This window comes from Strix aluco, chromosome 7 (assembly GCF_031877795.1).
Source record: "Strix aluco isolate bStrAlu1 chromosome 7, bStrAlu1.hap1, whole genome shotgun sequence".
NCBI lineage: Eukaryota > Metazoa > Chordata > Aves > Strigiformes > Strigidae > Strix > Strix aluco.
In genome coordinates, this window is record NC_133937.1 from 24,733,878 (window position 1) to 25,302,004 (window position 568,127).

Genomic DNA, 568,127 nt, shown 5'->3' on the forward strand with positions numbered 1-568,127 from the left:
GTTTCTCAGAAGATGCAGCATGACTATTAATGGTCAACCTGTAATTCCACATCTCACTTCCCCCAGCGACCAACAAGTTTGCTTCCAACCTGGATCCTCTTAGAGTTAAGACTGCATCTGGTTTGAAACGGCATAATTGGAGAAAATTCCCTTTCCCCTTCCAAGCCATCCTTTCACAAGTGAGAATCCCCATGGCTATTAAATCAAAACTCTTGAGGGCTCACTGGATTGGAGGGTGGAGGGGGAAAATTTAAACCACACCACAGCAATCAATTTCATTTCTAATGCATTTAGAAGACCTTTCAGGTGAATTAAAGAAACTTAATTGACAATTCTTATTTCTTGGTCTTTTAGACTTTAACCAAGTTATTTCAGGAGAGGAGTGAAAACTGATCACTGGGAGAACTAAAAATCCAACAAATTTCAGGATTGCTAAAACAAAAACTTAAGCTACTCCTTTTGAATGTTTCTTCTAAAGGGTTCAATTTACTAAAGAAATGTTCAAAATATGCAATTACCATGGGCATTTAGTGGTGAATCAAAGGCCAAATTTGCAGGTTAAAAACCCCTGTAGACTATATGGCTATGAACCAAACACAATTATGCTGTTAAATTTTTTACAAAGTGTTTGTTTTGATAATTGCAAAACTAAAATTCCACACTGAAGGCTTGAACTATTTGATTCTGTTTAAGGACACATCGACTTAATATTTGTGATTAACACAGCTGATGCTTTCATATGAAAGATGACACTGGAAATGCAAAGCAATGAATTGACTGATATTCAGAAGAGAAACTCACCAAGAGTCTTCTTCCTCCTGGAAGATGCACTTAGCCAAAAGCACAATGCAATGCAACTGTTAAGGTCCAGGCTCCCAAACACACTCAATGACAGACAAGACTATCTCAGCATGAGTGTAGGAAAATCAGGTAAGATGTATTAAAACATCTAAATCCTTCCCCATTACCCAAAAATTGGAATTCAGGTGACCTTTACAGAGTTGGCACATATAACTCTGTTCAGATTTTATTTATGTATATATACATACACACATGGAAAACGGAATGTGCAATGAAAACCAGTTTCTTAACATGCCCATTTCAGATTAAACTTAATAACTTTGCCCTACACTACAAGAAATTTGGCAAAAGCAAGTTTCTGCTGCAGCTTTTTTCTCTGTCAGCAGCCCTTTCAGCAGCTTCCTTTCAGTCTACTATCTTTTGAATTAAAATAGTAGACTACCAGTATTTTAAAAATTAATAGCTTATCAAACAAAAAATTACTGAGTGGCATCACATCCAATAAATTTTAATATCAATTAGTACAAATATAAAATTATTCCTTTTCACATTTAACTTAAAATAATAAACACATACTCTTCCAAATCAGATGAGTTCTGAGCACCACATACATAACAGTTTTCACCTTTGCCTGCCCTTTTGTTTTCACTATAATGCATATACAGGGTGGCATTGCTTGTCCATTTTGCTCTGAATAATTGGATGGAAAAAATAATGAGGAAGAATGTGTTGATGGTAGTACGGCAGCTCATTTGCCATAAAGCGGTAGGTGCTTTGCGATGCGTCATATCTGGGAAAGGAGAAGCTGAACTGCACAGCAGGCACTGGGGTAAAAGGCAGGAGTCTCTGGTGCTGAGGAGCAAAAGGGTAGTGGAGAGCATCCTGAAGCAGAGCTGGTGGGGTCCCCGGGGAATAGCTGTAGAGTGGAGCAGGAGACACGAGGCCATGCTGGCGGTCCTGGATCTGCCTCTTCAGTTTCATCCTCCGGTTCTGAAACCAGGTCTTGATCTGAGCAACAAAACAGAACGGGGTGGGGAGTGGAGAAGACAGATCAGGGACTTTGCTTAAAAATAACGTGCAAACTATGAACAACTGTATCTCGGCTGCTTTTGCCGTTTTGCTCCACTTGAATTGACAGAGTTGGACTGATGCTTTCGCCCTAGGTAACCGAAACAGAGGATCTGGGGAGTGTAGAGGGGAAGAATGTCCGTGCTCAGTGATTTTAGATTAATCACTTCGAGTCTTTAAGACTGTATATAAGCTTTGCAAGGTCTACGCAGATGGCTGTACACCAAGAACAAGCAGTTTACCTTACTAAGAAATAAGGAACGTTGATACCTCCTCGGTAGAAAGTGCCTCCAAGTTCCCCGAGTCTTAACTCGCTAGTTAATCCCCGAGGAGTCCCACTACCCTCCCCACAGCCGCTGCTAAACCCAGCTGAAGACAACTACGTCTGTTCAGCGCAGGGAAGGCCGATGCAAGACCGCCGAGCCTGGCTGCCCCTGCCCGACGGGGCCGGGAGGGATCCGCTTCCTTCGGGACCCACCTGGATCTCCGAGAGCTGCAGGGCAGCCGCCAGCTTCCTCCGCTCCGAGGCCCCCAGGTACTTCTGCCGCTGGAAGGTCTTCTCCAGCCGGCAGACCTGCTCCGAGGTGAAGGCTGTCCGCGCCCGCCGCTGCCGCCCGCGGGTCCCGCTCGCCGCCGCCGGGCGCTCCCCGCCTGCGCTCTCGCTCTCGTAGCCCGAAGACTCGTCGGCGCTCAGCCAGCCGCCGTCGGGGGCTGCAAAGGAGGAGGGAAGGGGCGGCGGTGAGGCCTCTTCCCCCTGCGTGGGGGGGCCTCCGCCTCCACTCACCCTGCCGGGCCATTGCACCGACGGGAATCGTCCCGCCCGCCCGCTCCCCTTATCTTTCTCCCTGTCCCCTCCTCACCCACCTGGCTCCGACGGGCACGGCTCGATGGGCTCCCGGGGACCGTCTCGGCCCCGCTCTGCCGCGCAGGGCTCGCTGTCCGCGGGCTGGCTCGGCCGCGGCCCCCGCCGTCGGGGCTCGGCTCTGGCCAGGAGGTGGGTACTGCCGAGAGAGGTGGGGGCGCGGGGAGGGGGCGCGCAGCAGATGTGGGGCCTGACCCCGTGGGGCTTGGTCTCTGCCAAGGTGAGTATGGCATGGTTCATGGCGGAGACTAGCTGGGGGACCGTCAGGCTCGGCCCGCTCTTATATGGGCGTTCCGGTCCCGGACGGGCTCGTCTGCAAGTGTGAACCCACATCAAAGTGGGAATCGAGCAGAGATAACAGCTGCGAGCTAGGAGGAAAGTTCACACGTCTGGCAAATGTCTACAGCCCCTGGCTCCAGCGTGTCTGCGGGGCCCGGGAGACCCCCTTGAAGTGCAAACCTGCCCCTCTCCCCCGGAGGGCAGGGCACGGGCAGGCCCAGCCCCGCAAACGGGCGTTTAAAGATACCGACGGTGCTGACAACAGTGCGGTTTTTACCCACTCCCTTTTCAGCCGTGGGGTCCCGCATTGCGCAGGTACCCCGAGACGGCCCGGCCCGGCCCGCACCGTCGGGGCAGGGATGTGGCCGGGGCAGGGATGAAGGGTGAGGGGTAACGTTATGCCGGCGAGATCTGCCAGCCCCGGGACACTTCACCTCGGACTGTACTCCCCGGGAAAAGTCGTGGGGGACCGCTATGAAGTCCCTATCCCCAAGTCTGAGCCCTCACCCGCGGGCACTACGGCCGGGCTGTGGGGTTAGCAGGGCCGTGGGCCCTCTCAGCTTGAACTTGGCGCCGTCTGTCTAGTCAGAAAACGCAACCGATCTCCCCAAGAGTTTAGCGATCAAAGTACTAAGTGACCAGCGAAGCTCGCACCTCATCAGCTTCAAACTATCCCAATCCACACGTCTCTTCCCGAGAAGGACGATGCCCTTGTAATACAGGGAGGACACCAAGACACACCACATATTCCCCCACCCCCAGCAAAGCTTGCTTGGGGAAAGGCCGGCTGGGAAAAAGGGGCATCCCGGCAGCTCAGCCCATCTCCCGGCTCTTCTTGTGTCCAATTTACAGCCAGCTTTTAGCCACTCCAGTGAAAAAGACAGCACTGACCACGACCCCACTGGCAGTAGCAATACTTGGATAACACCACATTCTAATCGTCGATTTTTCCTGAAGAGCAGGGAAAGTGATCACCATCCCTGTAACTGGGTAAATGCACTGACAGGACCTCAATTTCCACTAAACTTCTCAGGGTTCCTGCTGGGATGCACAACTGAAAGGAGTGGGCACCATAAACCTGTGATCTACTGCGGAGGGAGCTCGTTTCTTTCTAAGAACACAGCAATAATCTCAGTTCCCACACAGAAGAGTAGATGTGAGGTTTTTTTCCTCAAAAGAAAAAAAAAAAAAAAAAAAAAGTCAAACACCCCAACCAAACCAACTCCCCTCAAAACTCCCCTGAAAGATCAGGGAAGAAAATCATATTCGTGCTACCCATTTTCATTGTTTCAAGTGTTCCGGTAACTCCATGGCCAGGGCAATGGACAGTACATTATCGACCCCTCCTGCCCCCACAAAGGCCGTGGTGGCTTCTTTGAGCTCTGGCCCCAGGGCAGCGATAAAGCCCAGGCACTAGGGCAATGCAAATGCCTTCCCAAACCCACAGAGCCCAGGAGCTGGATTCCTCCTGGAACTTTGCTTGCAACATCAGCCCCTAAGGGCAGGGATGGGAGAGCCTGCACTTGCCTCGGCACAGCCCTGATAGAGAGATCGGCCTGCTCCTTGTGGGGTGCTGGGCACAGCCACTAATGGAGATTCACTCAGTGCTGGCCCAAAACTATAATTTTGCCTCATACGCACAAGCCAGCACAAATGCCCAAGCAGCTGAACATTGAGCTGGAGACCAGACTCCCTCCCTTGGTCAGAAACACATACCTGGGAGTGCCACCGACCCAACCAAAACCACCGTAACAGGGGAGTGTTTAAACCCCGTAGTGTTTCCTAGACACATTCCAGTGAAACAGAGATAGGCCATTCACTGCCCCCCAAAAGAGCTGAGTGCCTGCACATGAATTTTAATAACTTCTGGATTTAATATGATTCCTGAGCTATTCCACCTCTGTATGGTCCCTCTTTTTCTGGAGCAAACACACCACTGTACTCACTGTCTCCATGTTATTTCAGAGTGGCCATTTCTGAATAACCCCATGCGTGGACAAATCCAAGCAGAGAAATTCCAGCTCCACTGTGTATAAACCCATCCACAGCAAGTTGTTCCTTGCTTGTACACTATCTGCAGAGCCTGACTGCCTCGCCAAAACAAAGTTTGGACATAGTACCTGAAAACCACCGGGATTCAGGAGCTCCTAAACTGAGCACACACCTACCCAGCAAGCAGGGTGCTCCACCCAGGGTGGCCTCCCCACCGGTGCTCAGCAGATGAAACCTACGCCAAGCCAGGCAGCCCTGGGTCTCCTGTGCCCTGCAGTCCCCCCACCCAGGCACACAGTGACACCCAGGGACTACTGTCTAGGGAGCAGCACTTCATCCCTACTGCCAAGATTAAACCAGGCATGAGATGACCATTCAGTGCTGTGTCCAAAGAGACCAGCGTGTGCATTTATACATTATGTGCCTTATAGAGGAAAATTGTTAGTACTCCTGAATAGGTGCTGTCATTTCCCCTCTCATTTGTTTGAGGATGTAGAGAAGCAGCTGACCTGTCCACTGTCTGCTGAAAACCAAAGAAAACTGACTCCCCCCCCAGCTTTTTTTTTTTTTTTTAATTAGAACCTAATCTGAATTGTGTGTTGAATAAGATGTTTATACCCAACCCTAGGATCCCCTCTCTGGACCAACGTAGCTGAGGACCACATCTGTGGACCACAAAACCCTGGAACAGATGGGGAAGGGGTGGGAGGTGTTATGTGGCTGTTGTAGCTCCCATCAGAAAGAGGTGGCAGTATGAGAAACTTGGAAACTTTGATGACCCTGGGTGGATAGAGGCTCTGCAGCTGCAGTTAAATTCTCCCCTCACCTTGTAGAAATACAGTGATTATAGGAGACACAAATTTACCTCCATTCAATTCTTTCATATCACTTGAAACTTTTGTACCATTTAATTGATATATAGCCATGATCAAAAATAAATCTAAGTTTTTAGGGAAATTAATGTATTTTCATGTAGAACTTGGGGATACTCTATTATATTGGCTAATACATGTATTTTTCTTACATGATTTATATTTATAGTGGACCCATTTCTCCAAATCATAATTCCAAATATTTATTGTTCTGCATTTACATGTAAGTCTTACAACCATAAGAAACATGGTTATGCCAAGAAATTTACTGATAACTTATCTGCACTTAGTAACTCAGTAACTTGTAACCCTGAAATTTAGGTGCAGTGATTAATGTCAGAATGTGTGAATTACAGCTAAGCTCATCAGGAAAAAAGTGCTCTTTTCATGTGAACTCTACAAGACTTCTAGGGACAAATGGTAGATTTATCTCACTGGTACACAACGGGAATATTTATTTCAGGCCTTTGTGCACACACACAAAGTATAAACCCATGAGAGCAGGCAGGACTGTAGCAACTGTACATGCATGAAGGCATTGTTGGGAGAAGGTTCAACCCATTATCTAGGCTGCAGCATTTCCTGCACCAGTTACTAGAAGCTCACTCTTTACTGGAAGCTGAAGTACTTGTACTCCCCAAGAATGCTGTTGGTGTGCCAGGTCCCTCAACATACTGTCACACCTGGTTTTGTGTGACAGCATGAGAAAAAATGGCAACAAATTGGAAAACAGAAGAATAATCCTTCTCAAGAAAAATAATTTCACAGAATCACCAAGGTTGGAAAAGACCTTGAAGATCATCTAGTCCAACAATTAACCTAACACTGACCATTCTCAACTACACCATATCCCTCAGCGCTATGTTGACCCTACTCTTAAACACCTCCAGGGATGGGGACTCCACCACCTCCCTGGGCAGCCCATTCCAACACCTAACAACCTGTTCTGTAAAGAAATGCTTCCTAATATCCAGTCTAAACCTTCCCTGGCGCAACTTGAGGCCATTCCCTCTTGTCCTATCGCTTGTTACTTGGTTAAAGAGACTCATCCCCAGTTCTCTGCAACCTCCTTTCAGGTAGTTGTAGAGGGCGATGAGGTCTCAGCCTCCTCTTCTCCAGACTGAACCCCAGTTCCCTCAGCCATTCCTCATAAGACCTGTCCTCCAGACCCTTCAACAGCTTCATTGCCCTTCTTTGGACGCACTCGAGTAATTAGTTTCTGGCATAGTTGGGCAAATCTTCAGGTTCCAGACTCTCCTCCTACTAGCCATGTTTATAAGAAGTAGTCCATGAAAAAAAGTAAACTAGGCAAACTGACATAACATTTATCATGGATTAAGAGCTGATGCATTAAGTCACCAGACCTGGGATCTGCTGGGCTGCTAAATTAGTTTCCATCGTAGGCAGAGCTCATTTAACTTTCTGAAAAGCCCAGATATTTCAAAGTCTTCTTGAGGAAACTGGAGAAATGGGGATAATAGAGGATGCAGTATGAACAACTGCAATGCCACCCCACCCCCACGGGGGAAAAACACCCAACCCTCCCACGTTTAGATGCACGAATAGTCAGGACGAGAGAGTCTGGGGCAGTGCGGCAGCCCTTCAGAGGCCAGTAAGCTGACTTACTGCGGGGAACCAGGTTAACATTGCTGGAAGGGCAGGCAGGCCAAGGCATTTTGCCGCAGAGAAGCCGGAGCTGCTGGCAGTGGCAGGGCCCGCGCTGGGCGCCCTGCCCCCAGGAGCAGCTGCCCGCGGCCGGTGGGACAACTGATGACTGTTTGTACCCTCCACTGCTCCCCTTTGGAAATGCTAACTAGGTTATTCAGCGCCTTCTTTGATGTCCTGATAGATGCCATTAGATAGTCAATTAGGCATCAACGAGATCGATTGTTTCGGAATAGATGCTTTTCTGTTTGAAGTACCCGTGAACACTAACAGGGCCATCACCCAGGCGCTCCTTTGCCCACGGGAACAATGCGGACTAACACACAATAAATAACAAATGCTCCTGACTCAGCCCGCAGTGCTGCACCCTCTTCTCTCTCCGGCTCACACGCTGCAAGCCCAGATATTCCTATTCAGCAGCTGTGGGAGCAAACACGGGCTTTGCATTAGGAACAATTTATCGGGAAATCTCATTCAGTTCTTTGCGCAACTAATGGACAAAGCGCCTAGATAAGTTAAATACAAGTTAGCTCGAAACAAAATAGCACTTGAATTCCCACTCACGCCATCGCCGTATTGCCCGAGGATTTGTGACACCTCCACATTTGTTCAGAATTGCCCAGGCAGAATAACTAAGCGCTAAAATAAGAATTAAAGCACTTAACCTACCCGAATAACAAAGAGATGCCGGGATTAGCTCTCTACTAAATAGTATTAGAAGATAACACTAGGTCGAGGCCTAGAAGTTTAAGAGACAACTATAAAGGAAAAATAGTAAAGTCTACACAGGGAACACGTCGAGACGAAGAGATCTCTGCTCTTTCTTCCTCCCCCGCTTCGGTGGGATTTATCAAGTTAATTGTCATCTAATTGCGTATCAAAGAAAGAGATAATGGGCAGCAATTAGATGTAATGGCCTGGCAGTGCGAGATCTCTCCCGATTAGCACATAACGCTGAATAACTTCACCTGGTTTGTAAAGAGGTCCCTGGAGTGGCTCCACCGTGTCTGGGAGCTGCAGGGGGGGAATATCCCGACCCTATTCCCAGTCCCCTGATGGCTGCTCTCGCCAAACTGGGACAGGCGGTAGGAGCGCGGGCTGCAGACGGCTCCCTGCCATTACCGCCGGGCTAATTCAATCATGTTTCTCCCCCTCCGCGCACACACGGCAGGGGAGAAAGGCTTTGAAGTTAGTGCTGCGGCAATCTTCCCCTCCCACCCCCTTTTCCTCCCCGGGGAACCCAGTTTCCAGGTTATACAACCCCTTCCTCGAGAGCCGCCAGCTCCAACAGTTTCCCCGCACAAACATTAAGCTGCTCCTCCCCAGCTAATCGGCTTCCCCCCCCCCCCCATTTGTAGCTGGCTTGCGGACTCCGCTTTGTCTTGTCGGAGAGCATTCCGGTACTGGCGGTTATTGTGATGCGATGAAAGACACAAAAGGGGGTGCTGGAAGCGAAGCGGGCTCTCAGCCTCCCTGGGGCGTGCGGCGGGTGCGGTGCCCGAGCAGGATCGCTCGGCGAGCACCCCGAGAGTGCAGGGGTCCTGCCCTGGCACGAGTGACCCTTCACTGCTGCCGGGGGTAAGCCACAGTGGATGGGAAATTCAAACAAGGAGTTTCTTTCTCCCACATCAAAGGGAAAACTTGCATCCAGGTTTTATTAACAGAAGTGGACTGCTTTAGCAAAGTTTAAGGGATTTCACATACAGTTTTCTTCATTACCTTCCAGAGAAAACCGAGTTTTGTGGGTAGAAGAGGAATTACCATGTAGACATTCGGAAGAATCTGCTGTCATTAGGAACCCAGCCAAGTGAGCGTCACCTCTTGCGCTCATCTGAGCAATTGTCGGGAAACGGGACAATATTTGCAAGCTGGCACTGCCAAAACACTGGCAAGGCATTTCCCGAGCTTGGTGAGTATACGTGTGGCCAGGGAGTCATTATGTTAAGTGATCATTAGCACCTTTTCAAACAGAGTCCAGGCTTCCCCCTCGCCAGCCCTTCTGCAGCCCGTACGCCCAAAGACCGGACACCCCGCCAGCCAGCCCGCGCCCCTCGCACCAAACCCGCCTGCCTCGGCGAGGCTACAGGGAGCCGCATACACACACCCCTCAAGCAAAGCCTCCACTTTCGAGACGACCCCGCAGCCCTGCTTGTCCCAGCGTGGTCCCCACAACCTGCGTGGGCTTAAATCGTGGCAAGGATGGCGACGCTACGCCTTGTCCCCACAGCCCCAATCGCCTCTGCCTTGCCCTAAACCTGTGCACTGAGGGGGAACTGCTCCGGCCCCGCACAAACCCTGTCCCACGGAAGCACCCCCCTCCGCGGGTGGGAGCGCTTTGTTCTCCCCCTCTCCTCCCCAGCCTTTTCATCTCTCTCATTTCCCCCCCGCCCCCGGGGCCCAGCTGCGGTGGTGCTCGTCCCCCCCTTCCCTTTCACCCTCCCCCCATTTGGTCCGGGGCGCTCCCGCAGCGCTGCGGGCAGCCCCGGCCGGGCCCCTCGGGGGGTGCTACTTCCCCCCCCCCCCCCCCCCCGCCCGATACCGCGGGCTCTGGCTTCTAACAGCACGAAGAGCTAGTACTATTCCTTTTGTACTGGGCGAGCAAAGCATTTGGAGGAGAGGTGGGATTCTCCTCTGTGACCATACAAGATTATAAGGGGATCACCCAAACTCTGAAACACTGTCCCCTTGAAAACGGGATAGCCAAATCGAGTCTCACGCTTAAGACCTTTTTCTTTTTTTGGGGGGTAAACTGTATATTTATTGGCCTTGACTTTTGCTATTTCAAAAATGTCACTGCTTTAGAGCAAAGAAAGTATTCAGCATTGCAGAGCTTTCTGAAAACCTCCTAGTTCCCTAATGACATTTGAAAGTCAGAGAGAATTGTAATTTTTTTTTAAAATTCGAATCAGTATAACTGGTCAGTAATACCTGTCTTTGAGAAATAAGCCTCCATTCAATGGGAGTTTTAATCTCATGTCAACAAATTTCCTTATCCCAAACCTCATCATATTCCTGAAGAGATCTCAGCAAGATTGATACCACCTGAGCCCTTATTAGTTTTCTGAAACTCTTGCATTAGAACCACATCAATTGGGCAATTGAAAGCAAATATTAATACCTCAAAAAGCTAGAAAAATACAGCATGGATTACAAGATAATTAAGGAGGCTTCCAAATGTGACAGCTACTCAGAAAATCAAAGGCCACAGCCTTCAGTGGCACATAATGCTGTTTTTTACCAGGCAAGTGTACTCCAGTGGCAGACTGGCCCTCAGTATACAAAAGAAAATAGGTGTGTTCAAGGATGACTGACAGAGCACCTTCAAACCATTCATTAGATGAGTCCAGATTACAAATGTACCAGAAATCTTCTAATAATCTCCGAGATCAACTCTGAAGTGATGTAAATTTTTATTGCTCTTTTCATGTGAGTTGATAATTGACTTTGAAAAATTTATGGCAATTTACATCAGTCAAGGATCATTTCTCAGAGCCTTTTCTCTATCCTGAAATCAGGCCATTTTGATCTTATGTTTTCTAGAGCATTATTCAAATTTTAAAAGTGCATAGCACAATGGTAACAAACTTTACTGCAACTTACGGAAAACCAGCTTTGGAATGTTACATTTCTTTTGATCATCACCTTCATATCCCATTAGGTGCATGTGAGATGCCAAGATACCATTCTGCGATAAGAAATTTCAAGGCTACATCCTTTCCAAGATCTGTTTAGGCAAGAGGCCCTTACTAATAATCTACTGAGGCAGCACATGAAAGTGTGAAGATATATTTACATATTTATTTAGAAAGTAACTTTTTACAGCTTAAAATCATATTCAATATGTTATTTAAAGGGCTCCAACAGAAAACATCTGTTCCACTACTATAGCAAGCCCAGTATTAGTATTAATAACAGGTCTATCCACTTATTTGGTTAAAAGCACACAGTCCCATCAGAGGACGTGCCACCTAGGACGTAGCTGAAGGGGCTGGACACCTGCTTTAGAGGACAGAGGGAAATTCATGCTTTTTTGCACTCACCCTCAGTAAATTGAAGGCGGGTGGAACAGATCTAGAGAACAAGGAGTCTATACTTCCTCTGATGAAGAGGAGCTCTCTTTTAGGGCAGGATAAATAGAGCTACAATCCTTGTGGAGGGAATTCACATGAGAGCTGGAAAAAGTTTAGGTTTATTAAAAGATTCCATTTATATTAGTGTTTGTTCCACTATGTTTCTATTTTACACAGTTGCCTATAAATGCAAGGGCCTGAAGTCCATGATTCAGATTGTCCAGTATGTCTCTGTAAACTATTTTGCTCAGTGCTGCATCATAACTCCACCAGGCAGTTACAGACAAGGGCAGCTATCAGTAGTGCAAATCCTCCTTGGTCATAGTCCATATCAGAGGGTCAGACACCCAGCAGGAAAGCTCTGGGATCCCTGTACCCCACAAAGCAGGGTGCTGCCCAAAAGCCCACAGGCTGTGCTCTGCAGGCGCTGCTGAGGTCCAGGGTGGGTGCTGGCAGCGCTGCCAAGGTGAAGCCCGCAGAAGCAGCCCCTTGCTGGGGCAGAGGTGCTGGCTGGGCCATGTATGTGAGTGGCAAGGGCACAACGCTGCTCTGAGGTCCGTAAGGGAGAGGGGGGCTGCAAAAAGGCTCCGGCCTCAGCTCCTGCAGCTGCCGCTTGAGCTTCATCCGGCGGTTCTGAAACCAGGTTTTGATCTGGAGGAAAGGGGAGGAGGGAGGGAGGTGAGGTCACTGTGGCACCCAGCCCATGCCCCAGCCATGCCCCGGCCATGCCCATGTTCCAGCCATGCCTATGCCCATGCCCTTACCCGTTCCCATGCCCGTTCCCATGCCCCGGCCATTCCCATGCCCATGCCCATGCCCATGCCCATGCCCATGGCCCGGCCCACGCCGCGCGCACCTGCACCTCCGAGAGCCGCATCCTGCCGGCCAGCTGGCGGCGCTCGGCGGCCCCCAGGTAGCGCTGCCGCTGGAATGAGCTCTCCAGGGTGCTGATCTGCTCCGCGCTGAAGGCCGTCCGCAGCCGCCGCCCGCCCCGGCCGCCGGGCTCCTCGGGGCCCGAGCACTCGGCACCCCCCTCCGGCGGGGGCTGCCCCGCTCCTCCCCACGGTCGCCCGCCCGTTCCTAGGGACAGGGAAGAGGGAAGAAAACGGTCAGCCAGGCCCGGGAACCTCGGGTCTGCCCGCCCGCCTCCTTCGCCTCCGGGCAGCCGCTGCACAGTTGCGCCTCATCGGGGCCCCGGGAGGATGGCGTAGGGCTCGCCCGTCCTCCTCCTCCTCCTCCTCCGCCTCCTCCTCCTCCACCCAGCGCAGGAGACCCCCGTTACCTGCAGCGGGGCGGGCCGCCGAGCGCTCCCTGCTCCTGCCGCCTCTCTCGGCCCGCGGGCCGGCGGGGTGCTCCTTGCTCCGCTCGCTCAAGCCGGGGCTGGAGCCAGAGCCGGGTCGGTGGCCCGCCGAGGATGGTCGGTGCGGGGAGCCCTCGGTGAGGCTCTTGAGGGCCTGGCTGCTCTGGGACAACCACTCCACAGAGAAAGGGGCCTTGGTCATCCTGCCTTGTTTCGGAGATGCCGGGAAGGAGGGTGTCGGGGAGCACGACTCCTCCTTTATACCGCAAGTCCCGGAGGAAAACGTTGTTTGTGTAAATACACATCAAAGGGCCAGATAAGTATCATCTAATTGCCATCAGTCCTCCCCCCCCAACAAAAGACACCGTTCACACATTGCCACAGCTTGCGGAGGCTCGGCTCCGCCGTGTCTGCCCCTGGAGGAGTTCACTACGCCATCAGTGATTTACAACTCTTGTTACATCCTATCCCGATGCAAATGGCATTTTACAGAGCTGAGCGGCCTCAAACGGCGCTGGGGAATGCACCCCCGGGCGCTGGCGGGAGAGGGGACGCTGCTGCTCCCGCTCCCCTCTTCCCCTAGAGTTGACTTTTTCATTCCTTTTCATGCAGAAGATCCACTGTCTAAAGGGATCTTCTCAAGCCTGCTTCTCTCTGGGCTGAGCACTTCTGTTCCCGAGACAGCCCGAGGCAGGCCAGTGGAGAAACTCACTAATTGCTTTCTGCTGGGACTGCAGCATCAGGTTATAAGCACCAGGCATAGGGAGGAGAAGGCTGTGAAACAGAAAAATGTAAAGGTCAAGGCTGTTGGGTTGTATGAATCGACTGGCCTCTGGCTGCTTATACAAAGTAAGTTTTCTGGACTAAAGAATGAGGAAAATACAATTATTGCCTTAGAATTAACATTCCACTGAGATTTCTGCTGAGGTTACAGAATTCATGTCGTATCTTCCCTCCCAGATCTCTTGCAGCTGTGCAGGTCATACAGGTTTCTCTGCTATCTCACTCTCCCTGTCTTTCCTCTTATTATCTTATGCATGTATTTCAGAAGTGTTCCCATTCGTCTTTGGGTTTTGTGTGCACCAGGAACAGTTGGCTGCTGCAGTAACACCTCTGTAGTATATTGACAAAAGGTTCCTGGTGCTTTACAGGCAGTTTTCCACTGCAGGTTAACCATGATTTCCCTCACTTTACCGTCCTCGCCTCCTGGGCCAGAACAGTGGGACTACTGCTCAACTACTCCTATCTCACCCCTGCTTGGTATCAGTCTGCCTCCAGAAATCATGACTGCAGGTCTGAGGTGTCTGTCCTTGTTCCTGCTTTCTGCTTTACACTCATTTCTACCACCTGCATACAAACCCAATGCTCTACTGTCCATTTACCCTGGGACTTGCTCTCTTGTTCCACCACTCCTGCTGGATTTCTCAGCATTCACTTTCTCTGAAATGACAGTTAATGTAACTATGCTTCCATGTATTTCTTTGACTGTGAGGCAGAGGCTTGAAGACTGAACCCCTCCTACTTAGTTTTACATCTAACATCAGTCAATGCATTAAATTTTAATCTTATAAATATATGTATTTTTCTCTATATTAATCCAGTAAGAAGTTTTATTCAAATCCTCTTCAGCTATCTTTTCCTAAAATGAACATTTCAACTTTCTGTGTGCCCAAAATACAGTTGCTATATCCATCCATCATGAAATCCTACCATTTTCTGCTTACTAGAAAATTGTTTCATTGAACCATATTCAAGTTTGACTTGTGAGCCCCTTCCAAGCTCTGTCTCTCCCTGCTTGTTCATTCTCGCAGCATCATCTGAGTCCTCTGCTCTACCAGTGAGGCCACTGTTAAGAGTTTAATTGTCTCTAACCAACAAAAATACAAACTGTATTGTCACCTTTATTTAAAGGTGGCTAATAACTGATCTAGAACCACAACAAGGCATGACTCGAGCCCTCCTGGAGCCCTTTGTTTCTGGCCTGTGTAGGTAAGGGATTGATGTTACAGCCTACACTGCAGCAGCCGCCTGAACTCACTAAGCAAGCTTCCTGGAGGAAACTAAGGGAACTGGTGTAAAAATGTTCAAGCATTAATGCCTCCTGTACATGTGTTATCTACCTAAAGAAGTCCACAAACATCTCTAGCATTAACAAAGCCCTGCAGGACATATATATTTGTTGGTGTTTTTTTCCACTGTATGAAGGTGTTTGCTATCTGATTACTTGAAACCTCATCCATTTATCCTTCCCAAGAATTTTCTGATTAACAATAGAAAGTTTCATTGAGCAAACTCTACAAGATTGGTTTTAAACTTCATCTATTTTATAAAAATATCTCTTCCCATTTCCCCGCCCCACTTCAAATATTCCGAACACAGGTTCTTAACCATGAAGACTACCCCCACCACAAACCTGAGGAAATATGTAAAAAAACCCACAGAACTTCTGAGCATTAGTCAATTCTGGTGGCAACATATTTCACAAAGCAGAAAAAGCAGGCAGGAGATGGAGAGGGGACATACAGGAATCTGCTCTGAGTTACTAAATGACTGTATTTAACATGTGGCCCAGCAGCAGCCTCTCCAGTCAGAACTGGGAATACCAGTGCCATTGCCTGCCTGCAGAATCCTGCCAAGCCTCCTTTGCAGTCAGGCAAAATGCCATTCTCAAGGACTAAATTCTCATGAACATCAGAAAAAGGAAGTGTAACTTTCCTGCAAGCTTCCTTCTCAATTTAAATCTCTCAGATTACTTTAACAGCATTCTCCATCACAGATGGGGCAAGATCCCATCCCAAGGAGATAAATACGTCCCTTGTGCCCAGAATTATTTCCATTCTTAGTCCCTACATAATATTATAGATACATATAAATAATGTACTTATATGCTACTTACATGCTTATATATAACATACATACTTATATATCTATACACAAATATTTTTTTAAAAAGTATAAAACAGTCTATGATGTTATTTTTTCCAGCTTTATTTTATGTCAGCAAATAAAGGCACTTGGCAAGCTGTTGAATAGAACAAAAAGAATACATGACATATGACAGTGCTCTAAAAAATAGAAAATCTCAGGTTTTAGCATCCACTGATACATCTGTCACATAGTTTCTTTACAGATTTTAAGACATTTTTACCATCTGAGCTGCAAATTACATCTTTATACACTGCTGGTTTATTAATTGCATAGTATTGAGGCAAATGTCACAGCCAAAGATGGTGTCAAATGTTGAGTTCTCAGAGATACAAATTGATGACTTTGTGACAAGGTTACACCAAATCTCATTTCCATTATACATAAAATGTATAAGTATCCTGGATAGATGGCAGATGACTTCTGGATGTAATGACTGCTACAATATTTAACAGCTGCTAGTTTAATTTTATCTAAAATTCTTAAGCTGCCTTCTTCCTATTTCTATGTATTATTCATTAGGTGTTTGTTTGAAAACATCCTGCTAAACTGTGATTCAGAAATATCATGTTTAAAATCAAGTGATATTGCCAATGGGATGAAAACCTGCTTATGCTAAAGCCCTCAGGAATTTGTCAGAGAGTAGAGCAGGAACAGATAGGACCTTTCATTCTGCTGCTACAAGGAGGGAGAGACAAAGAGCTCAGACATACCAATATGTCTTCCACTAGCAGAAGTCTGAAGATCTATTCACTGAAGATAATGACAATACTTTACGCAGATGTTTGTACAATACATTGTTGCCCTCTTTGGGGAGTCAGCACCTTCCCCATGAAAATAAGGACCATCAGCTTCCTGAAGCCCAAAGGAGATTGAAGATCAATAATGCCAAATGCCAGCCCAGGCCATTCTGTGTGAGGTGATGTAGAAGGGAACATTTTAGCATCAGATGCTAGGGAATTAAAATGAGCTGAGAGTTGTCACTTGACTGACCCCTATATTTCCTGTGAGCAGCAGCTGCATTCAAAGAGGCAAAGGAGTGGCTTTATAGATGTCTGGCTGGGACAGATAAGATGGGATCAAGAAAATGGTGCTTACATGCAAAGCAGCTTTGCAGAAATATATACATACAATGCTGGTCTCAGGCTGAGGAGGTTCTGCAGAACTAGCTAGTCCTGCTTGGATGCTTACTAGGCAGTTGATAACACATATATTTTGGGGTAACAGCCCAGCCTTTGAGAATCAATTGCTGTTCCAAAATTTCCAGCCCAAAGGTCAGCTCTGCCCTAGTAAGCCAGCCCAGAGCCCTGCCGAGGGACAGGATTGTGCTCAGAGATATCCTCTTCCTATTGAAGCTTTGAAGGAACTGAAGAGAGAGAAGCTGAGGGCTGCCCAATGCCTTGGGTTCCCCACAGGTACTGGAGAAAACTGCCACCACTTGGCCTTGCTGCAGTGGGTGTACACAAGACCAAAGGAGGAGACTGTCATTTTGTAACAGCAGGTGACCCTTTCTCATCACAGCAGAGGGTCCTGTGAGACTAGAGTAGAGCAAACGTGTGGTCCTTGGGAGTAGCTAGGTAGTGATGCGATTCAAAGAGTAAAAATGGCATTTTATGACACACAGGAGGATGCATGTTCATCTGTGGACATGTGAATTTCCTGTGAAGCTCTGCCCAGTGAAGCAAGGGCTGCTGGCATCTGCTATACAATTTACATGGTCTTTGCCCTGGCATGTTTATCCAACCATTGTAATTTCTGAGAAATCACTTCTTACAACTTAAAAGCATTACAAATGGCCTCTAACCAATCTCTTTATTATCAATTATTATAATCTTTCCTCTTTGACAGAATAAGAGCTACTTTTCCATGAGGAACGGAAAGACCATATGTGCAGAAATACCAGGAGGGCCTGGAATAAACAGAGTGACAATGCATAGATGAAAATTAAATGTCTCATCATGCTTGGAATTGATCTAAATCAACACAGCACTCAAAATGCCAAGAGCTCCCATGGCTCTTTACCATAAGGCTGTTACCAGCAGCTAAGCAGAATTGGTGAAATGTTTTAAAAAGATACATATTCTGCAGAGAGATGCTGTAAATATTAAGAAAGAAAACACTTACATGTGTTATGTTTTTAAGAGTTCCTTACCCAAAGCTTATTAAAAAAAGAAGTCAAAGTCGATATGAATCAGGACTACATTTAAAACATGTACCACTGTTGTTACAGATGCAAGGTCCACCAGCAGATTTTTTTTTTTTTTTTTAAATTTCTTATTTTTATTAGACAAACTATTATAATTGGAAAACCAGCCAAGGTTCAGGCATGTAAATCCTTCTTCAGCACTCATTGCTGTCATACTGTCATTGACACTCCATGGGCACTGCTCAAACAAAACTGCTCAGAAGTCTGTAGCTGGTTTAATTCTGTCTTAGACTTTTAAAACTATTAGTTGAAAGGAAGCAGCATGAAAAAGGCCTTTAGAAATGGTTTTATTTTCCGAAGTAGTTAGGGAATAATTGTTAGGTGAATAAATATGCTTTAGGATCTGGGTTGTGGTAAAAATATGAATTATCTAGGGATATGAGATGCACCTACAGACAATAATGTGCATATGCAAATTCACATAAATCCTACTGGTTTTAATAACTGTTCAAAGCACTTGGGCTAACAATCTGATCAAGACCACAAACCATCATACTTAAGACACCCTGAAATCTTTTCAAAACCTAAGAGAGGCTTACTTCACATTTTAGGTGAAGGCCTTTGTCAGTCTTTGCTGAAAGATAATTTTTTTCATGATGATTATTTCTAAAGTTACATTTAACAATCTATTAAATATAAAACTAAGAATGCATTAAATCAGAAATATTCCACTATTTTCACTTTTTGTTTCCCACAAATACCTTCTCAAGAAATGTAGCCATACTAGGAGTAAAGCATTTATCATTCTTGAAAGTAACTTTTCACTTTCAGCTATTAAAGAATGAATCATTTTTTTCCTTGATTTTAGAGTTAGCATTTGAGCATGATGAGTCAGCAGGAGAATGAGCTATCACAGCTGGCAGCCCTGGGTCATCTATCACCCTCTGTGCCCATCCTGGTCTATGCCATACAATGCTGCTTTGAAATGCATTGCTCCCAGCAGTGAAAATATTTTACTGACTCTTCCTTCCCTTAACTTACACCTAATATAAATCAGATCTGTGTACTTCTCCAAGACCAATCTGTTCAAATTACATGGAAATAAATGTTACCTTCATTTTTCTGACTTCAAGGCTCTTCTCCATTTCATGTTTCTAGTTATTTCTTCCCCTCTTCTGTATTCCTCACTATACACTGTTTCTTCCTGCTTTCTTTCTCCCAGTCACTTCCATCAAGTATCCTGCAAATGTTACTGTTAGCTGAGGAAGAGAATACATTTGGCAGGATGCAGAACTGTAGCAACAGAGCACAAATGTCTGTCTACCTTCACTGCATCCCTAAACAGAGCACAGACATGTCCTGACATTCCCCCTCAGTTTACTGACAAGGGAAAAGCTGGGCTATAGTGGGTGAGGAGAGGAATGTAGTTAGGTAAGATGCTTAACACTGCCCCTGTAATGTGTAATTCAATGTCTATGCTTCCTCCAAGCAATACAGCGTACTTCCTTTGACTGGTTTTACACAAATGAGTGCATTACACATCGACAGAGGTAATTAAGATTTAAAATTATGAAGTTGTGTGTGCATGCGTTTCTCTAAAAGATTAAAGGGAGCAGCTGAATGTAAACCATGTTCGTTTTAAAAATGGAATATACAAAAAAATCTCTGCCATTTCGTGTTTGCCTGTTTCTAATGGGCACACCCACCGTTTTTCACATTTACCTTTGCTCATAGTGCGGCATGTACATCTGAAAGGCTGCAAGGGTCTCTTGTGCCACCTTCTGGTTGTATTAAGACTTCACATCCAGGGAACTCACAAAGGGAAAAACGTTGCAGAAGTTTAGCTGTAGCAGTGATAGAGAACCGTTTAGGTTGGAAAAGATCTTTCAGATCATCGAGTCCAACCGTAAACCTTACGCTGCCAAGTCCACCACTAAACCATGTCCCTAAGCACCACATCTACACGTCTTCTAAATAACTTGAGGGATGATGACTCAGTTCTTGGCAGCTGATTGGCAAGCCTTGCTTTCCACCCTTCCCCAACACATGGATGTGCATGGTGGGCTTTTACCTCTCTGCTGCTTTTAGAACAAAGTCACTTTTTCACTGCATTAACATATGTACATAATGGAAATTCAGTATCCCTCTATAACATTTTTTACATAAGTTCTAGTAACGCACACCCTGGCAACACCTACTCTTTTGCTATGTATCAGTGGAAAAATGTAAATAAAACCTTGAAAATTAAAGTGACTGGAATACAATGAAATTAATAACCAAATTGCATTCCCTGATTGCAGGTAAGTATTTGAATTTGTGCCCATTCTACTTTACTGAGAACACAGAGGGACTGAAGATCTTTGCTGAGTCCTACCTTCCCAGGGACAGGACCAAGTGGGCCTGGGCAATTCTGACAGTTTTATCTGATCCGTTCTTACAAATTTACAGGAAAGGGGATCCTACAGGTTTGTTACAGGTGAGTAACTATTCCAGTGCTTCACATGAAGCTTTCCAATGTAAAAACTGCTTGACTTAAACTTTGCAGAGCATGGAGAAAATTCACTCTGTAGCTACTACAACTTTTTACAGCAACATTTCACACACACAGTCCTGCTCAATCTAATCTTGTCTACATAAGATCAATTCTTTCAGTCTTTCTCTATGTTTTCTAAACATATTTTTATTGCAGTCCTCTATTCTCTTTCATTTTGCTTGTATGTATCTTAAGTGCGGTGCCTAAAGGGTAAAGCATTCTTGCTCATGCTTCACCAGTGCCAAAAAGAGCATGATAATTACTTTCTGTCATATATGTCTCTCTTTCAGTACACCTCAGGTCTTCCCTCCCCCTCCTTTTTTTTAAAAAACCCTCTATACACATGAATTCATATTTGGTTTGTGATCCATTATGGTCCTCAGATTATTTTTTTTTTTTAAGTTCTGCAGTTATCCTTCAGAAACGTAAGACTTAGAGCTTAGATTTAAACCATCATCATGATTATTGTGAGTTCTATCTTGTATGTTGCATAAGTGTGCTTTTCATCCCACCTTATATTTCATTAGTAAAAATCCCATAGTTGGATCCAGGCCCCACCTGTAATTATGCCATGTAGGGTATGAGAAGACTTTGTTATGGTAACCCAGGATAGCTCGCCTCCCTCATCAGGGCATGGTTTGTCTTGTTACAGTAAACCAGGATAGGTCACTTCCCCGCCATCTGCAGGGTACCAAGGTGAAGGCCAGCTGTGGATCTCAGAATTCAGACAACAGCACTGGCATTACATCAGTTTACTAATGAGCAGACCAGGACATTGCATACGTAAGATACATTAATCAGCACAGGTTTTATTACTCACTCTTGTGGTGCTTCCCCTTGAGCTTCACTCTTGAGCAGGGCTCCATTGCATCAGTGCCCCAAGATTCCTGGGGTAATGCTGTGCTTTTGATAAAGCCAAAGCTTTCACTTTACTGAGTGTTGTGCTTGGTCCCCAAGGGATCTGCAGCTGCTTTTCACCTGCAACATATGGGTAGTCCTCCCCCTACTACATGCCACCTGATTTATTTTCACAGTTTAACACAGGTAATTACCCTTTGAAATGATATATTAACTAGTTGTGTATCTACCTTACAGTAGCATCATCCAGATCTTAGCAACCTAACATATAATCAGGTCAGGTAGATCTGTTGTCAAGGGATTTATTGACTTTAACATACAATATTTTGTTTTTATCTATTGGGACAATTAGCCTGACAAAAGAGACCATTAGGTTATTTAAAAATTATTTTATGGACAAATGCATGTTAGCCTTTTAAATTAGTCTCTATGCTTGCAGATTTTTAGACAGCTTTTTCAGTAACTCTTCTAGTATCAAAGTTCATCTGATTCCCCAAGCCATTCTCTTTACCTCACCTTTCCACTCATTACTGTGCTCTTGCCCACTTTTAATATTATTTTCTGGTTTGCAGGGAACACACTCATTCTTCCTCAGTCAAAAATATAATTGTTCCAAGATTTTTTAAGTTTTGCTCATTATTATAGAGCAGATTCAATCAGAATTTAATGTTCTAATACATGTAATTAGCTTTCTGACCTGCATTCCTGTTTCCTGGTTAATTTTGATCATGATAAACATTGATTAGAGGGTAGGAAGTGAAATAGTAAGCACTTCAGGCTTTTGCACCATCTGATATTTATTCTCCTCTTCTGGTAAGCAGAGAACGCTTATTTGTATAACAGAAGATTATTTAAGAATCCATTTTTACTGTTTTGCTTTTCCCTTACTGGCAATAGCATTTTGTCTGTCCACTTTCGTTCCTAGCCTGCTGTGCTGTTCTTTTATATTTGTTCTTGCCAATGCAGCCTTCTTGTTCCTACTTGTTTCAGTATTCTTTTTTGATGTTTTTCAGGTCATTGATGAGCCCCTAATGCAGCCACACTGCTCTACCAAGTCTTCTTTCCTCTGCGTGAAGATAGACTGTTGTTATACTTAAAATATGGACTGTTTTAGACACCTTTTTAGAAACTATCAGCTCTCCTGAACTTCTCTTTGCCTTAGAATTCCTTCCCTAGGACCTCATGTACCAATTCCTTGAGTTTACTGAAGTTTGCTTTTTTGAAGACCACTGTTGTTATTCTGCTTCTTTCATCCCTTTCTTTCTTTTGAATTATGAACTTTGTTGTCTCATGGTAACTTTCATCTTGATTGCTTTCCACCTTCAGATTTGCAACTAGTTTATCACAGTAAAATCTTAAATAGTAGCCCATTGGTACAAATGAAGTTTCCATACTCTCTTTCTGGCTGATGATCAGTTACAGACCCCATACTGTAACTACACCTAGCTGTCTTAATTTAAACACAGAAAAAAATATGTAGGCCTGTCTTTAGATTTTAAAACAACTATACATTTTTGACATACATTTTTGTATTCTTTCCCCTTGTCTTTCCTTCCTTCCATGTGCTTGTTCCCTCCAATACTTTGCCACAACATTTTGTGTACTACAGGTCTAGCTTTTTCCCACTACTCCCCATGCTCCCAGCACTAGCTTAGACACCCAAAGCCACATCTAAACTGTCCTCATGCCAGGCTCAGACCAAAGCACATCCTGGCTATCATGAGAGGGATGCGCAAGCAAGTGGTATGGGTAGGGATGTGAAACACAGTGTACTGCAGTATGTCCTTTGGTCTGGACAAACAAAAAAATGAGGGACTATCGGTGGTATTTCAGAATACATTGTCCTTGCAATTTTAGATGCAGCCTAAGATACGCAGTAATTTGTTAGCTATCTCACCTTATGTGTTTGGTGACCTATTGGAGTTGCCTTCTCTAGGTTTCAGTCTTTTGGTTAATTATCTTTTATTTAAATAAACTAATTTGGGGGATTTTATATTCCCAACAATGGTCTTTAACAGACGTATCCCATCTTTGTCCTGCAGTTTACCTTCATGGAGAAAAGTTACTTTGCTAATGTCTGTGGATCTATATACTCATCTCAGGAGTCATCTGTTCTTTTTTGGCCTTTTACTGTCAAGCCTTTTGCCCTTTCAGTTCCCTGCGTCAAGAAATAGAGAATTAGGAGATTCCTTGAGGGGATGTATCAAGACACTGCTTCCCCAGCATAAATGACTATTCTTTATCCTCCCTTTTCCACAAAACCCTAGTAATCCTAGGCTATGCTTGTGCAGCTGATTATCCTGCAACTTCGCATATGTCTCTGCAAGATACTTCATGTTATTGTGTATCATTTTTCCAAGTTGTCAAGATAATTTTAATATTTAATCTTCTTCAGCATGCCTGCAGAGCCCCACAGATTTGTGTCATCTTCAAAAACTAGAGCATGTCAATGGAGGCATGAAGTAAGACCGAATGCAGGGAGACCACTTCAGAACATTACTGGACACAACCTTGCATTTTCATAACAAGTCACTGTCAACCACTCTATGATTACCCACACAAAGCTGGATCTGCCATTTAGCAGTTTTTTGTAGACCCGTTTCCCTACCTTGTTCGCAAGAACCTTATTGCACATCTGTTACTTAAGTGAATAATTATACTACTGTTATTGTTTATGAGCTTTATGAGACATGATCAAAAATAAGCACCTATTTGCAGAGATTGACGCTCTGGCTCACCCATGCCCAGTCAAGCTTTCCAAATTATATTTCTTTGATAATGGCAACTCAAACTGTTCACTACCCTAAGCTCTTAATTTCATTATGACAATTGAGTTCTAACAGTTTAAAACACAGTATCTATTTTAGTATCTAAAACCAGTATGTATTTCACTTATGTAATATCAACATTAGGACAAGACCAACCCTAGTATTAGAATGAAGGACTCAAGAATAAAATAATCTTACAGCTAAGACACAGGACAGATCTACAAGACAGATATTCAACTCCCACCTTTTAGGCAAGTTACAAAGGCATAATTTACATTAGACCAAAAAGGAATAAATAAATTGATGCAAAGACCAGATCCTAGTCCAGATTACTGCAGTGGCCTGATGTAATATGGTGACTGCCAATTCCACTTGCATGAGACACTGAAATACCACTGAACAGGAAGCACACTAAAATAATGCCAGGCTGAAGCTGCCCTGGCATACTTTCAGGTCATTCACAAAGAACTGCCACATAATAGCTAAAAGCCTTCCCCAAACATTGCAGTAGATGAAACTAAAGAGCTTCTCGTTGCAAAGGGAGAAGATTCTGAAAATCAAAGTTTCTAGCCTGCAGGGGTTGTTGTCACTCATTGATAGATTAAAAACAGCCACATAAAGTCCTTCAAACTTCTTGCTGCAGGAATTTTTAAATAAAGATTGGAAAGGTGGAATTGTTCATTCTCATATGTATTTTAAAGGGTTGTCAGAGTACGAAATCACAAAAAACTCCAATAGAATCTTCCACCACAAATCAGTAATTTATTGGTTCTTAGAATAAGTACAAGATCTCTTGGGAAAAAACTTTTAAAATGTAAACTAGTGGGGACAGTTAAAATGACTATCTGAAAATTTCTTACATTTATAATAACTAAATGAAGACAAGAAAAATATTTATAGATGAAGAATACCTGCTAGTAAGGCAAATCTCAAAGATGACCACTCCATTAAGCTTGATTTATGGGCTAGAGTTTTCAAATACTGTTCAAACCTGCATTTCCAATCTTCGAGACTCCTTCTAAAGTTCAACACGTGTTTTAAAATTATTATTTATAAAGCATGTTTTGAGAAAGACTTTCTGGAAATAAAAAGGAAAACTTTAAACAGAACACAACATGTAATTTAAATGAGGATATGCTTCAGATTGTATTTAAGCAAGTATGAGGAAAAAAAAAAAAATCATCTGCACTCTTTCCCTCATTGTAATATCAAGGATTGAAACAATCAACCATATGTTTAACACTGAAAAATTGTTAGCTTCCCTCTATTAATTTGTTATTTAGAGACAGATTTCCTAAAATTTTAATTTTTGCAAATCATATACAGTGCTCACAGAAGTTATGAGTCTCAGCAATGCTTATGAAACCAATCTAATACATAAAGGAATAATGTAGAAAACCGTAAAAGCAAAGTTTAGAAGTGGTTGAAAAATTTCTGAGGAAAGAAATTTGTCAGAATCATGAATCAGTGTTGATTCACAAAATATTTTCCAGCTTCTTGGTTTGGGCTTCTATGGAATAGTTCCTAAGACCCAACTGAATTCATCCCTGTTTCCTGGCAGGCTTCTGGAGGTGTTGGAGCTGGAAACTTGCTTTCAAACACAGCTAGTGTAACTGGGACACAGCTCCCAACTCTCTAGCAGGAGGTCTGAAAACCCCAGGGGTCCTGGGGACAGACACCTGCAAAGGGACACAGAAAGAGCACCAATGCACAGAGCAACTGGAAAGGGTCCCAAGGAGCAGACTTCATTTCAGAAGCTCCATGGGTCACTGTTTGAAAAATAAACAACATAAAACCAAGATGAGGTAAGTGTAGAAAAAATGAAGAACTAGGACAGCTGGTGACAATTCTGGCTTAAAGAACAAACTCTTTTTTTTTCCCCAAACATTCTAGTTTGGTATTGGAATGGAAACATGGGACCAGACTGCATAGTCCCTCAGTTATGCAATACAATCACTGATGCCAATAATTTTTTGCCAGCTAGATACAATGCAACTTGCTTCTTTGATATATTTTGTCCTGTGATTTCTTTTAAAAGGCCATTCCCCACAAAGAGAGAAAACTTTAGCCCAACACTTCCTGCTTATTAATCATAAATAAGCAGTACAGTTAAATGCTAGACATAACTTTATTCTCAAACCTGTGTCACATAAGATGTGCATACATCGGTGTTCATGGAAAAAGCAAATCAGTTTCCCTGTAAAAGAGGGATTTTTTTTTTCAATAGCTATTTATATTAGTTGTTGTGAGGTGGTGTCTAAATACAAAATCTTAAATATCTGATTGATGAAAACATCCTAAAGTAGTACCATAACCCAGTACTATGCATTTATAGCAATATAAATGATAGACTGAAGCATTACACAGAAGACAAGATGATTTTTAAATTCTTGCATAGCACCAGTTATTGTCATAGAATAAACATAATATTTTCTAGATGTAGTAGTTCCTTTAAATCCTGATAAAACTGTAAGAAACATAAGAGATAACTATCATGAGTGCAAAATACAAATAAGTAAATCCCCAAAAGCAATTTCAACAGTCTAACTGGCAACTATATAAAATGAATTTATTAAGATCATGTGATTAGCAAGTTTTACATTAGTAAATCTTATGCTACTTTAAATTTTACTGTCTTTCAAAGGCAAGGCGTGGCTTTAAGGGAATGGCAATTTTTAATTGAGAAAAAAACAAATAACTACTAAAACCCCAATTCTTTAAAATAAACACATGTAGATCAAATATGTGAAGTGTATGTCTGAAGATAAGGTTATCATTACCATTCTTAAATCACTCCATTATATAAAAATAGGAGGTAAAGATTAAATGTTTTAGTATTTGGCAATTTTTAGAGAAATAGCAACACCTTTTGCTTAAGGGTAAGTCAGAATACTACAATTAATGACATGCTAAACCTACATATGGTAAATAACAAAATAAATCATCTTAGTAGTAGAAGAAATGCAAGAAAACCCTGTTGAGGACCAAGTTCTCCAGTTTTTAAACCAATAAGGGCACAAAAGTTAGTCTGGTATTAATATATTAGTATGAAAAAGTAACTGGAAAGCATGGACATACGCTGTGTTTGATCGAGGAAGATGAGAAGCAGGTGGCCTGGGATGTATATATTGCCATTATTGACAAGAGAAAAGAAGCTTTCTCTTAAACATTGAAAAATCTGCAGTTTAACATGTGCACATGCATTTCTGTCAAATACAATAGTACAATTTGCAAAATACTAGGGATGTGCACATTCCCACTTCTTATATCATTATCTTCCTCTACCACTAAAACATGCCAAGACAATTAGTTCACATCTGCTCTTCACATCTCTCAAAATATTTTCTTTTTCCAATTTTTTTAAACACAGTTCTAGCAAATCACTTTCAGGACAGAGCTCATTTTAGCTGTTTCTTGCCCTTCCCCACTTCCCTTCCAATACTACTGTTGCTCCCTCTGGTCGAAATATTTCTATTTGTAACTAATTTGTAGCCTTAACATTTTGACCTTGCATAAACCTGGGTAGCTCAATAAGCTTTTTATCAATAGCATCACATTTCATTGCCATTTAGAAAGTCTTGTAAGTATAAGCTCTATAAATAGGTTAGCACCAAAGTTTTACAAGTTGCAGATCCAAATTTCACACAGTTATCTTCTATTTTACACTGCTGAAGCACTGCAATCTACAAAAGCAACCTCGGGAGCAAAAGCCATAATCAAATGTGCACACATAGATACGTACACAAACTGGCAAAGTGATTTCTTGTGCCGAATACAGAAATTTCACATTTACTGTTTCACAAGGTCATGAGGGCAGAAGCAGAGCAACAAATTGGTAATATTTAGATTCAGATCTTTCTTTGATTTGGAAACAGGTTAGTTTGATGACATTAAAGCCAAAACACAGAAAAGTTGCAGCATGGCATTCCTCTTCTTCCTTAGTATGCTTGAAGAAAAAGATGGCCAATTATTTAAGTCAATTATAGTTTTCATAATACACAACATAAAAACAATATACACCAACAGTCAAAGCATAGCAGAGGATCTGTGTCCCTGAATTATATGCACACTATGACAGGATACAAGTGTACTGTGTTTATATAAAAATATACTCAATGTTTAATGAACTGTATTTTGAACTCTCCTAGGCTAACTGCAACAGAAGCTGTAATTTTAACTTATTTCCACAGTATTTTTTAGATATTTGTTTGTGGGCTAATTGTTTTTTTATGCTAAAGAACAGTGACAAAATTAATCGTTCTTTTAATCTATACTCTATCTTTATTTTTATTCTTTTGACCTGTCATCCAGTTGCCAGGGATTCAAATCTCGTTAGTCACCATTTTATAATTCCATGTTAACAAATATAACCATTTCAACTTGAGATAGTATTTTAAGTCACTTAAGTATTTGCTTGGGAATTGGTCCAGGAAACGAAGTCAGCTTAATCCAGTTTTACAGTCTACACTTGGAATAGAACAGATAAAACGTAAATAATTACTGAAATGTTGCCTTCATTCTGCGCAATGCGTCCTGAATTTTTCGAGAATGTTTTTCTGCTGGTATCTGATGGAAGTTGGCACAGTTGTCAGCTGCCAAGGCAGAAATGTCTGCGTCTTTAAAATGAGTTATTCTTTGCCTGAGGTAAGACTGCAGCTTGAAATCTGGTGTATATGTGTAAGGATTCTCTTGAAATGCATGAACTTGGCTCACAACTTTTGCAATATTTCTTGAAAGAGAATATGGTAAAAAAGATTAGTTTGTTTTGAAAACCCCACCACCAACCCTCCCCCAACGCCAAACTTTAAAGGTAATTCAAAGGCATTTCTCTTCTATAGTATACGTCCCATTAGTTAGATGTCAAAATGACTGAAACTACTTGAACTGCTAACTGTGAAATGTTGCATTAGCTCTCATTACCCCATTAGACAATACTCTATTTTAAAAAGTTAGGTGGCATAAATACATAATTAAAATAATTACCTAAGTTTAGTCCACTTGTGAGCTCCATTTGTCATTGTGAATCCTCCGGTTTCAAGCTGTTGGACATGCATAGCCAAAACATGGGCTGATGGAATTGTTGGAAGTGTTTTGAATCTTTCTCCTTCCATCAAGCACAAGCTGTCACTTTTTAAAAACACCTAGTTTAAAAGTGCATACAGATAAATCTCATGTTAATTATCGGGGCAGGTGTTACAAGAAGTTCTCCACTTCAGGTGTTTAGCACTACCTATTTATTTGTCATGAATTTTAACTTTTGACATTGATAATACTATGAATTAATCTGGTGACAAACATTTTAAAGTACAGAAATAAAAAAAGTAATTTTAATCAAGACACTTCATACATAATTTTTATTTGTTCTAAATCACAGCCAAAATTACATTTTAGAACTTCACACTACGATTCAAAATTGGATAGATCAGTAAGAGAATGCCTGTGATAAAATAAACATTTAAGATTTTTCAAAACAGATTACAGCCACAAAGCTCCTGCAGAAATCATCAGAAAAAGTGTATCTAATGTCCTAGCTTGCTTTGAAATTTCCTTCTTGATTTTTAGTCACACAGAATATGTTTTTGAGAAATACTGAGATGAAAATTAATGTAAACTCTCAGATTAAGAGTCAACAGTTTTAAATAAAATTAAAATTTCCTTCATAATACAAAGTAATAATTATGGCTTTCATCCTGCAGAGGCACCCATTTAAGCAGATCTTGCATCTTACCCAACCCCAAAGCAGCATTTTTACATTAAAGACTTTATACTGTACCTCAACAGCCTTGAGTTCCTCCATTATTTCAGCAACTTTTGCAGGTAAAATTTTCCAGGCCTTACAATAAATAAAAAAATAAAAAAAATTATTTTTCACATTAATGTCCATATTGGAACATGATTATGTTAAGCAAAATAGTTACAGAACAGAGTCCCAAACTTACTGGTAACTGTCGTACAATAAGATTTTCCAGGCCTCCTAGTATTTGCATTGCAGTAGCAAAATTTCTTTGTTCATAGCAGCATTTTGCTATAAGAAGAAATTTTGATAACAAGCTCACCTGCAGCTGAAAGAAAATGTTAAGATATACTATATATAAAAAAGTTAAGATATACTAAATATATGTAGTAAATCTACATAATAAAATTAAATGAGAAGGAAGAAAGAGAGATGCATTTTCTTTCTGAATTTATTAGCAATTTTTTTTTTTTTGTTGACTGTAGTAACATTTTCCTCCAACACAAAGTTTTCTCTTTCCTGTCACCAAGGTGTCCTTGTTAAAGTCTGACATCTATTCTCCTCAGGCAATCCATTTCTTACATTCTATTACGTTGTGACACCTGCTACTACAAAACATCCAAGACATCAAAGATCCTCCTTGTGACAACAAACCAAATTGTTAACTGCCCACTCATAGGTGTATTTCGGAATATTTCTTGCAGCTTTGCTACATAGCAACTCATTTACAATAACAAATAAATAACCATTTCATAATTAATAATACAATAAAACAATGACAAACCTTAGACGTATGACATGTTACAATTTCAGCAGCAACCCAGGTGCTGATACTATCTGCATTTCTTAATAATTGTAGAAGGTACTGGTCTTGTACGCACTTCGACAGAAATAGATTACAGACTTTAAGTGAAACTGTCTCAGTAGAAACAGCTCTGTGGAGAGATTGGAAAAAAAAGCAAAAATAACCCATGCTGACTCTGGATTTTCAAAGAAAATCTTGATTGTTAAGATGACAGTTTCTAACCATTTAAAATAATTTTGCAGTCCTTGCAGTCTTGATTTTATAATCTTTTACAAGGTACATAGTGAGCTATGTTACTTTTTCTTCCTTATAATGACAAGATAATTACATGCAATTACAAGATAGGCATATGCAGTATACATTTCTGTACATAAAGACACCTTCATCACTTGTTACTGAATAAAACAAACCATCTAATCTGACACAAAATAATAGCCAGAAATCCAAACTCCTTAAAAACTGCAGCCAGGTAAGAAATCGAGCCTGATACCTAGTGGCACCACAGTTTGTTTTCCCATGTCTGAACTCCAAATCAGTATAAACCAGCTGATTTAGCCTCTGCCATTTAACAATCTGTACCAGATGAGCTGCTTTAGGTGTTCATTCCCTGTCTTAGACAGAAAAGTCTACTACAGGTAGTGCAATTAACAAGTACTAATTAGAAGCTGGCTGAATTCACCAAGTATGTAAGAAGTAGACCATAATCAAATATAATTAGGTCCATGTGGCTGGATGAAAACATTAATTACTATTTAGCAAGTAGTTTAAATAGGTTGGTAACCACTCTTAATAATTATAGGAAAATTCTTATGTATCTGTGAATACTGATACTTCATCTACCTAAGAGTACAAAATGAACATTGCACAGAAAGGCTATGGAGTCTCCATCCACATTCAGAACACAACTGCACACGATCCTGGGCAACCTGCTCTAGTTGACCTTGCTGAATGCAGGGGGATTGGACTACACAATCTTGAGAAGTCTTTTCCAACTTCATCTATTCTGTGATTCTGCAATAGTCACTGAGATTTTATATACATACACAGGTATGTATATAATGTACATGCAGGTGTTATCAAGTAGCCTGTTTCAGAAACCATTGCAATTTTTTCTTGACAAAACTAAAATCCCTGAAGCAATGCTCCTAATATAAGTCTTCAGAAATATTTTGGCCTGACCCACTTTAGATTTCAGAGAAATCACCTCGCAAATGTGACCTACCGCATATATATATGTGCACGGGTACATATAAATACACATGGAATAAAATCTCCTGAAATCCAAAAACTTATGTAAACAGACTATCTAGTCTGTCAAAAAGATATTATTTAAAATGTTCCTCTCATCCTGGACGTATTAAACATGTAACACAAAGTTATTGTGCATCAACAGAATAGAAGGGCAATTAAAATGAGCAACTTACTTCTGGACAGCAACACATTTGTCTTTAACACCAAGTGCTCTTGAATTTAGAAAGTGTACTGGATGACATTTATGAAATACTTCCTAAACAAAAAGAGCAAGATATATCTGTTGTTAGATCAAGCAGTTCTAAAATGCTCAGGGATAAAAATGACAGAGGTTCCCCCTCCCCCTCCTGCCTTCAGCAAATTTATCAGAGAGGTCACAGCCTAAGGATAGGGTTAGCCATTCTAAATTTTACTGTAGAGATCTCAAGAGAAAAAGAGATTATTTTAATTCAAAGTTTTATGAAATTGTAAGAAATAAGCTTGAAACAGGGTTGGTAAACAGTTGAGAAAGGAGGCTAAGTATAAAGTAAGAAGATAAATATTATTTGTACTTCCAAGTAAAAGTAGTCCTTTGTACCTGTTGCAGTAACGTCAGCTGACAACAAAGCTGTTGCGCACTGTATTCTAATAAGAGATATGGTCCCACTTCGTCTGCTTTAGCAAAGGAGACTGGGAATTCTGTAAAACTGTTATAGCATGGCTTTGGCAAAACTGATGAGATAGTGCACAGTCGCTCTCTCTGATGCTGTGCAATTGGTCCCGTACTTTTGCAAAGTTTCCAGTTAAAGTTCTGTAGAAGGAAAAAAAGTAAAGCTACTTCTCTAAAGCAAACACGTCTCCCCTTGATTTAACTTTCTGGAATGTTTTGTTAGAGAAATACCTTTGCAGATGCAAACCTCTTCACCTAATCTTCAAGGTTAGCCCAGACACTAATTTGTTTATTCAACATTGTTATTTTAAGCTAATATAATATGAAAAGTTGATGAGTCTGAGCATGTTAGCAGATCTCAATCAACAATTGAAAGTTCTGTGTATTCAAGCTTGCTGCCATAAAGTAGTTTATATTCTGAAGTTTCTTTTACTTCTTACTATATATTACTATTTCTTGTACTCTTTTCGCTTAGAATCAAACAGCCCTTTCCAAAGAAACATTTGTTTTTCCGTTATTTTCCCTTCTTCCACCTTCCAGTATCATTATGATGCAGTGACAATAAAATAAGCCCATATTTCTCTATTCTGCGTGTCCTATATTGGTTGAATCCCCATTATACCCCATGGAATATTGCATCTTTACCAAGAAGCTGATTCTAAATTCAACTTTCACATTATTGATACGTTTGACTTCCACATGTCATTTTGGTCACTCTGTAGAGAGATCTTTTTTCAGGAAAAGCCTACAGTACGCTCCACAGCTTCTGGGGTTACTTTTCACTAGCATACTATATGAACCAGTAAATACAGACAAAAATTCAGACAAGTTTTTGCTGCCAGATTTGAAGTTCTAGCAGGAAACCCCTCATCCCCCACTGTTTTCCTATATTTACAGACTTACAAAGATCCATGACTAATAAGAAGTATTATTGTTTGACAGGGGGTAAAATGTTTCCTTGTAACTATGAGTCACATGCTACTATCAAGGATGAAGAGTTCAACTCCTCTCAAAATTTTGATTATCTGATCTATTGTTACTGAAACAGCTGACAGGGTGCAATTAAGGCTTAAGATGACTTTTGCAGATACAGAACTGGCCTTGGATACTTTCAAAAGAAAATTTAAAATGCAGGTACATAAATTTTACTAAATCAGGGTCTAGACCCTAAGCTGGATACTCTAGTTTTTGTCAGAAAATAGTATTTGGAAATGTGCTCCATATACTGCAGTCTGAATTAAAAACATGCCTTTCTGGAAACATCTTCTGAGAGCTTTTTACATAGAGAATGTAATGTTTTCCTGTTCTCCTCGCCCTCCTCTTCACATTTGTCCATGCTGGGGCACTGATGAGCACTGCCACTTTTCCTGGCAGAAGCATCCTCAAGCAATGACAACAAGCGCTCACCATAGCCATTTAATGGAGCAACCTGTAAGATGCAAAACTGGTTAACAGAATATTGAACTTAATTTCCCATAAATTATAAGCAAGACACAATATAGTTGTAAGATTCATGTTTGTCCAAAACTAGATGTATTGAACATAGCTGTCAAAGAGAGCATTATTTTTCTTTAATTGTAATTAGGACAGTTTTTTGTAATACAATCTTACGTATAACATAACTGATTTCAACTGATTTTTTATTTTCTTAAAGCTTCTACGGAAATTCTGACTTACCTTGGAAGAAATAAATTCTTTTAGAGTGCACAAAAGACCAGTATTTGTTGCAAAGTCTATACTGTAGCAGTCTTCAATCCAAGCCTGCAGGATGTAGAAACTGCGGTTACATATTTTGGTAAGTGATGTGGAAGGATCCAGGCTTGCACTGGTGAGAAGAAAAATGCACTTAATTTCACTGAAATTGGTATTCAATTTGAATTTAAAAATAAGAGTTGAAAAAAACGTAAGTATTATTTGGTATTGATTGTACTTTACGTTTCATGTCTCTAGAATCCATGGCTCTATGGAAACAAAGCTGTGGTTGCACTTACAACCCATCACTGAACAACCGGCAAAATTAACACTCAAGATTCAGAAAAAAAAAGAAGTAAGCACATTGTCAAATATAGCACTTGCTCTAGTTTCACTCTCACTTGTCAAGAGAGTCTTACAAAAACAAACATCAACATATAATTTAATTAAGTAGTTCTTCTCAGAAACAGCTATTTGCCATTGGGGGGAAAAGTCAACTGTGCTTTGATAATATTTTTCACAGGAAATTACTGTACCTGGATAAAGTGCTGCTGATTCTATCAAGAAGAAACTGCAAAAATTCTTCTTGTGTGCAGAAATAGCGAAATGTGTAGAGAAACTGCTGTACATAGCCTTCTAAAAATGCATTTCTGTGAAGCACAAGGAAAACTTCAGACAAACAAGAACATAATTTTTTCTTGCATTAGAGTACACCAACAGCAAAAGAAATCCTCAAAATATCACGAACAGGGATCTTACATTTTCAAGCTCTATATAAAACCTTGATTCCTTTTTTTTTTTTTTTTTTTACACATCAAATATTGTGATTGCCAACACTGAAAGCATAATTTGTTTTAAAAAAAGTTTCTCTACTTGCAATTTTTTGAAGAACCCCTTTGACATTTCTATTATTATCAAAAGTTACATTCTAAATAGTACGGAAGAACATATTCAATTTTCTTTTTTCTATCATCTCACTTTATGTTGTTTTAAAAGATTTTTATTGTAACAACAGCATAAAAAGTAGATAGTTTAAGGAAGAAAATATTTTCTGTGGCTCTAATTAGAGCAGTAGCTGTTTTAACAACAGAATATACTTGTTATATACACTTTAAAAATGAGTGCATTTTTTTTTTTATATATATATACACACACACACACTCTCAAGGTCTTAACAGAATTAATTGTCACGTCTCCCTGACGGCTTACAGCTAACCATGAAAGTTTGGTTTTGATGAATATGGAAACTCCGATTCCAAAACAATTTGTTCACTTTGTGTAGAATGTTAACTACCAGTAAAAACAGTGCTCAGGATAAGTAACTGGGTCTCAGAGTCAGGATGAGCTGGGATAACTAGCTGGGAGGAAGTTGCTCCTTCTACAGTGGCACAAGTATGATGGAGTCTCTCAGGCAGGTTCCATCCTTCATACTATTACAGTAGGTACTATTAAGGTACCTTAAAACAACACTGCCCTCACCCTAGTTGAAGGTTAAAGGACATCTTTGTCCCCATTTAAGGCCTGAGATAAGTCTCCATCTTGATCAGTCCCAAGGACTGAGGCAGTAATCTGTAAAACAGAACATTAGACGTTTTCACATCCAGATCTGATTAATAAGAATTATCAAATTATATGTTCTGAAGAATTGTTATACTGCTGGCAGTAACATAAAGCCTTGATTCCATGGTAACTATCAGAGCAAAACCTCAAGTAAAGGATAAAAAGTTTAGTTATTAGTTTTTATTATCAATGCTTTCAGTTTTAATCAAATCTAATCTTAGCAGTTTAGCTTATTTCTTATCAGACTGTCTTTTACCATTTCCATGCCCATTTCTGTAAATAAATGTTCATAGAAATAACATTAAACTTGATATAAGAGAGGAGAATTTATGCAATATTGAGTAACTAGGATTTATCATGGAGACTATTTTTTCCTGAATTAGCAACTATGCCTGAAGCCAATCCCAATTAAGGATGTACAAAATATACTATACCTAGAATATAAATAAGCCATTAAACCAAGTGGTGTACCGGCCTGCAGAACTCTTATTCCATTTTGATTACTACATTGGTGTTTCTCTATGTTATAGTAAAGAAGCAATGACGATTCATCTATAGGTGTCACATCCGTGGTGTCAGTTCTCCCGTTGTGAATGACTGTAGGCAGCACACAGGATTCCACACCCCACTGCTCTGCATACATGATCTGCTCAAAGATGCAAAGCCATGAAAAAATAAACCATAGGAAAATAAAGAGGAATCCATACAAAATGCAGTCAACTCAACTTAAAGCCAAATCACATTTCATACAATTGCCTTTTTTCCTTTTTAAACAATACTAGTAACAATTACCTTTATTCTATTAATTCTTTCAGATCCTACTTAATTTGGCACTTTGACACAAAACATTTCACATTTCATTTGCTGACTTGAGCAGCCAACTACACTGATGCAGTAATGAAATGACAAATGAAACACAGGCAGAATAAAGTCTGACTTGCCTGCACATATTTTTTCGCCAGTTCAAGAAACTGCACTTTTGATTTCATCTCCTGTAGCTGTCCTCTCAATTTGGGTAACATAGATTTAGCTTCAGGACCTTCAGATTTAAAACACATAGCATAAGAACATGAATGATTCTGATTTACAGAAAAAAAAATTTCTTAAAAGTACTACACACCCATTTCATTACTGGCAAGTTGCTGTAATCTTACCTTTGCTTCTTCTTTCTTTCTGCAATAGTTTCTGGTAAAACTTTAAGGTCTTTCTGTAATTTTTTGTCTCCATCATTAGCAATTGTTCTAGTTCCTATTTGAAGAGAAAAAGGCTTCTGATCAGAATAGTAAATGCAAGGTTCTAGTAGGAAAGTGAAGTTTTAGCATAGAATTATTTTATATGAAAAAAAGAATATCCAAACAGACAAGAATATGATATTAACCAGAAAAAACTATCTTTCACACCTGTGCTTACAGGCAAGTTACAGCCGGCATCACCTGTCCCCAGAAAAGCATCAGTTAATGCCACAGTTCTACAACTTCAGAACTGGAGCTGGTTTGCGTATGATGAGAACGCATTAAAGTTTGTCTGAATCTGTTGATATATATATGCCTTTAGTTATAATTGCACTTATCCGGTTGTTTTCAAGGGCATTTTTAAAAGTTACACTCAGAAGTCATCCAGAATTAAAAGTGATGGGTTCTGAAATCAGTGCAGACCCCAGAAATTCTCTGTTAAGCAGCTGACCTATATTTGCAGCAAGAACTGAATGTTTGACTGAAACCAATGGTTTCCAAACAAGTATAATTACATTATATTATACAACTAGGTCAGAAGGCAGACAGAAGAACTGATGTATAAATAAAGGACATATCAATTTTGAAGTTCAACTTACATATTTTTATATTTATGCATTTTACGTAATTGAAAAACTAAACAATTTCTATAGAATTATATAACAAGCAATGGAAAGAAACGAAAGTATATTTGGATTCTCACAATAAAATCAAATTTAATGTAAACATTTATAATTGTTTGCATATCAAAGGTTTCATTACTTTAGCAACCAATAAAAACGGATCATTTGCTTCGAGTTCCACTTCTGATTTATTATGAAACAACAAACATGATGCATGTTGTGTTTTATGAGTGGTGGCATTGCACTTGGGTCCTAAGCTAACTACCAGTGACCCAGATAGATGAAACAGCATTTTAAATGGAGTAAGTTAACTGAATGCAGCAGACAGAACTCCCACAAGCAGAGTGATCAGAAAACACATAGCTCAGAGCTAACATATCAAACAACAGATTGGTAAATAGGTTAGCTTTAATGGGATGGACTTACTAGAAATTAATTTTGAGTTTGAGAAAAACCTGTCACTTTTTCAGAAAAAGCTCAGAAGGATTAACTACATAGTTCATTAGCAGCAAGAGTCATAAAAGCCCCATGGATTTTTAAAAGACCGCTACATAGGCATCACAGAAAGAATAGTGAAAGCCCAGAAAAGCTATTATCCAGATTCTGAATTGGAAACTGCTTGCTTTTACTTAAAGGTCTGGTTTTTGTTTCATCAATTGAAGTCAAACCAAGTTAATGGAGAGACTATGAACACAGAAAGGAAATCAGAAAGAGTGGCCATTTTTTGATGTTTGAAATCTGATGGACAGAAGTGGTTTGTCCCCTAAATAACTTCAGGTGAGTAGCAATGAAGTCAGTAACAAATTCCCAGTCTATTCCATGTATCATCTTTCATTTTAGATAGGTCTAGAATATAAACATTTTTGATGAAGCTGTACATTCAAGTTCTGCTCCCTCTGAAGTATGTTTGTCAGGACACTTTTCTATAGAACGCTCTTTAGTCTAGGGAACAAAGTAACGATAGACTGACTTTGCTTACTTGGGAAAATTGCAAATTCCAATCTGTCCTTGAAGCATGAGTTTTTTTACATGCGGAAGGGTAGCTCCACCAAAGGATGCAGAATATTAGCAGAAGGGAAAAGAGGAGAGGAATGGGAAAGGAAAGCTGTGGTCAAAATATGCAAAACCTTCACTGAAAATGTCCTAGTCACAGTTTGAGTGCACCAAAGCTTGGTGGAGACTCTTAAAAGTAGCTGGTGAGATCTGGGGGATAACTGAAACCTAGTGTGGGCAAAGAGGAAAAGGGCAAAAGCTAACGGTGAAGGCTTGGGGCTCCCAGAGAACAGAAGCGAGCTTATTAGGCTACAGAAGAAAGTACTTCTCATTGTGAGTGCAGACTTGGACTTCCCCATGGAGAACTGGCAGCCCTGGTAGCTGCCTTCCCTTGCTCTGCTGCAAAGACTTGGTTTGGTTTGCCTGGATGCACTCTGTATGAGGGTACAAAATCAGCAGCTCCTGGACTAGAGGCGATGTGAAGCAGGGGACATACTTGCTTGCCTAAGGACTAACATTTCTAAATGCAGATTAATGTTTGCTAACCTTAAGAACTGCAATGAACTGTCTGATAAGCACCTACACAGTAAAGCATTTATTATTTTTATAACATTTGAAAGTGTCACCTGGATTCATAAATTTTTTAATTTTTTATGCTAGCTATTTCACATTCCTTCCAGACATAAGAGTACATACTACCATATGTTTTGAATCATAATAGCTTGATCAATCCTATTGTTAATATTGTTCATCATATAATAAATGTTTTACTTTTTGCATCTTAAATCACAAACTAAGGTGTGGACAATATCTAACAGGTTCCAGTAGAAAAATAGAAAAGTTAATTATTTTTCTGGCAGAATATTTAATTCTGTAATAAATATGTGTTCTGGCAGAGTTTCTCAGAACCTGCATGTTCTCAAACTTATTTATAGGTATACAAAAGCAAAAAAACCTAAATAAATTTAATTGCATTTAGAAGGTGAATACAGAAATATTTGAATCATATGGATATTTTCATTGGAGAGATAAATGTATTGATGAGAAGTGTATGTCTCCAAAATGGTAATTTGTTGTGTGGTTAGACTCTCATTCTGTACTCGGTTCCACTTGCAGACTAGACTTGAACTGACCAAGCAGGCCTATCCCTATGAAAGTGTAAGGCCATTAAGTCAGGACAGATGTAGTTAAGCTCAAATGTCTAACTATCTTTAAACATTCACTCTTTGAAATACTAACTCCTAAACACTGCCTTAGCACACTTCACTGCCAAGCTATATATTCAGCTCAACTTTATTGCTGACTTTTTAAAAATCTGTCAGAGACTTGGGGCAAAAAGTAGGTTGATATAATCCTTGCCAGACAATGAAGACTAGACTATAGTTAATCAAGGAACTGGTTTTAGAAATAAAAGAGGTTAACAGATGATTTAAACAAGGAAGGATTGGGTGGAGACAAACAGCTCTACCTTGCAAGAGGCGCAGAACCTTCCTCTAGCAACTCAAACCACGTTTTTGCTTGAAACAACCACTTACAAGCCTTCCTTTAGACTTTGTAGTCCTCCTGGACTGGATAGGGGACACACATTTTCTCCACTAGATTTTACAGTGAGAAGTTGGCAACTAGAATAATTAACTTTTTTGAGCTTCTGCTTTGGCAGAAAACTCATGTTAATTTTCACACTGAGACTATTTTATTTTCTCAGTATTTTGGTTCGGACAGTGCATCATTCCCTTGAAATTTGCACAGCTCTTATTCATTGTTTACATGTTAACAGTGTTAACATTTCATAAATGCCAATGATTAATGACCACTTTTTTTTTCTAAATAATCTGTACTCCAAGTAAAACATGTATAAATGTTCATATTATCAAATAAAACTAGCTGAAAACACTTTGCTGTACAAATACAGCTGTTGGCTACATCCAAGAAAAACAATACACAAGGACTTAGAAATGTTAAATCCTACCCCATCAGTGGTACCAGCAACATCCATATTGTTCAAAATGAGATATGAACTGGTCTTTGTCAGCTGCTGCTATGGAGAACAAAATCATGCTATACATTTTCATAGTTATTTGTAGTGTTTTATTTGATGAATCAGGCAGTAAAGAGACAGCTGGGTAGAGCTGCTTATCACCTACATGTTAATTGATTGCCTTACAGCTAAGAATCATTGTCTCCTGACTGCTGAAACAGCATAAATTTCAGTTTCATATTTTTTTCCTGTCATATTTATTGACCACTTAAAACTTATAACAGTTCATCTCATTTAAACAATATTGTTAATAGCTTATTTCAGAAATTGTTATGACTGATGGAGTTTGGAAAAACAGCAGGATTTAGTAAGGTTTTCTTTGCTTAGGTTAAATGTCCAAGATTGCTGCCATTAGAGCATTATGGTTCTGTAAATTTTGATTTTAAACACATTTGGAAGACGCTGGGTTTCACAGAAAGTCATTGTTGTAGTAATGCCAGCAGAAAGATTCAAGTTTTTGGGCTGTGGTAGTGAAAGAAATAAAAATAGTCACAAGGCCAAAAACGAACTGATATTTTAAAGTGTCCTCTGTTGAATTTGTAGCAACAAGACACTTAAAAGCATTTTTAAAAAAAAATATTAAAGAACATTTAATATATTATTAAAAATATTTAAGATTATATACCTGAATATTCTAGTATACCAAGACTTTTAATATAAACAGTACAACAGAGAAGATACGTATCTGCATATACATGCTTTTTTGTGAAAATCAGCTTTTCTTTTGCAATGCACCCAAAACATTTCTGTGCTGTACAAGAGTATTTATTCTTCTGTTAATCTTCTCTGAAGAAAATGGTGAAATATAAACTGAATTTGACTTCATAATTGAAGATGACCGTTTATAATTTTATTCCTTGTAACTTAGACACAAAGGGATCTCACAAATTAGGAAGACTATTTATGTAAGATACCAAGCTTCTATTGTCTGCAAATAATTATTTTATTCTTGTTTGTCCACCTAGCCTCATATGCAGTCCAGAGCACACACACTATTTCTGCATTACTGAGACAGTAAGATTAGAGTCTAATTTCTGTCCAGATATTAGGATTTCACACTAATTTTAGATAACACAAGTAAGATTAGTTCACTTATCCTCAGAGTAGTATGCATCTTTTTCAGCTATCAGAATATGCGTTCTCTTGCTCTCTAAATGAATTGTTTAATAATTGCTAAACTGAACAAATTGCACTTTGTATCAACAGTAATCTTCATCCAGTGGAATGTACTGGGCACAAACACAGTATCATTTTCTACAAAGATACTTCACAACTATTTTCCCCCCAGCCTCCTGCATGGTTGTTGGATTAGACATGTTCTTATGCATTAATGCATATAGTAGCAATGTATAACAGTATGCATTAATTTCATAAGCAAATTCCAAAGCAGACTGTAAGCACCATAAGTCTTGCTTCATTTTTATTGTATGCTTGTTAAATAGGGAAAACAATTGCCAAGAACTCAGAAGATAATTCATCCTTTTGAATCAAACTAAATTGCTGAGTAGTCTGTAAAATCTCAAAGTAAAAAAGACTGCCTGTTGAAACAGAAAAATCTGTTTAGACACTTATGAAACTCCCTACTTGTGAAAGTCTGTTCTTCAGTCAAGAATTACTCCCTCAAGTAAGGGAGAGTATGCAAGCCCATTTTTCTCTAGCTGGCATGCTTACATAGGATTAAACAGCCTTATAGGATCAGAAATAGGAATTTGAGTAGATCAAAATTTTTGAGAGTGACAGCCTTGAAAACTTTTTTTAAAAAATATTTATTTATTTATTTTTACACAAATCAATAGTAGGGCAAGTTTCTCATGTTATTTTCTCCTATAGACTTACACCAGAACATTAAGGTAAAAAAAAAAAAAGAGTAGAACATCCTCAGTGATTCAGGCTTTAACTTGCCTAATAACAGAAAAATAGTTACGATTTTTTACTGAAAACTGAAGTGAGGTCACTGTGCTTCAAAACAAAGAATGTAAATAGATTCACTGCTACTTAAACTGTCTATCTGGAAAGAAAGAAGTCTAGATCATGTTCTGAGCTGTTTAGTTCTATGTTGTCAAACTCACTTAAAAAATAAAGCAACAAATTAATCTAACTGCCCATAGTAAGGAAATCAACAAGAGCAGTGCAACTCCTGCTTCATCTTTATTAAACATGTATCTGGCAGAAACAGTAAGGATACACAAACTAGACAACTAACTGTTCTAGGGACACAAAAAAACTCCAGGTGTCCCTATGCTAACAGGTCTTCCAGTACTGATAACTCATTTACCTAAATTTTTCCTTTTCCTTCCCATGAACCAGCTCCAACTATATAGATTTCTACAGTTTCATATATTATCCTTACTCCGCGGCTTTGGACTTCAAATATTTACAAAAATGTTCACAAACTGAAGCTTGTTATTGATAGATGCACAAATGTAAAAATTAAGTAAATGTGATCAATATAATTTTTAAGGTAATGGAAGACCTTGCTAATCTAAAACAACCCAATCCCTGCTACCCATGCTTCCCCATGCTCCCCAGGCTGCTTAAAAGGCACAAGGCTGCATTCATCATGATGATTAGCCATCTCCAGAGAAGATGTGAGCAAATAACCATTCTGCTCGTAAACGGTGAGAAGCTGTCAGGGAGTTCACTGTGACCAAGGAAAAGGGCTCAAAGCACGTGAGAGGGAAGACCTCTTAAGAGCCTGTGATACACATCAGTCATAGCCATTCTTAGCTCTTTTCTATAATATTACCACCATGGGGTTGGTGCATATGGCAGATGGTACTTTTCTAGTCAACTTCATGAAGAGAAGATGGGTTGTAGGTCAGTGATTATCAACTTAATATCAGTGCTCTTTATTTTGGAATACTACCTTTACCCTGGTTTATTGATAAGACATCACAAATCTTGAGGATATTAAAACACTTAAGAGTCAGTATTTAAAAGAAGAAAGGGGGTTTCAACTCACTATAACACAATAAATATTATCATATTTTTAGCCAGCAAGTAAAGAGGTATCTTAATGATTTTAAGTCAAAGTACTCACCACTTTTTTAGCATCTATATTTTGTGACTCACTTGATTTCTGCTTTCCAAGGTTTTTCATGTAACTGTGAACTTCTGAATCAAAACATTCAGCTCCATAAAAAGCACTGCTCCAACCAGGACTACAGCCATGGAAGTCAGGTAGGTTGGGAGACACAAGATAGCTGTTTCCAGCTATCTTTATCATGGTCTCTTTCTCTCGCTCTATATTTTCTTCTGTGAAGTCTGGACCAATACAACAGCCATTGCTTTGTAAACACTGTCGTTCTTTCTCTATGGGGATAGTATTCTGCAGCCTCAATTCTTTTTTGATATTATCCGAAGGTGACTCATCAAAATCCATTTTAGCTAATAACGTATTTATCACAGGCTCAGCCTTCACATCAAAGGTTGCTTCCCCCTCTCCTAAAAAAGGTGTATGGGGGGAAAGAAATAATGGTCATGTGGTGCGGTACATGCTTTGTTGAACTTAAACACCACACATACAAAACACAGTTATGAGACCACCTATGCACTCTAACAGTGGTTTTAGATGCTTATTTTGGCTCTGTGCTTTTTCTCAACTACATATTGTAAAATGATAAAGGTTAAAGACACTTCAGAACTATTAAGCAATAGCTAAGCAATACATTTCTGAAAATTACAAAATATTTTCTGTGCATATGCAATGAGCACTTAAAGTCTAGTACAGAAGCTTTAAAACAAAAGTTAAATATGTCAGACCTGTGCATGCATTAGTAAAAAGATTAGCTCCTGAGGTTTTTTCCATCCATAAGTCTGGAAGCTTTTATTCCATACAGAGAGGGCAAGAATACTTGATACAGCCAAAGGGGACATAGATGTTAAACTTCCTACTCCTACAGGACTCACTCCCTTGAGCTATGGTGGGACTTCTTTGCAGTTATAACAGCTACTACCAACCTTAAGGGACTGAGGCGACAGTCAAAGGCTGGCATGATACTGACAGGAGCTTTTACGCCTGCCAGAAATCTCCCTTTTCACTTGAGCAACCCTCCAGGGCTTAGATATGCCACCTTGGAGTCAAATGGACCTAAATTACTGGTGCAAAGAAATCACATACCCCATGGGAAAGTCTGGCTCTACATCTGCAATCATTCTGAGCCAAAATGGAAAATTGTAATACAGAATGACATCAGCAAAGTGCAAACTTAAAAATTTATGTTTTGCCAGAAAACCTAACAATGTAAGGGTATAAGCTGTTCTGTAAAGAACACACAGTTTAACTTCACTCAAAACAGAGAAGTAACCAAATTTAAATGCTGAAACTATCAGCTGAACTATCTTGAAAAAAACTGAAATACTGATAAAACAGCAACAAAATACAAGCTGTCCAGGAACACACCAAGCCTAGAAAGGGTAATGGATTTGTTATAATAATGGGATTTGCCAGTCCCAAATCAGTTTTGAGTTCAGTTACTGAAAGATGGAATATTCTGTAAACCTTCACTCACAAAGTACGCCAGGGAAAATGCAAAACCCACACTGAAGTACAAATAAACAATCACTAATATAACTGCAATGACTGCCCTGAAATGGTGGTTCTGTAACCAAGCTTGTGATCAAAAGGAAAAACTATCTTGATTAACAAACCATTTGACCCACTGTTCATTTTGCTATCTATCTTTAAAAAGGCACTTCAGTGGATAGAATAGGGAAATGGAGAAATTCCTAGGAGAGACATAAAGACTATTCTATTTCACCTGTTTGAGAAAACCCTTTTGATGAACAGTTAAAAAATGTCCATTTAAATCCAAAAGCAATTCAGTTTCTAGATTTCTGTACAATTCCCTTCCCCAGAACTCATAAATATTTTTACTGACAATACCATTTTTTATTTTAATACATTTTATTTATTTTACTGCCTAGTTTTGTTTTAATTCTGGTAAGTGAACAAGGAAGAACCAGATCTGTTGCATAGTCATCCTTTAATCAACGTTCAACTTCTTCAGGAACACCTAAGGAGTCATAAGCATTTTCTAAAGCTCTTCTCTCTGCCTAGTTAAGCTTGCTATGTTGTGCAGAGACACCTTAGTATGACTGTCCCTCTTCCCTCTTCCTACTTTAAAGCATGTCACTAGAACATCTACTGGATGAACACAAGAAAACGACATGTAGCAGTTAGGATTTTGGGAGTTTTTCAGACACATCTGTATAAATAAAAGCAAGTAAAAGTAAATGAAACTGACATCCCAGTCAATGACATGTGGTCATCTGTAAGCTTCATATAAAAGACAATGCCAGGTCCCCAAAGGCATTGATAATGTTCAGATTCACTGATAATGTTCATAAGTGCTAAATTGAGTGGTTTCCTGAAGACACATTCAAATCTCTCAAAACTTGTGTCACTGAAATTCCCAGCACACAAAGATCTAGAAACAGGAAGTCCCTCCTCACCCTCTGTCTGATCACTGCTTGCTAAAAGGCTACCAGATTTCTTCAGATCTTGGAATACATTGCCACACTTTGAATCATCTGCCTCAGTTATGCTGAAAATACAAGAAGATTAGGAAAAATTAGTTTCATATACTTTTATATTTACATCAGTAAAATGAGATCTTACAAATGATTGTCATGTATGTGAAAGGCTTCATAGCATTTATCTACCTCCTGAAGTCTGCATGTTCAGCTTCAGTTGTTATTTTACAAGAAAAAAGATGTTCAAACAGACATTAAAGCACACTGAGTAAGATACAGAGATTTCCCTTTACAGCATTTGGCAAAATTCCAACAGAAATATCAGAACATATACAAACAGAAAGCATAACATAACACCAGGCATAACTTAAACTGCAAATAGCTGTAATGGATTTTTCACTCAGAATTCAACCTATGGATAATAGTCCGACTCTAAGTCATCCCTAATAAGCGTAATAATAATTTTAAGTCAAGGAAGGTAACAATTAAAAACTGCTATATTTTTTGTCTGAAGAATGTTAAGTAGTGTCTCAGAGATATTCTGAGGTAGTTCTTGTGTGTGATCTAAAAGCTAGACCTGTATTTTTATAGTGGATAATAAATGATGATTTTCTTTTCACTCCTGCTTTCAAAACCTTTACCTTGTAACAAAAGTTCATATAGAGAATGACCTCTTCATATATGTCAGTAATTCATCTTCAAGAGCTCAAGTTTTTCCTACCATAACATTCAACTCTGGAGCATTAAGAGCCTAACCCCCAACCAATTTTCAATGACTCTTTAAAAATCCCAACTCAAATGAGAAATAGGCTAGCATGTCAGGGTCTGATACCTGGAGGTCATAGTCTATTCTCTCTGAAGCTTGCTGTAGGGATCATTCATCTTTTAACACTGAAGTTTTTCTAGAGTTTCTTTATCAAAATTTCCAATTTGTAGTTCCAGACCATGACAGACAAAAAAACCATACATAGCTTGCACATATAAATTGATTATGGTTTACGATAGCCTTCAGTAAGTAGCTTTTATAAGTATGCTACATTTGGAGGCTGCAATAAAATGAGAATGTTTTTTATTATTTTTCAGGTAGATATGTCATCGAAGATGAAATAGTAAAAATGAGAATTTAATTAAGCTGGTGTTTTCTTACTTAGCGGTTTATTTGCAAAAGACTGCAAGGAGGAACACTAAGTCAAACTAAACCTGTTAAGTAAAACATTTCTAGGAAACCCAAATTAATTTCCTTGTTCTAAGGTGTGAATAGAACAAAAGGATCTATAAATAACTAAACTTAAACAGAATAAGCAAACTGAACAGTAAGAACAATATATTTCACTTCTGATTAAACAGCCTTTTTCTAACAAGCAGCAGCATATCCTTTCCTGCTTCTAGGAACTAGGGAGAAAAGCATTAAATTGAACTGTAACAAGGAAAAGTTTAAAACCACCCACCATAAATGTGAAGGTCTTTCTCCATTCACTACCTGATAGAGATTCTCCAGTAATTTTTCATCCCAGTAGAGGTCACAAAACTTCTCACAAATTTTATCAGAAAACATACCAAACTCAATTTCCTTTAAGTTTAAAATGAAGTTACCTTGTTTAAAAAAAAAGAAAGAAACACATAAGAGAGAAAAAAGGCATTAATAACAATATTCTTACACATCAATGATAATAATATACAGAAGAAAATGTACATACCCATATCAAAAACTTCAACTCCATTCTCTAGATAGCCATCAAATGCAAACTCCTCTTGTATAAGATGAACCACTTCCTGTAGTAAAGCATCACTTGTTCTGTTCTGCTGGGGCAGGACTTCAACATCAAAGACATGAGAATAGTCTTGATTCACTGAGGTACATGGTGTGTGTTCTTGTTCAGTGAAAATACTGTCTACACTGGTAGCACACTCAATTTCTTGGCAGTTGGTTTGAGTAACTGGGTTACTTTTATCAAACTTGTTCTGTGTATTAGTAGTCTCACAATTTTGCACTGTGCAAAGGGAGGCATCATTTTCTGTTTGTGTGCTCATTTTATAACTTGCAATAGTACTTGAAAGTAGCACTGGCAAACTATGATAGCAATCATAAGCAATTCTTGAACGAACAGGTTTATTTGGTATTTGCTCTGATACAGCTAAATGTACTGGTACAAATGTCAAAACTCTTTTCTCTGAGTCCTGTTTGAGAATGATGTTATTTATATGAAGAAAATTAGGAGATGTAGGACAAGCTAAGGAGTTGGAAGAAACTTCAGATAAAATACTCTTTCCCTGTAGAACATGTGAGGAATCAGATGGTGATGGTAACGTAACTGTAGAAGTAAATGCACTGCCTGACTTTTGATCTTCTGAAGATATCTGGGATGAGTGGCCTGGAACTTGTAAATCACACTCAGGTATTTCAGGTGCAGTTTCAATAACATCAGTGTCCTCAGTACCATAGTTTTTAGAGTCTTCTATATATCCTGATTTGTTGTGGTCCACATGCTTTTCTTTTCTTGTGTCTTTCTTGAATTGCTCAGAAATCGGTGTGTGAACCTCTCTGAAAAGGAACAAAGAATTTTTTTTAGGACAATTGCAGTAGATTTAACAATGAAGTCTCAAGTTTAACTTATTTTGCTTTAGGAGATACTAACTTGGTTATATTTGCATTTTGTTGCAGAATAATGGGCTTAAAGTGAGTTGCAGGAGAGGTGAATGCAACAGGTAATGTAGCTTTCTCACAATTTAGAGAAATCTGGCATGGTACTGGTCCTTTAACTGCTACAAGTTTACTTTCACTGGTAATAGGCACAAATCCTAAAACCAAAAACACAGTTACATATTTTACAATATATAAAATACAAATGCAAGGTAAATAACAATCAATTTACATAGAAAATCTTACATGGAGAACTTATCTAGAGAATACTAAAGCAAAGTAAACATGTCAGAGTCTGACTGCTTACCTAGACTTGACTCTGAAGGGTCCATTTTATGTCTTTCATTTTTAAATTCAAAAGCAACATGATCTTGAGACGAAATTATTTCTTCCTCAACAGTCTAACAATAAAAATTGAAGTCCAAACTGAACTTATTAATTAGCATTTTCTTTTTTTAAATTCTGCTCAGCACATTACTTTAAAAAAACCACCCAACCCCCATATAAACCTAGAATGTTGCAAAGCAACAATCTAGTCATGCCAAGGTGGAGAATTAAAACAAATTACATAAAAACTCTAAGGACTAGTAGAACTGTTGAGAAATCTTGATAACCCTCTGTTTCAAATCAGAACTTTTAGGTAATCAAAGTTTTGAACAAAGTCAGTTCCATGGATTGACTGAACACTGTGTGCATTATATACACATATTTGAAACATAGACAGAACACAAGAATTACACATTAATGTCTTCTGTTCTGATAAGAGGGGTGCTAAATGAAAGAGAGATTATGAAATTAAGTCACTTGTTCTTTACTCATACAGACTGTGGAGTCAGGGCACCAAAACCTGGGGAGTGACCACTCCAACAGCAAGAACTTGAAAAAAGCAATACCTAAAGACTACTTGAAAATAAGTAAAAAAAAAAAAAAAAGAGAGAGAAAATCTAACTGTACTTGCAGGGGACAAAAATCTTACTGGAATACAATTTACAGAATTAATTGAAAAAATGTAGAGAATTAAAAAAGGTGGCACTCTTACCTTCAAGACAGATTTATTCAACAGTGCCAAAATATTTTTGCTGTTTATACCTTGTTCAAGTAAATAATGATTGCATGTCTAAAAGAAAAAAAAAAAAATCATAACTTTCAGGCAGTAAATAAGTTTTCAATCAAGTGAGGTATTCTTGGACAAGCACAAAGTCAAGATAAACAGTCAATTAGAAGTAATCTAAGTTTAGAAAGTCTTATGAACCTATTCCGAGTACCTTATGGACAATTTCAATATAAATTAAAAACACACCCCTCTGTGTCCTTAGGGAGGTAACTTTAAAAACAAACCCCAAAGTCACTGGTTATGATTTAACCAGGTATTAGTCTATTACCAAAAATCAATTAATATTTTGATATTCAAATCACTAAAATGAGACTTTAGACACATCTAGATTTCACATAAAATTGCTTAAATCTAGTAACCTTAATTGCATCAGCTAGAGAAGGTCTTTCTTCAGGGTTTTTTCTTGCCATATCCAGAAGAAGTTTTTTTAATTTTCTTGGCAATGCTAGTTTGTGACTCTTTGGAACACTGTATTTTGCAGCCATCCACAGAACTGCAGCAACACCATAAATGCAGACCTATTGGTATAACATAAGACAGGAAAGATGTAAACAGACCAAAAAAAGCTTCTACTTCAAAACCAATTCCAGCAAATTATGCAAAAATTTCCTTCATTCCCCACAAAAAGAAATGACTAGAGCTTCCAAAGTACCGATCAGCTTTTGAAGATGCTGATGAAAAGCCCAGCCTATTAAAAAAAAAAAAACCTAGCTGTTATGCATGAAGGGCAAATAATAGTAGCTAATTTTCTACTGTTGGAGCAACAGACATAATTTGTCTTATCCTTTGTCTAGGAAAATTATTCAGGAAAACAGTGCTTTTAGAACCATTTTGAAGAATTCCTTTCTCATTTAAAAACTTAGATTGCTGCAAGCCTTAGAGTTCTACCATAAAACCTGGCCAGCTGCAATTTACTTAAAAAAGATCATGATAATTCAGCAAGTAAATGGCACACAGTAATTACAAGCTAGCCAGTAAGAGTTGTATTTTACAGAGAAGATTATACCTATCAGAAGAACGAGGTACTGTATATTTATTTTACCAATTATTGTGCTACCTGTAGCTAGACCAGTTGAAGTTGCTATGATGAGGGACCTTGAAAAGTACTTGATCTTCATAAGCTTTCTTGTTTTAGCTGAAGAATTAAAATTTTCAGACTCAACCAGATTTAGCCTCCTTAATGCTTAGTTTATATACGTTAGCATGTACTACAAATGCAGCTTTGCCAAAGTTAAAGCACCATGCTTCTTCACATTGCCTCTGAAAGATATTAAAAAGGCTCAAGGAACAGAAACCTAAACACAGTACTAAATAATGCGGACCTATAAAACAACGTTTTCTAGCAGTCTTTTGAGCAAAGTGAACAAGCAATAAGCACAAGGTAACAAGGGAGTTCACTATAAAGAAAACAACCTGTGAACCATCTGAACTGTTGAACAAAAGCTACTAACAGGTACAAAAATATCTGAAATAGAAAAAAGCAGCTCCACCAAAACAAAAAAATTTTCTTCCCTTCAGGTGCAGAATTCCAAGAGGTCAATGGGATCACAATCTTAACCTAAGCTTATTATTTATGAAAAACTTGCCATCTCATCCAGCATATCCTTCAAAAAAGTTCCTTTTACTGAGCTAGTACAGTTATCGTGACTGGCACTACACAGTCTTGATTCCCATACCATAATTCTAACTAAATGTTCATAATAACCAGAAAGTTATACAAATATCAGGAAAAAGCAAAAAACCCAGGTCCATTTATTCTAGGTATAATGTTGCAGAAAAACAAGGAAAAAAGATTACTTCAGATTTTCTAAAGAAAAAGAATGGAGCATAAGCTTTAGGATTATTAATTTCTACTGTCTGATGAAACTGCTGTCTTGTATTTCAGGGTTAGTTTAAGCTTCTGAAGCCTTTGAAAAACCTGCACATTGGATCAAAGCAGTTTAAGAAGAAAAAGCAACTTTAAAGAAGCAGATATATAAGCATTTTCTAGTTACAGAAAATTTTACAGAAAGTCAAACTCTGCCTTTAATAGATTTTTTTAATGAGGATTTTTTTTTTCTGATTCATGACTACCGTGCCTAATTTTAAAGAACCCATGGGGAACAAGGTATATATTAGCTAACCTCTTTTCTTGTTACATAATAGAAAGGTATCATAAATTCTGCTGTCCTAACTCTTAAGATCACTGTGGTACAGTTTGCAATTCAGATGCAGTTGCAGTGGAGACAAATACTCACCTGCTATTTATTAACATTTTTATCATCTTTGGTCTGAGAGCTCCTTATGGTTTTTATCTATAGCAAAAAGCTCTGGGAAAAGTGTATTGGTAAGAGACATAATTCATAATCTTCCCATAGTAAAAATATGATGATAGTAATATTTTAATCCAATCATTCAAGTTAGATTAATGTTTGGGCTTTAGCCTAGACAGTCTAAAATACTGATCTTGGTGTGACCTCCACAAAGTGAAAACATGACTTCAAAGTCTGTCTTACTGTTAACAAACTGACAATAATTAAGCCTTGTGGAAAACTACTGAATAACAGATTTTTGGCAGTTACTTAAACAATTTTGAAAGCCAAGATTATTTTTCAGAAGCAACTAATTTTACGGGAGATCAATATATTAAAAAAACCCACAGATAACAAAGAAATATTGGGAGAAATGAGAAATATTATCAGCATCTTAGAGTTTAGCTTTCTTCTTCAAGCAGCAGAGGGATACAACTGTCCTTTGACAAAATGCATAGCAACCTACATAACCTACCACATTACCTTTTCAGTATCCGCATTGTCTTCTTCAATTTCAGGAGCTAAATAAAATATATCACAAGATTCTAAATGAGAAAAGAAAATGGAAACAAAAGGTAAGGTATTTGCTTTCTTCTGCCTTCCTCCCCTCAAAGAAATAAAAGCAGAGTACGCAATGTATTAGTTTACCTTCAGCTTCTGGAGCAGCAAAGAGGATACTTCCATGGCAGTCAATCATCACGGAGTCCAAACATAAGACCACTGCAAAACAAGCCACAAAACAGCAAGGCATAATAAATATCTATTCTCGTAACTATTTGACACTAATAAAAATAAATTAAATTATTTAAAAATAAATTGCAATGTCAGCAATTACCCTACGATAAATGATGCTTTAAATAACACTAATGCTAGAACAGATACCACCCAATAAAGAGACAGTAGATGTGTAATCACCTAGATTAATTCCTGCAGAACAAAGACAAGGAAGTAAACCAATACGGAATCACAATAAATAAAAGGACTTAGAACACCAAAAGTTTATTCTCTTTATACCCAGCACTGAAAAGGAAGGCCAAGAAAGGAACAAAACAAAACAAAGAAATACAAGAGCTAGATGTACTCTAGTCTCACAAGGTACCAATAAGAGACAGTCAATTTATCTTAAGCATTTAATCTCTTCTCTCTTCCCTCCTCCAACCCCACCAAAATACAGGGTCATTATCTGGAGACAGCTGAGACATATGTGGCCAGATCCAGAACTCCTCTAGGTGGGATAGGATAGAGAGTCCAGTTTTGCACAAATAGTTATAAACACACACACTCTCCCACTGAAGAAATGTCAACGTAGATTGGTATTTGTAAGGCCCTGAAATTTGCTATAGTTAGGAACAAAATACCTGACTTCTACAACTATTTTAAATGATCTGAGGTCTTCAGGAAATTAACATTAAGGTCATGAGATCATGCTATATAAATTCAATGATGAAAAACTTGTGGTAAGACCATGTCTATCTGTTTGATATCTTCAAATCACACTGTAATTTAACATGTTTCAATAAGCCAATTGGCTAGCAATTTAGTCTTGCCTTTGTAGACTACCATCAAATACGCTGTTTTCTTAGTAAAAAGAGTACTAGGAGAATAGATTCTTACATTAAATTAAGTAAGAGGTCAAAACATTAAATTTATTAATTATTAAAATATTAAAGAGGTCTAAGAGTAAAACAAGTATTAATTTATTATTAAATAGTAAATTGGAGAGGTCTGAGAAAAATAAAGTAAGAAAAAAAGGAAATAATACTTTTGTTTTTGTAATTACCTGTACAAAACATAGCTAAAGCCATTAAATTGTTCACTATGCTTAATGTAAATAAAGACTTGCCTACTACATTCAATAATATTTAAGCTTGACCTGGACTATGGGTCTTGAAAAGCAGAGCTTTCCTGAATTGGAACTTTTACTAGTTATTTCTGCAAAGGCAGCTCCCCTAAGAATTCTTCATGAGTTCTCAAGAGTTTTCTTTGCTTCTCAAGAGGTAATGCCTCTGGCCCTGAATCTGCAACAGTTCACACAAACTGGATCTCAAGGAGTTCAGTACAACAGAGAATTATCCCCTGGGTTCTCTAAAGCACCTGTGAGCAACACGTATTCAACATCCTCTGATGAGAGGAAGTAAGTAAAGCCTCAGTGGAGGTTACAAACTTTTTTGGATTGAACTAAAAAAATGCATGAAGAGGCTAGCTTTGGAAGTATGTTTTCTTACCCAGATAATTCCTGCTTAGGATAATGAAAAAGGTATAATCATGGAAGGATTTGGAGGAAAAGGCTAAGTGAATAAATAATAAATAATCCATCTTGTTCCACATTTCATATATTTAACTATGACTCATGAGCCACCAATCTTACTCTACCAGTGTTAAGACAAAGGCTATTTTAACAAACACTTTATATGATATCAGCTTCATCTTTAATATTATTCAGAAGGAATGCTGACAGAACTGTGTGTGTGTGTGACCGCTATAAGTCATTCCACAATGCACAACTACTCTCAGAACAAACAGAGAATCCTCTGGAAGAAATATTCTAAATCTGAAAACAATATTCAACTTCAAGGTAGCTTTGTCAAATATGGAATTTTAAGTAAAGTACCTTCCATTTAGTGGTTTGTATCATTATGTTCACTTCTGCAGGCTACATAAGGCTCAGATCACAACTCAGTCTTTAGTATTTTGAAGACTTATGCATTCTGGTACATGTAAGTACAGTAACAGAGGCTGGCTAGGCATATGAAATTAGAATCTGAGCCATTATGTGCAGTTATTTGAAACCTTCACAAACATTAGCAACATGCTATGAGGCTGAAATAATACTTCTGTTGCAAGGTATATCAAATACTTAGTTTTAAGGGTAACATTGCTTCAAGTGCTCAGAAATCTCCATTTATGGCCAATTTCTTTTTTAACAGTTTTATACCATAAAAGATAAAATAGCTGAAGCTGAAAACCAAAGAGATGCAGTAATTTTTCTGCATCTTGCTATCAAATTGTGTATAGTCACTTACAGACTTCAAACTCATCCCTGCCCAAACCCTCAAAAGCAGGCTTTTTAAATCAAGAAAAAGGAAAGGCAGGGTGGTAGTGATGGGAACCTCTGCTCTGTTTATCAGAACTGCTACAGATTTATTATTAGTATAAGCTAAACCAACATTCAGAATGCCTATGGAAATTTAGGATGGTCTTCTCCCAAGTCACATACAACATATTCCAATTGTGTCAAAGGACAGTTCCCCGCTCCTCTCTCAGAAGTTTGCTTCTGATAATTCTTCTATAAACTGAAGCTTAGGGAATGTGGAAGGAGTCCCTGGGTGTTTTAAACTGACAGAGCTCTGTACTGTCAAAAATACCTCAGGAATCATTTGTCACAAAGAAATTCAGGCAAGAGAGGATGTTTTTTGTTTACATATATATAAAACTTATTTCCTCCTGCTTTCAAGATACAAGTCCCAACTGCTTTTCTTAAAAGTCACAGTACAATTTCTCCATCCCCAAACTTCCTAAACACAAAATTAGTTTTACTGCTTGAAGTCATAAAGATTTGTTTTCCCTGCAAAACCCACCAAAACTCAGAATAAAGAAAAAGAGGACATTCTTCTATGTATGGAAGAAAACTCCAAATTGAGTAAAAATTCCAAGTCACCATTTAAGAGAGTGAAGTTAGAAATATTGCCTATTATTTTTTCTGTACACTAAATGAAAGCTGAGATATTTTGCATCAACAGAAGAAAACATGAATACAGTGAACATAAATAGTTTAAGCAAACGTTTAAGATAATTTTAAGCAAATATTTTGAGATAATTAAGACTATACCTGGATAATCTATGCAAGTTTGCAGAGTACATAAACACTCATGACATAATGCCCAGAGTTCATAGTCTTTCAGAGGTTTACCATACCAGGACAACAGGAGTTTTAGAGAGATCCACTGAAAAAAACAGTGAGGATGCAGAAAGTTATGAAAAATTATCACAAACCAAAAAATGTTTACTGATGCAATGAAAAAGTAAATCCTAATATATAACACGCTCACCTAAAAAGCATTAAGAAAAGGTATTTATTGCACTTGCCAGTAATGAACTAATAACACTTCGTACTGAAAAAGTATTGTACAGTTAGCTAGCTGTATAGATGAACCAATAGTTTCTTAACTGCATAACAAAAGTGTAATTAAAGTGAGATTTCAGCAAGAATAGAAGTGTTTCAGGAAAAGTGAGCTGTTTCAAGGCTCTTTCTCATCATACTAAGGAAAGATGCTTTTGGAACGTCAAAGATGGCACATAATTATAAGGACACCACCTAGACTTACAAACATAAAAATCTAAATTATCACCACCAACAAAAAAAATCCCAGTCAAATCCTGATTTACCCTGACAGTTGCATTACAAGTCTTACCTTAAAGATTTCATCAACATTTCTTGTCCTTCTGTGAAAGATGTTGACAATATTGACAGAATTAATGACAGGTTTATTTGATGTCCAAGCACGTTGTTCTAGTTTTAATCACTGGCTGCTTATTTTGTAGTAATAACATTTGTATTTCTGGCTATCAATTTAGCCTTTGATACCTGGCATAATACCTTAATGTGATAAAGATACTGCTCTACGGAAACTTACTGTTCTTCAGAGAATCCATGTTTTACATTTTGTGATTTTTTTGGGGGGTGGGTGAATATAAGAACTTGAAATTGATAGGACTGCACAGACATCTTCCTGATCAAGCTGTGCTAATAGAAGAGCTTGTCACACTCTTGACATCAGCTGGACTTTACGATCTCCATTCATCTACCAAAGGAACAGTAAATTCGCTGTAGGCAGAAACCTCTGGGTCAGAGCAGACCCATACAATTATTTTAAAAATTAGTACAGCACATTTTCTGTCTCTAAATGTCAACTTTAGGCCACGTTGAGGAAAAGAATTACAAGAAGCAATTCAGGATTAACTCTGGAAAACAAAGAAAACAAAACTGGAGCACAGGAGACAGAAACAAAAATTAAAATCTCTGAACTGTTCTGTTGTTTTTACAGACACCTTTATATCCCAATCAATGTTTGTAAAATCTAAATAGACTAAGGGTCTCTCTCACACACAATGGCAGTACATCATTATGTTTGACCAATCAGTCTCTGCACCATCATTTATTGCAGTCAGTTCTTCATGATCCTGGCTGTGAAACACCCTTCAGTGAGGCACTATTTGGATTTTATAATAAAATACGTATTGAACAGACTACCACATTAACTTTCATCAACATCAACAAACAGAAATGTCTTCCCTGCCATCAGTATATGGGGAGGAGAGAAAGAACCATGTTTATTTCTCTAGCTGAAACTTTGTTGATAATTTCATTTTAACCAGAAGACCTTCTCAAGGAATGTAATACTTTGGGCTCATGTTGTTTAAATATTCCTTGAAGGTGAACCAGATAAACTATAAATTTTTAACAAGATGTACCAGCAAACACACCTTTTAATTTACTTAAAATGTTTTATATTCTGCCTACCTCCAACACATAAAAATTAATTTGGTGCTTTTATTCTCCTGTCTTCCACTGTGGCACATCACAAAAATTAGTAACTTCAGCACAGACAGATTTGAAGCCAGGTAATAAGGTTAAGCTTCACTCTCAAATTTTGCTATCACCAGCATCCTGGAGTGCAAAATTCTTTCATCAATGTGTTCTTTCATTATATCTAGAAAAGTAAGCTGTTGAACTGTCTGATAAAAAGACATCAATTATACAGCAGGAAGGAAGAGGCCACATAGTCAAAAGAATGAATTAATCTAGAGAACATTCAAGACAGAGCTTTATACTGTTGATTGATTACTATCCCTGGTCAGTGCTGTGTTCCCTCATCCATAGCATCCTGGTTCTCACATGCCTCAAATGTCTTTGCTCACAGACACTTTATAATTAAAGAAGCAGCCAAATACTTCAAAGTCACCCTGCACAGCTGACAAGTGGAGAGAAATCAGAAGAGAAATTCCACTGACTGACTAGACCATTAAGAAGATTTTGGGATTTGGAAATATTTTTGCAATAAGTACACACCACTGCCACATGTTTCTCTGTAAGAGAATCCCTCCTCTTGAAGTTTATGTCCCTAGAAGCTCTAATTCTGCAGGAGAGAAAGATGGACTTCCTCTATCCCATATACAAATCACCTCTCACTTCAGGAGAAGGTGATGAATGGCTAGCAAGGGGAAGAAGAATATCTCACTAAACTGGAGACTGAAGTTAGTTGTACAGCAGAAAGCTGTACATCACTTCTGGGATATCCAAGCTCTCTAGAGGAAGAAAGAAGTGACAAAGAAATTTAAGCACAGCAGGAAAGTAGGAATAAACCATAAGAACAGCAGCAAAAGTTTATGATAAGAAAGAAGAAAGTGTCAATGATAGATAACAAAATAGAGAATGAAAAGACACCAGAAATAAATGCTATTTCAGAAGAAAAAGGAATGTAGAAAAAGCAAATCTTAGCAGAAGTGAGAATCACTGCCATCCATAGGACGACCAAATTAAGCTGAGTCAGGAGAAGAAAGGATGCAGTCTGGTTACAGGTTGTTGAACTTTATTTAAATGTATACCCTCATTGTTTCACAATAGATGCAAGCATCCTAAAGAAAGATTAAACTTCAAGTATTAATATTGCTAGCTAGTATTCATATGATAATTGTTCTCCTGTGATGCTAATAACTGCATTGCTATTGTCTCTTACTATAATTAAAGTCTCTCCCCATCTTGATCATATCAAAAGATTATTTTTATTCCTGAAAAAAACCCCTGAGAAGGTCACTCTTCTAGTGTCCTAATGATTCCAAATGCTCACTTTCCTACACCAGAAAGAGAGAACTCTGGAAGACTTCAGATAATGACTGAGGAGGGCTCAGACCTGCTGGGGACTTGTCCTTCTAAGACCTTATAGAAGTGATCTGATATAGTCAAGGTACATGATAAGACGTATGTCATCACACATTTACATCTGTGATGAAAAACACATGCAGTCTGGTTAAAATAGTTTCCAAAAGTAAAATAATACGCTTCTCAACCTAAGGTTTTGAGGCAATTTTTATTTCAGCCTCAAACCTTAAATAAAGGTATTTAACGCAATGCATCTCGTACCTCACCTTGAAGGTATTTAATGTTAAATACATTAAAGGTATTTAACGCAATGCACATTCAAATTCCACTGGGCCTATTTATGTTTTAGTAAACATTTAAGTGTAAAACTCCTTTATTTAGGCATCTGTCTCAGGTTTGGTTATTTTGTTTTGCTTTTTAACATGCAAGTCTGATTCATGGCTATTACTATCTCCTACAGCTTCAAAAAGCCCCATTCAACCACCAAGAAAAAAAAAATCTGAAGTGCTGGAAAACATATGATTAAATTTTTTTGTCAAACCACCTGTAGCATGCATTGTTTCTTAAGTACATTCAAGACATTTCAGCAAAGCAAGCTCAAGACAACTGTTCAGCAACTATAAGGCCTCAAGGCCACTTCATTTAAAGCATTAACATTAGTACTGATATAAAACATTTATTAATATATTATCACCAGTAAAATTGCACCAAAGAGCAAAATTATAATCCAGTGCCTTTTCCTGAAATTTTTTCTTCATGTTCTAAAACAGACCTTTTCATAATAGAAATTATATAACCCATTTTTTAAAATAAGGAAATGTTTTTCACAGCACAGAAATTTTGACCGAAAATATGAAAAAGCCACCTGACTGATTATTGCCTATAGCTACACACTGGTGACATTTTGTTTTATGCTAAAAAGATCGCATTTTAAATCTCACTTGTTGAAAAAGTGATGTTTTTTCTTCAGTGCTGCAAAGATCACTTAACAGATCTTTTATTTCATTGTTGGTACCAGAACTGAACCAAACTTTTAGTAAAGCATTCAGACTACACCAACACACTATATTTTATGAATGTAATGCTAGCATATTTTAAAGAGCCAAAGCAAGCAGCATTTTCATTATTCTTTTCTTAGTAAGTACTATTCTGGGAATTGACAACTTTTCCTTCCTTCAAGTGTTATTTCCCCAGTGTCATTCTCTAGATACATGGCTTTTCACTTCTTTCATGCTTGACTGGGTATGAATGACCAACAGAAAACAAATGTGTATATGCCAGGTTCCCATTAACCCTTCCCATGTAAAGGCCATAGCATTTGAATCACAGAGAAACATTTAAAAGCATTAGATATGAGACACACCTGATTGGAATGAAATTGGTTAGAGAAATAAAAGATCCCCACTCAAACTTGAAGTGAAAAATATTTATTTACGGCATGCAAAACTATAAAAATTACTAGGAAAACCCTCACAAGATACATTGCAGTAGCCAGACAAAAGCAAGCAAGTATTTTTAGTAATGCTTACTAGCAGTAAAGCACACAATATTAAGAAGCAGTGTTGGAGTATTAGAAAAGTATTGTCCACTGGAGAAGTATTGACAGGCAAGAAAAACTGTCTGTTCTCCAGAGTAGACAAGGTTGATCTTCAACCGGATGGGACTGGTATCGCACTTTCTCTGAAGAACAAGAAATATTTAAAGAGGTGCTAGAGATACTATTCTAAAAGCTCTATGCTGCAGTCATGCTTATCTGTTACAGAAAACCAGTGAAAGAGCAGCGCTGTAAATCTTTTGAGATGTCTTCCATTTAACCCAGAAGGGGCTTCACACTCTTTGTGCCTTTGCAGTACATGAGCAAACTCCCAGACTCAAGTTTTAGCTTCTTAAAAAAAAAAAAAAAAATCAAACATTTTTAGGTATTTGGTAAAATTCCGGCACAGAGAAATGAAAGGGAACTTGAAATAGAGACATCAGTTCTAACTTTTTCACATAGGGGATAGCACAGTATGGCTTTATTTTTGCAGCTGTCAGGAGGGAAGTCAGAGGCAGAAACTGCTGTTTCAGAAACCTGAGGAATAAAATCTGTTTTCCAAAAGAAGAAAAAGAAGCTGAAAACATAAAAAAACCCCCAACAACCTTTCTCTAAGAAGACTTATAATAGAGTCTGCCATACAGTTCAATGACTACTGAAAATGAATGACCCTCCTTCAGAAAACAAAGATTACCAGGCTAGAAGCTCAGCATTTCAGGGAACAGACAGGCATTTCAGAAACATAGGTTTCTGAAATATATTTATATATTCTGATATATTTAAATGCTTTTTCTCCTTACAGCAGTTAAATAATCAAAGAAGGTGGGGTTTGTTTGTTTGTTCTTGATGTTTGTGGGTTTGGTTGATTGTTTTTTGTTTGGTTGTTTTCTTCCAGACTAACTTAGGATATCTTTAAAGAGCATAATATTTTTATGTGGCAGAATGTTCTCTGGAATTATTACTAAAAAAAGAATTTAGAGCATGAGTCTATCAAACCTTTCCTCTGCTGAAAATACACCTATAAAACTCTGGTTTCATCGACAACAAGCCCTCTGCTGTCTTCATTTCAGATCACATGTATTACGACACTGCTTATTAGGGTAACTAGAATAATCTTTTCTAATTCACTGTGATTGTCCTGTGAATTCAGTGGGAGCAGGATAACTTCCCTTCTACTAAGAGCCTACTTATTTGGAAGAATGAAATTCTGTTCAGGCTGAAAGAACACTTTATTTAAAATTGATGATGAAATATTTGAAGAAAAAGAGGATTTCAGAATAATGGCAGAATAACCTGAAAACATATTTTGGATTACTTTTGTGTGTACTAATCTCAAGTGCTGCTGCAGGAAAAGCAAACAGAATGTTTGCTACAGCTTTTAAACCGTGCAAGAATTTTAGGAAACCATAATTCTGAGGAAGATTATTTTCTTGAAAGTGTCTTCATGTACTGATACTTAAACTGTTGTCCTGGTAATCCAGTAAGGACAGAATATAGGTCTTATTTCAACAGATTTTTTCTTTCTTAAAGAACAACGTCTATCACTACACTCAAATTATGTTCTTAAGTGATGTCAGCTTATTCACCACACCTCTCTAGTTAACATGGATGCTTAAGCCCACTTCCACCTCATGGCAAGTGATTTAAGTGTGGTATTTTTATTTCTTGGAATGAAAAAAAAAAGCAGCCAACACAAAAAACAAATCCAAAAACCGAGCTGCAGTGGTTTTACAGTTGTCTAATAGCCTTGTCTTAGCCATCCTCTCCATGACAAATAAACATGCAAATTAATTCCTAGGTTTATACAGTTTAGCATAAAAAAAATATAAAAACTGCATTCAGAAAAAAGAGATTTGCACATAAGATGAAAGACAGTTTCTGTTGCTTAAATACCAAGATGTATGTAGATATCTGTATACTAACAAGCTTTCTCACAAGAAGTCAGTGACTGAAAGTGCTATGATCCTTGCTAGAAATACAAGTGCATCTACCAAATGAAGCAGGTTCATGTAAATCCAGAGTAACAAATGACATGACAAAAGCAGAAGACTTTGGAATGATTATAAATCTGATTAATACTTTGCATAGTTAAGAGCAGGAAGGGAGGAAAAAAAAGAAGAAAAAACAAAAGAGATGTTTCTACAATAAATGGATCTTTTCCCAGAGACTGAAGAATGCACCTGCAGGATTTTAAAAACTAAATAAAGGACTCAATATGCATACAATGGAGTAACTCCCTCAGAGAGCAAAACCATGCCATGTGGTACTTATCCATATTTACTATCCTCCTGCACTATGAATTTAATAAGCGTACATGCTGTTGAGGCGAGAAGAGGCAAGAAAGGGAAAAAAGCAGTTAGAGCAATCTTCAATGTTGCATTCATTTTTTTTAGCTATGATGAACCAAAGGCTCTTTACACACTTGACAGCCCCAGGTTACCACTCCATGGAGGTGTTCAGGGCAAGGTGAAAAGAAGGATGGATGTGGACTGAAAATAACCCTAGATGCCGCTGCATGGGATGGCTGGAACACTGGCTATTAGGCAAGGAGAACAAGGCTGAGCTGTCAGTAGACAATTAAGGAAAAACCCCAACATCTACACCTAAGCATAACTGCTGGAAATGAAATGTGTTAAGTTTGTGCTGCTCACTTTTATCAAGACACAGCAAGGCTGGAGAACCATCAACCGTCCTGCATTTTTAGCCAGCAGCTCTCCTGTCACATGGATTGTTTACATCTCTTTGAGTGTGGCACAAGAGAAAACCATCTAGTCAGAGACCAAACTTGTCCACCCTGAGAATATTTGAGCAGAGAAGAGACCATACTACAACTATCTATCAACAAATTCTAGTAGACTAATTATCAGCTCTCCCTCTTATTTGGCTATTTATAAAGATGAAATGCTTGAGACAACATATCCATCATATTGTGCACATATTTGAATTCTATCATGAAATATACATAACAAACACAGAGGTGGTAATTTAGAACACAGAACAGATACAGCATATGTACAGTTTTCAAAAACTTAAATGTACATGTAGGTTAAAAAAAAGAAGTGGAAAATAAGTGGAGTCTTTTCACCTCCTGAAGCAGATGGGATATTGCCATTGATTTAAATGAGGTCAGGTTTACAGTCAGGAACTCTGCAATTTTCATAAGCACCTGGGAGGCCCACTGCAACGTAGTGAACTTTATGGATTGACAGTAACAAAGAGTAAAAAAAAAAAAAATCTACACGCGCTTTGGTAATGTTCTCTTACAAATATAATCAACTTTAAGTATGCTGCTCTAACACACTAGTGAGTATGCTCCATTTGTAAAAAAAATTAAAATGAAAGTTGATTTTGCAATATCATAAATTTCACTGTAGCACTTTACTTTTAAAGAGGGAAAAAAAGATCACCATGTTTCCAATATTAACTCTTAAAGTGCATGAACTAACAAAATTCAATTTTCCAGGATGCTAAAGGGGACGAGGGGGAAGAAATCACACAGTATTTAAGTCATTTCATCTCCACATAAGTGACTACAGCAACTATATAATGAAGACTTTATTTTTACTACCTGCTCATTACTTTTGATTTCTGACCCTCTGCCTCCAAAAAGATTATCTTCATTATTGTTTGCACTCATCACATCGTTGTTTAATTCTGGAGACCTAATTAGGTTTGATCCATATCTGTTCCCACTGGGTTTTGTCGTTAACACTGAAGCCATCTTGTTAAAATGTGGTAAAGAATTTTCATTTGACCCTTGAAAAGTTTCAGAAGAGTCTTCCAACGCCATGTAATTGTCTAGCATTTTTGCTCCAGCAATTGATTGATTTGGGCCTTTTAGCATACCAGCTGTATTTGGCATTTCAGAGGTAGCATCAGAACAGTCTTCTTTGTGATCAGATGAAGGAAAACCTATCTTTTTACCATTAATAAGTGACATATGCTCTTCTAGATTCATGCCAGACACCTGTGTGCATACACACGGAGCTTCTAAATGAAGATCATTAACCTGGTGATTCTTTGGTTCTATTTTTGGTGGACTACTAATAGCAAATGAATTAAGATTTCCCTTTGAAAAAGCAACCTCATTATTATTGTCTAGAGGTAGTGACTCTTGTGTTAGCAAGTGATTTTTCCTAGCTAGTGGTCCACTGTTGGTTACAGAAGTAAAAAAGTTATTTGTATCTGCAGGTTCAAGTGGTAGCTTTGGAAAGGTTTTAATTTTTCTCAAAGAGCCTTTCTTAAAAATGCCATCTTTCTCCAGGTCAGTAACACATGCTTTTATATCCAAAGCAACACTAGCAAAACTGTCAGTATACACTGCATGTTTGTCTTCTTCTTTGCTCTTTATAGCTTGAGTTGCAAGTTGAGAATGTTGAGTTTTCTCATTACTCAGATCAATTTGCATTTCCTTTAAACCACTTTCTCTGCCAGTCACCATAGTAACTATAGAAGAGTCCTTATGACAGGTAGCTGTCACATCTTCCACTGCAGACGAATCACCTGCTATGTTGTTTTTCTCATCTGAATATAATTTAGATCCCAAACTTCTCTGACACATTCTTCCCTTCCACATGTTATCACAGACATCTAGATGCAAAAACAGATGCTTATATTAAATGTGTATTTAAACCTTCTATCTTTCCCAGTAAATCTTTATATTGCTTTTTCTGCCATTGCTGTTATGCATCTTCAGCACGTTAAACAAATTAATTATTTCTGTGCAAGTCACTTTTAATCATACAGGACACTCTAAATACATTAATTATATTCATTAAGAGTTTTATGTCCCCTACTCCCCACCCCCAATCCACAAATATTTAATAATAACTTTCTGATATCTAGAAAGGAACCTATAACAGGAAAGTACACAAACACATTAGATATGTCAGGCAATATAAAGTTCTAGACTAAATACATTTTAAGGTTACCTTGAGAAGCACCAAATGATTCAATTGAAAGAACCCTTCTTCCAACAGCAGACAAGCTTCGACAAATACTACTTGATGAAGCAATCTTCAGTTTTTCTTCACATAATGACAAAATGCTCTAGAGAAAATTAGTTTTAAATACTTATTTAATAATGAATAGATTTGTGAATTTTGACTAAAGTGAATCACGTTAACTCTCACAGTACATCTGAATTTATATGATGAAACATTGGAGGTCTTTCTTGCACTGTTCATTATACCATGTGTTTCTATTATGTGGTTGAATTAATTTCTCATTTTTACCATGGACTATCATGTAATTACTCAATACAGTTCAAGTTCTAGCTTACAGTTAGAACTCTAAGACCAACTGACAAAAATTAATTATCTTAAATGTTACCCTTTCTGAATAACATACTTAAAATGTAAAGAGCCAGAGTGTGGATTGTTTTTTAAACAGCCAGTGATCCACTTGAATTGAGTGACACAGGCAGGATAACGAATGTTTTTATTAATGAAGTTACATTAAAAGTAAATCCTGTATATTTTTAAAACTACAAAATAGAAATATCTAGAAAACATTATTCCCAATTAGATAAAGCAATCATTATTAGATAGCAAGAAGAAACAATATTACGTATCTCTAATCTGTAGCCTGAGCATCATTTGATGGCATTAGCACTGGTCTCACACACAATTAATTACAGACATTCACACATTTAAAAACCTGTCACTTTGGGCAGGAAGTAGAAGAGCGCTGCCTTTCCAAATGCATCCCACTGTTTCCTCAGGAACTGTTCCTAGATAAACACTGATGAGACCTCATACAGCTCTGAGGAGCTGCTCTTACTTCCCCATTAACTTGCTCAACTGCTCTTCTGCTGTTGTGAGTGGAAGAAATTGTCTCTGTTGGTTCATGTAGCAGATTGAGGAAGGACAGGAAAAAGTAAGACAGGAATCCAGCTGTGCTGGAGTCCAGTGAAATGCCTAGGAAAGTCTATGGGTATTCCCTCTGTATAGCTCCCCCCACCTCCTTTCCACCCAAGAAAGGGCCCAGTGGAAAAGGAACAGAAAAAGAGAACAGATAGTCACAAAGTGACCTTCATATATTACACTAGATCAGCCTTGATCCACTCTATTTTTGGGCTGATATAAGTAGTCAGCAATAGCTTTCAGGGACTAGAGACCAATTGGAGATGATAGGGAATGCTATACCATCCCTTTCCTGACTATGATCGAAAGTAAACAAATAGAAATACAGGAGTTGATCAAGCAGGCTCTATGTCCTCAACCAGGGAGCCAATATTATTTGCTTTATAAAAATTAACCTATTCATTCTTCTGTTGCAGCACTCTTTCTGAAAAGTATTGATTATAGGTGCTATTACCAACTAGAATATACACTATCAGCTCAGGAAAAAAACCACCAAACCAAAACAGACAAGTAGACAGCACTATTCTGAAGTAGAAAAACTGAATCCAAGAAAAGTCACATTTGGACAACTGTTATTCTCTGGCTACAGTCTGCAAAAACAGTGCATTCAAGCTAAACTTTCACACATTAATGTCAAATAACACTGTAATAGCTAACCAACATTTAGAACGTAAATTATTTAAAAACATCATCTTGAAAAAGCGTATATATCTTCAAATTCTTTCCAAAAACTACAGGTAAAGTAAGAGGCTAAATGGAATAAAATACAAAAACAATTAAGATATCTAATGAAATACTACTAAACATTTACATATTTACAGAAAAACTAGTTGCTAGTAATGCTTTATACAACACCACTTTGAACATGCCAAGGAACAGAAGTTTCCTGGGGCGTGGCTCCCTCCATCCCCTTCTTAAATGCAATCCAAACATCATTGAAGGCACTATACAAATTTCACAGCATAATGCCTGTGCTCTTACTTCTAATAACTCTCTCTGTAAACTAAGTATTAAATGGGAAGAAACAGTTAAGGAAAAAATTTAGATCCACAAGCGTATTCACCCAACTTTCTTAAAAATCGAATCACCATTAAATATCTATATCTGCTTTTCAGGTTGTATCTCCATTAGAATAGGAAGAAAAAAGAATTTCTGCTGAGTCTGGGAAAACCTCAGCTTTCTTGCAAAATCTGAGCACATTACATATAAAGATCTTCTACTAATGAATATATACAGAAATATTTTTGTCACTTTTTAAAAACAGAAAATTACGTAGGGCTGTTTTACCTCAATATCTGGCCTATTTTCAGGATTCTCTTCTTGCGTTTGTTCCAGCAGAGCATACAGATCTTGCCCAAATTCTGATTCTGTTTCAGGTTCTAGTATATATTCTATTGCTGCTTTCAACGTTGCACCCAAAGAATAGATGTGTGCCTGCATGAAGTTTAAAAAAAGATATTAAATATGCTACCAACTCTCTCTCTCCTGTTAAAAAAAGCTCTGAGATCACAAGGGACACTGCTTACATTGTTTTCATTTTTAACTTATAACGTAACAGGTTACTAGAAAGGTACTTTAATTTAAACAGGAGGAACACAAGGGGCTTCAGTCCTCCTTTGGGGGATAGGCATGTTGCAAACAAAAAGAAGTAACCCTGTGGGGTCCAGCTAGAATCTTTTTTCTTCCTCACCAATAATCAGTATTACAATTGTTCATCAGCTACAGTTAAATATAGAACTCAGGCCCCTGTGTGTGTGCAAGTAATATTTAAGTTAGAAACATGCTGGGAGATTGAACTGGCATTCCTCTTAGCAGGGAAAAAAAACCTTTGACAGAAAACTTTGTGAGTGCTATCAAGCATACAGAAACAATACAGCATAATATCACTTGTCTCTGAAGACACCTATGAAAGAATTTTAAGAAATATTCCACATTTGCCACCTCTGCGTCTCTTAAAGCACACAACCTTGTGCTGAGCTCCAATAAAAACGGAGGTGAGCCAACAACTTTCTTAAATCTAGTGTTAATACATTAGATATGCCATACAACACAACTATCTCTTAATTTTAGAAGTTTTCTGATTCTTAAAAGAAAAAAAAACCAAAACACCAAAACCTTTTCAGATCTGCTTTAGTAGATAAGTGCAAGTTTGTGCAAACATTTCAATGGCAATACAGCACAGCCAGGAATTCATGTGTACTGAACGCTGCCCTCTGAGGTTTACAGATACATACGTAAATAAAAGAATGACCAGATTTGTATATTAAATCTGGTTGTACTAATGGTTGTACTAATGCATTTGCTATAAGCTTTACTATTTTTCCACTCTAGAAAGAAGACTGACTCTAAGGACAAAAGTAATTTCCTCTCTCCACCCACCCCATTTTCTCATTAAGATGTATTATTGTCTCTAAATTGTATGAAGGTGACTTGTTCCACCTGTAGGCAATATATATACACACACACTTTCTAGTGTGGCAGGGCAGCTGCATGAAGAGTAGTGTAACACTACCTCATAAGGAAGTGGTGTGTGTGTGAGTGTGCAGCTTGGACAGTTCCACTTCTTCCCCCCTCCTCCATGCCCCTCCCCTCCAAACCAAGAAAGCATCAACTAGCACTGACTACTGGATCTAAAGCCTTGGTTTACCCTTGGTACACATCAAGACTAAGACAAAAGTCATCTGGTTTAAAAAGAAGAGATCAAAAAACTTTTTGCAAAGCAGTAAATTCTGTCTCTTCACTGTTACACAACTTCACCATTAAGCAGAAGAGGTAACTGAAGACTTTTGTTTTTCTTTCAAGAATCTCAGAGGAACTCAACAGGAACTGTTATGATTTTTATTTTGATTTAGCAGAAGAATGAATGCTGTTCCATCTATTCCAAGAGTAAGGGTTACTTCCTCCCCTCCCCCCCATTAAGCTACTATAACCCACTTAGTGACAGTAGCCCTACTGAACTATGCTGCTGACAGACTGGCATGATTTTTTTTTTTTTTGGTAAAATAAACCAGACTATATTGGCAAAAGGGTACAAAATTGTGAATCCAGCCTGAGCAAATAACCCACTAAAAAGATGATGGGAAAACAGTTATTTCTTCATACTTTCTGAAGCTAGAACTACCCCCACCCATACTTATTTCAGCTGCAGAAAATTATCTCCACCCTGGACTAACAGAGCTCCTCACGAAGGAAGTACAACTCCTATTAATGAATGTTTAGAGGATGATGGTCTTACAGTCTGCACAAGTTAACCTGCTATAAAACCAACTAGGTATAAATTAACACCTTTCTAAGCCTGCCCAAGACTGAAGGACAGTACTGTCTGAAAAAGAAAAAAAAAAAAAAAAAAAATCTAGATTTATACTTTAGTATCTTAAAACCTGTAGAAGAAATTTAACTAAAATTCCTTCCCCAACATCCAAGAATTTATGAAGATCGTTTTAATTTTTTTTCCCTGCAGACTGTTTCATAAGCTTTTGATCAGTGAAGAGGAAGTGTACAGAACTTATTCCTTTTATATTAAACACTGTTTCAGTGAGCTATATCATTTTGCATTTCTCAATGGACATCATAACAAAAAACTAAAGTTAAAAAAGAACAAGGAAAGAAAGACAAACTCTTAAAAAATATAACAGCGCCATTTAAAGAAATTTTTATATAAATGTAATATTGTACTGTGTTTAATATATTCGATATCAGTAAGTTATACTATGTATTTGATATGACCTGCAACATCACCCCTGATTCACAAAATGACTATTAAAGAAACAAATTAATCACTCCTCTAAGAACTGAAGGGAAAAAAAATCATAATGTACAAGTTATGGATGTATACTAGGAGGACCAAGCAATGTCAGAATATCAGATGAAGTAATGCCATACAGTGTGGGAACACCTTTGAATTCAGAAGGTACTTCTGAACAAAATAACCAATTTCAGCCTCCCTATACCATTTTGAACATCAAGAATGGGTAGAAGAATTGTTTTATTAGGAGAATTTGCTTTTAGATGCTAACATCCACTATATAACTGACACCAAGCTTCACTGATGATACTTTAAATATAATATATATTGCTTAAGTGCTTTTACATCATGTAGCAAAAGTAAGCAACATATTACATTTGTATTCTATCAGCAAATCTTGCACTTCTATTTATTCAGTATAGTGTTCTATTTCTAGAAATGCTAAGGTTAACAAAGGCAGCAACAGCAAAAAAAAATTAATCTACTTATTCATTCTTAAAAAAAAAAAGAAAGAAAAGAAAGAGAAAAAGCAACTAAGACTCAGCCTCCAGAAACAGATAATGTTGTAACACTTGGCATGTCCCTAACAACACACATCAAGAGACAGGCTGTAGCCATGAAGTAAGAATTGAAAACAGTTTACCTCAACTTGTCAACTTACTTGACACATTTCTTCTTTCCTGTTGGGCATTTAGCAAACAGAATACTTAAAGGAAACTCAGTGAACTAGAATATGAATGGAAAAGATTCTTGTTCCTGCTTCCTCTTCTTTTTGTACAGTTCAAATGTGGTCTTTTACATGTGTCTACAGGCATCACTTTTGAGGCTATTTTATCATTTGGACATTACCTGTACATTTAAGCCTCTCTAAAAGATGTGTGTGATTCCTCAGCATCTGATTTCATTTACAGAATGTAGTATCTATTTCAAATACACAGGGCATAAGAATAGGCAAGAGTTTGTCTAGTCTTTTCTCAGTAAGAAATTTATAAGAAATAAAGTATTTCTTATAATACAGAAGAATAATAAAGCATATTTGAATATAATCTCATTATATACAACTCAAATACCAACTCCAAAAGCAGGACAGAAAGATGAGTAACTTAACTTTGAGGGAACAAAATTTTGCCTTTTGACAAATTTTCTTTATCCCCATAAGGATGAATGTGGACATTATAGGACATTGGAACAGGAAGGGCAGAGCAACATACTACCTTGTTCCACCTTTTCCAACTAATAATTTCTGTTCACAGTGGGCTATAGCTCATATCTCCTGGTCTGCCTTTAAAAGCACAAGTGTCTGAGATGCAAGTGGATAGGCTTCCGCTCCCTCCATTTTGCTGTCCTGTTTTAAAGTTCACCGCATCTTTTCTTGTACATGGGAAAGGCCAGTTTCATATTAAATAAAGAAAGATTTTGTTTTTCCCTCTACACAGAAAATTGTTCTGTTGAGATACTTCCTTTCCTCTGACATCCAGGAAAGCTAGTTTTGAAGATGGCCATTCCAATCACCATAGCTTGTAATTAATTTCTATGTTAAAACATTTATTGGGAACTTCAACATCTTTTCCAACTTGAAACTTTCTCCAATGTAAATCCCCTTTTTACCTTTCCCCTCTCCCAGCTCCCACCACTGCCAGCCCCACAAGAAAAAGGGGAAAGAAAATCCAGCTATTTAATCAATTTCCTGAGCTGGCAGTAATATGATATGTAAAGGTATGGTATATGGTATATGATACTGTAAAATATGTAAATGATATATGATAATGTATGTAAAATATGTAAAGCAATCCAACATAACCTTAAGTCTCTAGTCTGAACTGGAGCAATGAGAAAACGAGTTTGTGATCATCCACTAGGTGGGGCGTTCCCCAAGTTTATGGATCAAATCTGCTCCTACTTATGACAGTGTTTAGGCTTAGGAAAAAAAAACCAACTTTCTAGGAACAGAGAGCAAGACGGTAAATGCAATAAAGTGAATTCATAAGTATAAAATATGTAATGCTCACTAGAAGGAACTGCTCTCAGTGAAAACAATCTCACAATTAAGCTAATGTTTTTTTCTGTGTTAGAAGGAAAGTAACAAACAAACAGGAAAGGGCAGCAAACAACTTTCCTTCTCCTGGAAGACAAGCAAAAATTCATACTGTATTGGCAATTAGGAATTTTCTTAAAGAATTAAGAGATTTTTTTTTTCCCCAGTGAAGATTTTTCCTTAGTTTCTGAAAAAAACCTCACCTGTTTTAAATCTAAGAATACTTTATGAATAGGAACTGTTGCATTACATCATAATAATATTAATAGATGATAAACAGCGTGCATTTCAAGAAAGATCCAAAAGCAAAACCCACAACAAAACAACCTCTTCACAATTCCTAAAGAGACTTAAGTTAAAGATTAAATGTAACTTGTTAGAAAAATTACACAGACCGTACTGGCAAGACAGCACTAACAGTATCAGCTTTAAAAAGGATGGAGGGGGGGAAGGGAGGAAGTCACACTGGGAAACTGGATCTCCAGATTTAGTCTTAGAGAGTACATCTACTCTTAGCCAAAAGTTAGCAAATATAATAAGAATCGTAGGTGAAATGATGATCATATGCATCACTGAGAAGGCTATCATGGAAATAACGTGACCTTTAAAAATCAAAATGGCAACACGAAGAAAAGATGTTTGAGAAAAGCCACATGTGTGATTTGAGGTCCTGAAAGTCTTCCTTTCGGCAACAGGCTAAGGGAGCTCATGTATTTCGGAGAAAAATTTGAAGGTCATAATCATACAAGTAGCTTCAAATCAAGATAACTTCTAATACTAAGGTGCTTTCCAAGAGACAAAGGCATAACCAGATTCAAAAATGAAAAAAAGAAAAACAGGTAAGAATTCAAAAGGTGAATATATTACATATTTTTAAAGTGTTCAGGCTAAGTACTGGAAGCACTTACCAAGGGAGAGGATAGCTTCTGCCATCATGTTAGAATTTTGTATCATGAGTGAAATACATTCAAAAAGGCTTCTGTCAGTTCCAATCAAAAGATACTGGGCTTGCTGCATGTCAATTTATGACCATTTAACACTATAGGAAGTGAAATCAGAGAATAGAAATGATTCGCTCTGGATTTAAAATCTGCAAATCAAAAGATCAGGAGAGGAAGTAAAAGCTCCAAGGCTGCACACAGAGTGTGACAGAAGCTCTGTTGTAATACTGCTTGGCAGGACTAAAGAACTAAACTTCTATAGGAACTCATACTTGCAGACAAATACTACAGAAAAAAGCTGACAAAAGAGCTTTTGAATACTGACTGCATAAGCGTTTAACATATTGCAATTACAAATAATGACCATTTACATTTTGTATGGAGATTTTACTGAGTTCAGAAATGTAGGTCTTCAGCAGAACTGAAAAAGACAAACCACAGTAGAACTAATACTTCCTGTAAAATATTTCTGACTAAATGATAAGCTGTGGGAATAGTGTAACAATTCTTGGTTTTGACATTCATATCTGACCCTTATTTTACCTTGCAGTTTTTTTTTTAACTGAGATTGCTGCACACATATAGATGTTTCCACCCTTTCACAATTCAAAGCATTTAAAGGTTCCATAAATGAAAGCTTCAGTGTTGTTATAAAACTCAGTTTTATAAACAAATTCAAGCTAACACTTGAGAAAATTACTATTGGGCAAAACCATTTAATATTTACTTAAGTCTTTTTTCAATGTACTCACTAAAATGTACTATTTTTATGCAAAAGAGACAGTCATGCTCTTCAGCAACAAAATGAAAGGGAAATAGGCCCATTATTTTAAATACTTTCCTTCATTATAAAGGGACCAAACACTTTTCCACATAACTGTAATTACTGGAAGGTGCTGCATTAAATATTAGCTTTTTATTCATTTGGCACTTTGGATGTGTAGATAATTAATAGGCAGAATATACTAGAAGTGCTAAATCACTGTAGACTAATAGCAAAACATATACTCTAGCTTAAATTGGTACTAAAAGCTGGAAAAACAACATTTTAAACCAAAGCTATACTTGCAGTTCGTCCCTTCTAACTACAGTTGCTGCTTAGCTTTGTCTGAAAAAATTCTTCCCCAAAAGACTTCTAAAAAAAATGGGCACAAAAATACATCTACAGGTCAATTTTCTCAAATAATCCACTCAGCTGAAGTTTGCAAGTATTTCAACTCTCAAATTGCCTTTTAATTTACCAAACAACTGAGTGAAAGCTTTCAAGTTTTAACATATTCTTACACAAATGTCAGGTGATTAGTTTACATTGCAAAACACAAGCAAGGCTTCATAATATAATCATCTAAAAAGCAATGCTACAATAACATAAAGAGAAATGAACCAAGCAAAATCTAAATGCACTTGGAAAGAGCATGTCACATATCCTGCAACTGAATGTTGCCTACTCCCTACATTGTGACCTCTATATCATTCAGTTTGAACTGAGGAACTCAACCTAGTATGTCACTTAACCTCACTGGTTTGTAGTTGCGGGCTTCTTGTCTATATTGATTCATGACAACTGTTTTATCTCCATGAATTTGTCTAAGCTTTATCCACACACAAACTTTTGCATCTATGTTTTGCAGCAAGAATTTCTGTAACTTACTGCATAACAAAGTACTACTTCCTCTTGTTTGAGTCCACCTGTGTTCATCTCATTGTTACCACCTACTTCTTCATTTATGAGGGCTGGCAAATACTCACTCAATGGCTGCCTCCGTGGCATACATCACAGATTTCTAGCATAATTTCTCCCTCAGGGCATTCTCTTCCAGGCTAAAGAATATTACTCTAAGTAATTGCTCCTTTTATGAATGCTGTTTCACCATCTGGTCCTGGAAATTTATTTTACTGCTGTTTTGTCAACTTGGTCACTAGTCTATTCTGACACTCTTATTTGAGCCAAGTTTTTGATAATTCCCCATAAAGAAGAGTTCCAATGCAAGAACCTCCTGAAGGTCCTACAAGATGAAAAACATTAAACAGTTTTTCTGCTATGGCTTTCTTTAAAAAAGATTTTTTGTATCTATCTCATTCATCTGCAATCATTGCAAACTTTGGGCAGCATTTCTGTGTTTTCATAGATGACCAGCTGGAGTGCATGGAGCTCTGTCTGGGGATGGATGAGGAGCCAACTGAGAGTTTATGAGCCAGTATTAAAGGGAGGGCAAGGACAGGTCACGTTACAGTGGGGGTCTGCTACAGGCCACCTGAGCAGGAAGACCAAGTGGATGAGGCCCTTTATAGACAGATAGGGGCAACCTCACATTCACAAGCCCTGGTCCTCACGGGCAACTTCAACCATCCCTATATCTGTTGGAGGGACAATACAACAGGGCACAAGCAATCCAGGAGGTTCCTGGAGTACGCTGGTAACTTCCTTCTCAGGGTGATAGAGGAGACAACGAGGAGAGGTGCTATGCTGGACCTTGTTCTCACTAACAAGAAGGGGCTGGTGGGGAGTGTGAAGCTCAAGGGCAACCTTGGCTGCAGTGACCATGAAATGGCAGAGTTCAAGATCCTTGGTGCAGCAAGGAGGGCACCCAGCAAGCTCGCTATCCTGGACTTCAGGAGAGCAGACTTTGGCCTCTTCAGGGATCTACTTGGCAGAGTAGCATGGGATAAAGTCCTGGAGGGAAGAGGGGCCCAAGAAAGCTGGTTAATATTCAAGTATCACCTTGTCCAAGCTTAGGAGTGATGCATCCTACCAAAGAGGAAGTCAGGTAAGAATGCCAGGATGCCTGCATGGATGAACAAGGAGCTCCTGGACAAGCTCAAACATGAAAAGGAATCCTACAAAGGGTGGAAGCAAGGACAGGTAGCCTGAGAGGAATACAGAGAAATTTTCTGAGCAGCCAGGGATCAGGTTAGGAAAGACAAAGCCCTGATAGAATTAAATCTGGCCAGGGATGTCGAGGGCAACAAAAAAAGCTTCTATAAGTATGTTGATGATAAAAGAAAAACTAGGCAAAATGTGGGCCCTCTCCAGAAGGAAACGGGAGACCAGGTTACCCAGGATATGGAGAAGGCTGAGGTACTCAATGACTTTTTTGCCTCAGTCTTCACCAGCAAGTGCTCCAGCCACACCACCCAAATCACAGAAGGCAAAGGCAGGGACTGGGAGATTGAAGAACTGCCTGCTGTAGGAGAAGATCAGGTTTGAGACCATCTAAGGAACCTGAAGGTGCACAAGTCCATGGGACCTGATCAGATGCATCTGCAGGTCCTGAGGGAACTGGTGGATGAAGTGACTAAGCCACTATCCATCATATTTGGGAAGTCGTGGCAGTCTAGTAAAGTTCCCACTGACTGGAAAAGGGGAAACACAACCCCCATTTTTGAAATGGGAAAGAAGGAGGATCCAGAGACTGACAGGCCAGTCAATCTCACCTCTGTGCCCAGTAAGATCCTCCTGGAAACTATGCTAGGGCACATTAAAAATAAGGAGATGATTGGTGACAGCCAACATGGCTTCACTAAGGGCAAATGGTGGCCTTCGATGGCATTACAGAATTGGTGGATAAGGGAAAAGCAACTGATGTACCTGGACTTATGCAAAGCATTTGACACTGTCCCACATGACATCCTTGTCTCTAAATTGGACAGACATGGATTTTGGTGGATAAGGAATTGAGTGGATGGTTGCACTCAAAGAGTTGTGTCCAAGTGGAGAGCAGTGATGAGTGGCATTCCTCAGGGGTTGGCGTTGGGGCCAGTGCTGTTCAACATCTTTGCTGGCGACATGGACAGTTGGATTGAGTGCACCCTCAGCAAGTTTGCCAACGACACCAAGCTGTGTGGTGTGGTCAACACGCTGGAGGGAAGGGATGTGCCATCCAGAGGGACCTGGACAGGCTTGAGAGGTGGGCTGTGCAAACCTCATGAAGTTCAACAAGGCGAAGTGCAAGGTCCTGCACATGGGTCAAGGCAATCGCAATCACAAATACAGGCTGGGCAAAGAGTGGATTGAGAGCAGCCCTGCGGGAGAGGACTTGGGGTATTAGTGGATGGAAGTTGTTGATGCCTTCTCCCTGGAAGTGTTCAAGGCCAAGTTGGATGGGGCTTTGAGCAACATGATCTAGTGGAAGGTGTCCCTGCCCATGACAAGGGGATTGGAACTAGATGATCTTTAAGGTCCCTTCCAACCCTAACCATTCTATGATTTGGAAAAAAATTTGCTAGTTTTTCAGACTTCAAGCTTTTTGCATACTTTTTTTACTTACTTCTAATCACCTCCTTAGGCAGCTGTATACAAACTTTCTTTTTGAGATCATCTTTGATAGGAGATACATACTCACTTAAAAAAATAATCATATCATAGGTTTACAGCAGTCTCCATGCTACCTGTAAACACTTTATTTTAACAGTCATACGTTTTGGCTTTCCATATGGCTATGTAAAACACAGGTGACTGCTTTCCACAGACAAAATTGCCAGCATCTAGAGCAGTAATTAATTTGAAAAGCAGTATTGTCAAACCAGAGTGACACCCAGAGAGGAAAAAAACAAAGTAAAATAAAAGTCAGAAAATACAAACTTTTCAACTTGACCTCAATGTAGTGTCAAGAAGCTGTTACCTTAACTATTGTAGTGAAGACTGAGATATATCTTGAGCCACTGGCAGCCACCTTTGTAAACACTCATTTCACATTAAGAAGTCACACAAAGATGAACATAGACATAAGCTTGACCAAATTTAAACCATGCTATTTGTATGAATTTACTCATGTGTTTGCAGGGTGAAGAACAGGTTTCTTACACTTCCATCCCATTTTGTCTCCCTTAATCACAAAGATCAGCACTGCAACACAGATGAATAGCACACCAATTGACTCCTCTCCTGCAGGACTTTAGAAGTATAATTATGACGGGTAAGGAAGAACATTGCAATAAAACTGTTGAAGACCTCAGAGGTTAGATCGCAGAAGTTACACAGATTTGTCTTTAAAGCTTCTTGAACAATGCGATTTTTTAAATTCCCTTTGAAAGTGAGTTTCATGTGCCACAAGTCTACTTCTGATTTATCAGCCATTAACCTCCCTACTTTTAAGTTACCTGTCATGGGTAATTCATTTATCACCTAATTAAATTAACACAATTTATCCCCTGTAGGCATAGAAACAAGGAAACCTGGGAAACAGTTATATGCATGCTCAGCAGACTAGCTCTGTCTTCTCTCAACTGTAGAAATACTTTCTTCATTGTATGACAAATATGATATTATTTGTAGTTACTGAAGTTATTCGTTTAAAAAAAATTATCTTAAACCTAAGAAGAGGTGCCTACTATTGAAGTCTGTCACTCTGATCTGGGTAATGCATTCACACAATCCTGTATTGGAGGATGCTTATTCCACATTTTGGAGCTATAAAATTGAAGCCCAAAACTTCCATTTAAGAACACTATGGGCCAATAAACTCGAATAGCATCCCAGTTACTTTACCATGCCATGAATCAATGACATCAGGACTCTGATATGCAAAGTATTTGTTGCTGTAATCAGTTCACTCATCTTTGAAATAATAATCTATGTAGTTTTTTTCCTATATTTTTTTTTCTGCAAGGAACATATATAAGAATCTTCAACAAACTGCAAATGTAAAAAGCTGGCCAACCACTTCTGAACTTATCCCACTGTGTAATATCTTGTTAAGATCACACTGAAAACATCAATTTTCACAGAACAGCTGTAGGTGACTGAAACAGCAAACGAGTAGGTAGCTCTTATTATATATATTAGGAAGTAAACAGAGGAGGGTAACCAGGAAGGATTTGGTTTGGTTTTTTGGTTGTGGGGTTTTTGGGTTTTTTGGGGGAGGGGGCAGGGTTGGGGGCTGTTTTGGGGTTTTTTTGCCTGATTGTTTCATAGGGGAATGATTTCTGCAGAACTAAACCTTGCTCCTTTTCTATTGAGGCAGAAAACTCATGTATAATGTGAAAGGACTCAAAGTGTATAGCCCACAAACAAAAAAAGCTTTACAGGGAAAGTATAACATACATATTTCATTCATGTGCTTCTTCAAAAACTGATTAGATCAGCATTCCTGAGTAAAAAGGTAACACCTGTTGCCATTACAGTTGAGAGAATGGAAGAGAGGTTTGGTTGGGGGGTTTTTTGGTGGTTTTTGGGGGGTGGGGTGTTTTAGTGGTTGGATTTTTTTTTTTTTTTAAACTTGGTGAGAGGGCTCAAAGGTTCAAGAATCCTGGAGTACATATCCACTAACAGGTTTATACTAAACCTGCTCCAAGTAGTCATCTAAAAAAGCCTAAGTCACTTGCAATGCATTCCCCCAGAGAAAGATCCTTAGCTTCAAAATCACGTTCTCGATTGTTCTTTGAATCTTTTCTGAAAAGCTGTAACTAAGGAGAATGATATGCGAGTGACAATCATTTTGTCATAATCCAGAAGGTTCTGTTGGACTAAATTTCAAGTAACTTAAGATAACTCTACAACCATCTAATTCACAGTGAAAACTGAACTAGTCTCAAAATTTTGTCTTGAGATTCAGGAGTTGTCCATTCTGCCATCTATTTCTAAGTCACTCACTTCCTGAACCTTTCAAAAAGATGGTATTTATTCACACACTGGTGAAATGGTTCTATTTTCAGTTCATGCAAATGTTAAAAATGAATTGTTGTCATTGTTCCAGGAGTATAAAGTCTCCAGATTCAGTCTAGCAATGATCATGGATCTTTTAGTGACCGGAATATCCATGTAAAACAGACATAAAATTAATGAAAGAGAAATCGTTTGATATCAAGTAACGACATGGAATAATTTTGCTGAAGGCCTTCATGCTGCCTTTAAGGATTCAGGCTTACATTTCAAAAGCATTTTCGAACATTCTAAAGAGTAAATAATGGAAATAAGCAGAGTGCTATACAAAATTAAATTCTGCCAATAAGATCAGTATGATGATGGGTCCAAAGAAATGAGTTTGAATGGGTAGTACCAGAAAGTGACAGATAATTCTACCAGGACCAAGGAAGACAACTTCATCCATAGCTGAGAAAGTATCATTACTGATCAGAAGAGTTTATGTGAAAGAGGCTGGAGATAAACAACTGATCCAAAATGTTTGTGCATCGTTAACATTAAGAAGCCTGGAGTTTTTTGACACTGCACAAGCATAACAAGAGAAAACAATCTGCCCTCTTTTGCACAGATTTTTGCTTATGATGGGCACTATCTGCAAATTTATCCAACACAGCTCCTCAGGCATCTAAAAGAGTACACTTCAACTACCGCAAGAACCAACTGTTTTAAGACAGACCACCAAGTCCTCTTTTCACTCCCAGTCTTTCCCTCACAAAATCAAAAACCTCAAACAAGCTGATTTGAAAAACGCTTTTGTACATCAGAGAATAATCTCCCTCAATCTTAAGGAAAATATATAGCTTAGCTTTAATAATAACTTCTTAAAAGAGCCTAATAGCAGAGTAAGGCAGAAACCTAAAATACTACGTATTTTTGTTGAGCAGGTTACCTGTACAGTCAGTCATTTATCTTTTGAGGACATTTTTCTGCCTAAGAGACAGACTATTCGTGATAAAAATAGAAGTCAGTCTGTGAAAAGTTGTGTGTTTCAGATTTAGAGGGAAACCTGTAAAAATACTGGCAATATGCTCAAAAAGCCAGCTAGAAAAGACCAATATGACAACTTTGCAAGCCCAACTTCAGAACTAAGCAACAAGCTGTAGGTTTTGAGGTAATCAAATTATAAACTTTAAGATATTCTATACATTAAAAAAAGAAAAATGACTGCTGTAAAAAAACCCCACAAAAATCAAACCACCCATTGGCCATATTCTTCTTTTGGTTAGCTCTCTGTATAAAGCAAATAAAGGGTGATACTTGCTCAGTACTAAGTTCCTGAATGCAACCTCAATTGGGCCAATGATGTAAAAGCAAGAGCAGGAGGATTCCATTTCCTCTTCTATAGCACAGTAGAGGCATAGGTAACCAAATAAAAGTAATTTATTTTTGTCACTGAAGGAAAAGACAGCTTTAAATAACACTCAGAAGATAGAATGGTTTAAACTACAGGAAGAGATAAGTTACCATTTGCTGATGACAAGCCTTGCTGCTGTTAGACAGAATTAGTCTCAAGAGGAGGCTACATGAAATTAAGGGAAACAGAACTCAAGAAAAAAGGCACTAGGTGTTTCAAAAGACTTATTTCCCCCATCAGATAAAAACAAAACCAAAAACCCCTCTAGGAGAACATGTAAAAAAAAGTTTTTTTTTTCTTCCTGCACCAAGAGCTAAAGAAAGAATAGAACAGTAGAGATAATCTGACAGCATTCAAAGCTACTGCTTTAAAAAAACAGGGAAGTGGCAAAGGCAAGGCTTCCTTTATACCTTCTACTGTTTTGATTTGGGAGAAAGATGAAGGCTTTCATATTTAGAGAAGGACCAACAGCTGAGACCTAAGCACTAGCTCAGTAATGATCAACTATTGAGAAATACTGCAGTAACAAACTGTCAGCACAGTTTTCTTCAGTAGGACCAACATATATATACCCCAAACCTTTCTTTCTTTATCTGTTCTCTAGAACAGTAGGTTTCATTTGGGATTTCAACCCATGCATTTATATGCATATAAGATATTTTTATGTATATGGTGTATATATCAATCCAACTCCCTTGCCACATTACATAGGAATAAGCCTATTATTAACTATTTAGTTTTCAAAAAAAATGTAATACATTTTAGCTTGTCTTTTCTATTTGCACTAGTTATACCACTTTGTGTAGAATAGTTTATTTCTAAGGTTGTTGAAACACTTGGACTTATTTTTTAATAATATAAATCAGCGATAACCTACTGAGAAATGCAAGTTGACAGCTGTCACATTCTAGCAAAGACACAGGCAGTGTTCACCCTTTTCTGATTCTGATTCGCTCCCAGGTGAGAGATCAGCATACCCCAACTCCTGCTGTGATAGCAAAAAGTAAGAACATGTTCTAGATGAGAAAACAGAAGTGTGAACTTCACTTTCTTCCCATTCTCTATCCCATATTTTCCCCTTCCCTTCAAGTATTCAACTCTATCACTTTTTTAGTTCTTTTATTTCGGAAAGGTTTTAATCCTGCTGCATACTGAGGTTTCTGAACTACTCTATTTTATCACCTCTAAATAATGGGAGAAGTCATTAAACAGAAGCATTATCCAGTCTGCTTTAGATATATATTAAAAAAGGCAGACAAGACTGAAAATTCACTGATTTCTGTTACAGAGGATCACTGGAATAAGCAAAATTGAATAGCCACATTATTAAAAGATTATAAATGCAAGTTCACACATGGCAGACATCAGTCCTTCATCTCACTGAAAGCTCATATCTTAGAAATGTGGGGTTCTACATCAATGAACTTCTGTGTCAGACTCAATGGCAGTTTTGTGGTGCAGACAAATAGCTATTTGAAACTGGTTTGAGACAGCCAATGTTTTTAACCTGAGGCAAACTTGTATTGTAGTGATAGAAGTAAGGCTATTAATGAACTCACCAATATTTAACTATTCCTGTTGTGCCTCCCATTGGTCAAATTTCACAAGTCTAGCACTGTATTGCCCAGGGCAAGAAAATGAAATAGGAACCATTTTCATTAAGAAAAGATTAAAGCTCTTCCTATTTAAAGGAGGTAATCAGGGCTCAATATTAGTTTAAACTGAAGAAGAATTGTTTGATAAGCCCAGTATATAGTTAAGTAAGTAGGCAAATTTTAAAAGAAGCCTCAAACCTGTATTTTTGCATCTTAATGTTTTTCTGGGACAGAAAAAGTTCACATTCTGTATGGCTCTCTACAGTAGCATACTAGTGAAACATTACAAAATTAGAGACTAGCCTTTATACTCAAGATGTTTCTAACTCACTGCTAGCTCAAGATTAATGAGAACAAAAAAGTGGTCAGTATTTGCTGCAGCAAATACAGACACACCTTCCAGCTTAGAGCAACAGAAAGTGAGATCCTTCCATCAATGCAGGCAAGTAACAGCTTCAGTCAGAAAGCTTTTACTGAGCACAGCCACATCACATACCTGCATTTGCATTAAGAATAAAAGTGAAAATTATAATAAATGTACTGCATAGAAATTCACCTTTTCTTTGGAGTTACAGTGTGGACCATGACTCTAAAGTTTCTCTCCTGTTTCCCTCTCTTTCTTTGCAGCACCAACCCTTAACAGTGCAGTTACTAAGGGACAATGGTAATAGAAGTCTGTAAGGAGATAGCAAAGTTAGAGGGAAAAAAATTAACATGAACAGATACCCAGGAGGTTCGCTATTTTAGTCCAACACTGTCCTAGAGACCAACAGTATCTGCTTGGCTGCCTTTTTTGCCCTTGCACTGTGACAATGCTTACACCAGGAAGAAGAGGACAGAACAGCACTACACTATTAAATGCTGCTCCAACCACTTAGCAACACAGTCATTTCAAGATCTCTTGAGACCCTCAGAAACTGAAGTCCTCCCTCCAACCGCATAGGCTGGAACTGTGGCAGCGCTAAAGAAGTTACCAGTTGGAAAGCTTAGCCACACTTCACTGTTGGCACCAAAAGCCCCTTTCACAGTTACTTCCTTCTTAACATCTTTCTCTCCAAAAAGTCTGTTCTACACCTGACACTGAAGCTGACAACTCCCTGAAGGGCTAGTTTTTACCTTCCTACTCTCAACAGAAACTGAAGTTGGTGTTATTATTCCCACTTCACAAATGGAGAGCAGGTGAGGAAAAGAGGCAAAAGTCTAAAACAAACCACATGAAATCAATTACTTCTCAGTCCTGTGCATTGCCATTTGGACAAAGCTTTAGGTCTCTTGCTATTTGAAACTGCAACTAGAAACTGAAATTTTTAATAGCATTGTTTCAGACACTAGGACAGTAATGCATTTAAATTTGTTTCCTGTGTCTGTTACCCTTGTGTGCTTGTGAGTGCCAGCTAAGTTTAGTAACTAATTAGACTGGAGTCACAATTCCATTAGAGGTCTGGATCAGTAATGCACCAAGCAGGAAACAAAACATCTCTTGTTGAAATAACTGTAGCTTTATTTGAGACATTTTTTCAAAAAAGAGTTTAAAGAGGAAGAAGTCATCCAGTAGCTATACAAACCTCATTGTGTGCTTCCATTTTAGAAGCCACAAAATAGGTCATGCTCAAATTGAGCAAAACCTCTGGCTGACATAAGTATTTCAAATCAGCTGAGCTTTGACACTGGAGTAACAGCTATCAAAGATCATCCTGAACATAATTAGTAGTTTCAATACTAATTTTTTTCTTTATATTGAAATTGGACCGTTTCGATACAAACACTACTTTTCATTGCTCTCAACAAAGCATAGTAAGCAGCTGCAAAAACACTCCTTCAACAAAGAACAACTGAGTAAGGTCATTACCAAAGAAGGAGGAAGCACTTACACAAAAGATTTCAGGCCCCTGTAAAAAGGGCAACTTATTGGTATAGTACAAAGAATCCTACAATACTGTGAAAGCACAAGGGCCCAGGGTTTCCTCAGAGAGATGTCTATAAACCAGTGCTATTGCACAGTAGGAGGTTACAACTAGGGGTGAGGGGATAGACAAAGGTATCAATACCTTTGAAAAAGAGAAGAACTTGAAGTATTGGCAACAAAAAAAGAAACAGCTAGCTTGGAAAGATTACAATATTATAAAGCTTTTGTAACAAGTACATAAGGATTAACCCACTGCAGATCTTGGAAAATGCTAAAGCAAAAGCAAGCCAAGGTCAGCGTGGAATCCCTGGCAAAATTTGATCCGGTACTAAAATACTTAAAACTCAACCAAACTCTACGAGCGGTAAGAGGTAAAACTTTGAAAGTTCCACTAATACTCAGAATCCCATAGCTGTCTGACAAAATGCACATAAATCCCAGAGTGAAACAATACACCTCTGCCTCCACAAAGGGGAAATCCCTAGCTTTTCAGTCTTGTGCATTGTCCTGGAACATGAACAGCTGAGGCAACAGGACACTGTTGTAGCACTGCTCTCCCTGATTTGCAAGGCTCTCCAACTCTCTAGATAAAGAAATAGGAGCAATGGACAGAAATCAGTGCACCCAGCCCTTATCCCACTTCACAATAGACAAGGCAAAGACGTTGACTTCCTTCCACACAAATGTATACTTTCATGTATCTTCATCGACCATTGCAAAAGAAGTAAAAGGGTCAATGCTCAGAGCCACTCCTGACTCAGACAGCTTTTACTGACCGTACAGTAGTTAGTGCCGTGCTTGGTATTTGAATTCATTGTGGCTTAACAGGCTTTTAAGTACTGCTGAAAGAGAAGAGTTAAATAATAAACCTGTACACAGACAAGTTTTACCCAAGAGGCATACAATGGCCTTGTATATCAGACAGAATGAAAACTTCAGTTCACTTAGTATTCCCACAGTCTTCCCAAGTCACCTTGTCCCATCCCTTTGGTCTTCAAACCTCTTCCAGTGTATCTATTTGCTATATGCGTAAGAGTTCAGCAACTCCTAGAATAGGAGAAAGGGTTGGGGGGAAATGCAAGTTTGCCAGAAGAGCAAATAATTCCACAAATCTTGTAAGTGTTTCTGTGTCAAGTCTTGGAGAAGCCTGTTAAGGGGCAAGGGATGGAGAACATGCTTATGTAAAATCTTAAGTCCAGCTTCAGAAGTACAACAAAAAGAAAGAAACAAAAAATAGTCACCTTCGGGTGACTCTGGGACTTGTTTTCCTCAACCACATCTGAATATAAAGACTACTACAGTTGCCAGGTTTACATGCAATACTGGTCACCTCCTAACCAACCCCCACTTACATTGGCCCCCTGTCCCCAAACAAAGACTCCCCAGAAAGCAGACTGGGGGCAGCAGGGAGAGAGAGAACAAAATCAGTAGAGCTCTGCTGGCCTGTATGACTATATTAACAAAGCATAGCAACAGGGAGAAATGTCACATCTCTTAACCTTCAAAGACTGTACTACCTCATATTCTATAATAATACCCTTCCTGCCTTATCATTCTCATCTTGTAGTACTACACACTTCCAAGGTTCACTTATCCTTTCTCCACTGCCCCAAAACAATACAGAGAACTATAAACATGACTATCAAGGCTATAACTATGAGAAGTAGAAGGTATTTGTATTGAACTACAAAGGAACAGAGTATTTCTTTTTATACCTTGAACAGAACATGTTGCTAATTAAAGCATTTGAATTATCTAAGAATACATGCCAGAAAAAATACTGTATTAAAAAAAGGGTATTAAGCAAGCAAGCACTCCTGCAGCATGCAATGAGATGGTTGACTTGGGAGGCTAATGAATTAGTATAAACAATTTAAATCTAATTTAATTTAACAATGTAGAGCATTTGTGCATTGCAAAGCAACAGATACTCATTTGTTTCTTCATTAAATCAAAGATAAAATTGCTGATTACCCTTCCATGAATTATTTTACTGAAGAGGATGGCAAACAAATTTTATATTTAGTCATAAAAGTTCATGGCTAGTCCCCAAACAAGCAAATATAACCAGTGAAGGATACCAGTGAACATAATATAGACCAGCTGTGGTTTAGGGCAACACATCATTCAGCCAAAATAGATTCTCACATTTTAACAGTTAGTAAACAAATGTTTATACAGAAAATTAATACAGCATTTTAAGTTTACTTTTTATTTCCACAAAACATATCTACACAGCACAATTTACTATTCACAATCTTTAGATGTGTTAAAATTACATGTTGAGAATGCTGAGCTACTGCCAGAAGTACCAAAATTATTAAATCTTCCTCTATTTTACAGATAAATTTATGAACTTGCCTCAAAAGTGTTACCGGTGATATCAAATTCTGGTGGAACAAAGGCACCCTCTGGATCATCTTTGAAAGCAAAAGGATGTTAGATTAGAAACTGGTAGTCTTGCTTGTTTAAAAAACAAACCAATTTGATGATACAAATTTAATGATTTATCTGAAATGAAAGAAACTATGTATATAGCAGTATTTTGGTTCATTCACATCTGATGTACAAGGAATTTGTTATCCATGTTTCTAGCACTATAAGTAAAATGAAGTGCTATTTTCAAACTTTCTGCAAGTACATACCATACTTTTCCTACTAAGAAACAAAATAGACAAAACACCCCCAAAGAAATACATTTATTATGCCTAAACACATCTTGCCTTCAGACATTTATGTTTGGACCAAGTTATCACCTACACTGGTGTGGCTCAGCTGTGGCTTGCAGATTTGATTTGATTAATGGGACATTTCCATTCACATTTTCCACTGCAGACCTGGGTGATAAGGGCTCAAGCAGCAAAAAAACCTGAACAGCTAATTGCCTCTTTATCTACAGGCCAGCTTAGAACCTTGACCTTTCTTCCTTAGTTTGTTTTAATTACGATAAGAGAGTTGAAGAAGCACTTTCCCTGCTTGTCCTGCTTAGTAGAGAACTGAGCTATTGCAGCAGCCACTTCTGAGTGAAGTGGTGCAAGGAAGAAAGGAACATCCTGAGAGACTGATGTTGCTGCTGCATCCAAGCATGCACGTAGTATCACACTGTACTGATGTCACATGAACCCAGTAAAGAACACCAGGGGATTAAAAAAAGTGTCCAACTAAAAACCTACTCTTCACATACATATTAAACTCACCTAGTCTATTCTGTGAAGCCAATGGATGACTGAGATCATTTACATGCAAAGACTATAAGCTTCCCTTCTCAACAGGGAGAAGAAAAACCCCTATGCTCACAGGCATAGCATATTCATCATAGCTTTAGCTCTAATAGAACTTCTCTGTCTGTATTTCAGAAGTGAAGTGCAAAGGTCTTTTATTGTGAATATACTAAATTCAGTTATATGGTAGAGAGGACTAGAGAGGACTTTTTAAAAATATATTCATATATTGCAGCTACCTGGCACGACTGACTGTCCAGATGCCACTAACTGATTTACAGTTCCTTACGATGTTCCTGATTCTACTTTCCCACTGAAAAAGAGGGGTATGCAACCAATCCTGCATTCCCCCCACACCACAGTTTTTCCCCCGACATTTTGGGAGGGCAGAAGGGAAAGGGAACTAATGGACAGACATTTTGACCCTTCCCTCTCCCCCACACCCAGACTACTGCTCCTTCTTTTTATCTCCCCACTACCTTTTCCCTTTCATTCCATAGAACACTTTAAAGGCTGTATAAGCATATAATTTTTATCACTGGCAAAACTCACTGTATTCTTAATATATTGTTTACAATGGAAATTCATCTGATCTGAAGAGACAAGAAGATATCAGAGCTCTTGGCAGAACATACCATTGAATGTTTGTCACTTTAGCACCACAGAACCTGCAGGAAGCAGAACTTGCTGCTAAAGCAGAGGTGACAGGCTGTTCATTTTCTCCTCCCCAAGTGCCTATCTAACAAACTACATTTTAACCAAATAGTAATAAGATCCGAGGGAAAGGGGAAGAGAAAGAGTCTCAAAGACACAGTGGAGTGTGTGTGGGAAACAGAATATATACACAACTTTTTGCATTCCTAGGAAAAACATAACTTTCTTTAAAAAGGACTAATGAAAAGTCTCTTCCTCAGAGACTAACATGACTTCAGGGAACAAAATCTTTGTGTGTTTGCTTTGCATGGGAATTTGTTATCCCCCATTTTAAGCACTTGAATACAGCAAATTCCTGGATCAACTGTTTGCCAGCTATTCAATTAGACTAAAACATTTAAGAAGAAATTGATTTTTTTCTTCTTTCCAGCTGCAAAGAAAGATCTTAGTTGAGGGGCATTTTTCATCCACTAGATTTATTCTCTTCAACAAATCTTTCATATACCCTTACAAATACAAAGTCAGCTTTTTTTATTCCTTTTTTTAATTTCAAGTTGTGACAAGCTCCTTAAAATAAAGGAAATTGATTCCACATTACCCTATTAACATGGAACTAAAAGTTGACTCACATATCTGAGGAATTTAAGCACAAAACAAATACCACAACAATTATGAAGATATATTTTCATCTTTATTAATTACATGTTATGATTTTGCATGCTTATTTGAAATACTATCTTTAATTCTAAAGAAGGCAACAAATATTCATTTGCTGCAAAGCTACCCTACCCCATTTTTTTCCAAGTACTGTGATCTAGATTTTGACTAAAAGAATAAACACTTATTCTGACATAGGTTTAAAAATAAATTAGGTTAAAGAAAGCATAACAAAAACCTGTGTATATGGACTAGAGTGGTTCTTCTGGTTAAAAGCTGACATAATTTTAAAAGGACTACAGAATAAGACATGGGGGGGGGGTGGGTGTTGCTTTGTTTTGTAATATCCCCAACAGGCTCAAGACAAAGACTACGTGGGTCATGTGAGAAAGGAACAACAATAACATGCTTTTTTGTGCTGAAATCAGAAGTCATTTTTTAAGTTAAGCATTCCCGATTCATCTGCTACAATACCTGAAGATCTTACATGCTACTACATACTGTTTTTTAACATATTAAAATTCATTTCTCAGCTAGTCACCACACTTGCTGAGTCTAAAAATCATGACTTAAAAAAAAAATCCTTTATTCAAGAGAACTCTTTTCTTTCTAACAGTGAATATGCACTAGAATTGCCCCATTATCTATGGCCACAATCATCAAGATGCACTGAATGTCAGATTTCTCTAGAAATTGAACATATCTATGAATGCAGAAGAACTGGAAGAGACCAAGAACATGCTTTACACAGGTAGAGACTTGTGCACAGATACACAAATACATAACCTACAGTTTTTAAAATGGAAATAAATTACATTGCCCTGGATTACATTCCCCTGGATAAGTCTTTAACTAGGAAGAATCTTCTAAGCAAACTCATGAGAGCCTTCGTTCATCAATTACAAAATTGAGCATGTAATTTCATAGTGACCTTTACTCACCCATTCCTTAAACAAGTTTTTGTTTTCTCTTTATTTTAATCACAAGTCTTAAGAATAGAATATCATGCTTTACTACAGTCTCTCACTATGAGTATCCATAGTTCTAAAACAAATGGCCTGGAAACACAAATACTTACCACTGAGCTGTTCCATGAAGCATACATTGCCATTGGTGTTAAAAGCCAAAGTGTCAGGAGTGATGCAGAGTGTCTGGAAGATTGCAGAATGGGCAATACTCTTCAGAGAATGGCAACACTCCAGGCAAATTGCCCAAATATCTTGCTCAGTAAGACAGCTATCCCGCAGTGACAAAATATCAGCAAGGGACACATTCTCCTGCCAAGATATGAATTCATAAATTATTCTGGGTTTCATGACACTACTTTGTGTATCATAGATTTCATTTGACATAATTGGCTACGAGTAATGTTTCCAGCAAGTTCTCAGACTTTCTAGGACACTGATTAACACCCCAAGAAACACCAAGTGCATGACTTTGCTCTTAACACAGTCTCTTAAGAAGCAAAGTTAACCTGAACAAAGGTATGTTAATATCAAAAAAATATCTACTATGGCAGCTATGTAAGTTATATAAACATTGCATCAAAGTTAGGGAAACAGACCATTTGGAGGTAAAAACAGAGAGACTATGTTAAAACATTTTGTTTAACCCATGTCTCCTTTAAGGTCTCCCAGGTGCCTTTGGATAAACTACTTAAAAATTCTCTTCACAGCAGTTTTCCCTACCATCTGTGATCTAGGAAAAAGTAAGTACCCTCTAAATTAACCTGTCTTAAGAATGATGCTTTTATGAAGTTTAGTTGTGTAGACTGTTTAATAAACACTCAAAAGCCAAACAAGCCACACTAACAGTGTTTTTATATTTTGACTTAAAACCAAACACTTTGGTTGTCCTGGTCTCCCCATTACACCCAGAGCTCTTAGTGGTCAAAAATAGCTCATGCACTTCGTTTCTAAGTTACTGTCCTAAACTATAAGTCAACTTCTTTTGACCCCATCATCACAGTAAGGCTCTGAAGAGTACAGTTCCAAAAAAATGTCACTCTGCTGTGGCTTTTCTGGTCAAGATGTTCAGAAACAGTGTTTAGCTCAAAGCAGCTAGCTTTTCTATGTACATTTTTTAAAATACAAAACTAATACATTACCCATAGCTACAGAAGTAAAGTTTTCATGAACTGAAAGGAATGACAAAAAACCACACAAATATCAATTCCATCTGTAAGGAGAAAAAAGCTAACAAAAAAGTAAGCATCTACAGAAGTTACTTTGAATCAAAACTATACCACTATTAATTACACATAATTTCTTATTTATATATAGCAATTAAGACTAAAGACTACATTTCTGAATGATATTAAATATACCTTGAATTGAAGATGTAACTGCACATTACTTAGAATATAGAAAAAAGAAAGCATGTCATTGGCAGCAAAATAGAATGTGAGGTACCTTACAGCTCAGAAAACTGTAGTGGTTTAAACTTTTAGCCCCTTGGAAAACAGAGTTATAACTTTCTTTACATACCTCAGTACTGGAGAACATCAGTGATATCTGGATTACCATTTACAGAAGGGTTAACAGCTCGTTAACATGTTTTTCAGAGAACCAAGTATTGCACTCATAATATCCTTCAAACAAGGACTAACCCTTAGTCCAATAATGTATTTTGTTTTTTACTCTGAAGTATAATGCTTAATAAATGCTAGAAAAAAAAAGGTAGGAAATAAAGCACTTACTATTATTCAAGAAACTTAACTTCTATTTTCAATATTCTAGTTCTCATGAATAGTTTTCGAGAGATGGATTGACCTACTAATGGCATTATTACTACAGTGCCTTCTAGCAGTAATCATGGACCCCAGTCTCAAAGAGTTCAGTCCTACATAACAACAAACAGCATAAGCCCTTACAGTTCAGGTACATGAGTCAAAAGATCTCATTTTCTCTGTGCTGTGCTCAGCACCATATGTGTAATGCTGCCATCAGATTTTTGAGGGTGTATGAGGAGGTTTTACACATCTTTACAGGGAATTTGTTCCAAGCACGAAGGGCAGCACAGAGATTCCTGTATCTGAAAGCATAAACATATGACAAGGAGCTGGACCACAAACCATTAGGCTTTGAAAGTGACCAAACTGATAGGTAGGATGAGGACAGGCTTGGAAAGGAAAGACAAACTACTTATTCTGGCCAACCAAAAAAAGGTTTTTTAAAAAAGAAGAGAAATAAGTTCTATGATCAAAGCAATGCACTAGTACTTTTTATTTTTTAACTCTCCTAGCATCATCCAGCTAGATGACATGATGGCATTTGCCAAAACCACAAAAAAATGTTTCACTAATCAAGTTGCAAAATTACGAGAGTTTCACCTGTGCATATGGACAAGAAAGGCTCAATTTAGAGATTATGTGAAATAAATAAAAACTGCAACCTTTAAGACAGTCTCAATATCAAATTCCAGTCACAATCAGGACTTGATAGAATTTGAGTCAAGCTTTGAGGCTGAGCTCAATAGCAGATACTAATTGTCAATAGTTGATATCTACAGTTTAAACCTACAAAATCATCTTTGCCTTGTGGTTATTTGGGGAGTAAATGAAAGATGATGATGATGATCTCATGTCAGACAAACTTATCTTCCTTCCAGGGGCCTGGAAAGTTAGGCAATACAGAAAAAAAACCAAAGGAAAAAAAAGATTAAAAAGGCCTATGAATGTTCAGTGGGTTCCATCAGCAATGGATGGCTAAGTGAAGATAAAAACAAAGCAAAACACCACCACCATACAGCAAGCCTTCCTCCTTCCAATGCTCCAGGACATTAAGTTATTTACTTCACATAAACCATGTATTTCTCAGATGACCGTACCACCTTAGTAGGCGAAGGCGAAGCAAGGCCTTTGTAGAGAATGAAGCACTGAAAACAGAGACACATACATTTGACTAGTTTGCAACCCCAAAGCAATACAGAAACGAAGTTTTTGTTGTGGGGAAGAAAAAGAAAATCCTTTTAACACCAGAGTTTCTGGCAAGCTGAAGCTTCTGGTGAGCCACAACTTCAGTACTTTGGACCACTGAAAGTTGGTTCACTCAAATTGCAGGAAGACTCAAGTGTGTTATGTAAGAAATGCTGATGCCTTTTCTCTCATCTCATTATCAGTAAAAGACACTAGTAAAAGCAATTAGTGTTTAATAACTACAAAAAGTGAACTGGTCAGATGACTATGCTTTAATTATTCACTTCAGTTCTCAATTTTCCCTTATATTTTCTTCAGAAAGTATAAACCAGTACAGTAGCATATAATTAAGCAGAGGAAGAGAGAGCAGGAAGAGAATACAAATTAATTTGCCACAGACAACTTCCTAAAAAATTTGAAATTAAATATTAAGGACTGCAAGACAAAGAAAGTCCTAGCAAAGAAACGCATTTGAAATACAGCCTCACCCTCAGTATTTCCTATTCTTCAGCTCAGGCAGCTTCCTGCTTCACATAATGAATGGCTTTTGTAAACCACATACATCAGACACCAACCTCGCTCCTTACGCTATGTACAGTGATAAGAAACACAGGCTCCACTAAATGACTAAGCAGCTAAGAGTTAGGTACATCAGCATTTACAGCTTTCTGGAACCTAAGTCTTTTTGTGAAGATAATTCACACAAACTTCAAAACAATTTATTCCAGAATCACAGAAAATGTGGCAAACACCATGCATTAAATTCATCACATTTGAAGAAAAACACTGGATTGCCTGGGTAAGCTCACTAAGTACTCTTCAAAGCAGCCCTTTTTAATTAACTTTATTTAATCACCAGGTGATAGGTCATGCTCATTCTCTCAACAAGAATATTGAAAATATTCATGTGCCTAGAATAACTAAATAGAAGGGACTGGTGGGAATGCAGTCAAAAATATATATTGAGCAGGTGAGAAAAATGGGCTCAGGTCTTCCTCACACAGAAGAGTTGACCCTCAGCCTTCTCCCATCCTGAAAAAATACTCTAAATATTTAAGCTACTGTGTAAAAAGGAGGCTACTACCACCTTCCTTCTACATTTGGCATGAGCCAGTCTGAGAGGGCCTACTCCAGTGAACACTACACATGTCGGGAGGACGAGCCAAACTGCTGAGCCATTAGATGATTTATGAAAGCTGGAGGGGACTTCTCATTTTCAAACTCACTTTTAAATCCTGATTCAGCTTGGGTTCTTGACATAGCAAATAAGAAAGTTTGCAAGGTCTGGTTTGGGGAACAAGTGACTCATACATGGTTCACCAAACGTTTACTTAACAAAAGCGGAAAAACCCAAAACATTTGGCCAAATATTCACTAGGGGGTAAGGAACACACTTCATATGGAAAGATACAAATGAGCAAGAAGAATAAAAAGCAAGTGCAAAACCAAGTACAAATCCAGACAAACATGACAACAGTACTAGGTTTAGCTACAGGTTATTTGGCATAACAACTGAACAAACAGATTTAACAGTTTGTGTTTTGGCTTTTTTTTATTTCCCAGCAACAAAGGCCTTTTTACACTGGACAGCAAGAAATGGCTGTATGAAAATCTGGTTGGCAGGTACTGGAAACACTTTTGCTAAGAAATTTCCCTTTATCAGGTGTGACAAGGACACACACTTCCCGACTGCAGCATTAATCCACGGCTACGACAGGACACGCTCCACACTCGAGGACCATGACTTCGCTGTTCTGTGGAGAAGGCGCATGGGGCACTAAGCCCAAGTTGGTAACTGGGATCACAGGGCAGGAGAAAGCGAGGAACCCATGACACACGGAAAGCAAACGGTTATGCCGACGCGGCCTGGCCGCTCCCGGCGGGGCGGGTGAGCCCCCGGGCTCCGGCCGCCCCCGGGGCCCGGCGCAGGAGGCGGACTGCCCTCACAGCGCGGGAGAGGAAAGGAGACGCCTCGGGGAGGGGGGACCGCGGGCTGCCCCTGAAGCCGCCTCGCCACAGGTGAGCGCAAGGGCGGCGGCGGCTCCGCACCTGCCTCACTCACCTCATCCTCCAGCAGCGTCGGCAGAGGCTCGAAGTCGTAGCAGTTCACCTCCTCCTCCTCCTCCTCGTAAAACACGTCCTCTGCGGCGCCGACAGCCTCCATTCCGCCCGGCGAGGGAGCAGAGGCTTCACCTCCGCAGCCTCCCTACGCGCCCGGAGCACGGCCCTCGGCCCCCGCCGCGGCTCATCCCCACACCCGCCCGCGGGCTGACCCCAGGGCGCCGGGCCCGCACGCCCGCCCCGCTTTAACCCCTTCCCCTCCCAGCGGGGCCCGACCGCGGGGCGCCCCCTGCTTCTCCTGCCGGCCCGCCGCCGCCCGCTTAAGCCCTCGGCTGGGGCAGCGTTGCCATGGCAACGCGGCCCGCCGCCGCCGCCTCGCCCGTGCGGCGCGGCCTCACTGCGGCGGCTCCCGCCCTCCTGCGGCGGCGCCCGCCCCCGCCGCCCGCCTCGCCCCCCGCCCCGCCGCGGCGTCCCCGAGAGGCGCCGGGGGCCGGTCGCCAATGCCGGCGTGTCCCCCGCGCCCCCTCCTCCCCGCTCACGGTGAACGCTCGGCAGGAAGGCGGTGGGGTGGCAGTGTGGGCCCTGAGGGGCGCGCCCGCCGCAGTGCCAGCGGCGGCCGCCGGGGCCCCGCGGGAGCTGGGGCCGGACCCTGCCCGGCTGCGCTTTCCGGGCGAACGGGGGGCGGCGGGAGGGAGGGCTAGTGTCGGGCGAGAGGCCGGGGCAGCGGCGTTGCCGGGCGCCTGAGGTGCTGACGATCGCTATGGCCAGAGAGCTGCTCCCGCCGGCGAACGATTTCATCCCGTGAGGGCACCTCGGGCGAGTTTAAACCCCCGCCCTGCCTGCCCCAGTGCCTCGGCCTCGTTTTACTGCCACCGGCTCTCCAAATCACTGGAATTACTGGATAAACCACAGCGTTTAAAATCAGGCAGGTGACCAGATATTTGCATGATCATGGCCATAACTCCTGACGCAGTTCAAACTATAAAGCACAAACAAAACCAATCCGGTATTATCAACTTTCTTTTCATTAGCTCTAGCTCGTTTTAGCTATCCACAGGGCTTAAAAATAACTTCGTTAAGACTCCCTTTGAAATTGAAGGTTCAAGGATTCCTGCGAAAGTACCACCTGCATAGGCACATTTTTGTTTCAGGTAAACCCCACTGGAAACCGCAAATGGTGGTGTGTAAACAGGCCGTAGCCATTCCCCTTTCTGCCTGGGAAGGAGAATCGACATTTGATAATGGACAAGTAACTGCATGTGCTGCACGAACCCCTGAGCAGGTATCCCCTGATTTAACTTTAAACGTGTGCAAACACATTGAAATCTTACATGTCCATCTTAACCAGCGTGGTGGAAGGAGAGAACAGACTGTTTTCTCCTGTAATTAAATTTCACAGCTACAGGTACTTGGAAAATAATAGTGCCATTTTCATTATTCTGCCTTCCTGTATTCCTATAATTCTATGTCAAAATAGAGTATGTTAATGAATTAATCTGTGCACAGTACATCAAGCAAAGCAGGAGTTTTATATTCTTTATTGTATGTAGTAATCTTTGGAAAAGATTAATACTCTATTAAAATATACATTAACAAACACTGTGAAGCAAACAAAGATACTTTGATTAACTGCCCCATAAAAGTCATCCTGCAGTTGTAAGATTTCTCCCAATTAAACATTAATTGCATACATTCCACAGTTATGGCATGCTACTGAGAAAAAACCCAACCTCAGGCAGATTGGAGTCTTCAATATATATGCTGTCTTCTTACTAACATTTTTGAATGAAATTGATGTGAACAAAATGTATGTATACTTATAATTTGGTAACTCAAGCTTTTAATTGTGAACAAATATTAACGCATGGGAAACAGTGGTGCTTCTGAAAATAAAGCCCAACATGACTCAAGAAAGAGTATTATTATAAAATGTTTCTTAAAATGTATTTCACCAGCAGATTTGGCAAAATGTTTTCCTCAGGCAGCACAATCTACCCAAGCAGAACCCTGAATTCTGGACCCTTATGGGCTGGACTCATAACTGCACTGTAAAGAAAAAGAAAAGAGAAAAATGTCTCTGGTGCGTAAATTAGGTATAAGATCTACACTCATCCATAAATACATCTTAGACGAGTGCCCCACTGCAGTCACCACTTAAGCGTTCACAAACATTTTTGAAAAATGATAGTTTAAGTCAAACCTATGGATGCTACATGAAAATTCACATGCTAGTTTTGAAAGGATCAATATTTTTTTGCTGAACAAGAGAAATTCCCTTGCTAAAAGCAATTGAGCAATAGGGCATTTCCCTGTAAGGTTAGCAGACTCAAGTTCAGACACCTGTCCTGCATTATTTGGACCTTGAATCTAGGCTTGTGTAGATTTTTGTCAGAGTAAGTGACTAACTGACAGTATCCAAGTGATTTGTGATTCTTGAGACCTATCTCACCGTTGCTCTGGTTAACTTACTTGCTCTTCTGAAGAACTACTTATACCAAGTGGAATATGTACAAAGTGGAAAAAAAACCCCACAGGATTCCTGTGTAAATGAAAACTTGTAGAGGGCTCAACCTTATCACACGTGCCTTGATAGGCAGGACAGAACAGCCACTGCAACTAATATCGTTTGGTAGATTTTTCCAGAAGCTATACTAAGCCTCTGCTGTCATCAGTAATTCTGTTGTTTTGCTTTCCTCATTGGTCTCATGGTTGAGACAACTGTCAGAAAATGCATTGTAACTTGTTTGATACATTCATGTAGCAATTCTCACAGTAGAATATTCATTCTTATTAACATCTGCAGTTAATCATGGCCCACGGGAATTGTTGGAGGACACGCAACACTACACAGTTCAGCATTAGAGAAAACCCCACATGTAGATGAAGCTGTCAGTTTGTCTGCAGTTATATTTTCCATTCTTTCTTTTCCACAGTATTGCTTAAGAAAGTTAAAGTTCTTAAGAGGTCTTTATAGAGTATTGGTAGGCATTTTTTGAAAGACATTTTGATGGATATATGAGTGTGTGTGGAAATAATCCTCTGAGTCTGAGGTTGGCTGAACATGCAACCAAATATCATATTAAAACCAGAAATATATAGAACAGCAATCAGGTTCTCAAAGGCAGAAATAAAAACATTGCTTTGCAGTAATAATATTCTATATCCTGAAAAGAAATAAGAAATGTTAGCATAGATTAAAGGAATATACTGTGACTAAAATTGTTTTGGTAAAGGATATCTGAAACAGGTTTCATTATGGAAGTACCAGAGAGAGGTTTCATTTCCCTGTGATCAGATTTTTGATATGAACTGAAATCTCTTTAGCAACAATTACACCAGGAATCACAATTATTAGAGATTTTGACTTCTTAATTGTAGATTAGAAATGAAAAACTACTAAGGAAAGGTAAACTCCAGGTATAGTGTAGATATTGTACATGAGAAACCTCTCAAACAAAAAGTCATTGAATCAACACGGAGGTTTGTGTCTTAGACTTGGTGTATGATCACAGACAATACAGAGGGACTGGATCAAATACATCTGATTTCAGTCTTCTCACAGTTTTAGCATGCTCCCCTTAAGCTGTATCTTATTTGTAGTAAATGCAGTAGAGTTAGGGCAATTTGTCATTTTCACATAAGCAGTGTTTGCAGCAGAATAGCTGACTTGATTTCTGTCTCTGCCAGCAGCCGATAGCAGATGTCTAAAGAAGAGTGTAGGAACAAGGTAGTTATATACTATGCTCTTCCAGTACAATCTCACAGCCTCCAAAGAGTCACAGTTCAGATATTCCCTAAGGCAGTGGTAGTGTCTACTGGTTTAAGAAACACTGCAATATTTTTCTTTAATGAATTTGTTCATTCACTTCTGAGTCTGAATCGTTTTACTATCCACCATATCCTATTGAAAAATTCCTCAGCTGACTCACTCCCACATTGCATAAATTCTTTGTTTCATTTGAGGCCCCTAATTTCTTGTATTGAAGAGGTGGTGGACAGATTCTCTACTTATCATCTTTCTATCATTTATGATATTAAAGTGTTGTCACATCTCCCCTAGTTTTATCTTTTCAGATTGAAAGGTCTGGGTCTAGTTGCTCATTCACAGAATAGAAATTATTCTGTGACTTCGATCATGCTTTAGCACTTCACAGTACTTTTTCTAATTGTGTCATTATGTAATAAAAAATTGTGAAAGAGGAGGTTGGAATGAAAAAAAAAGAAGAAAAGAAAAAGAAAGAAAGAAAGAAAGAAAAGAAAGAAAGAAAGAAAGAAAGAAAGAAAGAAAGAAAGAAAGAAAGAAAGAAAGAAAGAAAGAAAGAAAGAAAGAAAGAAAGAAAGAAAGAAAGAAAGAAAGAAAGAAAAAAAGAAAGAAAGAGGAAGGAAGGAAGGAAGGAAGGAAGGAAGGAAGGAAGGAAGGAAGGAAGGAAGGAAGGAAAGGAAGGAAGGAAGGAAGGAAGGAAGGAAGGAAGGAAGGAAGGAAGGAAGGAAGGAAGGAAGGAAGGAAGGAAGGAAGGGTAGGCTCTCAAGAGATTTTTGTAAAGAATATAATAATGACCTGCAAACTTAAAGGAAGTACTTCTCTTAACTATGATTTACTGATTTAGTTATGAGCCTCATGCCTTTTATTTCCAGATCTCTTCATTCATGGGATATTGTCAAAAAATAATTCAGTGGGCACTAGCCACAGAGAATACATTAATAGGAATTCAGGGAGTGACTGCCAGCACCTCTGTCTCTGCAACATAATCTAAATACAAGCTACAGGAGAAAGGAAATTGTATAGGGTACTACTATTAGCTGCTTTGTGCCATTTGAGATGTCTTTCATGTACTTTTGTAGGTTTCTCCTTTTCATTATAGCACTTTGGTTATTCTTTTTAATAGATTATATAATCATAATTGACTATTAAAATTTTGGAGTACCAGCCTTGTAGATGAAAGGTACACATTTGTTACACTGTAATTAGATCGTACATTCTCCTTTTAAGAGTTTTCATTTAATGGCAGTTTGCCTGAAGGTTCTTGTTTTAATTTAGTTTGGGTGAAACTGAGGCAACTGAATTATTGCAGTATAAAGAATTGTTTTTTGTATGTGTATGACATATCCTTTTCAATTGTTTGTTTTTTGTTAATCAGAGATTGCTTTAATGCCATGGGCTTTAATACTTTTACAGTCTAAGACACTACTGTTCTTTTAGCAGTTATATATATTTCAAGACAGAGAAAAGCTTTCTGCCAGTTGCCAACTGCTGCTGCCTTTGTGGCAGCAGTGAGAAAGCATTGTAATAAAAAGCAATTATGTGTTGTTGCTACTGAAGAACCTGAAAGAATTCAAAGGTAAAGATACTGCAATTTTTGAACCAGCCCCATTGCTGCTATGAATCATATATGAGCATAAATCTGCTTGCCTAAAGGGGCAGGTTAGTTTGTATTCCAGGTACTTCAGAATCTTACAAAGGTAATAGGGATGCTTTGCATTTCTGAAGAGGATCAGAAAATTATATGCATAGACTGCTTACTGTTTGGGGAAAACCATACATAGGCATTCCCTTTCCATGGAGTTGAATGGTAGAAATGTAAACTTCAGAATCGTCAAGCAGTCTTCGGTCATTATAGGCACCTGTCACATCATTCTCTTCATAGAAATATTAAACTCCACCTCTTCCTACATGTTAGGAATCTTCTGATTTCTAGCCTCTACTTATACTCACTCACTTTTCCCCCAACATTGTCTTTCACCTTTTAATCTCAGTTCCTATGTCTTTACAGATTACCATATTACATGTACATCTGTTCTGTTGCCTTTGACTTTGTTTTCATCTTCCAAACAGTGCATTTTCTTAAACCTGTGTTCTAGTCATGATTGCTTTTCTACTACACTATGCTTTTGTTGTCTTTATAATACTGATAAACCTTAATTTCATAATTTCCTCAGGTGCTTAGGCAATCTGATCTTTTCAATAGAGTCTTATCTACCCCCTTGGTGTCTATCTTTATGGAGGCTTGTGCCTTTTTTCATCTTCATAATCTTCTCACATGTCCACTGTCTAAAGACTTTGATTTCATTGTATCTTCTTTGAATAGTAGTTTCATTTGTCCTCATATGAAAGACTATCAAAGGATTATTCACTGTTCTCCTCAGGACATCTTTCAATCATCTAATACGTTTTCATCTGAAGTGCAGCTGCACCTCCAATTCCTGTATTCTTTCTACATGAACTCTACTAGGTGGCACTCCAGGCATAGATAGCTCCCATCAGGAGCTACTTTAGGGTAATGTGCTTTGCATTCAGGCATCTCCACTTTCTTTGTCATTCTTTAAATATCCTATGCTGTTGCAGTTGGATATTACCTTCCTGTACCAGCTGAAATGCAGGGAAAGACAGCAGAAGTAAAGATATAATTTGGCCCCCGTTGAAGGCAGTAGAAAAACTGTCATGGCATAATTTCCTTTGAAGAGAACTCATCGAGATGCAAGATCAAAGACCAGAATTGTTTTTATTTGTATACAAATGGGAAAATAACCTAGTAATGATCTAATATGCAAACACATGGTTTTCTTTTCACCACTGGAAAATTAGGACTAGAGGAGATATGAATCCAAAATCAATCCAGTGCTAAATCTGGTATTTTGGAATTTCTGAGTCATTATCTCATTAATTCAATTAGATTATTAGGTTTGTCATAGGTGGTATCTATCCAGAAATATATATGTGTGTATTCACACATATATACATACAGAGAGACTGATAATGGGATTCTTTCTATTATCACTCTGGAGTGTTACATGACTTCCTTTATCTCAGTGTCTTAGTACATCCCAAGTATTCCCACAATAGGCTTGTATTGCAAGATGGAGACTGCTTTGCTAGTTTCACATGGTAAAGTGAGGCACTGTGAAAATAAATCACTTTCAACATTACTCAGGAGGCTCATATCAAATGGAAATTTAAGCCATAAACCTGGAGAGTCAAATTTATGCTATAATTGCAAAGCATCCTCCAATTGATTCTGAACTGCTTTAGTTTTGACATTATAACATTGTCTTCATAACACAATATTGTCTTTATAGTACCTATTGGTCCCCTTGCTCTTTTAATTCATTTTACTGATGTTCATCTGAAAACACTAGAAAAAATGCACAGAAGATAATTTTAAAAGATAATGTGCATAATATAAAGTCTAATATGATGCCTGTAGCAATTTCACATTGGAAAATAAGCTGCAGAGTAGTACTAGCCATCCTTCAGTGAAACACCTCATAACAATTAACTAAATCTTAAATTCATATTCAATAAACATAAACATTAACTATGTGCAGGCAGAATTCTAAGTCTGAGCTTGCTTATGTTTCTGACATTTGTCTATTTCCTTAAGCTTTCCTCTACAGAGATTTATGAGATCGTTATGAGCTGGAAAGGAGAACACTAACAAGACAAACTATTCTCCCATCCATGGGGCAGTGAATCAAACTGCATTGTTTAAATCCTTCTTGAAGTTAATGAATCAGCAGGAAAAGTCCATCCTGAAGACCTAATGTCTCCAAAACAATCACCTGGTGTCCCCAATAGCTGATAATGAAATCCACAAGTGTCTTTGTTGTTCTATTTGTTTTCCCAGAGACATGACCATGGTTATCCTGGGAATCTTTCTCAATAAAACATAAAGACAAACTAGAACATAGATGACAAGATCTACTAGCAACAGAGGTAATATACAGTATTTACAATTTAATATTTTTGATTTACTGTGACTATTTGTCTCCAATGAGGATTTAGCTACTGTGTTTCATGCTTGAGTCACTGCAGTTCTTTCTTCCTGACATTGAATTGGAAAGGCATTCAGAAATTTCACCTGTGCAAGACAAAACAACCCAAATCTCCTGGAAGCATATCAGGTGCTGTTCTCCATATTCCTTACAGGTCGTCCAAAATAAAAACATTGCTAATCCAGCAGCCTGTTCTCCATTCTTACCCTAGGAAAACAACTGCTCTCTATGGAAGCCTAAGGGCTGCAGCACTCCACTGTGAAGCTCTCAGGAGCTGAGATCAGACCATTCTTGGCAGAGGGCCCTATGTTATGTTACTTTGTGCCAGAGCTGATTAGAATGAGTCTGATCACAATCAATTTCAAATCCCAATGCTGAACTCAATCTTTCTGCCAAGTCCTTCAATCACTAATAAAGATAGTTGAAAGAACTTTCAAAGGTACAGATCATCCAATAAAGTCACTTGACCTCACAAGAGGTGAAGAGCAGAGGTTTTTTACATACAAACTGAGGCAAATCTCATACAGGGTATCAGAAAATGTTTGTTGAAAAACACAGCAGGAGCCATACTGAAGCTATTAAAAATGCAGATTTAATTTCCTAAATAGTTCCAGAGAGACTTTTATTTTTCACATGATAGTCACAACCATAGAGGAAAAGGGCATTTGCTAAGGTTGACCTCTGCTATGATACCTTGAAAATGCTATGAGTAGGGTGTGCTCCTTGCAGATGGAAGTAGTAGTCCTTTATGTAGGCAGGCTTTGAGTCTGAACCCTGGTGCCACACGCAGGTGAGTGCCCTTTTTGCATTCTGAGAAAAAATCCCAACACTTCCATTTCTAGTCACCTTAAATTAAGACTCTTTTCTAACTTCTCGATTCAGCTACTGCACTGAAGTAATCAATTATTTGCACTATGCAAGTCTCGATTTTGTAATTGCTGCCTAGATAATTTGCTGATGGATGCATTAGTAATGTCTGTGTATTGTGCCACTAGGGAGTTCTTCAAACTGGGAAATGCTCCTCTGAGGAGAAGCAGTCAGTGCCCAGAATCTAGCCATAAAACTTGTAAATACAACTAGAAAACATAGTTGAGGCTGAATCTTGTACATTGCACATGCAAATTAACAGGAGGAGAGAAACTCTTACCAAAAGATCTCCTCTTACTAAGAGAGCTCATCTGCAGAAGGGAGGAAACAGCCCCTCAACCTTCACATGATACGGGGCCTGATGAATTGAGCTTCAGTCTGGTTTACAGGACTGCAGATTTTTAGACTTCCCTGTCTTTTTTAGAACCCATTCTGGGGCAGAGGTGACTGATTTGCAAAGACTCCTAAAGACATGATCATTAACTGTATGTTAGTGGAGCTCAAAATAGTGTTTAATGAGCCAGGAAAAAAGATAAATTGCTGAGTTCAGCTCAAAGTCCACAGTTGCTATACCGAGTATGTGTTTGAAACATTGGTCATTAATTAGGCATCGTCAGTTACCTCCTAGATGGAGCCAAAGCCATCTTGGGCATCATAAAATCCATGAACTGCAGTATATGTCTCCAGAATTTGATAATCCAAATGAATCAGTGGGGCAAAACTATCTTCCAACCTGTTAGAGTTATTGATTTATCTGGATTTACAACATATTATTAAATCTTCATTCTTAGCAAAGACAGTTGATTTATATTAAGAAAAAAAAAGAGGAAAGATTATGTGTAGCAAGCAGTTAGGTACATGAATATCCCATAAAGAAACTCTCATAGCACACAGGGAGAAGCAGAAAGAGTACATGGCAGTGCCAGTGCATCCATCCAGTATTGCTAGGATTCTGCTGATTTCATGAAAGTTTTGGTCTCTGCATTGGTGTCTCCATGAACACCCCTTTCAAGAGGCAGGAAGGACTCAGCCACTTGTATCTCAGAGGCAATACATCCCCATTTTAGTCTACCTCACAAGGATAGGTAAATTATTTCAGTTCTGCTTCTTGAAATAAACCACTATTATTTGTAGGAGCATACCCAGGAAAATGGTTAAAACAAACAAAAAGAAAAGCACCTGCATACAAGCTTCCCTAGTTAAACTTTCCTAATCCTGGCCATTCCTTACTACTGTGTGGAATAAGGGGAAAACTCTTACTATCATGACTTCTCTCTGAATACCCTCCATAAGGCCTGTTCCACTTAGGACCTAAAAATACAAGACTAGATTCACTTATGTAATCAGTGTAACAACCTCCAGTTGTCCTAATGCACCTGAGCCTTCTGGGTTCCCCGGATGTAAGTAGTTGTCAAGGTGGCACAGGACCACTGTAATGACTTTTATTCCTACCTTGTGCAAAAGGCTATCTGAGGATGACTAGAGGACTTGGCCTCCAGGAATATCCTCCTGAAGCCAGAATCTCCTTGGAACTGCTCTGACCAGTGTGAAGCCAAACTACTGGACATTTTGTTTGGTATGACGGAGAGCCTCCAGGTGCTACAGAACCAACACAGGAACACCCAGCCCTTCAAGTATTCAGATGGCTTATTCTGTCCTAGGCTTGGGGCAAAACAAAGTAAAGCCTAGCAGCAGTCTGGTGTGCCAGTTCCCCTCAGCTGTGCCAGGCATACCTCAGCTGCAGCCGACAACCTGGCACTGAGGCTCAATTAATCAAGAGAGGTTATATAACAAGCACAGAATTTCAGCCAGAACAATTCAAACGTATCTGCACACAAAACCTTCATTGTCCAGTCTGGTCACTTCTGTTCTGCACCAGCTGCTTCTGTGAACAATTTTTCAACTTATCCTCAAACAGTATCTGTCCTTGATCATTTAATCAGTATTTAAAGCTGTGTCTGTGATGTTATTGATCCCACTTGTGCCTCCAGCGTGTGTTTCCGATGGAAAATCCAGCACAGAGGGAAAGTGCAGAACACTTTCTCAGCATCTGCAAGAAGAAAAAGATGCATTTTTCTCCTTTCTGATTTTACGGTTTGTTGTATAATAGCAATAATCTCTATTGCTTTCATATACTTGCAATAAATGGCTTTTGAGATCGATGAAATGTCTGAGCTTCACTTTGGCTATTAATCATTCTCAGTAGCCATTTATTGCTTCATATATTACAAATAACAGAAGTTATTCCTTAAACCTACCCAGATAGCTGAGGACTGCAAATTTCAAACCTAACTCTGAGAGACAGATTCACTGATGGCAATCCCTGTGTTGTCTTTTATAACAGTAAGTAATAACCGTGCTGTGCCTTCCACCTGCAGATTTCAAACCCCACCATACAATGCATTAAGGAAAAATGAACCTTGCTTTTGTAGTTGAAGGAGGGAAGAATGTGAGGATATAGGTAAGAAATATTTGTGAAGATCCTTCACCAGTTTTTTTCTCATTATCTGAGAAAGCAATATTTGTAACCTGACAGAATTTGTAATACCTGCCCTTGGTGCCATCCTGATAGCAAAGCTCATTCGGAGTCAACCCTCTGGCTGCAGCTAGGGGAGCATGCACTGACTGCCCTGGGAGAGAGGTTGTGTTGCTGTTCCTGGTCAATATCAGCAAGACTGGTGTGAAACAAATGTTCACTCAACAAACTTGCTCCCTGAATTTCCTAATCTGGCCAGTCTTTGGTCCCTCTCTTTGCTCCCTAAACTCCTTTTGCCTAGGGCCTAATCATGTTTTTTGGGTAATCATAAAATAAAAATGGGCAGTGGCATCAAAGGAGAGGAATTCTCTGTAGGTTTGGGTTGGGAAAGCATGTTCTAACCCAGAGAATAATAGTGGGGGTCCTTCACAAAGAATGAACTAGCATGAACTTGAGCATAGTGTGCTATTCTTTTGTATTAGAGGCTTCTACTTTGACATATATCTGCCTCTTAAATGCCTCTGCTTTGATCATCCATCATCCTTTATTCCAATAAAAATACAGAGCCTATTTGACAGTTCAGTGGAATTCCATATTTGTTTACTCAGGTGATGACATCAGTATAATTTCTTTGCCTGCACATGGGATTTACCAAGTCTGGTAAGAACCATCATGGCTCTAGTGGCTATGACCACTTCGAAAGCGAGTGGTCAGTTGCTAAGGAACAGCCAGGGTGTTCTCACTACATGGCACAAAACATCTGACTGTTGCCACAGGCAGCCTAAATTCAGGGTGAGGTCAAGCTGTGCATGAATTCTGGCTATCTGGGAATAGATGCTGTTGGAAGCTCAGAGGAAGAACCCCAGGTGTCTTGTCTCTTCCCTACGAGTTACATTATCACATCAGGGTAAGGGCAGATGGTCAATAGGTCAGAATGCTGGGTCCACCACTTACTGGCAGTAAGTACATACTGGAGCGTGTATAGTAGTATCAGTTTGACAGCACTGCAAATGTATATGTCCTTATCCTAAAGATTTGCAGTCAGGTAATATGAAAATGGGATGTTCTCTCACATATTTTTCTGCAAGAATCAGAAAGCCAAAGTGAAACTGGACTGGGATATCACAAGTTTTTTGTTTGGGCCTTAGCCAGCATGAAGAAACAGAGGGGAAAAGCGGCTTTAAGGGTTGTGGCAGCATTTTAATAACAGGCTTAGCGACTGGCTGGTTTTTTGTGTTTTTTTGTTTGTTTGTTTGTTTGGTTTTTTATCAACTAAAGGACAGAATTCACTTTCTTCTCCCAAGTCTAGCCTAGGTACTCTACTCTCCAATGTTACATTGTCTTTAACCTTGCTTCATGGTTTAAAAACTCCTTATGCAGATTAGCCACCTCAGTTCCCAGAGATTATTTTAAGCTTTTCTACAATTTAATAATGATCCATCCTGCTGATTTTACTTCTGCATGTAAAATAGGTCTATACTATTAATGACAGCAATTTTGTGTTATTGTAGCACACAGTTGCAACAGGCACTGTGTGAAAAGAACAGCTGAAAAAAAGTCTGCATTAAAACTTCCCCAGTTTTCAACAAAACCTTTGTCATGTTGCATTTCCATTAGGCTTACATAAGACATTGCGCCACCCTGCAAAGTACCTATGTCGTAATAGTGCCTTCTTATTCCATGGCTTACTTCCCTTTGAATATTAAGAACCATATTTTAATAATGAAAGTAGACATGATTTGCTCTTTACTCTCTCTAGCTTGACAGAAGATCAGAAGGGAGAGAATTGGTTTCTGTTCCTCATGCATCACTGCTTGAATTGTTTCAACATTTCCAGTCTAATTGAAATTATACTTGTGTGACTCCAGAGTATGACAGAAGAAACTGAGAGAGCTCTTGTAACTTGCTTTTGGAAGTTTCAAAAAGTATTACTGACTTTCTCCCCCACTCTCCCTACTTTTCAAAAAGATATTTGTTAGGAATGTCTGAGGTCGTTGTTCATACAGCTCAGCAAGGTCTTGCCAGCCCTCTTCAGAACTGCATGCAGAGCAGATCCTCCATATATCTGATGAATGCATATTAATCTTATTAATCAAATAATACTTTACCTCCTGCTACCCAAGGAGGAATATAAGCTCTCTTGCCTAAATATAAAAATGATGTACTGGGTCAAACCAGAGATCCAGTTAGTTCAGTTAGTTATCCTGTCTCTGCTACTGGCCAACAGCATATGCTTAAGTAAGACTGTAAGAACACAACATGTACAGAATGATCCTTCCCCACATTTAGAAATCAGCATTTTACTGTGATTACAAAAAGAGCCTTGTTAACTAGTGAACAGAGCACAGGAGTCTGGAAAGATGAGTTCTCTAAATGACTCGTCCTTTGAATTGCTTTGTGCCCTCAGGGAATTCACAAAGGTTGCAACTCATTTACCAAGTCAGTATTAAAATATTTGTCGGGCTTTGCAAGTTGGTAGGGACTCAATGCCCTTATAAAGCTGTGTGTCACTTCAGCATAGCTTGTGACACAATAGCCATAAAATATGCTACTGCCAATAAGGGAAAAATGTGCCATGAAAAGTGGCTTAGAGATGCTCTCACATCTTGAAAACCAAATAGACAAATCAGGTTGTGAATTTATGATCCAGGGAAATCTGTACAGAGTAGAAATGGCAAAGAAAAATTAGAATTATGTGGTTGTATTAAAGTAACTTTTTTTGTTTATATTTTAATAAAAATAATGAGAGAATGAGCAGAGAACAATACTATAAGTTGCAGAGAACAATAGCATAAACACTAACAGTGTATTGTATATATAAGTGGAAAAATATGCATGAGTTTCCTTGCTATATTCCAACAAACTGCATATTATCCATCAATAATATTATCCAGTCATGTGGAATATTAAATAATAGGTTGGCTGCTTTCCGTGAATGTCATCAAATGTTCCTTTTATCCTTAAAAAAGTCTTACAACTTCAGTGAGAAAAAGGTCAATCAGAAAAGTCCAATCATATTCTTCACTATGTCTGATAGAACAGAGATTTTAGATGTCTGATATAATGGAGTTCTGTCTTACTTCATTTGATAGGCTGTTCTCTTCTGTATTGGCTGCTACTTGATATGGTGATAAATTTTCCTCTAAAAACCTCCAAGCATCTTCCAGGTTACAAAAAATGTATTTAGTTCTTTACAAAACTAGAATTTATCTAGTGTCAAATTGTCATGCAACCCTTAATACATGCGTAGACTAGTATTTTTCTCTTGTTCTTTAGAGCGTCACAATCAAAGCTTATATCCACTGCATTCAGGTTGGCTCAGAAAATGTAAGAATTAATGGTAAAAATTTCATTTTTTTAAAATATTCCCTTCAACATCACCTGCCATAAAAAGGTATACACAAGGGTTTTTTGCAAAATGTTACTTGATCAGCACCAAGGAAATTGCTTCCTATCGAAGTATGAATGTTAATATATGGCAATATTCTTATCAGATGGGCTTGCCTGTACAGAAAAGCTGACCAGAACAGTTTTTTTTCAAAAAACGTATTTCTTAAAAGCTGTTTTCCAAAATCATAGTTTACTTTTTGAGTGCAGGAATGATGTGTCAGAGGGAATGCATTCCACTCAATTTTGTTGCATCAAAGTCTCTGCAAAGAACTGGAGATGAAATTTGCTCTTTGCCTCAGTCTTTTAAGAGCAGCATGAAAGCTATTAAATAACGTGACTGTGATCACAAGCATTTGTGGCACGTGATCTGCCTCCATCCACAGTAAATCATTGAGTCATCATATTGCATATTCATAATATATGCTTCCCAGAATATTCTTCCTCAGATCAATGGACTCATATGGCTTCTGTTATCTATTAGGCACTAGGGAATTCCATCTACAAATCCATTCCTCTAAGTATAATTTCATTATAATTTGCTTTGTGCAAGGAAAATAGTAGCAGGCAAGTTAAAGACGATACTCCATTCTTGTGGTTGTCAAGAAAGTGGTCCAAATTCAGGAAATAAATTCTGTCATATCAGCCAAATTGTTTTCATAGTGGGACTCTAAAAGCATGAAAGTAGAAAACAATATGGCAGAAGAATGCTCTAACATAACATCAGTGTAACTGGAGATAATCTAGAAGGATATAAACAAGAAGGCATGGCATACTAGAACTGCATTAGCTCAGAGTGGTTGTCAGCTGTTTCATGCTAAAGTCTGTACTAATAGTGGACTATCAATACCATGGGTTTCTTTTTAAAAAACAAGCCTAGATTAATTTCTAAAAATTATTTCATGGACTCAAATCTATCTTCCCAAAGCTATGAAATTACCCAGAGTAGGAATAGACCTAGGCAAACTGGAGAGAGTTTGACAAAGAGGACACTTCTCTAACTTATGATTATGCCAACAACTATCCCTCTTTGTTCCAGTTTGTGAAAAGGGGTTAAGAATGCCTACTCATCATTCCTACAGCACTCTGAGAGGTACAAAAGTGAAATAAATATTACATTTCATATTGAAGAATGTTCAAAAAGTAACTCTTATTTCATTGTGCATTGCTAAACCATCATGGGACCATTAATCGGCACAGGTCTGTGTTTCTGGGAAGGAAACAACATTATGGGACAGGAAAAATGCCCTTTGGTTGAGTTGTCATAAAGTGCTATATTATATATTGCATTTCTCCATACCATGGCCAGTGGCCAACAGTATTGAAGTGTTGCTTTTATTAACATCTAACTAAATTAATTGCAGTGGGTCCTATCCTCTGCTGTCATGAGTTGTGTAACCATACTGTGGTCAGTTAAACCAAGTTGAGTTATTCAGCAGACAATCAGGGCTACCGGCCTACTTAGATATCAAGTGGATTACCTGAAGTCAGAGCTGAGCTTCTTGATATTGTTCAGGTGCTTTAAAGGGTGAAATGAATACAGTAGTGTTTCAATCAAAGAACAGTGTATCCTGCATATTAACCGTCTCCATCTTTATGGAGTAACAATATCAATAACTGTCACAGACTTCTGTAATGGACCAAGCTGCCCCTTAAGGCACAAGGTTTTATCAACCTTTTCACTTCTTAAGATAAACCATATTCCCATTAATAGATAAAATGTTACCTTTAGATCAGGTTTTGCTGTTATTGAGAACATCACAAGTGAGGAATCAGAGGACAATAGAAAAAAATTTGGAAGAAAAACCTTTCACAATAAATCCGTTCCAAACCAAAAAAATTTAACATTTCAGTCCTGATGAAGTAGAAGTCCTGGATAGCATCCAACAACCAAACCCAAGCAGAAAAACTGCAGCTTAATGTCTTCACTTAAAGCGAAAGAGCTTTTCAACTCCAGTCTTCCTTCCTCCAAGGGTAACCTAGTGCAAATGCATTATCTCAATTCATGCAGTAGAGGACACTATTTTACACATCATCACCTCCCTGGCCAATGTGGTGTGGTAACAGCCTCCACTTTAAACCCTGTCTGTTCTCCAAATACAAGAGGGGCTGCATTAAGTTGTGGATGAAGTACCATGCATACCAAGGATGAAATATTATCAAGACATAATTAAGTAATATCAACCACCGCAATAAAAGGATCAAATAGAATTTGTGTGTTAAAGGTGTGTGAGTGCATTGCTTGACCTGAGTTTTGTTGTGCATGAGCACCCTGAAACTCTCATCCTGTTCTTCCTGCTAGCATTTACCTGGGAAATTTCAGCTAGCATTTACCTGCTAGCTGAAACCTGGAATAATAAGCAAACTGCCACTCAATCCTCATCAAATCTCTAAGTTCAGCCATCTGTATGTTCTGAACCCAGAATGCATGGCTGTGCTCTGAATTTCCTGGAAATTAATCGGATGATTCTGAGTACAAGCAAGACACAGACTGAAAATCTAGGGGAAAAATGCATTTATAAAGGTTGTTAAATGATTTATGTCATGCTAGCTGTTTCACTGCTTAACTTAGCACATCTAGGGAATTATTTAAGTTTTCTTTGAAAGATCCCAACTATTAGCATGTTCTAACAGGATTGGGAAATATAACTGTATTCTCAGTTGAGGCTTTAATATAAATATGTAATATTGACCTGTCTGCCTCCAAGTAAAATGCTGAGGAATAAATTTATAATTGTCTTTTAAAATCATCAGCATAAAATTTCTGGAGAAATAGAAATTAATATTTTTTAAACAAATTTTCCTCATGACCCACTTTTGAACCAGTCATTATGGGGAGCCTTATTTGATTAGGAAACATCAATTACATTATACCTTTGGTGCTGTCATGTTTATTTATTAAGAACAGTCAGAAAGTCACATTTGCTGGAATAGGATACTAATTAAATGACTCAAGACAAAATTTGTGATTCTGCCCCTTCCAATTCCAAGATGGTTTCTGGCAACACGAAAGGTTCTCTCTCCTCAGTCTTTTTTAAAGTCATGCTATATGAACATTTTCTACCTTATCTTTTACTCTTTTGTGTTTTCTCTTTGTTTCTCTTCATATTTATCTGTGCCTGTTCACAAAGTCACTGCTCAAACAAAACAGTAGGCAGAACTCATGTTCACAGGCAAAACTTGCCATGAAATACCATGGTATTACTTGTACTGTTTTATGTAAAAACCACAAGCACATGTCCAGGTTCTGTTGCACAAGGAACAGTACAAATGAACCAGGAAAAAATGATGTCTAGTTGCACAGACTTCAGTCAAATTACATCACCATTAAATTAATTACCTATGTCATTAACACTTTTTATTAAACTCAGATTTGTGAATAAAAGTTGCTAGATATTTTTGTCCTATTGTTGCAAGATAAAGAGGTGCTGTGGGTATAAGTTTTAAAGAGAAAGGGATCTCTGAATAATCTATAGGCTCACAGAATTTTAGGATAATTCAGGTTGGAAGGGACTTCACAAGGTATCTAGTCCAATCTGCTCAAATTAGGGTCAGCATTGAATTCAGACCAGGTTTCCCAGGGCTTTGTCCAATGATGTCTTGAAATCTTCCAAGGATGGAGATTCCACAGACTCCCTCAACCCTGGTCCAATGATTAGTTATCCTAATAGAGAACATTTTAACCTAATACCTCCTCAGAAGCTCCCGTTTCAATTTATAGCCATTGCCTCTCATTTTCTTACTGTAAAGAGCCTGTCTCTGTCTTGGTAACTTCCTCATAGGTATTGGAAGGCTACTGGGTTTTTTTCTGCTATACCATGTCTTCTGCAGTCTAAACAAGACCAATTCTTCTCATATGACGTGCTCCAGCTGCCTGGCCATTGTGGTGGCCCTCCACTTGCCTAGCTCTTAATTTCTGTCTGTCTCTCTAATTTTGAGTTAAAGTTGTGCAAAGGAGGCAGATTTATCTGCCTATTCTAAAAAAGAATATTACAATTAATTTCAAAGTTAAAAAATATCTTTCAAATCACTGCCATTAACTGGAACCTTAGAAGCAAGAGACCATCTCTAGGCAAAAATAAAGGGCCACTAACTTGACCACAGACCTTATGAAATCCTTGCAGTTCTGAGTTGGGCAGCACTTATCTAAGACTTTGTTCTGCATGACAGCAAACTGTCTTCATTGTGTTAACATCTAGGCTGCCTTAGAGAAATTTTCACCATTCATAGTAAGTATGACAATCTTCCCAGGCCATCTGGTGAAGCTAAAGGAAGAGGCTTTTCCATCCTGAGAGCTGAAAAAAAAAAGTCCAGGAGGTTGAAAAGAACAACCATTAGAATATATCCCCTATGACCCTTGCCTTTGACTTCAGCCAATTTATATTACGCATGTAGCAGTTGTCCATCTATATTTATATGACTCCCCAATTGCTGGGAATACAAAGATATAAATAAATCTATTCATACACATGCACAAAGTTATAAATACATATACTGGTAACAGAAGGATTTAAATGGACTAGGTTATACATGCTATCCCCCAGCTCAGTTCTATAAAAATTCAAAGGCTGAACTTGATTTGTCCATTTTTGATTTGATAGAGCATGTGTGTGTCACCCGTGTGGCTATTTCAGTCCTCGGGAACAATTCCAGTGAGATAATCACTTGGGGAAGGTGTGATTTACCAGAGTCCTGTTTCTGCATTAGTTCAAAGGTCTATTAGCAAATACATGAAAAAATTGCAGCTTTTGAGGCATAATCCATCTCATTCCAGAGGGATGATAAAGCAGAGGACTATAAAGTGCTGTAATTCAAGACACGCAGCTCCTTGAAGACATGAAGTGTTCCCTTTCTAGGTACCATTAGCAGAATTAGAGTAATAAAATGGCCTTATTTTAGAATCTGATCCATCTGGCCCACCTTTGTTAATTAGTAAGAATTCTACTTAATAAATAGAACTCCCTATTTCCTTCAAGAAAGGCATTGCTAAGATCTGAAGATCAGGATTTCACAGATGCTATTATGGTTAGGACATGGCCGAGATAAGAGAGTTATACAATGTCTGAGACATTAATTACATCTCTGTAGTCCAGAAATAGGATACAAGTTTCCAGAGGTGTGAGTGGGCTCTGGGAGGAGCACTTATCAATGGTTCTTGTGTGAAAAATATAAAGCAATTTTTTCTGGGGAAAAAAAAAAATAGATAAAAAACCAGCTTTCCATGAGGAACAATCCTATGGGAATAGTTTATTCAGTTATTTAATAACTCACAAAAGTTGCAGGTAGTATTTCTTGAATTACTAGAATTCTGGACATTATTTCTTGCTTCTGAAGAGTTTATACCTCACAGAAATAAAGAAGGTGGCCTCCCTGCTTTTACAAAAGGCACAGATGTGTGTTTCACAGCAAAATGCATTAAAGCACAAGAGAAGTATCTTTCCTTTTGTCTTGCAAAGCGTTAGGCATACCCCAGGCATGTAACAAATAATAAATAAAATAACAGCGTAAGTGTAGTTGGGATTAGAATACTATTACCATACTCTGGAGTCTCTGTCATGCTCTTTCACCTCACTCTTGGCAACCCACTTGCCAATTCACATCATAGTTTGAGGAAGATCTGCCAGGATATCAGCTACACATGAGAACAAGAAACCCAGGATGTATTTTTTATTAACTTGCTCTCTGTATGGGTGTGTCTCAACCAGACCTTTGAATATAGCTTGTGAGTACTGGCCAGGACAGAGAGTGCAATTTCTAGCATTCCTTTCCAATGAATTAGTAATCTGTCTTCTGAAAAAAATGGCTGATATCAAGGCAAAATACATATCCCTGAGTTTTTTCTGCTCTTTCTCTGCTTTAATCCTTTGCTTGCGTATGATGATATTGCATGTGTTAGAAAAGTCTGGTGAGGAGGTCTGTTTCTAGTAACAATTATCTCGGTTGTAGCAATTTGGTACATACCAGAAGATGAATGTAAACTGTATAATAAATCCTGGAACTCACGCTGGCATGGCACCAATGGAGTTAAACACAGCCCCAGGTGCTATGATTGCTCCACCTTTATATTTTATCTGACAGTTCTCTTTCTCTCTCTGGATTGTCATGTAGCCCTTTTGGTCTGTCTGTTCACATTACACAGTAGCTCCTCTGGTGTCTCTTTCAGTTTTTTCCATACAAATGCATTCTCTGTGATACATTAAAAGTTGTGCCAGAAGACTTCATTAGGGTCACTATTGCTTTGGCACACTTACCTTTATGCATAAATAATTAATAATAGGGATTAATAAATAAATGCCTGGCCAAAATATCAGGAGCATCTACAAAAGTTAATTTTCACAATATATGTCTTAATAGACTGCCAGCCTAAAATTTCCCTTGTGGAGAACTTCCAAATTCTTCCATAGCTTCACTGGTTTCAGTGTTTGTATTTGCAAATGGAGGAACTTCTAGTAACAAGAACTGATGGTGACAAAGGCTTTGATAAGGAAATAGATTCAGATTTGTGAGAAAAGACCATACCTGTCCTCAGACAGCTATGTCCGCAGACAAAGAAAACATTACTGCATATGGCCCCTAGTACTAGAGGTTATACTACTACATAAATAAGGACTTGGTGGATGTTTTAGTTTAAAAGGAGAATTGGCAGGTAATATTTGATATGAGGACATTCAGGTTTTGTAACTGAGAAGTTAACATATCCTTAATAACTCTTTAATGCTCCTCCTCTTTCCCCAGATGACTTTAGATGTGATTTGAGCTGACACCCACAGTTGTGTGCTTGAATAGCTCTATTCTGTGCTAGGTTATAGTTTACACGTCAACTTCCCAGAACTAAAAAATCAAAAAAATCTTGATTAAGTTTGTCAGCCCATCCTGAGTTTTTACTTCATTATGAAATTTATTGAAAAAGAAACACTGAACACTTGATTTCCCTCTTTTGGATCTCTTTTAAATGTTACAGAAAAGCTTACTGAATAATATAAATTCCCCCCAAAGGTTTTGTATCTCTTTGTATCAGTAATAGCTTATAAAACAGAAAAGTCTACTTTAAGAACTTTGCACAACTAAGTTCTGTCTTGTTAATATACAGTTTTGGCCTCTTTGATTTTAAAATATATAAATCCAATATAAATGAAAACACGTCTAAAAAGAATTATATGATCTATATACTTTCCACTGAAAATTTAAGCATTTAAAATGAATGAATTCTGAAAGGAACAGCTTTGAGTGTTATTGACTGAAAAAGCAGATGGTGCAAGGATACATTAGTGTCACAGAGCATTACCTTCATCCTTAGGAGCAGAGATGGTATCTCAGTGATGCACTGGGCTTTTTTCATTGCTTTCTAGGTGATTCAAATCATAAAACATAAAAACCCCTGTTTCTTACTGAAGTTGTGTACTGAAGAATTAATGTATCTCTGATTTACTCTTTGCACATAGATTGCTTCTCCAAGGGGAAAACTCAGCTTAAAGCTGATAAGTCATTTAAGTCTCACCTAAAACCTTAAAATAGAGTGTAAGTATGACTTAAATTATGCATGAACCTTGAGCTAGCCTTTGCAGAAGGGTAAACTCAGTTTCTTTAACCCTCACATGTTAGACTTAACCTGTTTTTAATTATAAGAAGGATGAAGGTTTGACACATGAAGACACCTACTTGTCTTTTTCAACTTACTCTCCTTCCTGAGGCCCAAATCTTTTTCCATCACATAGCCATGTGAAACATGCTTGTAAAAATAATTCCTGAGTTTTCTAATAACAATATTTACAATTATCCTAATCCTATCATAACATTACATGGAAATCTGTGCCAGCCCCAGAGTGCATTCTGTAAGGATCACAGTGCCTCACCCCAGGATCTGATGTGCTTCTAGGGGTTCCCCAGCCCAGAGAGCAGCAGTTTTCTCTCCCACCCAGCCAAATTTTTTACTAGAAAAACAAACTAGAAAAAAAACAAGAACAAACCAGTAAAAGGATCCTATTAATCACAGAAATATATTTTGTAAAATTAAAATTAGTTTTATTAAGCACATTACTCTTAGTTCACTTTAGAACAGTCTCAGGACAAGATACTTTGCTAGAGAAACGGTACAAATATTAAATACTTACCTTTTTCTAGCTTCATTCTGAGGTTACCCTTGCCTCTTATACCATTACCCATCTTCTTAAACACACAGGAATGGACAAACCTGTTTGGGGCCTCACTGTGTGACTGTGACAGACCCAGGAAGTGTTCCCACTCCAGTATGACATTTTAGTCTCCATTAATTTTCACCTACTTTAAAAGAGACTCCTCTGGACAAAGTTCAACATTCAGTGTCTGTGTAAGCATTCCCTGGGGTTTTCTCTTCAGCCAGACATTGAACTTGTGTCTGGATGGCACCTCACAAAGAACAGCTGTTTGTCAGCAGGAAGGAGAAGCTAGATGACCTCACAAGTCTTTTGCTGGTCTAGCTGCTGCTTCTTGATCAAAGTTAAAATAATTTATACTAAACTGCCATCTGAGGCTGGGCCTTGATCCAAGCATGCACACCAGTCCACAGTATCCTTTTGCTAAAGATGTTTTCTATACTATTGCCCATAGTATAGAAAAGTAGTCCATGCTCCTAGCTACCTCTAAATTTCTCATGCCTTTCAAAAGAGAAGGTGGCATGAAAACATGCCTGTGGCAGCATAACTGCCTTTGGAACTGGGATGCACCTATTCCAGGAACCCCCTAACTAGACCTCAGAAAGACAAACAGCACAGCTACATCTTAGACTTGAAGAGGGGACATTCTGGGGGCCTCTCCAGACTGTCCAGCTATGCTCTGCCTTGCACCATTTATGTGCTAATTATGTGCTAGGAACCATTCACAGAGAAACTTTCACAAGACCATGGAGAAGAATCACTTGTTCCTGTATGTCATACCTGTCTTTTGTATCACAACTGTGGGAGCATACAGGAGCATTAGGGAAGAGAACTTTAATTTGGGACACTATTTAAAAAAATAATGTATTTGCTTTAGCTCCAGGAATGTGTTAATCTATACTTTTTAAGAAAGAAAGAAAAATTGGGAAGATTTTTTAATGATGACCCGACTTGAGCAAAATTGGTGAGAAACTGTAAACTGAAATTAGCCACCAGAGAGAGCTCATTTGGTTCAAAACAGTCAGTGGCTGCATTTACTTTGGCAAAAATACTGAATAACTATGGAAGTTTACACACTTCAAACATGCTGGTTTTTATATATTACTATGCATTTACAAGAAGATAGAAGAGAGGTTTTATTTACTTGCATTTAAAAGTTTAAGTTGATAACACAGAAAAAAATTATCAAATGAGAAAGCTTTCCTACAATAACTTAACTAGTGAGTGCAAGATGATTCAGACTTGACGCAAAGGCTCCATGTGACAGTACACGTCTATAGCAATGCATATGTATAAGAGCATTACAGGCAGCCACAGTGAGCACATTTGGATACTCTTCTCACTATTGTTCTAAAGAATGGAACCAAAACAATCCCCTTCAAAGCTGCAAACATGCATGCTTTGAATAATCCATTCAGCCCTAGTCAAACTTTCAGATGAGCTTTTGGAGTCTGTGAACACAGGCTGAAAAAAGAACAGCTTATTTATTTATCTAATATTGAAATGAGAGGAGACAAGAAGTGAAAATGTGGTCCCAGATACCCATTTTTGATGGGTCCAGTAATGACTCTGAAACTGTGAGCTGCCAGTAAAAGAGTGGAGATGGGGAAATGTCTTTTGAATAGATATGTCTCAGAGTACCTGGTAAGCAGGCATGGACCCCAGGTAGCCACCTCCTGGTTAAAGGTAGGATTCAGCTCATCTACTTTAGCCTTCTGGAAGTTAGGCATATGGTATGAGCCGTTGCTATGTTGTCTTTATAGTCAGTGAAGAGAACAAGGCTCTCAGAGAAGGTGATTAGTCCTGCCTATCTCAGGAAGGGATGAATTTTTTGAAGTGCTTATCTTTTGCCTATAAGGTCAGCTGTTGTCTCTCTGTAGGTGGTAAGTTTGATTTAGATACCTAATATTTAAATAGCTATAATTAGTAGAGATTAGTCCTTTAAATGCTCCAACTGCTTAATAAAATACAGGCTCTTTCTTTTCTAAAAGCCAGGTTTGTCAGTGAAAGTACGTGCTACAGGTTTCATTCAGCTGATGGTGAAATAAAGGTCAACATTGCACGCTGCTTGTCCATTGTGAGTCCCAGCTTAGGCACAAGGGGATGTTGAGGTCCAAAGTACTGGTAAATGGTGGCATTCTGACTCCTCCTGTATTGGTCAGTCCTGGAGGTAAGGCTGTGGGAAGTCCCATCTTATGTATCAAAAAAAAAAGCATGTCACATTGAATATTTATAAATCTAACATTTCAGGTTCGAGTTTTTTCTAGTGACAACTTAGACAAGTGGAAATAGGCTGGTTACTTGAGCAGAAATTAAATGAAACACAGTGAGAAGTGGCAGGTTTCCTCTTCTGTGTGGGTTAATGAGACCCTGTAGGACAGCAAGGAGGTGGTTTTAACTGTTCTGATTAGCTTGACCTAAAAGCCACTTCATGATTCACACACAGAAAATGCAGTTTAAACCACTCAAATTGATGATCAAATACAGACTAGTTAACAATAGAGATTTTAAAATACCCTCTTCACAGCATCTTCTTCTCCTTTCAACCCCATGCCAGGTTTTATTGAATATAATGTCCTGGGCTGTGAACAACTCCCACCAGAAATCTTATATGTTTTAACACACAGGATACCTTTTCAGCACTCTTTCAAGTGACATCTTTAAATACACTGGATATAAATCCAGGACAACCATGTCTCACCATTTCTTATCCCTCCTTCCTGACCTCCAAAGAAGTAGTCACTTTGAGGGTCCCCTGTGCTTAGCTTGCTGGTGAAATCTGTCTGGGAAGGAGCTTGCTGAAAGCCTTTACTGCATGGGAGTGCACTGCAGGATGTCTGCTTTGGGGAAGCTGTCCTAGAAACCTGCTGGGAATTCTCTTGTTATAGATGAACACTGTCCACACTAGATTTTCCTCCTATTGCTAGCTATTTTTGTTGGTGGTGCAACTTCATTGCTGATGCAGAACTACTGGCATTTTAATCAGGGGCATCTCTTTCTAATCTAACTGCTGGTGAAAAGGTAAAAAAAGGATGTATTTAATCTATCCTTCTAGCAAGGCAGAATTCTTCCTATTGAATACTACAGCGCCACAGAGGTAAGACTCTTCAGATGATTAGAGGGAAGGTTTGAAACTCAATTCTACAAACAGTAGTTTGAAATGAATTCTAAGCTGCAGGTTTTGCTATAATGAGAGCAACAGGTTGGATAAATGAGAGAAAGATGCAAGACATATACATAATGTAAATCAGCACATTAAGTAATCTTTGTACTTGTAAAGGACTCGCTTTATATATGTTAGAAACATATTTGGACAAAGGATATCAAACAGGCATAGGAATCAGTTCCTTTCCCCCCCCCCCCCCATTAGTACGTAGCCTGAAGTCTTTTCTAAGCCAGAAAAAAATACATGTCCTTAATGTGGTCATTGTCCTATAGCAAATTAGTAGGGATCATCAAATTATTCATTCTACTAAAGGCCATTTCCAATCTATCTCATTAGCATAGTGTTCAATCCAGTTAAAGCTGGGTCAAACTAAAGTGAGCAACTAATGGACTGAAACACTGCATTTTTTTATATAAAAGTTCCTGAACTCAAACATGTAATATCTCAGATACAAGATCAAATGACAGATTATAGCATTTTCTTGAGAAGGACTTTAAAAACAGATTATAATGTACCCATCCTGATTTCTTCTGGGAGAAAAATTTTTATAAAGGGATTATATTGACAAGATACGACAAAGACCAAGTTGAATTCCAAGTTATAACTTGGAAAAAATGAACGGCTTTTTTTTTGTGTCTGAATATCATAAAAATAATGATAAAAGGGATAACTCCACCAAATACCATCCAGGTCATATTTAAATTCAAAAGCAACAATAAATAGCCTGTAACCTATGCAGACTTTAAAACAGTACAGGCTCTGGCACACATTCCTATTTGCACCTACACAGCCAAGCTTACCAGCTTGTGACTGGTGAGATTTGTGTATATTGACTCATAAAATTCACTTGTGTAAGCTATGTTTTATACTTGCATGCGCAAAACAGGCACAGAGTCTCATATTTCAGTCTGGACATGATCCTGACAGTGCTCTTCTGAACTTCTGGCTACTAATATCTATATTGGCATCACAAACGAGTGATCAGAGTTCTGCAGGGGTCCCAGGACGTGTTTACCACACATCTACATGCTCAGTTACAGGCAGACATTAGGTTGCTCTGCCAAGCCAGTGGGAGGCAAATGAAATCTCTCTAGACAAGCTGGCAATTTGCTTTGCCTGAGGTAATAGACTGTGCAATTCACTCTGTGGACATATGCAGGGAGGACATATGCATGACCATGTAATTTCTCATTTCAGAACTGTTGCTTAACTTAAATAGCTTTCACAAGGAGGAAGAAAAAAATTCTGTTCTGTGCTCCTTAAAGTTGTCTTGAATATTGGCTGAAACTGACCCTATAAATACAAGTTAATTAGTGAATAGTAGTGTGAGTGTGGCTTTTTGGTCCAGTAACAGCAATATGAAAGAGATACAAACTATTGTACAGTCCTGGTGCCCAGTATAAAAAATATGCTAAGAAACTGCAAAACCAGAATCACAATAATGATGCTAGAACTGTAGGAAATACCAGACAACTTAGCAAAATAAATTTGCTTAGTTTATCCACATGTAAATTAAAAGTTTGATTTTTAAATATTTTTACCTCTAAAAAGGGGACCTCCTGCTCACTAAGAATAGATTGATAGGGATCAAAAATACTGGAAATGGAAGCCAAATTCACATCGTAAAGACAGCAAAGGTTTAACATTAACTACCGAAAGAAGCAATGCTGAAAAGTGGCAATTTGCTTTCTGGAGGATATACTTTAATCAGAAATGATTATTGGGCTCTGACATATTGGTCAGTGTAGTTGGTCACTTCTGGCCTCCAAACTCCATGAAAATATGAGTTATAAGTGCCTGGTCTCAGGAATGGATAATTTATCAATACCAACAGTTCACTCTTTTGGCAGAGTGGCCAGAGTTTGAAATGCCACAAATACCAAGGAGGAGAGATGGCTATGCTCTCTCTTTGGCAAATTTGTGCAGCTAAATCCTAACTTCAATTTATAGTAATGCTTTCTCTGTTCTCTCAAAATGATGTGGAGATGATAACTTACGTGTAAGATAGGAAAAGTTGCACCTCACTTTTCCCATAAAATATAATTAGAGCTTTACATAATTAAAGATAGTCAGAGAGCTGGATTTTCAGAGGTATTTGGCACAACATTTCTCATCAGAATTGTTTTTAATATACAACTGTAAACTTTATATACAGCCATGATATGTCAAATTTGGGGCCTTCCTAAGATCTTTGAATATATGAAGCCATCAGTATACCTGGGGCTTAATTATGCGTTAGCCTGCCAGCACTGATGATGATAGGTATGCTGACAACTGTCAGGACTATTAATGTGCGTTGGGGAAAGACAAGGAAAAGAATATAGCAAAGAGCTCTTTGCTATTGTTGTTGGAAAATTTCTTAAACCAGTAACAAAATCCAACAGGTGAGAACCCCAGTTTTCACAGTTAAGTAATTCTGTCATTCAAATCAAATTTGTGAATTCTGCCTCCATGCTGGCATCTATCAAGATTAAATGTAAAAAACCCCACTCAAACCTGATAGCATTTAGGAATGAGATTTTCCCTCTGTACTGGACTGTCTTGCAGTGATGTAAAATTCATGAAATTCAAGTAGATTTTTGAATGACCCGACCTCTTGATTTCTACACCTGTCCCTGTCAGCAAACTCCAAAAAGCCAGTGTGCTGGAAACTCTTGTTCAAATTTCATGCTTCCTTTATATTGCCATCAATGTGACCTTTCAGTATCTCATAACAGACTAATTGGCCTTTAGTGGACTAGTATTCCAAAATCTGTAGGTTTAACTATGCCTATACATCACTGGGCACACGTATGTGATATACATTACAGTATACATAACTATACATTACTCTTTATACAGACAAGAAAAAAGTGAAACATTGCACCCATTCTTAAAAGGGTAGAAAGGAGGACCCTGGGAACTACTGACCTGTCAGCCTCACCTCTGTGCCCAGGAAGATCGTGGGACAGATCCTCCTAGAAGCTATGCTAAGGCATATGGAGGACAGGGAGGTGATTCAAGACAGACAGCATGGCTTCACCAAGGGCAAGTCTTGCCTGACCAACCTAGTGGCCTTCTATGATGAAGTGATTACATCAGTGGACAACGGAAGAGCTACAGATGTCATCTATCTGGACTTCTTTAAGTCCCAACAACATCATTCTCTCTAAATTGGAGAGATACAAGTTTGATGGGTGGACTCTTTGGTGGATGAGGAATTGGTTGGATGGTCGCATCCAGAGGGTAATACTCATTGGCTCAATGTCCACATGGAGATCAGTGACAAGTGGTATCCCTTAGGGGTCTGTATTGGAACCAGTACTGTTTAATATCTTCATCAATGACAGTGGGATCAACTGCACCCTCAGCAAGTTTCCAGATGACATCAAGCTGAGTGGTGCAGTTGACATGCCTGAGGGACAGGATGCCATCCAGAAGGATATGGACAAACTTGAGAAGTGGGCCTGTGTGACCTTCATGAGGTTCAACAAGGCCAAGTGCAGGGTCCTGCACCTGGGCCGGGGCAACCCCTGCTATCAATACAGGCTGAGGGATAAGGGGATTGAGAGAATCCTTGCCAAGAAGGACTTCCACCACTACTGGTGGAATGAAAAGCTGGACATGAACTGACAATGTGTGCTTGCAGCCCAGATGGCCAACTGTATCCTTGGCTGCCTCAATAGAAGCATGTCTGGTAGGTTGGGGGAAGTGATTCTCCCCCTCTACTCCGCTCTGGTGAGACCCCACCTGGAGTTCTGTGTCCAGCTCTGGAGCCCTCAGCACAGAAAAGGCATGGACCTGTTGGAGCAGGTCCAGAGATGGGCCATAAAAATGATCAGAGGGATGGAACACGTCTATGAGGAAAGGCTGAGAGAGTTGGGGTTGTTCAGCCTGGAGATGAGAAGGCTTCGGGGAGACCTCATCGCAGCCTTTCAATACTTAAAGGGGCCTTATAAGAAAGATGGGGACAGACTTTTTAGTAGGGCCTGTTGCAATAGGACAAGGGGTAATGGTTTTAAACTAGAAGAAGGTAGATTTAGACTAGATATAAGGAAGAAATTTTTTATGATGAGGGTGGTGAAACACTGGAACAGGTTGCCCAGAGAAGTTGTGGCTGCCCCATCCCTGGAAGTGTTCAAGGCCACGTTGGAAGGGGCTTTGAGCAACCTGGTCTAGTGGAAGGTGTCCCTGCTTATTGCAGTGGGGGTTGGACTAGATGACCTTTAAAGGTCCCTACCAACCCAAACTATTCTATGATTCTATAACTCTGTGATTCTAAGATGCCCAGTTTTGCCCTTGTTAAGTTTTGCAGCACCATTCTCTTTAATAACTTTTTTCCCCTTCACTCTGTTGCCAGGAAAAAAAAAGAGATGAAAGCAAAAATGATGTTTCTGTGCCTGCAAGACAGACAACACAGTCGACAAGACACTATGTTGGTGACAGACTGAAGAATTCTTGGCTGAATAACATAAGGCACAAAACCAGCCAATATTCACCCTTCACTACCACGAAACATATGTAGTATTTTTCCATACTCATCACATTGCTTACCTTAGTGCTTTGTTCTCTATAGCAGTTACTACTGGTTTCAGTAAATTCTGACCTCTGTCATATAACAGGACCATGGACTTTTGTAATCCTGGAATGGGTCAGATATCTGAAGGCAGAAAATAAAGGTCAATTGTCTCTTTGCATCATTCCTGTAAACCACAGCATTATTACAGTGGTCTAGGTAGTTTAAAGCAACCATAAGGAGAGATTGTGCCAGAACTGTTTCTGCAGTTCTGAACTCAGCTCTAGGAGACAAGTAAATACAAACAAATCTGTATGTCAGGGGCAACACACAAAAAAGGATCTCCCTCATAATAGCAGCCTATTAGACATAAAATGAGAAGGGAAGGGGAATGGGAAGGACAGAAAGAAAAAAAGAAGTTCTATCCATTATTATGTCTTTCTCTTTGTAACTTCAAGTTTGCATTAACAAAATACAATTGAGCTCATCACTATTAAAGAACCTTTAAAACACATCATTTTCCTCTCCCCTGTAGCTTCCATGAAACAGATGTATGTGCATATTAAGTTTTATTTTATGATTCAGCTGGGGCAACTTAGCTAAGGCATACCTTTTTTTTTGCCACAAGAACAGCCTGGATTGATATTTTTTGCCAAATAAATCCTTAGTGAATGAAGAGTAAGGACTTTAGTTCTCAAACTCACAAAATTATTTCTTCTACTGCATGGCAAGCCAAAACAATGCATAGCCAGGTTCTCATAAGCTATTGGGGTACAACCTTAAGGGCACGTCTTGACTCCACTTAATGCATTAACAGAAAACAGTCCCATAGTATGGAGCAAAATAGGTTCAGCTGTGGGATGGCAGCTTTAATTGGCAGTTTGCAGGTGGCTCTTGATGGGTTATAGCTTCTTGCTGGCCACCAACTCACTAACTTATTTTTGAAGCCTTCCCAACATGTCTGAACGTTTCACTTCTGCAAGGTGATACTGAAAGAGCCCAGACAGCTATAGCTGATGCATTTAGCCCTGAGTTTCAGCAGTAAGGTGGTGGCTAGAATAAAAATATTGAGGACCTTCTTGGTTGATGGCCACAGCATGCTGCAAGGTGATCAGTCCTGATCACTGCACAGGGAACACCTGGTGCTAATAACATGAAATTGTTTTCAGTGAGACTGAGTGAATTAGATTGGGTTATATAAGAACTTACATTTAGGTAAAGCACAGCCAGCTAAGTGTTGGGAAAGACCTGGCTGGTTATTCCGTTGCTCAAGTTGTTTTCCCTGTCTCTAGCATTAGCTTAAGCATCTTGAATAGCAGAGATATTCCACTCCATTACATTATACATCTGCAACATAAAAAGTTCTGCAAGCAGGTCTCCAACAGACAGGCCATTAATGTTTACAGTGATCTAGAAAGGCAATAGGTTTATAAACCCTGTCATAAACTATATTAAAAGTTACTTTTTGTATGGTATTGTTTATGTAACAAGTCCCAGGATGCTTCATGAAATTTCAAGGCTTTCACAGTTGATGTTTGAAATACTGTGCATACAGTCATATACTTGGTTATTTCATTTCTGGTTTTTGCAGATTGCCAGATAATTGTGCCATACTAGCTCAGCTTTCATTGAAAAATACTGACTTCCATTTCTAGGGGCAAAGCTACCTTTAGTAACACTAACAAAGTAAGTAATTCAGAGATGTCCACTTAAATCTGCAGACAGAAGCACTAAAACCAGTGAGAATCACATCTGTTCATCTCCCATTTAATGAACTTCAGAGGGAGATAACAGCAATTAAGTAATATCCTTTACAATTATTTCCTCAGAAACATTACAGTACTAAGTGTATCCATTTTAACTCCCTTTTATTATACGACTACGAGAGTATGCATTTCTCTAACCAAATGCCTTTTTTTGCTCTCAATAACATATTGTATCTCCATAGTAACATCACATAAATAAAAGACCATTTAATTTGGGAAATTCTCTTTTTAATCAAATAATTATTTATGATTTTCATTTTTCTTCTAAATGCATTCAAAAATATATAAAAAAATAAAATTGTGCCAAGACTTAGTTATTGTAAGAGCATATACTGTGGCACAATCCAAATTACTGACAAGGTATGTAAGATCAGGGAATAATGAAATGAAACCACCTCACATCCAAATTGGAAATCACTCTTTTCTGTAAAGTATGCAAAATCTTGGGATAAAATATCTCAATTGTTAGTCAGTGCCAAGAATCAAAATCACCTCATCTCTCCTGGATGCCAGGGTCACCTGAAGTGACCATCTCAATTATCAAATCACAGTTTTACATCTTCACTGTGTTCTTTGCCTTTGCCTTGGTGTGTCTGAGAAATTAAATTTTCCAGTGATTAAGGATCTTTTATCCTTCGCTTGTACTAGCATAGGTCCAGTTGGTTTTATGCCAATGTTATCATTTATGCTTCAATAATTCTTTTCTTTCCCTTGTGTTACTACCTCCTCTAGCCTTGATTTATTTTCTCTAAACAAGCCAAGGTAATTTTTTATCAAACTTTATTCTGCCTTCAAATGTTGTTACATATTGTCCATATGTACTCTTCAGCTCAAATAATAAGAGCTCTATCATCAAACTGGTTATCAGGATACCTTTTTTTTTTTTTTAATACAGGTAACCAGAACTGTTTATTGTGTTGCAGATAAATTTTAACTAGTGCTTGATTGTTTTTAGCTTGCCTGATATGTCTGAGCACAGTTTTTACTTTTTCTCTTCCCTAATACATTACTGACTCACAGATATGCTGTGACTGTCAAGTTTTCAAATGTTTAATCCCAAATGCATAACTATTGCTTCCCTTCCTAAATGCATGGCTTTGTTATACCTGCTTTGTTCAGTGAAAAAATCTTTTACTTACCATGACTAGATATTCCTACATTTTGCTATTATTAGTAATATTTGTTCTAAAGCCTATTTCTGGAAGGTCAAAATCTCCCATAAAGACAGTAAATCTTCCCTAATGCTAATATTTCTCTTTCTAATAATATTATGGAGATCTTTATCCAGTGCAAATTAAACTCTAGGGGGCTAAAGCAGACATCCAACATTACCCAAACCTTTTTTATGATCCTTCCTTAAATTGTTTTTTACTCACTTATCCACTTTATCATGTTATCCTTTTTTTTTAGCTTAACACATTATGAATATATAATAGTCTTTCACTACCCTGCCTTTTATTTCTAGCTTGCCTGAACAATGTGTACTCTTCCTATTTATGTTGAACCCTATTATTATTATTCTACCTCAGCTGGGTTACCCTAAGTATAACTGGTTCGACACCTTGCACCATAATTCAGTTTCTTCTCTTGTGTTGTCCAGATGATTTTAATTCCTATACTAATATTTCTATTGCTTCTCAGTAATCCCATATGATTTCCTAGTGAGATTAGGGATATTTAATTCATGGCATTGCTCACCTGACTACTGCTGTCACCACCTTTTTCTCCTTCAGATTCCTCAAGTGACTCCTTGCAGCCTCTTCAGTGACTTGTGCCACTGCCTGTGGCATACTGAGCAGCCAGGGGTGGAGTAAAACAGACTAGAAAGCAAATATCCAGTCCCTTCCCATATGAGATGCCTATAGGTGTGAAAGGACCCAAAGAAAGGAGGACAAGAAGAAAATATATTGAAATTCAAAGTTGGTTATTTTGAAAGGGTTCATTTGATCATAAATAACTCATGTGAATGGGAGAGAGCTGATGGCCGCCTCCTCTCCCTGCCCAGATTCACCTGCTGAGGCTTTCCATGGTCTCTGGAATTGGTCTCCCTTTATCCCCTGCTGTATAGGAGCTGTGTTTTCAGGATGATGTAGGTTTGACAGAGCTTTGATGCTAGGAACAACAGAGACTCAGGTGTTTCCCCAAATTTCCTTAACGAACAATTCAAATAATGAACAAATATTGATCAGGTAATACATGCATCTCTGAGAATACCAGACTTTCAGAAATTAAACCGATGTCTATGATGCTGCATAATTTCACTGTAATGTGCTATTTTAAATTGTCGTCAGTAGGAAAATCTTGCACTGGCAGCAAAGTGGCAAGATGTGCAACAGCTTTTCCCCTACCTAGCATCCATACTTGTACATTTGCAGATGTGAGAAAATTGTTATATTACTTACAGATGTTGCATCAGCTATAGAGTTGTGGTCCGGGCTTTTTTTTGTGGTTTGTTGGTTTGTTTTTTTTTTTAATTCTGTAGAACTCTGTGACAAAAATACCTTGGAATTCAAATGAAGAAATAAACTCTGAAAAAATCTAAAGATCTGATGCTGGAGTACAATCTGAGGTTTTAGAGAAGAGGGATTTCTTGAAGGAGTTGCATCCCAGGCAGAAAAAAATAACTATGGAGTCAGATGAAGGCAAATAGAGAAGTCATAACTGACAGTGAGGGTAAAAATGGTAGGAATTATTCTTTGTGCAAACAGTCAAGCAAGAAATATTGTTTTTTTGGTAGGAAATGAATGGGACAAATCTGACCTTCGTTATTCCAGCTCCTCTGAACTATTAAATAGCGCAAGTACTGAAATAAAGATTAAGGCTATTTTTGCTGCTACTGGAGCAGCACAAAATAGTCTTAGTGGGGATGGAGATCCAACCATAAGACTATGTTAATTAAAATAGCCACTATTAAGATATTTAGTGTCCCTAATAATGAGAGCTATGCAATTTGTACTACTGCGTAAACAAATCATGCTTTAGAAGTTCCCAATTGGCTATTACAGTCTAGTCTGTCAGCTGTCATTTAGTTACAAAACCAATTTTCTATGTAGTTTATTTGCATAAACATTTTTTCAAAGAGCTTCATGGAAAAAGAAATCACATTAAACAAAATTAAAATTAGGTTAAAGTAATGTTAATAATCTGACAAGCTCCCCAAAGCCAAACTAGTCAAAGATTTTTTTAAAATTTCATGCTGAGTTTTTTTGATGTGTTCACCTCTCTAGGCAGACTTATGCTGTGTTAAAAGAATGATCATTACTGCTTCTTGAATCTTGTTAATTATGCATGCATGTGCAGGGTTATTTGTAATTGGTCCCTCTCCAGATATTCTTTCATCTCTCTCTGTTTTCATGAAAACTTTAAAAAATATCCATGCTGACTATCATTTACTCACTAATGTCTCTCTCTGTTTATATATTTCAGGTGTCCTGTACTGATGTGGCCAGATTGGACAGATATTGTCACATTGATTTTGCTTGAATGGACAAGTTGCATCTGCCAACATGTTATTGGGACACCAACTGTTTTAACACACGATAATTGTAGACAAGGTGCAGTGAATTTTTTAGTTTAAATTCAGAACACTTTTCATAACTTGCATATACAGTTTGGTATATTAAATCTACTTGGATAAGACAGAGACCTTATGCAAGGCACCTGAGGACTTCCCAGAGTAAGAAGCCAGTGGGGGTCATACTGCCATATAGGCCTTTGGTGAGCAAATCAGATGGTTAGTCTTGCTCTTTATAGTCTAGTATAACAGTTACAGTCTTCCCCTGATCTTCATTAACACTGTGTGCCTTCACATCTTATAACATGTACCATAGCTATCTTTTCAAGGTAGGAGCAATACTTTAGTCTCCTACTTATAAATATTTTTTTATTTGAAAAGTAATATAAGCTTTTTCTCCATGTATTATCCCAGTATTTTGCATTTCACCCATGTCATTGAAACATTGTTGTTTTCACTGAAGAAAATTCTGCCCCTGAGATATTGATCTGACCAAAGATTGTAGGTTAGGAAACACTGCAGGGAATCCCATTACAGTTGGAGTGGCTAAAACATTGTTTTCCACTGTAAAATACTGAGGGATGGGCTTGCAAATGCTGCACATTTCTGTGGAAATCTCTTTTAATATGCACCTACCTCCCTGCAGGACTTGAAAGAACTTAACAAGTAAGTTTTAGATAACATCTGATCTCTTTATAAAATTTGCATATGTCAGATGAGGTTTACTGAAAAAGGAAAATATCGAAGGTGCTGACTAAATAAATACAGCTAGATGCCCATGAACCTTTCTTCTGATGACACTGATGTGATGAAAATTTGTCAGCAAAGATGGCGTTTGCAGATATATCAGAGTTGCAAAGAACAAGAAAGGTCTTTAACTGCCATGAATGGCTTTACCTTTGGGGAAAAAGAGACTTCTGGTTTTTATAGGATATTATTTTTTCACATGTCATTCAGCATATGCTTATGCAACCAAAACCAAAACTGGTCTTGTTATTTATATTTCACAATATTTCAGGCCAGCATTTTCTTTTCTTCCCCAGAGCTTTAGCTGAGCTGCTCTTGCTTGACTGCCTCTGAGCCTGCATCTGATTCCTGAGTGAATGTGCTTTCATACTGCTCAGATAAAGGGCTTTCACTGCAGTCGTGACTTGCATGGGGTTGGATATTATACCTTTCTTACGTCTAGACCTACAGAGATGACGACATGCTGATTCATCTATGAATAATCTAAGTGAACTCTCAGACAGTCTCAAAAATAGACTTCTTCACTCACTTTTGTTAACCCCAAGATGCCTGAATAATACTGAGACGTGGAAAAAAAAGTATCATAGTATGTGCTGTGTAGGGATGTACATATGTGTTGTAAATATGATGAGACATAACAATGGGGAGGGTAATAAAGTTTGACTAAAGACTGCATTCAATAACTAGAGCTTACAAGTCTTTTTTAAAGGAAACAGACAGTTATGGCTTTCAGCTTCCAGCTGAACAGATCATCCTTTGATTCTCAGTACTGCTATTTTGACCCACAACTCACTACTGAATCATATGAATTCAATTTTGTAGTATTAATTTCTCATTTAGGCTACACACACATTAAAAACTGGAGAATATTTTCTTTTTTCTTAAACTTCTTTAATAAAGTCTACCCTTTTCCTTGAATAAATATTTTTTTACTGAGAAGTTTGAGCATTGGCCAGTAAGGAGAGAGGGACACTGCAGACTTGCTAGCTTTTATAGGGTAGTAGCTTATGGAAGGACACAGTAGCTGGGCAACTCAGAAGCAGCTACAAATCTATTTCCCCCCCCTCAGGCTACTGTCCCAACAGAATAAGGTGAGCTTGAATCGAAAGACATTTATTTCTATAATGTTTTCATTTCAGCATCAATAACAGGGGATAAACTTTCACAATTTGTCTGGGAGACTGATTCATGCCTTTTGCCTAAAAATCTGCCTGAAGACATTTTTTTTCCCCTGTAACTCCCAAGCAATGTCTTTACAGATTGATGTACATCCTTAGTTTTATGGAAAAAAGTCATATCAGACAGCATCTGGAATTTACTGTTTATGAATTGGAAGATTTTATCTGTATTTGAGACAAAAAAAGTTAGATATTTGGGGTATCACATTAATTTTGTTATTACTTCTCAGATTATTTATCTTGTTTTCCTCTAATGGTCAGCCAGAATGATTGTTGTGTTTTTAGTTACTGACCGTTACAATTAGTATTAGAGTTTAGAAAAATATCTTGTGTCCAGTTTTTTAATTTATATTAAATTAAAAAATAGAATTAATGTATTCTAAAGAACTTTGAAATAAAGAACTGGCATCTATTTAAAATACATTTTTCTGTGAGGCCTTTTGCACTGCTCTTATTTTTGTTTGTTTTACAGTTCACAGACACTGAAGTAAGGTGACCTTCCATCACATAGACTGTGATGAAGCTTAGGGGTGGCCTTGGGCACTGATATCAGCTGCACCTCAATTCAGTAATCTTATTGTCTCTCTCAAAATTAGGTCATCTGAAAGCCAAGTCCTAGCTCTTGCTTGTGGGGATATTACATACCATATATTTCTATGCAAAGAGATTTAAATGGAACACTTCACTCAATATTTGAAGAATAGACTCAGATTAACAGAAATCAATTTTTCTACAAATGCTAGGAAAGTGCATTATTACTTTTGATGAAATAATACAGTATCCGGCTTATGCTGAGATTCCATGCAGTGCCTGTGTATCATTCTTGTATACATGAGAAAAATACAAAATGATTTGCTGACCCGCAGCTTTCTACTTAAGAGCCATGTGACATATTCCATGAAAACTAGCATGTGTAAAGGATCATGTTATTATATACAGCTGTTAAAGACCTAGAAAGTGAACAATGTGCTACTGACATATAAATAATACCTTCTGTGCACATTGGTGCTATTTTTGCCAGATTTTAAGCTCTTTTGAGGCCAACTGGAACAGCTGAAACAGAACATTAAAAAAATGTTTTGATGCTGGGGCACAGATGGCGGTAGCCCAATGTGTCAAAACAAATGTTTCATTTTTGGTCTAATGTGGGAAAAATAGACCTTCTCAATTACTCCAATAATTGCAGGTGCGATAAATGCACTCTATAGCTAAGAAGAGCTATTTCAGATGGGCATTCATAGAAATTCTATGTATCCTACTTCCAACAGCCTGAAAAGGTAAATTACCTTAGGCCAATGACTTTGAAAGGGCTCAAACAGCTGCAATCAAGCCTGAAGTTTTAATCCTTTATTTGGCACCTGAATTTCACAAACACAGGATTGCTCCTTCTGAGAGACAGTCTGAGAAGGTGCTGTAGATAACGGATCTGTTAACTTTAAATCAATGATATATGTATGTTTAGGAAATTTAGAATGGCTTGAACAGACTTTAGTGCTTAAATGTTTGTCCAGATTTTTCTAGAAGGCTTTGATGGCAAGCAGAATAAACAGGAGAGTCAATCAAATGCAGGCAAATTGTTTTCACTGCTAACATCTGCCCAGACCTTACATGTCACTGGCATCAAATGGCCGCATCAAGCTGGGCACATTCACTACTCTTTGCAGCAGCTGGTAACACCCATCATTCTCTTGGCTGCTGTGTTTGTAACCGAGAGGACAAAATCCACCTTTTGAAAAGGGGCAATCCACCAAGACAACCCACTGAAATGTTAAAGTGCTCTGAGGAGAAACTTCAGATAACCCACAGATAACACAGTGTGGGAGAAGATACCAGCTGGTTAGGGGACAACATTTAACAGGGCTTCAGCTGCTGATACTCTGCACTGCTTGGTTACAACTACAACACAGGGCTTTGTCTGTAAAACGGAGCAAAGTTACAAAGAGTGAATGATAATCCTTATGCTACAGCACAACAGTAAAGTGATTCACATTCTCACCCAATATTTTACTTCCCATGTGAAATTTAAATCTGCTCCAGCTGGTGCAGTAGTAGTTCTCACAGTCTGTGCGGCCAGTGAGGGGGGCGAGAGGGAGGAAAGCAAAGTGAAGCAAAGCAAAACAGACTAACAACTGAATCTGGAAGGCACCTCTCATTTCCTCCGCGACTTCCAGGCATCTCTACAGCTTGCTGTTGCGGAACTGTGGCTTTGTATTTTGTCATCTGCAGTGAGATTGCTGCATTTCTGCTGAAGAGCTGGCATTGTTGTTTTGCCCTGGGCACTGCAGCACAGAAGGCAATGTATAGTTTTTGGCTATAAGGGACCTGCAAGGATTGAAAAGCCCGAAAGCCTGTGATTACTATTGCAGTATTCATTGTCTTAATCTAAACCACCTAATTTATTTCATACATCTTTTTTAATCTGCTTACAATGTTTCATATACCTCAAAATATTACTTTTCAGTGGTGTTAATTCTGTTTTGTAAACAAAAATTGTATTTGGACAAAAATCACTTATTTTTAAATAACCATAATTAAAATAATTATCTACTTGGGGATGAAGTGATTAGTGTGGGTTTTATATGGGTGACACAAGAGAGACAAGTAACAAGGGGAATATGGTGCACACAAGAGGTAAAGAACAAAATCATGACCTGTAGGCTGACTTCTAGGCTTTTAAAATGTTTTTCATGAGCATAAAACCAGGATGATAACTAAAACTCTGGCCCACAAAGATATTTCAAGGAGAACTATGGATGCGTAAGAAGGTCTGTGAAATTTACTTGCGACATTCAAGAGGTCAGCACGAGGAGGGACAGGAAGCAGTAAGAGTAGTAGATGCCCCAATCCCTTATGTTTGCGAGGACATTCTCCAGACAGGCCACAAATATCAAAGTCCTTCAACTTCAGATTGTCACGATAGCTGGCATGCAACTGCAGACACAGAATCAATTCTGCCTACATTCTGCTTTAATTCCAGATGGATAAATTAGGGTCAGCAAGAAATGAAGCAGCAGACAATGACTGGTAAATGACCCAAATAAACTAGGCCAACAAGAAGATTTCCAAACAGAGAGTTGTTAGAGCCACAAAACTTGCTTGAGGCATAGATAAGTTGTTGAGTGAGCTAATTGTCAGCATCCCTCAAGTTATAGACAATTCTAAAGTTAAGGTTGAGCAATTCAACCTCTCTTATGTATGAGAAACACAGCACTTACTCAAGAAAATTACAGCACTTATTCTGAGTACAGAATTCAATTTCCAAGGATTAATAAGTAAACACCTTAATTAATGTATGACTTTAAAATAATTAAAATAAGTCATTTAAGAGATTTAACATCTTTTTCAGTCTTTCATTTGTCCTGAATGATCTTCAGAATAATAATTATGCAAGTGTTTCATATTTGCAATCTTCTACACCAGCCACAGTCAAAGGAGTGGTTATAATTAAATTATTAATGATTTCTGCCTCTAATTGTTATGACTAGATAGACTGCAGTCTGACTCATTTAACTCTTAACTGGAAAAACTCATCAATATCTCATGGTTCGTGGGGGAATTTCCACCTGTGAACTACATGCATCTGAAATTGAATTTGAACAATGTGGCTTCAATTGTCTAGAAATATCACATGGTAGTATTCTTTGTTTATAAATAAAGACATTTGCATGGAAGAGAAATTTGTTAAAAGGAATTTAAAGTTGTTAATGCATATCAGGAATATACAAAAGGTCTAATTTTGTCCAGCTGGTGCAAAATTGTGTTAAAAATATCACTATTAGGAATCTCGTGCTTCTCTCAGACTAATTTTACAAGTGGCAACTTTCCGTACCTCTGGGGAGGTACTTACAATGCAAGTGAAAGAGCAATTACAGCCACTGGAAAAGCTTCTGAGGTTTTAAATGGTTCATTCCTTTTATGCAGAGTTGGAATACCTCTAACACTTAGAAAATTGTAGGTTCCATTTAAAATGAGTAGGAAATACTGCAAATACCAGTAATACTTCAGATCAGAAGACATATTCTGAAAACATGGACTGCTTGCTCAAAACAGAGGGAGACAGTAACAAGCACTAAGTTGATTTATTCTCCACAGTTCATTTATACGTCTGCATGTGTGTATGTATCTCCACACATACAAATTATGTACAAATTATGTACATACACATACATACACACACGTATATAGTTTAGAGCTATATAACTTCTAAGTGCCAGTGAAAGGAAAAATAACCACTCCACTTTGCACAGTCTTTTCAGGTCAGCTTCATCCTCTGGTGAGTGACAACAGTGAGGCTCTTTCCAGAAGGGGCTCACTTCAGGAAGAGACCACCTGGGTGCTGTAAGTGTGAGAGGGAGAATAAAAACCAAGAAATAGCAAGAAGTTTTAGGGGCAACACAAAAGCAGAAAATGAAGAACTCGGACAAGTGCCTTAAAAGAGAAATGAGAAATGGTACTTTCTGGTAGATTTGCACAACACTGGTGCTTTTGGGGAACGTCAGCAGAGGATGTTCCCAAATGGGCTGTGGTGCTTATGTTTCAGTATTCATAAACAATCAGTTACTAGGCAAATAAAACAATTACTGTGAGAAAGAGCAGAAATCATTCCAATCACTTTGCCACAGGTCTATAACCAGAACAACCCTTCCCATATGTGGATGTTTCACAACAAATAATATGGAAAACCAAGCAGAGCTATGTGCTGCACATCAGAAGCATTTTCAGAAAGGAAGAATAAAGAATAGGACACCATGGAGGCCTGGCACTGGTTACACACCTGCCTGAGAAAGGACATGAGTGATCTTATCACAGGACCCAGCATGCTGCAGGGGAGGTGGGAGAAATGGAAAGGGTGGGGGGACTGCAGCTTAATTATCTCCCTGGATAAATCCACATCTAGGAGGAGAGATAAAATGACAGCTAAGAACATTTCAGATCACAGCCAAGATGCTACCCTGACAGCACAAGACCTGGGGCTGTCAGGTAAGCTGAGGTCAGCACTGAACCTGTGCTGCCTTTCCACAAGGACATGAAAAAGTGAGTGGAATTACAGCAACGTGACCACTCAGTGCACAAACCAAAGTGAGATCATGAAAAATAGGAGGACATGAGAAGAACCATTGTGCATGAGGCTGGCTACAGAAAACAAAACTAAAAAAAAAAAAAAAAAGGAAGATCTCCCAACACAGCCCAGGAACAGTTTTATCCTGTTCATCACAGTGTGAGGTGCACAGATGTGCACAGGTACAAATGCAGGGACTATGTGCAAACAGTAGGTGCAAACTCAGGGCTATCTCTACCTAGAAAATGTCAGTCTCTGTGCAGTATGTTAGGATCCCAACACATGGCTGCTTTACCTTTGTTCCCAACAGACTAAAGGCTCAATTGGTTTACATTAAGATCAAGTAAACATGCCAAATAAGGAAGATGAAACTTTGGATCTAGAAGCTGGAATAAAGTTTTGGAAAATTTTGAAATCCTTTATTTTTTCTACTAGTGGACATGTGAAATCTGGAATTATTTTACCACTTTTACTGGAAAGACAGAAAAATAGAGGATTATAAAGAATATATTCCGGTGTAGGCAACACCCTGGGAAATTTGCAAGGAAGGGATTCAGTTAGAAACATCAGATTCTTAATGTGGCTCAAAGTTGGGCCATTAGGTGCTATAGAGGAGATAAGGAAGAGTTTGATTTAATGTGGACTGTTACAGGACATACTGATAACATCTAGTTAAGCAAGCACCATTGTGGTTTTAGTCAGAGGTTAAGGGAGTTTTTAACTTAAAGCAGTAACTAAGAGCTTTATTATGTTGCAGAATATAAAGGTTTTCCATTCAAATATACAGTTTACAAACAACCTGGAATCATAAACATTAAAATGGCACTTAAACTGAACAGTGCTATGAAGACCAAAGTCAAGGGCGTTGAGTACAACACAATTTCCTAGGTCCTCCATAGACAGGTTGAGACATTGTCCTTTCTATTCTACCTCACCTCTACAATACCTAACTGAAAGTAGGATTTTTCCAAGTCTACTGAACATTAAATATAATGTAAACTGCCTGGAAAATTTTACCCTATAGTTCTTGTACCACCAAGGTCAAAAATTTGTGTTTGAAGTGAAATATATTGCTGAAAGATATGCTCTCTTGAGTTAAAAATTTCAACTTACCATATCACTAAGGAATTTTCACAAAGTTAATTACTTTTGCAGATTAAAGGGCAAGTCCTACTTTCAGCTTTCAGCTTCTAATCACTGGATCTTTTCATACCTTTGCTTCTAGATTAAAGATCCTTCTGTATGGTAGTTTCTGCCAATATAGGTACCTGTGGACAGTGATCAAATCACTTCTTTTTTTCCCCTCTCTTTCTCCACAACCTGAACACATTCCATACCTTTAGCTTGAAGCATATTTCCAGTTTTCAGCTCGTCTTCAAGGATATTGTCCAAATATTATCCAATCTTTTGGTATCCTCTCTGAATGAGCATCACTCCAGGAACAGGCTCACCTGTGCAGTCCTGCTCAACACACTCCTTTACTCAGCCAGGGCTTGTGGTCACTCTTGTGCTCACACCATTTCAGCAGGCACTTGTGCTCATTTGATTATCCATCACAACACCCTCCTCCCCTTTATGCCCCATTTCTCTTTCATTTCCACCCACTTTTCTTCCAGGTCCTTCCCACTGTGGATGTGTGCCAGGACATGCGACCTCATGCTATGATGGAAAACCTCCATTTAATGAGGTTTGCAGTTTGTCAGTTTTCAGATTAGGTTCTAAACCATGTGCCATGCCTTTTCTATTCACTGCGCATTCAACCTAGGACCCATGGAAACCGATGGAAAGGTTCCTGCCTGTAATTTCAAATCTACAGTTTTTTGCTCTAGAGTGAAAAAAGTTTGACTAAAGACTGCATAAATTTAACATTTCCTTGCATCCAGCAGTGGTTACACAAGGAAGGAAAGCCTATGCTAAGCTGTTCAAAATGCCGCTTTGTCAGTCTCTTTCATCGTTTCACTGATTTAAATTCAAACCTCTTTATATCTTACATAAGATATTTTATTCTCACTTTGTCTAAGTAAAAGGACTTCTGCTAAAGATTTTTCATCCTACAGCTCCAGGGCCTTTGAAATCATATCCTGTATGTTTTGTCTCCATCAGCAGTTTCCCTGCATCAATCTACAATGAGCTACATAAGCCACTTATACCAGAGACTGTTCAAGTCATCCCAAATTTGATTGGCATATTCTGATCTCCCTGGTTTTGTTAAGCAAGTTGAACCTTAATAACACACTGAGAAGATGAACGGGCTAATGAAGGAGATTGCATGATCTGGAAGCTTCCCCTTACAGGTATATTTCTGAACCACTGACAGCAAGAGGATTTTTTTTTCCATTTTCCACAGTTACTTTTCACTCTTGGTGCAGTGCTCTGTTATGCAGCTGTCTGGCTCTGTGTTAGTTACATACTGAAGAAAAATAACATCTCAGTGTAATACTGATGATTAGCCTTTTGTGTAATTAAAAACCAATAACTTTCCCTCTTTTCACTTCAATATTACAAAAACACTTTAAGTGCATGCCCACACTAAATGGATCCTTAGTCTAAGAGTCCACCATTGCATCAGAGGATGCAGAAAATATTTCCAGAGTACAACTGCATACAGCTTATTTTTACCCAGGGGAAAAGCATTGTGGGTGAAGTGTAGTTACTTTCAATGTACTATAGCTCTTGACTGCATGTCACGTTGCTTGCGCTGTGCTGTCAGGTGGAATACAACATTGTTATAATGCTAAGAATTAAAGCTTCTGTACTAACTCATAATGGTTGGGGGGGTTTATTTTGGGGTTTTTTTTGCAGCACTTAAACTATTCCAGAAGAGATTAGGTGGTCATTTAACTCTCCCCTCCCTGTTTTTTGTCTCATATACAAACACAGGGAAAGTTTAAGAAGGTTTTACACAAGTTAGAGAGGAACCAGCCCTCCATGCTGATGTCTCATTCTTGTGCCATCTTGTCAAGGGGACTGGGGCTTTCCAGCTTCTGACTTGGGTGATAGGCTCAGGGTTACAAATAAAGTGTGAGTTTTTGAAGGGAAGGGGCCTTTCTGGAGCTCATAGCAGAATGACCTTTGTATAATGAGAGGGGTTAAACCTCACATTTGCATTGAAACTCTCTCCTGGTGTGTAGGGTTAGCCAGCTGTTGGCTTGAGGAGGCCATTGTGCAGTGCCAGAGACAAAAGTATGTCCATCCCTCATCAGCCAAACCTGTCACATCCTGCAGTTTGGAGACACTGGGTGTGTGATGACCTTCTCCGCAGCCCCAGGTGTCTTCCCAGAATAGGCTCCATCGCAGGGAAGATGGGATTTACAGGCAGCCCATATGTCCACATGAGTTATCATAGTTAAAGTACAGGGTTCCTACAGCTGCACAGAGCCGGGGCAGGCACTTCCTGGCTTCAGCCTGCTCCTTCTCCTAATGCTCCTATGTCCTCATAGTGATGACAACACTTGGAACAGTTATACAACTTCTTAAATACTTTGGAAAAGAACCCCAAATAAGGGGAAGATCAAAGGAAAGTCTTTCAAGCCACTTCTTCCTTTCTAGTACTCTGTGCAAGGAAGGAAAAGCAGGGTCTGTGTTATTCAACCTCATCCTTCTGAGAAGGCTTTCTTTAAAAGTCCAGAAAAAAACATGGAAAAAAGATGGAAAAGGAAGTTTACAGTGAAGTGACTGACTTAACTCTAGATGTACACAAATCCACATATTTAAACAAAACTAAATGTGTAGCATCAAAGCCAAGGTTAGAAAGCAGCATATACTCAAATAGTTAAAAACAATGTCAAAAGACAACCCAAAGCTGTGAATGAAAGTTCCAAAGGCAACCTTAATTCTAATAGTTCCTCAGTTTGCTGTGTTTGAACTTTCAGCTTCACTAGTACTGTTTGAAATTAGTTGCCTTTTTTTGGTTCCTGGACTTTGAAAGAGAACATTAAAAATACAGAAATTCTGTTATGTATATCTGGTTAATCAACAGCTTTGAGCATCTGTGATTCATTACACAGATTTCTGACACTTATGTTAATGGAATAGTTGACAGCACTAATATACTCATTTTCTACAAGGACCAACATTATAAGCAAATAGCCATTTTGCTAGTAAGTTTTCAAATATTTACTAACTACAGAGGAATCACAAAGCTTGGCTTACATACCCAACCTTGAAATACACATGGACATAATTGCTTCACCCTACTCCCCCTTTCCCCCATTACCACTTTGGTCCCAGTTTCTTCTCCGCCTCCAAGTCCCTCTTTTCAATTTTGTGATCCTCCTTTCCCTCGCAGCTTCAAATCAGTCCCCAAGCCAGCTTGTTACAGCTACCTACTCATGCCAGTCTCTCTCCTTCTGGTCTGCTTGCTTCACTCAACTCAATCCACTGCTAGAAGCTCAGTCTCTTATTTTTGGTTTCCTCTAGCTCTGCATTTGTCTCTCCTCATACAAATCAGCTCCCTCCTCCATTCCATTAAGGTGTCTATGAGAGGAAGCAAGATGGAGAGTTTGGCAGAGAACATGAGAAGCAAAATTTTCTGCTTTCCATACTAATCCTAGCTGAGGGCAGCTGAAGTCAATCATTTATGGAGCAGGTCCTTTAGAACCCCTATATGTTGCAGCAACATGTGATCAGTGAGTGTAGCCCCAGCCAAGGCATACACATCCTAAGAAGAAGGGAGACTTTTCACAGTAGTATATTGGGATATTTTTAGAGGCTGAAATTGTCATCTGTACTGAACTTTCTAGAAAGAAGTGCCCTTATCTCTTCTTTTAATAGCCATACTTTCCAAAGTTTTCAAATAATGGGCCTTGAAGACAGAATTATTAAAAAAATCACTGAAAGGCATTATTATTGACAAACATACTTTCCTCAGGCATCTTTGCTGAAAACATTGCAGCTGTTTTGGCTGAACTCTTTAAAATCATCCATCTGAGGGCAGTAATTGCTGAGGGCATAAATCAAGCTAAATGGTTAACTTTCAGCTATGTTCTAATTAGTAGAGAACAAGGTCTTACAATGGAAAGAATCAGGGAATAAATGACTGTAACTGCTTACAGCTCAGTAACAAATGGGCTAACAAAAGAAAGTACTGTGAGAAGAATATGAATAATGTGTTTTACCATTTTCTCTTCTCCCAGAGTTTGCCCCTAGTCCCACAACGAGCTCCTCCTGCTGCCTTCCTCAGGTGTTATTGAGTACCTGGGAAACAAATAAAGGAATGAATGAAAACCGTGACTATGCTGGACAATCTCACTCGACAGTGTGCTGCACGTTAAGGGGAACAGCTGGAGTAGAGTGACAGGCTGATGGGAACAGTCAGTCATTTTGTTATTCAGACTGCAAGGCACCACAGAATTCAAACAGATCAAAATGTAAAGAGACAGTAGTACCTATGGGGTATACAGACACCATGTTTACAAAAAAATCCCTTACCTCTCAGGCATGGCCAGCTGCACAACCTTAAGGCAGGATATTTATCTGAGGTTGAACTGCTCTAGAGCTTCCAAACCAAATTTCAACCCTCCTTGCAGAGAAGTGAGCCCTATAATACCGTCCTGAATTCACTGATACTTGCTTGTTTGGCTCCTGAAAAACTCAGGTAATAGACTGGTAGGATAAGGGAATAGGGATTCACTTGCACATTCACAGACCTAGTAACAGGGAACAAAAAAACTAGGGTTTATATGGACAAGGTAATTTGTAGAATAAGTTTTCTTTTTAGCAATTCAACTAATTAAAAAATGGTCAGCTGGGCACAGCAAAAGAAAACAAACAACTAAACCAAAAGATCCCTTCTCTGTAAACTAAGCAAGTAAAAGCTGCCTAGAGCACCAAGTTACAACTGAAACTGCTTGACTGAAGTCAGCCAGCCAGCCTTTAAACCTAGCTGATGGATCCTGATTGATCCAGCTGCCTCCTAGAGCTTCTTTCTGAATTGGTGGATACTGGTACAGAAACCTGAATTTATGTTATGGTAAGGAAGCTGCTGAGATGCTAATGTCTTCATCAGCCTGACATTTCTTGTCATAGGCAACAAAAACTCAGTGAGAGTACAGGTGGTCTCCTTCACCAAGGACCATACCCACCTTCTTTTCTGTTTCCAAGCAAAGAAAATTCTATGTTAAAAAGGTTACCGGCCTGATCCCAACGACAGCTTTCTTTTTCCCAAATAGTCAAATGGACAAGCCTCCTCTGTTGGACAATCTTTTTTTTTTTTTGTGAAAAGTCATATAATTTACAGCAGAAGCTACTTCCAAATTTGTGGAGTCACAGTCAGCTCTGTAAGCCTTAATAGTGTCTGCACAAGAACAATTTCAGATCTTCAGGGCATTCAAGATTCTTAGACCCATGTCCCCACACATGATGAACCTGAAACAGCTTTGTGACAGAGCATCCAAAAAGGTTTCCTCCAGCTTGGGCTTTTCTGACCATTAACTCCATTGTGCTGTTTCACTCTCATTTCAGCTAACTAGGAATTTTAGGTAAGATGACTAATTCTTCCTGGATTTGTCTGGATTTGTCAGATGTCTGTAGACAGCAGACCTACTATGCAGGTAGTTTTGGCAGAGAGCTGGAGGGAGGAGGAGTTATACTGCTTAAAGACACTTCCATTAAGTTTGTCTGCCTTCAGCCCTTACTGTTCGAGTGGAGGCAGCCCAACTGCCTGTGTTGTCTATCAAAGGTGGCCTTGACTTTGCTTTAAGCACAGACTTTGCTTTTGGTTTAGACAGCAAGACTGCTTTAGAGCTGCAGTGAAGGCTCCCTTGGTGGCTTAACATCTGGATAGGGTGCCCACAGGGTAGCTGGCAGGCAGCTGTGTGGCCAAGGAGAACATGTGTTTATGGCCACTGACAGCAAGTGCTCAGCATATTAGTGCAGACACAACCAACAGACTTCTTGGGAACAACACTATGATCAGGCATAATGTGCAAAAATGTATGCTTTATTTTTACACCAAAACTCTTTATATGAGGAATTCTTCTTGTAAATAGTCTATGTGTCTTAAAATGGAGTCACTTACATGATCTGAAATTTGGTCATGAAAACTGAAATTTCTATATGCAGAGAAGAACATTACAGCATCAGAGCATATTTTCATCCTGGTAGTACTGTAGTAACAACCCTTCAGATTTCTGTTGATTGCATCATTCTCCAAAAATTACCTTTTTTGGATGAAATTTCTCTTGCTTAGTCTCAGACAGAAAGTGAACAGTAAAAATCTGTTCAGTCATTTTTATGTCATCAAAACTAATGCTGACTTTGAACCATGTTATATGTGTATGTCCATGAGGAATTTACTAGGACAATATATCTCTTATACTCCAGTTATTTCATTGACTTTATTTTTATAAGAAAGAAGATCAGGTAAAATAGTAATGGTTCACTGACTATAATTGACCAAACCCCAACAATAAAACAAAGCCAGACTCCCAAAGCATTGAAATTATTTCATTTATCTTAAGGAAAAAAAAAAAAAGTCAAAAGCACAAAAAGCATTTTGGTCAAATTCGATGTTACAAAACATTTTTATATTTATTTAATATCACGTTCTCCTACTCTGTAGTTATACGGTATATTTTCTGAAAAAATAATATGCAAACAGATTATTGCATAACACATCTCTTCCAAATTAGCCCAGAAATATTCACTAAATTAATTTTTAACACAATAAGAAAAGTGTTTTAATATTTTACGTTTAAATTCCAGAGAGTTTTATCACATAAGATATTCCGTGGAAAGCAGCACCTATTTACTTCTTTGTAAGCCATTACGAAGATGGAACTGGCCTCTCAGACAAAATAACAGAGGTGATTAAAACACAAGCTGAATAAAGAAGCTCACCAAGTGGGTTCTTGCAGAGTGAGTATTTCACTTGGCTGTGTGTGTGGAATATTTTGCATAATGGTCTACAGACCTCCTAGGATTTTGCTATTACAGAATATACATATACATAGTGCTGAGACACAGAGAAGTGGTATTTCACATTATGTCTATGCTTGTTTAGGGCTCACTGTCTATGTGGAATGAGTAAAAGTAATATTAAAAGAAAATAATTATTAAACAGAAAATATTTCATTATGCGAACAAAGAAAAATACTGTATTTTAGTTTAGAGACAGTTCAAGCATGTACAGCATATACATAATAAAGCTCAGGCGTTTGTTTTTTTTTTTTTTGTATTAGCTAAAGAAGCAGTCATGAAACTGTTGTATATTGGCTTAAAACTTGACAACCACCTAGTGCATTCTTCTTGCTCACCTTTTAAAAATACACAATCTGAGATGGATACATTGCACTGCTGGAGTTTACAATATATATTTCAAATTTACAAAAATACAGAAAAACAAGATTTCTTGCACTCAGATACTGAGCATTAACCCTTTGAGTACTAATTCCCACCTGCAACACTGCAGAACACATTCATCTGACTTACATGTTTTTATAACATTCTAACAATTATAATTGTCATCTTTATGTACACTATTAGGAAATGCATTCCTACATATTTAAAAAAAAGGTAGACTAATAAACTGCTAGTAACAGAAAAATAATGGGCTGAAGTATGTGAAGATTTTTTGCAACATATACACAGAGAATCGCAGGCTGATGATCTCTCAAGGGAATTTTCTATTTCCTCTCTGCAGCAATGTAGCAATTACATAAGCCTGTGTGAAGACATGACAGCAAACTTTCTCATGTGCCCATACAGAATTGTGCTTTTTCTCTTATTTATGGATGCACTGCTCACTTTCCACTGCAGACATTTTTCTCACAGCTCTGTGCTCCTATTCACTTTCTATGATCCATTATTATTCTGCACCCTTCCTATTTGAAAAAAATCAGTTTTATTTCATATAGGGTTAATTATGATGTGGTTCTGTACTGTGAGTTGAAGCTTTGTGTCCAGATGTTCATGGAAACATGAAAAAATTTCTTGCCAAGAGCCTTGTTAATAGAGAATGGTGCTGACCCTGGAATGCCCTACAATTCCGCAGAAATCATGGACATAAAGAACTTCTCTGAAGGTCAAATTTGCATTAAAGGATGAAGACAATCTGAAATTTGCTAGGGGAGGAAATGGGTTTTCAGAAAGCAAGTGGTGAAAATAATAGATGGACTCTAAGAAGGTGTGTTTTTGGAAAATGACTGAACTTTCTCTTTCCTGACAACTCTGGACTACATTGATCATGTAACTAAATAGACAATATCATATATACAGTGTCTCTGAACTAGAATAAGCTACTTTAAGAAAATAATTGTAGTCCTCAAAGAGTTAATGATAAAACTGCTCTACCTTAACAGATGTGGAAAGGTTATCATGAAACAGCTTACAGAATTGTTCAAAAGGCATACTTTACAAAGAAGTGTAAAACTTGTTGAGACAATTGCTATTACACCGCACAGTGTCACATACAATGAGTAGTGCATGCTCTGTAAAGACATTAGAGTGGACCCTTATCAAAGCTATCATATAACCTTATACAAAGGATTGTGCCACTTAAACTAGTGCAGAGTGATTTTTTTTTTCTGTAGATTTATAATGCTCTAGATTAATATCAATAGGGTTTTTCACAGCCTTGTACAACACTTTTTTTTGTTCTTTTTTAAACACATGTAACACTAGAAAACAGCAAATGGTATATCCTGACATATGTCATGCAAAATACAACCAATACAGCACCATAGATGTAACAGAGACATTACCTAGCACTTCTCTCCAACAAGAAAAAGGACAGAACAGAGACTGTACATTACACGACTTTACAGGCCATATGCTACAGAAGATCTTTAGAGGCAGTATCACTTTTGTAGATCTAAAAAGCTGTAATTTTATAAAATACTGTTTATCATTTCTACCATAGTCACTTCTGATTAAAATCCATGGCACAGTAATAGTATTTTGCTACAAAAATAAATAAGTAAAAGTTTAAGATGCTGATATGTTTATAAAAACTGTCTGAAGTTACTACAGAACAAAAGTGAAAACAATGAATGAAAATGATATATTTCTGAAGAAATGTTGTTCTGTGTAACAAAAGGATATTGCCTCTCATATTCAATTGTCTAGACTTCATTTTCTAATTATCTTTCAGTATAATTTTATAACTTTCTTTTAAAAATAACTTCACTTTAAAACTGTCACTATCTCTCTCTTTTAGACTCTTATTAAGAAAATGGAAATAAGATGGAAAAGCTGTACAGTTTACTGATGAGCTACGCAAATATTTCATCTTACTTAGTTTGGAATGAAAACAAAGATAATGATGGCTAGGGGAAAGAACACATTATGAGGGCCCATGAACTACACAGTAGTTTCATTTTTCCAAGGGCCAGTTTTGATATTTCCTGTACTATCTGAGCTGTATATCATGGCTTCATGCACGTTTCCCTTGAGAATTCCATTGTGATTCGTCGTATTAAACGGCAATGACTGTGTCCGTGGGTGCATTTCAAAATGAGCTGGATGGTGCACAGTGTCACTTTCTGGCATTTTAGCACAACTATATATTACAGTACTTGCATCGCTACTTTCGGGCTGGTTGACAGTAGGATATGGATCGCTTTTTGAGCAGCAGGCCCGTCTGTGACCTGACTGGCTATCATGTGTACTGTGGGGACTGTCTGTATGTGAGCTGTGGATGCTGCCATCGATACTTGAAGGAATGTGATAGGCGTATTCTCTTTCACCTGCAGACCTATGCCGACTGAAATAACGTGGCTTAGTTCTGCTTTTCAGACATCTATGAATGTGCATATTGGGTCTGAAGGTTCCCTCGTTGTGGACGTGAATGTGAGCTTCATCATCAAGTAGCTGATCACAGTGCATTTTTGCACAACATGGTGTCACAGGCGAAAGGCAGTTAACATGATTTTGAACTGCTTGTAGGTTAGTAAGTTTGCAGTGGCTAGCCGCTGGATGATTAAACACAGCTGATTTGTTGGGACATGGTGATTCCTGAAGACAAGGTGCATGAACTTGAGTGTCACCATTGATGTTAACCTTTGGGCGCACATTAACTTGGACAGAATAGGTGTTTCTTCTAGATGGGCAACAGGACCACCAGCAATGCCACACATCATCTCGCTTTGCACAGTGATGGATCAGGATAAAAAGCCCCAAGGTCACACAGAAGGCTCCATAAAGACAGCTAAATATCATATCCAAGAAATGACCTTGAGATACTGCAAGTGCTCCGAAGGTCCAAGTGGCAGTAAACAGAAACAAAGTGAATGCTGCAGCTCGAAGCTGAGCCTTAAATGAATGCTCATTTTCCAATAAGGAAGAAGAAATCATGGAGCAGGTTGCCTGGGGAATAGACACAGAGTCTGTAATATGACCGTGGCCCACTTCAGTACTTGGCATTCTCTGCGGATCTTCTGTCTTTTCCTTTAACTCATACTTGCGTTCAGGATGGCGCTTCAGTTGCACATAAGTGCAGAGAAAGTAAACACAGGTGACTAGCACAATGAATGCTACTGGCCCATAAAAAGCACCGAGACTAGGCTCCCATGCCATCCAGCAACTGAAAACAACAAAAAAAGAGAGTCAAGAACATTTTATAGCCCACGTTAGATGTGATGAACAACTGACTGATGTGAAACTGGGCTTTCTAACTTGTATGACCCAACAGTGTCTCAGAAGTTCAGATATGTTTGTTGTGGAGAAAGGGAGTGCATCTTTAATATCAATTAAGCTGAGGCATCACTTTCATATTTTTTAATAGAATAAAATGTCTAATATACTTTACAGGATATTAAAGCTGAAAATTTCTAAGAAATGTGAGTCAGTTTAGAATCTAGAATTGCAACAAGACCATTTATGTGAACACTTTTTTCTACTATTAAAAATGTCAGTGCTAATACTTTGATTAAAAAGGAAACGAGGCATATTTTATACAACCTGTATGAGCAATAGAAATGAACAGATTTCAATGGATTGTATTGATGAACATTGATACAAACTCTTAAGCCTGAAGATTGTTCCTACAGAATTTTATTGTTGCCAAAGTAGAGAACAGCCTGAGTAGTAAGAAAGGCTGAAAAAAGACTTCCAGTTGAACAGTCACTGCTTTCTGCAGTGAGCGGACCCAAAAGATAGATGCCATTTCTGAATACTCCACTGTTTCTGAAATTCCTGGGAGTTAATTTACATCAATTTGAATGTTCTCAGAAAAATTAAGGAAATTGATGGTCTCTTTGTGATACACTGGTAGCGTAATATTTTTGTAGCATGGATCATTATTTGCTAGGCTTTAAATAATATAACCATAACTGTTTTAAAGCAGCCTAAAGTAGTTCACAGGCCAGTATGAACTGAGCAAGCCTCAGTCAGCTGCATAATTTAATAGCAGTCTAGCAGGCCTGACCTGAGGATGAATGATCTAATCAAATAAACATGGGGGAAGAAAACACCTCTGGCTATTGAAATCCCAGATGGAAACTGGGACAACTTGCGTCAGGGGGAGAAGGAATATTTCCCTAGTTTTTACTCTTCTCTATGATCTGCTTTTAGCCATGGTTACAGACAGGGCACTGAGCTGGTGGCATAAGCTAGTACAGCTGTTATTAGGTTCCTATACTCTAAATATTGCATGGATTTCTGGAAAGAGGAATAAGTTACTTTCCTTAGCTGTTGGACTAGGACAAGAAGTAGTGGGTTTAAACTGCAGCAAGAAAGGTTTAAGTTAGATTTTTCAAAAAGTTTCCTAGCTGTTAGGACAATTAGGATAATGAGCTGTTGGAATAAAGTGTGGTCTATCCATTATCAGATCATTTAAAGAACCTCAGATAAGTAAGTGTCAGGAATGGTTTGGATATAGCTAATTTCCCACTGGGTCAGAAAGACATACCAGGTGATCTGTCAAAATCCATTCCAGCTCTAAAAGTGACACTGTGTGACACTTCATACTCATTTAGGTGTGTGTGATTGGTTGCAGTCCCTCCAACACAGGGAGGAACCTTCTGATACCACATTCTTGTCAAGCCAGGAATCATCTACCAGTTACTATAAAAAGGGCAGAATGAATTTTTCTCCCAGGCTGAGAACCTCTTAGATAAAAAGAGGCAGTACCACTGGGTATTTATCACAAGCAGCTGCAGAATAACTACTTTAAATTTTTAAAATCCGAACTTTAAACAAAAACATACACACATTTATTAATGAACTTAGAGACACTCCAAGGAGTATATATTTTGCTGTTAGTCATGCACATGAAAAGATTCCCTGAAAGATACCTGTGAAAAGATAGATAAGTTACCACCTATATTTAACTGGAGAAGCAGAGACCACAAAGCTACATGGATACTTCAAGTACATTTGAATGCTGCATATTTGAAGTGGAGAATGGAATGCTCCCCAGTGGAACAGTTTCTTAGGATGTTCTTATTTCAACTGGAATGTCATTATGGATCACTTAAAACATCAGTTCTGTAATAAAAAGTTTGTGCATCTACATTTACTGTACTAATACTATTGAAAATGAATAAGGCATATAACTCACTATGCTGTTGTTGAATTAGAAGCTGTCTTTTTATTCAGTCTTATAACCATCCCTCACCTGTGCCTTGTTTTTTCTACAGACTGTGGTACCAGGTATTGATTTGCTATGATTAACCTGATTAAAGAAGTATAACCTCTGTAACTGTGCCAAAATGAAAAATGTCTCACATTTATGGACATAAATAGTTGAGTCTTTTAATGTAATGTTAAGTGATTATAAGTGATTGTCTAACTGGGTAAGTTTGAATAAATATATGAATATGAATTGGGCCCTAGGCAGAGCAAACAGTTAGCCATGGTATGTACTAATTTATTACCAGAATTTAAATTTCAGTTATCTGTAAAAATGCCTTTAAGGAGGCAAATCCTCACTTACAAACCATTCTCCTTTGTTTCTACTTTTCTTACCCAGAACATAACTAGTTTCAAATGTATTACAGTAGATGCTCAAAGCAGTAAGCCAGTGATGTCCTCCAGAGTACCAGTGCTAGCAGAGTAGTAATATATCCATTAATGTGCCAGTCATTGCCATGATGATCATTTACATAGAATGTATTTAACTTTGCAGTCTGATTCATTTTCTACTACATTTTTATGGAATGACTTATTGTACTTTATTGATAACTCATGTTTCATGCCAAGAATTAACAATGTGATGCCCAGACAGCTTGTGAAGGTATACTGAACACTAATACATTAGAGGGCTATGTCAGGATTGCAAGACATTGTGACTGGAACATTTCCAGGTAGTGAAAATCCAAACTAATTGTTTTTAAGGGAGGGATGGGGGTGGGGGAGGGGGAGGAGGGATTTATACTTGTCCTTTTTTCACATAATTATTTGTAAATTACTTTAAATAAATCACCTGAAGGATATCAATTCAAGGTAGATAACGAATTGAAAGTATTTAATTAATTAGTTGCTCCGTTCACTATGCTGTCCATTAGGTATTTTTAATATCCTTTCACTTATTTGGATGTAAATGAGGAGTAATTCTGTAAATGAAAAGTGATTCTATTGACCGTAATGCAGTCAAATTCATAGAGCTGAAGCAGCAAGCCCCAGATTAAGACATTGCTCTTTCATAGCTATTTCATAAAATTTCATAATAAATATAAACCCCAATGGCATGTCTGTATCATTTATGAAGTCAGTTACTTTTATTGGCATAAGAAGAAGAGTACGTTTTCCTTAAGAGTTTCATGATAATAGTTTATACTTACTATGGTGCATTGCCTTCAATCCCATAATTATTGATATTGGTTGCCGCTGTAATCCCACATATAATAAAAGGAACTCCACCACTAATCAGGTAAAATCTGTTGAGAGATAATAACCAATATTTTAATTTGCATGACTTGTAGTTGAATACTACTTTTTAAATAATTGTACCTTCTTGAAGTATTTTGGGTATACAATATTCCTGAAATATTAAAGATGTCCCTAAAACCAGAAAAGCGATAGGTATTGTCACAATAAACACTGTACTTTATGAAGCAAACAGCAGAAAGCTTAATATTTAATATTTATATGCACCCACTTTTAACAATCGATTGACTTACATTTTTAGTAAATGTAGTTACTATTGCAGTCATATGAAGAACAAAACCTTGTCTAATGAAAGAATCTACATCCCAAATAACATCATTCCACTCACCTAGATATTTATATTTAATAGTTATTAAATATGTAAGCATTATAAATTAAAAATGTTCAGACAAAGCATCTTTATTCACTTTAACCTGAAAATGTTCCCAGGGAAATTTGGTGAAATCACAGAAACATTTTCCTAACTCCTGGATGACAAAAGAAACGGAATTCAGTTAGGCAAAGAGAAAAGGGGCTGTCCACTTGGCAAAATGTTTGGGTTTTTTTTTCCACAGAGGAGCAATCTGGAGAAATCAGGAGGATTAAATATCCCTTTGCATATACTACACTTTTCTTCACTCATTCCATACCCAGCCTCGCAAATGCATTAAAATGTGAGGGCCTCTAAGACTTCAGCAAGATCTCATAAATATCCAAGAAGAGTGTTAAACTAAGTGTTAATCCTTCTGTAAAGACTTGTATTCCAAGACTGAAAGCACATAGTTTCATACCCCTTTAACTGGTTAAATGCCATTGAACTACTCGAAAGCAGCATTCATTCCAATGTACAATCATTAGGCTAGATTAAAGTCTTAAGGGATGTCTCACTGAACTTGGCATCCTGCATTCCTACCTCCAAATTCAGCAAAATAAACCATCATCACATTTTCCATGTATATAAGTAAAACACAAAGTTATGCATGGAGCACAGCACTTCCACCGCTGCTGTCTCTGAGGTGGAGGGCGCTGGCTGTGCATGTGAGGCTACAGCTGGACACTGCTGCTCAGCGACAAAAGGGAAAATGTTCCACTGCACCGAGAAGCTCAGCTGGTTCTCTGAACATCCTGACTCATTTCCTGGTTTAACCAATATTCTTCTGTCAGTAGACAAAATTAGTTTCATTTCAAGCCACTCCTCTAGCGCGGGAAACAGCATGCAGGGATACAAACGCTTTCCAACCGCTGCTATTATGTTGTCCATCAGAGGAACCTGATATCATTACCAGAGAAACCTGATAATGTGTGGGACACATTCTGGCCACTAGTTTTCTATAATGTGTTATAAATATTGGGAAATTTCAGTCAGTGCAAGGCAGGATTTTTACAGAACAAATTTATAGTAGGACTAAATAAATCATCATTTAATCAGACCCAAAATTAGTGTTAGAATTTCTTAACCTCTTTTCCGCACCTCCTTCTGAAGCAGAATTAGAGCCCAGGCCTCAGAAAATTTCACGTTAACATTTACAGTACCAACTTTGTCCTAATGGTCTAAGCTGTAAACAGAGCAGAGAAAATCATCTTCCACATTCATCAAAAAGCCCTTCAGATTTTATAACTTCAAAGTCATTAAGTATATATTTTTTCTTCAAACTTGGCTTATTCTGTGGAGCTCAACAAATTCCAATGAACAAGCTGCCTCCTTACAAAATCCATTCATTCACTGCAGTTTAATGATTGTACATATCTTTTGACTTGAGCATGTTGAATAAGCTAGCTTAATAGCTTATTATTATTTTTAACAAAGACATGTTCAATGACATTTCTGAAATTCAGGAAATTACTAGGGTAAGCAATGAGGCATAGAAAAGTTAATCCCAATTTATCTAAGAAATAGTAAGGAGCAGAAAAATAGGAATATAGAAGCAAGTATAGGAAACTGCACTTCAAACTCATCTGAAGTGATTACACCATAGAATTTACCTACAATACAACCTATAATTTCATTTTTTGCAGTGCCACCACTTTTTACAGATTGGATACATACATTTAAATCATATTCTTATCTCAAGTCTCAGACAAGTCAGTATTTGGGTGTTAGATAATCTACTTCATATCTCACACTTTCAGCAGGCTGCTGAAAACAACAGTAGCATCAGATGTTCTGGAAGCACTTAGCTACAGAGTGCTTCAGAAATGTGGCAAAATCTAGCCAAATTCCCGTCCTGGCTCAATGCTAAGAGAAAGAAAATATATTCTAGAAATTACATAAGGTGAAGTCAGATGGTTTCAGTGTACTTGAGGGGCACTGTACTGATAACCAGCACAGCACACTGCCTGCCCTGTCTCATTGGAAAAAAAAAAAGTAAAATGGCAAACAGAAATGACAGTGTATACAAATGATTCTTCATTGGTGGACTTTCAATTCTTGAAGGATGAAGGGAAAAAAAGTCTGCCAAATAGAAGAAAAGTCAGCAAGAAAGGAATGGGATTAAAATAGAATGAACAGAAAATATAAACAAAGAAATGGAAGTTCAATTGTAAGAGCAGGAGTGCATACTCTTGCCCATTTGTGTGAGCTCATGTATACCTTAAACAGTATACAAAGAAGAAAAGACCACACTGAAAAGTTATTAAAGAGAAGAAACATTGTTCAAGAGGATCCATATACATGTTAGTTGTGAGGAAGTACACTTAAAACTAAGAAATTTAGACCAGTCTTTCCAAACATTAGTTTCTATGCAATCATTAGGTTTTATTTTTTTAATTTCTTCTTTTTCACTTAGATGAGATGATTAGGACAAATAATTTTGAAGAAAAAGCTGAAGTAGAATTGATAGGGCATGAATAAAAAGTGAAGGAAATGCAAATAAATAGCTATGCTTCATACTTCTAGAAAACCTTTTATCTAAGAGAATCAAAGTGCTTTATAACATTAATTAATTTAGCCTTACAGCCCCCTGTGTGGTTAATAAACATTATGATTCCTATTGTACAGATGAGACAACAAGCAAGGAGAGATTAAGCATTCAAGGTCATGAAGAAAATCTGTTTCAGAACAAGACTTCTTAATTCCAATTCTATATTTAAACACAAGGCACCTCGCTATTACTGTAAATGAAGGGACCGGGCAAATCATGGCACCTAGCAGTTTGTCTCCAAGCCCAAGAAACATGATCCCCTCTGTGTGAGTTCAAGCAGGAGCAAGAAGAATATAATCTTATGTGAAGGTTCCCCTGGTTAGGGTGGTTCCCTCCCAGTATTCACTAAGCCTTGCCAATGACTGTCTGCCTGTTACTCCTTACAAAGCCTGATTTGTGGAGGAGGAGCCTGTGTGCATTCTTCCCTGTGCAGCCCTAATACTAACATCCACTGGTATTTCGTATAGCACTGCCTGGGCATATACACAGAACAGCTTTTCCAGACCAGTTAAAGTGGTCCAAGTGTAAGGGTTGTAACTGGAGAGACACTCACTTCTGCTGCTTTTGCTGCTGCAGCCAACTTCCGGTGTCTTTCAGCCATACGAGAGCAGAAGTAAGGGGTGATGCTCCTGTTCAGTAATGCTCATTTACAGAACAATATAATAAAGCAGTACTGGAAGGATGAACCTTGTAGACTAAGCAAGTACCTGCTTTTCAACAATCTTTTTTCCCCACCTCAAGTATATTTTCTTATTTTGAAAATAATCAATCTTTTTCCTACACTGTTTACCTAACTTACATTTACTACTTCCTCTCATGACTATCTGTTGGTTTTAAACCTTTAAAGGTCTGTATCCTTTGGTTCAGTAACCAGCTTTTGTCTTCCAATTATCTTTTCTACTTCTGAGATAATTTTCTAATTTTTCTCATTAAGCCAATGGGCTGTCTCCTCTTCACAAAAGAACATGCAGTAACTCAGGACCCAGATCCAATTTCATCTACTCGTGTTACTCTTCTACCATTCAACAACGCAAACGGTGATGCTCAGGCTACCAGTAATGAAACTCTGTAGGCTGCAGTAAGAAGACAGAAGAATCCTGCTCTGACAGATGTGACTGTTATGATGGAGCCAGCTAAGCTGTAGTCAAGATAGCCATGCATGCAAATCTCTAAAGACTGGGAAACGACAGGGAGGAAATTAAAACTTTTTTTAGCCAAAATTTGATCTTGACAAGCAGTTAATTTATATGATATTTTAAAATTGTTTTACAGGGAAAACTGTAAACTATCTGTGGGATGATTTGGGGCTTTGAAGTAATTGCCAAGCTGTTGCTTCAATACCCCTTGGGAAGATTTTTTAAAATTTGTACATTGTTGTTGCTGACCACCCAGGGATGTCCTGATGATTCCTAGCAGGCTTTCTCATCAGCATACATTTATTTACTGAAGCTCATTCTATCACATCTTCACCTATGTTATCATCCAAGCTAATTAGATTAAAGCTAGCCTGGTAGGCCTCAGAATGCTGCACCTGCACCTCTTAGTTGCAGTGTAGGCAACACCTACAGCCTGAAAACCAGGCTATGCAGACACGCTCAAATGATGTGCAGTAAATTGTGGGGGGAGGAATCATACTCACTGAACATTAGAGGGAACCCCTAAGTTCCTGCTGCAGCTGCCAGAGACCAATAAGTATAATATTTTTTATTACATGCACTGACATAAACACAGAAAACCCCCAACAGAGCAGCAGACACTGCTTGAGGTGATGTCTCTCTGTCGACATCATGGCCTACTGTTTTCCAGCTTCCTTTCAGCAAGAATTCCTCTTGTAAGGCAAACCCAATCACAGAATACTGGGAGCTACATAGGAAATCTGATATCAACAGGATAAAGTCAGCAAGAATGACTGCAATAGCCTGCAGGCAGCATCCCTATCTTAAGAATATACTTAACATATAGTATATTCTTCTAAGTTTATTTCCATAAATATTACTCAGTAAGTCAGCAAGTACAAGGAGAGTTCTACACAGTGATGAAATTCTTGCTTGAGTGTCTCGCTGTTCTCTAAACCAAATTTGTTTCCAGATTAAGAACCCTGACTCTGGAATGAATTCTTCCAAAGAGGACCAGACCTTGGCTTTATGGGTATAATGCATAATGCTTTTTTTTTTTCCTGCAGAGGGTGGCAGAATGGTGATGTATCGGGAAGTGATTTAATAGCTTCAAATAGTCTTTATTGCAGACATTACTTGATTAAAATGTATGTATATTTAAAAGTATTCCTCTCTGCATGCACAAGTCTAAAAAGGTACATGTTATATATATAAAGATACCAGTGAAACATTAATTTCTTTCCTTTTCCTCAGCACAAAAAAAGGTTCATCTTTTTAGCTCTACTTCTAGGACATAGCTCATATAGGAAGAGATGTCAATCTATTAACCACTTGCAAAATAAAAATGAAAATAGGAGTCACAGAAAGATGATTTCACCTTTATTTTTCCTTGAGCTGGGTTTTGATTTTAACATCTTTGTGAAAATAAACCATATAGAAAATGGTCATTAACTTCTGAGCTAACCAGATGCCACAGTTCAAGTACCTGGCAGCCAGGCAGACATACAAGTAGCTGCTCTGTAGAAAGCTGAATTTATGAGACTGATTTTCAAATTATTCTTCCTGAATTTTAATGGTCTTTTTCCTGGGAATTTTGATAAAATAAAAAGAAGACTTTGTAGAAATGATGGGATTTTGAAAATAAACTTTTCATTTAAGAAAAAAAATTGTCATTTTGAATCCTATTCTCAGATAGTCTAGACTTATGAATATATTTACAAATACCATGTTAGTTTTGCTTCATGGCCTTGCTGAAGAAATAGCTTATGTTTCTTAAGTGCTTCTGCAAAGCAGAATATAAACACAGAGAATACAGTAAAAAAAAAAAAAGAAAAATAATCTACAAGAAATGCTAAAATAAACTTTAATATTGTGAGTCAAAATCTAAAAGGTAAATAATAGCAGAGTTGTGTGAAAACTCTTTAGCACCCTTTATGTGGCAATATTGTTATTTTTTTTAACTGCCTGTTCACCGTCCTTTTTTTTTTTTTTTTTTTTTCTTTTCCTGTAGGACATTTCACTCATTCAGCAACAAAGGAACAAAGATACTGGGCAGGTAGTTATTAGTTTTTTTATATATCCCTTCTTTCTAGATCTTATTGCAAATTAAGAGCTTCACAAACTTTAATTGATTAGTCTTCATAATGTCTTTGTGAGAATATGTATAATCTTCTTCATTTAGAGGCAGAGACTAAAACACAGAGAGATGAATGACAAAACCATTAAGAAAAGTCTCTGCAGATTTGTTTGCTCAACTTAAGATGTCCAGGCCTCCATTTGACAAAACTAGGCTCTAATTTTTTATTAAAATTGGCCATGAGATAGGAGTTTAAATACTTTGCTGGATCTGCCCTTAGAAACTCATAATATGGGAACCTGGGCAATAAAGTGGGAGAATGTTAGTCCGTGTCAGAAGATATGAAACCTCACCTATCAAACAGCCTTAAAATCACTTGCCACTCTTATGCTAGGCCACTACACTAGATATTCATATTGAGTTTTTCTTCCTTACCATTCATGTCAGATGATGTCTCATGCACTGTTAGTTAGGTAGTGTGAGAGTTAGGTGAGGCCCTGCTAGTGGAGGAAGCTAAGAGGGTGTGCTGAAGCTATTGCTATTCAACTTCCTCAGTGAACACCCTTCATGGCTAGTGTAGCCGTTCTGTCTACTTTGGTATTTTGCAGGTGAAAAGGAATTTATAGGCTGTCAGTATAGTTGCAGTTTGCTTTACCATGGCCCTGTAAGACAGTCTGAGCCAGCAGAGATGACAGAGAAACAAAAAACGCATATACCAAAAAAATAAAAAAAGAATTCATGAACTCAAAAAAATCCTTAGAGAAAATTCAGAACAAGGAGAAGGGAGTTTTATTTACATAGAGATACTGTATTGTCTCTTGGTGAGCTCAACCAACTTGAAGAGAGACCTTGCCTTTTTTTTTTTTAATTTATTGGAGAATGCCTCGGGGGCTGCTGGAAATCAAAGAGAGAGATGACTCTTACAGTGCATTCCATGCTGCAGTTTAGCTCTATTGACTTCTACTCCTGCTCAGACTTAATGAATAAATAACTTAAGTCAGGGTAAGGAGGTACTCGTGATGAATGTACTTCTGAAGGAAAGAAGTAAGTAAAATATTAAGCAGCATGTTGATGAGAATGAAAATATATTTATTGGTATTTCTTAAAGAATCTATCTATATTTTTAAAAGTTTAAAAAGATCATGGAGCTCACAGAGAGAAAACGGTTTATGTTAATGATTGGAGAGAAATAATAGGAGGAGAAATAATACTCATGTTTCGAGTATTTTCTATTTGCACAATCATTTTATCCCTAGGAAACACAACAGGCCTTTCAATTCTGTTTCCACAGTTAATTTCTAGTAGTAAAATGGCTGATACTCTTGTTCAAAGCAATTCATTGCTACCTCATTTTTCCAGGCATTTGACTACTCTGGCGTAGAGCTGTTAGCTGAAATTATTTTGCCGTTCCAGCCTACTGAATCAAACACGACTGCTTCACTGAGCATTGCAGTACACCTTTAGAAAGTCAATTACCATCAGGATGTCCTTCTGCGTTTCAAAGAGGAGAAAAGAACCATTAACCTATCAACCCTCATCAAGACAAGAAATTCTGATAACAGCCTATATATGACAATGCCATTTTATATAATATGAAAGTGAAATGAAAAGTAAAGCATGCAAAGATAGGGATAATAAGTGCTGTACCCTTATATTGTCACATATTTAATACTTGATTCACATTATATTAGTATCAATGTTTTATGACTGTCAGTAGAATCACCTTGAATTTTAAGTAGAAAATACGGATTTCTTTGGTTTTACTTGATGTAATATTTCATTAAGCCTGCCAAAAGAACCAAATGAAATGACTAGCAGGAGGAAATATATTTTAATTTGGATCAACTGTGAAAGTCACTGACACAAGGTTCTGGTCTATGTTCTCCTATGACTAAATTTTGAAATAATATTTTTAAAAAGGAATTGATGTCAATACCATATTTTATTATGGTTGGCAGTCACCAACACAACTCTCTGAATCTCCCTGTCTTTCATGCATTGTTGAGTTTGACACTTACTTGCTTTGTAGGCAACATTTTTTTAATCAAGAGTAATGCTTTTTCTTCTGCAGTAATTTTTTAAAATTTCAAATGGACCAGTCAAGTCCTTGTTTTGCAATTTTTACATCACCTGAAAATACACTATATCCAACTTTCTCAGGAGGAGAACCTTTGAAGAGTTTATTCAAACATTATTTATTCACTACTTTGTATATTCTTGGTTTCAGGTATGAAATCTATTTGTATTAAAGAGATATTCTGAGAACTTATTTTTTTATTATGAGCTATATCACCGAGTTACAGCTGAATAATTTTGATTGCATGAGTTTCATAGTAATAGGTGGAACTGTCCATTTTCCAGAGAATACTACTCTTAGTTTTATTTTCTGTTAAGTTCTTTCACTGTACATGCACAGAATGATTCAGAAGATATTCATGACCAAGCAATCAATGTCATGAAGACAGGGACTTCACTGGTAGACCCAGGTGGCTTGTCTTAAATTTGTTCAGCTGAGCATTCAAGACAGATGTGTGCAAACAGACAATGAAAAGAGAATACAGAAACTCCTGGGAAATATCTCTAGGGAGGATACGTTAATTCTCTTATCCTAAATTCGTATCTTCTTTTCCTTTTTCTCTTCTATAAATCAATGATCTTATATGAAGGGCAAGATCTTTGCCCACAGTGCCAGAGGGAGCTGAAATTGTTTAGAAGAAAGAGAAAAATACAAGAAATACTTCAGAGATGTGAATTTCCACAAAAACTACATTGTTAATGTGCACATTTTTTTGCAATCCTTGTATCTTTTGATGCAATATTAAGGCCCTGTTCCAGAGGGCAGGTGATAAAGAATCTGAGCTTTCTCTACTGAACTTTTATGTGGGCACAGAAACAACTGAAATATGATTTCCTACAGATTTTGTCTTATGATTGTCTTTGGTGTCTAAAAAGGTACGAGGTCTCTTGAGATCTTGAGATCTTTCCCATAGTTGTGCCATCTCTCTATCAGTTCAGCCTTCTGTTATGTTGAGATATTTGTCTTTGTTATTCACCTACCCATCTAGTCATGTGAAACATACAGGAGCTTAATGATCTCTATCCATCTCAGGCTGACTACCCAAGTTATTAGACAGGGAAAGCCTCAACCACAGTCACATAATTAAACAAATTGTTTCTTGAAGGAGATCATAATATAAGTAAGAATAAATGTCTGTTTTTCCATTGCAGATAATTATAGGCAAAATGTAAAAAATGTGAACTTTTAATGGGTCAAAAACTAGGAGAAAAACAGGAATCTTAAATTCACTGTTTCCAAAACCTGTCCTGTTTTTTTACACTAATACCACAGTTTTTACTTTAGTTTACCGATTCTTGAATGATGAATGTTGGCGTTACTACTTACAGAGAGAAAACAGTACCAAGAAAGCTCCAACAAGCTGAAAAGCATTTTTATCTCTTCTGCTGGCCCTGAAACATTTCAAGCGTCTTATAAAGCCTGTTTGATTGATACAGGCCATTACAATAATGTGTTTAGGAAATCTAATGTTGCCCCATGAAATCTGCCATTTCTGAAAAAAAAAAAAAGCCTTTCTTCAATGAAAATGAGAATTACAGTTTCACACATAATTGTATGTAAAACTGCTGAATGCATCCGCTGGTTTCTGTCACATAACAGTGATTCAGTGGTTACTGTTGTAGAGAGTACTCTCAGAAATACTTTAAAATTATACATGTTCTGGCCACTGTGTAACATACATACTTTTAATATGTAATAGATTCATATTTAATATATTCATATGTCCTTATAAGTGCTTTCTTACAAAGTTTACAGAACAATGGTAAATTTAATCACTTCATCTAGATTTGTTCAGCATATCCTATGCATATTCTTCTTAAATGATACCCACCCACAATACTCAAGACATGGTTATACTGCCTGTGCATAGATAATATATGGAGGTAGCTCTATTGGCTTTTAAATACTAAAACTTCAAAGCATTAAAGCATTCTTACTGTTTCTGAGGATTTTACCAATAAGGTAGTAAACCCCCTATATTTAAAATATTGTTAAGGATTATGTGCTACATCCCCAAAATTAAACAGAATTAGTGTTTCAGGCTTCTGCATCTCTGGTTTTACAATTATGTGCTAATCACAATTTACTTCTACCTTCCATCTATTTAGGTAATTGGGTTTATTTTCAACTGCATGTATCTAAAATCTAATCACACAGCTAGAGCAAGATACATCCTCAGGCAAAGTGAGAGAACAAACAGTCTTGTTTAAGACATGAAGAAACCACACACTAAATAAAAATAATATCATTTTGATTATTAAATCCTCTTGGTCTACAAGAAGTATTCAGTCACAAACCCAGAGGGCCATTTAAAATCGAAAAGCATTTATGCCGAAGATCCATGGAAACCACAGAACGCTTTCTGTTGAATCTTTCCAGCTACCAAGCTTTTGTCATTGACAAATCAAACCCACATTTTTAGAGAAAAGATTAAATACTTTCCTGAAAGGAATTGCTTCTAATGTGAAAAGCATACAAGCAGGTTTTGAATTCCTCTAAAGTCCATATTCAGTGCACAGTAAAGGAAAGGACTCTGTGCTTTCTTTTGGCTCTTATTTTAAAATATTTTGAATAATTTTTCTGAATATTTCTAATATTTTTAGGATTTGCCACAGGTCATGAGTTAAGGAGAGGACATCCCTCAAAGTTAAGAAAAATTAGTAGCTCAAACATCAAAGACATGATTTTCATTCACACAGAATACTGCTTTCAATATAAAGAAAACCATACAGAAACACTTCCAGTTGAAGTTAGTACAAGGCACAGATGTTAACATCCTAAGATACACCCTAAATGACTTGACATATAGATTTTAAAGGCATTACATTTTTGCTTTATTTACCAAGCCTGTATAATGAAAAATCTCAAAAGAAGTATTAATGTGTAAGGTGTCTGTATAAGTTAAACATGGGGCTCTTTCTTTTTTTTTTTTTGTATTTCTACCCTTGTATTTGTCTTTGTTCACAAATACTTGCTGAGAAAAAAATCTCAGTACTTATACAGAGCAGCAGAACAGAATAGAGTGCCTGCCTCAAGAACTAACTTGCACTTCACAAAGACTAGAGTTACTGAAAATTTATGCACCAGAAATCTAAAATGGGAAGCTGGAAAATATAGCTCAGGTAAAACCCCCAAACTATTAAAATGAAACATTTCAATTTTTTTCCAACCAAAAATTTTTCTGAATATCTATTACCTAATCACTTCTAAATATTGACTTTAATTTCCTTTTCAGAGTAAGAAGAAATATCAAAAATGTTGTCATCTACCATGAATGATAATTCAGTTTTACAGCTGGCTACATTTGGAACATATATCTATAGTATATTCAACCACTACTTACACCTCAACAGACTCATACAGAAAGAAAACATTAGAAATCCAAAACCTATTAATTTGATTAATTGTGAATAACTACTCTCCTTGACTTGGTAATTTGATGATATTCCAACATTTTTTAAAGCACCTTTTATTACTTCCTGTCGTTTTTCACTTAGGAATCCTTAGTAATGACAGCTTCATTTTCATGTGTTTCAACACTGTAATATATTTCTCAGTTTCGGCTATTTGAAAGAAAGCTGCATTTCCTTTTTTTCATGGCTTAAGTATTAGCTGAACCAAGTAATTTTAAACCCATGTACAATGATTAATGTATTTAGATATTTTTCTAGAATGATAACCAACAGCCTTCACATCATTGAATACATCACATTCTTGTTAGGGCATTATAAAGTCCTCTACCTTCTTAATGCTACACACATTGACTGTTTAGTGTACACTGACCAGGGTGAGAAAAAAACTACTATTGATAACAGCATGCTCTGAGCCAAGAAACAATTTGAAGTTTACTTTGGTACAGTGAACTACCATGTGAGCCTTCTCCTTTAAGTGATAGTGAGAGAAAACCATCTCTGAATACTCAATGATCAGGTGTCTGGACTCTCTTCTGTGATGTGGAAGCCAGATTCTCTTTCTGGAATTAGTCAATCAAGGGTCAGACATCACACCTGAGTTCTGTGAGCACTGGATATTCAGTATTCCTGTTTTAGCAGAAATGGTGCTACATTCCTCATGAGGTAGGGATACTTTCAATTTACAGGGAGGGAAAATCACTATCATCACAATTCTATTTTATTCTTATTTCTGAAGCTTTTTAGAAATTTGTTAAATATCTGGAAAGGCTGAAAGAGTCGGGACTAGAGAATCAGAATCCTCATGGATTGTGGCAGAATGAGATGGCCACCACATTTCTTATGCTATCCCTTATATGCTCTCATTAATAGTTTATAAATACTATCTGCAATTTGATGGGAATTTCTTGTGTTTATAAACATGATATTTATGTATTTTACATTATGTAGCTATGAACTTTATGTTATATACCTATGTATTTTAATGATGTTCTGTTAAACTCAATGGGTTTTGTTCATGGGATCAAGAGTGATGTTTTTGTGCTTTATTTCAGACTGTGTTATAGCCCTTACATTTCACGTTTGTGGTCCATGCAAGATGAAAGCTAAAAGGAAACAGAACTAGGATGGGAAAAAGAAATAAGGTCCCTGGAGATTTCCAAAACGACTAGATGATCTAAATTTTACATTGGATCTGCTTTGAGTGGAGAGTTAAACTAGATGACTTACAGATGTTTCTGCCAAACTTATTATTTTTATGATTCTATGATTCTTATTATTCATTGGCACCTTTTCCATCTTATGAGGGTCCATCCATCCCAGCTGTCAATGCTGAGAGACAGGCTCTTTAAACCTACTGCTCTTCTAGTTTATATCGCTCTGTAAATTGAAACATATGCACTATTCAGAGTAGACTGATTCACAGGTGAGTGAGCATAGCTTGAAAATTCCTATAGTTAGAAGTCTATGTGCCTAGAGCCAGACAAGTACAGTGCATTATCAAAATGTAACAGATAGGACATGACTGAGGTCAGAAAGAGATCCCACTTCGCATCCCATCAACAGTGCCTACAGCTGTGACTCTAGCCAAGAATAGTTGCAACAAAAGAAAAAATTATGCTATGTATAAAATCTATCATTGTATCAGATAAATTGTGTATCCATTATTTAGGTAAGCGTTCCCACTGGCTTTGGTCATGCTCCATATGAGTGAGATGCAGACTTGATTTTGTACTACACAACTGCACTATTCTTTTGCAGAAGCTAACCTACCCTCTAAAGAATTTTAGTGAAGTTTCATCCTTACAGTTTGTGAAAAGGAAAAAAGCTTACTTTTTCATGTTTGTTTTCATGAAGAAAATCTTATATTAGGATTTATGCAATGTTATCCACTTCTACAACTTCCAATTTATCATCTTGACAGATATCCAGGTATCCAAGAACTTAAAATCTCACCAAGTATGTGTTTTTAAACGTAAAAAGCAGTAGTGAAGCATTAAAGTGCGATGGAAGTAACTTTCCCTCATGGTTTTACTTTCGGCTTCTTTCTGGAACACTTTCTCCTTCATATTCCATAAGAGGTAATTCAATCTGCTCATCTAGAGGCAGCAAAAAGCATTCTCTTCTAATGCTATACATAAAAGAATGATCATGGATTACCCTGATATTAAATCATAGACAAACTGTATTCAATTAATGTCTTGAGTCCACAAAACCATGGAGATTTAGATTTGTTGATAAAAAGTCAGGTTGACATTTCGTCCTTAATTCATCCTATTGAAAAGTAAGAAACAAAGGTACAACTGCATGAGTTCATGAGTGTCAACCCCGATTTTTAGCTTTAATATTGAGGTTTTTTGCTGTTGTCTGTTTTAGTCTAAGTTGAGCTATGGGAAATATTATATATATATGATGATGGCATGAACATTTGTTTTTTCCTGTTGTTTAAGAACTGACATACACAGAAATCTATTTTTGGTGAGTCCTATCCCAGATTTTAACCAGAAGCAAAAACAAAGCTTTTCTATCATATAGAAAAAGGTCAAAGGGTAAGTTTCTAAAAAATCACAGGGTTTCTTGGAGCACTCAGTCAGAAGTGATCATGGAACTTTGAAAGAAAAGGACAAGCAGAGATAGAGGTGAGTTATCTTTATAAATAATTGAGAAATATTAATTAAAAGCTAGAAATGACACATCATTTCCAGAATGTTACTGTGTTAGTAATGTGGAAAAAGGAGATCTAAGATGGAATGAACAGCAGTCATTGCCATCTTCACAAAACTGTAAGAGCATCTCATTGCTTAACTTTCCAGGTCAAAAGGCTGTCTGGCTTTGCTAGGTATGATGTTATCAGATTTGGCAATGCCAGAACCTCAGAAAGAAGTAAAGTGTTCTCTCTAGTTGGAAAACACTCTCTTAAATGCATGAAGAAGGAATACAGCTAATGGGTTGCTTCTTCAGTATCACTAATAGAAGACTAAGAGTCTGTATGAGTAGACAAGTTTAATGTCATTCTTATGAGAGACAACAGTATGATATGCCACATTAAATGGTCCAAAATGTCTTACATGTGAATTACAGACAGCATGGGGTAGCTATTCTGAAAATAGCAGTGGTAGTAATTTGCCCATGATTCCTGTTCCTTATCTTTTTGATTCATGAGAACGAGTTTTACTGACATCAGTAATCCCAGAAATCAAATTCTAAAGTGCTATGCATAAAATTTCTGGGAAATGAACTCTGCCTGTTTAGGTATTTTTTTTTCTGAAGATGTCTGTAAACTCATGTAGTATGAAGAAGCAACAAGATCCTATGAGTGACCATTCATGACTCATATAGTTAGCAAATACCACAAATTCAGGGACCCTCTATAATCAATGTATAAACCAATGATAGTAAAAGACTGGGAGATAAACTAAAGCAATAAATACAATAAATACATCTGCAGAAATTGTTATCTGCTCAGAGATTTATAGGCATAAATTTGTGGATAATGTTCTTGGTGAATTACCTATATCTACTGATGTGACTAGTAATAAGCACAGCTACCAGTCAAGGCATGTTGGAACAGGGGACTAGTACTTACTTTTCATACATTTTCCACAAAAATAATATAGAATATTTGAAGGTAAATCTCTGAAACCTCCAATTTCATGGCATTGCTCATAAATACGGAGACGCAAACACAAATTATCTTCAGTAATCATAGTTCTCCTACCTCATAATCAATAGATAAAACAATAACTAGGTATCTCTCATAATCAATAGAAAAATTAGTCAGGTATCTCAGGGGCTCAGGATTTCTTTCACAGAAAACCTAAGCCAATGTTCACTTTCAGATAAACTGTTAAAATCTTGAATGATTCCCGAGTACCAAGTGTGATCCAATAATAACGGCATCGCCCCCTTATCTCACTAGCGTGAGTACTCAATCAATATAGGCATAAAGTTTAATCTGGACATTCTATTTTGCTCGGGTATATTAAATATTATATATTTAAATTCTTTTAATCTGTATAATTAAAATTCCAGGGAATTTACTAAATTTTATTTGTAAGTAGCAATAAGCAATAATTTCTATCTACGAACCGAAATCTTCCTGTGATTAAATATGTGTAACTCTCAGTGATTCACTGAAATCCATTGTGGGTGTGGATGTTTCAGAGTAGAAGCTGGCCTAATTTTTTGTTATGTTTTATATAGTAATGTGGTACCTGAATAAAAATACTTGGAGGATCAGCAGCCAGTTTCTACAAGACTCATAACATTTCCAAACACTGAAGGCATATTTGGAACACATTAGTTTCAAAGTCTCTTCTGTCAGAATTTGTTTGCATAATAACACAAGAATTGCATAAAAACACAAGAGTTTCTTACGAGACCAACAAGGCTGTAGGAATTCAGCAGTAAATAAAGGTTTGAAAAATGAGAATACTGTTAGGAAAAATGCTTGTTTTAAGAGTGACAGAATTGTAGGGTGGGAATGAACATCAAGAGGTCATCTAGTCCACTCAAAAGTTCTGAGGCAGGGTCACATTAAGCATCTATCATGACTGGCTTGGCTTTACCTAATCTATGTTAACAAATAGCTTATGACAGAGTTTCCACAACCTCCCAGGTATGCTGTTTAACTGTCAACTATAGTCATAGTTTAAAATCTTTGCCTAATATCAAGCCATTTACCCTTTACTGCAATTTAAGCTTATTATTTATTGTCCTCTCTTCAATAATTTAAGACAATTTTGTTATTAATACATTTTAAAACTCTTATCAAGGTTGTTATTAACACTCATAACTACCAGTGAGGGTCCACAACTTTCAAGTGATTTGAGTTCATGTATTCCCTCTTTTTTCATGTTTACAACTCTCATTGCAAATAGAGAGCCAGAAGCTTTTTTTAAAAAAAGTTTAGGATGAGGGTTTCAAACAAAATTATATGAGTCCAGAAAGTCAAGCTCTAAACAGAATATGAAATATCATTATTTCTCTGATGGTACTGGACAGATACTCTCTTTTTCCTTTTCCACCCTTTCAAGGGTAACCTCTCAAGGGGTGTGTCTCACTGATAGGGAGGTGATTTACTATCCCATTAAAAAATATCAGGAATAGGATTTGAACAGAAATTACAGAAAATAGATAAGGATAGATATGGACTTCTAAAGTACATGATAAATTTTTTACCTAACTTGAGTTTGCTTGTCTCTTACCTCGCTGCAGGCCAGTGTTTTTCCCTTTCCATTTCCTTTATTAATATTATCGCCATCTCGGATGTCCTCATGACTTCTCCTTTCCTGTGTTAGAGCCTGACTGATCTCTTTGAGACTCTCTATCATTCTCCCAAGGTCTGTATGTTGGTCTGCATGTTGTTTCAAGACTCTTTCTTTGCTTAGTTTTCTTTAAAGCTTTCTTTGGACACTTTTTTTTGTGTCATTTTCACACTGATTCTCTATTTTATTCTCAGTCAAAATTTCATCTCCTGATGTACCTCTTGAACTCTTCTACTTCTCAGTTTCTATACTTTCAATCATTCCACTGAGTTTCTCTCATTTACAATGTATGCTGTTCTGCACAGGCAATTGTTCAACTGCCTCTGTAAAACACAACATATACTCATAGCACTTTGTAACAGTGCAAGACAAAGGTTTAAAAATCAGAAGATCAATAGTCAGGAAATTCAAAATGCAAATTCTGAATACCTTGGCTGTATTGGAATTGTAATTTTTCCATGGAAAAATATAATTTAAAGTGTTCAGGAGAAACAGCAGAGAAAAATACTACATATGTACAAGACCTGTTCTACAGAAAAGACCTGCCTTCCCTCTGCTATCATTTATGAATCATTGCAGGAACTCCACAGTAGGTAATTTTGAAGTATTTGATCCAGAAAATGTTACTCTAACCCCAACAGTCAATGGCTGGCTTTTAATCTAATGTATGAGAGCTCTATCTACTCTGGAGGTGATTCTTAGTACGTACTTTATTCTTTATTCAGAATACTAAAATTATAAAAGTTACATAGGAGAACTTTAATTTCCCACCCTGCATTAACTTAGCTGCTATGATTCACTTTTCTGTTTATGTCAAAAGGCAAATTGATGATAAAAGCAAAAGGCAAAACTCTGAGACACTGCTGTATGAGATGTAGCTTTAAACAATGAGCTGCCTTTCACTCTACAACTTATGCTTGCTCCTGAAGACTATTTCACTACTTGCAGCCTTAGCAGTTGAAGGACAACTAAAATTGGCCCAAAGCCTGCTCAAAGTTCTAAACTGGTCTACTTTTATAGCATTTTGAAAATCGAATTAAAAATACTCAGTCATACCCCAGGAGGATGCTAACTTTAAACATTCCTACTTTAAAACTGTGAGTGTGATATTGTCTTTAATATCTTCTCATTTGGAGTTTTTAATGACGAGTAAATTGAAAAGAAAAGAATCATCCACATTTCCAGTAATGGGCTTCAACTATTTAGGATGTGCAAGGTCAAGGAGATCAGTGGAAGTATGTGTGTATTTTTCCATGGTCTCTTAACTCAAAACCAAGTGATTTAATCTAATGCAACTTTTCCTCCCAAGGCTTTTGAGCTCTCCTTCCAAACAGGCATAAACCAGAGATTATCACACATATTTGGCAGGAAGTATGCATGGAATGAGTCAGGCCTGAAGCTGAATTTACAACAGTTACAGTTAAATATGCTCCAGCATATTTAATATAATAGGCATATCTGTAAATTTCACCAGTCTTGTTTGTCCAAGGAACATATATTTATTTCCTTGAATTTTTCCATTCATTAATAAGAAAAATACTCTGAAATGTTAAAATTAGGCATTTAAAAACTATCGATAAAAACATATATATGTGCATAAAAAGATATACTTGTTTTTTATTGCTAGTTTACTTTAAGATAACTCATGTACTTTTTATTGTTTAGTATTTCCTCTTGGAGTCTAATAATATCTTTAAGCCAAAATTACTTTATGGAGTAGTGGCAATGCACTGGTAAATGCAAGACCTAATAAAACCTATGCCATGCTATAATTTAAATGCTTAGTGATTGTAGTGCTGTTATAGACTACTGAGTAATTCTGTAGTACACTAGTTGGTTGCCTGCAGTGTTCTAGTTTCTGTGACATTGCAGTTTATCAGTCTGCACAACATACTTCACAATTCTTCATGTCTTACGTTTTCTTGCAACATCACTGTTTTCATTACAGTTAAACTGGAGGTATACGAACACCCACTTGAAAGAGAGGTGTGCTGTAACAAGCTTGAAGTTCCATCTTTCTCACATTACAATTTTCATAGGAAAGAATTTGTATCTAATTTGACTCTGGCTTTATTTAAATAAAACAAATGCTTAATTTTTAATTTTTCTTAATAATAAATGAGTACAATCATTCACAATTAAAAGTTAAATAGCCTTTTCTGTAACTGTGGTGAATATTATTTCATGCAGAGGGGAATGCTTAGTTCTTTGTCCATACTATGGCAATAAACACATTTGAAATTATCTTATGCATTTCCCTTTACAGCTTTTTTGCATAATCAAGTTTAATCTATATGACACCAGAGAATCATCTGAGAAAATATTTAGCTCTTTCAAATCTGATAAAGTTTTCTACAAAGCCCCCACTGGAGTTTGAATGTATTATCTTCAAGGATTTTTAGAACTTGCAAAATTTCCAATCAGCGTTTTACATTTTGCCTGGAGCAGCATATCAAAGCATGAAGCATTTTATCAAACTTACTCTACCTCTAACTTATCCTCTACAATTATGTATATGACTAGCTTGAATTCTAGAAAGTGTTGAGGCAAGGAACAGTGTGACAAGAATTCTGAATTTCCAGGAAATACCTAGATGAGAACTCATGATAAAAACTGCTGAAAACTCAACCTAATGCAGATCTGCAGATCAGCATGTGCAGTTACAGCCTTTCAAACCCGAAAATATCATAGGAATCATTATAGTCTTCCTGAAGCTCACAGGAAAGCTTGCAAATGCCATAACTCATGTAGTTAAAATTTCTAATTCCCAAGATCATCATTCCCTCATTAAATGACCAGATATCATTCGGATGTCATTTTTTTGGTTTTTTGGCTATGTTTGTCAATAGCTTTAGAACTGCAGAGAGTTTCAGCTGAATGGGTCTTGATATGTGACTTGCTATGCTGTTTAAGAGCTTGTTAACAAGTAATAAGTTGACATACGTTTCTTTTGTAATAACCACAAACCATTTCTTTTCATCTATACTAAGTAGCTCTGACATTGTTGTTTAGACAAAGAGGATAAAACTTCACCTTCTACCTCAACATCTCTTAAAGATTTGTTATTATTGGCTTTCTACTCTCTAAAGTGTCAACACTGTGTGTATCTGACCCATACCTTAGCTAATGAAGTTATGGCAGTAACAAAATCCTTTTTCTACTTTGATTGTAACATGGTCTTGAAATAAGATCAAATCAAGGAGGAAGTTCCAGGCATCATTCACTTAAAGTATTTGATAGTACATTCAGGTCAGATTTGAAGAATAATTTTGCCAGCTAGGAAATGAGAACAAACTTTTGAAGTACTTTCAGTTTGAGTCTTGATTCACAAGCCAGATGAAGTGAAACTAAAAGTTAAACAGGTGGCGCTGTTACCATCTTGGTCTTAATAACACAATAATTCAGTCACTCACCTTGAAGGTAGAGAAAAGGGTTCTATTCACTTCTCCTGTTTGATTCAGAGTAGGCAGGAAAGTACCTCCACACTATGACACCATACACTGGTAATCCAATGCCATCTGCAATTAATATTTACATGGCCTACGCAAAGTGCCACAGCTTCCTCAGCATACCACCGACAATATATTGCTATCATGAATTTCCTTAATATTTTGATATTTTGTTTTTATTGAAAAGGTTCTTGTGTGGAACAATTAATTCACAGCTGAATTAAACATTTTCTTTGACCTAAGATAATTTTCCCCCATGTGATGGAAATGCATTTAGCTTCTGGCTGAGATTGAATAAGAATTCATGAAAATGTTTCCCTTGTCACCATTTTATACCCTTTTCCACTGCAGATCTTTCAGTTACATTGCTAGCTAGCAATAAAATGGCTCTGGCTATAATCCATTACTCCATCTGACCACATATCAGCCTTTTAAGAGTGATCATGTTAAATAGCTTGTAATATCAATATGTCCCTGAAGTATCAAACCAATTCCAAGCACCTTTAGGTTCTGCAGTCCTCTCTCTCCAACTCATTCATGATGAACAGACTTAATCTGCCTGGTTTTGTTCTTAGGCTTCTCTTTTTTGCTATCTCTAGCTGTTATGCCTCACGTAGCAGAATCTTTCTGGTCATTCTGGCTAAGGTCCCAGCATTACAATTCTTTTATTTGTTTGTTTTGGGTTTTTTGAGAACTTGCCTAAATTGGTGGGCTGATAAGACACAGTACAGTCTGACTGATAAGATCCTTCAGAATACAGTATTGTTCAAAAGATTAGCTCTATAATTAAACCAAACTAAAACTCTGAAATGGCTCTTATCCTTAGATTATTTTAATATCCAATATAATAATATACTAGCTTATTTTGATGTTGAATATAAGCCTTATTTTGGTGAATAAAACTGAAACATTAGCTGGAAGGAAAACATGGCTTCTCTTCCATTCAATTGTTAGCAAATGCAAAAATTTTTAAAATGGTATTTAAGAAATATGGCCTTTCTCCTTCCTGGGAAATATGATAAGTATGGAAACATGAAACATAGGAATAGCAATTTGCAGATATGTATGAAAGCAGCTGTTACACACTATGTTCTTTTTAGGAACTTACGGTATTGAGGCTATAAGTGGCCTTGAGAATATATGGATTGCATAAACTTCCATTGTTCAATAATGAATCACACTAATTACAGCACAATTTGAAAATTATCTAAAAATATACATTGGAAAAGACATTTTTCTAGGATTAACTTCCAATAACTAAAACAAGAAACGTTGGTGATAATATCAGAGCCTTCCTGATGACTGACCCTGCCCACAACAAAATATTCTGTCTTCTAAGCAAAGCATGCAATTGAGTATTTAAATTATAGCCAAATTCCTTGAGCATGGAATAGCATATTTTCAGTGAGATTGTTGGCCTACCGTACCATGGTTCATTCAACCAATCCCTTACTCGCAGGGAGACATCACTTTCACTTACTCTCCAATGACAGAACTGCATCTATTCTAATAGTAAAGAGTGAACTACAGAGATCTCCGCAGGGCTTCCAAGAATTCTGCCCTGTGGCATTTCCCATTTATTTCAACATATGCAAACTATGTTGAGGAAATTTTCCTATGTTAAGGAAAAGTCAAATAATCCCTTGGGATAATCAGGCCTAAATTTAAACTTCATAGAGGAGGTTTGGTATGTTCACTGTGGGAAGGAAAAATGGGCTTCCATGGATCAAGATTAGAGGAATTAATATTTAAGGGCATACCATAAAGAAGAAAACAATGGACTGTAATTGATGCTTTTCATCTGACCTCTTTCTCTCTCCCTCTCTCTCAATCATTGTTTGATACTAGAAGACATGAATTCATGAGAGCCAGTGCTAAAGAAAAATGCACTAGAACTTTAATGCATTTTAGAGCTGATGGTGTCAAGGGGACAAGTAATGTCAGTATCTGTCAGAATGTAAATTAAGTCACTTCATATCATTCACACTCAAGATCCAGAAAAGACCATGGCCAAGAAAATGACATGACATATTTGGCAAACTTGACGTTTAATAGAGAATTTGTTATCATGGTCAAATTTTGATCCCCAATTGCACTGCTATTATGCTGCAATAAATTATAGCCAATTTGTTATAACTGATAGGGGAGATTTTCTAGACACTGAGAGTAACTAAGATCATTTTCTGAAGACCCTTTCAACCTTGGGAACATTAGAAACCATTAGTTCTTTTTATTCTAGGGTTTTTCTCTGGTAAAGGATATAATCATTCTTTAAAAAACTAAATGTAAGTAGTCTTTAGTCTTTATAACTGGGGTGTTTTTAGCACCTCCATTATGATGCAAAAACATCATGTGCCTATTTTCAATGACATTATGAATACTGTTGCATGCAACTCAAATTCAGGAAATAGCCTGCTTTATTGATAACTTAAGCAGTAAAAATTGCTACATCATCAATTTGTGATGGAAGTCACAACACTTCCAGCCAGGTTCTCTTGGGACCTGCAGTTAGACAAATGCAGCAGTACATAGCAGTAGATCCGTTTGTGACCCTGAGTTGGTTTCCAGCTTGTCATAATTCAGATCAAGCACCTAAATGTTCATCTAAAACAAGCAGGGTTAACAGTGTGAACAAAGCACTAAAGAGATGCCATGACCCCTGTAGTATCACACAAGTCCCCAAAATCTCCTCACTGCAAGGCAAGAGGCTTGTCACAGGATTGGTTAACACAAACTGAAGGAAAGGTTTTTTTCTAGATTTTAAAGTTTAGCATGGTTTCTCCTTTTTGCAGTGAAGGAATTTAACATAATTCAGTGTCACAAAGATACTTAGTTACTGTTTAGCTGGATACTACTGATTAATGTTTAGGTAGCTGAGAGAAATAATGAGCCAGGGAATGACTGTGAAGAGCTGATGCCACATTCACAGGAGAGGGGGAGGAGGCAAGTGGAGCACTATCGCATCTTGCGCATCCATGTGATGGGGGTGTAGGTTAGTCATCGCTACACCACAAACAGCCCAGAAGGAAGATGCCTGTTGTTGCTACTTCCAAGACATCACTCAGTAATCTGGAAGTGTATGAAAAATGTACAGAAACTTGCCCATATACAAGCTCATATTGAATAGCAGACACACACACATATATATGCATGTACACATCCATTAGCAGGTATTACAGTTCAACTGAACCACTTCAGTTCTCAACTACTATTTCTAGGTCTGTTCTGTGTGCAAGTTAAAGGACAGTTTCTATAAATATATGAAATATGCAAACAGCTTTCTCATTCTGAAAATGATTCTTAACTTCTAAAATTAGTTAAAGTTGAAAACAATAAGAGAATGGAATCGAAGCCAGTGGTATTGACTGTATGTGCTCTGAGTGTGCTGCTGAAAACTGATTTAATTTGCCTGAGTTATGATCCTCCCAAAATTCTCTATGTTAATTTTTAATAGCCATAGTACTAACCTTAGTACTTTGAATACAAAGGGAAGGACACCAAATCCATTCCTAAATTGCTACTATGGCTAGTTATACAATTTTTCTAAGGCACTGCATGAGGTTCTTTTCCTAGAAGCCCCACAATTTTAGCAAGAATCTTTTAAAAAGCTTATCAAGGTACATTAGTAACAGAAAAAATGAAGTTCAGCAGAGCCAGTGACATCACCCATTATCCACTTTGCAGTTGATTCTGCAACCTTATTTATGCACATTGATGTTTTTTCATGACAGATATAGGATATTGGACTGTCTGTAATCTGAAGTTTGCCATATTAATTACCTTGCAAGATGTTCATTGAATAGAAGAGGATGGAGGAAATTAGGAAACATATTTGTACCTAACCCTGAGATAAAAGGTAACTTAATTATCTGTCTCCTTAACACCAACCTCTGTCCCAGCTGGCAGCTTATTCTTTTTTTTATTTTAAATGCTTATAGTGCAATTGTGCTCAGTAGTTATCTTATTAAAAATTATACTAGCCTATTTTTTTTCTGTCCTTCTGGAAAGGAGTTATTTTAACAGAATATCTTTCAGGAATATTTTCTGCTTGGTCTGTACTCCTGTCTAATCTGTATGTGCACAGTGTGTCACATGAAAAATGCATGCATGTATCAGGTATAAAAACTAATACTACCTGTGCCTCAGCTTGGGCTGACAAGAAGTTTTGTACATTGCAAGTAATAGCTGAATCTTCCATGCCCCTTTGTCTTTGCTGGCAAAATCTGACTTCAGATGAGTCAGAAGCCAAACTCTGCCAGGTTTAATGAATGTCCACAGAGGATGAACAGATAGAATTATTTATTTCTATTAAGAATACCAGAGAGTATATTTTACAGGAAGTAATTTCATTACCTGTTGAAGTGCTAGGGTTCAGCATTTCAAGACACAAAATTCAATGATGCATTAATTTGATCCACCTCATTAGCATCCAGGCACATTTAGTGAAAAATGCCAGAATTGTTACAGTTGGTTCCAGTCATCAAAGTGATAGGCCCTGAGAGCTTTAGCTCTATAATTAACGGATAATATATCTATATCATGTATAATATATATAATAAAATATATATAGTGTATAATGTATAACATATATAATGTATCATATATGATTAATGTACACGAAGAGGCAATATTCAAAATCGTACTGCCATGAAGAACAAGTTTCAGCAAAATTACAGATTTCAAGTTAGATCACTGTATCTAGAACAGAGAACCACAATTTTACATAATAGGATACATACTTGAAGAAAACTAGGAGAAAAAGATCAAATGTGCCTCATTTGTCTTACTTCTGCAAATGAATATGCAAATAGCAGGCAGAGAAGCTGAAGCAACTGTTACAAGCAAACGTCCTTTTCTACTAACAGTTAAGGTCTCCTTTTAGATATTTTGGTATTTATTTTCACTACTTCACCTACTTTTTAGACTGGATCAAGCTCCTTGAAAAAAAAGTGGTGAGAGAATTTTTATCATTTCTTGGTAAGTTCCATGTCATAGATTTATGTATTGATTTTTGGCAGTAATCTCCACTTACTGACTCACAAAAGATATCCTTATGTCTCACATAGCAAGTACATATACAAGGAATACAAAACCACTCATATGTGAACTGGAAACCTAGTCTATCATATATATCCATTACCAGAAAAAAAATGAAGGAGAACAGCAAAGTGTATGGTTCTTGCCAAACACATTCATATATTTGCGTTCAACACAACCTGAAGTCAAACTAGGTCTATAGACAGGGATTTCTGACAAACTACCTCTTGTTTAAAAGTGTCTTGCAGACAGTATTACATGCTTCCTAGCACTGATGGTCCTGACATATAAAAAAGCTTAACTCCATTTGAACAAACTTTGTATCATTTAGCTGTCTACTGGGGTCAAATGGAAACAAAGATTAACATTCCCTCACCCGAACCCAGACCCAGACAAACTGCCATGTCAACTCTTATGTACCTGGGGCACAATATGTATAAAGTCTGGCATCAGCTTACAGATACAAGTGAAATGACTAACACTGAAATATAAGCATCTTAAATGGATTTTATGGAAATAGTATGATACAAAATAATTCTGATTTTAATTTTATTAAAACCAAGAAAGTTGAAATGCCCATAAAAATGATCATTATTGCTCTAAAAGAACTACAATTACTAATTATGAGTTTGGCATTTTCTTACTTAAAGCAATTTTTAATTTTCCATATACTATGCCCATTTTCTACATCAAATTGATCCTTACTACTCTGAATCTAATACTAACCATTATGAGATTATATTAGACATTTCAGTGCCTGTGTCTCTAGGACATATGGTACCGAGTGAGAAAAATAACAGAAGCATTTTACTTAGCTATTAAACAATTACACTCATGTTCTCTTACAGCTAAAAGGAGGTTTGTAATTTCTATTACTAAACTTAAAATATCTACTGTTTATTTTTAATATCTGAGAGCCTCAACATGACAAAAATTCTAATTAGAATAATCTTTTCTGTAACCTGATTGTCTATTGTTTTCCAACTCTAGATTTGAATTTGAAGAACATACACTATGCTGGGTCTATGTAACCTGTAACAATTTTCTACCTTAGTAGCCACACTGCAGCATTAGAAAACTGGCAATTATTCATTTTGCCATGAGCTAGTAACTGAAAGAGTGAAATTCTCATTTGTGAAGAATGGTATAGTAAATCACGGATTAGCAAAGTCAGACACTCACAGTGAAAGTATATCCTCTTGCTTACACCTAACAAAGCTAATGTTCAATATGGCTCTTCTCTTTACTATACAAATTTTATGTTAACTTTAGAAAGAAAATGTTTTAAAAGCAGAAAACTACTCATGTCAATAAAGATTTCACTCAGAAGAATCAGACAGCAAAACACAATTCATCTTCCTATAAACTTTTAACAAGTTGTGACAACCTCACACAGCTGTCTACAAATGCTATTTAATAAAAATTATGTCTGTTTAAAAGAATACACTAATCTAGATTTTTCACAGCAAAGTCATGAAAAGTACAATTCACAATTCCTGTCCTTCCCTATAAAACTGAGGTCTTTAGTCTAAATTGACCATTCAGGTTTTTTTCATGATCTGTGGGGAAAGAGCAGCACCTCCATAAGATAATTTATCCTGTTCTCACACAAACATCCAAGACAGATGGGAGGAATTGTTCTCTGGAAGTTCCTCTCTGTCTCAAGTCTCCCTCCAAAATCTATACAGGGACACTAGATAACTTTGGCTAATACCTAACTTTTTGATAGCTAAAGTCAAAAAAGATGAGTCCATCTTCTCGTGCCCTTGGTCAGAAATCCTAGTTTGTGGTAAGTTGTTTGGGTTTTTTTGGTTTGGTTTTTTTTGTTGTGTTTTTGTTTGTTTGTTTGTTTATGTTTTTTGTTTTGTTTTCTTTTTTATGCAGACTATTTTGGCTTGAAGTTTCAGCATCTCATAGGCATCTGGTTAAAATTCTTACTGCATTACACCTGCCATGCTGTAAGAGACACGTTAGTTAGTCTGCTCCATCTAGAAAGCTGATAGGGAGTCTAGACTTTCAGTCGCACCTGTAACAGCATTAGATCTCTGATGTGGAATGAGGAAGGTTGCTATCAAGTTACTAGGCAATCAATACAAGTGTGGGCAAGATTTACAGCAGAATAGATAAGGGTAAAGGGAGAGTCATTATAGCGTAGTTTCTGATGATTAAATAATGCCTTAACCTGGAAGCAAGCCAGGTTTTTTTCCTCCATAAGAAACCAACAGAAATATTTGAATTGTTCCTGTTCAGATAAAGGTATCTGAACATAGCCAATACTAGTTCTGCATATTTCCATCTCCTGAGTAGAGATAACTATTTGCATACAATAAATATTCAGATTTTTATATACATCTAAGTGACTCAATTCTTTATGGATCCCAATTATAGACTGTAAAAAGTAAAGAATCTGGAAATAAAACTGAGAGTTTGTTTAAAATTTATATGCTTTAGGAATACATCAAAAAAAAAAAAAAGAGTATAGCTAATATTCCATACCTGAGTAGTGGTTGCTTTGGATAAGAAGGTTGGTCACTGTTTTGGCATGGCTGAGGTTTTTTTGTGACTTGCTTATAAATATTCCTGGCAGTTACTCCAATCCATAGCATAGTAGAGAGTGTAGAATAATGTAGTACTATGCCAACCTAAAAAGAGTGGACAGTTAAACATCAGTAAATGGATCCGTAAAAGAAGAATTTTACAAAAATCATACTGCATAAGTGTACAAACAAACCATTTTTTAACCGAATTTGTAAGTGCATCAATTTTTTCTTTCTCTCTGGTTATTTCTAACCAGGGAAAACACTTTTAAAAAGGAGATAGACTCTGTTATTTAATCTATTATAGATAATATCTGTGATACCAGATGGTATATTATGAAACCAAGACTGTAAAGACATTTGTTTTCTAAGAACCTGATTAATGACAATTTTTTCCACCTGAATTTAAAGTGACACGAAGCTTAGTTTGTGTTGTAAGCTTTGTTAGTTTATCATGACAATCCAATTTAAAAATTAATGAAAGGTCAGCATTTTTGCTTGCTATTACAATATTATTTCCTTTCATTTTTCAGGAATATCCTGCTGTAGTTCCCTCTCAGCTGCATATAGCTAAGGTTGACTTCTTGTAATGGGATCAGTGCTGTTTGCCTAAAACCAGATTATTTTCAGACGTATTTTAAGGAATTATAAACTTGGCCATACAATTTTAAAAATTAAATTAAGATCTTGGCATCCTCCCTTAAAAGGAAATACAAACTCTCATTAGTGTTATTAACATTTTGTCTCCAAGAAACTGGTATGTTTATCACTGAAAGTAAAATAACGTACAAACACCTCTAAAATACTAACATCTTTGTTATGTTAGTAATTGTTATTCATTACTATGGAAACAGTAATTGGAATGTTATCCAATCCCTAATGCTTTATTACATCAGCTAAGTCTCCATCTGATTATATAAAATGAGGTTACCTTTGAAGCAATAACCTGACATTTTGCAGTGACAAGTAAAATATTGCTATAATTGGAAAGCACATAAATGTTTAAGGAATACAGAGAATTGCTGAATAAAGCTAACACAAATCTATTATAATGATTTATTTGAACCAGTGTTCATTTTTGTTCGACTTAAAATAATTGATGGGTAAAGAAAAAAATTTAATTAATTTTGTTTATATTTAGTAATATAGCACAAAACTTGAAGATAGCAGCAAATATCATTAACAGAAAACCCTTTGTGATTTTCTCTGGAACTTGTCTCACACATTAGACAAGGGAGTATAAAGCCTTCATAGCCGTTGTTGCTTAAGGTAAAAGAAGCGGAAATAAAAGAATGAGACAACTATGTACCATCAGCTGGCAGATGTTGCCAGTTCACTGGCTAGTGCTGTCTGGACTTAGTTCATATGCAGCTTGCAGCATTTCTGTAGGGACGCAGTGAATATGACTATGAGCTGGGGGAGAAGTGAAGGAGCAAGGCAGGAGGGAGAAGAGGGGGAGGAGAAATAGGGAGAAAAGGAGGTGGGAACCATGAGAAAGAACTGGAAAAATTCTAGTGATTTGGTTCATAACCTTTTTGTCATTTCAGCATAGCACTGCTAATATATAGTCTGTAATTATTCTATGTAAGTATGCCAAAGAGTCCATAAGAATATGAACAGCAGGGATGAATTCCATGTGAGAAAGTACCTATACGTGAAATTTAGAAAGCATATATGGCCACATGTACAGAAATGATCAGACACTTAACTGAATGAGATTTTTTAAAAAAGTACAATAAAACAATGTTATTGAACTTTCAAGGAGGAAACTGAACTGAAAACATCATTGCCATGCCACACCTTAGTCACATTACTTTTCTTCAGTGTGCTTATTTCAGCAACTTAGTTCCTTCTGATAAACCAAACAAATATGGCCAAGAGACACAAATGTTATCATCTTTTGTACTAACTCTTTAACAATATGCTTCTTTCTGTTGCCCAAAGAAACCCCCAACATTTGCACTTCTTGCTTAAAGGAAAAGAGGATATATCCTGATGATACAGGACCTCCTCACAACTGACAGATTTAAAGGACAATGGTGACAACTGGAGATAAAACATATGACACAACAATGTTGAATTTGGAAAGATGTACTGAGCTGTTATACTAAATTCCAGAGGAAAGGATACCCTTTTCTCTGTGGGGTGATGATTTTGTTTCTCAAGTCTTATCATAAAATATACTTTCTGGACTAGAATTTTTGCTCTTATTCATCCACTAATAATAATTAGTGAAGAAATGATTGTCACATCTCATCTTGAAAATTCAGTGTTTCAGAGTGGTAGGCTTTGCTCTCTGCCTCTTCCTTTTCCACATCTCCCCACTGACATCAGTCATGCCACAGAGATGCATTTTCCTCACTGTTGCACTTAGGGGCTGTGGCTGCATGCTCCCCCACTGAAGGGACCACCTCTTTCTAGCTTTCTTAAGCTAGGAAGACATCTGAGCCCTAGGCTAGAAATACATGAGATACCAGCTCATGACATGGTTGGGGAAGACAAGGCTCAACAGAAAGGGTAACAGGACAAAGATAGTTTTGTTCTGTAAACTCGCTTAACTCTTCTAGCAAATGTAAACCTTAGGTTTATGCAATAAAGGCCCAGAGTACAAATTTATCTGTGGACATCTTGTTACTGGATTTGTGTCTCTGTAAAGCTTAAGAGGTCAATAAACAGATACAAATTAAATAACCAAGTGTTCACTTAAAACTGTTTTCAGTATAAGTAGAACTTCTGTATTTCACATAAAATTGTGTGGGAAGGGTCAAGTTTTCCACACAGAACAAAGGATTATGACTGAATATATTAAAATGATGACCCTTATTCGTAAGAAGGTTGTCCACTGACAGGCCAAATGGTACAGAAAGAGCTGTCAGGACATACGCATTGAAGACAGCATTGGACCTAAATTTACTCAATAACTGCAGTTATATGGTGAAAATTCTGTTGTTTCCTTGGACTCAATTTTTCCATGTCCTGTGTTCTTAGAACTCTTATCTTTGGGAATAAGCACCAGCCTACTGAATAGAAGATTACACTTTCTTACAATAAGAAGATGCTGCCTGTACATGCTCCTTCAATATATTTCAATACTTTAGGCGTAACTCAAGTTCCACACCATGCGGTTACCATGGTAATGACCAGAATACACATTTATGCAAAGCATTTTGGCACAAAAAGCTCTCTTGATCAGCTTTAACTTGCAAACAAATGTCTTCGTTTTCCCCTCGTTTTTAATTTAATTTTTTTTTTCAATTGTAATCATATTTCAGATAAGATTGTTCTTCTTCAGCCAGTTCTATTTAAAGGAGGATATGGATATGCACTGACATTCTGATTAAACTATTAATCCTGCATTGAAAGTGATTCTTTTCAGTGGGATGAAGGGATTCAGGAACTTCTCTGTGGTCTATAGCATCACTGGATGTGAATATTTAATGATCTTAAAACATTTAGCCTTAAAACAACCCCCTGCTCCCTTCACAGGTAGAAAAGAGCAAAAAGTTGAGACCCGCAAATCAGATACCTGAGACCAGGAAGGACAATCTTCAGCATGCACATTTAACTCCACAGTGTGCAAACTCTTTAGCTGTCATAGGTTCCTGCTAGTAAAGTTTCCAGCCACCTATGACTAGCTCTGTTTCTTATCTCAGCAGAGCTGAACAATGCAGCACCTTTCTCACCAAAGACCAGTCAAGAGCTCTTAAATAGCATTCTTTGCTTAAGGTATCCTAACTGGCAAACTTGATCATCGTACATTAGTTTTACACCCATTCTTTCAAAAAAATGATAGCTAGAGCAGAAAGAACTGCTCTTTTCCTCCTCTTTCCATAATATTTTTGTATCTACAGCTCCTACCTGAAATGTGGCACATAGCTCTAGGATGTCCTTAGTTTAACAGTACTCAAATCCAAATTTCAGACTTCCAAGGGTAGCATGCTAATTTCTAGGCTACTGGTTAGTATGGAATGGGCTTTGCCTTTCTTACTGAAGATTTACTGCCCTATAGAAAGGAATTCACAAGCAACTTCACATATAACACTTTCAGAGAGAAGAAAGATCAGAGGCTTGCCAAATTTTACATGGAAGCTTTTATTTGATACAGGAGGTTTTTGGAGATGTGATCTAAGTGATCATGCCACTCAATGACTGGCCACTAGGATAAAAATTATGATTCTGTCTCACCTTCTGACTTTTCTGTCTTCTGAATCTTGTGCCCCTAAGCCTATTCTTCATGCTTCAACACGTTGAACTGACGATTTCATCCCCTAGCATCCATAGACTCATGGCTATCATGCTCTTCTGGAAAGTAGGGGCCATAAGACTGAAATCTTTTGGACTGAGAGTACAGAATCAATGACTCCCACACATGGAGAGTAATACAGCTACAGTTGTGTCTCCTTCTGTCTCATTCCTTACATGAAAAGAATAAGCTTTCTTCTGTCCTTTAAAGGAAAATAATCTGAGACTCTAACTCTGGGAGATGGAAGGGGCTGACTACATCATCTATTGGCTGGCTCAAGCACCTTTCTGGCTAGTGTACTGGCTCTGATTAATCCCATTCTGCTGTTCCTAACACAACCTTTGCCTTGCATGAAAAATTTTGCCATAAACTCAAGACTCTGTATTCTATATCAACAGCCAGCATTCAGACACCCAGAATCAGATTTGTGGGTAATTTAAACAGTCTGTAGATATAACCTCATTCACACAGGAAATCTGTGAAGAAGCAATCAACTCTTCCAGACCAGCACTCTAACATCAAGTTTTCTCTGTAAATCATAAAGACTGCATAGCACATACGCAAGTGAGACTATCTATACAAAATCCCCTCTGAAATAGGTATGCAGGTTTAAAAGGGAGTTTTAGATTTTCAGATTGTAGATAAAAATAAATAACTTACACAAAAAAAAAAATCTTTTTTCAGAGATGGTAACTACTTTGCCTTCAAGGGGATACGAAGGCTCTTCCAGCTATCTACCACAGAAAATGGGTCCATTTCCATAGCATTAATTCCTGCTGCTTAAAATTAGCCTGGGACACCTCATTTAGAGAGAGGTGATCCAAATGAAGTTATTTTAGAACCGCTGTTTTTTGGTTAACTATGAAGGATAAAAATTAACTCAGTCTATTATGCCACTTGGGTGAGGATGTTGCAGTGAAATTTGTGTGAAAGTTTTGAGGATAATTACAGTAAGAAAGGTGGAGAGGTTCACTGGCTTTGACACTGCATTTCAGTGACTAGGACAGAAAATGCTTGCACTTGGAATCTTCCCTGTGCACTGAGGAAACAAAAAGTGGAAATTACATTGCTGCATGGTGAAGCTGTGTTTTGAATTGTAGCAGATGGAAAGATACCTGTGCTATAGCAACACTGATGGTGCTACACATGGAGTATAACTAATATTTTAGTGCTGCTTGAAGCAGTAATATTTTCACAAATATATTTTTAGACCGTAATATCAGTTTTTTTCCACAACTGAAAAAAAAAAGGGGGGGGAAGAGACAAAACGTAGACTTGAGGGACACACAAGCCCAAAACATCTATATAACTATACCTTTCATTAGGCTGAGTGATTTAAAGAATTGCTATATTCCATACGCAGGAGAAAAGGAGTGCTGTCCACCCCACCACCACTTACACAAGCCACAGGAAATGTTCAAATACATGAGCTTCTTGGGAAACCATTAGTAGGTCTGACCTCCCTACCTTCTAGCTTTGGCATCCTGAATATTAATTCACAGAGTAATCCTCTCAGGGTTATCACAGGAGGAGACAGGCACTGGGACTCACAGAATTTTGCTGTCAGTAGGCAAGAAAGGGTCTGTGGTGGGGTACAATTTTCTGGGAGTGAACATTTGTTCAGCCTCTGTTACAAGCATCCATTAGCCCTACATAATTACATCAGACAATTTCTACCAGGAACCAGAGGACTCTGTGTGTGTTGTATGTCCTGTATCTTTCCTATATTTTAACTGGTGATGATATTGTCTGTTGATGTAGCGTGGTGTCAGGTAAATAAATAACTTTATGAAACTGATTAGAAGGCATATGTGAATGGATCCATTCAGTTTCTCTAAATGTGCATGTTTCTCAGCAGCTCAGGATCTGGCCCTATACCATAGCTAGAAACTGCTGTCACTGATAATGCATTTTATGAAGATACCCCTGTAGTTCATGTAATACTCATAACAGATTATTAATAACTCATTTATCTCAATCAATTTTTCATTATGGCTGTTAATACTGCATTGTTACCATGCAATCTTCAAAGTAAATAACCAGACAATGATTGCAACAACAGATGGTCATCTGTGATCGTGTAATTACACAGCCGTGGCTGCCCTACAAACTAATCTGCTACCCTCACTTGCAAACTGCAGATAGAGACAATGGTAAGTGAAATTTCAATTTGCTAGAACTCACAGATTAATTATGACACAATACACCAGATATTGTGAGATATTTATCTCAGACTAATCTAGTGGACAACTAATCTAGTATCATTTAAATGAATACCATATAATACACATAGGTAGACTTCGCACACAGAACGTTACAGGTGCTTACAGATCTATATATGCTGTTCATTGACAGTCATGCATAAGTATACATAAAAGGCTTCCAAAGCATCTCACTGAAAATTAACTCTCACACTAGTTATGCAAGTTTTGCAGTGACTCTGCTGTTGGCTGGTGACTCTTGCTGTTTACACCCATTCAAACTAATCAGAAGAACCAGATTAGTGACAGGCAAAATATCTGGGAGAATGTTGGTTTAATAAAGTGCTTTACTACAGGTAAATACCAACAACATTCATGAGATCTGGAGCACTTCCTCAAAAATCTGAGAGGAAGAAATATTTAAGACAAACAAATCGCAACAAGCCCTTATCGGGCATTCCAGATGACTGAAATGCCTCTCTTTACACACTGTACAGACTCAGCTTCTACATTCAGAGCAGCTGAAGCCATGGCCTCTCTGTGGATCTCATGGCACTATATTCCCAGAAAGGATGAAGCAAGAGATGTGAAAAAGTCCAGCAGTGCAAACATGGGTCCATAAATTGCAAGGGTACTGGTCTGCTTTGTCTCCTTAGCTTGAGTTTTAATTAGAAGACATAATCATACTATAAATATTAAGCTGCCCAAGTGTATATTTAGGGATCACCCAGTGAAGTCAGGGCCACCCTCAGGCAAATGGCATATGTATTACAAAAGCGCAGCATTAACCTTAGTTCCACACATTTGATGCAAAGATCAGAAAGGACAGATAATATTTGGGAATCATAGTTTTCAGCTATCCTGTAGCACAGAGAAATATTATTATTTTCAGGGATTTTTTAAAATAAGGAAATCTGAGCTGCAGAGAAATTAATGCATTGGTCAGCCTCTCACAGAAACTCAGGCGTCAACCAAACACTGAATATTCCCAGTGCTGGCCTTTAAAAGACATACTTATAATGATGACTTATTCTGAAGAACTTAAGATCCAGGAACAACATATGAAAAGAAAGAGAACTATCAATATTATGTTAAAAGATACAGTTTCAGGTTTTCATTCTATTAGTAAGAATTACTAAGGCAGATACTTACAGCTTGACATATAATTGGATATTTAATGCGATTGATTCCACCAGCAAAAACAGCAAACGTAAGAGCAGTATGAAAACAAAAGTTGAGAAGCATGTGCCATCCTTTTCTACTTATTCGGATTGTGCTGTTGAAAAATCATGTTTTAAAATTAGAAACTAACATATTTATTATGAAAATTACGATTTGGAAAAAATGTTTAATATGACAGAATTAAATTCTCTAATTCTTGAAAACCTTAAAAATCTACCTATAGGAAAGAGCCTCCTTTATACAGCACTGAAATCAATAGCAAAAAGGTAAAATCAATGGTAAAAATTCTAAAGAGTCTACTGACAAGGGTCTACTGACTTAAAAGTCTCCTCCCTCACATCAAGCATTTAAAGTAGAGTAATAAAAGCAAATGGCTTATTGCATAGCTTCAGATATGCAGAACCTTAACAAGACATCTCTAAAGGATTAAATGGAAGCTGAAAATCAAAAGTCATTGCATTAAGTTCACTCAATTAATATTTAGCAGCTTCTACAGTACAATACATTCCTACTCTTTTAAATTGCCAATAGTCTTTAACAGAAGTATGTAGTCAAAATGGCATTTATATAAATCCTTCATATAAAGAAAAACGCAAGTTTCCTAAACCCAAGAAGATTTAGTAGTCAAAGGAAGTTTCTTTTATCCAATGATAGTTACCAGTCTTTCAACCAAACTTGGTCTTGGAAGCCAATACTGCCAGTGTAGCTGTCCAGAGTGCTGCTCATCTGGAATTTGCCAGAAAGCAATTTGATAGTGCTCGTGGTTTTATAGTGAATTGTCAAGTTAGAAATCTTAGAAACAGCATGTAGACCATTTAGACATACGTCTCAGGACAGATACAGCTTGGGAACAGCTTGAGAAAGGTTGACATAACCTTTTTACCTTTTTTTGGTTTCTCTGGTGTAAATCACATTGCTGGTATTACTACCCAATAGTTATTCTGATAATTTAAATTTATCTTTTTAGTGAGGATTAGAAAAATTGAAGTACCTCAGCATAATGCTGACCATTTAACACAAGTGCTTAAAATTGAATTCTTACCTGTGATGGACAATGTAGGTGATAATAGAAGCAAACAGGCACAACAACATAACTGCAGTACATGCATATACCACAGGGTGCAGAAACTCCCCTGGGTACTGGGGGAAAGACAGCACTGTCTTAAAATCCTATGGAGAAAGCAAAATGATTTAACATCGTTAGGCATGTGTGAAACTTGGAGACTTCATTTCAATATGTCCTGTCATTCCTAGCTGTTCCCTTTAAAGAGCAGGAAAATAAGATTATGAACTTTTTATGCACATATAGTTCATGAATTTACAATAACATCAGACTGCTCTTTCCTCATCTGCATACACTTTGCAAGACAGAAATTAACCTTTTTTGTACAAGCAGACATATCCTAATTTAAAAAAAAGGTCTGAAAAATACACAGAATATTACATTTTCCATGCATTAACAATATCTGTTTCTTCTGATAACATGAACTTTATGTGTATTTTACCAGGATATTAAGGACAAAATATCAAATTACCATAAAGGTCTCTAAATGGCATATACATGGTTGCAGAAGAACCACTCAAAAGCCATGAGAATACACCCAAAACATTGACTGACTTGCTCCTATATTCAAATATAATTCCCTGTCGATACACCTCCTCTGACCCAGTGACCTTCACACTTAGTTGCAAATACTCTACACTACCTATATCATTTCAAAAGCAGCTCAACAGCTACATTAACAGCAGAGTAAAGATCCATGCACTCCTTTTGGACCTGCTAGTGCTTATTGACACAATTCTTCATGAAAAAGATAATGAAAAACTATTAATATCTTTGTAAAATGAACCATATCAAATTCCCATTTTAAATTACTGGATCTCACAAGTAAGAAATAATAAGGGAGCTAAATCTGCAGGTGTGATGGATGGAAAGCAAAAGGAGCCCATTACAGAAAGCAGTATGTCTTCAGACTGTTTGAATTAAACCAAACATTAGAGGTTCACTGTAACACATTAAGCCACATCTATTTGTGACACTACACTTCTGAAAACAAGTACTATAAATTGGACACATAAACTATCACCTGAGTGCAACGTGTTGTCTACATGCCAGTTTCCACGTGCAGTGGCACTAACTGCGCACGCAAAAATGAATATACATCCCAGCACAGAAAAAGCTAAAATCTGAAAAAGTATTGAATATGACAATCCAGCATACTCTAACACTGAAAATACTGGCATACATTTAAAAGTCTTTTTCTTTATTTGTCAGTTTTAGGTTCTCCTGGATGAAGATTCAATACATTATTTTCCTGAGGTGAAATCTACCCTTTGGAGACTGGGATTGTAATGCTAATACATTTTTAAAATTGCATTTGCATGCAGAGAGCTGATTTCCAACACCATTATTTATGTATATGATCTTGTCCCATGTACAAGCAGCTAATGTTCATGAGTATATGCAATTATTAAATCAGGGGGAAAGGCACTGTTCTGTTTACCTTCCAGAAAGGTCCTTACAAGTAAAAGATGCCCTAGTAGTCATTATTTTTCTTCATACTAGCTTTAAAGTTCCTAAATTTGACTGTATCAGTTCCTCCAGATGCATATTAACGTCACTTCTAAAACAGAGCAGCTTACAACATACATAAAAAATACCATCAAAATGAACAAACAACATATGAACAAGATGGCAAATACATGTCATCACAGCCCATTTCTCTTCAAGTACTTCCTCAGCTTGTGTGTGTACCTCAGTTAAATCTGCTCAGTCACCACTTGTCCCACACAAAAGTCCTCTCTCAGTCCTGCTCAGTTCTCCAAGACTCAAAGTCAGAGGTGGAGTCACTTGTCACAGAGGTACTCTTAAGGTGCCTCCTAACATCTTTTGCTTCTCTTCCCTCAACCACAAGTGGAATGTCTTTTGATGTGGTAGCTTTTTAATGTGACAGACCTATGCTCCTGAGGCCCTCTCTTGTTTTTTTAGTATACATGAATATACATTCAGGATATAATGAATTCACAAATTCAAATAATTATTTAAAAGTCTACTGTCTCAGAACTGCCACTGAATCTCCACTCAGACACCCTTTCTTAATGACCATCTTTTTGCCCATGGTTTTTTTTGTGTCATCTCCCGATTAATTCTTTTACAGAGTGAATTTCTTGAGGTAGACTATTATTTACCAGAGATGTTCAGTAAAATTTTGGCTCATAATACTACAGTAGTAATGTAAATACTGTACAATTTAAATAGAAATACTTTGCTGAAAATGATAAAATATTTACTTCTAGCTCTTATTGATATATTTCAGTATACCAATAGTACACTTTGTCATAATTCTATGTACACACTTGCTTCATTTCTGTGCATTAAGAAAACTGTTACTGAAATTAATATAGTAGTAACATTGCAGCTGTTTAAAGAAATAAATATCTCATATATTTCTGAAAAAATACTCTGAAAAGTTAACAGAGTTGTGTAAAAAGAAACACAATGAAGCTACACATTTATGTAGCAACAATGAAAGTGATTTTACTTGAGGTAGCATCATTCAGTGTACTAAAGAACTATCTTGCTTTTAATAGTGTAAATGCAAGGATCAACTAATCACTATGTTTGAACATCAATATAAAAGCAAATGCTGTATGTTCTACAGGAACAGAACCATTTTGCCTGCAGAAGAATCAAGAACAATCAGCATCTTAAAGCTAATTCAATGTTAAAATACTCTTTTTTTATTATTATCTCTTTTCTAATCTTGTATAGTAAATAACTGGTAAAACTTTTGAGTATCATAATGGATTATTGCCAATGTAGAATATGTTTTTAAAGAGTTTTGTATATTGAAAATGGATTTCATTATAGATATATAATAAATTTATCTTGTCTGCTTTTTGATGATAATTAAACCTTATTGATCTCTCAACGTGCCCTGACTAATACTCCAGGGAAGACAGCATGCAGAAAACAAAGTTATTTTTTAATGCTGTAGGCAAAGCAGCATAATTGTATGTTACATTTTAAAAAGGTGGGTTTGATTTTATTTCCTAGAGGAGATTCAAATTATGATGATATTGAAAAATGGCAGAAATTGTCTACAGGAAAATGAACACACACACACAAGACTTTGACCATTAGAAACTACTAACTACAACTACAAGGCCAGTAAAACGTTGTCTAATGAGAATCTGTCATTCATTCACCCTTATAAGAAGGTGTGAAACCAGCTTCTTTCAGCTGTAAATGCCACCATAGTATGTAAGGCACAATAGAATTTAGTGATGGAAATTAGTGACAGAAAAGACTTTTCATCAGCTATTTTAATCAACAATCAGAACTATAAAACCATCAGACTGCAAATGGGACTGTTTCACTTTTACTGAAGACTTCATTCCAAAAATCGACTAAAACAGACACATCTATACTGATTAGTTAAAACTGAATATGAAAGTATGAAGAGGTATAGACAAATTACATACAAAAGGCAGACCTGAGACATCTAATAGCAGATGCTGAGAAAGCTGAGGGGAAGATACAGTGAACTAATACTAAATATCTAGTATTTTCACAAAATTACAGCTGCTAACAAGATCTAGTTTGTGCTCTAAATTTTTGTAATCCATCTACTTATATTGGCAAATTAAACATTTATTTTCAATATATTGCTTGTAATAGTATGATGTTAGAAAGTATAGTCTAACTGGTTTCTGTGTTTAAAGAAGGACACCTGAATTTGCATTTCCTGAAGAAGTGATATCCAAGCACCAGAGACTTAGAAACACAAGTGCATTTCAACAATCAGTTATGGTAAGATTTAGATTCCTATTTGTATTTAGATTCCTCCCACTTAAACAAAACTTAAAGGTTAGGTGCCAAATATTAGGATGGTTAGGAACAACAGAATATGGAAATTATCCATAGAGTTGGGTCTCTATGGAGAGCTGAAAACACTGCAATGCACATTGAGTGGAGCAGTTGATGTGCTGGAGAGAAGGACTGTTCTTTGGCAGGATCTCAACAGGCTGGAGAAATGGGTTTATAAGGAAACTCATGAAGTTCAGTGAAGAGAAATAGGAAGTTTCCTGTCTCTGGGACAGAGTAACCCTGACAGCAGGACAGGCTAGGGGACAACGGACTGGGAAAAAGCTTTGCAGAAGAGGATCAGAGGGTCCCGGTGGACAATAAGTTGAAAGCAAGGCAGTGGTGAGCCCTTGTGGCACCTAAGGTGAACCACATATTGGGCCTTATTAACAAGAGAGCAGGCAGCAGGCTGAGGGAGGTGGTTATTCCATTCTATTCACCACTTGTGTGACCAAATCTCGACTAGTGTGGCCAGTTTGGGGCACTTCAGTACAAGAAAGACACTGATGAAATGGAAGGAGCCCAAGTGGAAGCCACCAAGAGAGTAAGATGGATCAAGACCTAGATTCTAGGTCTTTAACTTGCATGTCCTATCTCCCAAGAGTTGGCCCATTTTACTGAGCTCCTTTATACTCTGGATCCCTTTACCCTCTGGCTGAAGCTGCACCACAAAAAATGCAAGATGTATTAAGCCAGTAGAAACAGAACAGTATTAAGCCAACAGCAAAGAGAAAGGAAGAGCCTGAGCCAGAAGCTTGACTTGTATTAAAGTTAGTGCATTTTGAAGGAGAAAAGCCTGGATTTTTGGCCCCAGTACCAAGCCAGTTTATGCATTTTACGGAGCAAGCAACACATGTTATTAAGCGTAATTTAATAAAAAGTAGATGTAATCCAAGGAGAAAGGAATAAAATACAGATCTTGATCTTATGAGTATTCTAATTCCAAGGCTTCATGCAAAAGATTGGCATATTCAGGAATATTCTGAAAAAAACCCACCTCTTCTGGAAAGCTGGACTCAATACTGTCCACATGGGCTAAGCATTCTCTGTTAGGTGAGCAGTACATACCAGCTGAGGACTTGGGTGAAGAGTATGTGTCTCCATGCCAGGCTTCTGAATGACAGCAGAGCTTAGAAATCTATCTCTTCACACTGGGAAGCATCTATGCACATGCAGAGAAATCTAATTCCAGGGAATTTTCCAGTTCCCACTACAACAAATGTTAATTTCACAGATAGCAGGTAAACTTCCTGAATCACTTTCATAGTTTTTGTTGCTTAAACTCTGCTAAGGTCTATTCTGTAGGTGTAAAAGTAGGTGTTTAAACACACAAAAAAATTGAAAAGTTCATTCTTAAACCTCTCTTGATAAAGAGTCTAATTTTTCAAAGTACTGAACTATGTTTCCACAGCCTGTTATGAGAAAACCCTGTGTTCTCTATGGGGAAAATGTCAAATACTGTAATTATGTCAACCTTCTAAATGACATCTCTGTAATACTTCCCCAACTCATAAATTAATTTCTCAAAAGGCTTAGACAGGCTGTTTAATTTGGAGAAGATCTGAAACATGGAAGTTTAGAAGAATGTTTTCAGAATTCACAAATAGGCCTAAGAAATTCTGCAATTGTCTCCAGCCACACTGAAAACATTGAAAACAGCTTTTGTGGTACTGTGATCCTACCAATTTGGAAAGACTTAAAAGATTCAGGGAATGCTTGTAAAACAACAGGAGAAAAATCCTGTAACTCTTAGCATGATCCATTCCTAGTATCTTACCTCTCCTCAATTTCTCATTCACACAGTTTTCCAAGGTTTGCTTCCAGAATAGTTTCAAATTTGCTCTGTTTTTGCCTGCTGTCTCCTCAGCCCTAATTATCTCCAATAGCCATCCACTGAATGTATGCTACTTTTGCAAATAATGACTCCTTACACTCACAAAGAAAAAAAAAATCCAACAAAAAAATCCGCCTATGTTGTTTAGAATAATGAGACACATTGTGACAAAACAGGAAAGGAGTTGTTTACAATTTTATGTTAATTTAACCTATCTTCAGGATTACAATTAAAAACATTAGCAATATCTATTAATCCATTTTATGTTAACTGAGAAGTAGCATGCTTAGATTTAAGAATTTCACTAGTGTTTATTTGGCAGATTTGAGGAAATCACTATTGACAAAGCAGTCTGAGGGGGGAAAAGGAAATGCTGTATACAATTACAGTAATATCCATCACTACTGAATTGCCATTCTGTTCTAAGAAAAATGAAAGGAAGAACAAAGGACACCATATGCCAAAACATATTTAGCAAATTTTGAAATTCAATGTTGTTGTTGGATATTTTTGTTATCTCCTGAAGAGTTTTTACTTGGATACACTATGGCTACAGGGCACTTGATTGGTCATAACATACACAAACACTGTTCTGAAAAATTACAGTATTGATATACAGCTTATTTCACAGAAGAGCAAAAATACATAGTATTTATAGAGCAAATACTTAAATATACTAAAGCTTCAGAATATGTAAGTTCAGAATTTTACTCTAAAACAGAAAATCATATTGCAGAGGTTCATAGTTCAAGACCCTAGAGGCCACCTTCAAAAGAAACTAGAGTGTGACTGTCTCTCTTTCTCCTACAGATAACAAAATAGGGGACTGGTCTAAAAACAGAGTATATGAAGGGAAAGGCAGGAATATAACTCGGGAGTTTAGTTCACAGTATTTTACTCTCACCCCTAGGACATACCATTCAAACGCTGTATTATGTCTGACACTACTATTTTACTTCCATCCACACTGGCAGAGCAGAGTGAAAGTGTGAGTGTGTGTGAGGGAAGAAGCTTGTACCTCCTTTCCAACGCAACCTCCAAACTGTACTCTCTCTCTCACATTACTTAAACAACTGTCACAGCCAGAAATCAGATGGCTCTATATGAATGCTCTCACTTGAAGTATGCTCATGCTTGTTAATTATCAAGCGTAGCTGATAAATCCTTGATTGCTGCCTTTCTAAAAAAGGACTCTACGAAACCTTTATTTTAATGCTTTTATGGTACATAGGCAGAAACAACTTTTATAAAAGCAGTTCAGGGAACTTTGTCTTACTATTTAAAAAGATGACAAATCAGAATATGTGCTGTGCTAGCTATAAAATGGACATTTGAATTAACTGAGACTTCTATTTCATCTTGTTCCACAGCAGGATATACATTATTCTAATGGTAATGTAAACCTTCATCACTGTTGCTTTATTGCTGCTCTTCAGTTTACAGCTGCTACTTCAGTTTTCTGCTATTACCCCAAAACATAATAATCAATTATGAATTTTTATGGTTTAATAGATTAGAGAATTATAGATTAATAACATGTATCATGATATTGTAGCTAATTTCATTGGCTGCTTACCATATACTAGCTATTTTGAATTTGCTGTCATTTTGTTAGTATTTTAAAATTTATTAGACACTCAGGTGTGAATTAAGAAGAGACACATAGGCACTTTACACTGTTCATATTATAAATTAACAGCCAAGAAGAACAATGAAATATTTTTTATTTCTAGTATAAGAATTGAACTGCCCAGAAAAGTGTAGTCTCTATCAAATAAAACAATACCTGACTTTATGACACAAGACACTGTTTAAGAAAGAACACTTGAATGAAAATGGTTGCACATAACAAAGCTACAAAAGTTTTCCAATAGCTGTTTAGAAAGACAGCTGTTGGAAGACATATTTGTGTGTGTGCGTATATATATATGTTAAAATGACTTATGGTCAGGCATCTTTTTTCTTAAAAGTGACTGCAAAACATAAGCTAAGGAACATATCATATTGTTTGCTACCATATCAACTACAAAGCAAGGGGGAGTCTAAGAGTCTATTTTCTTGTCTTGCACAGATAAAAATGGAAGATGCACACAGGAAAAAAAGCAAAGTTGAATAACCATAACAAAAAAACCACAAGACCTAAACCAGAATTACATACCAGATTCAAAAGGTGCAGTAAAATGTGCCTCAGTTGCCTTTACGGTTGCAGAAAAAACAATCTCCTACATCTTATCAAAGATAAATGGGCATTTATCTTTACAAACCAAAAATTAATTGTAGTCCTTGTGTCAGTATACAATTTTTGCAAACAAAATGAAACCATGGAATTGGTTGTTTGAAAGCAATTAGTTAACATTTAGTAACTACTCAAAGTTTAACAAGAACAGGCTGAACCCAAGCAGTTGAAGGAGGAGGAAGCCATTTTGGGCGTGGCACCTGCAAAGTCAACAGGTGCATTCTTTGATGAATTTAGAAGAACGTCCTCAAAGCAAAATTATGTTTCACATTTGGGGAAAAAAGTGGCTGGGGGAAAAAAGGGAACTCACAGAAGCTGTAGAAAATGAGGTATATTTGAAGTCTTCAAATCTTAGGAACAGCTCTTAAATTCTGAACAATTACTGGAATGGGTGAAAAAATGTTCAAGTAACTCTGAGGGAAATCAGTTCTTACGAAGTGGACGATAATATCTGCATTTAACTCGTGGGTGCCACAGCCTTGTGCTATGATTGGCTGCCATCTGGGCTCCATCTGACAGTAGCAGATTGGTATTCTCTGCACACGTCCTCGCAATTCCTGTCGCCTATGTTTGCTGTCCCTTACACATACACACAATACATTATTTACTCAACTATAAACATTTCTGTAATGTACACAAGCAGCATCTACAGTGCAATCATACATCAGCATTAGGATCAATCTGGTATTAATAGTACACATCTGCCTAATCTTTTTACAACTGGTTTATAAGAAATATTTTTAACGGTACAAACATTTTCTCACCTACATATATTAGAAGCCTCTGAATTTTTCTTTGCTCTCCTTTATTCCCTGAACAATAACAGGTCATTATTGCATGCATAATATTTTTGCTTTCATGAAGGTAACTTTCTGTTAAGCAGGATAGTTAAATAACGGCAATGGGAACTGTAAGTGTGACTGAGAACAGACCAAAGCAGGCTGATGTGTTAGCACTGCACAGAAATATTTTTCTTCACGAACAGCAATTTCGTAAGAAGGCTATCAGCATCGGTATACAAACCAAAACTCCTACAGAATCAACAAGGACAGCACTGTCCTTACTTAAAAGAGCAGAAGATGTTATTCCTCTCCATGTATTAAATGATTCAACATTGCGGTATGCCTGCAACTAATTAGTATGATCAACACAGTGCAGGGCAGGAACAAAAGCAGACCAGCCTCTGAGATGTGCTGATGTAAAGGCACACAGGAGTGTACATTTTTAAACCCTGTCCTATAATTTAGAGCCATTATATACTAATTGTTCCTTCATGGAACTTTCATTTGTAAGACTGAATTTAATGTCATTTCTGATTAGGCCCGTCTCTGGATATTAAAACTGACCACCAGGTTTATTCACTTACTAGCAGTTAAATAACTCACTTTCTTTAAGACTGTCTTATACTAAACATTACAGAAAACAGAAGGTCAGTTACTGACAAGTAAGAATGATACAGACGCATGTAAAAAGAACATATATGTATGGCAAAAGAGAGAGAGAAATATAAGTATATTTGCTAAGTCATATACTTACCATTAGCACTGCAAAGTTACTGAAGTGTGTACTCTGAATGGTGGTAATATTGCCTGCAGAACTAATTATGTGGCACCCTTCTCCCCACCAGCCTCCATGTCCATCTAGAAGGTCAAAATCCCAGAAGGCTGCAATGGGGTCTATACCCCGTGCAAAGTGCCTCAACCCTATAGTAAGAGGGCTGGTGAGGTTTCCAAAACTGCACCCATCTGCAAAAGCAACAAACTGAATCAGAGCGATGGAGTGGAAAACCCTTTATTGATGAATGCTGTGTAAAGAGATCAGATACGCTAAACTATGGGGGAAAAAGCAATAGAGATACACTCTTAATGGTCAAAATCAAAGGTAGTGCTCACATTCGGAGAAGTTTGCAATAGTATAAATAAATCTGAACATCTCAGTCCCATAATGTGTCCAAAAGATCTAATCATCCTTTACAAAGCAGATTTTTTTTTGTCTCAGAATCTTCGGTTACAGCCAGTGTTACACTGTTGCCCATGTAACTGCAGAAACGGCTCAGTTTCATGGTATGATTAATAGCTGAAACAATTCTGCACTTTGAAAGTCACACTTAAACATTTTAAAAATGTTAATAGAAATGAGAGCACTATTCAGTATCAAATAAAATTAGTAAAATTGCCTGGGTGAATAATTAATCAAAATAATGACTCACTAGCACATACAATATATCACATTTAGACAAAAGCCTTCAACAACACCTGTTTTACGTCCATCACATCAGAAAGTATACCGCTATCGATACATGCAACAGGGCACTACTCCCACTCCAAAAGCTTTATTTTTATCAGTGTCTGAGACATTAACATTGCAATTTTCATTGTAAAGAGTAAAACAAGATTCTTTCGTATAGCACCATGCTTTAAGAAAAAGCATCTGTAACAACACTGTCAACAATCAGTAGTCCAAAATTTGCATTCTAGTCATACAGCAAGTGCATTTCATTACTTGCAGGATAATTTCAATAAAATAATGCAGATAGGAACAATTGCAAACATTTGTACTAAAGAAAGAGACTATATCCAGCCTCTCAGCACACTGTATGCTCTACTCCTCTATTCTCTACATAATCAAGTACATTGTAGCTTTTAGATTAAAGGAAATAATGCATAACAACTCCTCACCTATTTTAGCAAAAACAGCTGGTGTGGCAACCGTCCTACGTTTCCCATCATCTGCAAGATTTGATGAGTTTCCTGTGCTAGGAAAGAGTTTTCCATTCCGAAAGACAATAAACTGTAGCTTGCAAGTGGAGTTATCAACAGATTGCCAGGCTGAAGACTGAGAGAAGACAGACTGTGGCAAATGAACTGAAGCTACCGCTACAGCATTCTGTACAATGAGAAAAAAAAAGAAACATTTAAAATGCAAATCACAACAGGGTTGCTTTCATGATGTTTTAAACTCCTGTACAAGATATGTATGCTGTCTTCCTTTTCCAACAGACTGGAAGCAACCAAAGAAGCACGAGCTGTAACCATGGGAATAGGATTGGTACAGTGCATATTAAAAGGGAAAACGTTTTGATTGAATGTGAGAGTCTATATGGTCAAGCTCCCTGCTGCAGAGGTGAGAATGGTTCTTACCGTGCCTGCTAGAGGGTCCATCAACACTGCAGATCTGATTTAAAGAGACAACCTCTACCAGGTTTTCTCCTTCACTTAAAACAGAATCAGACAACTTACATTAAAACATTTCTCCAAAAGGGTACTTAAAGAGTATAAAAATCATTTTATTAATACAAAAAATTACATCAGCAGAGAACTGCAAGTGCAGTAAACAACACATTTTATGAATATGTTTTTCTTGCTTCATATAAGGAAAATCAGTTAACTGTTTTAGTAATGCAGGAATAAAAAATATTACAAGCACTAATGTAAAAGAAGAAAACAAGACGGCACTAGGAGAAAATGAATGAAGACTGTCAGATCACTATAATAGCTTTGAGTTGTGAGGGTGTTATACACCCGTTTACAAGCAGATAATTCCCTTACAGCAGAGCTATAAAATACACCAAACATTACGTTGAGGACTTCACTCATCAAGCATTTTTTTCCTGCCAAAGTAGCAAACTAATCATTAAAGACTGAGATATTTACAAGAAAAAAACAAATGATGAGCAATGAGAAAATAAACAGGGAGTCTGTCCTAAGCCTTGAAGTGAAAAGTGTATGTATTTAAAAACAAACAAACTACAAAATGTTCTAATTTGCATTTCCCCCAAGGGCAAAGTGTAGCTTCTGTGCACATAATTTACATAGATTATCACACAGTTTACTCATAGCACGTGTAAGCTACCTCTTTGAGAAGTAAAACAATAATCTTCACAATCATGTAAACAAACATGACACTAATAATGTCCATGTGAGTGATAAAAGGTACAACAGAGATCAGTGAACTAAAAGGAATATGGGAAGCATCTAGTGACATCATGATAAATATGGGAGAAAAGCATGAGTAGTCTGTGATGTCATTGGGATGCTTAAATAAAGGCTTCTGTACAATTTTCTCTTTTATTACCATGTATATTTTGTTAAGGTTTTGTGATTTTAACAACAAAACCACAAAAATTTCCTTTTAAAAATAAGTATTCAGTCTAGGTGATGTCACTTATTAAAAATACTCAGGAAAAAGAGAGCAAATAGCAACAGGATATTTCTACGTTAGATTTTAAAATTACTGTGAAGGCTTTAACTGGAATCAACTGAGCTAAACATCAAGTATTCGTCCTTAGATTGTTTCCACTGCATAATTCACTAAAGCTGTCATAATTGGCTTTATCTCACGCTTCTGAAAAAGACATATTTTACTCTATGATATCCCAAAGTATCTGTATATGCTGAACCTCTGATGATACCACTTTGGCCATAAAATATTTAATCAATAAGTATGTATGGAAATTTTTAGAAGTGTCATTTGTCAAAACCAAGATCACTGTTGAGGACTTATCTGGAGATGTACAGAAGTGTAAGAGAAGTTACAGTGTGATTACCTTTATATTTATATTGGATTTTTATTATTATTCTGTGCTAGAAAGAGCAACAACAATCACATATTAAATTACACTAATTACTTATTATACACAAAATGAGAAAGCTAGAAGCATCAGAATAAGCTTATGATAATGAAACCAACAGCTAAAGGCACTGGGATAAGCAACAATGTGCTATGACTTGACAAAAGCAGTCCCACACAAGTCACAGAAAACAACAGGTTTATATCACTTTTGCTAAGAGGGGAAATTGTCTAATTCATTGTGGTTCTCTAATTTATTCTCCATTGGGACTTATTGATACCAATGGGAAAAAGTAATAGTGTAGACAGCTCGACTGTGAGACAGGAGGTGCAGAGAACAGGCTGCACACATCTGAAGCATAGAGAGCTGGTGTGCAGGTCTGATGACAGGTTGCACAGCTGGGGAAAGACCAAGGTTATGTCCACCCCTCTCCTCCTCACTATCAACCTGTCTTTGCTCACACAGAGACCCTTCACTACGTAGCATAGGGGGCAAAGTCAAATGCAGTGAAGAAAAGCTGTACACAGCCTACAAATGGATTTAGTGTGGACTGGTTGCACTCAGGCTGACTGAGCAAATCTCACACATGCAGCAACATCAAATTACTTACATGACAAAAAGACACATTTACAGAAAATTATTTCCTTATTAGACTTCAGTGTTCTTCCCTATTTGTCTCCTCAAAATGTACCAACAATATGAATACCCATAACATTAACTATTTAATAATCTTCATTAAATAATATCTACAGTCACTTTCTGGGATACAATTTAATTGTGAATACTGCACTATGTATACCTGTTATTTCAAACAATTTATTTGGAGAGCAGGCAGTCTGGTGGAGCGAAGGGCAAAGGGACAGGGCTGTTCCTTGACTGGACAAATGTATGCATAAAGTCAAACTACTCACTGCACATCAAATATTTACTTTATGTAGAAATTCCTCAAAATGGAACATCAAATTGTCTGCTACAGCAACATGCCTGCCAACAAGCTCTTGTGCTAGGATATTAATGAAAAATGAACACAGAGTGCCCACACATTGACAATGCTGTTCAAAAATATGAATAAATATTTGTGAACAATTTTTAAATCTAAGATATGTGAGAAACTTCTTTTCATTAGCATTAGTCATTATTCACAGGAGAGGGATGATCTGAGCACTCAGGCAATCCCTGTTATTGTGGTAGAGGATGGATGGAGCCTGACTGGAGGCTCAGTCTTGGACTATGCTGATCTTATATGTGGTGAAGAGTAAGTCCATTCCCCACTCTTGCCTCAGTTTCCCTCTCACTTGATGAAATAAAAATGATGGTATTTCCTTTGCTCTGTATGGTGCTCCAGAGTCCATATGGTGCTCCAGAGTCCAGAGATGAAACACAATATGGGAACAGATTATTACTATAACCAATGACAGTAACATCAAACTTTGAGTGAATGTCTGCGCTTCAGATGTTTCAAAATCCACATAAATCATCTCATTTTTTAAAATTTTATTTGGACACCATGTCACCACATCACATAAGAACTGACATTTCTGATCATGCTAGTGGCAGCACCTCAGGAAGCTGCTCCACCTCTAAGAGGGGAGAAAAAGCACTAGAGACAGAACTACCATCAAGCGTCCTGCACAGGGGCTGCAGCTTTGCAATGACACAGGTCAGCGCCAGCATCTCATATTTTCCCTGGAAAAGCTTAGAGTCTGTGTCAGCAATTTTCTAGTCAGGATTTAGACATTCTGTGAGCATTTTCAAAACAGAATGTCAATAATCCATTCACGACTCCATTTCACTTTTAGTCCTATTAACTGGATTGTACTGGCATTGATTAGAAAAAGGAAATACTGAACATACTGTAGAATTTTCTAATATTTTTCTGCTGAAAAATGCCAGTATTTTAAAATGAAATCTATCCACAGACATCTATCCATTTGCACGTAAATATGACAGAAATTATGCAAATTTCAAAACCTCCCAGTTATCTTCCATGTCATCTACCCAGATATTTGAAAATCTGCTGTATGACCTGCAGCCAGGGAAAGAGGGCTTATCAGCTCTAAACCAGCTCTGAGGATTTTCCAGGAGGGCTCCTAGGACTCCTGGCTCCCAAGACTTCTTGGAACCTGGAAAACTTTTCAAAAAGCCAAATGAAAGGTTGTTTTAAACACTGAATCATGATTTGGTAAGTACAGTTTTGTAAGTACTTTTAAAGTTTAATTTTTTGTTTCCATTTCAGAGCTATTTTTTTGGTGTGTGGAATTTTTCAAAATATCTGAGGAATGGAAACAGCAGAAATATATCCAACTGGATCCCAAAAGTTTTATATTTGAAGGGAAAATCTCATTCTAAAGAGGAAGTGGTCCTCAGGATACCGAGACCTATGGACTCTTGATTTTTGCAGCTCATGCATGTGTGACCCTTATTAAAAATGCTTTAAGAGAAAAATGAAAGATTTAAAGTGAAGTTTTTCCCCAGGAAATTTTATTCTGGTCAGCAGTCAATTCCTTATAATCAATGCTAGCATTTACAAGGAGTTTTTAAGTGTTTAGGAAAGACAGTCTCTTGCCCTAGGTGCCTTTGTGATATGTTGACCCTTCTACTTTCATGATTATTTTAAGAGACCCGCTCCCATTTTCAACATTGCTTCCCCATAATCTCGTTATACTTGTCTAAAATTTAGCATAATATTGAGAGATATACCCATTGTCAGACAATCATTATCAAGGAAGATACTTGGTAACCACTGCGGAATGATGTAAATCAAATTATTTTCTATAGCTCTTCCTTGCATATGCTTTGATATTAGATTGATTTTGAGTTCAAGCACAGTATTTCTGTTTGAGATAAAATATATTTCATAGGAAAGCATCCAATTTTGAGTCCTATGAAGAGTCGTAAGTTATATTTTTCCAGTTGGCAATTTCCTTAACTTAAAAAACAGCACCTTAACAACAGGTCAGAAGAAAACTGGACAAAAGAAAAGGAATAAATGAAATAACCTGAACACCTGGCAGAGAACTGGAAAAGCAGTTCCACTGCTGCCAGGTTTAAAGAACCTGATGAGGTGTTTTATAGATTCAGGTGCAAGACACCATATATTATATTATTCAAGATACAAGCGTGCTGCCAAAATAGGCACAAGCTATATAAAGTTGCAGTAGCAGTAAACAAAAAGTAGAAACTAAGCTCTACAGGTAATAGCCTATATTACTAAATATGTACTGACTGAGTTAATAGTGCGGTCATCATAATAAAAACAAGCAAATACATTATTTATACATATACAATAGATTTTATTTAGTCCCTCAAACAAGACAGCAGCTTTTTAGAAGCAACTGAAGATTTCAGTTTAGAGTTTATGTTAAAGGTTTGGCAGTTAACATACCAAAAAAGTGCAAAATTGTTTTTTCAGCTATCTCTCCTGGTAGATATTTAAATAACACTCCTTTGGAATTATCTCAGCACATGATATGTGAGATAAGGACAGGCACTTGGCCCAGCATTGTGAGGCTTTAGGTAGACTGTACATGAGTACTGATCTCTTCTTCTGGTATGAAAAATAGTAACAACCCCAAAAATTTAGACTATCTGGGAAAATGACAAATAAAGTTTCTGTAAAAGAATAGAAACAATGCCAGTTTGAAGAAATATGGCTATATGAGACATACTCAGTGACAAACAATTTGAGAGGCCCTGAAAGAGATAGGATAATCTTTTTTTTAAATGGGAGGATACCAAGCAAGGGAAGTAGGAGCTCCCCAGCTGCTTTAACTTACCTACATAACCTGATTTGTTGCAGTTTAGCTACTCTTTTTAGACTGCTGTTTAAACATAAGTCTAGAAAGGCTCAGGGATGACTAGCAAGTGAAAAGCAAAATTTATATAGATTCCCAGAGAGAAATGAAGAGGTACCTCCAAAAATGCAACACAAAATCACCTGGCTACTGAGATGAAATTGCTAAGCATGTTAGGATTATTATGTGATGATAAAGTCATTATGTAGCAGTGCTGCAGTCCACATCCATCTCAATATCTGGAAACCTAAGTACAGAGTTCAAGATATCTTTGTTCTACCCAGGCATAAATGCTGGTTTAATGCATAGTGAAAATGTGGCATCAACAAGAAATATACATAAATTGTATGAAAAGGTACAAAACCATCTTAATGTGTGTTTAAAGTTCTCACTAAATAATAATAAAGGTTTTCTAGAGTCATGCCATAGAAATGCATCCAAGCAAATAGCATGGAAATTTTAGAAAAGCTGGTAACATAAAATAATCTTGTAAAACCTGATCATCAGTAATCCTTTTCTAATATAAATAAAAACTAAATGTAGTCTCCATATTAGGATTTTGTATTTTGAATCTGAAAACATGGCAAACTCAAGGAATTAATTGATAAATGTTATTGAGACAAGATCAAGAATGGATAAACAGATCAAAAAGGACAATAAATATAATCAGAAAGCCTATGAAAAGGAAAAAAAACCCACTGATCAGTAAAACAAAATAGTATTTTAAGTTTCAAGAAATGGATGGATACAGTGATAATTGCCAAAAACATTTTACATACAGCAGTTAAGTTCTGCAGACCTATATTACAAAATAGGACAAGGAAAGAAGTAGAGCTGTCATACAGAAAGATCAAGCAATACATTTTTTATTTAACCTCAGTGAAAGTGTTGTTTACATGGAGACAATGTTAGGGTCAATAATGAGAACAAGAACATAAAAATTACCACAAATGACAAAGCAAAATTCAGTAAGAGCTGAATACTGTCATACAGATCTTTGAAAGAACTGACACAAGAAATCAAATTACAACTATGACTTTTTTTTTTCTTAGGAATCTACCAAGTTGGTCATAAAGCACTGATGACTGCTCTGTAAAATGACCTACAGTTAGGATGAATGAGTGAACCAAGTTTGGCATGTAAATAATGGTATAGACTTATGCACGAATGAACAACTTTATTGCACAGTTCACAACAGCACTCACAGCTGCTGCTGCTGTTTTAGTTTGCTTCTGTGTCCAAAGACAGGCCACTTTTATTGAAAGAGTTGACTGGTAAATTGCACGAAAATGTGGTGTCCTTTAGGCACTTCTATATGGACCACTATGTCATTGTTTCCATGTTCCCATGTGATGCATTGAAGTGCTTATGTATTCATGCATTATTCCTCCAAACCACAGGTCAGCATTTAGGACTTCATTATTAATGCATCCATGAAAATACAGTCAGAAAATGTAATACTTTTTTCTAAGAAAAGGAAAATGTGTGGAATTCTACAAGCAGCAACTGACCTGTTAATTTGATATCGTGAGGGAAAAAGAGAAAAAAAAAAAAAATCAAAGAAAAAGATAACACAAAGGGAGACAGGTTAGGTTTACCAAAGTAAATAATGCCAGACCCACATGATAGTCCTCCTTGATAACTGTTTTTCTAGATAAGGCAATAAATTCAACTAATTCCTTTGGTCTTCAATAAAATATTGGATGCTACATAGAAAACTGTTAGCTGAGTTGAGACATTGAGAATTAGTAAGAAATAGTGTCAGGTGAATAAGGAAGAAGCTAAAACTGATAATGCAATTATTTACTTTGAAAGGGGAACACAGGCTGGAGTGAATATATCCGAAGTTTCTATAAAAATAATTTTAGAGACTTCCCATTTTTATTTGATGACCTTGAAACAAAGAGGAATGTCACCTAAGAAAATATTCAAAATCATATGTTTTACAGATTTATAATGAGAATTTCTATCATAAGGTGGTGAAATAGACCACTTTGGAAAGCAACAGACAAGGAAAAGGACCTGAAAGCGCTGGTTGATCACAGGATGACTCAGAGCCACTATGCTTTAACAATTAAAAAAAAAAAAAGACAAATACGGTCCAGAACATACAAGATGATGCATTTCCATGGAAATACACTGATTTTAAAGGCCTAATCAGAAACATACTACAGGCTTTTGATCAACTGGTCTCAAAAAAAATCAGTCCAGAATAGAATGGGTGTAGGGGATGGTTAATAGGGTCACCATTAGAATGAATAATTTGTTTCATGAGTGCAGAGTAAAAGAGTTTAGCTTTGTTAGCCCAGCAAAATGAAAGAACAGGTTGTGCCTGCTGTCTTTAAAAATACCAGAACAATAGCATCTAGGGAGGAAGAAGAGTCATGCAAACAAACAGCCAGCATGAGCACAAGGACAAACAGGACATTAGTCAAGAGCAAAAATGCAGACTTAAAAGTATGAAAATGTTTCCTAGCCTTTTTAACAGAGGGGACTGGATAGTTTTCAAAGACTATGGACACACAAAAAAATTATCTACTCTTGAGAGAGTATTTGAAAACTTTATGATAGAATTACACAATGCAGTTAGAAAAGTTTTGGTTTACTTCTCTGTTTTACAAGAAGTGTCTAAAATTCCTTTTGAGAACTCATGAATTCCCAGAATAAAGGAATTCCTGAAGTTCCTACTTCTACTTACATCCCCAGTATACAGTTAATAGACTTTGTAAAAATCTCACTAAGAAGAAAAAGAATTTAGAAAACTATACAGTCGTGGTAGATTCAAGTGACTCACATCTACAATAAAAGAACACTGAGCAGGGAAATGATATTATCATCTTTTTGAGAAACAAGAAAAAATTCTGCACCCATGTAAGAGCTGCAGACAGTCAAGCAATCAGCAAACTTGAAAACTGAGCCATTTATTTAATGTAGACATCTATTTTAGAAAACTTAAAATAAATATCTAAAAATAGAACAATTAAACACAGAACTTGCATGGAACAGTAAAAAATGAAGACAGAGGCTTATTTCTATTACTTATCTTCCTACTATTTTACCTCAAAATTGAAGAGATCTGTAGCACTTAAGTTACAAGAGCTCAGTCTCCTATCATGGATGATGGTCAAGACAGCAATATCTGTCACAGATAACTATTGACACTCAGATGAAGATTCCTATTATATAATCACAAAAATATGGAATCACCCTAATCACTACACTACCATTCTTAAACAGATTTACTCTACCTGAAATAGAATATAAATGAAGATACCCTTCATTTGTGGTAGCATCAGTAGTAGGTAACCTTGGTTCTGTAACCAAGGTTACCTCTACACCACTTGGGTAACCTTGTGGTTCTGTATAAAAGACAAAATCCTTTCTTTACACTGCTCAATTGGCTAGCAGTCTCCCATACACTCAGACTGCACCTATAGGTAGGGCCATAATACTTAACTCTGATACTGTGGTGACTTCAACGAAAGCCTTTGGAGCAACTCAAGTATCAACTGAAACAGGTGATTCTGCAAAAGCCTCAGAAAACACATTGAATCTGCAGACAATCTCAAACATTATTGCTCCAATAGATACAATGTAAGAACAAGGATTAAGAACCACATTTGTAAATGATTTACAGCAGATAATTTGTTAGTATACTTTTTCTGTATTCAAAAATTCCACATCAGCAATCTGATTTTAAAATTTCAAAGTTTTACTCAAGTTTTCAGTTTTTATGGTAATGTATCTTTTGCCCAAATATTGCCAACAGAATAAACACCGTAAAGCACAACAGAAATCAATAATGAATGAACAACATTATATCAATTGAACTTTATATAAGAAACACAACACAATTTTGTTATAATGTTAATTATTACTTTTTATATTTAACCTAGATTAAGTTTTTATTTTAAGGATATTTTTAGATTTTTCAAACAGCGCTACATGACTGCTTCAATTCAGGGTTCCTTATTGTAAGTCAAGCAGAGTCCTCAATAGACTTGCCATAGTGCAGAAAATTATGCCAGAGAATGCATAAAATTGGTCTTCCCGGGAATGTAAGCGGTCTTAAGGATGGCTTATAAGTTTTTACCTGGAATTTAAAGGTTTTTGGGGGGGAAAGATCCTTGAAGTCTTAAGGAATTTTGGACACACCCCAAAATTCACACTGTAACTTTCTGTTGTTTTCCTCTGGACCTACAGAGACTCACTGCAGCTTCATTTTTAAAAAGGATGGCTTCTGGCAGTGCGCTCTACAGGAAGACTCACCCTATTAGGAGTTTGGTTCACTGGGCCCTTCAGGGATGCATTAGCTCCTAGAAATACCACATTTTCCTTTGAGCAGCATGGGATGAGGGAGTATTTTTTCTTTTTATTTAGAAGCTCAGTTCACTTTCAGGCATTAAATATCTGAGATCTTTCTGGAAAGATGATAAGCATATTCGATTTTATTATCACATTGATAAGACTGTGGTTTTAATTGTTGCAGATGCAGCCAGAGGATGGGATGGGCATATGCTAAATTGTTAGAATTTTAATGTCTAGGTGGAACATTCAGGTACATAATTACAAAGCTATCACCATGGATCTTAGGAAGGGCGTCATAATTATACAGAATACCTAAATAACCAAATACCTTTTACAGCTCATTGACCACTGAATTCAATTATACACATATATTACCAGTTTAGAAGAAGGAATCATGTGAATTCTAGCTTCCTATACCGGCATACATGAGTTCTTTTGCCATGATCACTTTTAATTTATTTTTTGAAGTAGGTGAATTGTGTTAATGTAGGGCTCATAAGTCTTACTTTCTGCATGGTCCATAGCTTAGTAATTATCATATAGAAGAAACTGTTAGGAATGGGAACAAAGAGAATATTTCCCACTACTCAGACATAAAGTGATAACAAAGATTTTTCTAAAGTTGGAGAAACACAGTTTGATTAAAAGGAGAAGGGATACCAGGTGGCTTATACATGTAAGAAAAACCACTCTAAACAAAATTAATATGTATTTTAATAGAGTGCAGTACATATGTTACGGATTTTATGATTTTTCTAAAGTCTTAGACAATTTGTCTATATCCATTTATTGAATATGAGTACACAGTGATGCAACCATTAGGTAATACAGTAATTCAAAAAGACTGAATATTCCAACTATTTAATCATACTAGATGATAAGATTTCTAATTTCACTGATGTGGTATTCACACTTAGTTAAACTAGATAAATATAAAGTTCATTTAGTAACATAAGCGGGAATGTAGTGAAAAAGATTAATTCAGAAATTTTTAATAAACTATTTTGATATAATTTTCCTGAGGCAAAGTGAGCTTCTACATTGCATATAATGTACAGAAATGTTTTTCTGGTGCTGCCTTTTCATAAAGATGACTGCAACGAAATGCTGACATTGCTGTTTGATGACTACTGAAACATTGCCCCTGTCTGATAATGGAGGAAAGCTGAAACTGCTGAAACTAATTTTAGCAATTTGGGTCTTTTAGGAAGTGAATTTAGAAGTTCTGCACCATGAAACGACTCTATATTCTGCAGATTTTGAATCATTTTGGTATTATCCTCAGGAATAGTCCCTATTGCCTGTAGCCATTTAAACAATTCAGACCCAGCATTATTCTTGCAAGCCATAACTTGGGCAAGGCACACACTTCTAGAAGCAGATATGAGATCACTACATTCTTTTGCTTTGCTATATAGAGACAGTTAAGTATTTGAAAAAGAAAAGTGGTAAGATTGCCTTTTCTTTAGTTCATGTATGCACAGTCACACTTTCCTTCACTCTATGACAAGATACAACTTCACTATCCTCACAATAAGAAAATATAACTCCTCAAGAGGAGCAAATATGAGTTTTTCCCTCCTTCTGTTCCCAAACGCAGTTTTCCATTTTGAAAAACTGTTATATTTAGTCTCCAACTTGCCAAAACAATAATCTGCTTCCTGAATTTCAGTCACTCAGTCGATTTATTAGCTTCTACAGTACAGTCAGAAAGCATGCGTTGTAAGAATAAATGTAAAAAAAAATGAGTAAAGTGAGTATAGTTACACCAGCAAGAGAGAGGTTCTGAGTCACAGAAGTGTCTTCACAGTACCCAAGGTCTCCGGACCCTTGAGTTGCATGGTGGTAAAGTGGATGTATATCAATGATGGCAAGTGACATTTTAAGAGAATTCTTATAATTGAGATGTTGAGTATGAAGGATAATACAGACACTCCACTACTGCTAGTGCCTGTAGTTGTTAGTAGCTGCTGCTCCCCTAAGCTCCTATGCAAAATCACCTACCCTGCTCTGTAAGTCTCACACACATCTTCAGGATTGTGATGCACCCAGTGTGGACACAAAAGGCAAGATATTGCGCTCAGTATGACAATGAAATGGTAAAGTCAGAATTTCAGCTTTAAAATTCAGTTCTGGCCAAATGCCATGCTGAACACCTGGTTAGAGCAAAACCAAACATAGATTTGGTACGTATGTTTGTGTGTGAATTAAGAGACCATAGATATTAAAGGGATTTATCCAAGGTTACATTTACACAAGATAATTATCAGCACTAGTAGGTCCAAATTTGTGCCACAGTGGTGACGCGAGCCTTTGTTTCTGTCTTACTTTCTTGACAACCAGACAGAAAAGGAGTCCATCTGGAAAGAATGCTATCAGTTTTTTAAGAGCAGTAACCTCTTTCCAAACCATTCTATTTTGGGGTTATATATAGAAAATGGATTTTTTCTGAGGAATAGTATATTTCCCCATTCCTTTTTAAAAGAAACAATATAAATTGTGCTTCTTGCAAGTAATGTATTTGCAGATATGTTTTCACCAACAATCTAAACTAGAGTCATAAGGAAGCTTTGAAAACAAAACACTGCGGGATGCGTACATAAGTACATTGTATGTATAGTTCATGTGAAAATCTGTTGTGTCAGTTCTTTGGTTCAGCCAGAAGGCGTTCAGAGCCAAATGGAACACTTTTACCTCCAGCTGAATCACATGTACTCTTACTGTCTTCATCACAGATTACTAGTTTATCTGGACAGACTCCTTAGCCCAGAACCCATCTGTTCTAACAAGCGCTTAGGGACAATCTATCTTGATTTGTTCTACTAAGTTTTTCTAAGGGATTTGTCACAGAGTTATGTGAACATCAAAAATATTTGCTAGCATTATCCACAGTAAAATCCAATAACAACCACAATGGAAGTGAGGTCTGAGTGAACATTCCATCAGACCATGTCTTCGCAAATCTAGTGATCACTTTATACAGTCCCGTTAGTTGAAGAAGGTTGGAAGAAACCTAATTCTTATTTCTTAACATTTCACAGATGCTATGAAACCACCTAGGCATGTGTGCAAATTTTTTTTTGTTACTATAAAAATAGTCATTTGATATAGTCAATGTTAGGCATTTCATTTCTAAAAACTGACTGAATTCAAATCTTAATCCTTTAGTCAAATTGAGTTTTGTATCAGCTGCTATGAAACAGTGATGATGTTCTCCTTGTTAAGATTTTAAGATACTGACATACTTTATCAGTTCTTATCATCAGTCATCAGTACATGAAAACTCATAGCTTATATTGGGTGAGGATGATTTTATATTTCTGGGGCAGTATGCACTGTATTGGCCACACTCAATCAAGCACCTTTGAGTTGAGATGCCAAAGGTCACTTGAGACTTCTTATACAGTGCATGAATCCAACTGAGGTCTGAAATAACACCAGGAGGAGCATCCCCTCATTCCCATTCAATGACTGTTGAGAATGAAGATTCCTAATATAATAGATTTCTAACATAATAGAATCCTTTAAATACTCAGATAGGTGCTAACCTAGCTAAAGTTAGATGGGATGAAACTCATATAGTAATAAATGAAGATTGTGAAGTAAGAACTTATATCAGTCTTCCCTCCCCATTTCTTAGATCAAAATGGAATAACAATAATCTTAATTCTTCCAAATGCAAAACTACTTTCAGTTTGCAATGTACAACAGGAGTGGATAAGAAAGCGTAGCCTTTTTGTTTTGCTTATGGCTTCTGAATTAATACAAGTTTTCAAGTATTAGTGCTGCAGGGCCTGTCTACTGAAAAAGCAACAGCAACATGTTAATTAAAAATAGTGGTCTATATGCCACAAAGGGTTCACTTTTAAATCTTGTAAATTAGTTATATAAGCAGCAAATTTGCAATTTAATCAGTAGAAAATGAATTATTTTACATTGTTATAAGCAAGCATTTCCAACAGTTTGAATATTTTTGGTCTTCCCCTCTTGCTCTACTGATTTTCTAATCTTTTTCAGTAAAGGTCAATTTTTCTGGCATCAGTATATTTAATGTGTTCACAAATTTGTACCAAAGGCCTTTATTCTAAATGGCTTAATTTTATCAGTTAGACACACCAACAGTGTACAATTCAGACTTTCTCAAGGGCTTCCACTGCCAAATTTGACTGATTTTTTTTTTTTCAAGTGTGTTATCATTCTTGCTGAATCACTTCCGGTCTCCCATTAAACTTATATGTCTTTATTTTAGGCAGTAGCAATGTTCATCTTCTAACACAAAAACTTAATATGTTCACCATTTCACTATCTTTTTCTTCTGGACTCCCCAGTTTTACTTTGTGCATTAAATAGGATGGGAGTACTTTGCTGAATCCTGCACATGCATTTCTGGACTCTTACTACTGCTACTATCAGATGCTGATATGAGTACCTGAGTGTATGAATTAATTATTTAGGAGCGAGGATCTGAAAGAAACGTGCTCAAGGAGGGAAAAGGAAAGAAAATCAATACAGAAAAAAATTGAGTCTCTCATGCCAACTGAAGGACTAACATCATGTACAAAATTAATAACTAACATTATTAGCTGAAAGACAGTGTATTTGAGAAAAACTGGCAGAGTCCCAAATTGTCTATCTCAGCAATGAGAAAGACTTACATTTTTTTATCATCAGGCTTCAGTCCTGGAAGCTCTATATATGTACAAGGATATGAAAACACTGCTGCCAAGGGCAGAGACTCTGCTAAAAACTGTATTCCCATTTTTCTCTGACTATTGTCTCACATAAGGAAGAAGCATTTTTATAGCAAGTATGAGGGCCTAGATAAAACTAGAAAAGACTAATTTAGCAAACTAATGAATGGATTTTTCACCCTACTTCCCCAACTACACCTAGACTTACTGTGTTTTGTTTCTTTCATGCAGGACACGTTACCTGAAAAGCAAAGGTTTTCTCTTGAAATCTGCATTAAGTAAATGTCTCATGAAGTAACTTCAGTTAATGTCTTATTTTCTTCCAGACATAAACACAAAAATAAAAATTGATTGGCCACTTTGTGCTCTTCTGCCATTCTAAATTTTATATTACCACATTTCTTCAATAGATCTACATTAAAAACGCAGCAACAAATACATTAATAAGAAAACAAAACTGTATTCAGTACTTATAAATACCTTACAGTCTGTCTCTTAATTTTATCACCTTGTTGGGGCTCTTTGAGGGACACACCAAAAACATTCTCTGTATAGTTTTGATATCCTCTAGCTTTTTAGATTTATTTTTTCAAATGTATCTATTCAGAAGCAATAAGCCAAAGATTATGCAGTCTGCATGTCTGAACAACAGCACTTTCTTGCTTTGTAGCCTTGACACAGAGAATGCAAGATACTTGTACTTGCTAAGCCATGGTCTATTCAGCATCATTGTGTTAGCATTACTCACCAAGTGGAATTAAAAACTGCACTACAGTTACCATGACAACCAGCTGTCTCCCACATACAGCATCAGTTTGAATTTGTGCAGACCATTTCTAACAATGATTTAAGTCAACAAATTCAGTATTACCCTAAGGTAAAAATCTGGTTTAAGAACAAATAAATATTTTCAGTTTCATAATATTACTTAGCTCAATACATTAATTCCAAGTATGACTTGGGAGATCTTCAGAGAGCTGCAGTGACTTTTCTTAGAAATTAAAGGCGAATGATAATATTCTGGTCAATATACAGTTGAGGACCACTGAAATTCTTGACCCAATGAACATGTAAGAAGCATATAGAGAAGAGAAGGAGTAACATTCATAGAAGAATTTGTGGGGAAAATGTATTAGAATATTTATTTAATCTTTTTCTAAAATTTACATGCTGTTGATTACCTTGGGTAGTATCACTAACATTATCAATGTATGCTCACTATACAGATTCTTAATAGAAAAAGAAGTCTAATCCACATTCATCCAAAAGGGCCATCCAGCAATTTTCCATTGGTAAAATAATCTGAAGCTTGGAATATAATTTCTGGACCCAGGAATTCTAAAATAAGTTCCTTTTCTAGTGAACTTGTAGCGTCTCTTTTTTGTTTTGTTTTTGTTTTTAATAATCAATTTACATGCAAAGAGAAGTCCCAGCTGCTTTTGAACCAGCTGAACTATAAAGAAGAGAAGGAATAGAGTATATAAATTTTATACCATATTTCCAATGTCTGGTGAAACATCATAAAATTGCATGTCTGGTCACCAGTATGAAGGAGCCACCTGGCAGTTTTCAGATCCTTTTGATCACCAAGCATTCTTTTAGTAGAGAATGGTCAGTTTTGATTGGGGTTGTTTAGTCTGCAGAAAAGCAGGCTCAGGGGAAACCTTATCACTCTCTACAACTACCTGAAAGGAGGTTGTAGTGAGATGGGTGTCTCTTCTCCCAACTAACAAGTGATGGGACAAGAGGAAATGGCCTCAAATTGTGCCAGGGGAGGTTTAGATTGGATATTAGGAAAAATTTCTTCACCAAAAGGGCTGTCAAACATTGGAACAGGCTGCCCAGGGAAGTGGTGGAGTCACCATCCCTGGAGGTATTTAAAAGACACGTAGATGTGGTGCTTAGGGATATGGTTTAGTGGTGGACTTGGCAGTGCTAGGTTAATGGTTGGACTGGATGATCTTAAGGGTCTTTTCCAACATAAACGATTCTATGATTCTATGATTGTCACTGCATAAACACATAATGGCAATGATGGCCAGGTCTTCTTGAAGAACAGTAGGATGTACTGTTATAAGGAAAGGGAAAACAAGAACCTCCATAACAACATAAAAACCACATATCAATTGTGCATTTGTTTACTGAGTGTGGGGAGAGAGGGGAAAGTAAATGCTGAAAAAAGATGGTTAAGCTATTAAAAATGTAATGCATGGTCAAACTAAAGATAATAAATTAATAACACTATTTTTTATGTAAGAAACTAAAAAAATTCAAAGACAGAAAACTTAAATAGAGTCTATATTTACTAAAAAACCTGCTAATGTTACATACTAAACTATGTGCATATTAACAATACATCCTACACTCACTCATTTCTCTGGAAGCAAGTGCCACAACTAAACACTACTGCAAATTTCCCATTTGGTATAGGGTATAGCACTTGTTGCACCACAGAACTTAAAAACAAATCAGAGAAGAAAAGTAGACAAATAAGTGTAATGCATTTAAAATTAAAACATTCAGAGGCTAGAAGAAATTTGATGTTATTCTTCGTAGTTTTAATCTGTGATTGAGAGATACTGAATCCTAACCCTGAGGAAAATACTTAATAATAAAAAGTTTTAGTTTGAATATAATCCTTTCAGTTTTAAATAATTTCATTTATGTGGGAATGCTGGTCAGAGGACAAAGACAGAAAAATAAGTATAATCACAGAATGATATCTAAAAGATTGAGGAAGGAAGTAGCACACAAATGCATTCAGTCCTGGATCACTGTGGACACATTTCTTATCAGTGACAGGCAATGTGAAATCAAGCACAAACTGAAATCAAACCCTTCTTTAAGGTTACACTAAACTGAACTGACAGGAACACAACATGCAAGAAAGAAAAGGAAATGGATTTCAATATAGCACTTCGATCCTCAACAATGGGAGTGCATAATATTTAAATGTTAAAACAGAAGAATTCAAGGCAGAAAAGAGGTAGAAAGCAAGAGAAGGAATAAAATATAACCTGGGGCTCCAAATCCACAAACTCAGACAGGAACAATTTTTTTGCCAGCAAAAAGGCTGCACAGTCAAAGGTAAATGACAATGGGGAAACAAATATGATTGTTACTGGAATTTAACAGATCTGTAACAATCCATTAACTCCTAGATTGAGCTGCAATGTAATATCATAAAATAAAATACAAATTAAAAGTAAATCAACATGACAATATAGGCTGATGTGAATCATTTTGCCCTGAGGCTGAGTCTATACCCTTCTGTCAAAGACGCCTTACTGGGGTTAAAGTAGCACTGCTAACAATTAATGGATGTTTTCTTGTCACATTTCAAAAAAGTATTGACAGTGCTGATAAGAAAAAAGATGATGATTACTTATTCTAAAGTCAGGGAAAAGGTCTTCGAGATAGCTATTTAAAAAAATAGGGAAAAAAAAATACAGCTTCACCACCGCATTCCTCTAAAATAGGACTCAACAAAATTTTTGAGTAAGCTTGCCAGATCCATACTTCTTGAGTACAGCAGACTTATGGGTGTGTCCATATTAACATTTCAGGTTAGATTTGGAACACTGGTCTGATATTAAAAGATTATTTTTGTCTTATCACATTCATATCCGAATGCTAATTTTCATACAAATTTCCTGATGGGATCTCTATTGCCATGCTTTCACAAAGCACTCTCACAGTGCACAATGTGGATTCCATTCGGATGTCAGTCACAAAAGGTAACTGATGAGTTACATGAAACCAGAGTAGAGCTAATCTGGAACACTCTTAAATACATAGAATGTTGATGATGGATTCTCAGTACCATCCATTTTGCTCCACAGCTTTGAAGCTATTGCATTCCACTACTTACTAAAGTGGGATGAAACAATTCTCACTTTTTACAGATTTCTTCTTCCCTTCTGTGACTCTGATCTCTCCTGGTTCTCTTCCTCTTAGGAGTAATTGACCTGTCTTCTCCTAAGCCTCAAAACCTTGGCTTGTAACAGGTAACCTCACCTGTTGTCTCATTCAAGGACAACTAACTGAACTGGCTTTTCCAAATCAAAGGGAGTCAACAAACCTGAACTGAGATGGAAAGCTTAATCTCTAGACATTAATCTCTACTAGTAAATCTCCTGAAATAGATCTCAATCGGGCAATTAAAACCTACTGAAAAAGACAGTAGGAGAAAGAAATGTGGAGAAACGGGAAACAAGTAACCTGTGGCTCCCCAAATGGTATAGGGATAGCTGATTTGATCTGCCTGTGAGAATGATTTTATTAGAATAATGGCATTCTGACACAAAATCTTGTACCTTACATATTCGGGTGACTAATACAATACAAGCTTGTTAAAGAAAACTGCCTTACCAAGCTCTTGTTTAAGCTCTCATGTCAGAACAAATTCAGCCCACTTTTGTGGGGCCCTGAAGTTAAGCAAATGTGTTGTAACTGCTACATTTAGCTTTAGGTGGAAGAACTCAGGTAGCGGAAGGGAAAGCAAGCTCAACACTCTCCAGAAGTAACACTATGGTCTGACCTCAAGAAATACACAGGATAGTATTTGAAGAGGCCAGGTTAAAAGCTGGAGCAAAATCCCAAAAGCGGCTTCACCCTGTTACTCCTGATTTAGATCTGCAAAAAGCAAGAAAAAAAGTCTCCCATTTCCCCAGAATACATAGTTCAGTAAGAAGGAAATAACATTAGTTTTATTGGAATGATAAGGAGAGAAAGCTAATGTTTGACATGACAGCAGTTTTTCACCTTGTAGGAAAGTTCTAGATTTGTTTCTGAGGCTGAAACACACTCCAGCACCGTTTGCTAACCCAAAAGCTGAACAGACTTAGAAGACTTGAGTTTCTGTCTTTATTCCCACTACTATTCTTATGGCAGTTTCAGCAACCAGAGATTTCAATAACCCTCTTTTATCTACTGAGGCTGGCATTTCCTCCCCAAATATAAATATTCTAACAAAAATATATTGCTATTTTTATAGCTGATTAACTGCTGAAGGTAGACAAAGTGTCTCAATTCTACTGTCAGGCCCATAGTCCTTAAAAACACTAACCTTTTTAATGTTTTAAAGTATGTATTTATTTGGTCACATTTTAATCTAATCCTGAAATACATTTTCATCTGAAGCAAGGGAATGATACATTTTGAAAGAAGTTACGATGTCTGGCTAGTTAGTGGATTGAATCAATAAACTGAGTAAAACAAAAATGTTTGTTTTATTCTGATCAGTTAACCATTTTTCAGATATACATAAAGGAATTGATACAATTTCAATTGGCACTTCATAGAATCACAGAATGGTTTGAGTTGGAAGGGACGTTAAAGATCATCTAGTTCCAAACCTCCTGCCATGGCCAGGGACACCTTCCATTAGATCAGGTTGCTCAAAGCCCCATCCAACCTGGCATTGAACACTTCCAGGGAGGTGGCATCAACAACTTCTTTGGGCAACCTGGTCCAGTGTCTCACCATCCTCACAGTGAAGAACTTCTTTCTTACATCTAACTTAAATCTACCCTCTTGCAGTTTAAAGCCATTACCCCTTGGACTATCCCTACACTCCCTGATAAAGAGTCCCTCCCCATCTTGCCTGTAGACCCCCTTTAAGTACTGGAAGGCTGCTATAAGGTCTCCCTGGAGCCTTCTCTTCTCCAGGCTGAACAACCTCACTTCTCTCAGACTGTCATCACAGGAGAGGTGCTTCAGCCCCCTGATCATCTTCATGACCCTCCTCTGGACTCGCTCCAACAGCCTTATACTGGGGGCCTCAGAGCTGGATGCAGTACTCCAGGTGAGGTCTCACAAGAGTGGAGTAAAGGGGGAGAATCACCTCCCTCGAAAAATATATTTTATGAAATCCATGGTCTGATTAGCAAATGGGGCAAGCACCCACCATTGCACTTCTGCAGTGACCCTCTGCAAATCAAACATCTATCTACAGGGCAACAAACTACAATTTTAGACTTTTAAGACTGCATCATGGTGTTCAGGCCTACAGAATTTACAAATAATGTGCTTCTCATTAATGTAATTACTATATTGTTCTGTGTTATTTAATTATATTTCTTGAAAAAGATTCATCTTTTCACATTCTTAAGTGTATATATGAATAATATGATTATATTTCTACTTAGATTGATTTCCATAATCATACTTGATAAGTATATAGGTACAGTTTATACTAATAATTCCATGGTGCTTATTACAATAATTTTGACAACTGCAATAAACTTTATGCTTTCTTTTCAGACAGTATTGCTCTTTGGAAATAATTCAGCGACTAAAACAATTAGTTATGAAGCTAACACAATTGTTTAACAATAGACTTCTTCACCTGAAATTTTAAAAAAATGTTACATGTAAAGCCCTACTCTATCTTTTTAAAATGCATATAGGTAAACATTTGTATAAAATAGTATATTAAGTACAAAACTGAAAGTTAAACAATAGAAAACCTGGAAAGAGTAATTTTTAAAATTGTAAAACAAAGAATAGCTGAAAAAGTACTTTTTCATACATACTCAATTAAAAAAAAGCAACAGAGAAAGATCTTGTATATATAAGGCATATGCAATATACATTTTGCAGTAACTTGATACCCTGCTGAAAATGTACCGTAAGCTTTAGTCAAATAATATAGCTGGATTTGCACCAAGCAAAAGCTTCAGCTAGATGTAACTCTGGCAGAGTCTGATTCACAAAAAACTATTTTGCAGTTTGCTGTACAGCACGCATCCTTTCAGTTGGGTGTGAGGGAGAGTTAGCAATTTCACACTGTGAACTTTAATTATCACTTGCCTGTATACGCCTTGTGGAAACAAAATCATCTAACAAAGCAAACAGAATGCGTGCAAGTTAATATCTGCCCATTGTTTTAAAGAAAGAGAAAACATGCACTGTTCACCCATGAAATACTGATAAATGGCACCTATATAGTATTAACAGTTCAAGAAAAGATGCAGCAGATCATCAGCCACTCAAATCTATACTGCTATGCTAATTTACAGCAGTTAAGGATTTGCTGCAGTCTCTTTCCTGCTTCTCAGAGAACATACGGGAGCTTGTAAAAATATTGCATGATTTCAAATCCAGACTGTATTTTCACTTGCTGTAATTTTCAGCAACAAGTAGGATCGTGCATCCTAAACATTGAGGGTCTTTCCAGCTTAATCAATGAGCAACTTCCACTGGTACTGAAAGAGGCAGAAGCACCAAGTGTAGGCCAAAGTTTGTGTAAGAAAGAATTTTTATCGTTGAAAACCAAATTTCTTTACTTTGGCAAAACAGTGATTGAGAGGATGGCTACATGGATTATGAGAGGCTTGAGAACAGTTTTATTATATATTCTATTATTATATATATATTATATATCATATACAATATATACTATATTGTATATATTATATTATATATTTTTATATATATTTTATATATATTATTATATATATTATTCAATCCAGAAGAACCTCCAGTGTGCATCCTTTTGCTCACATGGTAAATGACCAATCAATTTTCTCACCTCCATTCAGCAGTAAATAACCTCACATACACTGCAAGGTAAGGAAGACATCCAGAAAGTCACAGTTTTGTACAGATGTTTGTGTTTGCCTCATAGTAACCAGGTGTCAGAGTCACATCAAGAGCAGTTGAAACAAATCAGGAGTGTAGACTTCCTCTCAGTACTGCAATGGGGTTCAAAATGATATGAAATAAACTTGCCTTTGAAATTGTTTTTCCGCAGATCTAAAAAGGTTGTAATTTTCATGTAGATACCTTCTAATGTAAGATAGACACATCTGCTAGCCTCTTTACTGTCATTACATCAATTCATTGCAAATCACACCAATGTATGTCCGGTATTACAGAGGTTCAGCCCCTTTCATAAGCTCTGAAGCCCCCCATCCTTTAGCTCCCACAAGCTAAACAACAGAAATTCATTAAAGAAAACCCCCAAACAACAAAAAAACCCCACAGACACTCTGAATTTGAGTGGAAAGTTCAAACCCACAATTTTAAAGACCTTTCTTAAAACCTATGACTCAGACAACAAACCGTACAGTTTACTAGCTCTTTAACAATGAAACAGTTAAAAGGGAAAACTGCTCCTATACTTGCATATTTTCTCACAATATTCTGATGTTCTGAAAACATGGATCAAAGGATCACCATTCTCATAGGAATACACAGTACTGAAGCTCAAAATCATGGGGTAGATATCAGAGAGTATTTAATGGGTTGAACAAAGGATTATATGACAAGAGATAAAAGAGAGGGATCATCTCTATGGAAACACTATGGTCTACTTCATCGGTAATGGATAGCTCAGAAATGAACTATCCAAATGTTACAAGGCAGTCCAGTAATATAATGATTTGAAACTAGTGCCTACATAACCAAAATGGAACTATAAAATGGTCCACACAAATTGCCTGGGAGATTTTACCAGTCATAACCACCACAGAGTTGATTAAACTTTTAATTGTTCTTTGGCCCTACAGTGCCTAAGTCCCCAAAGTTCCTTTCACTGTACTATCTGTTTCAAGAATTAGAAGTAAACTGTGATACAATAATTTTTGACAGATTAATTAATTTAACAGATTTAGTACAGTCTTAATAACTGACTAGCTAATTTCAGCTTTACATTATGAGTATTTGAAATGAAATTCCACTCAAAAAAAAAAAAAAAAAAAAGGACTATGCTAAAATGGCACTGTTTTAATCAACAGCTTGACTCTTAATCATGTTTATTCAGGATGCAATTTCTTAGTTTCGTGCCAAGGCATTATTTCTGATTTTGTATTTTCATCAGCCCAGATATAACACAGCAAAAGACAGAGCAAGCTGGCTTCTGCTTCTCCTTGTGCATCATCAGACTTGTATAGTAGTGTCCAATAAGTTGAAACTACAAAAAGCCCATTTAAGACAGCAGTGTCAGTAGTTGCTTGATCTGTGCTGCTAAAAAAAGTTGGGGTTTGATTTAAATATACAAACGCATACTTTAAAGTACTTCACAACTGGTAATGGCTTAGTCCAGAAAAAGGTTTAATCATTGGTACAGATTCAACGCGCTGTACAAGAACACATTAACTGGTCCTTATTTTTATAAACAATAGCTAACATATCTGAAGATTGGGATGAGTTAAAACAACAGAACTGGAAAAAGGACACCTGGAAGACAGAACCTGGACTAGGCGAAGTTCATAGAGAAAATGAGAGCTAGGAATAGACAAAGCATATTCAATTCAATTCTTTTGCTGAATTAATTTTGGTCTTGTCCCCTGTATCTCTTCCATCTGTCTGCTGCACTCAGTGATAGGTTCTATAACTGATATACCGCATACTGTTTTTACAGTTGCCAGCAAAGATGGTGATTATAGTGTGCACAATTATCTTCAATCTCAAATCCAAGATTTAACATGACTAAATTTTTCTTTAAATGCTAACTACATTACTCTCTTCCTTTTTAACTCATCAAACATTTTTACAGGTTTGCTGTTTAGGGATAATGCATACAGAACATTACAACTATTTCTCTTGTCTTGTATTTGTGTGGTGCATTTAAGGTCTAACAAATTTATAAAATAATAGATTTTACTAAAAGAAGCATAGAAGAAGAAATCCTGGGTACACTAAAGTGTATTTTACTTTGTGTGAAAAGTGAATTTTACTTCGTCTTCAGTGAGACTAGTATTTCATCCATTCTTCTGTTTCTCAAGGTTTAAGAATATTGTTGCATAGTTATCTTTCTTGGGTTCAAAACCAGATAGTTCATGTTTCAAAGTTTAGCTATCACTAAGAAACACGTCTTTATCGTGTCCAATGATAATTTGGCATGAAGGTATTGGGAAATCATTCCTTAGTATGTAAAATAGAAGTATTTTTTCTGAAGATGTTTGAATGCCTCTGTATTTATTGAGGGTGTGATGAAAGGTAAACTTGAGCTATCTCCACCTCAACACTGTTTCAATCTTTTGCACTATTTATTACAGCCTACATATGGGTTTTAGATCTGATATGCACATGAAGAACCAGAGATTTTTACAGCAGCTACAAATAAGTAGACTATGCCTTGGGGAAACTCATCCTGCTTGTACAACTGAAAATTTTCTTCTCAAATTATCAGTTTACAGTGCTCCCTTTCTAGGAATTTATAAGGAATTTTAAAAAATGTTATGAAACACACAACATTTAAGATCAGGAAAACAATGGCAGGGTGAAAAATCATGATCAACATCTTCCATCAAACCTGGTAATTAGGCCCATGAAATAAATATGTCATTTCTTAAGAGAAAATCAGAGTACTGACACAAAGTTAATAGTAGAAACCTTCACAAAGAGATATTTTCTGTTACACATCTGATCAGTACTTGGTATCCAAGGATTCTTATACTGAAACATATTTAGAAAGGGTATTTGGAGAAGTTCAGTTGCTCACATTTCAACTGGAAAATTTTGGACAAAAATGAAACTCTGAGCTGCAGTTGTATACCTTGTCTATGAGAAAATCCAAATTGATGGGCAATCCACACCCACACGGTTTTCTGGTACTTAAAAATTCAAAACTCTTAAACCAAATTCTATTTAAGGCCCACAGGAGTTCTTTGTGAGCTGCAGCTTGACTTTGCATCAGTGTGCCCATCACATTTACATCATGCCAAATTAGTGAGCATACATTGGATTCAAAGCTTTGCAGATGCAGATTTAGACCTATATTTATACTACGATTTTGAATATATTCAATAGGCTGTATGAAATAAACAGTAAGTTGTGTTGCCAACTGGCACTTTTTAGGGTACATCTGGGTCAGAAAGAGTCATCTATGTGGCTTAATTAGGTCTGTATGTGATCTTCTTTTCACATGAGTTGCTTTCTTAGGAATTACAAAATGAAAACTGAATGCCATCAAACATTTTTGTTTCTATTACTTTTGCTGTTATTTACATAATGTCTTTTATTTTTGGTACAGTTTCTATGTATGTTAACTATTTGAACTTTGTCATTTTCATGAAGCATTCATAATTAAAGTACTCCTCAACTGTCTAAGAGATAACAGTTATAGCATCTACATCTAATTTTAATTAGGCAGGCTACTAGGTAGTCTGCTATGTGCTTGACCAGTTATCCTCTGCCTATGCCCATCTTAAGATGGAGGATCTGATTTCTAATTGAAACTCTGTACCATATGGTAAAAATCAGAGAAAACTGAGAGGACAACAAAGACAATCAGACTCCAATGTTTTCAAACTTAGTGCTGTCAGCATGATACTAAACTGGTGAGCATTGAAACACCTGGGACAATTAGGAGATGTGATACTGAGTAATTCCTAATAAACTAAGCAGACCTTGCAATCACCTAGCATTTATAAAAAACCAAGAACATGCTGTATGTAGTCTTGCTTATGGTGAGTTCAGGAAGTATCTTGAGTGTGATACTCCTTCACAGAAGTCCAAACAGAACCATATGATACTTTTAAGTATAAATAGCAATAGTAAAGAAATCTGAGGATAGAAAGGTTAGTTTCACAAACCAGTTGCATATCAGAGAAGTACTGGAATGCACCCAGTAAAACCCTAATTTCTGGTCCTGACAATGCTTCAGTCAATCATGACGTAAAACGAACAAGACAATTGCAGGGAGCTGGTATACAATGTGAGTAAACAGCCTGAAGCCATCTGTCTGTCATACTGACAGCAAAAGTCTTAATCCAATGTATGAATCTTGTTAACAGGCATTTGCAGACCTTGTGATACATCCTTCCTCATTGGTACTATGGACAGGTGCAGTAAGTGATGGAACTGTTACAGTCTTGGACATTTACAAGGCAACACCAATAGAAGATGCAAGATGGTACAGGAAAGGTTTAATGTAAACTTTCACTTTGGGAATCCAGGTCACAAGAAACAAAAGCAGAGACAAATGTATATGAAGTCAAGGCTCATTAAGCCAAAGGATGTCAAGAAAAAGGGATCGCAGAGTTAAGACGTGTAAAAAACCTTGAACCACAGCTGAATACCTCTGCTTCCACACAACTGAAGACCACTAGTATAAATTAAACTTCTCAAACCATCTCAAGATGAAGCAGACATATGAGTTATTTGGCATAAAATCCTTGTCTTGAATGTTGAGTATGAAACAGTTCTAATAACTTCTGAAGACAGTGATTTCTTTGCACTTTGTCTTAAGTTCATTATTGACACATCTTGGTGAGAATATCACATAGTTATAACAGATAAATACAGAATACAGAGGCATTCATATGGAAGCATACTCACTTGAGATGATACGTCACTGAGCACTGACTAGTCTGCACAGCTCTGGCATCCAACATTGTTAGTGCTTTTGCAGGTGAAAGAAAGCTGCAGGACTTAAATGTTGTGCAGGAAAAGTAGCAATATCAAACTTTTCCAAGCTTAAGCAAAGATGGAGGCTTTCACACTTTGAAAAAATTCACATGCCATATATATATATATATCCTTAGAAGACCAATAATTGATTTTTTAAAAAAATTATTCTAGCTTATCTGTGCCAAAAAATATTACTTCAGTCAGCATTTGTTAAGCAAAGACCAACTACTTCAGCATGCACTATGTGCAAGCTATGGATCAGGAGGAATTCAAGATGAACTCACTCTACTGGATTAAAAAGTTAAAAAGAATAAAAAACTAAGAAGAACTCAGCATTTTGTAGATAATTAGATGACCAGTACCCAAACCTGTCTTGAAGCATATGAAGGCTAATTAGCTCATTCCTGAGAAGCCAAAATGGCTATTTAAAATGGACTTAAGTGTGCAGACCTAATAATAATGGTGATGTTTGTCTAATATCTATGTGTTGCATTATAAGTGCCTTAAAACACCACTAGCATACTTTCATCAAGGAAAAGATTATCTTATTTGCTTGTGGTACATTTAAACAATGAATATAATTGTTAGTTCCTTGTTTATACTTCAGATCTCATTTTGAGGAATAAATACTTAAAGTTTACATTATTTAATACAAAATAAATTTATCACCAAATTAAAGAATGTTGTCATTACAAACATAATTACCAATATTCAGCCATCATTCAGCAAAGTTTATCAGAGCTAAACAAATTCAGCAAACATAAATGTTTTCAAAAAGAATTTTCCACTCTACACAGTACCAGTAATTGAAATTTCTGATCTTGGCTTATTAGCTGCTAGTAGCAGCAAGCCTACATCTAGAGTAATTAGTGTTAAAACAACCTTTTTATTTGATATGTGGCTGGCAGATAAAAATCTAATTGTACATTCCAACATGTTCCACATTTCTCTTCATGCAACTTGATTCTGTGAAACAGCATGGTATATAAATTACATTGGCTTTCAACATAATCCAGTAGCATTTCAGACACCATTTGAGTTAACTGATGAGTTGTAATTTATGCAAACTGACTGTAGATATTTTTCATCTGTTATCTAGATCATTATGTTATTCATAATAATAAAGATATTTATTATCTTTATAATGGAAGGCTCTAGAGCAGAAGTAATAATATTAATAAATACAAATACCAAAGAAAAGGAAAATAAGCCTTTTGTTTGTTTTGGTTTTTTTTTTTCAGAATTTATGCATATTATGAGAAATACGCTATCAGGTTTTGTTTGGTCAAAGCATTATTCTGTTGGGCATGATGGTGGATAACATGCGATGGCATGGCATGACAAGTGACATATAAAAAAAACGCAAACACCTTAAGAATAGGGATATGACTGAAGAAGAGAAGTACGCTACAGAGAATAAAATACAAATCAATCATATAACCAGTTCGAAACACCATGCAGAGTCAACATAAAGAACAAAGGAAAGACATAGAGGGAGCATGGCAGATACATATTTTCCTTTGGATATATTCCAGACTTGAACAATGCTTTGAATTAATTAAAAGGGTTTTAACCCAGAACTGCAAACTAGCTTAGAGTTACATATGATATAGTTTTGGTCTATACATCACCTGTGTGAAAGAAAATTACCTCAGTTTAATGTTGATTGTAACACACTTTTCTCAGCAATACAGTGAAATCCAGTAACCCACTGAAACTCAGTAAAAGATGAAAAGACATAGCTGTAAGTACAGAGATATGGATAGAATAATTACTTCCTGACTGTTTCATGAAATCACAAACTAGTTTTTGTAAATGAGTCCTCAAGATGGGAGGACAACAGCGAATATGCCAAGTCAGATATTCTGGAAGCTCATGTGCTTCATAGCACAGAATATGGTTTTGCCAATTTTTTTGCATGGTTATGTTGGCGCATCCAATTACTCTTACAGAAGCAATAAAAATATGTGTAGTAATTAATCTTATTAGAAGAAGCTGTATTCATATCCTACAGATAATATCACAATTGCAGAATTATGCTCTTTAAAATGTTAATAGAGAAATCACAGGTGAAGCTAAGTGATTTGCTTAGCCAGCAATTCTGAACTTTGTATTTTAACAAAGGGAAAGTTAGAGATCAGAATATCAATTTCAAGCTGCGAATTTTGCTATGCTCTCTTCACTAGTGGGAAACAAAGCCAGTTAAATTTTGTAAATTTTACTTGCTGGATATTTTGGCATTTCAAAAACTTTTTTGATTCTCTTGTCATGAAAGTCATATTTTCTTCCTTCCTTAAGCAAACCTTCCTTAAGCAAAACTAAACAGTGGCCTAAGCAGCTATGAATGGTACAGAGATGATAAAAGATTCAAGACAAGATGCAGAAAAAGCACTGATTAAATGGTCACTCACGTGAGGACAAACGTACAGTTCAAATGTGGGGCTATTGAAGATGATATATTTGTGAAGAGCCAGAAAACCAATCTACATATAGATCTTTGTAATAGCAGTTTTGATCCTACTCCAAATCTGTAGTGCTCTCACTGAGTAGCTGTTACAAGAAATACATGAAGCACTTGATGAAATCTCCCAAACAATTCTGAATGCTCTGAGGGAGAAGACAGAGGCCAAACTTCAGAATTTATATCATCATGTCACTGTGTTCAACACTCTCATGGCTATAAGAGAACAAAGTGTCCAACCTTTTCTGGGGGCAGGCAATTGGTGAAAAAGGATTAATCTCCTAGCAACACTTCAAAATCCCCCCTTTTATTGCTCTAAGGTAGAACTCACTAGCATGAAAGTAGAATGTTGACAAAAGACATTGAAGTCATGTAGAAGACAGCATACCTGTGGTTAATTAGAAACCCCCCAACTTCTATACATAAATAATGACAATTAGCAACACACATTTGGTTCCAAAGACACGACATAGAGCTTTTTTGGGAACTAGTAGCATGTATTGTAATATGAGAAAGGGGAGTTTATGCAATATAAGACCCATTTACAAGACATCTGGGTAAGTGTAACTTAAACCTGGCTTTAAGATGCCAGATCTACAGTGCTGTTCAGTAGTCCTGAGGGTGGATTTGAGAATGGGTTTACAGTTTGTCTACACCATTTACTAATTAGAGCATTTTTGGGGCAAGCATTATAGGGACACCCAGCCAAGCTCCTGGGCCCCTGGCTAGGCAATATGCCTACATGCCTCACCATATTCTGTCTGTCTTTTTGCTGACATTACAAGACTGATGTCACAGACAGTGATTCTGGCACTGGCAGTCAGAGTAGACATAGCTAGAATAACATTGCTTTTACAAAACACAGGATAAGGAAGTCTGCACTTAACAGAAATCTGTTGATCTTTCAAGCAGAAATAACCCCCCAATATGTTGTCTTCATATTGAAGACAAAAAAGCACAGGTTTAGAACAAGAGAAAAATAATCCTAAAGATCAGGGAAGATCACAAGCTCTGCACAGGATTCCAACTGAGCAGGATATACACAGTCTAATGTATGAATATGCAGAGAAAATTCTCAAGTAACTATAAAATAATAATAATATTAATAGCATTCTGCTGAGTGGTATATTCTTCCAGTTCATACTTTTTACTGGAGAGAATTTGCAACTTGCAGTCTCATATTTAACTGAAGTAATGCAAAGTAAATCACACCCCTATATCTTCCTATCTAAAGATAACCAATGGCAACAGTATTTATGCAAAAGAAGAAAAAAAATCAGCCAATTTTAGCCCAGGACTAATTTAATTTAATGCAGTTCATATACTCTGGGAACAAGCGTGGCACAAATACAGACAGAAAACATTTCCTCACCTGACAAATAAACAATCAAATAGGAATGCAAAATTTCATTACAGAACTTTTACATGCCTAATAACAAGTTTCCCTTGAAATCTTGCACTTGTCAGAAAGCGTAAGTTTATGTCATTATTTGAATTACTTTAGTTGTTCTTACAGTAAAGATAAGAAAGTTTGTACTGTATATTCTGAAGTTAAAATTATTTACATAGTTTTGCAAGATCGGCAAGCGTGACCTTGTAAATTGCTTTATTTAAATATTTAACTGTTATGAACTCATAGATTTGTCCAGCTCCTCAGTGAATTAATTTGCAATCAAATGCAATAAGAACTGACCATTGTAGTAAACTTCAGCAAAACAAAAATCTATTGTTAATAAAACAACACTTTCCATCTCTATAGTGTATTCTATTCAAACATTTGAAGATGCTTCATTAACATTTTACATAATCAGACAAGGCAGTAATTATCCCTTAATTGCTCAGGTTGTAGAACTGACTCTCAAAGAATTCAGGTGATTTAAGCATCATCCTGCAGAAAATGGCATGCAGGCAAAAATACACCCCAACTGCCCATGTGCTAGTCTGAAGTCTTTTACTCAAAAGACCACATTTGTATTTATCTTGTGCCTTGTGTTAAACTAAACAGTTGAGGTACTAAAAACTATCTAGCCCTAAAGTGAGCTATAGGTACCATTAGTACTGCTTTTCATGTCCAGTCCCTTATTCATCTTTGTAGCCCTTTACTGACCCAGTATATCCATGTTCTTGTACTGGAAAGACAAGACCTGGAGACAGCACTCCAGCTGTGGTCTTACTAGTGCTGAGTAGATCATGTGATGCAGACAGTAATTAGCCGGGGCATTCATGATGTCTCATACAGTCTAGTGATCCTAGTCCTGCCAGAGTGTTGAGCACCCTAAAAATACATCTACAAGCCTCGTTAGGGAGATGGCTGACTAGACATAGGAAAATTTAAGAGGCAAATGCAACTAATGCTACAAAAAAGCTCTAGTGTTCAAGCACTAAACTTCATACACTTTTCATAGAAAAGCACTGGAATAGGCCCGAGGGCTGTTTCTACTTGAAAGGCTGTAGACAAAACAGTAAATTCCTACTCTTTTAGTTAAGTTGTCATAGTAGAATCGCAGGATTTAGTGATATTTCTATCACTGATCTTTTAAATTATGAATGTAGATCAAAGACCGTCTTCAGTCCCCATACTCTGGAAGCTTAGAATAAATTTGCAATAACTATCAAATATGCACTCAGATCTGGAGAGAAATGGATGATTGTGGATATACTAAATATAGGTTTTCACTCAGTTCCAGAAGTTTGAGAACATATCCCCTCACATCTCTTCATTGTTCATCAATGTCTACCCACTGTTCAGTGCTTTTTATTAATGTGTTGCTTAAACAAGAATGTTAAGATGTTATGAAATTATAGTTGTACAATTAAAAAAATGCATAATAAATGCAGTGGAAAGAAACACTGGATTTTTTTAATAGATATTTTGAATATAAAGAGATTTGGTGAATGCTGACATACTTTTTCATAATTATCTATGCCATATGGTATTTTTCCCCAAAAGGCTTTAAGAAAAAAAACCGCAAAATTTACCCGAGACTCTAAGTCTGGAAGTCTATGTTTTGATTGAAAAATTAATCTCTTGGAATATAGAAGTAACTATGAACAGTCCTATTGAAGCCACTGGGTGGTATGGATTTGTAATGAAAATACAGGATGGCCTCTAATGCAAAGGAAACAACATAAAATTCCCCAGGATTGAAAAATATTTTTAATAAACTCCTGTAGATAAAAAACCAAGGAAGTGGAGAACAGTAGCAGTAAGGATACTCAAGTCTCCTATAAAATCAAAATGTGTGCTTTATATTTACTATCCAAAAAGAGAACAGTAACCCCAAAAAATATATGGCTTCTCATCTGATAAGGTGTACTACATATTTATTATGTGATGCAGCATGCAAGTTATTATTCTTGAATAATACATTTTGTGTAGTGAGATTTTCACAGACTGAGTAACAATATGAAGTAGTATACAGGTTATTATGTAAAAAGCCCCCAAACTCTTATTGTTAGAGACCTGTAATTCTGAGAAAGCACTTCAGAAAAAGGTAATTGAAGGCAATAAAAAGTCAGTCTCTTCACCATAGTAAAAACATACATATTGGTTTAAGAGAGATTAAATAAAACCAAATATAAACTGTAAGAGAGTCCCTTTATGACCTTATGAAACATATGTTTACACTTCAAAGAATATTTGTGGAAAGAAACAAACATTGATATACGCAAATCACAGCATGATTCATAGAATAGTTTGGGTTGGAAGGGATGTTAAAGATCATCTTGTTCCAGGCCCCCTGCCATGGCCAGGGACACCTTCCACTAGATCAAGTTGCTCAAAGCCTCATCCAACCTGGCCTTGAACACTTCCAGGGAGTGGCATCAACTTCTTTGGGCAACATGGTCCAGTGTCTCACCATCCTCACAGTGAAGAACTTCTTTCTTACATCTAACCTAAATCTACCCTCTTGCAGTTTAAAGCCATTAACCCTTGGACTATCCCTACACTCCCTGATAAAGAGTCCCTCCCAGTCTTTCCTGTAGTGCCCTTTAAGTACTGGAAGGCTGCTATAAGGTCTCCCTGGAGCCTTCTCTTCTCCAGGCTGAACAACCTCACTTCTCTCAGACTGTCATCACAGGAGAGGTGCTTCAGCCCCCTGATCATCTTCATGACCCCCCTCTCGCTCCAACAGGTCCATGTCTTTCTTATACTGGGGGCCTCAGAGCTGGATGCAGTACTCCAGGTGAGGTCTCCCAAGAGAGCAGAGGGAGAGAATCACCTCCTTCAACCTGCTGGCCACACTTCTCTTGATGCAGCCCAGGAAAAGGTTGGCTTTCTGGGCTGCAGGTGCACATTGCTAGCTCATAGTCAGTTTTTCACCCACCAACACCCCCAAGTCCTTCTCCGCAGAGCCGCTCTCAATCCACTCTTCGCCCAGCCTGTATTTGTGCTTGGCATTCCCTTGACCCATGCACAGGACCTTGCACTTCGCCTTGTTGAACTTCATGAGGTTTGCATGTGTCCACCTCTCAATCCTGTCAAGGTCCCTCTGGATGGCACATCCCTCCAGTGTGTCAACCGCACCCCACAGCTTGGTGGTGTTGGGAAACTTGCTGAAGGTGCACTCAATCCCACTGTCCATGGTCCCAACAAAGATGTTAAACAGCACTGGTCCCAATGCCAACCCCTGAGGAACGCCACTCATCACTGGTCTCCACTTGGACATCGAGCTGTTGACTGCAAATCTTTGACTGTGACCATCCAGTCAATTCCTTATCCCCCGAGTGGTCCATCTGTCAAATCCATGTCTGTCCGATTTAGAGGCAAGGACAGTGTCAAATGCTTTGCACAAGTCCAGGTAGATGACATGAGTTGCCCTTCCCTTATCCACCAACACTGTAACCCTATCGTAGACGACCATCAAATTCATCACACACTATTTACCCTTAGTGAAGCCATGTTGGCTGTCACCAATCACCTCCTTCTTTATCACATGCCCTAGCATAGTTTCCAGGAGGATCTACTCCATCACCTTGATGGGCACAGAGGTGAGTGACTGGCCTGTAGTTCCCCAAGTCTTCCTTTTTTCCCTTTTTAAAAATGGGGATTGCGTTTCCCCTTTTCCAGTCAGTGGGAACTTTGCTAGACTGCCACGACTTCTCAAATATGATGGATAGTGGCTTAGCCACCAGTTCCCTCAAGACCTGCAGATGCATCTCATAAGGTCCCATGGACTTGTGCACCTTCAGGTTCCTTAGATGGTCTCAAACCTGATCTTCTCCTACAGTGGGCAGTTCTTCAGTCTCCCAGTTTCTGCCTTTGCCTTCTGTGACTTGGGTGATGTGGCTGGAGCACTTGCTGGTGAAGACTAAGATAAAAAAGTCGTTGAATACCTCAGCCTTCTTCATATCCCAGGTAACCAGGTCTCCCGTTTCCTTCCAGAGAGGGCCCACATTTTCCCCAGTCTTCCTTTTATCACCGATGTACTTATAGAAGCTTTTCTTGTTGCCTTTGACATCCTCAGCAAGATTTAATTCTATCAGGGCTTTAGCTTTCCTAACCTGATCCCTGGCTTGTCAGATAACTTATCTGTATCCCTCACAGGCTACCTGTCCTTGCTTCCACCCTCTGTAGGCTTCCTTTTCATGTTTGAGCTTGTCCAGGAGCTCCTTGTTCATCCATGCAGGCATCCTGGCATTTTTGCCTGAATTCCTCTTTGGCAGGATGCATCACTCCTAAGCTTGGACAAAGTGATCCTTGAATATCAACCAGCTTTCTTGGGCCCCTCTTCCCTCCAGGACTTTATCCCATGTTACTCTGCCAAGCAGATCCCTGAAGAGGCCAAAGTCTGCTTTCCTGAAGTCCAGGGTAATGAGCTTGCTGGGTGCCCTCCTTGCTGCCCTAAGCATCTTGAACTCCACCATTTCATGGTCACTGCAGCCAAGGTTGCCCTTGAGCTTCACACTCCCCACCAGCCCCTTCTTGTTAGTGAGAACAACTTCCAGCATAACACCTCTCTTCGTTGTCTCTTCTATCATCCTGAGAAGGAAGTTATCATCAGCATACTCCAGGAACCTCCTGGATTGCTTATGCCGTGTTGTGTTGTCCCTCCAACAGATACTGGGGTGGTTGAAGTCCCCCATGAGGACCAGGGCTTGTGAACATGGGGCTGCTCCTATCTGTCTATAGAGGGCCTCATCCGCTTGGTCTTCCTGCTCAGGTGGCCTGTAGCAGAACCCCACTATAACGTGACCTGTCCTTGTCCTCCCTTTAATCCTGACCCATAAGGTCTCGGTTGGCTCCTCATCCATCCCCAGGCAGACCTCCACGCACTCCAGCTGGTCTTTGACATAGAGGGTGACACCCCCACCTCATCTCCCCTGCCTGTCCTTAAAGAGCCTGCGTCCTTCCATTCCAACACTCCAGTCATAGCAGTCATCCCACCATATCTCTGTGATACCAGTAAGATCGTAGCTGTGCAGGCGTGTGCTCCTCTTGTTTATTCCCCATGCTAAGTGCATTTGTATAGAAGCATTTAAGTTGGGCCCCTAATGAAGCTGATTTACTGGCTGGAATTCCTCTGTGCTGCTCTTCTGCTGACCTGTGACTCCTTTCCAGGCTCTGGACATCTATTGCTGGCACTGGCATCAAGCTGGTAGGAGTGGGATGGATTGAGGTTCCCCTTTCCTGGCAACATTAGTTTGAAGCCCTCTTCACCAGCTTAGCCAGCCTATGACTGAATAAATAATTTTGAATGGCTACAGCAAATGTGTATGATATGTACACGACCATGTACAATTTCTGAGTTAATTTTCTATTCATAAGAGAAATTTCATTTTCAAGTAAGTATTTAGAAGCAAATTCTAGATAGCCTTGCAATCCAAGTAAATTAGCTCTACATACTGCAGAGTAAAAGGAGAGAGCAAATTCCTCCCCTAGGCTTCATAGCACTAGAGCAGCTGTTCTGCAGTCATTACTGCAGTCCATAGGCAGCAGCAGCCACAGCTGTCACACATTACCCTCAACAGACATCTTGGACAGTAGATTCATGTAATCACAAAGTTAATGGTCATCTTCCCTCCCTTTGAACTCATTAACTCCTCTTGACTGTTACTGGGAGGAAGAACACAGAGATTTTCCCAATGTGAACAAGGAATGCAGAATTCCTGGTATGCTTTTGATGACTTTCTCCTTAGCAAAATATTCCATATGTACTGCCATGTGCATTGCACACAACAATGGAAATTTGCCTTCTAAGCAATATCTTTTGTCTATATCATCTTCATTTCCCCTTTATTCTTCTGTATAAGTAAACTTCGCTTTTGAAGTGTACGTACATTTTTTATTATATTCTGGACATGTATTTGAGATGTGCCCTTTAATCTGCTCAATAAATGAATAATTAGCCAATACTTATTTCTAATCTGCGCATACATTTCATACCAAATCCTATTTAAAATTTCTGTCAACAAAGCAATTCTCTTTCAGATTTCAATTCTATTTTTAAATTATTCATTATAATAGTCTCCAATAATTTAATGCCCCATATTCAGACTTATTAGAATCTTTCTAGCTGATCTTACAATTTCTAAGCAGTATCTTGGTACATTTCCAGTTTACACCCTTTCTCAGTATTGGACATGCCCTAAGAAGACTAATGATGTTCTCTTTTCTCATTCAGGCTTCTTTTCTCCTTTCTCCCTCCTGTCACAAATGCTGTACTCAATACATTGATCATGACATACTTCCCAGTCATTTAGCACAGTTCACTAAAGTCACCAGATTTCAATTTATGAGCTCAGATTTTTTTTCTTTTAGATAAAATGTAATATTATTCTATCAGTATATTACTGTGATGCAGTGCCTCCTCAAGCTATAAATAAACCACTCCTTAAGAAAGGACTACAAGTGAAAAATGGAGGCAGGGATGCATCATATAGCTATAATAACTATATTTGCTGTTTAAGAACAGGTGATCTAAAAGAGACCTTTCAATAAAGATAAAAGAGACCTTTGGATAAGGATAAAAAGGAAGGAAGACTGAACCAATCTCACGATAGGGATCAGTGATATATCAAACCCACTCAGAAAGTGAACAACACTTTTCCAGAGCAATTAACAGAAGCAATCAAAGGATAGGAAGTGGTGATGATGGCAAACTAACTACCTTAACTGTGCTAGGTAAGTCATGCTGGAAGATATGAATTGTCTAACAAGTTCTTGGTATTTGCTGGAAATAGCCTCAGAGAGGTGAACAAGTAAGTAGCTACGGGTAAGGACTGTTGTTTCAATTCCTATTTATATAGAGAAGTTGGTCAAGAGTATAAGAGACCAGGTAGTCTGAGTGGAAGTTATCAGAAAACAGAGTTCTTATACTAGGAAAGGAAGGAATTGCCACAGCACATTAATAACAACGACATTCCAAAACCAGACTTCAACAAACAGAGGAAACAAAAGATAGGATCTCTTGGGCAAACATTCAAAGTTTGGGTTTGTTTGTTTTTTTAAAAAAAAAGGTTCAGCAGAACATGAAGCTTTAAATAGAACAGTTCTGGAGGCAGAAAAACAACTTATCCCAAACAGGAAAATAAAAAGGAAGTACCTGAAGAGACTTAAGAGTCTAAATGAAGATCTCTTGAATGATTAACATTTAAAAAAAGAATAGTACCAAGAGTGTAAACAAAATCACCTCTAAAGGAATAGCACCAATTTCTCAGGGAGGGTGGTGGATTAAGATGCTAATTAAGTAAGAACAGGTAAGGTGTTTTCAACCAACCAAGAAAATGTTATTAAAAGTTGTAAGTAGAGATAGCACAAAAGGGTCATTAAGAAGAAAAGGTCAAATCACTGAATTTTTATATGTATCTCAGGATTCACAGACCAGTTGATTAAAATGGGATATCTGAATATTTACTAGAACAAATTATTCAAAAATCAGTTTCCAAGCACCTGGGGATAATAAGATAATAAACAGACAACACAGATTTGTCAAGAACAAATCATATTAAACCAACCTAATTTAATTGGGTTTTTTGGTCAGAGTAATTAGTCTAGTGGATAAGAAGGGAGAAATATTTGCAATGTATCTTAACCTAAGCAAATAAGGGAAACACAGTTTAGCTGAAAGTGCCAAAATATGAGGACATGTGAAGTAGAAATAAGGAATGCAAAAAGCAGGATTTGACACAAGATTACAGCAGAGAACATTTCCACTTAAATTCCAAAAGGCCTGTTTGGGTCAGTCACCATTATTTATTATCATGAATGATTTAGATATTGCATAGAAGACATCAACATTCTAAATAAATTAAGAATAGATTATTCTAGGAATATATAAAATTATCTTGATAAATTCTGGAACAAGTGAGAAATTTTGAAAACTTTCCTAAACACAAAGGTGATATAACTGGTTAATTCAACAGAAACAGAAAATTGTAAGTCATCTAACTTTGATGCTCAAAAAATGGATATACTTTTCTGAAATAGGTGACATCAGGTAACCAAACTGTTATATGAAAACGCAAAATGTAGCTATTTCATTTTGTTTTTCAGGCCTCAGCTAGAGTCCATTGTGGGGCATGCCACTTCCAGAAGACAAATGATCAGATAAAATGACTCTTGATGTGATTTGATTTGTTAAATCTAAAAAAAGAGAAGGCTGAAAAGCAACATGATAATAAAGTGTGTTTCACATTGCATGTGATCAATCATTTTCACGATACGAAGGGAAAGCTGGCTTATTTGCAACAAAGAAGATACGGTTCTGTTATCAGGAAAACCTTTTCAACTACTAGAAGAAATAAGTTCACTACTAGTTGTGCAAGGCTGTGATCATCAATGGCTCTTATGAAAATAAATAAATCTGTGAGTATAGTCTACATATACTTGAAGTTGCCAAAAAGAAGGAATTATATAGAGGTAATAGCTCTGATGTCACTTGCTGCTTTCTTTTTCTTTCTCTGTAGTTAAGCAGTTTGATCTTAAACTAACTTTGGTTTTAAAATTCTGCTTCAGCAAGAAAGGAAATAACTTTTCTAGAAGAGCTTTGTACTTTCAAAGCCAACAAATACCACGGTCAATGGACAGGTCAACAGGAAAAGGGAGACAGAACAAATTAGCTTTCAGGAAGAGAGGACTTCCTAAAAGAAGCATGTAGTACTGCTGATGTGAGAAAGACTCCCAGATAGGAGTCCCATACTCTTCTCTCATTGTTCCCTCCTGCTACAGCATCTAGAACCACTGTACTGAGAGTCACTGAAGCTGAAACAAAGCCGAACTGCATAAGAAATCTGGTTATTCAGTCTATGAAAAGAAATATATACCATTTAACTGTAAATTTTTGAGGTTGACATTTGGAATCAAGCCTCTTAAGAGGCTGCTACAGCACAGAGTACTTTGGTCATATAATGCACCTTTTTAGTTTATAAATAGATGATATGCTGCAAAACCATTAACAAAAATTCCAAATGCCCCAACTCCCAATTCAATGTCTGGAATTTTGTTGCAAATTGAGAGTTTACAAAGGCACAATCCAATTCAGAGAAATACAGAGTACCTTACCACCTACCAATTAGTCAGCTCAGGCTATTGCTTGTCCAGCCAAAGTATGTTAGATGATGGAACTAAAAACACTGTCATGAAGAGCCTATCTTGTAGTCGAGTACGTATTCAAAATACACATATTCATTAAAAAGAAACAAATTAAAAACAACAGGCACTTTGTTGATTCTGGGAGTGATTTTTGGTAACACTACTTAAAGATAGAAATATGGAGATTAGAGTATTTATACTGAGAAACTTTAGCACATGACAAAAAGTTTCATGAAAGGAAAAAAAAAAAAGGTTTTCAAATTTAAAGCCTAAACTTTTGAATAAAGCATATGTCTGGAATTTAAACAAATGGATCTCCTTTGTCAGCTTTTGTTAATAAACTTGAAGGTCATCCTTTAAGAGACTGAAGAGGGCATATGTCGGACTGAAACATTAAAAAGCCCTTGATTGTATTTAGGTTTACTAGATAAACTGATGACAGCAAGGGATCTCAGCATCTTCACCCAAAGCAGTCAGATCTTCATTAAAAGTGTTTAACTTAATTTTCAAAAGTTAACCAAATGATAAAATGCAGAATAAAGTCCAATTTTTAACACAAATAGTCTTACCATTCAGCTATCCCTCTACTGCACAAATAAGTGCTGTGCTAACTACCATGACAAACTCTTTGCTTTACAGTTCTTATCAGTGAAACTATCAGTATTCTGACCATAAAGACTCCATCCTGTCCAAAAGTAAATTAAATTTATCCCAGCTACAGTGTGGGCGTTTATGAATTTGTGCCAGCTTGTGCATAGGTCCTCACTGGAATAAAAAAACTTAATGCAATCAGAAGCAAAGATATTAGAGATTTTGTTTCAATATTTTAATACATCAGTTACAGCTCATAAGAACATCTTAATGTTTTAAGAGGCATGTTCCCTATCATGTTGTATTGCCTGAACATGGGAAAATGGTTTATATCACTTAGTTACTTCTTTGCAAAAACCGGAGTGCTTTCAACACAGACAATTCTAATGAAGACCTTTTATGTATGAACTTTATGTATTTCCTGGTTACATTTTATAATCTTACAGGTCCATCTTGCAAATGATTACTTAACACAAGTTAGTCTAGGCCTCTCTGAGTACACATTACTCAAAGAAGAGGTGACAGGGGAGAAAGCTTTATTATTACACGCTAATAACACTCCAATCAGCTATTTCTGCATAGCAGGTAAATGCATTTTATTTTAGAAGCTTTAACAATTCCTTTATTACAAACCATATATTTATCAAAAGCTAAAATACCAGGTTTTTAGAGGATAGCTGTTTTTTATTCAAGAAAACAGCATTTTTTAACACTCTATACTTTAAAAAAGGATCTTTATCTATTCTTGGAAATACTTTTGTAGGATTAGCTGTGCATTATCTACATTTTGAGTTCTTAACCTATACAAATTTTTGCTTGGTTCTTTGATTAGAAAGGTGGATTTGTTACAGTCCAGATAGGAGTCATCTCCTAAGCATTTTGAGTTGTTCCAAGGCAGCTTCATGCCTTACTGGTTTGGGATTATGTACCAAAACCATTTTTATTTTTTTAAAAACCTGTTTATTTCAGCTGAAAAAACCGCATATTTTTCCTCTGGGTCGTTGCAACATGATATTTAGCTTTGGTGTTAAGTTTACTCAATGTTTATGAATTAAAATGCAAACTCTGTGTTTGTGTGTATATATATATATTTTTAACCATTTGTATGGAAAAGGAGCACAGAATTCTTCTGATGGTACAGATACCTGTGAACAATGAAGCAGAAGACCTAGATATTGCTAAAACATAGTCTTTCTATGTCAGTTAACAATCTGTGTGATTAAGGAGAGTTCCACTGGAGGGATCGCAATTCACATATTACCGAAAAAGGCAATGGAATACAGAAATAAGTTACTTAACTTCAAATAACACGCATGCAACTGATAATTGAGAAGACACACTGCAACATCAACAACATTTGGCAGTTAGGGTACATTTTAACAAATCTTCAACTCAGACGATGTTCCCATCATACCATATGGATCTCATAGCTGGAAATTCATCAGCAGTGCCAACAGATGTCAAAAAGCTTTCAAAGCAACTGCCTTAGAAAAGATTATATGTATTAATTTTAAACCATCTATAAACATGCCAAAATTTCTCAGAGTTCATCAACCTTCTCTCCTCCCTGTGCTTGCCCTGAAAGACCATGAAAATATTCTGAGGCTCACATGAAGAATGAAGCCTGGGTATTTTCCACTGCAGGGCAGCAAAATGAAGATGCAATGGGCCAAATTAAATTCTCTCCAAATGGGAGTTCTTGGAATAAAGAACTGGATTTAGCAACACAGAAAAAAAATTCTCAACAGGACAGTGGTGGCATCACCTTATTAATGCCTTAAGCAATATTTGATTCTGTGGGAAAGACCAAATGGAACAAAAATGTTGCACAAACACTAACATTATGCTGGGAGAATCTGAACTTTTCAACCTTTGCAACAAAGCTTTCTGAAGAAGGGTGTACACAGGCAGAGAAAAAAAAGCCAATTTCTCTTTTTTGGCTAATACCCAAAAATATTTCTCTGTTGCGTATAAATGTTCCCTCCCTTCCATGCCATGCAGACAAGAAACTTTCTGACCAATTTAATGGCCTCAGATGGAAGGGGATGATTTGACACCAATTGACAGAAGATAGAAACACTCCCTTTACCCAGTCTGTTCATTAAAATGTGGCTTGTTGGCTCATGCTATGAGAAAACATGGGAAGTTCTCCTGAAATATTATTAAGTATTTTTAAATAGAGTATTTCTGTTTACTGCATAAGAATTTAAAGTAATCTTTGTATTTATGGCAATATTGAAGCCTGTTTTGCATCTGTTCTTAAAAGAAATTCTTAATAAATTCTGTGGAAGTGAAATATAACATTAAGATACAGTGGTGTGATCACATGGAACATAACTGAATAATCTAAAGTCATTAATTCTTTGACATTTCTCTTTAGAATGAGATAGAATGAAAATTTACCTGTCATAATAAAACACAATAAAGGAAATACCTGCCTACACAGAAAATCAACACAGAGGTCATTGTAGTGGGGTTTTTTTGGTTTTTTTTCTGAGAAAAGATCATATTCTCAAACAAATATGATAAACACCAATATTATTAAGGGACTATTTTTTACAACTAATGGATGTCTTTTGTTAGCAGTCTTCTCTTTATGGGACACTTGAGATTTAGGATATGTCATTACTAGAGTGGAAGACAACATTATGAGTAATTACAGACTTCCAATATTAAAATCCACATTTCACTCAAATAGCTGAAGTACTTATTCATTAAATAACGAATGATATAGAACTAAGCAATTGTGGGTTTGTTTGGTTTGTGGGGTTTTTTCCTTTTAAATATAATTTAGAAGATTCAGAAGATGACAATCAGAGAAGGCTAAGGATCTACTGCTACACGAAGCACAATTTCTAGTAACAATCTCTGGATAAGATTTTTATATATATTGTTTACTGGGACACTTAGTCTTCCTGGAGACAGAAGACCACTGTCAGGGTATTGTAACTCAATATATACAACTTATGGCCTACCAGAGTGAAATGCAGTATTTTGTAGTTGCCTATAAAATGAATTTGTCAAAGGGTATAAAGAAGAGTTTAGCCCATTTTTATAGAAAAGAGATTGTGTTTTACGGTATGTTGAAGCAACCATCTATTTGATACAAAACATGTCAGTTTTATAAAAGGCAAGCTAGAAAACTAAAAGCACTCCACCTAAAAGTATGGAAAGCTTATAAAAGCTGATGTGTTAAAAGAAAGATATTGGAGCTGCTAGTCCAAGAGAAATAAAACATGAAGAGAGCTAATTTTGCCTCTTCCCTCTCTGAGCCTTCTTCACAGGCAAAAAGCCAATAACCTAAATGTCATTGCCTGGCTAGCTGATGAATTATGTCAACTGTATTTAGTCAACAGATTTCAACACATGGACCATGGATCCCCAAGATTCTGTGGACTAATTCTAAGACGTCTATAAAAAAGTACTAAAAAGACCAAATTCACAGGTACTGTGTATCAATCAATGGAAGTAAAGTTTCTATTTGGCCTACACTACCAGTAAAACTATACAAATGTTCCAGGAACCAGAATGGCTAAATATCACTGGTAGTTGATCCTGAAGGATCACATAGCATTGTAAACATGATGCTTCTACATGGAATCAAAATTAATTTCCCAAAATAACAATTAGTAATGTAAATATGTTAGTCTATGTTTTGCATTTCCTGATCTACTGAAAGAGAGCTCTAGTACAATCTTAAAGTATCTCTAAAATGCTACCCAAATAAAATCAAGTAGTCAGATTACCCTGAGTGAATCCTCAGCTTAGCTGCCAACAAATCATATTGAAATATCAGTGGAGTAAGTGACAGCTTCCACCTACAACAGATCATGATGGCAATATTTCTTAAATCATGAAGCTATTCAGGAACGTATTTGTGAATGGTCAAGGATTAAGCATACATTTTTTTACTTTTGCTATTATCATACTTACATACGTAGATATATAAGTGTGTATATATATGTGTGTGTATATATATATACATTTAAAAAAGCCTTAAGTCAAAATTCTCAGGGACAGTTACACAAAAGCAAGATCATTTCTACAGAACTCAGGAAACAGTGTATCACTGAATCTTTACCATATATTGTATCAGAGAGTAAGCTTAGTAACTTCAAAGCCAGTACAGCTATTTTATAGTATTTGAAAGATTTTTTTTGGCTACTTATGTTAAGCAGTCACTTTAGGAGCCTAAAAGAATGGCACAATTATATCTAATTTAATAATTAATATTTTAGTCATTAATTATTGAATTAATTTCTCAACAGAGAAACACTATAAGCTTTCTTTAGGTCCTAAAATAAGAAAAAGCAAGTACATATGAGAGGCAGTTCCTTTGACATAGTTCTGTCAGGACCACTTACAGGCAAGGCAGTTTATATCAGGCCTTTCAGCCAAGTGCATCAAATCACACAAGATGCTGAATACTAGATCTTAAGTATACTATCTAGGCAGAATATGCATTATACAACACAAAGTGCTGTAATTTTCATTAGTAACCGTAAGACTTTCAAAAATCTCCTCATTTTCTATTCAGAGAAAGTTTCTCAACTGTCATTTACTGAAACACAAACATTATTACAGATTTAGCATCTGACTTTCACTGAAGTCCAGTGCTCTTCTCTGTTTTCTAGCCGAGCTGTACAAAAAAGTACAATAGTATGCCTGACAGTCACAGACCAAATCCATGCTTCATCTGACGTTTAAAACAGTTTATCCTAAGTCACAATTCTGCCTTTTTCTCTAAGAAGAAAGCCTCTAATAATAACAACTCATTATATGATATTTCCCTAGTCAAGACTACGCAAGAAAACCCAGAGCTGCAAACTCATGGAGGCTAGAGAAATGTTCTGGGACACTCTCTTCAGGCTAGCCCTGTTCTGACACCCTTCCCTAAGCACTTGCTTTTAGCCACTGACAAAGACTACATAACAAATTGATTAATATTTAGTCTGGGCTACTTGTATGTTCTTAGTTCTTTACCAATGTATCCTAGGTTCAGCATCAGTTAAGGATGATATTTGTACAATCCAAACACCATATCTTTATGGACACCTTTTAAATTCATGTGCTGTATCTTATATGAAGAAATGAGCACAGGCCACTTAGAAGACTTACCTTCTCCCATAGTATGTGCATAGGTTCTGACTTCTCAAGGTCTTCAGGGGAACAGGAGTAGGATATTCTGTTGTGAAAGAGCTGAGGCTATTTTCACTTCAGGCTGTTTTCACTGTCTGCACTGCCTGGTGCAGAAAGACATGCCCAGACCATGGCTGTGACACTCAGGCATGTTTGTAGTTGACAAGCATCATTACAGTGCTCTGAACTGTATTCAGGGAAGGATGTGGACGTAAACACAGTATTTGTTAAGCCATCTGAGGAAAATACGGATATGAAAACCATATGCAAAAAATTGCAGAGGAACTAGCAGGTAGTTTTAATTTTGTGACGATAATTAATGCTGGTATATTTAGACTATGACATTAAACACAAAACTGTCTTTTACTTTTTTGCTTTTGTTCTTACTGACAGCCTGTTAACTGCTTTGAATAGTATCTCCTTCCTTAGATATAGAGACGTGTGCTCCAGTCAGTAGTATTTTCACATAGGTGTTTAAAGTCCAGGAAAAAGTTCAACTTCTAGCTACATTTCACATGTGTGTATGCCTGCACTTGACTTCCTCAGCATTGACTTCTGCAGCTCTTTCTTTTGGAGACTTGAGCAGTTTGAACCTTCAGTAAGATATAGTACGCATTTAAGTTCTTAACCATTCACATAACTGACTGAAGGTCAAGCCTATTAGACTCGCTTCAGCTCACATCAATTATCCCCACCATTGAAGGTGATGTAACTACGATTCCAGCTAATTAAGTCTGTAATAGTGAGATAGAGTGCTTAATAAGGCACAACATGGGAGAATCAAGTTAACTCTGTCAATCTTCTTTGTAATAATGCATTTTGTCGTATAAACAGTCCAACAGCCTAATATTTGTAGATTTGCATTTGGGTGCCTTTTTCTGATAGGCACAGGCAAATGTGTTCCTCTTGTGCTAAAATATCCTTCAACAGCATTCAATGGCATTGCACTAAATATATCCTAATACTGAAAAAGGTAAAGCTTATTTTACATTATAGAAATAATTTATCACCTGTAAATGAGAAAACCAGAGAAATACCCTCCAAGCAGCATCTAGTTAATAACTGTAAACAGAGAAGTACCTATCCAGTCATTCCTATCAATCAGTGTTAATTTTCACTGTCTTTGCATAACTGTAGATAATCACATTCCTGTTAATCTACAGCAGTGTTCTAATCCCTAATTTAAAACTCTACTAAGATATGGTTTTAGCACCTGAACAATCATTTGACAATGTGTGAAGTGGCAGAAGAATACTAGTAAACCCAAGACCTAGATTTTGTCCAAGGGTAAATGTTCAAGGTAGAAAAGCAAGGAAAATTCCTAAGAGGACATTCCTACAATGACCCCATTTGAGGGTGGCTGGTCATAGTCTAGGCCATGCATGTGGTTATACAGTCCTCCTCCAACTTCCTGGTCTCTGGTCACACCATGTGAAAGGATATAGATGCTGGAGTTTGGAAAAGCTGACAACACTTTTTCTTCCTTTCTGGTGAGGCTTGGGAAAATTCCTGCACTTTTTCTTTGTCCCAAAGCTCAGGAATCAGCGAAGACAACTAACTGAAGTAATTTACATGCAGACTCAGCTCTGCTTGAAATACATATTAGAGGGAAACTGGACCACAATACTAATCTCTGACATATACGCCCACCCAGAGTTTCAAAATTGGATTACACTGTATTATAAATTATGGCTAAAGTTTTTTGAAATTGAAAGGCTAACAGCTTGAATCAGGAATCAAACCCAGAATAAACCTCAATTTAATATTCAGTGTAAATGTAGCAATTGCAGGTTTAGTCTTCATAGATGGAACTTCCACTGGTATAAACCGATTGACAATATATGTGAGTTAATGATATGATTCTAAAAATCAACAGTGAAACAGGATTTTACACAGGAAATTCTACATATTCTATTGATGTCTTTACATAAAAAATTTAAAATCACTAGGACAAGTAACCTTATTTTCACATTTTTTCATGATGTGTGTACAATAGTATTAATGTTAAATGTTACTAATTCAGTAATTTATAATTGACAAGGCAGGACTCCATGCTGTCTTACTCATTTGGGGTGTCATTTAGCTGATGCTTAACATGAAATAATAATTATATCTTCTAAACATAAATCTGCAGCTACAGTAGCACTCTGAAGTACAAGGAGTGCAAAACCCTTCTATCAAGCTTTCTATGACAAATTAGCATTCAACCCTTGCCACTAGGAGAGTGCCATTAATTATGCTTAGACAGCACAACAAAGACAACAGGTGCTTGTAGGAAGGTCATACAAAGGGCTTCACATGGAACTAAGAAGTGATTATGATAATGCAAAGCAATATACAGTCTGAAGAAGAATGTATTTCTTGAAAACTGTTAATGGTTCTAAACAAGGAAAAATTAGCCAGTATCCCCCCAAAATACCACAGGCTTTTAGATTAAATGTAGTAATAAAAAAAATATAAGCACAGATGTGCCAAGCTGATCCAGCTTGAGGAAATAAAACATTTCATTAAAGATGTCGCAACTTCGTCTTCTTTAATTGGCTTTAACTACAATTTTCTTTTATGTACAGAAGAAAGCCTTACACTATATAGGGACAAATAGCAGCTTTTATGATGTATTCTTCTGAACATGGTACTTATATGATGAGTAGTACTTATCAGCAAGAAATAGGGGAGGCCTACTTCACTACTAAATTTGTTACTAAAGATGAAATGATTAATTACTTCATCTGTCCACGGGACAAGAAAACTTAAAAAAAGGTTTGATGAATATGGCTGTATTTGTATAACTGGGATAGACTCCTCATCAAAAGGCAGAAGAGGCACCAGGAATATTATTAACATGGCTACAACTATATTTTGCAACTAAAAGTATTTGGCAGTCCTTCCCATTTTCATCTGTTCCACTTTACGGTAACAGATTGCTTCTCTTCTACTCATCTCATGCCTGTTGCAGAGACTTCTCTAATTTTCTGTTCCAAAAGATGCGGTACTAGACCTTTTTTCTAGTAGTTATAGAATTTGACTGTGTTGAACATTCCTGGACACCTAGAAGTAAAGAAAGGAATCTGCAGAAGTCTTCCGGACAGTAACAGAAATGCAGCAACTATCCGTCCATCATACAAACACAGTATTTTAAAGGGAAGCTCCTTCTGATGCTCAAGCTCCTGTCCTAACCATTTTCTACAACTGTCACGAAACACAGCTCAAATACCATACTCACATTTAAAGCATTTTGTGTTGTCTGTCGTACAGACAGTACAATGGCCATTCTCCTGTAAAACCAAAAGGCAGCTTCTCTCTTGCATCCCATTAACAGCCATACGCAGGTCATGATTATCCTGGTGATGCTAAGTCACAGAACTAATCTATATGATGGTACCTAGCAGTGGAGCATGATTCTGAACAACCAACTACACCTTTGTAATAAAAGCCGAGATGATGTGTTTTGTAGCTCTACTTTATTAGTCCTCTCTGTTTTTTAGCAAGAAGAAAAAGGAAAAGATAATAGACCAAGAATGTTCTTTCCCTGTGTAACCCACACAAAAGACTACCCCTGTCACTTCCACCTCTGACACCATGGGGTAGAGCACATTGATGCCTGTGAATGAGCAGGCCAACTTTATCTTAACTAAAGAAGGAGAGTTCTTCCTTGATTTCCTAAGCAGTGAGACTGGCTATTATGATAGCACCAACTGGTACATAATATGGGCTGCTAAAATCCTAACACTACCTCCACTTCTGATTAAAAAAAAAAAAAAAATATATTGTTTTAAAACAAGTATTGAATATTCCTTAAAACTCTCTTTTATATACAGATTAACATATTTACAATTGTGAATCTGCTGCCCTCCTCCAGGCAAACCACTTCTAAAATCATTACTACTAAAGTGTGAAATACAGTTGAGCTGATATTTCAGCAGATAACTGAATTTTAAAAAATGAAATATGCTTGTCCTAGTTTAGATGAGTTTCGAAGTTTTAACAAAAGAATTACACATTTCTTCAAGGTTTCTGGGACACCTGAGTTGGGAGAGTCACCAAAAAGAACTGCAAGTCTATCATGGGAAAAAAGTACAGAGATCCTTACAAAGGATTCCTTATTAAGGTCTGGTAGACCCTTGTTCACTTGGAATTTTGTTCATTCTGTGAATAAACATGTGATACAAGCCACAGCAATGGAAATCAAAGGAGCTGTGATGGTACCAATGGGAAAATATGGACTTGAGGAGTAGATGATGTGTCCCAAGGTTCACATGATGTGGTAGCCTTTTTCTTAAGTACTTTATCAGATGGTACGATCCCACTTTCTAAAAAGATAATATTTAAGGTTCCTGTATCTTAAAACAAGAATGCAAGCAAAGATCAACAGATCCCTAGCATTTCTGTGGTTTATCTACTATACTATATAAGTTCTTGCTCTGGGCATTTACAATAACCACGATCAAGTCATGATCAATATATATATTTTCAACTTTCATGTCTGTATCAATATTAAACTTATGTTTTTATGCAGTGATAATGATCCCCAAAGTATTATTTTTTAGACAACTATTAAGATACTTTTAAAAAATCAATAACAAGACTGACATACAATATATATCATAAAAGATCCATAAAAATGTATTTAAGATTTCGCTCTTTTTTCACTGGGATAGTAAATGGCAACTAGTTCCACCATAGAGCAAAAGATGTGCAAGTTTAACTGAATGTATATTAAATATTCAATTCCTATACAAGAGAGGTGAAAAATAATGTCAGCATTTATAAGTCAGTGTCTGTACACAGAAAAAAAGCAACGTTACTTGTAAGGACTACAATGGCTATATAAATGACTTTTCAGCTGCCTATGTTTGTTACATCTCTTGTACTTCTATGACCTATGATCATTCTCATCACTCTTCCAAATTTCTGAAGCAGGATTTAAACTAGAGACATAGGAGGGAAGCGAATAATGTCCCCTCTGCTTGAGTATCTCTCATTTAGTCTTGACTGGGAAGCACTTGAACCCTTGAATACTTAAGTCAATCCTCTTCATATCAAACAGGCTTCATCTTCTCAATTAAAAAAACCCAAGGATAAATAATACTTATTAGCCTCCTAGAGGTATTTTGAGACTAGCTGGTTAACCCTTACACAATATGTTAATAATTAATGTACTGTTACATGTTCACTTACTATGCATAATCACCACCTACATTAGAGGAGGTTTGCCCACTGGCAAAACAGAATTATTTCTATGTTTAATGGAAGGTTAAATGAAAGCAAGAAAATGCATAAACAGCTACTTCATATATAAGAATTTAGAACAACTCTGATAAAGATTTGGATTGCAACTCAGTAATTCCCCCCACTTATTTAATTTCATTTTAATCCACTTTTAAAGCACATTCTACAAGAAAAGAAGCTCTTACTCCTGTGGGAGATAAGAGTAAGAACAAAAATGGAACAGATCCTGGAAACATTAAAATTAACAATGTCTGAGAAATCATTATGGTTATAAACCTTGAGCCTGACAGTTTTAATTCAAGGCTCACAAAAACTGAGAAACAGTTAAATAAACTGAAGAACCAGATGGTCTCAGCCTTTGGGGAATTCATTACAGACAGATAAATTGGGAAACAGGAGTCAACAGCCAGAAACTAAAGATATTCTGAAGTGTTTTGAAGGGTCTGACTTCTGATGAAAAACTTGAGAAGATCATTTTTCTAGAGAAAACCCAAAAAGAAACAGTGTTCCTGAAGGCCATTTTTCTGAGATTTTTCAACACTTACATTCCAAAAGGTTCAGATTTGGTATCTCTATGCCCAAGTTCAGATCCCTGGAAGGAGTTATTTTCATAAGAACAGGCATCAAGACTTACGTTTGTCAAAGGAGAAGGAAAATTTCCTCCCTCTTTGGTTGGATTTGTAACTTTAACTTGTTAAATAACTCAAAGTGATTAATGACCAGGGGGCCAAGCAAGATTGAAACACTGAAGATTTAAATTAATTGCAGTATATTATTTCATTAAATTCAGTAGCTACAGTGAAGGACAAGCATAGAATTAGTTTTAGTTACCCCAAAATCTTTAGCTTTCTAAGGAGAGTTTGTATATTACCTTCCCTGTCCTATTTACTTTCCATCTGGATTAAAAAAAACCAAACCAAAACAAATTAAAGGAAGGGAAAAAAAAAAAGTGTCACACCTGCATGAAGGATTATTTGCTTCGTGTTTGTGTCCTTAGAGCCATATTCTACTGAAATTCTTCAGGTTGTATAATGCCATGGAAATTTAAGATTAAGGTAATAAACTAATTTCTTTGGTAAATATGACAGCTACCACTATATTTTGAAAAAAAATAAAGTTTATTTTTATTATCAAAAGTAGCTGAAAATAATTTGAAATGATCAAATTTTATTTTTTTAATCTGAAAAGGGTATTCTGACAACAATGTGGCATTAATTTAAATTTTGTATGTCACTCGAAGCTTTAAAACAAATTAGAAATCTCTAGAGTCTAGTCTGCAAGTAAGAATGGGACCTTCAGAGTGTAAGCAGCTATTCTGGTGTATCCTCTCATTAAGAGGGAAGCAGAAATTAGGGAAAGAGACAGCTTCTTTCAGTATTTGTCTGCTAAAAATGGAATTATTCAGGAATTCTCATGTTTATACTACTAGACTGAATCTAGCTTTAAAAGTAGTAGTCAAACATCTCAATCACCTAGCCTGTTCCACATAAAATTACTTACATGTTTTCTAACATTTTTGTTTAATTCTTACTGTTCATTTGTTCACACAGAAATAAAACATTATCACAATGGGATCTGTCAACCATACTGCCACTTTTGTCAGAAAAAAGATTAAATGGATACTAAAACTGAATTACCATTTCAGTCTTTAGGGGGCTCTCTTTAGGTCAAAACTCAAGCGTTTTAGTGACAGTGTTGGGAAGCATGTACTATCTAGGAGCTTGACTGTGGGCTTTGCCTGTTCCTTACATATACAAATGATTTTACTTTCTAGGACTTCAGTTGTGACAAGCATCTCTGCAGTTGAAATGTAACAACATAAAACTTAAATTTCATTAACTTTTAGCACATATAATTATAAGCAAACACAATGTCTTTCAAGTCACTATAATCTGAGAAAATTATGGGAGCCTAAAAATTACACTACATTTTCTTGATTAAAAAAAAAGAGAAATTTAGTTCAGATGTCTAAGATACGTCACTAATGATGGGTAATGCATCAGTTACTCAAAAAAAAAAGTGCCTTTTTTAGCAAATGTAGACTCATCACTACACTCTGATGATACTGTCATTCTCATTAATAAAAGTCAGTCAACAAGAATAGCCATCCAATTTTGCATCTAAATGATACAGACTGAAACAAATTCTAATACATTCTTTTGTCTCTATTGAGAGGCAAACAAAACAATCTGTGTATTAAAACTTCCACTGTGTCTTGTGACTTATAAAACAGTGGAAGAAAAGTCAACTAGGATTAGAGCTATTATTTTGTCAATCAGATTCACCAGGAAGAGATTAGGATAATAAATTCTGCTATATATTTGATCATATTGTTTGAACTCCTCCTCTGGTATGACTGTTGTATCTCTTTATCTTCCAACAGTTCAACAAAGCAGGTTATTTTCTGTTACATGGGGTAGGGTTTTTTGTTTGTTTTTGAAAATGCTATCCAACACCTCAAAATTCACAAAATATCCACAAGTGAGGAATATAACTTCTGGTTAGTGGAATACAGGGTAAGAAGGAGGGAGTTTGGGAGCAGATTCACCAGTCCCTCCATAATAGTTTGAGCTAACAACAAGAACAGACCAAGAAATATCCAAGAATTCCTGCTACTTCTGCAGAGTTAGAGAAGTGTGGAAAGAAGTTGCCTCTTAAAGGAAGCTACGGTATAGTGTGGTTTGTGACCAGTAAGAGGAATAAGAAGTCAGAAAATAAAATTAAAGTATTGGAAGACTCACCCCAGTGATGGCCTGAGAAGTGTTATAAGGGTGGCACACGAGCCCAAATGGGTTCACCATCAAGAAAGATTAGCTACACCGTTCTGGAAGACATTAAAAATCAAAATGAAAGTACTCAACTGTTTATTTCAAAACTGGCAAAAAATTTGACCAGTTAGTGAGTAGGATAGATAATACTGAAATTCAAACATGGAAGGAAGAGAATGGCCTGCAACTACCTGCTAAAGAATATCCATGACTTTTACAAAAAAACAACAACCACCAACCAAAACCCCAAGCACTGCAAACAAGACTAAAATTATATTAACAAAAGTCAAAATGCAGAAGATCCAAATTAGGATAAACCTTTATTCTTGAATGTTTCTGTTGGCCAAATGTAGATGATCCAAAAGATCTAGAGCGGCCCTTCACTATTCTGTTTTGTTTGTTTGTGGGTTTGGTGGATTTTTTTTTTTTTTTTTAAAAAAAGATGATAATTTACCGGTAAGGTCATCTGCACTGAGAAGGAATGCAACAGCACTAGTGAGGTCACTTGGGTTCAGTATTGGCATCACTGACACTATGGGGTACAAAATTAATCAGAATTTATTTAAATCCCTGGAAGAGACTTTTCGCCAAGAATTTCTCTCACACATACACACACGTGTATATATACATTCTATAACACAAACCTAAATCATTCTACAAACAAAATTTTTTTCACTGCTTTCCCTTTTAGTATAACTGCAGGTAGATAAAACAGTTTATTCAGTTTCCAGTCCCTACATCCCTCGTTGTCACTAGTAATGTCTACAAATCTGTCTCTCTTAGAGGGAGATGAAATGACTTTTTTTTTTTCTTCCCCTGCTTGACTGACAAGTAAATACATGCTGCCATAAGATGCTAACTAAAAAAAATTGCATGTGCATTGAAGAGTTTAGAAAAAATTACCCCCAAAATTTATAAATCACTTGTGGTACTTTCAGACTTTCATATCAAATAGACTTTGATGAAAGGGACTAATTTTTTCTTTTCTCAATCACTTTTAAGACAGAAGTTTTAATTTTAATATATTAAGACAGATAAGTAACTGCTGGTTTCTTCTCCTCTTATCCCAGTATGTTTCTCACAGCTTCTTTATATATTATGGTAAACCACAAAGCATTAAAAAATGAATTTGTCTCAAGCTTTCAAAAAGATATGGAACTAATCTAAAAATGTGGAAGAAAGCAGCATAAAATTTCCTGCTCTATGAGATTGCTAGCTGCTCACCATGTGAAAGTAGGTAGGGCATACTATAATTTGTATTATGTAAATATTTCACATCAAAACTATGCCAACTACAACAGTAAGGTAATCATTTACATAAAACTTAAGAGAAATTCTCATGCTTTTTTTCTGTGAACAGACTTCAATTTTATTTGCACATCAATTATGCACCCCTTTCAATGATGCATCATTTATAGGTTAAGTACTGCAAGCATATTTTAATACTTTCAACTCCTATTTTCTGTTAGTGCAGACTAATTTTCTGTAAGTAGTCTTGAAAACAGCCATCTGACAACAGACAGGCCTAAATCATGTATAGATATATATGATTTCACAATAACAGACCTGCTCACACCTGAGTCCATTGATTCTTAATATGGAGAGAAAGGTAGATATTTCTAGAGACAAAAGGCAGTGACAAATATCTCACTTCTAAAACTGTGGGTATCTAAAGCTCAGGTTTATTTCTCTGATAACGGTAATATTGAGGCTTTAAGAGAGATTATATTTTACTTTAGAGTATGATTTTGTCCATCACTTAGTCTTACTGTTACTAAATCTCTTTAATCCTGATAAAATCAGCACAGAATGCATCGGCCACACCAAGTAAATAATTATTTATTTCAGCCTCTCCATCCAAATTCAGAAAAAGAAGAAAACATCAGACGACTTCTAACAAGATTAATGACACAACAGACCTCTACTGTCTACAACCGGCAGTGGTAAGAAAAACAGAAAGCACCAGCATAGAGTTATTGCTTGCTCTTCATGCTAACATCAACAATGCAAACAAACCAAGAGCAGACACTACTAGTGGGTACACCTTCCTTAATGACAGTCCTTTCAAGAAAAGGATCTGTGGTGTAAAATGTTAGTAACGTGAGTAATTTTTCCCCACACATTACCAGTAATCAGAAAAAGAAAAGATTTACTATTTCTCTTTGGCTGACTTGCATGAATATCTGACAGTTTAAAATTATTAGCCTGATACGAACTAACCTTTGTCAAAGAAAAGCAGAAAAATAAGCAAGTGATGATTAATATAATTTACCACAACTATACAGAATTGTTGCAAATATTCAGAGATCAAAGAACCCATAGAAGAACTAGTAAATTACAAAATAAAAAGAAAGCTATTCTATTGTTTAAATATAGGACGGTGGGAGATCTGACTGGCAGAATGACTGAACAGATGCTTTTCAATAGCTGTACAACATGTGAATCCTTGTATTCTTGGTCAGTTCTTGTTAGCAACTCCAGAGGGCTTTTAGGGCTATTTTCTAGTAAATCATGCATGGTAAATGCACTGTGAATGTGCACATCTTTTATCCTATTTCATTACAATAACACATCTATTTTGATTGATTTGTATATTTAGGACTGAAGCATGTTATCATTAAAAAACTCTGAAATATAATGACTGAAGTTTTATCCAGCTTTTCTTATGTCAGTGGTAATAGTTATTGTAATTTAGGTATTTATACAAGTTAATGGAGCAGCTGCTGAGCTGTTTTTACATAGTTTATATTGCACATATTTAAATAATACAAAAAATTTGCTAAGTAAAAAGATTCTATAGCAATTGAACAATAAAAAGAACTTCTGGCTCAATGTGTACCAAGTATCCTTTTTTCCAGTTCTCTAATCTAGTTGTTTTCTAATTATCTATCTAGTTGTTATTGAGATAGTCTCTAAGGAGTCTATCTAATAGTCATACATTGAATTTCTTTAATTTGAAGAAAAATAATTAGTGTTTTCACAACAAAAACACCACTGATGCGAAAGCAAATAGGTGAATACTAAACACATGAACTGAAGGCTGCTTCATTAATGTTGTACATAACATAGGTGTAATATTTTGACTGGCTTTCCGGGTTTGCTGCAAAGATTTCAATGCAAGCTAAAGAATTTACTATACCTGTGAAGTCTTAAAGTCTTATCTACACATTGTTATCTTGGTTGAACTGTTGGAAGATCATGGAAAAAAGAAAAAGAACAGATTCCCCAAAAGGAAACTGAGGAAAGATGTACATGGTAAAATTTACAATAATTTTCATTGATCATTAGAATTTTGATCTCTGTCAAAATTCATGCTCTTTTTTTTCCAAACGTGAAAGCTAAAGTCAATTGCACATAATTTAACGTTACTAATTGTATTCTTGATCTCCTTTATTAGTGAAATATACTTTGCATATGGCTCCTACCTCTCAAATTCTCCCAAAACATCTGGAAATACTACTTTGTATCCATTCAAGTCCTTCCCATGAACTCCTGGTAAGGTGTATTACTGGTATACAGCAACAACTATACCTTCCCCTTTTTTCCCATTATACTAGACATGCATGATTTCTCATAATACTGAGGCCACAGGTCAATCTTTAAATAAAATTACTGGAGCAGTATCAGTAGGTTAAACTCTGAACTATTTTGCTAGAAGGAGACTGTACCATGCCTCTCTCTCAGACTTCTTGAATCAGAATGACATCCTTTTTCCCTGAAAATGTTGAGAATCCTTGCTGTCCATTAGAAGGCAGATTTTAACCTGAAAATGTATTTTAAGAAACCTTGTTAAACTATGCTTAATTTTTTGACAGAACATTATCTGATAACCTAGACAGCTAATAAAATCATCCTTCCTTTTTCACAATGACGGGTGTTACTTGTCAAAAAAACTAAGTTGCATCTCCATCACTCCAAGCTTACCATATATTTACCAGAGGTAAAAATGGACTCATACTCTTGAAGCAAGAAATTTCCCTTGTGTCCTCCAAGCAGCAGTAGTTTTTATCTCAGCATCAATCTGTTTTCAAAGCACTTGACACAACCAGTTAAAATTTACACCTTTATCTATTTTACATGCATTATCCAGTGCATGTACAATTTTAAAAGCATACATATATTGCTGAGTAGAATGCTAATAAACATATTGCTGGGTTCAGATAGAATCTGATTCTTTTTCTCAGTGTTACAGGGCATTTCTTGTTATACCTGACCTGCACGCTTTCAACATTTTAATAATTTTGTCAATGCTATACTGACCTTTGTCAATGTCTTATATTGGGCTACCTGTGAAATGTAACTCATGACAAGATTTTGTCCATAACAATGTGAATTAGGCTTTTGTTGTATTAAAAAAAAAAAAAAAAAAGAAGCATCAATACTAAGAATAATGGAGGCTTCCCTAATTCCTGTTTTTTGAAAATGGAGATCAGAATCACCAGACAGTGCAACATATTCTGTCACCTGAGAAGCCTTTTGTTGACTTCTTTGAAGTCAAAGAAAAACACGGAAGTGTTTGGCCAATAAATTTGTCCAAAAACTTCCCCTCAAACCTGTTTGCTAATAGTTTTATCAAGTAGGTGCATAAACTGCCATTATTACTGCTGTGACAAATGTAATTTGGAATCTTTGTAAGAAACTGTATCTAAAGTGACATCATAAACATCATGGTAAAGGAAGGAGAAATAAAAACATCATGGAGGAGATTGAAAAAGTAGTGAAAGAGAAATGGGTGAAAATAATTCTGATTATCTTAATTTGTAGCGATTATTCTGGATTTGCTCAATCAATACGCAAACTCCTCATGGCCAAGGCCTTAGAAGGTCTGACTTAAGTTCTAAGGAATTCTTAGGCAAGGTAAAAAAAAAAAGCCACAGATTAATTTTTAAAAAGACTAATTCTTCCAAACATTGTGGAAGTAGTATTTAAAAAAGAAAGAGGATGGCATTGTGACTTGATGTCAAAGTGCGTGGATTTCATAGAGTAGCGGTTTTAAAACAAATTGCAACTCCTTCATATAAGATTCTTCTCTTGCTATGGATTTGTGTGTATCTAATGCTCTGCAAAGTCAGTCAGGAAAGATGGCCTGTCCATCCTATGGCAATAACCACTGAAGAAGGATTTATTACCGTAATGCTCCTGTACTTTGCCATGGATTGAATAACAGATAACAGTGGATTCACTACTCTAACTCTCTTCCTATTCTACAAGTCTCACAACCTGTAGGAATACAACAAATCTGAACAAATTTGTCTGAATAGATATGATAGATAGAGTTAGATATGATGAACCTGAAAATGCAGACACTTCTTTCAAATGGTGTGAGATTTATGCCTCTTTAGAAAACAGCCACATAGCCAGCAAAGCTGTCTGTGATTAGGCAGGAAGGAACAGGATTTATTCCAACAAATAATAGTCTAACTGAATCAGCTCTAAGCATTTATCTTGCTCTTTAAGGTTTATAATGTGCTTGTACTACAAAATAAGTACTTAGGAGCCAATACCATAGGAAAATATAAACAGATATAAGATGACAAAAGCAGCTGGATATCTTGACACGCGCTGCCAGCAGCTTTATGAAAATTTTATGTACCTGAGGCTCCTCACCGATAAGTTTCCTTTCATTTAGCTCTGCAGACTTACGTGCTTGTTTACTCTACAGAGATAAAATTTGAGGAATTAATATGTATTTTTATTAAATTTTATGCTGTGCTCTGCCTGGCTGCACCACCCTGTTATGACACAGAACTCCAGTAAATTTATACTTACTGATTTTCATTTTATTGCTGTTTATAGATCATAGCAAGGGACTGTAAAATAATTGCTAAGAAAGATACTATTATGTAACAGAATAAAAATGATGATAAAGACATCTCAAAGATGTTATGGTCAAGCAAATTACCCTTAGCATGTGTTTAGATTCTGAAACCTTCCCAGCAATTTCTGAACATTGTGTTTTGCAAAGGTCCATTTCAGCTGTAAGGTAGCTTTTAGATCTATAACGATGCCATGTGATAAAAAGCATACAGCATTCTTCAGTATGTTGTTCCACCGTTAACCTGATCTACCATATTTCTTATTGGAATAATGAGAGGTCAGTCAGTCCTCCTGCATGGCTTAACAGAAGAAAACACTCAACCAGAATGCAATAACAAGGCGAAATGGAGAAAGAGGGAGAGGAGAAATATCGATAAAACAAAGACAGAGTTGTTCTACACATCAGAAGTATTATAGAATGAGCCTCTTAGACTCCACAGGAACATTTTTGAAAATCTGAGGAGTGTTCATGTGTTGAGAATGTATGCAAAAGATGATCAAAAAAAGTTAGAACAATTTATTAAAAGTCTTAATTTAAAGTAAATTAATAAACTGTACTTAGACATTTCTGTTGATACTTTCATTCACAACTGAGTGACCTAAATTCAATTTAGCTGAATTCATTTCCAAATTAATTCAATTCAGCTGAACTGAATTAAAACTACTTTGATTCTGGATAAGAGTGCCTACTTAGGGTTTCACTTAAACACTTTCAAAATACATTCAGATTAATTTTCCCCAGTGTCTGCATGTAGACAAAACACTTAAACTGATTACAAAGGAAAATGAAGAAATGATGCATGGAGTGCCACTAGAAACTGTTCTTTCTAAAATAGTATCTTCAGCAACACAAAATTTATTAATTTTTAATTCATTTTTTATGCATTATTTCAAAGTTGATGCATTATTTCAAAACATACATATTGAAACCTACAGCAGAGATAGGCTTGTGCTCTCTCAAGCCCTTTCAACTGTTAAGTAAAATGGAGCTGGTATCATTATTTCTTTGCAATTCAGCATGCTTTCACACCAGCACAAGAGAACGTACTAGCAAAGCTAATGACATAACATGACAAAAAGAGTTCTAGTGCTAGAAAAGTTTTCCTACACTTTTTTCTTCTTCATAGTTGTGTGAAGACATCACCATAGCTGTATGTGAAATCTGTAGCCTGTTCCCTTCTTGCACTATTGATGTTTAATTCAGTGTCCTAAAGTTGTGAACCTCACTCCAGTATTTGTTCACTGAGCTGAATAAACATCTCCTCCCTGACTCTTCAGGTTATATAACAACTTAATGACACATCTGCACATTTTGCCTACAGAAGGTATATTTCATTTTCTGATTCTCCTATCCATATCTCAGTTGCAGAAGACCCATTTAGTTTTAAAGGAAGCTTGTTCTCATTGTTAAAAACTTTCATTATATAAATATAAGGACAACCAATTTTACCATTGCACCACTTTCAAGGGTACTGAGAAATCAGCAAATACATGGTAGCTTGTATCAACTGTATACATGTTCCTGAAAACAGAAGGCATATTGGAAAGAAAATCATTATCATGTAGATACCTTGCTCTTCCTAGTGGTAACAGTGGAAATAGGATTGCCTGGGCATGTCTACTACATAAGCAACTAGTACTAGCATAAGCCTGAACAAATACATTACCATCTATCAAGAATGAGCAGATAATCAGGAGAAGCAACTGGTTTCCAGCTCATGCTTACAGTGTCTCAGTACTTACCAAATTATCTTACTTTCACTGATGATTTAAGTTTGACATACATTAAAACATCCCTGACCCCAATGCTAAGAGAATAAGATAACCTTTTAAAGTTTTAAAAATTAAGATATAAAATAGTATCCTAGTCACTTTATGTTTCCTTTTTTTTTTTTTAAAAAAAGTGATAACAAACTGGTTAAGGTATTTCCAGGGATTCACAGATCATTAGCCAAAATAAATACAGACTCTTTTTTCAGTGCAGTGATTCCACTGGGATTATACAATGGTAAATCAGGCCCAAATAGCACAGCTGTAGGTTTTCTGAGTATTTATTGCAGATAGTGAGTTATCAGTAGATTTTAACATTCACTGCTAGTTTTCAATTATGTCTAGATTGATGTTCCACACTTTAATGAATCCCCAAGAAACAAAAAACAGAACCACTGTGGCAAAAGGTACCCAGTGAGTCTGATCCTCTTTGAAATTTCCTTCCTTAAAGAAACCCTAACAATTGCATTGTGGAGGAAAACAATGCTGAAGCTTGTTTCTGCCATTTGATTTGATTTTTTGTCAGAATTTAACTCTAAGGGTAAGATGTACTTTATTTCAAATACACTACATACATTCTGACATATACTTCCATTAGACATTTACTTACTACAGACTTCACTTAAATCAGACATGAAATTTCTGAAAAGGAATGATTAAAATATAGATACCAAATCAATCAGGTACACTGAAAGCCCACAGAGACTGAAAACCATTGTTCCGGTTAACAGGAGCTGTTAATAAAATAGTTTGGAATGCATACGTAATCCCATTTTACGTGGAAATTAAGAATATTAAGGCCGCACCTCGATTACTGTGTTCAGTTTTGGGCCCCTCACTACAAAAAGGACACTGAATTACTTGAGTGTGTCCAAAGAAGGGCAATGAAGCTGGTGAAGGGTCTGGAGCACATGTCTTATGAGAGGCAGCTGAGGGAACTGGGGTTGTTTAGTCTAGAGAAGAGGAGGCTGAGGGGAGACCTCATCGCCCTCTACAACTACCTGAAAGGAGGTTGCAGAGAACTGGGAATGAGTCTCTTTAACCAAGTAACAAGCGATAGGACAAGAGGTAATGGTCTCAAGTTGCACCAGGGAAGGTTTAGACTGGATATTAGGAAGTATTTCTTTACAGAACAGGTTGTTAGGCGTTGGAATGGGATGCCCAGGGAAGTGGTGGAGTCCCCATCCCTGGAGGTGTTTAAGAGCCGGGTTGACACAGTGCTTAGGGACATGGTATAGTTGAGAACGGTCAGTGTTAGGCTAATGGTTGGACTAGATGATCTTCAAGGTCCTTTCCAACCTAGATGATTCTGTGATTCTGTACACATTTAAACGATCAGTACCACTTAAGTAGCATATTTGATGTTCTGTGGCATTTCTGTAGATGACTGCTATCATCAGAAGTGAGGTGATAAAGGCTGAAGAAACACAACATAGCTGTAAATAACTCTTCAGTTCAATGAGTCTGATAATTATATGCAACTTTGATAGACTATATTTAGTAAGAGTTTCAAATCCGTTAGACACTTTACACAGTACTGATCAAAGTCAGTTTATGAAATACAGGAGGCTTGCTGTAATATAATGTCACAGCAATGTGATTTTTTTTTTTTTTAAAAGGTGTCAAGTTTTCTTTTAGAGTAGCAGCATATGCTGGTCAGTGAAGCATACACTACACAGCTGTTACATCTACTGTATGACCTGTACATATTGAATTAGCCATTGTTCTTTTCAATTCTGGTTCATCAGACTTTTGGTCTGAGGGGCTTTAATCTAAATTTAGCAAAAGAATACAATTCAGTGTTATCTTGTCTATTCATAATTCATAGCCTCCAGCCTGGTTTGCTCTAAAACAATTAGCCAACTTTTTTTGTGTGTGTGTGTCTTCTTTTGAAGAGTAACGCAGCATGTATGAAAAAATTCAGTACAAGGATTAATGGCAGAAAACCTCCAGGATTGCAGTTTGGTAGTGTATGAATATCTATTTGAATGTACACAGAGAGGCTTTTTAACAATCATCATCACTCCTGTTCTCAAGTTTTTACATTTGCATTCATGGTACATTAAGAGAATTATTTCTACATCTAAGAACAAATATATTATAATTTAGTGAATAAATAAAAATAAGTGTGGTACTGTAAGACCTAAGCCATTAAGATGCCTCAAAACATCAGATAACTTTTTTTCCAAAGAAGGAACCAATTTCCTGTATAGACAATCTTTTGGATACAGTATGTTGTTGAGGAAATCCATAGGGCATACAAAGGTGGAGATAAGAGAGAAGTACCACTGTGTTTCCTTTTCTCTATATATTTTTCTCCCAAAAGCATCTAGCCTATTAGAATCCTACTAGAGGCAGGAAACATGGTTAAATTGAAGTTTGGACTGACCCTTCAGGGCTCTGCTTATATCCCTAAATTCAACACTTTTTACTAACATTTGAAAGAACATTAGATTCAAGTTTCTTACTGAAGTACTGAATCTTTGTAGCTATTTTAAGTACAATTGTAACTTCTGATTAGTATTTTTTTACTTTCTAGTCACTCATTGATTCCAACAGAAGAAAGTGGTACAAGACCTGGATGAAGACTCATTTAAAACCATTTGTTTTTCTCAAGTTCATTAAGGAAATCTAATTGTCTGTATTTCATCATGAAGTTCTCTCAGAAACAAAGCAAAGCTGTATATGAGTTTCATTCCCTAAAAAAAAGATTGTGAAGCAAATTATCTTCATTTAGAATGACTGTGTATAAAGTCATACAATGATTATCTGTTTAGAATTCCTTTCTCTGTAAAACAGAGCATAAGTGCCTCATTAAAAACTAATCTGGCATTAAAACCAGTAAGTTCGTTCACTGACGATTTGGAAACTCAATTAACACCTATAAGTTCCTTCACTGACAGTTTGGGAGTAATATAACAATAATTTAGAATAATGAATTAATTGTTATGAAGAACTATGGAATTTTGAAGATGCGATTTTTATAACTCACAGTCAGGATCACATTATGATCACATCTGTACTTTTCAGGTCTGTATGTACTATGTTCAACAACAGTTTGATTAATTTACAACCTTTCCTTGGTATATTTAATATATATATTAAGCCAATCATACATAAATCAATAATGCAGGAAGAGCTCCCAGTATGAACATGAATCAGCATATCAACATTCATTTAGTTAAAAATAAATTTCTCATTGAGATGGGTTCAAGAAATACTACATACATCTTTGTGAGATGCAACTGGGACAGTAGTCCTGCATCCTATTTTAAAAGTGTAACACATGGCATTCAGTTTAAAATGGCCTACAAGAATGAAGAACTACAGTCTCAGTCAACTCTCCTAATAATACAAGTCTTGTCATAAAGTTGGGATTTTTTTTAAACAAATAAAGAACTCTCTCCTTCTCCTGTATCACCAAATCTCTTTCTCGCTTCCCACACCCTCCAACAATACATGTTTTAACAGAGCAGAGAATGATCTCATGAGAACTGTAAACGCAGCAAACTGATTCTACTAAGTTAACTATTTATCCCTTCTCCTTCCCTCACTCTTTTTCTACTTAATTTTCCCTCCATATTTTTTTAGAAGACATTCCCAAAGTTCAGAAAATAGGTCGAACTCAGCCTACAGGCACCATAAACACATAATATTACTTGTCCATGTGTGCGCTATTCCAGAATAACTGATACTAACCACATACACACAGAAACCAGCACTCCAATCCTCAAAATCGTGAGACTTGCTTAAAAATTCCATAATAAAGTTACTTATATACACACAGGTATATACGCACGTGTGCTTGTAGGTGCGCACAAGTTTACCATTCTTTATATAGTAGAGAATGCCAGAACTTTACCCTAATTTTTAAAACAATTAAAAAAAAATTCTCACATCATTATTTCTTCTATGTATTTTTAGTGAATATCACTGTATTACATCAGCAACAACTGCAAGAAAATTTTTTACTTCACAGAATTTTATATCTATTTTTAGACTGATGAATCAGAATATGCTAAGTATTTCTGAATTCACCATGATACAGAACATTTCTCAAGTTCTACAAAGTGATAACAGTCAATAAAATAAAAAAAAATATAGAAACCTTTAACCCAAAAAAGAAACTTGACAGATGTCTACAAGTATCGCCATGGTTTTTTTGGAAGTAACAAAACAGTAACAAAAAAATCAGGGGTGAATTCCTTCTCCCAGCTAAGCTCACCAAAATCACAGAAACAGCACTCTGCCCAATTAAATAATTTACTCATAAACAGCAAACAACAAGGCAATATTGGCAGTAATATTTTAACTCAAATATCACTTCCTGTGTCATGGAGACAGTTCTGAAGTCTTTTCATGAATCAACTCACTGGTATAGTAGTCTCTTCATAAGTCACTTTAAAAGAGATATTCTACAAAATTGCACCCTTAGGTCTACATTGTGCTTAAAATATAGAGGTAACATACCCAATTACTGGACTGAAAATTTGCATTCCATTGCTGACTTCCACTACATATTCAGTAATGGAGATATATAGATAGATATATATATATAGTCTCTGGAAAACTCCCACAACTTAAAAATTATAGTGTCCTAATTACCACATAGAAAATCACACAGACTAATTCCTCTACATCCACAAAACCAAAAACCACTCAAAAAATCTCTGATATGTGACCTCATATACTGCTGCATTTTCCCTGAGCAGATCAGATCCTTAAGAGGAGCTCCAGCCAACAGTATCACTTTTGTAAGGAAAAAGACCATACCTTCCAGTGAGCACCTTTATGCCATGTGCAGGGTTTGAATCCTCCAAAAGGAACCTCCTCACCTCTGTAGCATTTGCCATTTCCCCCTAATAATCACATACAGCTGGAGACTGGAAAGTCAGGAAACAATTAAAAGTTTCTAGGAGGAGAATCCACATTCAGAAAAAAAAATTCCAGCTATATCATCTACTGATCATCAAAGCAATCTAGTGTAGTGAACTCTGTCATCACCAAAATATTTGTGGTCCTATCCAGAAAAGAACCCAACAAAAACTTTTAAACACACTTCTACAGTTACTAAAATTACCCATTTAGAAATTGGAAATGCCTTCTGTAACAGCAAAAATCGGTGACAATCAATTAGCTAAACAACCATGTAGAGAAAAAGGTTTTGAGAAACAAGAATTAAATATTTATTGGATGCTGAAGTATGTTCTGTTTGATGGCATCAATCTTCCTCAATGAAAGTAAAATAGGCATTAGAAAGAATTTAGAAAAGAGTCTTGAAAATATTCAATTCGCAGTTCTATAAAAAATGTAAAAAGTTGATTATTAGTATAGTAAGAAAATTAGAGTTGGGCTATAATTCCTCAAATGTCAGTGCAGAACTGGGAATTTCACTAGTACTCGGTATTCTACTTGTTCATTATTACCTTTGTACCATTAAGTTAACTTAAAATATGTTCTAACAACTAATGTACTGTGTTATTAACTGTTACAGTGTCAATGTGGTTTTGCTGTGAGATTTATCTTAATTAGTATATAAACTATTATTTAACAGCAGAATGCACATGAAGGACTCTGATAGTTTATAATAAGAAAACTATTCTTACAACGCCCTTTGGGAAATCCCAAAGAGAACTTTTCTATAACAAGAGCAATGGTGCAGAAAATCAGAAGAAAACAGTCTTTTACCCAACCATTGTGGATGAGACAGTGACAGCATATATCTCAGATATGTATTGACAGCATACATAAAATCAATATGATTCATGCCTGTCCAGGAAAAGAAGCTTATTTCACCAAAAAAGCAAATGTGAGTTGAAATAACAGAATTTTATATCAAATACAAGTTGGTAATTTTCACAGTCCTTTTGTCCTTGTATTTATTCTCTTCTAACTATTCAGATTTCTTTCACTTCTTCATATATAGAAGTTAGAAGTCCAAACTGTAGACAGCATTAAAGGAGAACCAGTTAAATAACTTCTAAGTTTTAAACATAATACATGTCTCTGAAACATCCATACCATAAACAATGAAAATCAGAAAACACTTCCAGGTGGCTGATGTTATTTGCTTTTTATCTGCTAAAAGAGAAGTGGCAAAGGGCATGATAGAAAAGAAGGGACGTGAGCTTGTAATTACACATTTTAAAGTTTATTCTAAGCACCTATGAAACAGAAAAATATAATACAATGAATTTTTCCTACTTTCAAAAACATAACGTATATTATTTTTTATATGTGAAAACATATGTTAAAACAAATACAAGAATTGTGGAAATCTTTCTTTATACCTAACAAAATTGACATTTGTCACACATGCATGAATAGTGTTTTGGCACTGTTTCATTTTCTCAATGTTTAGAAAGATCTGCAGGAGCAGGATAGTCATCCACATTATAAAAGATCACGGAAGAACGTGCAGAGAAAAGAAGGTATATTGACCATAGAATACCAAACTACAAATGTTGAAGATGTCATAGTAGGCATAAATATATAAAGACTTTGTTTGAGAAAGACTAGTAGTAAGAGGTATAAATGTACAAATGTATGATTTGAGCATTTTGGAAGAAGAAAGAGAGGGACAGTTTGTCTTATCTGTTTTTGATTTCGAAATTAAACCCATCTAATCAACTGAACAACAGACATTTCGGCTTTTTCCACAGTTAGTGCTCAGTGTACAATCCAAACGCAAGCAAATTAAAGCCTGGGCAGAAAATACTAGTTTATACATCATATTGCTGTAATTCAAAATAAGTGGAAACTCTTCCCAGATCTTTTATTAGTACTAAATGCTTTTACTTAGTTTCGATTTTATTTTAAGACAAGGACTCAATGGCTGTAATAAGAGAGATATCATCAACAGCTACTTTTCTATACCTCCTAGATATTATGTCTAACAAAGGAGAATATAAAAAATTTCTTTTAAATGTAAAAAATATTATGAATGTGATTATTCAGAATATTGACTAGATACTATATGTCTGGATAGAATCTAAATCATGATAAAAAGCACTGTATGATAAAATTTAGAACTATATTTTAAAGATAAAAATACATGTAGAACAAATATATTGGGATGGCAGCTAAAATATAATAAATTTTAAAATCCCTACATCACATAAGATATCCCTTTGTGACAGTACCAACAACCTACCCACACAGAAAGAAGAAACAGACCTAGAATGGTTACTGTAAAAGCAATATGCAGAATTTACACCCAAGCAAGCTTTCCCATAAGTTCCCAGAGCAAATTCTCAAATTAATATCGACGTCCAGTACAAGAAGAGCAAAATGCTTTGGGCGCTAAGACACACGAAGAAAAGAATAGGGAAGAGAGAAAAATGGGCAAAACTAGACAGTTCCCAAAAGAAAAGGAACACTGAAAATTCTGATGTGTAACAAGAAATATCTTGATCTGGATGTTTAATCATGAAATATTTTACAATACTTGAAGGAAAAAATATTTTGAAACCAAAATAAGTCATGATATTATGTATTCCTGCATTGAGCCCGATGTCTCACTGCAACATGTCATGCATATAAAACTGAGAAACTACCTTTTGTTTGGTGGTGTCCTGCTTCGCTTGGCAGTGTTTTCTTTATTGCATGTTTTCTCAAGTTGTAAAAACTAGATTCAGAAAAAAGAAAACTATAATCTTGTACTAATGATACAGACATACTCAAAGTTCATCATATTTGATGAGGAAAGTGCTGTAATACTCTCTAAGAAGCAATGCGCACTGGGAAATTAGAGGAAATCATGATGGAAATGATGATGCCAACGTAATTCATGGTACATTTATGATGCCCATCAACTTACTACTTATTACACTCCAGGAAAAAAAAAATACAAAATTACCCTGTGGCACACTGTAGTACAGCGGTATTTGGGGGGGGGTTGTTGGCTGGTATTTTGTTAATATGGTGTATGTGGTTATGGAACATTTTCATGTAAAGCTTCTCAACAAGAGACTGAAAAAAACTTGTCCAATTTTTTAATGTAGAAGTAAATGAAAGAAGATCTGGATTGGGGAACATTTAGTCTGATAGACTAGACCAGAAAAATTAATCAAAAGTAGCCATCTTCAGTGCAAGTTGCAGGAAATATTTTCATTTTGTATTATATTTTAATTGAGTTCACAAATTTTATACCTTACTTTGAATTCTAAACTTCCTTAGCTGATCTTATTGCCTTGAAAAATTCTGTACACATGTATCCTGAACATGGAAAAACGTATCTTAAATGGATAAGCAACCCAATGAAATTAGTAACAATAAGCACATGCTTAAATGAAAGTACCTTCCATAACCAGGCTCACAGGTGATTAGAATATACATACCATTACAAATTGCCAGTGCAAGAGGAAGGTCCCTGTTAACGAAAACGTATGATCTAGAGAGCTAGAAAAGAAATTTTTTAATGCTGTTGTTGCTTTTGTTTAACTGAAAGGGGATAAAGTATTGCTCAAATCTTAGTCAAAACTAATTGTTTTTGCAGAAGTACTGTAGGAAACCATTTTGGAACCTATAGCTGGTAATGCACATCCTACACTCTGGCTTTGATGTTTCCAGTGTAAATTGTCATTATTATTTATATAAGAACTAGTTTTTGCATTAATGAGAAAGTTAATTATTGCACACTCTACTAAGCAGCTTCCAAATGGATATAATTAATTATCTATAAAGATACTGAACATTTCACATACAGTAGATTGTAGGAAAGGTACTTTCATTATAAGACCTATTTTCTGCACCTTCAAACTTTACCCTTCACAATTCCTCTTTGGGTTTTTAATTCTGTGCTTTATCCTACCCCAAATGCCTTGTCACTTGTTGGTGGAAATCTTTGTATTAAGTAGTTTTCTGCACTCCTGTTCACTTTTACATATGAATTTACTATTATTTATACGTTGTTTGTATGATGTGACATTCAAAATTTATTTTATGCAAGAAAAAAAAAATTTCTTACATACAGATTGTATATTTTCCTGTAAGTATCTAAGACAAAAATATTTCTAAAATTGTGTAGTGTCTCAAAGTAATCATAGGATTTTGCCAAAGCGCTTTAGAAGTTTTTTCCATGGTTACCTTGTCTAATACCAATCATAGTACCAATTTAACTTTTAACATTTTATCACACAGATATCACCTGTAATACAACCTGACAAATCAAAAGGTCAGTCTGGCTCAGAGTATATAGAAATAAATAAAATTGAAATGTTAAATGGAACACATGGAGAATATTATGAGGAATTCAAATTTCAGAAGTCAGGGATTACATGTGAAAATATAGACTATTGAAATTTTGAGACTTAATTTTCTAATTCATGTGCCAGAAAAATAATTAAAAAGAGGAAAAGACTTTTATTTGGCAAGTGTTTTCAATGAAGCTGGAACTGTAAATTATGTTAATAAAATACTTTCCTTAAAGTTCAAGCATGAATACTGAATCTACAGTCCCCTACACACTACACATTTGATTATTATAGTACAGGAGGTTTGAAAATTCATTTTATGTTGAAGTCATTTTAGTGAGTCAGAGGAAGGGTTAACTGTATAACTGATTATCTTTGTACACAGGAGATAATTTACAGGATCAGGATGGAACAGAGATTAGGTTCCAAGTACGCTTCAGGTCTGATATCAAATGGGAACCAGACACTATACTGAATGGCACCACAATTTCATAAGCTATGCTCACACTGCCTGAGTTCAAATGTTACAGCAGCCTTGTTGGTGTGTCATTATAGTGATATCCTTAGATCACAGGCAGGTCATGGGACAGAATTGTGCCTCGGGAGCATTCCTGTGACAGCATCTCAGTCTGGAATCCCAGGCTGGGATGATGCTCTTAAACCTACTTAAACACAGATGAAAACAACCACTGTGTAAAAATACAAGCCTACTATCAGAAACTAGGAAGATATAGCTGAGACACTTTTTTCAACCAATAGAGTCCAGTTGGGCAGCAAAAGCTCCCTACTAAAAGCAGAAATGGGATCTAAAAGACAGCATCTGTGTCTAAATCCTACCAGAAGAAACTTTTGATCTGAAATGGTGATAAATGACTCTTTTCAACCTTTCAGTTTGGTTACTGGATACAGAGTCAGAATTAGATTTAAAGATAAAAATTTGTGTATCAAACTGTAATAATATTTAGGGTATCTGGAAACACTTCACGTTAATCTATAAAATACCTACCACATATTTGAACCATAAGTCCATATAGGCATATATTAAAAGTTATCTCCTGAACTTCTCTGAATGGTGGATCTTTTTTGGTGCCTTTTAAATCATTTAATTTTCAAAGTTTATTCTTTTTTAACTGTTTGTTTTGTTGTGCTTTCAGGTTAAATTATGTACAGACAACAACAGACTAAATTTGTATCAATTTTCTACCATTGACAGGAAATATCACTATGGGTAAACTACAAAAGCTTTGACTGTATTAAGATAGTTTGTGATCATCTACTTCAGTCTTCTCCCATCAACTGCCCACAAATTGCTTCATGAGTATTCACTTTTTTAGTTTATTAGTGCAATTGGTTAGTAACAGACAGATGGCATAAACAATTGTTTATGCGTAGTGAGCAGATGATTTATATTTGAAGAGGGCTACACTTTCTAGCACAAAAATATATAAACATTCTCTCTTAATAAGCTTTTTAAAGACAGGTTTTCACATTTTTATTAAAAGTAAATTAAATTTGTAATTACCATTTGTACTTAGTGATTTTCATTAGATTTTTTTCTTCTTTATGATTAATCCTATGCTAAATAGAGGAAGATTCTAAGAATAATCTCAGCATCTAAGATAAAGTTCTAAAGAGTCAGACATAATAATGAGTATTACTTTAAAATATAGTGACTAAACATTGGTAACTAAAACAAGAAACTCCCACCCCTATCACAAATTCTCTACTTTCCTGAATTTTGCATAGCACAATCAAGTAGGTTTTCTGTTTGCCTCCACTGAGCAAATACAGAAATAATTTTGCTAGTGGATGATGATAAAGAATCCCATTTTCTGTTATCAGTTACAATTCTACAGATCATTCTATTAATGAAGAAATGCAACTCATTTCAGAATGAATTGAAGGAGCGTTTAGCCTAAAAGTTTCAGAGAACAATGAATGAAAACATACTGCTTTTCAGGATTAAGTTAAAGGAATATATTCAGTCTGTTTATTCACGTAACACATTTAAAACCTGAGTACACCTTAGTGTTAAAACCTAAAGCCATGAGACTATCATTTAGCTGAATCTATAATCTCCTGTTCTGTGCTGTGAATATTTACAAATTCATATACAGGTGATAACTAGTGATCCACCCAGTAAAATCACTTCTGTCAGAATATATTTCACATACTTCAAAATTGCTTTGCATGGTAATGTTTACTTTCTTTCTCCTAGCTTCTTTCTCTGTGTAGTCAGTAGAGTTTCCCTTCTGTATGTTGCATAAAGTCAGCTAGGTTCAAAATACATCAGGAAAGATTTTACTGAGATCTTTATATCGTGACATTCTGCCAACATTTTAGAAAGGGGCTTCAAATAAATATTCTAACTTACTCTGTGTATCTGACACATGCATGCTGATAGGAGAAATGCATTTATGGTAGAATTCTTTATAACAGGAGAGAGACACCAGTGCTTGACCAATCAAGAGATTAATTTACTAGATATGTTGGTACTCAGTTTCTGAAGGAATACAAAATATATTGGTAGAGTTGATAAAGAAAACTTTCCAATTAATGTAATCCCATGTGTATTTCTACATTGATCATACTATCCCATACATTGCAGAGTGTTCCAGGGTTGCTTCTTGTATCTTGTATCTAATCTTGTATCTTTTAGATCTCTGACATTTGGTTTTCATCTTATGGATGTCAAACTCTTCTCTTTTCAGAGACAACTTTCTCCTTCATATAGATAGACATCTTAACAGTGTCCACAGAAGAAATGAACTCCAATGCAGGAAGCCGATTTAACCTGTTCTTCCATTATTAAGATGACTCCTTTTTACCAGAAGATCCTGAGAGCACAAACTACCATATCGCTGACTGTGTAGTCCACACAGAAGATTAAAATGCACCAAAGAGAAAATAACTTCAATCAAAATACTTTCAAAGTTCAATAAACTAGTAATATCATCCAGAAAACTATCATTTTGTCATAGTAAGTATTTCAAGAAATAAGCCTATTAAGCTGAGATTCAGCTGAAGGATAACAAAAACTCAACTCTGCAATACTTAAATTTAATAACACGCTCAGCCAAATGCAAAATTCCATTTTCTGCTAGATCAAAATTTAATTGTTCCACTTCATTATTTGATAATAATGGAGCATTCTATTAAAAGGCTTATTTATTATTGTTTTTCTTCGACTACTACTCAAAAACTCCAGTGTAACACCCTCCCTCTCTATAAAGTTCAGAAGATAATGTAATATTATTTAATGGACGTAAAGGTAATTCTCCTAAAAAACTCATTTTTGCAACATAATATCACCTCACTAAAACAAGTATTTCCAAATTACTTCAAAGAGATTGCTTACACATAGAAAAGTTTGCAGAACTGGAGCCAGAGATAAGCAGATGACATTTACTCACTTCTGTTCACATCCTGCATTCCTGCATTCTACCTGATTACATTAATGAAATATCTGTGTGAGAGATGACTTGTAACTCCCTGAAACAGGGCCTCAGAGAAACAGGACTGCAAGAAAAAACAACCTGAGAGAGATATGGGATGGGGGTGAGCAGAGGCCCTCCAAGCCGAGGAATGGCTCAGACACTCGCAAGTAATGAAACTATAGTCATGGGGTGAATAGTGTGGAGTTTGGAGCTGACAAGGCTGCCTGGATAGCACAAGATGCAGCTGGAGGAGGGAGCCCTGTGAAGGCTCTGCGCTGGTGCATCTTATAAAGTTTCAAGGGCCATCTGTCCAGTGAATGACCTTTTCTTCATTATCGGTGAAATGCATATTAAAGTTGACTAATATATACTAATACTAATATACTATACTAATATACTAATAAAGATTAACAAGATCATGCTAATTACATCCCATGAAGCACCTTACCCCTCCCCATACATGGGATACATAGGTATGTGGGTCGACCTAGGGGATGGAGCCATGGGAACTGTGTATAAATTGAGGGGGTTGAAGAGTGAAATACAGAAAGAAAAAAGAAGTGAAGAAGATGAATGCATTCCTGATGAACTCGGACGGGACCAACACAGGAACCTGGACCAGCGATCTCTATTTCTCTATTCTCTCTATCTCCGTCCTTTTCTTTTTCCCCTTTTCGCTCACTACCATTAGGTAATGCAAGGCATCATATATTGCTTGCCATAACTCGTTATATACTTAGCCAATTATTGTGTATCCAATTAGTTCACTGTGGGAAGTCAATAAATGTCTGGACTTTGAGAGTTGTCGCACTGTTGTCCACTCCTTTGGGAATGTACAAACTTAAGTCCCTTGACTCCCTTGTCCGAGTGGGACGTGACAATCTGTTAGCACAACAAAATATGCTATGCCCAATAGACCAGTTTAAGGCCACTTACATGTTGAAATTATTAACCAGTTTACAATGCTAACAACACATAAAATACACATTTTCTAAATCAGTATTCTGCTTAAAGGTACTACTGAAAACATTGAAATAGCTAAGTTACATTCATGATTGCAGTGACTTACCCTGGTAGAAGAATTCACCAAGGAACCATTCAGATTGCCAGTGTTGCACTTGAAATTCAAATGTTGATCAGGATGGTGATTTGCTTCCCAGCTTCCCAAATCATGCACCACTGACTTGTCATAATTTGCAGATACTTTCTGGAAGGCAGTGCAAGTCATTCCTGTGAAACTAGATGGCTTGATCATAAAGGCCTCCAGAGCAATATTACGAGATACCTGTGGAAACATCAAGAAGCAGATGTATTGCTAACTCATTAAGCGCAATTGCATTATTATATATGCATTGTATAGATATGCATATGTACATGCATTACTGTATATACTTTATAAAGGATGGTGCATGCACACACTTCTATACATATTCATAGGGAAAGAAAGAAAATAGAACTTATTTTAAAAACTGATCTAGAATTCTACAGTAGCATAGCGGGTTTCCTTGAATCTTCTTTAGGAATGTATCGGTTTATATCATTATTATATCAGTTTCGCAACTGTGTTACTATCAGCTTCAATGGAATCAATCCTGTTTTAAAGCAATACAGTTATAAAGTGAACTAGAAACAGCAGAAGTAGAAAAAGGATGTGCTTTGTACCTCTGAAATGAAACGGAAAGCTTCTTAGCTACTCGGTGGATGGACTAGGTTTTTACAGACCTTGTTCAGTTAGAATATTGAACATGACTACATGGTTCAATGCAACACCGTGTTAAAGGTCTTTGGCCTACCCTTTAGTGAGGTGATGTGTCTAGATGGAGATTGTAGCACAGTGTAGATAAATGTATCTCTATCCTTGAACTAGTATGCTCATTTCAGCACAGTCCTGTGCATGAGATAAATAGCTCATGCATAATCAGGTTGACTAGCTTAGACTGGCACCACACTGATTGGACTATATGGTTTCTCCTTCCAGGCATGGATTGTTTAGTGATCTGTGAGTGTATGTATTTTGCACATTGATTGCAATGTAAAGGTACCTGAGTCAAGACACAAACTAGCAGGTTTATCAGAAGGATAAATGTAAAAATATGTCAATCTTGTATTACTCTACTTTGTTTCTGTTATGCAAGCTAGCAACACAGAAGTACCTTATATCCAGTTTGTAAAAATTGGTGTGAAACCCTTAGAATTTGGGGCATCCTTCTGAGAGGAAATTACTTCACTGAGGAAAATCACATTAATTCATACTAATAAATGAATCTAAAGAAAATGTTTTGCATAGACAAATAAAGGGCGGGATAGAGGGTAGCCTAACTGTGTAAAAGTCACGGTACCAGAACAAATTAAAACTTAGCATGAAACACAGTGTATGACTTGCTGGTTCTCTTTTGAACTTATGAAATGTTTTTCAAATGCACCTTCTTCAATCACTGATGATTCTGCATATGTCCAGAATGAAAGTACTGAAGTCTCATTAAGCAATTCATTTTACTTTTTGTCAAAATTAGACAAAATCTAGAAGCTTTCAGTATATTTTTTATACTTTTTATGTAAGAGAAATATATATATTACTTTTAAAGTAGAAGTAGCCTTAAGATTCTTTTCAGTTGTCTCTAAATTTGTAAACCACCCCTATTTTAGATTAAATTTCCACCTCTTCTGTCCTTGCCTGAAGATTTTTTTTCTACACTTGAATAAAAATGCCAAAGATCATCAAGAATCAACTATTTTTTATATTAAAAGTCCAGTGGCTGTTTATTGAAAAGTCCTAAAACCAGAAACTAGGTTTATCTAGATAAATTTTTATACCAGCTGTAGATAGCCTTTCAAGGAGTTAAAAAGTTTATTGCTTGCAGAATACTATTATCCATATCACAGGAATCAAGCTGCCTGACTCAGTTAAACTCCTGTGCGGTAACATGTTTTCTTTAATCTTGGGAAAAGCCATTTAATTATTTACAACTTCATGTTTCCTGCTGTAGAATGGGCATAACACTACTTCCCTATTTCACATTTGTGAGGTGGTGGTGAATAAGACATTTGCTTGATAACGTTGTAATGAGGATTCAAGTGATTTCACAACAGTAAACCCTATTTTAAAAATTTTGATTATTAAAGTCTTTAAACACTTGGGGTTTTCTACTCTCAAAATATACCTGTAAAGGCTTGACAATGTTCAGTGTGAACATGCCACCCTCAGCATATAGAAACAGATGAGAAAATGCAAGGTAAAACAGTGTTCATTATGTAGGATTTTAAAATTAACTACAAAATGGATACAGATTAACTCAGAGCAAAATTATCCATGGAAACAAGCCACAGTCAGGTGCATGTCATGAAAAAACATAACCTAATCTTGTCTCTAGGCAGTACAGATACAGAAAATGATCATTTGGTGTCCATTTCATAAACCTCAGATAAAGGTACCACTCAGCAGAAGGACCAATGGGGATCGTTACATGGGTAAACTGAGAGCAGTGCTGAAGGCTGCAAAGACTGAGAGCACAAACAAAAAGCCACCTTACAATTAGCCTAAAATATTCAGACAGTCTCACTGGCTGAAGAATAAAATGAAAACTCTTCAGGGGTGCGTTTTAAAACTGTTGCACACGCCTGAGACAGGACCACTGACATAAGATTTATCATCAGCAGGAAGTACTCCTTTTCAAACTGCACATCTGACATGTATACACAGAAATAAAAGCAGGAGAGAAGCAGTGCCTCAGAACAACACTGAAGGGAACATAATTTGGGGGCGCTGAGGCATACAGATCCACCCTGGGAGCTCTCAGTTGCCTAGGACACCCTCCGCCTCTCTGGCTGCTCCCAGGGCCTCTGAGGGTCCAAGTGTCAAGCTGAGGCTCCTCCAAGGCCTCACCTGAACTCCCAGGTGGCTTCATCGGAGCCTGGCCACCAGCCCTGTTGCCACAGGCCCACCACTGACCTGGGGCCAGTCTCCTCACCATGGCCTGGCCTGGCAACCACTGGGCTGCAGCTGGGCCCAGTTACCACCTCTGGGCTTCACCTTCACCCTGATCTGCTGCCTCGTGTTTCCTGCCTGGCCTCATCATCACCGAGGATGTGCCCAGGGGTTGGGGCTGCCCCCAGCCACCCCAGCCTGTCCTACTCTCCAGCTGGGGGCAGTGGGACTGGCCTTAGCTAGGGAGACACTGGCCCTTGCGGAATCCTGACATGAACCTTATGTCTATATGACTTCTCTAAGAAACATTAAATATATAATTTTAAAAATAATATATATATATATCATTATCTAATATTTGAAAGTTGCTACTGGCAGTTCTTCTTGCAGCATGTTTGGTGTGCTATCTGACAGCAAGGGAGAACTAAGAAGATCGAAACAAAGGTATCCATCCTGGTGTTTTTCTGACCTTGAAATTAGTCATTCCACAGCCTCATGGAACTGGAAAAACATTTTTGTCTTACAAAAATGATGTACGAGTAACAGTCATGGCTCCCAAGTAGCTTTTTAATGTACAGGGAACAGAGTCATGCATATGTTATACGACTGACACAGTTTATGGAAGTTTTTTTTCAGGAATTGTATTATAAGCTAGTGGCTACCTAAGCTTTGGAGGTTTTACTTGCTGTTGTTTAAAATAAAGAAAGCAGATGCAATTTCTGTGAGACAGTTTGTTGGCTGGCCTCCCAAAGGAACAGAAGTGTTTGGTATTGCATGAGATGACACCAGAAAAACTCCACAGCTTTGTTTATTTACAAATTGCACTCAACAGTAAACTAATTCTCCTACAGAAAACTATAAGAAGCAAAAAGATAAAGCATGGTAAAAAGGTTACTGACACAGATCTACATTTGAGTACACAGAATTGCTGTTTACAATAATGTCAACAGCTTCCTGAAGCAGTGACAAGAAAAAAGAAAGACCTTTGGCGCTTGACATTTATAAGAAATTTAAGTATAAAGCAACAGAGCCTTTCTAGCTGTCACATTGCAAGATACTTCTAGAAGCACATTATTGTCTCCATGTATTTTATATAAATATTTTTAGCAAATTTGATTCTTTTATGTAAATGGAAATTAAATAAAAAACTTCCTTTAGAAAACAGTCTAAGAAAAAACATACTTTTGTCTTTGAAACACTGCTTTTCTAAAAAATATACAGTGAAGGAACTAAGGCCATTATGCCTATAATTCATCTCAGCCTATAATTCCTTTTTTTTTTCTGTTATACCTTATCGCTGTAATTGAACTCACTTTTAAATAGCGTGTTCATATAAATGTAGCGGACAATTGAGAGAATAATAAAGGTTGTTTAAAATCAAGACAGCAAGCAAACCAGTCCAAGAAACGATAAGGCTTTAAAATATTTATCTAAAATTCAAAAAGGATGAGTTTCAAGCTTCTGATTTAGATGCATTTCTGCTACTTAGATGTTGGAACCAACAAAAAACCCAGTTTCTTAGTGTCCAAATGAAAATCCCTCTGTATCTAAGTGACAAATTCAGGTAGGTGAAGGCCAACAAATAAGAATAATTATTTCATGCTGTTACAGTTTGCTTCTAAAAAACTAAAACTAACCACAAACTAGTAATCTTTATGAGAAATACACCTTTTTTGATAATTTTCTAAATGCTTTAAGCAAGTATTGTCTAGAATCCTCTCTGAAAGGCATATTAAAATCTTCAAGCAACAAGGGAGCACGTTGCTTTCCTCATTAAAAATTTCAGTCACTCAACTTGGACCTTTCAAAATAAACCCATATACTATAGTGACAAGAACAATAGAAACTGACTGAATACTAACACTAGAAAGGTAGTGTTGTGAGAATCCATTGTAAGAATAATTACAATAAATCAAAGTCAAGAAAAAACAATTTTTAATACCATGAGTGATACTCAAAAAAAAAAATTTGGTCTTCCAAATAGAATTCAGGAGAAGAAAAAAACCAAATCACAGAATTCAAGTATATCTACATAAACCAGCTATGCTGTGTAACTGGCTTACACAATCTCTCTTCTCTATATACTAGTTGGTTGTAAAAATTGTAAAGAAAAATGACATGTTTAAAACAAATTCTGACGAAAAGCTTTGTAATACCTTTGATATAACTTGAATATTGCTGGTCAGTATTTGACTTGCAATGTGTTCCACACATCGTACAATCCTGGTGCAGGCTTTGTCTTCCTTTTGAGCCATCCACAACACATGGTCATCAACCAACATTATATTGCTGGCAATTTCAACAAGAGCATCGCCAATCTGGAAGAGAAAAAAACCCAACAAACCCAAAATGGCATTGTCTGGAAAACACAAAAATGGGAAGTGTACAGGAGAGTACAAGTAAAACTAGGCACCTTATTTCTCTTGGTAATCACCATTCAAAGACGGTTTTGAGTCTATTAAGAAAATTAAATGGACTGAAAAATAAAGACCAAGAAAAGAGAGGTGCAACTAACTTCAAGGAAAAGCTTTTTTTATTCACAATTTTAAAGCTGAGTCTCTCACTGGGCAATAAATGGAATCCCAGAATTATCACCCTCTTTCTTAAACTAATTAAAATTGTCCTCTAAAGAACTGCTTCATGTTTAATCAAAGGACCTTGGGGAAAAAAAAAAAGAAAAAAAAAAAGGGAAAATATATTTGAAAGACATTTTTGTTACAGACATAGTGGGATAAATTTGAGATATAACTCAGGTGCTGATAGAAACCTATATCATCTCATCAGTATACAGAAAGCGTGGGCTTATAGATTTGGATGTTTTAACATTTAACATTCACTCTTGTGGATAACCCAAAGTGATAAATCTTTGATTTGCCAGATGACATTTTGCAGATTTCGGTAAGTATGACTATGTGTTTCAATTTTTTGTTAGTATATTACATTCAGAAAGAATAAACATCACTGTGAATAGTTTTTTGTGATTATTTCAAATTTAAATGCAAATACTTATTTTCTTAAATTCTAACACTTGAGTGAGATTTCAAAATTAACATTACCACATTACCATTATTTTTGAAGACAAAGGTATGCCAAAGATATACAAAGTTGTCACGAATAAACCTGAATATAAAGGTATATAGAAGAGAAGAAATGACTGAAAGAAATATAGCTAAAGAAAAGTTCAAAAGGCTAAGAAGTCAAACTAATAGAAACAGAAAAATAAAAAAAATACACAGACAATTCAGTGGGAAGGAAGAAAGAAATTCAGCAACAGTGAGAAAGGTCTAAGGAATGATGGAGGTTATGAAGTTAGTTCTGCATTTTCGATAAAAAATACATAAATTTCACATGCATTGCAAGGGACACAGAAATAATGAGACTATATCTGAAATTTTATGTGACTGTTCCTGAAATATTTTATCTATTTTTGAGAACATAATTACTAGATAATTCTAGATGGCTTTTGACAATGTGACAGAGTGACAGAGTTATTGATACAATGAATAATAATAAAACACATTAAGAGACTGGAGTGATTTGTGAGAAACTATTAAAGCATACACCAATCACCTAAGCAGTAACTTACTGCGGGCATAACAATAGTCTATAAATATACAAAAGGAGAGAAATAAGAAAAGGAAGTAATCTATATCATAATTAAATGCATTAATGAAAAGTAAAGGCATGGCATTAAAAAATACAAAAATTTGGGCTAATATGTGTATATCTTCCTGGCAAAAAGTTCCTGCAAAAATTGCAAATATGTCCCCAGTGCAGCTGTTGAAGGTCTCTTGTTTGAGACATGAACGACCAGATGTACCAAAGTACCACTAACTTGTATAAAAATGAATAATCCTGTGCTGACTGGGAGAGGCACTCCCCAGAGAGGTTGTACAGTGACTGTACTAGTTTAGCTAAAATGGTTTTAAAATTATTCTGATAAATCACAGAAAACCTCTGTGTACATATTTTCATTTATTTCTAATGGTTTTATATAACTGTAGTTTCAGCTGCTAGTCAATTGAAAACTAATATACCTTTGTTCATATGTTGCCTTGTACTAAGTAAAGGTCAATCCTATTTATAATTACATGAGTGCAGTCTCATGTGAAACTACTGACACTTTAACTTCATGTGTATTTTTGTATCTTATGAGTGACAGTTAAGAAATGGGAGTTAGCAAAGAGCTCAATGAATGAGGAATCTACTTGGTGAACCTGAGAGAGAGGGAAGGTGCAAAGTTCAGAATAGAAGGAGGAAACAGACAAATTAGGAGAAATGTTCTAAATTATGAAAACAATAAGGGATTACAAAATAAGAGTTTGAAATAAGTGGTGGAGATGGAGATTTTTGATACCAAAGCCCAGAAACTGAAACCTACTTGAAAGGTGGAAGAAATCAATTAAAAGATTAGAGATGGTGCTCACTTTTAATGGATAATGCATCAGCTGCTAGAAAAATAAAGAGGCTTTATAGTAAATCCAACAGTTGCTTTTGGATGGTAAATTTTTGTTTTGTCAGAAAACAGTAAGACCTTATTAGGATTTTGAAATACAGTTGTAGCTTTGAAACATGATTCTTGGAGAGCACTTAATAATACACTTTAGGTCTGGCATATAATGATGAAATTGAAGTTGAAGGCTTTCTCAAATTGGCACTAAAATGTTAACTGTTACAACCCCCAGAGCCAGAATGGAATGACTATTGCCAAACCAAAAGAAAACAAATGTTTTAACTATAGCTATTATATGCACAAAAATTATAGGTTATGAAATCTTTATGCAAGCAGTTACTCTGAAAATTAACAGTAAAAACTATGATGAACATTGCTGCTCTCTATAAAAACCTATTTTTCCCATAGGATTTGCACAACTTTCTGATTAGATTTCCCTGTAAAAATGACATATATTATGCTAAAAGTTTCTGTAGAAAGTTGCACTTAAACACACATTATCCTCTCTTCACATGAAGTGATACCTGCTTTCAAAACTCAGTGAAAACCTCCTAATGAAATGGAGAAAACAAAAGAAGCGTGTGTAACTCCAGTGGCCAGATGGAGAGGCATGTTCAGTTCATTCTAATATGTTTGACATAGTAGAAATTAAAATAAAAATGAAAACTAAAGAAGTGGCTTGTCTTCAACAAATTTTTATTCCTAAACAGCAATGCCTTTGTCAGTCAGATGAGATGGCTTAGTTGTCCTTTCTGGCATAAAGAAACATATCACAGCATATTCAGAAAATTTGCAATCAGAATACCAACAATCAATTTTATAAGCTACTCTTCAGTGTGTGCCTGCATACATTAAGAACATATGTGAAGACTTCACTTCTAAGTGATACTTTTTTTCAGCATAGAGAAGATATCTTACATCTTCAACTTCATCCACGAAGACAATTAACTTTTCCATTATATAAGCCAAATATATCACATCCATTTTATCCGTGAAGTGGGAAGCACCTCTTGTGTAGGCTGTCAGCTGGCGGGAAAATTCAAGCACGGTTGTCAAATTGATATGCATCTGAAAATATATCAGAATTGTTAGGTGAAATAAATCAGCTAGCTTCATTCTCTTTTAAAAACTGGATATCATATCCATTTGTATAATGCTTGCTATAATTTTACATGGATTTATATGCATCAGTAGTACCACGGACATAAATTTCAGGAGCATATGAATGTATCTTCGGAATTAGGTCTTAGATTTCATTGCTGTTAACCTGAAGACACCACCACAACAGGCCAACAAATTTTGAAGATTTTTGTCTACTTTTTCTAGACTGTAACTAACTGGCCTCATAAAATATTATACCAAGCTACTAACCTTGCCTTGCCTATATCTTTAGATCATCATGACAACAACAGTATCAGTGAGGGTTCATATATACAATGGTGCATGGTGGGAGAACAAGGGATAATGGCAGTAAGTTAAAAGAAGAGAAGTTCAGACTGGTTATGAAGAAAATCTTTCCTTGCTATAAGGAAGTCTGGTATTTAAACAGGTTGCACCCAGAGGTTGTGCAGCCTCCATTCTCAGAGGTTTTAAAGACCTGAGTGGTGAAAGCCCTGAGAAACCTGGCCTAACCTCATTGCTTACAGGAGAATGGACTGGATTCTAGAGACCTTCCGATTATTTTATTATCCTACAATTGCACTGGCTCTCTTAATACAGTAATTATTCTTATTTAAGTTTGAACACATCTGAAAACAAATGTTCTGTGGTTACCTAGTTAGTACTACTGATCGGGAAAAAATGATCACGGAAACTGAAAGTTGTAAAAATGTGGCAGTTACTACTACTGCTATGTAGTAGTAGTTACTACTACTACAGGTCTGCCATCCTCTATGCTGTTCCCTCTTGTGCTCTTTTCTTCTCATTAATTTCTACCCATTTATTTTTTTATCTCATTCTCTCTTTTACTTATCCATAAGAAACCATTTAAGTACTCTTTTTTGGAAGACATCAAAAAGGCATTCCAAAGCAGCATTCATTTCTGCACTCTTTTAAATATATTATGGACAATAGCAATGAGGAAAGGCACTTCAGCTGAAAAACCTCTGATATAGGACTTCAAGAGAAATTAACATCTTTCTGGTAAAAATGCATGAGGGGAAGACAAACAAGGAACTGAAGTAAAGCAGTGATGACCCTGCCAACATTAATAATGGTCATTTAGACTCCAGGCACCCAGAGAGAAAAAATATTAACATAAAGGCAATAAATGCTGTGCATTTGTTCTTACTATAACTTCCAATACCAAACAAACACATTGTCTTTCAAGTAAAACATATTGTTAAAAATCCAGATATCCCAAAGCTGTGGCTGGACAGAGATTTCCTGTGAGCTATTCAATAAAATCAGTACTACAGAAGGGAAGCCCTTGATTTCATAACATTACCTGACTAAAAGCATGAAGAACTTGAGTTACTTCTTGTGAATAAGGACATGCAGAATAGTTTTCTTCGTCCCAACGTCCAGTTCGATTACATTTACGCCATGCCTTAGACTCTTCTGCACCATTATGAAAGGCAATGGAGTTAAATGAATACTGGAGACAGGGATGGTAAGCAGTTATGCCAGCCAAAGTTTTGGGCCATCTACAAACAACATGATAACAAAAAATTACAATATGAAACTTCTTATTTAAAGGCAACTCACGATATAGCAACAATATACAGAATATATGAGAAAAAAGGCTATTTTAAATTTTACTTCATTATGTTCTATAATGAATTACTTTGTTTCCTTGGAAAGTGTCAAAATTATACAGGTTCAAGCCTGGCTGGTCACACATTAATTCTGCATTAATTCCAGGAAGGCATTTGGTGTTAAGGAAAAAAGTATGGATGTAATTTTCTCTACATTCATCTTTGCAGACTGCACAAAGCAGATCAGTAAACTCCATAAAGCAAAAAAATCCAAAACACTATTACTAAATGCTGTAACAGGTAAATGCTCAAAATGTACCTGACAATCTTTACTTTGCATTTTGACCCAATACTAAAAAGCCCTCTCTGCCACAAAGCCCCCAAAAGCAAAAATCCCTGAATGTATCAGAAACCAATAAACAAGATTTCAGCAGAGATTATATCTCATGGAGGAGGAAGGAGCTAGGCCTCAGAACTTAACTATTTAGCTATACCTGATTTATGTAGTCTGATTCCAAAACAGTCTTTAAAAACAAACTATAAATCAAGAGCAGCCAGAATCCTTCTATTTAGCTCATGGGTCTATTATACAATACTCTTTTTCTGTATATCGGCTGCATTCTCTAAAACAGCACAACTGCGATCTACATTTTTTGGTACCAAATCCATTGTCATTTCCAGGCTAGTATGGACATAGCAGGATCAGGTAATTGGGAGAAATCAAAGAAAACCAGAAGCGTATCACCAGCAAGTCAGCATGTCTGGAAAGGATATGGTTCTTTAATTGCACTGATGTAATGACTGAACCCAATCAATCATAAAAATATTCTGTTTGCCAGTGAAGCCACACCTTGCCAATCAACCTTTGCTCAAACATACATATTAGCCCCTCTTAGTTATACAATGTAGGTCCATTTGCACATTGTTGCATAATACATTGACAGGTTTTGGGCTATGTAAGTTTTCCTCATTTACAACAAAGAAAAGATAAGAAGAAAAATGCTTTTATGTGTCATAGCTTTCAACGGAATAATTCATTTTGTGATGTGAAAACAGTTGATGCAAAATGAACCATGAACGAAGCTTCACAAAAAATCAAAATACGTACAGTAGTATATTCTCCTTTTGCCTCTGGGCTGAAATATTATTTTTAGTAAAACATTTGCATTAATGAAATTGGGCCACACTGAGTAGCAACTTACCTCAGAAGTAAAACTAAAGAGATAATTGTGAAACTAGTATTAGCACAGTTAGTGGAATCTGGCCTTCATGAATAGAAATGGTAGGGCATAACAACATTACCATTTGCATTTCAGAATGATCTTACAGAGAGCTGGAAAACAAAACTGAGCAAAATATGGCCATCATGGAGAAAAACTCTTAGTACATAATGCCAGTTCATTCTGACTCACAGTGCTTAATTCTTCCTGTAGTTGTGCAATTATAAATACCACCTAGGCTGGTCAACTGAAAGAACCACACTTCCCTAACAGTTGATGCTTTTCTTCTTTTTTTGCCCAATAAAATAACAGTTTTTCTAGCTTTGCTTTTGTGGTCAACTCTTTCTACTTATATACTTGTTATGTTGCCAAAACTTAATAGACCTTTGTAAGAAAAATTATTGGTGTGATAGCTGAATCTCTGAGGATAATCCTTTGGAACAATTTCAAGTGCTAATGCTGAATTTGAGCGTGATAAATTCTCTGTAATTTAAATTAATTCCCTCAAATGCCAAAAGAACCTATGGACTCATCATCCTTTAGATACACATTTTAAAAATAAATTTATATGGATTTCTAGAAGGATGATCAATAGGGAGAGAAATGTGCATTCCTGTTCTTTTGATTTATATAAAATAACAAAAATGCCCCTGGTGTTAGTTTGTGCGGTCTGTAGAATTTATATATATATTTATTTATGAAGAAAAGGATATCATTTTATGGCAAGAACATGAACTTCACAAAGTTGTCATCTAAAAGATTCAGTATGTGTTATCTGATAGGAACTATATATATTTTAAAAGATAAAATTAAAATACATATAAGCACATCCACTGAAAAAAACCACAATGGCAATTTTTGTGATGACAAAAAAAAATCTATAGCTGAGATTGTCAAAGATCTCTAATGGATTTTAATCCATATATATGGTTTAAATAGGTATATAAATAGATGTTTAGTAAATGTGGCATACTCACTGGAACTGAGGTTAACACATAATAAAATTGCTTCATAGTAAAGGGAAAAAAAAATTATACGAGTCCGTTTCTCCACTTCTTTCTAATTAATTATTTTTATTCAAACACAAGAAACAGTAGTAAAAGTCCTTTAAAAAAGTTTTAAAGGTAACTTAAAAATGAAGAGAGGCTTTCACATCAGAAGTATTTGCAGAAAGTTCTGGCATTTAAGAGAAGCTTCCTCTCTCATCTACTTTTTCTTTCATTAACTATTCAAGCTGAATTCTTATTATAATTCACTTGGTAACAAATTACCTTCTTGATTTCTCAATGGGAATGCCATCATACATCAGTGTTATTGTCAAGCAGGTAATTATAGTTTGTTTAAGAGCTTTATGCATAACATTGAAGTATTTTAGAGCTAACAGAAAACAATACCAAATTCCATAGAATCCTTAACTTTTTCTTCAGTTTCTGAGGACTAAAATTAAAGAAAAAAACCATCAGCATACATAGATAAAAGTAGAGATGAATCTAAAATTTAGTGAACAAATTGTGCAGACTCTAAGATTCAGATAGCAGGACAGATGTGTTTTCTAATCATGTGATACACTGGTGGAACTGTGTGTGTCTTAAGTTCACCTCAAATCATCTGTTTTACTTGCTATTTTGATTCTCTTCAGTGAAGTATTTTACTAACAGTTTTATGTTATTTGTTACCTCTCATCTCAGCTGAACAAAACCAGCAGAACTGGAACAGATTAGAAAAGTAATGAAAATGTGATCTTCTAATGCTTTAATGCAGTGTTATCATATTCTATAATTTAGGAAAGACCAAGAACAATTTTGAATCCTCTCTCATTTAGCTGCAAAGAGCCTACATCTTTTGAAATTTTCCATTATCTCACACTGAGGAATTAGAAGAAAGATTCTCTGACTTTCACAAACCACTGCTGTTCTTGAAGCACTATCTGTCATTTCCCATAAAAATCACACAGTGCTCCTCTTTCCTACTATATTACATATAAATGACAAGTAAAATAAGTGACAGCTTCCTAACTGACACTGAAGTATCATGTAAGCATGACTACGGTCCGTATCTATATTAATATATGAAACACACTCCAAAACCAGAAAATCATACCTGAAATCTCCTTTGTTGTTAATAACTCTTTCTGCAGGGCAGTAGGGTGCAGCTGTTTCAAGTACCACAATTTCTACTTGTTTAGTGCTATTTCCATAGGAATTGTTGACTAGACACTCCCAGTCTCCAGTTGCATCAATGTCAATGCTGGATAGAATAAGTTCACTATAAAAATAAAGGTTAATTATTGTATATAATTAATTATATAGAGATTGGTTTTCTGACATTAATTTATTCTCAGAGATTTTCTATAAAAATATAAAAACAGGCTTTGCTCTATGTTATTATAGGGACAGACAACATGTGAATGACTGGTATTAAGATTTTAGCAGCACCCATTTGGACTGACTCAGATTGTAACAGGCTATAACACAGACTACAAATCATCACGATAGAATATCAATTATGTATCAGTGCCCATTCTCCTTTCCCCAAATACTATAAAATGTTGGTTTTGTTGCTTAAACAAGTACTTGAAAGTCAGAAATGCATTTCAAGTTGACAACGCAAGCAATGCACAGAGAATGAGTCCCTTCAGCTGCAGTTTCAGCTCCTATGGCACTTCAACAGCAGAATCTGCTGCTCTTGTGGCAGCATGGGAAAAGTTTTCTAGAATAGCCATTGACTTTGGAAGCCATACATAATTTTCCTGATGAATGCGAAATGAGATGTGGCAAATGCTGATATTTCTTTCAGTACTTTACTACTCACAGACTTCTTTCACACAGTCTCCCACCAAATATGAAATGTAGTTATTAATATAAATAAAATATAGTTGCATTAACTCTTTATAATGAGTGTTAGACAAGTTAAACAGAGACCCTTTGTGGCTTCTCTTGCAATACAAACATTGTGCATGACTGCACCACCATGTATAATTAGAGAAGAGGGAAATAATTTCAGAAACGTTTAAAATTGTCTAGAACTTTTCTGGTTAGTATTTTCTACATATCTTAAATCCAGCGAGAAGCTTTAATTCATCTAATGGATGTAACCCAAGCCCTAATGCAGACAAAATGTTTAGTTTTTCAATTGACTTCATCAGGGATAGGATTTTATCTGATTACTGTTAACTCTATAGATCTCATAGACAAAAATAATGCTAACTACTGCATTTTAAGAAGGTAATATATTAGATCTTAAATCTGCTATTGGGCTAGAAATAAATTTTACTACAGTTTTAAAGAAAGTACAGCTTTTGAAAGTAGCTGGGAAAGGAAAAAAACATAGTAATCTGAAATATTTGCTTTACACAAATGGCTCATCTTTGAATATGCCTTGTGGTTTAGACAATTAGAAATTATGTGGGAAGGAATGGAGTACAGTCAGAAAAAGCAAGAAGGTACATTATAAAAACAGAAGCACAGAATTTTAAACTGATTTAAAATCCGTATTTAAAACAAAATCTTAAAAAAATTATGCATGTGGCCTTTGGCACTTTTTTAAAGAGCCTGACATTTTGAAAGATATACATAGAATAATTATACATAATTTTATTTTTAATTTTTTCCTCTTTTAAACTTTTCTAAAAATGTCGTTCTTTTTCAGTTTAAACCTCTGTATATTATACATGCACTTTTATTAACTTGGCTACAAGAAAGTATCAAATCTAATCTCCTTGTACATAGACTACTTCTGATACACATGAAAGCAGACCACAATCAAGGTAGGAAGTGATTAGACAGCTGCATATGGAATTTTCCCTTTGACACATGCATACAATGAAGGATGATTTTCTCAAGTACTTACTACAGGACCATTACCTTGGTCCGCAGAAAACAGGCAAACCATGGTAAATAGCCTTTGATTTGAGTTAAATTGCTTCAGAATTTTTGTGTAGTTCACCAGATATTTTTTCATTAATTTATCATTAAACAGCAACTTTTAAAATCTCACTATTCCTATTTATCATGACTTTGAGCTCCAAGTACTTTGTAACCCCCTATTTCATTTTTACAATGAGTTCTAACATGCTTTTATTGCAGAAAATACAGAAAAAGCATTACTAGCCATTCTCAGACAGAGCAGCTGAATATTTTCATGTGAAAAGAATCAACTGTTCTCTTAAGAAGTTTCCGATGAGAAAGCCCAATATCAGCAGCCTCTTAGCTAACTCTTAATTCATCTTTTTACATTCAGGTTGAAATACATAAGTGAAATTAGCCAGTTGATAACGATTTCTTAATTAAATCTTGTATTTCAAATGTCACAACAATCTCAGATCATCTTTATAGACAGCTGAGAAAGAATATATTCCTAGAGCTTATAAAAACAATTATCCATAAAAGCTCTTTTTCACTGAAACAACAGGCAGCATAAATATTCACCTGTGGCATCAAGACCCAGAGACTTCCCAAGTGAATAGAATGTATGATAGATGTACTGATCTTTTGATATATTTCCTATAAAATCTCTATAAACATTGTTAACAATAAAAATTTGATGAAACTGGGAACCATGGTGATTTTAGGTAAATACAATACTTGAGCATATTATCAGTTTCACAGGTAATCAAAATGAAGATAAATAAATACCAAAAAAAGGGTACATTTTCCGTTTATTTAAATTGCTGAAATGTGTTCCAATGCAAATTTATCTGCCGCTAAACAGATCTCCTGTCATTAGATGAAGTATCCCAGTTTCCCAGACAAATATTTACTGATACATCAGTGTTGTTTCTGGTAAAAACACAATACTTGAACGCTGGTTCAGATTCTCTAAAATGATTAGTAAATCCTCACATTTACACTTCTAATCTTCTATGGCCCCGGTGAACCAAAATAAGTCAGAATAGGTTTATGCAACATAGAAGAAGCTGTATAATGACTAGAACATGGAATTGTCTTCTGAATTGCCATCTGGCCACTGTAAATGATGCATTCATTTATATTCCTCTAGGAATATTTTGGATAGCAAGCCCAATGGTGGAACTGTTCATTTACTTACCATCTGGATATGACAAATGATAAATTGATCTTATACCCCTGGAGAATTTGGGGGACTGGATTAAAAAAAAAAAATATTATTTTAATTCTCAAAAAGAGCAGTCAACTTGATCCTTTAACATTTTCTACACTTACAATCCTTGGCAAAGGAAGGACCAAAAGGAAAGGGTGGGCCTGTATAGAATTCTAGACCTCTTCATGTAGTTTTCTAGTAGGTCAGTTACATATTTTAAGTCTTGGCACTGTTACAATAGCATGCGCAAAAGTTCCATTGTTTTTCCTACTCTTAGTAGAAAGGCATCCTTGATCTCTTGGCCATGGCAACAAGTCTCAATAAAAGGCAAAAGCTCTCCTGTGACCTGAGAACATGGCAGGACTCTCTGGTTTAGGAGTTTGACAAAAGCTCAACAGAATTAAGAGAGGACAGCACCTTTGGCCGTATAATTTCCTTGATTATCCTATGTCACAGAAGCTAATAAATGTCAGGCCACAAATGAAAAGATCTTGCCTCTACTATGCAACCTTCCTAAGGATAGAGTATGAGTCAGAAAGAGTTCCTATTCTGTCTACGATAGTAATCATATCCCACTCCTCAGGGGTGTGATAGTTGCTACTTCTGTGGAAATTTTTGACCAACCAAGACATAAAACAAAGTCAGACATTCATGAGATGGTGTCAAGACAAACTGAATAGAAAGATTGCTGCCTGATAAGAACAAAAGTATGACTAGTAAATTTTTCTTAAGTTTTCTTTTGAAATTATAGTGGCCTTCTCAGTGACCTTCAGAATATATACATGTTTCTTTTTTGTACTGGGAAACTTCATACATGGTTGGATTCCTTTTTCAAATGTGATGACTGACATATTGAAAAATTAATTAAAATGTACAGCTGATGCAATTGCATGAAAAAGTTGTTATAATATTCAATAGAAGCCTGTGACATTTGCCATTACAAAGAGAGGAACCATAATACAGGCGGAAGCGATACTCATGTAATCAAGTAACCTATGACAATAGCTTTCTATTTGAGGCATAGTTTTGCATTGCTACAGCTATGCATAACTAATTAGACAATCAGATGTAGGTCTCATTATTCAAATTACTCAACCATGTCCTGAAGTAATACCTTAGTGACATTTACTGTATGCCCCAGCAATCACTTGCATGCCAGGAAACAGAATAACAAATATAGAGGAGACTTTAACACCATATTTTGATTGATTTTCCACAAGAAACATTTTAAAGTCTGACTTCAGTTCCTGTAAGACTTGGGAAGAACCAACTACTCTTCCTGAAGAAAAATAAAAATTAATTACTCAAACACAGATAACATTTAGGTTTCCTCATATTCTTCTTCAGACAGATAAATAGTGAATGCTTTTCTGCAGTTCAGGCAAAAGGCCTGCATAACCCGCATCCAACCCATACCACCTTAAATTATTAATACTAACACAGAATTTTAAAAATGAGTGTTAGTCTCCAGAGTATACTGCTGCTTGGAATACAGCCTTTCGCAGGGGATATAAGGTTAAAACATGGAAAATAAAGAGAGAATGTGTAAATCTAGGCACTTTAACTGAACTTAAATTGTTAGTCTGATCTCTCTGACAAAATTACTTATTTACCCATGAAAGAAACAGCTTTACAAGGCTGATGGCCTTTAAAGAAAGCTTGTGTCCAGGCAACAGCAAGAGAAAAAGAAGATTAAAGTTGGTACTCATTTTATGCTAGATGACTAGCAAATATTTTCAGGTGTAATCAATCTGTCATATACATAGGAAATTCAATACACATTATTTTCCGTTTCTTCTGATTGAATATAAAAACAAAGGATAACTTATCATTTAATGCCATCTGTAGCTACCCAAGAAATGTAATGTGCTATAACATACTTTTACTATAATTTATCTATCAGTTAATTTGTTCACATCGGTATGCTAGGACCATGACAACAGTTGGATTTAACTTCAGAGACACCAATGGAAAGGACGTAAGTTTAATGATAATATATTGACAGAAAAAAACCCAATCTACTTCCAAAATGGGAGAAAAGACCGTCACAGTTAGTAAACCATCTCGTTTTATTTCCTTTGTATTGCTCAAATTACTTTGACTAAAATGGAAATGTTGAAAAATATTGTCACAGGCTAACATTATCCATTTGTTATGTAAACATTTGCCCAATATAGGTGGATGTCAAAGAACCTGTGACTTAACATTTATATGCCATCAATTTGTTTCTTAAAATTGAGAAAACAAATACTACTAATATTACAGTGACTCTACCAAATCATCTTCAGAAATGGAGTCAGGAATCTAAATAGCTCTACAACATACCACAACAGGTTTGGATTGTTGTATCATCCTTTGCTCTCTCATTGAGCTTCTCAGATAGAGGCAGACTACTAGCTACTGTGCTGCATTGAAGGGTGTGCTTAAAGATGTTTGCATTCATCTTCATACTCCCACAGTCCTAGAGTCAATACATGTTGGTCTACCTAGCTGAGAACATGAAGTGGGGAGCTCTAGAGCACTCAAAGCTTTCTCTTGCTGGAGAAACCTTCAGACAGCTGGCAGGTCTGTCATGGCACAGTGCTATAAAGCTATCTGAAGAGAGTACACCTGGGCTGGATCTTATTTAAAGTACTTCATGAATCAGCTGTCTATCATCAAGCTGCTTTGTCAGTTGGTGAAAGGTTTAGGGATGCTCAAATGTGTCTGCTGTTATTAATTTTGTTCTACCGGCAAACTGCTTGACTGCAGGATGTATATGACTGCAGTCTTCTGGGGAAATGGTGCTACACCTGCTGTATGCCTTTCATCTGCCCTTAAGTAGTCTGTAGGCTGCAATGTTATATCCAGAAGAAGTTTATTTCATTAGCATAACTCTTGTAATCTGTACACTATCAGAGGTTCTTAGACAAAAATAACACTATGACAATTGTTCCAATAGCCAAAAATGCATAAAAAGCTTTTAAAGTAAAATATTTCCCAGACGATTCAGAAGTGTTAACCTACTTATGGCAATTCTTTATTATCTGATTATGTGCCATTGGGACCAGCAGAAAAAAAACCCAACAAAACCCTACACAAAAAACCCAAAGAACACACAAATCTCCCCCCAAAACTACACTATTTGTATAATTTCAAATTATTTGTCAAATGAACACTAATTTGACAGGATCTCCCACTCTCCCTAGTCAGTGGTGATGGTACAAATACAGCAATTAACTATTTAATGAATACTTTATGGGATAGAGTAATTGTATGTTAGGGCTAGAATACTGACCTGTTTTATTTGCTGACCTGCAAGAAATTTGGGAAGATCTAAAAAGGAGGTAAAACATAGCAGATTCTAAGTAAGAACTTCAGGAACTATCTCTATTCTTTCTCCAGTATATAGTGTATCTTCAACAGTGTAAACTTTATTTTGTGATGGCCAGAAGTCATCCAATCAAAATACCATAAACAATTAAAAATAGGGTTCATTTATCCTGAAGGAAGAAACAAGGGGAGGGGCTGGGACCTATTTTTATGGAATTCCAGTGCAATGGAGTAAAGAAGCTTTCTTTATGTCCACACGTTCCCTATGTTGAATAGATTTAAGTACATGAAAAGTAAAAAGTAGTTCAGTTATTTGTTTTAATATTTCTAACATGTTTTGCTTTAAAGAAATGGTTTGCTTCACCAGTATCTGGGGTGACTGACCTATTAGAAGGAGTACATCAGTCTGGACATAAGTCAGAATTGCTCTGATAATTACAGCTGATGCACAGGGTTACAAACTACTGCCTGGACTGAGAGAAAATGTATAATTATACCTTACATTGGTGTTGACAGGAAAAGTAATTTAAAAAAAGTCAGTCCTGAGATGTTCACTCCAAACTGCTGCTGCAGTGCAGCATCTCCTCAGCTGTATAGCAGCACATGTTTGAAGGAACACGTTAAAATCATTCTAGCTCTAAAAAGTCGAAGCAAAACTCTATTGATTCCCCTCTGTGGGGAGGAGAAAGTGCAAAATTTTGTTCTTAATACTGAGCTTAACATTTAATTTCAGTGGTGTGGCTGGATGGACCTATACATAGCTGCAGGGAATAAGCAGAGATGGAAGTGAGAGGTCTAAATTTTGTGCAAGGCATCTTCTTAATGTGGTCTCAACATCAAAAAAAGGATACTCTTAAAGTTCTTTGGGAAGGACTCCATCAAATTTTTTTTACAGCTCTGACTTACTATTTTTCTAGGGGTCTTTTATTCTATCAGTCAAAAATACTTATGTATATTTTCTGTGAAAATATCTATTTCTCAATCTTGTTTCAATAAGCAGTTACACAAATTAAGCCTACGTTTTTTATGGCACAGCACAATTCTTGCATAATAGTCTATTCCTTTAATGGTAGAGAGTATTGTCATTGCTGCTTTTGCTTTTCATAGTATTAGTATATTTTTCCACAGGTTATATTTTAAATTATTCCCCGAACTGATTAGTAGTAAAACTGTCATTGAGTTTTATTCAGATAATTGGAAGACTTTTAGAGAAAAGGCCTAAATTTAATCTTCCAAATTAATTCACATGATTATCTTAAACTTAGATAATGACACCCTTAGCCTGTGCATTTCATAATATTCTGCAATAATTTTAAATATTATCTTCCTGTCTGATATTTGAGAACGTTTCTGGTAAAGATGCATCTGTCACTACTCCTTTGCTGCCTACAGTGCTTGAAGTAAGCTGTAGACACTGACTACAGGGTTTAAAGTAATCTCAAAACAATACAGAAACTTTGACTTACAATTTAAATGGTTATTTTGCTTCATTTCTTTCCTAATTGCTCGACAACTAAGGGTCAAACAGAGTCAATTAGGTGAACCAACAAAATACCAGCACTGAACAATTTCTGCTTTCCCTTCGCTTCTCAGCATGACCCTCATCTGCTTGTGTCCAATTGCTCATGACAGGAGAACAAAAAGAGATTATAAAATATCTGCATTTCTGAATCAGAATCTTTGGATTTGTTCTAACATATATTTTTGTTAATCTTTTGCAGAGTGAATCTCCAATATTTTGCCATGACTTGGCACATATCTGAACTTCCAATTGTGTATGCAACCTAGCAACACACTCATCAGTGATACACCATTTTCAGACTGTTCTTAACCTAATATCAGTGCAAACTGCTACCGCTTGCTTCATATCTTTTCCAGATGTATTCCTGACACAAACTGTTAAGAGAGTTCAGGGATCATTTGGATCCCTTCCACAAAAAAAAAAGAATAGAATTTCTGCCTTTCTCCTAGTTCTGGAAGTGTTTTGTTCTTTCTTATACAGAATGTCTGTCTGGATCTCAAACTTGTCATGATACCACCTGCCTACTCCTGGAATCGATTTTCTTTCAATAATCTTAAACAATCCTTATTCTTTTAGTGAAGTTGTCTCAGCCAAATTCTAAATTCTTTACTAATAGATGCACTGATCATTTCAAACACATAAAAATTATTAATTGGACTCAAAACCCCCTTTAGATTACAGAAATTATGATTAAAATTTTTAATCCACATTTCATTCCTTTTTCTTATTTTCTTAGTTTCTTCACTATTAACAGTACAAGTGGATCATGATTCATTGCTATCAGACATTTCTTTTGCAGATGGAAGTTTTGGAAATTTTAACATAATCATATGCCCCTAAAAGCAGCTTTCAGAAATTAATATATATATTTTATGTGTAAATCTTAAAACCAGTTTTCTTACTATTGACCTTATCCTTGTTACACCTAAAGGATTAGCTGTAGTTCCATATTCTCTTACCTCAAACATTACTACTTCTTTCATTATTTACTTTGATGATCCCATACTGGCATTGACTGCTGTCAAAATGTAAGGAAGCACTAGATGTTTTAAAAAAACCCCCCAGATTCTTAATCTTACCTTTTTTTTTTTTTTTTTTAAATAAAAAAACCCCAAGCCTGTATTTAGCAGGCATATTTGGAAGACTGAAATACTTAAGACAGAATTTAGAGAAAAACTATTTGTGCAGGATCACAGTTGAGACCTAATAGTCTGTATTTCCAGTTGCAAATCTATCTACATAACTTAACAAAAATTGCATGTGAAAACCACTTCTGATACTAGCACCTGCTATCCTAAGTTTAGTTGAGAGCATGTTAGTGTCTCCAGTTGTAGCACTCCCTTTTATGGCTTCTTAACTTTCTGCACATTTTAATGTTTTCAGAAGGAGCACTTGTGAACTGTAATGGTCCCAGAGCAGCCATTACAGCTGTCAGAAGCATAAGCACCGTTAAACACTCTACACAAGTATTTGCAGAATAGAACTAAAAAGACTTTAAAATTGTTATTATAGTCTGTGGTAAATAAGAAACTTCCTGAAGATTAAAATCTCTCTACTACTGTGAAGTTGCTTCGTTCATAAAATGAAAGTATTTTCCTTTTTTAGTTTAATATTCTAATAGCTGTCCTGCTAGCCTCTCCCAACACTGAAAGGGAACAGTGGGGAAGCTGGGAAAGGTGCTGTGCTGCACAGAATCATACATAATCTGCCTTCTATGTCACTTCAGGGATATGGATTGCTTCATTGCCACTTATTGTGATCAAACTGATAATCAAATATTCCAGGCTTCTGAAATTAGGCTGTCTTCACGGAAACACAAGTAACAATTTCAGCTAGATCCATTCACAGATGATAGGAAATTAGTTCCACATCACATTTACATTTTCATGTATGACTATGACATTTATACACAGGCATAATGACAGAAAATTCAACATAGGCAAAATCAAATATTATTATCATTGGCAAGAAATGATAAACGCGAGCTAGCAGCAGAATTGAAAACACCTTCTTGAGATCTCCTATAAGGGAATACTCTTTGCCAAGAAAAATGTCACAGGCCGGAATACAGTTCAAAACTAGTTTAATTATTGTAACAAAAACATTTATTTTAGTTTATTCTGCTTTATCATAAGAGACAAAAAAATACACATTTGGATATTTTATCCTTCTACTGTGCCAGTTAATAAAACAGAAGGGTTTAGTATGATATTTGTGTTGTAAATCCACGTCCAGAAATATCTGGAACTACCCAATAAAATAACCATCTAAAAATGTTTGAATAAGCAGCTTTTGGAACAGGAATACACCTCTTTGTTCAAAGCTAGCTTCAGAAATCTTTAAATTGCTAAGCAGCACAAGTCAAAGCCTGTCCTTTAGTTCAGTCACAGAAAGCCACAGACAGTGCATATTTGCTGCAAAGAGTAGGTACAGGAAGGCAAAATATGACAACGTAAGAACAGATTTTAAATCACCTTTATTTTTACTCCAAACCCTATACTTAAGATAACCTCAAGGAGGCATAGTCTTTCTGATGTTTCACAGTGCCTCGTACAACTGTGATTTAGCCTTCAGAACTATCACAGATTAGTGTGTAATAGCCAATTAATACATACTGTTGTAATATCTAATGAGCATGTTGTTACATATTGTTTTAACATGTAATAATAATTATATAAATAGAGTTATAGTATACATGGTCATGATGACGGGATTAAAATTAAGACATGCTGAAGAGTTTTTACAATGATAACTAGGCCAATGTTTTCTCATTTGCAACATGAAGAGACAATGCATCTCAATAACTTATATTTTAAAAAAAATTTACTTCAAAATAGTATGGTTTTTAAAAAACACTTTCAAAAGTATAGGTCCCTCATACCTTTAATAAGTTAATTTTGGTCAGCCCCTTCATCAAAGCAGAAGCATGTCTGCTTGAATACTAGCATTTTGGACTGGATAAGGACCATGCAGTACAGTAAATGCAGTGTTGATGCCCTATTATATTGTGAAGTGAAACATATAGCTCAAATAAATGAGCAATTAAAATGTTGGATGCTTTTAAATAGCTGTTTAAAGATTTTGAGTTTAATTCAAAAAATATTTTGTCTGATTTTGACAGTCTGTATCGCATAACTTGGACAAGTCAAAGTATTTTTCCAGCCTATAATAGCAAATATAATCACGTATTTAGAGAATATTCTTTCTGAATACCTGGTCCCAGTGCATACTGCAACATGAGGATCAAGGTCACCTATTTAATGGCACAGTAAATGAGGTAGGTAGCAGATCAACCATCCTTATTAAAATATTGCTATGGCAGACAATGATTTTTATTTTATAGTCTCGCAAAAATTAAGCAATATAAGGTAAAATTCAGTCAAGCTACTTCTAAACTAGCTTTTTAAAAAGGACAGGTACTTTGAAAATGTTAACATTTTTAGACAATTTATTTCAGTTTATTACTACGCTCTACAAATTGCTTATATAGTGCAAAATATAATTCAGTTGAAAAATGTAATGAGGTAGTTAACTGCATGTCTCTTAATTCTGATATCATGGAAATAAGAAGAACATGCTTTAATTTAAGTGACTTGGCAGTTATATAATAGCTCATGCACTTGGCATTACCATACTAATTGGTCTAATAGCCTTTTTCATTATCCACTATAGCCATACACATTGGTATCAGAAGAAAGCCAGTAGCTGTGAGAATAGGTCAGATCTACGCCTCTAGATCTACAGGACTCCAAAAGGGGTCAAATAATCATTGAGTAGATGAAATTAAAATCAATAAAGCCAAAAGACCCCAGTGGAGAGGAATTAATTTGACTCCATAACTTTCATTTGATAGTTCAAGAAGCATTTCAGGTCAATTACATTAATAGAAACTGGTTGAGTGAAAAGATGTTAATGATGATCCAGATGTAATTAGCATAGCTATTTTCACTCCATCTTCTACAAAGAGAAAGGCAGAACATAGACACAGAATCAGCCTCTTTTTGATCAATGATGGAAATTGGCAGAGGACAAAAGGATACATGCAACAGCTTAGCAGCTTTTAGTGACAAGCCAATACTCTATGATGAAAACCAAAAATAAACACAGAAATTTATAATAATTTATTAAATAAGATTTAAAATGGAAAACTGAAGCAAAACTGGAATGATATGGTCACTGCCAAATACTAGTTGTTACTTCTTTTATAGAAGTAACTTCGTTCCTCTTGCCTTTTCCACATCAGTCTCTCTCAAGCACACAGAGGCACACAGATTATAAAAGCATAGGAAGTTGAGAAATATTTTAATAAGAAATGAATATGGGATTACCTAACTAAAGAATATAGGATCCGGTATATCAGAACCTACAAAAATTAATTCAAGCCTTTTAAACTGATAGTTCTTCACAGGTAGATCACAATACAAACTTACAGATGGTGTCAGGAATTAGTAGTTTGGTTGTAAGTCACTCTCATATGCTACTGAAGCTATTCTAGGTTTAGTTTCTTCTCATGGTTTACTGCATAAGAAACTGGTTTTTATGTTTCAAACCCATAGTTGCTCAAATCTGGATACTCAGACACAAGAAATATGATTTGGAACCAAGGCCATTCATAGACATGAAAAATCTTTACCTGTGTGTGTTCGGATTCAAGCATGCAATTGAATTGTTTCAAACAAAGTAACTCCTGATGCATGTCTTAATGAGGCTTATTGCAAGTGTTGAATCTGTTTACCTTGCCTGCAAATCTGACTATTACAAGCGGTATACATTACCGTGTAATTAAGCAGCAGTCATGAATGATGCTGTCCTCCACAAATATGCCACTCTCTTCATCTGTTTCAATCAGGCGACCAGCATGGTACCAATGTACTTGGGTGGTACTGTCAATGTATGTTGCAGTACACTGAAATGGCAAGCGGTCTCCATGAAAAACCACTTGTCTTTGTGATGGGATCAGCTCAAAAAGAGGAAGTTCCAGAGGCCCAGCTGCAGGGAAAACAAAACAAAACCAAAAAAAAAAAAGGAAAAAGAAAGGTCACAATTAATTCCTCTCTCATGAATATTGTAAAGTGAACTAACTGTACACAATTCTAGCTTCCTAGATCTTCACATTTAAAGCACTGATACAGAAGACATGCACACAAACTATCCACTTAAGTCTGATCATGTGGTCAGTTTTAGAGATCACATTTCTTTCATTGGTGCGAGCACAGGTAACTACAGGATTACTAGAATATCTACAGAAAATGGATTTCACAGAATAGTTCACAGAATGTTTGAAGTTGGAAGGGATCTTTTGAGATGCTCCAGACCAGCCTCCTTCTCAGTGCAGGATGCTTTACTACAGAGGTATACAAAAAAAAAAAATAAAAATCAGTCTTCCAATAATAAGGCTAGTAACAAAAGTTAAACTTTCCCCTGAAGTTCAACTGTCCCTATGATTTTTCATTTCCCTGTTCTTTCTGCCTCTTCCACAAGTCATCTTTACTCTCTAGATGTCCACTCAACATAATTATTTTACATTAATTTACATTTCACATAATTTAATAATTATTTACATTTTACCATCCTTTTAAAATGAATTTTCTCTCTCCTGTCTTTTCCCAAGAAATACCCCAATAACAGGAATATTGGATATTCTAAGCAGAATATTACAAAAAACAGCTGCTATAATCACACACCCAAATGCCTAAACACGATTAAAAAATACACAGCACTGTAAATTTGGAAGGCATATGCATTTCTGGCACTGTTGAAAGTCTGCTAATTTCATACAGTTGACAGTGATTGAAGGCTATATCCTTCAATCCTACAGTCTCTATAGAGACTGAGTCTCTAGACAGTATTTGTTTTTTTCCATTTTTATTTCTATATCCCCAAACTACCTTAACACAACTTCTGTAAAATATTTTCTATACATTACGAGATTAATGCTATTTCTTTAAATCAGTAGCAGAACATTGAAAAGGAGCATTTTAGGAAAAGTAATTGAAAGAGAGACTCTGCATCTAAATAAAGAAGATAATCTTCTATGGGATAGTAAGGAATAAAGGAAAACCTTATTTATTATTTCTGATACAGTCTTCTTAGACAGGAGAAGAAAACTACTACCTCTGATACTTCGTTGTCATTGCACAAAATTCTAATGGTAATGAAAATACTAGAGACTCACAGATGTGATTGATGAACACACTACCATGAACATCCTGTACAACAGTTTCTAAAATACAACCTTTTCACCTCAGCCTACAATGCCCAAACAATTGACTTTATAACTTCACTACTTCAATCTCATCTTAGACAAAATGCCTAGTCTTGCATTTTGGAAATCCTCTATCTTGATGAGAAAAGAGAACTTTTAAGCTAGATCATCTGCCTTATTTTTCTTCTGTTTTCATTTGAAGGCCTCTCATCATTATTATCTATCCAGCTTACAGGATTGTCAGTTGAAAGGTCACCCTTCCACATTTGCACCACTAGTAACTATCTATCTCAAACATCTATTTTTCTGACAAGTACTTTAACATTTTTATTCCCATTTCACTGCTCACCATTTTATCTTCCTTAAACTTTCTCCTTAAAATCCTCCATTGCCCATAATAAATACAGATGAATTTAACCATGCCTAACCAGATTGCAAGCCATAATCACTGGTTCTACAATTGCTAAAATTTGTGGACAACCAATAGTGTTTGGTCCTCTCCTTTGAAACACTTAAATTGTGAGAAGCTGCACTTATAAATCTAGTTTGAAGCCCTCAATACTATTGGGGAATTTACATGTTAAATATTATGTTCATCACCTGCTTTGAATAAACTGTGAGAGGGATCACTTCTACTTTTTTACAGAGTAAGAATGCTGGCCAGCACAATATGCAGGATTTGTACATGAGTGAATATGTGATCTTGCTGTCTGGGAGAAGCACACAGAGGATTAAGAAGCTAGGTACTATCTACTGAAATGTTGTAAGTCTGCTGCAACTATAAAGGGCAGGCTTCAGAAATCCCTCCTTACTTGGGTATACTGGGATATACGTCCTGTATACATCTTCTGATTGAGCCTATTATTTGTGGACGCAGATGTGTCACTAAAAATTCATTGAAACATATCTAGTATTTTTATATGATCTTTGACTTCTAACTAAAAGAAGAGAAAGTAAATCAGATTAATACCTCATTCACAATAGCTGCAGGCTTGGTCTCAGTCATTTACATTAGTTTTTACTAGAAGATGGAGAGAACCTTCCTCTGCAAAAGGCTGCAATCTTTGTGTTGCATTACGAAGTCAATTATGAAATATAAGGAAACATTATGGTATGGAAATTTAGCCATAAATTAATGGTTATTATGAAAATGGAGTCCAGAAAAATTAAACATACTGTCACAAGTACAACAGCAATATACACCACTCACAGGAAAGAAAATATTTCTCATGAATACAGTAATTTTTAACTGAGAATATTGTATCTTGTCAAACATTTTTGGTCATGCAGTGAGTGACACATTGTGTCATCAGGCTATGAAATAGTAAGAGTGCGAATTATAGTATCAATATTTCCTAAATCAAGCTAAATAACTTGCCTGGCATATGGATGCAGTGTAACACTATCACTTTGAATTTATCTCTGCCTTTTTAGCTGGTCTCTAAGGCTCTCCCATTATCACTTCTGTGGCTCAGTCTTGGGAACCACCAAACCCAGAAACAGAGTGGGAATGAAGTGCTCTGTACAGATTTTGTCAATTAATGATCAGAAGTAAATGAAACCTTTTTTTACTGCAGCATATCAATAAAGGAGATGATCCTTTGGTTAACATCAGTCATATCAACGTACTTAGCTTCTTTTTCATTGCAAATCCTTCTAAGTGCCAACAAAGATGCAAAGTGAATCAAACGTATCTTTGGTTTACCACTGGGCTAGGATATCCTTCCAATCAACTGAACCCTTTGAGAATTTACCTATTTGGGTTGGCAAAATTGACAACTAATGCTGCAAACTCATTTTCAAAGTGAAACTGGTAAGATTTCTATGGATTATAACATTTGCAGTCCACGGAAGGTACACTTAAGTACTTCTGCAAAACATCTGCTTTTAATCTCAGTGATGTCTACAGAAAAATGATTACCAGAGCTAATCTTCAGTTGTTTTCTAAGGATAATCATGATTTAAATGACTGAGGCTGATTCTTCAACTATTACTCATGCAAAAGTTCCAGTTGATTTCAGTGACACAGCTCACAGACATAAGGATTAATTGCATCAATCAGAGTTTCAGGATTAGGGCCAATATCCTTTATCCTGAATGGCTATAAAATGATTGTATAGTTCCATCAGCATCAGATGGAAATACTTATTTTAAATCCATAATCCAACATTCCTTCAAATTCAGAATAAAAATGAAAGTATTTACTAACGCTGTACACACGTTTTCAAGCTTGACTTTGCAAATAAGGTAAGAAGTAAGAAATTCTGAAAGTATTTGGAATTATTTTGGCATCAACTTGACAGCACTTGAGATATAACAGCTCTGGAATGCATATCCCTACACAACAGAAATTTTCTCTTTGATTATGTGATTTCTAAAGACCAAATAAATATATATCATCTCTGATGCTCATATATATACATGTGTGTGTATGGCAGATACATCAGTCTTATAAGATTAAGAGTAATTTACAGTTTATTATTGTATCTTGGGAGAGGAGGCACTAAATTAGATTTTATTTACTTAATTTTTACACACACAAAAAATATTCCAAGATTCTCCTTCCAAGATAATCCACTCTGCTGTCCTCAAGTTTGGAGCCAGCACCACCATCTGCAAATGAGAGGTGTGACTCTCCTATAGGCACTTAGACCAAGGGCTGCTGGAGTGTTTTACAGTCTTTACCTGTCTTGTCTCTCTAGTCAGCACTAAACCATGATTGCAGCAAAGCACCACAGGAATCACTGATTGCAGCATGAATCTAAAGGTCTAACCTGTCATTACAGTAATTACATCTTTTTCTTTATCTTTCACTTCTCAGCAGAAAAGGGTTTTGTTGACTGAAGGCCAGAGTCTTTATGCGATCCAGTCTTGTATTTCAGATTAGCTCTAGACTAGAATGCTGAGGACATATGGAAGAGAAATCAGGTTACACAAAGACCACTGAATTAGAATATCACTTAAGAGTCCTTCTCATAGAAAGTATATCCCTGCACATTTTAATGCATGTAGTGCCCCAAGATGTATATAAAGTTGAAAAAGAAAATAGACATTATTTTAATAACAATTAGCTTAAAAAACAGCAAGGTGCACTGAAGTTCTAAGGAAATGTTCCAATGCGTATGCCCTTAGTATCTTTATAAAACAATTTATCCCACACACATACACACACATTAAATACCTTCTGTCTTTTACTTACAATTAAGTTCTTGAGATTTTAAAGATAGTTCAACTTTCCATCTTTTTGGTTTACTGTTTTAAAAGATGGAAAGGAGAAAAATGTGAAGAAAATACTGCTGTCACTGGACATATATGGAAAACAAATGCTTGTAAAAGACCTAACATAAAATGCATTTCTACCTGTATTTTAGTTACATTTTAAATACAATATGATCACATTTAGAATGTATGCACTTCTAATGAATGGACACTACTGCTTTCCAGATGAATGATCAAATGCAAATCTGTAAACACAAAAGCTGGCCCACACAATAGATTTGTCTAAACACCACAGAAAGTTGGCTAGTCATTGGCCAGCATGACCAGCACAAAGTATTGGAGACCTGGTCAAAAAAAAATGAAAGTACATCCTACCTCCAGCCACATTTGTTGCATTTTCTGCTGCACAGCCTATAACCTGGGCAGCAGAACTCTCTACAGCTAAATAGCTACTAAGTGCATAATCCTGGTTACTACACCAGTGCATTCTGCTGTTCAGTTTACCATAAACACAGTTTTCTGCTATACATTTTCTGGTCCTCATTAACTGGCTTTGTTTGATACTGGCAGCTTTTACACAGTCAGAAATAGGAAAATCCACAGGTTTCTCCAGGCTGCCCACACATCAGTGCAGCATTACAGTCCTCATGTCGCAGGATACACCACTGACTTCTGCCTCTTGGTAGAAAATTCAGTTTGCTACAGTGAACAAGCTTTTGGGACAGAAAAAAGCCAGAGGCTGGCATTTTGCTTCTTGTTAATCACTTGATTTATTGTATTGCCAATGGGCTTTTTATTTGAACTGAGTGTGCCTACAGAGTGAGGCACATCCCACTGACAGAAGTGTGAGTTAGAGCTCTAATATTTGTATACAATCTCAGTGGGAAAGAAATGTGCATTGAAAGCACAGTAGGGGAAAGCTGGAAGTGAGGACAAAGTAAAGGAACTGGTCCAATAAAAAGGACAGATGAAAATGAAGAAAAACAAATTGAAAAACATTACTTCAAAAATTGAATTGCTGACACAGCAAATTATAGCTGTTGATATTTACTGAATGGAACTGAAGAAAAGAGAGTGATTTGAATTGCTCTGAAGGCCAGTTTCTGCCAAGAAGGGGAGGTGCCAGTACACCAACGCCAGTTTCCGTACTGCAAAATTTGCTGACAATAACGAAAGGTTTGGTGTAGAAGGTCACAGACAGTGCCATATGCCAAGGAAGTCAAGAATGAATACAGAACTGGAGCCAAGCTTCAGTTTTAATAAAAGCTTTGCCTGGCTCCAATTTTAACATAATATCAAGGAAATACAGATGCCAACATGTATTAAACACATCAAAATAAGTCTTTTGGGCTTGGGACAAGAAAGCTTTGTATCATATTCCTCCCTTATGAGGACAGGCTGAGAGAGTTGGGGTTGTTCAGCCTGGAGAAGAGAAGGCTCTGGGGAGACCTTATAGCAGCCTTCCAGTACTTAAAGGGGGCTACAGGAAAGATGGGGAGGGACTCTTTATCTGGTGTGTAGGGATAGGATGAGGGCTAACAGTTATAAACTGAAGAGGGCAGGTTTAGGTTAGATAGAAGGAAGAAATTCTTTACTGTGAGGCTGGTGAGACACAGGAACAGGTTGCCCAAAGAAGTTGTGGCTGCCCCCTCCCTGGCAGTGTTCAAGGCCAGGTTGGACGGGGCTTTGAGCAACCTGATCTAGTGGAAGGTGTCCCTGCCCAGGGCAGGGAGGTTGGAACTAGATGATCTCTAAGGTTCCTTCCAACCTAAACCACTCTATGATTCCATAATTCTATGATATTCATCTACCAGACACTGCATAAAAAGTGGAGCTTCTGTTTGTGTAATAGCTTATTATTTCCCCCAGCTTCATAATGCTGGCAAGGCAAGGCATATTCCACACTATTTTTTCAGTGCCTTTCACTGTCATACATGCTTTTCAGACAGGAACATAAAGTTGATGTATTTTTTTGCAACATCGCATAATTAAATCTCAGGTTTATATTTATTTTGTAATGCTAAGTGCTACACTGAAATGGTAGCTAGTAACCAAAGAGCAAGATTTCAGCATGTATGCTGGTTTACTTCAAATTACAAATTTTATATTGCATTTTACTCCTTCAAACTTCTGTAAAGCCGTCAGAGCTGAGAAAAAGAGAGAGAAAGGGTGTATGTCTCATGAACAGGCATAGCAGAGTCAGTGGACTGAGGCACTGATAAGAATGTAGATGCTGCTGCAGGGAGCTGAACAGAAGTAGCAATCCTAGGATTTATCCTGAGTTAGAAGTACAGCAAGCCCAGGCTGTCACAGCCCACTGCTACTGGTGCTTCCGTTATCTGGGTTAGCTAACCTCATGAATATACTCCATATCTACAAAACACAAGATTAAATTCAGTGCAGTTATGCTAAGAAGACCTACAATCAAAGCTTTGGATGACGGCCTCACTGAGGAGCACTTGAATTCCATAACTTCTCAGATGTATTAAACTAAGTTATACATGTGTAGAAACTAAAGAAGGCTGAGCTGGAAAAAGTAGAATTCAAATCTAGTCACTTTTAGCAAATCCAAACCATACAAGTTTCAGCCAGCATTCAGCAGGTGGATGACAAGTCCAGCCATGACAAAGTTATTTAACCTGCCTTTTCCTACAGGAGTTTCCCCCAGATTTATAAGCCCCTGTGAAAGTAAATTATTATTATTTTTGCACTGGGTCTAGGGACTGATGCGTGCTGTGTCCATTACAACCATTTTAAGTGAGGGAGCAGTGGAAAAACACTTTCTTACTTACTGATGATAGCAGTGATTTACTTGGTAGGAAAGCAGAGGCAGAAAAATACAAAGGTAGGAGGTTTCACTTAATAGCATTTAATATAAATGCCAAATATCATAATATTAATTTGTAAAATGGCAACAGTTACTTGAAAAATTTCCACAATAGGAATTGCAAGGGTTCAGCCCAGTTAATCAATTAATCAGAAATGTTATCTGCATGTAGGCAAAATAAAGCCCCCATCTTGCATTGGCATATCTAGCAGAAATGTAAAAGAAAGGGCAAAAAATTTTTTCATCACTGATTTCTTTCTGATCAAATATAACTGCTGCCACTATTCTCAAATTGTCCCAGAAGTCTACTTTAGAAGCTGGGGGGCATTTCATTATTTGCCAAATCCTGAAGATCATGACATATTGACAGCTATGGTATTGGAAGATTCATCAGCACAAATTTCTTCACTGGCAAAAATGTTAGAAGCCATTTCTAGAAAGCTAATTTTGATTACTCAAATTATCCTTGTGGCAAGCAAGCTGGCAGACTCATGGCTATGCACACTCATTACAGCTTGTAGTTAATAAAAATGGCAACGTAAGGCACCTAGCTCTACAAAAATATTGATTAGCTTTAACTGGGAAGTGCAGTGGTAGCACTCATCTTTCCAAACCTTAACCACAACTAGCCACCTTCTTTTTATTTTCATATCATCACTACACACTTAAACCATGGAAACATGGCAGCAGGCAGGTCCCAAGGGTGGCAGCTGATTGCCTCTAATTGCCCAGAGTCCAGCAGGCTGCAGGAATGCCAAACAAAAAAGAAATGTAAAAGTCATAAAAGATGCTGGACAAGTGACAGTTCTGTTGAAGTAAGAACTTGTCCCAGTCGTTGTATGACATTTTCCATTCCAAACTCCTCTCAGGCCAGCTGACAGTGTCAGAAACTCTCAACAGCCATTTTTGTACATATATTAAAGAAAGTGCTGTATGATAGAATGTGCTATAAAAAAAGTGGAATACCACTATGTTATACTCCACTTAATTAGAACAGAGAATGTTAGGATGGAGGCTTTGTAAGGAACTTTCCCATGAGAACAATTAAGATTAACTATAATAAACTAGTAAGTGCTGTTAACTGGACAATATTAACATAGGTTTGGTTAAAGAAGCTTATATAATTTTATCTAGAAATTACCAGTATAAAATTTAACCCCAGTCTTTTAATGTACATGTTACCATGTTAAGAATAAAGAATCTATCTTTCGTGATACCCCATGGGCCTTAGTCAAGGCTGGCTGTCTTACCATTGCTTTGCTCATGAGCAACTAGCTTTTGGAGATGGCCAGTCAATTCTCCAAGGCAGAGGTTCTGAAGATTAATGAGGCTTAAGTTTGCTGATATTCTCCTCACTACATCTTAGCTAAACTTTCCTTTAGTTATTTAGCATGTTTTTTGGAACAAGCAGGCAAAAACAATGTAGAAAATAAGACACAACTGTATATTAAAATCCTCTGATGTAGTTTAAGAGTAAGCTATGGTAAGAAAAACAAATTGGTTACATTTCCAGCATCTCAATCAGCAAGATTTCAGGGATGAAAAGTTCTGTTGAACTATATTTTCATGTGTGAGCATAGATGCAAGAAAATACATAGTAGTAAAACTTCATCCTTTAAATTTCTCAAATAATCATTTTAAATATTATTAACTTTGTGCCCCAAATCTTGCAGCAGTGATCTAAATTACCACTAAAGAAATTAGATAATAATGTTTAATACTAAATGTACGGCAACATATTCATTTTTTTCCCCAGTTCGAGGCTGATCATATTAGAACGAGAAATCTAGAATTTGAAGCCAAAAGGTTAGAGTATCATTATATTATTGTTAATTTTGATATACAAAATGGCCATTCAGCCCTGACAGAAAATGAATCTATCACATCTATTTTTAAAAGATCCAAACTGTACAGTTATGTTATTTGATTTATAGACATTCTGTTATTACACATATTTTGTTATTAAAGAAACTCTTGAATTGCTAACATTGTAAAATATAAATTTTATTTATTTATTATTTATTTATTTAAGAGGATTTAACTACAGCTAATTGTATCACTATCCATACCTTGCAAAACCTAATCCTGTGAAAGGTTACCAATGTGAATATTCCTATTTCAATATAATTAGACCTATTCATATGATTATGCACTCCCTGCAGGATTGGAGCTTAAGTCTTGATCCCACATATTCTTGAAGACAATGATGCTCTGCATGAATGCAGCAGGCTATCTGTAGGCTGCCAAGAAACTGCAGGACTGGAATCTAAATCTGGATAATTAATCCATCATTCTTTGTACTTGTGATTTGAGTTTAGTCCGTTACCACACACTGAAAAAACCCTCACAGTTCAATATTTACATTGTGTTAATGCAGTAAGAATGACTTGTTAATGAAGAAAAAAAATGGTTGCAACAATGATGTCAAGCCCATCCCTAAGTTTAAGTAAATAACAAATGAGACCAAAAAAATGTTTTGTGTACATTGAGAGAAATAAATGAAGAAAAAATGTTAATTGTTAACGTTGAGCCAGTATTTGTTATTGCAATATATTTTACGTGGGAAAGGAAACTTTTAAGAACAATCTATGTACATATATACAGAATTGTCATTTTAAGACTCGAATGGCAATGTAAGTATTTGATTTTTGTTACCATATGAAAAAAGAAACTTCAAATCTCATTTCTCACCCAATATCCCTAGCACAAAGTATTTGACAATATTCTTAAAAGCTGATGCAGAATAAGGCTGAATGCGTTCACCTGATTTTAGGCTTAAATTTAAATGCTGAAAAAGTCTTCTTTCAAAGATAAAATTTCCCAATATCAATCTATTTTTTCTAATTTTGGCATTTTAAAAGTACATAACTGTTTCAAAGTTCTTACTACTGGACAGTGGAAACAGACTTGCTCTGCTGGGGATGAAGGGCAAGTACATCAGGTAAAACTGTAAGTACATTTCAACATATATAGTATGTAAAACATCACTATTCCACCACTGCTGAGAAAGCATTTAAAGCCACACTGTGTTTTAAGAGTCTATGTCAAGCAAAAAAAATAAAGTACTTTATACAGGAAGTATAGAAAATAAAATCTTCTTTTTCCCCAATGGTATTACTCTAATTGATTTAAAATGCCTTGAACGTTCTGAATTTTTGTAGTATTTTCGGTAAGATTGAAAAAAAAAAATTATCTGTGAAAATAGACTAGAGAGCTGCATGCAGCCCAAGAGAAATATGCCTTAATGTTCTGCTGCTATTTAAGCGTGAGAAATGCAGATTAGAAAATGTGACAGTAGGTAAGTAATGATGAAAGTGCTTCATACCTTTCTATATAAGAAATTAGATCTTAAATGGTCAAGATATCTCTAAGATCATAAGTAGAAAGAGTGCATAAAGAATATAAATGTGCTGTCTTCTTTTTTTGCTTTGCACCAGTTTCAATATGAATGGGTACAGTGCATCAGAGCAGAAAGAGCTTACATTTTAACCTCACTCTACTCCTTTAGAGGATGAATACTCTGATTCTCAGTGAAGTGAGGCAAACTACAAAAGACAAGGTGCTAGTTAAGTATAAACAATTCCCTAACAACTATATCCCCTCCCTCACGATATATTATTTACATTTTCTATTAAACATTTAATGAATTGTATGGCAGAACACAGAAGCCAGAAAAGGATCTATTCCTTTGATTTGTATCCCTCCCTTTGAAGTACTCTCCCTTCCTAAGTAGGAAGCCTATTATACCAAAAAAGCGCATTTCAATAATATTTTATGAGTCACAACTTGCTAATTTCACTCATGAACTAATGTTTTAAGCTAAGGTAGTTTACAGAATTCAGAGACTGAGTAATAATTTAAACACCACTGGACACTGTGGTAGTGCAATTCTACACCCACCCCTCCCCACTCTCTACGTGCTGTGCTGCTCAGTGCTTGGTCTGACTCCATCCCTCTTATGGGTCATACCAACCTGGGGAAGTAAAGACTACTAATGGTCGGGAACCAGAACATTAAGGCACCCCTTTGACAAGCCTGGCTCCTACTCTGTTTTGAAGTGGTTATAACAGGCCATCACCTTCTGACAGCTTGGTACATCTGTACCCGGATGTGGCTGAAGGAAAACAATAACAGAATTGCACATCCATCAAGCTGTTGTGTACCCGGTGAGAACACCAGAACACCCCATTGTCCAAGCTAGGCCAGAGCAATAAGCATCTGACAAAAGTCAATTATCTTGGACCCTATAAATTGCGACCCCAAGTGAGACCCTTTGAGTTCTCCTGGATTGCAACGGACCTGTGACCAGCATCACCCCTGAGCTGGGACGCCTCTCAGGTATCAAATCCTTGAGGTACTGTCTGCTGTCAGGGCCAACAGGAGGCCAGGGCAAAGTCGACCCACTCGAGTCACAATTATCGCCCATTGAAGAATGCCGAGGCATTGTGAGTATTCACTCCAAACTCTAGAAAAGGGAAATTTTAACTTTGAGCTAGCTTCTCTTTCACCCACTCTCTTTCTCTGCTTGCTAATGTGTTTGGGCATATACAGTTATTTTCACTAGTATGGGTACATACTTATTTTACTGGATCCAAGTATTTTTGCCTATAGTTTTGTGTTTGTGAACACGCATGCATGTATATACCGATTTAAGGTACCGTATAGTAAGTTAGAGTGAATAGTCATCCCTGAATCTGTAGTTAAGTCGCTATTTTAATTATAACATATTTTACTGAATTATTTTGTAAATCTTTAAATTGGTTAATGATTACGTGCTGCTAGTCATTAATAAATCTTGATTTGCTGCTAAAACCATTACTGTGTTAGTACTTTAACCCACAACACACTCACAACTTGTAGCTATTATCTTCCATTCTTTCTCACCTCTATTTTCAGTAGGATGGATTTCTATTCTTTAGTGTTAACACTTTTCTCAGTAGACAGCCCCCCAAGGCATTCTAGAAACCTAATCATATAGATTTTATACAGACAAAACTCCAGTTCTCTATTTTGAGTACTCATTCCCTGTCATCCGCAGTGAAAGTCCTAATTGACTATTAAAGCTATAAGTAAATTATGAACCAACCCAAACAATTTCTCACTACAAGTATGATGTAAACAGTTACAATTCTATTCATCACAACCAACTGGTGCACTACCCATGGATAGAATACACATTTTGTCATAATACATACTTTCAAAATAACATACTGTAACAATTCCTCTAAGACATGTGAAACGCACTACGGTTGATTTTCATGAACATGGAGCACCTAGAGCAACAAGAGAATTCAAAACCAGCTTCTGAATCCTCAAAGCCTCTGAAAAACAGGGTCCTGAGCCTAAGGAGGCCACCCTACTCCCATTCAGGTAGATGACACACTATATAAAAACAGATGTTATCTCAGCCATGTTAATACAAGAAAGGAAAATGACTCAGCTACGATATTTTGTTTTGTAATTTGCCATTACTCTGTGCTTTGCAAGTTCTATTCCCACCATATTTTGTCCTGAGACTGCGTCTTAAAACAAATGCATTTAACATTTGAGCTTATAACTATTTCCTTACTCTGGAAGTTTGTTGACTGAAGGTGGTATAAGAAGAACGTTCATTAATATTAGCTTTGCTAATTGTCTCCATTTGCCTTTGTTGGTTGTAATTATTGCAACAACATGGGTTTTTCAGAGATGTGTACAGTATAGGTGAATAAATAATGCTGTATCTTAGAACATCTTTTAACTTTTGGTCCTATAGTCCTATGTTGAAGCAGTTCAACATGCAAGGAGATATGCTCACATTCAATACAACACAGCAAATAAGGAAGCAGGAAACAGAAAAATTCAGTGCAGAAGCATAATAAAGATACAAACAACTGATTAATTTATTCCAAGTAAAAGACTTGTGCATAGCTTTCCGTCAACAAAGATAAAGAAGGTAAACATAGTTTTGGGGGATTACATTTAGCCAATTCCTTATGAAAGAGTCAGACACAAAGGGCTAGAATGAGCTCTCCTAACATGCCCTGAGAGCCATTCAAGACTGTTAAAGATTACCTGATCAGGCTCACTGCCAGACTGCCTTACAGCAGACTGCTAGGAAAGGTAAGGACAACAGGAATAGGAAGGGTGATGTGTGACAAAACTAACCTGCCTGAAAGTGCTGTGATGAGATGGTGCGGATGTATACATATCAAACCATCTAGTCAAGTAGATTGAAGTGACTTGAAAAAAATCTAGGCACTTCTACATTTAGACTTCCTGCAAACTGACAAGATACCACATATAGTTCTTCTAACCTGGCTGCTTTATAGGTCCATGCAACAATATCATGACCAAGACTAGGATAGTAGACTCCATAAACCTGAGAAGAACTAAACCTATCCATTCTCTGCACAGATAAATGCATAATGATAAGGAATAAGAATGTAATTTATTATGTATAAATGCATTAAACTCTAAGCTTAAAAATATATTTCTTAATATCCCTTTATATTTTCTTACTTTTGAAGCAATTTCTTTTTTAATTAAAAAAAGGTGATATCATGGACCCAATTACTTATTTAGAAACATCTGTATAGAAAATGTATATGCAAAAGCAATACTTTAATTTGTAGGAGACCTGCATGAGAAACAGTGTTCTGACCCAGGAGAATTAGATAATTGTCTTTGTGGTGGAAATAAATAAATAATATCTTAAAGCACTATAAAATTATTTTTATACTTTCACCTTTCCAATATTTTTTGTATAATTTCATAAATATTTACATCGTTTTAATCCACATCATTTATCTAAACATTATTGGTATTATGTCAACTACTTTCTAAACTTTAAATAAAATCTAATTGGGAGAGACAAGAAAGTCAGCACTCTTCCAAACATCTGTTTTGATGAGTCAACATTCTCTAACAGAAAAAGGCTTCAGAGTCATTTGCAGAACAATTGAACTTTTACTACTTAGTGCTGTTAGTTCAACAGCATCAATACAGCTTTGAGACTGAGAAACTAAATTCCAATACCTCATTCATCAGTGTAAATAACCAAAACCCAGCTTTAAGAGCAATCTTTCATAATCCCCTTAAAGCAAAAACTAATACAGGTCTTCCCTGAGTGAAGAATTTGGCCTACAGAATCCATTTCTGCTGATGATGTGCACAAGGGAAAATCACAGACTCCTATCAGGTGGAATTTATAGCACTGGTATTCAGGAAAATGTAATCTTCCTCCTGTAAATTGAGTAAGTTTTATTTGGAGTCATGGAGAAACAGTAACAAGGCACTGCATGAAGCCAATTTCACAATCATTTTTCAGAAAGATACTCTATCCATACCATTATGAATTCATTGCAGTCCATCATAATTAAGGCAGAAGACAAAGGCAAAACTATCTTTTATCATCAAATTAACTTTTTAGCCTTCATTTCCAACATTGTCAAAAATTGTTTTATAGCTGAACATTTCTGAGAGTTGGAGACTTTTGTTAAAGAAGATTTAAGTAGCTCTTATAAGCTGTTAATGAAATATCCAAGCAGAAGCCTGTGAATTCCAAAATTGTGCAGTTACTTAAATTAACTCTTATAAAAATCCCAAAAGCAGGTTTTTAACCGTTTTCAACAGGTGACTATGGTATCGTGAGTTATCAGAGGCATGAGAAAGATTTGCCAGAAAGAAATTTGAAAGATGATTTCTTGTCCCATAAAAACACAAAATACATCTAAAAAGCTCACAGCAAATGGCTTCCTGTAGTTATTAAGAAATTTTTCTACTGTCTTCTTTCCTCTCTACATACTTTGACTTTTTGGTTCATTCCCTAACTTGCCTGGAAAGATCTTTGCCATTTCCCTTCTATTTTTATTTTTTCCCTTCCATTCCTCTTTTCTTTGCTCATTTTGTGACTGTGATACTTCATGACGTCTTCTAGTATGTAGAAGGAAGATCATTAACTGTAAGTACAAATGTCCGACACTATGGAAGATGTTCACATGTAGGAGTTTTTAATTTTTAAAACACTTAATATTTTCTTTACGATATGCTTAATTTGATTAGCTCTATGCATATTTTGACACACATTATTTTTAAAACATTCTCAACAGCTGTTATTAATTTGGTATCAGACACCCTTCTATCATGCCTAAATTCAAATACAGTTACTGAAAATGAAATGGCTAAATGTTGTGAGCACTGTGAGCTGCCCAACAGATATTATGAGCACTGTGAAGTACCTGGCAGACGTTACAGAGCTGGTGGAAGGCTCAGCAAATATAACCACCATGAAGCTCTCTGCGGATATTAAAAGCAGTATCAAGCTATTTGCAGTCATTACAAACCTTGTCAAGTGTTCTGTGGACATTATAAATAGCAGTAAGAACTAGATGGGCATTATAAATTCTGTATCAGAGGTGTGGTAAGAAGTTGTACTAGGAATTAAAGTACAAAATTCTGAGCAATTGCTTTCATTTCCTCTATAAAACTCACAGGCTCATATTCTTTGGCAACCTGGAAATACCAGTTCAGTCTTTAATCAACTGTTCTGATCATTCCAGCATTTTCAGAAGGCAGCCTTTTCCTGCTGGGAAATGGATCTCTATGAAGATGCCCATGCTGGGTCTCTATAAAATGGCAGCTTGATATTTGAGAAGTATTGCAGATTTTCAAATGTTCAGTAATACAGGCTACTGGAAAATTCTCTGCCTTTTGGACACAAGGGCTCATTCTTTATTTGCCTCCAGACAGGTATCTGTGTTTCCTTAACAATTCAGCCAATGGACCATCTGTAGCTGGTATTCACATCCTTTCACATCTCTCCCAACTTGTAAACATCTGTATTTGCTGTTAAAACCACATTTTTTATTACTCCAGTCAACTCTGATCTCTCTTCTGCTATAAATGTGTCAGCAGCACACATCATTCCTCTCATGGTTATTAGGATAAAGTGTGAATTTCTTTTTGTTTCCGTAAGACATTAGCAAAGTCACCATCCCAGCAATTTTCTATCATTCAGGAAAGTCAAAGATTCAAAGATTCTGTGATTAATCAAGTATGTGTGAAATTATACTTCTGATTATGGAACCCATCAGCATCATTTTAGGCAATGATTTTTTGTCTGCATTATGCGTTACTTTTAAAATCTCTGTTTTAGCACTGCTCTTTGCTAGACAGTATTCTGAGAGATGAATTTTCTTTACTCATTCGTATTTTTTTTTGTTTCCTTCCCCAAACCATATCTGTCATTTTTGCTATGGTGAAAAATCTTTTCCAAAAAGCAATTCACTTATAGATCTTCAAACACTGATTTCACCTAACTGAAGCTCACTGTAAAAATTCTATTCATTCCCAGGACACAGTGCTAAAATGTACAGTTAGAGGTTTATAAAAATTAAAAATACAAGAATGACATCTGACATTTATGTCACACTGTCAGAGATATAACTTGAAAGGAACATTCTATAAATCCCTGTAGGAATCCACAGTTTCATGCAGTATACAATGTAACGCTACCATCATGGATTAATGTTTTAAATCGTAATTACATGTTACCTAATATATAGACAGGACAGTCTGCAATATATATATATTGCAATATATATATATACACAAAATATATATATATAATTTTGTATGAAATAAGACACTTGTATTTTTTTACAATTCTCTTTCAATCTTAGTTGTGTTTTCTGTGCCATATACCTGAATTTCTTGTGGCTATAAGCAAGTCAGATTTATTACTCTATTTTTTGGCATAATTTCTGGGTTTTAATATTTTCTCTGGATTCCACTTCAATTTGTATTGTTAAATGAGAGTACAGCTCACCACATATCAGCTGGTTTTCCTTCAGGTTACGAAATGACAGTCCTTGTAAAGCGCTGGGGTAAGCACAAACTGTTTCTTCTGCTATTCGAACTGAAGCATTTCTGGCCCATTGCAAGACCCATTTTAGATTACAGTCACAGATGAGTGAATCAGTGTTGAAATGTCTAGAAAGGCAAAGAAAGATCACAACTGATACACATGCAATTTTCATAAATATACGTTCTTCTGTTAGATTCAAATTATCTAACTCCAAAGAGAGCTAATTCTAGACAGATGCATAAATGTGGATGTATAATTATAAAGTTATCCTGAGACAACTAATATACATTGTCCCATTGTTAATGACTTCCTAGTCATTATGCCAAAATTGTGGCTTTGGTTACAGAACAGCATCACTGACTACTGAATTAAATTTGAGTATGTGCTACTGTAGAAAGTCATACTGTAACATACTTTCACTTACTAAAAACTCTTTTAAGTAGAAACTTGACCATGGAAGCAGCCAGTATACTTTTAAATCTCAGAGAGGTACATTTAATACAAATAACTGGGAAGTGTTATTATAATAGCAGGAAAAATATTTAACATGAGTAGTTTTTTGTATTTAGAGTTATTATACGATGTAATGTGTGAAAACATGGAAAGGTATAAGACCATAAAGGACAAAAACCAGGATGGCTAGACAGGGCTAGTCAGGAACTGGGTCAAGTTGTCAGCATTATCCATTTCACTGGGACAGGTAGAAGATAGCAGCTCACCAATAGTGAGACAGACACTGATAACAAAATACTGCATACTCTACATTTGGAATGCATTGCTAGAAACAATCCTGTTTGAATTCATATTCAACTCTGCTATGTTTATTCTAATGTCTTCCTCAAATATAAGGAGTGATACTTACAGTGCTTTCAGAGCTAGCAGCTCAGAAAAAAGTCCATTCATGAGACTTGAAAAAATATTCCCTGACAAATTCCTAGAAAAAAGCAATTTACAGTCAGGTGTAACAAATACAAGAAGTATAATTTTCCCAATGCTAATTAAGAAATTCTGCTTTCTTAACAGTAAACAGATATTTAAATTTGTACATTGCATTTTCATAAATGACAGTAATATTCAAATCAAATCATACACTTTTACTTCTTTTAATTTCAGAACAGGTATATATACAATTCACTTGGGTCTAATAAAGAGGAATATTTCTACATATTTAATAGAATAGAATTCTAGAATTTAAGGGAAGATATTAATACAATCATAGTCAGTGAGACCTATGTTGTATTTTTATAGTATGTGTGGAATGCCACTTCAAGGTAAAGAAATGAAAACAGTATCTTTATTCAGTAATGCTCAGAAGAATTCAAGCAATTCCTTAAAATAGTAATGAGTTTTCAAAGTAACTACACAAATAGTTTTATTCCAAAGGACTATAAAGAAACTGATTTTTTCCATCTTTATATTAAGGACATTTACATTTTAGCTACTGTTTTACTATTTCTTTACTTGATGGCTGTATGGATTAGGCTGAATACTTGCAGAGGCAATTTAATTTTGCCTAGTCTAACAGTATTGCTCTGCCAGTGCCTTAATAGTATAAAAGGTAGATGCTTAATTTCAAGTAATGCTTTTTCTGTACTAGTACACTGAAAAATTAGTGCAGTATCCAAGATTAACATTCCACAGCATCTGAATTACCTACTTTTGAAATACTGATACATGTTCCTTTCTGTCTAATGCCTGAAACCTACATGTCTGAATTCAAGGATGGCTACAAAATTTCAGCTATCAGTGAAATTTCAGATCTCTTCACTGGAGATGTGTTGTTACATATAGAAAAAAAAATGTAGACTGGCAAAGAAAATGGTTTCACTACTTTTTCATTAAAAAGGGTGTTTTTATAATTACTGACTTTACTTCTCTTATGTCTAACAAAGTAAAGAAGGTATACTAAACTGAAGATACAAGTTCAGATCAGGAGCAATGTCCTGAGATATATACCAAGCTATAGAAGATCTGAACCAGTTATATAAAGTAAAGAACAAAAAAACCAAGAATCGTGCTTTCTACAGAAACCTGTACAGATACATATGGATGAATGAAATCAAGAAAGAAGATAAAATATTGCTAATTTATAAATTACTTTAAGAAACTGATGGATCATTCTTGAAACAATAACTAATCTTATTTTTGTACACAATTTTTCACCACTGAAATCATGAAAAAAAAGTGTGGGTATGTCTAAAGGTGGAAATGAATGTTTGCCTTGGCTACCTATTTCTATTTTGGATATATCAACAAGAATTAAAAATACTGAGCATTTCAGAAAGACTCAGTTACCTCTTTACTTAAAATTAAATGGATCTACTCATGTGTTTATTGACAAGGCATATGCTGAAGCAGCTCAGTGAACTGGGACGTTAAACAGACTAAATCAGAAACTGATAACCCTGACATTTACACTGAAGTAAATGAGAAGTGGTTCCACTAATATGAAAGCAGCTACAGTAGTATAAACTTACTGACAGAGGACCATCATGCTGAACTGAAGGATGGAGACAGCAATCTGTGTAGCTTTGTATGGATGGCAGCCAGAAGGCAGAAATACAGGGTTTTTCTTTGCCTTACCCCACTGCAGTATGACAACATCTCCAATCTGATGCAAATCCCAGCTTTTCCCTTAAACAGCTAGCCAGGCTTCATACAGCAAAACTAATAGAACATCAAGTCTGAAGTTTAGTAATTACATTTGGACCAAAGGAAGGCTTTATGTCTGGTCAATATTTTAGGAAACAGAAAAACTAAGTAATTTCCACAGCTGATGTAGCAGGATTCAGCAGATGCATGGGCAGTGGTGCCCATTCTGTGTTTACTGAATCTATGCACATTTTACAAGTCCTACCAAATCTACCAAGATACCTAGCCAGAACTGACCTACACTGTGTTAACCTAAAAATCCCTGACTCACATTCCATGTACAGATTTTTGGTTTCTTTTTATCAGGACAGAGAAGTATGTAACCCTTTTCTTCAGTGGTTTTGCCAAGTGCTGGAATAATTGAGTTCCTGACAGTTCAAAAGTCAGCACAAAGCCAGCAAGCCAATTTTTCATATTCTTTCATATTCTTCTGGCAATGACCTAGTTTGAAGTTTCCATATTACTACTAATAATTCGCAAACTAGGATCATGTTCACAGGGCTGTATAAGTCATAAAGCAATAAATTTCTATGCCTAAGAAACACATATTTTCAATATCTGGATCTCCAATTGTGGGAATAGCTTCTCTAACAAAACTTTCATAAATCTACTCAAATCACCCCAATAACACATGCATTTCTAAGCTAGATATCTGCAGCACCCTGCAAGTCCCTGGTTATGTCAGTTCACATCATTGATGTGAATATTAAACTATCTCCAAATGCACAGTGTTGTGAAATTCCACCATCTCAGATATCTTAAAAACCCACTTTAGCTTGATTTAAAAGGACATTTGTTCTAAAAACATCTGTATCACCTAGTTTGCAAACATTTCAAACATAACAAATTAATGCACTCCAAAGCTGATAGCACTTACTATGCCATTAACTTACTCCATTAACAGAAATATGTTCTTTCTGTTATATTAGAGGTAAAACATTTTAGTCTTACGTATAAGGTCCTACACTTTTTTTTTCATATACCAAATACTCTTGTGCTTTTACAGAAATTAAAACACTTTTGCCAAAAGCTGTAATATAAATGACAAATGCCATAAAACAAAGGGAGTTATGTGTCTCAAAGGACCATTTTGAGGCAAAATATAGGTAGAAGCAGGAGTATATGAATATGAAGGATGTTTCACTCTTATGAGCAGTATCAAAAAGCAAAAGCTGAATGCAAGGGTGACAGATTGATCTTCCGTGTAAAAAGACTGGGATAGGAGGGGTAAAAAACAACAAATACAGAGAGGGCAGGTTACAGTGCATATTTTCTTGATGTTGCTAAAGTAGGGTCTGTTTGATTCACTATGTTACTGGTTTTGTGCTTTATTTCTGGCACCATACAAAGTGACAGCAAGAAAGTAACACAAGAATTTATGGTATAATAATATCATAAAGCTAACTGATGATGATGATTCAGAGGCAGCATGACGAATAAATCAGATATACTTTAATAAATCAGATATACTTTAACAAATCAGATATACTTTAACTAAACAATTGGAAGTAAGGACTAAGTTCTGTTTCTAACTTCCAAAAAGAACATCCAGCAGCTGAAACAGGTTTAAGGCTGCAGCATTTCAGAGCCTGAAGAGCTAACTTACGAGGGACTAAAGAAACGATATCTGGTATATCTGTACAGTGGCACCATCCCATTACTCCACAGCTCTTGATATTTAGATTAAATATAAACAGAATTAATGTAGATGGCAGTTCTGTTACCTAGCAGAAATATATTTGCATATATAATTCTGGAATAAAGCACTGAAACATGGCCACTGAGGGGCCAAAGGAGATTTGGAAGATTTGTTGCACTCAATTAAGTCATTCCTAATTAGAATATGTGCACCTTATCACAGCATAAACACGGACAAAGGGTAATATATAAACTAGAATTGTTAAGCTAAAATCTTAGAAGACATAATAAATATTCTCTTATACTGTCTGAGGCACTGTCAGCTGCATCTGTCATATGATGTGAAAGCATTTTGGAATCATTTTCCAGAGTACAAATCATCAAATCCAAGAAGGTGTAAAACTTAGATCAGTCTCAAGGAACATAATCACAACTCACTGGCTGCAGTAATTTCATGAGCTGTGTAAAATTTTAGATTTCATTAGTAACTTGAAATTCAATTCCTATTCACCGAAATATACATCCTGACTGCAATCGGAGTAAAAGTCTTCTTTTCTACATTATCAAGAGACTTAGAATTTTTTGTGGTTTCTCTATGTATGCATGTTTTCACAAAAAAAAAAAAAAAGATGATACTAATAATTAATTTTTCTTAACTCAAGAATCCTGTAGGTTGTTCGGTTCTAAAATAGACTGCACAAAACCACCAAGACCTCTGAAGAGTGTTTGCATCATCCCTGAAAGCTCAGGAAGTTCTCATCCTTCATTTTAGTGAAGTATTTAAACATGCCTTTACCCTATTCAGTTTAGATACATGCATCACATCATTTGGTTAAACATTCTGTGTCAGTTCAGGCCTAGAGCTGATTTTTCAGCTCTAATTCCATTTTTTCAAACTGAATTAGACTTACAAGGTTGAGTGAAACACACTGTTATTTTGTTCCACCTGGTATTTGTGCTTGTAAACAGTATAAGAAAATCTCATCTCTACTTCACAGAAGGTGCATGAAAAGATTCATGTCCTTTCCTCCTTCCAGTGGACTCATGGCTCTCCCTACTGGTTTTGATAACAGCCTGCAGAGATACTTCTGTACTTCATCTCTGCTAATGTAACACAGGACAGCTCTAATTACCACAGTCAACAACTGCATAAACCAATGCATATGCATATATCTTTATATTGCCCCTTCCATAATCTAAACCACATTTGATGCTCTGAAACAAGTTCCATGTTTAAGAACTTGCCATCTTTTCCTTGGTAAAATTACATACACTGATGTTACACTACATGTTTCAGTGAACAGCTTTCTCATATCCCTGAAATCACAAGTAAACACAATTCAGAGGTATCAGTAGTAACAGAAAGGTGACTTACTGCATTTCAAACAAGTTTAAAAGGTTTGATTCTGGGAAGTTCGTATCAGCTTCCAAGGGGAAAAAGCTAGAAAGTGTTAGAAAAGTACCAGGTGGCATTAGCTTGCAGTCAACAATCACCAGTTCTTATACTGGAGGTAAATTGAGATACCAGCTCAAACAATTACCATCAGTATTATGTCATTATATGAGGTTTCTGAGATCACGGAACAAATGATACTATGAATGGCAGGGAACAGTTCCTCTTGATTGAGATTGTGGTTGTATTTCTTCACAAAATAATCACTGACCCAAGAAGAGTAATGGTACTCCTGAGTTTGGTTTGGTAAGGAAGACAGTCCCAACAAAAGAGAAAGTCATAACTTTTGACATAGCAATCATGAACTGATTTACTTCAGATGAAAGGGGAATTTAGACTCATCTATTAATTTGACTCATCTATTAATTTAGACTCATCTATTAATTTGCCTCTGATTTCCTCTGACTTCTGAAATTAATAAGAAATAAATAAGAAAAATGGAAGATAGATTAAATGGATCAATAACCAAATCTTAAATCTTGAAAAAAGAATTAAAGTTTTTAAAAAATCAAAGTAGTAGAGAGACTATAATGAACAGGAAAAAGTTAACAGAAAGACAAGAAGCATAGAGAGATGACGAGAATTACCAAAGATTAAGTTAAACTTTGTAAATTATACTGAAACAAGGTGCAATAACCTTAACAATACATCTATAAGTAAGAAATGAAGAAAGAGTAGATATTATATATAACCTAAATATATCCCATTACTACTATTTTCTATTCTGTTCAGTAAGGTTGGTCATTTGGATTACAGGTAATTATGGGAGAAGCATACACTAAATTCTGGAAATGATCTTTCCCAAGACCACCCACAGTATGACTACTGATCTGCAGAACTAGTTAAAATCAAAAAAATACCTGAACAACTAGAGGCCTTCTAGGCTAATTCCACTCACATGAAAACACTAGTATAAATGTTAATGGTTTTCTCCGTCTTACATAGTATCATGTTAGATGTATACAAAAATCAATAAATTTTCCTTGTCTAGAAAATTAGTGATCTTTTTATATGATTACAAGATACATCTTCAATAGATGCATATTGATTTTTTTTCCCATTTCTGATTTGCCAACATTTTTTTCATTTTTGTTTCTTTCAAAACTCACTCAGTTATGGCATGAAATATTACCAGAATCATCATTTTTTCCACTGATGCATGGACATAACATCCATAAAAGCATGAAGAACCTGGCGTTAAGTGCATTTATTGTAAGACACTGTAAGATAATGGACAGGATAGAAAGGAGGGGAGTGAGACATTACTGGTGTTCTGCAGAAACGGTCTCATGACTGTATTTACTGCTTTCACTAATGACTCTGGCTCAGAAAGGTAAGCACGTGAAAATGAAATCTGGTAATAACAAAACCAAGGATTGGTCAATATTAAGAGAACTATCATACAAGAAGAGGTGAACATTCTTGAAGATGAAAGGTCTAGTAATTTCATTAAATAATATTATTCAAAGTGAAAAGTGTAACAAGAATATCACTTGAGAATTATACTTAAGAAAGGTCTGATTCAAATTCCTGCTATAAACTGGGGCCTCAGAAAGCAGATGATACAGAAAGCCCTGGATCTCCACCCACTTAGACATGAAAGTTAGCCCCATCTTGAGGAAAACATGCATATTTATTTAGGATGCACAAAGACTAGATGCAAGAAAATTCAGTGTTAATGATAGAGGAGAGGAAACTGGCAAGTCTTTCTCCGGATCTGCATGCTCAGAAAAGATTTGTCAACACTGGGACAGGTACACAGGTTAGTAGAATGGATATGGCAAATCTGTTTTACAAAAGGAAACTGTAATGGTGTGGTTTGATCAGCCCAGTAACTATGGGCATTCAGCATGCATACTGTGCCTTTTTCTGACATCTCTGGTATCAGTGAAGGATGCAGAGATATACTGCCACATTCTTTCCTGGTCTTCAGAGGAAAGGGATAGTACAGCCAAACACTGCCACATAACAAATGTTGTATGCCTGCTGTGAATGGATTCCTGTTCCTTACCATCACTAGACTGAAGTTCTGTATTTGACTTCTAACTAGCTTTTAAGATAGAGTCTGGAAGATTTACGAATGGAGTGTTTAGACATGTTTTCCTGAGAGAGCAGGGATTTGAACAGTTTCTATTGCGGGTGTTCCTAGCATCTAGAAGCACCTTCCATTCAATAAGGTGACTTCACTATTTTGGATTAAAGCTACATCCTATGGTAATCTGGCTATATAGTCACAGTCACGTTCACTGTGCACAACAAAAGGAGACTCAGCAACCCTCAACAGGTGAGCTGGACTTGCCCGATTTAGCAACTCATCTAAGATGAGTAAGAAGAGGGGCAGTCTGCACCTGTTCATCAACATACTATCAAGGCTCTTCCCAACACCTGTTCTCACTTGTTTCCATCAGAGATCTGGCATAGCTACTCTCATTAATGCTATCAGTAAGCATGTCGTATTTCAGCCTTTTACCTGGTGTCATCTTGACCTCATGGCAGATCTTTCTAGAAAGATTTCCCTATTTTTTTCAAGGAAATGCCAGACTGGCTGGAGAGGAAGAAAATAAAGTATGAGATTTGTAACACACTATGATGCAGTATGGGAATTTATTTCCCATTCAGGAATGAAGACAGATGTGAATGAAGATACAGAAGCCCTCCTGGGTTTGGCCAAATGTCCATTTAAACCAGGATCCTTCCTGTGAATTGTCCATTTCCCAGCCAGGAAAGTCGCAGACAATTTACTTATTCCTAGGACTTGCCTATGCTGTACCACACCTTTGGCCATTCCTTTTTGTCCTTTTCTGAACCTTTTCTAGTTTTGGTCATCTTTTTTAGATGAGCAGACTGGAACTGCCCACAGTATGAAAACTGCAGGTTCTTTGTTTTTTTCCCCATAATACAATGCATGTTCACAAACTTGTTCTCTCTTCCTTTAATACTACTTCCTAATTTTTTTAAAACGATACTGAGCACTGAGCAGATTTTTTCATGGCATTATCCACTATAATCTCAAAGCATCTTTCCTATGCTTTAATGGTTAGCCCAGAACAGATTGCTTTTTCTCCCTTGCATGACTTAATATTTATGTACTTTAAATTTCATCTACCATTTTACTGCCCAGTCATAGAGTCCTGTATATTACCTCTGTCCTTCAAAATCAACCCTTGTCTCTAATTCTCTGGTTAACTTAGTACCTATTAGCAAACTTTGTCATCACATGTTTTATCTCTTCTTCCAGGTGATCTGATTCTCCCTAAAACTGAACAGCCTGGGTATACTATCATAATCTCATGCTTTCCGAGTGCTCTTTCTAGAATAGCTTGATAATCTCTTGATCTCCCAGGTTCTCTGGCATGTTTATGGATATGCAAGTTGATTGCTTTGCTCCCTATAGCATATTCCAGTGCAGTTGCATATGATAAACTAATGACTCAAAAAGTACTATGACAAATAAAGTGTACAACACACCACCTTAAACAGTCTAAAAGTGATACTTCTGAAGCAATTTGAACTACTCTGATATTCCAAGTTCACTTGATACTTCATAAATTTTTTTCTCAGTACGTGTTTACTTTTTTATGTAATACACTTCAGAAAAAAAATTGTAAAAGTCTAATTGATCTGTAATGGATAGAAAGAGCAAACTATCTTTTTTAACCAGTATAAGTCTCATTTGTGTGCTTGACCTTTAACTGCTTCTGAAAAATGCAAACAGAAATGCATTCAAACAGAAATGTCATATTCAGCCTCTTTTCAGTGTGAAAATGAAATTTAATTCCTTGCAGTTCTGATAGATTTTACAATTAGAAGTAACAGTAGTACTTCATTAGAAGTAAAGTAGAAACATCTTTAAAATATCAAGTCATCACAATCAAAGGCTCAGGAGAAGGGTTTTTTTAGTACAAAACCTATAATTTTCTTCTCATGAAAGTTTATTGCCAAGTGTACTCAGGTAAGCCATGTGACAGTTTGGATTTCTCCTTTTTAAAACAAAAGTGGTATTATATACTCACAGTTTGTGAAGACTGTTAAGTCCAACAAACATTTCTGGTATTAGGCAACCAATTCTGTTATTTGAAAGATCCCTGAAACAAACAAACAAACAAACAAAAGGTGAAACACTAGTTCTGTCTTACTCATATACACACCTACATAATCCCATACAGCCTCTTTATTTCTAACTCTTAAGGAGTTAGAGACAAATGAGAAATAAAACCTTCTTTCATAATGTAACATCACTGAATTAAATAGATTTAACAACTTTTATATTAACATTATTGAGCAATATTCCACAATTAAACATACCATACTGCAACTTATACTTATTTCATTAAAATGTGATTTTATATATGTAGCAAATAAAAAACAAAAATTATTTCCAATATAAAGAATTTTCTTTATCAAAGTTACTAGCACCTGTTTGTTTACTTATGAAAAAATACTATGCATTTTGTTACATGCAATATTCAGCCAAAACTGACATTTTTACTGTTTCCTAATGTCTCAACCCATTGACAGCATTCTTTCTTGCTGAAGAAATCACAGAAACCCGACGACAATTAATTTTTGAACTAGTAAGAAGGTCAGTCTTGATAAACACTTAGCAAGCTCTTTTAACAGCAATACTGTGGCTGTCTCAGGCCACAAACAGTACAGGGCATTATGTTCCATAACTCTTGTCTGCAGAAAGGTGAATGGAGGTTTTCTGTACAAGTCATACATACAACATAATGTACAGAATACTAATAGGAAGGAGACAAAAATAGGTATGAACAATTATGTTGTGATAACATTAATACCGTCCCTTGGTGCATTCTGAACTGGCGTTTAATTTTTACATATTTGGTTTTCAACCTCAACTCCAATTTTCCTTCTTATCAAGTATGGTTTTTTAAATAAACACAGTAATGTAAGGATTTTAAGTGATTATACATCCATTAAAATGTTAAAATTGATCTGAATATATTTTTGTTTTAGAATCAGTGGTAGTCTTCTGATTCCTTTGTTACATCGTGCGGATTTCCTATTTTTCTATTGTTACGTGAGAACACAAAGTAATCAAACAAGTGAATAAAGGTTGCAGTTTGACAAATCCAGCTATTGCTTTCTTGGAGACATATCCAATTAGGTAGAATGTGAAGGCAATTTCTTTAGAATTCACTACAAACTCTTCTTCTATCAGACAAGGAATATACTGTTGTACAATTGAATGATGAAACATCACATTGGAATGAAAATATTTCTTAAATGTTTGTCAGGGATATTAAGTAGGCAACAGCTGAGAAAATAGGGTGAATAACAATATAGTGCAATATTTACATACTAGAACTATTCTTCAAATTCTCCTAATGAAAGCTACATAGAAAATCTAAAAATGCAAGTTTAAGATAAACAAACATACATACATACATATATCTATACATTTTCCTATTAGAAGAGGTAAATAGTAAACGAGAACCTACCCAGAATTCTTATTTGGATAATGCTTTGCTTCTGCCTAAGCAAAGTCTGAACACTTATGGAAGAAATGCATAACTATGTGAGGCATAATTTGGGCAGCGTAAGTAAATTTCATCTAAACTAATCAAAACAAGTGCATATTTCTCTAAGTGTGATACACAGTAAAAGGGTATTTTTAAAAAAGTGAAAGGCTACATACACTTTTCTCAAAGTTTACTTCAGTGAGTGTTATTTTCACAATAAGATATATGGCAGCAGCTGAAATCTCTGTATTGTAAAACATGTTTTCTAAAAAAGCATTTGCTGAAAGAAAAGACAGCTTGCTGCACATTCCTCCAGACTAATACATGTTATATTAGACATATTTCAGTTGTGATATGCAAAGCTGGTGTTACTTTTCAGGAGTAAGATGTTTAACTTACTAATGCTGACTTTGAAAACTGATGTTAGAGAAAACAAAACAAAACTCCCCTTTGTGGAATAACCAAGTGCCATAATTTTAGTGCTTCATAAATTTTCAATTTTCATCAATTTTGTGTGTATCTTTCTAAGTAAAACTTTTAAATAATTTAGTTTGGCATTCAAATACAAATTACAACAGTTCTCCAAATCATTCACAGAAAACATTTTGATGTTGACAGCTCGCAGGTTGTCTCTGACTTGCCATAGCAGTATCTCTTGCAGTTAACCATATTACATCAGCTTCTGCTTTTCACAGCATCATTTATATTTTACATGTGAAATAAGATGATATGAATGTAAAGTACAGTCTTAAAGTAATTACTGTATTCAGCATTTAATAGGAGTTTACACTATTTATTCTTTTTGCTGAACTGCCTGCTACCCAACAATTGCACAGTGAAGGAGTGCAGAGATTTTGTTTACCATGAAACTACACCGATTCATACAAAAAATGTGGCAGTCTAGCAATTAATCGATTCCCTGTCTCTAGATTGCTCCCAGTGTTACTTGTTCATATCATCAAGAAGATTGTTTTTGAGATCTAGCATGATAAATATCAACGTTGCCATTCCTAATTTGCTGAAGAGTCTTCCCACTTTTCCCAGTGCCTAATGACCTCCTCTTTGACTTGTCTGCTGGCTGACCTAAGGTTCCACCTGCACAGTCTTCAGATGTGCAGACCATGATTCGCTCAGGTTTCCTGGTTTTCCCACAAGAGGTCAGGGTTGTGTTATTACAGTGTGCGGCCCAAGCAACAATTAGCACTCATTTTGTTCATTTCATTGTATTGTTATCCCTGTATATAGACTGTGCAAGAAAGTTTCAACCTAATGTTTTTCTTCACAATTAAAAATGTATACTACTCTGACTTCATCGTTATTATGTCATTGGCTTTCTACCCAAACACACTAAAATTCAGTGGCTGGTGTTAGAAAATACTGCTACCTGTATGATCAGAAATGGAAATCTTCTACTTGAGTTGTGTAGTGTTCCCTGTACATACCAGTTAGGGAATTTAACCTCGGAGCAAAAAAGCAGAAGTATTTGTAAATTTCTTTTTCTGTGGATTTGCATTCCTTCTCATCTAAATCTTTCCATTGCACAAAAATAATTCCTGTTTTCTCATACGTTTTCTCATCACACATAACACATCACACACAATGGCTAGGCAGATTTCTGGCATGTGCTGATAGCCTGGTTAGGCAGCACATGGACATTTGGATGCTGTCACTTGGAAAACTGTAGTTAAAAAAGAGTTCATCTCACTTTTCCTTTAGGCTGAGTAGAACTAAGGAGGGTCTGTAGTGCTTGTTAAGTAAAAACAAAAAGGCCCACTTGTAGTATCTTAGTAACTTAAGACATTTTTGCCCTCTACAAATGTAGTTTAAAAACCAGCCAGTGCTTTCAAAAGTACTATGAGACCATTTTCAAATAGAGGAATGCAAGAATGATGGAGAGGGAAGATATTGCCTAAGTCTTGTTTCCTTAGAAGACCATGCTAAAATTAAAAAATATCAAGCAGAGTCAATGTGAGAGGTATAAAAATGGTAGACAAATTCTAAAGCATGCCAAAGTTTCCTTTCTAAAAATTTATTTTATAGACCTGGTCTGTGACAAGAGTAAAGTACATCTTACGTAACGAGAAAACTTAGCGTAGTACAAAACATAGTTTACACATATTTAAACCACTCAGTTTTATTTCCAATTAATGTCTATAGTAATATATTGTCTGTTAGGTCATTAATTAGATGGTTTTTTTAACTTTGTAGATGTACTTGTTAGGACATTTATGGGTGAGCAAACAGCCAATTTTAAATGGGAAAAGGTTAGAAAGAAAGGGGAGATGGAAAACAAAGAAGGGAAAGAAGAAGAAAAAGGCATGGTAAATTTAAAAAGCACAGTGTGTAATTTTCTATTTTACAGCCAGTGTCCTTATGTGATTATTGCTTGGTGGCATATTTGAGTTGCCCAAGGATAGAAATGTCAATACAAACACAATTTTCAGAATAATTCAAATGGAATTACTACTCACAGGCGCTTCAGTTCTGAAAGTCCATGGAAGGCCCCTGGCTCAATTGTGCTGATCAAATTATTCTTCAGATCTCTAGAGACATAATAGAAGGAGCAATTAATTATCACTTTACCTGCTGTACTACTGTTATAGATGAGGAGTGTGAAATGCAATGCAATTCTAACCTTTATTTGTCTTAGCTAAAACCAAGAATTAATTTCTTTTAAAGAGTAACATCAAAAACATTACCTCATTTGAAGTTTATAAAAAGATATTTTTCCAAGTAAGATGGTTATGATTAGATGTTAAAAAAAAAAAAAATATCTGCTTGTTTTAATTCTTCTCCTATTTATACTTTTCAAGCTTACCAGCCATTCTTGCCTCAGGAAAAATGTTTTAATCAATGAGTGAATAAAATAGTCAGCAAAGTAAGAACCTTTTAGTTTGCTTATTCATTGTGCTGTGCACTTTACACTTAATAAATTTCTCATTTCCACCTAATGTAGGCAAAGCAGCTGGCATGTGAGACATAAACAGATAGGTCAGGTTTCTGTCCTGAAATACAAGCAATTTCTCATATTTGGCAGACAGGTGCTTCATTTTGCACTTGGTGACAATCCAGAGGATTGGTTGTTGCGCAGATAAAGAATATTTCACTGGCATTAGTAATCTCATCTGCTCTTGGCACAGTGCTTGGGGCCATGACATTGCTCTCAGTTTAGTCCCCACAGAGATTTACTACTGAATTGTCTCAAGATTCTTGTGATGTGAACCCTGAGGAAATGCCTTCAGTGCAATTAGATAAACAGGCCTAGGAGATAAATGCTGTAAATTCTTATAGAGTCAGTGTTCGTCTTCTGACAATTTGCAATTCATAGGAACAACTGGTGTGCAGTAGTATCAGCGCTGTTTCTCAGACTGGCCACTTCCAGGATATTACAGCACATACACTGCTCAACTCTGTCGAAGTATAGATGTATCAACAGCCACATGAGTCATCTTATTTATGACTTTTTATGTTACTGCAAATAAAATGCACACTAGGTAAAATCTTGGTTCCACTAGCTGTGATTGCCCTCAATAGGGCAAGAATTCATTCCAACTGTTTAGTTCACAGTAGGATATATTTTAATTTAAAAGTCAAAATCATAAATAAATATGTCTCTATTTTGGTAGTAATTTTTGCAGATCTTTCTAATACAGTTCCAAAAACTTGTATGTCACACCCATTTAATTTTAGTGATGATGTTGAGTGATCTGTCCCTCACAAAGATCTCAGACTGTTAATGGTCAAGGTCAGCTTTCAGCTTGCAACATGCAACACTAGGAGTCCTGAAGAAGGTGATAAGACATTCTGATTCTTTATGTACAAGATGTTTTGTCTTACATATAAGAAATGCAGAGCTATTAAATGCACAGCAGACCAAGACTGCAAGTTTGATGCAAAAAAAACCGAACTGGAATATCAACTCAGTTTAGAAAAATATAGATATTCAGTTGCTTAACTTGTAAAATCCTGACTGTAAACAGGATTTAAGATAATCACTTAGCATTTGTTAAAGTCTACTCAGCTCAAAGCTTATGCTGCATAATCAGCAAGGCATAATACACAGGTATGATATGTGGCAACATCACCTGGCCAATAATTTTAGATTACCATTTCTTTTTTCCAGCTTGCTCTATAGAGTGTTTTCATGACTATGTGTTGCACCTGATTATGTGACATTATCGAAATAGGACTAGGAGAAAAGTAGGAAAATTGAAATCAAACAATAGGCTATTCTTTGAGTCTTTTAAAAATGTAAGTATTGCAAAGCATACAGGTTTACTTATTAGGAGTACCTGTGATTAAGTAACAACTGAAGTTACAAGCATTCACAAAACTATGAAATATTGTTGAAAATTTTTTAGCCATGCATGTCTGAAAATCAGTGGTTTAGTTCCTTTTTGTTTTTATCATAGCTTGTTTTAGATATTTCTAAGTTCCTTTTTCTCAGTTGCCTTTTTCATTAATAAACCATTATCTGTTCATTATGTGAATAAACTCACTAAAATATGCTAATCTCAGTCCAGCACAAATACAGTGGATGTTACAAGAACATATTAAAAATGCACCAGCTATTCCAATTGTCCAGTACTGATTCAACTTTTAAGCAGTGATGCATGACTGTATGCATATACAGATACTTCAAACATATGCATTACACGGCATAGGTTACTTCTATTTGCTGGAGCACCAATGGTAGTCCCTCATTTGTTGCTAAGCTAGTATAAAGCATAAAACCCAGAAGTGCTTCTTTTTCCATGCTACTGTGCAGTACAGAGATAAGTATGTCTGTACGGCCTGGGAAAGGGAGTGAGTCAGAGCCCATGAAATTCCCCATAGTCTCAAGAAACCAGCAATACGAGCCAGAGGCAAGGAAAGAAAGGGTGGCACACAGGAGGGGAGGAAAAAAGGAAAATCAAGTTCAGGAGACAGGTAAATGTGCCAGAAGGGGTCAGAGCTTGGGCAAGGACCTTGATGGTGATTTGAGCATTCATAAGAAAGCGGCACAGTCTATGACTAATTTTAGGCATAGGTCTAAGCTCTTTCCTCTCTCCTGGAAATCACATAAGCAAAACAATGGCAGAAATTCAGATGTCAAGGTTGGTGCTTGCACTGATTCTTATCTGGCAAAGCACACAACCACCCCATGGACAACAGAGAGGAATTAGGGTTTACAATCATCCTCCTGTGGACATTCTGCCCTTCTTCCTGTTCCCTAATCCAGGCAAAGCATTTTTCTTAACCGCTTTGTCCCCTTCCCTTCCATTCGGTTTGGATGAAAGTGACTGTAGCTGTTTTAATCACAAATGAAATGCAAGGGATGATGTTTGTTATCATGAAAACACTCTAAGAATTGAAAGAAACTTTGGGGTTTTTTTAAATTTTGTAGTGAAACATTTTCGTCTTAGTTCCATGGTACCAGCAGCAGCTACTAGATTCATCTTCCTTCTGCCTTCATCTGCTCAAGAAGTTGTGCCAATTCTTTTAACTCCAAATTTTCCACACCTTCTCAATAAACAAAACCGTTTATACAAAACTTCTGCAGTCTCTTCTCCAGAGTCCCATCAACTTGCAAAGATAAGTCAATATGTTTGGTAAAAGTTAATCTACATGATTGTATTTTCCTTTGATGGTTTAGGATTTTTGATGTGTGGGTGAGCCAAAGCCACATTTTTTTCAGCGTTCAAATTTTCAATACTAAACAGTTTGGTCTACTCTGGTTCTGTTCACACCAAACATCATGGCTTAGGTTTCTCTAGACAGCACTACTGACAATATCCTCATGAATGAAATGTAGATCCTTTTGCTTGTACAGTATGCTAAATATGTACCTACTCAGGTTGAACAAATTCTTTAACTTGCAGAAGTGAGTCCTCATGAAAAGACTGAAAGGACACAGTTCTCGTCATGTGGACTTCTGTATTCTTAAAACTCGAAAGAAAAAACAAAACAAAACAAAAACCCCAAGCCAGTACTATAAATCCTTTGGACCTATGATGATTTATCTCAGGCTTTATACTGGCACACATTTCAAAACCACTTAGAGGCATAGTTCGGAGCAAATATCGACATTTTATGCAGGGGAAACTGACAGTTTTAATCATTAATCTTTGTATCAATTACAGACATTCTGGTTAACTGACAACTCATCTAAATGCTTTGCAAATTGTAAAGAGGTGACATGATCATCTCATAGCCAACAGTGGTAAAGGCTCATAACAAATATAAAAGAGTCACTGTGAGTGGCAAACTGTTGGCAGGTGAGTTCTAATGCCAGTCAAAATAACCAAGCAGACAAAAGGTCTTCCATTTACTGAAATCCTCTATGTTCTAGTTCATGGAAACTTCTGTTTCCCCATAGCTTGTAACCACAGAGGAAAAACCAGCATAATCCTAAACTATCATCCACAGGAAGAAAAAAGGCCAGTTTAATGTTAGTAGAAGGCAGACCATTTCAAGGAAAAGTGTCCACTGTCCAGAACAAGACATCTGGTCTCCTTATTTTGGAAATTACACTTAAATTAGGTAAGTCATTTTAGAATGATATTCTCAGAAAATTGTAGATGGTCATACTACCCACAATCCTGGCACTTTCTTAGTGATTAGCATTATTCCATAATGTTTTCATATATCTCTGGCCTAAAAAAATAGGTGTTTTCCTCCTTGTAATCCTTGAAGACTAAAATGTGATTAAAATAAATAAATAAAATTATCACAGCTGTTAATCACTTACAATTCTTACTTCTACACCAGGAGAACCTATTTGCGTGCCTTCCACTTATATTTTTTACAAAATTACTTTTATTAAAATATTAAATTAGCTTCTTCCATTTTCTAATTTAGCAAGGAGTTTGTAATGTTGATGCCTTATAGCAATAAGTATCAACTTTCACTGAGCTAAATAAAGAAACCAGAGTAAATTTGGTTGTATGTTTACATTTTTTCCCCAAGAGCTACTGCTGAGGTTTGGCAAAAGGTCATGATCCAAGCCGTGCCAAACAGCAGCCCAGCCTGGGCCACACACATGCACACATGCATACATACCATGCAAGCGATTTTATCATCAACTAAAAGTAAGAGAAAAGGGAAAGAACCTCATTATCATAATATTGAATGACCACAGCATGACCCAGTTAAAGTCCAAAAAGAAAGCATTTTCTAACTAACAGTTATGGTTTTGCATCATTTCTGATGCAGCATTCTAACTTTAAAGTATCTATTCTGAATCTGAATGACGTGTCATTAGTGGTGTGGGTGTATATATGTAGTGGCGTGACCTGAAAATAAATCAAAACCAAGTGCCTTGTACAAGTACAGATAGATGGAAGCTACATGAAGTTAGCTGTAGTCCTAACAACTACAGCACTTATATCAAGGCTGCACAGCTGCACAGAAATAAAATACAATATTTATTGAAATATGTTTCCCCTGATTTTATTACAGTTGCCAGATATACTTGCTGCATGGTACTCTGATCTTAACTAGACCTGAAAAGGTAAAAGAACAATATAGAATGGACCATGTTCTCATTAAAAAACAATCTCAAATGCTTACAGTAAGTTAACAGAGGAGAGTTTCCTTTTCACTTACAAGTCTGAACTTATATAAATTACACACAATAACCATTAAGCCCTGTTTTCCTACATGTATGTAGAAAATTTGTATGAATATGCAAATAATAGTCCCACAGATAAAAACACTCAAGGATTCTTTTACTAAGTATCACAAGCTGCTGGGAGTTTATCATCTTACACATTAACCTTCGAACTGATTTTTAGTTACTAAAGACATTTAAGAGGAGTTACCTCAACTAAAACAGCTGACTTAAGGAGGGAAATCTGTGTTTGAAATATTCACTTCCTGATGGCTTAGCTGAGAGGTAAATGAAACAAGAGGAAAAGGCTACTAATGGGACTTTACAAGAACATTTATAGCTACTCCAGGCCTCTCAGCTATTAGACATCTTCTGTGGCCAAATCCTGGATTATCTAAATGTGTTCTTGAGACTCTTGATACTTCAAGTTCACAGTATGCACTTATACAGTATAAAACATAGTGGGAAAAATTGCTAAAATATAACACAGTCTATTAACAACAGAATCAATTTACCTTAAACTACCTTCTGACATCTTGGGCATTTTGTACCAACATCTATGCCTTCGGTCACTGCAGATTCTTCCCCCAACTTACAATATATGTACTGTAGATGTTTTGAATACATACTCATAACAAGAATGTTCAACTAATTCCAGTACTTCGTTCAAATTCCTGACATCGATACATCTTTCATAAAAAATTATAGGTTGTACCAAGAGGACATCTGTGTTTAGAAAGCTGTCATTATGGTGCTCCAAACTTTCCAAAAAAGCTCTGAGAAGAGCAATCAGTTGTTGAGCAGATGCCAAATACCAGTGAAATATGACTGACTTTCCACATTTTGCATATTACTATGAAACAATAACAACAACAGAAAAAAAAATGTCACATCTTCCACTTCTTTCTCATGTAAAATATTCCAGCTAAACTAAATGGCACTTTTGCCCAAGAAATGAATGCAGACTCAGGACCCTTGAAGAAGATTCACTTTTGAAACATCATTATGATCACTCTGGTAGGAAGGAGGCACAGCCAATGATGAAAGACAACATTTAGCACCTACCCTGCATTCACGATAGTGACTGTCAGGATTAGCAGTCCTGGATACAGGAACAAAGAATTATGTGATATTGGTAAAATGTGTTTGTAGACATTTCAAACACATCATCTGTACAGTACCTATCAGGAGCCAGTGACTCATTATTATACTTTGATGGCCTGGATATTATCAAAACTTATTTTCATCTCCATTGTTGGTGAACGCATTGTCAGTCACACACTGTAGACTTAGAAATTAGCAGGTTAAGCAATATCTATTACCTGGTATCATCACCAATAACTAAAGCACTCACATGAAACTCCAGACGTCTTGGTTTTGGGGTTTTTTTTATGATGAGAGAGGATATTTAATCTACTTACAGAATCAGAAAAATTATGGCTGCATTGCAGTTAAGTTTCAAGACAAAGATGAATCTTTTTTTAGATTATTGCCACAAGATAATAAACATAAACATGCACATAAACACGGACAATAATTGTCCAATAATTGTCTGCCTTTGCAGACACAGAGGCTACAGGTCTTTTGTTTCTTTAGCATGTTGGTACATGTTGATTATGCATTTTCCTTTAGTTTTCTTTGTAATCCAAGTCATTACTGGTTGGATTACCTAAAACAATAGACCCTAAGGACTAGACAAAAAAATAACTGCTGCCCGTTCAAGGTACTAATGACTGGAAATTTCAAACCTGTCACTTGATGGTAATAATGACATATAGAAGAACAGAAAGGTCATCACATTTTTGTTTTTTAATTTAAGAACGATGACTCATTCACATCAAATGTGCTGTGGTAATTTGGTAGTTATTCATTATTTAGGAACATGCCTAAAAATGTTAAACAAAGTGCGAATAATGGCAGCTGAAACAAAACAGATACAGGCTTTATGGCAATTTGCTTGCTCAGAGAATCCCACTGTATCCCACAGAATGTTACAATGATGTATTTCATTTTAATGGTAATAATCACAGAGCAAGAATATACAGCTCAGAGTATTTTAATTGAAGGAGCAGTATGTCAAATAAGGAAAAGTGAATCAAAAGCTTGATAAATCAGGATGGACCTTCATCGCAAATTTTTTGTCGATACATTTTTCTACATGTGTATGTTAGAAAATAACATTTTGAAGGATTAGTTTATCCAGTATAAACTCTAGTTTCATTCTAAATATAGCATCAATCAATCAGAATCTGGGATGAGGATGTAAAGATGTTTAATACCTGTCTTTAGTGTAGCATTTTGTTAGCTCAAAATGAAATGCATTTGCTAATAAAGAAAAACCTATGCTTTCCAGATTCTTTATCTTTGGCCTGTTTTCAAGAAGAAAAGAATTCAGTAAAATATTCAAATTCCAAACATACCCAACTGTTCCCATATATGTTTTCTTTTCCTGGAAAATACCACAAAAACAGAGATATATGGTAGGGTCATGTTAGGTCTGAAAGTTATTGGCTATGTAGGTGCAAAAGCACATGCTTGGCAGTTTTAACTTGGGGATTCAAGACAGAGTGGCTGTGTCGCCCAGCAGAAGGAGTCCCATGGATCAGTTCCACAGGGCTAAAGCAGGACTGAAAGGTCAGAAGCAATAAATGCCGAGGGAAGCACATAAAGTGGATTTCAGCGTACACAGCTTTGCAGGCAGTTCTGTGATGCCAGCAGAAAATACCTCCATGAGTGTTAGCAGTCACGCCCTGGTGTACGGCAATAGATTTGGCATAACGTTGATTATGATAGCAGAGCTTGTGTCTATCTATAACTATGTAGAGAAGTGATGAGCACAGAAACCTTTGGTGTCTGAAAAGAGCCAGAGGCTTCCTTAATTTCTACATCCATTGGGACTTCTCTGTGTGTTCATGCCTAGAAGGCAGTTCAGCATGGGTTAGGTTCCTTCACACATGCTCCACTCCTTTTGAAAAAAGGTTTACCATTGGGAAAAAGACAAGGAGGAAAAAAAAAAAAGATATCAGTTCTGAGCTGAATTCCAACAGAATTCCAACAGAAAACTGTTTGCAAAGGAAGTAGAAAAGTAGGGAAAAAAGTATCCTCAACTTTTTTTAAATGAAGTGCACAGACCAAAAAAAAAAGTAAAACAGACACTTAGAAAATGAATGAAAAGTACTTTGTATTGAGAAAGGTTTAAACTCCAATGTAGGAATTGTTATTCCACTTTCTAAGACTGCACTTATTTGCCTGTTACAGATTTCCAGCAATGTGTATTCGATCTTCTTAGGTCAAATTTCAAACTCTGGAATCACAGTTTAAAAGCATAATTACAATTCTGAAAATGAAACACTGGAAATTTATTCAGTATTTTCAGAAATGTATCTGAATTATTTTTCCATAAGAAAACAGCAAGATTTCCATTTTTACATCAAATTGTCAGAGGTATCAGGGTAATGAAAATGTGAGAACCATAAAATATACAAACCATTGTATCATGGAATTTTGGGTGTTTGGGTGTTTTTTTTAAAGAAAATGTTTGATTCTTTTTCTGTTACTAAACCAATATTGACTTGGAAAAATACAAGCAGTTCTTTATTGAATTTCAATTTGAACTTCAGAGAAATACTTTCTTCCATGACTTAAACCATCCAAAGAAAAGAAAAAAAAATTCCACCCTGAACTGTAAAGGAAAAATAAGTACCTGCAGACACCCCACAGATTAGTTTAGAGTAGTTTTGAGCCAAAAATAAGATAGTTTATTACGCAGTGTAAATCAATAAAATATTAATTATTTTTCCTATAATGTTTATTTTATTGTGGTGTTTTCATAAGACAGAAGTAAAACACTTCTAAAAATAAGGTGATTCAATTATAAAATGTCAAGGAGGGACTCCATCTTTCTGCCTGCTTACTATTTCTATGTAATCTCATTAAAAAGGTAAGAATCTTTATTAATGATATCACAAAGAACACAGTCACTGATCACATACTGAACCCTGAGGGACCTGCAGGTGTTATTTAGCTCATGATGGGAGATGGACAGGACAACACCGCAATAACCTTCACCCACCTCCAGGAATGAGTATACTCAAAGCCATTCTTCCTAATTACCTGGGTCAGGGCAATGCCTAGATACACTCCAGCATCACCTAGAGCAGGAAGCCTTTTCCAGAAAAGGAGAGGGAAAAAATTTGGACATTTAATTCAGCCAATGTTAGAGGGAATATTAATTACAATAGAAACACTCTCAGTTTAAACTGTCGGTAAGAAGTGGCTTAAGGATAACAGGGGAGAATAGTCTACAAGCAGTTTATCTCAGAGGAATTAAATCTTGGTGAAAGACTGGTCTCGGAATCCTTCCCCCAAAGCCTCTGTTTTCTATAAACTAGGGCCTTGGTAATAACTTAGACAAATTTAAGTAATTTAAAAAAGAATCATGCGTGCCAATAAGAATGCATGCAGAATTGTCTTCTGCAGAAATCAGAGTTAATGAGCATCCTCTTCAACTACTCTGAAGAATTTCCTTGAGTATTTTCACTGCACGGTTTTTACATTTGCACTTTCCTGCGGGTACTTGCCAGAAATTTTAAAATACTTTTTGCTAAAATTTCATATGAAATATAGATGAATGCTAGAGCAAACTAGGAGGCTGAAAAGTAAGAAGACTAGAGGATCTATATAAACGTGTAATTTCTACAGATTCTTTAAGCTCATCACCATATACTTTACATGCTATACAATGCATATGTTGTGAGATTTTCAAGTAAAAACTATTTTAAACAAACAGATTATATTTCTTCTACCTCAAAGCGTCCGACTGATATTAATTTCAAGCCAAAACCTCTCCTATTATAAATAATAAGTTGGCACATACTTTACAACTTGTCCCCGTTGGTCCCATTAAAAATGTTCTTTTTCAATTATTTCCATGCTTTGTTGGTTTTTACCTAGTGTTTCAGACAAAATTACAGGGTTTTTTAAAATAAATTTTCTTTTGTTTATATAAATATCTCAGTTATTCAGCTCTAGAATATGCAAAGATTATTAAAAAAACAACAAAAATCAACACAGCCGTAATAACACACAATAGTAGCTGGGGTCACAGGAACACCCACTGGTCTTCAAGCCCTGAAAGTATACCAAAAAATGGAGGAAACAGGAAAGAAAGCACAAAAAAAGGATGCAGGGAAAAAAGGAGTATGTTATTGTTGGAGGTAATTATTGCTGAATACTGTTAATATGTTTTGTTCAGTTAGGTATCACTTCCTTTTCTATCCTTCTCACCACAGAGCGATAAAACTTCTTTTCCCAGTTTGTTTTTTCATACCTTCCTTCACGGCATCTCTTATCCTACCTCTTTCACTTTGTCTCTCCCTCAGCCCCTTGGAAATGGTGCTTTGTTTCCAGTCTCACTGGCCAGGGACTCAGCTATTCACTCCCACAAATAAATCAGTTTATTTGTCAAAACCTCATTCAGACACAAAGGGGGCAGAAAAGCCCAAAGGTGCTTTGGGGAGCCACAACTCAATTTCTCTGCTCTCTGCCTAGCCAGCTGTGCCATGCTTGTTTCCTAATGGCTTATTTTCAGTTAGTTGTGGAAGAGAATTAAGGACTGTATTTCTCAGTAAAGTACACATGCTACACTGAGAGTAAAAGCATACAAATAGGGTATTAATCAGCAATGGATATCTCACTTTAAATCTCAAAATCATGCCCATATATGATAAATCCTAATACAACTATTTCCCTATCAAAAAACCTGTTAATACCTTCCAGTGCTGGTAGAGCTAGAAGTATTAACAAAGAGACTTTGGTGGCAGCAAAGGTGCTTTATGGGCGGTTATTTTAACACATGTATTTATAGATCTGCACTTGATACATCTTCTTAAAGGATGACAGCATCTGACACAAATCATGTGTTATCTTAATGACATCACTATATAACACGTCAGATGAGTATATCATACAGCTGAGGTGGCTGACTGCACATCAGACTAACTGAACTTTTTGTGGTCCTAATGGGAAACAGAAGCTTAGATACCCATAAATTCAATTAACTGACTTCCTGAAATGCAGCTAAACTTCATGTTACATAAATTAAAAAAAAAAAAAATTAAAAATTCTCCATAATTTAAACAGCTCTATTATATTCCTGTCATCTATGACTACTAATATTGACTTTTTATATAGAACATCTTCTATAATTTTTCTAATGTGCAATGCCCTGATAAATCTATTCACGACTGTGCTATAGCAAAAATAATCTTAGTGTCTAATCAACCAGTTTATTCAACTATATAAGTAACAATTTATATTGCAACAAGATGATGACTTAACATCAAGTGTCCAGGAAAAACTCCTAAGAAACACTGCAAAATGTTTCTACACACCTGCATTTTAAGAGGAGTATAAAAATAATTCCTTGTAATAACTCTTACATCTGATAAATTTGTCTAAATTAGTAGACTATTAGACTATTCGAGGTCAGGAACACAGCTACAGTTGACCCTGAGGAACTGGTGTTGTATTTAATTGTACAGGTGCTTTGCAGCGACTGACAACACAGGAAAGATGCTTTTCATTCTAACTTGACAGCAAACGGGATCTGCAAATTATGACCATTCCTGCCTCCAGTTGTCTAATACAATTTTCTTTCACTCTGTTTCTAAATAATCCACTCACTTTTAACCACTAGTGATTTTCCCTTTATTTATGTCCCTTTGCTTACATCATTATCCTTGGAATTTCAAGCAAAAATTCCTGGGTTTTGTCATGTTCTACACATTTTCTATTCATGCAACAACAACTGTAATAATTTTGAAGATATTTTCCCATTATTTCCCTGATTATATTTAATAAAAATATATGTCTTACAATCATTCCTCCCACTTTGAAACATTATTATCTTTTATACCTGAAAAGATACATACAGTATGTTTTGCCCTTTTAAAAAGTGATGAATCCAGTAACTACTCATAAAACACATGACAGTACTAGACTGTGATCTAAATGTTTTTTCACAAAAAATTAAAAAAAATGAGCTTAATACTTTTATCCAGTAAAATGAATTATTGAATTGTGGATTATGACCATCACTTGCAAACATAATTCTTACTATACACATCTAATAATCTTTTCTATAGTCCTGTTATGAACTATTTAGATACTAGGATAATTAATGTAATATAAATTACTATATTAAGGCAAAAATGTCTTGATTATATGAGAGACATAAGGAGCACAAAGATAATGACCATTGCACCAGTAAAATATGATGGCATGGAGAACTCTTCCAAGTATTTCAATTATAGACTACATCCAATTTTAATAATTAAGTACTGATCAAGTCAAATTAGACCTTGTATTCCAAAAGCCTCCTGCATCTCTTCACAAAGGAAACTTTCACAGATAAGGCTTTACTAGTCCTTCCTAAACTAAGCTTTATATTACTGTACATCAGTATGACTACGCTTTTCTTATTCTTTCAAAGTTTTAAATAATAATATGACCAACAGAACAACATCTACCTACAGAAGATTTAGAAAGCACTGTAAAATTTATTATTTTGTGTTGATTTAATTACAAAATTATATTCTTGTGTTTCAAAAAATATTTACCATCTAGTATGCAGTCTGCATCGCAATACATAAACCTGGCAACTGGCCTTCTGCAAAAGCATCTCTCCTCAAAAGCTACTTCACTTGTCAAGAAAATGAAACCTGACCCTGGACCCTGCTGTGTCTCTCTCTCATTCAAAAACACTAAAATATTTCTTCCTTTAGGAGAGATTTATTAACAGGGAAACAATGCTATTTCAAACTAGCATTTCCTTTCTAAGTTGCCAAGCAATCTCAAACCTTCTCAGCTGAAACCCAGTTAACAACTCTGTGCTTCATGCTGATTTCAGTTCTAGGTAATTGTGAATTAAAGCTCTCTATAACTATTTGTGAACTAGCAGAATCTGAGCTTTTTATTAAAAGATGACTGTGAATCTCCCTAAGAGATGGCCTAATGTGAAACTGGTTTATCAGGGAGCAGGCCACTCTTTGACTTTTCTAAGATCAATACCAAATTTTGAATTCATCCTTTTCCTGAGAACTCTGAAAATAGCAGCTCAACGATCAGCAATAGTTGCCAGAGAGCTCAATAAATAATGCATATGTTGTTCTTTGGAGATTCTTCCATTTTCATTTAGCCAATATTGAGACATAAAAATTCTGTTACATTTATACAAGCAATATCAGTAAAGAATGCTGGGACACAGCTAGTCAAATCACAAAAAATATTCACAAATAGGAGTACAAACATTTCTGAAACAAAAAACAGGACTGAATAATCTCTTCCTCAAGTCAATTGACTTGAATGGCAGAAATAATTTTCAACACTTTCAAATACTCAAAGCATATCAAACTCAGAAAGGGCTTAATGCCTAGCAGAACCACAGTAATATAGACTGACCCCATGATGGGAAAAGTGTTGGCTCAGGTCCAAAAAAGCACTTAGGCTGACTAAAGTTAAAATTAAGTGGAACATAGGTACTAAGTCCCAGAGCACAATTCACAGTCCCCTCTTCACCTCCTACATGTCCGAATGGCTACAGGTACCTTAGTCTTCACGTTTCAAGTTCCTGAAGCACAGAAATGGTGCCAGGCATGCCAAACACTTCAGAGCTGGTCTTGTACAAAAGCTATTTTGGGATATGCAGACAAGACCTGCCCACACCGTGACTCTCTGCGAGGCCAGGCAGGCTAAGGGGATGCACTCAGCAAAACCACAAAAACAAAGCACAGCCCAGCGTCCCAGAGAACAGTGAAGGGGTGAGGAGTGTTGCCATCCATTTTTTCTATGACAACCTAGTGATTAGAGCTGGGGAAATGAAAGACACTGTTTCAGTACTCTCCTTGCCCAGAAGGGATGTATACCTACATTTAAAACACACAGGAGCTGAAGAAACAGACAGGAGTCTCTGTTCCCTAAAACAGTATTTCTGTTTTTATCAAATGAATGTTTATAGCAAAACCCATTTACTCCTTGTTGATGAAATACCCTTGGCACTTGACCACTTCTGTTTTTTTTCTTTCTGGCCCCATAAATCTTAAACGCTTGACTGTATATTGGCACAGCTCCACTTCAGCAAGACCTACATCTTGGTTAAGGCCTTTCCCATAGAGGTAGCAAATGTGTGGTGGTCTCAGGCTGAAGAGGCTGAACCTGAGTCCTCTGCCCAAGCAGATACTCAAGCCAGTAGCTTAGTATAGAAGGAACAAAAGCATAATTGCTTTCTTTTATGACCAGGTTTCAAAAGAAAATATGGAGTCAGTTAAGCCTATAAAGTGGAATGGCTTCAGAAGTATTAGGTTGCAAATCCCAGTCCCACAAAGGCTTCTAACTTAGGGCTGCACAGGAAAAAATCATGTCAGGCTTCAGCATTTCTGTAAGCCACTCGGTGCCTGTTTAGTCCCTCAGCATGATGGCTGGTTTGGATCCTCTTCTTAAACATCTAATTCTCCCTGTTCACTGTATAAAGAGCTTAGGCCTCCAAAGAATAGAGGAGAATTACATTTTGAAAGCTAAATATCTGTGCTACACATGACAGTGCTGAAAACCACTAAGTCTACTATATCTTGTTGCTGATGGGAGCCTTAGTGACTTCCTCAGCTAGCAAGCTGCTAAATTTTGTCTTTAAGGGCTGTATGTATTATTTACTACCCATTTGGCTGGGATTTAGTTTGGTTTTAGCTGTTTTCAGATGGCTTCAAAATAGGCCAAGACTAGAATCAACTTTCTCTTCAATCCAGCAAGCAAAAACCAAACAAGACAGTAGCAGCAAACCAGAGCAGAGAGCATAATTAATGTGACACGTGCTCCCTTCCAACACAGAGAGCTAAGGTACGTGTTTGGGATTGCAACTCAAATCTCTAAGAAGTAATGGCACAGTGCAATACCCCTAAGAAACACTGCAAGCAATACTTTGAAAACCAATCATTCTTTTTAATTTCCAAAAGACATGGAGCATACGACTAAATATGCGTTTGCATTTCCTTTCCCATATAGAACATTCTAAAATTGGGTTAATTCTGGAGAACAGTGTTTTCCTGTGGAACAATATACACTGTGCATATATTCCACTCTTATCCCTTCCCCTCCGCTGATAAGTGGTGGGAAAGGGCAACTCCGAAAAAATGTCATCCCATATCTGTCTCCCACTCAGCGTACACTAACCCAATTCTCCAAAATCTCATCACAGTGTTCAGCTCATTACATTCAGCTGAAGGATGAGAACTGAGCTGCACCACTAAATGCGCACAGTTTGTGTTTACCAGCAAGAACACTGTATGTAGTGTTGCTTACAACATACCCCGTAATACGGAAGCATTCTTGTTGGCAGCTTTGACAATTTATCTATTCATATCAAAGTGAAACAGAGGCTGCTTTAAAACTGTTGCTCCTTGTCCTAATGGGAAAAGAAGAATATTAAAAAATATCATAGTGAAATCTCTGTTGTCATCAAAAGGTCGTTGATTCAACAGACAAACAACCTAGTGTTAATGATTTAACAAAACATTTTTTACACAGATTACATGCTCATCCGTCACTATATAATATTTTTCACATCAAGAAAATAAAAGATAATTTTCTTTTAAAATGACAATTACAAAGAATTGTGTGCAACTCAAATACAATGCTTAAGTAAATATGCTTTTACCTAAATAAACAAATTAAAAACACAACTAAAAAATAAAAAAAATGTTGCTATTGTTTGAAATTAGAATAATGAATGGGAGAACTGTCTTAAAAAGAGGACAAATTTGTTGTACAATTTGTTCAGCAATCTCTTGATTTGACTAGAGCTATATGCAGACAAACATATAGGCCTGGATTTCTTCACTCTGTTGTCTCTTTTTTGAGCAGGTAATGAGCATGAGGGAGAGAATGTAGAAGGCTATTCTTGACTTCATGAAAGTAAGTATACCACCACACTCCTGCCGAGTAGTATATGAAATAAACATTACATATTATTTTAACCATTCTAAATTTAAGAGAAATGAAACTCATACAATAACCAAAATAGTAAAAAGCAATTAAGTGCTTAACTTACTTCGAAAATAAGTTTTTCAGCTCAAGAAAAGTATGTTAAGAATACCTTGATTCTGATATTGTCAGCATAATATAAAAAACATATGCACATATCATTGAACATACAAAACCACAAAATGGGAAGTTTATCTCTTTCTCTAACTGGAAACCTCAAAACAAAATATCTCCCACGTTTTCTGAAAATAAAAAAAAAGTGTATTTATAAATGTGTGCTAATAACATAACCTCAAATGCAAGCTCCATATTATTTTAACATTACATTGACAGTATCCTGCACTATTTCTGATAACTTAAAATATACTATATTGTTTTCAAGAAATTAAAATGTGAATGATTTATCAAAGCATGTACAGTCAACAACTGAAAGTGATACTGGAAATGTTTTTATGCAAGCTTCAAAAATATTTTGTAGATAAAGTCAAAATCTACAAGTTAAAGTCCAGCAAACCCCATCATCATTAGACAAATTTAGCAGTTTTAGTTGCAACCATGTATGTATTCATCCATAACTGATGATGACAACACACTTGTTTATTATGTATGAAATATAAGATTTATGGTCTACTTAACTATTTGTTTTAGTGCTTTTAAGTGGTGGGTAGGTGACTGTTGCTATTAAAAAATTGTGAGTGTTGAAAATGTTGACAGTTAGGTAAGGTTCTTATTTGTTTTGTTTTAAATGAAGGCTCCTTTCATATAGAGTAGAGCTAAATATATAGCCATTGTAACTTTGAGTTTACGTAACATATGGGTGACTGATCCAAAACAATGTTATATAGGTGGTATAAATTTAAAATCATTCCCTGACATCCTACCTACAGGTGCAGAAAGCAACAGAATTAGGTAATTCAAAAAAGTGATTTCCATACACCAGTAGATTCTGAGAGAGTATGAACTGAACTGTGCATGCATTTCAGTAGAGGAATTAAATTGTCTCATGGCAAGATATTAGAAATAACACATTTCTATCTGTGATTTGTTTCCCACTTTTGTAATTTGATTGTATCTTCAATGTGGGAGTTTTTCAGGAGTATAATACTGCAATTCATCTAGAAACTTTTGTCGACATTTGTAGTAAGTTGTTACTATTTACTAACAGGTTGCAGTACTACTAGTCTTGTACAAGGTAACCATCTAAAAATCACAGGGCTAGACATGACTAAGCACTGCTACGTTCTACTAAGCTGATAAATCTGGCCACTTATGTATTAAATAAAATACAGAGGCTGATAGCCAGAATAATTTCAGCAGTTGCATCAATAAGATTTGAACTAGAAGTATTCTTGTACTTCTGTATATTTTTGGCTCAATGACTTGTTTCCAGGAACAACAACCAAAAAAAGAGAAAATATTTTATATTTATCTTACAGAAGCCTCCAGAAGGCGCCAGTCAGGGCTGGAGCTCTTTTGTGCTGTGCAAACACATTTATTCCTATTCTGGATATATATAGAATGACTGGACATAAGCTCACGCATATACAATAATTTGCAGGATCAGCCACAGATGGTACATTCCCTGCCCTAAAGAGATCAGAATAAAATTCATAGGAGCTTTGTCACTGACCTCTGAGAGACCAGAAAGAAGTCAAAGAAATTCTTGTCTTACAACTATTTCAAATGCAACAGAAATATAAAGTAGCAGTTGAAAAAACTTAAATAAAACATGATTTAAACAAATGGCCCAGATTGCTCTGAAGTTGGTGGTGTTCATTTTAAGCTAATTCTATAAACTATGAGCATTTGCCTGGGCACAGACTCTTCATGATACTGATTCTACTAAAAAGCTCCTTCCCAACCAATCTGTTTGCTCTGACTTAGCTAATGTATTTATGACAGCACTATTTAAGGATCTGCACAAGATTTATAGGCTACCACAGCATGAACTCTTGCCAGTAAAGTCTTAATTACTTTCAGAAAAATGGAGAATGTGATGACCATGTTTATTGTTATAACCTTTTTTTTTTTGAACTAATCAAATATGGCTTAAATTATTCACTGGGAAGAAAAAATATTCATAAAAGCTCTACAAGACAGTAATTACTGAAGGAAGTATCAGAAATTTGCAGCTTTCCCAGTAGCAGAAAATGCCTGTCCCATTTCTGAAAAAAAAAAAAACCCTAAAAAAAACCCAACCTGGCATAGACCAACATTTCTGGCATTTATAAATGTCTGCAGTGTCACCCAGAAAACAGATAACTACTGTATAGTGTATTAAGATCCTTAGTCCAGCTGGTCCATTTTTTCTAAACTTTAAAAAACATTTCCAAAAATACAAAGCATTTTTAATGGATTTCAATGGTCTCTTTCTTCTTTTACATAAAATCACTCAGAAGAAGGATGTTTTCTTAAAAACAATCTGCTATCCAGGTCCACCCTCCCAGGCATGTCCCTTGGAGCCGTTCCCAAACTATCCCCAAAGCGTTTCAGCAACTGGAATGACAACTTCTTTTTAATTGTTTGAGATCCTGCAGGCTTCTATCTGAGAACAAAGCATGCACATAAAGCACATTCTATGGCTATGATTCAAGTTCTTTTGAAAATAAATGATATATTGAAACAATGCTATGTTATACAAAGCAGTCTATCTGACACTGGATGCTCAGCATTACACCAAATCGTAGCCAAGTTCATTTCCCATCCATGCAATTGGACATACTAGAAGTGCAAGAAAACTTACATAAAGCAACTTTTTCATTATGTGGAACCTAAAGCATTTGGTTGATGTTTGAAGAGACTTTACCATGAAGAAGAAAAGATGAAGTCTGTTTAGCAATGGACAAACAAAATAATGAATCCAACACAAAAGTCTATTTGATGGTTAGTAGTGATACATTTTAATATGACAAGAACAAGGGAGTATCTAATGAAGTTCAAAAGCAATATATTTAAAGCTGACAGAAGGAAGTACTCTAACACAATATGTAATTAACCTACAGTCTCATTACTGAAACATATCATTGAGGTCAAGAGCTTAGTAGAATTCACTAAAAGAATTAGGAATTATATGCCTAATGAGGACATTCATGTACACATCAGACAGGATTTCTGAGGACGCATAAAAAGAGAAAGTTTCTCTTATAGATTGGTTATTCTTTAATTGCCTTTTCTGAAGATTTGATAATCTTATTATACATCTGAGCTGAAATCCTGACTCAACAACATGGGTAAAAGAGCCACTAACTTTAGTGGAGTAGGATGCTTATCTCTGGCACTGGCAAGGGGCAAAATACTGAAGAAATTGCACAAATACTCTGATTTACATCATGATTATTTAAATTCTTCTAATTAAACCAGTAAAAGTCATAATGTAAATGCTTTTAGAGCACTTTAAAACTGCTTAACTACACGTAACTTTGTTAGTAAACTACAGAATTAAGCTAAGCAAACTTAAACAATCTCTAAATGAAGTTTGTGTATTTATAAAGACACAACATTTCTTCCCCATAGCCCTTACAAAACAGCACTGAGGTACATCTCTTCCCTCATTTATCCTTTCTTAGTTCTTCTATCAATCTACCAATTATTAATATTTTTACAGGCCAAATGGCTCAGCTATAATGTAAACTTGGTGACAATTGATTTTGTAATCTAAAGGGTTTGGGCTTTTTTTCTTTTTTTCCTCAGAGTTGGCATGCATTTCCCAGGCAATATAGAGAACATCACATTTATTAAATTAAGCCTTGGGCTTTCAGAAGACTTTACAAAAGGTTATGTTTGTAATCTTCAGTGTTTATTTTACTATGAAACCAACACATTCAGCAATAAGTCAGATTTACTGTGAAAATAAACACATTAGGACCTTATAAATAGCTGTTAGAAAAGTTCCGTATGGTCTGCCAAAAGCCCCAAATGATTGGTTCATGAACTTTTCCTCTGTATGCTCTAATGGCTTGAAAAAATTGTTTATTTTTGACTGGTTATGAATAGATGAGGATTATATTTCATCTACAGTCTCCATTAAAGTATCAGGATTTAGAAAACTTCCAAACTTTTAAGAAACTCACATTAAAAAAAATAAACTGTTGACAGGAGATATACATAATGGAATGGCAAAGTGGAGTGTTATTTTAAAGCTGCATTTACTCAATGAGTTTCTCAATTTACCTGATTATATCCCCTAAAAAGAAAAAAAAAATAAATCGTTGCTCAAAGATACTGCAAGACTTTAATGGTTTATCTAAATACCTATGGCAATTGCTGCAGCATGGATTAACGCAAAGAAGTGTCTCTGCTTCATCAAGAAGGATCTTACATTGCCTTATACTTGCAGCAAATATGCTTTAACAAGCGTAGGAGTCTTTTGGTAAGAGGTTGGACACATATCTAACTGCACATGACCCCTGCATCCTTTGGTATGCAATGCCCTCACAAACTGGCTCCCTGGGAATAACAACGCTTTCCTCAGAATCAAGGAGTCAGCTGTGATTTCCAAGTCACTCAGATCTTTTCAGATCTTTCCAGCACACAGTCTGCACACAGACCAGGATGCTACCTCCTAAAACCAGGATGGAGAATTGTTCCTCTAAAATGCAGCCATCTTGCTACAGCTGTGCAGAAAGATCAAAGATCTCATCCTCAAACCTTAAACGAGTATCTGCAAAATTATATTCCAGTGTTTCTGCGAGTATGAAACCAGCTGTCACTACCTGAATAAAAGGCATATCTGGATGGAGACTGTCTTAGGGAAAGGTTTCTCAATAGTGCTAACTAATACAGTAATAACAGAGAAAGCCAGAAAACATTTTTATTTCATGAAAACTGGAGGCTTGGTATTATTTTCCTCATTCAACACTAGAAAAAGAAATAAGTTTCTCAATGTTTTCGAAGGAAATAGGAGAGATGGAGAACAGCTGAGAGCTCAGCAGGCAAGACATGCCTCGTGACAGGGAAGGGCCACCATTGCCCACTGTGGAGCAAACATTCGAATCTAGCACTTCCCTGATCCTAGGCAAATGCCTTGTCAGTTTTAATTCTCAAAACTGTTCCTTTTTGATGTATAAAATAAACGCAATCTGCATCAGCCTGGTTCAACAGAAAACACTGCCAACTCACCTCAGGTACAGCAATGAGCCCCAGTAAGCCCCTGCAATTCCAGCCATCCCTCCCACTGAAAGTGTTACCAATGCATTTATACAAAAATTTTCAGTTTTGAATTAGAGAAAATACCCCCTCCCCAGTTTTGAAAGCAAATGTATGACTCCACTGTCACCTGATATCCATCAGAAATTAGATAACATTCCAACTATGGAAAAATCCATGCAGCAGAATTCCTCTTCAGTGAGCAGAACTACCTCCTCCTAAGTAAAAGGGTGTCTTTTTTTTTTTTTTTTAGTTTCTTTCACATGCTACAGCAGATGTCCCACATTTTGTATTAGTTTCTGCTTGAATGAATAATGGAGACATGAGTACTTGTATAAACAGGGAAAGGTATTTAATGAACATATTGTACATACTAAAGAGGCTGCTTTCTGTTGGAAGAGTGCAGAATGCATTCTTCCAAGTGCATGAAAATCCCATATTAATGATGCATGAGTTTTCTATGAATTGAGCCAGACATAAACTGTCAACTGCATTTAAAACACAGAATCAAACCTGATAATTGCTCATTTCAACATTATTAAAAAAAAAAAAAAAGAAAAAATCCAAACCCTCGCGGAAAACAGAAGATGTCTAAAATGATAGTATTATTTTTACATAGTTTTTCATTAGACATCATTTGTTTGTATTTCTATTTTGAAAATTCAAGCCTCCTGGTCCCAGATGAATGTATTCCTCTAGAACTAAAATTTGTTTCATTGTATTTTCATTCATTTTCATTCTCTTCATGAGCAACAGTGACATTTGAAAAACCAAAAGAAAAGGACAGAGTAGTCAGAACCTCATATTTACAGCATATTTATAGAATTTGGCACACTGGACACAGTTTTCTGAAAGATATTATTAGATTTGTCAGCGAGTGTCCTGCTGCTTTTTCAGGACTCTGTGGGTTCAATCTGCAAAGGCAAGTGCTGGGGCTCTAAATGCCTAGCTGCAGTCAGAGCCTCGAGTGAAGCACTTTGGCTTCCTACGCAATAGGAGCACAAGAACTATCAGACAGGATGAGACTAAAAGTCCATCCAGCCAAGAGTCCTGTATCCAACTGTGGCCAGTAGGGGAAACTCATAATAAATGCTTATGAGGTACAGAGTGATGCCTCCCTCATGTACTGCTTTGAGTTGGATGCACCACATGTATTTCATCATCATTTAGACATTGAGAGGAGACAGCAGCGTGCCCTGATACAGGGATTACACAGACAGCTTGCTGACGTGATGAAACAGAGCTGGCTGATGTAATAGGAGGTTGCTATGACTTTTCTCATGGCTACTGGGAGATCAGAAGTATGGCAGTAAGAACAGTGAGAGCTACACTGTCCCACTCAAATGGTCATCAGCATTTCAGACCTCTCATACGCATGAATCTGTGCAAAGAACTTCTCCAGCTCTCAAGCAGCGAGTTCATAGATAAGGGAGGCTGTACCAATTTTGAAGAAGGCATATTTTGCAAGCTACTAGCATGGGCTACCAAAAACAGTGACGTAAATTTGGCTCAGTAGTTTGAGACTAACAAGTCAAACAGCGGGTGTTGTGCTGACAGATACTTGGGTGACAATGACTTCTGGATTTCAATCATAGTGGAAGGTGAGGAAATACTAGAATTCACAGCTGGCACTCCCAAACTGTGCAAGATTCTCCCACAGTCTGCTCCCACAGAGGGCAAATTCTTTGGTTAATCAGAAATAAAACCACTCATCATTATGCAAACTTCCTTCACATTGGACTGCGGGGAAGGCACTTCCCCATTCGTGGCCTTTAATGCCCAGCTTCTCTCAAAGGAAAGATGGTGACAGTGATCACAGTTGTCATCAACCTTCCAAATATCCCCCTCAACCAGGTATTTATGGACCTTCTTAATCCCTGACATTGAAGTTGTCCACTCTAGAATTAAACAACTCTTCATCAAATTAATAGTCACAACCATGTTGGTGATGCATTCAACAGCATTTCCTGACTTGCACACAACCACAAACTGAAGCCTTAAGGTTACCAATTCCTCTGTCATGCAAGAAAGTACCTCTAAAACCAGGAAAAAAAGCTCAGAGATAACTCAGCAATGTTGTATTGACTTTTTTTTTTTTAAGCAAAGTATGTGACAAGCATGTTTACCTCACAGCAGACACTTCAACTGGCTGAACAGCTCTGTATTTCATTAGTACAACTCTGTATTTCATTTTACGTCTTCAAAGGAGGTTGCAGAATTTGTAATTTGTAAATTTTTTTGTAATCTACTAAGATTTCATTATAGATAGTTGAAATTTCAACATTAAACCACGTCTAATCTGCTGGTTAATAAACGAATGAAAAAACAAGCAGAAAGTTGCTAGATATCCCTAAATCATATGCATATCCAAATAAGAAAGCACCATCAAAAATATTTATACCAGGGGAGCTGCTATTGAATCTAAATATAACAAATAAATAAAAATTGTTTAGACTTGTAAATATTTTCTTAAGATGAGAAACTATTAACTAGCTGCTTGACCAAACACTTCAGTAAGGTGGTAATTTGCCTTACCCATCAGTTAAGAAACTGAAAACATTTCATGGATATTCTCAGCTAAGTAGCATATTTATGTAAGATAAAACACAAGTGAAAATACAAGTTTTTAGACACAGGAACTATAAATACATGATGTGGCTGACATTACTCAGCTATATAAATTCTTAAAATATGGTGGTTTTTTTTTTTTCTTTTTCCCCTAAAGAATACATTCAAATCCATCTGTTCAAACAAATCTCACAAAACCAAAAAGCTCTTGTATCTCACTTCTAACAGATAGACAAGTTAGCAGGATAGAAAAGTCTTTGAATTAACCTCTTGGTTTTGATGCTTGTACATAACAAACTTGCGCATGGTTTGGGAAAACTTACTGTTACCTAATACAACACATGCTGAGGAAACAAGAGCAATCAGAGACCTCAGTACAGCAATGCTCCCTTCATGATTTCTTTTGCACAGGACTTTTCTGTTTCTTCCTAACCCCATTGTTCATTGTTTTTGTACAGAGACTTGTGCATCTATTTTAAAATCTATAAATATGAAGTATTTAAACAGCAGCCCTGTAACAGTTATTACTGTGACCTAGAAACAGAAGCGAGCAGGTTCATCGCTGTAATTAAAGGTCAGCAAACGATCTTTGTTTAATTCAGATGTTTTATTGGAAGGAGTAGGCTCCAGTGCCTCAGTCACATAGCAGCAATGTCTAGGAACAATCAATTAAAATCAATCAATCAATTAAAAAGTTATGAAGAGACATGACCTTTTATTTTCCAAGTAGTTACAATTTTTTTTAAATACTGAATAATAGTCTAATTATATCAAATATATAGAAACTATGATCAATTATACATACTTTATGATAATAGAAGAGCAACAGAAATGCTCTAAATTTTGTATTGCTGTCTTTCATAGGCAATTATGGGCTCTCAGCTGAGAGTGAGAGACCATCGTCATTAACTGAATCCAATTTCACATCGATAAAATTTATCCTATTAAAATAAACCTACTGGCACAAAAGGCAACTTTCATTGTTTCTTTCCAGTCAGCCATGAGGGAAGGGAAAGGGGGCTCAATCTATTTCTACTTTAATCAATAAGCTCTTTAAATGGCATCCACTGCGTTCCTCACCAATGCTGCCCTCTGAAGAGCCATTCTGCAGTTTTACTCAACCAGAGACAAAAAGAAAGACAGTAATTTTCTTTTACCACACAGAGCTGTATGCCTTTTCTGTGCACCATCCACTTAGACCTCACCACCATGAGCATTAACTAGACATAAGTAAAATCGTTTATACACCTCAACATTTTCCGTAAATAGTGAAAGTAGTAGATCTGTTCTGGTCAAACATACCAATAACATCAAAACAGATTTTAAACTTCAGCTAGTTAGGAGAGACTAAAGGTTAAATATTGATTGACAGAAACTATTAAATCAAAATGTTTTAATTGACAACATCTCATGTTTACAAGCTCAGCAATCTTAAGTTATGCACTAATAAACAGTAATTCTACTGTGTCAGAAACCCTAGCAAACTGCAAATGAGGTCTGTATCAGGACCAGAAAGCGGTTTACTCAGCTGCTCCCTTTAGTGGCTCTGCCTAGGGAAGCACAGTTTAAGGCTTGGACTTCTTTTCTAGAATATTACATGATACTGCAGTACATCTGAGTGCAGTACACCACTAATAACCAACTGCCTAAAACAAAGGGCTAGACAATCAAATGAATAGAACAGTTTTATAAATGCACAACTTCTCAATTTTACTTATTTTAAAAGAACCAACCAGGCTATTCTACAATGTAAAACTGAAAATTTACATAGCAAGTTTGCCATACATCTATCGAATAGTTAGTGGGTGTTTTCACAGTAAAACTACTAAAAGTATTCAAAGTATTGTGGTTCCAGGCATTTTTGTAGGCTTACATAAAAGAGAGGGTTACACCCCGCAGACCTCTGAAATTTGTACAGATGTTCTTACTTCTTTCTATTTAATCAGGCCATGCCTATTACTTAGCAGAAAATATAATTTGAGAGAAAGTATTTTCATGCCTTAATCACATTAGCTGAGTTCCAAATGAATTGCTACCTTTAGGCATTACTTTTAGTCACAGGCAACAGAGTTGCTTGGCTTTTCTTTCTTTCTTTTTTTAACATGATCCAATCACATGTATCAGAATACTAATGTATGAATAAAATTCATAAATAATAAAGAATAAATAAAATATAAAGCACTTATGCTAAAAAAATTTATAAATACATTTAAATCAGTACAAAGTTAAATACAAAACTTTTAATAGTCAATAAGGAGGGGATATATGGCACATCTATCGTAATGTCTACTGTTGTCAAAGATATTTTGACAGATATATCACCCTAGTCACAGATATTTACAAATGTTACTGCTATTTTCTAACTCCATGGTGTTTCTCTGATTTTATGTGAACTTAGGAATCTTCTATATTAGCATACACTTTAATTGATGAATGATTTCTATATGCCATTTTCTCATTAAAAAGTCTCTATAATTCTAGACAGTAAAAAGATAGTATTTCTTTGGCCCTCTGAACACCTTGCACAGAGTTAACTGACACATTTAGGATTCTACTGTAACTATTAATCAAAATAAAACACTGGTAAAAGTTTCTCCATTGACTCCTGTTTAGCTATGGCTGAACATGACAGACAAAGCCAAGACATCTGTGGCATTCAGTGCAGGAAGCAACACTGCCCTTCATTTTGACCTTTTTTATCTCTGCTGTATTTACAGAAGGAACAAACTTCAAATACAATTAATTTTTTAGTTTAGAAAAACCAAAGGCAAATTTTAAACCGTAAGTCTAAAATGTGTGGTATGGATTAAAATCTGTGGTGGTAGAAAAACTAATATTTAGTCAAGTTTTTAAAAAGAAGCAAATACAAAGCATGTTGCATAAACTGGTAGTGTGTACTTCATATTATTTGAAAACCAGAGTGCTGACAGTTATTAAAGCCAAGATGCAGAAAACATAACAATCTCCATTGGAAGGCTGCATATCGGGAAACTAGCTGCTGCCATTCAGTTTGCCTGAGAACGTGCAGGCATAAAATCATTATGAAAATGAAAGGAGTTAAATCCAAATTTCAAAAAGAGGAGTGGGCTGGAAATGAAGGAAGAGTTTTCTAAGTAGAAGAATGTTTAGCAGGAGAAGGTAACTAAGAATTACCCAGGTAGCATCAGGTTGTCAACTGTGAATGTGTTAAATCAGTGAGATGCAAAAAGTCTGAACCACAGTCAAAAGATGAAAATTCAATAGCTTGAAATATTCTATATTGCTGTAGAGCATAATGAATTTATATCTGTCACTACCAGGAAGTGGGATACAAAGTTGACATCAGGTGATAAAGGTCAGGAAATACAAATTAGTCTAATAGCACTTTTGTCATATTTTCCGTATTACATACTATCAAGAATTATTTCCCACACAGTTTTTCTTCTTTACTTCAATATTCCATGTATACACAATTTCCTGCCCTAAAACCTAAAATTTGGCTTGACACAATGGAAAACCTGGCATCTACAATACCTCAATAAGATTAGTGTTAGTGAATGGCAAAAAATAAAATGTTTCAAACTCTTTCAGCGATTGTAAATAGAGTACAGGTCAAGAATAAATTTATAACTGTTTTAGGTTTAGTGATAGCTGCCCTCAATGCACATACATGAGGTGCACTGCCACATACAGTACTATATTTAAGGTCTACTGCTACAAAATTTCATTCTCACTTACTACTCAGAGAATACGAATGGTAGTTAAAAATTGCATAAAGATGATAGAGAAGAGGAAAACAGAAGACAAAGAACAAACACACCAATTATTTTAGCCTGACAGTGTCACTATCCAGAATATTCATCTGTCCAAAATTTTCAGACATCTTAGAGTGCATGTAACAGATCTGGCACTTCAGGGACACACTGAACCCAGCAGTGTTTGGCTTGCACAAAGCTCAACATATGCCCAGAAACTTGACCCATTGGATTTACTGCACGTACACAGATCAAAAACAAAGCACATGTTCATCTAGTTCATGGATTCATATTTTTGCCTGAGGTTTTCCAGAAAAAAATAGAGCCATGCAATGTGGCTGTAGTAATGCATCTTCCCCATACTACTCATTGGCACTTTGGCCACTTCTGGTTTCCTGTACAGCTATCAAACCCCCAGTTATGACATCTGTGGCAATGGTATTTGACATAACAATGAATATAGCAGTACGAAATGCAGTAAAACTATACTATAAATCAACCTGCATAAAACAAAATACTGACTGGATTTTACATACTGGGGGAAAAAAAAAAAGCCACAAAACACTTCTTACAGTTTTTTATGTTGACTTTGATGCAAACTGTAAAAGCAATAGTGACCATAAAACAGGATATATAAACTAACCATAGCATTGTCTTCCCCTACTACATCTTTCAGAGTTTTAAAAGACTAATTTTATATAAATGCAATTACTTTTATTTTTTAAGGCTATCTTGTTAACTGGCCTCAAGAGCATGTTCCAACACAAGCTTTTTAAGGAGTAGCTAATTATGCATCTCCGCTGCTTTACTACTCTGTGTGTATGCACACCACAGAGAAGATTGCCCACAACCCTATACCTTAACTGGTAACCTACTTGCTTTTCTCTTATTTGGGTCAACTGAGAAAAAAAATATAGTTAAACCATCATGAGTATTCAAGACTAAGTATGATCTTGCATTAATCACCTGAAATACTTAAAGAAATATAGGAAACTCCTGTATTTTAAAACTTCGAGTCTTAAACTGTGTGACAGTTCACAGGCAGTAAAATCTGAAAAATTGTATACAAATTTTTGGAGAACACCAGAAATTCCATTCCATATGAAGAACAGAGACACAAAATGTGAAATATTTTAGAAGTAAATTGAAGCTTGGTCTCACTAGGAGATCTACTGGGCAAACATTCATTAGAACTGAAAGACTAGCTATCAAGCAACATCATCTTAAAGAAAAAATTAGCTTGACCAGGTTCCCACATCCCATCCTCTTTCCTGTAAATATCCATCTGACCACTGTGGGTCATCAAATTCAGTACAGTCTCTTATCTAGGGCAAAGGGAACTGCAGAGTCTACGTGATGGGAAAATTCAGTTAGTAAGTGAGATAACATGTAGTTAACACAGAGAAATCCATTTCCATCAAGTTAGAACTCTGCAATATCCCAGGACGCTGGTTTTCAGAAAGACTGAGGAGCCCACATGCAGTACTGTACTCATTCCTATGTGTATTTACTTTGCTGTCACTCACCTGAAAATTTATTATCTCTGAATCACATTGCTGAGTGCTCCCAGGTCCAGCAGAGATCCAGCACACCTTTTGAGCTCCAGCTTTGTGCCACACAAAATTGACGCTGCTTCTGAATTCACAGCTGTCAAAGACATATAGCTACATACATACACTTCTCTGCTCAAACTAATACATATTGCAGAAAGAATCTGCAACTCACATTACCTACTCATGGATAAACAAAAGCTGTCCAGATTTAAAGGGAGGAGCACTTTCAGGGATCAGCAAAATACTTTATAGGAGTCCCAAACAAGGAAAAAGGAGCTTAATTGACAAAAATTTCATGAAAATAGTTAAAATGGAAAGGCTAAAGACAGAAACAACTATTTTGTCATCTATTGAAACATTCATAGTATTCATTTGAAGTAGTACTTTCTGGAAATCCAGAAAGCAGAATATATCTTTTATGTTAAAAGCAACACTTTCCATTATACGTAAGATGCCAGTCCAGTGAACAGGGTAATTGTTACACTGTCACACTGTTTCATTATAGTAGTGGGGAACCTACCTTAAAGCAATATTTGGTTTCTTTTTTTTTTTCCCCTCTATGTACACTAATCATTTTCCCTAAAATGACATTTTTTTTTTCTTAGAGACAGTCTTCTCAAGGGATGGAAGTAAATAACATAGCAAAAGAGTTATTTCTTTAGGGGATAGAAGGTGGGGGTTCCCCTCCCCATATCAAGGTAACATGACAGATTTCATAAACTGAGGAAATGAGCATAAAATTCAATCAGTTTTCCCATATAAAATACTATTAATGATATATTAACTTATATAACTATGACCATCTCAAAAAATTTTCCAATTATATGTTGGAAGTATTCTTTGAGATTGACATCATTAATACCAATGAAAATTAATGGGAATTCCACAATGTTCTTTAGTACATCAACAGAAGAACATTCCCCAAGGGAATTATTAAGGAGTGCCTATATTTAGCAGTGATAGAAAAGAAAATGGTTAGAAAAAAGCTAGCATTTAAGCAGTCCTTATTGATACTAGAAGTCCACTTCCTCCATTTTTCTTTTAAGGTCTTGCAGAAGAAAGGCAAGGGATAATTTTTCATTTGTTAACATGACAACTATAAATCTGATTTGGAATACCTGATTCTAGGAAAGTTGGCTATAACCAAAACATAATCAGCAAAAGAACAGATGATATACAGTGCTTCAGTGAATAATGCTTTCCTGTCGTTTGAGTACAGCTGGAGTGGAAGAATCTTTCAGCAACTTCATCTAAAACTGAATCTGCGTTACATTCATCACCCTGTTAATGACTACAGTGAAACAGGCACACACTTGTTCAGGTCCGAGGTTCTGCCTAGAGACTTTTTCCTTCTTTCTCTTTCCTAATTTAGGAAAGATTCTGTTTTCCATTACTTCCAAATTAAGTTTGACCAGTAAAACAACAGAACACTGGGCGAAAGATCCCACAGTGCAAAATCTATCCAAAGTGGTAACTTTAACAATATATGAAATACCAGATTTTCCCCACTTTCCAACTGTTAAACCTTCGGGTTTTGTAATCAGTCTTCTCCCCTGGGACTTCAGGAAGAAGGTGAGTGCATTGAGGGGTACGAGTGGGTGGCTGGGAGCACAAAGAAGGTACTCGCATATTTTTCCACACCCTGTGTTCCCATGCACTTCCCCAGCTACATTCTTTTGCGAGTCTGTATATATAGCTAGCTAGGACTAATTTAAAATTCCTCACTTAGACAATGCATTCTTGCCCAACTGGTACACAGCTGCTTCAGTCATTTGGAATATTTTGCAGGAGGCTGGTTCTTCTTACAAGTCGACATCTTCCCTGATGTCTGCTATAAATTAGCCTCTGAGTTCAAATAAAGAGAGTTTTATTGCATTATGTTTGGTGAGTTTCCTGGTGAGAAAATGTTCAACAAAAAAAAAAAAGAAAACAAAAGGGAAAATTAATTATCCCAACAATAATACCATTTTGAGTGTATGTATTTCTGGGAATTGTATTTGCAAGCTTAATAATGAACAGCAGTCTTTGTCAATGGAAAGCTTGCTTCTGTTGGGAAACCAGGGAAAGGGAAATGGTAGGCGGGTGCATTTTATCTATAAAACCATAGTCTCGTAGGTATCAATGGACATGGTTATACAACATTAATATATTGCATTATATATTATTTATGTAATGCATTCTATTAATAATATGTTTATTAGTGTAATATATGTGTAACTGAAAGCTATAGCCAGGTGTTTCTAGTGTTCATATAATCAAAATTTATGTAATAAACTTTTAAAACATATTTGCTTGCAGTGCTTTGAACAGTTAAACAGCTGCTTGAATGGGAAAACATGTAACTTCCTGCTACAGGGGTGCATCTTAATCCACAAATTCCTGATTTTATTTCCTTGAATTCAGGGTACCACACTACACTTAAAAAAAAAAAAAATAAAATCCAGAACTAATTAGTTTTTAAGACAAGGTCTTATTTTAAATTTTCACCTTATAAAACTTCATTGTAAGATGAGTATATACACAGATGAGAAACTATTTAGGTCAGTTAACTGTCCAAATAAGTTTTTGCAAAGACAACAACAAAAGTGCTCAATACCATACCAATTAATACCAACATAGCTGTGTGGCTCATAACTAACAAAAAAATCAAATCAGATTTAAAGCCACCCACTGAGCTGAAAATATTTAGAATTACAACTGTAGCATGCTATAATGAAGGATTTCACAAGCTTTATATCCTTATTGCAGACAGCTCGTACATTAAACATTTGATGATGTGAGAAAAACAGAACACACTGTGCAAAAAACCTTCTGTCTAGCATAGAAACAAAAATAAATGTCATTGAAAAACCCTCAAACCTGTAAGTGAAGCTACTTTTATTACTTATACAGTATTGGCTTTATCTTCTGGGTGGCCAAGTACACACTAGGAAAAAGAAAATGAAGAAGTTTTGCGAAAGAAGAAATATTCTCATTCTTTTGTGTTGGACTACTTGGAATACTAAGTCTTCCGAAAACTGGGTTATATTTCAGTATCTTGTAAAACGCTGCATACAACCTGGCACTATGCACACCCAAGAAGGTTTGTCACACACCAAACTCTGGCCTTTCAAAATATTTAAAAGGCAACCTACTGACATATGACAAATTTCCACAGACAGCAGCAGCTGCATGGCCCGGTGCTGTTGCCACTATTAACCTCAGTTACAATTTGATGGCTGAATTAAGTTGTCTGCCAGCAGTTCCAGCTGGCATAATACATTACTCTGTGGTGTCATGCTGTTTATCTATGGTCAGTGTTGTGACATGCTGAGCCCTATGTGTTTATCCTCTTTTTACAGATAAAGTTTAAATCCTGGAACTTCATGCAAAGTACCGATTTCTTTAAGTCATAGCCAATCCAAGCCTTATCAGTTCTAGTTTTATAAAAATTTCATCAAAATAAAACTTACAAACAAAATTAATTCTCTCATCTCTGCACACTGTGGTACTGAACATGACAAGACTTGGGAAAAAGATGGTCCAAAGACATTGCTACATGACACCTTGGGGGCAAATAAAGTTTCATATCTTTATATTTCCTGGCTTTCAGATTGCTGCAAGAGCTGAAACTGTCCCTGGAAGATCAGTACAAATGCAGGGTAACCTCCTGCAAGCTATTTTTGGATGGCACCTAATCTTGATTCCACGAAGATGCACAATTCCATCCCACCTCCAGCCTCCATGTGTCCTGGATTCTAAGTAAGCATTATTTGAAGACACATTTGCAGGATACCAAAATGAATATAATTTGGTCAGAGACACGCATATATGTAAAGTAATTACATATACATAAAGTAACAAAAAGTTGTTACTTTGCTAATGCCCACCTTTTTAAAGCAAAGGTGCCCAACTTATTGTCCACAGACACAAGCAATCCACGCCGGTGTCCTGTTTCCTGAGGTGGGTCCCTGCAGAGGGATCAGGCTGCAGACCTCCTCATCCTATGGCTACAATAAACAAAACCTAACCTGCTTCCCCCATTATCAATGAACAGATATCTGCTGTACCAGAAATGGGAGAACTGTAAACCACAGTGTGTTCATAAACTGTATTGCACTACTATATTTATTTCTAACACACTAAATTTGAAACTATATACAGCTATGACTTCAAACAGATTTCAGAATCTGATTTTAAGAATAGTGATAGAGGAGCAATTCCATTGTCAAGGATCATTTTGAGATGCTGGGAATACTTCACAGTGGTATTTTGACAAACAACTTGTTATTTGAGAAACAACTATTTCTTGTCCTCTCCAGGGGGGAAAAATAAGTTTAAGGGATTTTTAAAATTTCATTGCATCATATATCCACCTTCACAAACACTATTATGTTTATTACTGGGAAGCCTTATTTAGGTCAAAAATCCCCACAAACTAAAATCTGTTTCTTGTTCCATTTCAAAGTGTATTAATTTCTCTATCCAGTCTCCTTTCCTTAAAAATCGAAACATATTTTAAGGTGGATAAACTTTTTAAAATGTAGACAACAAAGAAAGGACAACCTTCCTGAGCAAAGCAAATTAATAAAAAGGATGGGACTTTATACAGTCCTACGGTTGATTGCATTCACCACACAGTTCTGAAAACAAGAAAGATAATCCTTTCATCAATAGTATACTGAACTCACAACTAAGCCACATTTAGTAGGTTTTGAGATTTTCCTGCAAGATTAGTTTTTTACTTATACACTATTGTTAATGGCATTGACCTTTATTATTTCCCATAATGAATCAAAACGTGGCAGCTGTTACTTGTAGTCCCACGTGGAGTCAACAGGAAGCATCCTCATCTCTGCCATTTCACTGACCTCTCCTCTCAGGATGTGACCAGACTCACTGCTTTTGCCTGCTCTTAGACTGGACACACTTTTTCCCCCTCCATAATTACAGCAGCAACTATAATGAAACATTATAACATTACTAACTAGCTCCACCACAACACAGGGCCTATCACTTCTAAGAAGTTACCTTCTTTGCAGTTACAATAATTCTCTTTGAGCTGTTCCTCGATCCATATCAAAAGCTCAGAGAATAATCAAGAAACAAACTCTTTATATGCTTTTCTGAGATCAAAATTAGTTTTAAATGGAGTTTTGGTTGTATTATGTGCAGTTTTTTGGGGAGGAAGGGGGTATTGTCTTTCAATTAACATGAATGAGAGTCTTTCCCGAGCAAGCAAAATGTGTAAGGAATGCAGAACGGAGCCCTTGAGGTATTTGGGGGATGGTGAGGGAAACAAAATTAAAAGTGACTGAGGTGCCTCTGTTAAAACCATCTACTTTGTACGCACATGAACATTTCCTCATTAAAGATTCATAAGGACTTTATAGTTTTAATGCACATGTGGCCACTGTTACAGTTCAATAGCCAGAACTCTTAACAAGGGGAAAAAAAAAAAAAAACAGGAGAGAAGATACTTTACTGTTTTTTAACTGACTCCCTTTTCATAGGAGATAGAAACCTTTTTTAAACTCCAAAGCACAGTTGCTGCAAAAGCCTGCCGTGCTAAGAAAAGTCTGAACAGATGAAAAACAAATCAGTATTTATGTTGTAATTCATATTCACAACTGCTGCCCATTTCCTACTTCTGAATTTCTGCATTTTCTTGCCCCAACAAAGGATGAAAACATGTCCCTTAGTCACAAACCTTTTCTACAATCTGTTGGTGAGGAGCACCTTGAATGGCTCCTTAGCTGCAAAGGATAATAAGGCAAAAAAAGTAGAAAAGTATTAGGGAAAGGAAAGAAGAGCCCTTCCTATATTAAGTTGAAAGTTTGAACACAGAAGGCTCAGCACTGGATTTCTGTAGGTCAGTACAGGATAATTACAACTTCAGCAGAATCTACTCACTATTTAAGAATGCACTGATGATTTATTTTTTTTTTTAATAATTTTTTCTGGTGCAGGTTATATTCCAGTTCTAGTACAGTCTGTTGTATTTCAAAAGTGGAGACACCTCTTAAAGAGCAGGCATAATGGGGATGTGTCTTACAAACTGAGTAATGTTGAAGTCTCCCATCCTGTCACTTCATTTTCACTGGAAAGGCTTTCTGCTGCTCTTTTTCCTTGTCTTTTTTTCCTGTGGTCCAAATGACCCATTTGACTTTTCAGGGGTTCCTTTATTTTTCTGTTTGCCAAAGAGCTATCTGCACCTGATGAAAAGCACTGACTTTAGACAGAAGACAGGCAGGCAGCAGCAAATCGTCAGCAAACTACCCAAGCGTGTATTAGGGACTGAGAGAGGACTGAGTAACGTGTCATTAGATCTCTGGCATAGGTGTGCAAAGGAAAAGTTTTTCAATTTAAACAAATAACTGTATAAAGATTGCCCTGCAGAGGGATTACAGGTTTTAACTTGATTTTTTCCTCTCTCAGGACACTCCTAAACCATTTTTTCCAATGCAACACAGACCATTCACTCATTGGCCAGATCCCCCCTCAGGGCCCTGCAATGCATATCCAAAGCATATTTTTAAGTAATGTGAATTACTTCCTCCTCCTCCTTCACTGTGTGTAGCATGTGACTCCATCTGCAGTATTTGCCACTCATCCCAGGGATGAGGAAAACAAAACATCTAAACACAGGTTTCCAGCAATGTCCTAGGCCAGCAATGTATTTTTCTCCTTCTTCAGCAGCTCTTTGGTATCCTCCCTTCTCACTGTGCTAGTATCAGCATCCCCTCACTCAGTCACAGGCGTCATGTATTTACCTCTTCCCAGGCTATCTTCACTGTGGTACCAACCTAAATTTTCCAACCCTGCTCTTACCACCTTGATATTTATTTAACTTTATACTCCATTTCTCCTGCTGCTATTTTTATCTTCTCTTTTACCCTTTCCACTAATCTTAAAAGCAAAGGCCTTAGAGTGCTTTAAGTCTTAATAACAATATTATTATCTATGAAGATCATCTTCATTTCCAGTTTGGTTGAGCACGAATGGTACCCTGATATTGGTTAATGTGCTATTTGGCTTAGTGCTGTGGTGTCACTTCAGTGCAGACAAGAAGCTCAAGAGGTATTGCTCTGCACTCCATCCAGGACATGTAAGTCCCTGATAAAATAGGCAGCCTTCCTATATACTAATTTCCAATTCTGTCTAGCTTCCTGCTATAATAAATCAAATGCTAATGTCCCTATATTAGTAAACTATTTAGTGTTCTCTGACTTTCATTCCCCAGAACTATTTGGCAAGAAAATTCTCTATATCCCAGGAAAATTATGTCACTACTGGCTTCAGGAAGACAGAGTATTTTTGTAGCAAATGACCACATCTGTACCACATCAGGCTTCGTTAGAGATTGATAATGGGTACTACTATTCTGCCTACGAATTTTCATGCTCACAGTATCTTACAGCTACATTAACAGTGTCAGATCAGACCATATACTTACAATAAATGTCAGTCACAAAAGCATGCAACTTAGCTGGTAAAAGCAACAAACTTTTGGGAAAAATGTAAATTCGATCATTCTAAGTTTGTTCAATAATACCCCTCAAACTTTTGCTCAATATAAGCTTACTTCGTTATATATTCTTGTGATCATAGCATGTTTATTATTAAGTATTCCACAGGATTATCAAAATTTATTCATATGTTTATGCCCACATCTAACATGGGCAAAGACAATCAAACCGACAACTAATAATGAAGGATATTGTAAACAGTAAGAACAGTTCCCATTATGACACCTGGATTTCTGAGAAAAAGCAAAGAGGATATTTTATACTTCTCAGTATCAGGTATTTGATATATCACCATGAGGAAAATTTCCAGGTTCCTTATGATGGTATTCTATAGCCATGGTGACCCTTAAAACATTATTAAAAAATCTTTTAACAAGTAAAATCAACATGAAAAGGCAGATAAATCTGTAGTCCAGTTGTCATTTCTTTTTAATCATTTTAGGCTTAGTATTTCTTAATTCATACCGCTAAAATCATCTAATTTGACTTGCCTGTAGCAAATAATTATTTTAGCAATTAATGCTTGTACTGCAAAGCTCTAATAGGTTGTTCAGAACTCTGAAACTGAAGTTTAGTCATACCACAAGACCAAACTCTGACATATGGCAAACTTTTATTTTTCTTTAGGATTTTTTTCTTCATTTTTAGAAATTTTAGAAGTAATTATTTTTTGCCTGATTAGCTATGCTCAAAAGTTTACTGCATATGCAAAATTTATCTTTTAAGTGACAATACGATATTAGCTTTTCAGGTAAGAAATTTCATTTTTTATTAAATGTTTTGTAATGAGATATTCATTTATAAGGCATACTAAACCACTGATATTATAATTCCATCATCATGTACAATGACTTGGTAATGAGAATTCTCATGCTCCAGTCCCCAGTTAATGAGGTTACAATTTTCCATCAATGCATTTCATTCACATGCATTGCATTCAATTAACACTACTGTTAATTATAGTCTAGAGCCCTGCACATATCTTTGAACCCCTTTCTCTTATTTTCTTTATGCACACAAATTCAACAAGTTACTGCAAGAACGTCTTTTACTGGAAATATCCACAGTGTTTATATATGATACACACACAGATTTAATGTACTAAGTGAATGTTGTTAGATCATTGATCTCATTGTTTAATATAAATCTTTGCACAAATATAATGTATACTGTTTAAAAACCTGCACGTCAGCCAAATTAAAACAGATCATTACTGAACTGTTCAAGACCACATCTGAAACACAGGGACAAATCTCTGCCAGATTTCAAGTCTGAATATTTCAAATCTGAACATAAGAGTATTGAAGGAGGAGAAAGAAGTGGATAAAAATCTCAATTTTGCATAATTTCTTTAAATCTTGGCCAAAACACTTTTCCATTTGTCCTCAGAAAGAACCCAGCTGCTTTTTAATGAACCTCTGTAAGAAGTTAACCCCTGACTTAACCTAAAATGAACCAAACAACAGTCAAAAGATCTGATAAAATTACTCACACTAGAGAGTAAAATTACAGAATTAGAACAAATCTGTACTAAGCTTTTGTAAGATACTTTTATACAGGGAAAGAGAACAAAGATCTCAAAATTAAAGTTTTAATCTTTTAAATGTTTCATTGGAGAAATAAGTCCACATTTTGGAAGATTTTAAAGGAAAGTTTTGTACAATCTATATAATGTTACATTTGCCTGAAGGATGGCAACACTAATTTAATGACAGTATCTATTCCATTCCAGGAAAATACAGTATAGAATACTATGAAACAGTTATAAAAATAGTGCATAAAACATATTTATAAAGAGTTCTATGGTACAGTAAATTAGATGTTTTTTCTCTAGAAAGGAATTGATGACCCATATTCATCATGTAACCAAGCAAACCAAGAATGGGTACTCAAACTAATGAGCGTTCAGATTATACATAAAAACCAAAGCAATCCAGAAGTATGAGAGATGTGTAGAAACTGTACTGCTGAGCATAATTCTAAGCAAAAATCATGCAGATCAAATGATTCCTGATTTACTTGTTGCTAATGAGAATTGTGTTATGACAGGAACAGACCTCCAGCATCACTTCAAAGAGAGGTTGGTTTATGTTAAGATAAATGATACTTCTTTGGCTCGGGTAATACCCAATCAATTTTGTGATGACAATCACTGATTAACTTTAAAAAAAAAAAATCTTTTGATAAAGGTTACCTGCCAATAATAGACAAAAGAACCTGGAAACAGGAAACACAAATCGTCAAGGGGAGGTGCATGTATGTATACGGTTATCTTCCTTACCTGAACCATAACCTTCCTCCGCAAGGTGTGGTAAACTCTAATCACTTCCATTGCCTCCGTCTCTGAGAGAAGAGGAAGAAGGAGCAAGGAGAGGTCAGCAGATAATGACCCACAGCCATGCCTCCTATTGTGTTTCTATCAGCCCCTTCTTGCAAATAAGAAGCAAAACAGCCACCTTCAATTTAATTCTATAAAGTCAGATAGGGTAAAACTAAATGGGTACACTTAGGCAAATATAATAGCAATAAAAATAACACTTAGAAATTCCTTGGTTTCAGCAATATAATAAAAAGAAATAAAAATAAGATTAAGAAAATACAAGTGAATAAGCCAGGAAATAAAGCTTATACATTCCCAAACAACATGCAGAAAATGCATAGAATAGCTGACTTGCAAAAGGAGAAATGCCAGTAAAGAACAAAAAAAATTGCTTTGACTGTTAGCATTTCGGGATGTAGATAGCTTGCTATGTAATTGGCTGATTGACTGTTCTGCTAACTTTCTGAGTGAGTTGTGGAGCAGGCAGGCTGCCTTCCTTCAGGCTCACTGCCGGCAAATTGGCACTGATATTATACAGACATGCACACGCATTCTCTTTTTTAATTTCTCTGAATCCATGTCACACACAGGAGCTTGAAACTTCAATGGGAAATGAAAGGTAATTGCATTTAGAACAAATATTGCCAAACTGGCAGTACTGTTCTATCTATCAGTTCATACTCAGCTAACCTGGATTTATCCTAGCAACTGATGTAAACAGTACACTCCTGTGTAGCTCTAAGTTAGAAATTCATGACGATTCGTGCTATTCTTAATGTCAGAACATCGATTTATGAATTAGAGGTAATACTACCAAAATAATATTGCATATAAAAGGATTGTTCTCAAAGTCAAGATCGATACAAGTTGCTCAGCTCTACTTCTATCTCAATATCGAAACAAAAGAAGTACCATTTCTAGTTTTAGTTCAGCCTGTGGATTGAAGTAGGAAAGTCAGCAGCAGCTGCTCTCACAGATTACTCTTTTTACATTAGCCCATTACTAAATTTTGACAGTAAAATCTGTAAGCCAGTATAAAAGGTTCTTTCAGTCACTCTGCAAGACTGATAATACATTGCATGATCCTGTCTGCTTTTTGCTGGCACACCACACTTCATTAAGGTTTGTTTTTCGTATATCCCATATATCATCTTTTAAATGTTGTTGAACTAGACAGTGACTTAAATAGGTCAACAGAAAAGCTTTGGTTTCAGAAAATTTTCTTCATTTCATGGAAGTCTGACTGTGGATTACAAAGAAGTGCACATGCTGTTTACCCTTCCCAGCTATTTTAATAAGTTTTAAGTTTTGTGTAAACGCAGTTAATGAAAACAGTACCCACATCTGCTTTTATATGTGACTAACTTACCAGGGAAATTGGGCAATCAATGGGATTTCTTCATAGTGTATGACCAGTGACTTCAATAGTGTACACTAAAGCAACACATTTACAATGTCTGAAACATGCAAGCATTAAAATAAATAAATAAAAGGTGCACAGCTAATGCTCCACAGTTCATTAAAAATGTCAGAGTTTTAGTCCGTTGAACCTCAATCTCACTAAGATGCATCAAGTATGTAAAGAAATGAATTTGCCAGGTTCACTTAGCAAGAAAGTGTGGCATACCTTGTGTTAGCATGTTACACAAGTTGAAGCAATAGCAGCAACAATGACATGCCTATGCCGGCTTTTGCATATGTTGGCATGAGCCCAGAGTCCTGAAGAGTTCATGCTCGGGTTGCTGTGTCCATGTATACATCCTTCAGAAATTATGGTTCTATATTCTTTGTAGATATCAACCAGAGTTTCACTTCCCAACCTGCACCTATCTTTTTTCCTAAAATTCTTGTTAATGAAATGGCTGCTCAGCAGCATGCCAGGAAACACAGGCTGTTCCTGTGAAAAATAGTGGAGTATTAGGGAATAGCGCCTCCATAACATGGAGGTGTGGAAAGCCACAAGGGCTACCGAGAGGCATTAGGTGGGCTGAAGAAATGAAACTTGGCTTAGCTCACTTACATGAGAATTAAACCCTAATTCTTCTATTGAGGAATTGCAACATGAAAACGTTTTACTGGATTTGTGGGGGAAATGGGCCAAAAGTAAGTAAGAATACAGGACTTCATGCACACTTATGGAATTAATTATACAGGTATAGAATACTACACATAAAAATGAAATACCTGTCTAGGTAGGTTATTTCAACACAGTAAGATTAAGTAGACAGAAAGATGTAAGAACACAAATACAATGACAAAGGACAGAGTTGGGTTTTTTTATGACGCTATATGAATCACATGACTAGGAAATGAATATTTCACCTAAAATCAGAGAACTTTGGGGAAATTTCAGAGGGGAGACCTGAAATGAGAAAACAAAACTTTAGGACATGCATCCATTAGCACAGCAACTCAAGACGGAGGTGGAAAGACCAGAAATTTCCTTATGTCAGTATGAATGAAAGAAGAAAGTCTGCTATTGCCAACCCCTTCCAAACACCTAGGTGCCTTCCCATGTTGCACATGTGTCCTCAACCTCTCTGCTAATATTTATGATTTTATGATACCGGTTTTCTACTTTTGTTAAATGTTTTTCCTTTTCTTGTCACTCCTCAACATAAATTAGAACAAGACAAGCAGAAAAGTAGGAAGTGGCTGAATGAAGGAGAAATTATGTCAAAACTATTAGCTAAAATTAATTTTCTCCTCTTACAGTGAGACAGAAGCTGAATACATTAGTAGATAGGTATATGAAACCAGGGAGCAGCTGCTGTGCAATGACATAGTCAATAGGGAAAAATAAGTGAAATGTCTTGTTTCATTCTGAAGAAAGGCATTTGATTTACACAAACTACAAAGCAATCACAGACCACTACTCATACACCTGAATGCAAGGAAATCAGGAGAGAAGACCTGTAACAAAAGGTCTGTATTTTACCCTCTATCTCTCTAAGATGACAGTTTGAATTTAAAAAAAAAAAAAAAAAAAAAAATCAATTTCCTGAATTCTCAGTTCTAGAGAAGACAAAAAGAAAAGAACCTTCCCCACCCATCCAGTAATGTTAGCATTCAACCTGAAAATAGGGACAACAGAAATAAAAATAGGAAGAAAAGAAGAAATCAATTCAATGTCATCAGCAGGAAGCTTTAAAGTTTCACTGGGCTTCGCTAAGAGACAATTTGGTCAGCAGTAGCTGGTTACACTAGACCAGAGGAAGCAGCTTTATACAAGTTTCCTCAGACCTAAAGTCGCAGAGGATTTCCCAACGGTATTTACTGCATGTAGATGCTCCAGAGGGGTCTTCCTTGTACTCAGTTGTATAGGAGTTTTACAACATGAACATCACTTCTGAATGTTAAACTAAGCTGATTTTGTACTTATCTGAGTATTCAATAAACTGGATTCAAATCCAATTTTTAGACTATAAAAAAAGTACATTGTCATTACATACAAAATAAATCTTTGCAGATAATAATCTTTCTTTCAGATGTTTCAGGCTTTGTGCCCATAAATTTTTTTTTTAAGGATATATACATTTCATGGTTATTTTCATGATGTCACTAAGAGATTATCATAGTTTTGGCTTGCTTAGACAAGGAAAGTGAGTATTACACCATTGTTTATAAATGGTGAACCCTAGAAAGAGAAAAGGATTACTTTAAGTTAAAGGATAACAGTACTATAAAACCATATGGATAAAAATAGGCTATGAGTACATTTAGATCACAAATTAGAAAAAGCAGAAATTTTTAAAAGTTTAGCTATTACAGAAATAAAGATTTGAATCTGCCTTCGAATTATTTGTTCAAAATGCAATTTGAAACTGTTACAGAATGGGGTTTAAGCCTGACAGGGCTTACTAGAGTTAGAAATTGCAGCTTGTGACATGAATTTTTGCATATCCAGAGTTGAATCCTCTCCGGGCATCTGCAAGGACCAGTCACATTTTTCTATTTCTTGCTTGATGCAGAATACAGCTTCAGGAGCTTTCCCCACTTCTTTTCACCAAAAAAGGCTAAGAGAGGGAAGATTGGATAGTCTACACTAGCAACTTGAACTGGACCAATACTGGAAAATTTTCAGGTGTCTGTGTTGGTGGTATACCTTGCTGGCATACTCACAGTTAAAGTAACTGTCAGATTTGGACTGATAAGGATTTATTAGTTACTGTGGCAAAGACACATAAAAAGAACATTTTTTTAAAAAAAAAAAACTTGTGACACATTACAATTTCTTCTCCTCTGACACATTATAATTTTTAGGGACATTATTTTGAACTGAAGTTTCAGAGTTCTTAATGGAGTGCTGGAAAGCAATTAATGGAGTGGCTAGTTTATGGTGTATATCATGCGAGGAGAGTTGAACAAATTTTCTTTTTATCCCTGGAAACTCAGCCAGGCTGCAACTCATTCTGGTCTTACATTCCCAAATATTTTTGTAAGTTCACCTAACTCTGTACAGTAGGAAAGCTTAATACAGTACTCAAACTTCACTCAAATGGGAGAATTGTCCCTTGTGAGGCACTTGCACTTCTCAGAAATACCTAAAAGCAATTAATGGTACAAAGGGGAAAAAAGCTATCAAATTCTCAACTTAGCTGCTGACACAGTACAGAAAACACTGTTTTGTTCTGAACACAATGTACTTTAAACTCCCATTTCAGCTGAAAAGCATGTCTTTAAGGTCTTTAAAAAAGCATTAACTTACTTTGCATTAAGAAACAAATGTGAATATTGAACATAAAAAAATGAAAAGAACACTTGGTGAAAATAACAAATGCACCATGTGTCTGGGGAATGTACGTTAGCTGTAAAAGTTTCTTTCATCGGCCATTAATTATAGCATCATAGCAAAAGTGTTACAGTTATGCTTTTTAATAAATTTGTTTTTTTCAGGTACCTACAACTAAAACATTTTTTCCTGATTTAGCATCTTTTGTATTTTTTCATAGACAGCTATTAATTGATTTTAAGAAATTCAAGCTTCCCCTTTGGCAGTTTTCTGGGTTATAACAGCATGATAAAAACATTTTATTTATGCTTCAATAAGTTTCATGCCTTATGCTAACTCAAGTGTCTTATTTTTAACTCAAACTGCTTATTTCTACAAGATGAAGCTCACTATTATTTCACAGAACAATTTTAGTTTATTCTTTCAAGTTCACAAGCAAATAAAAATATACATTTTTATTTCAGCACAGTGTTTCTCTCTGTATTCTCCTCAGCAAAACACTTTCTAAAGTAGAGCATAGAGGAATTTTGTAATTCTTTTTTTCACAGAATATGTGCATAGCTCAGACTATACAAACATCCTTTATAGCTCTCCCAGTCACTTTCCATTTCAAGAACGAGGCAATTTGTGTTAACACAAGACAGCTTATCATGTGCTAAGTCTGCATGCGATTTTCTCGTGAGAACAACCATTTTGTACCTACTTGACACACGCAGCACTATACTACACCCAACTAATCAATTCTGTCTATATTAAGAAGTGGGGAGAAAAAACTGCCCACAGCTGTTATATTACATCAGCTTTCCTAACTACTTCAGACAACTCATTTTGGGGATTTTTTTTTTTTCTTTAAACTAAATTGACATAAAACATAGCCCTTCTATTTCTTTTCAATTCTATTTTTTTTTTATTTTGCCTTCTCTGAGATTATTGGTGAAGTACAAGTGTCAGAGAACAAGCTATGCTTTCTGCAGGCATCCCAGCAGTTTTGAAGGCAGCAAGCTCCCAGGGTCATTGGGTACCCTTGGAGGATTTATAGACTAGCATGATATGAATGAGTAATAGCGTGTTTTCATCACAGACCTTGCAGGCTAGTCTATAGACATGAACTTTTGGAAGAGAATAAGATATATATATATAACTTTTTTTCTTGTAAGTAAGCAAATGAGAAATGTCTATCAACTGCTATCAAGTCAGAGACAGACACACAAAACAAAGGTATCAGTAGGGCCCAGAAAACTCTCTGGGAGGGAAGGATGGACTTTGGAGATTTTCTTCTGATACTGACTTTTACCCAACAACACCATGATGTTGAGATGTTCCTATTCAGAACTTGGTCTCTCACATTTTATGTATGGATACTACCAGCTGAGGCACCAAACTTTGGTATTCTTAACAGTAAACATGCTGAAGTCCACACTGCATATGAATACAAGAAATATTATCATTTTTTTTTAATTTGGAAACTTTATTTCATCAATAGCCTACAGCTGAGGGATCAAAACCACAAAATAATGAACACAAGGACTCTGCTAACAACTTACCTTGCAGCTCACTTCGCAAGATTAGCTCAATTATTGATCAACTAACACTAACTTTTATCAGCTTGGCTTCCCAGAGTGCTGCTTTGTGACTTCATACAAACTGCCCTTAAACCACATTTCTGTTTTTCCTACTTCTCCAACCAGTCTGCCATTTCTTGATAGAAAAGACATACAGCTTGCATCAGTCCTAATTGGTATCGTTCAGCTTTATCATTCAAAAAAAGATTCTATATTATGTGATTACAAAACAGTTGAAATGAAATACTGATATCTATGACAAAGATGTTCTTGAAACTGCTGCGTCCCCACACAACATTTTTATTTTGGCACGCTAGCATTTCCAGCAGAAACCTGTTTTGTCAGGGTAAAAAATGCAAATTTATTCAAAAGTATAGTAATGCAACCTGGCAAATCACTGACGTCTTAAATATTGTTACTATACCACATACATACCAGCAGTTGGCAACTTTGTGCCCAAGCTGAAACCACAGTTTCACGCCAGAACTGGAGGGATGTAACCCCAGCAGCACATTCAGAATGACATAAACACCCGTCACGTCAATGAGCAGCACCTGAGAGGGAATGCACTGCTGGCAAGTCTGACGTCACATTATGAAGCATGGAATTAAGAGCAAAGACATGGCCTGGTAGCCCATACTGTTTCTATCAGAGGGAGAAAAATACCACAAGAACCAGAGAAATGAATGTGGCCGTTTAGGAGACAAACAAAAAAACGCGCTTAAGGTAGAAAAGAAAAGATGGAAAACACACTTGGTTCTGAGCCCTTGCGCTGTAACTATGGGATTGATTTTACTAACCTGTTTTTCAGAGTTAATTGCTGCTATTTTTAAATAGCACTGTAATATCCAAAAGGAAACATCCTCTCTTTTTAGAATTACTGCTTTTTTGCACATTATGGTGTAGCAGCTCTACACAAGTAGACATAAAGGGCATTTTCCTGTTGTCTCATCCTCTAAAATATAAACTATGTGATGTTTAATAGTCTGTCTTGTGACTTTGCATTGGTAAATAACAAATGACTAGACAAAAATATTATCTTTCTATCGGTCTACAATACAAATGCTTTGATAGTTACTTCATACTTGTAACACTTACAGTATGTTTGCCTATTTGAAAGAGGGTAATGTAATTTTCCTTTTAGTTTCTAACTCCTCTGACATACTGACAGGAGTTTTGTAATTCCCACTATAATGTAAATCTGTCTTTGATAGTGAACACTAGGACATAATAGGTTCTGGAGTTCAGAGAGTTTGGGGAGGTATTTTGTTTGCTTGGTTTTGGGTTGGGTTTTTTTGGGGGGGGAGAGGGGGCACGTCAAAAAATGCACATACTCAGCTTTTGCATTACTAAATAAGTAGCTTATTGTTACTCATAGCATGTAATCAAGAGATCCATAAAGGACCACAGAATTAAAATTAAAAGGTAATTTTTAATTAAGTTTTCCCAGTTTGACTTGTGACATTGATCCTGCCTCTGTTTCTCCTTCTCTGGTTTCTCAAAATTTCTATGCAACAATGGCAAATTAGATATCATCCTTCTGTGCAATTCATTAAAATACTGCCTGCAGCAAATAATAATTACTTTGAAATGCTTTTCACCCTGCACTCCTTTACTTCTACATGAGGACTAACAGTGGGTTTTCCAAATCCAGTTTTCTGTTCTGTGATGTTTTCAAAGGATCCTTCATGTTTTTTGTTGTCTCTCACTGCTTATGTAACCAGGCAGATATTTTCATCAAGTTACAGTAGTCAGAGCATTCATGGATCTCTCTCATTTTATACTTACAACACTGAACCCAGAAAATACACATGCATATATCAGTTGTGATGATAGTACTACAAGAAGGGGAGTATCAATTCTGCAAACTCAAATTCCTAGTGCTGGGTCAGGATTTGGTTTGCTACATTAACTCTTGCTTGGCGTATTTCTAATTTAATATTGTTCACAGAAAAAAAAAATATAACTACAAATTTGTGTTTGGACTAAAACTGAGCCTGAAAGGCCTATGAAGAAGACAAGAGGATGACCCCAGCCACATCCCCTGCAGCCCTGTTAGCATTTGTCATAGTTCTCTCAGGTACAGGGATGTGTCAGCACTGCCGCAGTCTTGTCACTAAGACAGCCTTGTCACCAAAGATGACAGGTTGAGAGTGATCTCCATCCCCATCTAAGACCCATGCACTCTTCAGCCTACACCATGCTTGGATTGGCATCATGGGATTTAGTAAGAGTTACTTCAATTGTTGAAAAATTTTTCTGATACAGGACAATTTTCTGCTATAGAACCTGCCTTTTCACTGTTTACAAAAAAGTGAGGTTTACATCTACTACTAAACTTAGCTAACAACTGAATTTGTGATGCATGGAGTTGCACAAAATACATCAACTGAGCATCAGTATCCTCTATCTGCACTTGTGTATTTGTGTCCATTAAGACTGCTTCCCAGTCAGGCTAGGAGTACATCAAAAAGCAATAGTCTATATAAGGTAGAAATGTAAAATACCTCGTATTACATAAACATCAATGTATTTTCTCTTACAACATTTTCTCTCTCTAGATACATTGAAATTCCCCAGTATTACTAGATTTGGAGATATCAGATAAGCAATACCATTTCACAGATGAAAAACATAGAGGTAAAGAGAGATCAAGTGATGTGACAAAAATTGAATGAAAATTTATGGCAAAATTTAAAAGAAGAGAGCCCCTGTTTTGCAATCATTTGCCTCAAATAAAAGCCTCTTTCCAAAGATTTTCCTCTTTCAGAAGACTCTTTTGTTTAACAATATATAAGTATTATATTACCTGACTGTTACGCATTTGCTACAGCATGCATAAAATTTCCTATTTTCACAAACACCTTTATGATTAGGATTAATGACCTTTAAGTAAAAGACCTAGTAGCTAAAAAGATGTATTTTTAATTGAATACAACGCCTAAAACGTAGCATCTTCCATGATCAGATGATGACAAAAGAAATCTGTCAATAAATACTGTCAAGCAATAAAAAGTTGTCCAACTTAAACAGTTGGAAATTTATCCACTATGAATAACATAACTTTAGCTAAATAAGGTGATAGAGGAAACTTCTCATTACAACATTACATTTTATTTGTAATAAATAAATAAATTTTTGGTTTTGCATGATTTACAAGATATAATTCAAATGTTTTAAATGTTAATGAGGAACCCATATTTGATGCTAAAAAAATATCTTCAGAGTGAGGAAGTGAAGATAGGCTGGTGCTACAAGGACCATTTTTGTGTCTACTTTCAGTCTGATATCAGACTCATACCAATCTCACCAACCCATGCCGTTAAAATTGTAAGATATTAAAATGATTTTATAGAAATTGGATTTTATGAAACTAAATGGATTTTATGGAAAAAATATTTTTTTCTGACATGCATTTAATTATTTAGCAATAATTAAAATGTTACAAACTTAATTGATAGATACATGAAGTTAGATATTTAAAGAACACATTCATTTAAGTGGACATCTCTGTCTTCTGGCTGTATCAGAATAAACATGACATCGGGGTTACTGAGTAACATGACCAAAATTATCACAACAGCAGAGGACCAAGAGCCAAAGGGAGGTAACATGCAAGAGCAACCAGGCTGTTCCCACCACAAAGGAAGACTTCCCACAGGAGATGCTGAAGAAGACCCAGGATGGTTAAGGAATCTGGTCATAACCCAGGGATATGGTGCAAGCCCAGACAAAAATATCTTTCAGTGGGTGACCATGGCATTCATGATCAATGAAAAAAATTACATGGCTAAGCAACTGTGTGTGTATTAAGCTAGTAAATTTGGCTGTATTTTTCAGAGTTTAACACTCATTTTCTTGGTAGAAATTGTTTCTCTCCATGCTCCAGGATGAGCATTAAAAAAACATTTATTTCACAAAAAGCTATTCTGGTTTTAGGTGATAAATAATTATTATATGGGCAAATATTTTCTTCTTCCCTCTTTGATCTGTCTGCGCCTGACATGTTTATAGCTTTTTTCCCCCCCCTTCCTGTATTTGTAAAGCTCTTTATTTTCTGAGTATTTCCAACCCTTCAAAACTGTTATTTGCAATAGATATGTATCTGGAAGAGCAGTATTGAATATCTTGCAGGCAAGCACACTTAACATCGATTAAAGAACTGCCAGCCATATTAGTTGTCTAGCAGTGACAAAGCCAACTATCCTGCTTCATGCAAACACCAGCATCATCATAATTAGAAAGACAATCTCTTAATCTGATACTAAAACCAAAAGTGTAACTCAAAGTTCAATGAGCACCAAGAGGAATATGAATTGTTTTCACTCTAGTTTAGAGTATGTGCACAAAGTACAGTCTTGCTCCAGAAGAAAAAACATTTCCCATGACTATTCCCATCCTTCCTCACCTACTGGAATATGCTCAATCACTTCAAAGAATAATTCAGCATAATGAGTTTTTTGTAAACAATTACAACAAGCCAACACAATAATAAATTTTACATGAAAAATTGCTTCAATTTCCCCAGGACTCCTAGACATATTACTAGACAAGGAAAAATAATGGTTGGAGCATTTGTGGTTTTGTTCTGTGATAATATTTCAGGTGAATTTAAACAAATAAATTGTTTGTTATCATTATCAACTAGATCTAGAGAATTTACTAAATCCATGTGGGATTTGAAATACAAGAAAAAGTGACAAGAAAATTTCAGATGCTTGAAAGGAGCTTGCACTGATTTTCCTTTCTCCATATTTCTCCAAATACAAAAACTAGATAAAACTCAACAGTTTTAATCATGCCATGACTACTTACACAACAAACAGCTCTAAGAAACAGGTTTTTAAATTGCCCTTTCCCTGAGTAACATCACAGTATTTCTCTAAACATGGCTAGATGGCATTTGAGATGAATTAATGTGGTCATCTGAGGTCTCCAAGACGATGAATCTATTTTCTGTTAAAAGCCCTTGCATGAAGTTAGGGGCACACTCCTTAGTTGCAAGCTCTTCAGGAAAAAAAATGTGGATCCTGTCAGTCTGAAATATTATTAATTTACAATAACTAGTATTTTTCCATTTTTACACAACAATCAAAAAAAGAACACATAATTCTAAATTTAATTTATGAAGTTTCTAACTTTAAAGATGTCATACATATAGGTTGAAAATAAAATTGTTTAACAATTTCTTTAAGCGTATTTCCAATCCTTCACAGTGCCTAGAAAGAATATCCGTTTCTTCATGTGTGTGCATGTGTGTGTGTGCATGCACATTTCAAAAGTATAGGCAAAGTGGCCAGTAATTTAAAGAATGTAAATTGCATGTTTAAAGAAGCACATCAGTATATCAAAATGTAAAACCTTTATATTTTACCCTTTCATCACTTAAGTTTTGCTAAAGAACATCTAAATATCATATTTTTATACCAGCTTTATACCAACAACATTGGGTTTTTTTCTATAGTCTAATTTGTTTTGCTTGCCTTTCCCGCCCTTTCATTCCCTCAAGTTAATGTGTTGTTATTTCAATTGCACAGCACAACATACAGTTGCAGAATGTCATACTGAAATCTACTGCAAGTAGGTTTTATGCACTGAGAATAGCACTGCCACACAGTTGGTAACTTTACAATATAGCAACACTTAGAAAAAGTACACACAATCTAAGTGATACCTGGTTGAGTAAGACTGATCTATACAGCTAAAAAAATAAAATTAAAACAAAAAAAAATTCAATGTTAACTTCTTAGAAATACTTCAGCATTATTTTTCTTTTTCTAGACACATGTCTAGGAATATTGGCAAAATGTAACAGCAAGTTTCTGTAAAATAGTCACTGCTCTGAAGTATTGGCGCTGGCATGCTTTTCTTCTGGGCCAGCGGTGAAAAGTATGTGTAATCTTGCTTAGTGATATTTCATCCTGATTTCCCAAGGAAACACTGCTTATGCAACACGTATGTTTGTTTATTTGCTGGTTCCCTCCAAATAGCTTCTGAACCCGTTAAAGAGTTTCAGCCACAGGGGACAAAGGAGCAGCAGTCTCAGAGGTAATTATGCTCCTATAAACTTAATGAAAAAGTACATTTGGTTATGGAACAGAGAGAGACTTCATACACCCACTTCAGAAAATGCCAGGTACAAGATCAATCCCATTAAGCACCAGGAAGTCCACAGTGGAGATGAACTCGAGACAGATTGCCCCCAGCTACAGGTAACATGGGGACTTAGCTCAAGACAGGGGCTATCCAGGCAACTGTGATGCAGTGGTTGCTGTGGAGGGCAAGAAAATTTGTAGTGTGGATAATAGCTCAGATACATACTGGTTTGTGCCAGCTGACATCAGGATGAGGGTATAAGTTTCCTAGTCTAGATCTTGACTTTGGGTCCAGCACAGCTGGAGCACCTGGCCCAACAACCTCAGTCCTTGTCCCCAAAAGAATCACTTGGACTATGGCTGGCCAAATATTCACAAGCATAAAAAGACTTGCCACAACTGTTACTAATATTACTTTGCCACACACCGTTCAGAGTCTGCAACATCTTTGGAGCAGGGTCCATACCATATACTGGTGTCTGCTAGTAACTTGGTAAATTGGACTAGCCTATGATTGTTTGGGTAATAGCAATGGTTAACCCCACTGCCCATAAACTAAACAAATAAATAACAATAATTTTAAAGAAAAAAAAAAATCAAACTGTAAGTCACAGATTTTTCTAGTTAATATATTGTTCCAATTTATGGAATAACGATACCATCAAATTATACAGACTTGATTTTTCAGTTGTTCAGATCCTCCAAATTACTATTTTAACTAAATGAGAACTTCTGGATTGCTGGGACTTACTTGAAAGGACTACCTCACCATTTCATGGCTTTGAAAGCCCACTTTGTCTTTCTTTTATGGTACCTAGAGCATAAGAAAAACTTATTTAAATGTCTACAATAAGCAATGCTGTCCTGCTCAGATCAGTGTATCTCCCAAGAAGAGAGGACACTGACTACAGACAGGCAAGGCACTGGAAGTGAACCCATTACAAGCTGTCAAGTCTTTGCCCCAAGCTTCAGATACAAACGGAACTTTCAGCATCCTGAATGTGACGCCATCTCCACAGGGTGTATCAAAGAAATGGGTTCAAAGTGCTCACTCTCATCTGTAGAATTTATGGTCCATAGATCTCTTACAGTTAAATTCCACAAAGTTCTTCATATTTTAACATTTTCTTTACCACACTTGCTTCAAAAAAGTTTATTTATTTTCTTACCTACACTTCTGATTTTATTTCAAATCAAAGCCTACATAACTGAGCACCATACAAAACCTAAGTTTACAGAAAGTTTTTATTCTCAAACGGTATCTAAGTTTGTACTACAAAGTAAGCCCAGCGGCACAGAGGTGCATCATGATCCAGATGCCATTACACATTTGTGAGTCAGCCTTTCCAAATCAGCACAAGGCAGCAAGTTTCAGAAAACTCAAACTAAGTGGAAAGTGTGCCATCTCTACAGATCACTCATGAGTCACTGTTTACACACATACAAAATACAGAAAAAGCACGTTTTGTGAGACAGTGTTTTTCAAAGCATTTTTACAAACTGTCCAGTAAAAATACTAATATTTCATAAATGTATTTTGACCACTATTACTTAATGTAGTTTTTATTACAGACATTATTAAATGCTTAATTTTTAATATTAGTTATTAGTAAATATAGGATTGTCTTTCTATTACTAAAAGGGAAGTAACTGTATCCCCAAACATATTTTTTCCTGGCTGGCTGGTTGTATCCCCTGAAAATCTAATATCAGATTTCCTTTTACAGCAGTAACACAATTTAAGACAATCTGAAATAGAAACCTTGTAATACTCATGCTATGGTTTCTGAGAAGTCTGCAGAAACAAATACAAACCAGGGCTAACTATATTTTGAAAAAGTTGCATTTCATGCATAATATAAGAGTTCTACAACAGTCTAAGCTTTTAGAGAAATCAACTCTGTCTTTCTCTTAGAATGGACAGTTAAGGGGCAAACAAATAATGTTTCTCAGTTTGCTTGATTAAAATTGCATAAAATAAGGAGTCCTATTTCAGACAACTGCCCAGTGAGGTCTCTCACTTGTGCAACATGCTGTTAAGAAATCACCAGAACTTGGGAGGACTGACACTTCTGTAATCCAATTCCTGTTGTGACATGCATTGGAAAACAAAATAATAAGAGGAAAGTTGTCACTAGCTTATTGGAGTAGGGCTTCAAACTGTTCTCTACTCAAAAAGAGGTTTTGAGCACTTCAGGATAGGAAAGCATCAGAATATACAAGTCACTCAGTCTCACCTAAAATTTTATTTCTCCTCTAAAGTTATCAAGATTGACACTGAATGATTTCATTTTCCACAGAAGCTAACACTCACTCTCCTAGCTCATGATCTCATGGTAACCACAAAAGAATTACACACATACATGAGTCTTGTCTCTATGGCATTCACATTACTAACTTTTTGTTCTGAACAGGACCACAGGGAGTGCAAAGCCAAATTAAATGAGTAATCCTTAACTCCAGCACACCCGCATTTCTAAGCACCTGATCTTGCAAAGTTAACATCATCTTAAAGGAAGCTGGATTTTCCTGCTACTGTACTTCACTGTACTCCCCTTTCAGGCAAGGAATAAAAGTTACTGTTGGTCCATTTTGATGAGCCATGAACATCAACAGCAGTTGCTGTCATAGTTCTCCATTTTAAGCACCTGAAGTACCACTCTAAATTAGCTTGTGTGGAGAAGGCAAAGCTGGGGAAACCTTTGTCCAAGGGTTAGGAGCACTCATTCAGATGCAGTTCATTCACACCCACCTCCTAGTAGACTATTCCAGCTGTTCTCACTCCCCCAGATGAAACTCGGACTTCGCACATATTGATAACAAGTGTATGGGGCTAAAGAACAAGAAACAGAGCATCCGAGTCTGATAAGAATGTCATCATTTGGATTCTAGTCTTTGCTTCAAGGACCACTTATGGATTTTGTATTAACGCCATGGCCAAATAGCATTATATACAGAGGAGATGATGCGCCTTCATTTTATCTGTAATGTTGTGAAAAATCAATTCAATAAAATTAAGAAGGTTTATATGGTGATGATACTTGAGGCTACACACCTAAGGCATTTTTTTGTTTTCTCACAGTTCTCAATACTATTTGCAACGTCTTTTCAGGTTGAAGTATTTTTCTCTAACTAGATAACTAATAAAGTTTTTAAAAGTACATGCTCAGTATCAATCCCCAGTGTAAATTAAACCTTAAAAAAACCCAGAGGAAATGTTTTCCTCTATTTCTAAACACTAATGCTTTACTTGCAGTACATTAGAATTTAATTTACTGTTTTCCCTTCTTGCAATAAATTTGTAATCCTATCCCCTATTCCAAATTGGTTTGTCTAAAATATTTGTAAACTTTATAAACCTCATATCGTTGCTACACCTAAGATTAAATCAGTAAGTAACACACAACTACTCTTCATCCCATACCATTTCATACTGTCAACATTAAAGTATTTGTTACAATTACATGCAGAGAAATTGCAGTATTCCTTTACATAACTGTTCAGTTATCTTCATCCTAACCCTTCAAGGTGCTTACAGGATTGCTCCAGACCTTGAAACACATTGTTTATTTTTAAATTGCAGTTAGAATATTCAAATATCTCAGTATTATATACTTACCCACCTCATTACACAACCATATACAGCATGTACATCACATGCATGCATAGCAAAATATTAGCTAAAGTTGATTTTAATATGTAATTTTTTTGCATGTGGAAGCATTCATACAACACAGACTACATTCATGCATTCATTAATGTAGCAACTACTTTATATCAACAGCTCTACATAATGAAGGTATTCTTACAAAGCAATATAAAAATAATTTAGCTTAAGCTGCAGGAGATACTGTAAGATAGGCATAATATAATTATTCATTTTACATGCACTGGCAAAGTTGCCTATAGATACAAAAAAAATAGCCTTTTAGACTTTGTTACATGATTATTCTCAAATGAGTGATCCATATACAGAGAAAGCAGTCTTATTATAGTATAGCTGTTACTGCTTATTTATTCCATTGAAGTTTCCAAATGTTTTCCTTCTAACTCATTAGTTGCTCCTGAGCTTCTCTTCCCCTTTCCAAATATTAGCTAGAAATGCACGGTCATTGAGCTTTATCAATGTCATTGTCTGCTCCAGTGATAAATGCTGTCCAATTTCTTCAGAATAGAATTAAAATATAGAATAGAATTAAAATTAGAATGGAAATAAAATGGAACTATTCGAGACCAAGGAGTTAACCCAAACTGCATGTCAGGTATATTAGTGTTACCATTACATATACCAGTCTTCACTGCAACAGTGTACATAGTGTAGTACAAGTCTTTGACTGGATGTTTATTTTAGTTCCAAATTGATCGCAGTGCTTTCCTGTATTTTCCACGTTCATCCCTATTCACTCATTTTTATGCTGTTTCTTAACTTGATAACTGCCTAGAAACTCTACTGTGCAATACAGTTCAGAACATCTCACATCACAACTTCATTATCTGATGTTTGTTTCTATATTTAAAATACAAAGACTTTTTAACTGAAGGTGGAACGAGGCTGATCAGTTACTCACAGTCTCTCCAGAGATCTCAGTCCAAAGAAAGAGCCATTCTTCAACCATAAGATCTTGTTGTTACTCAGAATCCTACAAGAAGTCAGGAAAGAATCTAGTTAATAGAACATCATAATTCCACTGATTAAAAACATGTAATTATAGTAAATGACTGCTCTGTAAAATACTAATCACAAAATTCTCTGCTTCATTTGCATTTTCCCATCATAGCAGTAAATAAAGATTACCATTTCCTGAAGTGCATAGTTTCTTCTTTATTAAATAAAAGCACATTCAAGAAATATGTCAACAAAAGAATTTTGGCTCCAACTTGAAAATTGTAACACTGATAAATGCCCACGCTTCACAAGCAGATTCTAAATTACCACTGGCAAAGGTTCTTGTTGGGCTTCCCAGTCAGCAAAAAGACTGATGAAGCAAGGGATGTGTTAAAAACTGTTCCAGTAGATTAGAGGACAATACAGTCACTTTGCAGTGGCTGCTATAGCAGGGATGTACAAAGAATGGTACTATCAATGGCTGATAGATACAGAGAAAGCATTTCATTTTCAACAGGAGGGAAACAAAACCCCACACCTTTACCACAAAAACAGACTAGTCCAAAATTGGTTTCTTGTTGCAAACTCTGCAGCACAGAAATTCAGTAATTAAGCTACGCCTGGCACCACCACCATCAAGTACACATGCAAACTGGCCCTGCATGCAAACTATTGAAAAAGTTGTCTATTCTTCCTCTTCATGTTAAACTACTGTCGATGTCACATGTGGATCTTTCTAGTTTAACGATTTTTCATCGCTGTATTTTCGCAGCTATTTCAGAAGCAATACATATGAACATGCGCTCATTCTGAAGATGCTATCACTTAGAAACCTTGCAATATACTAAAGAAATGCAGTTTTGTTTAAAAGCTCAAGAAATTGGTTTTTTAAACAGATCTAATGATTATGCAATGAGCAGAAGAAACATTTGACTCTGAAAAAATCTAATTCCAACTGCTTGAGAAATGAGTCTTTTAATGTAACATTTACAATAAATTATACTTCTCTAGTGCACAAAATTCCATTTCAAAATAAGAGACATAGCTTGCAGTAAAGCTAGAAATAAAACAAACAAAAATATTCAAAAGAATGCTCTTAACTAGAAAACTTGACAGTTTGTGAATCGATTTTTTACTTTTGTAAAGTTTTAAAACAATCTGTTACACAGGACTATCTTGACTTGTCTCGCTCTTCGCATTTCCCATTGTACATGAACAATGGAAAGTCTAGGTGCAAAAGACAACACATAACACTGACCCATAGTGAAACAGAAAATAATTATTGATGTAGAAAAGTTAAAATACTGTAATATTAGTAAGATTTGGATATTTTTGCAAGTTATTTCTAAAATTCATCAATAAACATGTATAAATATATTTTGATGTGATTTGATGGCCCACTGTAAGAGCATGGAGTACTGAGCAGCTCAGATCTGACCTCTATGTCATTACAATATGTTATTACTAATACACTTGCAGCAACATTACTCCTCACCCAACAAGTGGCAATTTGGAATCAATCATGAACACTTACACCCAGGCATCTGAAAGCACACAGAAGGCTCTATTTATGCAAAAATTAAACATGCTACAATATACACACAGTCAATTGCCATCAGCTAAGAAACTCCGTATCTCACAAGATTGGATTCTACTTCTCAGATTAAAAATCATACGCATGACGTTAAGTATTTCTCTAATTTACCAACTCTTCACTACCATCTTAGCAATACATTTCAGCAGTGACATGATGAAAGACCACAAACTGTTTCAATTTGTCTCATTTATCAGATTTTCTGAACTTTTTAGGTGCCCATACTGTTACTAAACTGGAAAATTGTTTTAAAATTCTGACTACCTAAACTAGAAAACGTAAATACATGAAATGTTTTATTATTAGATTCAGTTCTTTTACTCACCTTCTCTTCTGAGGCTGCACAGAACTTGTGTCAGTCAAGAAACAATAAAGTCCAAAATTAAAATTGGCTGGGCTTGGAAAGACTAACATCATAAATTCCACTTCATATTGGGTCATTTGGTTATATGCTGTGTTGCTGAGAGACCATCTTTGAGATCTATTACAATGACATTAGATATAAATATTATATTTGGACTGTTCTGCATAGCCTGATTTGCAAACACATGCACTTCAGAACTCTCATCTGGCTTAGATACAAGTAGTTCTGTCTTTGAAAAATTTTCATGGTGCCAATTTGTTTTTCCAGTCTTCTATTCATTATGCCCAGAAAAAGAGTGCAGTCTGAACTTTGCTGGCAACTCCATGAAAATGCAGCACAAGTCAGCAGCACACGGGTCTCCTACTCTCTACCTCTGGGTTTCCTTCTGTATGGCCCTAACTGTGTAGGCTGAAACCAGTATCATCAATCCCCATAAAACAAACTCCTAGAAATTAAAGAGAACTATCTAACTAGTAATAAATCACAAGATTAAGCAGAACATTTAGTTCATAAATAGAACACAGTAAACACAGCTCACATTCCACAGTACTGCTATCTCATTTAGTCATTTGCTCTTATTATTCTAAAAGATAAATGAGTCTTGAAAAATATAACAGACACCACAGAATTTAAAATAAAAAAAATCAGAGCTTTACTAGGTAAATTTGCATTTCTAAATGGAGCCTTTCAAATCTTTATACCAGACTTTCACAGAGACTTTCACAAGGAGATCAGATTTCAAAAATCAAGTTTCCTTCAGGGCCTTCTCTTCTCTACAGTGCCAACTAAAATTCAGGTTTTATAAACAAAGTAACATGGGTATTATAGTTAAAACATGATTTTTTTTCTGTTCAGAATCACAGGTTTAGAGAATCCTAGCATTCCAATAAGGTCTGTGGGGGAAAAAAAATTCTTCTCTAATAATTAATACAAGTTATCTACATTTCGTTCACCTGGTTGGTACACTACATGGGAAGAATCCACCTGTTTTTAATTAAAGCTTTAGTGATGTCGAAGAACTTGCAATGGACTGTTATCGAGAAGGACTTGGTTTGCACTGACAACCAATTCTGTGAATTCAATGAACAACTTCACTGGCAAACTTAAATCACATTATTTTTCATACAGTCATGAATCACTTGTTAAACTTTTGATGCAACTCATAACATTCTTCCCTTCTGAGGACATTTGCTGTCAGAATGAGGCTAGAAGAGAGGAAAGTTTTGGCTAAACATTCAATATTCTAACTCAGAAATGAGTCTTAACTTTTCAAGTAATCAATGCCTGGTCAAATTGTAGCTCTTACTCTTCATGCTGAAATTACACACAGTAATTTTGTATATTACTTCTTCAGAAAAGTAACAGAATGGACATGAAATGTATGAAGTATGGCTGAAATAGTTAGCTATCTCTTTTCCCTTGAATACAGTCACCTGCTTCCAGGGAGATGTTTGTAATTAGAGACCTGCAGAAATTTTACCGAAGCATTCTTTTCTTGTACTTAACAGATGCAAAGGTTTGGTGGATAAATACATGGAAAAAGGTGCTATTCATGTATTTGATTTTGGATAGCTTATAACATAACTTTCAGATGTAACAGAAACAGAGTCACTGATTTTAATAAAAGATTAAATAGTTTTTTAATACAGATTTTTTAAAAAAATCACCACCATGCACCCACTACAAATTAAGTACTTCTCACATTTTATTTATTCACAGCATTTTCACTTATCTGTTGGGTTTTTTCTGATGTGCTAGTGAAACACAGAAATAAATATTGTTACACATTGCAGCTAGGCAGCTGGTTTAAATAATTATCAGTTTCTAGTCATGTGCTAAGAATCTCACATTTTCAATATTTTATTCTGAGGAGAGGAACACATTTTGTCAGTGAAACGATCTTCCAAAACCAAAATCCACTTAAAGTTTTATTTTTTTACTTTTCTTTAAAAAAAAAAAAAGTATCCTGAAGAATCCTTCTGAGAAGTATTTATTTTAAAGTTCAGTTTGCAAACTGTCTTTACACTATATATAATGATCCAAACCCCAAGTAACTGGAAGTTTCACGATGCAGATGTACTTCCCTGCAACACAGGCTGCATGCTATTTCACTCATCTTGCACTGGAAACAAACCAACCAACCTCACATGTACACAAGGACGAAAATCATGACAAGGAGCATACTAACAACCAAGAAGCATGGATGGTCAACAAGCCATTGTTTCCACTCTCTCCTGGACCTCTTTCTTTAGCAGTGCAGACGTACCTAAAAGGACGAATTGTTCCAACTGTTTACAACCCTTCCCTCTGATTTTCTGGTTCTTCCATTTGAATTAAACAAACCACAAATCACAGTCTGCCTAAATTGAGGCTAAGATTTTTGTTTCTGTGAAACCATTAAAAGTACAAAAAGATGTAATCCTGTGCAACGAAGTCTCATTCAAGTATAAAACATGCCCAGTATAAGACAATCTACTGTAATATAAAAAAAGTATCAAATAAAAAGCTCTCAATCATAACGCAAACAAACCAACTTCCCACAACCCCGCAAGCAGAGAGAAAGAATCTTTTTACCACGCCTTCAAAGTCAATGGACTTGGGTTCACTTGACATTACAGAGCAAACAAATTCCACAGCTGAGGCTTCTTCAGTGAGATGGTACTGCATCCCACCCAGTAAAACCTAGAGACTGCGTTTACACAGCAGTGCGTCCACAGAGAAAGTACATCTCAGATAACCAAATCCAAGGAAGACATGACATTTAGATGAAGATTGCTATTCCCAAATGCATAGTGAACACAGAAGGAAGCATGACCCATTACTGAAAATATGTATTTCCTCTGACAATATTCACAGGGGAAAATAAACAAAAAAACACAAGCAAAGAAAATCCCACTCAAACTTCATGAAAACAGTAAAATGTCAACTTCCACCTGATCTTCCACTGGGCAGACCAGGAGCTGGTTCAGACCAGACCTGACCCAGTGCTGTGTCTCACTGATAAAGAAAATGAGCAACCAATGTCTGGAAAATTAATCCCTCCGAAATCCTTTCTTTAAGGCCCACTCACTGAGACCAGCTGAAAGGACACTGAAGTACTACAGGAGACACCAATCAGAAGACCAACCATACCTGCCCCTGCTCTGCAATTCCTCTTAATTCCTGTTTGTTTTCCCACTTTTCAGGTAAAAAGGTGTGTTAGATGGATATCCAAGATAACATGACAAAAGATAGAAAGCTCAGTCCATTAAGATTGTACATCTGAGACCTGTGTGTTGGGGTTGTGTTAAGAAATTGTGTTTCAAGTTCTGCAGTTTCTCTTACATACTAATTTCAGTTCAAGAAGAGGGGAATATATTTCATTATATATTTTATTTTAAAATAAAAATTTAAGTACTAATAGTAGTTAATCATTTTACACGGAAGCCTACGTATATAGAGACATACAAAGCTATAAAATACAGGTAGTAATTGCATTTTTGTTTTTTCGCTCCTAACTGAAGACCACAGCTGAGCTACTACCTAGAGCTTCAACAGATAATATCAGAACCATACAGATAAACTGGGAAGAAGTCATAGAAAAATAAAAATTGATTGACAAGTGAAGAGAGAAAAATGACTGAAAACAGTATTGACAGCTCACTAGATGAATAGGGTGTGGCAGACCCCTACATAGTTTGATAACCAGTTTGATATGAGAAATACTTATCAATTCATTATATATCACCATTTGTCTATAGTAATTCATAGCACCTGATACTCTGAGAACATCAAAACTTTAAAAAGCATAAAGATAAGTTATCAGAATACTAAAGATGCATATAATGGTCTCAAGTGACACCTCTCTTCCCTAAGGGGATTGGGGGCCATTGTATTGTCTTTTCAAACTAAACAAAGTGTGTTCTCAACATTCTTGAAAGGAATCATACAAAAATCCTGTAGAAAGTGATAAAACCTAGTCACTTAGTATCTCTAATTCCAGTTGGTTTTATCAGTATCTTCAGTATATATCAGCTTTTGTTAAACCCATTCACTTGCAGCATAACCAATCCCAAGCATTAGTGAAAACAGAAAAATACTCAAAAATTACCCTCCATTGTAGATAGAGCGTTACATGTGGCAAAAACCCCAAACAGCTATAGCTATAGAAGCAGTAAGTGTACTAATTATCCTTCTAATTAGAACAGTACCAGCAGAACAGATACTTACAGATCTTGGCACTATTTGATGATATCAAAAGAAGCAATGAAACTATAAGCACCGAGAAATTTCCTTGTGGTAATCATTTATTTAAATCAAAGTCCTTCCAAAAGTGCAAAAAAACACTAATAGTCTGTCATACATTTAATGGAATGTAAGAGAAACTGTAGCTGACCACTCATGTTATGGAAACACAATACTGCTTTTGTGGAAAATAACTTCAATAGCCTCACTCTTAGTAATTCAAAGTATAAGGCAAAACACATTTTTGTTGCTTCAGTGTTCATACTGGTGGCTTTTCATTAATAGTCCTCTTGGGTGATATAAGAGACTGGTAGGTCACATTCAAAATAACAAAGCCAGAGAGCTCTTGCATAAATCATCACACCAACTGATTTAATTAACTAAAATCATATTCAAGAGCATTTTTGTGGAAGCAACATCACAATTCAAACAGTAAAACAAAATATTATCATCACTAACAGAACTCACAACTCAGGTTTAGACTGGATATTAGGAAGTATTTCTTTACAGAACGGGTTGTTAGGCGTTGGAATGGGCTGCCCAGGGCAGTGGTGGAGTCCCCATTCCTGGAGGTGTTTAAGAACCAGGCTGACATAGCGCTGAGGGATATGGTGTAGTTGAGAATGGTCAGTGTTAGATTAACGGTTGGACTAGATGATCTTCAAGGTCTTTTCCAACCTAGATGATTCTGTGATTCATTCTTTCCCTAATACTGGTTCAGTGGTATTAACGTATTAACAAAAGGAAGCACTAAGGTCACCCTCAAATAGAAATCTTAATATGATTTCTTAACAGTGAGGGAGCTAAAGAGATCCCAGATTTTGAAACAAGCCCCCTCCACTACAGGCTGATACTCACTAAGTGGACAGGACAAGAAGCAGCAGGAATCAAAGCATTACTAACAGGAATATAAGTACTTCAGAAAAGAAATGTGGTTGTCTGTTTTATGGCTCTTGTCAAGCACCAGCAAACTTCTGAACTAGATGATTCGCTTAAGTAAAACATTTTTTTCCACAAAAACTTTAAGATGTAAAGATCAGTGAAGACCCATACAGGATTCTATGCTCAAAGTTTAATCAACTGTATTCAATAAAGTCAAAACGTGGAAAATTTATGTTATTCGTGGATGATTGTAGAAAAAGGCTTAATAATATAAACAGCACGTAGAATAAAATTATGCAGTGCTATTTCCTGAAATCATAGAATATTGAACTGCTGAGAATATAAAAATGTGATGAATCATTACTATTTTACTACAACATGTACATGTATTTATGTCATTAAACTGTCTAGATAAATCTTGCTTTTAGAAGTTTTGAACTTGAGTACAGATAGCTTTTCCAAATGTAATCTAAAAAAAACTAACGCATGATCTTTTGATAAGACAGCATTTTCATTACATCTTTTACAAGAGAGATAATTTTATCTAAGTGAACTTTTGGACTATGCCATTATACCTACAATGTGCATGGTCTTTAGTCGAGAGATAGTTATGTGTGTTTAACTTTGTGATGGGTCCTACTGAGTCTAGCAGAATTATTTACATGAATTAAATTTATCACGTGCATTAGTTTTGGAAGATCAAAGATTCTATTGTCAACATTTTCTTTGGAGAAAGGGAGGAATTGTTCAAAGCTCTCTCTACAATGAGAAGGAAATCCTTACATCTGAACTCTCAGTAAAACACCATTTCTAAAAGCATATGTAGGCAACTGGTGACAGCATGGGTCTGCATGAGTTGTTGTTCCTGGTTTTGCCTTTGACCCACTGCACAGCCTTCATTCAAATATATATTTAAAATGCATTTTTAGTGGGAAAAATTAGACTGATACAGAATATCAAAAAATAACAAGTTCTTCACTGTGAGTAAGCTGGTGTAATATGAAAATTAATTTAATGAAGTGATTGTTTATAGGAGAATTAGCTTTTGATTTTCTTGTCATTCAATCCAGTTGACATTACGGGAAAATGACATTCTTTTATTTCTCATTCAAACTCTTATACAATTCACTGATAGCTACGGTGCTTACAACACCAGGATGAGCAGAGCTGCTGAGTGAACAATACACAAGAACAATGTGCAGATTTGAGCATTTCAGTGTGCTTGGCACCAATTAGGGAGACAAGAGCTGAGAAGCATCTTTATCCTGTAGGACAGGAATTCTTACACTCATTTCAGTGAAACTAAGGAGTCCATTTAGGTTCCCCATTTCAAAATGGTTATTGCAAGTAATTTGCCATGGTGCTTCATGTCAAGGTCAACATAACAGCATGCCCCTCCTTTCTCCTGAGCTTACACTCTACTGCTCAGCCAAATAATCATCAGCATCCCAATCTGCCTTGCAGCTCTTGCAGGTGGGCCAAACTTGTTGTTTACATTACCTATGATACATTCAGTTGGCTTTATTCTATAAATAAAAATCTGAATCCTTACTTAAGTTCAAAAATTTTAATAAGATTAATCTAATTTATTTGGATTTTACTACACCTTTCATTCTTCTAAATCGCTTTGGAAAAGGATTAAGAATTCCTGAGTCACCATTCCTTGTTTATTACACTTTTTATATTACCTTTTAGTTCCTTCATAAGATCTTTTCAGCATTACTGTTATTCAGCCCACTGTTTTTAAACCCTGAAACACCTTTTCTGCTTTTCCCAGTTTTCCTAATTTTGTATGCATTTCTAAACCAGTAAAGTTTCCATATTATTTCTGAAAAACATGCTCAGAATTGTCTTCAAAATACTCATGTGTCTCAGTTACTACAACAGATAAGCAGTAACAATTCCTGAATAGAAATCCAGAAAAATTTTTCACTGTACTAATTGATTTTGATTCCCCTCCAAATTGGTTTGCTTTTATAATGGTTATATCTTAACTCACAGGTTCTGCTGGGATTGTAATTGTGTTTCGCGAAAGAGGTATCTGCAGTATTAATTTTTTTTAAATGATGATGTATATCATATGATAATTCAATAAAATACAAAACTCATTTTGGATCCTTGGGGTAATATATCTGAAAACTGAAAGCCTGAAAATAAGACTGGTCTGACAACATAAAATAATTCCTAGCTGAATTTGAAGAGAAACTCTTCTCTCATAAGGAGACATTTTAAAGAGTTAGGTTATTAAATCTAAATTGTTTACTCTATTTTGCCTCAGCCAGTAGGACTGCATGTCAGAATGCTCCTCCTAGTCCTCCATTTCGTTTCAAAGACTGAGAGGAACAGAAATTTAACTGCTAATAGGGAGTGACAAAAAAGTTTTTCTGAAGTACTTCAGACAACTACTGATATATTCTCTGGCAGAATGATATCTTGAAATTTTAAACAGTTGGTGATTATTCGTATTTAATTCAGAAAGCAAATGACCCTCACATAACGCATACAGGCCATCATATCAGTTTACAGTTCTTCTGGTGGTGCTGCAAGGCTTGAAAATGGTTTTAAAAACTGAGCTTTGGGATACCATCCTGTTGAGGTAGAAAATGCAGAACCATAGCTAATTTACAATCTCTGAATCACCTAGATTGGCAGGAACCTCCAGAGGTCATCCAGTGCCATCTCCTGCCCAGAGCAGATCCAGTTAGATCAGAGAGCTGCTCAGAGTGGCAAAATGGTGACACTTTTTTGTAACAGACACATTAGCTGTTGTGGATTATTTTGGCCTTAAGCACTATTTATAAAGTGGACTACAAGAGATTAAACAATTCCTGAAAAACTTGAATTCAGAAGTTAGATCCAGACAGCACAGAGGTACTCTGCTCTATACCTACTGCAGAGACCAGACACACACAGCAAAAACCAGGATTGTCACAACAAGTATCAGACTGAGGAACCCTAAACATGAAGGATGCTTACCTTAAACTATACCTGAATCTCCTCAGACATGAGTCCCTAACTGGATCAAGAATATTTGTACTAGGGGTTATACAGCAAAATCACCAGTGTGTAGCCTACAGGTTGGATGTGTTTTATTTCTGTGACAGTGCCTTCCTTTTAAGTAACTTTTTCAGGTTCTGTATGTCACAAGTGAGACCATGACAGCAACCTCTGTCATATCAAATCCCAGTTCTGTATTGCCCACCCAAGTCATATTGGAAAAATATTAAAATGTAACAATTATTGCAAATAATCTGTATAGAATTTCCATTCTTTCCAGGACTAATTATTAAACGATTTACTTAAAAAATTCCCTATGTTATTATTACTGAATATATATACACAGAAACATTTTGTCTTCTAAAAATAATTAAGCTTTCAGCCAAATTTTTTTTCAAATTTGAAAACATATTAAAGTGTCAAATCAGTACAGAGAATTGATAATCATTACAAGTAGAAGACTCAGTTTACTCAGTTAAAAGTACTAATTTTGAGCTTAAGCAACGTTCTTGTGTCTTACCTCAAAGAGATTTTGCATTGGTGAAGGACAACGTGGTTACCTTAAGAAAATGGGCTAAAAGATAAGATTCTTGTAAGACATTTGGAAAGGCAGTTCTCATCCCATGTAATGAATGTAACACAGGAGCAATCATCTCCAAGTGCATCTACCTCTCAGCTTCCAAGCTAAAATGGTCAATGACTGTCTCACTTGTGATTTGTCTTTTTTTAATCTTAGCCTCAAATGCTATCTATCAGCTCAGGTACTTAAAATTATCTTCCCAAGGCTGTGTTGTTCAATATTTGATGTTCTTTCCATTTTAGTTTTATCCATAATCTTTGAAATAAAGCTTTCAGCACAACTGTTCAAAATACCAGTATAAATAATACAAAGAAACCTAGCATTTGATCCAACTTCCATCAAACAACTAACTTCTTCCTACCTTGCTTTATCTTTGTTTCTTTCATATTAGACAATGTTCGGCCCATTCATTCAACAACCTTTTGTTTGATACTTGGTTGCAAATATTCAGCTTTACCTCGGAGCATGCATTTCTGCCAAATGCCTCCTAAAACATTTAGCTGTACAATCACTGTAGCTGACTGCATTGCTTTTACAATAATAAATTTTGGCAGCAATATCCACAAGGAATTCCAAAGCCTTTGTAGGGAATCATGTCCTGAAGCCATCACAGCTATGTTAAACGAAGCTTGGTTATTCCTAATGGTTTCCCAATTCATTTCTTTTAGTGTTTTTTAAAGTTTTCCTAAAATAATGATGACAGAATAATTTATTCATTTTTCAGAAGTGTCTTCAGATCCTTGAATAAATAATGAGAGAAACAGCATTTTTCAGTGATGCCTGAAATTACATGAAAGGAGCTTGCTTAAGTGAGACCAGTTGCACTTATTTATTTTTTAAAACAGAGACTGTCTACAGGAAGAACAGAAGAAATAAAAGGCACAAAAGAAAAAATGCAGGGACAGGGAAGAAAGCATAGCTATAAGCACTAATGAAGAAAAACAACTAAAGGAAAGTAAGATAAAGATTGTCTCTTCTGGTACACATACAATTAATCAGCTATTTATTAAACTGGTCCACAAGTGATACACAACTTTTGTTCTTTAAGAAAGTAGCGTGACCAGTTTGAAGTTCAGTAGAATGACAAAAAAGGAGCAGGTCCTTAAATAATTCCTAAAATAAATAGCTCAGACATTCATTCTTCAGCCAAGCCACTGTTAGAGTAATGGATATTTGGGTGTATCGATATGGAAGATGAATCAAGACAAGAAGGTACAAGAAAGTCCAGAGCACAACAGACCATTCTAATAATAGCTAAAATCAGCATGGGTACCCATCAGTTTCTTTTCCATTAAAATGTCATTTTCTCATTTATAACTGTACTATGTGCAACACACATAGTCATTATTTCTTTACTGATCACCCGCACAAGTGACACACATCAGATCACCATTCTGGGCTTACTGTGTGAGCGTATGAGATGGCTAACATATAGTATTTAAGGCAGTAAGTTGCTAGTACAGATAGTGTCATTGGATTTAGATCGAAACCATGTAATATTTCTTAAAGGCTGTCAAGTGCTGGCCAGATGATTAAAAAAAAGAAATTTAATCTATATTAGAAAGAAAAGTCTGTAACATACATTCTTTGGATTACCAAATAACATTTTTACATTAAGCCTGAATATTTCAATGCTGTTTCAATGTTTTCCTCTCACACTATGCTATTACAACGACTAAAGAGAGAATAAATATAATTTTCCATCAAATTTAAATATCCATTTATTCTGTGTTTCTTGTATTGAATTTAGCTAACTTTGTTATTCCTTACTAGTTAAGCCTCTTTCTCTAAAATTTGTTTGCTTCACAGAATCATCTAGGTTGGAAAAGGCCTTGAAGATCATCTAGTCCAACCATTGACCTAACACTGACAGTTCCCAACTACACCCTATCCCTAAGCACTATGTCGACCCTACTCTTACTTACCTTCCATCAGACTCTTAAATTCTTATAGAGTATCAGAAAAGCACTTACAGAGATTGCGAGATTTGATGCCACAAATTAGCATCAATAAAGTGCCACAGAATAGTTAAAAGATATGAAAAGTCCTCCCCTACAAAGCTTTCTGAATGATGTATTAAAGATTAGGTAAAAGCAGGATTTTAATTTCCAAGAATAAATTCTTTCAAAATTGTAACACAAGATCCAATATACACTTCAAAAATGGCTACTCATTCTAATCTTTGTATCAGGCATCTTTTTGACCAAGAAAAAACATTCTCATTCCAAGTCCTTTACAGAAGTCAAGGGATCATGAACTAATTGCTCCTGAGCAATTACATTCAGTATAGACTAGGGAAAAAATTATTAAGAATAGCTCAATGTCTTAATTAGATATGATTCTGGTCTAACCAATTTGAATATTTATGTAGAATAATAGAAAATTACCTTAAAGCATTTCATGGCAAGACAATCACATGCTTCCATAAGCACAATATACCTGAAACCAAGCTTGACGCATCCATATCAGTTGTCTACCTACAGCAGTATTATCTACTGTGTCATGCTCTGATTTTCTTTTCCATTCATTTTCAAAAACATTTCTATACATATAAAATACATCTTATTTCAAGATGACAACTCTGGAAAGGAATTAGTTTTTCAGGGATTTGGCACTTTTTTAAACCTCCATCGCCGAGAAGTCTCTGGTTGTCAACTTTCTTTAAAACAAGAAGTTTCCAAATATCATGGATACAAAAAAAAAAAAAGAAAGTTGACCCAGGTGTACCATGCAGGTTCATTAGAGGAATCCTTAGGGAAAAAGGTCTTTTCCCACTCCCCCCCCAAAACTCGATTCATGACTTATGAGCACATGAATTTGACAGCAATCTTTCCTTCCCCACCCTTCAAACTCTAACCCTAGAAGCACTTATTGCAACAGACCTTGGAATCCCAAAACATAATTTTCTGAAATAGCAGGGAGCTCATACTTCCCTGCCACAGGAGGGCACAAGGCAGTTACCTCTGCAGTACGCTCCACTCATTTCCTCTGGAGCCCAGAGCAAACCTTCAGAATTGCCAACACTTTTGTGGAAGGAAGTAGGTCAGGGCTCCCAGAGTAGGCAAGCAGCACTGGCAGGAGTCAGCACAGCCCCCATGAATATAGGACTGGAAAAGGATCAGGGAGCTGCTGATGACTGAGCCCCCATCAATGGGATGTTCACACTGACCCAGAGCTTTCTCCAGGTAGCAAAAGTCAGAAGGAGAGTAAGAATTTGAGAATTTCATCAAGCAGCTTCATTTTGAGTGCCCATGGTCCCCTGAGGGCTCTTCTCACAGTGAAATATTCAGATTGTTAGCTCTGAAGCACTTCTTAACTAAAAGCTATACAACTGCTGCTGAATAATCCGATACAGGCATGACTTTAAATTCCTACACTAAATAAATAGAAAATAGGTTTCCTAGATGCTATTTTTACAGTTCTATCTATAAAGACTCTATTCGTAAATTTACTTCATTTCAGAGTTATACGTGCTGGGGATGTACAACTCAGAAATGTTCCTTCATCAAGCTAATCACTCCTAGAGAGGGGATGTTTTACCTTTCAGAGACTATTGAGTACATATTCAGACATTATCTTGGGATTCAACAGAGCCAAGATAACTAGCGTTTTAAATTGCTTTTGATGTTTCTTACACCTACAGTAACGAATGACATAACATGTGCATCTGAAGACCATTATCATGCTGCGTGTACTAGAAATTTTTTTGATATGTTAAAGTGCTAAACTAAACTGGCTTCGTATAGCCAGGACCAAAGGGAGCTGTAGAAAAGTAAAAGGCAGTATCTTCTTGTGTCCTTTTTTGTCATTCTAATATGCATACTAGATGATATATAAACATATCATTCCTTACTCTGAAAATTATTTTCCTTGGCCAACAGAATTTTCTTAACCTTCTATGAGGGAACAGACTCTCAGATATTTAAAATGGCAAACTGTCTTATGAATGATGCTGAACATTGAAGTCATTGCAAAGCCTTGTCTCACTGGTTTTAGCAGAATGGAACTAAGACTGTTTTTATTTTGCAATAATCTATCTGGATAAGAACACAGGACATGAATAAACAAAGGATTTCAAGCTCCCTCCACTTCCAGTGCAAAATAACATAGGTATCGAGAACAGTTAGATCAAAAACAAAGGAATAATGGAAATAAAAATATTTAAACTTTCGTACAGGCTTTATGATCAAAGACAAAATCCAGAAGCAAAAAAATGAGATTATCTTCATTAGGACCCTACCACTGGAAGCTGCATTGTGCTTTGTTCTACAAAGCACATCTGAGCATTCTTTACCCTTAAAATTACACCCATTTATGTAAATATTATTTCACAAACAGTAAATCAAAGTACCAGAAAGAGAATTATTTGTGCAGTTTTGGGCTGGTGGCTGAGTTGGCAACAAAATCAAATTTCCGGTGTTTCAGGCTACAACTCTGAGCAAGCAACTCTCCTTCCCACTCCACTGATTTCAACGTGAGCATTAGGTTGAATGAGAATTACATAGCTGAGAATTACCACGAGAGCAAAAGTTGTGAGTAAGAATTAGCTGAGATGCACAAGTCAGCTTAAGAAAGCTTAAGACAACTCCAGCTGCACTTGTTTAGGCAAAGCTAATTTCACCCCTAAGACTGAGCTTCTTATTAAATCACTACGTACGAAGACCGACACACATACACATACTCGTTTTATGGATTCCATTAAACCAGTTACGTTTCTGTAAAGCACTAGCTCATCTCTCTGGGAAAGCTTTCTTGGTGCTTTTCCTGTTAAGTGTGAAACAGCTGAAACATCAAGCTCAGCTATGAAACCTCTCTGAGCAGAAGGGCAGTGAAAGCAGTGGTTCCTCCTGGGGACATCCACCAACCCAGCGATGGATGCGAAGGGGCTCTTCTGAGCAGAGACACAAAACCTCAAAGCAAAGACCAAGTTCATTTTGCCTGTATAACACCACCCGACATGAAAATTAACTACCTACCTTTGTAAGAGAGATGCTTAGGGATCTGCTCAGGTGATACACCTCAGAGAGTAATAGGCTGCAATAAAAACTGGCAGCATCATTTCAGCAAGAATCTGCAATCCTAGAGGGGATAATGGTCACCTCCAGTTTTGTCAGCATTAAGCTACATACAGATCACATCAGTGACCTTAAAAACCATTATACACAAGGTAACGTGCTAGATCATATCTCTGTTAATGCCAGAGAACAAGTATTTTACAGGCCTCTTTGGAAAAGCACTATCTTCTCTGTGTTGTCAAACCCTACAGAATATTCGATTGAGATTTAAAGTGGCATTCACTAATTGTAACTGGTATGATTTGATAGAAATTCAGGGATAGCTTGACATGATTTGAGCGGACAAGATCAAAAAGATGGGAATATTCCATACAGAGTACTGACTGCAAAGTCAAGGTGTAAAGCCTGAAATCACTTCCACTTAGCAGATGCTGTGTACCAAAAGACTTAAAATCCAGTACAAGAAAATGTGACTGCTGATCCACACAGTTCATCATAAACTTAAAGACAGCAGCAAACAAATCCTGCCTGAGAACACATCTACAGAACTCTATCAAGGTGTCAGATATCTGCTGTATTCTCAGCTCCCTGTTCAGTGTAGGAGATAAATAAAAAAGATTGCTGGATTTGATGGCATCTTTACAGAGTGCTTTAAGTACTTGGGCTTGAAAGGAAGAGTTTGACTGTCAAAATTTCTTTCATATACTCTCTACACATATTTGAAGGGCACGAGGCTGTAAAATTTATGGCCATTCTTGTAGATTAAGATGACAACTGAATCCAGCTAATGATGAGTACTTTTGTTTAACGGATGACACAGCTCACAACAGTGGCTGCATTTTGAATTGGTGCAGGAAGGGTTAAATAAATTGTCACTTGGTGAAATTCTGAGATTGACTTTTATGTAGCTACTTGGCTACCAAAAGCAATGAAAAACTGTGGTGGCATTCATTGACCTTTCATCCACACCTAATACTGTCTGACAGAAAGACTGTTAACTCAGTCAGTCAATTATAAATTGCCACTCTGCTCTCACTCTGATCAACTAAATCATCTGTGATATTAAAAACAAAACCTCTCTCTATACCTATCTTGGCAATAAGCCTTATGAAAACATTCACTGTTGGATAAGGTTTTGAGCTTGCACCAATCTTTTACAGCTGTGATAAATCACTGTTACCATGGTTTGTGTGACCACAAATTTATCTTAAATGCAGATGAAATTGCATTCACAGTTATGGCTTGTACTCCAAAATAAGACGGTTGCTCCTGTAAACCTGTTAAAGACTATTCCTAACGTTGATTTCAGAACTTTAAGGACCTACTGCTAGCACTGGAGCCTGAAATCAGATACCTTCACAGCTAGAGCATTTATTCGAGTTCAACTATCAAGAAAGAGGGGAGGAGGGGAATAATAATAATAAAATAGCAAAATTAATGCATAAAAACCTCCTCAAATACCTTAGAGTTGAACTGAATAAAAGAGTCAAATACCAATCTCATTTGGAGAATGTCAACAAAATATTAAAACCATTCAGAATACAGTTAACACAACCTGACCGAGCAATACAAGTACCTTCAAGATTTTATAGATTTCACCACAAACACTGATTCTGTCTATAATGGATTAGTGCTTTTCAAAATGCCAAACTTGGAGAGAGTTATTTTTTAATTCAATTTATATTACGTATGTATAAAACTAGCGACATTACTATATAGCAAGCAATACAAGTTACAACTTTTGCTTGCATGTGACTATAAAGCAACAATGGTAGGGCTGCTCTGTACCCTGTACTTTGTTATTTGCCATTTTGTTTAAGACATCTCTTATCTTAGGTATTATTTGTGATTTTGTACCTTTACAGACTGAAAAGAATCATTTTAAAAGAGGTTTAAAAACTACAAGAAGAATGACTTCATAACTGAGCCCGCCACTTTCAATCATGTTAAATTATACTGATTTAATACTTGAGTCTGCCACTCTTACTCATATTGCATATCACCAACTAGCTATGCAACTCTCACTGAAATCTAGGTGGTCAGCTTATAAATCTCTTTTCCACATTTCTAGGTAATTGCTCACCAAAATAAACTCTTTGCATCGAGCTAGAACATTCTCAGAGTACCCAATTTACCAATGCAGAGTATCAACGTATGTGTTTTAGAAAGCATCATCACAATAAGCACTTGCTCAGCACCTGAGGAAGTCTCTCACCACTTACAGTAAAATGTGGAAGAGAGTCTACAGACAACTGCCAGAAATGGGCAAGGGGAGAAGACCCAGGACAGAGGTGAGTGAGGTAAATACTTAACTGGATCAGACTGAAGATACAGAAGTGAATTCACTTTTAATCACTTTCTCACACTTAAGATTTCAGTATTCTCTTCAGAAATGCCCAAGAGAGAGATGTTTCAATGAATGTCCCAGCAAGTTTCCCCATACTCACCATACTCAAATGAAGAACAGATTTAGGAACCTAACGAGAGGTACCACACTTTAACTACTTGATCACCATTCTTCTAAAGCATCCATGGTTGTAATTTTATCCAAATGATATAACAGAACTATAAAAAGCTCCTTGGCCTACAATCTGGATCATCTCACTCCCATCTGTTAATCATCAGCTAACCACTGACTAGTCAGCAGTTACACATTTTAGGTAGCAATTTATTACACAATTTTTTAAAAATATATACAAAATCATTGTGGGCTTTAAGAGGCATGCAAGAATAAGATTAACAGATCTTTTATTTAGCTTGAATATAACTTAAATGACATCGTCTGTATCAACAAGCTTATACAGTACATGTGATATTATTTCATTTGTATTTATTTAAGCTTGCAACAAGATTTTATAAGCTGTATTAGCCCAAGGCATATAACATTCATGAGTACAATTTCTAGCTGCATAGTTTATATTGCATAATTTTGTAGCTGCAGAGTTTCAGAAAGAATGAGCAGCAAAAATCAACTACAAACCACCACTAGCCTCATTCATTCCCAAATGAATTATTGCTTAAAGAAGTGAAAATTCTAGTATCTTACTTTCCAACACGCAGGATAACTATAACAAAATACACTAAGTTTGCTTTCCAACTGGACTCAGTACTTTACATTCACTTTGTTCCCCAGAGAAGGCTATTGAGCTCTAACAGTTCCATAAGCTCAAAATAAAAGTGGAGCTCTTGGCCATACTGCTTTGGAATGTTAAGTCTGTAAACTAGGCAAAGTATTTTATATGCTTAGGGATAGTTTTGAATCTATAATAAAAGGAATTTAAATTCCTAAATCCTACAATGTTATTATGAACCTTCAAGACAGTCTTCTAAACTTCAACAATGTGCCTTTATCTTTAAATTCCTTCAGCTTTCCTACTATGTTTAAAGAGAAAGAATTTTCATAAGGCTGATTAAAATTTTCCTAAGCTATATAGTTTCATAAATATGTTTTCATGAAGAAAGAAGAGCTCTTGAACTTGAGATGGGCAGCTTTTGAATCTAGAAATTAAATTTCCTTAGAGAATATGTGAAAGCCACATTACAGGAAGCTATGGTTCCTGACTTAAGGGAAGTGGAGGGAAGGAAAAAGTAAAATAACAAAATGTGCAGCTGACCGGAACCTGCCAAAAAATCAAAATAAATATTACCCTGCATACATTGTCCTGAGCACACGTTAAATTAAAATGGCAGCTGACATGCACCAAAAAATAAAAAGGGTATGAACTTTAATATGTCAACACTTAGCAATTTATCAAAACAAAAACAGCAGCATAAGCTAACTACGTTTATCAGCATTCATGAGGGTTTTCTTGCATTTTCCTAATGTTTAAAATATATTTCTGATTGCTTTTGGTAGTAAACAACACAGAAATATAGTAATTATCTTGTTGATTGATATATTTTATTGTATACTGACAACCCTGTTTCTGTGTGAAGTACTGCACACTTCAAAGGAATGAGAAAAACCCCACATTGTTTAAAGTCTGTCCCAAATAAGCTTATTACTCCATGACATCAATTAACGTATGCCTGCAGCCCTTTTAATTTACTTCACTGTAAACAGATTTTCTCATTGTACATTTTCTTTTCCAAATTTCCTTTTAAAGTATATTACCTGCTTTGACAGTTTCACTCCCTGCATTTAGATATAGTTTATATAAGTATTGGTTGGTTTCACAAGTTTTGTCTTTCGTATGAACTAAATTTACTGCTTCATTTAGATATTTTTATTTCAAATAACTTTGTCTCAGACTTTTTAACTTGTTTTTATTTTTTTATATTGCAGTGGTAAACTTTTTTGAAAATAATGCTGTTTTCATAAGTAATATTTGTTCCATACTTAAGTTTTACTTCCTTCACTTCACCTCCTCTCCAATTTCACTAAAAGTTCCCTCTTCAGTTTAGTGCTCATTATATCTTGTCAATGTATCCATGTCATTCACTCTTTCCTTACTGGGGATTATGTCTCTAATCACGCTCCGAAGTCCAGAGTATTAAGTTTTTCCAGTTTCATTTGTGTCAAAAAGACGTATGAAGGCCTATAAGTAGATTTTGTACAGCCCAAGTGTAAAAATTTTTAAAAGGTTTTTTGTTAAACCTCAAAAATATTATCACAGCATAGAAAAGGAAAAATGGAAGCTTTGTCTTTTCTAGACTGTTTTTGAAAAGAGAAACATATTCCAAAATTAATGTATAAAAAAAAGTTAAAGTTAAAATTGTTTTTTTTAATCCAAGAGTGCTTAACAGGCAAATAGTGATTTTTCATTAGCACTCAGTAGATACAAGTGCAAAATATGAACAGCTTAAAAATACTAAGTGTGGACCAAACCCTGCCAGTCCTTATGCCTGCCAAGGATAACATTTGGCCCTACCTCTTCTCTCCTGAGAAATCAAAAAAAATTTTTACATTTTCTGGGTTCAATGCACAAGCATCTAATAAAACTACCAAAATAATGTATGACATATGATGATGACTTGTGTGTTAAGAAACAGCCCTGTCACTGAAGTATCTTAAAATACATCCTTTGTTTAATTCTCTTCTCTCCTAACACAGACAAAATCCATGTTCCTACAACTGATATTATGATATATCAGCATCCAAGAGGTCTCTTATTTCTTTATACTTGAAATTTTTCTTTGAAGGTTAATTCATTAGAACTGTTGGCTTTCTTCTGGGAATCATTTTTTCTGGTCTCCAGACTTTCAAAATATTATTACTGTAATTAACATCTATTTGAAGACTTGATATTCCTGCACTGCCTTCAAAGTCTACTGAATACCTTGTACCTATCAACTTATTCCTGTGATAAAATGACTGAAGCAACCTCAGAACCTTATTGACCCAATACAGCAATCCAGCAGCTATCATATATAAATCCACCCAAAAAAGGTATGATTTTGTTCTTCAGTAAGGACTGCTGACCTGATCCAGTACTTAAAAATCCTTTATAATTTTAGCAGATTTGCCTCCCTTCTACTTCTCAGATTATTTATGAAATCCAGCACGCCTTCACGGTACTTCATAAATAAACAATAATAATGACTTTTCACGCAAAAACAGTTGAATCACCATAGCATATTTGTTCACATCCATCACATTCTTATCCTTAACTGCACCTGTTATTTTTAATACATAACTGACCATCTGAAGACATCATTGTCATGTCCTTTATGCTTACTTTCTCATCAGAACCTTCGTCTCCAGATCAACACTTCAATGCAGAGAGTGGCCACACAGAAGGAAGCTACTTTTCCCAGTTTGGATTCAGTCAGGAATTGACTTCAAAGCTGATCAAGGAGGACCCAAAACCTTCCTGAAATGGGATGTGATCCCAGATTCCTCAGAAGATGAGAACAACTGGCCAGCAAACACATGGACTGAATAAGAACTTTCCAAAAGGCAAAACAGTGCACAAGTATTTTTCTTAAGTGTGTTACACATATTCTAATGTACAATTACTAGGTACTCGTGTGGCTTGCAGGTTTACTTTTAGACTTACTTTGTTGTAGGCAGTAGGCCAGACTTACACTGGCTGGCACCGGCTACAGCTAGAAGACCATCTAAAAGTGTTAGATAAGTTTCAACTAAAACCACTCCAGCAGCAAAGGAGAAGAAATGGGGAAAAAATAATATTTTTTTTTTAAAAAAGTACTTTCCTACCATCTTCTGTGAAATACAGTTCTTTTAGAAAGCGAGAAATATACCAGTTCCCCTTCCTAGCTAATGAAACTTCACAAGAAAAGCAGCTTGTAACAACCTGAAAATGAATGTATTTATTTAAAGATTATCCACTTAGAACGTGCAACCCTGAAGACAAAGGGCCTACTTCAAAGGTGCCCTACAGGGCTGGTTGAGAGGCAACAGTGACTTTTGAAACTCAAGTCTGAGACCCTGTTCATGGCTTAAACAAACTAGGACAAATCTAATCCCCTGAATTCTGACCTGGAGTAGTATAAGACTTGAATTCTCTGATGACATAATGCTGCTTACAGTAACTTCTGTTTTTCAATAGAAGGATGTTTAACCTGTATGTGTCAGTTCAAATACTTCATGTATCTTGCATCTGGTATAACATGATGTTGAAATTAAAATTCACTGTAGTAAATCAAGCTAATATGAATGCATCTGTCCTAAGAATCCATTAAGTGTCAAAGACAGAAGGTTGTCAGAGGTCTTAAGTAACAGCTGTGATTAACCTGTTTCTTGTTTTGCTGTTCCAGACTGTCCTTTTTACCCACACAGCTTTTTAATTTATGTCCTGGTCATCAGCTGAAGTAATAGGAAATCATAATATTGCAAGACACAAAGCACTTTGAAAATAAAGCTAGGTCCTTCCCTTTTCAAATACCTTAATTTCAAAATGCACTATCCATAACACTGGCAAACAAAAGTAAGTTAGCTGATTTTTTTAAACACTTCTGAATGCCTCTCAGTGTCACTATTTCATATTCTATTCAATAAAACTTTCAGTGAACATTTCAGAACTGATCCTAGTAAATATCTAAAATCATTTCATCCCAGGCACTTGCAAGGTGTATGATTAGTTCACTTTCATGAGCTCAGTCATGCCACAAGCATAAACCAGAGATGCACAATAATAAAATACTACAAAGTCTATCAAGAACACTGAGGAATTCTGTGTACAGAAATAACGTAGAATCCCGCTGAATTACTGACCTGACAACTAACATATAAAACTGTGTCAAGTAATTTTCAAGTATGTATGACAGGGCTGTAAGTTGGCCAGAGCTCTGAAGATCTGCCTAGTCCATTTGCTCCCCAAAGAGAACTCAAAGGTCTTTTTACCATGAAAGACAGAATAGACATAAGAAGGGGTTTAACTTCACTTCCACACAGTTAGTTGGGGAATTTGGTGTTTGTTTTTTGGTGGGTTTTTTTCCCCTGTTTGTTTGTTTGAGAATGGGTTTTTGGAAATTCATTGCATTTGGCTCCTATCAAAATCTGCACCATCCCTTCTGGTCTTTCAGCAACCACCATGGCATCCCCATGCTGGTATCCTGTTGAGTTGAGGACACAAAATGTGCTTTGAGGGGAATCCTGCCTGTCCCCACTTCTGTGCTCTGGTCTGCAGCACAAAACAGTGTCCAAGTGCACTGTGCTTGTGGGTGAAATGAAGTTCAAGCTCTCTCTGCTTCACAAATTCACCTAACGCCTTTCAAAAGGAGAGGGGCACTCAGTCTGTGAGACCAGACTAGAACTAGTCTGAAATTAAATACAAGCAGACAGTCCCCCCTCATCCCCAAAATATGTATAATAGAGTTCCACAGCAGCATTTAAATGCTCTGAAGTAAGAACTGAAACCTCTCTTGGATGGACATCCAGTCCTCAGCACTAGCTCTTTCACACCATGGATCGACAGCTCTGCCTGCACTGGAGCCCTGCACAAATATCCTGGGCTGCCAGGCACCTGCTTACCATCACCCCTCCTGCCTAGCTGCTGGGTACCTGGAAATCCCAGGCAAACAGCCAGTTTTACCTCACACAAAATTTCCAGAAAGATTAAGGCACCATACCTTCTCGCCCTCAAGCTTCATCACGGCAGCTTTTATATTTTATGTAGTGATGAAGAAAAGTAAATACTTCCTTCTGGTCACCACCACTCCCATCCCAGGGGATGCCAGATGAAAGTACAGGCAAAAGAACAGCAGATGCTTAATTAACTTACTTACATATTACTGAGCTTCCATGCTTGGCAGGAACTTCTCGGAAACACTGAAAACCTGTGACAACTGGCCTCCCCCAAATCCTTCCCTCACACCTCCGCCATGAGCCCTACAGACCATTCATTCGGTCAGGCCTGGGAAAGCACTGAAGTAATGCTTTTGTTTATCATCAGGAGCTATTGTCATTTATTCACATTATCCATGACTTTTTATGCATAAAAAGAATAATTTGTTTGGCCATTTCCCTTACAACACGTGCAAGAAATCCAGCATAATCATTCTTCTTTGTATTACTATAATGGAAGAAAATGGTAATAACATGGTACGTAGATGTGAAAATGCAATAGGACTGAAAGGAGGTGCAGATGAATCATTAAGCCTTCCCTCTGCAACTGAAGAAGAATCCATTACTTACTTGAAGGATGATACTTCACTACATTGACAACATTCATCTGAATCTCTATGATATTTAGCAGTTTACTGCTTTCCTACAAGCTATGCATCACCACTGCTCCCTCATTTTTCTTTTTTTCCTATCATCTCAAAAATAATAATCCTGCAACCTAACACATACTCTTCAAATGACAGAATTTAGAGACATAGTATTTGCCTAGAGGATCATTGGTCTGACTCAGCAAGGTGTTTTGTTCTGTGGGTTTTTTTATCGTTCCTAAAATTGAATGTCATTTATGAACAACTTCAACATGTATCTTACCAGCACAAAAATGATACCATGAGCTTTCAAAATACAACATGAACTTTGATTCCACAAATCATTCGTATCATAAATATAACAGAATTTTCACTTGTTTTCAACTACACACTGCGAGCAATAAATATTACAGATAAAACCAGCATAAATTTAGCTTGAGACCAGACTACAGATTCTGGTAAATGCTAAAATTAAGTCAACTTGCACATTGCCCAGAAGACAAATACTATAATATTGCATTTTTGTCAGACTACACAGAACATTTCTTATTGGTAACTTCAAATTTGTGTTTTGAGTATCTTCAAAAATAGCAAAGCAATGAACATTATTTTAGAAAATGGATCTTGACTTTGAATACTGGACCAATTACATAGAGTTGATTTCTCACTACAGAAAATGGGAATTCATCTCCCTCACACACATGATTAAAATGAATCAACTACCATGCTATCATCTTGCACTAAAGGATCTATTGATTTTTTTCTGTCAGACTGGTATGAGTAAGTTTCCCCTTTCTATATTCATTAAAGTAAAATAAGATTCTATTCACCTTGAAAGAACACAGAACATGTTCTGCACTCTCTGTTCTTGACACGAGTCCCAAAACCTGCAGTTATCACTCTCATCAGGCTCATAATTTAAATGTCTAAATAAAATACTGTACAAAAGATGTGTCCTGGGAAGAATTAAATTCAGAAAAAGCTTGTTTTCAGTCATTCAATATCTTCTGATTTTATTAGAAATCCCCAGAGTATAAGTTTTGCTACTCACGTGCTACCTCCTGTTGTCAGTTTGTATTTTCACAGCTTGGCTGTTGTCAAGATTTATTGACAATAACATTTGGATATACACTCCATCAAAATGCTGTATAAATACGTATTGTATTAAATCAGGCTAACGCTCTTTGATCATACATGCTGTACCATAAAACTGTCATATACAGACCTCATTAATGGTACCATTAAACCGATGTGACTTTTTCTATGAAAATGCTACCTGTTTGCAGAAACGGGCAGCAATCATTTTTACCAACACCAGAGTATCAGAATAGCATCTGAAGACACTACAGATGAAGTGAAGAGCTCCAAACAGAGCAAGGGAACAGCAGCTTCCTTTAATGCCTGCAGCATGGATGCCATAAAAACATTTCAAGGTCCTGCTACCGAATGCTGGCAAAGGACTTTGCTCTTGAATACTTTCATAATAGTTTGCACATTGTCTAGAAAAGCCAGGCAGGCAGTTTTAAGTTACCGAGGAGAAAAAAGCTTGCTGGTTTTAAGTGTTTCAAGTATTCTGGGTTTTTCTTTCATTTTTAAGCATAACCCCTCCCCTCCAGCAGCTATGCATCATATTCTAATTTAATTCCAAATGATTAGTGGTGATGTTTTACACAGCAGAAAACTGAAGGCTAGCTGCATTGTGAAATGTCCTCCAAAAATATTTACTTTAAAAATTGAAGCAACAGAAATTTAACTATCTAGAAAGCATTCATGATTAAAGAATTGTCAGCATGAAGATTTCTCCTTTCCCCTAATACTTTGGATTACTCCTTTGGGTTTAGAATTTTGGTATAATATAATGTGTATACTTATACCTGTTTGTTACACAAGAGAGTATTCAATAATACAAAAATGCTCCTAGATTACATAGAATCTACCAGGCAATCCTCAGGGTGATTTAACATGTTCTTTCAAACAGTTGTCATTTCAGTAAGTAAAACATACTAGTTTCACACCCACAAGCCATAGTTGTAGGTTCTCCAACTAGCTGTAAACTAGTGATTGAAAGCAATGTGAAAAGAGCAGACATCTAACCTGTTTAGCCTACCTTTATAAATTATAACATACTACTTTCATTGTTGTATAAATAATTTAAAAAATACTAAGACGAAGAGGAAATCTTTTTAATATGGCTAAAAGGTCACACTTCCTAGTACAGGAAAGAAACAGTGCCAAATTACAGAAATCACTGTAGGTTTTTTTTTAATTTAAAATACAGGGTACAGGGGAAGACTTTAAAAACAGTAGCTACTGAAACATTAAACTTAACGAGTAACTTAAAGATCAAAGGATGGTAACATTCAAATCACAAAGCTCTTCGTGACTTTCATCTCTGCAATAAAGCTGCTATACACTGACTTAGAGCTATACAGGCTTTTAGTAGCATCCCTTTACCAACACCCACCACCCAATAAAAATCCTACTGGCAGCAACAGACAGGGAAAACAGAAATAGAGTTTATTAAAGCACACAGACACAGTCTGATTATTTTTAAACTGTAGCTTCTTATGCTAATTACCTACAAAACATTGACAACAAAAAAAGTTAAATGGTGAGGATTAAATTTGAAGGAGAAATTGAATTAGTTGCGTAACATCAAGCAATAAACAAACACCATTAAAATCACTGGCTTTGACATCTCAAGAGTTAAACTCGAGTCAGAGTATTTGGCAGAATTCAAAGCAGAACTATTCACAGACGAAGTACACCTGGAGAACACGTTTGCCAGTGTCAAGCCAAAAGACACTTAGAAACTATCCAGTGTTGAGTATTTCCAAATACACAGTGTACTACTGTACAGTCAACAAAATTATTTTGATACTACCGTGATTCTACTTCTTTATTAAAGAAATGAGTTACATTTTTGTAAGTATTCTACTAGATTGGGAGCTTCTCCCATACAGAAAGAAACATTGCATAGATTTTCTTGATATTTCTAGGTCCATACCCACAAACACTTAAATCACGGTTTTGGTAGTATTCTTATGTGTGCATACATACTAGAAGATGATTTTCACCAGTTTGTTTATTTTAATGCCCAGAAGAGATGTGACCATGTCACCTAATGCAAAGAACCTCTCCCAGTAAAAGCCACATCAAGCCACTAACTTCTTGCCGAGCTTTTACAATACTCAGTCTTCATTTAAGAAGGAATGAAGTATCCATTACAGTTCCTATGTCTTCCAAAGGTTAATTACTCTCACTCAGATTTCCACTGGCATTCTTATTCTGAATTCATTGGGTTTCAGCTCTCAATGACTGGATCTCATTATTTTCCAAATTAAAATATCTTTGCCATCTGACATCTTTTCTTCTGTGTACACACCTATGGGACATAATCAAATAACCTTTTAACCTCAGACAAGTAAAAGAGACTTACGAGAACATGTTTAAGGATACAGCACGTATTTTCTAGTTATGAAATCATCCTTGAAATTTTAAAATATAACATCTTTTTCTAGTCATCTTTTTCTCAGTAGCAGCAAACAAAAGTAGTACTTACTCCTTAGTTCTGCTTTTTATTCCCTGTTTTTGGATCCAAGTCAGTATTATCAGTGCACTTTTAGTAATATCACACCAGGAACAGATGTTTAACTGATTATGCACCATTATAATTAACTGCTTTTCAGTGACACAATTTTGGAACTGTTTTCTGGAACGTGCAAGTGCAAACTACTTTCTTTGTTCTGGATATATGACAACGTTCTTGGCCATGTTAAAATGAATGTTGATCTACTGAGTCCAGCTTGCCAAGTGATCCCAGTTACTCTACAGAGCTGCCCCAGGCTGTAATCATTCCTCCCGACTCTGCCTTCTGAGAACTTTATATTTTCCATCTGGATCATGAATAAATATACCAAACAGCAACAAGTCATCAGGAGCAGGTCAGACAGGAGTCTATTTAGCTCACTGTCCTGTCTTTGACAGTGGTCAAGGGAAAATACACAAATATAAAAAATACAACATGACGCTCTGCAACTAGCCTACTTTTATTTCTTATGAAACTTCAATAATTTTTTGCCTCCTCAGTCCTATACTATGGAAAACAGTGAATAACCTTCCCTATTCATTTTTAACATACCATAGAGGTTTTTCAGGATAAAACTCCCTCAGTTATTCATTATTCCTCACACAAAAGCTTCTTCATAACTCTGCACATTTCTGTACCTTTTCTTGTTCTGTTGGGCCCTTTTTGACATGGAAGATCCAGAACTGTACACAGTGTCCAAGATGCAGATGCACCACTGTGGACTTACACGGCGGGAACAAGATGTTTTGTTCCATTACTCGTGTATGACTACTGCTGAGCTGTCATTTTCACAGGGCGTACCACAGCTCCAGAGTATAACTCAGACAGATAACAAGCGTCTGGTTGAGAGTCAGTCAACGCATAAGTAAAGTTAAAATGTTCCACACACCCTTTTTCACTTAGTATTTACCAGTACTGAATTTTATCTTGATTTTATAGGAATAATCTTTTTAATCACAGAAAATCACAGGAAAGTAGAGGACGAAAAGACTAGCACAGCTAATGGAGTATTCATGAATTCAAGACACCAACTCACGTTCTCACCCCTGCCTACCATTCATTATCCTTTTAAGCACTGGCAAACTAACCTTAATAAAACATTAATTGTTCAGTGATCAATATGTCTTTTTCTGCAGAATAACTTCTATTTACAATATAGTGCAAAACCAGACAAAAAGCACTATTTGAAGCTAGCTAACACTTGCAAGATCCAAGCGAGCAGCCATTTCTCTATAACCACACCCTCATTCAGGGCTGGGGAACACATCAGCATCCCCCCTGGAGTCTCTGAGGCTGCAGGACAGCCTTCAACTCTGACTCGCTGTCAGCAATGGACACATTTCTCCAGACATGTCGGAAGTGCTTGGCAGAGCAGATATGTCTCTGATGACTGGGCAGAGGATCTCCTCTAGAGAGTCTGTAAATGTTTAAATCATGCACACAGATCAATACAGGGAAGAAGCAATCTGAATTTTAAGCATTTTGCCCTACTCTAAGAAGTACCAATCCAGTTGATGGGGCGTATCTTACCATCTGTCTCTAATCATCTCTTCTTGCAGGGTCAATCTGGCAGACATTAGGCATCCTGAATGGTCAACAGTGGCAAAGACTTTCCTACTGAAGGCTCAAGGAGAGGACTTTCCTGCTGGTCAGTTCCTGGAAGGTGGCTTCCATAATTTACAAGTTAGCAGTAAGGCGGGAAATCAGGTAAATGGTGCCGGACAAAGTAACAAATAAAAGAAGAAAGCATAGCAGCCTGCCCTAAGCCTAGAGACAGTGATAAAACACAGGTTTTGTGTTCAGTCTACACAAAACAATAGATGTTCAGAGAGCATCAGCCTCATGCATGTCCCACAGAGATAATGTGGAGAGACTATCTTGAGGAGGGAGCACTAAAGAAAGACTTCTTCTAGATTGGCTAAAAAGAGTAATCCAGTTTAAAATAATATTGTCACTGTTTTTATCTTGGTTTCCCCGCAGTCAAAAAATTCAAGCTCAAAATGTGAATTTTTCCACTTCTAGTTTCTTTTACCCATTTTCTTCCAGTTTCGGATGAATAGAGTGGTGACCCACACTCAGTAAGTAACAAAATCTACTAAACTATTGTTTGCATGTTTTAAGTCTTAGAGCTATGAACTAAGGAATACACAGAAAGACAAAACTGACTTTACTCAAGCAAAGTGGCTATCAATCAGCAGAGCCATGCTGCACACTTTCTGAACAAATACATTGACAGCATCAACACTAATCAAAATTATTTTTAACAGATTAAAAAAAAAGTACCAGTCGACCAGCATTCTGAACCTTTTAAAGCCATTTACCTCCTCCAAAACCTTTTTTCACTGGCATGTTATTATTGCAATTTAATAGTTTTTCTCTTGGTCAGACCTTCTCCCTCTCCCCTTTTCACAGTGCCAACAACTAAACGAAGCACAAAATATTGGCCTCAATACACAAGGAAAATGGAAGATGCACTTATTGTTCAGGAATACAGAAGGAAGCAGGAAAATCTATCAATCTGCCACGAGAAAACTAGGCCAACCAATGAGAAAGCTGACTTCAAGCTTTTATTCTTTTTTCATTAATCGAAAATGTTAAAAGCAGGAGCAGAGCTTCCTTTTTATTTTTTTCCTAGAAGATCAATGCATTTCCCCGTGGATTGAGTTAAATGTAATGATTTTGGTTCTAAAAAAAGTATTATCACTGCTCTCTTTTCATAAAGTTAAACATAATTTGATTACATACAAGAAAGCATACTATTAATTTTACTTCTTGAAATTTCATCACCCCCTCGCCTTTCAGGTTACTGAGAGTAACTAATGATAAGAGAAAAGCAGAGAGACGGGTTCCCCCATTGAAGACAGAACCTGGTCCATTTTCCTGAGTTTGATAACCACATCAGCTCCAGCTAAAACAAATTAGAAAGAGTTTTGAACTCTTGAAACTCAGAAATAAACAAAAGGAGAACGTTCCTTGCCAGCATATGGTTGACCTGTGGTACTTCCTGCCACAGGATGCTCCAAATGCAGGGAGCTGGTACAGGTTGGGGCAGGGGGAGAGGGGTGCACTGTGCAGGGGTGCAGACCAGGCTGTGGAAAAACAATCCATTTTGGTAAATTAAATGCACAGGAACTACAACTCTGAGTTGGGATGGAGACTAGAAGATCCTTGTGGGAAATACCACACTGCTACTCTGTCCTAGGCACCTGCTTTTAAACTGGAGACATGGTGCTGGTCTACATCATGGTCTGTTTGGCCTGGTCCAGGACAGCCACTCATATTTTTATTGATGGTCCAGATTGCAGAAAATGAAAAGCTGTGTAACCATACATATTTTTAAAGTCCACATATCATATTTTTACAGATCCCAAAACAGTATCAGTAACTGAAAATTCATACAAAACAGCAAAGCAGCAAGTAAAAACAGATGGGAAACCCAGCTGCCCCAGTTCTTCAGCCTAAATCTTCTTCTGAAGCTTTATTAGCTATTCCAATTTCCAAAAGGAAACACCAGCCAACCGAAAAGGCTTATAGACTAACTAATCATATGGAACCACTGTCTCAACATATAATTCAATACCACCATTCTGACAGCTACTTTCGGAGGAAAAAAAAAAAAACAAACCACAACTTGACTTCACTGCTATTTAATAAATGATTACTTGAGGGATTTTATTTGTTTAAAACAATCACTCTGCCTCAGCTAAAGCAGTACTCTGGAAAGCTAGCATTAAAAAATTATTTGCTCTAATCTATTCCAAACTGGGGCTTGGCATATAATCCCTCTTCATTACCAAATAGATTGGTAACCATGTATTCCATTTGTAAAGTAGCCATACTAACGATACCAAATAGTTGAGCTGAGTTCTTCAAAAGTACCTACAGGAAATAAAAAACAGCACTTAATTACAGAGAGATTCAGGCAACCAATTTCCTTAGTCTTATTAAGAATACATGAAAAAATACAGAGGATATTTTCATTTAAAGTCATTTTGTCCAATTAGCAATACTGCTGTATTATTTATTCAAAAAAGATGTCAGCCTAGTCAGCAATTTACTGTTTAACTGTGTAAAATTGTTATGAAGACCATTTTATGGACCAATTCGCTAATGGACTAGTTATTAAATAGAGGCACAAATTAATTAATGAGAATTGTTTCAGAAAGAATAGTTTATTAGAAACAGATTTATCATGATAATCAATAAGCATGAAGTACTTCATAGCAGTAACTTCATTTGCTCTAAATGCAGAAGATTAGAATTTATTACATTTATTTAGCTCTTACGGTTATTTTTTGCTTCATCAATCTATATTGTTGACTCTTTACATTTTTATTTATAACATGTAATTGTGCAGAAAGTGAACAGAATTATGAATAGTACAACAATAAATGACCATTAATATGGGGTCCAGTCACAAGTGGTGTTCCTCAGGGCTCAGTGTTGGGACGATTTCTGTTTAACATCGTTACTGATGATCTTGATAAGGACATAGAGTGTATCATCAGTAAGTTCGCAGATGACACCAAGTTAAGCCGGAGCGTCAATCTGCATGAAGATAGGGAGGCACTACAGAGAGACTTGGATAGATTGGATCGGTGGGCCAACGTTAACGGGGTGAGCCTCAACAAAGCCAACTGCCAGGTCCTGCACTTGGGCCACAACAACCGCATGCATCGCTACAGGCTTGGGGAGGTGTGGCTGGAGAGGTGTGTGGAAGAAAAGGATCTGGGGGTTCTAATTAACAAGCAGCTGAACATGACCCAGCAGTGTGCCCAGGTGGCCAAAAAAGCCAACAGCATCCTGGCTTGTATTAGAAATAGTGTGACCAGCAGAAGTAGGGAGGCGATAGTCCCCCTGTACTCGGCACTGGTGAGGCCACACCTTGAGTATTGTGTCCAGTTTTGGGCACCTCAATACAAGAGAGATATCGAGGTGCCGGAGCGAGTGCAGAGGAGGGCAACGACGCTGGTGAAGGGCCTGGAGAATATATCCTATGAGGAGCAATTGAAGGAGCTGGGACTGTTTAGTTTGAGGAGGAGAAGGCCAAGGGGAGACCTCATCACTCTCTACAACTACCTGAAAGGACATTGTAGAGAGGTTGGTGCTGGTCTCTTCTCACAGGTAATTAGCGATAGAACAAGAGGGAATGGCTTTAAACTGCAAGAGGGGAGGTTTAGACTTGACATTAGGAAAAAATTTTTCACAGAAAGAGTGGTCAGACAGTGGAATAGGCTGCCCAGGGAGGTGTTGGAGTCACCATCCCTCAAAGGGTCGTTTGAATGAGATGTTGGGGGATATGGTGTAGGGGAGATCTTTGTAGAGTAGGGCTGATGGTTGAACTCAATGATCCCAAGGGTCTTTTCCAACCTGAATGATTCTGTGATTCTGGGGGGTTTTCCACATTTTAAGTGTTAGGCATTTCATTATTCATCCTTTTATTAAAGAAGTAATGGGAAAGATGAAGAAAAGCGTTAGAAAAACTACCTTCCCCTCTTCTGCAAATCTCATTGTTTCTTTTTCTGTTTAAAGTAAAGATATTAGCGCTAGAAAATCTGCTATAGCTCAATGAGGACTAACAAGTATATGAATATGCCAGGTAAGTCTGCCTTTAACATGAACAGCAACTGGCATTCATTTAATACACATGTTAAATCATACAAATAGATAAACCCCAAACATCTATGACTGACATCACGTCATTTTCTGATGTTCACATCCCAAATGTTGTTCTCCTCTGCTCCTCCTCAGGTATGCTTAGGGTCCACATAAAACAGATCCTCAAATCCTAAGAAATTAATGGGATCCTACCAGCAATGTGGGAAAGGGAAAGGGAAAGGGAAAGGGAAAGGGAAAGGGAAAGGGAAAGGGAAAGGGAAAGGGAAAGGGAAAGGGAAAGGGAAAGGGAAAGGGAAAGGGAAAGGGAAAGGGAAAGGGAAAGGGAAAGGGAAAGGGAAAGGGAAAGGGAAAGGGAAAGGGAAAGGGAAAGGGAAAGGGAAAGGGAAAGGGAAAGGGAAAGGATGACCATCAGTAAAAACCCAACCTTAAAGATGGCTTCCTGCTTGCATTGGATGGACTTACATTCTTACACAGAGTCTCCCAGCATTAAAGTATGGAACTTCCCTCCACAAGACTCGTATATGATATAACCAAGGGAAAGAGCAGATTAGCTTTCTGAGAGCCTATTGTTACCAAACATGGAGGAAAAACTCCCAATAAAGAAACTAACTATAGATTTTATTCTCACATGCACCAGTAGTTTAACAGCTACTTGAATATGTGGTGTCTTAACTCCTACAGCTTGACTCTCTTTTCTGAGCACCATGTAATCCAAATTCCTTTAAACAATCATGATATCGTACTTTGAAGAGTACCTGAAGCATAATATGACAACATTTTACCATTTTCCCTCTACAGATAATTACCTTTCTATAGATGAGATGATGGATGACTCCATCGGGGTCTCTAGTAATAAATTATAGTCTAATGATGAAAACGTTGGTACAATTCACAAGACGTGTGCCCAACACAAAAGCCTTATAATGATGACATTCGTTACTGAGGGAATAACGTATGATTTTTCTTCCAGTGGTAAGCATTTTTGTGCATTTTGTTTTGTGCATTTTGACTGTGTTTCCTTTCCTGCATCCCATATGTAGTATGGATGGAAGATTTTGGCTTTTGCAAAATTAGTATGGATTTGTCAACTGCTATAGCCATAGCTGAAAACAGTTCATTAACTTGATCTAATTTAAGATAGAGCTATACAATAAACTTAAAATGTGAATAACACTAGCTATATCACAGGAGAAAGGAATGCAGTCCCTTAAGCTTAGATTTGTCTACATATTGAAAAGTTTAGTTTTCTGGCTCAAGAACTGCAATGAGAACAACAGCACACATTAAGATTTCATCTTTATCACTAGAATTATTTGTTATACACATTTTGCAGTTTTGGAAGGACGGTTGCAATACTGTTTGAATGTTGTCACAGAGGTGTAGAGAAAACTGGAAATTAAGCTTTTCCTCCTCCCTTCTAAACAATACACAATGCTGAAAACAAATCAAATCATTGTGACTGTTCCCTCTGATCATCAGCAAGATGTTTGGTGCGTCAATATAAAATTACTGCTTGACACAACTACGTTCAGACTACTTCTCTACTCCACTGGCTGCAGTTTTAGTGATAAACTCTGTAAGGAGGCAGAGCTAGAGAGTCAAACATTTTTCTTGTTTCTAAGTTGTGTAATAGGATCAACTCCATCTGCCTGGCCTCAATTCCAGGCACCGCTGAACTCCAGGACTTAATTCAGACCTCTCTGAGGAACCATATCCTCACTCATTTCAGTTCCACTCAGTAAGTTCAGAAGAGAAGGATAAAATGAGTCAAAGATCAAAGGTGATGAGGGAAGATGTAATGGAGGGGTTTAGAACAGGAGAAGGAACTGGAAAGTCATGTAAGACTAAAGAAGTCGTAGAGATCGTGAGCTGCAAGTTGAGGCTGCAGCACACATCAATGAAAGTGAAGAGGCTGGCAGAGAACTGGAACATGCCAGAGGACCAAGAGCAGAGCTGATGAGGAGGGAGATGGTTTTGTTCCTTTTTTTAGAAATACATTTGCAGTAAAGTGTGCAATACATGTAAGCAGTGAACAAAAATAAGAATCAGATGAGAAGAAAATATGGGGAGAAGTATCAATGTAACAATAACAACAATAATAATAATTAAAAGGAAAGTGCAGAATTAAAAGGTTCTGGGAATAACAGCGGATGGGTCCAAGCACAGAGGACAGCCCATGGAAGACAAAGAGAATTAAGCATTTTTCTTAGCGTGCAAAGAGCTCACCTGATAGGACACATGTTAATGTGTAAAAATTCAGTTACTTAGGAGTCCTGGTAATTCCTCAAAACTGTAGTAACTTTTGTTTCTCTTCCCCCTCTCTTAAATGCTGGTAGGTTTCCTGTTGCACCAGATTGTTAGCACATTCTAATAGAGGACCCTTTCCTAACGCTTCAGTATACTTCCTCTGAAATGTCTATAAAACCTACTGTATTAATAAAGTTTCTCACAAACAGGTTATGCTCTTCTTTCACCCCTCTGCTCTCAAAAAAATTAATACCATGCACATTAATTTGTAATGCAGATATCAAAATAACTGTTGCCAGGGAACTACTAATATATAGTAATGTTAAGTGTTCAATTAATTCATTAAATCTATGCTTTTCTTCAAATTTTCCAGGCCCAATTTGGTTCCTACTAGTTTTAACCTTATTTTCCATTCTATGATGTAGTTTGTTCTTTCTCAAGTTACAGCACACATAAAACCTTTCCCCTCCCAATTTATACTTTTGTCTATAAAACATGCACTCTCTGGAACAGTCTATCCCATAACCTAAAGAGAAAGGTTTTATGGGGAGACATTGTCTTGATTGCTATTAGAAGGAAGAAATCACAGTAATTCTTCAATAAACAAGGAGAATTATAAATGTCCACAATTTGGAATTTGGAGGCCTTGACTTATCAGGTTACTCAAAAACCATAATGATACCTTAATAACAGAAAATCCATTAAACTTCATTTTGTGTTATACAAAGCCTACAGTATATATGCTGAAAATGCATGCCAGTGCCTTTATACCTTCATGAGTTTTGATGAATAACCATTTCAGAAGACAGCCACTCACCAAAGGAAAGCTTAAAATATAAGTTTAAAAGAATTTGCTTACTTATGCATAGCTATCAGCAAATCTAAATTCTGTATGATCTAGGAGTAAATCTCAGGTTTTTGCAAAGATTTATACGTCTATGAGCATAATACCCATAAACCACTGTGTGCTTACTTTATTGGCAGAACAGTTTATACATTTGACATACTGCTGCTGGTCAGATAAGATTATATCCAACCCTGTACAGAAAAGAAACTGTCAACAAGTCTGTAAGACTATAACAGAAACTGCGAAAGCAGAGTTTTCATATGACTAACCATACCTTCAGAGTACTCCCAAATCAGTCCCAGGCATGAAAACACAGTTGGAACTGATTTCAAGAGAAGGGTTAAGAATGGCATGTTGCCACAAAAATTAGAACCAAGCCTCAACTGTGTGTTCCTTCTATTACATAATTGCCAAAGTAGATGGAAAAAAAATGTTAATATTATAAATAATACAGAGCTTTTAGCCAGATTATATTTGGGAAGTCTAGAACTAGACAGCAAACTTGTGATCGATCAAAGTTAATCATAGTTGATTAGAGAAGCACATACCCAACCTTTTCATGTTTTGTATGCTTTTACTGCTGTGAGGGTTTGGATATTCTATCAGGAAGACAGAAAGGGAGGAAACTTAGAAATCAATAGGCAATTTTTCCTCAAAAATCTAAGTCAAATAGCATAAATAGGGATTCTTGAAAACATGCACAAATATTATTAAGTAGTGAAAACCAAGCTGGCACAAAGCCGACTCTCAGACGTGCACGAAGGAAGAGTGTAAGCTTCATATATAGGAATGTATGTCTCCTACTGGCTGTTAAGAGCAGAACCTCGGTAAAGATACTCTGCCCTTTGACTTTCAGATTTATGCCAGCTCCGTATTACAAAAGCAGGACAAAAGACAGCAGTGAGGAAAGCAGGTATGGATTATCTGGAACATGGTTGGATCCAACAGCTGCAAAATTTGTGATGACAGAAGGTCCCAAATAGGGAGAAACTTTGCACAAGAAAGCAGTATTACTCTGGCTATTTCTGCCCAGAAAGCTTCTGGGTCTGTGTTAATGGCAAAGGAATAAATGCGCTTCCAGAGTCACAGGGGGTTAATATGACTCTGCTGTTGTACAGTATCAAACAATTAAATAAAATTCATGATTTTAAACCTCTGACGATGCAGAAAAAAAGAGAATGTATATAATATTAAGCCTTTAGAATTTCATTTTAATAACATTCTTCAGACCCTTTCCTTCTAGCTATTCAGACCCGTTTTAAGAAAGTCCTTTCTCCTTCTTCACCTTTCTCCCCACCACTCTATCACACACCCCCACCTTCACCTCACCTCTTATAATGCTGTCAGGATATTTAAAAGGGGGACAAGGAAATAAAAACATATTTTGAGAAACTGTTTCAGTCTGCCTTCTAAAAAAAAGAAAAAAAGAAGAGCTACATTTTCAAATCTTTAAAGAAGAGTCCATTTTAAGGCCTGACAGTACTTTGGTCCCAAGGGGCAACAACTCATGCAGCTTCCTATAAAGGCAAATTCCACATACATAAACCACCTTCTCCCTGGCCACTACCTCACTGCAACAGATGAGAATACCTACATGTCAGAAACAAATTTCTGTTGCACATATCTTCTGATAATTAACACTGAATAGGCCATCCTACCAAAAAAAAAAAAAAAAAAGAGCCAGTGACATATACTAAATCTCTTCCTGCTTAAGGCAAACAAGGTCAGTAGCTAACCAACTGACAAATTATACCATATCATAAAACCCCAACTTCATTTAGGACTTCTCAATAGGTATCAGATATACATTATATGATAAAACTCCCTTCCCACATGCATTACTACCCTCCCGTCTATCCTCACCAGTTTATTTTTACCTCTGAAATGAAACTGTGTAAAATCACAATACTGCAAATTTCCCAGTCAGCAGAAAAAAAATTACTTGTTTTCTACATGAAATTACCAAATTAATGAACTGTTCAATACAGTAAAATAATTTTATCTCTTTCCAAAAATTCTCATCCCATTCTCTTCCACAAACTGCTTTCCTCAGAGCAAGTTACACTGAGGACTTAAAAGCACCAAAAGGAGGATATATGGCATAGTTTTAACTTACAACATTTACAAACTAATAATAAGAAAGAAAGAAACTTCAGCATGATTTGTATAACTTTAAAAAGTTAATCAGGTAACTATTAAAGCAGCCTTTATTGTACTTCAGACATTATTTGCAAAGAGAGTTCTATTTTACTTAATAGAATTTTTTCACCCTCCTCTCATGTTAAAATTTCCAGTAATGCCAATGCATCAGTTTCATCCAAAGAAAGTCATAATTTGGAAGTGGTCATACTACTTCCTGCTATTGACAAGTAGACAGGAGACTTCAGGTGCAGATATTCCCTTGTCAGAAATAGCATAAAGAAAAGTAAAATATTTTCAGTTACAGTATTTTCTGGCCACTCTAGCTGAACCTGTAACATGAAATATCAGGGAAGATTGGACTAATATCTAAAGACTTAATCTCTAGTGTTTTTCTCTTTATTTTGCTCTCCCCAGCCATCTGTCCCAGGCCTTCCAAGTCTTTTGTGTATTTTATGTCAGTTTGCTTTATGTTTCTTTCACAACAACAAACTGTTGGGGGTTTTTTGAGTTTTGGAGAAACCATGTGTAAGTATGTATACACACATAAATAATGGATCAGGAAACCTATTTTTTATTCTTTTTCTCTGCCACTTCGAATGAACACAGGAAGCTAACCAACGTGAAAATCTTTGTGAAAACCTTTATAATGAGAATTAGCCTACCTTCTTTAATAATGCTGCTATTTACAAATTAGCAATGCTATGTGAGATCTCAATAAAGAAAAATATGTGAGTTTTAAGATGGGGAAATAAAACTACTGAATATTTTTTGTTCATCCTTTCCTCAATTCTTGCTTTGTTTGCTTTGGCTAGCTTAAACTCTAAGCTCTTTGGGACATAAAGAACATTTTTGTATTTTTACAGCAAGATGCTTATATTAAATAAACCGTATTGATATATCCTAAACTGAATATAGGCATGTAAAAGACAAGACTGGACATGAAACAAATACAGTAATATAATAACTTTGAATAAATTCTGGCAGACATGACATAAATGAATGTGACATAAAAGCAATTTTCAGACAGAGAAAAGCAGGCCAATGCTGCTTTCAGAAGACTACTTAATGTTTGTAAAGTGCTTTGAAGATGAAAACCCTACATATGTATTATGGCTATGGATTACCACTGGAGTCATGTAGCCTCACTGTGAAATTACGAATCTGAGGATTTTGAGACAACCTCTGATTCAAAGTCAGAAGAAATACATAGATACAAAAAATATGACTAGTCCTGTATGATACGAAATTGCTATGAGCCATACACTACCTTAAATTTTCTTCATTTCTATCATGACAGTTAAAACAGCAGACTTCCAGAGGTGTATCTGTGGTTAAAATTTGTAAAAATAACAACCTTCAATATAAAGGTTGGATTTTTGAATTGAGGAGGAAAAAAAAAAGTGATGCTACTAGGAGAAACTCATGGCATTTGTAACTTCAAAGTATATTCTGCCCAGTGATATCAAGACAGGTATTGAACTGAGAACTTCTAAGACTAAAAGGATAAACTTTTTAACACCACTTGACAGAGAAAAAAAAAAAAGTGCAGAAAGTAAGTATCCTACCAATATACTGTCCAGTTTACATGAAATAACTCAGAAAATAATCTAATCTGCTAATTCCTGAAGTTTCAAATTGCAAAAAGCAGCAACACAATTTCACTGTTGTATTCCATATGGCACAGATTTCAGCAAGTCAGTCAAAAGTTTAACAACTAAAATTTCCATAAGCATAAAAGAGAAAGAAAATTGCAAATAATCTTTTTCTCTAGAGTTACACTTTAACAACGTAATCACAGGATTGAAAAAAAAAAAAATTAAAAATTGCTTGGGAATTCTTACATTGAATCAATATATTACATTCAGCCATAAAGTCTAAACCGAGAAAACTGTATTATCCTGAAGGGATGTGACTCCTCCTCCTTGTTGGGTCTACACTTCCATGCCTACTGACAGCAAAGTGGGGAGAGCAGATCCCATAAATTAGTGATTCAATAGCTGTATTCTTCACAGAAAAAAAAAAAAAAGTATATATTAACTCCCTTAATCCGTCCCTGCCGCAAATACAAGGCACAGAAATACACGTTGCAAATCAGTAAGGGCTAGAATTCCTTTTAACAAGATACATGCAAATACTTTGTGAAGCTACAGCTAAGATTTTTCTTTTGATTCACATCAAGCACTTGAATCCCATTTGCAAAGCAGTAAAATACTAAATAAAGACAGTGAAACAGAGTCCAGAACAAGGTTTTTTTGTTGGTTTGGGTTTTTAATATAAAATAAAGAGGAGGACATAGTTGCTTTATCAGCTTATACTTCAATTTTATTTCTAGTGTAATTGTTTATTATTGGGAGCATTCAGACAGTACTGAATAGCTCTAGTGTTCATATGATTTCCAAGAAACTGTGCAAACTTCCCTACCTCATAAGCTGGAAATAATTGGTCCGAACCTGTCAAGAATAAGCATTCTTTCACTGACTTCGCGCTAGTTTGTAGTCACTGTGCGCATTTGTGTCAGAAATATTTTCAGTAGTGATACTTTTAGTACATATATGCCATAAAAAGCCTAAATCGTCAAACTCAGCCAAGGTCCATGGTCACTTAAGTGAAAAAACCATTAAACTAACAAATCGTAACTTCTTAAATTTGCTGATAAGCAACATTACCTAGCATGTAAATGAAATCTTACACATCCACAGCTTCATCTCTTAATAGTTTAAGAGATACAGCAGAGGTAATTCCTGTCAGCTTTGAAGAACATTTAAAAGAGTTTGGCTTCAATCCTCCCTTCCAAAAGAAAATAGCACTAGGGAAGCAGCATCTCTATATAATAAATACATATATATGAGAAGATTACTTAATCTGCCCCAAAACCCCCAAACCGTTTGCTATATTGTTTCATTACAGTGTTACTGCATCTGAATATACATTCCTTTATTCACCTCTATATTTCTTAATTGTTAAAGCAATCCAAAAGGTTATGTTCCATATGTTAAAGCTCTCTTCCTCTCTGTGGGCCCATAAAGCTGAATGGAAGCAGGCAGAGTCTACTAGAATACTCTCTTTTGCCTGTCTTCCATGCAGCTACAAGAACAAATTTAAGAGCGCTAGTGTTTGAGCTTTTTATCATTATTTTCTGCAGCTGGCCAAATCTCACAAGTGTAATTTAATTTATCAAAAACAGTTTCTCCTAGAAAACCTCTGACACATTCAATCAAATTGTCATCTGTATGTTCCAGCTACTGAAAATTATGTTCCTAACACAAATTTTAAACTTTTTTCCTTTTTACCTTCAAAATTTAGCCTTAAATCTACTTATTGAGAAGAAAAAACCCTGAGAAGACAGACTGTAAGAGGAAAGGTATAAATTTAGGTGACACATGGTACTGTACTTGTCCATATGAAATACAACAAAAACCAATGGTTTGTATGTTTTATATCAACTAAGGACAGCTAATCAGCTCTCAGGTCAATGGCTATTTGTAATTAGGTTTTAAAAGACTAAACACAGTATCTTTTTAATGAGCATGAGCAAGTGTTACCTGAAATGTGCATGTTTAGTGTGATAGTATTGTTTGCTACTGGTGCCTTAAATCATATGTATAAGAGTGCAAATCCTCCCACCTACCACTCAAATGCACTGCCTCCCCTGCTCATCTTTTCTCACTTCTGTTGCCAATTCGATTTCTTTTAATTACAGTGAATACATACTGCTGTTCTTAAGGTCAGCTGGATTCATCTACTGGTACTTACCTCGTTAAATGAAAAGTTTCTTTAAAAAAAAACACAACAAAACCACTGAAGAAGACTCTGTAAATCAGTGCTTAAGAAGAAAAACCTTTGCAGACATGCTGAGTGTGAGAGGTTCCACAGATCTTTAACCAATGGAAAAAAATAGTTTCTGCCTGCCCAAGATACCATCATTTCATACTTTTGGGGGAGTACAAACTACAACTACACCGCCAGTTATATGAACTACAAAAGTTGCAGTGAATTTATCACTTAGGTCAAAACTATGTTGATGTAATAACTCTACTCTAAACAAGCCTAATAAAATTTAGCAGGAACTGTAGTTACCATGTCTTGTATATTAACAAGCAAAAGTTTCCCAAATGAATAATCAGCATACAGCTAATCAGCATCAAGTCACTCAACAGTTACAGCTAAAACTGAACTGAAGCGTACGCAGCACATCTGTACGTTTACAAGCACAAGCTCCCCAGATGTTATAAATTACTATCTTTACCAGTTGTCTCTGAAAAGTGTTGACTTAAAGAAAATGCAGTGAACAGTGGAGATGTTCACAGCCGGAACTGTCAACAGAACTAAATTCAACAGTAAAAGATCAGTTGATACGTGCATGATCTAACGGGTAAATGTCACAGAGCTATTACTGCTTGGGTCCATTACAGGGATACTACTTTCATCTATTGATGATACAGTTACAAAATGTTCTACTACTTTACTTACAATACATACTATTTACTCAAGTTTAGCTATGTGCAACAGGCAACAAAACATCATAACCTATTTTGAAGTCACTGGGGGGCGGGGGGGGGCAAAGCAAAACACCAAACTGTGAGTCATTTCCAATTACCAGACAACTCGGAACAATATTGGAGATTTGGTCCTTTCAAATGGTTGTGCACAAACTCTTGTTAAAAAAGGAGACATCAAACTTTATTTAGAGGAGACGACAGAGAAAGGGAGAACCAGGTAATTACACAGAACTCCACTAGGCAGGTTACCATGATCGATACCATTCATTTATTGTCCGGATAGTTAGAGACCATCCCGTCGCCGGTGAAAAGGTGCACCAGCGAGCTCCATCAGTTCTGCTAGCACTGACATTTTCCAAACCACCACACAGAGCAGCATGCAATTTACATGAGGGTAAACCCAGCTTCCCCAGCTCGACCAAAACGCCAGCAAGAGTTTCCAAACTGAGAACAAAAAACAACAACAAAAAAAGGCAAAGCCAACAAACTCTCACATACTTTTTTAAAAGCCGGGCCAGGATTGTAATGTGCACGGAGAGGTTTTGCCTGCCCCGGCGGCAGCGGGCCCGGTCGCGCCGAGGGGTCCCCCCGCGCCCAGCGCTGCGCGTCCCCCCCCCCGCGCCTCCGGGGCGCCTCCCGCGGGGGCATCCCGGGGCGGCCGCCGCCAGGTGCGCGCTGCCCCGCGGCCGCGCTGCCCCGCGGGCCGTACTCACAGGGACACGGTGCGGTTGGGCAGCACGGCGGGCTGCAAAGTTTCCACCAAGTCGCCGCCGCTGCAGACCACTTTGATGCGGAGGGCCGGGCGGCCGGGCCCCTTGGCGCGCTCGGCGGCGCAGAGGCAGCGGTCCACGATGAGGTCGGGGCAGTTCCTGCTGCCCCCGCACAGCCCCAGCACGGCGGCCACCAGGCAGAGGCGGCGGCACAGCCCGCGCATGCTGAGCCAGCGAGCGAGCCGCCAGCTGCCGCGCCCGCCGCTCCGCGCCGCGCATGGCACGCGCCCCTCCGCGCCGCTCCGCGGGTGCCGCGGTCCCCTCCACGCCTCCTGCGCCCACCCCGCCCCGCCTCGCCGCGCCTCTCGCTGCAGCCGGCTCCGCTCGGAGAGACACCCCCCCCCCCCGCTTCCTCCTCCTCCTCCTCCTCCTCCGAGGAGCCGCCGCTCCTTTCCTGCCGCAGCCCGAGCAGCGGCGGCGCTGGGCGGACCCCACGGCGCGCAGCGGGCCCCCTCCTCCCGCCGCCGCCCGCCGCCCACCGGGCGCGGCCCCCCCCAGGACCCGGGGCCGCCCCCGCGCCCCGCCGGCAGCCGCGGGGAGTTCGCTGCGCGGCTGCTACCTGCGCTGAGCCGCGCTGGGTGGCCGGTAACTGGGGAGGGGGGGAAACAGATGCGCCAAGGACGAGCTGCAGTGGAAAGCGGGTGCGACCAGCCTAGGCACAGGCTGGAAAATCAGGAGCTGGAAATTTTATACGGGTTGGGAATCTAGTTTTGAAAATAGCCATCTTTGCTACCGCTCTTGGGAAACGGGTGTGCAAAGTGCGGTTCGCACCTGTAGTGGTGGGAAAAGAGATCCAGGCCCTGGGCAAAGGTCAGTGTAGACCAGCCAAGAGACAGGACAGTCCTCCAGCCAGCTCTGTGCAGACCAGCCGCTGCCACCGGCAAGGTCCAGGCCGTTAGCCGGCTTCAGACACCTCAGATAATGCTGTGGGCATGACCTAAGTCGAATGTTCGATCAGAGGTCAAAGACTGCTTCATCAACCAGGTCAATGAGTGGATTTCTTTCTTTTCTACTTGTATTTGTGTGCTGTTTATGGCACTCCGGCATTTGAGCATTGTCAGTAGTACTTTGTGATATGATTAGTAACTCTTAGGGTAAATTTTCAGGATGAACTGTAAGCTACACTTTTTTTGCCAAAAGTGAACCAAAAAAAATCCAGTTTGTAACAGGGACTTCCATTTTTAATAGGCTTTTACAGAAAGAGCATGCTCCTTGCCTTCTCTTACTCAATGAAGACTCATAACACACATTTTCATTGCAGAATCTAGGCCAAAGTTAGTAATAGTCTGCCATGGCTGTGAAGCTATTTTAAGAAATTACTAGGGGTTTTTAAAACAATATTGTTTTATAGTCCCTCGAGGAAGATTTGTCTTGCAGATTTACAATGCCTGTTATCACTGTGTTCTATTACCTAATTGGAGCCTTTAGGCACTAAGTTTATTAATAAGCGATAGAAGGACTAGTGCCCTTGTGAAATTCCAGGCTAATAGGAACTTTCTCAGAAACAATCATTTTCTGTGCAGTTGTTGATTTAAAGAATCAAAAATATTACAGCCTCAGTTCTTTTATTTTTAAAAGCAAAGTTGTGTAAGGCTTACTGGCAGACAGCAAAATGGACTGGTACATGAGACCACTCAACATTGAAATGGTTGCACGTTGCTCTTTATCATAAAGCGACCGTATGTATCATTTAAATTTGCAAAGGCTTTTTTAGTTTTGAAAAATTCTGTCTCATCCATACTGGTTTTGAAAGCATAAGTGGAGAATACACATTTATTGAGAGGTAGCATAGATTTCATTGTGTTAACCTTGCTGAGAAGCAATGAAATTTTTCAGTCAAACTCAGCCCTAAACACATGCTAGCAGAATTTTAACATTTTTTCTAACTCACTGATCCTGAAAGTTTTTTTAAAATATTGTTTTATTAAGGAGCAAGAAGGTTTACAGTCACATTGAAACCATCAATCAAGTCCTACAGTAAAGGTAGAAATGGAGTTACTCATAATATTAGATGTGAAAAATAAGGGGAGATTCCTCTCCACTTCCCAATGTATCCGACCCTTTTTTCTTGCTTCGTTACAAATAAAGAAACAAAAATCTGTCATATTCCCCCTCCCTCACTGTCTTCTTCAAATATGAAGACAGTCAAATTTTTGTGATGATTTGAAAGCACGGATGGTGGTTCACGGTCTGAACAGATCCAATTGAAAAAGGACCTGAGCACTTACAGAGCTCAGTACTGCTTCAGATTGTCACCAGCCAGCACAGCAGAACATTTAGTGTTGGGAGTAGCTAACCATTTTCCAAGACTGTGGAAGATGCAACTTCAACCCACTCACGATATACAGACAAGTGAATTTCCCATGTCTTGGGAAGGCAGTATAATCCCAGATTTCCTTGTAAAATGTGAAGAAAAAAAGTTGTGGCACTGCAAACAAAGCAGCTGACATTGCACTGCGTTTGGGTTTCAAAACTGCCAGTTTTAGTCAAACTGTGTGCCTACAGCTTGGGTGCCTCTGGACACTTTACGCAGCAGATACCATATGATAGGGCATGAGCTCCTTAGCTGAATTTTGGTGTGTGCAGAAAGAGAATTGTGAGTTTCTACTGTATGTTAAAGTCAAAGATACTTGAAAAATTTAGGTGCCTATGCTGTTAAATAGAACTGAGTGAGGATTTTTTATTTATAGTTGAACTTGCACCCTTCAATTTCTCTTAAATCTTTTTCAATGTAGCCCAATGTTATTGCATATGTATATTGGAAGAACACACTTTAGGATACCTCTCCTTACAGTTTTCTCTCTTGGTTTGGTCAGCAACTAGAATGTGATGTGTGCTGGTCTCCTATTGCCCACAGAGCCAGCCAGGAGAACTTAAACATTTAAGGCTTCCTAGAATGCCAAGTCCTGCTCAGATGAACTTCCTGGCAGACAGAAGCAAGATCAGAGATTCACTTGAAACATGAAATATTTTCTAATTTTAATAACTAATTTACAGTTAAATTCTTGCTTTAGTTATTTGATTAAATCACAGAAGTGAAGGATAAATTTTCTTACATCAGGGAAATAAGAAAATTACTATATGTCACTATTTTTGCATTTTTATTTCTGTGCATCAAAATTCTTAAGGACTTTTAGTAAGTCTGTCTATGTATGCATACACTATGACCTTACAACAGTACTTGAGAGGGAAATTTTATTCTGTGTCTGAGAGTGTAAGTGTTAAAAAGGAGTGTAAATAAATTTAGGAAGATAATCTTAAAATGGTATTAGGTGGAATGAATATGAACAATATAAAAAAGAATCAGAGATTAGAGATACAGGTGATTCATTAAACTACAGGTTTACATTAAATTTAGATCATGTTCCCAAGCACAAAACAGCAGCAGCACCTGCTTAGCATCACAGGACATTACACAGCAATTAAGTAACAAGAATGTGTTATACAATAATAGGAAATATGGGGAGGCAGAATGTAAATAAGTCAATTTGAATTTTGTCAGGATTTCAAAATTTTATGTTAGTATTGGAACAGAGCCATGGAAACTTTAATAACCACAAACAGGTTTTGGTCAGGGCTTTTGTTTTATTTCTTATCCAGAAGTTGGCACTCTATCAGCCCTCTAATTCCTTGAACATTGACCCTTTATTGACAGCAATGAAACAATGAATCATTCACCCCATTTCCCCCAGCGCTTCGGTATCCCAACACTGCTAAACCTTCATGACTATCTCATGCTACTCGTCACATCAGCATAGCACCACATTATGTCTGTAAGACTTTGCAATGAAGTTATTTAAAAAAAAAAAGCCTAGAAGAGATTTGGCCTAGAAAAGGGATAGGTAAAGTAACTGGGAGAAAAACAATTCAGAGCAGGCTTCCACTGGGACACTTGGAATTCTGTAAAAAGACATTATTTGAAAGGTGATAGAGGAAAAAAGCAGAACGAATGAAAATAGTCAGTATGACATTCATGTAGAAAGGACACAATAATTTTTAGCTTCAGACATAGTGAACTAATATGACAGTATTAGAGGTGGGATAGTCCTGGTCCATACAGAGCTCATATATGGCACTCATGATATCAAAACAATAAAAGCAAAATTGTTTAGAATTGTTGCCATTCACCAGAATTAATTGGATAAAACTGAGTGCTGAAACAGACTCTCAGCAGAACAGTCCTGAACCTATTTAACAGACTAAGTATTCTTTTAAGGATATGCGGAAACTGAGTCATTCCAAACTGGAGTAATCAGAGCAGGGAACCACGTGCCATAGGGAACAATGCTGTGTTAAAAAGAACTGACAAAACAGGATTTGCGTTTCTGCTATTCTGCATCAGCACAATCAGAAACACCTCTGTACTGGTTTTATGTTAAGAAATTATAATGTAAGAAACCCTCAAATATCATTACATTGTTTTCCCTCCACTTACATTTTGCATCATACTGAGTTGTAAATATAGTATTGTATCTGAAATCAAAATGGGTTTAAACACTTCTGTCCTTGCAGGGTGACAGGTTTCCATTGAACTTTTCATTAAAATAAGGAGGTTCTTGAAGTTAGAGACCTCTTATGTAAAAAGATGTGGCTTTATTTGTTTCACAGGAGAGCAGAGACCAGTGCAAAATTCTGTTAGAAACTGAGAATATAGCTCTGAAGTTATACACAAATAATAAGCTATCAGTGGGGAGTGGAATAAATATCACAAAATTATCAACAGTGAAATAAATAATATTTGGAGGAAAAAACTAGAGTGTTAGCTATTTCTCAATGCTGAGATAAGTTTTCTCCCAACGAATACTTCAGCATTATTGCCAAATAATAATAATATAAACTCCCTTCCTCTCTCCCCCTCCCTGCCCCCCAATCATACCTACATGGGAGTATATGTCAGTGTAAATTTCTGATGACCACCAAATGCAACTCCAGCTGTTACTGAGTTCCCTCAGCTGCCTCAGAGATCAGATTGAAATTGTTCAGAGATGCTATTAATGGCACATTTTTTAATGTTCTAGCCTTCATTTCTTCATGTTGTTTTATCTACTTGCACAGTAGCAGAAGAGCAACACTTCTGCATGGTCAGCCAAACAAGCAGCTTTTTTTTAAAATTTATACCTTCTGAGGTCTCACATGGGGTAAGGTTCACTGAAAATTGAAACACTGTCCTGAAGAAGGCAGAGAAGTACAGAGGGGATTGGCAGCTGCCTTCTGTCCCACAGACCCAGGCATATATTGCTGCAGGAATGCAGGGCTTTTGGGAGAGCCACCCTCCTTCTCTCACACGTGATTTCTCTCACATCTTAAGATGCACTGGGAGGACATATTTTCAGATGTTGATGTACACATGCCAGTGCTTCTCAGTGTTGTTCATTCCTAAAACACATGATAATTCTGACTTACCAGCATGCCTTGTATCAGAGAAGAGGGAGAAAAACACACAGGAAAACCTAGCACCCTGAAAACTGGGTATTTTTTGGGTAGAGAACTATTTCAAGTTTGTTTTCCTCTCATACAAAAATGCTTTTTCTCTCTGTCATGTCCCTGCATAAAAAAGGTCAAATGAGTCTCTTCCGCACCTTTCTGCATTGTGAAGATCTCTTATTACCCTCCTTTGTACTTCTAAAGGTGGCAGGTTAGGTGCTCTCTTCATTGCAGAAGAGACGTAAAATGGTAAGTAGAAATTCTAAGGTCAGGAAGATGACAAGGGTCATAGACATAAATAGCAGAGGCAACACCTATTTGTGGAACTTCATTAATGGACTTTAAATATACTTTACAGTAGTTATTGGAGTTTGGGTTTGAAGCATGGTCAGAGAATGCCAGAATGATTTATGTCAGAAGGGAGCTCTGGACATCACCTGGTCTGAGCCCCCAGTTAAAACAGTGCCAGCTTCAAAAGTACATTTGGTTGCTCAGGGCTTTTTCAGTGTCATTGTGAATCACTACAGACATGGGGATTTCACAGCCTCTGGGCCCTGCTCTACTATTTGGACATCCTTGCTGCAAAGATTTTTTTTTATCTTAGCTCAAAATAATTTCCCTTGCTGCAGATTGTATCTATTCCCTCTTTTGCTTTGTACCTCTGGAAAAAAAGTCTAGCTACCATCTACTCTTCAACTACCCATTCGATAATTGAAGACAGCATTAAGATCCTCCCTTTGCCTCCTTTTCTCCAGGCAGAACAAAACCCTGCTGTCTCCCTTATGTGTCAGGTGCTATGGCCCTCCAGCAATCTCACTGACAATCCGACAAATTAAAGACAATTTATCAATGTCTTTTTTGTATGACTGTACCATCTTGTGACAATATATGAATGGTGCAGAAGTAGTTATTACTCTATTATTCCCCTTCTTAATCATCTTAATGGCAAAGATATTCAGCAAATTTCTGCATTACTTGCTATCACGCATCCAGTGAATTAAAATGACGTATTAACCTAACCTGTATTTCACTGCTTGCTGTTTTATTCACTTGTAGCAGAAAAGGGAAAATAAAAATTTATAGTCTGAAAGACAATGATTAGAATAAGAATCTCATTATACAATAGATGCTTAAGATAGTTGCATTGCCTGGTACATTTAAGTCCTTGTTGCTCAGTTATGTGGAATCCTATCTGAATGGCAAGAGGAGTATTATAGAGAAAATTTCATGCATAGCTAGTGGTTCTAACAACCAACTTATTTGTTTTTAAATGTCCAGCTGAAAACATAGGGAAAACAAATTACAAAGACTAAATGAGAACTTTTACTTATACATGAACAGAGTCTTAAAAAAGAAACTATACCATGGCTTGAACTAATTTTGTAGAGGATTTAAGTAGATTCATATTTTGTGGCCAAGTTAGAAAGTCCATTGATAGAAATCCTAACATGAAAAGTCAACAAATCCATTTACCACTGACAGCTGTGCAACATTTCTGCTAATATCAATAATCCTTCAGTCCAACCAAATTCTAACTCACTTCCATCTTTCTCTAAATTCCTTCTGTCAAAACAAATTTCTGTCCCTGTTGCCTTACAAGCAGAAAGTCACATCTATTATTTTCTGTCTGCATATTCCCATTCTCATTTCATTTCCCACTTCAAGCCACTTGAAATTGCATCAGTCACTATTACATATTATTTCTTTCAAGTTCCTTTGGAGAGCTCATGTCTTCCGCAACTTAAAGGTGGTTTATAAACTGACCTCTTCTGTCAAGTAGATGCTTTCTTCCCTCTGTTTCCAGTGTCTTTTAGATTTGTCAGTAATTCTTGCGTTTGCTTTTACACTTTCTATGCATTCTTGGAGATCTGGAGTGTTGCCTTGGTCTCCTCATGCAAAAACATCAAGAATAACTAATCCCCTCCATAATATTTTAGTCACCATCCTGTTTTTCAAGAAGCACTCTGCCTTTTTATATTATTCATCTTGGTACTTTTAGAAAGTAAAACCATCAGTGTTAAAAGAAATCAAAGTACTATAACTATAGTACAATGTACAGTAACAGCAGCAAATGTCAACCAAAAAAAACCACTTAAAATAAGTAGTATTACAGGCATGTAAAATAAAAAGCATATGTATTTACAAATCTTAATTGCTGTTAAGCATGGCACAGATGATTCACAAAAGCATTATCACCATTAAAGGGCCCCACCTACATCTGAATCTTACTGTATCAGGACTAGGTGCTGAGAATGTAGCTGTTGCCTTAAAACTAATATCCAAAAAGCCTACTGTGAAAACAATTTCACAAAAAAAAAAAGCCTCCTAAAGCTCTCTAAAATGGTGTGATAAAGAATATTAGAACTAATTTTAAATCTGTGATTAAAAACCCATAAATATATTACTTGGATAAGGATAATATTCAGGAAAATAAAATAACTGACAAAGTTCACTGAAATTATTTCTGTTTCTCATTTGTAAAGCTCTGTGTCGTACAGGTATTTACTAGTATCAGACAGTAAACCTACAACAAAACAAACTGGTGAGGGCTGGTTTTTAAATTAAGACTTCTAGCTCCTGAGAATCACTAAAAAGCTATTATTCTTTATTCTTTTCTTGTAAAATGTACCATTTTCCCACTCTGTTTCCTAACCTCCTCTCTTAATATGCAAGCTCATTTGGAATACTGAATCACACTCCAGAATGGCAGCAATTGGTATGCATACGGTGTTAATTGAGTCAGGAAACATTCCTTACCAGATGGATATGGATTTTTGTGAATGCATAATGGCCCTTTAAGAAGCTTAATAGAAAAGTATGAAACCTTTTACAAACAGCATTCCAAAGCAAGATTGCCAAAAGCAAGTGCACATAAATAGCTCAGATAATTGGAGCTGTATTCCTGCACCCATCCCCAGCAACAGAGAGGGGTTGCTGACCATGCACCATAGTTTGTATTAGCTTCCTGGTCTGGCTTGATCCTTAAGTTGCCCCCATCTTCTTTCAAACACCAGAAATTGAGGTTTTGTGCCCTTTGATAGTGCTTTAGCACTGGTTAGTCACTCAACATAGCTTCCCACTTTCCACAGAGTAGATTTTTTCAACTCCTGCACTTGTTAGAGAAGCAGCTACAGGCTGGTACAAAGATCTGGACCCACCGTGCTGTACACATGCCTTCTCCGGGCACAGTGAGTCCTGTCCCCAAAACAAAACAAAAAAAAAGGGGGAAGAGGAGATGAAATCCAGCAGGACAGTGGTAATGTAAGGAACAGGACACAGTCATCTCAATTCTACATTCTTCAATGGGCCAAGGGGCACAGCTGCTTTCTAATACTCCTGACCATTGTAATGGTAGTTTTGATGAGTCTCCTGTAAAGAGCCATCTACATAATACTATTCATTATCTGTTTTCTTTATCTACATTTTCAAAAACATGTGTATGGCATATGTTTCTCATCGTTGACTATGACCTTTGTTTATTTATAGTTTTAAAAACTCTGACTACTGCCAGACACTATTAAAAATAAACATTTTTAATTGTTTTCATGTTTTATCCTCCCCTCCCCTTTCCACCCAAGTCTGACAGGATGAAACATTGTTTTTGCTTGGGATATAGCTGCTTCTGCTGCTAGAAGAAAGAGTAGAAGGAAGTTGTATACACATTATTAGAATAGTTTCATATTTAACAGTCTGGAAACAAAGCAAACTACCATCTCACAGCCTCCTTTATTATAGGTCTCCCCATTTCCAGGCTCTGTCTTCAACTAAGGGGGCAGAAATAACTACTGAATTGCTCTCCAGGCTTTAGCCCAACCAAACCTAGCTCACTCTTCCCAGAAACACAGCCTCAGCATGAGAGGCTGCCTTCATTTCCCATATAAACAAATAGCTGGACTGTTCAGTGCAAGGTGGGTTTTTGTTTCCTCAGGCAGAGAAGAAGCCTTCTGCATCCAAAATAAGTTGCTTTAACAACTAGAATAAATGATGAGAATGTCACAACTGTGCCATACCCCTTTCCACCTTCTATTCATCATTTGTGGTTTTGTCTTTGGAAACAGACACTTCTGCTCTTTTTTTTTTTTTTTTTTTTTTTTTTGGCATGGGTTTAAGAATCTGGTTCCAGATCTAGGCAAAATGGGTACAAAATACCAGGGAAAAGTTAAAACACAACTTTTTCAGTCTTTCTGACCATCTGGCTTTTGTGGCTCATCACTCAGATCTGTCTTTTCTGCAAACCTGATTTTGGGGTACAAAGCCATGTTCAGGGAACTGGGATACCTCCTTGGCACCATGGATATTACTGCATGAAGTTCATCACTCTAATAGCATTGCAGACGTAAACCTCTTAGACAGTATGCTGGTGAACAGGATAGAAATACATTAAAGGTGCTCCTAAGTCTCCTGCAGTATTACCTACAATTCTTGGTGTACCTGCCAGAAGCAGTAAGTACCAGACTTTTTTGATACTCTACTTTTCTGAAGTAGACTTCTACTTTATTTCTTAGTCAATAGTAATGAAACGTTTTAGAGAAGCCACTAGGCTGAATCTGTTTCCCAGTGTAAATGGGGGTAGATCATACTATGTGTCTCAATTTTGCTTTCTTCCATTATTCTTGCATTTGTCTTCTAAAAATCAAATCTCCATAGACAAAGCCATTCCTCAGTAGGTCTTTGTACACAGCCTGGCACAAGGGACCCCAAGCAGAGTTGGTGTCCTTCAGCAGGTGCAGTTTTTGCAAAGCAGTGTAGGAGCAGTATCACGTAACATGCTCTGAAGCTGAAAACAGAGGACCCCAAAGAAGAATAACTCCCTCATCTTTGGGGGGAGAAAACAGAGAAAGAAAAGAAACAAGAGGGACAAAGGATTTATGTCACCCTCATACTTCATGCCTGTGAGGGTTCCCAGTTCTTCCTTCTTGTGCCTTGCAGCTGCATGGTGAGGTAAAATTTCCCTGGTCAAAGTACCAAGTGAAGGAAAACCAGTCATATGACTGGGATATTTAGGGACAGCCTATCAGATAGTGAAGCAGTACAGTTCTGATTAAGAGAGGCTACTATCATGTATCTTCTCTGGAAAGATTACTCCCTTTCTTCCCAAAGAGGGGCTAAAAATATTCTCAGCCCTTAGTAAGAACTAAGAGTGAGTGTATGTGTCTGGGGCAGTGGGGGTGTTCAAAGGAGGGGTGGATGGAAGCTTTTGCATTCCTCCTGACATGTCTGGAGAGCAGGTATAAAACAGGGAGGGAACAGTTAAAGACAAAGGAATTACATGTTGTTTCTTTGCCCACTTTTATTTTGTTTGGATGATTACTGGTCTGTCTGTGAACACAAATTCCTTCTGAATATATTCATTTATTTCCTTGTTCCTTTTCTGCTCTCTATGTTAGATCCCTTCATACAAGAGGCTGCAAGTGGATTTTCTGATCTCTTCTCTCCTCCATCTTGAGCTAGATCTTGACAACAGAAGTGAAACCAACCTTCCCTGCAGGTGGGAAAGTCAAAGTCCATGGCCTAAATTAGTGATCCATGATTCAGAGGTTTGTTACTCCATCTTATCTCAGCAGGTGGCCGTACAGCAAGTGGTACAACACCAAAGTGCCAGTGTGCGCCTTATTCCCTCCAGGGATGGCAGTTGCACAGTGTTGGACACAGCCTTGTCTATGCTGACTGGAAAGGTACAGGAAGAGAGATGGAAAATTTGACTGCACAAATTTCCACTCTATGGTGCCCTCAGTTCCATTGTGCTTGGGAACTGCTGCTATGTTGAGGTAACAGACAAGCTCTGAATTTCCAGAGAAACTGCAAAAATCAGGCACCTCTATCTGCTGATGCTGCCGTTCACACTTCCTGTCTCAAACACACTGAATGGATGTTCGGGATCACATACAGCTTGTGAACCGTGGCCAGCAGCACGGCTGAATGCAGCCTCCTGCTTCCCTGTTTGCAGAGGAGTAAAACCCAGCTTTCATCTCCTGACTATACCATAATTTCAAAAATAATAATTCATAATCCCAAATCATAATCCAGAATTATTACTGGGTATTTAGATCCCCCAGGCAAATAAAATATTTCTAAATTATGGTATAATTTAAATTAGTCAGTATTTCCACTGAACTCACATAGCCAGGCTTTTACCCTCTAAATCTTGCCAAAATAGCAGAACACGTATTAGTAACCAGGGATTCCACTGATGCTCTGACAGCCTCATCTCCTGCATAGGAGAAACTCTAGGAGTTTCCTGAATTGTATTCTAAATAGAAAAAAAATATTAATAACCATTTAGAAAAAAAGATATCCAACTTTGATTTATGGATTACGAAACCTACTGTAGTCTTTACTAAAATCAGCATAAAGCTTTATTACTGCCATTTCTACATAATCTTCACCTTGTCTCTGTGAGTATTTGCTTAGCTTCTAACTGCAGACGTTGAAATTTGTTCTACTATTAATTAATCAATAAGAGTGTTATCTATTTTCAAGACCTTATTTCTTATAGATTGGATAAAAACCTTTAGCCTACAGAAAATAAAGTAAATTGATTGAACTTCTTGAGTTTTTATATGAAGTTTTACATCCTCTTTTCATTCTTGTGATTCCTGTCTGACCATTCCAACATTTTCCTGTAGGAATCAGGAACCTGATATTTAGGCAGCTACACACAAGCTGATACTGCTCCTCCTTGAAACCACACATTTCCGCTAACTCACTAACTTTGGTGCAGGCTTGTAGCAAACTGGATTGAGTGATTAAGCAGATGTTCTAGAAACAAATATATCTAAAAAAACCCCTGAAAGTTTAAACCAAAATTAGGCTATTGTAAAGGCACTTCATTGTTTTACTCAACAAGGTAGGCAAATGTTATTTTAGCTCACCCTATCAATACAAATATTGGGTTACATTAAGATATGATGTATTTTGGAAAATTTACCGAATGGAAAAGAAAGATGCCCAAAAATTGTTTGACTATAGAATAAAGTAAGCTTCCCTTTCAAACCAAAATCTGATCTTCCTGTGGTACTTCCCTTGCAGGTAGAATTATATAACTGAAGTAAATAATTAGATGCTCAGACTCTGTGCGTGTGTGATTGGGGAGAATGTAATATTTGTCAGAAACCTCACAGAGTAACATTGGGTATATACTACTTCAATTCTCATTAGTTGCAAACAAATCAAATAGTTAGGAACAGCTCTGACTCTTCTTGTAAACAACCTAGAAGTTATACATACTGATTTTTAGAGGCAGGGTAAAAGTTCTCCCACTTTATTTATAGAGGTGGAGAGAGACAAGGATATCCTTTGGACTACTGCAGTTCAAAACTCAGAAAGAGTTTCCTGCTTCCAACTGTGTCACTAGGAAACAGGAAAAGCAAAAAAGAATATTTACCAAAAAAATATTCCTCTAGTTTGTATATATTATATCAAACTGCTATTACTACTGGCCATGAGAAAAAAAGCTTAACATCTAGTCATTCTTGACTTTAGGCTATTTATTATCATAGATTTACACTTCTGAAATCATAGTTAACAGCAGAGTTCCTCCATGTTCAGAGCACATTTATAGGCTAGGAATAGCTATTGCCAGAGGAAATAAGCAAGAGGGTCAGGGGACAAGCAAATTAAAAACAAACCCAAAATAACCCAAGGATGTACTGCTTTGGTAAATATAAACTTGTTTTAAATGCTCTTCTTGTAAAGAGGATATCTATATTGGATCAATAATAATATATTTATTGAAACTTACAGGAATCCATGAGATATTTATTTTGATGCAAAACACAGCCCTGAAATCTGTGAAGGTGACAAGGAAATTTAATAATGCATTCCCCACCCCCCAATGTGTGTTAATCCTGATTAATCCCAATTTTAATGATATTTTACAGCCTGAATTTTTTAAATTGTTACCACAACACACAGCAAAGCCTTAGCACGGCTGCCAAATTCATCTAAACCTTTACTCCACTTTAAGTAAAACAAAATAATAGTAGTATTCAATGTTTTCTTCCATTACAGGAGATAAACCTCGTAGCTATTTTTTGCTGAAGATGCACAGCTACATTAAGGCTCATTAGAAGGATCACCCACACCCACTTGCTTGTTTTTCATCATAGATCATGCAAGTGATATCAGATGGTTTTCAGAAACCGTTTCATTATGTCATTCCAAAAGATACCACAGTATAAGTAACCCTGGGTGTAGGTGAACTCGGTCCATATGCAGTAGGGAGACAAGTCTTATGATGAGTTGTGTGAACTTGTGATTTTCTAGGGGGAAAAAAAACCACCAGCAACAAATAAATCAAACCAAACAAAAAAGCAATAACAAACCACAAACAAACCATCCCCCTCAAAACACAAACCAAAAACACCACCACACACAATACAAACGAAAAAACCCCAAATACCTCACCCACACAAAAGATACCAGAATTATCATTTGTAGGAAGTCAGGTGCCAGCAAAAAAAAAAAAATATTTCTTGCTTAGCTGAGGCCTAATCTAGAAACTTCAGAGAAAGTTTGAAAAAGTCATTGTATAGAAACATGACAGTCAGATGACAGCTTTCTTGTATTTTCAATTTTAGAGACAAGTTCTCTGCCACTGCAAGAATGTCAGATAAGCTCATCTCAATTGGAAGTGCAGGACCGAGATTCAGTCACAACTTTACAGCTTTTCTGCAGTCTTCAGTTCCTTCTCTGTGGAGGTGTAACCTTTCACATTTCAAACAGGTATTTGAAGGCATGTTACTACTGTCAGTATTTGGACCTATGTTCATCCAAAGGGTTGATTCTCCTGGCCAGGCTTTCAGTATGGTACAGTGAAGTATGCTCTAAAATAAGCCAAGTGATCCAACCTGCTTTGAACGAAGTAAAGAATATTTTCTTATCAGTCCATGCTAGATAAAGAGCAAATTTGTTTGACATTTAAAATTATTCGATACCTAAATAAACTAATGGTTGGCTGTGAATACTGATCATGAGTAAGTTCAAATATTGTCATAGGTGATAAAGCTTTTAGATGGTTGTATGGCTGAACTGTGTTACAATAACAGTTGACCTTAAAAAATAATACTTTAAAATAATCTCTTCATCTACTCTCTATTTCCCCCTCAGTCTAAGTACTTGTATATTCCAGAGAATGGTTTAAGCATTAGGAATGTGTTTTGAAGCCAATTTTCTTGTCTTTATTTTCACACTGAAAAAAAGAATTCTACCACTTTTAATGGGTACAACTTCAATGTATTATTTCTCCTCTTGTACAATGGTCATTCTTACTGAAGAACTGGAAATCTTATCACAGCACTGTCCCCCAACTTAAAACCTTTGTCTGGGTAGCTCCATCACTAACATTTTCAGTCACACCACCATCCTTACTGACAAACATTTAAATATTTCATGGTAATGCAGAACATGAATGGAATACCTTTTTGCAGGGGGAGCATGAAAGAGTCTGACATGTCTTCCCACAGCACATTAGAGTCATCTGGTCATTTCTAAAAGTATAAGTAAGTGTGCCCTCTTTGCTTCTTTTCTTCCCCTCAACCACTTTGTCCCCTTAATGATCAAGACAGTGGTGATTTTGCTGGTATACCAATAGCCTGACATGGGATAAACTCCAGAGCAGAGAAATGTCTTCAAGGAGTGTTAGGTTCAAAGGTAGGGTCTGCACTGGCAAAGGCAATGCAGCCCCCTGGGCAACACACTGGGGCACCCTGTGTTTCAGCAGAGTTGTGCTGAAATGCAGACCGTGCAACAGCATCCTGGTTTTTTTCAGCCTGTTTCCCAACATGAACCATAACTTCCAACATATCTAAGAATTTTCTTTAAGTCTGCCAAGGGATGTTGAGAATTTAATACATTTTCACAGAAGGTCATAGGTGCATTTCCCCATACCACTTAGGAACCGATTAAAGAATAGAATTTAAAATTAATCCAGCACTCAATTTAGAAGTCAATGAAATAAAGTAGGAGATATATATTTTAAAACTTGCATATATTTCCTGAATGTTCCTGAAGCAGTTACAGTAGCAAGAATAAAACCATCAAGAGTGGTGATTAAACATTACTTCTCCCTTTTATGTTATCTGTGATCATTTGGAGGAAAGGGCCCATAAAAATAATAAAGGTCTGCATAATGTGAACATCAGTTTTTACCTTATCTCACGTGATTTGAATAAAACTTGGTTTTAATGTTATTTTAAAATAATCATAGAATGGTTTGGGTTGGAAGGGACCTTAAAGATCATCTAGGTCCAACCTCCCTGCCGTGAGGAGGGACACCTTCCACTAGACAAGGTTGCTCAAAGGCCCATCCAACCTGGCCTTGAACATTTCCAGGGAGAGGGAATCCACAATTTCTCTGGGCAACCTGTGTCTCATCACCCTCACAGTGAAGAATTTCTTCCTTAGATCTAATTAAATCTTCCCTCTTTCAGTTTGAAACTGTTACCCTTCATCCTATCACTACACTCCCTGATAAAGAGTTCTTCCCCATCTTTCCTGTAGTCCCCCTTTAAGTACTGGAAGGCCACTGTAAAGTCTTCCTGGAGCCTTCTCTCCTTCAGGCTAAACAACCCCAACCCTCTCAGCCTGTTCTCATAAGGGAGGTGCTTCAGCCCCCTGAGCATCTTCATGGCCTCCTCTGCACCCACTTGAGCAGGTCCATGTCCTTCTTATACTGATACTGGGGGCCTCAGAGCTGGACACAGTACTCCAGGTGGGGTCTCACAAGAGCAGAGTAGAGGGAGAGAATCAGCTCCCTCTACCTGCTGGCCACACTTCTCTTGATGCGGCCCAGGACACGGTTGACTTTCTGGGCTGCGAGTGCACATTGCTGGCTCATAGTCAGTTTTCCGTCCACTGTTACTCCCAAGTCCTCCCCCACACGGCTGCTCTCAATCCATTCTCTTCGCACAGCCTGTATTTGTGCTTGGGATTGCCTTGACCCATGCACAGGACCTTGCACTTGGCCTTGTTGAACTCCATGAGGTTTGCACAGCCCACCTCTCAAGCCTGTCCAGGTCCCTCTGGATGGCACATCCCTTCCCTCCAGCGTGTCGACTGCACCACACAGCTTGGTGTCGTCAGCAAAATTGTTGAGGGTGCACTCGATCCCACTGTCCATGTTGCCAACAAAGTTGTCAAACAACATTGGCCCCAACACTGACCCCTGAGGAACACCACTAGACATCAAGCCATTGACCACAACCCTTTGAGTGCGATCATCAAATCAATTCCTTATCCACCAAGTGGTCCATCCATCGGATCCTTGTCTCTCCAATTTAGAAACAAGGATATCATGTGGGATAGTGTCAAAAGCTTAGCACAAGTCCAGGCCCTGTGTACAACATATGTATACCAAACACTTGCAACAGTCATCAGTATAACAAGGCTTTGCTGTCAAGTATCAAAATTCTTCAGTCTGGTTATAGAAGTTGGAGATATCTGATGCTCCTGTTTGTAAGAATTTCTTCACAGTATTACTCAGAAACTAACGCAGAGAAGCCCAGACAGCCCTAGCACGTTTAAGATTCAGTCAGCAGCTTTGTTAAGTTCCTATCTGTCTAATGTCCCAAGGCAGCCTCATGTTCTGCTGGTTACCAGAAATTTCTTTTAGAGAACAGAAGAAAAAAGTCTACACCATGAAAGACAGAGAAGAAAATGGAAGTGAGTGCTCACAGGGCTCTCAATGGGACTTAAAATAAATGTTCCATGTCACTCCACTTACAACAAGGAATAAGAGTCTGGAAGTAAATCAGCAATAAAAGCTTGTCCGTTGCCTATCTTTTTACTTATTCGCTCCTTCTCACCAAAATGAATGATTTCTGAGTATCTAAATTGGTCTGAAGAAAGAAGATATTTATAATACATGGAGTGTTTATAATAAAAGACTACTGAATACTTAAACATATAAATCATAAATGCACTGTAAACTGTGACACACATGGTCTCCCATACTAAGATCCAGAGACTGCATCAGTACTGCACCAAGTCAGATAAAGCAGATGCCTGCTGTCCCCATCCCCTTTATTTACTAATGCAAACAGTATTAGTCAACTTACCCGTGTTTTACTCTACTGTTAAGTAGCTTCATAAGTCCACTAGTCACACACAGATCATCATCTTAGAGTAGATTACATTAAAAACAGTTATTTCAGAGGATTCAGTTTATTTTTTTAATAGAGTAACCTTTTAAAGAAACTCAAATCAAGATTCTTCCAAAACAGCAGCAAGATCAAAATCTAGCCATTGTAATTTCAGTTCACATTACCCTTCTCTGTTATATCTGTTAGCATTAGGCTTCCTTGAATTTGTGCAGGATATAAAAAGGGAAAGCTTTATGGTACCACCTAGCAGTAGTTAACTCTTAGTGTAAGAAAATAAATTTTATTCCGAAATAAATTTAAGACTGCTGATCAGCAGAGTTCATAAAGTTGGAGAATAACTGGGAAATCTAAAATGATCAGACTAAGCTGTCTTCTCAACTCGTTCCCTACTTTCCATATCACCCACAGGATGTATATGCAATTGTATCAGACCACTGTCTATTTTCCAATCCAGACTATTAACACTAACATAAAATATCATAAAGCCAGGAGTTATAACACTCTGTAAACGCACTAGCTTCAGATAGGTGATATTCTGCTCTAGGATATGATGATGAAAATGCTTCACCAAGAAATAATTGGCCAATTTAGATGTGTGAACTTCCACACTAAACCCTTCTCGAAATAGGTTAAGGCACTTGTTAAAGAAATGTAGGATGAAAAATAGAATTGCTTTGCTTTGTTAATTCTTTGCAGAAGATTACTTTGAGACACACACATTCAGATGTTTTACAGTTAAATGTATTAAAGCACCACAGCAAGACTTGAAAGAGCTGCAATCTATCCCTGGCTTACTAGGAAATCTTGCCACATAGCCTTCCATATCTATGATTTAGTTCCCCTACAGATCATTGTGCTTTGCAATTTACTACCAAAAAGATATCAAAGAGTTATTATTTCTATTACATACTTTGTGATTTTAATGATAATCCTTCTTCCAGTTTGCATGTCAAAGTTCTCACTGATCTCAGCAGAAGCAGGATCAAGACTTCTGGCAACAATTTTGGGAAACTTAGGATCTTTCTGACACCGAGCTATAAGTTTCCAGCAGAGTTGAGGTAGGCCAGATTGGTATTTGTCAACGAGTCTTTCTACATGAGTTGTATGATTGAGGCTAACGTGTGGAGGGGGATGCTGTTTGGATTTGGTTTGGTTTGTTTTTTAACACATTGCTCTCTATCTATAGAAAATGGACAGATTCACAGATTTTTATTTCTTCCAATCCAGTGTCCACCACCTGTAGGGGTAGCAACCACTTAAACTACTGCCCTTTAGCTTTCTGAAAACTGCTATTGTATATGTTGTCTGCCAGCTAACCCAAACTTATTTTAAAGTGTATCAAGTGATTTCAGAAGGAGGCAATAGTGCTTTATTTTAGCTGTTCCTCCACTTTCTCAGACTTTATTCTGTCATTCAGTAATTGGTTGCAAGACCTGTTGTACAAACTACAACTTGTCCTATACTGCAAAAATGGCATTACATTCCTTAATTTTGATCTAGTGTTTGCATTATATTCTGATGGAAATCCTAGTGCATTTGGAAAGGATGTCTGCCTGGAGCCACCACTTTCCTTCTCTGGTGTAGTACAATTGGTCCATTTTGATCCTCAGTGACAAAAACTTTCCAAGAAATAAAGCCTACTTATAAATGAGTTCAGTTCACGTTAGTCAAGCAGTAGAAGAATAAAACTTAAAGGTGCAGGTGTAAAATATCTGAAAAATTAGTATAGACTAAAATTAAGCAAACAGATTATTGGACATGTGTGTCTTCTAGGATATGCATGTATCTCCTGGCATTCGTTGGTAAGACTACAGATTAGCTGAAGTTGTTAAAGCACTTTGAAATGTCAACAACAGCCAGTTTCATAACTAAAACATAGGTGGGAAATGAAGGGTGGGGAAGAGAAATCATTCAAACTTTTAAGCTACTGTCTGCTCATTCCAGCAGCTCTCCCTGCTCATGACCCATAGATCTTTAAAATGCCTTGTTTAAATATCCTCAAATTTATTTTTCAAAAAAAATTGTCAGCTGGCCACAAACCACACATTCCAGAACTGAAGTAGAAAGGAATGTGAATGGGTGGGTGGGGGAGAGGAAGGAAATCAGATTTAGTATTGAAAACAAGACTAAACTGAGAAACAGCTGATGTGCACTCAAGTAGTTGCAGCGTGCAAGACTATTTTTGTTCATAGTACCTCATGTTCAGAAAAATAAGTGGTGAATAGCCATTTACTCTTTTACTTTGACGGTTTTATTATAACTTCATCAGTATAACATCATTTATGAGATACCAAAGACAAGAAGTAAATTCAGATAAGCTGTGGGCCATCTACAGGTCAAAAAGATGGTTAATATTTCTTTATTCAGCATGAAGTAATATCCCAGGAGATACTGATAGATGAATTCATTTAAATAGAGGCTAAGCAAGTATAGACTCCCAAAGGCAATGAGAATCATAAAAGATTATGAAATAAACCAGTGAGTTTGAAGATGAAGACCAAAGGTTTGCACTAGTGCCAATGTAAAACTATTGCAGGGATTTTTGCTTTCGGTGTTAGATTAACAGTTGGTGTGTCAGAAGAGTGAGGATGCCTAACTGAGCTACATTTAACACTAGCTACCCTTGCCCTGGGAGAAGAGAGAAGAAAGTAGTCAGGAAGAGTGTTATTAGCTTTTTAGTCTGATCAGTATTTAGTCTAGAAATTTATTCTCTAGAAATTCTGCAGATGACATGGACATAAAAATACTTCTCGCTTTCTACCACTGCTTCTCAGAGTCTAAGTCAGGCTTTTCTCTATTCCTGGAATGATCTCAGTGGCAAGAGCCCAGTTGGTCTGTAATGGAGTCAGAGAAGCCCAAGAGAAAAAATCTAGAAAGCTCTGCAAGAAGCAGCATAGGCAAAGAAATGGAGCCAGGAAATAGATAAATTAGAAGCATATATTGCTACTAGGACTGTCAGGGTAGTTACTTGGATGACAAAAGAAGGAATTGGGATTATCAAAAGAAACACAATATTATCTTCTGTGCCAACATGTTTTAAAAGATTTTCTGCCTGTTGTTTTTTTAAAGACTTCAGTGATGAAGTTGCTACTGTTTGTCCAACATCTGTGTTGGTTCAGCTGGTTCTGGGCCCTCATGCTGGAGTAAGACACATCACTCTGTATTGGAAGTTATTGCACACTTCACTGTGGGAATAAAAATGGGACAGAGCGGGCAGACATCCTGGGATGGGAAGATTTGGTTAAACTACTTTAAGGAGAAAAAAGTGCAAGTTATCTTCAGTAAAGCGAGGTGGCAGAGCAGCCCTCTGTCCCCAAAGGAGGAAAACTCTGCTTGAGTTAGGGAATTCTGCTGCTGATCACAGTCAGTTCTTTCATGGATGTACTTCTCCCTGTTATTCAGCTGGCCAAGAAATTCTTCCAAGAAGCCAGCACTTTGATCTGATCAAAGAACAGCCATCAATCTGATCAGCACTAGTTATATGAACTGGACTCTTATCATAGTAATGGGGAAAATAACATAAGCCTTCTTCACTGGCTAAACAACAGGTCCCTGGAGGGAAGACAGTCACACCAATTTGTCCCTGAAATGGTAGTTCCAAGAAAGGGCTGATCCTAACTAACTATTCTGCATCTGAGCTTTCAGTATCATCTTCCTCATCAATTGTTGTAGCTCCCTCTTCAGAAGCCTTTATAATAGTGACAGCATTATATTAGTACTCTTAAATGCTTCAGAAATGCCACAGTTAATGGAAGGGGGAATTCTTGTTTGTTTTTGCTGGCCCTGTTCCCTTTTGAGGAAAAAAAAAATAATTATCAGCAAGGTTTGAATTTGGAGCAGGTTTACGTGAGTGTCACCACATTCATCATTTTAAGTTCCAAGATATGGCTTTTACATCTCCCTTCCTGCAAATCTCTAACACAAATATTTCTGGAAAAGGTTTCCAGAGGAGCCAAAATTTCCCTTATTATGTAAAAAGTAAACAACAAAAAAACCCTCCAAAACCAAAAAGGCAGAAGGAGTTGCCTTATTCAACTCTTCATGGATTGTTATAAAAGGTTTCACAAAGACTCTTTTCTCCCCTCCTGGAATTTCTGTCAAACTTCCTTCCATCAGCAAAAAATCAAATACAGCGCTTAATTGACCATTATGATATTAAATCCTACATGTAACTTATATCATGTGAAAAAAAAAAAAGCTGAATCAAACATCAGACATACAGATCTCAGAGCTTATACACTCTGATTGTAGTTACAACAATAAATGCACTTTTCTACTTCTATATATTTCTTATCCAATTTAGAATAAACACGTTTATATAAGGTAATAGGAAGTTAGTAACATCAAGCTAAAACAATAGGAAGCAAAATGATACTGAGACAGCAGAGGAAATGTTTTACTCAAGAAAATATTTTGGTTTGCTACTATTTCCTGTGTATTGCTCTACTGTTTTCCTTAAAGATTATTCAGAAAGGCTATTCTACTGTTCCTTCATAAAAGTCGATTAAAAATGGGGTTTTTTAGTCATTCACTTTCCCCTCCTAATAGAATTAATATAAAAATTATCAGATAATAGAATAAACAAAACAGGTTAAGAAAAAATAGGAAATAAACTCACAGTTTGAGTTGTGCAACTCTCTGTCCATTACACAGCATACCATCAATAACCCAAGAGCTTACTCTAGCCTGACTCTTTCCTAATAAAAGCTCCCTTCCCTGCCCCCAAATCAACCTTCAGCCTAATGCACCTGAGATTAATTTCCTAAAATGAGGAATACCTTACATTTCTTCTCTATGGCACACAACTGTAGCAGGCTCATGCAATAATGTAGGAATGAAGTTAAATAAAGATGTCATTGTTAAGAGCAGAGAAGCATTAGGCTTTACAGAGTATAGGGAGCTAATTATTTAAAACCTCATTTTTGTTGCAAGGGTCTAGTGCTATGGTTGTGTGATAACTTACCATCACATGTGTGGTTTTGTACTTTATAATAGGAGCCTCATGCATGTATACTCCTTATTCACCTGCAGACTATGTCTATTCTTTTTGAAAGTCATCTTGCCCTTTGTTTAAATAACTTTAAAATGCTTCTACTTTCTATCATAGCTATAGCATATTTAACTGTAAAATTATACAATCTAAAACTACCTCTAATTGGTTTTAATACTAGATTTTAGTTAGCTTAAGAGAAAACAAAATTGAAACTACTTAGACCTGATAAGTTTTGATGATGAAATGTTTCTAACTGGGTCAACAAATCCAGGAAAGAAGATAACATAAACACAGAACATTCTATTAACACATTGTAAGAGATAATAAGATAAAAAGCATAGTAAAAAGAGTAGATATTGTGCTTAAGTAGATAAAACTTCTGAATTTTTAAATGTTCCCTAAACAAAAGCCTTAAGGAGGCAAAACAATATAACTAAGAAATCCTGTGCTAGATTATTCATTGAAAGGAGAATCAAACACCACATATCCATCTATGTCTTCACTTTCTAATTGGACAATTTCATCATGTGGTCCATGGGGCCAGTAGCGCTTAACTCAGTAGTATCTTTAATGATCATTTGGTGTCTGCAGTCACCTGCATTGTTTTGTGCATGAGCCCTCTTGTAATTGAAACCAGTCAGCTTCCCATGTGGGCTGAAGGAATTCAAGGCTGAGAGTTTTCAAAGTAGTCTAAGGGATTTAATTTCAATAACCAATATGCATCTAAATCCCCTGGAGTGCTTTGAATAGTCTCAGCTCGAAATCCAAGCATGCTGAATCTCAGGTGAATCTATTAATTACATTGGTCTGTTTGCTTAAGAAAGGGGTATTCAGTTTATTACAAATAAATACTTTCTCAAGCTTTTTCCCCTGGGATTCTTCTTCATTTTAATTTTGGTACAGGGTCTTTGTGTGAATCAGATATTCAAAAGTTTCTAGAACATTAAACTTGAAATAAGTTTAGATGGCAACTGTGATTCCCCACAATGGTTACTAAAGCTGTATGAAATTCTGGTTTTAATATCATTCATTTTGTTCAGTTCTCTACAATTCAAGCTAAAGACAAGGTTAAAAGACAGCATCATAGATTCAGCTGTTATCTTAGCTGTGATCATTTCTTCTGCTCAAGAAATGTAAGCAAATGTCACCGTTTTCTCTCCAAAGTGAATGTAATTGCTGTGGAGATTACTGTGCAGTACACTGCATATCTCTTCTGTAATCTGTACATTAAAGCAAAATCTAGAAAGTGTTACATAAAAATTTTCCAGTAGCGGCTGAATGCATATTAGATGCTGTTAAATGTCAGTTGGCAATATAATGTGCATTCTACTGCATGAGTGATCACTGGAGGCAATGCCTTTCACCATCAATCTAAAAATGGTTATGGTGATAAGATAAAGCTAATACACATGTAGGTCTGCAGACAGAGCTCCCTTTTATTTACATGGGGAAACAAATGATCTCAGAGAGTGTGTATATTTCAAAAAAGCAGAGAGGAATCTCTTTTACAGTCCTTGCAATGAGACTGGGTTTTTTCACATTAAGAAATGACCCTACAACACATGCCAGTGAAATCACATTTATTTTTAATTCAGTAAAAAAGGAGGTACTTGTTTTTCAGAATGCCGATATTTTTTTGCGGTATATTCTGATTGCAGACAGAGACTGGAATGGATTTGTTATCTACGGACTATGGAAAATTAAATGTCCTTTAAAGTGTGAGTTAAGTACCACAGAGGTTAGGAGAGCATGTAATTGTAATGACACAGAGCTATTGCTTGTGATAACTCCACAGGGCCATTAGATGAAGAGAAAAAAAAGTTGACACTATTATGGCTTATCTTGAGAGGATGAAAATGCATATGTTCAGATTACTGTTATTATTACCATAACTATTGCCATAGGGCTGAGTAGGCATAACCATTTTGTGCTAATCATTGTACAAAACACACACAAAAAAATCTTTAACCAAAGTGCAACAGTCTTAAGTAGAAGAAAAGAGACAAGTAAAAATGATAAAGGCAGTGAAGCAGAAAGATGTAAAGTACAAGGATGACAAGACAACTCAGCACTACAAGGTGGTTGTTTCAGGACACCAACAGCATGATTATTTTCAAGTACCTATTTTTTTTAAGACCAGCAGCAAATGACTTGTCATCTACGCTACGGTAGAAATGGAGATGCTTAAGCCTCTTGTGAGACCTCCTCTAGAACTTGCAAAAGTTTCTTGTCACCAATGTTTGAGACTATCCTGAGGATAATCAAGGGAAAAAGATCGCATTTCATGAGAACAGATTAAAAGATTTAGATCTTTGTTTGTTTTGCCTAATAAAATATGGAGGATAATATTGATGTCTATAAATATATCATGGATAAACACTATAAGAGAGGGGAGAGTTTTACAATATTAGACACTGTTAGTATAGGAATAAATAGTTGCAGTGTTGCTGGGCAGTCTCTAGCCTTGAGTGAAGAAAAATTCTGGAACAGCTTCCCAAAAGTTTAGTTGGAGCCCGAACTAATTGTTTTTAAGATTTCATTCAATCCATTTTATATAATGTGACTTCCATAGCAGTTTGGTTGCCTATATTTAATAACCCAAAGAAAAGTGCCTTCCTTTCACCTTTTGTGGTTTGATTATTGGCCCGAATTTTAGTTGGCTGAAATTGGGTGAAATGAAGTCCCTACTCTCTTCCTTATACATACACAGTTTTATCATCATATCAACAGTAGGAAAACAGTACTGCAATTGGACGTGAGCAGGCATCAGCCACTAAAATCAGCGGGGCTCCGTGGGATGTAAATATCTGCTTATATGGATTAAAGTGTTATGCAGGATTACAGATTACAGTCTCTGGCATGTTTAAAGGGAAAAAAAAAGCTTGTAATATATCCTACACTTCCATGGAATTAGTGAGGCTAATGTTAGGCTTCCACAGACAGTAATTCATCATTTTTCCTCATGAATGAATGGGTTGTATATGATTAATGAAGCTTACAGATGACCTGCGATGCATGTTACATAACACAAGGCCTGGTACATTCACAGTGATTGACAAAATCAATCATTTTACTTACGCTTCATTACTGCTAATAGTTTTATAGCCACCTTGAAAAAAATATGTAGTAGTAAGGGATAACTTTTCAGCTTGATAGAATGGTTTATTAATTTAAGAATAAATATTTAGCCATACCCTCCAAGCTGTAATGTTCATCCTTTAGTCCATTTATTTGTGTGTTTTCTCTGCCATATAATTTGTATACCCCAAGTTTTAGACTTTCTCCTAAATTCCTATGAGCCTATAAACCATGAATAAGAATGACATTTCAGGAACCATGCTGGATACCTTTACCATGAAAAAGTTTATTTTAAACAAATTCTAAAAAAAAAAAAAATTCGGTTACCTAAATTGATTTTTTTAGCTTTTTGTTCTGCTTAGATATGTTACTTTCTGACTGTGTGAATAACAGTAGGCATCTAATAAACAAAGAAGTGTAACAATGTAGTAGATATTTCTTCACAAGTTTTCAGCAGTACAGAAGTAATCCTGTACCTTCTAATCACTTGAAATATGGTTTGCACTAAAATCCATGATTATTCCATAAAAATATTCATGACTGAGTTCAAAAAACTATTATATTTTTTAGATATGAGAGATTATTCAGATCAAAACAAATTATTTGCATTCAGGACGTTGATGTATTTTGTTCTTTTTTTTTCGTTTTAACTCTGTATTCTATTCATGCCCAGATAGACACAGTAAATTTCTGGTTTAGATGCTCCACTTACCAAGAACCCTTGCTCATTTATACTGAAGCAACTAGGAGTTTTTCTTATGACTGTAGGACAAAAAGGAAGTGGCTACAGGGGAAAAAAAAAAATAAGAAAAAAAAAAATACATTGGGTGGAAGGGGATATTTTGAAGAAAACACCAGATGATTCATTGGTGGTGCTCACTGGTTAATGTTCGTTTCTGCAATGGAGGCTGGCTCCCTACATCACTCACTCACTTAAATGGTTTCATTAGTTTGACATTTATGACACTGTGGCATTCAAAAGGCATGTTTTGATGCTGAACTCTCAGCTCCACATAATCACAATGACCCAAATGACATCAGAGTTGACAGCTTATCCCCCTTGTCTCGTATGTTACAAGGCCTCCATGAGTGGATTTTCAAGTTGATAAACCTAGCTGTCTTTTATGATTACTTATTTTTCCTTATTTTTCTGTTGATTCATGTCTGAAATTTCTCCATGTGTTTCTCTACCAGACTGATTCACATTTTTTTAGAAAAGTGGTTTAGGTATCTGGGATTTCCCTAAAAACATTATAAGTTTTTATTTAGTACTGGTTTTCCCTTCTTAACCTCAGTTTATTAGATATTTTTGAGATGTTTCAGGTCAATTCTGTTGCAGATTATGACTGAGAACATTCATTAAGTGCAGAAGGTGACCTTTAAATTAAACATTGAATAATGTGTCTTTGGGATCCCTCTCTGCAGGTGCCCTCTGTTGGCAGAGGTATTTTATTTCTGCATAGATTTTTGTTAATCACTTATTCATTTGGATGTATACTTTTCAGACTGAAATTTAGAAGAGGAAGTTTGTTTAAGGCATGATTCAGCCCAAGTAATAAGCTGAACACAAAATGGATACTTCCTCCCTCTGAATTTTTGAATTAAAAGGTACAGCATACGATTGATGGAATTATTGACTAAGTGCAATAAGCCACAAAGAATGGCTAAAAAAAACCCTCACGCAAAGCCTTGGCTTTTAAGTTTATGTTGCCTCACTGTTTTTCTAGGGCATACCAAATTTTCTTCCATACTTTTCTTACATATCTCTTTGTCCAAACCCTATTACCTGATCGATGTGTCTGTGACATTTGGTATAATGCTATATCAGTCAGAGAGAGCACCTCTGCACCATTTCTCTAGCTGAACATAACACAGTTGAACATAGTTCAATGTAATGGAGAGAAAGAAAAAGAAGAAAAAGGTAAGACTTAAATAATGTGTGAAAAAACACTCCTTGAAAGATTTCTGAAATTATATTATAACAATATTCTCAAGGAATTTTGGGCATAACGGGTGGGTAATTGTTTATTACCTCTCTCTAACGTATACAGTTTATTAGTTTAATGCTGTGCTTTGCTGACATTTTTTAAAAACTCAGTGAGAAACTTCCAGGAAAATTCTCACCATTAGCAAGTGAGAGGTTGGAGGGGTGTCGATAGCAAACAGGCTTCCAGAGGTCACTTGTGTCTCCTGATCTCTGATAAACAGCCTGCAATCAGCTCCTGGAGCCATTTCCAACAGTGTTTGCAGTAATGTCTACACAAAACATGTAACAACAGAGATAAGGAATTTTGAGTGCTAACACCAATCTGTTGAGCAAAAAAATGTGGGTTCTCAAGAGGGAAATAGCTAGACCACTTGACAGAGTGAAGAATTTATTGATTAGTCTTATAATTTATCCACAATCCTTTTCATGTTACCATGGAAGTGGCATCTGGAAAATGAATTTGGGTGTTACTTGCTGTCAGGAAGCCAAAGGACAACACAGAGCATGAAAGAAATGCCTTCCTTGAACACAGCACAGCCCTGGTACCTGGAGGATCCTATTAGATATCGCCGAGTTTTCCCTATATACACAGATCCTGGATACTTTTTATGTTTGGAATCTGTGCCAGTTTTTAAGAGAAAAATCAATCTCCATAAATCAACAATACAATTAAATACAGCAACAGGTAAAATTCATTGTAAGTAAATGGCAACTGAATGATACCATCATCATTGATTTGCAAAATATCAGGAATCTTACAATCCCATATAAAGTGCTGTTATAAATGGCTACGTGTCACAAAGGGCAAAACAGTCATTTCGCATTTACTGAGGAAACTGGCTTCCAAGTGGCAGAGGATGTGGGTGTCCTTCTGTACATGAAAATAAATTTAAAGAGTGGATCTCATATAGGAGAAGGCCAAGATAGCCATACAGCAAAGAATTTTATTGCAATGGTTGCAACTTGTGGTTTAACTGTGGTGTAATTGTATGTAATTTTGTTTGAGAGTTTGGTCTCTGGTGTCCTGTGTATACGTGAGAGTCTCAACTCTCATTTTAACAGCAGTGCCTTGTCCTGATCTGAGCAGAATGAGGTTTGAAATTATGGACTCTGAAAGTGCTGAGATAAGACTTGAGGTAGGTACTGAGATCATAAGAAAAAATGGTGAAACACATGTTAAAATATCATAATCAGACTACTTTTATTTTTTTTGTATCAACTCATAATCATGAGCTTGATTAGTTCTGATGACTTTAGGTCTTAATAGATTGAGTGACTCAAGAACTTAAGAGCTGATACTGAGCTGTAAGAAATGGTCTTCTGCCTATTATAATCTTCAATACTGTTGAAAAAATAAACAAAATACATAGTTTTTACCATTAATCAACACAGATTAGATTTCTTTTCCTGAGACAGAATGTAGTAAATCTCAGAGGATACCTACTCTGCTTGTTCTAGAGGGCTTGCATGGTAATATAAGAAACTGGCTTTTACGTTTTAAACATCCCCTTTTTATTTTTATGGGAACTACAACACAGCTATGGAAATGCAAAAATGCTACTTCCTCAGAGATAGGAAGAATTGAGAAAAAATAAATTGTCAGGCAAGATGCTGTCTCTAGCCCTTATCCCTCACCGGGAACTTTGCAGTTCCTTTTTTCACCTAACAATGAATTAGAAGGTTAATTTGGTTGTTAGGACAGAAGTGCAGCTTTCTGCCTGGATATCCAAGATGCCACCATTTCCCTAAAGAGACTTTAGTTGATGTCTCCTTTTCTCAGATTTTCTTCTTTTGAAGTCTATGATTTAGCAGCAAAAGGAAGCATAATACACTCATAGGAAATTACAGTATTTTATGAATCATTTAATGAAAATGGCAGAGATCGAGGTTTATTAACTGAGACAGCAAATGCCTTTGACAGTAAATATTTATGACTATACTGAGTTGCAACAAGCTGAAGGAAAAAAGGGTTCAAATAACCTTCTGTCCATTTCTTGCAAGCAGAGATACCAGCCTAGCTTTAGTTTATGTGTCCTTCCTGAACACATGCATGGAGATAAATAATCCTTTAGTACAAGTATATTAGAGGTGTCACTGGTCACAAGAGTAACTGGACAAAGTCAAAGTCATGGCTTTGTTTCACATCCATACTGATTTGCAGAGTCAGAGCAGAGCTAAGGAGAAAAGCTTTCACCCTCCTACAGCTTTCTCCAGGCACTCTTGAAGGCACTATTAAGGTTTATTGCATGAACATTTAATTGCTAAATGCTCATTTGGCTGATCATTGTAAATTAAGACTACAGAACCCCTTTCAGAGAGTAATATATTTGACTTCTCATGAACAGATTTTAAATATGCATTTAGAAATAGTCTTTATTATTTAAATTATCCATTCTTGCTCAGGAGAAAAACCCTCATTGTGGATGCAGTGTAAGCACTATCAAACTGAATTTTATGGTCAGATTTACTGAAAAAACATGTTGTTAAAGGATACCATAATTTTTAATATGATGATACAAATAGAAAATTTCAAAAGTCAAACACAGCCAAAAATTGCTGTAGAATTTCTAAGTCTGTATAACAAGACAATTTTCAATAATACAAAAATATTACTTTATTTTATTTTATTCTTGCAGCCTCATCCATGAACTAAAGTCAAAACAAAAAAAGCTGAAATTTATGTGCATGGTTTCCCATTGGGGGGTTGCTGCTATTTATTTTTAGTTATTCTGGAGTCAGAAGAGATTATTTAATTCTTTTCTTCTGATAACCCCTTTAATGGTCATCTCTGTGAGAAAGCCAGATGGGTAATTTGAATCAGAGAAATGACAAAGAGGGCAAGATGAATAGTGAAATTGCTACAGATTCAAAGAAAAGTAGATTTTTGCATGCAAAGTGGTAATACAGGAGATTCTGTACTAGATCCAGTGCCTATAGAAATGGGCCACAAAAAAGGGATCATGTTAACATCTTTTCTGAGTGTTAAAACCAGGCCATGTATAAGTCATTGTATATGGAATCTTCTTACCAGATATCAGAGGGGAGAAGGTGGCAAAACATGAGGTTTAATCTCCTTCAGTTTTGCTTTATGTGGGATTCACCAGTGAAGACAGTTCTTTCTAAAACACCCGCAAAGGCCGATCACTGTGCCTTTGTTTGAAACTTCCAAATAGCTCTTTAAATAATATTTTTCTCTATTGCCTTTTAAAGTTGATTGATGACATACGAGTCTGAACTTACCTTCTGATTAAGCACCAGAACAGATGATACACCAGGTGATTTGTTTATTTTTTTATTAATTCAAACCCACCCAGTCTGCAAATGGAGAAGAGAGTAAAACTAAAAGATTCAGAAATTTCTGTCTGATATAAAATTTTGAAAGCCAATGATAAACTTTAGGTATGCAGAATTTTAATTAACTTTTTTATCCCAGACAGTGACAAAAATTTTGGACATTTTGTTTATGCCCTGTAACTTTAATTGTCCAAACTACCCTTAGTCATCTGAATTATATTGCCTAAGTGATTTAAGCACTTTTGGAATTTAGCCAGTGAGACTACAGGCTGTTTGGTGTCTATAACTTGCAAATACCAGAATACAGCCCAGAAGTTCAGACAATGAATAAGGATGAGATTAAGGAGTATGTACATTCACACAAGTATCTTGAATTTACCAACATTTTTTGTAAGCAGCGGACCTAGTGAAGCCCATCTTCTTCAGGACTTTCTGCCCTTTAGTCTTACACTTCCTGACCTTCCCAATAATTTCAGCTTGCCTTCTCATTTCTGCTATGACATCACTTTCTGCAATATCCAACACCTCTCTGGAAGTACCCTAGCTCTCAGCACCTTCCTTGACTCCTATCTCCACAAGAAGCCATTTATGCTGCAGCTGTTTCTGAGTGATGAGCTGTTTTTTTGCTTCACTGGTATGTGCCAGACAGAACAGAATGGTGCTGAATCTCGCACTATTTGCTTTTCTTATGTGGAGGTATTAACCCAAGTGTCCTTCCAATGCAGTATCTATTCAGTTTTCACAAAACTTACAGAAACTTTGTATGTCTGGACATTTTCTCCTTATCTTAAATTTGTTTGAAATTGGCCAACATATTGCAAAGTTGCTTAGGGAAATAGACAGAAGTAAAAAATAAGGCATCATTCCATCCAGACACAAAACCAAAAAAGAAAGAGAGAGTACCCAAATTTCTCCCTGCAAAACCCCATCAAAAGTTCTAATTTTTCCCCAGGAAGTATTATCTTGTTTTAATTCTTTTCTTTTTTTTTTTTTTTCATGGTCAAAACTGCAATCTCTCCATGTAATCTATTAGTGCTGTTCTACCACATTGTTTATTATACTACCACATAAGGGAGGAGGTTTCAGAGCACACATGAAAATGTTACAGCCATGCTGGGGCAAGTTGGAGGTAGTGAAAACCAGGGATCTTCTTTGCAGACTCATTGTTCCATCCATCGTTAGGTCAGAGTTTCATTCTGGACCTGAAGGAGAGAGGGAACAGTAACGTAGGAGTGCTCTCACCTCCGGCAGGCATCTTCAGATTGAGAGAGCTCAGCTCATTGGGATCAGGGTGATAAATAAGCATATATTATTTGGAAAGTGTTGTCAGTGAGATGAATAAGCAGTTCAGTGTGACTAATAAACATTTCATATCGTCATTTAGAGCTAAGTATGACAGATGTCGATGGCACTGATGCTAGTTTTCAGTATATTTTATGATTAATTAGGTAGACAACCTACTGGTGTAGGAGTGCTAACACATTCATAGTAAATGGTCATTTTTCAGGATTGTCTCCTAAGCTTTTGGCTTAGAAAAACTTCCAATAACTTCAATGGCAGTGTAAAGGAAGAATTGAATAAAGCACCATGAGATGTAAGTTTCCCTTCTCCTACGCATTGAGAGTGTATAAATCTTTAAGAAAGGGATATTCAAGAAGTCCAACATATTCTTGTTTCTCCTAAATCTATGAAAACCATTCTCTACGATGTCTGCACAGTTTGAAGAGGAAGAGCAAGAGCAGAAAAGAAGCAGATAGGTTAGCTATAAATTCTGGGGAGGAAAAAAAAGATGTTAATAATGTATAAAGACTTGTTAGTTCCCCAGTGGATCTCTGAATACAGGTTTCTCTGGAGCCTTCTTGTATGGTGGGTACCTCAGCTAACCTTAACATTATAGTCCCATCCACCTAGATTGCCAATCAGCTGTGGTGGGCATGAGGAGCTGAGAAGAGAGCTTTTCTAAGTGAGTGAACTGTGAACCTCCAGCTGTCCCCAGGCTTCAACAGGCATCAGAGGGCAGAGAATTATGAAAGTTACACTTTTTCCCCTGCTTTGTTCTCTTGTCTAGAGATACACTTTCTTCCCTCTACATGTGTAGATTATTCCCATGTAGGAGAAGTCAGAACTATTTTTCTGTCTGCTACTATATTAACTATGTGCAGGAGTTTTTGTTAAATTATAATTAAATGGAATTAAAAGGTTTGGAAGTGCTTATTTCAGAAAAAAATGTTGGATCTCCCCTCTGATAGAATGGCAGCATTTAATACCTCTAAATCCTGAGCAGGAATCAATATTTAATCATGTACTAAGCCAGTAAATACCGTTAAATTCCCTTACATTTACTATTTTATATACTCTTGATTGAAATGTCCCATGTTCTAAAATAGAAATCATTAGTGAACCTGTTAGTTCCTCTGACCTTAATAATGTGTAACCAGAATTAATTATCACATTGAAGCATTTGCTGTAACTTGTCATTAAGTGATTATTGCAGAGCAAGAATGCAGAATCTCAGTGAATTAATCAGTGACCTATATTTTCTGGTTCTTCTGCTTAAATTTAGCCTTGGTCAGAATGATGGAAGATCTGTCCAATTGCATTCTTGTTAAATGTTCTCAACTGAATAAGTCTGGTTACTGTCATTCAGTGAATAAAGGAGTGCTTTCTTCACAGTGCTGTCACACATGGATTGGTATATTGATGGGAACTTTTAATTCATTCAGCTATGTCCACACCAGAGTCTCCCCAAACCCTGTGTAGGAAGCAGGACCCTGTTGTCCCTAAAGCAATGAGAGCTTTGCCGCTGAGTACGCTGGAACCAAGTTTGAATAGCAAATTATTAATCTACTTTTACTTCAGAGTGCTCAGCAATGGAAAAAATGTTTCCCTGGGAGAAAACCGATTTGAATACTGTGATAGACACCAGTAATTCAGCAGTTTAGAATCAATGTGCTGCAGCAATTTACTTGTTCCATAATGTATGCCCAGGAGGATGGAAAAAGTGATAACCTCATGGTAAATGACAGTTTCTGACAATAAACAAAAAGGTTATGGTTATTTTGAGAGAGGACTTTTTCCTCACCCATATACAACCTATCATGAAAATAAATAAACTGTTTGTTTATTTATTTACATCAGAAACAACAGGAAAACAATTTTTACATAAAAAACACTGCACTAGTATCATATTAATACTATATATCTCCCCCCAGCAGAAAATATAAGGACCATCATAAATAATGAGGTACATTTTGAACACTGAAGTGTAACATTTAAGACAACCATTTATTTGGATCCAGACTGTGTGTGAAGAGGAGAAAAGAAGTGGGAAGAATAAAACAGTTTGAGGCAGGCTATGAAAAGTGGAGACTACTAGCTAGGAGAGCAAATCTAAAAGATAAATATATACTCTTGGTTGTTTGACCAATAAAACTGCAGAGTTGCAGAAAAAGAGGGAAAAGAGATTTGCATATTGCTGTCATTTTGTTAAATTTTTTTTTTTAATATAGAGCCTAGATGCAAGGATCAAGAATAAAACGGATAGTTCAAGTTTTAAATGGAGAAGTTGAAGGTCAGGATTAGAGGTGCAAGAAACATGATTTTTCTGCATCTTTCATTTATCGATCTTGAAGCTAGAAAATACATAGGTGGAACCCATCTGACAAAGTGGGGTGAGATCATTTTTTCCAATAGGCTTACTAACCTAATGAGCATGGCTTTAAACTAGTTTAGGTTTCTTTTTTTTGGAGGGGGGATGGGGTGGAGATCTAAGTCTGAAGAGAAATGGAGAAACGGGACAAGAAGGGGTGAGCAGGGGGACCACCCAGTGGGGGAGGCTGTCATACACCACCGGAGACAGGATCGACTGAGGACCATTTTCAAGTCCCAGTACACACACACCCACAATGTCAGAAACAAACAGGAGATAGAAATCTGTGCACAGCCGCATAGCTCAGTATTTCAGGAATCAGAGGGATACAGCACTGTGATGGAAAGACACAGGCTCTTTAGGTAGGACCTAAAGTTTAGTTTAGGATTTGTCAGAGAAGTGGTAGACAAGACCTCTCGGGAGGCTGCCCTGAAGGGCAAAGAGCCCAGGAGATCTGGTTGATCTTTAAGGACAACCTCTTCAGAGCAGAACAGATGTCCTGATAGGCAGGAAAATAAGGATGCCTGGCAGGAGAGAAGAGGAACTCCTAATGGAGCTCCAACACAAAAGGAAGCATACAGGGTGTAAACATGGGGACAGATTACCCAGGAGGAGTACAGAAATATATCCTGGTCATGCAGGGCCAGAATCACGTATGCCAACCATCCACTGGGGACAAAATTGGTGAGGAATGTGAAGGACAGGAAGGAACACTCCTACGGGGTCATTGGAGCAAGAGGAAGGCTAAAGAAAATGAGTCTGCTGTGTCCTAGTTGACAAAGGATACAGAAAAGGCTGAATTGCTCAGTACCTTCTTTGTCTCAGTCTTTACTGACAAGGTTTTCTCTCAGACCTTCCAGCTCTAACTCGCTTGTGGCAGAGTCCAGAGGATGAGTTCCTACCCACAGTAAACAAAAATTGAGTTGTAGACCACTTAAGCAAACTAAACATAACACAAGTCTGCAGGACTGGGTAGGAAGCATCCAAGGTGCTGAGGGAGCTGGCTGCCATTGTCACAGAGTGACTTTCTGTCATCTTTGACAGGTTGTGGCAGTCACTGAGATCCCTGGTGGCTGCATAAAGAAAGATGACACTCACATTCAAGAAGGGCAAGAAGAAGAATCCAGGAACTACAGGTTTGCTGTCCTATTACTTGTCCATTGTTGATGAGTAAAAAGTCAATTTAAAATTTAGTCAAACTAGGTTTGCTTTTTAAGGAGTTAAAACTAAATCAGTGTTTTCTTTAATAGACTACAGGTGAAAAAACCCTGTCATCAACTGAATTCTGCCTTCAAAGTCTCAGTAGAAACATTTCAATATTTTGCACATTAACACAGAATTCACAAATTTCTCCTGTATTCATATGCACCAGCCCAATATTTGTCCATCTTTCATACTGGAACACATACTAATTACACAAAACAAAGAGTCATCCTTTGACTACAGATACTGAAAGAAAACCTTATAAAATGAAACAGGGTGGAGAAAGAAGAAAGAAGCTTGCCTCCTCGGAGCACACAGTTTACATAATACAGATTTTTACTTTTTTCCCAGCAAGTCTGTTTCCTATTTCACTAAATACTTATCTGCTTTGTTGAAACAGCTGTATCTTCCCAGCACAGTATGAGCGAAGATCACAAATAATATTTGTACAGCAATTTTTAACTACTGTACAAACAGAAATAATCACTCTTTTAATTGTCTTTTTCTTTTTATACATACAGTACATTCTTTATTCTTGAAAGAGGTGATGACACTATGAAAGGCCACCAGAGTGAAAAAGTACATCTCCTACTATTAATTATGTGAAGATTCTTATTTGCACTGATTTTTCTTGCAGTTAAAACTATAACAAGCCTTTCTTGCTTTATAATAAAGAACCTATGCTCAAATTTGCAAAAATGATGGTACCATCTACCACTTACTGGAGTACCTGGAACACAAGAGCAGCTGAGATGGATCAGACCAAAGACCCACCTAACACACAATCTTGTCTTTAGTAGTGGACACTACAGATGCTTAGGAAATGGTGCAACTGTAGAGTGACTATTCTTGTGGTACATACTCCCAACTTTCATGTATCTATGGTTTAGAGACTTCTTGAGTTTGAGGTTGCGTCAGTATAATTCTACTTAATAGCTTTGGTGGGTCTTCCTTCATCACTGTATTAATTACCTCATGGATCCATTAATAATTTTGCATTTACTAAGTGGGGTGACAATGAGTTCCAAAGTTAAATTATGTGTTGTGAGAAACAGTGTTCCTTTTGTCTATTTTGGGTCTGCTGCCAGAAAAGTTTATTAGGCCTCCCTGATTGTCAAGATTTATTACTATTCCTCTTGTTATTTTCTGCTCAAAGTGGTTCTATGGACACTGCAATCTGACAGCTCCCCAAACATATCCCCTGTGATCAGAGCTTCCTCAAGCTCCTTTTTTCATAAACACCAATGCAAAAAGATTAATTTAGCTCTTTTGCTTTCACACTTTTTTTTTGTCCTCTTGAGATGTCTTTACATTCATTAATCCTTGCCATCCTTCCCACGTCTCCAGCAGGTGTGCTACCTTGTCATTCTAGCTGCCTGGTCACCATCCCCAGCCAAGTCACTGTTACTATATTTTTTCTACATTGGTATGGAATTTCAGTCCATGGGGATGGTGCATAACTGATGCACAAAGTTTAGAGCCATGCCAATTTTGTTACTTCATATAGTATGTATACATCACAGACATTATCCGTTGCTATTATGGTAATATACAATCAAGTTCCAGTGCATACAGTGTATCACACAGATGACAGAAGCCTACTTATCAAAATAATCTGTTCTAAGTATGAAAACCCACTGTAAATCTATTTACACATTTCCTGTTAACATCAGTAAATTATGCAGGGGAGTAATTATTTTATAGCCTTTGATATAGAAACAGAGATAATTGCTTTCTTAGAGCAATTCAAAGCTTCTCTCTACTATTAAAGTAACGTAGGGTTGCACATGGTAGAGTGAGACAATAGTTGGCTCTTTGCAGCCTCTAATGTAGAAGGAAATATTTTATATATAGGTTGAAAGGGACTGGAGAAGTTAATGAAAGGGAAAACAGAAAAAAATTTAAAAGTCCATCAAAGATTACTAAACAGATAGAAACAATGTCTGGTTCAGAAAGGCCCTGAATTGCAGTGACTAGAGGCTCTCTGAGGGAAGTAACCTATATGCTTGCCCTGTCTGATGTTATTTTCTGGACATCTGCTTTCTCTAGGCAGTGTGAGACAGACATGAAATTTTGATCTGACCTAATGCAGCTGCTCTCATGTTCCCGTATTTAGTGATAACCTGAATATTAGAGACAACCAGTCTCTAAAATGCATACAGTTGTATAAAATATGACAGCAAGTCCTACTAGCAGGTATAACCTAAAGTGTATTGTTGTACAACTCTCAGTGGTATTTATATTTGCTTTGAGCTTGCAGATATATATGATTTACTTACAGATGTCTAATCATTTTTGCATCTTTCCATCTCAGCTTCATTTCACAGACTTCCATTGTCCTCTAACATCTTCCAGGAACATGATGCTTTTACAGTTGTAGAAAAAGAATTTACTGTTGGACTAATACCATATGGGGCCTGGAAAGTCCTGATTCTTAAACATCTGCTGTTTTAAAGTAATATGGGGCACATTTTCAGCTTAATGAGTGTGATACATTTGTAATATCAGCTGAAAGTGGAGAGTATATCCTGCAGACAAGTGCTGGAACCCATAATCTTTTAGATTTCAAATCCTCATCAGAATAGAGGGAAAATATTTCCATCAGAATAGATGGAAAGATACCCATGAGAAAAGATAAAGCAATTAAAACTTGTTACCTTACTCCTAATTTATAACTACATATATCAAAGGGTTATATAAATATAAATCTCACAAAACCTTATGAACATGATTATATCTGTTCTACACATGGGTGGAAGACTTGTACTGTGAGTAGGATGTATGTTAAAACTACCAGCTGTTGCTTCTGTATTTCAGATGAGACTATAAAATCTTATAAAAAATAAGTCTGTTTTATCTTCAGTGTGTATACGTATTTGCTTTTCCTAACCAAAGGGTTATGTGACAGTTCAGTGCTCATTTTGTGGAAACCTGTGGCTGTAGCAGGAGGAAGTATTCAAAAATAATTTTTACAGAGGAGGGTAACATACTACAGTTTAATTAAGTTTGTTCCCCAGCTCATGTGTAAAGAAAGGGATTGGATTCTAGAAGGGATGTGTAATCTCTGTTAATGATATCTGTGATATGTCACTTGTGTATACATCTATTTATTTCTGTAAACATTCATTCATTTGATTCAGCACTTCTTTAGACAAACATATGGTTCATCATACATACTTACAGCCCTGTGTTTGACTTAATGAATTCACACAGATTTCATTCTCTCTTTGAGCAAATAACTTGTGATGTTTCTAAGGAATGGCACATCTGCACTTGAGATTTGGAAATCACATAACAGGATGCAGTTTTTCACCAGGAGTGCAGCTGAGGGACTTGGTCCAAAATCTGATGAAAGTGTTAGCCATAGAAATATATCTTTATAAGGTTCCTTTCATGATTTTTTTTTTCCCCAAGTTCACTTGGCATTTCTGTTACCTGATGGAGAAAGGTACAGTATTTCCCAAATACTTCAAGCAAATGCTGTGCAAACATACCATACTTTGTAGCTGCTTGTCAGCAGCACACAAGTGCCAGCTACAAAATAACTTTAAGTTAGCTGACAAGAATCCACTCCAGAGCACTGTAATATATTTAAACAAAGCAGTTTTAAAACACACAGAGAACAAAACATACCTCTGTTAAGTGCCCCATACACACATGTTGAATTATTTTTATATGTAGGAAGAGATTTCTCAGTTGCACTGGAAAATGCTATTCCAAATAAACACCAAAAAAACCCATGCTGCCCCAGAAATGCTACATTTGATATTTTAGACATGTATAAGGAAATTCAGGAGTACAAATCTCTTTCATGCTATGCTGTACAAAATGTCACCTGGTTTGTGACTGAACCACAGAAGATATAACTGTCACATAGTTCTTAGAGACACTAATATCTGTGGATGTCAAGGCATTAGGTGCTACTGAACAACAGAGTAAGAAAGTGTCTGCACCTTTAGAAGCCTTTAAAAAATAACATCAACTTTCTGCTAAATGAATGTTATGCAATGGGTTAAAAAGGAGACAGTTATAGATTCTTTTAATAAATTGTCCTTTTATAGGACTTTGAAGAGTTCTATCATTTCTTATAAAATATATAATCCTGGTGACAGGCTTTTGTCCTGAAAATGTAGCAAACAAAGTGATGCTCAAAAAAACTCAACATAAGAAGCTGCAGTAAAAATGGTGCAGATTCTGGGATGATTCACATTCTGAATTTTATTCACAATAGGCATATAAACTAAATTTTAAAATAAACACACGTTAGCAATTAGGGTACCTAATTTGAGCCATAGGGACCATTCAAGCTGGTCTAAGCAACCAAGGAGAAATTCTCCCTGAACAATATTATAAGCCTATTCCACTTAGTGTCCAAGAGCAAGAACATCTATTTGCATTTAGTTTGAAGAAGTTGCTGGAAAATTTGTCTTTCTTTTCTCTTGTGAAGGAAAAATAAACAAGGGCCTCTATAGGTGTGGGCAACCTGTACGATCCCAGAGTACTCTCTACCTGTGGATGCTGGCTTGTCTCTTGCTTTTGTGTTATGATACTCCTGGCATGTGCTTTGCTCTCTGTGAACCCTGCTTTCCCTGCACAGGCAACGAAAGGAGTCAAGGTGCAGTTGTATGTCCCTATTAACAGACAATCAAGATGAAGACAGCAGGACACAGAGCACATCCGTTCTGCAGCCTATGGACATATTAACGCTCATGTAGGTAGCCTGGCATGTTTCATAGAGTTTGTTCCTTCATGGTCTATACCCAGAATACCATAGAATCATAGAATGGTTTGGGTTGGTTGATCAGGTTGCTCAAAGCCCTGTCCGACCTGACCTTGAATGTTTCAAGGCATGAGGCATCTACCACCTCTCTGCGCAACCAGTTCCAGTGTTTCACCACTCTCATCATAAAAGATTTCTTGCTTATGTCTAATCTAAATCTACCCTCTTTTAGTTTAAAACCATTACCCCTTGTCCTATCGCTACAACTAAAATGTCTGTCCCCATCTTTTTTATAAGCCCTCTTTAAGTATTGAAAGGCTACAATAAGGTCACCACACAGCCTTCTCTTCTCCAGGCGGAACAACCCCGACTATCAACATTTTTTTTTTAGATAGTTGCCTAAAAATCTAGGAAGGAAGATCTGATGGAAAGCTTTACTCCTCTGTCTCCATGCAACTCAGCACACTGAAGCTCTGGCTTTAGTCTTCTCCAAGGAAGAAAAGCCAGAAGAGGAGCTACTCTGGGCTGAAGGATAACTGCTCCCAGGAAGGAAGGATGGTTCCAAGTGCAGAAGGCAGGTTGGAACATTTCTTTTGGGTCTGCTTCTGTAGTATAAATAAACAAATATAAACAGAGAAAACAACAACAAGAGGAAGTAAAACCAAAATGAAACACTGTTACAAACTTTTCTTCCCCTGGGGAGGCCCTGAGTGTACAAACAACATAAGACAGATGTGGGGATGCTGGATCTTTTTTCCCCCCTCAGTGTGGTTCTGAAAGGAGCTTCTAAAGTTAAGATCCCAAGCATTATATAGGAAACCAGATAGAAAATAACAGAGGATAAACAGTTTACTGCCTGTACAGCTGCATTTCACTGCCAGTTTTGTACTGGATGGTTATACACAGATGCTACAAGAATTTGGGCCTGAAACTGGTTGTTTGCCAGTTGTAACAACTGAAGAATTAGATCAGCTTCTGTACAGTGCCATAAAATGAACAATGGCTGTTGTAATACCATATCTTACAGATTCTTCCACGTGTTTGGTTTTTTTTTTTGAATGATGAATGTAAATATTAAAATGCCATGATATTTTTAAACTTGGCTTTAGAATACTGCAGTGGCTCTGTGGGAAAATCATTTGTCCCTGGCTGTGTATCACTTTCCACCAGTCAAAACTCTGGCTACAATCTGTTTCTAATTAATCAGGAAGACAAGACAGGGCAAGTCTTGTACTGAGACAATGTCATATATAGTGGACTCACTGTAAAACATGCCAGTCAAAGATGTGTTTAGTGCAGTAAAAGGAATATTCTAATTATCAGCTGAAGTTCATCAGTTATCAGTTCAAATTTTAAATGATTTTGAAAAAACAACGAACATTAAAGCATAGCATGTAATCTGGATACAGTGAAAACATGTAATGTAAAATAGTAATGCCTAGGCCCAATTTGAATATTTAGAATTTTACCATAAAATTATCTAATTCTTCCAGAAGCCCCACAGAGTACAGGAAATCCAAAAATGCTGAAAAGCTAGCTCCTTGCTCAAAGCTAGGTCTTTGATTATTCACATTCAATAATTTTTAGAGCTGATAGAGCTGAAATAGTTTTTACAGCTTGTAGAGTAAAAGATGTGATGCTCCAAAATATAATGAAAATAGAGAAATTTTTTAAAAAATCATTTGTGAAAGCTGCTTGTATTTTTTGGTCAACACTAGTTCTTAGTTGCTGAATAGTGCTCTCTCTTGCAAACATTACTAACACAGATAGTTCAGCTAAAGTAAGTGGAAGCATTCATTTATCAGCTATGTACAGGGGCAGATCATAAGAGAGAAAAATGATATACTTTAGAAAATGGGAGTAATGGAAAGTCTGTCCATGTTCACTTTTATTTTGCTCTTGTTCCTTTTATTCCTGATGCGAGGAGCACTGTAGTGAGTGCTGTGTGTCATTGCTCTTTGAGATGCTAGAAATAGAATAGGAATTGCTCCAGCAACAAAGTTTAGCAATGATAGTCAGTGAGTGTGTTTGTGAAAGAGGAGTTATGTCTGTTTATTATTCTGTCTTCTTTTGAAGAAGACCAGAGCTGTCCTTAAAATTAAATTCTTTTCAAGCTCTTTCCAGAAAACTATTTCTGATTTTATTGTAAATATGAATAGAAGTCCAGGGTACTCTTTCTGCAATTAAACCAAAATAATGGTCTGTTATTTCCAGATAGAGAAAGTAGTGAAATAAACCATAGGCTTGTTTAACTTCTGTTCATGCTATAGAACACCAATGACAGATAAAGCGATATTCTGAGTGCATGAATTTAGCTGAAGGGTTGATGTTATGCTGCAGATTAAAATCACAGATGATGGGAAGACCTACAGGTTGCTTTGTGTACCAGCAACAGTTAGAGATTTCAGCTGAGTTTTACATATGAAGCAGTTCTTGTGAGTGGGTGGGCTTTGTAGGCAGAAACTCTCCCAGGACTGAGATCTTACTTGATAGTCTTGCTCCGGATGTAAAAATATTAGCCATTGGAAACATAATCCAGCAAGGGCCTTTTTTTTTTTTCTTTCTAACCTTCCATCTATACAACACATACCCTTTTCCTCCCATCCCTCAACGTCTGCTTCATTATCAGCAAAATCCACAAAAATGATTTGTTACAGATTTTTTTTTGCAAGATTTCTCATAATTGACATGAGCACATGAACAATATATATCTTAATTAGACCACTCTGATCTCTTTTAACTTTTCATCTGCAGTAACTTTCCCTGCTGCTGCACTCTGCCAAGAATTAGACTGTATGTTCTTTGGGGATAGGAATTTGTGTGAAAATCATAGTTGTGTTGAATATAAAGATAGTTTTGCTCTATAGGATTTTACTACTTGCCCCTCTACCTGTAAAGCAAGGCACCTAGTCTGCCTTTGGGCTATAAAAGCATGAATAATAGTAGTAGTTCACAGGGGAAAAGTAATTGTATCTGAAAGGGGTGAGTAAAACCATAATAAAGTCTACTGAGGCTAAACTAAATAACATGAGTCATTTCTCAACAGGGACTATTTTGGTGACGTACGCTAAGCAGGGGACGCTAGGGACAAGAAAGAATGCTCATTGTGGGCACCTGGGCTCAGCATTGTTGCAAGACAAATAGAAAGTTTTACTAAATATACTGAGAGTTTAAAAAAAAAAAAAAAATCCACAACAGAAAAAATACACCCCAGAACAAATCACCACCATCAAGCAACAAAAACCAATTGAGAGGGACAATGACTGTTAGATACCTTTCATCAGGCATTGTCAGCTATGGCTGTGAACCACCAGTGGCCCGAGAAGTCCTTCCTGGAGGTTATTGAAAATATTTTGGTCACCTGGGGTTGGCTTTTTGGTTTTCAGCGTCTAAACTCAATTAAAGCAGAACAAAAGTAGGAGGGAGTATCTCCCTGGCACTGTGATTCTGGCTGCTCATGATACAGCCAGCAGCCTGGAGGGAGACAGGAGCAGATAGGTCACACCAGGTGATGTCAGACAGCCCTGCTCCATGGAGGGGTGCAGGGGCTCTGGCTTTCATCTGTAAGATTTGGGGGGCAGAGACTTAGCTGAATGTGTTTGCTACCTCTGAATAGCATGCCTGTTTCAAACAACTAATGGTATTATGTTCCAACATAAAATATTTATGTCACTTATGATGCTTTATACACAATTCCTAAAAAGATTTTTATATGGCTGTTGTAATTAAATACAAATATAATAAATATTTTTCTTAATTTTAAGAGGATGATGGTTTTATCGGAATTACATCAGATTCTGATATATGTGCAATTATATTAACTGACTATGAACTGAATATGGCTATGAAATCCATATTGATGGTAAAGTTTTCATACACAGAAACACAATCTATACCATTTCTCAATTAAGGAATAGTAGGAACTTAGCAAAATGTAGCACATTTACAATGAAACCCTATCAAAAACATGATGTAAGCTTAAATAAAAAACTGTTCATACCAAATCATTTCACTTATAATATCTCCACCTGGTGATTAAAAACATTGCAAATAAGCTAGACATTTTCTAACTGTAGCAGACAGACTTGGATACTCTTGTTTCCATTTCTAAAGTACACAGATATCATGGAAAGAGTTTACCCAGACACAAAAGACTGGAACCATTCTTCTTTTTACTGACAGCTCTGTTGCCTCTTTCTCTTCTAAGGACTTTCTGACCCCATGGCAACTATTATCTCCTCTCCCATGCTTAATAAGCATATTTCAGATTAGATAAAGATACGCCAACTCAGTTGCCTCGCTGTTTGTAACCTAAACCACAATTCATGGTAATTGAAACACATATTCTGTATTTGACAACTCTAACTTGTTTTAATGTATTTTTAAAAAAAAAAAAAAATCTCATGGAGGACATTTTATGTTTTTATATTTGAAAGAGGGATAGCACAATAAAACAGGCAGTTCTCTGAATAATTAACAAGAATGTGAAAATACAATACCAAGGAAATAACCACCCCTTAGAACTAATCCCACCAAATAGAAAGAGCATGAAACCCATGCTATACAAGAAGTTCACTGTGTTAAAGATTGCTGTGGCTACTCCAGGAATTGAACCGAGCATCTGTGGCTTGAACTTTAGGTAAATGCACAGCCAGTTCTCAAACAGTATTAACAGACAATGCAGGGGGAGGGGACTGTAGGTAGGTTGGTTTGGGGGGTGACTTTTGATGGATTTATCATATTTATTACTTTCTCTCTTTTGTTAAGGGAACAGAACTGAGGAAGTAAAACAATATAGGAGGGTGGACTGAACATGGGGACATGTTATTTTATTCTTAGATTTATTGTGCATTTTCTGTGGTTCTCAGGGCACAGACAAACTTCAGCAGCTCTGCTGTGACTGCCCAGTTATAGGTCCTTACACAGTAACAAATACAAAGTGATTTGAGATAGTGTGAAACCTGTTAAGGAAAGATAAACTGTGAAAGGTCTTCTTTCCACCTACATTAACTATACTCCCATGTATGCTAACTTGTTGATAATTATGGCTGCCAAGTACTGCATAAGTTTGTTCCAGGTCTTAAGGATTCAAAGGCACATATCAACATTAAAACAAGTTTATACAAGTCCTTGAAATTAACCTTATCTTTAAAATTTCTCAGTGGTATACTTAAAGACAAAGTGTTTTTGTAAATTCGTTAGGCTGTACTGGCAAGAGTACTCCTATGTCTGAAAAGAGATTTGACTGTTTACTTTTACTCTGCCCTTTAAAGCAGAAATAAAAGTAATCATTTTAGGAATCCTGAATTTGCTCACTGAAGCCCAAAGACATTCTGTGATATGTTATCATAGACTTTCTTGAAAGTGGGAAAACCTATAGGACATTCTGGTATCTTCTCAATAAAGTTAATGATTCCCTAGCATGCTTGCTCAGTAACGCAAAAGGAAGATAATATGTCTGCAATTATTCTGAAATTAAGTAGTCAAGAGCATTATAAACTGAAGTCACAGTTTTCAGTGTGAAACAATTGTACCTGCTCCTAAGCACTGTGCATGACTGGCCAATCAACATTTAAACAGATTGTCAATAACATTTTCAGTCTGAAGCTTGTTTTCATCTGCAGTAGTCCAGCTAAAGAAGAAGAGTGACATAACCCCTCAAGTCCTTCTTACATGCACACAACAATTAATTGCTTGAAGACTGATCTTTGAGCTAGATTCCTTCAAGCGATCTTGTATTGTTCACAGAGCACAAATTGTGTACTCCTCAAGAAAGTTGCATGGTGATGCCATGTCAAAAACCCACAGACTAATGGGATAATTTCCTGTTAAATGAAATAATATCACAAACACAATTAATATCCAAACATCCTAAAGCCATCAAAATACTGGTAGTTTAGAAAAATGAGAGATTAGGTGAGTCTGCTGAACTTTCATGAATTCTTATTCCTGATTATGAAAAGATACTAAAGAGGAAAATTTGAGTCTCTAAATTATTTCATGAAGATCATACATCTATGAAACATGCCGTAATTAGATATTCACACCTAATTACAGAAGAGAAAGTGTGTTAAACCTATGGACGTGCAGACCCTGGGACGAATGTCTTTAACTCATACGCCTTCACTTCTTGATGCAGGCTACCTGCATCAGCAAGTGTCACTGCATTATTGCTCATCCTTTGGAAATTCCAAAGGCTAAATCCAGGGAATTAATGTGAAATGTTGTCTTAATGATATTTCTGCCAGCATGAGCAGATCCAAGAAATGGTATGATTTTGTATGCTTCAAGCTGAAGCAGACAGGAACATACATCCCCTCTAGATGCTCAGTTATAAGGTTTTTGCTTTATATTCAGTCATACATGAATGGTTACCCAAACGCTACTTCTCAGTGTCTGTCAAGGTTGAAAAAAATGCCTTGCAGCCTTAATTTCCTCAGTGAGTTCACTAGTGGGTTAATTAGCATTTGGAGACCAAGACATTTAGCAGTCAAACATACTATTAGGCATTAAGGGTAAAAAAACAGATATCCATTTTAGCACAGAGGCAAAGAATGACAGAGAACTTGAGTAGACAAGCAGTATTACTACCACTACTAATAAAATTGGGTAAAAGATAGACACAAGAGTTTCAGAACCAGTGGAATGTGTGGCACTAACTCTCATTGTCAATGCATTTGTGTGCACAGTAATTAAAAAGTGATAAACCAAGGTCTATGAAGCTTTCTGTTGAGAATATTTCACATTAAGTGGTGCATTTTGAAAATAAATTCAGAGTAAGCCGTGCATGTAAGTCTTCGGGGCACGCAGAATTCTTTATAGTATGACTCTCCTCATTTCAGTCTCTGCACATGAGCAAAAAAGGTGCTAAGCCCATGTATGGAAGAAAAATCTTATCATGCCACAGGCTTCCTCAGTTGTCTTTAGATGCAATCAGTAAGTGTTTCTCACTTGCCTAGTCTAGTGTTACAAACTTAGTTACTATGACAATCTTTTTTAGTACAGAAAGAAAATGTTCTCCAAGTCTCACTCCTGGTTGCCATCATTTTTAACTCGATAAGCAAATCACAAGAAGTGAAAAAATATCTCCTTTTATACTGAGGGCAGTTCAAATTTATCTTCTCATATCACTATTAGCCATCTAGAAAACAAGTAAATTCTGATAATTCTGTCTTATCAGAAATATTTAGTAACATCTGTTTGTTGCAGACATGTTTCAGACCTTAAGCTTAAGTTCAAGCAAGAGCTTGCTCATTTACATTAACATACTCCTTCCACACAGGTTAATTTGCTTGGAGGCTTGAGTCTGATGAAACCTTAATTGAAGTCAAACAAAGATTTTCATTACCTCCACTGGAAATTCAATCAGGCCCTTGGTCTACAAATAACATGGATCTACACATAATCAGTCGTATTTTTCTTTACATTACTATTTACCACGTGTCCTGTGGTAAATTACTTGCATGAGAAACAATATTTGAAAAGGTCGCAATATAATAAGCAAGACTATTGACATTTTCTGGAATTTTACTGAACTCAGTGGTTTTCAATAAAGAGGATGATCTATATTGGCTCAGTAAATACACTGAATTACATAAATTAGAAGATTATTTAAGTAGAATACAGTGAACATCCTATGTGAATGGTCTTATCAGTAACATCAAGATGAGTTGCACACGAAGCTGGGTTGCAAAGATTTAAGTGCTTATCTTGGTATACACCAAACATATACATACAAGCAAATAACAACAGTAACATATATCAGTGGTCCAAAAACTTCCCTAGGCAGACTTTGCTGCAAATCCACCCCTTCTCCTCCTCAGCTCCCTACATAACCTGCTGGGCACCTTACTATTTCTCCCAATCCAAAAAAAAAAAGAAAAAAAGAAAATATTCCTGCACCAAGCGACAGAACAAAAAGAATTCAGTTCTTATCTTTAATAGCTCATTGGTATTTGGAAACTTCATTCATGAAGTGTTGGAGGAAACATGTCCTGTGCCTCATATGGTACAGGAAGGACAGAGGGAAGGGGAATGCATATCTGACATTTAGTATAATAAATCAGGTCCTTCATTGACAGAAAGGCAACAAGCAGCTGCATCAATCCAAACAACCCTTATCTACTCTGCAGCACCAACCTGACCTCAGGTGCGAGGGAGAACTGAGCCTGGGATTCCATCTTCAGAAACAAGAAATATCCAGAGAAGGAAGATGAGAAAGTAGTTTATGGGTATAATCACAAACCACTACTTTCTTTCCTGAGAAAAGGAAATTTTGTCTGTGTAAGAAACCCCCAAATTAAATTCACATCCACCACTGCACAGGAAAGGATAATATACCACTCCTTGTCCGTATCAGGACTGTTTGAAGTCTGGACACCAGCAGAGAAAGACAGAGGTAGCATTTTTGGGGAACATCTGTCCTAGTTGACTGGGCTAGTTGAGTAGTGCAGCACTTTTCCTAACATGCTAGCTGCAGTGTAGCATGCATATCTCTCCAAACTGGCCCTACTAAATGGGATCAATTGCATACAATCCCTGGTTGTTTTGTTGTTGATAGGGGTTTTTTTTTGTTTTAATACTGTCAATTAGATCATTAACAACTACAAAATATTAAACCATCATGTATTTCCAAGTCAATATTGTAATTCAGAGAAAAATATTACCTGCTTCTGCAGCTTGTCATTTGGAAGAAATAATACATGATCCACTAACAAAGCAGCATAACCTAAATTATAAATCAGTAAGATTGAAATCCCCACAGCATCATCTTTCTGTCAGTCTTTCCCCAAGACTCACAGAGTTGCAGGACATCTGCCAGAGCAGTAGCATAAAATGCTACAACACAGATAAATAAAATACAATTATACCATCTAAAATTCCCCTTTCTAAAGTATTGTTCATATATATATACACACATACATCTTGGCTCAACATTTCTTAATCTCTCCATTTTGTGTTATCCCCCTGCTTCTTTGCTTTATCCAGCTATGCAAAGTTTCAGGGAGTAAAAGGGAGTGTGCACCTCAGTCTCACACGGCAGGTATCCCTTCAATATCTTTCCACAGACCTTTTCTTATATGTTAGCTGGAAGGTTTCAGGTTCTGCTTCACACCTGATTACAACCAATTACAGTATTTCCATTAATTAAAAAAAAAAAAAAAAGTGTTTTCCTTCATTCTAATGGTTCATTTTCAGAAGCATCGAACTCATAAGCAACTTGTATATCAGGGTAGAAGAAAGGAAGAGGAAGGAATTGTAGACTGTTAACCACTATACAGATATTTAAGGAAAAGCCTTTTTGCCATTTGTGCAAATAATAAGGATGACTCAATCACTACAGCTTAAGTTTGTAGGTCTTCAACAGTGATAACATCTGAATCTCTTCCATTTAATCCCTTTAAATCCAAAGTCTGTACTTCCAGAGACATTATCAGTATTAGATACTGGTTTTACAGTAAACTAAAACAACAAGTTAACATTTGACTTCTTTCACCTGGCAATAGACTCAGACTCAGTTCTCTCACTGGCAAGATTTCAGGAGAAATACTTGCATATGGACATTTATATTTTAAACTCACATTACTGTTCATCTTTGAGCAAAGCATCTAAGCACAGAAATCAGCCTTCAATCCTCTACTTTGAAAAAAATTCCCAAAGTGCATCACATAGAGGTTTTTAAGGTTTTGGAAAGTCAATATTAAAGACATAGAGCTTAAACAGATCTCAAAAGTGAAAAAAGAAGGACAGATGTATTGTTAAAAACAGGACTGTTGAAAAGTCTTTACAGATCAAATATCTTACTTGATGAAGAGATTCCCAAAACAATCCCATGAATAGATGAAATCACTGTCAGTATAGGGCAGAATTTTGCAAACCTCCATTCAGTCATTTATTCCCTATCCGCCAGCTGTGATAATTCTGAAAAGGATTGAATTCACATGGTACTGAATAGTTCTCTGTCCTATAGAGATGTCTGTGGGTTATCTGAAGCAATACAGTTATAGTCATTGCAGTGAGGAAATAACTTTGTGGTTCTTTATACATAAATGAATTTTAACTATAAAATATTCATTGTATTTTTTGTTGTTGTTGGAGAAAAGAAAATCAACTTGTACAAATGCCTGTTTTAAATCAAAACCCAACTGCTGCTCTTTTTAAGTTTCATTTTCTTCCATTTAAAAAATCTGAGATGGATCCCCACAGACTTTACCAACAAGGGGCAAAGAGTGCAGAATCAGTCATATATTCTTTGATTTAGTTTTATTGCTGAAATCCATGCTGATTTTTTAAAATATATATTATATTATATTATGAAGTCTATTCAAAGATTTGTCCAGTTTTCTTGCTTGTATTTTCTTCAGAGGCCCAAAATACCCCTGGTAAGGCCTCATGCTGGCTATGCAAAGGAGCAGGATACTTTCTAGCTGTTCTGCTGATACCCCACCTGTAGTAAAGTGGTAGTCACTCAAAAGTGGGTGTTTAAGAATTGATCCAAAAGTTGGATCCAGGAAATAAATACACTGGTGATCTTCTTTTTTATGTAAAATCATTGCCAATCAATGCAGGTAAGTCAGCTTAGTAACAGCTTTCAGACCATGGATCTTTATGAAGGTAAAATATTTAGTAGTGAACAATAAAAGCTACACAAAAATTATGTGAGGTTAAATCATTAGCTGAATAGCAATAGGCAATAAATAGAGAGCTACACTTGTACATGTAATCAGGTCAGGTTTCCAGGGGCAGTCAAAAGAAGAATACAGGCAACAAATGTGAAGGTTTAAGAATATGCACAGCCATGGCAATTTACAGCTTACTGCTCCCTCTGATATTGGGGCCAGAGGAGCAGCTATTCACAGCTCATTTGCACACTCTGAAAGTGCTGGTGGAGGTAGAGACAAATCAAGGCAGAGATACTGAATATAAATTCTTTGTTGTGACCTATAAAAAACAGCCCGTTGTCCTTAGATACTTTCAGTAGTGGCATAATTCAACTCGTTCTTTGCAGGCTGAGACATCAAACATAGAAAATGCTAAAATGACTTCTTGTGAAAAGCAATTATCTTTTTCCACTGAACTAGAAAAACTGCACAGAGTTATCTGAGACATTTTATTTAAACTTGACTTAAATGCAAGGTACTTTTTTGCTGCAAAATAGTTTGCAACTAGTGGTTTTACATAGTATGTAAACATTTTACGTTTGTTGGCCTTCCACATCCAAAAAGCTGTGATTCAGAGCTTATAATGATAAACTGTCTGCTTTTCATTAGCACTGTTTTCTGTTAAGAAATATTTCAAATCCAAATAGATATCTTTACCATATGACTTCTGACATGTCTTTGTGCCTTCACTTGCCCTGATAATAAAGATCATCGTAGAGTCAAAGAAATGAGGACTGAAAGATACCCCAAGAGTCTGGTGCTCCTTCCTTTTTCCCAGTCCAGAAGATCAGGATGCCGAGTCCTATGAAAAATCTCTTCTTTTATTTTAAGAGTAACTTATAGCTGCTGATAGCTCTTTGCTGTATTAGACCAAGGACTTTTATGTGAAATGTTAGTAAGTGGGGAGGTTCCAGCTAAAAAGGACACCAACAGAGCTGGGACTAGCACTAAAGTCTTAGAAAATCTCAGTCCAGTGCTCTGTGAGGCTACAGTGCTCCTTATGCTGGTTTGTCAGTGGGAAGTAAAATCTATTGAAAATCAAACCTTCAGACTCTTCTTTTGTTCAACCTACATCTCATCAAATACAAAGGTAATCAGACAGGGAAACTCTGGTGTTCTGGGATAGGATCGTCTATCCCGTTCTTCATTACAGTAGCCCCATTTTGGGTGGAAACTTATCTCAGAAACAGGTGAAATAGACTGCTACTTTCCAAAGTGTCATCTTATGGGGCTCTCATTACATCTCTGCTAGTTTTCTTCCAGAAATTTAGAAACGGAGTCATTGTTGTTAACATCATTATAATCCCTTAGCTGAATCAGACTGAATTTGCCAGGCAGCAATGGAAGCAACGTGTTACCAGCTTTCAGGTCATGCTATACACACATTTGTATTTGTAATACTTGCTAGATCTTAAAGGCAAAACTCAGTTCTCCTGTCTGCAATGCAGTGTTTTAGCTGCAGTGCAGATCACTTATATCTATTCTCCCTGTCCAAGTCTTGGAGAGGTCAGCTATGAGTTTGTGAACATCCTTCTGCAATTGCTTTCCACATTCTAGTGTCTCTTTCACAATTAGTGTGATTAGAGGGTATGTATTACCTTTCTATCTGTGTTAGCTTATTGCAGGCCTGATGGCTCAGTTCCTGCTTTTTCCTATGACTTTTTAACAAACCGTCATTGCTGACCCTCCAGCCTAAGTAGTTACAAGGGTGACCTGTGGTTTCTGACCTCCCTTCTTCAACATGCAGTAGATATCCAATAATTCATATGTTTTATTCCCTGATAAGCCTTTGGGCAGAAATGAGCTTCTCTCCTGAAATTTGGGACAATGCTGCCCAGCTACATGGTTCCTTCATTTTTAACCTGTCATGTTGAGGAGTGCAGGAACAGCAGGAACATGGATGGGAATCATTAGAATAGCAGTGACAGGTTACCTCCTTGTAATATGGTGCTTTCATACAAACATTTCGTAGGGAAACTGGTCTTGGTTTTGTGTTTTCACATTTTCATTTGTTCCCTTTCTTCTGAAAAACAATAAAAGCATAAACCTACATCTAAAATCATGGAAGACAGGTTTTACTTAATCAGAGTCCTGGCAAACATCAGTCACTTTCCCACAAATGTAAACAGACTCAGTGAGGCAGGGAGTCTATTTTTTCTTCTGCTTGCTTTCTTAACTCTTTCCCAAAAGGCTACTCTGATGAGTAGCTCCTCTCTGCACGTGGACCTGAAAGAGCTCTGTTTATTACTTGATTTGATTTTTGACCTGACCGTTGATGCACATAATTGAAAAGCAGTCTCTTAAGTGCAGAAGGAACCAACCCATAAAACCATGCTTTTTCAGGAAACATTTGTATGGATGTATGTATAGACATATATAGATATATATACACATGCACAGAGAGTGAGAATCCTTTTACAATCCATTTCCATCACTGCTGTTGAATACAAGAAGCGTGAGCCTCCCCCTCCAGGCAGTTTTTGTATGTGCCTGTAAAAGATGGCTACACAGTACTTTATACAAGTGTAAATATTGCTAGAAAAAGTGAAATAGTGGGGAATCAGAGTCAAGGAGGTCTCTTCCATGAGCAGGCTGGACCAGAGCTAAATGCTGCATTGCACCAACTAAAAGAGAGTGCCTTCCTTCTACCTGAATTTACTCTCTGCTATACCACTTCAGACAAGAAAACTGAGTGTGCAGAAGAATAAGCCATGACTTATTCCTGTATTCTAGTGCTGTGTGCACAGCAAAATTTCATCACCTTAAAAGACGGACCCTCCAAAAAATGGAGAAACTGCACACATATATCAACAAACTTCTAAAAGGCTTATTTTTATCCATGACATCAACATTGATTTAACAAAACTTAGCAAATGTCGAGTATTTTCTGGTGTACCACACTCCCTGAAGTGAACTCTGTGCTCAAATGCTTTGCTTGAAAACTCATTATTGACAGCACTAAGTTTTCATTAAACTCTTCTCTGAAGATCAATTTATCACTTGTTTGTGAATACTCAGATATGTGGGATATTTCAATAACTGGAAATTGGTTACTGAAGCTATATGTTATTGTTTCTTTTTCATGCCTGGATAAAAATGCAAGTGTTATTAGATTGAAATGTTGCTCTTGCAATTTTTAAAGCTTTCCATAGCACTCAGTCATGGGTGCTAGGAATTCAGTTCCTGTAAATATTAATGTCACCTGACTGTGACTGCATGAGAACATAAATATAACATAGAGAATAATGTGAGCACAAACAGCAAGTTCATTGTGAAACGACTTATATTAATAGTACAGAAAGCCTTCTAGAGCTTATAGAAAAGTCTAGAATCAAAGACTTGAGCCTATATTTTACACATGGTGCAGTACGATGGGCAATCTCTTTAGTGAAAAATCCCAGAAAATATTTTACAAAAAGACATTTTATTAATCCCAACAGAGAGTAGAAAATTCTGCAGACTTCCACCAAAATGTTCAAAACAAAACCAGAACAGCATGAGCTGAGAGCACCCTCTTCTGATCATTATTTTGTTTTTCAGGTCCTAGATAAAGTATCCTCTGCATATGTTGTAAAATTCCAGTGACCCGCTCTTTAATCAGGATTACAAATACATAATCTGATCAGGATATAAATACAATAAATTTGTTTCAGCTAAAAGCTAACATTTTTACTTTAGTTGTTCTTTTTTACAAATGTGAAGCCACTTCTTCCAGTAGCTCTTTCCCCTTTTATGTTCCAGTTCAATTTCCATGAGGCCATCCAGGGCCAGAGGTGAAGGAGGCAGGCTGATTTTTTATTTAGCTAATGTCACCAAGAGAAAGATTTAAATTCAGCTGGAAAAAAATGCTAGTCTAATGCTAAAAGTGTGTATTTACAAAGGTGAAAGAAGGAGGAAAGTGTAGGGGGAGAATGAGAGCAAAAGGAAGCTTAGGGACATAAATATTTTTTCTATAGCTATAGCAGCATCATTTGTACAGTATTCTCACACAGGCCAAGCTGAAGACGTAAAATCTAACTCTGACTGTAATTCAGGAGAAAAGCAAAGAGAGCAGTGCCTCTGCGTTTCTACCTCACTTTCAGTCTCTGAGGACCACAGAAAAGAAGTAGCTCATGAGTATTAGAGCTAATGAAGCCTGGTTTTCTCCAAATTTGTGTTTTGGTGTTGATTGACTCTCATGTCTGGAAGATGTAAATTGTGACTGAAGTTTGTTCTGCATTTGAGGCACTTAGATGTGCTCTCTTCAGTGTTTATACTCTGGGATTTAAAAAGACTCAAGCTCACACTTTAGTGTTTTTTCTCAGTGGGTAGCAGTCAGAGATGTCTCTCTGACCTGCACATCTATTTTCATAAAGCTTGTAGGAACATCCTATCTCTGAGACTTCTATTCCTTTATCATATTTCGTAAAAATACAACAATGGGTTCAAAAAAATGGGTAACGTGGACTAATAGGCAGATACGTTAATACATCTAACCTAATGCACCCTTCACCCCATCTATTTAAGACTCCAGAGCTTTTTGCTAGAGAGCCCTTGATAGACAGGTGTAGGTAAAAGTTCTCCTTGGTATAGGTAGTGATTCAAACCAAAAATGAAACCCAAAGAGACAAGAGGAACCAGCAGCCATGTCCAATAGTCTCCTGCACTGCAGATGAGGCAGTACATTTTGGGGTGAGTAATCCCATCTCTCAGCGAGAGAGGCTTACATACCAGCATGCACTCTCAGCATCACGCACATTGAAAGCCAATAAAAATGAAATTGGAAGATACAAGCAGAATCCTATTATGTGATAAGGAAACCAGGGTGGATAGAGACAGCACAGAGATAAGAGGGTCATGAAAACTAACAGAGCAATTTGGATCTGAGAAAGTAGATGCACTATTCACCAGATGCACTCAGCTACACTGTATTGCCGGATGAGGCTTGTCCTTGTCAAAATATAATAAATTAGCCTCTTCAGCCCTCTCTACATCTAAGGTTCTGGCATGAACCATTTTAGACAAACATAGATTGATGGCTGCAGTGTACACAGGAATGACACAGGACCAGGATGATGCTGAAATATCATTAAAATTGATGATTTTTGCTTGTCCCTCTGCCATCTTTAGTACAGCATGGCAGTGCATCTGGAGACCTGACATTATCACAGAGCAATGTAGAACCTTCTGGGAAGGGAAATGCCAGAGGTAGAATACAGGTATATGCAGAGATGTGAAAGATACAGAAACAGTTTTTGATTCTGCTGGTAAAGAGCTGCATGTTAATTCAAGTAATCTGACAGGAGAGAAATCCAACTCAGGCCATTATGTGCACTTCCTTACAGAAATGGTGACCTGCAGTTGGGTTATAGAAACAAAGCTTCAGATACTGTTCAATGACTTTTAAGGTAATGCATGGCAACCCAAGGCAAATACAACTCTGAACTTATTGGCTCAGAAGTGGTCAATTAGAAATTAGGATTTTAGGATATTAAGGTAGAAATAAAGGAACTAGCTCTTCTTTTGGGCTCTTATAGTATATGTGGTTGGAGGTGCATAGTAGGACTGATCAACCACAAAAAATCTTTACCGTTACAGCTGCCTTATCACCTCATTTTCCAACACTTAGCAAGGCTTTACCCAGCAGCTGGAATGAACTGGAAAGGAGAGTCACAGAACAAGGAATTTGCATTTTTGAATCTGGTCATTTGTTCCACCTGAAATAAGACCCTAGCATCTGTAAGCATGTGGTTTGAAATGGTGCAGGGTCAGCCATGCAGTTGGCATCCATACAGGATCCTGTATGGAAATGTATGGAAATCTCCAGAGTTATCAGTTCTTATTATCCGGCTTCACAAAATGTGGACCAGCAGTGCATGAAAAGGTTGTTCAGTAGAATTAAAATTATCCTGGGGCATAGGAAGCCTCAGACTTCAAAGTTTTTAGTTATTTGCACATCATACTTTAGTTTTTTCTTTTAAAGAAAAAAAATGACAAGGATCTCTGAATTTTCCATTGCGACAAAACCTCAAAAAGTACTAGGAATGATACTTGAGTGCAACACTTATACAAAGATAATAAAGATGATAAAATGATGCTCAATCTCTTATTCATCTTTCTGGGAAAGAGGTTGAGAACAAGGTTCAATTTATATTTAGCTACTTACAAAATTTCTTCAGACCTTAATCTGCTATGTTATTATTCTGAAGATTGTGCCATTTTGAGAGGTCAAGACTGTCAGTTCTGTTCTCAGAAATGCACCGAAGGGTTGTCAAGGTAAGCCTTATAAAACTACAGCAAGGATTGGACCAAATCCCTGTGGCCAACTCGTACACTGATAGTGTAGGGTAGAAGCTTTTCCTATAGGTCTTCTTTACTTCACAAGGATGGAAAATACTACAGAAAAGGACAGTTGTATTCATTATATAGCACCAACATATTGCTATGAATGGAAAGCACTTTGATTAGGACTAAATTAGCTACCTGCATAACGTAGTTCAGCATATGAGTCTAATGGACGAGCATTTAAATGCATATAATTGAACAGATGGTTCCCTCAGAAGAGACTAATGCAGTGTTATGTGATTCTTGTTTACCTTGTAGTGGCACTCATCCAAAGCAGGTGCTCGATAAACCAAAATTGGACATGGACTGAAATGAACAGGCTCCTAAAGAAACTGGGACATAGAAAAGGAGGAGACAGTCCCTTCTCCCGCATCTTTCAAGAATATGTCAGTGGGTTTAATGCTAGCTTTCCCCACACTGGCAAATCTCACAAGTTTGTAACTGTTTCTGAGATGAAATGAATGCTGTTTGTAGCAACATCATTAACATCAGCATGAGGGCCAGGGGCATACAAGCTGAGGATGTCAATATGTAATTCAGGTTTGAAATCCGTTTTATACTATCACGTGAACTTTTTTCTAACTTTGCCAGTTTGTTCTGCTTCCAAAGCAGCTAAGCCCCAGCTAGAGCTGCTATTCTGGATCCATTCCTGACCTGCCTTTAAAGGAGAAAAATTACATTCCTCTCCTTTCTGAGAAATCAGATAACGCTGGTATCAAATCTTTTTACTATCTATGTTCCAAAGTTACCTACTATAGCAACGGAAGCAACAGTGGTGCAGCTGTTTGTACATTAATACAGATGAAGTTATCCAGTGGTTAAATGTGGATTAAATTTAAATTCAGAGCAGAGTTTGAAAATGAATCAGGGTTATGGTTTGTGTGCACACGTGATGGTGCTAAAATCTTACGGTTTTTTTTGTCTTCTGAAGTTTTGGCTGTGTTTGATCTGGAATGGGAAAATAGGGTCCATTCCAGTTTGGAAAGAAATCCAGAACTCAAATTATATGAGTAAACTCACATCAAGAGACTGAAATGCCCCCCCAAATGCCCTGTTATCCTTCTCTTTCTGAGGATGGAAAATTTGACTGTCAGATGGTACTGGGGAAGAAAGATGTCTCCAGATGGGAACTGATGAAAAGCTGAATTTGGCGGTATTATTAAAGTGGACCTCTGGTTTTAATTATAAAGTTATGTAACAAGTAATGGCAAATCCATTACAGACTTTGAAATCATGTCAAGCTTATCTGCTTTAAGTGCTGTCAAGCACCCACTTCTCTACAGTAAGCAGAATCCACTCCAGTCTTCAGCTCTCAGGTTGAGATAGCTTGTTCTTGCAGGACCTGTTTAATCAGCCCAGAAGGCTCCAACAGCTCAGTTTCCCACCATTTCAACAAACCCTATTTCAAGGGAAAGTTTTCCAAAAGATATGAACTGGCTTTTAAAATTAATTTGATCCTTGTGTCAGCAGTTAGCAGTGTGCCAGTGAATTACCTGGGAACATTTATTTAGGATTCATAAATATTTATAGGAAAATTGTTGGTACAACCACTATACTGCCTGCCTTGAAGTGCTGAGATGCTGTAATACTTTGATTTGAAACATTAGAACCTACAGGAGAAAACCTTGACATAAGGATAGAAAATTCAGGCTTTAAACACAAGGTATTGTGCTCATGAAGTTACTTTGCAGTCTGGCAGAGTATGTTAATGGTTTCTAGTGGCTAAAATGATGGAAACAACAGTCTGGGTTCAAAAAGCCTGAACTTTAGTGTGGAAAACAGAAGTCCACTTGACCATGCTGTTTTGTCTGATTTTAATTAATTTGTCACTACAAACATGACCTAGTTACCACAGTACAAATGTCAGCTTGTAATAGCTTTTCCCTAGAGTATTCCTTAACTAGCATTTTCCATTTACATTTGCTCATTCAGCCATGAAGAGTAGTTAATTAGCTCCATCTACTGCTGCATGGGTGAATTGTACCAGCAGCGCCACTTCTCCAGTAGCCTCTTCAGATTGCACTCGTAGAGGTGTTTTAGGCACTGGCGCACCATGGCACTGGCAAGAGCCGTTAGCAGAAAGCAAAAGGTTTGCATCTTTCTGTTTCTCCTTCTGCCATCAGCTTTACTGTTACATAGGTTTTCTTTAATCTCCAATCTTTTTGGTAATTTCTTTTTACATTGCAGGGTGACAATGTGGGGCATCACCTTTTTAAATACATTTTGCCATGCCAAAAGACATAACAGTTTTCTTAAAATAATTAGCACAAATAATGAAGAGACTTTCAAGGAAGGAAATTAAGCTCTTTAAGTTACTGCTCCACTGCTAATAAGGCCACTGTGCTGAAAATGGATACTCAGATCAACAGATGGGTGCCCTTATCTTATGCTTGGCATAGGTGTTGACTGGAGTATTCAGATAGGGTATTTAGTTGTTTATGTTTTAAAATAAATGTTCTGATATTCATTTAAAATGCCTTCTTAGTTTATGAGAGAACTAATGAATGCCTGTTCTAAAACATCATCTTTCTTAGTATTTCCTTTTCAATTTTGGTGGAATATTTCAAATACTCTCAAAAGATCCCACCTAGCATGACAGTAAGCAGGCTGCATGAGATACTTACCTACAACATAGCTGAATCAGGGAAACACAACAGATAATTGAGAAAGTAGAAAGGTAGCAAGGGTTAATACCTTCAAATAATTAGCAAAATTAGTAGCAATGGACAGAAAGTAGTGGATGGAAAACTAGTAGTAGTAGTAGTGGATGAAGTAGTAGCGGATGGAAAACTGACTGTGAGTCAGCAATGTGTGCTCACAGCCCAGAAAGTCAATCACATGCTGGGCTGCATGAGAAGTGCAGCCAGCAGGCTGAGGGAGGTGATTCTCCCCCTCTACTCTGCTCTCATGAAACCCCACCTGGAGTACTGTGTCCCGCTCTGAGGCCCCCAACATAAGAAGGACACAGACCTGTTGGTCCAGATGAGGCCACGAAGATGATCAGGGGGCTGGAGCACCGTCCCTGTGAGGACAGGCTGAGAGAGTTGGGGTTGTTCAGCCTGGAGAAGAGAAGGTTCTGAGGAGATCTTATAGCAGCCTTCCAGTATTTAAAGGGGGCTACAGGAAAGATGGGGAGGGACTCTTTATCAGGCCGTAGTGATAGGACAAGGGGTAACAGTTTTCAACTGAAAGAGGGTAGTTTTAGATCAGATATAAAGAAGACATTCTTTACTGTGAGGGTGGTGAGGCACTGGAACAGGTTGCCCAGAGAGGTTGTGGCTGCCCCTCCCTGGCAGTGTTCAAGGCCAGGTTGGACGGGGCTTTGAGCAACCTGGTCTAGTGGAAGGTGTCCCTGCCCAGGGCAGGGGGGTTGGAATGAGGTGATCTTTAAGGTTTCTTCCAAACCTAGCCATCTTATGATTCTATGAAATGTCTAAATCTCAAAAAAATAAATTATTATTACATTTAAAGAAATAGCTCAACAAATGATTTTATTTTCATAATACTTTTCCATTAAGAAATACAATAATACCAAAGTGCTTATTAAGGTCAGAGATGTTTTTCTGGTCTGCACAATGCTTAGACACCTGCAAGATGGCCACTAAACCAAAAGACCAGGCTTGCAGGTATTCCACAGAGGGAGAAAATTTATTCCTTGTGCTGGCTGCTGCCTTCAGTTACATCAGAAGTAATGCACCTCCTGCTAACAATAAAGTAAATCACTTGAAGATGCATCATCAGTTCACACCACTACCCTCCTTCACCTGCCTCAGGTCCTTAGTTGTACATCTGCCTCAAGTAGCCTCAAAATATCACTTGACATTTCTGAATTATGAGTCTGAGAAGGTCTCTGATTAGAAAACATTAAAATCAAAGTAAGCAATAGAAAGAAATCTATCAACCAGAGAATGATTGCAGAAAGTACAAGGTCTTTCCCCTTTCCTTTTCACCAGGTATGACAATACCATTTTCATTGCCAAGGCTAGCTTTGGGTGCCTCAGCCTCAACTTCAGCCTCTGCTCTTAGCTCTGAAACAGACTTCTCTAACTCTAATTTACCTCTGAGTTTTAGCCTTCAATGCATCATTCCTGAATGTCACTTACAAGAATCTTTCCAGCTAACTCGAAGGAATTTGGTAGTTTCTGGGAACAGTTTTGTATGTTTGAATGGGATAATTTAAATGCTGTTCTTCATTCTTCACACATCACACTGAAAATCTGTTCCCCTGTCCCCTGGAGGGAACATCTTTTACTTACACAAATTCATGTCAAACCAAGTTTTGTTTTTCAAATTAGTAATTAATGCAGAATTATGCAAAGCAGAATAATAAATAATCTGGCTGTGCAGTCTATTCTTTCATGAAAATATGGGGGACTTCAGTGTCTGACTCCGCTTACAATTAGCACATCAGTGGGAAAACAGACCCTGTTATCAGCTAATGCACTGTAAATAAAGCTGTCCAGACCTTCAACAGCTTTCTAAAACAATATTTAAGGTGAATCATCTCCAAGTTAATTGGAAGCTACAAAACTAAATGTTTACTTTATGCTTGTAGTAAATGTAAATCCCAAATTCAGTGTTAACACAACAGGTAACTTGCAACATGTGGATAACTATTTGAAAAGAATCAGGATTAATGTAAACTTCAAATTTAAAAAAACTAAATACAGAGCTTTAACATATGCCTTCTGTGAATTTTATGGGAGTAAGAACTGGAAAGAGATCTCAGAGTCCAGTTCCACACCTCATTTCCAAGAAAGAACCTCATAGAAACTGCTCCTGAATAAAGGTTTTAAGGTTAAATCTGCAACAGCAGATGTTAATGTTAAATAAAAAATAGATTTTTTTTTTGGCTTGTGCTTAACACAGGCAGTTTTGGTTTGATTTCTTGAATGCATTTGCTTTTATATGAATGACAGAAGAGCCACAAGGTACTAAAAGCCACTAGACTCTTCTTGAAGACTCATTGCCTCAAAAAGCCTTGCAAAAGGCATTAATGATTACAGTAGAAAAGCAAGCTTTCAGTACTCAACCCATTTAGAAAATAAAAATACTGAGATGATTACATTGACCTAATACTTGTTTACCAGTGTGGAATGACTTTTATGGATTTAGTTGTGAGCAGGGGCAAATCTAATGCACACTGGTATTTTGCACTTTCTTTCTTCTCATGTAATGGTGTTCTTCACAGGCAGCACACTAGTAGAAAGGTGTATCAAAGAGTCTCAATATTGTGGGGGCTTTTTAATGCATTTCTATGTGTGCAGTGTGTCAGATCATCATCAAAGTCAAGGTACGCAGTCTACAAAAGCACATATACATATTTATACGTATATACGCAACCCACAGATACATCATGGTTAGGAAAAAGGTGTAAGTGCTTCTAAACTTCCAGACTGCAGTATAAGAAACAGGTTGCCATATCAATAACTTCTGTAATATCTGTCAGTGAGGTAACTACTCAGAAAGACTGTTATGTTTTTTCATCAAGTGTAACCATTCTCTCATGTGGGTCATAATTTCATCTGTGTAAAACTTTCCCTTTTTTCATCAAGAGTTATTGCATATCCAGGGTTTTCTTTTCAATTCAAGAAGTAAGCTTTTTCATCTTTATGTGAAATTTTTAATGGCAAGTGACTCAAGAGAAATTTCCTAAACTGAAAATTAAGCATACCAGATTTTTCCTCTGCATGATAGTTACCCAGGCAGTTGTGACTGAGCAGAGTACAGAGTATAAACATCAGAATAAATGGCTGTATTCCATTAAGGATTGGCCAAAACCTGAGTATGTTACCACCTGGGAGAAACAGCTCTCTGGATCTAAACCTTTTGGCCCCAGTCCATTTCTATATTCTGTCCTGCACTTATTCAGAAAAACCATTGAAGCCTATGGGAGTTCTGTCTAAAGATGTAGGACAGAGTCTTGATAAATATCTGTGACCTTACAAAGATGAATATATTGTCTGGTTTGTGTTATTAGTCCATGCCTTCAAAGCTATTTCTTGCTATGAAGCAAAACCACTTTGATCTGCAATTATACATTTTCTTACATAATCTGGAAAATTTATGCATTATTGACAAGGCTAGAAAGAACTGAATACTTAAAGCATAGCAGGAAAACAACACTTTGTTGGTGGGTTTTTTTAAATGTATTCAATGCAGTTCAGAAAGAAGTGTAATATAACACTTATTTTACAAAGTTGACCATTAATTTATTAAAAAGGACTTACTGGCCTTTAATAAACTGTTTAATACAGGACATGCATGCTAATAGGAAAGTCAGTTTTGAATGACACTCATTTAACAGTGGAAAAGTGAGTTAACAAGAAACTTTGAAGAAATGCTTGAAAAGATAGCATGTCCTTTCATATCCCTTTATCCAAATGCAACTTCTTCATTTTTCTGCAACTTCCCCTCTCATATCCACTTTCTAAACTTTAAACCAATTTTACACATTAAAATATTTACAAATACAAATAATATACCCAATAAAATACATTAATTATGATGAATGATAATGGGAAAGAAAATCTGGCATAGTTGTCTATGTGGTAAGGATTTTTAACATGGAAGCAATCAAAGATACAGAAAAGTCTTTTCATGACTGACATTGGTGAGCTACAGCCATTACGTTTACTTCTCTCCCTTTTCCTGTTGCTGGTTTTGCTGTTCTTGTTTGAATCAATCTTGTTCTTATTCTCAGGGGCACTGCAACTGTTAGCAACTGCTGCCAGGACTCCATTCCTCTCTTCTTCAGTCTCTTCATCCTCATCCTGATAGGAAACAAAAGGTACTTAAGTGCATGTTTCATCATCTATTTACTTTAGAGCTGAAGCAAATAATAGGATTTTTTTTACGACTCCTCCTGTAGCTCGTTCCTTGATTTCAAGGGAGAGAACCTACATGCACCAGACAGCTCCTTTCAGTTTTCAAAGCCTCCATTTACAGTAAAAACACTGACATAAACAACATCTTACTGCAAAAGCTTTCATAGGACTGTCAAGCAAAGCCGGATTTGTTCAAATATGGCCCACTAAGCTTTACTGAAGTCAGCAGCAAATCCATGAAATGCACAAACATAAACCGTCTTCTGTTCAGGGAAAATACTGGCAAAGGTCAGCGTCTACAAAGCGGGTAAAGCAAAGCCCCAGTCTGGAGATGGAGAAGGTGGAGGAGCTGCCAGACCAGCTAGTCAAGCTGATTGCACCCTAAATCAAGCACCCCATAGTACAAGACACTTTCCTTCTGTGCAGTTGGCTACTCTATTCCTGGTGCTTTGTGGTGATGAAAATCAAATTACTTTTAAAAAAAAGGCACAAATAAAGAGGATCATAAAGGGGAACAAGCCCCACAACTAATTCAATACTAAATAGCTCATACTACTTTCTTTCAAGTCCCGAAACCCATGGTTTAAGTTCAAAGTTATGCTAAGGTTAAGCACATTTTTATGTGCTTCACTGCATCAAGACAGCTCTTTGGAGAATGTTGTATAAGCCTTCTGGTGGGTTTTGTTTCTTTGATTAGAAATGGCTTGGAGCCATGAAGTTCATGTATGAAATCTTCACCCTTTGAAGTCAGCGGGTTTTCTGTTACTGACTCAGAGGACACAGGATTAGACATCAGCTGCAGCTTCAGCTCTAAACAAAAACTTTTTTGACAGTTCTGCGGTACTTAGTTTGGTTCAGGATATTGCAGAGATACCAGCAGATTCAAGCTACAAAGAGTGGCTCCAACTTTGTATCTAAACTAAAGCTAAATTTGTATAGTTGGAGGAGAGGTCATTTTAATTCAGCCAGGTGTACACATAATTTTAATTTTCTCCTGATGATTTTACTACCTTCCAAATCAGTGAGTGGCATACAAGCAAGAAAAGGCTAAAGATTTATTTGTGAAATGTAGAATGCAGAATCTCTTTCCTCTGGTCAATTTGCTTTTTCCATTTGCATCATGAGAAGAAATAGATTAGTCAAGGACAAACTTTAGAAAAGTTAAGATGCACAGCCCTATGTGTAGCCACACAAAAAGCTCATTTTGAAATATCTCAGCTATTAAAGTCAAAGAAAGATCATTAAGCCACCTGAGCAATCTCCATGCTGGTGCAGAGTTGCTCTTCTGCCCAGGGTACTTGCAGATGGCATGGTTCTTGAGCCTTTCTTCATCTAAAATTAGTAATGTCCTTGAAAATTAAAGTGGAGTCTGGACAATGTCCTCAGACTGCTGTGAATCAGTGAAGCAGAACAGATAGAGCTAGAAAAAGGGATTATTACTGTTTTTCATTTTCAATGTGCCAAAAAGAATCCAGTATATTTTGAGAGATAAACGTAGCTCAACACAACATGTAATCCTAAAAATACACTGACTACAAAACCTTGCTGATCCTCCACCTAGCCTCCTTTAGCTACATGAGAATTTTGAAACCAAAGGCCAGGATAAAAATCTGCCTATAAAGCATTAAGAGGATCAATCCATAAAATTCCAGTCTGAACCTTAAACAATCCCCAGGATAGTACTAAAACTCAAACCTGGATTTTACTTGGGGCCTAACTCTGTTATAAATACCTAGCTCTTCTACTTCAAAAAGTTCATACAGCCAAGGGAAGCACTGGGGATGGCAGAGGAGCCTTTGTCAGCAGCGTCTGGCACTTGAAACAAGGCACTGGAGCGACAGCCTAATGAATGCACTCAGTGCTTCAAAAGTTAATAAAATAAAGAAACCTGTCAGAAGAGTCCTGAGTTTTTTTCTCCTGCTTTCATTTTTTAGAAAGGAAAAAAGAGCAAAACAACATCTATACTTCAAAAATGGTAGGATTTGGGGCATTATTCAGTGTAAGAGTCTATTTGTCTCTCAGGTAGGGCCAGCTTAAAGTTGTACAGAATTAGTTATACTGCAGAGCATGAAAGGACATTGCGTACGTGCCATTTTTCTTTTCACACAACCACATGTGAACAATTCACAGGAGGTTGATGCTTTACTAAGCTGTTCTTAACTCCGTTCTACTCCCCAAGAGGCAGTTATTACTTAAGCAGAAAATACCATACACAGTGCATATGTGCTTGATTCTGTTTGCAGTGTTACAAGGCAGGCTCTTGCAGAACAGAGACGACTTCCCAGCAAAAGTGCTGTATCGCATTGCTTGAAAAGGAGAAAGCTAGTCTAGAGGAGAATCACAACGGCTAGTTTATTAAAAAATGAAGTCTTATGAACTGGGACTCTCAAGGGACTTTTCCAACTCGCTATGGAGAACCGAATGTGATGAAAGATTAGGCTGGTTTATTATTATTAAAAAAAAAAAAAAAAAAAAAGTGTTGCAAGTGTTCAACTGTAGCTCTAATTTTAAATGTCATATTAAGTTTTCTCTGGATTACAGCCGTCGTTGAGAAAATCGCAGCTGGCACTAAGAAGGGCTCTGTTTGGGTACAAAATCAGTAGCATGCGGGAAAGGTACTGTACATCACCTGAAAAGCACTGTAAATGACACCTGCTACTGTGGCTGCTGTTTATTGCTGACATCTAACAGCCAACAGAATTGAGGAAAGTTGTCACTTCCACTGAGTAATAAAGATGGTCAAGATTAAAAATATTTCAACCTAGTGTTGTACACCTGGAACTTATGCGGTGGTCATAAAGACTGCACAATGTTTGCACAGAAGTGCCATGTAGGCTGAACACTGTCCTTGTAACCCTATTCAGTTTTCAAACTTTTCTTCTTTCTGTCCAAAAGGGAGAGAGGTTTAGGTGAGAGACAGATGAAGTGCAAGGAGGAATTCTCTGTTTTATAGGAGGTTATAATTCATACCTTAAAAGAAAATATTCATACCATACCAATATTCATACCATCAAAGAGAAGAAACTCAGGATTTTGGAGAGGCAACCTCTCCATTTAGGCAGTCTGTTATGCAGTTGATGTGAATGGCACATTTTGCCTGACCTTCCTTGTAGCAGGTGGTTCCTCTGCTTTTGCCATTAGCTTTGAAGCTGTCTCTGTGGGTCCTGGTTCACATGATGTGAGACAATGCAAGAGTGTGGATATGATGAGCTCTTTCACCAGTTTATATTCTAAACTGGAGATCCCAAGGGCTTCAAAAGGACCTGATATGCCAGTGCCCAACTGCTTTAAAGAGCAAACCAGAAACCAAATCAGTACAACTATCCTATACAAGGCAGAGGGTTACATTTTCATCTCACCTCCTACATTTATTTACATAATTCTGAGTGCAAATTTTGTATCAGCTCACATATGAGAATAACAAACTGGGAAGTGAGATTTCCAATTAACCTATGTCCACAGAATATGATAACGAGGACAACACATCTATGGTGCTGATACTCACACAGAAATTGTTAAGTACCTGCTAGACAGCGACACAAGATTTTAGCTGGTACTTCTGTCCTTGTGATATTTTGTTTTTTACACTGAGAAATGAGAAATACAAATCAGGTGTGCTCTCCATGGCACCCTGCCGAGTAAGCAGTGCTTGACCTTGGCTACAGTTGGAAAAGGACATGACTGGCATTTTCCTTATTCTACGGAGTCTTGAGTTGATCTAGGACCAACCAACTGCCATTTCCTTATATGCTTGTGTTTGTGTGGGCAAGAAGTGAGTTGGACTGGCTTGCTCACTCCTGATGCACAGCAGAAGGAAACATGCCTAAAGTGACAAGACAATTCTTTTCAGTCATTAAGTCCATCACAAAACTGTACCTTAAGTTTTTTTTCCTTCCTCATTTTAGGGCTGTACCTCCACTTCCTTCCATGCAAGTCTTTCAAGTCCATGAGTTCCCATGTCTGCCCCATCTGCAAGCACTAGTATGTGTGCCCCAGATGAAAGGGAATCTGACACAGGCAAAGGCAAGGGCAGTCATAAGTGCCCTTCACAGATCCAAATATGCTTAATCACCCAAGCACTGAAACACTTTACTTTCTTACTCAAACCTCCAATAAGCTTGCTGCTTTTTTTTTTTTTTTTTCCTGCTCTGTGAGCAAAATGACAACCACTTACTTCACAAGATGGATTTGCTCAGAGGGAATTGTCACTGATGCTACCTTGCCAAGAAAAATTGCTTTCAGGCTTTCCACTCAAATCCTCATTCAAAAAAAGTGTTTGCCCATTTGCAGACATTCCCCCATTAGATGTTGTCTTTTAAAAGCCACTGGGTGGCTCAGCTTTGTGTTCATTTTTCAATCCTTCTCCACACACCTAGATCTAACGACAGCTTTGAACACATTCCTATGCATTTACAGAACCTATCTCTCATCCAAACAGCCAAAATCCCGTATTAATTGTTGAACTGTCTAGGCATTAAAAAAAACCCATATCTTGGCTGATCTTCATTGTTTTTAAGCTTCTTATCCTGTTTCTTGAAACAGGATCCTGTTTCTTGAGCCTATCGAGGAGCTTTGCTTAGGCATTTGTGATGTTCTGTCCTAGTTTAGCTTAAATAGTTAACAAACTTTCTTCTTCTGGCCATTTATCACTACAGGTCAAACTTCTTCCTGTTTTTTTTTCAGTTATTCTCCCTTTCCATGTTTTACTTTTTTCTATTTGTCCAGAAATTTCATAAGCTGCTTAAAATTTTCTTTTCTGTCATGCATATTAAATTCAGTTCCATAATTAAAAGCTGGAAGACAATCAGCTTCCAGCTTCCTTGTGATTTCTTTTTCACTGCTTATGAAAGCAGTGCTAAACACTGGAGATGGAAGATGTGACAAAACATCTTCACGCGCCTGTCCTGATTATTTCAGCAAGATGACAACTACCAGACTCAAAAATGCTAATGCTGATTTAATCCCTTTTTATTTTAAGTATATTTCACAGTATTTCAGAGTTATGAGAAGCTCATTAGGGCAGCAATAAATGTTGCTATAATAATGATGAAGAACAGAAAGTGAATCCCAGTCCGAGCTTCAGCTGCAGCTGTTGAAAAAAAAGGTGCAAGTGGAAGTCTATAGGGGTCTGATACACATAATACATGAAGCTGTCTGCTAGTAAACTGACTCAGATACCATGAATGTGCAGAAGATTTCATAAATGGAATGTGATAAAATCTTTTCTTTTTTGCTGTATTGCAATATGTTCAAGTCACTGAGCTCAGTATAATTTTTGAACTGTAAGTAAGTGTATGCCATTGCTGGGGAGATGACAAGTGCCTATTATTTTTGTGAAATGGCTGGCACATTGTTTGATAAATGGCATAAAGTCCATGCCAAAAGAGAGAATCATTATGGAAGAGTGTTTCAGTTTGCTTGATCTCTTCCAAAAAGTTCCAGGTATACAAATAATTTTTCTTTTTCTCAAGGTTATTCTGTTTTCACTGTCCTTATTCTAAAATAGAAACTTCCTTAAATACATTTACCATTAATGTTAAGATAATTCATTCTCTTTAACAGGTATAATTGAGTCTGTTTTGTAAGACAACAATCAAAGCATTAAATACCTTTGGAAGTTCCTTTGAACTGAGGCGATGAAGAGTGCAGAAATGAGCCACAGCATACTCTAACAGTGCTCCAAAGATGAAACTGAAGCAGATACCAAGGTACACATCAATTGCCTTAATAAAGCAGTTAGCATTTGGGAGTGAAGTCCTGGCTCCCATCATCAGTGTTGTCATAGTAAGGACTGTGGTGACACCTGTGGAATGCAAAAATCTAAGTTCTGATAAAACACGGATAGCAATGAGGGCCTCTACTGCAAGGGCCCTGCTACAAGACAGTGTTTCCTGGCTCTGTGAACTTCTACTATGACACAGTATATAATGTGTCTGGTTTTGGAAAGACTTTCAAATTAACTTGAGATTCTGAAGTTAAATGCTTCAAAACACTCGTGAAAAATGTTTGTAAAGCTGAGAAGCCTGGAAATTAAAATGAGAGAGATTTTGGTGTCATAGAATATATATTTATGATTAACACATTATTATTACAATACTATGCAAACACTCCCTTTAAAACATTCAGATACCATTTTGCTCAGTGCAGTTGCCCACTGGCCTCATTTGATGTGAAATCTTTCTTTCTTCCCTATTCTGTAGGAGTGTTTTTCCCAACCCACCTGCAGTCTGATCAGAACTGATTTGCATTCTTTCTCTTTCAGAATATCCTTTATTTCAAATTAATTATATTTGAGCTCTTATGATTCTCTTACTATTAATGTGTTGATTAGTATGTATCATTAGACCTCACAAAAGCCTCACAATTCTGTCTGTGCATGCCATGTGTTTGAATATGCTGAAATTATTTTCAAAATTACTTGAGTTTTTTCCTTTAATTTCAGCAGCCTCCCCTGCCCTCAAGTGTCCTGTAGCTCCCAAAAATGTTTTCTTAGTTAAAGAATAGCAAGGCTTTAATGAGAATCTGCATGATGTACTACGGATTGGCAAACCAGAAAAGTCATTCCATAAAACTCAGCAGTGTTTACAGCTTTTGGAAACAGATGCCATGTACATGCAATAAAGAAAGCACCTCACTGATCCAGCTCTTGGTTTGGTTTGGTTTATTGACTTCTCACCTATGCAGATTCTGGCTGGAACTGATGACTGGCTTATCCAAAACGATACCCAGGACAGCACAACCAGTAGGATTGATGGTACATATGTCTCTAATATGAAATACAAGATGTTTCTCTTGAGTTCGAAGTGAAACACTAATTTTGGGTAACGTCCTGTGGAAAGAGCAAAGAAAAAAATATTGTCAAGGTGCAATTCATAAAAAGTTCTTTAAATTATCAATCTGTGTTACTTTTGTTCATTATAATGCAGCAAAAGCTTAACAAACAAGCTTGAAGAAAATTAAATGCTGCACTGAAAATCTCTATCATGAAGACTCTAAATTGAACTGAAGGAAAAAGTCAAAATATATAACACCCAGTCACCATATCCAAAGTTTCATTAAAGATGTCTTGAATTGGAAATTCACTGAGGATTAACAAAGGAAAAAATAAATCCATCAATGTGTGGAAAGGATGTTTCATTATATAACACAATGCAAGGAAATTTGAAATCACATATGTATTTAACTGTGGCTATTCATAAGAGTTAGCACAATGAGCCACTATATAAACTAGCATACCAACAATTGTAATTGTATGACATTAGCTTGGGTCCTTATCTTTGACTGCCTCAGATATCAGATTTATTTTGCTTTTCTTTTCATTTACTCTTGCTCAAGATGTGGATCAAAGGCACCTTCTCTGATACTGCTGACCTATCTCTTCTATTCCACTTAAAAACAAGCAGTGTCTTTGCATCTTCACTGTCTATTTTTTTTTTTACAATAGTACATTACAGTGTTTGTGCTGTTCTGAGCAGTGTCACTGTTGTGGCACAAATTATTTGCTTCCAATGAGTGATTTCCAGAAGATGAAAGTTTGGGCCCACAGTCAAAGACAGAATTGGGTTTCATTAAGGAACAGCACACTGGTAAGCAGAGCCTGAATTTGATATCCAGCTCACTAACTAAACAAAATTTGGCTATGTTTGGGCAACAAAAGTTCAGGATCTGAAATTGTTACCAGTCCAACAGATTGAAGTAAGGCAAAAGCTTGCTTTTCACTAAGTTAAATGTGCAGAACAAACTTTTTATTCTGACATTCAAAGTTCAAAATTAAGTGTTAAATTATTTATTTAATACATTAATTTAACAAACTTCTTGAACCAGAATATCCGTAAGAAAGTAATGCATGAATATACTGTGGTCAGATAGCTTTGACTTCATCTATTTTAATCCAACAAATTATGATCTCCAGGACCTATGTTTGTTTCCATTGCTGAGTGCTGTGAGTCAGGACAGAACTACAGAAGGGTGAATGCACTTTAGCAACAACAATATACGCATAGACAGTCTATTTGTGCATCCCTCAGTGCACTGTGACACATGGAGTCAAAGAGTAATTTTAAAAGCTTGAAGTGCAAGTAATGGATGCCAAGAAACATCTTCTTGCTCCCAGGCTAGAAAATGGATGGTTAAATTTCCATGTTTAAATTGCATCCAGAGAAGAATAAGGTTTCACAGAACTCTTAAAATCGGAAAGAATCAGTAGATTATGCAGACCCTAATCATAAATCATTAAATTTCCTCAGTTATCCCTTGCTTTGAATTCAATCACTTTGATTGGAATAGAGTCCACCTTTCACAAAGACATCTGAGGATATCTAGACATGCAACATCCACTATTTCTCTCAGGAATCTGTTACAATGGTTGCCTAATTTCTAATCTTAATGAATGCCTAATTTCTAATCTTAATCTGACTTCAGTTTTCTGCTATGTTGACTCTGCCTTTTCACGAGTAGACTAAATAGTCCCTTGGTAGTCAGCAGTTTCTTCTCCTGAAGGTACAAATACACTGTACTTAGAGTTGTTCTTTGTAAATTCAACATATCAAAATTGCTTTTAAGTATAAGAAGACCAAAGTAAAACACTCAAAAGTTAGGAAGTGTAAAATTTACAGCTGACTGTGTAACATTACTTCTGCTTTTGTTTGCACTCATCCTTGCACTAAATCAAGCACTAGTGCTATGGAAGAACACTCAGTCTATACAATAAAAGACTATACCATAAAGCATATTTAGGAAAAGGGAATTAAGGTTGTACAGGCAATTGTAAATCTGTGGCTTCCTAGTGTGCAAGAGCAAGCATTTAATACCCTAATAAAAGCTGTTACGGATTTTATTAATTTTGCTTCTTGCAATCTTCTAGGCTGCTATTTAACTAGAACTCAAAACACATACTTTTAAATAGAAAGACAAGATTTTCTCTGCAGTGTTTGTACCCCAAACTGTCATTACTGTGGCATGGTGCAGCTAGCACACAAAGGACAGTAGCACAGCCACCATGAGTGAGGGAAGGGTGTCAACCCAGAGCTCATGTGAGAGTGCAGAGGGTGCAAACCATCAGTAGGAAACTAAATCCTCCACAAAAGATGTTTGTCTTGTGTTTCTGTGATGACCAAAGGGAATGACAAGGTGCCATGTACCCAGCAAAGGGGAGTGAAGCGACCGGACTATGCTTCCTACAGGTTACCACAGGCACTTGGGGGTTCCCATGGTTCAGGCTTAGAGCTTGTCTTTAAGAAGGAAAACTCTGAAATAGCCAATACATAATAGCCATACAGCAACATCCTCTACTCCTTAGCATCCTACAACTGTATCTCTGTTTGCCTTAGTATAGAAGCCAAGTGTGTACACAGAAAGTTAGTTCAAAATATCAAATGTGAAAGTCACACTTTGCCACTTTGCTGCAATTTCCAAGTGTAGACAAGCCCTTTGAACATTCCTGTGTTCTTTTATGTTATTTTTCCTGATGCCACAAATTTCCGAAGCAATGTGAACAACAAAGACAAATAAAAGATGTAACAAGCTGAGTGGGTTTTGGGGAACAAAGAAAAGGCATTTCTCTAACCTTAAGGCTTTCTGCTTGCCAGAATCCAAAGAAACATCATGGACATGATAATAATAGTGTCAGCATTTCTCTAAAGAGTTCAGAAGAGCTTTTATAACGGAAATTTTGAAGCATTCATATGAGCTCCTCCTGTAATAAACTAAAGGAAGAAGTAGTCAAGAAAAGTATGCAATGCATACTTACCATACTAAAGAAATGAGGAATAGGACAAAATAAAGATAGGGAAACAATACAGTCCTTCTTTAATCTACAATCCACATGCACCAGACGTTATCATAAAATCTATAGAATGGTTTGGGTTGGAAGGGACCTTAAAGATCATCTAGTTCCAACCCCCCTGCCCTGGGCAGGGACACCTTCCACTAGACCAGGTTGCTCAAAGCCCCGTCCAACCTGGCCTTGAACACTGCCAGGGAGGGGGCAGCCACAGTCCCTCTGGGCAACCTGTGCCAGTGTCTCAACACCCTCCAGTAAAGAATGTCTTCCTTACATCTGATCTAAAACTACCCTCTTTCAGTTGAAAACTGTTACCCCTCATCCTATCCCTACACCCCCTGATAAAGAGTCCCTCCCATCTTTCCTGTAGACCCCCTACAGCCTGGAAGGCTGCTATAAAGTCTCCCTGTAGCCTTCTCTTCTCCAGGCTGAACAATTCCACCTCTCTCAGCCTGTTCTCATAAGGAAGGTGCTCCAGCCCCTGATCATCTTCGTGGCCTCCTCTGGACTCACTCCAACAGGTCCATGTCCTTCTTATATCAGGGGCCCCAGAGCTGGATGCAGGACTCCAGGTGGGGTTTCATGAGAGCGGAGTAGAGGGGGAGAATCACCTCCCTCAACCTGCTGTCTACACTTCTCTTGATGCAGCCCAGGATAAGGTTGGCTTCCTGGGCTGCAAGTGCATATTGCTGGCTCATATTCAGTTTTCCATCCACTAAGAAACAGATTTGCTACTCTTATTACATGAGTTGTATATGAGATAGTAATGATGTATCTCATTGCCTTTGATTTGCACATTTGAAGCTGTGGTGCCATCAGTTAGATCAAAAAAGAAACAGGTTCATGTAATCCTAGTCCTGGCTTTACTGGGGTTAACTCAAATACAGCTCAAGTTAACTCCTCAAAACTGTCAAATTTGCTCCTTACTTGAATCTTATTGACAACAAAATATTTACATTAAAATGAGAAGGTGCTCTTTCATTCATGTTTCTGACCCATGATGGATGTCACCTTCGTGATTTAAATTTGATAATGTGATGGAAATAATCTCCATGCACATATCTAATTCTGTAGCAAAGGCATAGTGTTAGCGCTTACAGAAGTGTCAAATTATTGTGTTTAACAGTTTCTCAGATGAATCTGAACCTAAATGACTGTCAGTATACATACTCTAAACTCACCAGAAGGTGAGGTGTTCTATTTAGGTCACCCCACAGAAAAAGAATATTAAGCTGAGTTGTTTGGGCTTTATAGAATTTACTAGAGGGTAGAAGTACAAAACTAGACAGTATCTTTAGCTTGTAGATGAAGAACAAATCTAGATAGCAGACTATAGTCTCCATACCTACTCTAACTCTCACTACTGCTTTAGAAAAAAAATAGGAGATGAAAGAAATCAAATTTCAGTTGGTTCCAGCTGACTGCTTTTGTTTCAGTATCATAAAAATGATACCAGCACAGACTCTTTCCCAGTAGCTGAGCAGGTGTAAATCTAGGTCTAAGGCAGATCTTTCTGAAGGCAAGAAAAGCTAATTTATTCATCTTTATAATTTGTCTTTGAAGTTTGGCTTTTGGCTTCTAAAAACAGTATTCTAATGTATAGCACTGTCTGACACTTCATATAGATTTTGCCATAATACTGATGATTTTATCAACAGTGACTATTGCTGCACTACCTAAGAAGTAGATATAAACCTAAACAAACAGGCTTCCTTATCACCTAGGTTGTCCATTTTTTGATGATCTCATTTTCCTGTGGTGTCTGTTCCCAGCTGATGGCAGAACGCTGCATTACTGCTCTTTCCTGCTGCCCTCTGACCAGCAGACAGTCACAGCAGAAGCACCTGAAGGAAGGACTGATGCTTTACAAACACTGTCAGCAGTTCCTAACTTCCACTCTAGTGTAACAGGATCAGAGCATCTTCCCCACAGGCACTTTCTGTGGACTTTTTGATGAACTCTACTCCAGTAAAAGACTGCTCCACATCACTCTTTATGTAAGAAGCACTTTGGTATCCTGCACAGGGGTGTGCAGTCAGGCACAAAGAGCACATTCTTCTCTATCATGAAATATGTATGCTAACCCCTTGGGTGCCAGCTAAAATGTGTGATGTACATCTCACACAAGCACGTCCGTATAACTCTAGCAACGCACCATTTTCCTCTCTTATTGCACCTTTTAATGGCACAGTACAGGAAAAATTCAAATACAATTTTACTGCCTTAACTATGTGCTGAAAATGTAGTTTGCAGTTTGCAACTTTTTATTGCTTGTTTACAATGAACATATGCATTAAGGAACGTGTAGTGTCCCCACTTCTACCCAACAAATAAGTTGTGCAACTGAAATGCAATTCTCTGACTGATGTAGGATGCTAAGAGTGTAAATATATATGGTTAATATGTTATCACAGTTCCTTTGTCCCTCACTCAGAGAACGATCAGTCTTCTGTTCTTCACAGTCAAGATCTTATAAACTGCCTCTTTTTCTACTTTTTCTTCAAAGGTGAACTAAAGGAAATGAAAGATCAAGCCAGGTTTCTCAACATGCGTTTCATCTTCTCAACAATGCTTTACAAAAAATGAGTTTGAAATTCAAATTTCCTGAGAATGAAACAAACCCCTTCATGTAGTGTTTGTGTGCAGATATATTTATCCATTTGGCTTACCTGTAAAAAAACTTACAAAAAAATTATGCCACAGAAAATTTCCCAAGTGCTTATGTGTATTTCTGTCTATACTATAAAGAACTTCCCAGCAGTTAACAAAAAAAGCCACCTCTTAATATCCTCGACATTCATTCCATTCATTGCATTTCCATATGTTTTTATGTTATTGTAACTTTTTCAGTGCATTTTCCAAAACTGTTTTCTTTCTAAACTGTTCTGCATTGCAGAAGTATCACAAAAATATCTCATGATGTAAAACTTTTCAACATCAGCTCAAGTGGAAAACCTGGCTTACAAAGAGTGATTATATGAGCTCAGATTGATAAATTGAACATAACATGGTAACAGATGTATATGCATAAGTAACTGCTTGAATCTTAGGTGAGACTAACCAAAGAGTCACCAAATATTGTACTTAATACAGTTCTGAGATTGTAAGCCCTGCATGGCAAAAAAGATGTTCCCAGAAATAACTGGAGAGCAATTACAGATTGTAAAAGAACTGATAAAGGGAATAAAAGAAGTTACTCAGTGCACTGTAACTCAAAAAAGAATAATTGAAAATTCTAGAAAAGTTTGCTTGATTACAAAATCTCCTGAGCCTTGGGAAACTGCAGATGGATCTGTAGGACAAAGCAAGGTAATGCCTCTATTTTGAGAGAAAGAGACTGACTGATGAACATACACTCTGTGGAGTAGTGTTATATTTATACATTCTTATACAACCTTTATAAACTTTTTGATTTTCAGATCACTAATTATAAATGAAAGCAACTCATTACTGACTTAGTCATGACCTCCTACCTGAGGAGCCAATAATGTGGAGTGGCCAGGAGTCAGCAGAGTTTCAGCACTGCATAGCCAAACGAGGTCTGATGAGACCTCCAGCCCAAGGAGGCTAAAGCAGAATTTGTGATAGACATCAAAACCTTGGCAGTGACTGCAGACAAGGAACAGCAGCCAGCTCTCTTTGCAGTCTTTTTCAAGAGGGCAAATGCCTTGTCTTCGCGAATCAAGAAATGGAGATAGACTTTATGCTTTTGTCTCTTCTTTCCCTCTGTACTGCCAAAATAATACCATTTGAATATGCCATTTTGCTGACTTCACAGTTTTCTAAGCAGGGAAGTGCACTGAGCCCTAACTGCCTGACATAACTCTCCCTGCCTCCTGGGCTCAGGCTGAAGACTCAGTGTTAGATTAGACCTGAGCAGGCTGAGCCTATTCATTCCTGCTGCTGCTGAAAACTTGGCAGGAGGGTTGCAGTTGTGAGAGCAAGACTTAAGGAAAATTGCCGACCAGAAGAAAAACTATCAACAGCCAATTAGCCTCAAGAATTAAATGACAATTTTACTTCGTTCTCCAATTAAAAATGCTAATTGAGATTAATTAGCTATCACTTGCTGTGAAAATAGAAACATATATTGAGTGGGAACATATGGGTTCTGTCCCGTGCCCAGTACTTTTCACTAACAAACATTATGACATACCAAGTGTCTTTTAAGAGAGGAGCATTAGCACATTGGAGAACAGGATTAGAGTTCAAAACTAGCTCAACAACTACAAGGCTGAGTAAAACAAGATGCAATTCAACAAAAGCAAGTACAAAGTCATACACTCAGATGGGAATTACTAGCTCCCTAAACAGAGCACAGGGAATATATGGCTACAGGGCAATAAAGGAGGTGCAGTACTAGAAGGAATCACAAGCTGAAGAAGGTCAAAAATACACAACAATTTTCTGCAAGAAAAGCAAGTATCAACCTGGAATGGATAAACAGCAGCAGAGTTCATGAAATACATTAAGTAAACCTTTCCCTCTGTGGAGGATATCTGATGGGAACAGGGTACCCAGTGTTGGGTGCTGCACATCAGCAAATATATGAGAAATTCAATGGGAGAACAATAGCAGAGACAAGAGATCTAGGAAAGCTATTTATATGAATTAAAAAGAGAGAAAGTGTTGGTCTGAGAAAAAATACAACTGTCCTGAAATAGTGAAAGGGCTGCTGAAAAATAGCAGGAAATTTGTCTTCTATATCCACTTAATAGGTTTGAAATGCAGCAAGGGAGATCAAGATTAGACATCAGAAAAATATGCATGTAATAATCACTAGAAAAAAAATCATCTAGGGAGGGTGAAGCAGACACTTTGGAGGCTTGTCTAACTTACTCCTAGAAACATCTGTCAGGAAGTAGGCTGTAGATATAGATAACTTTGCCTGGCAACATGAAAACAGATTAAATTAATTCATAAAGTGTATTTCAGCCTTATTTCTATGATTATTTACACAAAAAGCTAGACTGTAACAGTCCTTCATTACTTTTATGTTTTTCCAATAAAAAGACAAGCTTTTTATATCACTACTTATTACTCTGAGAACACAGGTGGTGTTAGCTAGACAGCTAAAATAAAAACCCAGCAGCCACTGATGCACACACATGGTTTGGGGCTCCAAGAATGTATCAGTGTATGCAGCATAAGGACTATAGTTAAAAGACATGTAGGAAGTGGTTCTAGCAATTAATTTACGTATGTCCAAAATGAAATTGGTCTGTACCAAAACAAAATCAACACCAAAACCTAGGCAGCAGTCTAACATTATTCAAAGTGACTTATTATTATGTGATTACAATAACGTGATCACAATTATGTGATACATGCTGTTCTATAAACAAGATTAATCCACAATGTCCTTTTCATCCACAATGTCCTTTTCTTAAATTTACTGAAGTTACTTAGGCAGGAATTTTGCTGACCACATTTTAAATTTGGCTCTGTCAGTGGCTGTACATGAACTTGGAGTTTGCATTGTTGTACAATATTTCACTTGCACAACAGCTGTACTGTCTGTTCAAGTTCACAGAGTATCAAATCCTGATTGCTTTTTTCGCTGTGTTAGGAAATACTACACATGGCTCTTCTCTCATATCTTTAGCTTTAGCCTTGTGAATAACTGTTATTTATAATGTAACTGTTATTTATAAAATACTCTCAGACATCTATTAATGGGGTTAATGGTCTTAAGGAATGCAAAATCATTTTTCATTTCTAAATTGATTACATAGTTCCATAATCTGGTTGCCTTTTTCTTTTAATATGGGCTACAGTAGGCACTGCTTTCTTAAAAACAGTCTGTAGAAAACAGCACCTAATTCATAATGACTCAATAGAAAATTAAGCAGATTAAGAGGCTGTGGCTTTCTTGAACAGGAGAACTGAAACAGTCAGGTGTGGGAAATTTTAATCGAATTAAGCAGGTTTCCTCTTCCTCTTTCCTATATGGTGAACAGGTCCTAATACCCTCCTGGTCAGAACAACAGTAGAGGATTATTCTCCTTTGATTGAACCTGATGTTGCTTACCCAGAAGCTGTAAAGAGGAGGAAGGCAAGCAGATGTCACTTACACAAGTAGCAAGATACTTTGAGATCCTGCTAGTATGTATTTCATTTTTACATTTAGAGAACTTTGACTTTTACCCTGAATTAATACCTGAAAATAGAGCATAAAGTTTCTCTGTGTTGAATTATTAAAGCAGAAATATACAACAATGGAATAGAGAAACTATATTTCTGTGATTCAGAATTGGTAATATATCCTCTGGTGAAATTACAGCTTTGAAGGATGTGTGTGTCTTCATTTCAAGATCACCCTTCTGGCTGGCATGTTGACTTGAGCAGAAGAGAAACTGAGTATGCAGTGAAGAACAGCAGTGAAGGACCTAAGAGTAACTCAAAGAGCGTAAAGCAGGTTTGGCAGGTCTTGAACTCTCTAAAAGCCCTTTTGAAATCTCTGGAAAATAAACAGAAGCAGACACTTTCCTGAGGCTAAGTCCTGCAGTTAGAGGAAACTTTCTACAGCAGTTTCCTAAAATCAGAAGAGCAGGTCTGTGGAAATGCTCCTGACCCTTCCCCAGGCAGAGGAACCTCAGGCCAGGCAATCTGTGCTCTGCTGCCCACCAGGCTGGACAGAGGCTGCTGCAGATAAAGAGCAACTCTGACAGGCACTAATCATGAAACCCAGCTTCTTGCACTTGTAAAAGTACCCAGCATATTCACGGAAATTTCCATGGCTGAATAGAGGCTTTTGACTTGCCTAATAGAGCTGGACTGGCTATTTCCAAGAAAGCTGGGATCTGGTCTGAGCTGGATACCCAGGGTCCCTGGTCTCTCCCCAATTTAAATACCCAATTAACAGGTTCTTCTTTCTTCACAAGAGCTCTTCCTAACATTGATGGAAGAAGTAGTACATCCCTTGTTTATCATTCTTTAGATAATGCATAGCTTCAAAGAAAATGCTGAAAAACTCTCAACCTTTACATGAGCTGGGTCTCTGCTGGTAACATCTGGAAAAGTATATATAGTTTCAAGAATGTAATCTAGCAGAAAATGAAAACTGTCATCCTAAGATAAAGCAATGTGCTCAGTTCCTTAATGCTGCTCTGTTTTCAGAGTACCTAGAAAGTGTTAGAAGGGTATTTTTACCTGTCTCATATTCCGCTTCAGATACTGAGGTAAAGTGGTCTTCTACTGTGTATTGTGCCAGTCGGAGTGTGTCCAAACCTCGAACTGAATCATTTCCTCTAGTCCAGTAAAACATTACATCATTGATGTTATAACCCCCTGTAGTAATACACAAGCCAACAAAAGCGTTTATTTTACACAATAATTAATTTGTGTTGAGCATACTTATGGTTCAGCTGTTTCTTATTTGTCTGTCTGAAAGTACAATAAGACATAAACAATGATAGTTTTTGGCAGAACGTAATGCCTGTTTGCAACAGAACTCCCAATAACATGCAAAGTCATAATTCAAAATCTGTCTTTTTTTGGAGGTGGTCTTTTTTAGATCTTTTATTCTATTATAGACGACATAAACTAATAAAAGAGATTAGTACCACATGGCATTCTAAAGCTATTAAGCTTTAAAGAAATACAGTTTTTATGAATTGCAGCACTGCCAGCGTTTGGACTAAACATTGTGTGCCCTTTGTTGCATCCCAGGCTGCTGTTTCTCGGTGCAGTGCCTTTGGTCCTCATTCCTGACAAAACAAAGAAGTGAGGAGAACAGCAGGGCTGCTGCGTGCTGGCGCTGTGCTCTGAGCTGGGCTTGGGTCATCACTCGGGATGACATTTTGGCTTAGGAGTTTGGATGCTTCCCAAGGACACCAGTTTAGATGCTGATGTTTCTGCAGGCTCAACAGCGTGGCACGCTTCAGGGGCCCCAGGAGATTTCCTCTTAACCTTCAAGTAGTAATTAGGAGCTGAGATGGGACATGAATCATCTATCAGAAGGCAACTGTATTTTGCACACACTTGTCAATATGCAGCACAATCATAGCTAAAATACCTCTGTAGCTTTTTCCCATTATATTAAAAGGCAGGCAATTTTCAGGCTAGCGTATATGATTAATTCAAGATTATGTTAATGTAATTTACATGTTAACAGGGAGCATTTGAACATCTTTTCCTTTAGCTTACATAGATCAATCATTCTTGTATTTGACAGACTTACATTGTGCAAGTTAATAGCTAAGCTTAGGGAACAGAAACATGAGCAGATGATTATTTTTAGACTCCAGTGAATTGTAAGTAAATTATAGTGTGAAACAATAATGCAATACATTGCACAAGGATAAATGCTGCAAGAGGAACAAAGCTCTAGAATCACAGAAAAAGACATGCATTAAAATAAAAAAGAGCATTTTAATATTTTTAAGTTAATGGCCTTGATTCTTGCAATGATAAAAAAATAACTGATTTCCTACAGCCATTTAATGTAAGAAAAACAACAGTTCAGAAGTTTCATTTCAAGGAAACACTGTGCTGCTTACCAATTAAAATGACAATTTCACCTGGAAATTCTTTCCCTGACCATTCTTTAAATGTAAATCTTGTTTTCACTATCATTGGCAGTTTTCTGAAAAGGTATCATGACCAGGAATCTCTCCTTACATTATCATGTTTATAACATTTAAAGCCAAAACACTGCTGTGTCAAAAGACTAAGCCAAAAGCATGTGCATACAAGCTAAGTTCTTGATTCTGTAAAACCACATGCTGGGAAGCTTCACAGATTTGGGAGGTGAAAAATAAAAATAACATTTCCTATAAACAAATGATTGCATTGCCCTCAGTCAAAACAAAGCAGTTCATAGAAGTAGTTTTTACGCATGACTCCAGACATGGATTCATTTTACTTCAGTATAAATGAACTGCAGATATTTAAAGTCCAAAGAACTAGAGAGCACCACAGTAAATTCTTATTTATTTTTTACATGATATTGAGTCTTCCAAGTTGTATGAGATGGGCAAAATTCTCAATGCCTAGATGGGCGATAACAGGCATATCTCCAAATGGAGGTTGTTTTGCTTTAATAGAACCATTTTTGTTCCAAAGTATTTTCATTAGCTGAACAATTAGTAGGTTTTGGTGATCCTTCTATGAAAATTCTTTGAAAATACTAATTCCAATACTCTATTTGTGAAGAATTTTCATGGGGAGAGTCTTCCCAATAGTCAGTAAAGTTAAATAGCACAGTGTTCCCTCTGTGCAAAGTTATTCTTTATTCGGGGGATTAATATTTTGCTAATTATAAAATGTTTAAAAAGTTCATAGAGACAAACTCCTTAAGCCATGTTATTTGGCTTTTACAAGTAATCTCTATTACACTGAGTTTTCATTCTAACTAATTCCTCAGCCCAAAATGTCTCATTCCTGTACTTCATTGATACAGTACACGCAGCTAATGTGAACAGGGTTAACTACAGGAATAGTAAATTTGGAATTAAACATTTATAATGCCTAATACAAATTAGTTTCTTTACCTTTCTGTTGCTAATTTTAATTTCCCCTGATTGTCAAGCACAAGTTAAGTGCCTTCACATGACTCTTCACTGAGTAAATGCTAAAGGACAAGTTCAAAAAGGAAATGAAATTTCAGAGATAGGCCCAAAACATGAATATATACTTGGACTGGAGACCAGAGGGGAAGGAAAAAAGCCCTCAGCCAGTGTGAATGAATGATGGTGTTCCCTACCATATGGCAGAGAGCATGAACCCCCCTGGGAGCACCAAGACAGGAGTCCTCCAAGTCCCCAAATGCCACATCTGCCATATCAACAGAGACTCAGAGTGGCCATTCTCTGTCTCCTAACATATGCCTGTACTACCTTCTGAAGTGTTGCAACAATAGGAGAAACAAACAAGGCTGAAATGTATTTTGCTCTGTAGAAAGTATAAATCAATTAATATTATTAACTACTAATAGCAGAATAGCATGTTGTAAAGGCCGCTAGGGTTGCTCTACTGTGTAAAGCCATTACTTAATAATGTTGAATGTTTACATTAGTAATCACTTAATAAAAGGCTTAACACTTTGTTTCAGATCACGTATTTGCATTTTATTTATACACATTGGTATTTGTGTGGATGTATATGCATGCTTGCATTCACAATTCTCAATTCCAGGTAATGGCATTTGCAAGCAGTATTCTAGGATGTGTCATTATTCATCTGTAAATTGTCATAGATTATCTCATGAAGGGGCAAACACCATTTCCAGCATACACAAAAGAAAGTATTACAGTGCACTGAAGAAAAAGGGCCACAGCTAAAGGCACACTCTCTTTTTACACTTCTTTCTTTTAGCTGTTTTCTTTAAAACTAAACTCCAACGTCATGGGAACATTTGTGATGACGTTACTGTATTCCCCTTGGACAGGAGACATTTGCGTGTTGTTGAAAAAGCAGATGGAATCATTCTGAAAAATGCTTATTTTTAATTATATAGGGAATTTTCCTTTTTTAATACTGTCAAATAAATTTAAGTACTTGGACTTATATTTCATTCTGGAACTAGAGAAAATATTAAATTACTCATTAGGCAATTTGATGTAAAAAACCATATGCGTTGGTTTACCAATATGCTCTTCTAAAGGAAAATAAATCAGAGATAAATCCAAACTCTATTTGAAATCACTGTTTGTTAAACAGATCTTATAAAACTGCTGGTTCTAGAGGGACTCCTGTGTAAGGATGGTTTTGGGGTTGATTTGCTTTGTGGTTCTGTCTAAAATGAAACTTTGCAGCAATCTTCTAATTGGTCATTACCAACAGAAGATAAAGAACACACATACATGTCTGAAATGGTAAAGAATAAACTTGACAAGTACTGAAAAACCTTCCAAAAGATTTTGAATATGTATTGACATATATTTGAATATATATTTTCACCTTACAGGACTGGGTATCCTTTTACATTATCCCATGCAAAAATATTTTGATAGAGTCTTATCATATGAACAATAGCAAAAAGTATAAACATGCACATTTGTGTATTTGCAAAGCAACCATATCTACAAAGTATTAGAGATCAAATTTTAATGAAAATTATGAGGACATCAATTGATAAAATGAGAACCTATAAAGGTATATTTTGTTCTGGTCCACCAATTGATGACATTTTTTTCCGAGTGCACTGGCATAGAGACAATTAAATAAGTCATAGAAAGATCTGTATATATCCATCTCAGAACAGAACTGTCTGTGCAACTACCTTTTTTCAGTATGAAGACAGTAAATTAATTAATTATGAACTCTATGCATTACAAATAAGCCTTATTCTAATGTCTTTCTTTCCTAAAGGAATTGTGCCTCAAGGGGAAAAAAAATACATACTATCTGAAAGAGAAAAACAAATAAAAAAATATTTTCTCAGCTGTGCTGGAAAATGTCTGCTCATAGAACTCCCCCTGAAGACCAACAGAATAACTGCAGGGTGCATGGCAAAAGCAGGCCAATGATAATCTGCTGAGATTTTGTTTAATCATTAATAGCATAGCAGCATTTTAGTACTGCTCTTCTATTTTCAGTGATGCCTCGTGCATTTATCTTTGTATGCAGATACTACTGTAATTCAATAGAGACTGGTCACATACTGTCCCTTGGCTTCTTTGAAAATTCCAGTCTCTTTGGTATTAATATCTAGCAGCACTTGAAAAAGATCAGATATTTTTCTAATTGTATAAAAATAAGTAGTAGGCGTCTTACAGCTTTCCAGTTGCAAAGTACATGTCTGCTTATCCATTGGATATTTGGTCAGATCCATGCTGCATGCAACAGTTGTGGTGATCCTTAAAAAAAAAAGAGTATTGCTGATTATTAATGGGATAAAATCATGCATCAGTAAAAATAAAAATAATCCATGTATCCTTCTTGAACTAATATTTGCAGGCAAATATCTACTGTGAGGAAAAAAATCTAGTATTTCCTAGTATCTAAGGGGGAAGAGTAATAGCATCCCCAACAAGAAACCACTACAGAATAGCTGAGTTTAATGGCATTCTAAAAAGGCCACCTCTTGCTCCCTTCTCACTTACAGTGTGCCTTTTCCTTTGTTGATATTTTACAACATATTTTACAATTGTATTATATTTATCAAAACCTATTATAGAGGATAATCTGCAATAAATAATGCAAATCAATCATCACGGCTTGCTTTCCTCTGTGATGACTTCACTGCAAAACAACTGGAATGGCAAAATGCAATTCATGTGTTTGGTCTACATGAAAGCAAAAGGGTCTATTTAGGGAAGAAAAGGAGACTTATTATTAATTTAAGAATTTAATCATATTGGTCAATAATATTACATATTTGTAAAACTACAAGATGATGCACATTCTACTTTTACAAATAGATCCATTTCTTAAGCATAAAATTACACTAACCTGGAAAGTTTATAATGTAAATAGAAGCTAAATATAAAGGCTAGTATGTGGTATATACATACCGTAGAGCATACAAGACTGTTCCATTAGGGTATATTCTTATAAGACGATTGTCAACAGTGACATCATGCAGAAAAGACTTCTTTGAATCAACTATGAAGGTATCTGGTACCCAAAGCATTTCCACAAGCCGACCATCTAAGCTTAAACTCTTATTACCATCGAAACAAAGTCTCTCATCAGTCCATCGCTGCCTTAGAAATATGGTAGCCGTGTAGTCCTGAAAGAAAAAAACCAAAATTATCATACAGAGCGAGTCTGCATTATATTCTGTTTTACAATAGTATATGGAAACATCTGTTGGGCACAAATAGCCAGTGACTCTCCATGCCCCATTCTTAAATGCTGGCACTTGATAGCAGTACTGGCTCTTGTTCTGCCAAATTTTCCATCACTTGATGTGAGGTTGACATCATAAAGAAATAGTATCTTGAGTAGATTTTGTTCTTGTGGTCACTGGAATTTTATAGTAAAAGCTCATGGTTAAGTCTGGGGCTATAAATCAGCTGAACTCATCAGTTTTGTAAGCAGATCATCTGGCTTTATAAATCTTTAAATTTTACAATTATTTATACAAGTGGTTGCAAACATCATTTTGTTCACATAAACTACTAAATAATGCATTTTTTAAGAAAACTTTGAAAAAAGTATAAATTCAAATAGACGAGATGTTAGAGAAATAGGAAGGGAATCACGATCTTTTAGCACAATTTATTCTTTCAGCATCACAAGAGAAACAGTGGTGCCAAATTTATCAAGACGAATATAGCTCTCAGCCCAATTCACCTTCAATTCAGATATGCCTTGTAGTCATACATTAAAATCACACTATTTCTTAGCACCTTTTCAACCAACTTTTGATTTTATGGTGTGTTTTTATCAGTATAAGTTCATCTGAAGTTCTGACCTTACTTCCCCCTTTCTAAATCATAGGGATTCTAACGTTCAACTTCTGTGGAAGCCTGAGTAATGAAATGGTGAGGTACTTTCATATACATATACTTTTAATTTTTAGATATATTGATTTATATATATACAGACTTTTATATATATACACGCACACACAAATATATTCTAATATTGAATACCTGATTAATTAATTTTGCCTTTCATTTCTATGTATCAGTGGAGGATCTTTAAGTAGAAAAGTATACTGCATTTCATAATTTGTTCAAAAATAAATGATACAAATGTAATGAAACACAGCTGGAATAAATTAATGTGCAACAGTAAAAGAGAAAACCAATATGAATTCAGCTGTATCTAATCACAAGGAAAGGAAGTGGCTTCAAAATCACGTGATTATATCTTTAATTTTCTGAAATGCATAAAGATTTAGACATTTCATCTGGAAAATAAATACTGCTCTACATGCATATCATTAAGATTAATAGTAGCAAGTTTCTGTTTCATATCATTAAGATTAATAGTAGCAAATTTCTGCTTGTATCTGTGAGAGGTGTGATTTACACCTGCATTTCTATACTTATTATAGTGCTATAACCACTATTGTAGTGAAAAATAAAATTCCATCTCCTAACGCACACTGACTGCACAAGGAGAAAAGCCTCAAAGTCACATTGCCAGCAGCTGTAAACACAGGGCATTAGCTTATCAACAAGCAAAACAAAAAAGATTGCAAAAACTACAATACCATATTTATTTCTGATATTGTATCAATGCTTGCAACATCCAGACTCATTCCAACTGACACAGGACCATCTGCAAAAAAGAGAAAGTCAGAATCTAGCACATGGTTCTTTAATACTCAGTGTTCAGGAAAACTGGCTACAGTTTTAATCTTCCACAATATGATCCATTTTTTTCTAAATGTTTAGTAGCTTTTTTAAAAGGAAATATTCCTCATACTTAGATTATAAAAGAACTTTAACAATTTCATAACCAAAATATAATACTTCTAGACTAACAGTATCTTGGTTTTAATAAACAAGCTTTATTTCCTAAATATTTCCTGGTTTGGTTTTTTTTTTTTTTTCCCCAGAAAAAAAGTGCTGGGGAAAATGTTGCACAACAAGGTGTGGAAGGTACAATCCCCATGGTACATGACACCCTTCTGCTCCGAAGTGCAGAGCAGTGGAAAGAATTCTTCCAGTTGCAACATCTGGTCCATCAGATGTTAGTGAACTAAGGAGTTGCACCTGGCAATGTCACATGGTTAATATCCCGATGGGATAGCTGAGTGACTTTATTTACTGCTTATTTAAGAATATACTGTCCATATTGTGTCACTGCATTTTTATGTCTATCTTTTGACCATTAGCAGTTAACTTGTGATTTAAATACTTGCATATATAAAGGAAAACTCATCATTTTATTCTCCTTTTAATGTTAATATCAACTGAAGGTTTATTCCATATGATTAAATACCTTACCTAACTAGTTGTCATTGTAATGTTAGTATGCTCAGATTCTTGTTTCCTTGTGAATGTGCATTTCAGTATCAGAAGATCACCAGCTGTGCTTTTTAAATGCAGAGTTTGTGCAGTGCTTTCATAGAAACATTACATTATTCCTGCTTGAATATGTACAGAATAATTAACAGAGTACACATACAAGGAAATTCATATTAAATACGTGCATCTTTCCAAGTAATTGAGAAGCAGATAATACAGTACTGAGAAATGCCGAAATACTTTAGGTAAGATCTATGTAGCTGATTGTGTCAGTGTATCACAGGCACACTGCTGAAACCCCATCTTGGCTCCTTGCAATGCATTATGTACATAGCTCTTATATGCCCCCAAATGGCATCTAGAGGAAGGTGGGATCCAACTCTACCCCACTGAGTAACACTAAAGAAAAAAAGGTGTCATCCTAAGTGGTATATTAGTTTTGGGGTTTTTTTTTTTTTCAAAATAATTTTCATTTGTAACACGTGTTCAGGTTGTTAAGCTTCTGGCACACCTGAAACAATCTATAAATGCTTTGTTCTGGACTCAGTTGAACATTCAAATATAAAACTCCAGCTTAAATCAGGACTGTAGGTTTGCAGCATCCCCTGATGGTAATCTATGTGTTTATTATATATAACATATCATATACTCCAAGAAAACATTTATGTTTTGACCCTCCGGGGTTAAAAACTTGACCCTCTAGGAAACCCAACTTTCTAGGGTGCAACAGCAAAAGAGTCAATTGATACTTATGCTTACCATTGTACTATATCATTGTTACAGGTACAGTATTGCTAGTCTCAAAAGATATATCAGACCCTCAAAAATCAGTGAGTTTAAAAATAAGTGTGATTTATAATCCATTTTATGATTTTTTTTTTTAAGTCTTCCTTCCGATTCCCATGTATGACTAACAGAGCATATTATTGCCAACTATCACACAAGAATTTGGAGGACTCTGTATATCTCTTCCTTCTTTCTTTTCTGTTGTGGTATTTTTCAAGATATTATTGAGCAACACAACAGAATTGTAGTGTTGGGTGACTCCCAACCACCAAAAGACATCTATCTTAGGTACTTCAAGCTCAAAATGATTGTCCTAGCACAGACCTGCCTTGTGGTTCAAGTGCTAAGGAGTAGTAGCATAGTCAGGACAAAACCGGGCTCCTCTGCTAACCCTGACAGTCTTCATAACTCGAGTGCTTGTGCTGTGCAGCCAGCCTGTTGAGCCAAGCACTCAAGGAAACTCAGCAGAAAATTACATCCCCTCAGATAGAGCAACATGCCAGGGAGGAGTTGTGCAGGGAAAAAACAAACAAACAAACAAAAAAACCCACAAAAAAACCACAGTTACAGAAAGGGTCTTTATTAACACAATATAAGCTGCTGAGAATAGCTTTGCTTTAACAGTTAATTAAATCAGAACAATATTAATAGTTCAAGTGCTAATTTATTTTTTGTGTGTGAGGCTAAATACTATTTATGGTGCCTTACTAAATAAGCAAAGTATTAATAACAGAATGAGTCTTCCCATAATTATCCACCAGGGTTTCCCCTGAACTTCCTCTGGAAGGTCTCTTGTTGACAGTGTCAAAAAGAGTGCAGTAGACCAGATGAGGCAGTCTGTTCCTACATTTCCATATGTTTGGCAGGAATTGTATGTATAATGACAACTTCAGAAGAAATCTACCGATCTTCAGAAGAAAACTAAAGTCAGTCTGTCCTGCATTAGTGAAAGGAACCTTCAAAACATGGCAAAGAAACGCCAAAGGGCGTTACAGCATATAACGCCATTACATACATCCATTACAGCAATGGGTGCACAATCTAATTAACATACTTTTTAACTTCTACTTAAATTTAAGTACAAAGACTTTTACTTTATGCACTTTACAGACATTCACAGTAATCCCATACAGGAAAGCAGCCAGAAGAGTGGCAGACAACATACTTTAAAATTAAGTTTGGACCACTGCAATGATCGCAGTCTGTTAAACTTTGTACTGACAAAGTAAACCACCACTGTGTCACGTATGTATTTGTGACTCTGAAGATCTACTACTTAAAGCAGTCAACACTACCATGAGCTGCCAGTGCTGAGCTGTTAGTACTAGCTCTTTTTCATTTAGTTTAAGAAAGCTTAAAACAATTCCGACATTCAGAAATGTCTCAAAAAGGATGGCTTTTTGAAAGAACACCTCACCCTTGCAGCAATACTGGATAAAACAATATGCAACTCTAACAGAGAATTAGAAAGAAAAAGGATCACTACAATAATTTTATAGTTTCGTGAAAAAATGGGTTTTGTCTGCCTGATTAACAGCTTTGTTTTGTTTTAGAGTATTATGGGACTTTTAGATGAAGTGATAAATTATGCTTGGATTTTTTCAGTGTATTTAACTTCCCACCACAAGACATCATTCTTGACAAATACACATTACATGAAGAGACTGGACAGATTACGATAGGCCTTCTGACAGATCTCATCTGTAATTGTTGATACAAAGACATGAGCAGACAGAGCCATTTCTAGCGGGAATTGGCTTCAATCCTATTTGTTCGCATCAATGATCTTTAGACAGTGATGTAGCTTCACTAATACAGTTTGTGGACAAGACAAAAATTGGTGGGGATCGTAATAATAACAGCTTGTTAAATCATTTGTCAGAAAAATATATTTTAATACAGCCAAATGCAAGCAATTAATGTGGGGACAAATAATGCAGGCAGTATGTACAGAATAGGAAACTGTCTTGGCAAGCAGTGCCTTTGAGAAGGATTTAGAGGTTGTCAGAGATAATCATTTCAACATGATCCTTCCATACTATGCTTTGGCAGAAGCACTATTGCAATGGGCAGCAATACACAGAACTAAGTTATCTTGCAATCTAGACTGTATTGGCAAGACTGTTATGAGATTACTGTGACAAGATTTGCTTTCCACATTTAAAAAAAACATGCAAACAGCAGACAGAGTTCAACTGAGAGAGAGAAATATTCAAGACAACAAAAAATTCTGGAAACTTAGTATCAAAGCTTTTAACATGAAAATTAAGTAACAGCATTTACTCAGCTCCTCAAAGAGAAGATGGAGAGGTGACTTGCCCAATGTCAGTAAGCACACAGAAAAGGTATCCAGTAGTAAGTTGTACAAATTCTCTGGCAAAGCAAAGGAAGATCTCAGTTTATGGAAGCTAGAGACAACATGAAACTTCTAATAAATTTATTTTTTTCCTAACTGAACTTAATCACTGTTCATCATTTAGAGTCTCTAGAACTCATCATTTAGGGGCGAGGGGGGGAAACTAAAACAAAACACAAAACAAACTGCCCTGAACACAGGAAGCTGAGTTTGGTGTCAATGATAGTTTCATAGTGTCTCTTATTTCCATAGGAAAGGAAGGAAAATCTACATTGCCATCTGTAAACTGAAGTTTGCAGTTTTGCACCAAGTCATTTACTTATTAAATCACAATTTTAAGGATTCAGTAGGGATTCAAAAGATAGTTTTTTCCAATATACAACTGGCCATGCATATTCTGGGCTTTTTGCCTTTCTCTGAAGGATTAGACATTGGCTAACTGGTACATAAAATAGTTTTTAGATGATGATTATTTGGTATTTCTTTCTCATGTACCCTGTGAGCTTGTGTCTCTAAATCAAAGGGTCTTAGACACAACTAACATTCTGATATCTCCTGGTGGACTAAAATGCCTAAACTCATAGAACTTAATATAAACAACATTTGACAAAAATAAAATGATGACTGATCTTACACAGAAGGTTGGACTTGAAGATTTAATTTGCTTTCTTGAATTTAAACCTTAAGACCATGAAATATATTATTTATTACAAAGCTAAGGAAAATAATCTTGTAAATGTGGTTTATAATAACTGATTTAAGCATGACACTTTTCTACACCACTTGAAAGCAGCTTCCATATTCAAATATACTTAGCTGTGACCTTTTCCTAGTCTCTCTTTTTAATTAGAGCACTTAAATTATCACATTCAATCACAGAACAAAATCTATTTGTATAAAATTATTTACAAGATTTTATGCATCCTTTAACAACTCTATGAACCTGATCCAAGGCTCACTGAAGTCAGCAGGAATTGCTCATTAATTCAGAGAGGTTTGGCACAGCACCTAAAGTTATAAAATTGGTCTACACAGTTTCAGCAGAAAACCTGATGTTGAAATCAGCTTGTATTGCTGAGATAAAGTGTCAGGGTTATGTAGCACATTTAAGGGAAATAACTGTGCATTTTTAAATCCCTTATGTCAGCTTTTCCATAGAAGACTTTCACATCTATCTAAACGTCTAGGATGGGTATTATTACATTAAGGGGTACTATCTACTAACACTAGTAGAGAAGTATTTCATATTCCAGTCCAAAGACTGGATAAAATCATTCTAGATTATTAATTTTTTAATTCACTAATGGATCTTCCCAGGTCTATCTGTTCAGTTTATTAAGACTTTCTTGATGAAGCAGCTCAAAAAGGGTCATTAAAATGCTATAGTTAAAGAAAGAGAACATTCTTAATACTAACATTCAGATGAGGACAGAGCCAAGTAACCAGTCCAGCTGGGATTGCTCTGTACTAGACACTGTATAAAAGTACCCCCATAATTTTGTAATCAGTATGTGTCACCCACCATGGACAAATGTACAACACTCAGTCAATTTTAATTGTCTGCAAACCTTTGACATACTAAGACTGGTTTCAACTAATTAACTTTAGGCACCTAATTTAGGTGCCTAGAGATGGGAATGACAGTCCGTACTGGGCATAAATAGCATTTCAGTAGCTAGAGGGGTGACCTGTGGAGAAGGAGATCACTAAAATAAGATGAGATTAATCCAGGCTTAAAAACTAGAAATCTATTTGTTCCAATACATGCAAGGAGAAGAGAAGACAGTTTTTATGTTGTTATGCACAGTATTTGAATTCAATAGAAAAATACCTTGTTAATGACACTAGCTAAATTGTATCTGCTTAGGTAATTTCCAGTAGCCTGCCAGTCCCAGTACAAGGACACAAACAAACAGGCAAATGGAGGTCTTATTAAACTAAGAACTCATAAGCTGCCATAAAATGTCCTTAACTAATAAATATTTCTGTTTCTCCAGGCTTTAGGAAAAAGGAACATTCATTTTATGATCATTTGTTTATACCTAATGCTTTCTTTTCAGGACAGGAAAACCATTTTGCTAAATATTAAGGAGTTCAGTGTCACTGATTCTGTAAGAGTATGATTGTATCTTGGCAGCAAGCATCACTTCAAAAATCCCCATTTCCTGCCTGAAGAAAAATTTCAAGGACAAATAACTTTGAAATTACTTTGAATTACATTATTCTAAAATTCAAGCTAACCTCTGGCCCTCTCACACTTGATAAAAATCACATTTCAGTGTTCCATTATGACTAGCTCAAAGCACTGTAGATGCCAATAGATAATACCATCTAGTTTTATGATAAATTTCTTCATGCATATTTATGAGTGCATGTCTAACTGACCACACGAATAAACAGAAATACGCATACTTTCAAAAGCAAAGGAATCTTGGCCAAAAAAAAGGAAGCCAAGTGTCTTAAAGAGGCTGACTTTAGGATATTATTTTTGGATATTTCTTGTATCAGCATACACATACTAGGTTCCCATTTAATGCAAATCCTTCCATGCACTTCAGACAGCAAACACAGAACTTGGGGTTAATGTGCATATACATCCTTTTCTGTTCATGTTTCTAGAAGTTCAAGTTTCCTTCTCAGAGTAAATCAGCACCAATAAGTTGACATCATTAGAACTGTGCAGGCTTTTATAGTAGCTGATAATCTCCACCAGTAACAAAATACCTCAGTTTATGTTTTTTCTCATGCATTTGTTCATTAGCCTTCTCAAGTCTAACCAGCACTTTGATCTTAAAAATCCACTTTTGATTGTTCAGTCTCTTATTATTAACACACAAACATCATACCAAAGAAATTAAAGATTTCAGAAGATAAGGAGGGTTAAAAATAAAAGTCACAGAAGAGGTATAAATGACTAAGTTGATACTCTGGTTTCATCAACTATTTAGCAGGTGTGCTGTAGCCATTGATATACCTCTGAGTAAAGCCAGTTATACTGAAGTCTTTCTCACAAAGAACAGATACAAGGTACACAGCTGCAGGCAGATAATATCCATAGGAATAAGGAAAATATTACAAGGAACAAAGCTAGGATAGCTGTGGTCACACAGATCAGTATAATTCACTGATTTGTTAAACTGAGGATTTAGGCAGTTTCTGGCTCTACTTCTAAGAGCAATAGCTTCTCCTGGACCTGAATTTCAACCGAGCTGCAGCCCACCTTGCCAGTAATACAAAGGGGTCAGGGCTGGGCAGATGCTGCACCCCACCCTAAGCATACATGCCTCTGTCACATGGAAAATGATCCCAAATGATTTTGCAAAAAGCTACAAGTCCAAAAATCAAAATGAGTGTTTCCTGGGTCAATGTAACCTGAATTATTCCTACAAAAAAGTAATTTCTTTCAAAACCACCAACTCTGCATTTAGAAATGGTATCAATAAAATTTTTTTTTCAGAGTGTCATCCCATTCCTTCAGTAGTAGGGTTAATATCAATCCACCAAAGGTTTCTGAGACACAATGTTTGCAGGCCTGAGCTGTGGCAAGAATATCCAGTGATGCTGGCACTGTCTGTAAGTGCTAGACTGGTTCTACTTATGACATAGACTTGATGTGTGCTTGAGATCCTCTGGGATTTCCAAGCAAACACAGAAAGTCCTTAGCATCTGAAGAAAATTCCCAGACAGAAAAAGAGCTACAGCCTTGCTGCATTACAACAGCTGAGAAGAAAAACTGGCTCACATTAGAAATGGGTGATTCATAGCTTAGAAGTGCTTTACTGTTGGTCTTAACTACTATCATAGGATTTTGCAATGAAATTCTGTTTGCTGCCTACCAAAGCACATCCATCACGGCAGTGCCAATGTATCTCTAGTACGAAATAATGAATGAAATATATTAATGGTCACTGAACATATAGTTATTTTCCATTATGGATCATCTCCAACGAGAAGGAGTTGTTTATTTATTAGCATTATTTTTATTTCACTGAAAATCTTCTTAGACTATGTAAATACTTTATAGCAATTGTATCAGCAGCTAAGACAATTACAATAAAAACAAACAGATGAAATAGTTTTCCCTTTCTCCTAAACCTAAAATACAGATTTATCTTAATATTTTTATAAAATGGATTCAGCAATTGCACATGATGTGGAGTGCCCTTACTGAACAGGCTGAGTGTCTCACCAGGTATTTGGATGGCAAGAGGTAACAACATGGTCTGAGAAACTCTTTAGTCAATCATTTTTAAGCAGGATATAAAGGGATATAAAGTCTTCATTTGAAACCTCTAACATTTCCAGATATCTAACTTAAGAACTACTGCCTAGCATTCACTCTATAAGCTTATTTTGTGACAGAGAGGTGGTGCTGAGCATCTTTTCAACATGCAGAATATTTTTTTTCCAGAGTTCTGCAGTTACTCCAAGTAGAGATCTTCACCCTGCCTCATAACTCTTCAGTATTTCTGATACATGCAATAGCCTGGTTCAAACAAGGAAGATGTTTGTCACTGAGATTTCAGGTGCCTAATATTGACTGCACTACAGGGCAGTAAAATCAGCCTTAGTGCAGTAGGCTATGTGGGTCTTCCAACCTGGTGACCGTGGCTTTCTGACACAGGGAGCTGACATTCTGGATTCGTTTTCCCCTCACAGTTCTGCAGTGAATCAGTTTAGTGACCTTTAAGACCCAAGACAAGAAGCATTTATTAAATAATTCTCTTGTAAACTTCTAGCAGATGCACAAAATACTTGCTATAGTAACAACATTTGCCTGTGCTTTTATCAACAGTTTGATATATAAATGTTTCTTATCTTTAATCAAACTTTTTTTATACTTATTATTTAGGAAATTAGAAAAAATTATGCTTTTAAATGGGTATGGTATCACAGTTTATTTCACTGAGGACCCATGAACTCGATAGCCAAGTTTCTAACAGAGTCTAGAAGTTTTGCTTGTGAATGTCTGGAATAAATAAGTTTCACCTTGGGACACAAAAGCTATACCTTATTATAGTATAGTGCATCATGTACAATCATATCATTGTTAAACACTGGAGAAAAAAAGTACAGCAAGAAAATGTTTGCTCTCATTGCTCAGTTTCAAACTCTGCATTATGTTACGGCTCAATTTTATTAAAACAGCTTTTCTACTTACTATCAAAAAATGGACGTAGATACTTGTTGTATCCTTTTATTATTTTTTGTATAGTTGGAGGTAGAATTTCACCTTTTCCTTCAGCTTCAGAAATTTGCATTGACCTAAGAGAAATGAAAAGAGTGAGGAAGTTTTTAAAAAAGTATCATAAATTATAGCAGAGATTACATTCCAGTAAAATGTTGTATTAGTTTCAAGGTTTCTGACAATTACTGCCCATCAGATAACATACCATGAAACATTTCTATGTTTGCATTTCACAGCACTGTACAAGAATAATGTTCTAGAAAATACCAACTTCTATAATCTGTATTAATCTCTTACTGGAAAAAAATACCACTTTTATACCTTAAAGTCTATCATTTCTTAACACCTTACCTGAGAAAATAGTTCAGTCATTTCTAATATCTTCTCTGTAAGTAGGGCATGCATAAAAACATTTTTAAAATCCTGCTTTTGCAACACAATTTTTAAACAGGTTATAGAAATAATCCTGTTGGGCAAAATCAGTGAAGCATAATGACAATAGAAGCCACTCCTCTGTTCAGAAACAGCTACAATTATGATTCAAAAAAAGTCAAATATAAGTAAGCAATTATAAGCCCCATTTTTGCCCTAGGGCCCCTGCAATAACCTCATTGGAAAAATGAGTGAAAGTACTAGGGAAAATGCATACAGTAAACTGCTATTCATTATTCAGACCACCCCAGGATTTTTATATATTCCCTCTTCACATTTTATGGGTCTTGATGGTCAGCAGCTGTGGGAGGGACACCTGGGGCCATTAAGGGCTGTTACACTGTAAGTAGCTTTACTCACCATTTCTGCCTGACCCCTAAAGTGAGCACCCCAAGAGTGAGAGCAGGGTATGCTCACCCATACAGATTCAGGCTGTGCTCTTCATAAATTAAAACACAAGTGCTACCAACTGTTCGTTGCCAATGATTTGGGAAAAGTCGGGGTATGATTTTTCTTTAATTATGAAGGTGAGCAGCAAATAATTGACTCAAGGAAGCCCATCAGGCTGAAGGCAGAGGCGTTGTCTCTGCTGATGGAGAGCAGCAACCTATATATTCACCAGGAGAGGGTCTTTTTGTTTCTTATTCCCCCACACCAAAAGTGACTGGTTACTAAGAGTGACCAACTCTACCCCTTAGCACTCCTACAGCAGGTACAAGAACTGTGGCAGCTCAGCCTTGAGGAGAAGGATGTAAGTACAAATTGATGGCTAAGGGGGCACCAGGTCCTTCCTAATCCTGTTAAATCCTCACTGAATTTCTTCTTTCCAGTTTCCCTACAACTGCTCCTCCAAACTCTGCCTGTTCTTCCTTATGATATTTCTGGGCCTCCTGTAGCTGTCCAAAGCTTGCTCCTTTGATTTTAATTTTACTATGCTTCTGAGAAAGCTTAAGTTGTTCTGAAAGGAAACAGAACACAGAAAACAGTGGTTCTCATCCATTAGGACTAATCTAGTATTCTAGATTGGCAAAATTTAAATTCTAAAATGATCTCACTGAATGTACATGGCCAAATTACACTATGGTTTTAGAGGTGGTGTCCGCTGTCTTGAAGTGCTGGCTATTGCTGTGTAATTTTACTGTTCACCAGACCCTATTACCACACAAGTAACTGTTTTTCATCAGCAGTCTTGTAACTCATGTAGCTTAGATATTTGAATGGTCCTATTTATTTCCTTTATTTTGTCCCTATTTTTTATTTCTTTATTGCTAGAAAACTATGTTATTATTTTACTTAATATTAAGTGTGGTCCTGAGTTGCACTGAAATAAGGAACGTTTCCCCTCTAAGTTGTGTCCTAAAAAAACAAGCATAATCATGTTAAGTTGAAAAGAGAGTATAAAAAAAAGCCAGTTTTATGTTGCACAAAAGTGTTGGCATTAGAAATGTACTTGAATCTAATTCACTTATGAAATACTGTACTCATAATCTATATTTCTGCTTTTGTAATTTACATATAATTTTAGCTAAGTGCTCAGTGAGCTGCATGAGTTTAATTTCACAGCTTTACTGGATTGTTCACATATTGTGAAACAATAAAGGAGAACTTGTCCCTTTTCCACTGCAAGGGTATAATACTGTTCTGCTGATCAGCATGCAATTGCAGAGTGTTCTGGTGCATTATCATTAACAACTATTTTCTGAAATACATCTTAAATATTTGGCATGTATGGAAGTCCTTTCCTTAAATCACCTCTGGTACCTTCCGTGGTATTCCTGATTTCTCTCATTAATACGTGATGAATAGCCTCATATTTTTGGTCTTTGATTTTTATGTTTAAGAACTTGTTGGCATGGGGAAGCTGTTGTGCAGTAATTGAGGCTGTGAGTTAATAGGGCACTGTCCCTTGTGTGCTATTTTGACATACAATCTTTGAGAAGTCCTACCATAATAAGCCAATATATGAGAGGAACACGATGCCTTCTAAATGTCTGTGGTGTTACCATCCTGGAAACTGTGGGAGTACTCAGAAGCAGGTTGTCAGTGTTGAAAGGCAAGGAACCTACAGATGTTATGTGGCTTTGTTTATCTACATTTTAAGGGAGGATGTCTGGTTTCCTTTAAAGTGTTCTTCAATTTATGTGTCCCATTCGTCACTAAGCAAGAGTGAGCTCACAGCTGCATATGTTCCTGTATTCTGTCATACAGTAGGGATCACAAAGGATAAAAGTAAAAGCTGAGACTCATTCCTCTTATGATGTGCATCATCTTATCTGAGCTTCTCTTTTACCCAGTGTTCATGTTGTTTTATTTAACTAACTCTGCATATGTTCTAGTTTCTTCATTTTCTGACTGTATTTTAAACATATTGGCATGCATCAAAGTATGGAACTGCCTCAAAACAGCTGTTCCAGCCACTGAGTAGAGAGTAGGCTTTTACAGAAGAAAACTTAATATATATTTATTTGACAACCAGGAATATCTATCTGTTCTGGGCTGTCAATATATAATACGTGTTTTTAACTCTTCAGGTTCAACAACCCATGCTTGCTATTAGAAAAGCTGAATTGCAATCATTTAATTTCCTTAGTTATTTTTATGGCTCAAAACTTAGTATTTTTACAGGCTAGGCTAAACTTGGAAGGTACACCAACTGCTTCTTATTTAAGATACTAGTGTCTTAACAGAACTGGGAAACTGGAAGAGGAAAAGGGAGCATCTGCCCTAAACAATAGTATATATCATCACTTAAAACAAAAGTATCATCTAGACACATGTACAGGAAAATTTTTTCTGGCTATTTTTTGTCAGAAGTTATGTATCATTAAAGAGGCAGAAACACCTTAGAACTGAGAGAAGAGAGAAACAAAATGCCAAACACAGTCTGAGCAAGCTTTTGAAATACCCCCCTCAGGAAAAGCTAGGGGAAAAAAAGCTTTTTTCAGGCAATCCACTGACAGGCAAAACAGATGCAAACAAAGGTGTTACTTCTTGTTTCATATCTGATGTGCTCAAGGATACAGGCTTTTGTATGGTCTTTGTAGATAAATTGCAGCAGAATCGCCTACATGGCTGATTAATTCTCTGCTTCAAAACAGCCAGTACTGTCACAGGTTTTTGGTTAATTGGTGAGGCTGAAACATTAGTATTATGTTACCACTTACCAGATACAGGACCAAATACTTAAATAACAGAAGTAATCTTAAACTCAGGTAAAAAAATAAATGTCCCACAGATTTTTCTGGATCTGACCCTATAAACCCAGGCTAGCGTTCTTTAATTTGAAAACACCCTTCCTGAAATAAATTGGGAGCCCTTCTTGGGATCAAATAGCATATATTTACTTCCTCTGATTTCTGATAATGATTTGAAGTGCAAATTCTATTGATTACTCAGATAGATTTGCCTCAATTTTTTCATTTCTACTTCTTAATAAAAGTATTTCTGGGAAAGTGACCATCCAGGCAACCCCCTGGATTTTAGTATGCATGTGTCTATGATGTGATTTTTAATTTAATGTCAAGTGCTGAAAGAGAAGTTAAATGTCATTCAGGAAGGGAGAACTATCAATTGAGGTGGAGTTTGATAGCCTAGTGTGACACTGTTAGCATGTGTATTGTGACAGATTGTGTCCTCTCTATATGATAGAGAAGATGAGGCTCTGGCTGTCCCTAAAACTTAAAAAAAAAAAAAAAAAAAAAAAAAAAACCAACACACACCCACCATAATTGACTATAAAGTACTCAGTAGAGGAAACTCTTCACACACTAGCCAGAGCTTATACAAGTGAGATATCTAAGGAGTCACTTAAGCAGTAATCATGACCCTTGCTTCAGTACACTTCAGTCCTTGGATATTGCCCAGAAATATTTCCATTTCAGTGCCAAGCAAAATAGCTTTTGTTTTAACCAGCACTTTCACAAAATCTTCCTGATTTGTGCACTGGCAAAAGGCATTGGTGTACTTAAGCATCATCTTGGCTGTGAGCTAGCCAAGGGGCAGAGCTTCTTCTCTGCCTGTGTTTGTATTTGGGTACAACATGACCAGATCAGCTCAATGCTATGCACCTGTGTCCAAGCTAAACAGGTGCTGTGCATGCACATAACTCCCTTGGATACTATACAGGAATTAACTGTCTGTGCTTCTGGGTACTCTTAGCCATGTGAAGCTGTATGAGAAGATTCATAAGGTCTACTTGATAATAATGAAGACAATTATATACCACAGGCTGAACATCTTTGGGTACTTTGCCTCCTTGTGATTTACATGCTTCTGAAATTTTCTTGGTTTCTTTGCAGTGTTTTATTACTGCAAAGCCATGAGTCATCCAGTGATTATAGAGTGTGGCAAGTCACAGCTGACAAGGAAGGTGGAAGTAGAGCAAGCATGTTTTCTGGACAAAGATCTCTTTATGGTGCTGGAGAAGGTGGGGAAGACAGATGTTTTAAACTCCCTTTCAGGGGACTCTTCCACCTGCCTTCACAACCAAGTGGAGGCTTTATCTAAATGTGTTTGCACACCCACTTGAACTAAAGCTCAGGCAGAATCTTATCTTGAGGAATTTCCTGGGAGACCAAATAGGTTAGGCAATTCTACACAGAGAATTGGCTAATAGACTTCAAAGATTTCAGTTAAAGGTGGTAGTGACAATGTTTAACCTGTCCATGCTTGCATTTTCTTATTAGAGTTACTTCTAAAGAATAATTTTTTCCCCATTTTTATAGAAGGAATATATTTAAGTGCTCTATTTCTATCTTAAGTTTTTTGTCATGGCAACTACACTATTAGCAAGATTACATGTACACAGAAGGGATCAGTTTCACCTTCCAGCTTAACGCAACTCAGCTTTCCTAAAGACTTCATGATTTCATCAACAGATAATAGGAAGACAATGTTTTAACCAGGTAATTCTTTAAGACAGTCGCATTTAGTAACAAATGCACAATGACGACTTCAACTGCCTCAAGCTTACAGTACATCTAGGTAGACTGTGTGCTTCTGTCCTTGGGCAAGGTACAATGCTCCAGGCAAGGACCATGTGCCCTTCTAAATTGGCTAAGCATTTGATATGATATTCACACTATTTGAAGGTTTGTTTGCTTAAGTTATATACCTTCATTTCTTTTCCCCCATAAGTTTTCTTGGTGAAAAATCTGTAACTCTATCAAGGCAGCTGAGACAATTCATGAAGGAGTTCAGTCCTGTATTTCTGTTATTAATATCCAGGTTAGTTAATCTTTGTAAGAGACAGGATTTAACTGTCAAGTAGATTTGGCTTTGCTACCTGGTCAGATATATTTCTAAGTAAATTGATTATAAACAAACTGATATTATTATACATTGAAAAAATAATATTTTTTACCAAATATTTCTTACCTACACAGCATCAACAGAAAAAGAGCTCTGAGACTGCAGTAATTAAGACTGCACATTGTCAGGTGTGGTTTCTTGTAGCTCCTAAAAAAAGCGCAGAGGTAATGTTTCACAACACATTTACTTTTCAAATACACAAATTTCACAAGGTTTTCATTGTATCTTGAATAGCTGTTGCTATAAATGTATTAATAAACTTCTACAGCAATAAAAATAACCCTCAAAACTTCAAAAAAGACATGCTATCAGCAATAACTTAAGTTACCAATAGAAGTGGCATTCCAGTATACTACAGCTCTTTCATTTTTGCAGCTGTCCTTTAAATATTAGGAAAAGTAGTTGTTTTGAAAAATAATGCAATCTTGCAGGAGAATCATAAACGCTGAGTTTTGTCTCTGCTGTTTGCACTTGTTAATGAGTGCATCTCTGGCATATCAGCTCAGCCCTCTGAATGGAAAATACCGAACCCCATCTTAGAACACAGAGCTGTTTGAGCAACACCTCTGGTACAGGAGTAGTAACAATACCTATGATACGTATCTTTGGTAAGCTTATTGTTAATGAGGAAAATTGAAATTATATGTTTCTACTCTTAAAAAAAAAAAAAATCCTTTGACTGTACATAAATAATCATATATAACCACCCACATTGATCAGAATGTTTGTCTGAGACAAGATGTTTTCTTGTGAATGGGATTTCTTTACTTTTGTCAGTATGATTCACATTCATAATGCTTATTTTAAGTAATCTGTCAGCTCTATAATCCATTTCTGGATGAAAATAGTTTAATGCAGTCACGCAACAGATCTGAAATTCACAGACTGTGAAAACTTTTGCTATATTTCATCAAAGCACTGAAATCTTATTTGTAAGACTTGCTTCAAAACTTAAAAAAAAAAAAACCACCTATGTGACAGGAACACTACCTACCCAGAATCTGCAAAACAACTGTTAAATGTTAATAAATATGAATGAAATATTTGTTGTAGGTTTTAGGAAGGGACAATCAAACAATACTATTTTCAATGTCCAGAATTAATTTTGCAGGAGTCTCTTGCACTTTATTTTCACAATAAATTACTAACAGTAAATAATTTGAAACTTCATAACTTGAAGCTTTGTTTTACCATCCTTTAGTGACCAATGCAAAAATGCTGGTGAACTTTTTTACCCCAAAGTAATTTTTCCTTCAGTCTATAGTTCCAGTAAGAGCAACGCTAGTGGTATTTACTTAAATTAATGCAGTGTGAATGGTATCTGACTTGTATGTAACAGTGGCGAAGTGACAAAATAAGTTGTTAATGTCTCCAAAGAAAAATGAAAGTCATTTCAACAGCTTTTTAAACAAGTAAAAGTCTCAGCACCTTCAGCATCTTGGATACTTTAAGCATACACCAGCCTGGTAAATATTAATGTCAAAATAAATCGTACACTCCTACTGACTTCCACAGAAAATCATGCATGAAGACATTGAAAGCCTGTAATAGGAAGATACAGCACAAAGGAGCAGATGGTGTTGTCAGAACATTGCTCTCTAAATGCTGATTCTGTAACACTCCCGGTGCATATCGTGGGATCTTTTGCATATCTCATTTTTGGTTTGGATGCATACCTTCTACATTCGCTATCTTTATCTCACAGGAAAATATGCTAAAAATAAGTATTATCTTTCTGGTTTCCCAGAAAACCTCTTACTGACTTTATAAGTACTTCTTAAAGCTTCTTTTATATTTAGCTTTTGAATTGCTACTATGAGCTCCTAATGTGTCTGAAGATCCTTCATAAACAGATTAAGGAAACCTATGGATATTTCTGTACTTGTTTGGTTTTAGTTTTTACTGTACTGAAGATCAAAATGAATGGGTTGATTACTAATCTCTTAAGCAACTGGTTTACCTTCAGATCTTAACCAGCATCCAATTTAGTAACTTTATGGGGGAATGGGGTGGAGAATTTTAGTCTTCAACACATGAAAGGTCAAATCTATTCTATGGTACATGGATTAATTTTTTATGTTCAGGAAGAGAGCATGGAAATAGCAGGAAGGAGAGGATCTTTTACTTCTGTATAAGAAATGCTAATCAAGAGATCTAATTGCCATGTCAACTGACAGCCTGTCACTGCAAAAGGACACTGCATGCCAGCCAATGAATAGACTTGGGTAGATATTGAAGTCTTAAGCAGTTTCACAGATAACACTTAAATTGGATATAAATCACTGGTGCATGTGCATACACGCTTGCATGCACACATGCATTTTTTTCTACTGTCCTTTGTGTGGGGCTTACTGAGCTGGTTTGTTCCATTGAAAAGCCTGCCTCTTGGCATGTTTGCACATCTGGATCTTTTCTCTGTCATGCATTTTTTTATCAAATGCTATACACTCACAGCAGGATTCCTTCCTGCATATGTAGACCTTATTAACTACTGGTATCTAAAACTAGTTCAGCAGAGCCCGTAATATTTTCCTCTTTCCAAGAGCCTAGAAAGATATACATAACCTGTTCTCTGCATGGAATATCAAGCCATTTGGTTTTACCAGACAGCCTACATGCTGTCCAGATTATTGTGCATATATTGACACATCTTCATGTTCTAAACATAGCATTAAGTAATTGAGGCAAAGGTAACAAATATCTGTCCCAGTTTCCCATATAATGAAACAAGACTTTCTAATTTGAATTAGATCAGATTAGGATTGTAATATAGTATCTGATGTTTTGGCATTTCTCCTCGGAATTCAGTATTTGTCTTCAGCACAAGAGGAAAATTGCAAGTTTCACAAACCTCCGAGACTTGAAATGGGATGAGGCAGATAGCTGGCAGAGGTAGTATCAGTGTCTTAAAACTTCACTGGAAGTGAATTTTATGTGGATGAATCGAAGGAGGAAATGCTTGTTTTACTGCAGCATCTTATTCACAAGTGGACACATGGAAAATACTAAAAATTATTAGAGAAAGACACATTGTCATATAGTAGTGGCCATATGCCTGAATTCCCATGGCTGCTGTTGCAGGCATCTAAAAGTCTGTGTAGAATTATCTTAAAATAAAAAGTCAGTGGTGGATTTATAGATAGTAAAAGCTGATATTGCAGTTGCATTTTACTTCTGAATCCAAACTGTTGAATGACAGTGCCTTTAAGTGCTTGACTGAAAAGCAGCTAGAAATTCAGGAAGGATTCAGCCAGAGTGCCAAAGTATAACTACCTCCCCTGCTCTGCCTTGTCCTACTTGCATTGTCCACTACAACTGCAGCATAGTCAATGAATCTGTATATATACATTCTTTACTCTATCCTCTGGTGGTTAGATCAATATGAACCAATTGGAGGGAAAATGATGGAAAGCTGAAAATACTGAAGATTCAATGGGAGAAAGGAAGTGGATATATGGAAGGCAGTCACAAGATAAGATTCAGAAGTAGAGGGACAGAGAGATAAAAAGAAAAAACTCCTCCAGGATATGGCCCCAGAATGCCACTGGCACTTCCAGATTCTTTATTCATTCTTCACTCCTGCCCTTGCTTTTAGCAAATTGGCATCTGACACGATTGCCATCTTCACTGGCTTCTCCAGTTCTGGGCAGTCTTCCTCATTTTTCTTATTTCCAAGATGCATAGGAAATAATTTTCTCCCTTCAGTTGTGCACAAGCAACAAGTGAATATAAAGGGACAGTGCGTAACTTCTGCTCATCACTCGCAAAAGCCAGCTGCGTGCAACTGATTGACAGTAGTTGCTGACGGATGGCATTTTGTGGAATAAAGTGGCATTCTATCTGTCTTTGTAGTAATCTGGATGCCTGTCTATAATAGCCCTAGTTTTATGATACTTTTTAAGTCTCCTTAAAACACATAGATCGTGAAAGAGAAGAAAATGCAAAATTTTCACACGTTAAGATTATTTTTCATGTTAAAATGGATTAATACTGCAGAGAGTGCGGCTTGAGTGAAAAGTAGCAAGAATTTTTTTTTTATAAGGCAAATTAGAAAGAAGGAATAAAACCCAGAAGCAGCAAAACTCTCGGACTAACTGGGGAATTGACTTATGAAAGTGGACCAATATATGTGTCTGCATCCTGTTATAAGGGGCGCCCTCTTATTTAGCTGACAAGCTGGCTCTTGGCGTACCAGCTAGCTTGTTTCGAAACCCTAGGTGCATCTGATCTTGCCTAGCATGGACATGAACCATGCAAAGCCTCTGTGGGCAAGTAAGCAAAGTTAGATTTACTCGGTCCAAGGAAAGTAGCTGTCTTGTCATGTTTTCTTTGCAGAGACAGCCAGTACGAGGCCATCTGTGGTGACAGTGCTATTTTAGCAATTGGATGGATTTTAAGTATCTACTGGTGATATATGTAGCAATAGTTCGCAGTGAAATACTGGATTCCAGTTAAGTTCTGATGTTCTCATTAATATAGTTGTTGCATGTGCCAGGTAATACAAATAATAGCCAAAAATGTCACTTACTGAAACACTCAGCAAGTTGCTCCAATCTGTACAACATCTTTCTCAAGTTTTGCGCTCTGAGATGGTTTTTTTCAAAGATACTGTTCAACAGCAGAAGGTCATATTGTTAAAATAAGTAGAATGAATTTAAGATTCACCAGAAATTAAAATCTGCTTCGCTGGTGTAGCAAAACAAGCTGTAAGTGAAACTTCACAGTTAAACATTACTTGTATCTGTATAGGGCACTGTATGAGAGTCTGTAAAATGATACTGAATAAATCTGTATGATAAGCAGGTTCATTTTTTAAGTTTTAAATTAGCATGGCAAGATGTCAGACTGTATCAGCAACAACTCAGTGATATATTTCAATATCCCAAATAATATACAAGTTAACATGTAAAATCACTGTCCTCAAAATACACTGGAAGGTCTTAGGCTAGGTCAAAGAAATCCATTGTTGCAGTCATTTAAATTTTTTTAATATCAGTTCTTCTAACCACAAGAGAATTAGGAACTAGCAGTATGCCGCTAATATAGTATTAAGTATACAAATACTGTCTAATTGTTAGAGACATTTGCTGCTCTAGATTGAGATCTGTATTTCTCACCAAGTTCTCTGCATTATTAATTTCATAAACATTGAAGCCTTAGAGTAACTTACATAATGTATAATAGGATTATTTTATATGTTTATCTGTTGTTATTTTCACTCTAAACATTTTTAAATAGATTAGTATATACCTTGGGTTAGCTGGGAAATAAGTTAACTGGCTGGGATGTTGTTAATGTTACACACTTTTCCTGGAAAATGAATTTCAGACTTATAACAACTGGGTGTTCTGGATGGCAATACAATTCTAAGAGTTACCTTCATGCAACAAGTGTCAGATATCCTACTTCCAAACAGCATAATACTGAACTGAAAGGTTTTGAGAATGTACAGAAATTGATGTAGTAATAAACATTCACAGAATAGCTTTTAATAAATGAATGAATGTGTTCATGTGACTGCTTAAATATAGCACTCATTACAAGCTCTGCTCATGTCTATTGAAAAATCTATAGAAAGTGTGCCACACAGGCTCTTTTCTAGTAAAAAAAAAAAAGCAATGGATTAAACTTATGTCCACCTTGTTCCTAAATATACTTTTAGATAGCTGACACTCAAAAGCCCAGAAGATCAGTGGCATTTGAGTCACGGTTGATGGTTACTGCCATTTGTAATTATCCAAGTTAGTCAGAAGTTTGTAGGGTTGTTAATGTGTTAATGGTTGTTTATATGTGTATATAGACCTTTTTTACTTTTGCTCTGTCCATCCCAGTTCTGATGGCTGTGCAGCTGTACCTCTACACACACCTGCAAACATTAGAGTCCTCTCATACCAAACTACAGGTCTCTAAAATCTGAGACATTTACTGACTTTCTAAGGTGTGTGTTAACACTGCAAGATCCTCCCACAGACAGTCAGGGATCATCTTCTGCCACACCAGTCTGTTTGACAGTCACAAGTCACAGCCCACCAATGTGGCTACAACAGAGCAGCTAAGAGCAGAGAGGTGCTTGGTTTTCATGCAGTTTAAAGAATGAATGTGAGTCAAGTCAAAGAAGTAGGCAACCTTCAGAGGCTGCAAATGATGAATAACACCTCAAAGGCACCTTAACAAAAGTTTTGACTTTGCAGGAAGGTGCAAAACAGCTTTCCTGTGGCTAACACTTCTGGTTTGGGTGGTCTCCCATCTCCCAGCTGAGACCTCACAGCTGCCTGGATGAGCACTTTAGGTCACCAAGTTTCTAAAGGGCACCCACAAGTGTGGGTTGAAAGCAGATACCATACTTTACTAGTTACACAGACCAGGCTAACTTGTTTCTTTAGCCTGCAGCATAATGGAGCCACAGTTTTGTTTGGGCACTATCAAAATAGATATGATTAATGAAAATAGTTAAAAATCCAGAAAGTTAGACAGAATATGCTGGTTCAGATTAAGAAAGTAGCAACTTGATTTGAAAAGACAAATTGAAATCATGTCTTTCTGATGCCAGCTTAAATTACTGTTCCTTTTGAAAGTTAAGAGTTACAATCTTCTAGCTCTTAACCTGGAGGGGAGAGTCTCCCCACATAGACCCTGACGTCTGCACTTTGCTCAAGCATTCTCGTGTTGTAGAAACTATCCAGGACTCAACCAATCTGCCCACAGCTTCCTTCCATGCAGCCTCTAGCATGGAAGAATGAGGGACATCTTACTATATGTCACTGAACACATGCTTGAGGCTGTGAGGGGAAAAATAATAGCCCTGCAGTAGCAGATTAGGTTTAATCATATCCATCTTCTCTCCTCTTTCAATATTTTGCAGTGTGCCGCTGAGATTTACAACGGAGAATCAGCCCCTTGGTTTGTAATTAATTTTGTTTGCAATTCCAAAGGCTTGTTTGGGGGAGAAAAAGGAAAGAAGGGAGGGAATATACCCCAGTGATGCCTTGTTTTCCATGCAAATTACTAATTTGAACCATAGATTCTTCCTGTTTACATGCATGCATAATAACATTCAAAACCTCCAGATAAAGTATTCTTTTTCTTGGGACACTTGGTCACCAAACAACTACGTGTCAGTTTGAGTCTGAGGTCTGTAATTCCTTGCTGAATTAGTAAGTGTCCTGTAACCAGGAGAATTACAAACTAACCATTTTGAGCAAAGCAACAGGATGAAATACTAGGAAGGAAAAAATCAATTTTTGAAGCAACTTAGTTTTTCTACAGTCTAGGAAGCTTTTGCATTTGAAACAAACTGCCACAAATTAATGTAATTAAAATTACTCTGTAGAAACACATATATTCACAGGAAGAAATGCTTTTAATTGTACAGCCACAGAAAAATGTGAATGTTCACTGTCCTGGGCTCAGTGTTGCACTTTTGTACCTGCCAAGGGTGAAGTTGGAGTTATTCTGACAGATGTGGAACTGAGCTCAAAATCAGCAGGAATTCAGTCTAAGAGGAAATCATAAGAGGGGCTTTGAAAGTATGTGGCATTTCTCAATAAAACATGTATTTCAGATTTTTTTCCACTAATACCGATTTAACCAATCTTCCCATGTGGATAAGTGTGTGACTGTCTCAGGATCTTTCTCTTCTTTAAGTACAAACTGCTTTAGCTTTATTCTGTAACAGTCATTAGAATTGCCTGGAGTTGTGTCATGAAGGGCAACCTTTAAGAATGCTATTTATAAAGTTTGAACAGACATTGAAATTATGTATACAGGCAGGTAATTTTTTTCTTATAATTAGAAGTGAGCCTGCTAGAGAAATAAAATGCTTTCATTTAATTCAAGCATTTCCTTTCATCATAACTCAATGCCCTACAACAGGTTTAATCAACAGGATCTATTTTCATTCAAATATTGTACAGCTTTTTAAGTACTGGCACATTGTTCATCTATGTATTCATTTGAAGTAGGATGTGCAGATGGGGGGGGGGGGGGAATGCAAGCTGGCTCTTAAATTATCTTTCTGGGAGAAGTTTCTATTTCGTTAAGGTTTCTCACTTCATCTCCATGTGCCATTCACTTTAAAAACAAGTTTTTGCAGGCTTTGTTGGGGTGAGCTCACTTCTCCGATTTTATTTATTTCATTAATGGTAATTTGAGTTATTCTGTGCTATTTTAATCCAGCAGAATGCATTTTAATAATGCCTTAGAGAGGAAAAAACGACTCTTTTTTTTTTTTTTTTTTTTTTTTTTTTTTTTTTTTTTTAAGCAACTGAGCAGAGGGGTAGGAATGAGAAGGGGAGGCAAGGGTACCCCCAGGAAAGGAACAGTGCTGGGGACAGGCTCCCGGTGGGAGGGTGCCGCGTTCCCCCAGGGCCGAGGCGCCTTACCTGCAGCCGGGGCCGCGGCCCCTCCGCGGCGGCGGGGCGGGGGCAGGACGGAGCGCGGTGGCCGCCTCCGTGCAGCCTCGCAGCCGGCCGAGGACTGCGGGGGCGCGGGGCCGCCGGTTCGAGCCCGCCCACGGCCGGGGGGGGGCGGCAGGGAGAAGCATCCCACTTTCCATTGCTCGTTTAAGCCCCCATAGGTGGCTCTAAGCAGCATTGTCCTTTCCCTGCCACTCCTCCTTTGCTTACTCTCGCTTACACCCCTTTTCAGTTTCTGGTGTGTTTGGGGGAAGCGGTGCTGGGGAGAGAAGTGGCGAGGGATCCCTGCCAGACAAAAATCAGTGGCGGCACTTCCCACTACTGCTTTTTTTGCTGTGCCTCTGTAACACAGCTTGCATAAAACTTCCTGCTTATTGACTTGTTTTCCTTCTTGCGATTGTCACATCCTAGCTACCTTGGGTAGAAATGTCCATCCTTGTTCTCCATTTGATGTGGAAATCTACCGGACATCTTTACACCGTTCAAGTCTTTCTAGGAGTGACTGGAAGGAAAATGTTCGTTTTGCAGATGTTACTTTCCTGTCTGACCTTTCACTTCAGGAGCTGTCTGCAGCTTGCAGATAGACAAAAGTACCACTTTCTCTGGGGAAACAGCATTCCACACCACACATGATGAAGGAAAACACTTAGGGAATGTGATCCCCAACTCAGGCTGTGTTAGACAAAGCAACTTCTGACAGAGTTTAAGATCTGCTGTCAGAAATCATTGCCTGTAGCTAGGCTATGAGGAAAAGGGGCGGGGGGGGGGGATAAATCCTTCGTGACAGGGCCACTATCACCAGTACTAAAATATGGTGTTGCTGGTCCAAGCTGTGGAGGTAATTTTGACTCCTTCAGTTTCAACTACTAGTGCTGCTTTTTGGGATGAAAGCGTTGAGGAAGACAAAGGCTGAGAGGTCCCAACCCTGCATCTTCTAAAGTACAGACCCTCAGATTTTGCTTCCTAGCACATGCTAGTCTCAGCTCATATCAGAAGTAGTTACTTATTGTTTGCTTTTTCTTAACTTTATCTTTAAATTAGTTACTGACATGTTGCTATAAGAGGCTGTCTTCACACCACGTGTCTGCTGTCACTGCACTGGAAGCTCCCCCCAAGCTACAGAACATGGGAACGTCTGAGGCCCAAAATAGGAGAGGAAAAACACGTCTCCATGACAAAAAATGGAGCATGTTTCCCTACTGTTGTGTGCCTTTCTGTTACTGTTACTGTCTAAAGCTTTTATTTGTTAGTGCATCTGTGGGCAGGAGAAATTAGAGAAATGTAAAATCCCATATTCCCTGCAAATGCTGAATGTTGATCCAGGGATAAGTCAAGAACATGTGCTGAGTGTGCCTGCTCTGGGGTACTTACCCCCATATTTCATCTGAACAGTCTAACCATGTAACATGTATAGTGTTTATCTTTTATTCACCAGTCAAGCAGAAACAAGCTTGAAACCCAGTGGAAAAAAAAAATCCCTGATTATTTCTATTGCAGAACAGCTGCAAGTAGGAGAATCAGCAAGTTTGGTCTCATGTGGCATGTCATAGCATTAGAACTGAGAAAACAGCTTTAAAGACAGTTCTGTTACCAACTGGCATAGAAACAATGTTGATGTTTATTATTCCCAATAGTACTCCAAGTACAAGTTATATCTAATGGATGGTATCAGAAATCCTTAAATGTCTAGGGATCTCTTTCTACCTACTTGTTAAGGCCTATTTCAAATTCCCAATAATTGCAGGTCATAATTTAAATAGGATGAAAATTTTCTGTCTGAAAACGCAAAGCATCGATGTTCTATTGCCTGTTTCAGTTCACAGTGCTTAAATGGAGAACTTTGAAAAATAGTATCTCAAGAAAGTGGGAATTCAGCACCTGTCTGAATTTCAAGGCTCTAAGGCAGTGAGATGCATTTGAAAATCTTGGGCAGCACACATCCTTCTCTCTATAAAAGACCCCTGGTCAGTGGGACTCCTGATCACCTGAAACAGAACCTTTGCCATGAGCAGTGTGGTAGTGTCTGTTGGAGATAAGCAAGTAAATTACAGCCCTAAAAATTAATTACCATGGCCTGAAATATTAAGGCTGTCAGTAAAACCTGTTAATATAAAACTAAAACTTATCCCGGTTTCCTCTAAAGCTTATACTGATCCTTCAGAGTACCTATGGTTCTCAGTTAATTAATTTTCTGTTGGAGCTATTGCACCCTCAGCACAGGGCTGTACTAGTTTAGGAGCAACTGGCTAACACAAGTCTATGCCTGTGCACAGAAGCACACCTGCCCTGTCACCTTGAGAGCCAGCTCCTGCCAAGCCCTTGCGCCCTCTGCCCTCCCTGCAGTGGTGGGACCTCTAAGGCACCAACCCACCACCTGCCCTTGAGCTAGTCCCAGAAGGGGATGGCTCAATTATTAACCCAAAGCTTAAGTCTTTGAATAGAGCCATTCATCGACTGGGAAAATCAGCTGACTCCATCCTCAGGCTGGTAAAGAGTAATGAAATTGTTTCAGAGAACAATTTGCAGAAAAGACTCCTTGAACACAAAAAATCTGGATGCCCGTGGTAAGAAATCGTTTAACTCCTCTGTGCATTTAGCCCTCTGCATCTGTATTGGAGCCCATGTTGGGTAAGTTGGATTTTTTTTAGTAGATTTTCCTTATAGTTTGTAACCTCAGAGGGTTGTTGTAACATCCGCAGCACTGATGAAATAGCATTGTAATCTGTAATGACTTTCAATAGCTGTAATGCCAAGAATAATAGAAAACATATCGAACTTCTGGTACCCCAGGGATTCCTGGAGATATGCTAAATTCTGATCAGCAGACTGGCTGTGAGATTTTAGGTGCTTGAACTGCTTACCCAGTAACACATAACTTGTATAAAAAAGCAAATATCAGCATTATCACTTAAGTATCATATTGATACAAAAAATACTTGGCAACGTGATACATCATAAATCAAAATAACTCATTTTTAATTTGATTATATTGACAATTAATGGACATTATTTTGGATGTATTCATGTACGTGCAAATGTTTGGAATACTGACCAAACCTGTTCTGATTAAATGCGATATAGAGTGGGGACCTGAAAACGAGACCAAATAATACAATTTTGTATCTAAGCCAAATGCAAAGCAAAAAAGATTAAAAATGTTATAGATTTGATTTAAATCTTCCCACTTTAATGAGGTGACAGGTAATACCAATGTTGAGGACTTTCAAAATCTCAAAATTGGGGAGTATCAATTTGAAGTTACTATAAACAATTCTATTTCATTATTCAGTGTCCCAATGAATGTAATAGGAAAGATGAAAACAACAGCATAAAATGCTATGTCTTTAGAATTCTTTAGGAAAAAAAGTTTTCTGATTACTATAAATTATGAGGGAAGTAAAAGATGAGCAATTGGTGTTCTAATACCTGATAAAGTCTACTCTGAAATAAGAATGCTTGTCCATGAAAATCTACATTCTTATACCTACTACAGACTGCATGAGCAGTTGCATTTTAAATTAATAATACTCAATAACCTGAGGGCTACATACTCTGCAACCATTCTAGATTATCTGAGCAGAAAATAATGAAAATATAAAATGGCTCCAATTTAAGAGTTCATATCTTCCCTGTTTGTATCTTGTCACCCAGTCACAGAACAAAATTATTTGAACACTAACCACAGCAAGAGTCACACTTACATAAAACACAACCATTTTTTATCAAGTGTTAGATGTCTTCATTTTGGTTTAGAGTCATCTTGGGTTGAAGTTTATCTCCTCTTGATCAGCCGTTACTTGTCAGTTGAACTTCTTATTTCACTACTTGCTGCTTTTTTCATTGAAGTCACTGAGGTTTAATGGTTTACTTTAATGTTCATCTGACCTCTTCTAGGATTACTCATACGCTGAAATCAAAGCATGTTCTTACTGAAATTGGGGCCTTCTACCCTGCCTCTCAGTCTGGAGCACTATGGCTCTGTTACCTTGAGACATGCTGTCATAGGCAGCCAGGATCCATCTTGCACCTGAACATCTTCAGCTAAGATCATGGCTTTTGGACACTGTGCTAACCTTTACTCTTCCCATGTAGTGACAAAGCACTCCAGGGTGAAATCTTCCTAGGAACAAGGCACCTCCATCTGAAACCACTGTTTCTTTAAAGGTTGTTCTGAGAAGCACATATTTTTGGTTGTATCACTTGTCAGTTGATTCATAACAGCAAGGCTGAATTTGTCATAGCTTTATTAGCTCTTGATACACTATTGAGTATGTCCAGGTGCTGGCTTTAATGAAGTACTTATGTTTTCATTATGCCAGGAATAACATCAATACTCAAGAATTAGATTAAATGAATGAGAAAGCTGAGATGAAGACAGTGGATTTGATTATCTCGGGTAATTGATTTTCTTTGTATGATGCTGTCAATGCCTGAAAGGCCAGGTGGATTAACTGATTCTGTCAAGAACAGGAAGGCTTGTGCTAGTCTTGCATCATATACAATTGTCCAGTTTATTATCAGTAGGACAGTGGAAATGTGTAAGCCTATATGTAAGCCTCTCCTGCTGTTTTGAAAGAGTTTGACAGAGTTTTCTTACTGGCCTGAAATGTTCACTTTTCATCAGGTACCTGTTCAGCTACCAATAACTAAAATCTTCCAACAAGTGTGCTACGAGACATCAAGAAGCAGTTTTCACAATCCCCGTTAGTACAGGAAGCTGCACATACGTTAATGATATGGATTGTGAGCTCTCTGACCTGGCTATTACATGGGGTAAGAAATACACTGGAGTATAGTTAGCAAGCCCCAGTTGTAAGCAGGACCAGGAAAAGCTGTGAGGCACCAGGCTCACTCTGATGGTCCAGCCAGACAAATTTGCTGAGTTGCTGTGTTGCTGTTGTGTAGTCCTACAGGTAAAGCTGAATTGCTGGGAGAAGATTGACTTCCCCAAATAGAAGCTGGGCCTTTCCTATGCTTTCTCATGAAAGAAGTGGTTGTTAGAAAAGTGCCACTTTCTCCTGTCCATGGTCAGCCTACCTAAAGATGACACCAACATCCATGAATGTAATGATCATCTTTTCATCATCAACTCTGCATGAGATGTACTAAAAACTGTAAGAATTAATACATCAAAGTTTTGTTTCTTAAGCCCTATCTTCTATGTGATCTGAGCAAAACTAAAAGAATTGATGACATAATACTGAAACTCTACTTTGACAGAAAAGATTTCTTTTCCAGCCCAAATGGGATTGCACTGTGCTGTGAATGTGTACCACATGGCTTCATCTGCTTATGGTTTAGTTTATTCTGCTATACTCCGTATCAACTGCATGACATTAGAGACCCAAAGCTTAGTGAGACCTTGTAAAACAAACAAAAAATAGTCTTTTGCTTGTAAAAGAAAATAACTTCTTTTGCTTCTTCCTTTGTTTTCAGCACTGTGTATTTTACACAAGAGTTCCTACTATTAATGTACTCTTCACAGTTTTAAAAGCATACGTATTGAGGGAAATATTAAGACAAATTTTGTTTCTATAGTTGGCTGTGCACTACCCCATAATCTAACTCCTACTTGTATTAAATGTAGACTTCAATGTGCTATTCATTAAGGCTTAGTAGCTACTTATAAACACAAAAAGGATTCACCAATATTTCTTTTAAAAATTAGTTATGAAGATGGAGAAAGTATTTCTAACAGGCATTTGTCAGGCTTTCACTTACTGTAAAATTATGCAAGGAGAATAATAGCAAGGCATAATAGCTTCTTAAATGTCACTTGAATTATGATCTCTTAAATTTATTGCATTAAAATGTGATGTTCACTTCTGTCTGCCTTATGAATACACTGTGTATGAACCCCCATTATGTAGAAATATGAATCCATAAGGAGTGAGTTAGACCAATAGCTGGTGAAGTTAAACTTTCTACAAGCTCATTTAAGTAGGTGATGACAACATTATTTTTTGATTGGGAATACCTCTTTGTAAGGTTGTCAGATTTATAGCAAAATTTCCAGAAGAAAAGGATTTTTACTTTGAGTAACTATGCATTCAAAATAATCTATGTGGCCTTTTCTAGGAGTTTTGTGAGGGGAAAATTGGAAGTGTCCGGCCAAAGGTGGTGACAGGCATCTTTCGACAGCTGACTCGGTAGTCCTTTGGAGGACACAAGCAATCTATTCAGCATTAAACGGCCACTATAATTTGCGCTCAGCAGGGTGATGTATTCCAGGCAGGGTTAGAGGAACACAATGGTGGAAAAAACTCAGATGAGTCCTGTCTTCAAAGGACAAACATTATAAGACTTTTTTAATTTTTACCAGTGGTACATATTTAAATCCCTGTATTCCTGGAAGTATTTAGATTGATAATTTCAGGTTCCTGTAAAGAAATGGGTATCCTGATGTTCTGACCTCCTTCTTGTGTAAACAGGTGGAGGTCATGTGACCCTTCGATGCCTGTGACTTTAAAATTGCAGATTATAGAGCTAGTTGACAAGAGAATGGAATAAATACAGAATATCGGACTAGGTTTCCAGTCCTAAACCTAAATATCCATGTTCTAAAAACTTTACAAGAGGTTGACAGATTGCTATCATAGCTTAACATATCTGAACTTTGGGTCATGAAAGAGGATTTCTTCATGTTCCTATTTAACTTGGGAGTAAAACTTTTAATCTGAGTAACAATGGACCTTATTTTCACAGGAAAACTGTTATCTACATTATTCTGGAGGCTAAAGAGTTTTAAATTGCGAAAAGACCATGTGAGAAGTGTGCAATTATGCTCAAATGGGTTTTCATTTTCCTTAGGAGCGCACGGGGAGTTGTTTTAATTCAAAAGATATAACATCTGTCTGATCTATTAAACCAGAAGAAAAAGTAATTCAGAGAACAGAAAATGCCAAAGGCAGTTTAAAGAGTTATAGATACACATGACATACAAAAATCTCCAGTGAAAATTAATGCAAGTCAATATCTACAGTGGTTTTAAATGTCACATTGATTCAAAATCACACAGCAATTGATGAAATGGGAATAAATTATCTCCAGTGTCTCTCTTAATGAACTCAGCAAAGAATTTGGTTCAAGCCAACTAAATGAACAGTTTTGTGGGATGTGAAGTGCTGAGGCTCAGAGCCTCAAAATAACACTGTTTTTTAAAAGCTTGTGTGTTTTTAGTGTATTCCAAAAGCTAATCATTTTTAGCTTGGCTTTTATAATTTTGGGTTTGTTATTCTATAGCACTGCTTCTGTCCTACATTCTTTTCTTCTGCTCTTTAAGTGTACTATACTGAAAGCTTGGAATTTAGATTAGAAATCATCTTTTAATACTTCAAGTTATGCAATTATTATTAATCTCCTGGTTAGATTTACATTACTCTAAAGCAGAGTAATAAAGTTGTATACAGTCAATTTTACAATCTAATTTCCAGGCCATAGGAATACTATGGCTCTGCATTGAAGGGGGAGCCTGGAAAACCATCATAGTTGAGCAAAATGTTGGGTTGACAGTAAACAGCTGGAAAGTAGGCATTGTCTGTAATATTTAACTCATGAGGAGCAAGATTATGAAAACAGTTTCTGTATTTGGCCTGTGGCTGCAGTCTCTGGTGTCTAAAGGTGTCTGAGCTAATGTTTTTTTCCTGTGATTGAGGTATCATCAACTCTTCTCTGGAGGTTAGACTCTTTAAGGACCAGATACAGTTAAGTTCAGAATTTTGCCTCTCTTCTGGGGAGAAGGTAAATGATGTTAAAGGATTTCACCAGACTGTGGGTACCTCTAGGCTGCTTTATTAACAACTCAGAGTTGGACCATCACCTCAGTGAGGTGCCTTCTATATATATGATATAACATACAATACAAAGAGTCTTTGGTGACTTTCCAGGATCTTTCAGCTCTCAATTCATCATCAATTTCAAAAGTCCATTGTATTCCACAGTTTCGGCTAGTTCTTATCGTTCCGTTCCAATTCCTCTCCAGACGTCACTGTTCACTGATGCAGGCTTCGGTCATCATGGTTACTTATCTTCTGAACAATCTTAAACTGTCAGTATTGTTTCTATTGCACCTGTGCATACTGCATTGAACGGTCAGTATGGTTCCTAGAGCACCTGTGCTCTATTAATTAAACCTATAAACAATATCTATTTATTAATTATTCCTGCTATTAATAATATCCTAAGAGAAAAGAGTTTTCTAAAGCTTGTTCCTTTTACAATGACCTCATCTACACAGAAAGATACAATCTTCTTTCCATGTTTACTTGCATGAAACTTTGGATAATATTTGAGGCTATCTATCAAACCTGAGACAAATTAATAAACTCATTCAAAAGTAGTTAGTTGGGAACTTACAGGCTAATATATCAGTATATATGTGTGTGTATATATCCCATACACTTCATTTTCCTAGGCAACTAAATTGAAAAAGAACTCAAAACTGCAGAGCTAGTGACTTTTAACAGTGAAATAAAACAGTTAAGGTTTTGTCAGCTCTGTAATGACAATATGATTACACAATGTCTAGTCTCTTGACAACACAATTAATTACGATAACTTGAATAGCTAATGTGCTGACATTTTTGAAGAAGCATCAGGTTTATCTCTGAAATAAAAGAAAACTCTTCAGAAATTTTATTAAAATTGAAAACAAAGTAGAAAATTATTACACTTTGTACAGCTAAAACTTAAAAAAAGGGGTAACTTTTTTATTTAATCTGTTCTGCAGTAGATGTTCTTCTGTAGTTCAGTTACTGAAATATGTATCAACTAAAAATATTTCGGGTAGCTGTGAACCTAGAAATTTGAAATTTTGCCTCCTGGGGGTGAATATGGAATACTGTCTGATTTCTGTGAATAAAAATTACTTAAATGAGTTCATCTACTGCCATCACATAAAATAACAAATTTTAAGGAAAACACCATTTACGGTATATTAATATATTTTAGGTTTACAGTAGAATACAAACATGAAATTGGAGGGGGTTGGCCCAAGCTGCAATTCTAGTTTACTCTGTTCTGCCCGTTTTCTGATTGGCTATTATTTTTCTAATCACTTTGCAAGACAGAAATATGTAAAGAAAACGAAAATGAGTTCAGACCAAAAAAATGTTGTAATATCACATTATTATTCATAGATTACACCTCTTTGATACTGCTACATATCTGCCTATGTCTTACTGAAGAGTCTTTAATGTTCATTACAGAGCAAAGCAGACATGAACATGGATAGGAAATCAAGTCTCTACAGGCACTATTTTGTGCTCTGAAATTTAATAATTGATTAGAGAAATATGAAGACTGCAGGGAGGAAAAAAGGATCTGGGCTTGAAATAAGTGAAAGCTATTACTTAACATTTCTGAAATTGCAGGTTTTGTACTTCTTTACATATGTTGGCACATACGTAAGTGAATGAGAAATCACCGTTGATTCAAAGATGAATACTTTAATTAAAACGTGCTCTGTTGAACTGATTCAAGTGTTATCTTAAAAGTAAGATTATATAGTATTTAAAGCACAGAGGATAATGATTTCTAAGTGTACATTATGTCAGCAAAACATCTAGTGTAATATTGTAATATCAAATATATACTATACAATACTGGTTTTCATGGATGTATGTGCTTCTGTATGTTTATACAATGGAAAGAGAGGAATCAGTCAGTTCTGACTTACTTTCAACCACTGTGTATCTATGAAAAAGTCATACCAAAGCTGTTCATTAGTAATTAAGACAGACTACTTACCACTGTAGTTTCTCATCAGTTCATTGTTACCTATTGTCTTCCCATATTCAAGAGGAGCCTTAATAGAGCACATAGACTTTACTGGCACAGGTACTCCATCTTTTATTTCCTAAAAGTGCAATGCTGCTTATGTTAGTGACACACACAGTGGATGGGAGATGGGTTTATTCCTCACTGAAAGCAAATTCAAGATCATTTGAACCTTTCCCGTTTGAAAGGAGGAACATGTTTGTATTTATGATGATCTGCTGTTCCTGCTGAGGGTGGCAGTGTGGTACCATCCTCAGACCCAGGGAAAACGTCTTCTGCTTCAGCAGCCTTTCCGATTTTGCAGGACAAATGTGCATTCATCCTGCAGTCTCCTAGCCTAAGTTGTGAGCTCACACTGATAACAGACCAATATAACAAGGCCTGATTCAGGTGATGTGCATACAGCACTGTATGTAAATAACGATTAAAAAAAAGTTATTCACGTGAAAGATTGGCCAAGGCAAATTGTGTGGGGATTATCATTACAAGGGATGGTAATTCCAACCCCAGGAAAAGATCAATTGTTTTAGCTTTTAAGGAAAATGCCTTTCCTGAGGAGCTGGTGGATATAAGGGTTTTGTTGACTTGGTAAACATGAAGAGTCTGAGGTCAGCATGCTGGCACATGTAACCGGCCCATGTAATGTATTTGGTTTATATAAAACATTTTATTTAAAATGGTTGCTATACCTGCAGGAGCAGGACAGATGATGAGCTACTGACACAAAGTTGTTTAATAACTATGGACTGAGGTTGAAAATATGGAGACTAATGCAAAACTTGAATCTTTCTCTACTGTATTGACTGCTGATGAGTTCACTTTACAGCCAATGTTACTTACAGGTACAATGGCTTCAGTCAGGAGCTTTACATAACTATAAATATTTCCTTGTATCTGTGTTTATATATCCCTTATCGAATCAGCTCTCTGCATTACATGAATAACTCTGCTTGCTTGAATGTTGAGGGGTGTTTGAGTAGTTCAGAGTGGGATTTCTATCTCTGTAAACACTACAGGAAACTGACTTAGTTATGCAGTACAAGCAGTTAACAGGTTGTTAAAACTTTCTTTAACTTTGAATGAAAAAACTGAAATTAACCTTTCTGCCTGTATTAATGAAAAGACTGTAAACTATGGGGAAAGCTAATCCCATCATTTAGACTTTAGTGGATATCACTTGAAATGAGACTACAGAAGCTCCACCACAAAACTCATTTTATAAGAGAGTAATTTCTTTCCATGATAGCCATCTCTATGATGTAATAAAATTGGGTTCTTTTGTAATATATGCTTGTGAGAGTTCATATTGAATGAAATAGTGCATATGCACTTGTTTATTTTGAAGGGAACTTGAGAAAATGATTAATATTATAAATTGGGAAATTAGTGTAATAAATTTGAATAGGCAAAATACAACACACTGAGTATTCAAGGCCTTGTATAGACCATTTTCTTCAGTGATTTAATGTAAGTGAAAATTCAGAGTAACAGAACTACAGCCTGGAAATACACCAAGAAATTTAACCCTTGCAAGGAAAGTCAGAGGAGCTATTTATTTGCTTAAATACTCTCAATTAAATATGAAATGAATACTGTTAAGCCTTAGAGAGATTTGCTTCAAGTTACATAGACTTTCTTTTTTTTCAACTTGCCAAACTGGTCTAGATTTGTTACTGTGATAAAGATTTTTCTAAATAGGAATTGAATTCAAACCCACAACCAGCACATTATTACTGTGTGTGAAGATAAACACAGCGTACTGGCATAAAAGAACCTGGAAGCTGTATAGTAAAAACATTTATGGGCCAAAGGGAATAGACTAGGAATAATGTTAAGGTTAAAAAAAAAAAAAAGTACTTGCATGTAATTAATATTTGTTTATATTGTTAGCTTTAAACCAGGTCTTTAGCAATATTTCTACATTTGTACACTACATAAGCAAAGTGTTGCAAGTGTCAATGCTGTTTATGCTGGCCAAGTTGTGTTTAAGCAGTGGAATTATTAATATACCACATGCAGTTAAGACACTGAAGATCTCAAAGCCTTCCCATCATAGTACTGACAGAGTTATGTCCAGTGACACCCTACTGGGAGAGTTCTCTACTGGAGGTTGGAGGGTTGCTAGCACAGGAACAAGATTATAAACTTACTTGCTAGAGCAAATGTTTTGATAAAACCTTACATTAATTAAACTAAAATATTGGTGAAACAATTTAATTTTTTTAAGCTAAAAAATTATGGCTGAAAAACTAGTTTACATGGAGTAGTTATTATTTTTAACTGACATGCCTGATGTCATTGCCTCGGTATTGACAGTGTTACGTGGACATCTCTGGAGACTCTTAATTTGTGAGCTGTGTTATTGTATTCAATCAGCAATATTCATATTCTAGTCTCTGGAATGAAAAAAGGATTGAACATTATGAACACTTATGTTCCTGTTTCTGCAGTGTGATATCAACACATGTAATCCAGTTTTACTACTTTTTTTCATGGAGAATTAGTATTTTGGCATAGTGCACATCAAAGAAGTTTTGCGTATGAGATTAACAAATCTTGCAGCACACTGAGTGGTAAATTAGCATTCAGCTACCAACATATTTTTTTTTAAATATCTCAAAATACTGGATTTCATTCTACTTAGAAAATGCTTTATTTGGAAAAGTTTGTTAACCACATCTTCAAGCCCTACATCACCCCAGTTATTTAAGTTTGAAACTGCTTCCTGACCTATCCACCTGCAACAGCTTTTTTGTTTACTTTTACCATCATCTCATTAGAGAAAATAGGATTATATTTACAGTAAAATTCTTGAACTATTTCTAATTTGTTTGCATCTGCAGCTATATTTACTTTCCACTTGCTGTGGGAAGAGGGGTGAAAGCATCTACCACGTAGTTTCCTTTCAAATCAGACAGTGAGGCTTTAAGCTTAAGAAGTAATTCTATTTTTATGAGGTACTTGAGGATAATACAGTAAATAAGTAATTCCTAGTCTGTGACATAAAAGCAATAAGCCTTTTAGGACCTATCAAATGCAGCTCTGAAATGTGATAAGAGTGGAAAATTGTATTGCAAATAAAAAGATTTTACAGGGTAAACTTCATGTAATCCTTGCAGGTTGCTATTCATAAGTAAGTGGGAGAAGCTCAAGCAAGTTTGTGTTTTGGTTCCCTTTAATTATACTGCTTCATTTCCACATTCAGAAAACACGAAATCCACTATCAGCCCTCCAGTTGGCCAGTTTTAACCTACATCAACTTTAAGAGATGAATTTAAAGTGTAGGTTATTGGAGTGAACTAGACTGAAGCAGCAGCAGACCCAGTGTTTCCAAAGCACCCACAGGGCCAAATTTAACTCAGAAAATGCATGTTAAGGGGCAAGAGTGTCATGTCATCTCTGATGCTGATGTGCTAGTGCTGACTGTGGTGACCAGCATGGAGGAAACTCTTGCTGCTTTGCCATGGGACTTACAGCAAGAGCATATCAGATAGTGTTTGCACATCAAAACATGTAGAGAATATTTATATGGGGCCGTTCCTTTAGAAGCAGGCAATGTCACAAACTAAAAGACAAAATATCTGGATAGAGCTCTCCCACGCATTTCTGACCATTTGCACCGCTCACTTGGCCAGCCACAGGCAGCCTGCAGTGCAGCCCTCAGCCCAGGAGGATTTTGCAGCATGGAGCTGCCTAAGGACACAGACCAAACCACTCCTGTGATTCTTTATGCTATGCCAAGTCTGGGGCTATACCCACGCTGCGGAGAAACAGTGAACTGCAACTGTCTGTTAATCCACAGGTGCTCACTGACCAAAGATGAGGTGTGACTAGAGTCATTTGTTAGTGAGGGATGCAGTGCTTGCAGTGGATGAGCTGTGCAACACTTGGCATGCCCTCATCCATATGGCCCATATGGGTATATCGCATAGCTGCACTTGCAGGTCTTTAGTGCAGATACCTGCACAGTCTTGGGCAAGCCCCTGTCTGAGTTTCCCTGAGAAGTGATATAAATTCTAAAGGGACACTTGCTTCTTTACAAGAAATAGCAAAAATGCCACTCTGATAAAAACAAAGAATATTTTAGTGATGGTGAGGCTTTAAACAGCTGTGAACAACTGAGGGAGGTACAGGCAATCCTGGAAAGCACTATGCTTTGGAGATGTTTCTCAAATACCATCCCACCTACCCCGTCTGGAAAAGACCATAGGACTGACAAAGGCATGTGGTCACGTCACAAGGAACCACAACATTCCACGGCACCTTCTGGGCAATGCTTTTTGTTGTATTTATCGATTCTGCAGAGGAAGTAAGAAAGACCTATAGACATCCTGAATTAGGAGACTAAAGAAACAGGCACTCAAAGAACAGTTTAATACTCTTTCAGGGTTTTTTTGCTTTTGTTAATCTTGAACATTACAGCAGGAATTATTTGGTTTTTACATAAACTATCTCTTAATGAATCTCCCAGCTTTTAAATGTTTGTTTCAACAGTAATCTGGGTTCAGCCTCTTAGTCCCCAGTGGCCATGTGGCAGCACAGTTAATGAAGTCAGTGTCCTACACAGTGGCACTCGAGGAGGTGACTTGGCTGCCATTTGTTTTAAGTTTCCAACTCCAGCCTGAATGACCAGTATTATTTTACTCTTGTGCTGGATTTTGGCCGAAGTCCCAAACTGCTCTTGAACTCAGTTTTTTGTGAACTGTGGTTGAGAGAGTAGGATCAGGACTCAGTGAGAAGTGCCTGAGGGACGGTGTTTGGCTGGTCCTCATTAGGATTTTGTGTTGCAGGTTTTCTTTTGTTGCTTGTATTATTCTTGCTTTTTTCTTTTTAGTCATGTTAACAGTTCCTTAGAGGGTAAGGTAGGTATATAGATTTCCTTATTAAAAGGGTCATTAAGGGAAGGACTCAAGGAAGGTGGTTTATTCAAGAGTTGCTTGGCTGATAGATTCATGAGGATGCTAAAGGTACAGAAGACTACATGGAAAGCAATACTGAAATGAGAGCAAGAAGGTAAAAAACGGATAGTGAGCAGAACTGGATGAGTCTGGAGAGGTGATACTCATTACCAGCATGGGGACCTGTGTTCCCCTCCTATGAATTAATGGTATGGTCCAGTTGTCTTTATTAAATCAGACTTAAGGGAGGGATCATAAATATCCAACTTCCCCTAGAAAGAGGTGATGAAAATTACCTGGAAGAATTCCAGTAGAATTCTCATTTACTGAGTGACTTGTACAGATGTAGGTTTAAATAATTTTAATGTAAGTACTGCATTCCTGTACTTTGCCATTCCTGTGCCCCAGAGAGTCAGCTGGAAATAGGGTCAATCTACAGAACTTTTGGATTCACACCTTGGGGTGAAAAAAGAATGAGGAAAAAAATGGGGGGTGGGGGGGGAAATCAACAGCTGCAATTGTCTCCTTCAGATAAAGAATTCATTACTAGTGAGGATATGAATGATATTCTGTATTTTAAACTAGTGCAGTTATTAGAACATTAGTAAATACTCTAAAAACTAAAGACAATAAATGCTAGCTTTCTGCAGGTGACCAATAAAATCATTTCATCAAAGTAGCTTTTAAATGAATTTTTTTATCATAAGTTTTGCTATATAAGAAATGCAGGCAAACTCTTTTCATAAATGAGTGCATTATGCAAGAGATCTTCAGCTTGTCATAGTTGTCCATTGCTGTTATCATTATTATCTTTCAAAAGATAAGTGCATTAAATATGTGCAAAATGTTTACCAGGTCTCAGTTATTGGCAATCATTTAGAGCAGTGATGATAGATTACTACATAAATTATACAATAATCTGGTATACTGTAAATGCTCTAATATTTAACTTAGTCTTATAGACTACATCTGGAAACAATTTAAAGCAATGTTATTACTCTTTTTTCTAAAGTAATACAAGTCTTAATGTTTTAAACTTAGTTTAGCAGCATTTCATTCAGAATTTCTTAGACATAAAAGCACACCAATTGTAACAAATGGAAGATGCGTTAAATCCTCTCCAGAGGAAAGAAAGAGATTAAAAACTCAGATGAAAAAGTCTGATGTGAACATAGGAAAAGAGAAAATATTTTTTAAGAGAAAAGAACTACTAGGAGGTGAGAGAAGGGCATGGTTAAAGGGGAAAGAGCAACCAATAGATGAGGGGGGAGGGAGCAAAAGAAAGTGAAACATTAAAAAATCAAAGAAAAATTAACGCTGAGGCAGGAGCTGAAGGATGGCAATGGGAACTATGTAAGAAAAGACTAACAGCTTGAGGTTGGCAGTGTTTGTGTTTGTACATGCTAATGTAGCCCCCCTGTCAGTTACTCCAGGAGCTTGGTAAATTTAAGTGAGAGGTTGCTTTGGGAAAATGCATTTTTCTATTCCATACTGCTAGGCAGGCCTGTGCCACAGTGGTAAGTAATGCTTTTCCCTGAATTCCAGACTGTTCTTTGACACAGAGTGTAAAAAATAATAATAATGAAAAGCACTCAGAGCAAAAGAGAAGCAGAATAGACTGGGGCTAATCTGCCAGCACTCAGAGGAAAAAACATTTTTCCCTGCCACAAAGAACCCTATTGTTTCTATGTTAAGTATTTAAATTTGCCTGCATTTAAACCAAGCTGTCTTAGTCTGTTTTCTTACAATGTTGAAGCATGTGCCAGTTACTGTGGCAGTGTACAGTGGCACAGCTCCAGGGAGGAGCCCACCTTTGTGATTTCCAGGGCTGTTTGGTTTCTCTCAGCCTGCTTACACTGATTTTTTTTTTTTTTTTTGGTGGTGGAGAGTGAGACCTGCCCTTTATGGTTGGGAAATCTCACCGTCTGTTCAGAACATAAAAAGTTGGTGTTCCATTAGGGAAACAAGCCTGTGAGAAACCTGAGAATTCTGGGAAACATTGGATATTAATGACTGATATCCACATATGTTCCTCTGGTAAACCTTATTAATGAATTCAGTGTATACACGTCCATATAGGTTTTATCACTAAGTGTTGAAACTCAAAATTTCATTTGCTCTGAGCTAGGAAACTTTTGTGTGCATGAGTTCCTTTTCATACCTAACAAAATTTAGCTGAATATCACTATGCAGTGCATTTCCCTGGTAGACCATCAAGTCAGGGAGATTCTCTCTACCAATATTAGAAGAATTTCTCCTTTATTTAGCAGAAATGGAGCTGCTATTAATATAAGCAAGCTGTTATTAACAGATAACTACTCACACAGTACTTTCAATTATTTCCTCCTACAGTCACACACACGCATACTTGCACTCGTTACCCAGTGAGAAGATGGAGAGGGCTGGCGTGCTAGTGTGTTTGCTCCAGCAGACCAGTTTGGCATATTCATAAGAGAAGAAACCAAGAGAGGAACATGGGGGGATTGTCAGTACATAAATGTGACTTAACAGGACCAAATAACGTGGATTTTTGATGCCAGAGCACTCTTGCTGAGACTACTTCTGCCTGTGACCATGGCCTGATGACTTCAAATTATAAGGAGTGTACCAACAAACATGAGACCCTGGAAAAATTACTGTTCTCTTTAATTCAAGTTCAAGCTGTCACTTGGAACTTGGAATATTGCAAATTAAATTTAAAGCACTGGATGGTTATCTTGAAAGCAAGTGGAAAACTCCATTTTTGTTAAGCTGAGCTCAGTTTGTAAATATGGTATGCTTAAAGTTCCTGTACATCTTTGCACGTTCATGTAATTTCTTTGGTCATATGCAGTATAAAGGGGGGAGGGGGAAGGAATTATTCCAGATTAATATAGCTTACTGTAATTTAGCCCATAAGAGGATGAAACATCTTAAATCTCCAAAGTGTACTGACCTGGTATATTTTTACACTGTGTGGTATTGTTGCTTGGAGAAGTTCCTTGATGCTAAAAATAATCATTTCTACACTGTTTTCTATCTCCAAGGTTACAAAATCTTTTTAACCTAAGCATAATTAAGATTATACCTACAGGATGTATTTTTAGCGTGTTAGATTTTGTGATGTAATGTTGTTCCAGTAGACACAGCTGAGTTCAGAGCAAGTCTGCTCCACGTGAGAGTGAACAGAAGTGAAACCAGTAAGTTCTATAGGCAGCTGTTCTTCACAGCTTTTAGCATTGGTCCAAAACTTTTGCTTAATGACCCACAGGTCTTTAAAGACCAGCTATCAATTTATAGAAAGAAGCTCCATGTAAATCTTTAAGAAATTTGAAATCCAAGTTAAGAAGTTTGAAATTTGACATTTTGTAATGGGTTTGAAACTAGAATTATTAATTGAATAACTTTTTACACTATTTTCTTGCTCCAAAGTCTTTTCAGAAGTAGAGTGAAAACCATAAAATGAATGGAACTGATGTGCCTCTCAGTTCAGATGATTTTAGAGGGCTAAAACCATTATTTTTTTGCATGTTGTATTTTAATATTCAATTAATTCCATAAGGGCTAGGTGAACTTGGAGGCCTGCTGAAAGCCTGTGATCCAGATAACAGAACTGCTATCCTACAGTATGACAGCCAGACTGCCGCATGTGTCAGATACTTGTCCTGCAGTTTTTAAATTAATAACTGCTCACAAATTACTGCCTTTGACTGTCAGCAGTTATCCATCCCTCGCAGGGCCTTGCTGGGTGCAGCAGGGCTTCAGCTGCCCAGGAGGGCTGAGCTGGGAGGTGGCAGCTGATGTCCTGCTCTCACTCTGCATCCCTTTCTGAGCAGGGCTGGTCCTGCTCCAGCCGTGCCACCCTCCTTATCCAAGTGTCACCCGGGGCTGCCAGCAACGGTATAAGCTTTTTGCTTTGTGAATGCAATTGCTGCCATAGAATGAAATATCTGCTGGAAATATCACCAGCAGGATCTGAATGGGTGGTTAATTCCTTATTCCAAGCGTGGTGAGCATGCCTGGGAAAGGGTAGCACCATGCAAATAATAGGGTCTTGTCTGCAAATGAGAACTGATTTCAGAGCCTGCTAATTTGTAACTAAGCTAGTTATGGTACCTAATTTCTGAAGCAAAAAATCCCCTGTGCTGGAGGAAAGTGGGTTGTGCAAGAGCTGTTGAAATGTGATAATTTCATTGGAAAAGGAACTCTCGTGCAGGAATTTCTTAAAAAGACAGTCAGTTGGGAATATTTTTTCAGACCTAAATCTTTCCTTCTGCATACCTATTCACAGAATTTCATCCCCCTTGTAACTTCCTGTTTTCCAAAAGATGCTTGGGGGAAATACTGAAATAACGATTTCATATAGACTGAAATAATACTGAAAATACTGAAATAAATTAAAAACTCAAATAACTACTGTAGAAAATAGTTTATTAAATAAAATATATTAAATCAAATATCTATTGGTACTCTCATAGACAGGTTGAAGGTTTGAAGAGTTAATGATTTAATGACAGAATGAAAGATACTGAGATATATAATTTCAGAAAAAGATATTTTCAATTTGAAGACTCAGCCATCTGATGACGCTGAGAGATGTAGAAAGGCTATTTCTAGAACCAAGACTGTTGGATAAGAATATGCTTACACATTTAAGTAGGTGAAGACTCTGTTGAGATTATATGGGAAAACATCAACAATACAAATGACAGTTTAAACGGAATGCTAAATTGGGGTGTGTTAATGGAAAAAGTGGATGAAGGATGCTTCCTGCATGCTGAATGATTAAAGCGTACATTTTGGTATAGAGAACCACTAAAGGAGAAAAAGGTAAATGAGATCTGAAATCACAGAGGTGTCTTTAGTAAGGGGGCAGATCTGTACCTTCATTACAGATATAGACTGAGTTGGTGGTGGAAAAGGGAAGTCCACTGAGAGAAATAGAGGACAGGAAAGCCATTTCTATGATGCAGCTGATACACATGAATCTATGGACACCAAACTGATTCTCCTTTGTTAATATATACACAAATTATGTATTTTATAAAATGACAGGTTAGCTTCTCAATTTAGGACTGTGAAGCTTGATGCAGCTGGAAATAATCAGACTTAACCTTTTTCCCAAATTTATAAATCAATGCAAATACCAAAAAAAAAAAGTTTTGCTTTAAACATAAATAGTTATTTAATTCTTTCTGCTATTTCAAAGAGAATTGAAATGGGGTGGAGAAGACTTTATATAAAGCAAAAACACTAGAAACTGTGAAAGTAATAAATGTCAATGACCAGTAAACTAAGATATACCACTTTCTAAAATTCAGGTTGACATCGAAGTCTCTGTCCTTTTTCTCCCCATTTTTGTCAGTCTACTGAAGTGCAAAACTGAAAAAGAGAGCATGAAACCTCCCAGACACTAAATAAAGATGACCACGCTGAAATGCTTGTATCCGAAGTCATGTAAGGCATAAATAAATTCACATGGAGAAAAGTCTCATAGTGAGAATCTGAAAGCAAGCCTGAAAATATCTGAGAACTAACATCTCTGTAGATAGTTCTCTGTGGTGCTCATCGACATGCATGAACTCAGCACAGTTATGTACTGAAATGAGGTGGGGTGTAAAGAGAGCAGCAGGTTTTTACAGTTGCAAAGATTAGCAGTTTCCCTTTTGGTAAGGGGTAGTAAATAGTCCAACACAAAGTGGTGCTTAATTATTTCCCAAAGAAAAGCCTACTTTCTGTAGCTCTGTTGGAAGGGAAAACATGTTATGTTTCTAGAACATAGCGAAGCAGGTGGGCTGAATTATCATGGGTATATTTATGGGTATGGTTAACAAACATATGCAAATTTGAGAAACTTGGGATTTTTAAGATCTCTCCGTTTTTGCCACTGTCTTCAGATAGTCTCTCTGGATGGATGCAGTCAACTTCTCTTCTAATATTGACTGAGTGACATCTGATGGACAATGTGTCTGTGTGCTGCCACTGTTTGTTTCTCTGTGGATGCTCACTTATTAAAGAACAAATCACTTAACAGAGGGTGAGTGGGTAGTGGGTAGTCATTGAAAAAAGTATTTATTTTAAAGGTATTCTTTTTCATTTTATGCATATTTTCCACATCCTGTCTACTTTTATCCTTTTGAAGAACTATTAAAATTGAGTGACTTAATCTGATCTAAATACGTACAGTTATTTTTTGAAAGTAACTGCTTTGGGGTGATTTGTATATTTATTTTTGTCTTAGCTACCAGTGTGTTGCATGATAAATTAAGATTTAACGGGACAAAAATTAATTTTGGTCATAAAACCATATAGAGAAGCTAGTAATAAAACTGTCTCCTTCAGTCTTAAAACAGCAATTATTCAAGGCCTGTATGCATGTTGATAATTTATTTTTCTTCTATTCTTTCTGTAATTCACTAAATTTGAGATGTATTTTGAAGTTCTGATTATTAGACAGGGCAACTGGTACTCACTATCTTCCCTTATCAATTCATAGTATGTTTACTACTGATTTTTCTGATACTTCTTTCTTACCTTTTTTTTTTTCTTGTTCTAACCTCTTAGAGCGTTGAGGATTTTTTTTTTCTGTTTTTCTTCATTTTTCTCTTAGTGGAATCCCTTTTCATAAGCCTCACCTATTTCACTTTACAGTGTTCCTTTCTTTTCTTGGTATTGGTGGCCCCATAACATGAAAAGTGAGATTTAAGAGATAAAGGTGGCTGTTGGCCGCTGCTGAGAGCTCTGTCCTGTGTAGCCAGGGAGGGTTCCCTGCTCTGTGGGAGCATCAGAAGTTGGGAATTTTTGCTTTGGTAAGCCAGTATTAGGGCTGCCACTCCTGTCAAATAAAACAATAGGAAGATATTAAAAAATACAAACCGTAAGAATAAAAGATCAAAGGAATCAGAAATACCACCAACACTAATATATTTGCTAAAAACCAATAGTAATAGTTTTGTCTAGCTCTATTCCCAGTTGCTTGGAAGGGAAAACAAGAGCTCTGTTGCCAGCAGGGGAGTACCAATGCACTGTGTAAATATGATGTATAAAAATTATCTGAGAAGCAGACTTATAAGGCAGAGTGTTGCCTGTGTTTGTGACTGTGATGGTTTTATTAAAATTACCGAGCAAATTGAAGAGCCTCTGGAATTTGGTTTAGAATATTTACAGCTGACATGGGTAAAATATCAGGTGCATGAAATAACCTGAGCAGAAAGAGCAACTGGTGTTTTGTTAACTAGAGGCTTGGATAATCAACAATGAGACATGTTAACTTTTTAGAATATACCTTTTATTTTTTTTACACTAAGTTGTAAAGTTTATGAAGATTAATTGGTTTCGCCTTTAGTGTGTTAATGTATCTCTCTGAAGTTAAATAAAGGTAGTGGTAGAATCTTTAACAATATTATGAGATAGTAGCACTTAAAGTATGTTGACCTTATAAAATATGGTATTGCAAGCCTGTTACCAAGTTACACCTGATAGATAATTTGCTAATGAACATGTAAACTAGGTTGGCATTTTAAGGTGTTAGAGAATGAGCCTTTGGTACCGCTTCTTTCAAATGACATTTCAGTGCTCATCATTCACATTGCTTCTGTTAGTCTGAGGCTGAGTGTGGGAACCTGTTTGCATGTTTTGCTGAAGTTTTGTGGATTTTTAACAATAAGGGTGTTAACTTGTTTCATTTGTTTTGTAAAAGTACAATTTGTCCTCAATAGCTGTGACTGTTTAGAGGAACAAACCTAACAAATTAACTAGAAAACTGATTCACCTCTACAAACAAAACCAGGAACTCTTTTTTTTTTTTTTCCTTTGTCAGCTTCAATGAACATCATTACCTCTATGTTATCAGTTTTCTAGTGGTCACACAAAACCAGTAAGTAGCTGACAGGTTGCTCTCTAGATATGTCATCTGAGTACTATGATCCCTATATCACAAAAATTATAGAGATGGGCAAAGGCTATGAAACTTTAACATCAATGGAGAAGAAAATAGGCAGCAAATATGACAGGGTAGTGGTTGAGTAACAGACAAGCTAGATGGTTTTATCTGTTGCTTTCTAAAACAAAATAGCATCAAGATCTCTGAGGAAATTACATTAAAGTGGAAGAGGAACCAGCAATAGTGATACAGTCTGATGCAAGAAGCAGCAAAGAAATGAAAGGGACTTATATTGGAGCTGAACAATAGAGGAGATCGTAATGTTTACTGATGACTAAAAAAAGGTGAAGAAATGCAGTAAAAAAGGTGTTATCTTAGAGGTGATACATGGGTTTGGGGTGACAAGATCTGTGAATACAGGTATAGAGGTAGCGTAGTACATCCTCTGAGAAGAGAGTTACAAATATTTAAACCAAGACAAGGAAGTAAGACAAAGGACAGCAACTTAAGTAATTTTTATAGAGAATGCATTTCATAAGTTTAAGGCTAAGGTGCAATACTTTTTTGTGGCAAGATGAAACTGAAGATCATCTAATCTTTTTACATAAATACCAAAAGCAATTTTTCCTTTTTCAGAGAATTGCAGTCTTTAAAAATAATGCTCAGTGCACAGAGACAAATATTGTATAGCTTGCTGCTTGTTTGTCTGTTTCTTCACGACTCACCCAAGAGGTTTGCTTTTCACAAAGGAAGTGTTTTGGGTATCTAAACTAAGCATTTGAATTTTAGCTGTTGCAGAGGAACCTGGAGATGTGGAGAGGACTTGGCCTACTGTGTTGTGAAAACTGTCAAGTCTGGGACGATTGGAATGTGGGAGAGTGGACAAAGGAGCCAAAGCTGGGGGGGGGAACAAAACCAAACCAAACCACAAACAAAAATAGAAGATTGGCACCATTAGTGCTTTTGGCTATTTGTCTTTTTCTAAGGCCTGACACCTCTGCCTTCCTTTCCAGAAGAAAGCTGTCCTAATGGGTTGAATCAACATCCCTTTGTAGGGAATTCTGCTCCCTCTGGTCCCCAGCAATTTAATGTGTTCACTGTCTTTATGGAGACCTTTACTGTGTATCATCTGTTGCAGAGATGCTGGGGATGGAGGGGTGTGTATCTGCTGCCCCCCTTTCCAGGGCTGCTGGCTGGTAGGTGGTGACATGAACCAGCACATTGGGACTAAATGTCTAGGAAAGCCTGAGGAATATTCAGCCTATCTCTGCTGTGTTTACACACAAAGTTTCCTGAAGCTGCCACTCTACTCTGTTGCTTAAACATACAGTGTGGTACCTTGTCATCTAAATACATACCCCCAGGCCATGCTGCTAAGCAAATAGAGACATAATGACTTTGATATTGTTCTTGAGACTGGTGATAGGAGGGCCTGTTTCTGTTTAAAATATTTCAGATGTTTTCATACCAATTCTTTCTGTGGAAACAAGCTACTTACTCTTCCAATGCCTGTAAGTTTGTTCCCAGGCTCCCTGACCCCTTTTCCTATGTCTGTTTCCTTCTCCCATCCCAAAGCTGAGAGGTTCTGGCCCTGGATTCCAGTGCTACAGCCTCCGTTCCTTCTGTCTCCTGTTTGCTGGAAATGGAGCTAACATATCCCAGCACTCACTCTTGCTCCTTTTCTGAGTCCCAAAGGCAGCATACCTTGCCTGCAAAACAGCAAATTCTAGACATCTGTGAAGTTTCATGTTTTTAGACACAAGCAAACACACACAACTTGTGTAACCTTAGAGGAGCAAGATGATTGAGAGTAAGCTCTTACTATGGCTAGGAAGAAGATGGATATTTAAGACACATTTTGTTCCTTCCAAGTTGCACAGGATGCTTGGTTTTGTCCTAGGAGTAGAAACCTAGCACTCCTCTTGTCTTGCTATTCTTACCCCTCCTCTCAATATGCATGGAAACTACATCCTGAGCTCTCTGGTTTCCTCTTTTTTTATTATTTCTGAGTTTTTGAGCTTCCTCCTCACACTGTCTGGAGCCTTATCAGAGTACAAATGCCTGCCTCCGGGGCTGCTTTTTTTATCCCCTGTTTTGTTTTCTTATGGAAATAACTGCAACACAGAATCCACTATTGCAACCCACAAACCAGCAAAAGGTGGTCAGACCTTTGCTTAAAGGCAGGAGGATCAGCAGGCAGAACCAAACTGCTGTGGCAAATCTGTATCTGACCCTCTGTGGAAGAGGAAGTCTGCATCTCATGTCACATGAAGCTACGAAATCCACCCTTCCCCTCCCCTGTCACGGCCAAAGGAGGAAAGTTGGTTTCATCACTGTCTCTTACACCTAAACTGAATGGCTGCAGAATGTAGCTGCAGAAATACTATTTATGTGTTTATCATTCCATCACTTAATGTAGATCATCTTCAACTCCCTGAAGGACCTGGATGTTTTCAGGTGTAGTAGACCACAACTATCAGTTCATAGCAACTCTTCCCTCGGGACCCTTGCGTTCCAGGTGACATCTTC

At 36.8% G+C, this 568,127-nt stretch overlaps 5 protein-coding genes across 8 annotated transcripts; all 5 read right to left on the reverse strand.

Annotated features, from left to right (window-relative positions):
* Positions 1-1,449: 1,449 nt before the first annotated feature.
* Positions 1,450-3,318, reverse strand: LOC141926212 (homeobox protein vent1-like). The gene is made up of 4 exons (XM_074831636.1): positions 3,191-3,318; positions 2,734-3,044; positions 2,348-2,580; positions 1,450-1,809 (listed from the first exon to the last, which is right to left on the reverse strand). The coding sequence occupies exons 1-4, from the start codon at positions 3,316-3,318 to the stop codon at positions 1,450-1,452; spliced, it is 1,032 nt and encodes a 343-aa protein (XP_074687737.1).
* An 8,630-nt stretch (positions 3,319-11,948) lies between these two features.
* LOC141925648 (uncharacterized) lies at positions 11,949-13,111 on the reverse strand. The gene is made up of 3 exons (XM_074830063.1): positions 12,892-13,111; positions 12,466-12,689; positions 11,949-12,260 (listed from the first exon to the last, which is right to left on the reverse strand). The coding sequence occupies exons 1-3, from the start codon at positions 13,109-13,111 to the stop codon at positions 11,949-11,951; spliced, it is 756 nt and encodes a 251-aa protein (XP_074686164.1).
* Positions 13,112-26,248: 13,137 nt separating this feature from the next.
* KNDC1 (kinase non-catalytic C-lobe domain containing 1) lies at positions 26,249-95,438 on the reverse strand. Its single transcript, XM_074831005.1, has 30 exons — positions 95,245-95,438; positions 90,345-90,543; positions 87,096-87,154; positions 67,803-67,949; positions 65,583-65,700; positions 64,220-65,241; positions 56,067-56,181; positions 52,886-52,957; positions 52,721-52,782; positions 50,306-50,464; positions 49,872-49,949; positions 49,140-49,233; positions 48,828-48,990; positions 47,889-48,733; positions 47,640-47,784; positions 46,171-46,262; positions 43,757-44,160; positions 36,985-37,078; positions 36,772-36,869; positions 36,265-36,476; positions 34,807-34,920; positions 34,256-34,403; positions 33,828-34,007; positions 32,507-32,719; positions 32,103-32,185; positions 30,658-30,808; positions 30,079-30,201; positions 29,913-29,972; positions 29,123-29,280; positions 26,249-28,868 (listed from the first exon to the last, which is right to left on the reverse strand). The coding sequence occupies exons 1-30, from the start codon at positions 95,344-95,346 to the stop codon at positions 28,637-28,639; spliced, it is 5,742 nt and encodes a 1,913-aa protein (XP_074687106.1). The 5' UTR covers positions 95,347-95,438; the 3' UTR covers positions 26,249-28,636.
* Positions 95,439-145,231: 49,793 nt separating this feature from the next.
* Positions 145,232-431,888, reverse strand: ADGRA1 (adhesion G protein-coupled receptor A1). Of its 4 annotated transcripts, none has more exons than XM_074831007.1 (19): positions 431,608-431,888; positions 387,642-387,713; positions 331,703-331,774; positions 327,762-327,833; positions 318,868-318,939; positions 317,967-318,130; positions 300,683-300,896; positions 288,116-288,280; positions 284,546-284,744; positions 283,018-283,125; positions 279,803-279,964; positions 274,791-275,006; positions 199,737-199,944; positions 198,595-198,803; positions 189,164-189,291; positions 188,092-188,215; positions 180,455-180,600; positions 152,521-152,616; positions 145,232-149,321 (listed from the first exon to the last, which is right to left on the reverse strand). In XM_074831007.1, exons 1-19 carry the CDS (start codon positions 431,826-431,828, stop codon positions 148,100-148,102), a joined length of 3,870 nt encoding a protein of 1,289 aa, XP_074687108.1. In that variant the 5' UTR covers positions 431,829-431,888; the 3' UTR covers positions 145,232-148,099. The 4 variants fall into 4 exon arrangements, with proteins under 4 accessions (XP_074687108.1, XP_074687107.1, XP_074687109.1 ...); XM_074831006.1 differs by having other exon boundaries at positions 283,018-283,167; XM_074831008.1 differs by lacking the exons at positions 317,967-318,130; positions 318,868-318,939; positions 327,762-327,833; ... (1 more) ...; positions 387,642-387,713; positions 431,608-431,888 and adding an exon at positions 304,887-304,951 and having other exon boundaries at positions 283,018-283,167.
* Positions 431,889-495,562: 63,674 nt separating this feature from the next.
* Positions 495,563-543,107, reverse strand: LOC141926213 (gamma-aminobutyric acid receptor subunit pi-like). The gene is made up of 10 exons (XM_074831638.1): positions 543,030-543,107; positions 534,715-534,795; positions 528,880-528,983; positions 519,817-519,884; positions 518,165-518,382; positions 517,425-517,507; positions 512,859-512,996; positions 502,602-502,754; positions 501,535-501,728; positions 495,563-495,871 (listed from the first exon to the last, which is right to left on the reverse strand). Exons 2-10 carry the CDS (start codon positions 534,768-534,770, stop codon positions 495,563-495,565), a joined length of 1,323 nt encoding a protein of 440 aa, XP_074687739.1. The 5' UTR covers positions 534,771-534,795; positions 543,030-543,107.
* Between the last annotated feature and the right edge of the window lie 25,020 nt (positions 543,108-568,127).

Excerpts from the sequence above, each read along its gene's own strand:
- ADGRA1 (XM_074831006.1), bottom strand. The coding sequence starts at position 431,828 with ATGCGCGGGCTGTGCCGCCGCCTCTGCCTGGTGGCCGCCGTGCTGGGG. Across the intron at positions 318,131-318,867 it reads CTGCTAGCTCTGAAAGCACT|ACATTTCAACACTGATTCAC; the intron begins GTAAGTATCACT and ends TTGCCTTTCTAG. Across the intron at positions 279,965-283,017 it reads TCGTGGATGAAGTTGAAGAT|ATTGGCGATGCTCTTGTTGA; the intron begins GTAAGATATCTT and ends TTTCTCTTCCAG.
- LOC141925648 (XM_074830063.1), bottom strand. The coding sequence starts at position 13,111 with ATGACCAAGGCCCCTTTCTCTGTGGAGTGGTTGTCCCAGAGCAGCCAG. Across the intron at positions 12,690-12,891 it reads GGCGGCCCGCCCCGCTGCAG|GAACGGGCGGGCGACCGTGG; the intron begins GTAACGGGGGTC and ends CCCTGTCCCTAG. Across the intron at positions 12,261-12,465 it reads TGCGGCTCTCGGAGGTGCAG|ATCAAAACCTGGTTTCAGAA; the intron begins GTGCGCGCGGCG and ends CCTTTCCTCCAG.
- LOC141926212 (XM_074831636.1), bottom strand. The coding sequence starts at position 3,318 with ATGCGGGACCCCACGGCTGAAAAGGGAGTGGGTAAAAACCGCACTGTT. Across the intron at positions 2,581-2,733 it reads GCCGTGCCCGTCGGAGCCAG|CCCCCGACGGCGGCTGGCTG; the intron begins GTGGGTGAGGAG and ends CCTCCTTTGCAG. Across the intron at positions 1,810-2,347 it reads TGCAGCTCTCGGAGATCCAG|ATCAAGACCTGGTTTCAGAA; the intron begins GTGGGTCCCGAA and ends TTTGTTGCTCAG.
- LOC141926213 (XM_074831638.1), bottom strand. The coding sequence starts at position 534,770 with ATGTGCAGTCTTAATTACTGCAGTCTCAGAGCTCTTTTTCTGTTGATG. Across the intron at positions 518,383-519,816 it reads CAATATCAGAAATAAATATG|GACTACACGGCTACCATATT; the intron begins GTATTGTAGTTT and ends TTTTTCTTTCAG. Across the intron at positions 495,872-501,534 it reads GTTCAAAGGAACTTCCAAAG|GATGAGGATGAAGAGACTGA; the intron begins GTATTTAATGCT and ends GTTTCCTATCAG.
- KNDC1 (XM_074831005.1), bottom strand. The coding sequence starts at position 95,346 with ATGGAGGCTGTCGGCGCCGCAGAGGACGTGTTTTACGAGGAGGAGGAG. Across the intron at positions 49,950-50,305 it reads CTCTAGCTGATGCAATTAAG|ACATGCAATCATTATTTACT; the intron begins GTTACTAGATTT and ends TTTTTCTTTTAG. Across the intron at positions 37,079-43,756 it reads ATATAGATGCTAAAAAAGTG|GAACTAGAACAATTGCTAAT; the intron begins GTGAGTACTTTG and ends CTCTTCAAATAG.